Source organism: Aricia agestis, chromosome 18, assembly GCF_905147365.1.
Source record: "Aricia agestis chromosome 18, ilAriAges1.1, whole genome shotgun sequence".
Lineage (NCBI taxonomy): Eukaryota > Metazoa > Arthropoda > Insecta > Lepidoptera > Lycaenidae > Aricia > Aricia agestis.
The window spans coordinates 11,544,715-12,035,689 of NC_056423.1; the positions used below are offsets into that span (position 1 = coordinate 11,544,715).

A 490,975-nucleotide genomic window follows, 5' to 3' on the forward strand; every position below is an offset into this window, starting at 1 on the left:
CTTGTGTAAATGTGAAAAACCAGGACAACGCTTGCTTTTTCTGGGCTCTGGTGAGCGCCTTGTATCCGGTAGACCACCATTCAGATCGATCATCCTCTTATCCACCTTACACGACCGTCTTCAAAACGGATGGTATTCAATTACCGGTGAGTGCGAAGGGAATAAAACGATTCGAAGTTTTAAATAAGATTAAAGTAAATGTGTATGGTGTTAGTGATGAAAAAAAGAAACGCATCAAACGAATTGTACCTTATTATATATCATCGAAAAAGTATGAGCGTCATGTAAATCTTTTATACTTTGAAAGTGCGTTGAGTGGGGGTGAAAAAAAATCAGATAGCAGCTGTTTAGGACACTATTGTTGGATAAAAACCTACCGCGTTTAATACACTCTCAAATTACTAAAAATCATAAACGAATATATGTGTGTGATGGATGTTTACAGAATTTCACTGATGAGAAAAAACTAAAACTTCACGAAAAATTAGGGTGTGATAAGGCTCTCATTGAACTGCCATCCATCACTGATAACACTTTGAGTTTTAAAAATGTTAGCCACCAATTAGAAGTGCCTTTTGTTGTATATGCAGATTTTGAGTCGATTTTAGTACCCATTCACAAAAATGAATATGATTTGAAAACTACCTATAATACTCATGAACACATTCCTTGTAGCTTTAGTTATTATATTCATTGTAACTATAATGAATCACTATCAAAATTAATTGTATATCATGGTCATGATTGTGTGCAAAAGTTTGTTGATAATATTTACAATGACGCTAGTGTTATAGCGGACATATTTAGTTCTAAGATTGATTATGATAGAAACATTGATTTATCTACATACAACAACAACAACTCTTTCTGTCATATTTGTGAACAACCTTTACTTTCAACTGATCATACAGTCATCGATCATTGTCATTTCACTGGGAAAATCAGAGGTGTGGTGCACAATCAATGCAATCTACAATATTCAAAACCTAATTTTATTCCGATATTTTTTCACAACCTCAGTGGTTATGATAGTCATTTGTTTATTAAAGAGCTGGCCACTAGGAAAGGTGATACAATCAGATGTATCGCACAAAACAAGGAAAAATACACAACATTCAGTCAAACAATACGCTCTCAAAATAACAATCAGATAACCATAAGATTTGTAGACTCATTCAAATTCATGTCCTCCAGTTTGGATAAATTAGTGAAAAATCTCCCAAAAGATAAATTTCAAATATTACCTAAGTATTTCCCCAACCCTCATGAGATGAACCTTTTAACACGTAAGGGTGTCTTTCCCTATGAATATATTGATTCATGGGATAAACTCAAAGAAAATTCATTACCTAGCCAGGAATTATTCTACAGTCAATTAACGCAAACACACATCTCTAATGATGATTATCTCCACGCGCAAACAGTGTGGGAACAGTTTAAATTAAACACACTAGGTGAATATTTTAATTTATATCTTAAAACAGATGTCCTACTGCTGGCCGAGGTCTTTGAAAACTTTCGTAAAATATGTCTATCAACATACAAACTTGATCCTTGCAGATATCTCACAGCACCCGGTCTCACATGGGATGCTATGTTAAAACACACAAAAGTAGATCTCGAACTCCTCACCGATTATGAAATAATTCAATTTCTACAAAATGGTATTCGGGGTGGTATTAGTCAAGTTTCTAAAAGACATGCAAAAGCCAATAATCAGTTTATTACTAGTAGTGTTGATGATAATGATGATGGAAAAAATTCATACAACCCATCACAAGACGATACTTTTATTATTTATTTAGATGTTAATAATTTATATGGTCACGCGATGAGTCAGAGTTTACCGTATGGACACTTCCGGTGGTTGAGTGAAAGTGAAATCGAATCATTTGATATTCTTTCTCAACAACCCGACTCCGATATAGGTTATATCTTGGAAGTAGATCTAGAGTATCCACACCACCTTCACGATTTACACAATGACTACCCCTTTTGCGCTGAAACAAAAAAACCACCTAATGGTATAACTAAAAAACTTTTACTCACATTAGAAAACAAATCAAACTACATCATTCACTACATAAACTTAAAACAATGCATCGTCAATGGTTTAATTTGCAAAAAGATCCATAGAATCCTATCTTTCCATCAATCTAAATGGCTCAAATCCTATATAGATTTAAACACAGTCAAAAGAACCGAAGCAACAAACTCTTTTGAAAAAGATTTCTATAAACTCATGAATAACGCTATTTTTGGTAAAACAATAGAGAATGTGGGTAAAAGAACTGATGTTAAACTTTGCACCACTTTTAAAGATGTGAAAACAAAAACTAAACCTAGTTTTGGTGCTATGCGTTACATGTCTCGACCCAATTTTCATAGTTTTAAGATGTTCACCAAAGATTTTGTAGCAGTACAAATGAATAAAACAAAAATACTCTACAACAAACCACTCTATGTTGGTTTCACTGTACTCGAACTCTCCAAATATGTCATGTACGATTTTCACTACTCTTACATGTTACCAAAATATAAAGAAAACGTACAGCTATTGTACACCGATACTGACTCTTTCATCTATCACATTAAAACCAAAAATTTTTATGAAGATATCAGAAAGGATTTACCATACAAATTTGACACCTCTGATTTTCCCCAAAACAATGTATACAATCTACCTTTACTCAACAAAAAAGTTATCGGTCTAATGAAAGACGAGAGTAATGGTTGCATCATCAGAGAGTTTATTGGACTACGCTCCAAAATGTATAGCTATATCCTAGATAATGATAAAGTTGTAAAAAAAAATAAAGGCACCTCCGCTGCTATTGTGAGAAACCTACACTTTAAGAACCTTATAAGGCCCTTAATCGTAGCTATGAAAAATATGATGATATGCGTACATTTTGTAGTGATAAACATAATGTTTACACACAAATCAAAAGAAAAAAAGTTTTATGTGGTAAAGATGATAAAAGATACATCTGTCCAAACGATGGTGTTAGCACTTTAGCTTGGGGGCATTATAAAATAAAATAAAAAAACATTATTTTCACACAACAGTGTCTTTTATTTCCTTAGTATATTTTCCCCCTTTATCCTCATCACCATTATCAACCTGTATCCCCCTCTCACTCACACTTTTATCATCATCATCACTATGGTTGATGTACTTTTTTTGTATGTAAGCACACCGACTAAACCATCGCGCGTGCTACAATCATCATCTTCCCAATCCTTTAAACCACCACCACAACAGAAACAAACGGTCCTATCTCCTCGACCCGTATAGAAGAAACCAGCATCCGCAAGTTGCTCCGCCGTCTGACGCATACGCTTCGGCCAGTCTTCAAAACTTCTCAATCGTTGCCATTTTGAACGGAAAATTGGAAATTCCACTCTCTCAAACACACCATCACGAAGTTCATTAATTATCGACTGTAACAACAATGATTCCCTTCCACACGTATCCATATTCATATTAAAACTAACATCTCTCACAACAATAATATTATAAAACTCTATTAATAGCACACACGTCATACCTTATCATACCAGATAAGAAAAACCACTATAAAATGTTACACTGCTAGCGCGAACTAATTATTATTACGTCATAGAAAACATTAAACTACATTAATAAAAAATACCGTACCTCACAAGGTCACACACAACCAGTCTCCGGTTGCCTAATTAAAATAATTCATCACACACCACCCCTGTGACTAACCAACACAGCGCTCATGAGGTCGCAGCACCAACACCACAGCCCCTCGCCGCTGCACCGACCACCGCCGCAGCACCGCCCCGCCGCACTACACAAACACACATACCTACACCTGCTGAGGCTGATAGTGATCATTAAAAATCAGCCTATTTTATACTACCACCAACATAACATGAAACACCACTCACATTACATATACACACAACAGAGAGATCTTCTTACAATAGTCGGTATGTGGTCCAGAACGTACATATATCCACTACTCCAGTGTAATTAATCAATTTACAAGTATCAACAACAAGTAATCACAGCAAGTAGCAACACAACACTTAAAAGAACTTATTTTAATTTACTGTGTTAAAACAAACTTCCACTCATTACTATTGTAAACATAAACAATTACAAATACTGCTCGAATGGGGCGAAAGCGGCCGGCCACAGTTCGCCAGCCGGGACTTCAACCAATCACAATTCAGCTCTCTCACGCACTTACACCAATCGACTACGCGCTGCGGCGCGTTGCCACGCGCGGTAAAATTTGAATGCCGATCCGAACAATGTTACAATCTCGGTCATGACCGAGAATCTCGGCTATAATTAGCCGAGAACCGAGACAAGTTTCTCGGTTGGATTTGTAGCCGAGAATGCCGAGACCGAGACCGAGACCGAGATCTCGGTCGAGCCTTAACGACAACACACCTTGGGAATAGGGTGGTTCTTACAGGCTACTTGAATATTCTTTATAATTCCTGTTGTTAATAGCTCTAAGTCATAATATTGTTACAGTTCGACAAGGCTTTAAATGAACGTGGCGAGAAAAGGAACTAACGCTGTTTTCATACAAAAACGTCATTGACAGTTCTCCTTTACTAGCAGCGCCCATTGGCATAATCATTTAAGTCATTGGTGCACTATATATTATGTTTTAAATTGTAATTTTCCATCTTTTTAGTAAAAGATGGCCCCGTGCGAGTTTCTTACGCCGGTTCTTCTCGCCGGGTTAGTTTCCGAACCGGTGGTAGGCACCTTAGTATCGACGTTGGGAAATGTTTTTGAAAAAAAAAACTCTGAATAAAAAATATTTTGATTTTCATATACTAAAAGTTCATAATTAAATTTAATTTTACTAAATAGTTTTAACAGTGTAATATTATTGCAATTTATTATAAGCTTTACAATAAATTACAATAATATCACAGGCCCACTTGCGCCAAAACTTTGAGTTAAATAAATAACCCGGGGCTTACTAACTCAGTGTTACCGTTTTTAATTTTTAACTCATACTATGTATTGCACCACAAGAATTTATCCCAGAGTCAACTAACCCGGGCATAAGTCATGTTCATTCGTTCTTTAAACATCCAGCCAAATATGATAGAGCGAATGCTGAATAATTTATGTGTAGTGCTCTCTCTCGCTCCACAGTACTTTAAATAAGGCTGGTTTGTATGCGAATTTAGTGGACTGTATTAGGTTTAAAAAATTTACAAACTATGAATCGTTACCACACCACAAGTTAATATCTGCTGCTGCATGAATACACCAATATAACAAATTAGAGATCTTACCTTGGATGGGAACAGCGGATTTTCAGCGTTACATGTATAGGGGGCCCCCTTTTTTAGCAGTTATAGAAAATTCGCGGCTTTTAACGTAGCGCGGTGCAGAGCGCGGCTCAAGCGGAACAGAAAAAACTTCACTCTTTCAGTCCTGCAGCCACGATTTGCGACGAACTTCACTATTGGCGCAAGTGGCGCCAAACTCGCGTAGCGGATATCGAGGGAAAGAGAGGATTATATATAGGACAGGATCGATAAGACCTCGTCCAATGTCATAACAGTGCACAAACACAACAACAGATGGCGTTATAAATTATATGCGGCAACAATTCATAGAAATATAACAAACGGCGCCTTCATCCTCCCCCCCTTGAAAGGGATAGTCTTATCCACTTTCAAAATATAAATTAGCTAATGTTTAAATGCGTTATAATTGAGCGGTTATTATACGAGAAACAAATTAAATTAACGCGAGTTCACCCGAGTGAAATAGTTAACAAAATAACTTAAATAATACTTATAGACAACGAATAGAGAAAATGTTACATTTACTGGCGGCGATTGCGGCGGGTTAAATTTCCAATTTATACGGTTTTCAACAAACTGTGGAATATTCCTAATTGTATTCCGGCGAGTTAATTAAATCATATAGAGCGTTAAGATGAGATCTAGCACCGATAAAGTTAGTACCACAGTCAGAATAATTAACACTGACTGGTCCTCGGCGGGACAAAAACCGTTTTAAAGCGTTTAAAAACGTTGCCGTTGATAAATCGGATACAAGTTCAATGTGAATAGCGCGCGTTACTAAGCATATAAACAAACAGATATATGCCTTATAGGAGCGTATTCCACGCTTGCGATAAGGGATAATTTGAATAGGTCCCGCAAAGTCCGTGCCACAATGGGAAAATGGTTTAGATTCGCGAACACGACAAGCAGGCAAATCGCCCATTAGCGGAAATTGTGGTCGCGGATTAGATTTAAAACATAGGTTACATTTACTAAGTAAGAATAAGAATAAGAATACTTTTATTTCCAGCATCACACGAAACATCATAATAATTAAACAGTATTCAGTGGTACAGTTATTATGATCTAGTCACAAACAGTATATATAAGATCTATAAATATTATTACAATGCTGTGTGATGCCAAAAAGTCGCCTTCTTATAACGTTGCGAGCACCAAAAATCCAGTATTTCTGTCTCATTATTGAAAGTAAAAGCCCAGGTCCGGTATGTAGATTGCGCTTATGTTCGTAATCGATAATTAGATCAACAACATGATCCTTTCCTGGCAATAATATTGGATGTTTGCTATCGTAATCGAGATTTGTGTTCGCAAGCCTTCCGCCTACACGAAACAGGCCTTCGTCAACATATGCGTTTAACTTAGCGAAAGATTTAGGCAAATTACTATTTGACAAATTAAGTTTAAATTCTTCGGAAAAATGAACACTTTGTACATCGCGTAAAACTGCAAATTCTGCATAATTTAAATGTTGAATTTCAAATTTACGAGGAAGCTTCTTTATAAAGCGAAAAACTAGAATGACTATGCGAAGGAGTTTTGGCCATGAGGAAACGCGTCTAGCCAACTCATATAAAGGCGGGTATACACGTTCAACTACATTAGTATTTAATACGTTAATTTTAATTTCAGGCGGGTCGACACAGCTGCTAGTATCGAATTTTTTAAGCGGCCATTCCGTAACAGGTAAATGAGCAAAATGCGGGCCATTATAGTATAACGGATGTCTGACTAACTGATTTGGAGTCAAGCCTCTGCTCAGACAGTCAGCAGAGTTCTCGGTACCTTTAATATGGTAAAAAATTTGCGGGTTTACATTTTCTTGAAGCTGTGCCACTCTGTTTGCTACATAAGTTTGCCAGCGTGCGGGAGTTGAATTAATCCATGCTAACGTGACCATACTATCAGAAAAAGCGAAAGTATTGTGTACGTTACAACGACTGCGATATGTATCTTGAACAGTACTTATTAATTTAGATAACATTAAAGCGGCATTTAATTCTAATCTAGCGAGCGTGATTTTTGTTTTAGACGGCGCTACTCGTGACTTAGCACACGAGTAGCGCCGTCTAAAACAAAAATCACGCTCGCTAGATTAGAATTAAGTAAGCTAACCATAGATCGGCGAGTTTCTTTACAATAAACATGAAGATAAACTACTCCACCGTATGCACGCTCGCTTGCGTCGGCGCAACCGAAAATGGTGAGAGTTACATGCGGTTGAATACCTACAAATCGCGGAATTATAATTTGCTGTAAACAAGGCAACTCATTTACGAAAGTGTTCCATAAAAAAATTATATTTGCGGGCGGTGGGTCATCCCATTCTATATGACTTTCCCATAGCGATTTAATAATTAATTTTGCTAAAAGCGTGACAGGAGCTACGAATCCCATCAAATCCCAAATCCTAGCCACAAATGAAAGGATGTTACGTTTAGTACACTTACGGTCATCCTCTGTAACGCGAAAACAAAAATTATCTGTAGCTCTACCATGAGTTGCTATCGAAAAAGTATACGATTTTACCGTACCCGATAGCGAGCAAACGTGCGTCGATATAGTTTTCCATAAAAACCGTACCATGAGTCATATAAACTCGCTAGCGACGACACGATTGTTTAAATTGTTTTCGTGTGTTTATAATAGTATAAAAATCGGAATGTAGCTAACTTCATAATTGATTTTGCTTTCTCTTTCTAGCTCGAATAAAAGACAAAGACGGCATATGGCCTTAAAACCCTACCAATTTAAAACAGCGACTTGTTATTAGTATATGTATGAGACAGATATATTCGTAAACTTGTATGCATTATAGAAGGAGAAGAAGAAGAGAGATTGCATATCGTATGTAAATAACGTTGAATGTTGACATTGTTCGATGAATTTTGAAAACAAATTTTGAACTTTTAAAGATAAGTTACAAACTTGTGAACCATAAATTATTGTATTAAGATAAAGAATTGCTATTTCTTGTAAACTATATTTTACAAATACAAGTGCCACTTGCTCAAGTGTACTCGAAAACCAAACAATCTTACCTTTTTTTGTTCTAATGGTTTTGGCAAGGGTCTATCGTCTGGTTCATATTATTTTTTGTGTGATGATAATTTTACCTACTTAAACACTTCCTTGTGAATAGCAGTTAATTTCGTAAAAGACGTGAACGAAAATACATGTATTATAAAAATGCGTACCAGTGCCACACAATTTCAATTAATGGTGGAATACATGGAAAAGTAAGTGTTATTTTCATTAAATTTTCTATAACTTTTAAATACTTAAACTTATTTTTAATGATGTACCTCGTATTTTCTCTTTATACATAGTCTAATATAAAAGTTTAAAAAGGTGTTAATTGGACATAATATTATTATGGCTAGGCTCATTCTGTCCGGAATCATGTTTTGTAATGAATAAAATATAAATAAAGGTAGAATATGCCTAGAGTAGTATATAATATTATTTAACATACTATGTAGTTTATATTAGTATAGACATATTCCACTATTGTTTATGACGTCTGACTTAACTTATTCACCTACAGTATAATATAAGTAATAATTGTTTTTTTTGCAGCACATGAAGATTGGAACCAACCTGGTCCTTCTACTAGACTTTCTTTACCTGCAGATAGTGCCTCGGTTGGAGAACCTTCGGTCATCGAGCATATTGTTCCCCCAGAAGATGTGCATAATTTTTTTTATTTATTTATTCCTTTATTTTCATAAATCATACAAGACGTTTGAGATATACTCTCCATAAACCACGAAGGTTTGTCCGGAGTGTATTACAATAATAATAAGAATTAAGTACATTGTCATTACAATTATTTTATACTCAATAAATAAATTAATATTTTTTATCAAACTTAACAAAACAACATAATAAACTTATTAATTATACTTACTTAAATATTCAACAAAAAATTGGTAGAATTGCAATTACTTACTTATTAACAAGAAAATAAATCTTGATGTCAGTCCTATTCATTTAGGAATTTGTTTAAATATAATGTTTTTAGCTTGTATTTAATATTTTTTTCTGTGATTTTGCTTACAATTATTGGGTCCAGATTGTTAATTAGGCGCGGTACTATATATTCGGTTGTTCTCTCTCCATAAACATTATTTGCCCTTGATATGTTCAGTTGGTTTTTAGTTTTTTGTCTTGTCTGGAAATTGTGTGTAATGTTATGTTTCTGGAGGTCGTCATCAAAGAAGTGTTCTTTTAAGATAGAATATTTGACTTTGGTTGTGATCGGAAGAACTTTACAAAATTTATACAATTCTTTTTCATTTTTGTTATATTTTTCTTTGATATCAGTTGGCACAATATTTTTCAGAATTCGAGTTTGGAGATTTTGAATTTTATTAAGGTAAGTTTTGTAGGTTCTACCGTAGCTGGATAAACCGTAACTAATAATGGAGTCAGCGAGAGCATTGTACAACACCAGTCTGATTTTAAATGGTATTTTGTTTTTAATTATGTAAATATTAGATAGAAACGCTTTAAGCCGGTCGCATATTCGTATTGTTTGAGGCAGCCAAGAGAATTTATTATCTATGATGAGGCCTAGGTAAGTATGTTTATTAACTATTTCTATTTCAGGGCAGTTACAGGTGCTGTTGTTTTTATGGAGGCATTGATGATCATGGCTGACTAGCTTTTTTCCGGCAGGATATTTTTTAGTGTTGTAGGGTGAACAAATTTGTACCAATTTTGTTTTGTCGGAGTTTATAACAAGTCCGTTATCATGACACCATTTGCTAATGTTGTTGAGATCTTCTTGTAATTTGGCTTTTGCGGAGGTAGGGTCTGAGTCCGAAATCATAAGACAGGTGTCGTCTGCAAATTGGAAAGCTAGACAGTATTTTAGAACATTAAGCATGTCATTGACATAGGCAATAAAATGAAGTGGTCCCATAACTGAGCCTTGAGCTGTGCCTTCTTCAGCTGTCACTTCGTCACTGATAACGTCGTTAATGTTTACATGATAAGTTCTTCCTTGCAAGTAGTCCTTACACCAATCTAGTAGTGGGCCTCGTATGCCCGTATTTTTTAATTTTTTGACTAGTTTACTGTGGATAAGGGTGTCGAATGCCCGGGAGAAGTCTATAAAAAGTGCAAAAACGTGTTTTTTAGAATTTAAAGCTAAATTAATATGATCAGTGAATTGGGATAGAAGGGAAGTTGTATTTTTATTAGGTTGGAAGCCGAATTGTTGTTTTGTTATAATGCCATGTTTTTTGTAGTATGAATGAATTTGGTCGCAGAGAAACTTCTCAACAATTTTATTTATGGAAGAAAGAAGGGTTATTGGTCGATAATTTGAGAATTCATCGTGTTTTCCTTTTTTATATACAGGACGTACGGAGCCCTTTTTGAGCTCATTGGGGTATTTACCGGTTTTAAGGCAAGTGTTAATAAGGTTAGCAATTGGGGCTGATATATTATTACCTATTCTTTTTATATCCAACACCTTGATTTTATCATGACCGGGAGCTTTATGTATTTTGAGATTTTTAATGATTTGTTTAACTACATCAGAGGTTGCCTTTTTAATGTATATACTTTTATCAGCTTTATTAAAATATTTATTTTCGTTTAGTAGTGGAGTGTTACAGCGATTTATTATTTTATTTACACAATTTTGGAATTCATTTGCGAACTTATTTGCTATGTTTTTTGAAGACAGGTTGTGATTAGTAAAAGCTTTGTTTATGGTTTGATCGATGGATTGTGTAGTTCTACCACATATTGTATTTACAAGTTGCCATAATTTTCTAGGATTATTGTAGTTACTTTTTATGTAGTTATTATAATATTTATTTTTATGGTATTCTAGTATTTTATGTACTTTATTTCGTATTTTATTATATTGTAATCTTAAGTATAGATTTGTTGAATCATTTTTCCATTGCCTGAATAATTTATCTCTTTCTTTACAAACTTTTATAATATTGTTATTTATCCACGGAAATTTAACTTTAATATTTTTATTTTTATACTTTGTTTCACATGATACGTCCATCGCATTACGAAAATTTGTTTTTATAAAATCATAAATATCATTTGGGCAGGTCATGCTATTGGTGAGAGACCAATCTGTATTATTTAGTTCTTTTAGTAGGATTTCAGTGTCATGACAATATGTCTTTGTTTTCTTAGAGAATAGTTTATCATTGTCTGGACTACAGCATGCTATAAGTGTAACACGATGATCTGCTAGAACTGTATCTATTGTGCCAGTATACACGGTTGGTGTGTGAAAACGAGAAAAAATGTGATCAATACAAGATTTAGTTACTTGATTATTCTTCATTTCGATTCTGGTGAAGTCAGTTATACCCGACTCAAAACCGTTTTCAGACATCATCTGTGTATATAATTCTGAATGAGTAGAGTGTACCTTTAAGACAATATTCATATCACCAATTATTATCATGTCAGTGGAATCATATTTGCTTATAAGGCGTGACAGTTCGGTCACAAATACATTTTTATTATTTGAAGGCGGTCTATACACTGCACACAAAGTAACAGATTTGCTATCATTTGTTTTTATTATACCTGTGACATTTTCGAACGAACTTGTTTTATGTGATAGGTAGGAAAATTTAATAGCATTTTTAATATACACAATTATGCCTCCTCCTTTCCTATTTTGTCGTAACTGCATGTGCATTGTATAGCCCGGTATTTGGAAAAGATTACATACATCGTTCGTTATTCCTGCTTCAGTTACTATAATTACATCAAATATTAGTGTTGTAGCATCTATTAAACAGAGTAGTTTTGTGAAATTTTTTATCATGGACCGTATGTTAACATGCATGCAGAATAAGTTTACATTTTCTTCATTTATTTGCTAATGTAATCATATGTACAATATTGGAATACTATCTATGTATAATTCTCTAAATTATTGTTATCAGTTTATCACATTCCTGTGCAGTCTCAATTTCTTATATTTAGTCTGAAAAGTTGTTTCCAATATATTTTTATTATATGTATTAACTATTGACTTAATATTATAATAATAATATTATTCTATTATTATTCTATGTAAAAATGGTATCACTTAATATTATGTAACTTTATATTTTATCTAAAATAGCATTTCAATTGTGATATTAAGACTTTTTCCTTCTAATATTATTTTTCTTTCTTATTACAGACCGACTGCAGAGGAGCGAGACAGGCCCGACAGGCATTGGCACTGCACCTCGATCAAATCGTGCAACGCAGGGCAACATACCTTTGCCCTTAACGCCTCGTGCTCGGCGCAGACGCCTTTTCCAAAACCAAAATTCGCCTGTTCGCAGAACTCGCACATAGACCCAGTCCGATCTAGCGAGACAGGCGTTTCTTAGATCGGACTCTGAATGGCGCGCCTTCCAACAGGAAGCTGAACGCGAAAGGATGAGGGTTAGGGAGTTGGAGTTAGCTATACAGCAAAAGTGGATAGATTTATTTCAGCAATTTTTAGATGTTTTTAAAAATTTCACAAGTAATTTAGGAAACAGATAATTATGTGATTTATGTGTTTCCTTAATTATTTGTGAATTTATTTCAAGATTAATTTAGTTTTTTAGTGTAATGATAATTTTTAATTTTACATTTTTTTTGTTGTATTCCAAATCCATACTAATATTATAAATGCAAAAGTGTGTCTGTCTGTTACCTCTTCAAGCCCAAACCGCTGAACCGATTTTGCTGAAATTTGGCATGGACGAGATACTGCGAGTCCCAAAAAAGGACAGGCGGGTTTCTCATATGTGCACAGGGCTGTAGCTACAGTCAGATTTGAGGTAGGGCAGCATTGGTTACAGGTAGGGCAGAAGTACAAAAAAAAGAATCATAATTTATTGATTTCTTGGGTTTTGGTATTTTTAAGGTAGGGCATTATGATTTTAAGGTAGGGCATTGCCCCCCAATGCCCCCCTCTAGCTACGGCCGTGTATGTGCAGCTCTTTGTGTACTACTTTAATATTGTGTATCATCAGAAACAAATTGCTGTTATTTAACTGTATAAATTGTGTGTCACATTAAATAAAGATGATTTACAAAAAAAACTTTTAATTAGCAAGTAAACCATGAAATAGAAATCATCATCATTATTTCAGGATCACATTATTCAACACTAGACACCTGCAAGTATAGCCACATTTATTATTATCTTCAAATAATGTTCTTGTCAGAGTTTGTCTCTCAAAATTTCAAAGCTACAATATTTATTTTTATAATATTTATTATTAACTATATTTTATAGTGTAAGAATGTTAATGTGGGTTGGTAAATAAGTAGGTAGACATATTATAACCATATTTAAGTATATTATGAGTATAAAAGCCACATTGAATTAAAATGTAACTAACAGGTGGTCAATTATTATAGGATAACATGATGAAAGAATTTTAGTCTTTTGATTTTATCGTCTTTGGGAAAGTCTTCTTGCCACTTGATCCCGTATTGTGCGCCCCCTGAGTAATACATTACTGGTTGATTCATTTACAAACACCAGCTCATCTGAAGTAAACACGCAATATTTTAAACATTTTTAATTAACTTTAAATACTCATCTGTATCCATAGTTTATTTTACTAAAAATACCTTGTGTTCCTACACCAATATTATCCTCAGGATCCGGAATATTGTATTTCAGTGCAATGTTGTGTAACACACAACATGCTAAAATAATTTGTGCACATTTTTCTGGTTGATAGTGTAAAGTCCTATCCCTATGTAGACAGCGCCATCGGTTTTTCAAACGCCCAAAAGTATTCTCGATGACAACTCTTGTGGATATGTGAGCTACATTGTAGACTTCCTTCATCGAATTTGGAGGCGGGTCTAAATAGGGTGTCATCAACCATGGCCGTTGAGGGTAACCGGAATCGCCTGTGAAAAGGTCTTTATTAGGGTTTGTCCAAAGCTTAATTACCGTTTAATTATCAGTTTTAACAACTAAATGTATTGCTCTCCAAGCAGCCACACAATCTCATTCTGCCTGTGCAATGATTGTATGTAATCATTGATATTGCTATTCTCCCATATAAATGCATCGTGTGTTGCACCTCCAAACTTTGCATTTACAGAGAGGATGTTACAATTGTGGTCACATATCTGAAAAAAATAGGTAAGTAGATTGTAATATGTGATATAAAGTTATACTACTTACATTACTTTGAATTACCACTTAAACTATAAAAATGAAATAAATTAAGTACTTATCGTTCATAGTTAAACTTAAAATACTAACCATTTGCACATTAAGAGAATGATAATGTTTCCTACAGAAATATAAGTGCTCCTCTTCTTTGTTGGGTGTAAATATTTTAAAGTGACTTCCGTCAATACACCCTATTACTCCTGGGAAGCCATATTTATTGTAGAAACTAAAAAAAACATTAATCAGTATGATAATATACTTAGTGTGAAAATATTAATTGAGTTTTATACAATATGTTTATGCAGTATTATATTATATTATGAGTACCTTTGTTTAATGGTATCCCTTTCTTCTCTTCTCGTTGGAAATTTTATGAATTTTTTTAAAATTATTGGATGGTTTAAAGCTTGTGTTACTTGATGAATAAAGACACTCATTGCCTCCTGGGAAAAATGATGAGCTTTGCCAGTAATTCGCTGATAGCTGCCATGTGCATAAAATAATAATGCACATAAAACCTAAAATTGTATTATTTTTATGAAGAAATATGTCTACAAAATAGGTAAGTATATTATTTATTTAATAATTTATTGTGCACAAGAAACAATGACAATATGACAGTGATAATATACACAGAAAGACGACACAAAGGATCTGCTTATTTCTAATAAGAAATTTCTTCCAGCAGCCCTACTATATAAGTTCATAAAATACAATGTACCTAAGTACTAACTTACCTTTGTTTCAAGAGATACTCTTTGTGATGATTTCAAATCTGTGTGAGCTCTTAGGAGTCCACACAAATACTCGAAAGCCTCTTTGCTTAGCCTATATTCTTTAATAAAATTATTACCTATCACTCAAATTTTCAAGTGGATGTCCAAGACACTTTCGTACACTAGCTTGAAATCGTCCTTGTTCACGTCGTTCATCTTCTCGTGAAGCCAAAGCTAACATATTCCACGCTAAATATGTTTTACCGGACATATTTATATAACGTATTAAGCGCAAATTACTAAATAGGGTCATTTCGCCCACTTTGCGTCCACAAAATCCTAATTGCGTCCACCCGTGGACCATTTAGCGTCCACCAGCTTAGAAAAGGAATATAGGGGTGATATTTTAACCCTTAACCAGGCAGCAAGGGTTTTATTGAGTAATATTTGTGAAATTCATATATTTGGTTAAATATAAGAAAAGAAATAAAACCATGATTTTTTTTATTATATTTTTTATTTTTTTAGGTGCTCCTAAACGAGCAATGTTTTCCTGCAATATGTGGCTGCAATACAGTGGTCGGCAACATTGCGAGCAATTCCAGCCATACTACGCAATATTGCAGGAATTTCCCAGACATATAGCCACATATGTTTGATGTTGCAGCGAATGGCCGATATTGTTTTGATAGGTTGCCGGACGATCGCTGGGCTGTCGATTTTACTGCAATGTTGCCCAGCCAGTTTTATTGTTGTTTCAGTCGCTCTCAATAATTGTTATGATATAGTGCATCCTTTTCTACACGACGTGAAGTTGACTATGAGTGGGCTGTGCGAGGTGACGCACCGTGCCGTGACTAATTGCTATATTCTGTGTAGTTATCACGTTGTTTTGTTTTGGTTTTCGGGTTATGTATGTGAATTATAATTAATAAACAAAAATGACTAATACGTGGACTAACGAGACGGTGGTTGATTTTATCAATGAAGTTCATTTACATCCTGAGTTATGGGATACGAAAAGCGGAATTTACAAATATAGAATGGCAAAAAAAGACGGATGGAATGAAATCGCTGAAAAATTCGGCATAACCAACGACGAGGCTTATAAAAAATTTAGAAGCCTAAGAACATACGCACTTAATGAGCAGAAAAAAAATAAAAGCGGTAGCGCTGGTGGTAGAATCGTGAAATGGTTTGCTTATGATGCAATATCGTTTGTTTATAACCAAAACACCGCGAATACAGGATTAGACAGTGAAAATGCAACACCTAATGTAAGTATCTATTTAATTAAGTATTTATGACATTAATTATAATGTAAGAAAATATTTAACTATAATGTAAGTAGGTATGTATCATAATGGATAACGTGAACTACTTAGTTCCTTCAGAATATTTTTATCTTGATCCTCTACTAGTTAAATATTTATCTTGCCATGCTACCCGCCCCTGCTGTGTCATAAAATAGTGCATAAATTCGTCTCTCACAGCTTTTGCCCTTGTGGTTGCATTCCTTCCCAATATTCTTAAATCTGTTAATCTTTGTTCATCATCTCTCCATGTACCTGGTATTACTTTACCAACATCAATATCTTCACAATCAAAGGTCCCAGGTGGTGAATATACAGATCGTGATCTTGTATTTCGTCGCAAAAAATTATGTAGATATGCACAGGCCATAACTATATCTTGTACATATTTTAATTCAACATCAATAGTTGTGTGTAAAATCCGGAAAACTGAAGCCAAGATTCCAAAAGAGTTTTCAACTATACGGCGTGCTCTAGATATTCTATAGTTACATACACGTTTAGGAGACCCTATGTTCAAATCTAACGTATAGGGCTTGCAAATATTCTCCGTTAGTGGAAATGCATCATCTGCCAGGAAAACATATGGTGTTAACATTTCACGGCCCGGGAGGGATTTAGGATGTGGTATGTTAAGAGTTTGACTCAGGAGTGCTTTCCCAAAAGCTGTATGTCTAAAAACTCCCCCATCAGATATACTTCCTTGAACACCTGCATGTACATACAAAAAATTGTAACGTGCATCTGTTACAGCAAACAGCACTATACTAAAAAACTGTTTATAATTATAATATTGACTCCCACTGTTCGGTGGACAGATAATTGCGATGTGTTTGCCATCCATTGCACCCAAACAGTGAGGAAAATTCCAACGATCCTCGAAATCTTTCGCAACTTGCTTCCACTCTTCTGTTCTTGACGGCATCTGAAAACAGTTTAAATTTATATTCACAATTTCATGTATTGATGGCCGGTGTTGTTATTTCAGGTGGAAACTGCAAACACTGACGACAGTGCTGGCCCAGAAGAAGTCGTGAATACAGATACAACTGACTCTGTAGAAATCTTAGATACTAGTCCAAAACCACGTACTAAGAGACCTAAGACTGTAGATCCATTATTAGAAAAGGCTCAAAACATTATACGTGGTGCTGGTGAAACAAAAAGAAATGAATATGCTGGTTTCGGAGAGCATATAGCAAACAAGCTAAGCAAATATGACGATTACACCCGTGCTCAAGCAGAATTAAAAATTATGCAAATTTTGTTCGAATGTGATATGTCTATGCACAGAACTCGACCTTTGTCTCGATTTACACCAAGTCCTAACAGTAGTAGAGGTGGAGCTAGCACATCACAAAGCCAATATTCTGACATTTCCATACTACCACGTCAAAATAATATCCAGTATGTTATTGTTCCTAACTCTCAAGATGTTAATACTTCAATTCAAACTCAGTCAGAGCAAAATACTTTACAGCATGTTTTGGATAATCAGTCTCAAGTTCCTCAGTCGACTACTTATGAAGAACTTGTGTCATATACTCTCCAGTATGATGAATCACAAAAGTAAAAATTATTACTACCTAAGATGTACTAAGTACCTACCTTGGTAACATAACAAGTTTCTTCGGGAAAGTTGTTCAGTTCCATGGTCTGAACTCTGAACTCATGTCGATGATGATTGATGATGATTTATTACTATTATTTTTATAATTAGAGTTAAGTAGGTATAATTAAGTACACCTTATGATTATAATAACATACCTACATAATAAACCAATGTCAACTTACCTTGATGTATTCTTTTAATCCTTCTATCAAAGCTGCACTAACCTCTGGAACTATAACAGAAATCGAAGCATCTGACACTCTGAATAGATACATCAAGCTTTTAAATGAATCTCCAGTTGCCAAATAACGTAGAGTTATCGCTAATCTTGTGGTAACCGGTATTGCGTTCCTCATGTTTGTATCATTTCTTTTTATTTTCGGTCCGATTTTATTTAAAATATACTCGAAGTCACTCTTTGACATTCTAGAAAAGTTGTCAAATAATTTTTTATCAAGCATTAATTCTTGACATAAATTGTCTACTGTTTCACGCCTATTGAAGTAAGGTCGAATCCACATTCTCCGCTTTTTCTTTTTTGATTTTTCTCTTAAAACGATATAGGCTGCTGCGACGATTGTGATTTCGTCAGCCATTGTTGCCGGTTTGTGTGGCTCGTTTAGGAGTCTGCATCATGCGCAATACTATTGCAGACATATCGCAACACATGGCTCGGCCATAGATTGCTCGGCCATGTTTTGTAATGCAATATTTTTGTGATGGCCGGGCCATAGTTGCCAATAGTGCGGCCACTAATTGCTGAAAAAACATGGCTCGTTTAGGAGCACCTTAATACAAAAAAACCATATGGTCCATATTAGTACTTTGCCCAGTGATGGAAAAAATTTTGTGGTCTCTATAAGTAAGTACTTTACCCTGAACTGATCAAAATTACAATTTCGATGATAATTGGAACCATTCCAATTATCATCAGAATTGTTATTTTATAGAGACCACAATATAATATCTATGGACACAATATATCCATACAAGAATATGTGTAATCATTACAAATTATGAGGCACATATGGCAAATGAAATCGTTCAAAACACGGCGTCACGCATAATGGGACTTTGCATGAACTGCACTCAATGTTAGACCGCTTGGGATTAGTTCGAGTGCTACAAAAGCGGCACCGCCGTTTCGTACCTACAGATGGCATGTGAACCCCTACATTAGACAGTCGTACCTCATCTGTGATTCTGAACACACCTCCTTTTTTATTTTTCAATATGGTTGAAGATGCCTTACGGGAACTGAAGTTGTTGATTAGACCTCTGGCAACACGTACAGTGTTGCCAGATAAGGTCAGGCGGGGCAATTTCAACCGGTGATAGAAAAAAAAACTTTGACCACCCGTAAATAATACCTGATGCAATTTTATAGAAAATTTACTGCGTTCATGCTGTAGAGTGGTTATGTGAGTTTTATTTTTCCATGTTTGTATTCAATTATTATAGATTTTTATACTTGAAAATGCCTTTCTTATATAAAAAGGTCAAAATAGTTGAAATTCCCCCTCGGAGGGGCAAAATAAACTATTGATTATAAGCGGAGTTGTAGTGTAGATGAACGGCTAAATTTGAGCTCCTGAGGTTTGTCGTAAGGTCGATAATCTAAATTGAATCCTATCTTCTATGAAACAAGGCTCACATTTGAAAAAAAACGCATAACAAATTTAAGCGGGGTAATTTCAACTGCTCGCTATACTGACTAGTGATGTGACTGATAAAAAAATAGTCGATAGATGTTTTCACACTTCCTTTTTATACCTACGACAGTAAAAAAAAACCGCGCATTTCCCGTGGCACTGCTGGCACTTAATAGCTGTGGTAGTACTACGGTAAATAAAATTTAACCATGGCACTACCAGTAGTTCCACCGGTAGTGCCACGGGAAATGCGCGAAAAAAATTCGAATTTTGTTTTAAAAATAATTTTAATGTGTCGGCATGAGTACAGGACAGAACGATCTCAGGACATCAGGATGGCAGGTTAAAAGGCCTTACGAAATATATTTGGTTGGATGGTTAGTGTACGAGATTACGAATGTTTGAATTCAATACACGACATAACGGCGGAACTGTGGGGAAGCATGAAACATTTTATTTCACATTAGTCTCCACAGCGCACCCACTGGAGTAAATATGAGAAATGAAAGTGGAAAGTGCAGAATTCAGGGTGATGAGCTAAATCGACGCGTATTTTTCCATGGGTTTATTTCGCATATTTTCCCCAGTGGGTGCAAACAGAGTGAAGACGAATGGGTGGGTTGGAATGGAAATCTAGTCCATAGTCAAATAAGAAAACTATGTGCAAAATAAAAAAAAATACATATTTATTACTTAAAGAGCAACACCTTCAACAGACATGTTGAATTTTACTACTTTATTCTTAACATAACATTGGCACAAAACTTCAGTCTTAGTTTTATAGTCTTTGGACGGAGTAATTGTAACTACAATCATACTATCAAACTAAGTAATTAAAATCAAAACTAAAAAATCAACAGTCTTCTGTTTAACTTAATTAAGTATATTCTTTAATATCAATATCGTTCGGAAACATATAATCAACGCCTTTCACATCAGGGTCGGGAAGATAATCAATTATCTCATGTTCTTCTATGATTGAGTGATCATTTTCGATAATACGAAAGACTTTTTTATTCTTGTTTAAGGAATGAAAACCTTGTACTACAATTTTGCCTTCACTCACACTTTCTATCTGGCACACATACTTAAAGGTCTTTTTGCCCTTCGATGACGAGAATTTTGCTAAAATAAATTTTCCTTCTTTTGGTTTTTGTTTTGACCAACATTGTACTGGGATTATTTTAGATGTACTAGCTTCAACTAACTCCACATCAGCAACATTTTCCTCATAATCTAATTCCATCATGCGGTTGTAAAATGTTTCCAAATTATCTACCGATTCAGTCTCACTCAAAGATACGTATGAACAAGGAGAATCACTATCTGATACGTATTTCTGGCACTTGCGGATATTCCTCTTACCAGACTTTTTAATATACTTTGACTTTGGATCCAACCCGCCTGATTCTCTCTCCTGTTTTTTAGGTTTTCTGGGTTTTTTGCTCTTTGAGATGGCCTGTTTTTCAAGCAATTTTTGTTTTTTTTGGTTTTCTTTATCTTTTTTCTTCTTCTCCTTCTCTTTTTTTTTATTTTCTTTATCTTTTAGTATCATCTCCTTCTCTTCTTTTTCTTTTTTCATTCTATCTATTGTGTCTTTATATGTCAAAACTTCGGCGTTGCTGTTAACAATACGCTTTTTCTTTGTTTTTGGAAGATCACTCTTTGATATAGTTTGAAGCAATAATTCCTCAAACGAAACACATGGCTCCTTAAGCTCGTTTGTCTTAGCTGCATTTTTCACTAACTTGCAATCTAAAATTTTCAGAGATGATAGTTTGTTCAAGTCAAATTTTTTGGATATTGGCAGTTTTGACGTGACAGTGATAGGTACGTTTTGCATCTTGATGTTACTCTGATACGCTTTTTTCTGGTGGGAGTTATTATTAGAAAAAAAACTGGAACTTGGTTCGTCACAGATTTTTTCAACTATTTGCCCGTTTGTAAATTGCTTATTTATTTTGGTTAGTGCAATTGTGGTTAAACTTGGAACCGATGGTACGACAGGCATGACATTCTCTTTGAATTCTTGTGTTTCGTTGCAATTGTAACAGGCATGCTTATCTTGCGCTGGTAAAGAGTCCGCTTGGATGGCATTCGACTGAGAATTTTCCAATTCTTGTGTCTCGTTGCAATCAGAGCCATGCTTATCTTGCGCTGGTAAAGAGTCCGCTTGGATGGCTTTCGACTGAGAATTTTCCAATTCTTGTGTCTCGTTGCAATCAGAGCCATGCTTATCTTGCGCTGGTAAAGAATCCGCTTGGATGGCGTTGGACTGAGAATTCTCCAATTCATGTGTTATGTTGCAACCACAGCCATGCACAACTTGCACTGCTGGTATGGGGCTCTCTTGTATGGCATCGGCCTGAGAATTCTTCCATTTTTGCAATACCAAAGGGTCGAAAATCTCCTCCTTGATGGCATTTCGATTTAATGGTTGAATGCCAGTCTTACGAAATCCATTTTGTAAAATTAGAGGATCCAGTTCATCCCATATTTTGGTTAGAATTCGTGCAAATTCAGACTTTGGTAATTTTGTACCAATATGAAGCCTCTGCCATTTGATTACTTCGTCTTCCCAGCGGTCTTTTAGGGGTTTCATGGCGCTGCAGTCTAGAGGCTGCAAAACATGTGAGGAGTGTGGTGGAAGTTTCAAAATTGTAACCCCTTCTGATTGCGCGTATTCGATGACATTTAAATCGACGTGCGTCGAATGACCGTCATATATCAGCAGCACCGGCCTCGCACTTCCCAACGCAGGAACAAACACCGATTTCATATATTTTTCAAAAATGCTGGTTTGCATCCAGCCCTTTTCACTAACTGCATAGGCGGTATCAATCATTTCGTTTTTATACAACCACTCCGTCCAAAGGTGTTTCCCTTGGAAAATTATAAGTGGTGGTACTTTTTTCCCGGAAGCATTTGCCGCCAGTAACACAGTTGTATTATTTCTTCCGGGACCACTAGTTGTCCGGGTACAGCGAAATCCTTGCTTGCCAATAACTTTACCTTTGACAGGGTCATTACATATGCTGGTTTCATCTAAGTTATAAATTTGTTGAGGCTTATCCTCTAACCCCAGGCATGCCAGCACTTCGCTCAATAAATTGAAATAACCATAAATAATATATGGGTCACATGCCATTCGTCTGGCGATTTCGACGGATTGTGGCTTTTTAATCGATAGGCTGTGTCTTTTTTGGAAGGCCTGCAGCCAATCCTTTCCTGGCATATCATTTTTAAACGGAGTGTTAATTCCATTTCTGCGCACAAATTGAGACACGAGAACTGCCACTTCTTTTCTGGTTAATGGGAAACCATGTTTTTCCATAATGTGTAAGCTATTTGCCATTCGTTTTTCTGTTTCTTCTGAAAAAACCGTTGGTCTCCCAATCTTGTCGCTCATATCAGTGTGGTATACTCTACTTATAATAGTGGATCTTGGTATACCGTATTTTTCTGCTGCTTGGTAGCTCGTCATGTTTTTATTGTTCACATCTTTCAGTGCTTGCTGCAGTTCTGCCACAGTATAAGTCTTTTCAGTTTTCTTTTTATAGTGGCGAACCATCTGCAATAAATTATAAATATATTCAATAAAGTTGAACTACTATGTAATATTTCTTTTTGTTTCAGGAACTTCTAAAGAGTTATTTTTTCCCAAATATCTTTAATATTCACAATATAAGAGATTGTTTATATCGATTAATTATCGACATATGCACATCACTACTGTTTAGTAATCTTCATATAAAATGTAGAGGGGCAATTTCAACTGCCAAATAGTTGACATTTGCCGACAAAACAATTTCAGTGGGGTTACTTAAACTATTGCCAAAACACTGTTTAAACACAAAGTAAAACAGAAAAATTCAACCTAGTCATATGAAGTGGGTTATAAACAATATAACTTACCTTTAAAAACCTTGGAAATCCACATTGAAATCACTTTTTTAATATAAATTTTAAGCTGTCACTCTGCACGTGCACGCATGGAATTTTGTCGAAAACAAAATGGCCGTGTCGGTCAAACAGTATTAGGTCTATCAGCGCCATCTACGGTGAAATTAAGAAAAGCACATTGCGCTTCCCGAATATAGATGGCATTTTTATCAGTTACGTTAAAAACGGAAGTTATGTTGATTAGTTGAAATTTCCCGCAGTCGAGATTGCCCCGCCTGACCTTACAAATTTTATTTTCCGGGAAGTATACCTATAAAAATCCGGGAGTCTTAAGGTAAGATTACAAAAAAAATCGGGAGATTTTTAATACATATTTTTATTATGTTTCTGTAAAATTTGGTCTTTAATTTCGAAACTGAAGCAATTAGAATTTTTCAAAATGTTTTTGGTATGCAGGACTCCCGATATTACCGAGGTAGAGAGTTGGTTCCGTAACTTTGTTTTCGTTAAATTTATTTGGGAAAACAGCCTTTCCACAGATGCACTTGAGTGTGGCAAGCACATAAAACTAAAAACTGTCGAAGTTAAATTTGGAAACATTTTGCTGCCATCACCCAAATGCATCTGGGCTATCTTTTTCCAGAAAGCTCCTACTTCTAAATTTTCATCTTCAGTGTTTAATTTCGTATTCCGAAGTAGCCGCCATTCGGTGTCAATCTGTTGGATAACATTTGAAGGAGCTATATTTGGGAACCTTCCCAATATGTCGGCGATGGATAGTATTTTGCCACTACAAACTTTTTTTGGATCCATAAACTCCATTTTTTTTTAAATTTCCATATCGTCTTCAAACGGAAATCGCTGTAATAGTTGTTTAATTGCCTCAATGTAAAACTCCAAACAGCGGAACTTGAATTTTTTTATCTCTTCGGGACTGATTGTTAATGTTGGTGAAGATAATGTCGCCCCTACTTCAGCGCCTAAATACCAATCTTTTATATCCATGTACTTTCTAGGATTTTTATAGTCGATGTTTTTGTGATCATTTCTTGAAATGTATTCATCTTTCACATAACATCCCAAAATTGTGTAGATTACGGTCATGACCCTGTTGTAAATTATGTGTACATTTGTATTTTCTGATTGCATGGTTCTGTTTAGTTCGTTGAATATACCTAAGGCATACGCCATAAATTGCAGATATAGCTTGTTCACTGGATTTTCTATCATTTTCAATATGTTTTCTGCAGCTTTAATACGGTCACTGAAAATAGCGTCTCTAAAGTACAACTTTAAGGCTTCGTATTGTTCTAGCAGCCTCTTTACTACTGCCTCTAAAGAGAGCCACCTTGTTTGGGAAGGTTGCAGCAATTTGTGTGGTTTTAGTTCCAAAAAATCCTGGAATTCTTTCAACAAGCCGGTACGTTTTGGGCTACCATTCAAATAGTTATACACATCCCGTGCTAGATCTTCGGGTTCTCGAGGCAATTTTAAGCAAGCGTTAGACGCTACAAGATGTACAGAATGGCATACACATTTCATAACGAAAAGGTGTGGTATGTCTTGTTTGAACTTCGTGGCAAGAGAATTGTTCTTTCCCATCATTACGTTGGCACCATCTGCGGCCAGCCCTATCATATTTTTTTTATATGGAATCCCCAATTCAGTCATTTTTTTTGTAATTATTTCATGCAATTTTTCGGCGTTACCTTCAAGAATTTCAAATAATTCAAAGAAATAATCTTCCACCTGAAAAAGAATAGGGTTTAATAAGTAAGTATACAAAAGTAACATATTTGAAATGTAAACTTTACATTATAAACATAATATTTACCTTCAGATTACTTCGAGCAATCCTCACAATTACTGCCAAATGCTTTTTTGTACTTTTATCAGTACTTTCATCAGCTGTTAATGAAAATCTATTTGTCTGCATTGCTTCAACCATGATATCAACGTCACTTCTTCCCAACACCTCCGAAATAATTTTTGTTGTTTTAGTACGTCCACAGGTAATCCTTTTTGCGACTTCAGAATCTGGGCATACTGCTCTTATTAAATCTGGGAAATGTTCCATCACATTGATCGGAATATTATGTTCAACTATGAATGCGGCAATTCTAATTTCTGACTGTTTAACTAGTTTTTCTAACGATGTAGATTTTTTTGTTATCATCTGGTCTAGACTCTGTTGACCTCGAATTTTCAGCTTATTGCTTTCATGTTTTTTTGTCTCTTTATGTCTTTTAATATCATTTTTACCCCCTCTCGTTATATTTATATCGCAAGAGCACACTTTACAATAAGCGAAATCTGGACCTGAAAAGTATATTTTTTAATATAGCCTAAATATTCCAACAAAAAAGCGTTAATTTCTCAAGACGACAAAACTGCCGTACTTTAAGAATACTATTTTAAACTGGCAACATTTTATTAGGTCGCCCGCGCCATCAAGAAGCTAGCCGCCGCGCTACTACATGATGAAGTTGACAGTCAGCTGCCAAATTGCGAAAAAAGCCGCGTAGTTGAAAAATGAAACGAACACGGCTAATACGAATGAATAGGTTTTTGTGATCAATAAGTTTTTATCAGCGAGTATCTAAGAAAGGCTTTTATATCGCTTACCTTTATTACTTTTTGATAACCATCCCTCAAACAGATCATCTTTTTCCCAATCCGGCTTATAGCTGACACTGTATTTCTTTTTCTTTGGGGGTGTATTTTGCACCTCTATATCGCTCTCAGAACTAGACATTCTAAATTCTGACAATTACAGCTTAAAAACTTGTTTAAAATACTTAAAAACAATGATATTTAGTCCGAGACAACAAAATCACAAAAGCAAAGTGGTTGCAAATGCAAGCGAACAAAACTTTGCTCACTTCACATGACGCAATCTAATGCTGTTCATTTAAAATACCTTACTTATCCTTACAATTACTAGACTGAACTATGTCTCTTAATTTGATCGTATAATAATGAGAAATACCGGTTTGTCTGGACTCTGGTGTTATCTGAATTCCAAAGTTTTGCTATTTGATATTCAACTTTATTCCATTCTGTCAAGGCATACTTTACGCTACATACTTTACAAACTCATTACTTTTGTTGAGTATTGCAACTTGTGTAGGTTATTTCGTTTCACGCACTTAGACGCAGTGTTTTTTAGTAACTGTTCAAGATGTGGAAAAAATCGGGAGGTTTGACTGAGGATCCGGGATATCGGGAGACATTTACTAAAATTGGGAGAACTCCCGGAAAATCGGGAGACCTGGCAGCACTGAACACGTAAACGAAATTGGCGATGGCTATTATTGCGTATAACATGACCCTGGCAGTAGAGAATGTAGGCATTTATAAGAGCAGCTTCAAACATAAACCAGAACAGGCGGAACCAGTTCTTTTTTGACTTGCGACCTATAGAGTATGAGCTTCTGAAGTGGTCAAAGCGGTCAACTCCACCCATATTTTTTGTATATTGTACTATAGTGAAAGGACAAAACATAGGTTTTTTGGATCCATCTTTCTGTTTGCGTTCTATAACTTGTATCTTTCTGGGATCAAATGCAGTTGTGGCAACATAGACATCTTTAGTATCCATCCATTTGATCACTGATACAGGAGCAGCGTGCTGAAACATAAATTCACCTGGTTTTAGGCACATTGGGTCTCTTATACCTCTCTTTGTAGTTATTTCACTTGGAAGACCTTTTCTGTTTACTCTAACTGTACCCACAGCATATATATTTTTGTAAAAGAGCATTTCCATAAGAGGTAAACTAGTAAAAAAATTATCAAACGCCAAGAGTGTGTATGGTTGGACATTTTTACACAGATTCATTACTACTCTATATCCCAGACCACCAGAATTTTCATCAGATGAAGTGGCTTTACCTGTATAAATATCAAATGAGTACAGGTATCCGGACTCTGAGTCACAGCGTGCCCATATTTTGTACCCCCTTTTGATAGGTTTGTTTGGCATGTATTGTTTCATGCTGCTTCTGCCTTTAAATTTCACCATGCTTTCATCAATGCTTTGTGATGAAGATTGGCTACACATACTTGAAAAATTTTCATTGAGAATTCCAATCAATGGTCTGATTTTAGCTAGTTTATCATAATTTGGATCACTACGTACCAATTCAGTGTTAGGATTGTTCACATGAAAGTTCTCTATTAGTTTCTTGTAACGTTTTAGTGTCATTACTCTGCTAATTACAGGATTGTTATAAAAGTCATCAGTTGACCAGTAAAGCTCAACATCAGTCAATGGATTTAAGCCCATCATTATAATGACTCCAAGCAAAGCACGTATTTCTTCTTTGTTCGTTTCTACCCAGTTTTTTGACTGATTTTTGATAGCATATAGATTGGTATTTTCCACCAAAATATCAATTATGTTTGATGTAAACATATGTTCAAAATAATCTACGGGCAAATGTATGTTATTGTACGCAATAGTAGCTTTAGCTTTTGTTTCAAATACTGGAAATGCTTGATTTTCAATATTATTTGACCAAGATCTTTCTTTTAGATTTAGTTGAGTAAAAGTGGGAATATCGCTTACAGAAGACAGTGTTTGAACTGTAGATAACGGTTGATTTGCCGGTGGTGGATGAAATGGAGACGGAGGGTGAACTGCAGATGGTGGACTAATTGGAGATGGTAGTCGAACCGGAGACGGCAGTCGAATTGCCAGATCCTCGGGCAGTATCAGTTGACTATCTTCAGTTACCGGGTTATAACCTGATATAGATGGTGCCACAGGAGTTTCCAATATATCTAGGAGGTTTTCAGTACTGATGTTCTGTATTTGGTCGAGTCTTTTGTTAAAGTTTTCACAAAAATCATTTAATTCATCATCGTCACTATCTTCCCCTTCTGAGGACACCAGACTTTGAAGGTATGCTTCAATGTCTTGATCTTTCAGGTAAGAGGGCTGAAAAACAAGAAAACTCATCAATATACATAGTACAATTTGGCTAACCTATCGGGCAATGATCATATATGGACCACATAATTCAAGCGACCGTTACTACAATAAAAACAATGTTTTTGGCAAACAAATATGTTCAAATTGTGTAATTACTCCTAAATATACGTTTTTATACATAAAACAATACTTTATTTTTTTTAGACATAATTTCGAATTTCCTGCTCACAATACACTTACGGCCGTTCCCAATATTTGATCTATCTCTGGTTTTGCCTTACTAGAGATAGGAATAAGTCACATTAGACATTAGAGACATATATTTTATGTCAATTATGAGCTATTCCTATCTCTAGTAGGGCAAAACCAGAGATAGATCAAATATTGGGAATGGCCGTTAAACGATCGTTATCTAGCAAAAATTCCAAACGTCAAAGTTGACAATCACTTTTTTTTTTGGGCGCGTTTCAATTTGCTCAACTGACTTTCAAATCATAAAAAATATTGATTGTCTATGACTGTTTGACATTTTGTGGTCCCTACTTACGCCTTACCCCGTTAAAACATTCAAAACTAAAGTGGTCCTCTATAGTACTTTGCCTGTTTAAGGGTTAAGAAAATAAAAAAAGATTGTATTGTAACAATTTCTTTATTTTAGAGTATTAAAAATCAACATTATTATCATAATAAAGAATCTCAAAAAAATAATCAAAATCTTCTCAACATTGAACTTAAAAATATATATTTTAACAATTATTTCTTTATTTCAGAATGTAATTAAGTAAACTGTAATAAAAATCAACATTATTATCATAATAAAGAATCTCAAAAAAATAATCAAAATCTTCTCAACATTGAACTTAAAAATATATAAGGTACCTAAGTAGTAGGACTAATAGGTAAATAATTTAAATTAGAATAAACTAAAGTAGACAGTTCAAGTTTACCTTATAATCTATTATGTCTTTAGCAATAATACTATTATTATTGCTAAAGATCAGTCTTGATTTATAGTAAGTTTTTGGCAATATTAAAGCAAAATAACAGTACAATTTTTTTTTTAAATCAAATAACTAAAAATAATCTTGAATTAATAAACTAATGAGACAGGAATGATTGTTATAGCCTTAAAATTTCAATTAATGACACATGTTACATTCAAAAGATTTATCTTTGGCCTCTACATAACTTAATCCTACAAATTGCGTGCATTTCAGATGATACCATCCAATACATTTGTCACAGCCTATGTTTTTCTCATTGTCGTCTTCTACATCTGAAATTAATATATCATCACATTCAGAACATTTCACCCTCTCCACGGCTGGTAAATTTTCTTTCTCAAATTCCTCATTTATCGTTTCTTGTGTGATTTCTTGATGAGAATGTAGATTCTTTTTTCGTTTAGGAGCAGTTTTACGCCCAGTTTGAGAATGTTTTAAAGTCTTTTTCTGTTCTTGTTTTTCTATTCTTTCTAACTTTCTTTTTCGTATTGCTTCCTGCTTTTCGTTCTTGATCTGTTCTTTGTCTTCATAATACTTTCTCCATGCAGCAGAAGATATGGCTGCTGGAGTTCTTTGATTCTCTTTACGTATTTTGTTAGAAATTTCAGGTAGCATGAGGTGGTGTTTAAATGGATCAGATGTTTTGTTTTGTGTTACTGCTAAAGCCGGTTGTACTGGAGACTCTGTAGGTAAGGATGGTAGCGATACAGTGGATGCTGATGATGAAGTCCGAGGCAGTTCTGGAGTTAGTTCCTTGATGGCAGTTTCTTTCTCAAAACTTAATAAAGTGGGAGTTGATGCAATATCTTCTAATGGTAGAATTAGAACGTCATCTAAGGACACCATAGAGCCGACATCGAAGTAGCTGCCAGAAAGGTGTAATGTCGAAAGGGACAAGTCAGGGAACGAATCATTTTTGTTGGTGTCAAGAGTTGAATTATCTGGGTATACTGTGATTTCGTCATAGTCAATCTTAGAAGATGCTAGAGTACTATTGCTGGTTTTATGATATTTATTGATGTTCGATGTACAAGATTCGGTAAATTGTTTTGGTGCAGAATGTATTTCCACTGATACTGTTTGAACCTGTACAGTAGGATCGGAGTTAGCTTCATCGGTTTTATTTTCGGCGTCTTCGTGAAATGAAGAGATAGTGATTTCTCTAGTTGTATCCAATTCACAATCAATAGGACTAAAAATAGTACAATTATTCTTTTCTATTGAAAGTTCCGTATGTGACCTCTCAGATTCAGTTTCAATAGAAATCTCTGCAAATCCTACTTCTGCAGGGAGAGACTTTTTCAACCTATTGACTTCTTTCATTATAGTTTGAATGTCAATATTCTTTTCTTTTAGTCTCGGTTTCAGTTTTTTGAAAACTTTTTTAAAACTATTAATATCCGAGCGGGTAACATCTTGTGGGTGTTGATCAACAGCCTGAACATTTTCCAAAGTGTTTTTTACACATTTAGTGTAATCTGGACTATTGGCATCGAATGGGTAAAGACCACATCGCTTAAACCCATTTTTAGTGTTATTGGGCATGTTAGGATGTTTCAATGCATCATTTAACAATTTGCAAAAGTTTGTTTTTGTGACGGCAGAATTCAAATTTTCTGGTTTTGATAGGAATGCGCGGACTGTTGATCTCCAATATGATTTTACCGGTGCAAATACGCTAACGTCAGCTGGCTGTAAAATGTGGGTGGTATTGGGCGGAAGGGCATACAAAATAATCTGCATTTGTTCACATATCTTACTTAACGTCAAGGACATGTGCGATTTATGTCCATCTACTAGCAAAAGCACTGGTTTTTTTATGTTATTTTCTACTACCCAGTTGTGAAACTCATTGGTGATATATTCAAAGAATATATCTCCTCTCATCCAACCTGTCTCCGATCTGCCTAAGCACCATTCTTGAGGCATACTATTCACTACAGCTTTTGGTGGTCTAATGTAAGGAAACACGATACAAGGTGGACACAAATCTCCATTCGCATTAAATGTTAATAAAACCGTTATATTTTCTTTTTCATTACTTGGCTTTATTTGATATAAGTTTTTGAACCCTCTTGGCCCTAAAACTTTGCCTGTCTTTGGACAAAGAGCAAAACCACTTTCGTCCCCATTAAAAATTCGTTTCGGGTCACTCAAAATATCTTTTTGGTGTATACTGTCTAAATATTCCTCTAATTCTCTAAACCACAATCTGATTGACTCTTCTGTGACTTGGGCTCTAGCTTTATTAATACCCTCCGCATTTTTAAGTGAAATTTCTTTATTTCTGGCCAAAAATTTTTCAAACCACTTTTGACCTGGGCGATCATCTTTAAAATTATTTTTAAACTTCCCATCTCGAATTATTTTCTGAACAGTATTCAACAATTCTTGCTTTTTCACTGGAAATCCACATTTGGAAATATCAAGAAGCCATTCAACTACTTTTTTTTCACCATCTACTCCTAGCGCTGGTTCTGGTCCAGGTTTCTTTACTCCATCTGGTCTGCGCCCACTGATTTTATCCAATATTGTGGTCTTGGGAATACAGAGATGTGAAAAATAGTTTAGGAAAAGTATTTAAATACAAAATGCAAATGCATAGTTGTTAGGACTATTTCAAATATAAATACAAAATAGTTTTAAATAAAAGTATTTAAATACAAAATGCAAAATACGTATTTTCAAAATAGGTTTTGAAAATAAAATACCTTGTTAAGCATAAGCACTTATATATTTTATTTCCCAGATTTTAAAACTACAATTTGTTCAAAGAGTTCATCTTTCATGTTCCGCCTATGGGGCCTCATTATCATTCCACCAAAAGAAAATAGTCGTTCAACAGGGGCAGAACTCGGTAAGCAGGTATTATATTTAAGGAAGAGTTTTTTTACATTTGGATACCTGTTCAAGGATTCTAAGGTATTGTCTTCATCTTTTAAATATTGTAGTGTTTCCAGATCCAGATCTATTGTAGTATTAACATTATTACTGGCTGTTGAAGAGTTAGATGAGTCTTCAAGAAACATATAATAAGATTCTGCCCTTTCCTTCTCTTTATCAGAGTCAGTATGTTGGACTTGGGAACTCTTTTCGTTTTCTTGTTTTATCTTTCTAACTTCTGAAACAAATACTTCCTTGATGTATTTTCTGTTGGCTTTTGGCACCCATTTCATTTTGAAAAAAGGATAAGATACTGCTGCTATTATGCCATCTTTTGCTTTTGGCGCTTCTAATTTATAAAACATCTCAAAACGCCTATTGAGACTTTCTTTAATAACATCTATCAATACATCACAATATGTAAGGTTATCCATTTTCAAAGTGCTTAGAATTATTTGCATTCTCATCAGTTCTGGTATAAGACATCCATAGTAAGTATCTTTGTCTCCTTCTAAACTTCTGATGCCATCAGCAATAGGCTTTGAACAGCTTACATACTCAATCAGAAATTGAATTTCAATTTCTTTAAAAGTGGTCAATCCCAGTTTCTTTAAAGTTTCATTTAGGGTACCCTTAACTGCCAATAGATCTTGAATGCAATTATAGTATGAGTTCCATCTGGTTGGACATGGAGAAGTAGGGGATTTTTCAGTCGATTCTAGATATATTTCACAGGCTTTAGGAGACCTCGATTCCATACTGCTCGACATTTTGCCATAGCTGCATCATAAATTTTTTTGTATGAATTACTTTGCGATCTAGCCTTATCCATATCTTGTGAAGCTATTAAATGTAATGTGTGTGTGGCACACCTTTCATGTTTAGGCAGTTGCAACTCTTCAAATTCTTCAAATGCCTCCGGAAATTGTGTTAGGGTTAACACATTATCATCATCTCCATCGTCAATATTATCATGCATTACATTAATATTTTGGATGAGAGATCCTTCAGTTATTCCTGTACCTGAATCTTGTCCATATATTCTATTTACGCTTTGACCATATTTGATCCATTGTCCGTAATAGTCTTTACTATTTTTGACAGTTTCAAATCAAATTCAGAATGGATCTCTGCAATCAGCTCAGCTACTTTATCATAACTATGTGTTCCCTTAAATCTTCTGCAAGCCAAAGTTACACTTTTCCGATTAAATTTATCACAATCAATCCAATGAGCAGTTACGCCTAGATAGCTTCTCTTGGATGATGACCATATGAGTCATATAAAAGCAAAGGCAGCAACATCCAGTTTGTTTGAAATGTGAGTAACCTTTTTTTTTGTTTAGGTCGCATATTACAATTATTGTGCACAGCTTACGTTTGTCTATAGTTGTAAAATTATCTTAGAATTATGAAAATTAAAAAATAACTTCAATATAAACCAAGACAATCCTCAAAAATACAAATCAATTTCGGATGATGCTGTTTTTGCTACCAATAATTGGATATTGCTGCTTTTGCACCAATATGGTTAGGATGTTGCTATTTTTGCAGTAACTTATTTTTGAATGCAATAAACGTAAATAATCTTGATACTTTTGAAATAAATAGGAATGTTAAAGTAATGTATATAAATAATAAATATAGTTTAAAAAAACTAAAAAAACACGCTTTTAAAGAATATCGAACTAAAAAGTTTAAAATAAATTTAAATAATTGAGGGAAAAGCGTGGGGTGCTCGATATACGAAAATTATGGCACAAAGCGCCCCACGCTTTTCCCTCAATTATTTAAATTTATTTTCAACTTTTTAGTTCGATATTCTTTAAAAGCGTGTTTTTTTAGTTTTTTTAAACTATATTTATTTTTAACTTTTTAGTTCAATATTCTTAAAAGGAAGGCAGCAGGCGCGCAAAAGAGAGTTACATACAAGCAAGCAAACAAGCTCACATACAGGTGAAGTTAATAAAAGCGTGTTAAAAATGAATCCATAAAGCCCTTGGTCACCACATCACGAGTAAATGGCCTGACCGATGTTGCTGAAATTTGGTATAGAGATATTTTGAGTCCCAAAAAAGAACAAAGGATACATTTTGTCCTGGAAAAATGTACGGTTACTGCAAAATATACTTTTATGATTTGCGCGTAAACCATTAAATCGATTTTGATGAATTTTGGTATGGAGATACTTTGAGCCTCGGGAAAGGACAAGGGATACTTTTTGTCCCGGAAAATGTACGGTTCCCGCACAATAAACTTTTATGATTTTCGCCTAAACTACTTAATCTATTTTCATGAAATGGGCGAAATACATTATATGGCAAAACAATGTTTGCCGGTACAGCTAGTAGAACAAAAAGATATTGTTTAAGTTTCTATTTTTATTAATGCGTAAATATTTAACACTTATAATTAATTTTAAAAAATCACACACGCATGTCGCCTATATCTACTTCCTGTAGTTCACAGAACTCTTCGCTGCCTTCAGTGGTTTCAGCTTCTTGTAAAAGAGTTTTAAAAAATATTAATTCATGGTTTTGCTCCCAGTTGTTGCCCCAATGACTTTTTAACAGTGTTAAAGTGTCTTTTCTCTTTGCGTCAGTTAACCTACATGTTGGATTTATTTTTGAAGGATTTATCATGGAACTTAACTTTCCTTTTTTGCAAACATTTTTGCAAATTCCGTCATCAGTTTTGTAGTGCAGATGTCCACCAATTAAAACATTCTGGCCTCTTATAGAACGTCTTAAAACAAAACGTTTGCATAATTTAAATTGAAAGTGCCATTTACCTACTGGTTTAAAGACTTCTTGTGAAGCTGTCTTCCAATCGAGAACTTCACATTCTGCTCCTAATTTATTAACAGTGCTGAACCCTGATATAACCTCCAAGTACTTTTGAGGGCCGTTTATGACTTCATGTTTTCTGACTTCTTTCTCAATTTGAGCGAAAACTCTGTCTGGCGGTATGTAAGAATGTCCTACAACGGGAAATACGAATTCCACTTCTTTGACATTTTGTGGTGCTTCAGTTAACCACTTCGACAACATAGCTAGCATGATGGTGTTTTTGTTTTGACCGGCACAGCCATCTGAAATGAGTCTGACTTTTGTCACTGTACTAAAGTCCGTATTTTGCAGCCTATGATATAATGCTGAAGCTATTTCATTTGCAGCCTTGGGATATTTTTCCTCAGTCCAGCAGTATGCGAACACATTCTCAGGAAGCAATTTACTTTTTGATGAGCCAACTGTGATAGTGAAATTGTATAGGTAAACATTTCTCAGGTAATATGCTACCTGGTCTGGAACTTTGAGCAAATTTAAATTTTTTTCGCAGTCAAAAGAAAACGTTATAAAGTCTGTGTTTTCTTCTTTCACTTTTTCGAAAAACGCCTTCGCTTTTAATTTGTGTACTCTTTGCGCCGTCATTAAGTCGACGCGTACTTTGTCGTCTTTTTCTCGTTTCATTTCTTCAGAAAATCTTAAGCAAGTAGCACATACATCCGTTCTTGGAGTTCCAAATGAAAGATTATATTTTGTGTTAAAAATACGTCGAAAATATGATTTTTTGACTTTTAAGTCATCGACAGCTTCAGAATTATACATCTTCCATAATTTGTTGATTGATAACTCCGAAGAAAGATAGTACCTTTTTGTGTTTCCTCGACAGTAGTGGGGTTCTTCGCATGGGATCTTATTAATGAAGCTCATGATTGCTTCTCGTTTTGCTGTATATTTCATAGAAACGCGATCGCCTCCTCTGTTTTCAGTTAAAAGATTTCCAGTGTCGTAATATTCTTTCATAATTCTTTGGACTCTGTACTTCGTTATTTGCAAAATTGTCAAAAAATAGCGTTGACAAACTTGTACCTTCTTATTTTCCGATTTACTATAAATGTAAAACTTGGTTTGAAATCTTTGTTTCGCTTTGCTTGAGTTAGTACAACGGCGACGCTTGACGGTAATAGGCGTGCAATGTTTTAGTAGCATAGCATCTTGCTTCTGTTTATCTGGCTGTGCATAAAAACTTTCAAAGAAATCTTTAACGTCACTCATTTTTAGAGACATACATTTGAATGTTTTCTTGTGGGTACACATCAATCTTTTTGGCAGAGTTTTGGCAGAATACCTAGAACAAAATATACAAATAATTAGGCAGACAGTTTTTTATAGCTTCAGTTGCCGTGTCCCACTGCTGGCCTCCCAATTCAGTACACACCTTTCTGTCTTGGGCACATAAGGGTGTTTACACACGCGCCGCAGCGGCAGCGGCACCGCCACCTCGACGGCGCCGCTGCATTACTCATCCTTATATTTCTATGGGCCCTTACACACGGCGATGCCGTGCCGCCGTGCCGCTGCGGCGCCGTGTGTAAGGGCCCATAGAAATATAAGGATGAGTAATGCAGCGGCACCGCCGCGGCGGCGGTGCCGCTGCCGCTGCGGCGCCGTGTGTAAACACCCATGCATAAGAATTTTGCTATCTACATGAACATTTAGAAATTAATGCAAAATCTTAAAACCGTTCCTTTAGTATCGCTGTGCCTAATCAAACGATCAAAAGTTTAAAATTACTATTTTTCCGTTTTTACACGAAAAAGTTTTTATAACTTTTTTTAGCAAAACGGACTCGGGTTACGATACCGAAGAAACGATTTTTTTTAGCGTCAATACGTTTAAATACGTTATACACATACCTAAAAATCTGTGAAATTACTTGTAAACAGATTTTTTTTATCAAGTTGTATCCATACAAGTGAAAAACATGGCCGGATAAAAACTCAAATATCAAACTTTCGTAGTCACACTTTACTTACCTCTGTCTTTTGGCCAAATTTCGCTTCCATTTTCCGGGTTCAGCATTTCTTTTTCTACTGGAATTATTATTCACAGGTGAAGGGTAAGAGTCCATCTTGCTATTATTTCAATAATTATGGATAAAACAATACTTCTTCTATTTTAAATCACTGATCCAAATTACACGCACGAGCAACTGATAAACAAATTCGCCATATTGAATCATGCGTAATGCGGGCATCTGATTGGTCGAGAGGGAAGATGCTGTTTTTGCAGTGAACAACGTGGGATATTGCTGTTTTTGCTACTAACCTTTAACTAAAATGATGATTTTATAGGGTTTGTTGCTGGTTTTGTAAGGAACTATTATATTGATTGTATGCAGATGATATTAGACTGTTAGACTGCATTCAAAGTTGCAATTCTAAAAAAAATGGATGTTGCTGCCTTTGCTTTTATATGACTCATATATCAGCTGTTGTGCATATAAAGTCAACATTTCTCATTTGTTGTTTTGTATTTTCTATATATTCTGTGTATTGTTCTGCAATTTTTTTGTTACATGTTTTCCTGCACATTATTTTCGGTGGAACACTTAATTGCTGTGCACCTTCAATTAGAGCCTTGAAGGATTCATTTTCTACAATTGATATAGGTGACATGGTATCCACTAAAAAATTCACAAGTAACTTGTCGAAATGAACTGACTTTGGTAACATGGCTGGAAGAGTGGATTGTTTCAATATTTTAGATGAACTGCATCCCTCACCAGCATCACCAACATCTTTTCTCTTCCTGTTATTTTGGACTTTGAGTTTTTCATACTCTGCTAATACATCAGCATGTCCTTTTCTCTGCAAAAGTATAATAAATAGGTTAAAAAATAGAATATCTGCGATTAAATTATTTCATAAGATAATCAGTTTTGAAATCGAATTATTTGTTTAACAAATTAAAATTCAATTAAAACTTTAAGTTTTACTTACTTTTAAATGGTTCAAAAAGTTGGATGTAGAATTCAAACTTCCTTTCAGTGTTTTCGAACACTTTTTGCAAGTTCCAGATACATTTACATCACTTCCAGGTTCATTTATAATGTCTTTGAAGAAGTGTTTTAATATGAATGGAATGTTCTTGTCCCTGAAAAAAGTAAGAGGTTTTAAGTATAATATTATCACTTATCACTTACTTATGTACTGTCTATACCTACAAATTACAATATACATATAAAAATGAATCCCTTGGACACGGCATCATAGCAACACGGCACGGCAACTAGGTCCATAGCTGCGTTTAATACTTGATGCTTAGTTACAAAATATTTATAGTAATGTATCACTTACATTTTATTTATTACTATAATATCTAGCAAGCGAAGAAAACTGAGCAAAATCACACAGAAAAGTAATAATCAACACACGAACACGACTTTGCTTGGACCTCATTTGAAGCTAGTTTGTTGACACTTGACGTTAGTTTGACAGTTGACTGACGCGCAATGTTTTTTTTTGTGGCTCGCACGGGCCGCAATGACAACACTTCGAATGACTACGATCAATCAGTGCGTTCAGTAATTTGGAAAAATGAATTAAAAATGTGACAAAACTATTTTGTATTTTGTAAATACAAAATACATTTATAAAAAGTATTTCAAATAAAATACAAAATACATTTAGAAAAAAGGTATTTCAAATATAAAATAAAAATAGGTATTTTGCATTTTGTATTTGCATTTCAAATACATGTATTTCAAATAATTCACATCTCTGTGGGAATAGCATATTCTTTACATATTTGTCTTACCGATTTATTCTTCTCTCGAATTTCATTTAACGCTTTCTTTAAATCGTCTTCTGTGTATGTTCTCCTTTCCTTCTTCTTTCTTTTCTCCGAAGAACTCATCTTAAATAGAAAAAAAAGAATAAAAGAACTCATTTTATTTAAAAATACAATTTTTAAACGTATTTTTAATAAAAAATATACAATAATATAATAATAAACAATACATTTCATAATTATTATTTTCACATGCAAGTCAACATGCAAATATTTAACGAAAATAGTGGACGCAATTTGGTTTATGTATCATCCCCTGTAGGTATAGTTTGCGTCCACAGGTGGACGCAAAGTAGAAATTTTGTGAATTCGATGTAGTAATTCGCGTCCACCTTATTTCAGTCGTTAAATATAAAAAACATAAGCAAATTCATAATAAATATTATTCCTTTTTACATTATAATAGTCTACAAACAACTATGTAACCTAATTTTCACTTAAAACAATAAAAAACTTACCATCGAACGCGCCGCTGCACACTATTTTTTTTGTCGCGCGAGCGCGCGCACATGCTCCCTTGTTGAACAGCCGAGGCTAACTATTTCTTCTAAACGGTTTTGGTTTGGCGCACGGACCTTTTGTCCATGTGTGCGTACCTCGTATACATTGACGTATTAGCGGGAATGACTTTTCGTTTGATTGGTGTGTTAGTTTACTTATTTTCGGGATTTTAAAAAGGAAGATCCGCAAAATGGACGCGAATTGGTCTATGGACGCGAAAGGGCGAACTTACCCTATTATTCTTTTGTATGAAACTCTTCACAACACTAAACACTTTCACCCTACAAAAGGCTAGTGAGTTATTTTACTATTGTAGTAACAGTATTTTACGATACCACCTGTCAAATTGTTTACTCATGGTACCGATTCACATGAGAAACTGCTTAAAACATTAGTCGCTAGCGAGTTTTTATTCGATACGTATTTATTGTAAACTCATGGTAGCGATTTTAGTTCCACAAGTGACCGCTAGAGGCGCTGTAAAATTTTCCATACTAAAAATTTACGTGAGACGGTATCGAGTATCGTTAAATACTATAGCTTTAAACTCATGGTAGAGCTACTGAAGCGGGCGACCACTGTAGGCCTAATATTTTAAGGTTTCCGTCTGAACCTATATCAATTAAATCGGTCACTCTAGCCTCAGAAAGCATAGCACTAAGAAAATTTGATGAATTACTAGCGAATTTGACTAAGTCAAATCCGCTGGCGGCGAACAAATCAATCAGCTGTTTTGACGCGGTTATAGCTTCAGCGGTACCTATTTCTAAAACTCAGGGCAACATCATCTGTATATATTGCGTCCTTTTCTAAGGCTGCAACCGCAATAGGAAATTGTGAACGTTCATCGTTCATAAGTTGACGTATCACGCGCATGGCTAAGTACGGACTACATGTCATACCAAAGGTTACTCTATTAAACTGATACAATTGAATAGGCTCATTCGAGTTAAATCTATACAAAATTCTTTGATATTGTCGAAAGGACTCTTTAACTGTCACTTGTAAAAACATTTGTCGAATATCAGCGCTTACCGCGACCGGAAACAGTCGGAAATTTAAAATAATTCGAAACAAATCCGATTGTAAATTTCTTCCCGTGTGTAAAATATCATTTAACGAAATACCTGAGGATGTTTTCATACTAGCATTTAAAACCATTCGAACTTTTGTTGTTAATTTATCTCCTCTGACTACAGCGTGATGCGGAATTACATAATATTGATTCGAATTAAGCGTTGTTATTTACAATTGTAATATAACCCTTTTCTATATACTCATTTATTATTTTATCGTACTCACGTTTAACTAGCGGATTTACTGACAAACGGCGTTCGAGAGATAAAAAGCGGCGCTCGGCGATATGCCTAGACTCTCCTAGCGACGCGGGGTCAGCCTTAAATGGTAGCGCGACCGAGTACCTACCATTACTATCTCGCGACGTAGTCTGTTCGAAAATATTTTCACATTCTTGTTCAGCGGGAGTTAAATAATTATCACTAGGTAATTCTTCCGTATCAAAGAAACGGGAAATACAATTTTCAAACGTACAATTAAAATTACAAAAGAAAGTTTGAGCGCGATCGTCAGTTGACGCGGTCTGAGCTTTGCCTAAAATCAAAAAACCGAGTGTAGTTTGTATAGCGATAGGTTCATTTGAACCGCGAGAAAACTTACGTTGTAACAATATGCGAGCGAATACTTCACAACCGAGTATCATATCAATCGTACCGGGCTGGATATCGATCGTAATTATCTGCGAGCGGCAAATCCTTTAAATAAGATAGCGAAGAAATGTCAACTTTACATGAGGGCAATTCACTAGTAATTCTATCAACCACGTAAGGCTGTATATCAAACCGAATCTCATCATTTAAGCGAGAAATTAATTTTAAATTTGTTAACCCGCAGGGGTTATTCACAACATCACCTAAACCAGAAACTTGAGCGTTTTGAGCGGAAAATAGCGGTAAATTTAAGCGATCACAACATTCACGCGTAATTATATCTTTCATAGAACCAGAATCTATTAAAACACGAATAGGTATTAATTTTTTCGTATCAAACTGTTGGGCGTAGCATACCGCTGTACCTAAAAGTACAGTTTGACAATTATTGTAAATGTTATGCGAAGGGTCAACGACCTCCGAGTGCGTATTCGTAACACAAAGCGAAATATTTTGATTGTCTCGTGCGGAAGCGAAATTAATTTGTTGCACATCCTCTGACTTAAGCCTAGGTTACACGGTGCGAGCTAGCATGCGAGCTGACCGTGTCAGTTACTGAGGTGCAATAGCTCGCACTGTGTGACCGCATCATACGAGTAACTGTTATGTGCGAGTGGGACAGTTGCTCGCAAGCGAGTTACTTCAACATTTTTTGTTTTTACTCGCAACTGGCCTTCCCCCACCACGCCACACGCACGTCGCTCGGTCGTCAACTCGCATGATTTCGCGAAATGACAGTAGCTCGTACGCTCGGGCCCACGCCGCCGGTGCAGTGTTTTTGTAGGTTTCTTGCGTTGACATCAAAATGGCGGAAAGGTGGACATCCGATCAAAATATAAAGTTCGTGGAGCTATACAAGAATCAAACGAACTTATGGAATTGTTTGGATCCTAATTACAAGAACAGAGATTTGCGTAAAGCGTCGTTAGAACACATCCGCTTGGAATGCAATTTACAAAACATGAATGAAGTTACAAAAAAAATCAAAAATTTACGCTCAACGTATAACCAGGAGTTATTGAAAATTGAAAAGAGCAAAAAAAGTGGATCTGGCACTGATGAGATCTATAAACCATCTATCAAATGGTTCGATTCTATGGATTATATTATGAAAATAATTAATCTTAAAGAAAAGGAAACATCAAGTAATTTGGTAAGTATTTTATTACAAATTATAATTACAAAGGCACAAGGCACATTCCAAACCAGTCAGGGTCCACAAAATTTACTATCCTTTATTTTTCTCTTCCCTTTTATATTCTAATAACTACTAGGTAATTATAATTACCTAATCATATAATTTTGCCATGCAACTGCTCCGTCGTCATTGAAATAATTTTTATATTTATCACGCATTTTCTCTGCTATTAATTTCGATCTATTATTAATTCTCGAGCGACGAATACTCGGTAATTCATTAGTTTCGGACCTCCACTGGCCCTGAATGATTTAAAAGTTTATGATGTCTTCATAATCTGTAGTTCCTGGTGGTGTATAAGTATTTGATGCAGTAGTACGTAACCAGTTGTGTAATGTACAAGCACATAAGACGATCTTTATCGTAGTTTCCTCTGTAACTTGAATTGGCTTTCCCAAAACACGAAAACGAGATGCTAGAATGCCGAACCCATTCTCCACAATCCTTCTTGCTCTGCTCAACCTATAATTAAAAATCTTTTCGGCGGTGGTCAATGTATTTTTGTAGGGCTTTAGTAAATACGGTTTTAAAGGGAAGGCATCATCTCCAACTAGAATACCATTTTCAGGCAACAATAAATTGTTTTCTAGATAAGGATACAAAGAGCAGTTTTGGAATACCCCACCATCTGCGTTACGACCATATGAGCCTATATCTACATATCTGAAAGTATAATCGTGATCCACAACAGCCATGAGCACTATACTATTTGTTCCTTTGTAGTTATAATATTCACTGCCACAATTTGGTGGTGCTTGAATTGTTATATGCTTCCCATCGATAGAGCCACAACAATTAGGGAAATTCCACCTCGAAGCGAATCCTATTTGGATATCTTGCCATTCTTTCACATTCGGTATCTGAAAAATAAAAGAGTAATGTTAATTTCAGGAACCATATCATCCATCAACGTCAGGAAGCAACGTCGCATCAGCGTCAGGAAGCGAGGAGGCCACGAATAACGTGGACCTTGATGCTAGTGACAATAGCAACAAAGCTGCTCATATAAAAGTGGTAAAGCCACCAAAAACTCTAAAGTTAAAGACGAAATTATCATCAGAACGGTCTGACATTCAAGCAGCCGTAAATGAACTCAAAGAACTAAATAGTAGTTTAGTAAACGTGTCTGCCCCGATTACAAGAGAATTAGAAGATGAATGTGATGTTATTGGAAGACATGTAGCACTGCAGCTGAAACAGTTATCTTCGATTGATAGAATTGATGCGACAGATGAAATACAGGCGATACTCTCTAGATACCGTAAGAGAGCCCTCTGTGGTAGAATTGTGTACACACCTTCTAATTACAGTTCCGAATGTACGCCATCACCACAGCCTACAGTAAATTATGAAATGTCTGCACTCTCTATGCAAGTGGAACAATCTTCACAATCTATACTCCATAATGAATGTACGCTATCACCACAGCCTGTAGCCTACCAGCTTGTAGAGGTCGCTACTGAAGCTTATCAACCTGTTGAACCTACAACATCTGCATTCTCTGCGCCACTGCTGGATCAATTTGAATCTATACCCCAATCTAATGATGTACTTGCTGCAGCAATATCAATCTCTAATATTAAAAAATAACGAACTAAGCTATGTAGTACTGTAGTTATTAAGTATTAATATGTAAAGTTCACGTTTAATATGTACAAAAACTTTACAAAACCATTGTGAATTTGATTATGAATAAAAAAAAAAATACTTACTTTGATATAATCTTTTAGACTTTCATTGATAGCAGCACACACTTCTGGTATTATTTTAATGATGGATGCTTTTGAAACTCTGAAAAATACCGACAACAGTCTATACGATATCCCAGAAGAAAGGTATACTAGGGTTATTTCCAACTTCACCCTCGCAGGTATCGCATCCCTCATTAGTGTATCATCACGTTGAATTTTTGGAGCAATCAAATTTAAAAGTATTTCCACTTGTTCAGTTGTCAATCTCATAACCGCTTTATATTCTCGGGGATCTTCATCATATAGCTCTTTAAATATTGAATTCGTTGCCCCTTTTCTTTGCAGCCAAGTCCTGACCCAAACACTTCTCTTCTTCTTTTTTTGTATAGCTCTTTCAATTTCAACACAAAGTATTTTCGTAACTGCTTTTATAGTGGTATGCACTGTGATTAAACGTGTATTTTGCGACAACATTGCACGAGACATGATACAGACGAACTATGCGAGTACACTGGTGCAGTAGCTGTCTTCCTGCGACGCCAGCAGTTCGCATAGTGTGACCGAGCGAGGCGAGTCGAGCTACTGTCATACGAGTACACATGCACAGTAGCTGTCTACTGTCATATCAGCTGCTCGCACTGTGTAACCTATCCTTTAGAAGTGCGTGCGGGCGGGAAATGCGCGGGTGCGTCTGCAATATGCGCGGTTTGTGCGTATGCGTGGGGAGCGTGTTCTTCATAAGAAGCGGGAGCGGGAGGGTATGCGTGAGGGCGAAGCCCTAAAGAGAGAGAGTTGCTGCGTGTACTTACGCGGGGAGCGGAATTCTCATATGCGGGAGAATAAGAGGGAGCGTTGCTGCGTGTATTTATGCGGGGAGCGGAATTCTCATATGCGGGAGAATAAGAGGGAGAGTTGCGTGCTTCTATTCGGAGAGCGTGCGAGTAGGCACCAGCGCTGGCGCGCGGAAGCGAACTATTATAGCGAGCTGCGGCTGCGGGCGAGCGGAAAAACATTGCGATATGTTTATCATTGCGGTTATGATTAGGTTTTGCGGGAGTATTTAAATTATTGTTATGACCTTCAGCGTGAGTCATTGTATTAGCGAAAGCTTGTTTTGTAGAATCCGAAAAATGTATAAGCGAGTGATGATTACGCGAACAAAAACGACAACGTTTAGTAGAATTACAATCTACTATTGAATGACGGTGGCTAAGGCAATTAAAACATAATTTATTAATTTTCGCGTACGTATAACGTTCAAAGGGATTTAATGATGTAAATTTAGGACATTGATACAACTGGTGTTTATCAACATTGCAACAATTACATTTTAATGATTTAGTTTCATTAAATGCGTATGGAGACGGTGAATCATACCTACTTTGAATGTTGACAAATGTTTTAAACGTTTTATTCTGTGTCGCGGCGCGAGTTTTGTAAGAATTAGTATTGTTATTGTTTTGTGAGCTAGAAAACTTTACAATATTATTAACATTGGTGCGACTTAGAACGCGATACTGGTCTCTGATAAATTTAATTAATTCAGATGATGTTGGGAATTCTTTGTTTTCTCTAATATGCATTTCAAAACACTTAACAGTTTCTAAATCTAACGATCTCAATCCTAAGTGAACAAACATGAACTCAGCTAAATTTGTTATATCGATTTGTTTTAAAGCGGACACAAGCGTCGAGTATTTATCTACAAAACCCTCCAAAGCGGCCGGAGTTGCGGTATTTATTACTGGTAATTTAAGAAGTTGGTTAAAATAAGACACTGCAAGTGAACGTTTATCGTTATATTTGTCACAAAGTGCGGACCATAATAATGAATAATTGTCGCCCGTAGGTAAAATTCCTTTACTTAAGTCGAGCGCGTGCCCCGTTAATCTACCAAGCAAATATTGCATTTTCTCTGAGTTGGACAAAGTATTATTATTATGTATTATGTTGTGGAAATTTTCATAAAAAATAGACCAATTTTGAATGTCCCCGTTAAAAGAAGGTAATTCTAATCGCGGCAATCTAATTTTAGAATTATTGTCGTTATCATGATAACAATTCGATTTTATAACGCTTTCTTTTGATTCTATGGTGGAGCGGTTGGCTACTTCAATTTTGACTCGATTATACAAGTCATCAAATGCGAAAATTTGCTGAAAATCAGGCGATGCGTTAGTGTCAAGAATTAAAGTTAACTCATTTTTATTATTAATTGCGGAAATAAATTCGGCGCGGATACTATCTATAGTTACGCAATTGGTTAAAAAATCTTGCTAACTTCTAGTGGGCGCGGTCGATATTGGAATCGAATCAAAAACAGATTGCATACGTTGAAAATACGCAGCGGCTTTAATTTCAGCGAGTTTTAAGTTCCGTTCGCCTGCCATTTTTGCTGAAGCGTCAGCGTGCTCATGGCTTCGTGTCGTCGCCATTTTGTTTTACACAAATTATACGAGAAAAAGCGAGTTTGCGGATAAATTTAATTAAAAAACGCGGTAAATAACGCACAAATTAAGAATATTATGCGGCTCGTATGGACCAATGGTTTGTATGCGAATTTAGTGGACTGTATTAGGTTTAAAAAATTTACAAACTATGAATCGTTACCACATCACAAGTTAATATCTGCTGCTGCATGAATACACCAATATAACAAATTAGAGATCTTCCCTTGGATGGGAACAGCGGATTTTCAGCGTCACATGTATAGGGGGCCCCCTTTTTTAGCAGTTATAGAAAATTCGCGGCTTTTAACGTAGCGCGGTGCGGAGCGCGGAGCGCGGCTCAAGCGGAACAGAAAAAACTTCACTCTTTCAGTCCTGCGGCCACGATTTGCGACGAACTTCACTATTGGCGCAAGTGGCGCCAAACTCGCGTAGCGGATATCGAGGGAAAGAGAGGATTATATATAGGACAGGATCGATAACACCTCGTCCAATGTCATAACAGTGCACAAACACAACAACAGATGGCGTTATAAATTATATGCGGCAACAATTCATAGAAATATAACAAACGGCGCCTTCAAAGGCTATCTCTTTATGTCAGATTTGAAATGACACTTGGCTCTTTGTCGCATTATCCGCGTTCCACTTGATGTTAAAAACGATCAAAATGCCTCTTATTTTAGGCATTTTGATCGTTTTTATCGTCAAGTGGAACGCCGGGATTGTTTTAACAGTTGACTTTTGAAGTTTTGCGGTTTGACAAATGACAATGGCCTAGAAATAGAACGTGTTGTGATTGTGAACTTGTGATATTTTGTGCAAATAGGTAAATTAGACGGAAGATGATAAAAATTGAGAAGAAACGTTTACGTGGCCCAAATTTCACAAATAGTGACAATTTGCTACTGTGCGAAATAGTTGCCAAATATAAACATATCATAGAAAATAAGAAAACAAGAAAACAGACGGAGCAAACCTACAACAAAAAGCTTGGTTGGCAGTAGAAAAAGAATTTAATAGTATCGCCACTGGTCATTTCCGCAAGGTCGAGAGCCTGCAACAAAATTACAAGAATTTGAAAAAGAAGGCGAAAAAGACTGCTTCAGATGCTAAAATGGATTTTATATAATATTGATTGCAGTTATACTATGTGCATCATATATCCTATGCAAATATAATATGCACCGAAGAAGCCTCCGCAGAAGTAGTCGCGACGTAGAAGAAAACTCCCATATACCTCTAGAAGAAAGAAGACAGCACCCTGCTGAAATAGCAGTAGATCACAGCGATATTACGGCAACTTTATCAAAACTTTCGAAATAGTCGCCGAACTGTGGGGGGAGGTGTTACATATGCACCCTCTATGAAAACCGGACTTAGCACAGATTTGCCGAACACCAGTATAAGAACATCATCATCATCAAGTCAGCTGCAGTCAAAACATCTTTTTTTTTTTTTTTTTAAACGTTTATTCCAAATCCAAAATACAAAAGTGGCTTAAAATAATTTCCCGCCAAACTAAAAAGTTTATTGGCAGGTACGCGCTCTTAACATTTTGTTAATTTATCAGTACTAATCTATATCACTAAAACTAAATTATATAATAAACTTCAAACCGTATTTCTATAATCTAATATTTTAGTACTTACACATTTATATTTCTTAAGTTTTCTAATCGCATATTATTACAAAAATAATTAACAGCATCTATTTATCTCGTTATCCTGTTACAACAAAGCAAAGATAAACAAAAATATATTATATTTTCAACCATAATCGATAAACACAAAAAAATCAAATAAAATGTTTTTAGAATCTAACCGTCATATACTCAGAGACATTTAATTATTATTAACCTTCATATGAAGGTTAATAATAGTTAATAATAGGTTTGTCTGTCAAGCTCTTCATTAAACACAGCTCTTCATTAAAGCTCTTCATTAAACATTTAATGAAGACCTTGACGGACAATATATCCAGGGGCATATATAAAATTTTTGAATTAATCACATTTAAGTAATGAATGTAACACCAATATTTATTATAGTTCCTCTAATAACATAGTTTTTAAGTTCTTTTTCAGCATGTTAACACTAACATTAGGATTTTGATTCAACAAAAGAAGTCTGTTAAAAATTTTGGGTATTAGATATTTGTTCGTCCTTTCACCATAGTAATTAGTAATTTGTGGTTGGACTAGCATTCCACAAGTATTTTTTCTAGTATTATGCGTATGTGTAACTGTTTCTTTATAGTTTTTATCGTAATAATGATCAATACTTATTAAATACTCAACTTTTTTATGTACTGGTAATAAATTAAATTTTTTAAATAATAAATCATAATTTTTGCTACATTCAAGTTTTTCTGTTTTGCTTACTAAATATTTAATGAGTCTAACTTGTAAATTTTTAATGTTACTTAAATGTGTGTTGAAAGTACGGCCATAAACAATAAGACCATAGTTTACTAATGACTCAGCTAGAGCGTGATAAACAACTAATAATGTATGTTTACTGACTATTTTGCTTAGATAATAGAATCTTCCTAATAATGACCTAAGTTTATTACAGATTTCGTTTACATGCGTTATCCAACTAAAATTTACATCAACGTAAAGTCCTAAATATTTATATGTGTTAACATATTCTATAGTTCGACAAGAACAATTAATTTTATTGTTATGTAAGCACTCACATGTGTGACCCACGATAGCAATATCATGCAGCTGTATCATTTTGGCCGAACGATTATAGGGTGAGCGTATATGCATGCATTTAGTTTTTGATAGGTTAAGTATAATTCCATTATCATGCGCCCACTTAGTGATATTTTCAAAATCTTGTTGTACATTGTTTTTAGCCTCTGTGATATTTTTAGACGCAAATATTATACACATATCATCGGCGTACATAAATTCTTTGCATTTTTTTACAACATTAGCCACACTATTGACATGCATGATATACCCGTGGGGACCGCCTACCGATCCGGTGGGAACACCGAGCGTCACGGCCGCCTCCTCGCCCGTCTCGCCGCACACCATAGTCTGCATCGTTCTACCGGATAAATACTCCCTAAACCACTCCTTAACTGGACCGCGGATTCCACACTCGTCCAATGCTTGTAAAAGGGTTGTATGGTCTAGAGTGTCGAATGCTTTTTTATAGTCGATGAACAATGCGATCAGCTGTTTACCAGAGTCGAGACATTGGTTAATGTGGTCGGCGAAACGTTCGAGGGCGGCCACGGTGCTGCGGCCTTTCCGGAAGCCATATTGAGTATCAGATAGTATCTCATGTTTTTCCAAAAAATCTGATATTTGATCAATAATTATTTTTTCTGTAATTTTGTCTATTACTGATAGAATAGCTATAGGTCTATAATTTGAATACTCAATATGGCTTCCAGATTTATATATAGGACGTATTATTGCCTTTTTTAATGTTTCAGGGTATACAGATTGGGAGAAACACATATTTATAAATTTCGCTAATACAGGACTAATTTTTTTGTATAAAAATTTTATATCTTTGGCTCGTATTCGATCTACTCCAGGAGATTTTAAGCATGATAAAGAATTTATAGTTTTCTCAATTTGAGTTGAGTTAACGGGCTTATATCTAAAACTAACTAAGCTGGGTTTCACATATTTACTTCTGTCCAGAATTTTTTTATCACACCTATGCTTTATGTTTTGTATTTCTTCTGTAAACGTTTTAGAAAAATTCGTACAAATTTGCTTAATACTTGTTGTTTTACCTAAATGTCTCGTTATTACATCATCTAAACTGCTTTTATTTCTTCCCATCCACATATTAATATTTTCCCAAATTTTTCTGGAGTCCCCGTTACATTTCCTTATCTCACATTGCCTATAATTATTTTTAGCCTGATTTACAAGTTTATTTACCTTATTTCTAAATTTAGTATATTCTAACCGCTTACACATATTCTTTGAATCTGATTTCCAAATTCTAAATAAATTGTCTCTGCGCATAAGCATAGTATAAAGATTTTTATCAATCCAAGGCTGCATTTGTCTTTTACATTTAGTCGTCCCTACTACAGTACTATTTTTATATATTTGGTTAAACATAGAACACATAGATTGATACATGAGTAATGGGCAATTCATTTTTAACAAGCTCGTGCAGTCCAAAGTCTCCAGTTTCTGTAAAACAGTTTTATCACACAAATACTCACGGAATGCAGACTGTCGCGCAAAAGCATTGTTATTGTTAGAACCCGATAAGTCTATAGCTATACCCACGGCGTGATGATCGGAGATATGAGTCTCGATGACGTATGATGACGCGTCGCTCTCACACCGTCCTGCTCGCACCCATACGTGGTCCAGGCACGACTTCACGAGCCGGCCGTTCACGATCGCCTCCCTTGTTATCTCGGTATTAGGTATAACGCATTGTAGACCGTGCCCACACATAGTATTTTTGTAAGTTGTTGTTACTGGATTACTTGTATTGGCACTTAGAATGTCGATATTCGTATCACCAATAATAATGACGTTATCTACGGCAGGAATATTCTGAATTAAGTAATCTAAGTGTTCCACGAAGCGTAGCTTATTTTTTTCAGGCGGTCTGTACACTGCAATTATGTGGGTGGTGCTCTTGTCAACCATTAATTGTCCATGCATAACTTCAACAGAATCTAATTGCTCCCCTTGAGCCTTAAAGTTTAGGAAGTCTTGTACATATATGAGTATACCTCCCCCTCTTCTGTTCTCTCTCGTTATTAAATATTCATTATATCCAGGTAATTTATATAGTGATATCTCATCCATTTTTATATTGATTTCACTTAATACTATTATTTCCATCTTGTGTTTGTTTTGTTGTAGATAAACTTGAAATTCGTTAAAATGTTTTCTTAGTGACGCAATATTTAAATGTAGTATTTTTGTATAGCCCTTTTTTTGACTTAAATCATAGCAGAGAGTAGCCATATCATAATATCTCTTATATGTAAAATCCGGTAAGTCATTGAATGTTATATCCCAAAATTATCAATCACATTTTACTAACAGCACCTGTATGTAGGTGTGTGTAATTTTTATTCAATTTTTTTTAAATCCTCCTCCGACCGAATATTAAATATCTTTTTTTCGTCGGCGTTCTTTTTCACTAGTATGTTGGAATTTTGCACCCAAATATATTGAAATCCTTTAGGTTTAAGTTTATTTCGTGTCTCCCATAATAGCTGTCGTTTATACTTAGGTAGGTTCTCGTTAATATATATTTGTCTGTCGCTGCCATTTTTGTATACAATATTGTTTGTTAATTTTATTTCTTTTTTGACCGAAAGCCACTTGTTTCTTCCATTTTTGTTTCGCAATGTAACAATTACGATTCGAGGTTTTTTGTCGTCTGATTTCTCCTTCCCTACTCTCTTTGCATCTTCTATTTCATTAGGATCCAAATTTAACTTTTTAGCCATATTTATTATAGTAGATTTCGTATCCTCGTTAGTTTGCATCTCCAATCCGTGAATTTCAATATACTTTTCTTTTCCTTTAACCTCCAACTCCTGTACTCTCTCTTCCAAGGCTTTATTACATTTTTCAAGATATATGTTTTTTTGCTCAAGTGCCGTAATTTTTCGTTGTGATTCATCTTTAAATGTCACTAGGGATTGGTACATATCTCCGTAAAACTCCACGGCAGAAGTTAGGTCTTCAATTTTCTTCTCCATATTGTATAGTACCTCCAACTTCTTATTAACTTCTGCTAGGACCCGCTCAACCGATGTTTCACAAGGGCTTAGTGTTATAGGTTCCTGTGATTCCTGCATGTGGCTATTTTTCGTTTTTTGACAGTCATCGCAGCACGATGTCCGCAGAAACTGTTTATTATTTTGCACACACTTTTTATGGAACACAGCTTCACATCCACCTTTGCACTTATAAGTATCATCTTTAGTAAGAGACACAAAGAGTTTGCATTTTTTGCACTGTATCATTTTGTATGCACTCCAACTAAATCGCAGAAAGAATATTCGTAATATCACATTAACTTCGCTAGGTACGGTAGGTATACGCGGCCGTACGCTGAGCGCGTGCGCACGAATCTCTTGGACTATAATAAACTTGAAGCATACATAAAGTGGTGCCGCCTCTCAGACTATACAGATAAGACCACTCAAGCAGTTTCTTAATAAAATTGCGAAAGACGACGGAATACTGGAAATGCTGTCGCCGCATCATCGTGGTGGTCCCAACTCCGTGGGACCTGATTTTGGTAGTTAGTTAGCTCACTTTAGATCTTACATCGATCGGGGTCGGTAGTTGTAATTTAGGATATACTCTTTTTTATACAGAATAGCTCTGTTAGAAAAAGTATTTAAGTTATAAAAATAATTGTAATTCTATTTTAATAAATGTATTAAATTAAATCGGTTTTTTTGGAACTCCCGTTCGAGAACACTATAATTAACGTGTAAATAGTAATAAAAGAAATAAAATGTTCAGCTATTTTTTATTTTACCTTGTTCCGCCACGATGTATGGCGGTCATCCACCACCTACGCTTTTCCCAGCGTCTTTTAGTTACTCTTCTTTCACGAATCACTAAATAGTTATAATATGCTGCAGCGAATGCTACTGTAGCAGCGCATATTCTGTTGACGTCCATGTCGTACGAGCGTCTATTTTCAACTGAGCCAATCGAGAATGTAGAGAGTCGCTCTCGGGTCTCGTGTGCTCTCGCCAACCAAAAGCTTTAGCCCGCTCCACATTCTCGGCAAAACTACTCGAGACTTGCCGAATACGAGAGTGTGGAGAGCATATTCGTCTATATTCGTATTGTCTCGTGCAGTCTCCATCCCGTGTCGGTATTTCGTATCCGAATCAAAGGGCTCTCGTGTAGTTTTGCCGAAACACAAAACACTCCCTCCACAAGTCCACATTCCCGCCGCGTCAGTCTGCTTGCAGGGAGCACGGTTGATTTCGGTGAAGAGCGCACGCGCACGCACGATAGAACGAAAATGCCTACGATTTGGACGCACGATCTCGAATTGAGGTTTTTAGAAACTTACCAGGGTTATCCTTTAATATGGGATCCTAAATGTCGTGATCATAAGGATAGAAACAAAGTACACGACGCGTGGAATGAAATAAGTTGAATCTTGAATATATCGATCAAAAATTAAAAAGCAAGAAAGACTCCCTCATGACTACTTTTAGGATGCATAAACGAAAAATAAAATCATCAGAACAATCAGGAGCCGGGTCTGATGATATTTATACGCCGATATGGTTTGCTTTTAGTTTGATGGATTCTTTTTTGGGGGATATCATCGATAGTAACAGCAACAAAACAAAAAACACAATAACCGTAAGTAGATATTATTTATTTTTATTGTTCTTTACTGCTAGAATCGAAGCTTATCAATATGTCACATTTCCAAAAATATTTTTTTTTCTGTGGCAAACAAACCTTCTTTATAACTATTTCTTAGATTTTTCATATCTATATATATAAAAGAAAGTCGTGTTAGTTACACCACTTATAACTCAAGAACGGCAGAACAGATTTGGCTGAAAATTGGTAGGGAGGTAGCTTAGAGCCAGGAGACGGACATAGGATACTTTTTATCCCGTTCGACAGCGTTCCTGTGTGACTTGACATGAAACGTCAGTCACTATAAAACGTGGTATAACAAAAAAGAATCAGACTTGGAATAACAAAACGAAAATGACAGCTATGTAATTGACGTAAAATGACAGCTATGTAATGACGTATGGATGACAATTTGATATTTGTAAGAAATCAATATTAAAACTATTTCTATTAAATAAATAATTAACAAGTGGATTGAAGTGAAGTGAAGTTTAATTAATAATGCCGCGACCGAGACGATCGAATCTTTCCCGACAAAGCCGTAATGCAAGAAGAATACAAAATACTGCAAATGAAAGGACTGAAGAAGAACAAGAAATTGCACGTGAACAGCGCCGCAATAGTATGGCTCGACTTCGTGCTTCTCAATCACGAGAGCAAAGTGAAGCAGCCCGTGAAACAACTCGGTTGGCAATGCAGAATCGTCGAGCGAACAACAGAAGTCAACAAATAGATAATTTGCGACGCAGAACAAGATATTTAGCTGATTTGAATCGAGCTGCGTTTCGATACGATTGCAGCAATGATTACAGCTTGCATCCTAGCGTTTGCATTGGGCAAATGGACGTTGTTTGCGAGTATTGTGGTGCATTAAAGTTTTCCGGAGAAACGCCTGGATTATGCTGCGTTAATGGTAAAGTGAAATTGCCAGTGTTGACTCCGCCACATGAGCCATTGTATTCATTGCTTTGCGGCGAAACACAAGAATCACGCCACTTTCTTGCAAATACTCGAAAATACAATAGTTTGTAGAAAATACAAATGACGTCATTTGGGGCAGACATTATCGAAGAAGGAGGTTTTAATCCGACATTTAAGGTATTTATTCTTGTACTTACATAGAATGTAGATAAAGAATAACTTACTTTATCTATTGGTATGTATTATACTACTCTCCCACAGAAAAAGTGTTTATAACCCAGTTAATACTGTCTGGTTTTTATTTTGTAGATACAAGGACAGATTCACCATCGAATTGGATCATTACTACCTTTCGAAGATACACAGAATAAATTTTTACAAATATATTTCATGGGCAACATGGAAGAACAACTTGATCGACGCCTAGGGATCAATGCAGGAATGAAGCGAGCAATTCTTCAAGACTTGCAGTGTCTGCTTCATGAACATCATGCGTTGGTCAGGTTGTTTAAGAGTGCTTTAGAGCGCATGCCAAATGATGACTATAAAGTTGTCATCAAAGCAGATAAACGACCATCTGGAACACACGAACGCACATTTAATGCTCCAACAGTAGACGAAGTTGCCATCCTGATTGTTGGTGAACAATTGGAAAAACGCGATATTGTGCTTACACGTCGCGATACTGGGCAACTGCAACAAATATCGGAAACTCATCGATCATATGACGCATTGCAATACCCACTGATGTTTTGGCAAGGAGAAGATGGATATTATTTTAATATTAAAATGATAAATCCATTGAATGGTAAAGTATCAGTATCTTAATAATGGTTAATGTCTGTATTATTTGCCTTTGAAATGGTTAATTATCAAATTTTTAATTTCAGGTGAAGAAACTACAAAGAAAGTTAGCTCAATGAATTATTATGCATATCGTTTGATGATTCGTCAAAATGCTGACAACTATTTGCTGCGGTTTCGTCGATTGTTTCAGCAGTATTGCGTTGACATGTATGTAAAAATAGAAACGGAACGTTTAACATTTATTAGGTTGAACCAAGCCAAACTGCGTTCTGAGGAGTACATCCATTTACGTGATGCAGTTAGTACTGAAGGAAATGCAGCTAATATTGGTCGATTAACTATTCTGCCGGCGACGTACATTGGTAGCCCACGTCATATGCATGAATATGCACAAGATGCAATGACATATGTTCGTCATTACGGCCGGCCAGATCTCTTTATTACTTTAACCTGTAATCCAAAATGGATAGAAATTACTCAATTGCTGCTTCCCGGACAAACATCAAATGATAGACACGACATCACAGCACGTATATTCAGGCAAAAAATTCGGTCCCTGATGAACTTTATTGTTAAACAACGCGTCTTTGGAGATACTCGATGCTGGATGTATTCAATCGAATGGCAAAAGCGAGGCCTGCCGCACGCACACATTCTTATTTGGTTAGTGGAAAGAATTCAGCCTGACCAAATAGATGATATCATATGTGCCGAGATTCCTGATCATGAAGTCGATCCAGACCTACATGATGTTGTTACTACTAATATGATTCATGGACCGTGTGGTACCATCAACCCCCAATCACCTTGCATGGTCGATGGAAAGTGCTCTAAACGATATCCACGGAAATTAACGGCGGAGACTGTCACTGGCAACGATGGGTATCCGCTGTATCGGCGTCGATCACCAGATGACAACGGTCGAACTGTCACAACGAAAGTGAAAAGAATGGATTTCGTTGTCGACAACAGTTGGATTGTTCCATATTCGCCACTTATTTCTAAAACGTTCAAGACACATTGCAACGTTGAATACTGCAATTCAGTTAAGTCCATAAAATATATTTGCAAATATGTCACGAAAGGCAGTGATATGGCGGTTTTTGGATTGCAATCCTCGAATACCAACGATGAAATTTCACGCTATCAAGTTGGTCGTTATGTGAACTGTAATGAAGCGATTTGGCGTATATTCGCATTTCCCATTCACGAACGTCATCCTACTGTTATACATTTGGCGGTGCATCTGGAGAATGGTCAACGAGTATATTTCACGGCTTCGAATGCTACGCAACGTGCTGAAACACCTCCAGCAACTACATTGACCAGTTTTTTTGCAATCTGCCAAAGCGATCAGTTTGCACGAACTTTGCTTTACTCGGAGATGCCACGTTATTATACTTGGAATGCTTCATCCAAGAATTTTCAAAGACGGAAGCAAGGTGATGCGGTTCCTGGGTATCCAGATGTGCGTTCTACTGATGCTCTTGGTCGTATGTATACAGTTCATCCAAAGAATGATGAATGTTTCTATTTGCGGTTGTTGCTGGTAAATGTGCGTGGGCCAACTTCATTTGAGACACTACGAACTGTTAATGGTGTAATATTCCCAACATATCGTGCTGCATGTGAAGAATTGAAATTATTAGAAAACGATACCCATTGGGATACGACAATCGCTGAAGCCATTATCTCTGCATCTCCAGGTCAGATACGCACATTATTCGCTATCATAATTTCGACATGTTTTCCATCAAACCCATGTAACCTGTGGCACAAATACAAGGATAGTATGTCAGAAGATATTTTACATCAAAGTCGTGTCAGTTCCAGAAATCACGATATTGAGATGAATGAGGAGATACATAATCGTGCTTTACTCTTGATCGAAGATATGTGTTACCTCATGTGCGGTAATTTATTAATCAGGTTAGGAATGCCAGCGCCAAATCGTGAAATGAATGACGCATTTAATCGAGAATTGGAACGGGAACGTGAATATGATCACCAGGAATTAGATTTAGTAGTTCAAAGGAATGTACCCCTGTTGAATTACCAACAAAAGGAAGTTTATGATACTTTAATGAAGGCAATCGCTGATGAAAATGGTGGTTTATATTTCCTAGATGCCCCTGGTGGAACTGGCAAGACATTCCTTATGTCATTAGTTTTAGCAACTGTTCGGGCGAGATCCAACATAGCGGTTGCAGTTGCTTCTTCTGGAATAGCAGCCACATTGTTAGAAGGATGCCGTACGGCTCATTCAGCATTCAAATTACCGTTAAATCTTCAAACTATTGAAGAACCAACGTGTAATATTGCAAAACACTCAGCAATGGCCAAAGTTTTAGCGACATCGAAAATCATCATCTGGGACGAATGCACAATGGCGCATAAACGTGCATTAGAAGCACTTAACCGAACATTAAAAGATTTACGCAATGACTCGAGATGTTTTGGAGGAGCAATGATTTTACTGTCTGGCGATTTCCGCCAAATACTGCCAGTAATTCCAAGATCTACGGCTGCCGACGAAATAAACGCTTGCCTCAAATCGTCAAATCTATGGCGCTATGTGAAGAAACTGCAGCTGACAACAAACATGAGAGTTACATTGCTTAATGATACATCTGCTGAAGATTTCTCGGAGCAATTGCTGACTATCGGTAATGGTCAAGTACCTGTCGATGAATCGAGCGGATTAATATCATTTCCAAATAATTTCTGTAATTTTGTCTCATCAAAAGACGAACTTATCAACAATGTATTTCCAAATATTATTTCTAACTACAAAAATAATGAATGGTTGAGTGAGCGAGCAATTTTAGCGGCTAAGAATAAAGATGTAGATGACCTGAACTACATAATTCAAAATAAGATCATTGGAACAATGCATTCATTCAAATCTATTGACTGCGTCACAAATGAAGATGAAGCCACCAACTATCCAATTGAATTTTTAAACTCTTTGGACGTGCCTGGCTTACAATTTACGCCTAAAGGTTGGCTCCGTAGTAATCATGCTTCGAAACATAAACCAACCAAAACTGTGCAACGGTACGCGTTTGGTGGTTAGTAAATTGATGAACAATGTAATTTACGCTACGATAATGATAGGAAAATTCAAAGGTGAGGAAGTTCTCATTCCGAGGATCCCGATGATCCCAACCGATATGCCGTTTGAATTTAAAAGACTTCAATTTCCGATACGTCTTGCATTTGCCATGACAATCAACAAATCACAAGGCCAATCCTTAAAAGTTTGTGGTTTAAATCTAGAACATTCATGTTTTTGCCATGGTCAATTATACGTGGCATGTTCACGGGTCGGAAGACCATCTGCGTTGTTTGTTTTTGCGCCTGATAATAAAACAAAAAATGTCGTGTATCACAAGGTGCTTAAGTGAAGAGCAACCTATGTACTAAAATACAGAAATAATAATGAATGATTAATGTAGTTATTTAATTTTTTTTTTGTATTTTTTCGAATAAAATAAAAAAAAAACTGCTTATTTATTGCCATTAAGGCGGAACAAAGTTCGCCGGGTCAGCTAGTTTAATATAAAATAATGATTTTGGACATATTGATAAACTTCAATTAAATTACAGAAGTTACCTACAAAAATATTTTGTAAACTCTTCCCTAACTTCTATTGCGTCCAATGCTGACCGACGCGCTACTCTTGGTAAATTACGATGAGCGCCGTTTTCTTCGATTTCATTTCTCCATGATCCTGATCCTGATGATTGAACTAGCATGTTGTTATTGTCGTATATGTCTATGGTACCTGGAGGTGTATAAATTTGAGACGAGGTTTTACTTTTTCTTAGGTAGTTGTGCAATAGTATACAGGTCAAAGTAATAAGTGTAACTTTTTCGGGACACAGCACAAATGGCTTTCCAAAAAATTCTAAATTTTGTACAAAGTACTCCGAACGTATTTTCAACAATCACTCGTGATCTTGATAATTTGTCATTAAATATACGCTTCGGATTTCCAATATTATGTATTCCAGGGTACGGTTTCATGACATTTTTGTGAAATGCAAATGCACTGTCTGCTAGTAATACGTAGGGTATACCCTACGTATTACCAGGTTCTGACATAAATATATTTGTCAGAACCTGGTAATGGATGGGGATCAGGTAAATTGAGTGCTTCTGTTGCAATTTTGTTCCATAATTTAGTGTCCCGAAAAATACCTCCATCACTCATTCGACCATTGCTTCCTATGTCAGCAAAAATGAAATTATAATTACAATCTACTAAGGCGAGGAGAACAATACTAAAATCTTTTTTGTAATTGTAATATTCCGATCCTGAATTGGCAGGGCATTCTATAACAACATGCTTTACGTGTAATGATCCAATGCATCGGGGAAATTTATTTTTGTAGCCTTTTTCTATTTCAATCCATTCTTCTTTTGATGATGGTATCTGTAAATAATTAAAATAGATTAGAATCCATACAAACAAACTATTTTAACAGGTACTTTGGTTTATTTCACAGATCCAAGAAACTGATTGTAGTCAAGATGACGTAGGAGGGTCTCAGGAATCAGTGAATGAAGACAGAAATATCACAATTAATGAACCCACACCAGTAAGGTGATTCACTAAGCGTTTCCGCGCGGAATTTTTCCGATGTAGGAATCTATTTCACTTTCAAGCAAATGACAAGTGAATACTTTCCGATTTTGCTGTCATTTTGACAGTAGTGACATTTCTTTTGTATGAGTGAAATAGTTTCCGCCACGGATTCGAGAAGATCTCACCGCGGATGGGAGTTTGACAACCGACGTCGGAAAATTATCCGAGGATTAGAGCCGTTTTTACGGAATCTTCCCGGCACCTCCGAGACTCGTGAAATCTTTTCACTTCGAGAACCGTGTCATGGGCCATGGCGGATATTGTTAGATGGAATTATTTAAGTAATGATAAGAATAAAACAAAGCAATTATTAATACTTAGTCGTGTCTTTTATACCTTTTTACCATTTTGAATAAATGTCGTACTGTAATAATTTTGTATGTGTTAAATCTTTAGGAAGTGTTCATTGAACAATAAATATTTTTTATTTATAAATGCAGTATTTGTATTAACTTAAAGGTTTAGAAATATAATATTTTTTAAATTTTGTATAAATACTTGTGTAATAAGTATGTATATTATGTTAAAACATTATTGTGCTTTTACAATAATTTTAAATAGTTATTTATGTAAATATTATCATTATAATTCCAAGTTCATACTCACCACCTGGGAGCTTCCATAGTATCTAATATAAACTTATATTAAATGAAAAACAAATTTAAAACAAATATAAAATAGTATTAAGTTTGTTTTATACATAAATAAAAAGTATTCTCACACAACAAGATTTACCGATATACTTAATATAATTGTAATATAATTATGTATTACCTATAGGGACCGTGCAGAAATTATAAAGGGTGTCGTAATTCGACAGCAGCGACATGTTGCGAGTACTTGCGAGTAAAAGAAGTAACTTGTGAGACCCCGGCTAGTTTATAACTACATGTTTTTTATGTTTTAGACTATAAAATGATTAAAACTATTAAAGATGGATTTATACCCGTAAACAAAGTTCGAAAGTGTGAATAAAAATGTATAAAGCTTATCTAGTTAACTAAGAAAATATCTAGTTAATGGAATCAGGCGTTACTTTGCGGAAATCCATAGTTTAAAATTTAGTTTGTTATTATTTTTAGCAATATTCCGCGAAAACAACTTCCACCTTTAAGTAAATGAGTGAGTGTACGCATAGGCATGCGTACAGCACCTCCCTCCTCCCACACTGCCTATGCGTACACTCGCATGCAAGAACTTGCAAACACCACCACCACACAAGCAATAATGTTGGCAAATCCGTGCAAGGCCCCTCACCACCATGCAGGTTAAACCTTGAACCTGCATGGTGGTGAGGGGCCTTGCACGGATTTGCCAACATTATTGCTTGTGTGGTGGTGGTGTTTGCAAGTTCTTGCATGGTTAAACCTTGAACCTGCATGGTGGTGAGGGGCCTTGCACGGATTTGCCAACATTATTGCTTGTGTGGTGGTGGTGTTTGCAAGTTCTTGCATGCGAGTGTACGCATAGGCAGTGTGGGAGGAGGGAGGTGCTGTACGCATGCCTATGCGTACACTCACTCATTTACTTAAAGGTGGAAGTTGTTTTCGCGGAATATTGCTAAAAATAATAACAAACTAAATTTTAAGAAAATATCTGAAAAAGTAATTAGTAGCATCCATCAGCATAGAAAGTAAAAACTTGATAAATATTGCAATAAAATAGTGAAGATGCAAAAAATACTTCTAATTACTGAAAATACTTGTGGAAAATAAAACAAGTTCACTAAAATAAATGCTTTTATTTCATCAACTTTCTGCGATTCGGTCGATTCCATCTTCACAACTTTTGTCTGTCACTATTTTTAACTAATTTCAGTCTGGATCTCATCAGTGCAAACACCATGGCATGTGAATACTTTTGGCAGGAAAATAGTATAATTTTACATCGTTCGATTTGCCTTTATTTTTCTTGTATGTATTAGAACATCCGGGAATACAACCGCCCTTTTTTTGTTGCGCCCAAGGCGCAGGCAAGTCACAACTTACAGATTTGACAGATTGTCATTGTCGGCACATAGACAATATTTTTTGTTTTAACTCCACTCAACTCCTAAACGGCAGCCGCGCTATTATCTTTGTAATTTGTACTTTTGTAGTTTGTACTGCGCGGTGCGCCATTCACTCAACTCAAGCCCCAAGCGGCAGCCGGGTTACCGCGCTCTTTGTAACGTATTTCGCTGACTTACAGAGTACTTTTGTATTTAAAAGAAGTTTCATTAGGTAAGATCTTTGATGTATTGGCTACATTCTGAATAGTAAATAGTGTTTTGTATTAATTTTTTTAATGAGTAGCAAATTTTTAATATTCAATGAAATACTCAAAATCATTCGTTGATTAAAACTCAGCTGAAATATATATTTTTTGTATGGTTTTTGTAGTCTTAGTCTTAAAAATTTTGTTCATTAAATTAAGAGGTGCAGGAAAATTTGGAGACAATAATTATTTTCCCATCTTTGATCTTGATACTGACAGCGATGAAATAACCAAGGCTATATAATGTTATACCGTAGCACTTATTGCAAAAAAAAAACTAATGTCAATTATTCTCTTTGGTTTCGGATTCATTTCGGCGACGGAAAGTTTGTGAATCGCTGTGATACTGACAGATGAAATCTTTTCACGTGAGATCTTTCCGACGATCGTGCATCGGGGGGCAGGACCATCTACTTTGCAGACAAATCGCCGACGTAAAAACCCTCCAGAATTAATAGAAGCTGGAAAAACTATGAACAAGGCGCTTAATACTCTTAATGCAGTATTAAACCAAAAAAGTGAGAATAATTTTGCCCATCAAGAAGATGAGTGCGATCTTTATGGCAGAATGTTAGCGAAGAAACTAAGAAAATTTCCAGAACATGAAAGAGTGAATGTCATGTGTGAACTCGATGGGACGATCATTCGTCTACTTTCACGCAACACTTCACTTAGACATGTTACAACACCTTCACCACTTTCTGCTCATAGTTCTTACTCTGAACCTATTTTCTCCACTAAAACGAATCGACTACACTCCAATCCGATTTCGTATTCAGAACCTACTGAGCGTTATTTATTTGAAGACAGACCATTATCTACCCCAGCATTATCATATTATATGTCACCGTCTCCAACACCTGCCACAACAACAACAGTCTCAACATCTACCACAGCAACAACCGTCTCAACAACATCTGTCACAGCAACATCAAAATTCTATAACTGTTTTATCCGATTTACTAATTTTGCCTCCGTCTGCAGGGAACACCGAACGAAATAAAATTATTTAATTTTTAAATACATAGATATACATCGAGTAAGTTCACACGTGGATTGGGTCCACACAAATCTTAAGTCTCATAGTAATGAGTAGCTAGCCGCGAATAATTTATAAATATTGTAGCTAACTTGCACTTCCACTTAATTTTACATGCTACATACATTAGTGTGTTTTCATTGAAATAAATGTAATAATTTCATGTATTTTTGTTTTTATTAACTCACCTTTATCTCATCCTTTAAGACTTTATTCAAAGCCTCATATACTTCCGGTACAATTTGAGAAATCAATTGAGGTGAAATTTTAAAAAGAAAATGTAGGCTTTCGTAACTGTCTCCTGAAGCCAAGAAGCGCAGCGTGAGAGCCAAACGTATTTTAGCAGGAACAGCTTCACGTAACTGGATATCTTTTTTCATAATAAATGGGTTAACTTTAGAGAGTAAATCTTCAAAATCCTCTCTTGACATCCGAGTGAACTTGTGAAACTCACGACTGGGTTCGTAAATTAGTTCTGATACTTGTTTCTCCATTGTTTCACTGAAATAAAACTAAACCATGAGTAACACTTTATTGCAGACACATCATACTAATTTCATTATAAATCGAGAAAAAAAGGTTAATAAATTGGTTCTATAGGTACTACATACATTATGTACACTATTTGGTAATTTTTTGTTTGCTAGCTATTAAGTTTCGTGATCAAATAACTCAGTCAAATAGATAAATACATTTATTATACATATTTAAAATTATTTAACTACATAGTAGTTACTGCAGATATTTTTATAAGTTATTCTTTGGGAGGTCTATAAAACGTTTCAAAACCAAAACATTTGTAGTGACTGATGTAATTAAAACTAAAAGCCTATTTTATTTATTCACACATATTTACACATTCACGCGTACTCAGACATACAATCACTCTCACATAAGTACCAATTAAATAATAACTAAATAATATAAATAAAATATATTTACAACTATTTACAACATATAACTAAGTAATAATTAAAATCTGTAATTAGTTAATACTTAGATTTAAATATCGTGTCGTAAGATCCCGCGACTCTTGCGCAGCGATACCGGTTTGTACAATAGGCATCGATGTACGTTGTGCAGCCCGACCAGTGCCTCCAGATTCACTGTAATTACAGTAGATTTACTGTATTTTGGACTTTTCTACTGTCTACTGTAATGATAAAATACAGTGTAGGATTTTACTGTATATCAATTCCGATAAAATATATTTGCGTTAAACGAAACGCAGACATGGTTTTTGACCCGGCCTTTGACCTCGAAAGTAGTCTTTTGATGGGAAATGGGAATTCCCCGAATCAAATCTGTATACAGCAAAGCAACTAACAAAAACGTGTCATCTCTGGACTCTGTCTGACATAGGAAAATACGAGCAGCATACGTATCATGAAGCTGTAAATAATTTTAAATGTAATTTAAATAAAAAAGTTCTAGAACATTTCAGCTTTCAGCGTTAATTATACTACTTGACACTAGAATCTAGATGGCCAAACCTTTGAAAGATAATACATACGTAAATGCGTATAATTTTGCTTAAGTTTATTGCAATAATCATACTTGAATACTGATAACCGTTATACACTTAGTATTAAACACATTTAATAGCTAAAACCGTAGTTATATAGATTTTATTATTATATTTATACTACTTATAAAACGCCATCTGTCGTCAACTATGATAACTATTTCAAAATTTGATTGACATTTTAAAGTACTACATTTTTAAAGTTCTGAGTACTGTATCCCATAATATTGACATCAGTAGCGGTAGCACGGCGACCAGCGGAAATGCGAAAGTATGGACAAACTGTGGAAATAAACCTAAGGTGCCGTTCCGATCTTTTTTCGTTCCGAAAAATTCAATTAAAATGCCACTTTATGACACACTATAGTATATGTCATAATGTAGGATATTATTTGAATTTTTAGAACTATAGTCTGTCATAAAGTGGCTTTTTAATTGAATTATTCGGAACTAAAAAAGATCGGAACGGCACCTTAAGTTTATCTCCACAGTTTGTGACTATAGTCTGTCATAAAGTGGCATTTTAATTGAATTTTTCGGAACGAAAAAAGATCGGAACGGCACCTTAAATTTATTTCCACAGTTTGTCCATACTTTCGCATTTCCGCTGGTCGCCGTGCTAGCACTACTAGTGTAAGATAGCTGAACTACGTAGTAACATCAACATCGACCTGAGCTAGTAGTTTTGCTTTTTGCCGATAGATGAAATATTGTAAAGTGGGCGGAGCTTGGCACCCCCTCACCCCGCAAATTGTCACGCGTTGTTTCATAAGGAAATTTGATTAGCACACCTCCTCTTTGTATTAGCTTCATGATACGTATTGCGAATGCTGTTGCATTACTTTTTCATCTACATTAGGAACTTTACTTAACTATTTAACTATCGTTACCTAGGAAGACGTAGTAGCAAGGAAATTTAATGCGTATACCGTGAAAAATGAGCTCAAGTAGTGACGAAAGTGATGTTCGTGATGCTGCTGGGCCATGAAGTGCAAAGAAGAAATACCGGCAACAGTTTCGTGATGAGTGGCTCCAATTACAAGATTTTCGTAAGTGGCTCAAACGTGACAAAAACTCTCCTTATAAATGTAACTGCACTTTTTGCGATTCTTCCTTGATTGCCGACCTGGGTGCTATCAAAAAACACAGTGAAGGTTCCAAACACAAATTTCGCCTATCGGGGACATCGAAAACACATACCCTCGATAATATATTTAAGAAACAGGAACGTGGAAGTGAAGACGAGCAACGAAAAACTGCGGAAATAAAATTATCGGCCTTTATGGCAGAACATAAGATATCCCATACAGTGATGGATCATCTCATTGATTTACTTCCTACCATATTCCCAGATTCAAAAATTGCAAGAAACATCAAACTGAAACATACCAAATTACAAGCTGTTATAAACAATGTTGTCGGAGCTTCCGAAAAGGAGTGTTTGATTGAAGATTTAAAGCGCGAAAAGTTTGCTGTGATGGTAGACGAAAGTACCGATGTTGCAACAGTGAAAACGATGTGTGTCGTTGTCAAATATTACGATTCAAATAAAGGACGAATAGTCAGTAGGTTTTGGGACCTGATACAAATGTTCAACGAAAATAATGCTGGACCCGTTGGTGTCACAGACTACTCAGCCACTGCTGAAAATTTATTTGAAGCAATAATAAAATCATTTCAGGAAAGTTCTGTACCATTGGAGAACTTAATTGGATTTGGATCCGATGGCTGCAACACGATGATGGGCTGCCGCAATTCAGTGTCCTCACGTTTCAGACAGCTATGTCCTGGCATCGTCGTCATAAAATGCATTTGCCATTCTTTACATTTGTGCGCTGGCGATGCCTGTAAGGAGCTCCCTCATGATGCAGAAAAATTGACTCGACTGATATACAACTATTTCAAAAACAGTAGCAAACGTCAAGCAGAGTTAAAAGAATTCCAAGCCTTCACAGACACAGATGTTCACAAAATACTACGTCCAGCACAAACTCGTTGGTTGTCTTTGTCTGATCTTGTGAACCGAATCATGGAGCAGTGGGATGCTTTAAGATTGTATTTTGACAATAAATGGCTGGAAGACCAGGATTGCCAAGACATTCACAGTCTTTTAAACGATGGTATCATCAAGGCATATTTTTATTTTTTATGTTGGATGCTGCCAAAATTTACCCGCGTCAATACGTTTTTTCAAAGTGAAAATCCAGTAATCATCGAAGCTCATACCAAAATGACTGAGCTGTACAGAGAACTACTGTCGCTATTTAAAACTCCAAATCATTTAAGAAACACCCCATTAGACGGAATCGACCCTACTGACGGAAGGCATTACATTAATGTGAAAGATATATATTTGGGATTGGGTGTAGCTAATCAAATTGCGAATCCTGAGATACAGGTTCGTACAGAAGCAATAGCAGAGCTAAAACAAAAATGCCTCAATTTTATCGTGAAAGCTTGCGTTGGCATTCGGAAGCGATACAGTTTAAATGACCCAGTTTTGAGCTCTATTGCAAAGTTAAATCCTGATATATGTATATCAGAGGACAGAGAACGCTCTCTTTCTTCGCTGTTTTCAGTGTTGCCAAGACTTAAACCACAAAGTCTATCCGAACAACAGAAGTTAGACGACGAATGGAGAAACATGATCATCATAGCTGAAAAACATTTGAACACAAATCAACCAGCAGACGTGTTTTGGCATCAGCTGGCTCTATTGAAAGATGATAATGGAGACAGCAAATTTCATCTTCTGCCGCGATTTATGCTTCAAATATTATCTTTGCCTCGCTCTAATGCCGAATGTGAGCGTAAGTTCAGTGAGATAAATAATATAAAAACGAAGCAGAGGAACTGCCTAATCACAGATACCATTAAAGGAAATATGTTATCCCAGCAAGCCATTCGTCGACGTTCAGAAAATTGTGTGGATTTCAAGCCCACAAAAGAAATGATTTCTAAGATGACGTCCAAAATATATCAGAAGCATGAAAATATTATTTTTGAATAGGTACATGATTAATAAATGAATAAAAAGTGCTATAAATATTGTAGTAAATCAATCATTGTTTTCTTTTAAATCTGTAAAATTTTACTGTAATTCTACTGTATTTAGTAAGTCTAATTTACTTCATTTTTTTAGGATTCCCTGTATTTTTTCACTGACAACACTGTAATTTCACATTTTGAATCTGGAAGCACTGCTCGGTTTTGAAGCTGCGCGCGCTACTTAAAAATGCCGCGCGAAGGCCTATTACGGCCGTTAAAGTACGGCGTACGGCGGGCACACGGCGCGGGCGTACGCTTTTCGCAGTAAATTAGTAACTAATCCATGGTAATCTACTCGACACAACTGTACACGCTCGAGATAAAAATTATACTAGCAGCGCTAAATGAGGTGGGCGCACGCGACGGGTGCCCGCTCGCGGATTCGGGGCCCGCGGCGGTCTTTCGACGCGTCCGCGCCCGTATCCGCCCGTGTTTTAGCGTTGGCCCTCAGGACCGGGACACAAAAACACGATACGACGTCGTATCGTGTTTTTGTGTCCCGGCCCTTAGATCTCTGTATGTCAAATCTAACATTTCTTTTTAAATTAAAAATTAAAATAAAAAAAATAAAACATTCTAAAATTAAAAAAAAGATAGGTGAAAATAATTGCGAAATTATCTTATCAACTCCCAAGCGGCCCAAGCGGGCCGCGATAAGTGATAAAAATAGATTTCCAAGAAGCGCGTTCAAAGAATTAACCGGTTAATTTGGGTTTTCAAAATCGTTTGTGTGTTAGTAACCGGTAACCTTTACCATTTGGATTACGTAAAAGCCGTTCGCTTGTTTAACCGGTAAATAAAAGAATGATATATTTACCGGTTTTTAACCGAAATAAACCGGTATTTTCAAACCGGTTCCGAGCCCTGGTAAGTACCACCCGCGGGTAGCAAATCAGTAGGGACTCACAAGCGAGCGGTGGCGCACGCGCAAGATTTTTCGTCGCGTATCTACGTTTACTGATCATAGAGGAATTTTATTCATGATACTGGTTTAACCGCTGTGGCAAAATCGTTATAAATCTTATAAAAATGAACAATTAAGAAAGGCCAATGAAATATGTATTTGAATAAGGTATTTAAATATAAAAAGTAGATAAAAACTATACAAACATAGCAAATAAACCAATTTCATACAAAGAAACGCACAAACTACACAGAAATAAACACAAGTTACTATGTTTAAATTATTGTAAAAGTTTCCTGCACTATAATCGAATATATAAAAGTACTATAAAATATAGGTTGGGTCACTAAAATTTTATATTACTATAAAAAGGTTTGCTATTCATACCAATAGTAATTAAAAAAGAATATTTCGTTTTTTAAAAGGCGAAAACCTTAATTTCGTCAGAAGAGGTACGAGTTATGCGATAGACAGAGAGCGGACATATGCAGGTGAATATAATTGTAGGCACCTAGCACTGCGCGGTCGGAATTTGAACTTAATAGTATCGTAACATGAGTCGTTATTTCTTTAAAAGGGAAAACCCTTTTAAAGAAAGTACTACTAATATATATTCTGTGAAAGTGGTAAAATTGTAAGGGCAAAATCTGTGAAGTTAGTTGAATGCAAATGTCATTATAAGTGTACTGAACATTTTACAATGGAAGACCGCCTCCGTGGTCTAGTGGTATAGAGCGCGGCTCTTGACTCGGAGGTCGTGGGTTCAATTCCCGCGTTGGAAACATGTTATTTCCAAGTTTGGTTAGGACAATGCAGTCTGATCACAATCAGGTGAACAAGTAAGATGATCCATGCGTCGGATGGGCATGTAAAAAGTCGGTCCTGCGCCTGATCTCTCGCCAGTCGTGTCGGTCGTCCGTCCCACTGGGTTATGAGAGTAAAGGAATAGAGAGTGCTCTTGTGTACTGCGCACACACTTGGGCACTAGAAAATTACTCCTGCGTAGCTGGCCTGGTTTCAATGAAACCGGCCACCGTCACCGAAACCGGTGTGGGGAGCTATTATAATTATTAATGGAAGACCGCATAGCTATTTTCAATGACTTTAAAATTACAAAATGAACAGGCTAAATGGGCTTTTATAAACAGCCATGTATCTAAAATTCAACCGAAAAGGCGATACAAACTAAAAGAAGGTGAAGAGTCTGGAAAACAATTCTCAAGAGCTTACACTCTGCCATGTAGAAAGAAAAATGATGAAAATACCAAAGTTTGGAAATGCTTTTTCCTAGCCACCCTAGACATTTCTGGTAAAAAAATACTGCTCTCAGCAAGAAAAAAGATACTGGAATCATTGATATAGATTTGAGAGGCAAGAATCCTGCACCAAATAGAATATCTGAAGAGCGAAAGGAGTACATACGACAGCACATTAAATCCATACCAGTGGTAGGATCCCATTACTGTATACTGTAGAAGTACAACACAAAGGAAATACTTACCACGAGGGCTTTCAGAAAATAAGCTCTATAAAGATTATATCGAATTCTGCAAAGAAAAAGAAATAACAGCAGAGTCTTCATCATTTTATAAAAAGATTTTTACTACTGAATTTAATCTTGGCTTTCATAGGCCAAAAAAATATCAGTGTGACTACTGCACAATATTCAAAAACTAAGTAACTAACTCCAGTGGAAATTCAAGAAGAACTTCTAGTACCTTCTGAGACACCTAATAATGACAACAGACCATTATTGCCTAGACATAGAAGACAAAAAGGGTTCGCAGTAAGTTTTACCTTTTGATATATAATACATAGAATAATACATAGAATAAAAGATATATTAATTCATTAGTGTTATGTAATAGTACAACTGGTAAAACATTAAATTTATTGTTTGTTTAAAAAAGAAGAACAAATTGATAACTTTATAGCCATGGTAGTCAATACTTTGCTCTCCTTATTTGTTGCTAAGGATTTTTTTTCAGTATATTATTCTCGGCTACTAGCTCCTTTAGATGAGGCACGGAGAATACTCAAAGAGTTGAGATGCAGTGTGCTACAGCAGATGCTGCTAATGCTGAAGGTCTACAAAATGTATCACTTAATTTAGGACGTTTAGCTAGTATAGCTGAACAATACTTTGAAAGGCTAATTCCCAAAAATGTATGGACCAAAAACCCGTAATCGAATGAAACCATTTATATGTGGCATAGTAGACTACTTATACTGTATCCCAAATACAATGTCCTTTTTGGATTAAACAATCACCGAGTACTTTAAAAACGATCGTAAATAATTGACTTTTCTTAGAGGAATCTATATGATATTCAGAACGACGCGATGCTACAAACGAAAGTGTGGCGATTAGTACGTAGTAAAAACATTTTTAATACAGATGTACAGTGTTGTAATTATGAATTTAATGTTTCAAATATTATATTTATCACTTTTATATCTGACAGTATAGAATGTTAGTTTGGTATAGAAAATAATCTGTATACAATATGTACTGTTTTTTAGGATTATTAAGTACACGATATCGGTTATATGATCGTTTTTTTATAAAATAAGGGGCAAACGAGCAAACGGGTCACCTGATGGAAAGCAACTATACTGTCGCCCATGGACACTCGCAACATTAACGAGCTGCAAGTACGTTGCCGGCCTTTGAAGGTTTGCAGGTCGTATTGAAAATATAGTGACAGTTTATTTCAGAGTTTTACAGTGCGCAGCAGAAAGTTACGCAAAAAACGCACGGTGGAAGACTGCCACTCATCAAAGTGATGAGGATGGTATATTTTTTGCGTGGAGCGATGGCGAAAAGTTGCAGGTGGTATGATTCCGAACAATTTCTTAGCGCACTCCCCGTGATACAACCGATATCGATAGAGGATTTAGAGTGAAGCCACTTGTGATTTAGTTAATTCTTAAAATATATTATGTTTGACATACTTTTTTAGGGTTCCGTACCTAAAGGGTACAAACGGGACACTATTACTGAGACTTTGATGTCTGTCCGTCTGTCTGTCTCCAGGCTCTTACTCAAGAACCGCTATAGCTAGACTTTTGAAATCTTCACAGATTGTGTATATCTGATGCCGCCGTAACAACAGATACTAAAAACGAAATAAAATTAAGATTCAAGGGAGGCTCCCATACAATAAACGTGATTTTTTGCCCTTTTTGGCTCTATAATGGCTATATTATGTAGACACATGATTTTTTTTAAGAAATCCACAATTATGTGTGTACTTTAATATTTAATCGCAAAATTAAAATAAAATAAATAATATAACGGTACGGAACCCTTCGTGCGCGAGTCCGACTCGCACTTGGCCGATTTTTTTTCTATTTAATTGTACATTATTGTCTATCAACGTCGCTTTCACGAGAAAGATCACAAAAACAAAGGAATTAACTAGTTGATTCGAAGTACTTATATCTACTACCATACTGTATATCTCAGATATTTTTTTTCAAATTATCGGTTTCGGTTATGGTTTAGAAAAAAAATGAATTGCATATTTTCAATCCACTATTTATGCTCTACTTTGATGTACAAAAATTATTTTAATCGACTATGGGTTTTTTTTTGGGCATAGTCCTTTGAATACATAATTTCTCTTAGACCTGCATAAAAGGTCTGTGGCGGTACCCACAGAGACACAGACAGAAAATACTAGATCGTCAGAAAACCAAGGTATAGAAAATAATCAAAATATAAGTAACACCCTGGATCTGCAAAATTCTTTAGTACTTAATAGAAAAAAGCTCGTCAAAAATTAGGAAAAAATATTTATTGAGATTTCACACTGAACTGAAAGTAATCTCGTCAAAAATTAGGAAAAAAATATTTATTGAGATTTCACACTTAACTGAAAGTAATGACAAGAACTCAAAAAAATAATATTTAAAAATAGGAATGTTGCAACCCCGATCTCGATTATTCTGGTGAAAGTAGTGATGATTACACACCAAATACACCCAATACAAGTGACTCGGATTGTTCAATAGTAAATAGGCGTACAAAAAAGACTTAGTGTTGTCATTCCCAAATCAGATTTAGACGAGAGCAGTGGTACATCATTTTGGTATAAAGAAGATATAATACAAGGTCGAAAACGTAAACCTAGGAAAAGTATGAAAAAACTAGAGAAGATAGTGAAACCAGAAAATAGAAAAGAAATTTAGGAAAAATTTACCAGATAAATAAAGGAAAACTCGTTAAAGAAAGGAAATTTGTAGGATGAAATGCGCTGAGAGAATTCCTGAAGTATTAATAAAAATTGTTTGATAACTATTGGAGTGTGGGTGACTGTGACAAGCGTGTGCTGTTTTTAAGTAACCTTATAGTCTGTCAAAAAAGTGAAGAAATTAAAAAGTGGCAACATCGTAGTGTTTCATATCAATCAAAGAAAAAAGGGATGACACTACGATGTTGCCACTTTTAATTTTTTAACTTTTTTGACAGGCTATATATTATCGATTAAGAAAAAAGCAACACGAAAAATTGCGGCTACAATCAAAAATCGGAATTATTCCAACGATTTTTACCTGAAGTTGGATTCAGAGTGTCATCGTATTTGTAAGGGTTGTTTTTTAAAAACATTCGATGAAATCGCCAAGTTTATCCAAACTGTGACAGATAAGATGAAATTAAGCGGTGGTGTGATAATAATTGAAAATAAATCATCAAGAGGAAAAAACCTTTGCAATAGATGATGAGAGGCTAGAAAATGTAAAAGCACACATTTTATCATTCCCTGTTTATGAAAGTCACTATGGGCGATAGATAGATAGACAAAAAAAATTACCACTCCATATATTCAGGTTATGTACAAGTCTTACTGTGAGAGGAATGAAAAGCGAGTATCACTTACCATCAATGAAAAGCGAGTATCACTTACCATCTAAGGCATCATGTGTAAAAACGATGCAACATTACTTTGAACACACACAAAGCAGCAAAGACAGCCCATCCCTGCTAATCATGGACAATTACGAAGTATATATTTGCATAGAACCTATCAATTTAGCAAAAGGAAATGGTGTTACCATTCTTACATTGCCTCCTCACTCAACAGGGAAATTACAACCACTTGATGTTGGTGTTTTCAAGCCATTTAAGACAGCTTACAACGCTGCTGTAGTCAGTTGGATGATGCGTAATCCCGGAAAAACGCTTTCTATTTACGAGGTTGCACAGTGCGTTTTGACGCACTATAGAAAAGCGTGGCTCCAATTACAAGATTTTCGTAAGTGGCTCAAACGTGACAAAAACTCTCCTTATAAATGTATCTGCACTTTTTGCGATTCTTCCTTGATTGCCGACCTGGGTGCTATCAAAAAACACAGTGAAGGTTCCAAACACAAATTTCGCCTATCGGGGACATCGAAAACACATACCCTCGATAATATATTTAAGAAACAGGAACGTGGAAGTGAAGACGAGCAACGAAAAACTGCGGAAATAAAATTATCGGCCTTTATGGCAGAACATAAGATATCCCATACAGTGATGGATCATCTCATTGATTTACTTCCTACCATATTCCCAGATTCAAAAATTGCAAGAAACATCAAACTGAAACATACCAAATTACAAGCTGTTATAAACAATGTTGTCGGAGCTTCCGAAAAGGAGTGTTTGATTGAAGATTTAAAGCGCGAAAAGTTTGCTGTGATGGTAGACGAAAGTACCGATGTTGCAACAGTGAAAACGATGTGTGTCGTTGTCAAATATTACGATTCAAATAAAGGACGAATAGTCAGTAGGTTTTGGGACCTGATACAAATGTTCAACGAAAATAATGCTGGACCCGTTGGTGTCACAGACTACTCAGCCACTGCTGAAAATTTATTTGAAGCAATAATAAAATCATTTCAGGAAAGTTCTGTACCATTGGAGAACTTAATTGGATTTGGATCCGATGGCTGCAACACGATGATGGGCTGCCGCAATTCAGTGTCCTCACGTTTCAGACAGCTATGTCCTGGCATCGTCGTCATAAAATGCATTTGCCATTCTTTACATTTGTGCGCTGGCGATGCCTGTAAGGAGCTCCCTCATGATGCAGAAAAATTGACTCGACTGATATACAACTATTTCAAAAACAGTAGCAAACGTCAAACAGAGTTAAAAGAATTCCAAGCCTTCACAGACACAGATGTTCACAAAATACTACGTCCAGCACAAACTCGTTGGTTGTCTTTGTCTGATCTTGTGAACCGAATCATGGAGCAGTGGGATGCTTTAAGATTGTATTTTGACAATAAATGGCTGGAAGACCAGGATTGCCAAGACATTCACAGTCTTTTAAACGATGGTATCATCAAGGCATATTTTTATTTTTTATGTTGGATGCTGCCAAAATTTACCCGCGTCAATACGTTTTTTCAAAGTGAAAATCCAGTAATCATCGAAGCTCATACCAAAATGACTGAGCTGTACAGAGAACTACTGTCGCTATTTAAAACTCCAAATCATTTAAGAAACACCCCATTAGACGGAATCGACCCTACTGACGGAAGGCATTACATTAATGTGAAAGATATATATTTGGGATTGGGTGTAGCTAATCAAATTGCGAATCCTGAGATACAGGTTCGTACAGAAGCAATAGCAGAGCTAAAACAAAAATGCCTCAATTTTATCGTGAAAGCTTGCGTTGGCATTCGGAAGCGATACAGTTTAAATGACCCAGTTTTGAGCTCTATTGCAAAGTTAAATCCTGATATATGTATATCAGAGGACAGAGAACGCTCTCTTTCTTCGCTGTTTTCAGTGTTGCCAAGACTTAAACCACAAAGTCTATCCGAACAACAGAAGTTAGACGACGAATGGAGAAACATGATCATCATAGCTGAAAAACATTTGAACACAAATCAACCAGCAGACGTGTTTTGGCATCAGCTGGCTCTATTGAAAGATGATAATGGAGACAGCAAATTTCATCTTCTGCCGCGATTTATGCTTCAAATATTATCTTTGCCTCGCTCTAATGCCGAATGTGAGCGTAAGTTCAGTGAGATAAATAATATAAAAACGAAGCAGAGGAACTGCCTAATCACAGATACCATTAAAGGAAATATGTTATCCCAGCAAGCCATTCGTCGACGTTCAGAAAATTGTGTGGATTTCAAGCCCACAAAAGAAATGATTTCTAAGATGACGTCCAAAATATATCAGAAGCATGAAAATATTATTTTTGAATAGGTACATGATTAATAAATGAATAAAAAGTGCTATAAATATTGTAGTAAATCAATCATTGTTTTCTTTTAAATCTGTAAAATTTTACTGTAATTCTACTGTATTTAGTAAGTCTAATTTACTTCATTTTTTTAGGATTCCCTGTATTTTTTCACTGACAACACTGTAATTTCACATTTTGAATCTGGAAGCACTGCTCGGTTTTGAAGCTGCGCGCGCTACTTAAAAATGCCGCGCGAAGGCCTATTACGGCCGTTAAAGTACGGCGTACGGCGGGCACACGGCGCGGGCGTACGCTTTTCGCAGTAAATTAGTAACTAATCCATGGTAATCTACTCGACACAACTGTACACGCTCGAGATAAAAATTATACTAGCAGCGCTAAATGAGGTGGGCGCACGCGACGGGTGCCCGCTCGCGGATTCGGGGCCCGCGGCGGTCTTTCGACGCGTCCGCGCCCGTATCCGCCCGTGTTTTAGCGTTGGCCCTCAGGACCGGGACACAAAAACACGATACGACGTCGTATCGTGTTTTTGTGTCCCGGCCCTTAGATCTCTGTATGTCAAATCTAACATTTCTTTTTAAATTAAAAATTAAAATAAAAAAAATAAAACATTCTAAAATTAAAAAAAAGATAGGTGAAAATAATTGCGAAATTATCTTATCAACTCCCAAGCGGCCCAAGCGGGCCGCGATAAGTGATAAAAATAGATTTCCAAGAAGCGCGTTCAAAGAATTAACCGGTTAATTTGGGTTTTCAAAATCGTTTGTGTGTTAGTAACCGGTAACCTTTACCATTTGGATTACGTAAAAGCCGTTCGCTTGTTTAACCGGTAAATAAAAGAATGATATATTTACCGGTTTTTTACCGAAATAAACCGGTATTTTCAAACCGGTTCCGAGCCCTGGTAAGTACCACCCGCGGGTAGCAAATCAGTAGGGACTCACAAGCGAGCGGTGGCGCACGCGCAAGATTTTTCGTCGCGTATCTACGTTTACTGATCATAGAGGAATTTTATTCATGATACTGGTTTAACCGCTGTGGCAAAATCGTTATAAATCTTATAAAAATGAACAATTAAGAAAGGCCAATGAAATATGTATTTGAATAAGGTATTTAAATATAAAAAGTAGATAAAAACTATACAAACATAGCAAATAAACCAATTTCATACAAAGAAACGCACAAACTACACAGAAATAAACACAAGTTACTATGTTTAAATTATTGTAAAAGTTTCCTGCACTATAATCGAATATATAAAAGTACTATAAAATATAGGTTGGGTCACTAAAATTTTATATTACTATAAAAAGGTTTGCTATTCATACCAATAGTAATTAAAAAAGAATATTTCGTTTTTTAAAAGGCGAAAACCTTGATTTCGTCAGAAGAGGTACGAGTTATGCGATAGACAGAGAGCGGACATATGCAGGTGAATATAATTGTAGGCACCTAGCACTGCGCGGTCGGAATTTGAACTTAATAGTATCGTAACATGAGTCGTTATTTCTTTAAAAGGGAAAACCCTTTTAAAGAAAGTACTACTAATATATATTCTGTGAAAGTGGTAAAATTGTAAGGGCAAAATCTGTGAAGTTAGTTGAATGCAAATGTCATTATAAGTGTACTGAACATTTTACAATGGAAGACCGCCTCCGTGGTCTAGTGGTATAGAGCGCGGCTCTTGACTCGGAGGTCGTGGGTTCAATTCCCGCGTTGGAAACATGTTATTTCCAAGTTTGGTTAGGACAATGCAGTCTGATCACAATCAGGTGAACAAGTAAGATGATCCATGCGTCGGATGGGCATGTAAAAAGTCGGTCCTGCGCCTGATCTCTCGCCAGTCGTGTCGGTCGTCCGTCCCACTGGGTTATGAGAGTAAAGGAATAGAGAGTGCTCTTGTGTACTGCGCACACACTTGGGCACTAGAAAATTACTCCTGCGTAGCTGGCCTGGTTTCAATGAAACCGGCCACCGTCACCGAAACCGGTGTGGGGAGCTATTATAATTATTAATGGAAGACCGCATAGCTATTTTCAATGACTTTAAAATTACAAAATGAACAGGCTAAATGGGCTTTTATAAACAGCCATGTATCTAAAATTCAACCGAAAAGGCGATACAAACTAAAAGAAGGTGAAGAGTCTGGAAAACAATTCTCAAGAGCTTACACTCTGCCATGTAGAAAGAAAAATGATGAAAATACCAAAGTTTGGAAATGCTTTTTCCTAGCCACCCTAGACATTTCTGGTAAAAAAATACTGCTCTCAGCAAGAAAAAAGATACTGGAATCATTGATATAGATTTGAGAGGCAAGAATCCTGCACCAAATAGAATATCTGAAGAGCGAAAGGAGTACATACGACAGCACATTAAATCCATACCAGTGGTAGGATCCCATTACTGTATACTGTAGAAGTACAACACAAAGGAAATACTTACCACGAGGGCTTTCAGAAAATAAGCTCTATAAAGATTATATCGAATTCTGCAAAGAAAAAGAAATAACAGCAGAGTCTTCATCATTTTATAAAAAGATTTTTACTACTGAATTTAATCTTGGCTTTCATAGGCCAAAAAAATATCAGTGTGACTACTGCACAATATTCAAAAACTAAGTAACTAACTCCAGTGGAAATTCAAGAAGAACTTCTAGTACCTTCTGAGACACCTAATAATGACAACAGACCATTATTGCCTAGACATAGAAGACAAAAAGGGTTCGCAGTAAGTTTTACCTTTTGATATATAATACATAGAATAATACATAGAATAAAAGATATATTAATTCATTAGTGTTATGTAATAGTACAACTGGTAAAACATTAAATTTATTGTTTGTTTAAAAAAGAAGAACAAATTGATAACTTTATAGCCATGGTAGTCAATACTTTGCTCTCCTTATTTGTTGCTAAGGATTTTTTTTCAGTATATTATTCTCGGCTACTAGCTCCTTTAGATGAGGCACGGAGAATACTCAAAGAGTTGAGATGCAGTGTGCTACAGCAGATGCTGCTAATGCTGAAGGTCTACAAAATGTATCACTTAATTTAGGACGTTTAGCTAGTATAGCTGAACAATACTTTGAAAGGCTAATTCCCAAAAATGTATGGACCAAAAACCCGTAATCGAATGAAACCATTTATATGTGGCATAGTAGACTACTTATACTGTATCCCAAATACAATGTCCTTTTTGGATTAAACAATCACCGAGTACTTTAAAAACGATCGTAAATAATTGACTTTTCTTATAGGAATCTATATGATATTCAGAACGACGCGATGCTACAAACGAAAGTGTGGCGATTAGTACGTAGTAAAAACATTTTTAATACAGATGTACAGTGTTGTAATTATGAATTTAATGTTTCAAATATTATATTTATCACTTTTATATCTGACAGTATAGAATGTTAGTTTGGTATAGAAAATAATCTGTATACAATATGTACTGTTTTTTAGGATTATTAAGTACACGATATCGGTTATATGATCGTTTTTTTATAAAATAAGGGGCAAACGAGCAAACGGGTCACCTGATGGAAAGCAACTATACTGTCGCCCATGGACACTCGCAACATTAACGAGCTGCAAGTACGTTGCCGGCCTTTGAAGGTTTGCAGGTCGTATTGAAAATATAGTGACAGTTTATTTCAGAGTTTTACAGTGCGCAGCAGAAAGTTACGCAAAAAACGCACGGTGGAAGACTGCCACTCATCAAAGTGATGAGGATGGTATATTTTTTGCGTGGAGCGATGGCGAAAAGTTGCAGGTGGTATGATTCCGAACAATTTCTTAGCGCACTCCCCGTGATACAACCGATATCGATAGAGGATTTAGAGTGAAGCCACTTGTGATTTAGTTAATTCTTAAAATATATTATGTTTGACATACTTTTTTAGGGTTCCGTACCTAAAGGGTACAAACGGGACACTATTACTGAGACTTTGATGTCTGTCCGTCTGTCTGTCTCCAGGCTCTTACTCAAGAACCGCTATAGCTAGACTTTTGAAATCTTCACAGATTGTGTATATCTGATGCCGCCGTAACAACAGATACTAAAAACGAAATAAAATTAAGATTCAAGGGAGGCTCCCATACAATAAACGTGATTTTTTGCCCTTTTTGGCTCTATAATGGCTATATTATGTAGACACATGATTTTTTTTAAGAAATCCACAATTATGTGTGTACTTTAATATTTAATCGCAAAATTAAAATAAAATAAATAATATAACGGTACGGAACCCTTCGTGCGCGAGTCCGACTCGCACTTGGCCGATTTTTTTTCTATTTAATTGTACATTATTGTCTATCAACGTCGCTTTCACGAGAAAGATCACAAAAACAAAGGAATTAACTAGTTGATTCGAAGTACTTATATCTACTACCATACTGTATATCTCAGATATTTTTTTTCAAATTATCGGTTTCGGTTATGGTTTAGAAAAAAAATGAATTGCATATTTTCAATCCACTATTTATGCTCTACTTTGATGTACAAAAATTATTTTAATCGACTATGGGTTTTTTTTTGGGCATAGTCCTTTGAATACATAATTTCTCTTAGACCTGCATAAAAGGTCTGTGGCGGTACCCACAGAGACACAGACAGAAAATACTAGATCGTCAGAAAACCAAGGTATAGAAAATAATCAAAATATAAGTAACACCCTGGATCTGCAAAATTCTTTAGTACTTAATAGAAAAAAGCTCGTCAAAAATTAGGAAAAAATATTTATTGAGATTTCACACTGAACTGAAAGTAATCTCGTCAAAAATTAGGAAAAAAATATTTATTGAGATTTCACACTTAACTGAAAGTAATGACAAGAACTCAAAAAAATAATATTTAAAAATAGGAATGTTGCAACCCCGATCTCGATTATTCTGGTGAAAGTAGTGATGATTACACACCAAATACACCCAATACAAGTGACTCGGATTGTTCAATAGTAAATAGGCGTACAAAAAAGACTTAGTGTTGTCATTCCCAAATCAGATTTAGACGAGAGCAGTGGTACATCATTTTGGTATAAAGAAGATATAATACAAGGTCGAAAACGTAAACCTAGGAAAAGTATGAAAAAACTAGAGAAGATAGTGAAACCAGAAAATAGAAAAGAAATTTAGGAAAAATTTACCAGATAAATAAAGGAAAACTCGTTAAAGAAAGGAAATTTGTAGGATGAAATGCGCTGAGAGAATTCCTGAAGTATTAATAAAAATTGTTTGATAACTATTGGAGTGTGGGTGACTGTGACAAGCGTGTGCTGTTTTTAAGTAACCTTATAGTCTGTCAAAAAAGTGAAGAAATTAAAAAGTGGCAACATCGTAGTGTTTCATATCAATCAAAGAAAAAAGGGATGACACTACGATGTTGCCACTTTTAATTTTTTAACTTTTTTGACAGGCTATATATTATCGATTAAGAAAAAAGCAACACGAAAAATTGCGGCTACAATCAAAAATCGGAATTATTCCAACGATTTTTACCTGAAGTTGGATTCAGAGTGTCATCGTATTTGTAAGGGTTGTTTTTTAAAAACATTCGATGAAATCGCCAAGTTTATCCAAACTGTGACAGATAAGATGAAATTAAGCGGTGGTGTGATAATAATTGAAAATAAATCATCAAGAGGAAAAAACCTTTGCAATAGATGATGAGAGGCTAGAAAATGTAAAAGCACACATTTTATCATTCCCTGTTTATGAAAGTCACTATGGGCGATAGATAGATAGACAAAAAAAATTACCACTCCATATATTCAGGTTATGTACAAGTCTTACTGTGAGAGGAATGAAAAGCGAGTATCACTTACCATCAATGAAAAGCGAGTATCACTTACCATCTAAGGCATCATGTGTAAAAACGATGCAACATTACTTTGAACACACACAAAGCAGCAAAGACAGCCCATCCCTGCTAATCATGGACAATTACGAAGTATATATTTGCATAGAACCTATCAATTTAGCAAAAGGAAATGGTGTTACCATTCTTACATTGCCTCCTCACTCAACAGGGAAATTACAACCACTTGATGTTGGTGTTTTCAAGCCATTTAAGACAGCTTACAACGCTGCTGTAGTCAGTTGGATGATGCGTAATCCCGGAAAAACGCTTTCTATTTACGAGGTTGCACAGTGCGTTTTGACGCACTGTGCAACCTCGTAAATAGAAAGCGTTTTTATGGCCCATATATTAAGATCTATGACTCCATCAAATATCTGCAGCCACTGGAATATTTCCCTAAAATAGGGATATATTCAGCGATATAGACTTTGCTCCAAGTGACATGACCATCAGAGACATCCCGTTACCTGAAAATGAAATCCCAACAAGATCCCCTTCTCCGACTACATTGTCAGAGTTGTTTATTGATGAACCTGCAATAGTTGCACCACAATAACCTTCGTCTCATCGCAGATAGAAAACTATTATATCTAGAGAAACGATTACAAAAAGACAATTATTTACAAAAAGAATATGAGAAATTTATACAAGAATACCTTACTTTGAAACATTTGGAGATAGTCCCACACGATGATTTAGATTATCCGAGAGCAACTTACTTACCTCATCATACTGTTGTCAGGGTGGACAAGGAGACCACTAAAGTAAGAGTTGTTATGAATGCATCTTCCAAAGAGTCCAACGGAATATCTCTTCTTAACGATGAATTGATGGTTGGGCCTAAAATACAACAAGCCCAGCTAGCCTGTTTTCTTTATTTTCTCTGTTCAATATAATGAATACACATTACACAAATGAAAAGGATAGGACGTTGTACATAACCAACCTCCACTTAAACTCAGCTGAGGCTTCCAGTGAGATTATATTAAAATAATTGAAAAAAATATTTTCAAACAACTACTAGTGCATTTTAATTCAAATAATTTGCTACATGATAACCAATCGAAATCAAAATCAAAATTGTTTTATTTCTGAATAAATTTAAAATAAATGTTTTCAGAAAGTCCTACATGATGCCTACCACCGGTTCGGGAACTAACCCGGCGAGAAGAACCGGCGTAAAAATCTCGCACGGGGCTCACTTTTTTACCAAAAAAAGTGAGAAAAAAATTAATCTCTTAAAATAAAGTTTACAATTTTGTAACTAAATATTATATACAATATCCACATACATAATTGTAAGTCCTATAATAATGAAGAAGTAGCCTTGCAAGAAGCCATCCTACTCCCAAGGTGTGCCATCGTTTATGAAATCATTGACCTTATAATAGGCTTTGGCACACAAACGTTCTTTAACTACTTTTTAAAATTTATTAATGGAAAGATTTTGAACATTTTCTGGGATTTTGTTGTAAAGGCGTATACATTGACCTTTAAAAGATTTACTGACTTTACTAAGTCTGATCACCGGCATATCTAGCTTGTGCTTATTTCTAGTATTCCTAGAGTGAATGTCACTTTTAACTTTAAATTTACTTATATTTTTTCTAACATATATTACATTATCCAAAATGTATTGAGAAGCAACAGTTTAAATTTATCTCTCAGAGATTCTAAAGGAGACATTTTATAAATAGATTTATACCGGTTAAGCTACGGAAAAAACTCGAATTAAGTATAATAAGATTACGAAAAGGCGTCGTTGATTATTCTAATAAACTACCAGACATGACCATAGAGCAAAAAAATATTCATTTAAAGCAAGATTTACTAAACAGCCCGTGTCATGTATTTGGTGAACTTGATAAAGGTAAACCTTATTTTTGCAAACGAATGAGCAAAGAAAATTTAGTCCTTGCAATGAAAAAATGTGGCCTGTGGTTTGAAATATTCAATAGTTTAAGTGTTGTTGTTTGTTACAACAACACTTAAACTATGCAGAAAGTCTATTAATAGCTTAAACAAACAACATTGCTGAGCAGGTCAATTCTATCATAGCAAAATTTACTGGCGAGAAACGTATAAATTAATTGTTATGAAGCTCGTGAAGTTGGACTTGCTTCTGTGGCAAAAATGACAGGACAGATATTCAATAATAATATTAAATTAAAGCGCGCTGACAAGTTGTTGCTCTTTTAGCTATGACTAGTTCCATAAAAGTTCATGAAGAGAAACTACCTATTGACCCTGTATTATTGTTCCAACGCATGAGTATTACTGCAGCATTTCAAGATGAAATAGAAACATATTTTGAATATGAAATAGCTTCCTACCCTTGATCGTTATTTGATGACATCGGGATGCGTAAAACACAGAAATCTACCATTTACGATTGTTTTGAAAAAGTAAATATTGATATTAAGAACAATAATGCGACATAATCATTGACGGAGGATACTACACCGCGTTGTGTGGGATAGCGAAGAAACATTCAACGTTATCTTAGATAAATATGTTCAATATGTACGTACTACGTAGACATTTTGGTTCCAGAGTTACTGTTGTATTTAATGGCTATGATGATTGCACGAGAAATATCAAAGCTGCACAACAACGTCGTCGAACTTTAGCAACATCTTCATCTTCTGATATTTTATTTGATGAATTTATGACGGTCTCAACAATTTTGAATAAAAATATATATATATATTTTTTTTTTTTATTTATAACCAGTCAACAGAAATTTCTTACAAATACCCACAACAAGTCTCGATTAATTTCAATGTTGAAAGAAAGGTTTACGGCTGAAATATTAGTAATTAGTAAAACAAGCTAATAATTTTTTTTTTTTATGAAATAAGGGGGCAAACGAGCAAACGGGTCACCTGATGGAAAGCAACTTCCGTCGCCCATGGACACTTACAGCATCAGAAGAGCTGCAAGTGCGTTGCCGGCCTTTAAGAGGGAATAGGGTAAAAGGGAAGGATAGGGAAGGGTAGGGAAGGGAAGGGAATAGGGGAGGGTAGGGAAGGGAAGGGAAAAGGGGAGAGTAGAGAAGGGAATAGGATAGGGGATTGGGCCTCCGGTAAACTCACTCACTCGGCGAAACACAGTGCAAGCGCTGTGTTTCGCCGAGTGAGTGAGTTTATGCTGATGTACGAGTATTGATTATTGAGACAGCAATAGAGCAATTCAATTTGACAAATACAACTATTGTTGTTGGTGAAGATGTTGACGTACTTGTAATACTCACTGCTCGAACGCCAACTGAAAAAACTATTTTTTTTTCTTAAAACCAGGAAAAGCTCAACATAAATCAGATTCATCAAAAAAAATATTTAGTTTTGTAAAGTGTCAAAATCATATATCTATGTACGGAGCTCCTAAAAAAACTACCTGTTTAGTTATCTAAACAGGTAGTTTTTTTAGGAGCTCCGAAACATGCATATCAATGCTTATGCATTGATATGCATGTTTCGTTAAAAATACTAAAAATAAAAAACAGGTCCAATTAGCTTGTCGTCCTCCAACCTCAATTGCTGCTTGTTAGTATGTATACTTTTATATTTTACCTCAATTGTCTTAAAAAGTTAAACTCTAAAAAGAAGGATTAGGACCGATTCGGACTTGTCCTCTTGCCTGTCAGAATGTGTTCTTGGAAGATGTGTTTTGTTAAAGTGTAAGTTTTATAAAGTATAAATAAAAAAAGTGATTAAATAAACATTTTTCATTCATAATTAACATGGTAGCAGAACGTGGTTATAAGAAAAACAGTGAAAACAAAACGACATAACAAGATTAAACAAGATTGAAAAAGTACGACGAGGACGATGGCCGCCACGATGTCCAAAGGTAAATCAGTAAATATTCCTTTATTTGATGGGGTCGATTATTCGAATTGGAAAATAAGAATCCTAAAGTTTCTGCAATTCAAAAAATGCCAAGACGTAGTCTTACGGCCTAAAGAATCGACCGATGGTGAAAAATATGACGATCGAGATGTTCAGGCAACAAATTACATTTATAGTGCCATCACCAATAAACAATTGGAATATGTTAGTGGTTTAAACTCGGCCTACGATATAATGCAAAAATTTGACCAAATGTACCTAGAGAAATCGACGGCATTACAAATCATATGCCGCCATAACCTAGAAAATATAAAACTCAATAATTATGCAGATATTTCGATTTTCTTCGACGATTTCGAGAAAGCCGTAAATGAATTAAAACAGGCAGGAGCATCACTAACTGAGGCCGAAAAGTTGAATTATATGTTAAAAGCTCTCCCACAAAACTTCAGCTATATAGGAGATTTAATAGATGTATTACCTGAAACAGAAAGGACAGTGGATTATTTAAAAAGTAAAATAAAACTAAAATGTACATCACAAAATTCTAGTGAAACATCTAATATATTCTACACACAACCAAAGTATAAAAAATAGAAATGCTTCAAATGTGGTAAAATTGGACACTTAGCAAAGGACTGCCGCACCCAGACATATGCATCTAGAGGTCGAGGACATAATTTCCAAAACAACAGATTTCAGCATAGCCAATTCCAAAGGGGCAGAGGTCATTCACACCCTCAGAATCCAAGTAGGGGCAGAGGTCATTCACACCCTCAGAATCCAAGTAAGAGTTGTTATACTACCATTGCTAACAGCACAACAATTGTACCAGAGAATGTGCTAAATAAAAGTATGTCCGGTGAAATAGAATGGCTACTCAACAGGTTAGGTTAGGTTATGGTATGGTATGGTATACATTAGATTGATGAGGGATAGCGCGAGGGGGCGGCCGTTGGGCCGCGCGGCGAGCCCCCACGGCCTAGCCGCCGTGCGCCTGCTCCAAACCGACCAGCAACAACCATATAGTTTCACTTCGCTAGTGTTTGGTAGGCGGCGGCGACTTAAACTATAGGGGTGCTATGGGTAGGAACACTACATCATTATAAGTAGACTTTGAATGTGTAGTGTTCAGCGATGCGTGACCAACGGTCGAAATGTAGGTCACACGTACCAGGATAACAGGAATACACAGGGGATACGATGTTTTCCATTTTTTTTTTTTTTAAGTCCAGGGGTCGTGACATTTAAGAATTATAAACGTTAAATTTCCATATTGGGGGTGTGGATAGTCTGTGGGGAGAAGGTGGCATAGAGTCCAGAGCCGCTAATCTGTGGGCAAAATTGGCGGCAAAAAGTTGTCAAACAAGTTGAAGGGCTCAAGCGAAAAAAATTCCCAAGGCATCATGGAATTAGTAAACACGTCTACTGTACCATTCGACCGTGGGAACTTTTCAATTTGGAGCGAAACTTGTCGAGACAAGCTCGCAAAGTTAATTAGGTCCGATAGGGACGAATAAAGCGTTAGGTCGAATTTGAACCTTAAGTTAGGTTAGGTTAAGGTTGGGTTAAGGTTGGGTTTAAGTTAGGTTAGGTTAGTACTACTACTACTAGGTTAGGTTACGCGAATATCACACGTAATGTGATATTCATTAGGGTTTAAAATTTTTAAAGTTACATTGACATAATTAAAATGAATGGAGGATATTAAAATTCATGGGCATTACTTAAAAGGAAATGACATTTAAAATAAAACACGGAGTGATTAAACATTGAAATTATTGATGCAATTACGAGTAAAGAGCATGACATTTAATCAGATAAGGGAATAACTAGAATTACATTGTTGCAAGGTCAACACCGTACCCTTACCGTGCCGTGCCACCCCAGTAAAGGTGAATGAGTTTTTTCGTGGAGGGGTGGAGGAGAATAAAAAGGACGCGCATGCGTAATCCAGACACAGTTCCAAATGGACAGTGAAATCAAGTACTTCGGTTACCACATCGTAACTAATCGTGATATCAGTGAGTACCTTACGTATAACGACCTACGACAACATGAGCTCTCCGGATCGCCAATATCACCAGGAAGAGTCCGAAGAGGAGCTGATTCAAGCAACTCAACAAGCAGAGGATCTGACGAGGGAATCGCCGGAACCTCAGGAAAACCCATCGAGAGCATCACCGGCAATCGAAGAAACCCCAGCGAAGAAGCGGAAAATAACATTAGACAAGAACCCGCTCATGTCGAAGACATCTGTATACTTGCGAGAAGAAAAATAAGATTCGAAGTACCTAAAAGAACTCCTTGGAAAGTTATCAGTTTCCATAAAAACACAACAAACAACCACTACCATCTCATCTATTTATCAACAAACAAAACTGGGGGGTTAATAGCAAACTTGGGAAAATTATTAAGTCAGACAAATATATGTGTCGGAAAATTACATGTTTACCTCATCTTCTTAAGTACCTTGATACCGACAATAATCGTCAAAAACTTAGAGATGTTCTCAGTGCAGAAGATAAGAGAATTATCCAATGCGCAGCTTGTCAATTGGAACTTAGTGCAAGGCAAATGGAGGATGAAATTAGAAATTCCCAAAGGGGAACTCCAGTACTTTCAGAACAAGGCTCAACACAAAATGAAGCTTACACCGGAGTGGGTACAAGCCCTAATGCGACCGGCAAAGATATATTTGAAATGGGACTAGGAACATCAATGGAGCGTCAACAAGGAGTCATGGATGTTGCAATACAATCGACAAACCCTAGAAACAGAAGACTCGTTAACAAGGGAAGAAGCAACCGATTTGATGAATCAAATGGTGAATTGGTCCTGCAATTATGTGACAACCGAGCTTTTAACGAAGGGGACGCACAAAGAATATTATGCCAGTCGCCTGAAGGGATTGCCCTCCAATTTACTAAAAACTTCGGGGAGAAACTCAGAACAGCGGTATCAATATCCCGAATTTTGGTATTTTCAGAGTCGATTGAAAAAAGACTCGAAAGAGCCAAACATTACTACCTTAGACTAAACCCAGAGGCAAACATAGAAATGGAAATAAACAGTAGCTACGAAAACCTAAGGGCACTGTTAACATTAAACGGAATACACATATATGATTTCGCTACCACGACAAGAGATCACTTCTACAGGAGGACGAACAAAAAGAATAATTTGTTCTTCTATGGCCCACCAAGCAGCGGGAAAACCATGGTAATGGAATCGCTGGTGAGCATACATTATAACTTCGAGAGGCTGACAGGACTGACACCGGGATCATCCTTCAATTTTTCATCACTGATACACACTAATGCATGTTTCATGGATGAGTGTAAACTCACGGAAAATCAATTTGAACAGTGGAAGCTATTAGCAGCAGGCCAACCGATGTGCACAGATGTAAAATATAAGAATAGACACAATGTATCTAATTGTGTATTATACACGGCCAGCAATTACGCCATTGGCACATATCTAATGTTGCCGGATGTAGAAGAAGCAATTAAAACAAGGACACTAGAGTACAGATTTAACTTCACGCCGGCAACAATCTTCAAAATATCCCCATCGACATGGGAATTATTATGGAAAACTGAATGCTTAAGAGAAGATTTAAGCGATTGTTATTCATACATGTTATTCATGAGATTAAAAGTAAATTGTCCAAGAAGTTTAAAATTAAGAAGTTTAAAAAGATTTAGGAAAAGTTAAGAATTACATTGGAATTGACATTGAATATAAATATGAACAAGATGATAACATTTTAACTATGAGTCAGAACAAGTACATTGAATCTTTAGCAAAGCGTTATAACATTGTAAACTCTAAATTGTACAAAACTCCTATGGAGATTAATTTAAAGTTGGAAAAAGCTGAATTAAATGAAAATGTTAAATATAGAAATATCATAGGTGCATTATTATATATCTGGTGCATTATTATATATATCAGTCGCGTTCGCGCATCGCTACCGATCAGTCGTCTCCTTGTCCAACTGTCGTATACTCAGTGTTTCTCAAACTTTTTATATCGACCATGTTTTGTTGTGCAAGTTGTGGATCACAACACTCGGATGGCGCGGTTTGCAGTGTCTGCAAAAATCATTACGACTTTCCTTGTTCGGGTGTGACTGAGGCAGGATATCGAAAGCTGGGTGACAGAAAAAATTGCTGGCGCTGCCCAAGATGTAAATCAAGTTCATCTCCCGCTCCACCTTCAGTCTCACCGCAACCCAAGCAACTAGACAGAATGCAGGAGCAGCTTAACGCTATTTTGTTCCAGTTAGCACCATTAACCACTCTGCCCGACGATCTCAAGGAAATGAGAAAGGAGATTTCCAGTCTTATGGAATCCATAGAAATGGCACACTCGCTCATAAAAGGTATCTCAGAAAAGGTTGAGACCCTGGAAACCAGAGTTAAAGAAGCGGAGAAAGTAAAAAATGAAATTCCAGTCCTTAAAAGTGAGATAGCGAGGCTTAATCTGGAGCTGCAAGACCGAGACCAATGGGCAAGATGTAATAACGTAGAAATAAAGGGAATCCCAATGAAAAACAATGAAAACCTCTATCACATTGCTGAGAACATTGGAAAATTATGTAACTATGAAATAAAAAGGGATGAAATAAATTACATTGCCCGGATACCAACAAGGCTTCCAAATAAGGACAAATCAATAATTATTTCATTCAACAACCGATATAAAAAAGAAGAACTAGTGGCCCTTGGCAAAAACAATAAGCAACTTGTATTAAACAACCTTGGATTTTCCTCCACAAATAAATTTTATATCAACGACCATCTAACCACAGCTAATAAGTCATTGTTAAACAAAGCCAAATCTCTTGCTAAAGAAAAAAACTTCAAATTTACCTGGGTAAAACACTGCAAGATCATGACCAGAAAATCAGAAACTTCACCGATCATTTATGTAATGTGTGTAAGTTTTGTTTGCAGCTAAAATATAAAAGTAAGGAGGCGTGTTAGTATGTATACTTTTATATTTTACCTCAATTGTCTTAAAAAGTTAAACTCTAAAAACAAGGAGAAGGACCGATTCGGACTTGTCCTCTTGCCTGTCAGAATTTGTTCTTGGAAGATGTGTTTTGTTAAAGTGTAAGTTTTATAAAGAAAAAAAAAACGAAAGTGATTAAATAAACATTTTTCATTCATAATTAACACTGCTCATCAAAATCTTTTTCGGGTATATTACCAAGTTCTAGTGTGGCTTGGTTATCAGCTAGACCCTACAGACTGGGGTTGGAAGTTGGTCAACAATATATTATTAGAGCCAGTTCAAACTTTACTTCCACCTGCTCCGGAAAAACACAATTTTGTGCAAATGCAAATGTGGTTGCAAAAAAATCGGACTGTTTTGTTCTTTGGCATGCACAAATTGTCAAGGCCGGTCGTGCTCTAATATTGAATCACAAACAATTGAGGATTCGTTTGATTCCGACGAAGTATCATGCGATACATCGCTATTGATGCAATTTCCTTGCATCCTCAATGAAGATGAAGAAGAAGCAGGTGAAGAAGAACAAGAAAAATAACAAGAATTTGTACTTAACTTACGAATCAGGCGAATGAACTTCACCACTTTTTTTTTAATTTACATCGCTTTTATCTTTTCCAATCTTTGAAAATTTCCGTTATTTTACAATAGTTTTAAATGTAAAATAACGGAAATTTCAATTTCAAACAGGCACACAACTGACCCGTGGAGTAGGCCTACTGGGGAAACCACTTAAAAAAAAGCGCTAAGTACACTACCTCATAGGTGGCGTGGGAACGTGTGCACACTATGACGATAACAACTTTTATGACTTTTTGAATCGTTATATCCCGGTTATATACGGTGGCTCGTAAGAAAAAAAGTATTGTAACGGACCTATATGACATATAGTGCCATCAAGCTTCACACCAGCGAAACTGATCAGGGGAACACAGACAACATAAATCCCCTACTCGATACTAGATGGCGTTAGGTGTATGATTACCATCGCGTATTTTCTAGAAACATTCCTCACTTGTTTACGCGAATCGGATTTTCAGCTCGTTGGGTCTTTATCTAAATGTAACCCGTGGTATTTCTCCGGTCGAGCCGGCCCATTCGTGCCGAAGCATGGTTCTCCCACGTCAAAGTTAAATGTTTTATTTAGTAACACTTAACGTAAACCATATTAAGTAGTTACACTCCGGTAAGTTTTATTAGTGATCCGTTTGTAAACATCTAGAGAATTATTTTAATTAGCATTCGTGTAAATTTACTTGTCTTCGTTTACAGAAACACAAGAAGGCTATGGGGAAAGACGAGGCTTCGTTATTGATTGGTTTGATACAGAGCAATCCAATACTGACAAGCATGGAGACGAACGCCGCGACTAACAAAACCAAGGAGGATACGTGGATTTCTCTGGTATCTTCATTTAATGCGAAGAGTGGTTTTATTCCCAGAACAAAGAAACAGTTAAGATTAAAGTGGGACAATTTAAAAAAGGCGGCTCGTAAAAGAACCCAAAAAATAAGAATGAATAATCTAAAGGTGAGTTAACAATAATAAGTTACCTTTAAAATGTGTTATTGAAAGATTGTAGCTTGATTGAAGCTGTATGCATATATTATTTTTTTTCTAGACATGTGTTGGCAAGAATACATTTGATGATGAAATTGATGTGTTGGAGGGTTCTGTAATCAACAAAACTTAGTTGACTACTGAACCCTAAAACGGAACCCTAACAAGCAGATTTTTTGTATATTCATAGGTTAATCCTACTAATCCTACTAATCCTAGTTCCTACTAATATTATAAAGCCGAAAGTATGTGAGTTTGTGTGTTTGTAACTTCTTCATCCTACTAATATTATAAAGCCGAAAGTTTGTGTGTTTGTTACTTCTTCACGCCTAAACGGCTGGACCGATTGCGACAAAATTTTACAAGAAGGTAGCTGACATACTGGATTAACACATAGGCTACATTTTTTACCGACTTTCAAATGGTGGTTATGTTATGTTCGTTTTTTTTTTTTTCATGTTCAACGATTACTCCGCTGTTTGTGAACCGGGACTTTGCCCCGGCACATCTGCTTGGGGGATGCGATTAACATGCTTTCGTCCCGTCTTCTACTTGGGGGACTGCGGCCCCCCGACCCCAGTTCCTTTTCGTGACACAAACGGCAAAGTATTCATTTATCATAAAAAATAACATCTGAATATAAAATATATATTTTTATCTCCTTCGTTTTGTAAAATTATACGTGGGAGAGCCATGCTTCGGCACGAATGGGCTGGCTCGACCGGAGAAATACCACGTTCTCACAGAAAACCGGCGTGAAACAGCGCTTGCGCTGTGTTTCGCCGAGTGAGTGAGTTTACCGGAGGCCCAATCCCCTACCCTTTTCCCTTCCCTACCCTCGCCCTATTCTCTTCCCTTCCCATCCCTACCCTCCCCTATTACCCTATTCCCTCTTAAAAGGCCGGCAACGCACCTGCAGCTCTTCTGATGCTGCGAGTGTCCATGGGCGACGGAAGTTGCTTTCCATCAGGTGACCCGTTTGCTCGTTTGCCCCCTTATTTCATAAAAAAAAACAGTTAAAAACAATAGTATAAGACAGGATAATAAACTTCCATCTCTCAGTCATCCAAATTGATGTTTCCGATTATCAAACTCAATTCGTTTTGTCGTGTAGTAATATAATTTAACAGTAACATTGTCGTACAAATAGAACCTTCTATATTTTAGGAACATCAAGTCAAAGTATGAAATCCTTTCTATTTCTGTTAGAGCTACTACTTCCAAGATTTTTCGCAAATAAAAATGTTGTTCATCTTATCAAAATGAAGCTACTCACAAAAAAATAGCTTGATAGTTATCAAAAAAAATTGTTCTAGGGCTCCCGTAGGGCATCAGTTACTTCAACACTCTGTATCTGTATACCGAAAGCATTTTCCACTATTCTTCTAGCGCGAAGTAAACGATAATTAAAAATTTTTTGCTGTACTTAATGTTAATCGTAGTCTTGGAAAAGGTTTTAATAAATATTCTTTCAAGGGAAATGCTTTATCGCCAACTAGGACATGATCCTGTGGTAGAACACCGTTTTCTAATTCTTGGTACAAACTACAGTTACGAAATACGCCTCTATCAAAAACCCTTCCAAATTCCAATACACCCAACATCTATACTTTCTATATTTTCTATGAGAACAATGCTGGGTACTAAAAAAAGCCGTCTTCATACCCATACGGATGCCCAGATCGACAATTTATGTGGGTATGAAGACGGATTTTTTTTTAGTTCCCAGCATTGTTCTCATATAAAAAGTTGTTCATTTTGACGGGTTCATTTGATGGTTTCAAGGATAACGGTTAACATCTTGTATAACTAAAGCAATATTTATGATCTACAACAGCCATTAAGACAATGCTGTTCGTCTCTTTGTAATTATTATATTATAAACTTCCTGACACAGGGGATGCCTTAATAATGACACGTTTGTCGTCGATTGCTCCACAGCACCCCGGAAAGTTCTACTGTTCTCGAAATTCATTTTCAATTATTTTCCAGTCTGTAGAAATCTGAAAAAAAAAATTATGAATATTTTGTTACTAATAACTTTTTTTTGTTTCAGGTATCCAATAGGTCACACATTGATGATATATTGAGCAAAATAATAATGTAGTGGATACTTTTCGTGAACCTACACCTCCTCCTCCACCTCCAACAAAGAAGTAAAAAATCATTCAGCTCTTCAGCATGGTTTGACAATTAAAAGAGATAGCTGACACTACTAACTCAACAGCAGAAGAAAATTAGTTTGTGGTCTTCGGCAAACACGTCGGACTACAGCTGAAATCCTTCCCTTTACTATTCGCATTAGAAGCACAAGAGCACATTCAACTTTACTTAAATGGAATTCGACGTCAGCGCCTTGCATCTGAACAAAACATAGAAGCCAGTCGTCGTATGCTACAGAATCACCATGTAGCGATTCTTTAATGTATTATAATGACACCAGTAACTGTAATTTGAAAGAACAAGCAACTGAATGTATTTCCTCGTCCATTTTACAAACGCATCATTCTGAACATGTTACCGATTATCAGCTTTCCCCATATATGTTTCCGTTTGGCCATATAAAATAAAATAATAAAACTGAGAGTAACGTTACCATTATGTATTATCAAATGACTTAATTTTACTTGCAATGCAAAACGCCAATGTTGATAATCAAAAGTGATGGGAGCAAACTAAACATTAATAATAAAAGTGAACTAAACATATTTTATAAGAAATGTTGAAAATGATTCTATTATTAAGACACTGGTATCAAAGCTTCGCTGGAAAGCTCATGTCAAAATTCCCCACTCCACCACTTCCACACCCACCGCCCACGGCCTGCCAGCACTCAGATTATCAGAAAAGGTTGTTCAGGGAAGTAGCTAACGGAGTTTTAACACAGCTGAAGCTACATGACTGATTTGGTCGTCAGCTCTTAGTCGAGTAGTAGTAGAAGATCTATGAGTAAACAAACAAAGTTTATCTCTTTATAATATTAGTATAGATTAAAAACTACTGAATCGATTTTAATCATTTTTTCAGTGAGTGACATAGGCTATATATTTTTTACCCGTGCGAAGCCGGGGCGGGTCGCTAGTATATATAAAAAGATACGCCGAAGCTCACGAAAAGAGACTTAGTTAGAAGACTGAAAAGGACAAAACCTTTTGAGTTAGTGTATTAAGTGTTAAAATCAGTGTAAAAGACCTTAAAGTGACTGTGACGAATGTATTCTCCATTATAGAGACTTTAAGAAAGCGTTGATGGACACAATCTTAGTTAACTGTACCTAGCAGATTAAGTTAACGTAAAATTACTTATTAGTCTTAGTTAGGCTAGATTGTAATAATTATGAAATACCTATACATGTATTTTATGTACTTATTTAAAAAAAAGTAAATTTTTCATAATATATTAGGTAGTTATAGTCTGTTATAGTTATTTAATCTTACCTTGATAAATTCCTTTCAACTATTGATTGCTTCACAAACTTCAATAATGAATTCGAAATAATAAATTCAAGACTTTCGAGTTCAGCTTCCAACTCTATACGTAACAGACTGATTTGAGAATAATTCAATTCCCGTGAATTTCCAAATACCACTATATCGAAGCCATCTGATGATACACGCGAAAAATTCACCCCCTCTAAATTCAAGACCTCCAAGTTCATCTTCCAACTTTACACGCGATACGCACAGTCAATAATAAGATAAGCTTATTCATTTTTTGTAGATTCAGACTGCCAAACTTGGCTTACTAGCCAAAAGGGTCTGAATCAACAACAAACAACAAGTATTTCGGTCATTTACGTTTTGCCAAGTATGGCAAAACGTAAATGACCGAAATACTTGTTAATGCATACATCATGCCAATATTGAACTAATGATTTCTAAATTGCATGAAGTCAAAGCATTGAAATTTTATACCGTGACTTCAGCTGTAGCTGTAGCTGTACCTGCGTTGTGCATTCCACAAAATGTCAGGGAATGTTCAACCTGCAAGGAACGCTCATTGGAATACTACTTACCAATGCCTAATCAGTTGGTGACTTATCGACACTGGATTTATTAAGTCAGTTCATTTGAAAAGGATTGGAAAAAAGACAGTTCGTACACCCGTGAAAAAAGATTACAAGGTTAATATATATATTTTTTTTAATGAAATAAGGGGGCAAACGAGCAAACGGGTCACTTGATGGTAAGCAACTTCCGTCGCCCATGGACACTCGCAGCATCAGAAGAGCTGCAGGTGCGTTGCCGGCCTTCTAAGGGGTAATAGGGGAGGGTAGGGAAGGGAATAGGGGTGGGTACGGAAGGGAATAGGGGAGGGTACGGAAGGAAATAGGGGAGGGTAGGGAAAGGAAAAGGGTAGGGGATTGGGCCTCCGGTAAACTCACTTACTCGGCGAAACACAGCGGAAGCGCTACTTCACGCCGGTTTTCTGTGAGGACGTGGTATCTCTCCGGTCGAGCCGGCCCATTCGTGCCGAAGCATGGCTCTCCCACGTCAAAAATATTTCTGGAATTACCAACGACTCCACGAAATTTCATTATATCATTATTGCCCAGCTCGACAACCAATATGCCCTAGATGTTAAGGACATAATAATTAGACATAATAATAGAACCCAAAAAAACCGAAATCACAAAAATAGCAACTTGGTGAATGACGCATGGGTCAGAATACAAAATATTGTTAATTTAAAAAAAGAAAAGAAATACTTTGTTGACGCAAAACATGTTTGAAGAAAATAAAGGATTCCACTAAAACAAGAGCAAGATCTGAAGAAAACAAAAGTAGGGAGTTATTGGGCATTCTGTCCCACCTCCGTTCGCTCGCGCGCTCGCTCACTTTGGTGGAGGTGGGACAGAATGCCCAATAACTCCTGTTCGTTTATGCATCAACTGATGGTAAATGAAATGACATGCTCACGACATGCACCTCTGTCCGCTCGCGCCCTCGCTCACTTTGGTGTGTCAGTGTGCCACTTTCGTTTATGCATCAACTGATGGTAAATGAAATGACATGCTCACGACATGCACCTCTGTCCGCTCGCGCCCTCGCTCACTTTGGTGTGTCAGTGTGCCACTTTCGTTTATGCATCAACTGATGGTAAATGAATTGACATGCTCATGACATACACCTCTGTTCGCTCGCGCCCTCGCTCACTTTGGTGTGTCAGTGTACCATTTACCGTGGGTAAGATCACGTACCGATCATACTCCTAACTCGTGATCGGTTACGGCCCATGGTAAGATCACCTACTTTTTTACCAAAAAACATACCTCGGCTTAAATATACTAACACACTATGGTGTTTAGTATGTTTAAGCATACATTTCAGGGGATAGGAATTTAGGATCTTATCAATAAATAAACACCAGTTTTTTATGCATTTATACAAATAAACAAAATAATGTCTTCGTTTGTGTCATGTCGAATTCTTCGTCATTGATCATCCGATCTGAAAAAAGAAAACCGAATGTTATGTACATCCACACTTACATATAATCACCATTTAGAGTCACGAGTACTTTAAAACTACGACGACGATTAAGGATGTTTGAGTAATGTTTCATCTAAAAATTATGGATTAATTATGTTTCTTTGACTTATTGGCATTCAAATAATCTCGAAAATTTTAACGTTATATTATGCAATAACAGTTTTACAGGAAATATATTATGAATTTTTATATTTAAATTTGTTATTATTAAAATAACTATCGGTTATTAATTATTACTCTGATTAAATAATTACCTCTAATATGGTATCTACTACATAAACCTCATTCAATAAACTAGATACATTTAGATTCAAATTTACTTACAATTAAATAATGCCTGGTCTAATCCTTTTTCTGCGTTCCGCTGTGATTTTTGATGAACTTCTCTAATTTTCAAGCATCTGAAAAAATGAAAAAAATAAATATAATTTTTTTCCATCAAACAACACACGTAAAAGTATAATAGTGTTTTATGAATAAGGTAAGATATTCATATTATATTACATTACTCAATTAAATTTATAAATCATCCCTGCCATACCATGGTACGCCTGGTCTAATTGCATTAACTTTTCTTTGTAAAAAAGTTAATGCAATAAAATCATGAAGCTAATATAGGAAAATACTATTCAATAAGAGTACCACATTAGATTTAAATATTTGATGGGTAACGAATAAATATATTGGTAATTATTTAATTTTAAAATGTATCAATGTAATTACATTGATACATTATTAATATTATTTATTAATAATGAATCGTTTTCAAAAACTAAAATATTATCAATTTAAATCAAAACTTAAATAATTGTGTAATAAATTAAATCTATAATGAATACAATAACTACTACACTTACTTTTAACTATTCCTTTATCTTCCCATACACTTTTGATGTACTGAGCTGAAACCACGATGATACCTCTGCGCACTGCGTTGCAAATGAATGAGCCATCAGCCAAGACGGGAAATCATAGGAACTGCAGAACGACTGAGTCGCTAGGGTTGTCAAACCTACTATATAATATTATAGTATCCTACTATTTTAAGGGATCAAATACTATATTTCTAAAAAAATAGTAGGCGAAACTACTATATTTTGCGTAAAGCAGAACGCAGTCGAGCTAAAATGAATCTTATTCCAAAAACGTTGTATTGTATTGTGTGCGTGCCACGTGATTATTTTATTTTTTCTTTTTTTGTCATCTACTTACTATATTTTTTAAGTTGATAACTATATATGATAAATAAGTATTATATATGATAGAAAAAAGTTGGTAACTCTATTAGTCGCACGCAAATACATGCACATACGATGTTCCTGTGTTGAAACGTGAAGTTATCCATCCCAACATAGTGTTGCGATAATTCAAATTAATAGTTATACAAATAATCAGTAAGACATGAATAAATTCGATAAGATTTATCCAATAAAAATTAAACCATGCGTCAAATTCATAACTAAGTAAAATAAGGAATTATAAACATCGATAGACCGTGCTTGTAAATAATTTTTGAAACAAATAATTGTCACATTGATGTTGTTACGCATATTATATATGCGTAAATGAATTTAAAGGATGATAATTTTCATAATTTGATTGGAGGTAAAATAATCGTGTTTATTACCCATAATATTTATTTATAATTTATTGGATTTATAGGGTAAAAACTGATCGCCTCTTAAATTATCTCTTTAATCGAGTTCTCGCTTCTAGTTCACATCCCTGATCTGGAAAAAAGTGCAAGCTGTCAAACAAGAATATAACATTACACATACATACTGTAAAACCAACACTCGTTTTACGGTAGGGGAGCCGAAGAGAGGATTTCTGCAGTTGCTCGAGCGCGTCAGCTTATTTAATTAAGCTAATTATATTAAGCTTGTGTATGCTTCCCACATGTCTCTAGTTAACGTGGTATAGAAATCAGCTTATCTGAGTGGGGCGTTAAAAAATATATTTTTAAGTATCAAATTGTCAGATTAAAATAGAGAACGTTGTGTAGACCCCAAATAAGCTTTTATTTAAAGCACTTAAAGTAAAGGGAAATATATAAAGATTTGAAATTTTCAAAAATTAAAGTCCATATTTTAAAAACAAAGCCTTCTTGATTTATTTTTTTAATCCTGCTTGACGATTACATGTTTGTTTCCTTAAATTGAATGATAAATTCCCTTTTAAGACAATTTTTATATATAATTACTTTTTTTAACTTCTAAATAGCTCAAACTCAAACTCAAAATTTTTTATTCAGAATAAATTTTTTCAAATATTCTCTGAACGTCGGGGCTACACAGATGCCTACCACCGGTTCGGGAACTAACCCGGCGAGAAGAACCGGCGTAAGAAACTCGCACGGGGCCATCTTTTTCTAAAAAGATGGAAAATTACAAAAAATATATTATAAAATAACAGTGTCATTATGACTAAATAAAATACAACGAGTGTACAATTATTATACATATTATAATGAAACAGCTCTGCAGGGGGCGACCTTATTCCCATGGTGTACTATCATTCATGAAATCAATAACTTTATAGTACGCTTTGGTACACAAACGTTCTTTAACAACTTTTTTAAATCTATTAATTGAGAGATTTTGAACGATTTCTGGGATCTTATTATAAAGGCGTATACATTGACCTTTAAAAGAATTTTTGACTTTAGTAAGTCTAGTCACCGGAATTTCAAGCTTATGTTTATTACGAGTATTTCTCCCATGGGTATCACATTTTTTCGTGAATTGATATATATTCTTTTTAACATATAATACATTTGATAGGACATATTGAGAAGCAACAGTTAAGATTCCAGTTTCCTTAAATTTTTCTCTAAGTGAAGTATTATGGGCCAACTTGTAGATTGCCCGCACAGCTCGCTTCTGCAGCACAAAAATTGTATTTATATCTGCAGCATTGCCCCACAGCAAAATGCCGTAGGACATAATACTATGAAAGTAACTAAAATACACTAGACGTGCTGTTGTTTCATCTGAAAATTGTCTAATCTTACTTACTGCATATGCTGCTGAACTGAGTCTGTCGGCCAACCCAGCAATATGAGGGCCCCACTGAAGCTTGGAGTCTAGTGTAATACCTAAAAATACAGCTGTATCCACTAGCTCCATAACATCACCATTTAAAAGCACATTGGTTTCCGTTTGCCTTACATTGGGCAATTTGAATTTAATACATTTTGTTTTTTTACTATTAAGTAAAAGGTTATTAACACTAAACCAATGTACAATCTTTGAGAGAGCATTATTTACTTCGTCATAACACGCATTAAGCCGTTTGATATTGAATGTAAGAGATGTATCATCAGCAAATAATACTATCCCATGTTTATCTTTAATTAAGAATGGCAGGTCATTTATATAAATAAGAAACAAGAAGGGTCCTAATATAGACCCCTGTGGGACCCCCATTTCAATTTTTGCACCAGCAGATTTTTTACCATTTATCTCAACCCTCTGAGTTCTATTTGACAAGTAAGATTTTAGGAGGGCGAGTGCTGTGCCTTTTATGCCATAGTGACAGAGTTTCCTGACCAATGTTTTGTGTTGCACGCAATCAAAGGCCTTTGAGAGATCGCAAAAAACTCCTAGAGCATCCTGCGACGTCTCCCAGGCATTAAAAATACTACTGATCAATTCAACGCCTGCGTCTGTAGTAGACCGTCCCTTTGTAAATCCAAATTGTTTATTATGTAAAATATTATTTATATTAAAGTGCGTTAGTAATTGATTCAGTATTATCTTTTCATAAATTTTACTCAATGTCGGTAAAATAGATATAGGTCGGAAATTAGACGGGTCCAACTTACTACCAGATTTAAAAAGAGGTAAAACTTTACTGTGTTTCATTAGATCAGGAAATACGCCACTTTTTATACAATCATTAAATATAGTCGCTAAGTAGGGCGCGATAACATCGATTATAGATTTAATAACTTTCATTGATAGGCCCCACAAATCAGTAGTGTTCTTAATATTTATTAAATTGAAAGTTTTTAAAATGTCTTCAGGACCTACTTCTTTAAATCTGAAGTCGATATCACATTCATTTACATTTTCTTTAAGTAACAATATAGCATCATCAGGAGAGTTCTTTAGGTTACTTGTAATTGAAACTGGAATGTCAGCGAAAAATTTCTCAAAAGCAGTCGCAACATCATTGTCGGAAGTTATATTTTTGTTATCTATATTTAATTTAAAATCTGAGTTGTGACTGGCGACTCTTCCAGTTTCACTTGCTATTATTTGCCACGTTGTCTTTACTTTATTTTTTTAATTCTTAATTTTATTTCTAATGTGAATAGATTTGGCAGCCCCGCAGACTTGCTTAAATATTTTTGAATATAATCTTACATGGTTTATAAAGTGTTCACTTTGATTTATAGTTCTTTCATTATAAATGTCATACAGTTTTAATCTGCTTTTCATAATACCTGGTATAGCCCATTCACTAAATTTACTCTTATTGTTTTTTCCAACTGTCTTAGAGGTGAAGGTAGTATCAAAATGGTTTTTAATTAATTTGAAAAGATTACCAAATGTCATATCTGGACTACTATGATATTCTAAATTTCCAATCTTAGATATAATTTCACCCCTAAACTTCTCAATACGTTTATCATTAATTGGAATACACGTACTTTTGTTTTTACATACTTTTTTGAAATTCTTGTTCATGGGGAAAATAGCTCGTTGTCCACAGTGATCAGAGCTTAGTATGTTTAAGACTTCTTTCTTTAAGGAGTCTATATTGGTAAAAATATTATCAATGCATGTAGCAGTGTTGCCACTGATCCTTGTGGGTTCATAAAACAAGTTTGTCAAATTATATGATCTTAACAAAGAAGTGAATCTAACAGTGGTTGAATTATTGTCTAAAATATTTATATTAAAATCACCACAAAGTAAAATGTGTTTGTTAGATGCACTTATTTTTGTTAATAAAATCTCCATGTCCTTTTCAAATATATCATATAGTCCTAGTGGAGGCCTGTATACACATATAATAATAAAGTTTCCCACCTCTACGCAGGCTATTTCAGTTGTTCGTTCTGTAGAGAGGCTCACTAAGTCCTTACGTTCTTTATATTTTAAATTCTTGTTAATTAGTATGAGTGAACCACCTCTTATGGCTTTTTCTCTGCAGAAAGAACTTGCCAGCTGGTGCATACTATAATTTAACATTATTTCATTTTTCTTGAACCAATGTTCAGTAATACATAAAATATCTACATTATTGTTATTTAAAAATAAATCAATTTCTAGTTCCTTATTTGACATTCCTTGTATATTTTGATGCACCAGCGTAAGTGAACTAAGTTTACTATTTTGAATTAGATCTACAGTGCTAGAGACATCCTCTGTTGTCTTATAGTCTAATTTAAATTATTTTTATTTGGAACATATTCCAAGCTGTCATTAGATGTCATATCATTATGACCAAACTGCTCAACAGAAGCAGTTATCGTCCTACTAGCCAAGTTCTTGGCTGAATTTAAAAATAAAAAATTGAATAGCGTACTTGCTATAAGTCGTGTAAAGTAAAATGATAGAAAATATCTATCTAATGTCAACTTACATAATTTATAATTAAGAATATTATTAATGTCAATAATGTTTATCTTATTCTCAGTTTCATTCAATAATATACAATTATTATTAACAGCCTTATACAATTGGCTATTAAGCTTATATCTTAATTTGTTTTCCCATGGCAACCGTTTTATGTAGGGAAATGTAAATAAGATAACTTTACTTACATTTTTAAGTAAACTTAGTGATTCTATATACTTTTCCAATTGATCTTTATTGACATTTCCCCGTCTCCCTGACAATATTATTAATGTAGTATTCGGGCAGTGAGTAATGCTTAAAACTTTATTTGATATTTGTTCAAATGTAGCACCCGGCATACAGGTATTGCGTACTGACTGTCCTTCGTACAACTTACTCAGTTGCATTCCGACACCACGACCCAGCTCATCGCTGTAAATATTGATTGAGCCTGGTCTTGAGGCCAATGATGCATCTAAGTTTTCTATATTAGAGGGTTTGGAATGAGTCTCCACATCCATAGTAAGATTAATGATATCCGATGAACAGTTTACTTTACATTGGCATGATGAGTTTAGTAATAGAGACTTAAGTCTTTCTTCATTATAATGGGACTCCTCAAGCAAAGTGTTCAACGCTGATATATGACTAGATATTTCCAGTTGTGCCAGTTCATATCTTTTAGTAACAGATTGGAGGGAGGCATGTAAATATGTAATTTCTGATTGGAGACTGCATACCTCTGCCTCATATGAACATATCGTACTTTCCAATTCCTTGGTACTAGCTAAATATTTGTTCCTAATTAAGATTTTGTCTTTAGCAACCTTCGTTAGTTTAATAATATTTTTCTTATTATTTATTAATAATTTTCTGGTTTTTTTAATGAATTTATTAATTTTTATATATTTTTTTAGTTTATTTTTGCTTTGAAATGTGTAGGAAGGTATGCTGTCATCACCCGTTAAATCTATTGTTGGTAATAAAGTATTCTTATTGTTTGTGACATCTTTCTCTATAATACTAGGATCCCTCAAAAACATTTCTTGGAACAAGTTTTGTGTTTGTGAGGATTTGTGTTCATGAATTTCGGTTTCAAGCGACTTAATCTGTGTATGGGCTTCATCGAGTTTCCTCTTCCACATGGTAGTGTTGCTCAGGGCCTCCTCATACTCATCCCTACACTGGTCGAAGCTGTCCACCATATCTTGTAATTGAATATTCTTTTGACACAATTCCTCATAATTTATGTTTAACTTATTCAATTCAATTTTTAAGTCGCTATTTCTTTTAATAATATTTAACATTTCTTTTTCATGATCCTCGCGTTCAGAAAGCAATATTTCATTTTGATTTTTACACTCCTTAAGTTCCTGAAGTGTCAGACGGAGTTGCTCCTCAGTCTGACGAGCCAGGGTTCCTCTAGTCATCATAATAGCTAACAGTAAACTATAAGATAGTCAGTTAATTAATTGACTTATCTGTCTATCAATGAACCAACTATCTATTAGCTTGCACAACTGACACTTTCCAATATCTTCAGAGAGACCCAACCACTCGATATCTTTAGATGGTGAGATATATGCTCGGTGTAGAGGGGTCACGCAAGCTAGAGTGGGGTGTGTAAGATGTTAAAGAAGATACAAGTCTATACCAGGCCTACAAGCTAACCTATCAAGAATTATAGCATAAAGCAAGTGACAACGAAATGTGTTTATTTTTCTAAATAACTACAATGGCAGTGGAATAGATCTAACCAAATCCTCCTTATATGATCCTGTCACTCGATATCTTTAGATGTTGAGATATTTGCTCGGTGTAGAGGGGTCACGCAAGCTAGAGTGAGGTTTTGAGGGTTGTTAAAAAGGAACGACAAGGTTCATCAGTTCCACGGACCGGCCTAAGTAACCTATAACGAAACAGCTGATATATTGCTTTCCTCTAGCGGTGAATTGTGATATAATGGTGATTATTATGGCCTATCATCAATTTATATCAGCTCGTAATAGTAAATAATAAAATTATAATCCAATTTAAAAGATTTCTGTTGAGTTTTGAGCGTTTTTAATACAAAATTTAAATTACCTTGACAGCTGATCGCCGTTGACGTACAACTCGGGCGAGTTAACTTGACACCTGGCTTAAATTTTACCCCTCCCTCGCTTCCCCGCGCAGCACCCCGCTCTCGTCGTACGCGTCCAGTAGCGTTAGCATATTATATCTGTTACCGTTACACGTGTGTTATTGAGTTTGCGTTTCGGAGTTATTTGTTAGTAGTTAATGGTTATTGTTTTTGGATTTTTGTTGAGTTTTGTTGTGTTATTTGTTAGTTGTTACGTTTGAACGTTAAATTTGTTAAGTTTTTGTTATTCGTATTAACGTTTGAACATTGCCGTGCGTCTGTGGTATGAATTAGCTACTCACGGAATATATTAATATGAAGCTAGATACAAATTATCGGACGCATCCATAAACCTCGTATTCCTGCTGGGGAACCCTTGGGCGAGTCCAACTCGTACTTGGTTAATACTGTGGTTAGTGTAGCCCTATAAAAATAACTAGTTCCGGTAACGTAATTTTTTTTTTAAATAACTTAAAATAAAAAAACTTTTTTTGCACTCAGTACTTAAGAGAAACGTCAATTGAACCAGGTGTCATGTTAATTCGCCCGAGTTGTAGGTCACTTTCAATTTTACACAAAACTTGTTCACAGCACTGAGATTTATTATTTATCTTATTACTACTACCTATTATAATTAATTTATTAACTATTTTTAACAGTTTATTAAAGATTTATAATTATTTTACAATTTTTAATCGGGAGATATTACAATGACAAGTTAGTAGTAGGGTTGCCAGCGGGAAAAAAAAAAAAAAAACTGCTGCATTTTGTCATTGCCCCACTGTCATAAGATATGCTCTTAATATTTTTTTCTCCTCATTACTTAATCTACGAAATCTACTAGGTCCCCATGACACTCGAGTAACTACAAAATTAGCTTGCTCGCCTCCCTACTATGGACAGCGGCAGAGATACAATTACAAAGCATTTCAATGAAACGCCGCAGCGAGCGCGCCACGTAGATTCTTCTTTATTCAATTTTATTCCATATTCAGCTACCAATGTAGCTGAATATGGAATAAAATTGAATAAATATAATAAGGTCGAAAGTTGTACTTAAGGCATCATTAGTTTAAATAACGTTTATGAAGCGTTTATATTTCATAATTACCATATTATCACAATTCACATACACACATTAAATATTCGGATTTACTTGCTTTTTTTTTTTTTTTTTTAATTAGCCTATGCTGTCCCACTGCTGGGCAAAGGCCTCCCCCAGGGTCTTCCATTTTGTGTCTTGTCATATTGGGAGGGGGCTTGGACCGTAATCTGCCACGCTGGTCCGTTTGCGTGTTGGCAGATAGAATATTGTTACAAATGTAACAGGAAAATTATCTCACAGTGAATTAGTTAAGACTTTACAAACTGATAAACATAAAACAGCAAAAGAGTAGTCATTGAAAATACATTTTCCAGACTGAATTTACTTGCTTGTTTAAACAAAATAATTTATTTAATTTAATCTCTTCTTGGGAATTAGGTATTGGTTCAAGATTAAATTCGCTATAAAAGTATGCAACATTTAACGTGCTTAAAAAATGCACAGATGTATAAAGATACTTACCTAGATTTTGAAAATTTGGATGCATGATCAGTCAAATCAAATCAAACCATTTATTTCAGAAAATTTACATTCCATATAACGTTAGTAAACAACTAAGAATTGCTTATAATATATAATTAATATTAGTATATTTCCTAAAAATGTAGAATAAACTATATTATGTAGAATAAATAACAATAAATAAAAAACTTTACTAAACATTAATTAAACGAAAAACGGATTAATTATTATTAAGTAATTATTATTTAAATTCAAGCAAAATTATATAACATTAAAACGGACAAACATACGCACATACGTATCAACTCGCGCTTGACAACTTTTACACATTTTTGATGACAAAGACCTTTTTCCAATATAAAAGTCGATGCACGTTGGAACAAGTCACAATTTTTCAAGTGGCTTCGCACCAGTCTTCAATTTCAACGAGAAATAAAAGAATATAAAATGTCAGTGAGTATAGAATTAATATTATTATTCTTTTTTGTGATTAATTCATCAAGATGGGAAAATAATTTATATTTCTTCTTTAATAGGTCCGATTCAGAGTTTGAGGCCCCATCTGTGGTGTCGGTAGCACCGAAAAAGAAGTCAAAGGCGTCAAGCAGCAAACGCAAGGCCGGCCCCGAAAAGCAACGCGACTCATCGCCTCCGCTGGAGTTGACCCGCACCTCATCAGACAAAAGTGCTCAACGAAAGCGAAAATACTCCTCGCCGGACGAAGTTATCACTACACGGTAAGTTCGATTATTATCTACTTTACGTTTGCTGAAATTCTATTTCTGATTCTGCTGGTTTTTAATTACTTACAAAGTGTCTGTAATAGTCAACTGTCAACACAGTCCCAACCACCATAATTCAGTTTGCATACAATGATTTCCTACTTTTTATTATTTATCAAAACTTAGTTCAGTATCCCGTATAAGTCTGATAAAACTAGGCACCTAATTGTTTACAGTCAAAAGTGAATGTGCAATACACTTATTCCTATTTTGTTTGTTTTTTTACTTATATTTTTTCTCGATTATTGTATTTTAATGATATGTTAATTTTGTATTTTTACAGAACAAGGAGACCGGACTTATTCAATATCTTGCGGGCTGAGGAAGCTAGTTGCAGTGAACCCAAGTCTCGTGGCGGGGAAATAATATCAAGCTTTTCCAGCCGAGTTTCTACGGGAACGTCTCGTCGGACTGCGAAGACCGGTGGCGAATATTTTGTGGACCTCAAGATCTACAAAAAATCGGACTACGTGTCTCACGCTGCTAATGTGCGATACAAGACGGCGCTGGTAAGTGTGAAGCTCCAGTGCGACGAGTCATCATCGTCTTGGGAGGCACTGCAAGGTGTTATGAGTGTGGCACCACTATTGTCAGGGAACATCACTATTGTCAGGGAACATCACTATTGCGCGACGCGTGCACTGCGAAGATGGCGTCATCAATGTCTTTTGTAAATTAGTGTTAAACATGATTATACATTACATTAAACTACGCTGTGTGCTAACGAGGAAAACTGAAATATATATCACCATGACATCACCAGACAAATTTGTTCTAGGGGATGAATTCGCTTTCGACGATGTGATTATAGAGGTGACAACGCGCGACCCAAAAACAGGCGAACAGATGTGTGTAGATCCACAAGCCTACGCCGATAATTTAGGGAGACGTTTAGAACAGCGCATGAAAAACACGTCATCTTTTAACCATACGATCGAAGAGATCAAGAACCAGCAAGGAGCAGTTGATGTTTGTATTCAAGTTGCAGATAACGATAACAATGTATCAGTTGATCAGATTGTGCAAGGATTGGAAGCTAAAGGTAGAATTAATGTGAAAACAGAATTCGGAACCTTCACAGTACCAATACCAACGACTAGATCACTAGATGGTTACGTTAAAGCATTGTCGGGTAAAACCGCAAAAGCTTTCCAGCGACTATTGAACGCACACGCCCTTATGTCTGGAAACAAAATAGACCTTGACGCGCTAGCAAAGCGATTACGCGCAGCGGCAGAGTTTAGAAAATTTACCTTTGAATGGGGAATAAATCATACTACGTCAAGTCCTTATTTACCTCGATCAAATGGGTTGGTAGAATCTGCAGTAAAGATATGTAAACGTTTTCTCACCAAATCAGAGGAGTCTGGAACTGATCCATATCTTGCTTTGCTTCAATTCAGGAATACACCTAGAGGAAATCTGCCATCTCCAGCACAACTGTTAATGTCACGTTCACTTAGAACACAATTGCCAACAGTCACAAGCAATTTAAAACCAAGAACGGTAAAATTTCACAAATATGTAAAGGCAAAGGAAGAAAATAAACATAAAATGAAAGATTACTATGATAAAAAGACTAAATCATTAACAGAACTACAAGAAGGAGATAAAGTATATTTTAAGAAAATGCCAGACACTCCATGGGTTCCAGGTGCAGTAAAGGCCAAATGCGAGCAGCCGCGATCCTATACTATTGAGGGTTCAGATGGATTTATAGGACGAAGGAACAGACAGCATATACTGAAGCCTCAAACTCAACCTGAAACTGAATTTCAAGAGATATCACAAGAAAGTCCAAATATCAAGACACCTCCAAAATCACCTACTACAACAATATCTACTGAGGAGCATACCACTCCAGTTAAAAAGCGCACCAGATGTGGAAGGGTCATAAGGCCACCAAGACGGTTAGACTTATAGGTTTTATATATTATTTATTGGTTGGTTTGGATAAGTTAATTAGACTAAGTATATAAAATAACTTAAGTACATTGTATAGTTTTATATTCTTCCCTCTCTTTAATAGGGGGGATGTTATGAGTGTGGCACTATTGTCAGGGAACATCACTATTGTCAGGGAACATCACTATTGCGCGACGCGTGCACTGCGAAGATGGCGTCATCAATGTCTTTTGTAAATTAGTGTTAAACATGATTATACATTACATTAAACTACGTTGAGTGTTATTATTTATATTTTTTAAACACCTAACAATACACAAGGCTTCTTAAGGTGAATAGTAAAGCAAAATGCGTTTTAGACGTCTTTTTGGCGATGTTTTACAGCTAAATTACAGATCGGGAAATACAGAAGTTTTGTGTAATTAGAAAGTGTATCTTGAAATATATTGTCGTGAACGATATTTTTGGTGATCTTTATTCAGTTATCAGAAAATATATTTTTAAATCGCGTAAGATGTATATTTTAGGATGGGTTTTTTTTTGGTTTAGCTAATCCGTTTATAATGAATCTTTGCATACATGTTTCTTTATTTTTTATCTTGTTGATCGCGAACCATTTGCGATAAACAGTATTGTAAAATAGAAGTTTTATCATCAAACTCTTTAGTGCCTACTGTAAATCAAACTCCACTAGTAAATGTAGTAAAGCATTTGCTCATAAAATTTAACAGGCGTAAATTAGTTACAGAATGCGTCGTTGTCAACTCGAGATATGTACAACGGAGCGCGGCGTTGCCGTTCCGCGCACACGGCACAAGCAGTGCGTGCTCTTCTTTTGATTAGTCTCACTTTGACAATTTACCGGCTTTAAGTTTTAACAGTTTGCACTTTTCGATTTTGAAAAAAGTGAAAAATAATATTATGATCATGTGATCATCAGATGCATTTACAACAGTCTATTATTTATCGGACATTGTAATGTAAATTGTTATGTAAATGTATAGCATACAGAATAGTTTATCACAGAGACTTCAAACAATTATTTTTTACTGTTACACTATTATACCTACATAACTATAGGATGTTTAAAAAATGTTTGCCATACATGGAGATAATATGCCATAGCTTCAGGGAAGGTTCAGTATTGTTAAAGGAAGCCGTAAAATTTTTAAAAAATACTTTTAATGAACTTTTTAGGGTTCTGTAGTCAACAAGGAACCCTCATAATTTCGGTCTGTCCGTCTGTCTGTCTGTCTGTCCGCAGTCTTGCTCAAAGACTATAGGACTTACAAAGCTGTAATTTGGCATTAAGACCGAGCTCCCTTTTTTTGCTGTGTTTTCTAATAAGTATTACGATCCCGGAAGACGATGAAACACAAATGAAATTGAGATTTATTTAATGATTGTATATTTATCTGATACTTGCCTAACGGAAAACACGATTCACTTATTTTGACTCTATAGTTTCGTTTTTCGAAATTATGAATTTTTCTGGGTTTTTCAACAAATATCTGTTACACTTATTGAGTTACTATCATTCAATAACTTGCACTACTACAATCACACACTATATAAAAGATTAACTAAAGGAAATATTAGAATTGTATTTAATTTTTAAGTAATCAATAATCATCAAAAACATTTTTGGGACTAGCGAAATTTACTTTCGTGCTATAATGCGCCGGACCGTTGTTACGCGATATTGTTCACTATTAGCTACAGCGCAAAATACATTTCATCATCATTTAATATACCTTCATGTGTATACGCATCAGACAATGCATTGATTTTCAAATTGTTTTTATTCACAAAATTTTTATTTTTGTAATCCTGTAGGATCCAAGGTAGGATAGTTGAAATTGATGCAACCGAAGGACAAAATTTAGAAGAGTCATTACATCAGATTAATGATAACACGGATTCAAATGTCTAGTAAGAAATATTATTATTATCTTTTAACGTAAATATTAATTATTGATTATATTAAAAACAAAAAGCCAGACTGGAGGGAGTAGTAGTATTTTTTTTTGTCAGCACAATCAGCTGCCAGAATTAGTGGATCCTAGATATCCGAGAAAAATACCTATTAGGGACCCACAGTATATAACAGAGACTGTTACAAGAAAAAATGAAAAAAAGTCAGAAAAAAGAAAATTAGTCCCCCACCATTCAAGCCAACAAGCCCCATTGCCCAAAAGGAAAAAAAAATAACTTAATAATTCTCAAATTTACTCGAATACAAAAATTCCTGTCCTGTCCAATATCCGGAAGTCCAATATTTTGGAGCAACCCCAGATGGCACTGTAGATGACGACACTATAGTAGAAATAAAGTGCCCAAAATGTTGTTACAATGTTGGTGTAGAAAAAGCCATAAATGATAAACAATTAACGTTTTATAAAAAAAACCAAAGGCGGGTTACAAATAAATAAAAACCACGCATGGTTCTACCAAATACAGGGCCAGCTTCATGTAACCAGAAGCAAAAAATGCATTTTTGGTATATGGTCTTCCAAAAACATTCCAGTTAAAACGGAAATAATCTATCGTGATGAGGAATTCTGGAAAACAAAAATGGAGAAAAAGCTGAAAGACTTCTATATGGATTGCACTTCTATATGGTTTTTATTTTTTTGTAACAAATAAAAACCACGCATGGTTCTACCAAATAAAGGGCCAGCTTCATGTAACTAGAAGCAAAAAATGCATTTTTGGTATATGGTCTTCCAAAAACATTCCAGTTAAAACGGAAATAATCTATCGTGATGAGGAATTCTTGGAAACAAAAATGGAGAAAAAGCTGAAAGACTTCTATATGGATTGCACTTCTATATGGTTTTTATTTTTTTGTAATAAATAAAAACCACGCATGGTTCTACCAAATAAAGGGCCAGCTTCATGTTACCAGAAGCAAAAAATGCATTTTCGGTATATAGTCTGGCAAAAACTTTCCAGTTAAAACGGAAATAATCCATCGTGATGAGGAATTCTGGGAAACAAAAATGTAGAAAAAGCTGAAAGACTTCTATATCAGTGGCAAAAAATGAAACATTCATCTCCGCGTCTTCTCCCCTGAAACCTCCCCCACTCCAAATATCATGAAAATCGTTTGAGCTGTATTCGAGATACATATTATAATACGGGACATACATAAAATGCATGTTGTGAAGGTTGTCGAACTGCGTGAGGCACATAACGATATCCAGTAATGGTCAGTCGCTTTTCTCGGTGTCTTGTTTATTATGTCAATTGTCACTACTACACTCGTAACTGCTCAAGACCTTATAATATTATTTATACTTCCACACCTAAGTATTACATGTATTATGTTTATACTTATAACTTATTATTTTCTAATATTGCCACGTCAATAACCACGTTTTACGCAGTATAACCTCATTGTTTTACGCAGATGTCAAACCGCCATGATTATTTAGGTATTTATTTTATTATTCTTTTTCTTTCGTCCTGTCAAATCTGATTTTTTTATTTTTTATATCATCTTAAATGTAAAAGCCAACAGCACATAAAAAGTAAGTCGATATTAATATCTTAAGATTATTTAGTTGTATTTTATTTAATGTATATATAGTCTGTCAAGTAAGTGAGGAGGTTGAGGGGTGGCGGCATCGTGGTGTCATCCCTTTCTAATCAATCTAAGAAAAAAGGGATGACACTACGATGTTGCCACTTTTTAACTTTTAATTTTTAATTTCTTCACTTTCTTGACTTTAGTTCCATGTCAATTTCTGTACGTTTTACTGTTTAGTTTATTAGTATTGTGAAGCCACTCATTGGCCCCCGCAGAATATCAGTGCAGCGGGCTCGCTTGCTGCGTTTGCTGAGCTGGGGCCAATTTTTGGCATCACACAACATTGTAATAATATTTATAGATCTTATATATACTGTTTGTGACTAGATCATAATAACTGTACCACTAAATACTGTTTAATTATTATGATGTTTCGTGTGATGCTGGAAATAAAAGTATTCTTATTCTTATTCTTAAAAAAATACGGGTTAAAAGGGGATAAAATAAAAAAGTATTCTATGTACATATTTATTTTATTTAATTAATTCGAAAAAAAAAACAAGTAGTCTCTGTTTATTATTACTCTGCCCACCTCTGCAAAATAAATTGCTAAATGCTACATCTAGCGGAAATATTATGTAACTTACCGTAGCTTGGAAACTAAAGCAAACTAAAGCTAAACAGATGGCGCTCCGCGTCAAACGTCCAAGGTCATTTGCTTAGATATTCGTCTTAAGACAAGCTTTTACCGAGTTTGAGGAGTCGGAGCCCGTCCATTACAGTGACAAAAAATAAATTTTACTAAGTAGGTTTACAGTTAATCAATTTATAGTAGATATTAATTTTCTTTTTATTATACTAGAATAGATTTATAACCTTTTTATTTTTTTTACATTAGTATCGGTTACTGTATTATTGTTTTGATAGCATTGCCTTTTTTAATATAATAAAATGCCTTTCTGTACGACGTGTAACGTATCTGTACATAGTAAATCATGGGTAGGTCATTTGCGAAGTAATTCACATAGAAAAAGTAGTCAGACAATAGAATACAGTGATGGTGTAGAAATCGTCAGCTCTGCATTTCGTAATCGTATTGTAACTTATAAGATATTACCTCTTGATCAACTTCAGTTAGCTTCAGTAGATATATTTTTTGTCGAAATTCGTAACAAGTTAAAATCTCTTTTAGATGAAAACCTTATTAAACATTCATGTGTTAAGGTTAATTTTGAACTATTTGGGACGTTTTTGAAGTTCAACAATAATTCACAAGAAATAAAATCTTTTGGAACCAAGAATAAAATATTACATGGTAATTATGATTTTGAAAAAATATATTTGGAAACAGTTAGTTATTTAAAAACTAGTATAGAGGATGGTGTAGAAATCGTCAGCTCTGCATTTCGTAATCGTATTGTAACTTATAAGATATTACCTCTTGATCAACTTCAGTTAGCTTCAGTAGATATATTTTTTTTCGAAATTCGTAACAAGTTAAAATCTCTTTTAGATGAAACCCTTATTAAACATTCATGTGTTAAGGTTAATTTCGAACTATTTGGGACGTTTTTGAAGTTCAACAATAATTCACAAGAAATAAAATCTTTTGGAACCAAGAATAAAATATTACATGGTAATTATGATTTTGAAAAAATATATTTGGAAACAGTTAGTTATTTAAAAACTAGTATAGAGGAATTTGAGGATCGTGACAGTGGGTGGACATTTTTAAATAATTTATACATTGAGATTAATATCAATAAATATCAACCACTTAGCGGTTCGAGTTTTATCAGTTTACCCAAATCAATTCAGGCTAAAAAGGCGTGTTTAAATATTATGAATAAAGATCAGCATTGCTTTCTATGGAGTGTGACAGCAGCCTTATATCCAGCTAAAAATCACCCTGAAAGAATTTCATCATATCCTAATTTTCGTGATTTATTTAATATAAATGGAATGTTTTTTCCTGTAACTTTCCATGACATTAAAATTTTTGAAAAAAATAATCCTAATATTAAGTTCATAATTTATGGTTTAAAAAAAAGTAAAACTATTGTTGGGCCGTTGTATAAATCAGACATTAATAAAACATGCAACGAGAAAATTATACATTTGTTGTATCTAGAAAATAATAACACTTCTCATTATAGTTTGATCAAAGAACCTTCTAGACTGTTTAGAAGCCAAGTTACATCTCATCACAGCAAATTGTACTTCTGTGATTTGTGCTTGATATTTTTCAGTACTTCTAAAGAAGTTGAAAACCATTTATGTGGAGGCGTTGTAACTCCGGCGGAGGCGGCGTCCTCCCAAATAAGGGCTCAGTAATTAAATTTAAAAACTATGCTCGAAAACAAAACATGCCTTTTTGTATTTACGTAGATTTTGAGTCGATGCTACTAACCAATACTGAAGCTAACTGTTCTTCTAGCAAAAATACGACTACATTGCACCAACATTTACCTATAGCTTTTGGTTATTATATTGTTTGTCGTGATGACCCTAGTTACAATCGGTACGTATCATATCGAGGACCTGGTTGTGATAAGGAGTTTGTAGATTCGATTCTTAAAGACGTACAAAAAATATTTGATATACTTAGTACACCAGTCCCTATGATATTTTCTACGGCGGATAAGTCTGATTTTGATAATGCCACACGTTGTCATATTTGTGAAAATTTTATTTTTTCGGACAAAGTCCGTGACCATTGCCACGTTACTGGTCGTTACCGCGGAGCTGCGCATCCGTTTTGTAATTTACAGTATAAACGCCCTTCATTCGTCCCAATTTTTTTTCATAACTTAGCTGGTTATGATTGTCATCTTTTTATAAAAGCGTTAGGTGAGGTTCCTGGTAATATTAAAATAATACCTAAAACAAAAGAAAACTACATCTCATTTACCAAATTTGTACCAGTTACGAATAATCAGTTTTTTCAACTTCGATTCGTTGATTCATTTAAGTTTTTGGGAACAAGCTTAAGTAAATTGTCAGAGACATTAAAACCGGAAATGTTTAAAAACTTACAAAATCATTTCCCCGATGCAGATGAATTTCAGTTACTCACTCGTAAAGGCATTTATCCATACGAATATATGAACTCGTGGAAGCGGTATGACGAAAAAAGTCTACCCCCAAAAGAATGCTTTTATAGTTCCCTAACTGATTATGATATTTCTGATGAGGATTACCAGCACGCGTGCTTAATTTGGTCAACAATTCAAATCAAAGATTTAGGTAGTTATACGGATTTATATCTAAAAACTGATGTGCTTTTACTGGCAGATATCTTTGAAAATATTAGACAGACTTGCAAGCAACACTATCAATTAGACCCAGCTTTTTACTTAACAGCACGAAGTTTATCTTTTGATGCGATGTTATTAAAAACAGGAATACAATTGGAACTTATCGATGACTTGTCGATGGTGCGCATGTTACAGAGTGGTATCAGGAGAGGAGTATGTCTGTGCTCTCATAGACATGCAAAAGCAAATAATCCTTACTTAGAAAATTACAAACCATCAGAATCTCCTTCCTACGTCACTTATATTGATTGTAATAATTTATATGGATATAGTATGTGTCAATATTTACCATTATCAGATTTCAGATTTCTCAATGAACAAGAAATCAACAAATTAAATGTAACCGAAATACCGATTGATGCAGAGTGTGGTTATATTCTAGAAGTGGATTTACAATATCCTAAACATTTACATAACTTACATAATGATTTACCATTTTGTTCTGAAAAATGCATTCCACCCGGGGGGAAAACTTTCAAACTAGTTCCAAATTGAAATGATAAATTTAAGTATGTTATACATTACATTCACTTGCAAACATGTTTAAAACATGGTTTAATATTAAAGAAAATTCATCGAGTGATTAGTTTTCGACAAAGCCCGTATTTGAAACAATACATTGATTTGAATACTGCTCTGAGACAAAAAAGTTCTTCAACATTTGAACAAGACTTTTTCAAACTCTTGAATAACAGTGTGTTTGGAAAAACTTTAGAAAATAATGAGAAGAGGGTCAATGTGCATTTAGTTAATCAGTGGGTTGATAATAATAATGTGACTAAGAAAAGGCAATGTGCACAAAAGCTTATCGTTCGTACAAATTTCCATAGCGTGACAATTTTTAGTGAAAATCTAGTTGCGGTACAATTAAACTCTGATCAAATAATTTTGGATAAACCAATATACATTGGTTTTACCGTACTAGAATTGTCAAAAAGTCATATGTATAACTTTCATTATATGATAGTTTTGTATATCATATACGGACCCATGATTTTTATGATGACATAAAAAAAACATTTTTTACCTTACTTTGATACTAGTAATTTTTGTAATACTAATCAATATGATTTACCCATTCAAAATAAAAAAGTTCCTGGTTTGTTCAAGGATGAAATGGCGGGTAAAATCATAAGTGAATTTGTAGGCCTTCGTTCAAAGTTATATTGTATTAAAACCATAAATAGCACAATCAAAAAAGCGAAAGGAATTAAGAAAAATATTGTCAGCAATTTCAATGTTACTGATTACCAAAAAACTCTGTACGAAGGCAACATTATTCATAAAACAAATGTTTTATTTAAGTCAATAAAACACGAGTTGTACACATGTGCTGTGAAGAAAGTTGCTCTGTCTGGTGATGATGACAAGATAGTCATATCTAAAGATAAAATTTCAACTAAAGCATGGGGACACACTAGTATATTTAACTTTTAACTAGATTTAATAAGCTGTACCTAATTAAGAAATTCTTTGTATTATTTACTTTCTTAGCATAACCTGTGTATTTAGTATGTATATTATGTAGATTTAGAAATAAAATATCATTTATTAAATACATTTGTTTTATTTATTATTTCTCAACTACATAGATTTTGCAAGCAAACCTGCAGGCTGATGCTAAATTCAAGTAACGTAAAGTTTTATCAAGTTGAAACATGCTTTACTTGAGTAATCTGAATCCACACGTGCCGCGCGCGCGCATGCCAATAGCCCTAGCATGGCCGCCAGTAGAAATACGAAAGTATAGACAAACTGTGGACTTAAGGTGTCATTCCGATCTTTTTTCGTTCCGAAAAATTCAATTAAAATGCCACTTTATGACAGACTATAGTCCTAAAAATTCAAATAATATCCTACTTTATGACATAGGCTATATATAATCTGTCATAAAGTGGCATTATAATTGAATTTTTGTCGGTCGCAATTAGTCGCGTTAAAGATCGGAATGGCACCTCAAGTCCACAGTTTGTCTATACTTTCGCGTTTCTACTGGTGGCCATGCTAGGGCTACAGGTAGTACAACCTACGCTACGTATATATGAGCGCGCGGTACTGTTTGTAACATGAGTCCTCATTCATAATAATGCCACCTACATGATGCAATCACTATAATAATGTGAAGACTTTGTTTTAGTATTCATTCTTGCGTCGATAAGCACTGTAATTAGTTACTCACGTCTACATAATTTACAAAACAAACCTTAACTTATATTATAGTTACTCACGTGTACATAATTTACGTATTTTTTGGTAATAGAGTCTTGGACCTGACTACACAACGGTAAGTTGATTTATTATTGATTTAAGTCAATAAAATACATTTAAAAAATAATCGTTAATTCCAAAGATTGCTGATTTGGTGTTAAATATTTTCTTTTTTTACAGATAATGGAACGCGTAGAAGATTTGACTGCTACATCCGAAGACAATGTCTACCGACATGAATATGGGGATACTTTCCAGTATGCTCAAGATCCTTTGGAAGGATTTACTGAAGAGTTTTTAAAAATGAAAGCTCAGCAAAAGCCGAACGCTAAGATTCGGGAACGTCGTCCAGCAAAATTAAGAAAAAAATGTGTTTCTAAAAGTGCACTAAGTAAACTACATAATATCCCAGTTCATTCGTTTGTGGTAAACAGCGTTCCCAAAAAAGGTTTCCGTCTGATAAAGATCTCAGTGTTTGATTTAGATGGATCCCAGCAACATTGTGACAGTATAGACGATGATAATTTTTTGTTATCCGCACAATATGTTGTGAATGAAAACGGTGATGAAATAATGGACCAAACCGAGAAGTTAGTCAGTAATATATCAAAAAAAAAATGTAATTACAGTTATACGAGTTGGTTTTAGTTTACTTTGGTATTAAGTATTTGTTTTAGCTGTAGGGTCGCAATAGACTTTAGAATGAATAAGTCGATAAAATTGCAAGATATATAATTTGTATGAAAATAATATAAGTTAGGGTTTGTTTTGTAAATTAATGTGTACGTAATTATTGCTTAAATAAATTGTATGTGTGATGTGAATATATTTGTTTTATTTCTATTTCATTCAACTTTAATTATTTAAATAAAAAGCAATAAATATAAGTTATTTTTTATTGAAAGTGTACATTATTTTCTAAACACCATTTTTTTAAACATAATACATTTTTTAATGCACAATACTTCTTATGAATAAAACAGTTATACGATTCTTCCTTACAATACAGATCGTACAGAATGTTAAATCTTGGAATGTCTTTGTAACTTATATCTACAATATTATTATGATCACACAGTTCTTTCACCAATTTCACTTTCTCTTCACCTTTTACGATAATGTTGCGGTCTTACATGTTCCGGGACAGTAAGTCGAGAGGCGGGCCGCAAATTCCTATATATTACGACACAACGTCTGTCGACGGCTGATTTTGAGCTTCGAAATATGGCAGCCCGTCGAGCAACGGGCGTCAACCATAGAATATATAGTAGGCTGACGTATTTGTGTCGTATTGCAAGAACTTAGAACTATCTAGTGTCACATCGTGAAGTTTTATGAGCACACAAGTAAACTACACTTACACATGCAAACTTGTCTCGTGTTGTGACATAACGGCCTGGGCCGGGTGCACGTATACGCATCCCCCCACTTCAGTCGGAACTGTGTCACAGCGCGGGAGCCTCGCGTCGCTCGAGTCAACGCCACGGAACACGATCGCAAAACGTAGGTATTATTTCATAATTACTTGTATTTTATAGTTATTTTGTTATAAAATGTGTTCACGAATAAGTACAAACGTATAAAATGTAAATATTGTTGTTAAATCTTGTCGAAATCCTTGTATTTCTATAGTGTTAAAGATTATACCTATTATCTGTAGGTAGGTATGTTATTTCTGCAATCTTTGTATTACTGTGGTGTTAGTGGTTATACTTACTATGCTTACCTCTTCGTAGATGTCTTCTAGACGAAGAAAACGGTCACCGGTGCCCGAAGAAGAGTCTGAAAATCATGATCCTTTTTCCGACGGGGATGGAGAATACGCATCCGACAAAAATTATGAACCCCCAGAAGACGAGTCTGACTCCAGTGATAGTATTTTTGACACCCGGCTTCAATTTTCTCAAACTGGAAATCGGATGCGAAGGAGTTTGTCCCAAGGCGACTCGGATGAAGAGGATTCTCAGGCAGCTAATGGTGATGATGCTGAATCTTTGCATTCGCAAGGGGATCATAGTCAAGGTACTCATCCCAACCCTAGTGCTCAAGTAAGTGAATGTAGTGACGATATGGATGTTTCAATAGACGGCGACAATAATATTCATAATTCTCAAAATACGAACGATGTTGAAGGCGGCAATGCTCAGATTGCTCAGTCTACCCAAAATTCTGGTGATGAAGATGGCGAGGAGACTGAAGCAGCAGATAATAATGAAGCAGGTAATCTACAACAAGACACCGCTAGTAATCATTTGAGGGTAAGTGATCAGTCAGAAAATTTGTTTCAGAACAATGAGACACCAGCATCAGTCCGAGAACCTAGACGACCAGATACCCCTGTAAATGAAGATGAATGGGAAGACGTGGTTGATCATATCCCCGAGTTCTCTTTTGATTCTACTTTTGTGGGTCCCACGTTCGAAATAGATGAGAATTCCACACCGATGCAAATATTTAGCCAGATAGTTAATGAGAATATTATTGAATATTTGGCCGAATGCACAAACACTTACGGTGCTAACTTGTGTAACAAAAACCGGCCTCATACTAGAAACAGTCGTAACAAAAGCTTTAAACCGACTACGATACAAGAAATGAAAGAGTTTTTGGCACTTTCATTTTTACACGGTCACATACAGATCCCTGTTTCACGAAAATTGTTCACGCATGACGATCCTTTATACTACCATCCCATATTCAGCCATGTCATGTCAGGTCGCCGTTATAACCAAATATTACGATGTTTCTGTGCTGCTGAATCGGGAGCTGAAGGAAAAGATAAAGTTGATCACTTTGCGAATACACAAATATTTCGGCAATCCTTAAACCCAGGAATTGATTAGTCTTTGGATGAATCGTTGTTACTATTTCGAGGACGTCTCCAATTTAGACAATACATCAAGTCTAAGAAAGCCCGGTATGGCATAAAGTTTTACGTACTCACGACTGATGACGGTTATGTGTTAAACCTTAAAATGTATCATGGAAGCGAGGATGTGACTGATGCCGATGGAGAACCTGGAAAGAAAGTCGATAAGCTAGTGTTACGGCTCATGCGTCCTTATCTCTTGAAAGGACACCACCTGTATATGGATAACTTCTATAATTCCGTGACATTATCACAGAAACTTCTTGATCTTAAGACGCACACGAATGGCACATTGTGCACAAACAGAAAAGACAACCCCAAAGAATTGATCGCAAAAAAACTAAAAAAGGGTGAGCATTTTTGGTTGAGGAAGAAGAAAGTTTATGTGAGTAAATGGAAGGACAAGAGGCCAGTTCTTGTCCTCACCATGCGGGAACATCCAGAGATGGTTGAAGTTCGAAACCGGCATGGAAAAAGATCTATGAAGCCCATAGAGGTCGCCTCATACAACGCACATATGTGTGGAATTGATCGTTGTGATCAGATGATAAGCTATTATTCTTCGCCACGCAAAACCATAAGATGGTACAAAAAGGTTTTGTTCCATTTGTTGGACATTGCTCTCTGGAACTCCTTTTATTTGTTCAGGAAGTATGTGAAGCAAAATAGCAAATATGAATTCGTCACATACAGAGAAGAAATTATAAGAGAGATGTTGAAGCTAGAGAAAGACACTAAGGGAAAAGACTTGATGACAAGAAAAAAGAATGACTCCCGACGTTATGGTCCTGGACAAGTTGGCCAAGCAGCTGCATTTCCCATAAATTCAGGGCATTGGCCAGTCCGAATTAAGGCACCCCCAACAGGGAAAAAGAAATTTGCATTCTTGACTTGCAAAGTATGCGCAAAAAAGAAGCTACGAAAGGAAACTAGTTACAGGTGCTCTGGATGTCCTGATTCTCCAGCACTGTGTCCAACTTGTTTTAGAGAATGGCATGAAAATTATGAAAATTTTAACAACTAATGTTATGATTGTATTTGAGGCTGATTCCTAAAATATTTTGTGATTTATTATTAAAACAGAGCTATGTATCTGATCTTTTTGAGAATATAGTAGTATTTTTAAGAATCTAACTTTTAACTTAAGTATAACAAAAATTGATACCTCAAAATGTTCCTAAACTGATTATTGTGATCTCATATCATATGTGATTTGATTATTTAGTTGTAGGTTATTTTATAAGCTATTTTGTTTGTGAAAGAAGAGAGATTAAGTTGATGTTTATAATTATTCACTTATTTTGTTATAATGATTATAACATTTTCTTAGTGAGAGAGTTGGTTTTATAGATACTAATAAGTAACTAATTTTGATAAGTTCTTTTAGAAATCTTGTTCAAAATGTTAATTGTTACTTATCAGAGCTAATTGTTTTCATACTATTTTTATAGTAATACTAATAAGTAATTAAAAACTATTATTTTCTTTTCAATATTTTATTAAAAACGTTAATTGTTACTTATCGGAGCTAGATTGGACATAATATTTGATATTTCGTAAATAAAAATAATTAAAAAGTTTAATTTTGTTTTATTTATGAAGAATTATGAAATACTTACTCAAAGAAAATCTTAGAAAAACTGTGTGACACGGCACTACGCTTAGAGGCGGTCACGCCGACAGACGTAGCGTCATATAACACATTTCATAGGATGTTTGGTATGACACCACGTTCGAAGGCGGTCACGTCGACAGACGTAGTGTCATATAACACCCCACAGAAAACACGTGATATGACATCACGTTCGAAGGCGGTCACGTCGAGGAACGAACTGTCGTATCACACATTTTAAAAACTATCAAAGTGTATCACTACGTCGACAGGCGGGGGCGAAATTGTATGGGAAATTCATGTGTCAATTTGCATAGAAATTTGCGGCCCGCCTCTCGACGTACTGTCCCGGAACGTGTTAAGTAAGGTTTAATAATTCTTCTGAATTCTCTGTAATCGATATAGCCTTCGCTCCATCGAAACCCTCTATTTCTTTCTAACCACCGAACATTCTTTTTTTCATCATCGGTTAGCGCTGAGAATGGGTATGGTGGTTTAACATAAAATGTATGTGTATGCTGTCGAGTGGCTATACATAATTCTTTTACTAAAAAGTCGTTATTATTATTTTTAAATCCTTGTAAGTCAACGATTATTGTATTACTATTCATGATATTTTCTTAACGATATTACTCAAAGGCTTATACTCAAATATGCAGTCGTTTAAAATCAGACAATATGCAGCTGTCTGATCAGGTATTTCTTGGTCTGTTTCGATTTCTACTCTCACGTCGATTGAGCCTTTTAACGTTTCATGCTGTCGCGAACAGTCGATAACGAATAAGGGAGCAACGTCTCTGAATTCTTTCAAACTCATCAACGGCTCTGACCGACGTCCGTGATACGACTGTTGAAATCTGGCATACTGTTCGTATAATAAAGTGAATTTGTCTTCTGTAAAACTGACGTTTAATCCCTCATATGGATAGTATGACGAATTTAAAAACACTCTCACATCACGTACGTGACAGTGATCAAACTCCGCCATCGACAATTCACTGTTGTTTTTGCGGTTGGTTTGTAAAGCTAATACAACAAATCGCGGTTTTTCTATTTGAGATGAAGTTTTACCCAGTTACGATATGCTAATGGAATAGCTCGATCTTTTTCTGATTGTTTTAGTAAATTTATTCTTTCGCGATCAGATACTTTAATATGAGGTACTCTCCAGATAATTTTACTTATAACAATATCTTCCAAAACTTCTCCTGTTTTCAACTTGATTGCATTAAGGTTAGTGTTACATCTAAGCAACACTAACTCATGTTTGCAGTTAATGATAATTTTTTCATAATCTTCCGCAAATCCTAAAATCTTGTTTAGAGGAATGGATACAGGAAATTCTCCACCACTTGTATTATTTATACATTCTGGCGACCACCCCCAAACTCGAGCATATTTTGATTCGTTTTCATTTAAGGACAGATAAGACTTTATGGTCGTAGTTACACCTGCGTTTTTTATTTTATCTATTTCTACTCCATTTAATTCATATCTTATGTCTTGAAATAGAAATAACGCTGGATTATTAACGAAATGTACATTTGAAACCTTTTCTTTAGTTGTCCTGTTGTAGACAATTACTTTGCCTTCGATATACAAACTGCTGAGCGAAGGCAGCACATATAGGTCTTGTTGATTGATGGGGATTCGTATTTCATCATTCTTGTTGAAACTTGTTACATACGGTCTGTACGAATGATACTCAAAACTTTCGATGCTGTTGTCGTATGAGGTTTGTTGAGATATGTTTAAAATATTCATTTTATTAAACCAATTAGCTTGAGGTATTCTTTATTGCTTTTAGTAAGCTTCTTTTTTAACTGCTGTCGTGTGTCTTTGTGAGAAGATCTTTTAGGATTGACTTGGACATTTGATATGGCAGGGGTTTTATGAAAATTTATCATTTTTTTCTAAAATGTAAATACAATTGTACCTCTTCACCTCGTAAATTTATTTCTTTGTTATCAGCGTCTAACAGTCGTATATTGATGGAACTAATAGAAGTTTGATTGACTGGAAAATAAATTAAATTTTTTGGTATTTCTATTATTCGATAACCAGGAGGTACATTAGGTACAAATTCGTAAATAATATGGCTTGCTTTTCCGTTCACAAATGAACCACTAACTACATCACATTCAATCCTCACGATAGTTGTTGATAGAATGCTGACAGGATACTGTGAATCAGTGCTTATATTAGCTTTTATTGTTTCCATTCCAAAGCCTAGTATGTTGCCAATTGAATCATCTTTATTAAAATGAACGTCTTTAGAACAAAATATATTTGTTTTCAATGTGTTATTATTGCATCTTAGTTTAAGCAGTGTATTTTTTATGTTAGTTTTCAAATAATCACAAATATCTTGAAGCTCGTAGGACCCTTCAGGAATTTCGATCATTTCATTATCTCCGTAATAAAACTTGTTGTTTCGTCCATCAATATTAGGTATAGAGTTGAAAGTTGAAAAGTGCAAAAGACCACATTCATAGTCTCCAAGAAGTTCCAACGTCGGAGAATAGTTTGTCGTCAAAGAGGCTCCGCTCCCGGTTATAGATACAGTGAAAGACATTTTGATACTGACACGTTTATTTATTTTTAATATTATTTAAATGTTTCCTCCAATATTTAAAAAAAAATTTAATACATAGATGACCACAGTTTGTTGTTCCAAATGCTTGATGTCTGTTATAATTATAGTTTATGGGCAAATTATACATATATTTCATCAGTTCTCATGGTGGTTTTAAATTACCAAAGCTATCATAGTATTCAAAGTAGCTGTTTTGTTTTACATAGGCTACCCAATGTGTGCCAGGATTCACGTTACTATCTAAATTTACAATTCCACATTCTATTTTTCTAGGTTTTAAAGGCAACTTATCTCTCATGTAAACGCCGCGAAAGTATGGAATATCACTAGCATACTCCAATATGTCTAAATTCGCGAGCGCACGCCTGGGCAGCCGCCTAATTAGTTTTTTGATGGGTTCAAATATAACCCTGCTCCTTTTTTATGAGGTTTAATATATAATCCTTTTCCAAGAGCGACCGCTTCCATCATTCTCTTGTGTCTTTCAGATTCTTGGAGACTCTTTTGTGCCGCTTTAGAATCGTTTACGGCTTTGGCTATACATTATTACGACTGTAACCCAAAGTTCCTAGATAGAAGGTTTTGCAAACATTCAGTTTAGTTCCTATTTTAGTTGACAGAAAATAAGAAATGGTTACATCTCGTGGCAGCTTTCGGTTTTCACCAGCAATGGTTTTTCTCTTAATCTGTTCTTTAGATGTATTATTTATAATGAAATATTGCTGCTCTTTCCAAGACATATCATATATGTAATAACCATTATCAATAGATCTGTCAGGACAGCCTACAGCGTAACAGGCAACACTGCCCCGGTGGATAGACGAAGAACCAATCCTAACCCAAAAAAGGTCGACGATTCTATAATTGTGGAACATATAAACTCATTTAATCCATCAATATCTCACTACAGACGAGTCACGCTCCAAATAGAAAATAGGTTTCATCTGATCTAACTATGACTAAAATGTATAATGATTTTTGCGAAAAGTAAAACATGAATGAGCTTCCCAACAATCAACAGATATCTTATGATTACTACAGAAAAGTTGTGAAAAAATTAAATATATCTTTTACGAAATTGGGCAACGAAGAATGTGAGACGTGTGAAAAATATTTTATTCACAATCCAGAGCACTATGAAAAAAGACACAGAAACTGCCAAGAATGCCGGGACTACGAACGGCACCGGGAAAAATTTATATCAGCCAGGGATGCCTACAAAACGGATGTTCAAAAACAAAATATAGCGAACGCTAATTCTGATGAAGCTTATTATGCGGTTGATTTGGAAAAATAATTATGCTGCCTCGCCTTGAACAATTTAAAGTTGTTATGTTTTGTCCGATATTAATCGTTTTTAACGAAAGTTTCGTACCAATTGGAGACAAAAAAAACAACACCTCGTCTCAAACCTACTCCGCGATATGGCATGAAGCTGTCTCAGGTCGTAAAGTGAAAGACATAACCAGCTGCTTCAGAGCTTTTTTTCAGGAAAATACAGATTTGAAACATTTTGTTCTCTGGTTGGACAACTGTGCAGGGCAAAATAAAAATTGGACTTTATTATATTCGTATTTGCTCTTTCTGGTCAATTCAGTCGAAGTTAATTATGAAACGATTACTTTATAATATTTACAAACCGGCCACACGCACATGGCTGCAGACGAATTCCATCACCAGGTGGAATTGTCTATGAAAAAAATGAAACAGTTGTATGATTTTGAGGACATTCACCGAGCAGTATTAAGCACTAGAAAAAACATAACAGTAAAAGTAATGAATGTGGGTGATTTTTGTGATTTTCAAGATTGTTCTTCAGTATACAAACTGCAAAATTCTTCACCGAGAGCATATTTGAGTGATACGAGTATGTGTACAGTAACATTTACCAGAGGCACCCACGTTCTGCGCTATAAGACTGACTTTTTTAAAGAGAAAGAGTACACTCTTGACTTTTTGAAAGTAAAAAATATAAAATGTGGAGTACCACCACCAAACCCCAAGACGGAATATAGAGGCATTACTCACGAGCGCAAGTCAGCAATCATACAACGTCTGACACCCTTAATGCCTGACAACCGAAAATTATTTTGGTATGATCTACGAACTAATAATAACAGTGTTGATCTCACTCAAAATGATGAAGACTGATATTTTTATTCTCATTTTTTTCCCAATAGGTCGAATACCCCAGGGTATTAGAAATAAGCATATCTTACGGTCTATTTTTTATAAAAAATTTATTAGAATTAAGGATTAAGGAAAGTTCCTACTTAAAAACTACTTTATATCATACCTTCACAGTGGTGACCCCAACAAACAACGTGGTAGTGGAGTGCCGCGTGTCGTGTACGCGCGTGGAAATCGGGAGTGACTATAAACATTTCCGTCGACTTTTGTGTGAATAGCAAATATGGCTCAGCAAGGTGCTGTGCTGGCCGTCTCCGACACCAAGGATTTGGATAACCTGGCAGCTGTGGCATACAAGGTCTTCGAGACGACGAGAGCAGTTCACGTAAGTGAAGTCAAGCGACTTCACCAGCAACCGTCGTCCAGTTCGAGGGATACCGACCTGCTGATGGCCGAGATAGCCAAGATTAGCATGAAGCTGGCAGACATGGCAGGATCTATAAAAATGTTTGGTATAAAAAAATATACATTTGCAGTGTCAGTATGGACATAATAATGTGAAGTGTTATTGTTCCAATTATCGCCTGATGAGATAAATTGAAACAAAGCCAGAATATTTGAAAATTCCGTTATTTTGTGTAAAATTTCGAATAGCCCCACTAATGCGATATTTGGAACGGCACCTTTGAATTAGGGTAGGTTCGTGATTTTTAATGAATATACGTTTAATATGTACCAGTATGGGAAGTTACCAGTGAGATATGTTACTAGTAATCATTAAAGTACAATTACATGTACTTAGTTCGTTTTAATAATAATTTTTCACAAAATGTTGTGCCAAATAGCCCCACTTTACGGTAAGCATTTTCAAAACATAGCTCGCAGCATGCGTCTTTAGTACGATTTTCAAAACATAGCTCGCAGCATGCGTCTTTAGTACGTACGTGAGATTTGTAGCACCCAACCTTTTTTCTGGCTGTAATTAGGAAGTTTAAATATATTTCAAAGGCTAGAAAAAACCTTTATTTTGTCGATGCATTTAACATTTTAGCTCTTACTTAAATAAATTCTCAACAAATGTAGAAAAAAATCGGTCTATTTTACAAATTTTTGGAGATATTCAAACGTTTTAAAGTACTTAAAACTTATCATTTCTCTAAAAATTTTAGAGGATACACCAGGGGCTAGAGAAATGAAAAAAAAGTACGTGTAATATCTATAGCTGTCTCCCTTACCTCAAGCCTATACCGCAGAACGCGATAGACACAACTGCAGAAAATCCAGAAAATCAACGATTCGTTGTCCCCTGATTCCTTCTCCAAAACTTAACCGATCTAAGTACTTTTTTAATTAAAGATTAAAAAAAGGCTTGAGCTGTGTTCCTATGTTTTGCTTTTTTTTGTATATTCTAGCCAAATCTATTTTCTGGACGTTTGAACACAGCGGAAAATCTGGCCATTTTTTTGGGTTTTTGAACGTTCATATCTTATTTAATAATTAAATTATGAAAAAGAAGAAAACATAGGGACATTGTATTAGTGGCCGTAGATATTCAGGAAAAAAAATATAACTCTACTAGCATTATCCAGGGAGGAAACAGGGGACAACGTTTGTATGGAAAAAACTGCGGTGTGGACTCCTCTTAATACGCACAATAAGTACGTTTTACACACTTTTTGTTACAACCTTTAAATCCTTCCAAACCCTTTTATCTTGGTTACGACGAGCGTTAATCTCTAAAAACTTTTCAAAAATGTTATAGTTGTATTTAGCTAAGCACAGCAAATTTTCTTTTTTAGAAAATGATACATTTTATTAATATTTAGGTATTCTACTACCTGTACACGTAAAATTTTCCGTTGGTTTTATTCATTTATCGATATAAAAGTGATATACAAAGTTTGCATGTTCATTCAGTTCAGTCAGTAAGGGAAAGATTTAGTGTTTTTACGCCTAAGTATTTTGTATTCCAATGAGATACTTCATATAATAAGTGTAAAATATTGTTCTCTTTTTAGTTTCACACTATCATTTTGATAATAATTACGTAAAAGTAGTCAAAATCGTAATTTTCCATGACGTTGCACTGCGGTACATGCACACATACTCAAGAAGTCCGCCATCTTCTTTGTATAAATGCAAAAACTTTTGAACGGACCGTTACGCAAACATACAGCATGGTACAGAAATTCAAACAATATGTAATATTTTATTTTATTTTTCGTTAACTCCCAAGCGGTCGGATTCGACCGCGTAAACAATTGAATTCCAAGTTAAGAGGCTGCGTGCCACAAAATATAACACTAAAATATTTTTTAGTACTTATTTAAATATTTTGTAGTAAATTATTATTTATACATTTTTTAGTGTTACGTGTTCAAATATTTAGTAGTATTTATTTTAATTAATTTTTGTTAAGAGGCCGCGTGCCACAAAATATAACACTAAAATATTTTTTAGTACTTATTTAAATATTTTGTAGTAAATTACTATTTATACATTTTGTAGTGTTTTACTTTATTTTTAGTGTTCAAATATTTAGTAGTATTTATTTTAATTAATTTTTTATTAATTATTAAGAGGCCGGGTGCCATCGAAATTCTCATACATACGTAATATATTTTTTAGTATCTGAATATTTTGTAATTACTATTACTATTATTTTTTACTATTTATATATATATATATATATATATATATATATATATATATATATATATATATATATATATATATATATATATATATATATATATATATATATATATATATATATATTTAGAAGTAAATTTACCTTAAATGATTATTTTAATTAATTTTTTATTAATTATTAAGAGGCCGGGTGCCATCGAAATTCTCATACATACGTAATACCAAAATCATTTTCTCATACGAAAATAATTAACATGTTGGAGTTATTTTTCAGCTTAAAATAGTAATTACCTAGGTCCCTACGTAAAAATTTACTACAAAATATAACACTTAAATATATTTCAGTATTTTTTACTCTTAAAAATATTTTTTAGTATCTGAATATATTGTAATTATTGTTCATAACATAAAAAAATATTACAAAAATTCCTGTAACTATTTTCTTACGCCGGTTCTTCTCGCCGGGATAGTTCCCAAACCGGTAGTAGGCACCAGTGGTATCAACGTTCTGAAAGCATTTGTTACAAATCTATTCGGAAATCAAACAATTTTTATTTCCGAATAGATTTGTTTGTGTTTCAGGAAAATGGACACTCCGATCGCTCTAGTCATCGGGAAGGAGGTGACCCGTACGCCGGAGGGAACTCTGGTGGTCACTGATGATGTGGTCTTGCAAAGAAGTGCATCAGGGCGCATAATGGTATGTTATAAATAACACATTTTGAACATTTATCCCTCAGCATAGGCTACATTTTTAAAAGATAAGAAGTAATCATGGTGATCACGGCCTTTTATAGGTTAACATTCAAGTATGTAAATGTATTTTACAGAGTTATCGCCCTGAGCACCTCAGCGTCTCGGACGACTTGATGTTGTTTGACGCAATGCAGGAGGAGCCGTCCGAGGAACCTGTGAGCATGTTTCTTTTATTACTAAATTGACTAATCTTATTGTCTTTATTTCGCATGATCGGGGATGTGGGTTAATCCATACTAATATTATAAAATATCTCATTCCTACTAAATATTGATTATTTAGTAGGAATGAAAATCAGCAATCATTTGAGTTGTGGGTTTAAGTTCTTATAAATGATTGTTAAGCAATTAACCGTTTTATGGGTGCTATGGGATAATGTGGTTGCATGTTTTGCTAGGATGTCGACGACGCACTTGCCGAGGCTTTCGCTGATTCGGGCAGTGAGGCGGAGGAGGATGAGGATATACCCGAGGAGTTCCAGGACGCAGAATCCGTCCAATCAAATGCTATATTTGATTGGACGGATGATTATTCCTTATTTCGGGGCGCTCAAGAGGAGTTCCATGAGAGTGCTGGTCCCAAAATTGAGGGAACACGCCCTATAGAGCTGTTCACTCAATTATTTGACGAGCCTCTCATGGAACTCATCGAGGCGGAAACAAATAAGTTCGCCGAAAATAAGATTTCGGCTTATTTTGAGACTGCGGCAGATTTACCGCCGAAAAGCCGGCTACATCAGTGGTCCGAGACCACGGTAGCCGAGCTCTACAGATTAATCGCGGTGATGATATTGATGGGCATGTGTGTACGGGGTCGAGTAGATGAATACTGGAGCACCGGAACCCTGGGCATGCCCGGATTCCGGACCATAATGAGCAAGGACCGCTTTCTGCTCCTAATGCGGTTCCTACATTTTGTAGACAACGACAGCATAAGCTGCCGTGGTCCCGAGCGCAAGCTAGCAAAAATTAAGCCGGTTTTGGACCGTTTAAACGCCGCGTTTAAAGCCGCTTACACGCCTCGCCGAGAAGTCAGCATTGACGAATCGTTGCTGCTTTGGAAGGGTCACCTTAGTTGGATCCAATGCATTCGCACCAAAGCAGCACGATTCGGCATTAAAAGCTACGAACTGTGCGAGGCGGTAACCGGATACGTATTAAATATAATTATTTATACCGGGAAGGGTACGTTAGGTACCACTGTTGACCATGGTTTCAGGTCATCAACAGCCAAAATAGTTCTTGAACTTTTCAAGGACTATCTTGGTAAGGGCTATAAGCTCTTTATGGATAACTTTTATAATTCAATCACCTTATGTAGATTTTTGAAATCCCAGAGGACCGACGTGGTCGGAACTTTGAACCGCCGGCGTGTCGACTGTCCTCCGGAGATCAAAACTTTGCAGGAAAAACGGGTGCAAAGAGGCGCTGTGGAAAGCCGACACTGTGGTGACGTTTCCGTTGTCGCGTGGAAAGACGTAAGGCTTGTTACCACAGTGTCGACATGCCACAACGCTAATATGGCTCCAGGCCGACGAGCAGGTCAGGACGTCGACAAACCGGAGGTTGTTCACGAGTACAACCGGTACATGGGCGGTGTTGACCTCAAGGATCAGAAACTTTCCATGTATTTATTAGAAAGAAAACGTGGGATAAAGTGGTATGTCAAAGTCTTTCGCCGGCTTCTTAATATATCTGTTTTAAATTCATATATTATATATTGCTCCAACATTGGCCAAAACAAAAAAATGACGCACAGGCAGTTTCGCTATAAGCTGGCAGAAGAGCTTTGTGCTCAGTATGGTGTAAACTCGGTGAGCCGAGCAGGGCCTCTCCATGCGGAGCCCTGTATCCGACTCGACAAATCGGTTGAACACTGTCCTGAGCACAAAGAAGTTTCCAGAAGTTCTAATAAAGACGTTCGGTATCAACGAGGTCTATGCGCCCGTTGCGTGTTCAAAAAGGTTAGGAAAAATTGTAATACAATGTGTGACCAATGCAAAGTTTTTCTCTGTATTGGTCAATGTTGGAAAGAATACCATAATTTAGACACCCTTTAATATGTAGGTATTTGATATTTATAGGTATAGGTATTTTATAATATTATAAGGGGTGTCAAACGAGCAAACGGGAAAGCAACTACCGTCGCCCATGCACACTCAACATCAGAAAAGCCGCGCGAAGTTAGAAGTTACGCGAAAAATGCACGGTGGATCAAATTGCTGTGTGTTCTGTGTAAATATTCCACGTTTTTTATATATATATATATATTTTTTTATATATTACAGTTTTATTATTTATATTATTTATTACAGTGTTTCTGATTCTTGCGATCAACACCACCAATTGTAATTTTCAATCCTTTTTGAATAAAAATATATTTTATTTATTGCATCCGGGAGCATTAATTGTAATTTTCCATCTTTTTAGTAAAAGTGCGAGTTTCGTACCCGAACCGGACCTCGGGATCAGTAATTGTAATTTTCTATGTTTTTAGTAAAAGTGCGAGTTTCGTACCCGAACCGGTGGTCGTATTAGTTTCTTCGTTATTTTTCGATTTTCTCGATTCGTTCGATTTTAATATATTTTATTTATTGCCTCGGGACCAGTAATTGTAATTTTTCATATTTTTAGTAAAAGTTCGAGTTTCTTACGCACATGCCCATTAGTATAGCTAAATTAATAATAGGCGAACTTGTTGTGTTTCACATTTAATAAGCAGCAGGGCTAAAATGGTCGCTTTGTAGAATCATGATATGAATCATAATATGATTCATTTTTCTAAAATCGAAAAATGCAACTCTACTTGCAATTAATTTCTGTATTTTGTACTGATTTGACATATTTTGTTAGTTTGACAGTTTTGACAATTCATTTGCTGAATTTATTGAGAATAACTGCTAATTTTAGCCCCGCAGAGCTTGTTTTATTTGTAAATAAGCTTGTTTATACAGCATGACTGGTGAGACATGACCGATACCTACTACTCGGTAGTCGATTCTCATTATATAATAATTATGTAATAAAACTACTATATCCTAATATCACGTCCTCGAGTATCGAACATGTCTCACTCTCAGTCATGCTGTATTTTGTGAACTTTTTCTGTGTGTAGTCCGTCAAGAAAGTCATGACAGGCGGTAAAATTTTCTAAACGTAATCACGCTTATAAGGTGTATTTTTTGCTTTGTATTTTCACAGAGAACGCTTATTACATTTTAAATATTGTCACCTTGCACATTTTTATCTCGAATTAATAAAGTTCTCATATTTTTTATTTCATTTAAAATTTTTCCCGCCTGTCGACTTTCTTGACAGACTATAATATATTTGATTTGATTTTGTTTCTATTTGTAAATAAGCCTGTTTATACAGCATGACTGGCGAGACATGACCGATACCTACTTAAGGAGAGTACTCGGTAGTCGATTCTCATTATATAATAATTATGTAATATTTTTTTCAACTACTATAATAGCCTAATATCACGTCCTCGAGTATCGAACATGTCTCACTCCCAGTCATGCTGTATTTTGGGAACTTTTCCTTTTTTTTTTTTATGTTGCAGATATGGCGAGTCGTGGTGCCGCCTGGTTGACCTGGCGAGACGATCATCTGGCGACAAGATCGACAAGAGAGATCGTTAAATTTGGTAATATTTTATGTTTATATTTAATTATATTTTATTAATATAAACATGGATTCACAAATAATTTGATAGAATATTTTTATTTGTTGTCACAATTATTTATAAGATTTAACAATACAATGAATATATTACTATATGACATATCACTTTTCAGATCTCAAGATTAGAAAGAGTTTGTGCTGCTTGCTGGAGGTCAGCTGAAAGAGAAGTGCGACGTCATGATGAACAAGACTCAAGTGAATCTAATTTAAATGTTTGTGTGATCATGTTCACATTTTGAAAAATGCAGCCCTTTGTGTTTCTGCCCATTTGTTTCTGTTCTTTAGAACTATGTATGCTTTTTCAAATATATCCCACATTATGCTGATATACTGCAAAATGTGAATTACTGAATTAGGTACTTGTATGTAATTAATTATTATTGTTCTTAGAATTATGAAGTCCTTTGTGTTGTCATTTTATATGCACTGCAAAATGTAATCACTGAATTACATAATACTGTTTATGTAAATGCGTTCTTTTTAAAACATTATATTATTTTACTTGTACATACTTTAATTAATATTATTAATATTTTTATTATTATTAATACTAGTGATAATACTAATTGTTTTTCATCTGACTTGTGTGTGGTAACATTTCTAGGTGCGTCTAACTGGGCGGCTCGGCAGGAGCGTTGTACGGAAGACTAGTGATTTGTTGTTTTATGTGTAACTAACAACAAATCACTAATCTCCCTACAAAGCACTGCATTATCGTCGGCGGCGCGTTGTGAATGAGAAATAAGCACAGATACGGTTAGTAAGTAGTCACTAACCGAATCTTTGCTTAATTCTCATTTTTGATTTACAATTATGTAACTATTACCTTTTTTATAATTATTGTATTAGATGTTTATTGACATTGTAATTTTTCTTACATAGCTGTAAGCCATTGTAATTTTCCATCTTTTTAGTAAAAGATGGCCCCGCTGCGAGTTTCTTACGCCGGTTCTTCTCGCCGGGTTAGTTCCCGAACCGGTGGTAGGCAACGTAGGCAACAAAAGTCTTATAAGTTTATGAATAAAAAGATATTTTATAAATTTGTGTTGTTTTTTTTAATGATGAATACATCATACAACATACTCCAACTCTCGAATCATAACTTTTGATAAAATAATAATTACCTAGGTTCCTGCGTAAAAATAGTATAAAAAACTAAAAAATATTTTTTAGTGTTATATTTTATAGTAATTTTTTTACGCAGGAACCTAGGTAACTACTATTTGAAGCTGAAAAATAACTCAAACATGTTAAATATTTTCATATGAAAAAATGATTTTCGTATTACGTATGTATGAGAATTTCGATGACACTCGGCCTCTTAATAATTAATAAAAATTAATTAAAATAATTATTGAAGGTAAATTCACTACTAAATAATAATCAATATTTCGACCTCTAATGTTCGCAATCATTTTTTACTCCTCCTAAAAATATACGATAAGTTTTCCATATACCGATAATTTACAGTAATATTATAATATTGTACATAAAAGAAATCCTACTAAATATTAGACTGAGGTAAAGTAAAGTATACAGTAATATTATAATATTGTACATAAAAAAAATATTCCTACTAAATATTGTAGATGAAATATGAACATTCTGTATACCGCACAGATCTGTGCTTCCCGCATACGAGCGCTTAAAAATTCTGTTTTTGGTTAATTTTCAATGTAAAAAATCGGATAAGAGTCATTAAATAACAGGAACAAGAAAAAATTTTTTTTTCTTTACTGGTTTTATATAAGTATGGTGAAATATTAATTTTTAATTAAGTAACTAAAAAATAAAAAGCACAAAAAAATTTTTGCTAAACTTTGCAAGTTATAGTGTAAAAAATAAAATGAGACCTCTAACACAACAATCCATTCACTATTACAATTTTTGGAGGTTAAAACCTCTGGCGACTCCACTACTATGTATACTACAAGATGTAAGTGTAAGCACTGTTATACTTGAAGCCATCAAATGAGCCCTCATAGTAAAAGTTGTTCATTTTGACGGGCTCATTTGATGGTTTCACGGAAAACGGTGTTTACACAACATACTGTATAATATAATCAATAATAATATCAATATTAGTGGTTAGGTCAATATTATATTAGTGTACAATAATGACCCACTGATCGTACATTACCATTATAATAATTATAATGATTCATATTATGAACTCTTTGTGATCAACTACAGTTGAACAAATATATCTATCTCACATTTTCTTCAGGATTACAAATACCTAATTTGTATTTTTGTTTTAGTGACCTATTGGGCTCTGCTCCAATAGAACATCATGACGAAGACGGCAGTTCTTCAGCGGAAAGTGAGGACACTTCGGAGGACTCCGGGCCTGAGGACGCAGAGGAATGGAGCGACCAGAACACGTTCCGCGACATCCCTTTTATCAGCAGAGCGGTTATCAACGCCGGACCAGCTGAGTCCCCGATAGATTTTTTTAATTTATTATTTAACACCAGTTTTATTACGATTTTAGTCAATAGTGTAAATACCCTTGCTTTGAGGGTTTTACTGGAGGCAACGCACAACAGTAGTAGGATTAATAGATGGAAGAACACAAACTTTGAGGAAATGGCAATTTTTTTGGCTTTATTATTCCATATGGGTACGATAAAGTTAAACAGAATTAATGATTACTGGAGCACTCATCCACTTTTTTCATTGTGTTTTAAAAACTATATGAGCCGAGACAGATTTTTGCTGATTTTGCGTTGCCTTTCATTTCAAAATCATCATCCAATTGCCGACCATAATCCACTCCCAATTACCAAGCCGAATCATTATACCAAACCGATCATTGATTATTTTAATAACACAATGCGTGATATTGTTGTTCCATCTAGGAATTTGACTATTGACGAGAGCGTTGTTTTATGGCTGTGTGGATGTGGTTTTTATAAATATTGTGTTAAAATATATGTTTTGACTGAGTCCACTGGTATGTGTCTGAAAATGCATATGTATTGTGGTTCAAATGATCATCTTCTTAGTGGAAGAGGTCACGTTGATAAAGGAGTTCATATGATGCTTACAGACTATTACCATTTGGGCTATTCTTTATACGTCGACAATTATTACACAAGCGTTGCTCTTGCACAAAATCTTTTAAATAAGAATACCTATATGACGGGTACTCTTCGAGCTAAACGATCTGGCAATCCTTCGCATGTTAATGAGCCTCTGGCGAGAGGGTCTTGCGGGTCAAAATTTAATTCTACCGGAGTATGTGTGACGAAATATGTAGATAGGAGGCCTGTGTTATTGATATCTACGGAACATCAGAAAACCCAACGTTATTGTTGCCTACAACAAAAACATGAAAGGCGTTGATAACAAAGACCAAATGTTATCTTATTATAGCTGTTATAATAAATCAATGCGGTGGTACAAAAAAATTGTGATCCACGTCATGCAAGTCATGATGTTAAATTTATTTAGACTATATCAAGCTTCTGAGATGCAAGCTGGCGTAAGGGATAGTAGAATTACATCCCTATATGACTTTAGGTTGTCAATAATAACTAAAATTTTAAATGTTGCTCCGTCACGACGACCATCACCGGGAGGCGGACCCATTAGGTTGCGAGATGGTGGTCGCATACAATATGTCATTACGCCTTTGCCCAAAAATAGCTCAAATAAAACTATGAGACGACGTTGTACAAATTGCATTGACAAAGTAAAATATTCGTAGAAATACATGTTACTTTTGTCCACTTTGTCCAAATAAACCAGGTCTTTGTATCGATTGTTTTGCCGAATTTCATAATTATTAATATCATTATTTATAATAATGATTTTTGTGGTAGTTAGTAAGTTTAAGTATTTAAGGTTTTTTGAATATTTTATTTAACACAAGGCAATTGAGCTAAGTATATATTTACCTTCATGTTTTAAAACCTGTACTAGAAGAAAGAAAATTGATTCCAGACTATCAATTTGGCTTTAGAGAAAAACACTCTACGACTGACCAAGTTCACAGAATAACTGCAGTAATAGAAAAAGCACTAGAGGAAAATAAAGTCTGCACAACAGTGTTTTTGGGCGTTGCGCAGGCTTTTGATAAGGTTTGGCATGAGGGACTAATTAAAAAAATTCGAAAACTCCTCCCAAAACAGTTTGCTGATATCCTAGAGTTTTACCTAGTGCGAAGAATGTTTATGGTGAGACAAGATGAAGCATACTCAGAGCCGAAACATATAAAAGCTGGAGTACCTCAAGGAAGTGTCCTAGGCCCGGTCCTGTACCTACTTTACACTTCAGATATTCCAAAAATAGAAAACAGCACCATTGCGACCTTTGCAGATGACACAGCAATAATGGCTACAGGTGACACTCAAGCAGAATCAGTGAAAAAAGTTCAGAAAGCTATTAACACCATATATGACTGGATGAAAAAGTGGCGAATAAAACTAAATGAAACAAAATCTGTTCATGTTGATTTTACGAATAAAAGACCAAACTATAATCCGGTATTCATTAACAATACTGCAATACCGCACGAAAACACCGCTAAATATCTCGGCATGACCCTGGACGCAAAGCTTCGCTGGAAATCTCATGTCAAAAAGAAGCGCGAAGAGTTGGAGCTTCTCTATAGGAAAATGTACTGGCTGATTGGGAAAGAGTCATCCCTATCCATCAGTAACAAAATACTCTTGTATAAGCAAGTCCTTATGCCCGTATGGACTTATGGTATTCAGCTATGGGGCTGTACTAAAAAGACTAATACCATGATGATACAAAGATTCCAAAACAAAGTACTCAGAGGAATTGTGAATGCACCCTGGTACATTAGAAATGAAGACCTACATCGGGACCTTAATGTGGATAAGGTCTCTACAGTTATAAAAAGATACGCCGAAGCCCACGAAAAGAGACTTCACCATCACGTGAATGTCGAGGCCATCCAGCTCCTCGACACCACGGACTTAGTTAGAAGACTGAAAAGGACAAAACCTTTTGAGTTAGTGTATTAAGTGCTTAAATCAGTGTGAAAATCGTAAAGTGACTGTGACGAACACAAACAATAATGTGTATTCTCCTTTATGGAGACTTTAAGAAAGTGTTGATGGACACAATCTTAGTTAACTCTACCTAGCAGATTAAGTTAATGTAAAATTACTTATTAGTCGTAGTTAGGCTAGATTGTAATATTATAAAATACTTATACAGGTATTTTATGTAAAAAAAAAAATGTTTTTAAGCATAAATTTTACTATGTAGATTTTAGAGATAGGTAAGTGTAGCCATAGAGCCTTCTGGAAATATATTATACTGTAATTTACAATGTTCCTAGTTTATTTTGCATGATTTAAATTTTATTATTGTTAATTATTAAGGTATTAAGACATCAACGGTTCACATGTTAGCCAATCATTTGTAAATTTATGTTGATTCCAATTTTTTAAGTACGCTGTACCTAATAGTAAATTTCAGTGCTTTATTATTGCAGTTACGCGTACAGTCTAATATATTATTGTTTTTAGTTTTATTACGACGGTCCTAAGCCCGTATAACGGTATAAAATACGAAGGGAAAATTGGAATCATAAATATAGGTACACTGGCTTTTCAATTTGTTATATAGGTATTATAATTTTATTATTGTTAATTATTAAGGTATTAAGACATCAACGGTTTACATGTTAGCCAATCATTTGTAAATATGTTGATTCCAACTTTTTAAGTACGCCGTAACAGTAAATTTCAGTGCTTTTAATACATTTAATATTATTGGGATTGGGCTTAAAATAAAAAATGTAAGCCCCAAAGGCAGGGCAGGTTTAATACAGGTCGAAAAGTTCTGTAACTACTTCTCGTTCCTTAATTTCTCTCGCCAATTTGCGAACGTTGTCTTCGCGAGTTTGTAAAGAAGCGGCTAGACGGACCCAGGGCTTCATAACGTTATCGAATAACAGAAAAAATTTCGTTACGTACCGTCAACCGTGTATCAGGCCTTTAACACAACAACCGTTCGTTCGTTCGTCCAAAATCGTTTGGACTTTGGGTTTGTCCGGTATTTTTTCGTGACTCACCTGGCAACCCTAGTTATGACCGACACAAGGCATAAATTACGTAGTTGAATATTTTTCTTATAGATGTCGCTGTACCGCGCTAGAAACAAACTAGTGGTATTTCGACGATGAAAGTATATATTTTGTACGTTTATTTTAAATCTGTATAATGAAGTGCACAATGAAGTACTTGTAAATATTTTAATTGATTATTTATTTATTTACAGTACGGGATCGCACTACTGACGAGACGACGAATGTGATGTTCGATGCGTAGTCTGCATCGGACATTGCATTCAATTTTTTACAAGGCAATGGAAAGTCTATTGCCTTATTAATCTTATTATCTACTCTACATGCATTACAATTAACATGTTTAAAAAATTGTAATGGACATAATATATTATGATACAAGTTACAAGTACCCACTTTCTATTGTGTGACAAAAGAACCAAAACACAATAACTTAAATGAAATAATTTTATTTGTGACTTTAAGTGAACATTTTATTTTATTTTATCATACCCTACCTGGCAGGTCGGCACGCACTCGCGTACTAGCTGCCGCCGACCCGCCACGTAGGACCGTAGCACAAGTAGGCAATGAAATTTGCGTTCCTACCTGGCGCTATCGTTAGCACAGCCGTTGCGGCACTCTCGTCCCAATAGGCGCGATTTCAGCAGTTATCGTGTTAATAGACCCTACATTAAATGGACGTGATGCGATACAGGGCTATTACTGCTCCTGCATACATGGCCGCCGCACAGTTGGATGTTGTGCACACATTGCCAGCATGATATATTATCTAGCGTGGGCGAGACACGAAAATGTCAACCTAGAACCAGCTGCATTTCTAGATACTGTCATTATTATAGATTACGATGAATAATAAAGATTTGTGCATAAAAACGAAACATTTTGTTCTTTAATCCCTACATTGTTATTGAGATTATTGTTGATTTTGTACAAAAATTATAAAACGAAGAGCTTTCCGTATTGATATTTATCTTACTTTGATATTAAAGTGATAAATTGAGTCAGTTTTTGAATTTAAAATGCTTCAAATTCCCATACCCCACAATAATGCGCTTAAAACCAGTACATGTAGACGTCTATGGCTTTAAAATAAGATATGACTCATCAGTGTTTGCCGTAGGTATTTTCTCCATAGTAAAGGTCCCAATGTCTTTTATGTGAAAAATTAAAAAAAAAAAAACATGTTTTTGGTTTTTTATTTATATCTTTTACAAAAATATTTTTTTTTTCACGAAATTTGGCGATAACTTACATTTTTAAGTCCTAAATACGCTGTCATTTATTTGATTAGGAATGATCTAGATTTTTCACAAAAAGCCATTAATTAAAAAATACACAACTATGTTTAAATCCACGAAATTTATAACATATTGCCTGCGTCAGCGTAGTTCACAAGTTTGGCTATCAAATGAGACCTTTTTTATCTTCATAGGATATTTACATGAGAAGTACTGATTAGATTAGTGTGAAAAGCCCGAGAAAAACTAAAATGGCTGCCATTTTACAACCGTGAGAGAGAGAAAAAATTTGAGAGCCAATTTGTCGATAAAATATGTCATAGATCATGACATTAAAGGATCGGACACTGGTGTCGGGACACATTGTATATTTCAGTTCTATCCCCTGTTCTTCTAGTGCCTGCCAGATTACCTGATGCTTTATGGAATCGAATGTTTTGTTATAATCTATTAATGTCATGTAGTTTTCCTGCCCATATTCCGTATATTTTCCTATAATTTGTTTTATCCCCAAAATATGGTCTACTGTAGAGAAGTTTTGTCTAAACCCCGCCTGTTCGAGTGGCTGGATCTCTTGTAAAGGTTCAGTTATTCTGGCCAATATTATTTTAGAGAAAATTTTGTACAGGTTGGGCATCATCTAATAGTTTTATAGTTGTTAAGTTGATCTTTGTCTCCTTTTTTGTGTAATACCCTACACACCCTAAAGTATTATCACTTATTTTTGTTACACACTATATATATATATATATATATATATATATATATATATATATATATATATATATATGTCGCATGGAAAAGAAGATATCAGGGATATCCCGAAATCCCTAGGGATATCACGAAATCGCGGTAGATACCGAATATTCTTGTTTCTTACGTCTTCTTACTAAACAAATCTAGTGATATGTCATTTCACTAAACTAAATCTAGTGAAATGTCAGAAAAGCGGATACGTACTATTATTTTTATTATTTCTCTATGACATAAACTCCTAAAAGTAGGTAAGCACAAATCTAGCAAAAAAAGTGGGCTGTGAGTGAGATTTAGTGCACCGTGCACGATCTCATACCTGATACCAGAAAATAACGTTATATTTACCGTTATTATTATAACGATATTTGTTCGTTTATACATAACGAAAAAATATCGTTATCTGGCTACCATTATGAAAATAACGTTACATAACGATTTTTTTCTGTTATTTGATAACGTTATGAAGCCCTGTTATTATTATTGAAGCGCTATTACCTATTATGAAACCATAGTAAAATCTATGGTTCCTTTGCCGTCATGTTGGCATTCCTGTCTGTCAATAACGTAAACCCGTTTGACACTGTCAAATTGACAGTGACATTTTGATTTTCCGAGCGGCGAGCATGCCAGATAATACGATGCCTGGATCTGGAAATTGTTTCCAAAATCTGGCGGTGGTGGCACGCGCAGGCGTCATGGCAGCCACGGCGGATCTGCGTTCACGTTGCCGCCTGCGCCGATTTCTGCCCCGCCCCCTGCGCAGCCGCCGAAGACGCAACGCAAGGTAAATGGGCGTCGTTAAACGACCTAATAATAAGTTAACAATATATGCCAGGTCATATTAATTCTCTCCTTGTTACACTTCAGAGTGGGTTTATTTAAACTATACCCATAACTTTATCTTTAAAGATGGTTAACCATAACAAAAAGTCAAATCAACTGTCAAATCCCTAGTAAAAGTCCATTATGGACGCCATATTTGACGAAAACCTTAACTTTAACAATACGATTATTCTTTATTTTCTTTTCAGCTGCATCGAAACGAGGAGGCGGTCGAGGGTGCAAGCTCGCAAGTTTCTGGCGGGCCTGCATATCCTTTGTCCGCCGACGCCGACGCAAGAAATTATTGAGATGCATCCACCGCCATCACAACCTATAATGATTGCTAAGAGGCGGGACCGTGGCTGGTAAAAACCAATGTCACGGTCCCGCCAAATAAATAATAATGAACTAGTAAATAGTGTTTTTGTTTTCGCCAGGCCTCACATGCGTCTATCGTCACGAAGCTTTGTGCTGCTTGCAGCTATGCGTAAATTTTGCTTATAACAAAATAGTGTCGCGTCGTTAGTGTTGAGTTTGCCCCCCAAACCCCTCTTCTATAGGTTGCTAAAGAAATGAAAGATTGTATGTAATAATACTTCTTAACGTGAAGCTGCGGGCAAAAGCTAGTCTAAAATAGTCGCCACTATCGATTTCTATTCGGTACTATCTATTTTAATCGATTCAATAGATACAATCTAATATATCGATACCAATATCAGGAACAATTTGATAGATTAATCGATAATAATCATATAATTTGTTTCTAATTTAGAAACTATTGATCAGATATCTCCTTTATAGAGACTTTAAGAAAGTGTTGATGGACACAATCTTAGTTAACTCTACCTAGCAGATTAAGTTAATGTAAAATTACTTATTAGTCTTAGTTAGGCTAGATTGTAATATTATAAAATACTTATACAGGTATTTTATGTAAAAAAAAATGTTTTTAAGCATAAATTTTACTATGTAGATTTTAGAGATAGGTAAGTGTAGCCATAGAGCCTTCTGGAAATATATTATACTGTAATTTACAATGTTCCTAGTTTATTTTGCATGATTTAAATTTTATTATTGTTAATTATTAAGGTATTAAGACATCAACGGTTCACATGTTAGCCAATCATTTGTAAATTTATGTTGATTCCAATTTTTTAAGTACGCTGTACCTAATAGTAAATTTCAGTGCTTTATTATTGCAGTTACGCGTACAGTCTAATATATTATTGTTTTTAGTTTTATTACGACGGTCCTAAGCCCGTATAACGGTATAAAATACGAAGGGAAAATTGGAATCATAAATATAGGTACACTGGCTTTTCAATTTGTTATATAGGTATTATAATTTTATTATTGTTAATTATTAAGGTATTAAGACATCAACGGTTTACATGTTAGCCAATCATTTGTAAATATGTTGATTCCAATTTTTTAAGTACGCCGTAACAGTAAATTTCAGTGCTTTTAATACATTTAATATTATTGGGATTGGGCTTAAAATAAAAAATGTAAGCCCCAAAGGCAGGGCAGGTTTAATACAGGTCGAAAAGTTCTGTAACTACTTCTTGTTCCTTAATTTCTCTCGCCAATTTGCGAACGTTGTCTTCGCGAGTTTGTAAAGAAGCGGCTAGACGGACCCAGGGCTTCATAACGTTATCGAATAACAGAAAAAAATTCGTTACGTACCGTCAACCGTGTATCAGGCCTTTAACACAACAACCGTTCGTTCGTTCGTCCAAAATCGTTTGGACTTTGGGTTTGTCCGGTATTTTTTCGTGACTCACCTGGCAACCCTAGTTATGACCGACACAAGGCATAAATTACGTAGTTGAATATTTTTCTTATAGATGTCGCTGTACCGCGCTAGAAACAAACTAGTGGTATTTCGACGATGAAAGTATATATTTTGTACGTTTATTTTAAATCTGTATAATGAAGTGCACAATGAAGTACTTGTAAATATTTTAATTGATTATTTATTTATTTACAGTACGGGATCGCACTACTGACGAGACGACGGATATGATGTTCGATGCGTAGTCTGCATCGGAAATTGCATTCAATTTTTTACAAGGCAATAGAAAGTCTATTGCCTTATTAATCTTATTATCTACTCTACATGCATTACAATTAACATGTTTAAAAAATTGTAATGGACATAATATATTATGATACAAGTTACAAGTACCCACTTTCTATTGTGTGACAAAAGAACCAAAACACAATAACTTAAATGAAATAATTTTATTTGTGACTTTAAGTGAACATTTTATTTTATTTTATCATACCCTACCTGGCAGGTCGGCACGCACTCGCGTACTAGCTGCCGCCGACCCGCCACGTAGGACCGTAGCACAAGTAGGGAATGAAATTTGCGTTCCTACCTGGCGCTATCGTTAGCACAGCCGTTGCGGCACTCTCGTCCCAATAGGCGCGATTTCAGCAGTTATCGTGTTAAACTATACCCATAACTTTATCTTTAACCATAACAAAAAGTCAAATCAACTGTCAAATCCCTAGTAAAAGTCCATTATGGACGCCATATTTGACGAAAACCTTAACTTTAACAATACGATTATTCTTTATTTTCTTTTCAGCTGCATCGAAACGAGGAGGCGGTCGAGGGTGCAAGCTCGCAAGTTTCTGGCGGGCCTGCATATCCTTTGTCCGCCGACGCCGACGCAAGAAATTATTGAGATGCATCCACCGCCATCACAACCTATAATGATTGCTAAGAGGCGGGACCGTGGCTGGTAAAAACCATTGTCACGGTCCCGCCAAATAAATAATAATGAACTAGTTAATAGTGTTTTTGTTTTCGCCAGGCCTCACATGCGTCTATCGTCACGAAGCTTTGTGCTGCTTGCAGCTATGCGTAAATTTTGCTTATAACAAAATAGTGTCGCGTCGTTAGTGTTGAGTTTGCCCCCCAAACCCCTCTCCTATAGGTTGCTAAAGAAATGAAAGATTGTATGTAATAATACTTCTTAACGTGAAGCTGCGGGCAAAAGCTAGTCTAAAATAGTCGCCACTATCGATTTTTATTCGGTACTATCTATTTTAATCGATTCAATAGATACAATCTAATATATCGATACCAATATCAGGAACAATTTGATAGATTAATCGATAATAATCATATAATTTGTTTCTAATTTAGAAACTATTGATCAGATATCTATGCCCTTGAAGCAGTAACGTTATGAAAAAATAACGTTGTTTGAAGCCCTGAATAATAATTGTGATACGCGTGATACTAGAATCATCTTTTGAGCTTACAAAAATACTGAGTGAAAAACACAAAAACCTTGTTAAAAACTTACGTATTTAATGTTAAATTCACGGTTTGAGGCATTCTTTGGCCGTTCTTAGTAAGATCTTGCATAAAACGTTGACTATACACTTTTATTAACACTTTTATCACATGAAATAATATGCAGAACGACTCCTTTGTTATGACCGACACAAGGCATAAATTACGTAGTTGAATATTTTTCTCATAGATGTCTCTGTACCGCCCTAGAAACAAACTAGTGGTATTTCGACGATGAAAGTATATATACGTTTATTTTAAATCTGTATAATGAAATTCAAATAAGGAAATAGCTGTAAATAGGTTTTAATAATTGATTAAGTAGTTGCAGTACTGGGATCATTCTACTGACTACGCATGTGATGCTCGATGAGTAGTCTGCATCGGACATTGCATTCAATTTTTTACAAGGCAATGGAAAGTCTATTGCCTTATTAATCTTATCATCTACTCTACATGCATTACAATTAACATGTTTAAAAAATTGTAATGGACATAATATATTATGATACAAGTTACAAGTACCCACTTTCTATTGTGTGACAAAAGAACCAAAACACAATAACTTAAATGAAACAATTTTATTTGTGACTTTAAGTGAAAATTTTATTTTATTTTATCATACCCTACCTGGCTGGTCGGCACGCACTCGCGTACTAGCTGCCGCCGACCCGCCACGTAGGACCGTAGCACAAGTAGGGAATGAAATTTGCGTTCCTACCTGGCGCTATCGTTAGCACAGCCGTTGCGACACTCTCGTCCCAATAGGCGCGATTTCAGCAGTTATCGTGTTAACATGGTACCACCTCTTATAGAAATACATATGAGCAAGCGATAGCGCGATCTAGGCGACTCTTGGCGCCATCTGTTATGAGTTTTTAGAACTAACTTAATTTGAACAAATTTACGCATAAACACTCCCTTACAACCCCTTTTTCCAGTAACTATGTCCTTTCTCAAGCTTTAGACTATCTGTGTACAAAAGTGTTTCATTACAATCGGTTCAGTAGTTTTGGCGCTGTTGTTTCTGATATATATGTTGGTAGGTGAGTTATTAATTAATAACGTGTATAACAATCGAAAGAATCGAAAAACTTATCTTAACATGATCCCACCTCTTATAGAAATACGAATGAGCAAGCGATAGCGCGATCTAGGCGACTCTTGGCGCCATCTGTTATGAGTTTTTGGAACTAGCTTCATTTAAACAAATTTACGCATTTTCACCCACTTATTCCAGTTAAAAAGTAGCCTATGTCCTTTCTCAGGCTTTAGACTATCTGTGTACAAAATTTCATTACAATCGGTTCAGTGTAGTTTTGGCATGAAAGCGAGATAGACAGACAGACAGACAGAGATACTTTCGCATTTATAATATTAGTATAGAATAAACACTATAAATCACCAAAAAAGTTGATAGGTATCCTATTATTGTTATAAGCGTTGAGGTAGTCACACGAATTTAGTTTATGTAACTTTTATTTTATTTTTACAGTAAAAACTGCTAAAGGGAAATGGAAAAAATTGCGTGACAATCATCGTGACGCAATTAAAAGACAAAGTTCTACCAGAAGTGACCAGGCGGCAAAACAAACCTACCAATGGAAGTATCAAAAAGTAATGGAGTTGCTAGTTGCTACCACATACGCAAAATAGAAAACGAATCTCCAGCCTGCCTAGCATACGCCAACGAGATATCTCACTCTACATGTTTTCTCGATGTTTGATGGTTTGTCTCTTCATCTCTATCTCTTCTTTACCAGCAGCGCCCATTAACATATTCATTTAAAGCCTTGGTGCACTGTATATGTTTTAAATTGTAATTTTCCATCTTTTTAGTAAAAGATGGCCCCGTGCGAGTTTCTTACGCCGGTTCTTCTCGCCGGGTTAGTTCCCGAACCAGTGGTGGGCACCTTAGTGTCGACGTTCGGAAATGTTTTTGCAAATAAATTACTCTGAATAAAAAATATTTTGATTTTGATATTTATGATTTAGATTACTGACCCTAGCATGACAAACATTTTTTCTTGCGTAGATCGATAGATAGATAATGTCGAGATTTTGACATTATGAGACGAGTAGTTTTTAATTATCTCGAGAGTGAGATATCTCGTTGGCGTATGCTAGGCAGGCAGGAATGATTCAGAATCGATAAGAAAAAATCATGACAATGATAATAATAGTAATAACTCCCACACCGGTTTCGGTGACGGTGGCCGGTTTCATTGAAACCAGGCCAGTTACGCAGGAGTGATTTTATAGTGCTCAAGTGTGTGCGCAGTACACAAGAGCACTCTCTATTCCTTTACTCTCATAACCCAGTGGGACGGACGACCGACACGACTGGTGAGAGATCAGGCGCAGGACCGACTTTTTACATGCCCATCCGACGCATGGATCATCTTACTTGTCAGACAATCACGTGATTAGCCTGCATTGTCCTAACCAAACTTGGAAATAACATGTTTCCAACGCGGGAATCGAACCCACGACCTCCAAGTCAAGAGCCACGCTCTTAACCACTGGACCACGGAGGCGCTCAATGACAATGATACACAAATGTCAGCCATGTCAGTTACTACACACGATCAAATGTCAAACGATTCAGAGCTATGTAATTCACATTCTTTCGAATGCTACACAATCTACCTTTTGTCTTTCTTCAAAATCTAAGGAAATAAAACTACTTACGCAATTTCAAAATAATAACCAGCAGCGAACGAAGGAACGGGCCGAGTTAAACAGATTCTTACAGCATCTAATGATTTAGATGATTTGGATATTTTTTTTCTCTCCATAAGGACCTTGAAAAAACTTCCAAACCATTTACAGCTTAAATTGAAATGCACTGCAATGACTGATTTATTGGAAGCCGAAGAAATAAACGAACATCACTTCACAAGCATATTATGAAAACATACGATCATCATCATCACTAAACATTACAGAACATTCTCTACCACCTCCTCCACCTGGAACTAACAATAATGAACAACTTTGATAGACCAATATAACATAATATCTTATATCATTGTCCTTTTTTTTATTTTTACTGTTTTAAATTAAACTACTTCCTTCCTAAACTTTTCTAAATTCAACAGATTCAAGATGATGCAGGAGATTTAAGTGGAATGAGTCAGCCAACTATTTGAAATATAAGCCAACAAAATGCCCTTGCAATTGTCACACATAAACCTGATTGGATAAAAATGCCCCAAAGTGATGCAGAACAAAATGCAGTGATTGCTAATTTTTATGCAATATCTGGCTTCAGACAAGTCATTGGGACAATATATTGTACACACATTTAAATCTTAAAAGTTGCAAGAGACATCGGATATTAGTACCTACGAACCAATTATTTAGCCTCATTCCTAAAGGCGAATGGGCAAGTGTCTATGGAACTTAGTATCGCTAAAAATATTTTTGTGCAATTAGCTATTTTAGCTTAAATAATAGCTTGATTATAGCTCTTTCTAATACATCAACTATGATTCTTATAACTCTCCGGAGTTTACGGCAATTTCAATTTAAAAATACGAGTTAAGTAACGTTGCGCCTCGTATTTGAGCCTATAAAGCTTAAAATATATGATAAAAACTAATTAAAACTTTTTTTACTATCTATGTTTTAATATGTGAAAAAGGAAATACCTAAGGAAATAGGAAATAACTTCTCCCAATGACCGTCGACTAATATGCCGCAGTCGAAGTGAACAACTAACACACCGTAAGTTTTCCATGTTTCTGCTCACTGTTGAGTCTCTTCAATGAAGATCAGAGGAGTCACTTTCTCTTAACTAATGGAGTCTCTTTTTCTAAATTAATAGAGTCTCTATCTCACTATCACTTTGTTTATTTCTACTGATTGTATCAAACCACACAAGAAATATTCACACGGTCGCGGTAGGTACAATCCGAAAATTCAAACTAACGTGCGTAACTAAGGAACCGCGATGACGTTTGAGACATATCGCCGTGTCGGTGTTGCCAGATGTTAAAATGTAATATTGTTCAATCGATATTATCGAGTGGTGAATATTAATTAAATGAATTAAAAACATTTGGCGTACTCGAGCAGAATTTAATGCCAATGCTGCAGCTAGGCTTTACCGCCAAAGATACCCAAACGCTGCTCGTCATCCCGATTATCGAGTTTTTTTGAATTTGCACCGTTCACTTTCAGAGGGACGATTCCCAAGCCAAGTACACAGTGAAGGAAGAAGTCGCTTGCCTTACGATGACATCGTACTACGAACAGTCGCAGAAGATCCAAGTACTTCAGTACGACAAATCGAAGAAAGCACAGGAGTGCCCAAAAGTGTTGCCAATCGAATCATGAAAAGTCATGAGCTCCACCCATACCACGTCACGCGAGTACAAACTTTACTACCCCGGGACTATCTCCCAAGAGTTACGTTTTGTGAAACCATGTTACAAATACACCGGGAAGATCCACAATTCATAGATAAAATTTTATGGTCCGATGAGTCCACTTTTAAAAAAGATGGGTACATGAACTATATAAATGATGGGTACTACACAACTTACATGAGTGGCATGTAGATAATCCACATTTGATGAGAGAGGATAAATCCCAGTATCGATTCAAAATAAACATGTGGACCGGGATTCTAAACGGGAGAATCATCGGACCTTTTGAGCTGCCAGAAACCTTGAATGGCGTCATTTATTTGGACTTTTTAAGAAATCATTTACCAAATTTATTAGAAGACGTACCTCTGCACATTTACAGAGACATGTGGATCCAGAAAGACGGCTGTCCGGCGCACTATGCCCGTCCAGTGCGAGATTATTTAGATACTGAATATCCAGAAAGGTGGATAGGGCGGTCTGGTACCATTTCGTGGCCAGCCCGTTCACCTGATTTAAATCCGCTAGATTTTTTTTACTGGGGAGCTGTGAAAGAAAAAGTGTATACAAAGCCAATTGAAAATCTAGTTGAACTGCGACAACAATTAAAGCGAGCTGAATTAGTTAATAACGGCAGATTTGCCCGTCTGATAATGCGGTCTTTTTTAAAAAGATGTCGAGCTTGCATTCATGCTGGTGGGAGGCAGTTTGAACATTTGTTATAATGTAATAAAATATTTTAGACTCCAAAAATTTGTTTCAATTAAAAGCTTCCTTAATCCTAAAACACCTTTCCTAAAGTTAAAAGTAATGAGACACTATGGCCCCCGTGGCCCGTGATATTCTTTTACTTCTTAGATTTTATCTCCCTTACACTCGTTGAATGTTTCTCTCCGTCTCATACAAATCATAATATCACTTAGAAGAAAGTCTTGGGTGCACTTGAATAATTTTAAGTAAGTAAGAAAAAATTGTCGAAAACTGAGTTCCTTTAAAAAAATCAATATTGTCCAAAATTTAAGAAATGATCTAGCAAGTGTCATACCATTTTGGAATCCTTATTAACTGCGCCAACTTTTAAAATTACTTGCCAAACAAGCGTGGTACATTTTTTTTCAGTACAGTCGGTTAAAGTCGAGCAAACTATTTAATTCGAATAATTGTTTTGGGCAAAAAGCCTCATTTCCTTTCAAGTCGTTTGATTTAAATCTTAGGTACCAGTTTACTAAAGCATTATTCAGGATTACATACAAAAAAAAAAAAACAAAAAAAAAAGTAGAAATTTGTAGTGCCGGGAACTAAAAAACCGCCACGAGATGTCGATTTTTCGATTTTTTTTAAAAGCTTTGTATTTTATGGGACACATTACTTGGACTTTTTTTTTAATTTTTTTGAGAACTGTTGTAACCTAGCCTATCACTGGTTTAAGGCTTATCGTCGATTTACGGGACATCCTGTATATTAAAAGAAATATCAACAACCGAAGTTTCAAAATTATTAATTTATTATTGCCAACATTTAGGAATACCACTACGGGTTCATTCCGCTTTAGGCGCGGATTTTGTTTCAAAAGCCATGAAAAAAATATGCAACATTTTACAGATAGAAAAAACTGAGGCTCTTACGCAATTTCCTCAGTCAAAACGGAGGGGTTGAACGAGTGCATGCTACAATAAAACACACAATGAGATGTCGCGTGAGCAACTTAGAAGTGTCATGGGAACTACTATTTAGTAAAAGAGTTAAAGAAAAGTCCTGATTCCGGAAAATTAAAATCAGTAATTTCAATGTGTACTTTTTTTTTTTAATATTTCGTCCCCCTGAACATTATCAGGGCTATTTTATCTATTTGTCCTTATATACATACATACATACATTTTATTGGGATACTGATATCAGCCCCACCAACATCTACTATACTTACCGTTCTTATTGAACTTCGGCGGTCTCTTCTTCTCCCTCGTTTCTTTATGCTAAAATAACATTCAACATGAGTAGGTATGTCAATAGATTTTAAAAGTTTGGACATTAACCACGAAATTTACTATTTGCCTTTAATTTATAATGATATTTCGAACCATGATAAAATAACTTTGTATGATCTACTCATTAGTAAAGATATTCAAGAAAAACGGACAGGATATGATAGCTATGTAAAATTGTTTACCGACACATATGTCGCAAATTATGGAAATTTTTTGATACCAACTGTCTGTGAAGGAGAAATGGTTTACAATATAAATGAGGAGGAGTACGTTCCTGACGGAATGATTTTTGACGAAGATGTCGACATTTTGTCATGTTTGATGACCAAACATAATATGACTAAGGGCTGTGCTGAAGATAACTTTACCGTCGAACCGATAAGTTATGAAATGATATTCGACGAAGTGCCGTTAAGACGAAAAGATGGGCGGAAGAAGGAAGGCTATGTTGCCGAACCTGATCCACATGCGTATGAACCAGAGGTTACGAAGATGCGTGTGGATAGACACAGAATTGTAAATGATCAACCCCAACAAGAACAGATCCTACCAATGTGTACTTACAAGATTTAACTTTTGTCTCAATTATAGAAATACCTTTAGTAAATGAGGACTATTTTATGGGTTACGAGGTACTGTCCTTTCCTAAAAAAGATAACCAATCCGACGTTTATCACACCTTATTAGTTCAGAGCAAATATGTAGGCTTAACAAGAGACAGAAGGTTCTATATAACCCTTGATGACCTATCGACGTGCAAACACTACGACGAGAGTAAATATGTCTGCAAATCACTAATCATTAAAGATGAAGGCGCTGACCCCATCTGCGAAACTAGTATTCTACATAAAGATAAATCAAAATACTCCAAACTATGCAATATAATATCAAAAAAAGGAAATTTTAAAATTATTCTTCGACTGGAGAAAAATAAATGGCTAATATTATTCACGAATCTCATAAGCATTGTCAAAGGATGCAATTCCAAATTTACCACAACGAATTTTGAAGGCGCTGGAATACTCACTTTAAATGAATACTGCACTGCTACCCTGCAAAGCACCAAACTCCACGGTGAAGGTGTCATCATCCACAAGAAAATAGACATATTAGAGGAATTGTATAAACACCCTATTGTGAATAGTTTACCTGAAGTACAAATTAAGCCAGTAAACTATAATTATGCTAAATAAGATAATCTCAAAGCAGAAGCCCAACAGATGTCGGATATAAAACAAGAACTAGATCGCGAATCTTACAGAGCTGCGACCGAACAAAATTCAATATTACTATATATCATTGTTATCTGCATAATTGGCTATCTAATTTACCACTGTTGCTGTCCAAAATATGAAAAGAATTCGTAGCAGCATTCTGTCGTTCCTTGAGATGTCCTAGAAGACAAAGTCATCGTGTCGAAGACATCGAGATGCATGCAGACTCAAATTTTATTAAATATGAATAATTGTAATTCCGCATGATTTAGAATTATAAGGAAAAATATTACAAGTCGTAATGTCTATTTAAACTATGTTATATTAGATTTTAAGTTTCATTTTATACTTACCTTTATTTTTAATACAAAATATAATCAATTATTTCAAATATAAAAATAAAATTTAATTAATTAACGTAAATATATAAAACAAACTTGCTGAGATTAAAATAATAATAATTGATTATATTACTTTTAATTTTAATTTCTTTTCATTATATTTTTATAGTCTTTGTTAATAATAATTTTTTTATTGAATTCGGGGCCACGATTAATAAGAAAATTTGAAATAATTTTACTTACCATTTAAATTTTTGTTGGAAAATACTTATGTCATTTTTTTAGTATAATTTCCAATCTAAGGCTAATATCTAAACTTCCCTCTATCTTTTTTATTGCACCATAAGATAAATTCTGTCATTATTACCTTATCTTTCTAGAAATAGAACAAAGGGCTTTCATTGATAAAGACATCAAAGAGGACCCTTTCAATATACAGTTAATAATACATGAGCGTGCGGGCCATAACTTCTAAATGAAGCATCGGATAGAGGTGATGAAGACATTTTTGTACTCAGGAGAAAAAAGTATATAATGCAATGTCTTATAAGCTTTAGCCGTAAATTTTTAATTATACGAACCTAAGAACGACCGGATGATTTGAACGGGCAGCTACTGTGTAGCACACGTATCACCTAATCAGTTTTCATAGCAATGATCCAATTGTAGCTAGCCTGCTTGCTCATGTTTACGTACAGGCAGTTAAAACTTATTTCTCCTCACGTAGTACATATGCTGGGTTGAGAACTCTAGCAGTGAAAATTCCACGACCCCACCCAAGCTACAGATGCAGTTTTGTAGAAATGCACGTTGATCTGCACGTGTATTCAGATCGTAACGAAACAAAGGTGTGAACGCAGCTCATACGAACATACTTGTTGCCGGTTTGCGTGCATACGCGTCTTTCGCGCCGTTTCAATCAAAACCAAAGTATCATCGTGATGGGTTCCCGGAAACGCAAAATATCGCCGGCTACACCGCGGCCACCGAAGCTGATGCCAAAAGGAATCGCTTTACCTGAGAATGTTATGTTCTGCCTCTGCATGAGTGAGTTCCTGGGTTTTGCAGATTTTCGGAGCTTGGTCCGGTCTGTTTGGCGCAACAACGACGAAAGTAGCATTATTCGAACGAAATTGTGGGAACTATCTACTCATATTGCTGAAATGCCTTTCATCAACGGAAAAAAATTGAGTATTGAATTTAACTACAACCCGTGGAGAAAAATTCAAGACTGTATCCTCATCAATGTTGAATCTCTGACACCGATATTCGGTAGGATCATGCCCGCAGCGATGGGCAAGTTCGCCAGCGTATCGGAGATAGAAAACTTTGTCAGACTGCACGTTCATCTAAATGTGTGTTCGGACTATCGCCACCGTTCCTGCTCATGTTACCTGAAGAATTATAACCCTGAGGAGGCTAGAGCGTTCGCTAAGCCCTCAGTTGCTGAATGCAAGTTTGGGCACTTTCATCACTATTGCTCTCAACACGTTAATCATTGGTTAAAGTTTATTTTAACCCCTATGCTGATGGCCAAAGAAGAAAAAAATTCTCCTCATGAAGGCGACATCCAAAGTTACTTGTCTTTTTTAACTAATGCAATTATTTTTTGAGCGACCTACGATAAGCGGCGGGTCAGGGCACAAGCAGTGTCATAATTTTAAATGTAGGTCGATAGGTCGCCATTGTTATTTTTTACGTGTGTAAACCAACTCGGGACATGCCGTCTACTGGTTTATCGCGATATAAATAAGCAGCGCGTCTTGCCTTGCTCGTTTGAACATTTATGAAATAAAAGAGTTCAACAAATATGTTTATTTTCATTCCCTTCCTGTGTTCCTTAATTACTATAGCATGATAGAAAATATGTAGAACAAGTTGAAGAGGTATCGGAAAATGAATGTCAAAGGCGTATGGGTCTTCCAATGTTACTCTGAGCTTAACAAAATTTCTATTGTATAACAAAATTGCAAAAGAATTCAAAGTTCAAGTCACGATACTAGGAGAAAAGTTGCTACTAACCACCAATAACAGTGTGATGTGTTCTTATCGTCACGGTTTGTTCAGTGCGAGAAAACTTGCAGATTGATAGAAGATATAAGCATATAATGCCTGCTAGTGTATTTTGTCAGCGTAGTGTGTATATAGTTTTATGAAAATAGGTACATGTTCACGATAACAAATGTTCGCTTTGCCCCAGGCAGACAAAGTCACCTCTAACAAGATATCTAGCGGAGAGGTTATGCAACTCGAGCGTTCGATGCAGCATAAACAGTCACTGCGAACATTATCAGTATGTTACTAAGCGGTCAAACTTGGAACATGCGAATGAGTTTCTGTTTACATGAATTGATGCAAAAGGACGCATAAAAGTCAGGTTATATAATAGCGATTGCGATGGTTTATCGAAGTATCACTCGTTACATTCGACAGAGAGGTTATCACATGCGACTTTCGGCCTTATCACCAAATATTGCCTATGCTTCCCAAACTGAGTGCTATAGGTACCCGTGACTATGGGATGTTATTCTTGACGGGAAATAATGGTAAAATAAAAAATACTCCGAAGCAGTGTGAGACTTGTTTTATTCCTATACTCAAAAACAGCGTCTTTTCCAATACACTTGAACCTTTAGACATGGAATGATTTATATCAATTAAATGTTGAGGACTTGTGGCTCGATCGGTGCATCTTTCGATAATGTCGCAAACGTAAATAAATTGATCGATTAAAAGGTTACATTACTTTAAATAGGCAATTTATTGATAGCCTTGATTGACACATTTTCTATATGAACGCTAAAGCTGTAAAACGTATTCGATCGTCGCGCTGTTCACTCGCTTTTTCCGCGAGTGTGTATTACCTCATAATTACAATGAATACAATGAAAAATAACGTAGCGACTAGGCGCCGTCGCGTTTCTAAAAAAACGGATGCACCAGCATCATCGCTTTCAACGTCAAAGCAAATTGCCTTTCCGCTGGAGATGGTTCTCTACATGGCCAAGTTTATGTGCTTTCAAGACTACCGAAGATTTATTTTTTCACTTTATCCCCCGAACGAGATGAGCGATATCATTCGGGACAAATTGTGGGAGCTATCTACTTACCAGACCGAAACCATTTTCTTCAACGGGAGGCCAATAGTGATTGAGTACAACTTCGACGCGTCAAGAATAAAAGATCGCGTGCTGATAAACGTCAAATCCTTGTCGCCTATTTTTGGTGGAATTGTGTCTCCAATCATGAATAAATTCACAGGGGTTTCTGAGCTAACGAGTTTCGTCAAAATGCACACATTTGAATCAGTGCTCGGAAGGTCGATTTGCCTCCTGCCCGTGTCACTTGGTTGACAAGAACGGTCGAGGTTTTGAAGCCTTCGAAAAGCCTTTAACGGATGCTTGCCCGTATGGACACTATCATCATTACTGTTCGCATCACGTTGCAAGCTGGCTGAATGTTCTCGACTCTAATGCTGCTGCAACAACAGCCCCATCAATTCAGCATGGACCTCGCCCGGAGCTTCATACTTTCTGTGGATGACACAGTCTACTTTCGTGGGGTCAAGATGCAGCGTCACGGTTCTCTACTCTACACGATGCTCACACTTTGATGGTATAATTTTTGTGGCAACCGCATAGTTTCAGTAGCGTTTATTTTTTATTCTTAGTTCCGCTTCTTAAAAGCTTATGGCAATAATTTTTTTTTAAATAAATAGTTTAATGTTATTTTTCACCACTTTGCACATTTGTATAAATAATAGTGTGAATAATAAGTTCTTTCTTTTCCTTCCTGTTTCATCATACGAACCCAATTATGTTGCGCGATAACAGCTTATCATGAACATTTGTCGCGCGCCATAATTTGTAGCACGTACACACAGTACTCGTACAAGGGCCACCACTCGAGTTTACTCAGGAGAAAAAAGTATATAATGCAATGTCTTATAAGCTTTAGCCGTAAATTTTTAATTATACGAACCTAAGAACGACCGGATGATTTGAACGGGCAGCTACTGTGTAGCACACGTATCACCTAATCAGTTTTCATAGCAATGATCCAATTGTAGCTAGCCTGCTTGCTCTTGTTTACGTACAGGCAGTTAAAACTTATTTCTCCTCACGTAGTACATATGCTGGGTTGAGAACTCTAGCAGTGAAAATTCCACGACCCCACCCAAGCTACAGATGCAGTTTTGTAGAAATGCACGTTGATCTGCACGTGTATTCAGATCGTAACGAAACAAAGGTGTGAACGCAGCTCATACGAACATACTTGTTGCCGGTTTGCGTGCATACGCGTCTATCGTATTCGATCGTCGCGCTGTTCACTCGCTTTTTCCGCGAGTGTGTATTTCCTCATAATTACAATGAATACAATGAAAAATAACGTAGCGACTAGGCGCCGTCGCGTTTCTAAAAAAACGCATGCACCAGCATCATCGCTTTCAACGTCAAAGCAAATTGCCTTTCCGCTGGAGATGGTTCTCTACATGGCCAAGTTTATGTGCTTTCAAGACTACCGAAGATTTATTTTTTCTCTTTATCCCCCGAACGAGATGAGCGATATCATTCGGGACAAATTGTGGGAGCTATCTACTTACCAGACCGAAACCATTTTCTTCAACGGGAGGCCAATAGTGATTGAGTACAACTTCGACGCGTCAAGAATAAAAGATCGCGTGCTGATAAACGTCAAATCCTTGTCGCCTATTTTTGGTGGAATTGTGTCTCCAATCATGAATAAATTCACAGGGGTTTCTGAGCTAACGAGTTTCGTCAAAATGCACACATTTGAATCAGTGCTCGGAAGGTCGATTTGCCTCCTGCCCGTGTCACTTGGTTGACAAGAACGGTCGAGGTTTTGAAGCCTTCGAAAAGCCTTTAACGGATGCTTGCCCGTATGGACACTATCATCATTACTGTTCGCATCACGTTGCAAGCTGGCTGAATGTTCTCGACTCTAATGCTGCTGCAACAACAGCCCCATCAATTCAGCATGGACCTCGCCCGGAGCTTCATACTTTCTGTGGATGACACAGTCTACTTTCGTGGGGTCAAGATGCAGCGTCACGGTTCTCTACTCTACACGATGCTCACACTTTGATGGTATAATTTTTGTGGCAACCGCATAGTTTCAGTAGCGTTTATTTTTTATTCTTAGTTCCGCTTCTTAAAAGCTTATGGCAATAATTTTTTTTTAAATAAATAGTTTAATGTTATTTTTCACCACTTTGCACATTTGTATAAATAATAGTGTGAATAATAAGTTCTTTCTTTTCCTTCCTGTTTCATCATACGAACCCAATTATGTTGCGCGATAACAGCTTATCATGAACATTTGTCGCGCGCCATAATTTGTAGCACGTACACACAGTACTCGTACAAGCACCACCACTCGAGTTGCGTCAGTACTGTACAACGGACTACACACGTACCGTTTCAGCGTGTACTATGGCGTCGAGACAAAAACTTTTTCTACGAACTTTTAGTCTTTCCTCCAAGCCACCTTTGTCGTTCGCTACTTAGAGCACTACAGACCTTTATCATGAACGTTGTTACCACAACCGCTGAAAAGATTTGACTGCTGCCGTAGATCGTGCGAGACAAATGTACGTTCTCCGCTATTCAAGGTTTCAGACTGTTCGTAGAACGTGCTGGCAAGCAGAGGGTTATCATAATCATCGTGGCTTCAGAAAGGCACGGTTGAGTTGAAAATGTTCACTAGGTTATCCACCATAGCACATGACCCTGTGGAACTAGTAGGACACGTAGCACTGGCCTCATTGATTAGTCAGGCCACGGTTTGACATTAACAGCACACAATGACGAATCCTCATGGCTATCTTTGAGCTCGCTTCATCCGTCAAGCTTCGCAGTCGGTGCACCTGGGACTATTGGTTCTTCTTTATAGCTTATGAGATTGAAGCATCATCCTCAGGCAATCTGCTATAGATGCAATGAGTATTGACAGGCAAAACGCTTGGCAAGGCATGCTGCCGAACATGTTCGTCAGACGGTACAGAGACGGTGGTTATGGAGTACGATATGTTTGGAGCCACTTCCAAATAATGAAAATGTCATCCTAGCCTTTTTTCGAGATGCTTCTCTTTGAAGTTATAGACCGCACGCTCTTGAGCCATTGAGTGTAGATTATTTGTTATCTATTTTTTTAGACGCACACATATGATTATTCTATCATAATTACACAACCCTTACATATGCATTGTATTAGACAGTAAATAGATCCCAAGCACCCAAAAACGACGCAGTCGTCTAAACTCCGAATAAATTCGGTCATCCTAATAAATTATAGATAAATGAAACATATTTCAATTTATTTTCATTAATATAATATGTATTTTCAGAGGATTTCGTAAGAAAAGTCGAATAAAATTGTCTTTTTTTTTCCGGTGATAGAAACGCTCTCTGTCATTAGTTGCAATCGTGATGACGTCACACGCCAGCAAACAAAACTTCTTGACTGAGTTTAGTACGCCGTTTACGTAATAAAAAGTGTTTGATTCGATTTTTAAGTGATTATTCACAATTTCCATATAACTTCTAGTACATATTAAATAAGTAACTCACAAATGCTATAATAATATCTACGATGGAGTCCAGATAACAGCAACCTATGAACCTACCTAAGATCGACCCATTCATGGTAGAACTATTTTTTAAAAATAATGCAGTTTATTATGCTTCTGAAGTAAGAAATGTAAAAACAGGTTGGCTTTAGTTGAGTGACGCACGAACTTGTTGGAAATAATTATATTGGTAGATAGTTATTAGATATCAAATTATAATTCCAAAATATTAATGCGCGGTAACGTGTAGTTTTTTAGATATTAATTTTTAAAGTTTTTGATTTTATATACAAAAAGTGTATTTATCCTTTCTATTGTTTAAAATTTTGGAAAAAAAAGATGCGCATTAAAACGTTCCATCTCACTATTCTGTGACTTTTTAGTGCATTGATGCGTCAAAATATATGTAAGTTTGAATTAAATTAAAATAAGTCGTCATAAAATGGAAAGTTATGAGATAATTTACAATGAAAAAAAAAAATAGCGTCATTCCTTTTGCGCTTGCGTACCTGGAATGTGCTTCACTATTTTTTCTATTACTGTGCCCTTTTTGACGACCCCCGCGCTCTACTTGGACCTGTACCTGCTTCCCCTGACAACCCGGCTTACGTTTTTTTGGACCTTGGACCTTCTCCGAACGACGACCCCTGCTTTATTTGAAATGGATCAACCGCCTGCTGACGGTGTCTTGGCAAGCCCCTCGGGCTCCGCGGACCCCATTAACCGTGCAGACGACGAACAGGACGGAGCGGACAACTGTACGGGGAATACGTTCCTAGAAGGTTACGTCGAGGAAATTTTGAGAAGAATGAATCATTCCCGCTTAGTGAGGGAATGTGGCACGAGGGAGTAGTGCATCATTTTTGTAGAAATTAATGAAATGATCCCAGTGCAAAAACAATGCAGATGTAGTGTGTGTTATAATTCTCGGTAATTGCATATCGTAAATTCAGCGATATTTGTAACGCGGCGAGTTAACTCCTGCAAGAGTCAGTCGTCTACCCATCGCCTACCTAACTTGTTGTGCGAATAAAGTGATTCAGCGCATCCAGTATTTAATTTGAAGACCCCAGCCTTTGTACAATAAATTGGTGACCCCGACGAAAAACTACTGAAGAAAGTTTGTAGTGAAGAGAATCAGTGTAAATAGTGACATTGGCTGTGGGGTAAACTTTCGAAGATCAAATTCCACGCGGCGACAGGAATTTAGTGTGACGCAATAGAAGAACGCACGTGGCGAGTACAGCGGCAGGCGACTCATCAGCTCATCGACTTATCGACTCATCGGCTCAGTCAAAAAAGAAAAATGAATAAAGCACCAGCATCAGAGACGGAGTTTAAGGAAGAGGCGTCAGTCGCGGCGTTGGCATCGATAAGCGTGTCCATCAAGCTACAAGAATTTTGGTCAGACTTGCCAAGGCTATGGTTCGCACAATTTGAGTCTGTAATGGCCCCACAGAAGCAGGGTGTTTTTTTTTGTTATTATCCGTGAATATCTTCGTTTTCTCTATACTGGACTCCCGATTTCCCTTACCGATTTGATACTGTGGCGTGTTATACTGGACAAAGTGTTGTTATATGATTGGATATCGTTTGAAATGGCTGAAAATAACCGTTGTGTGACATGTAACCGTTCGGTTCTACGAAGGAGGCGCCATGTTTTGTCTCTCGAGTTTTTGGAATCACATCGAGATTTCGTCGAGTACATGTTTACCACTTTGCAAGATCAACAAGAAGTAAGTTGTATTTTTGTAGATCCCTAGTTACATCTTAATATCTATACATATAAATACGGTACCATACAGTAAAAAAAAACTAGTAGGTAGCTTAGATGGCACTCTCAACGACCAGTTTCATTCCATAGTAAGGAATACTGCTTCTTCAGTTTCGATTCCCACACAATAGTGTGCATTAACCCCTCGATCTTGACACTTTTGACAAGCAAACAAACGGCAGACTGTGCACCTGTCAAGATGGCGGCACGAGGCAGATTTTTAAATGACTCAATTCTCAAACAATGGTCGCCCATAGAGTCCACCGAGTAAAGTATTATTTTTCGTTCAGAATGTGGCCCATGTATCAAAGATCGTAACTAATCAAACATCGTCATGCAAAAATAATCTCTAACTCAGCGGAATACGTTACATAATCGCGTGGAACCCGGGTTCCGTTTAACGTTTGACGGAATGTCGCAGTTTAAATAACCCGAAACCCGGGAAGGCTGAACCGTACTTCCGCGTGACGCCGCGGCGCGTTGTGTTATTTGTGAGGAGAGGCGCGGCGCACTGCGACGCGGAAGTACGGTTTAGCCTTTATAGCTCCTGATTAATAGTTGATAATGAGAATCATGAAGTCATTCTGATTATAAGGAGTAGGTTACGAAGACTTAGGAGGTACTTACATGCGAGATGATAGTATCAATCATTTTCGTTTTTAGTTTATTTTAGATTGCATTTAACGGATCCAGATCAATATGTCATCCATGCTCGCAGCGTATTGATTACGCCTTGACGAATCCACCTGCACCACCGGCGCTACCAGTAGATAATTCGTTTACTGTATCAGGCTTGACGCGCGCGGCAAACTCATCAAGACGGTGTATGATAAACAATTGTCATAACTTAGACCTTCGTTCGGTATCACATACCATCAAGGCGTATCTATTGAGCTACTATCATTTGTATATACCACCTCTCGCCCGTATCTGTCAACACCATTTGAGAAACGTGACTTCGGAGGATTTTTCGGATAATGTTACCGTACGCCAAGAGAGTTTCAGGGGCGAGAACATACTTGATATGATAGAAATATATACGAAAGCCCTCGAAAATAAAGGGCAGCTCGATTTTGAAAAACTGGACGAGATAAGTCCAGATACCCTTCACTTTTGGACTGGCTTTAGTCATCAGCAGTTCAACCTCATATTCAATGAAACACCTTCTTTACGCGAATATTCGGATGGAAAACGGTGTTGGGAATGTATCTATGTAAACTGAGAACCGGTGAACCTGACCGAAGACTTTCATCAGTTTTTGGTTTGTCTAAGTCAACTATCCAACGTAAAATAAAAGAAGCGAGAGAATGTTTGAAGAATGACTTTCTTCCACAAGTACCTCGGACTCGACCATATAACTCGCGCCGAAGTTATAGCGAGAAACAGGATTTTGCCTAATCATATTTATGGAACACCAGACAGAACGGGAGCAATAATTATTTTAGATGGCACCTATTTATTTATTCAAAAAAGCTCAAACTTCCTATTTCAGCGCATGAGCTACAGTCTACACAAATACGCTAATCTCGTCAAGCCATTTATGATTGTATGTGGAGATGGCTACATTTTAGATGTGACTGGACCCTACAACGCTCGAACGTCAGATGCTGACATATTACGACAGATTTTGGATAACCACAATGACTACATGGAAGATGCACCAATACGATGGTTTCTTGAACCTGATGACGTGATGATCTTAGACAGAGGATTTAGAGATGCATTGGGATATACCGAAGAATGTGGATTTACGGTCTGTACGCCACAGTCGCTTGGCAGGCACGAAAGACAACTGTCCACTGAAGCTGCAAACAAATCTAGATTGGTAACTTTGGTCAGATGGGTAGTAGAAACCGTCAATGGGAGAATGAAGCAGAGCTTTAAGATATTCCGACACAAATATTTTAATATTGCTTTGCCCAATGCAATGATAGATTTTAAAATAGCAGCAGCGTTGATCAACGCAACCATAGAGAGCTACGGTGATAATCCGCTGACTGAAATCTTTATAGAAAAGATAGATCAAAATGTAAATAGGCCAAGCATACTGGCTGATTACGTTGATGAACAACGTCTAAACGCACAAAGAAACGTTGCGTTTCAGAGGATGGAGGCAACCTCAATAGAAGATTTTCCTAGAATGACCCACGATGAGTTGCTTATTTTTTCTATTGGAACATACCATGTAAAGCTGGCAAGGTCTTACTGCTTCCAACATGTACGAGAAACCGGCGTGTATACTATGGAATCTATAGACATCCCGATACAGTAAACATCAATGACGAAGAGGGAAACATGTTAATAAGGTGTCGAATTCAATCGAGACACGTTCAAGCAAGAATTTATTATTGCTATATACTCTACAATCGCAATGCAATCTCAGAATATTGTTGTAGTTGCATTCATGGCCGCCGTACATTAGGTAGTTGTGTCCACATTATTTCGATAGTATATTACTTGTCCTGGGCCAGATATCAAGGTGACTCAGATGAACCTGCAGGATTTTTAGACTCGGTGTGCATTGATTTAAAAGAATACTAAAAATAAAATATTTAAAAGATATACATGCATTTTCTTTTTTCCCAAGACAGCCGTAGCATGACAACGAAACAACAATAACCCACAATTACACACATGTTTATTTTTTATTTATAATGTATATATAGCTCCTATATCCCACGGATTTCATAGTTGTCTTCTTAGGTACCTTCAAATGTCTATTATAACACAACAAAAACGAACAATTATTACACACAATCACGATATTATATATACATGTAGTACTCGGTCGAGTTAACTCCGTACCTGGCAGCCATAATATATATATTATGTCCGCCAGGTACGGAGTTAACTCGACCGTGTTGTATATATATATTATTTTATTTATAATGTATATAGCTCCTATAATGCCACGGATTTCATGGTAGTCCCTGTGGTACCTTCAAATGTCTATTATAACAACAAAAACCAACAATTACGACATTATTGTTATTTTTTATTGTTATGTATATAGCTCCTATATCCCATGGATTTCAGGGTTGTCCTTTTGGTAACTTCAATTGTCTATTATAGTCAACCCATTGGTATATGTATCATTGCTGTCGATTCTGGGTTTTGAATGTATGAAATCTGGGCCAAGCCCTTTTGGAGTAAAAGCTCTTACTCAACACAGCAATGGCAAAATACATAAATTATTGGTGCAATCCAAAAACACAACGAACAGTATCAGTAACTTTCTTACTAGCTGTGGTGGGGTCGATATATATATATAAAGGGATGTCGCTCGACATTCCCTACGCTGTGTAGCTATCAGCTACGAGCCAGAGTGGGAGTGTTAAGTAATATAACAGTGTTTAATTTACTCTCCCTACAAGATTGTGCAAGTTGGTACACTAATGATTATGGACCATCCACTCCTTTGACGCAATCTCCAGTTACGTCACAAGGAGACCTGCATATTTCGCAATCAATTTTAAATTATGAACCTATGGGATCGAAGGAATCGCAACTGTTACCTCAGCAAAATGCTCAAAAAAACTACAGCGTTCAAATTAATATTCCTGTAGCTTAACTATCACTGGGAAGCGAGGGAAGCACTCGCCGTCGTCCGGGCCTTAGAGAAGTTCCGAGGATATGTTGGACATCCAGTTCGAGTTGCCAGCGATCACCAACCATTGAAGTGGCTGCTGACGCTGAACGCTGAAGTCGCCAACTGGTTAGGTTGGTTAGGTAGGCGATTAAGCTCCAGGCTTTTGATTTAAATGTAGAGTATACACCAGGTAAGTGTAATGTCGTAGCCGACACTTTAAGACGACCTGCATGTGACGAGGAGGATAATTTGGAATATTATGAAAATAATACAAAACATGTAGCACCTGCTCTTGCTGCATAAAAATCCTGACTATAAGGGTGTAAGTCCCATAGGCTCTAAACACACTAGGCTGAATTACGCCGGCGTAAATTCCGCCGCGTTTAAATTGCATACAAAATACGGGCTGAATACACACTGTTACGTCGCGTTTTGTATGCGTTTGACATTTGCGGCGGAAATTACTAAGATGACTGAAAACCACGTCTTACCAGAGAAAGTTGCAAAAAATAAAATGAAAGTAAAATTTGCATTTCCTTACCAAAATCCAAACAAACATAATATAAAATCGTTAAACCAAAACATGCTGCCCCTCTATGTGAAAACAAAGCTTTTGACAAAATTAAAACAGAATAATCAACAATACCCATACACACTATTATAAGAATTCAATTTCTTTGGAAACAATGGGAAAGAAATCCAAACAAGCAGACAAAGTTCACTTTCAAGTGTTAAAATATTACCAGTTTGAATTTAATGCCACAAGCCCTGGTTGTGTCATCGCAAGGGAATATATTGATGGTTTATCTATGCACACGTTCCGGTTCAAAAATTATAACAACTCCACCAGACCAACATTGCCAACCCAAAAAGCTTTCCCTGGAGGAAACCGAACAATTAATATAAAAAAAAAATTATATAACACAACTGAAAAATTACATACCAGAAGATAAAGAAATTCAAGAATTTTATAACAAGATTTTGCAGTGGCCTTCTACACAAAACGAAGACCACATTGAAGAATTATAATTTTAAGTTAAATTTCATTAATAAAGCTGATTAAGCTTCTCAAAAAGTTGTTTCATACTTTTAAGACGACACAATATGTCCTTACATATAAGTATGGTTTTAAAACAACACAAGTCACATGTGTTTTTGAAACATTGTCCATTTTTTTTATTAAGTACATCATTTACACCTACCTATTAATTAAATCAGAAAAACTAATTTGCAGTCTGTTAACTCATACAAAAAACAACATTCATTGCTAATATTTTACTGTTGTACAAATTATTATTCTAATAAAAATTTGTTTTTTTTCCCTTCCTGAAAAGTTGTTATGAAAGGGCATGTGTTTCTTTAAAATCACACGATTTAATTGATCAAAGACTTGAACGAGTGAAAGCACTCGCACTTGAATACTTACAATACAAATAAATCCTCAGAAAAGTAAAAGAATGCTTTTTGTCTTTCCTGATAATTTACATAATGTGCAGCAGGTTTACACTCTTAAGCCATTGATGATATACATTGTCACAACCACAAATTCAATGCCATTTCCAGCTTTCACCCAAGAGATGAAGGACTAAGCAGGACCCAAACCATTAAAAAATCTTAAGTATAATAATTATTATAGTCTCGCCTTTAAAATCCGATAAGATGGGACGTGACATTGGTGCATCCATGAAAGGAAAAAATGTACCTACTAGTAGGTGTTATGCCAAATTTAGCGAACGTTCGAATCTTATCACTAGGGAACCACATTTTACTGGGAAGGAAAAATATGGGAAAAAGCAAGAAGTGATCCGGATGCAGGACCAGATCAGGTGCGCGAGTTCTGTGAAGGTGATACTCTTATGGAGAAGAAGTTACTTATGCATACCCCAGCGAACAGAAGAGCACGTTATAAAAGAGATCTTAGTCACTGTGAAACATGGCATTCGTTTTCATTTCATATTAAAGTTAATATTATCTAAATATATGTTTTGCGTTCATTTCAATTTCTACAACATTGGTCATTGAAGTCTGGGGAACTGAATCCTCATTGTTTAAAGGTTATGTGAGATATTCTGCTTTCATACAATTGGTAATAATTATTTTCTTAATATCCCCTCCTAACTTAGCTGTGGTCCAATGACCACAGCTAAGTTAGGAGGATTAAAGATGAATAGAGCTATATTAAAGCAACATATCGAATAAGAAAACTATCTGATGGCTATAAGGAAGATGCATGGCGCAAATGACTTAATACATATGATTTCGAATTAGCGACAATTCAAGGCAGACAAATCTCAGTTCAAACCATAATTGATAGGGTAAAAACAGCACAGATAAATATGAACTTTTTAATAGCCACTCCTATTGTAGAACTTATGACTCAAAGCTTTCTTTGATGATGTTAGAACAGGTTACAGGAGTGACCCGATTCAAAGTAAGATCTACAATAGCAAAAAAGGCAACTAAACGAGATATTAGAGGTGAACTCAAAAAGACTTCTGATAGGGATAATACTCATAGCATTTCGCAATACGGTCTGGTTAATCATCATATCCCACTTTTGCAAGGTATAACTCTCGCGCCAGAAAGAAGAACAGGTATAGTTCGAAGTTTAGGTCCTTTAAGCCAGGCCATCTTGCTTACTATGGAAGATAAATATTACTCTAAACATTCAAATGATTTGATGAGCAGTATCCAAATGTTGCCTTTGGCTCAGGAAATAATCAACTGCTTGAGAGAAGCTCGTAGCTCAGGGCAGGTCCAAGGAATTCTAAAGGAACTAGGGGACATACTTTTAATATCAACTGCCAGATCAACTCAGAAAATTTATTTTCCTCTCTTATTAATATACAAGATGTGGCAAGAAAAGTTGTTATGAAAGGGCATGTGTTGCTTTAAAATCACACGATTTAATTGATCAAAGACTTGAACGAGTGAAAGCACTTACACTTGAATACTTACAATACAAATAAATCCTCAGAAAAATAAAAGAATGCTTTTTGTCTTTCCTGATAATTTACATAATGTGCAGCAGGTTTACACTCTTAAGCCACTGATGATATACAGTGCCACAACCACAAATTCAATGCCATTTCCAGCTTTCACCCAAGAGATGAAGGACTAAGCAGGACCCAAACCATTAAAAAATCTTAAGTATAATAATTATTATAGTCTCGCCTTTAAAACCCTATAAGATAGGACGTGACATTGGTGCATCCATGAAAGGAAAAAATGTACTAGTAGGTGTTATGCCAAATTTAGCGAACGTTCGAATCTTATCACTAGGGAACTACATTTTACTGGGAAGGAAAAATATGGGAAAAAGCAAGAAGTGATTCGGATGCAGGACCAGATCAGGTGCGCGAGTTCTGTGAAGGTGATACTCTTATGGAGAAGAAGTTACTTATGCATACCCTAGTGAACAGAAGAGCACGTTATAAAAGAGATCTTAGTCACTGTGAAACATGGCATTCGTTTTCATTTCATATTAAAATTAATATTATCTAAATATATGTTTTGCGTTCATTTCAATTTCTACAACATTGGTCAATGAAGTCTGGGGAACTGAATCCTCATTGTTTAACACGTTAGCTGCCAGAACAAAATCGCAATGACGTCCAATTTCAAAATTTTGTATATCGAATCAGAATGTCTTAAAATACAAAAAATATAAATTTAGAGTTATTTTACGTGTTTATTTACATGAAAAATCGTTATATAAATATATGTCAAGCATATGTGACTGACGTGGCCCAAATGGAATGAAGTATAGGCACAGCGCCATGTCAAGCACTTTGTCAGGCACCCTGCTTCAAAACAATAAGTTGCGTAGTAACAATAAATGCGTTTGCGCGGGAACTTGCGTGGCAACTTGCGCTCGGGCCCGCCAAAACGCAATTGTGCGAAACTGCTTGACCCGCTTGACCAATCGCGTGAGCCCTGCACCCCGTTCCCCTTCCCCGTTGTTGATTCGTTGTAACAAATTAGTCGTTGTTATTCGTGCTTTGGAAAGTGATGCGTTTTGCTTCAAACAATGTCAAATATAGATAATCTAGATGATTTCGAACTATCGTTTATTGACCTACAGCATATTGACGAACTAGAAAAGGAGTTGACTCAAAGTAATTGCCCCCTGTTAGATTTTCAATGTGAGAGTGAATGTGATGATGACGAAGTGATTTTGCGTGGGCGTAGAATCAGAAACAGACGGTTGTACGTAATTGACAGTGATGATGAAGACGAAAGCTCAGAACTGCAGGTTACCTCTACAATTGATAAAGTGACTGATTTGTGGTGTGAGCCGGCTGGTAAGCAAAGAAAAATTATACCTTTTACTGAGTGCGCTGGTTTGAAACCATACAGTTTGAGAAGTTTGATGGCTCGTTCAAAACCGGAAGAATTCTATAATTTGTTAGTCCCGGATAGTGTTTTCGAAAATATAGCTATTGAAACAAACCGCTATGCTGCACAAACAAAAGAGAAGCTAATTTCAAAAAATCTAATCAAAAAAGGATCGAGGTTACTGGCTTGGACGGACACAAACAAAGATGAAATCAAAAAATTTTTTGGCCTGGTTTTATGGATGGGAATTGTCAAACTGCCAAAGTTAGCTGATTATTGGTCAACTGATCCCATGATAGCTCAATCTCTCCCACGGACGGTTATGCCACGTAACAGATTCGAAATTTTGTTACGCATGGTGCACTTTTCTAACAATGAAAACCAAAAACCTGGTGACCGTTTGTTCAAAATCCGTGAATTGGTTGATACTTTGAACCACAACTTTGAAACACATTACCAGCCTCAAGAAAATCTCTGCATTGATGAGTCTCTGATGCCGTTCCGAGGGCGAATTATTTTTCGTCAGTACATAAAATTAAAAAGGCACAAATACGGAGTCAAACTTTTTAAATTGTGCTCAAACCCTGGGTATACGCTCAGAATTCAAATATACGCTGGAAAACAAAATGAAACTGAATACACAACCCCTACTAATATTGTCATGTCACTCATGGAAGGATATTTACAAAAAGGCCATACGTTGTACACGGATAACTGGTATACCAGCGTGGATTTAGGACGAAAGCTCCTAGAACAAGATACTCATCTTGTTGGAACCCTGCGAAAAAACCGAAGGCATTTACCAAAGGATGTTGTAAATGGCAACATCAATAAAGGAGAGTTTCGTGCTAAGGAGAATGAAGATGGTATGACTTGCATGAAATGGAAAGATAAGCGCGATGTTTATTTACTGTCGACAAAACATTCTATCGGATTTACGAGAACATTCAAGAGAGACAAAGAAATAATAAAACCAAAAATTGTAATAGACTACAATAACGCAAAAGCTGCTGTAGACCTATCTGATCAAATGATAGCTTACTCTTCACCACTGCGAAAGACTGTCAAATGGGATAGAAAACTGGCTGTGGAGTTGCTGTTGAATACAGCTTTACTAAATTCTTACATAATTTACAAAGAAACTACAAAGTCTAAGATGGGTATAGTTGAGTTCAGAAAAAAATTGTGTAAGCACCTAATAGAAACAGGAAAAGAAAACCAAGAACCGGAAGCTATTACAAGAAATAGAAGGATGAAGCATGAGCTCAAAAAGAAAGACGGGCCAGTAAAAAAATCCCGAAAATACTGCTCAAGATGCTACAAGCTGAACGTACAAGCCATAGACCGAATTTATGCTAGAAAAAAGACTAAGCAAGTTGTGACGTACTGCTCACAATGCCCCAATGAACCACATTTATGCCTGGAATGTTTTAATTTTGAACATAAGTAATGATAACACAATAACACGTTTGGCTGTATTTCTTATAATAAACAAATTTAAAATTTTTGTATGATGTATTTCATTTTTAGAACGAAGTTCTTTATCGTGCGTTGCGAAAAAACACTTTATTCCGACACTTTTTCTAACGTGAGACATTAGGCGTTCATCTGTTGTCACAGAGATGGCGATGTAATCAATTCTTTCACTATAATCGAAAGAAACTTCGTTCTATCCGGGTAACCCTTGACACCTCTCAACTTTTTTCCCAGAAAATGTTGAGTAACTTGAGTTCTACTAAGAAAAGTAATAGGCCATGTTGCATATATCTAGTGCGGGGCCATGTCAGTCAATTCCAATAGAAAAAAGCAAGCTAAACGTGCCGGACAGCTCCCTACAAGCGTTTGAATTCTATGTCTCGGTGTCAGTCACCCGTGACTGACACGGCCTGAACAAGTACCATAGCTGTCAGGCATCAGTGCCTGACATGGCGGCTAACGTGTTAAAGGTTATGTGAGATATTCTGCTTTCATACAATTGGTAATAATTATTTTCTTAATATCCCCTCCTAACTTAGCTGTGGTCCAATGACCACAGCTAAGTTAGGAGGATTAAAGATGAATAGAGCTATATTAAAGCAACATATCGAATAAGAAAACTATCTGATGGCTATAAGGAAGATGCATGGCGCAAATGACTTAATACATATGATTTCGAATTAGCCACAATTCAAGGCAGACAAATCTCAGTTCAAGCCATAATTGAAAGGGTAAAAACAGCACAGATAAATATAAACTTTTTAATAGCCACTCCTATTGTAGAACTTATGACCCTATTCAAAGCTTTCTTTGATGATGTTAGAACAGGTTACAGGATTGACCCGATTCAAAGTAAGATCTACAATAGCAAAAAAGGCAACTAAACGAGATATTAGAGGTGAACTCAAAAAGACTTCTGCTAGGGATAATACTCATAGCATTTCGCAATACGGTCTGGTTAATCATCATATCCCACTTTTGCAAGGTATAACTCTCGCGCCAGAAAGAAGAACAGGTATAGTTCGAAGTTTAGGTCCTTTAAGCCAGGCCATCTTGCTTACTATGGAAGATAAATTTTACTCTAAACATTCAAATGATTTGATGAGCAGTATCCAAATGTTGCCTTTGGCTCAGGAAATAATCAACTGCTTGAGAGAAGCTCGTAGCTCAGGGCAGGTCCAAGGAATTCTAAAGGAACTAGGGGACATACTTTTAATATCAACTGCCAGATCAACTCAGAAAATTTATTTTCCTCTCTTATTAATATACAAGATGTGGCAAGAAAAACCAGCAGACTTCCGTTGGAGTTTTTCTGGGGCCCCGATGATGAAATTTTACAACTTCTTAATCAATAAAGGTTTGCACTTCAAAATAAAATCTGGCTCAGATGTATTAAGAACATCAGAAGTTGTTTTTCATGCTATGTTTGGAACAATATTTAGAGGATCTTAACCTTCTGTCCCAGATTACTACACACCATAGATGGAATTTAAGAAAGGACTTGAACACCTATTTTCATCAAAGGGCTACTCAAAAACAAATAATAGTTACCCCTATAAAATTTAAGTACATTTCCAAAATGGCTCAATCTCTTCTTACAAAATGTTTGGGAAATGTTGATCCGATGGCTACAAGCAGACCGTCTTTTTCGGGGTCCAGGAAGCGCAATTTCACCCAAGAATTCTTATCCTATCTAGAGACAGTGAGGTCGTCTCAAAACTTTTCAAGTGATCCAATGCAGTTACAATTTGCATTGAAGAAGGTCAAGGATTCTCTCTTTGAGGACAAAGATAATATCAAGGTGTTAATGGCTAGTACTACAGCGTGGGAAGAGGAAAGAGGGGAGGCGTGGGTTCCTTGCGATTTTGTTCCGAATGAGGGATCCATCAAGTTTTACGGTTCAGGTTAATTTTTTGTATGGGATGTATTTTATTGTATTGTTTTCTTGAATTCATATGATGTTTTTTTAATAAGATTTATATGTAATAATAAAACTGTCTTGTTTTTGTTGAATCCTGGTTCAACGAAATGGTTTAATGTTTATGTGAGATATTCTGCTTTCATACAATTGGTAGTAATTATTTTCTTATATTGGACCACAGCTAAGTTAGGAGGATTAAAGATGAATAGAGCTATATTAAATCAACATATTGAATTAGAAGACTATCTGATGGCTATAAGGAAGATGCATGGCGCAAATGACTTAATACATATGATTTTCAACTGGAGAGAATAACGTCATGCGTATCTTTCTCCATGGCCCAATGATCAGTGCCCACTTATCACCTATGCATGGGTAACCATTTAACCCATGCGTAGGTTTGAATAATCCGATTCAACCGATTTGTTGAATAATCATACATTCATAACGATTACAGAAATTAATTTGCACTTTCTGACTTGTAAGTAGGAAGATTATTGAGAAGACACAATAAAGGATTTAGAAATTCTCTAAGTAATTATTTGCTGTTTTCTCGCATGGTAACAAGCACAGAAGATGAAGTGATGAAGGAAAGATAAAATTAGACAACATATCATATTTTATATAATATAAATAAAAATGAGATTACCTTGGTCAGGACTAGAAAGTATTCTAGTCCTGACCGTAACCACCTCCTTTATTGTACAACCCGATCGAGTTAACTGCGTACCTGGCAGCCATGGCTGCATGCAAGATATTAGAATAATTAGATAATAGATCATAAAAGATCCACTATCCTGGTACTGAATTATGCGTTTATGTATTACGGACTTCCGGATTAACTGAATTCAAACACTTTAGAAATAAAATTATTAAAATCATCGTACAGCGTACAGTGATGATTAACCACAACACAAATTAAAATTTAACAACAAAACCCACAAAATAAAATAAGCTAGTGAAAATTGGATACGAGCATAGATATAAAGAGAATGCATAGATAATCTCTTTTTAGTGCTTCTACTTCTTCTTCTTTTTTTTCATAATATGGCGCTCGGCTTTTTAACCATGGCCAAGTAAAATATGGCGGGAAAAAAATCGTGAAAAGTGTACAAAATTTAAAGTCGTTTTTCCAGATGATCGTCAAGTCGAAAGTCTAAAAAAGTAGTCAGTAAAGTCAACGAGTCAAGTCAGTTGTTTTACTAAAGTGGTAGACCCTTTACTAAAACTTTCGATGGAGTTTTGGAGGGAACCAATGATATTCTACTTATACAGATATGTTACGTCCATACTATTTTCCAGCTTAAATCTCTTCCGAACAATTTTCAAATTCAAAATTGCAAACATTGACAAATTTGACAGATAAGTGAAACAAAAGATACGAAAAACCATTTACATAAAAGAGACAGTTCTATTTTTAAATGTCGAATACTATCGCTGTCTCTTTCTTCGCCTGAGCTAAGACGAAAATTCTATTTTTTCCAGATTGTTCAAAAAAATAATAATAATTGAAAATGTAAATAATCGAGGTATTTACTGCAATCAAGACATGTGGCAAGAGATTCCATGTGTTTTTTTTACTTTCGAGTCATAATTGGTACATTTTGGAAACACGCACGATGTCATTTTCAATTTATTTAGGTAAGACAAGACGCGGCATGTTCGTGACTGCGCTCGATGCAGACTAAATAACAGACGGCCCAATTGGGCCGTATTTGAATCTTCACAACGCGCGCGGTAGTAATATTATATCTGCTTTGAGTTTTTTATCATTGCTTATATCGGTTTAAATAAGCGTCAAAAGCGTGTAATATTATGTCCTACTTACTAGGACATAACGATAACAAAGGAGTCGGTCTGCATATTTCATGTAATAAAAGTGTTAATGAAGGTTTTTAGTGAACATTTAATGCTAGATATTGTTGAGTATTGTGGTTCCGCTAAATAATAAAGCGTAAGAATGGCCAAATAATGCCTCAAACTCAAACTTTTTTATTCAGAATAAATTTCTGCAAATGTTCTCTGAACGTCTACATGATGCCTACCACCGGTTCGGGAACTAACCCGGCGAGAAGAACCGGCGTAAGAAACTCGCACGGGGCCAAAAAAGTGAGAAAAAATTAATCTTTTAAAATAAGGTTTACAATGTTGTAACTTAAACTTACAATTATGTATGTATGTTGACATTGTATATACAGTGTGTAACAAAAATAAGTGATAATACTTTAGGGAGTATACGTGTTCCTTGTAGAGAGTTCACTGTGAAAGTAGCAGCGCTGAAAGACGAAAAAAAAAATTTCATTTTTGTATGGGCAAGGGCCCGAGCGTCACGAGTTTCCCCATACAAAAGTGAAAAAAAATTTTGGTCTTTCAGCGCTGCTACTTTCACAGTGAACTCTCTACAAGGAACACGTACACACCCTAAAGTATTATCACTTATTTTTGTTACACCCTGTATAAATATACAATGTCAACATACATACATATTTGAAAGTCATAGTATAGAAATAGCCTTGCAAGCAGCCATCCTACTGCCATAGTTTATGAAATCATTCAACTTATAATAGGCTTTGGCACACAAACACTCTTTGACTACTTTTTTAAATTTATTAATGGAAAGACTTTGAACGTTTTCTGGGATTTTATTGTAAAGGCGTATACATTGATGACCTTTAAGGGTCCCCGCAGACTTACAATTGTCAGCCAACTTTAAATTGTAAGTCTGCGGTGACACTAAAAGATTTACTAACTTTACTAAGATTACCGGTATTTCTAGTTTATATACTTATTTCTAGTGTTTCTTCCGTGACTGTCACTTTTGGTTGTAAATTTACTAAGATTCTTTCTAACATAATATAATACATTATCCAAAATGTATTGAGAAGCAACAGTTAGAATACTAATTTCTTTAAGAAGTTATTGTTTCTTTTTTTAATTTTATTTTTCCTTGTCTCCTACTATATATTTTAAACATAATATTGTTAATTAATAATACTCATTTCATTCACAATATTTCATTTCATTTCATCCCATTGTCGCAAAGCATGTTGTATTTCACCTTTCATTGGAACACATTTCATCCATAAAAAACTGTGCTGTATTTTGTTAAATGTGGTTATGTTGGTGAATAAATAAATAAACTTTTCTCTCAGAGATTCAAAAGCTGACATTTTATAAATTGAACGTATAGCTCACTTCTGCAGCACAAAAATCGTACATTCTACTATGAAAATAACTGAAATATACTAGTCTTGCTGTGTCTTCGTCAGAAATTTCCCGTATTTTTCTGACTGCGTATGCTGCAGAACTGAGCCTATCGGCAAGATTAGCAATATGAGGACCCCACTGTAATTTACTGTCTAGTATAATACCTAAGAATACAGTGGTGTCCACCAAATCCATCTTCTCATCATTTAATAGTATATTGGTTTTAACTTGCCTAACGCCCAACGTTAGTTAAAGTATTTAAAGTAAATTTTAAACATTTAGTTTTCTTCGAATTTAGAAGTAAGTTATTAACGTTAAACCAATGTACTATTTTTGAGAGAGCACTATTTACCTCGTCGTGATTTGACTGTTGTCGCTTCACTTTAAAAATAAGTGAAGTGTCGTCAGCAAAACGTACTATCTCATTATCCTTAACAAGATAAGGTAAGTCATTTAAAGTCTGTTAAAAAAGTCATGAAATTAAAAAGTGGCAACATCGTAATGTCATCCCTTTCAAATCAATCTAAGAAAAAAGGGATGACACTACGATGTTGCCACTTTTTAATTTCATGACTTTTTTGACAGACTATGTAGATGAGAAAAAGAAATGGACCTAAAATGGATCCATGTGGGACGCCTAATTCTATTTTGGTCCCATTGGACCTTTTACTACGTCAAATACGTCGATTTAACATTTAAAATACGTAAGTTTTGAACAACGTTTTTTTGGGCTTTTTAATCGGTATTTTTGTAAGCTAAAAAGATAATTTATAAGTTTAATAATCCCTTATTCATGCTATGGCATTAGTGCTAAAAATGTCACATCAATTAATAATTTGACTACAAAAATTGCATAGCTTTAAACGTGTGTTTACCGTTTCTCATTACTTGGACTATAGTATATCGATATCATGAACTAAATGACTTTCTTTTCTGAATTATAATGTGCTTCAAAATGATCGACAAATAGAAATATTCAAGAAAATAAACGCACACTACTTGTATGAAAATAAGCACAAAATGGCCACGAGATGACGGGCTAAGATTACATCTATACTATAATACTTTATCTATGCTGTACACCTTTGACAGTTTTGATCATAAACTTATAATGTCATGTTACGACAGAGTAGTCGTGTTCGTTTCGTTTTTCAATGTAAGTACATTGTGCATGCGCAAAGTTCAAAATTAGTGTCAGTGTGAGTGTCATGTTCTAAAATCTGACAGAAATTGTTAAGCCGGCGCCAGACATGGGCTTCAAAGTTTGAGCAAACTTTGCACAAATAGGAAAATGCCAGCAATAACTTTGCACAAATAGGCAAATGTCAGTGCCACACTTGGCGAATTTGCGTATTTGATCACATGTCTGGCGCCCGCATTAGAACATGACACTCCATTATGAAGTTGACAGTCAGTTGCCAAACTGCGAAAAAATGAAACGAATACGGCTTAAATATTATGTCAATGGTTTTGATGGTCCACCTCGGACCATCAACATAAAGGGTTTTCCAAGGGATTTTTTTGAATTTAGTTTGTGCACGCAAACTCTGACATTTTACTCATTAGACATAACATTTTTATCATGGTGAAGTCATGGTGAAGTACACGAACGAACAACGTCTGCAAATCTTATGTCGGCTGTACACTCTCGCCGAGAGCTCTCGGGCGAGAGTCTCGTGTGCGGTGTAAGAGCCCCTTGCCCATGAAGCTATTATAGAGCTTGCCTGAGTGCGATCATATGTACTATCAGAGAAGTTGATTCCTATGCAAATTGGGGACCTAAGTAGTTTGGTTGCGTTACGTCAAACCCAGCTGACAGATCACAATTAACATTGAATTGACATATTCGACCAAATAACGTTGGTCTGTCAATTGCATAGGGGCGATTCCATTATCGCGGGTGCAACAGTTTGACACACTTATAGCCTCCTACAGGCAAAATGAAGCATATTTATTTATAAAATATCCCTTGAAGGGATATATTTTAACTAGTTGAACAATGATTTATAAATGAAAACCTCATCAAATGTATGAAGGGCCACAAAACAGGTTTGGAGTGCTGTCGCGGGTGCAACCAATTTGACCCTTCATAAAGAACTGTGATGAGTTCATATGTGAATACTGTTTAGTGCGAAACTTTTACAAAATAACCTGCCTATATTTCAAAATAGCATAAAACAAAGAATCTATGTAACTAGATAAAAGTAATTATAGTAATAAGTACTAGAAATAATTAACATTTCTACGATCGCGGGCGCAACATCAAAATTCTCAAATATGTTAAATGTGAATCGTAATTCTCTAACAAATTAAAAAAAAATCGGCATGGAATATATAATTATACTGGTAAGTTTGTAATAAAACTGCACCAAATTGCAGTTTTATTTTTTTATTTTCAGTTGTTTATTGGCCTGACAAAATTAATCGTCTAAATCACTCAAAACGATTGAATAGTGTAATTTATACAAAAGATTTCTACGTATTGCTGTATAACTATACTACAAGTTACAACTAAATATTGATTTGAAATATAAGCTATTTTAATTTTAAAATATGGGAATAAACATGGCATCCCTTAGATGATATTCTCTAAAAACGCTCTAAATTATTCGAATTCCATTTTCTACCGATAAAAGTTGTTTTTTTAGTAATTACACATCCTCTTACGTATATTCCAATTAAAAAATGTAACTAATGCTCATTTTAAAAATTCCTGTTGAGGGCCGTCTGTAGCGGAATGGCCCATATAGGAATCAACTTCCTCGATGGTACATTCTCGCTTAGTTCAATCGCAGTTATGAACTCAGAGAAGATGGACCATTATTTTTCTCTATGAGATGGACGAAAACACTTCTCTTGCAGCTGCCGTAGCTCTCTGTGCTATAAATAATTAGTAATTACAGTTCGATAATGACTGATAATGACGTTTATTATTGTTATTTTTCTGTTCACTGTCTAGCAGCGCGACTTACGACTAGTAATGAAAAACGCGAGAGTGTACAGACCATAGATAAAGTATTATAGTAGACAGTACAGTAATGCGCTCGCTTTCCTCGCGAGATCCTTTGTCTCGGGCGCAAAATACCGACACCGGACCGAGAGGGTCCGAGACAGGCGAGACGAGGCGAGCGCACCCATTTACACTTTCGCACTCGGGCCGCCTCGCTGTGTCTCGGCGAGAGTGTACAGCCGACATTAAAAATTTATTACAGAAATTCGGAGTCGGTGGCCGCTACTTCAACTCCGATTTTCGATTGACGCCTTGGTGACATCGGCGGCGGTCGTTGCGTCGTCCATTCCGGAAACCAGCAATTCCACTCTCTTCATAGGACGAGCTATCTTTACCACGTCTAGGTCCGACGCTGCCTGGAAAAACTTTATGATAAGTAAAAAGAACTAGCCAAGTGCGAGTTGGACTCGCCCATGAACAGCAATAAGGTTTATTTTTATGAAATTAAGAGATTTTTGATTTATTTTCATATTTCAGTTGATTTAATGAAAGTTAAATTACGGTTTACCATTTATGACGTATAAAAACTGCTGGCTAGATCTCGTGCGAACCAATTTTCGTTGGTAGTTTTTGTAGTAATGTACATCATATATTTTTTTAAGACTTATCATGCCGCTGCTTTAGAAGTTAGAGGGGGGGGGGGGGCACACATTGTACCACTTTGGAAGAGTCTCTAACGCAAACTATTCAGGTTATAAAAAAATTATATCAGAAAACATAATATGATTTTTAAAGACCTATCCATGGATGCCCCACACGTATAGGTTAGATGAAAAAATTTTTTCCAGTTGTATCTGTGGAGATCACTAAAATTTTCAATAATTTTTGCATTGTTGTATCAAAATCTTGAAGCGGGTGTATGGTCAAGATCATTTGCTCGGGGGATGACCTTAAGAGGAGTGTACTTTTTTTTCGATCAATTTTTTCAATATTTTAATGAAGAAATAATTCATTATCGTCAGCCCAGTCAGTTCTGAAAAGCTTGGGTTCATCGATTTTATGAAAGGTTGATGTAACTTGGCCAGTGATTTGATCGGCCCAATATTTTTCATTCTGATTAAAAAAAAACTTAATAGAGTTTTGTATGATACGTTCCTAGTCCTACTTCCTATTACTTTCTTGATTTATTGTTACTTTTTTGCGGGAAAATGTACGGTTCCCGACGACATTCCTTATTTACACGGCCGGAGCTATTAGTTACTATTACATTATACATTACCTACACTAGTAGGTAATATATAATGTACTAACATTATAGGGCCCGATAATAACCTTTATTAAGAGGTAAATTAGCATTTTAATGGCGTCATTATAAAAATTTTAGCATTCTTAAGCCCGATGTGCCGCTACGTACCTACATTTAAAACACCATGCACTTTTTACATCAACAAGAACTCAATAAATGGGCGACGTCGTTATACACACAGTTTTTGCGTCTGGCAACACTCATTACGCCGTTTCCTCCCGCGCTTTCTTCAAGAAAATTAAAGAGACGCATTTAATACGTACGCCGCGTTTTTACCTTTGGCGTTATAGCATTGTTTTTGCGTGAGAAGCGTCCAGTTCTCGGACCCAGGGTAAAAACATTGGAGCCGCTGTCTGGAGAATCTGAATAAAAACAGAACACAATAACTCCCAGCGTCGGTTATGAGTTATTCGGTTTTTACTTTTCAGTGATTTGCATCGACCGACGGCGGCCATGTTTCTTGAAATCGCCGCGAAAAAGTTCGGTATTCTCGGAGTTCGAACGAAAAATATACTGTCGTTCGTCGAAAATGTACATATTTTATCTACCGTACCTACTTAATTGTTTGTACGAAATATGTGACATACTAAAACTAGAAATCTCGTCTGTGGAATACTGGTTTTGCTAACATCAATTATATTTATGTAATGATTACAAAATGAGCGAAATAAACCCTTTTATGATGGTACCAGTGTCCATGGGCGACGGTAGTTACTTTCCATCAGGTCACACGTTTGCTTGTTTGCCCTCTTATTTTATAAAAAAAAAGCAGATAGAAAGGAATATCAGTCGCTAAAGTAGCACCTAGTAGTAAAAATAATACAAAGATCAATGAAATATCTTGATATTGTAATTTTGAATTAAAATTTGTTAAATTCAAATTTAAAATTTAGTTCGTTATTATTTTTAGCAATATTCCGCGAAATAAACTTCCACCTTTAACTTTTAAGTAAATGAGTGAGTGTACGCATGCGTACAGCACCTCCCTCCTCCCACACTGCCTATGCGTACACTCACATGCAAGAACCTGCAAACACCACCACCACACAAGCAATAATTATGGCAAATCCGTGCAAGGCCCCTCACCACCATGCAGGTTGAAAACCTCGACGCGCGTATCGCCCCAACACCGGAGTATCCTCAGGATGTGGACTCTACGAACAACGTCCGTGAAGTCAAATTTTAACAATATAAATAATTACAATCTGTGTATGTTAACCACGGAGCTAATACAAATATGTTACCTGTAATTTTTTTGTAATTATTATGTAAATAATCTGTGCTTTAGCCTCTAAAACATGGAGGTTTTACTACTATCTATACTATCTTTAAAACGATTTAGAAGTAAGTAGAAGATAGTAAAGTGTGAAGATACTTCGAGAGAAAGGATAAAGCAATCTTTTTCCCGAAATATTAGCGGTTCCCGCGCGAAAAACTTTTCGACGAGATGGAGTTGAGGGCGTCATCTAAGTACAAAATGCCATGCTTCGGCACAAATGGGCCGGCTCGACCGGAGAAATACCACTCTCTCACAGAAAACCGGCGTGAAACAGCGATTGCGCTGTATTTCGCCGAGTGAGTGAGTTTACCGGAGGCCCTATTCCCTTCCCTACCCTCCCATATTCCCTTCCCTTCCCATCCCTACCCTCCCCTATTAGGGTTATTCACTCCTAAAAGGCCGGCAACGCACCTGCAGCTGCTCTTCTGATGCTGCGAGTGTCCATGGGCGACGGAAGTTGCTTTCCATCAGGTGACCCGTTTGCTCGTTCGCCCCTTATTTCATAAAAAAAAAACACAAAATAAAGCAAAAAAACTCAAACAGCTTACATGTGAAAGCTAGTAAAATTAATTGCGGCGCTGAAAGTCTCTAAATAACGCAAAGTATTTGAGGTGAAAGGGCTTGACTGGTGTCAGGGGCACGCCCTAAACGACATTTAGAAGAAAATACGATGTCCAGCGCGGCAGCGTGAGAAAACCGCGCGAGAGCGCTGAGCGAGGTGGGCCATGAAACTAGCGAGATTACTCTGCCACTTCATTGCAGTGTTGCCAGATGGTCTCGGCGACGTACCCCTGAACTAATTTTATTTCCCCCCCAGAAATCCCCTAGAATACCCTCACCAAGCGGATGGTGGCATGCCTCGATTTTTTTAAGAGGCGGTTATGTTGAGAAATGATGGGGATATTACAAAAAGTGTTTTAATAGAACATTGATTGACATCTCGACCTCGATTAGTTGTTGTGGCGCTCGAAAGTAATTTAAAGATGGTAAAAAAAACATTATTAAAAAACATTAGGTACGTGATATATGTATTTGACGTGTTTTGAATTTCCCCTAAAAATCCCCAAAATATTTTTTCCCCCTATTTTGCCCCTATCTTGGTCGAAAACTCCCTAAATCTAGGGGGAAATCCCCTGATCTGGCAACACTGCTTCATTGGTTTGAATACCTCGATCGTGGGAATTGCAGACACAATAGATTTTCAATCGTTATGCGGCAGCCGGGTGCCGCTTGGGGATTGATGGGTTAAGGTTGGGTTGCACCAACTAACTTTAATTAAGTATAACTGTAACTTTAACTACAATGCAAAATATCAAATCTTTGGTTAAAGTAAAAAATGGACGCCATCAAGACGCCATATTTAACCATAACCATAGAGCTCGACAAGGCTTTAAATGCACGTGGCGAAAAAAGGAACTAACGGTGTCATCATACAAAAACGCCGTTTTTGACAGTTCTCTAAGTAGCTAAATTTAGCCTTAACTATAACCATAACGTCTTTAACCTTAACTTTAACCACGCCTCTGGTGGAACCCAACCTAAGAGTTAAGACATTCTCATAAGAATTTTACATAAATTCACTTGTACATGAGAAGGGCAATAAAGTAAAGAAATACAAACAATGTAGTAAACACTTTAGAGTTTTTTTAGTTTGATTGCATTTTATTAAATTGTAACGTGCACATTTTTATTCTTATTAGACTCTGTTTTTTCTAGTCACCACAAGATGGCGTTGGGCATATTATTATATTGACTTTATTCGATTGGACAATTTGATATGAAGATGTGATTCTTTTAAATTTAGTAATGTGGCCTAGTAAAAATATTCATAAGATTTAAATTTTAAAGCAAACGCGCTAATTTTATGCATTAAGTAACTACATAGGGTGGGTCTGTTGCATGTTGTTTATTTTTTTGTAAAAGCTGGGGGTTAACACTAAGTATTTTGTGGTTAGTGGGGTCGAGAGTATAAAAAATGAATTATCCGTAAAAATCGTCAGGAAAATTATTTGTTACAACAACACTAAGAGCCATAGTAATCACAAAAAAATTTCGACACAAGTTTGGCTTTGAGCTTTTTTTTTATGAAATTAGGGGGCAAACGAGCAAACGGGTCACCTGATGGAAAGCAACTTCCGTCGCCCATGGACACTCGCAGCATCAGAAGAGCTGCAGGTGCGTTGCCGGCCTTTTAATAGGGAATAGAGTAATAGGGGAGGATAGGGATGGGAAGGGAAGGGAATAGGGGAGGATAGGGAAGGGAATTGGGCCTCCGGTAAACTCACTCACTCGGCGAAACACAGCGCAAGCGCTGTTTCACGCCGGTTTTCTGTGAGAACGTGGTATTTCTCCGGTCGAGCCGGCCCATTCGTGCCGAAGCATGGCTCTCCCAAAGGTTGGGAGAGCCATGCCAAAGGAGCTGTTTAGGTTATCGTTAAATATGGGGTCAATTATTGACTTTAACCAAAGATTTGACATTTTACGTTGTAGTTATAGTTAAAGTTATTGTTAAAAGTTACAGTTAAGTACCTATAGTTATAGTAAGTTGGTGCAACCCACCCTAAATGTACTCTTACTTAAATACGGGGTAGGTATATACATATACGTGGGAGAGCCATGCTTCGGCACGAATGGGCCGGCTCGATCGGATAAATACCACGTTCTCACAGAAAACCGGCGTGAAACAGCGCTTGCGCTGTGTTTCGCCGAGTGAGTGAGTTTACCGGAGGCCCAATCCCCTAACCCCTACCCTATTCCCTTCCCTACCCTCAACTATTCCCTTCCCTTCCCTTCCCTTCCCTATCCTCCCCTATCACCCTATTTCCTCTTAAAAGGCCGGCAACGCACTTGCTGATGCTGCGAGTGTCCATGGGCGACGGAAGTTGCTTTCCATCAGGTGACCCGTTTGCTCGTTTGCCCCCTTATTTCATAAAAAAAAAATACGGGGTACATATAACAAAATTTGTGTACTCAATACTTCTTTATTAGAGTTTACTAGTAGAGTTCAAAAGTATCAGCATTCAAAGAGTTGCTCTTGACTTCTACAGGTTGTTAGGATAACATTTTAAACTTTCGCGTTGTATTATAATTAAAACTTATTAATCGGGGCTTAACGCGTTTTATTCTAGTAGCAATACTACTACGAGTACATACTTTTTCTCAACAAAATGATATTCTACTACTAATGATACTCGTAGTACTTAGCATTACTACTATAAGAATAAGGGCCTGTTTCACCACTTCCTGATAAGAGCCAAATAGGCTATCCACCACTTAACTTGACAGATAAAGTATAGAGAATCTGTCAAAAAAGTTGTGAATAGCCTATTCGGCACTCTATCAAAAAGTGGCGAAACAGGCCGTAAGTCGCGTTAAATCCCGATTAATAAGTTTTAATTCCACAGGTTGTATAAAAAAAGGGTGTGCATGTGTCCCTTTAAATATAAAGTTCACTGTAAAAGTAGCAACGCTGGAAGACCAATTTTATTCATTTTTGTATGAGGAAACTCGTGATGCTGGGACGTGCTTGCCCATACAAAAGAGAAAACAAAAATTTGGTCTTTCAGCGCTGCTACTTTAACAGTAAACTCTATGTAAGGAACACATACACACCCTTTTTTTATGAAATAAGGGGGCAAACGAGAACGAGGCGAAACACAGCGCAAGCGCTGTTACACGCGGGTTTTCTGTGAGAACGTGGTATTTCTCCGGTCGAGCCGGCCCATTCGTGCCGAAGCATGGCTCTCCCACGTTTTAACACAGTTTTGTTACACCTTTTACATTTTAACACAAGCGCTTACTGCCGAACGCTGGTTTCGTGGCCAGAGTTTTTCTGTCAATAATATAGTGCGGACAGTTAAGGCAGAATCGGTTTTTCCTCTTAGTGAAAGGTTGTGCATGGCTAGCTGGAAGTATGTATGATGATAGACTAACTGTCGCACCGTGGGAACCCACAACGGGTTTTTCTTACGGGGAAAAACTACAAGTTACAACTGGACCCGTGTGAAAATCCAAAAGAAAAGCTCTGCACCTGACGCTCGCGGAAAAGTTTGGTTGTTTGTTGACATCTATACTTCTATACTAATATTATTAATGCGAAAGTGTATCTGTCTGTTTGTCTGTCTCTTAGATAAATGATCATTCATCTAAGGTCTGTCTGTCTGTTACCTCTTCACATTCGAACCGCTGAACTGATTTTGATTTTGACATGGAGATACTTTGAGTCCCGAGAAAGGACATAGGATAGTTTTTATCCCGGAAAAAGGTACGGTTCCCGGGCGATAAACGAATTTTGGCGCAACGGATTTGCGGGTGTCATCTAGGGTTTTCTATCTTTGTTATCTTAAATCTTTATTCTTTGTTATCTGCTGTTATATTTAGGGTTACCACTCGTACTTTATTATAAAGTATTGTACGTAATTTCAGCCAATAATTGTACCTAATTTGTACTTTACGAAAATAATAAAGTACGCAAAAATACTTCTCTATATCGTATCACCTATCTCTCGAGATTTTAAAGAAACTAACAAAGTACAGAATTCATTTTTATTTATTACAGATAATTTTATAAATTGTACTTTATTTTTATACTGTCTAGTACTGTTTTTTTTCTTATGTAGTTATTCTGTAAAAGTAGATATACTTAAACTTCATTTGACTTGCTACCGCGTTTTAGGTAAGTATAGGTAATACTTATGAGTAGACATCGGATTATATGCACGATCAAAGTGCCGAAATATGCATGCAAATATGCACCAAAATATGGCCGAAATATGCAAAAAATATGCACAATGAAAAGTCACTTTATATTAAAATATTTCATTTTTTTTAAAGTTTTCCGGTGGTCCCGTTAATAAAAGCGTCAATTTTTATAATTTCATCAAATCCAGGATTTTTCATTTCTTACACAGCACCAATCATAATTTTCTACAAACGTTTTCCATTAAATCTTTACTACTTTATTCAAATTTTTTACTCATATTGCCAACTAGGTACCAAGAAAAATTTTGTTTCTAGAAAGATATTGTACCTATTCGGCGTATTGCTTTCTTTAAATGGGGATGGAGCCACATATTTGAAGTGTTTTGATCTATCGTACTTCTGTTTTGTGGCCTTGGTGTGTGTCATGATAGCTAGTTTGAAGACCACGAGGGCATAAAACTACCGAAATATGCACTATCAACGAAAAATTGCCAAAATATGCACTATCGCCTAAAAAGTGGCATTATATGAATTTGCATATGCAAGTATGCAAATGCACATAATCCGATGTCTAATTATAAGAAAGTGTGTCTATCTATCTATACTGTCTGTCTGTCTGTCAGTTACCTCTTCACGCCCAAACCGCTGAACCGATTTTGCTAAAATTTGGTATGCAAAGATATTTTGAGTCACGGAAAACGACATACCTAATATTTAATTATTATTGTAGGATACTTATTTTATCTTCGAAAAATTAACGGTTCTCGCGCATTTAAACAATTTGTTGCAGGCGTCATCTAGTTATATTAAATTCTTTATTACATAAGAGTTCACTCCGAAAAGTTGATTTATGGGGGTAGGGGTTCGCGGAAGACTAGGGACCAGGGACATTTTTCCGCTCACTGAGCGTTTTCGGTGAGTTTCGGAGATGCTTTGAGCCTCGGGAAAAGCCATAGGATACTTTTATCCCGGAAAGCAAGTCACAAGTCACAACTAAGCTTGCTCTTGCTCACAAGTCACAACTCACAAGTTGCAGTTCATAATAGCCCATCTTCATCGAGACAAAGTTTTCCAAAGTCACTTCATTCACATAGTGACACGAATTTCGGTGCCCCTATATCCTTTTTTATGTGTACAGAAGCGTGGGGTCCGAATTCGGGGTAGATGGGGCGGGGCGTGCAAGCTGCAGCGTGGGGACCGAATGCGTTCAGTCGCGGCGCGCGCTTTGACAGCCAGCGTCGCGTTCTAAATTCGAATTTCGCGCCAAATACGCGTATACTTTTTAAATTTTTTTTACGTGTGTTTTCATTGTAATGAAATTGTGGTTGGATTAATGTGTGCGAGTGAGAAGAATATGGAAACGAGCGAGGAAACGGGACGGAGCGTTCCCCACACCCCCGCTCAGCCCAACGGCTCCAATAAGATAATCGGACGCAACGTGAATGGGACCAGTAAGTCACAATTATTTTAACGAGCTTTTGCCACATCATAAATTAAAAAGCAAAAAAATTAAGCCGTAAATATCAAAGATAATTAGCGCCAAAAATGTAGCGCGCCCGATACGTCTTGAGAGTTGATACAAAGTGCCGACGACCGGTCAAAATATTTCAATAATTGCAAAAAGTTTTTTAATTGTTTATGTGCTGGTCGAAGGGCCAATTAAAAAAATTCTATAGCTTAATGATTTCACTTTTTTATTACATTATTTCCTTACTTGAAATAACGAGTTACCAGATAATACTTTCTGGGGTTTTTACTAGGCCTAAAAAAATGATTATGAAATTGAATAAAAACATTTTTGTTTATTCATTAAAAATAACTCAAAAAATATCCATCATGTATTGATAGATAAAGTTATGATAAATATTACAATGTAAACTTATTATGTACCTTTATTAGTATTTTCATACTGAATAACAATACAATAATATAGTTAGGTATGTTACCTTTTGTAGTACAATTTACAGCCATATTCGAAATTAAGTTTTTTGATTGTCAAAATCATATGTATAGAATATCATTGGTCAAAATGCAGAAAATGCCCCTTGAATAAAAAGTTTCCAGAAGAATGCCCATAAAATGTATTATTGTTTTTAAAAACAAAAACTGATTAGCATATATTTTTGTACCAGTACCTAATGATGTAATATTAGAACCCTAAATCATTAGCATACACATCAATGATCGATGTACCTAAATCTATATTTGGAAACAATAACAGTATTTTTATTCAAAGCGGAATGAAGTATTCAAAGAATTTTACACCTTTCCTTAATTAATATAAAACAAGAAAAAATACATCAATAATTCATTCAGAATGAGTTATAAAAAACTTATGGCAAAAAATGATCTTGAGGTAATAATACTTACTCCGTGCAAGTTGCAATTTTTAAGTATCAATAATAATTATATACCTACTTATAAGTAAGCTTAGTAGTTTTAAAATAATAATTATGAACGACGATAATTGAATGAAATTATAGACGAAAAAACATATCTTTAAATAAGTCAAATAGTTTCTATTATTACCTATTAATAAAAAAATGTTATCGTCATCATAATAAAAAGGTGAATTAATTAATAATACCTTTTTTGTGCAACGGGAAATGCATTGACGCATCCCGGGGGAATTGGGAACTCCCCCACGAGTATGTGGGGCTCGCTGCGGCCGTAAGGATGGTAAGTGACCGCAGCCCTACCCACTAAAACCCGTCAGTACTCTTCCTCTTCCCGTTGCCGAGTCGCGAGAACGCGTGAGCTCTACTCCGTGGCCCGTCCTCTTTGAAGCACTGTCGCTATGCTCCAGTCACCGAACAGAGGCCCTCCCGGGGCTTGCATAGGCGACTCTCTGCATCCCCAGCAGACGGCATCCCCATACCGCCACCCTGAGCTCCCCATTTACGGCGGCAAGTTATCATTCCGGATAACACGTTGTCGCCTTGGTCGTCTTCGTCGAAGAGGGTCCAGTGCCCTCTCTATCGCGCTCTGCCTCTTCTTTGGTGGAGATCACCTCATCGGCGAACTTCTCCACGTCACTCCAGTTTTGCTCACTGCTCAGCATGGCACTTACCAACGCTGGAAGTGATAAGTCCGATCCGATGGCGGCCGTTAATGCCGCACGTTGTCGTGTCCAAGAGGGACAGGCCGTTAAGGTGTGCACGGCCGTGTCCCTTTCCCCTCCGCAGTCGTCTCCTCCCTTCCGATGATCTCGCACAGGTACCGACCGAAGCAGCCGGGCCCGGTCAGCACCTGTGTGAGGCGGAACGAGAGGGCGCCGTTCTTTCGGTCCACCCACTCTCTGAATACTGGGCGAATAGCCCCTATGAGGTCCATGCTTACACGCGGCTCCAAAAGACGCTCCTCCCACAACTTCAGAGCCCTGTCTCTGGCTTCGTCCCTCCACCGACGTACGGCGTCCGGAAGGGGGTTGCTGCCCCCCGCGCGGACTTCTGCGCTACGCCAGTACACATCGGCGAGGGCTCATGCGTCCAGGTCCCATGGGACGCTTCCGGCGAGCAGGCACGCAGCATTCTGGGAGATGGTGCGATACCTGCGCACTGCTCGCGTTGCCATCTTTCTTTGTAGCCGACCAAGGATGAGCCTGTTTTTGGCTGACAAATTTTCGGCCCAGATCGGCGCACCGTACATGTCCATGGAGCGTACAACGCCCATGTACAGGCGCCGACAGCTCAGGCTCGGGGCCCCTAGGTTAGGGAGCAGTGATGCTAGAGCTCCTGCTGCCTTCGTTACCTTCTCGGATAGCCGGCGGAAGTGCTCCTTAAAGGACCACCGGCTATCGAGTACCAGACGATACTGAGATGGATGTTCCACCGACTATCACCGCCAAACCGGGCGGCGGCGCATTTCTGGGCCTATGGAAGATGATGGACTCAGATTTGTTAAGCGCCACCGTCAAGCCTAGCGCCTGTATTCTGCGCACAACTTGTGGAACAGCTGCTGTCGCAAGTATTACGGCATCGCAGTGTGTTTTGGCGCGGCAGACCGCCGCGTTGTTGTCCGCGTACGCGATCAACTCCACGCCGGGTAAGTTAGCACCGCGAAGCACGTAGTCATAACCCATGTCCCACAGTTTCGGGGCGAGAGCCGAACCCTGCGGGATGTCACAGTCCACCTCCTGCTCTTCCAATCCCTCTTCGGTAGGGTACTGCACCGAGCGCTCCGACAGATAGTCGCCCACGAGTCTGCGAAGGTATCCCGGCACTCGGTGGTACCGAACTCCGAAGGGCCTCTTTTATGGTTTCCCAGGGCAGGGTGTTGAATGCGTTCGAGATGTCCAACGAGACAACCAACACCACCCGGCCCCGAGAGATCTCCTCCCTCGTAATAGACCGGAGCCGTGCCACCGCATCCATCGTCGATCGACGAAACCGGAACCCGAACTGAGCATCGCTCAAGTTAAGTAAATTTTAAAAATAAGCAGTAAAAATAATTATGGTTAAAAAAAAGGTTCGAAGTCTATTTTATTTTTTACGAGCTTTTGCCCGCGGCTTCGCTCGCGTTAAGAAGTATTATTATATACAAACTTTCATCCCCTACTTTAACCCCTTGGACTTTGGAGGTGGAATGGAGGTCCAGTGGTTTGGGCTGTGCGTTGAGAGATCACCAAGTCAGTCAGTCCCCTTTGAGTTTTATATATATAGATTATATAGTGTGCGATATAAAATTATTTCAGAAAATAAAATTAACTGCAATTTTATTATTTACGAGCTATTGTCCGCGGCTTCGCTCGCGTTAAGAAGTATTATCATATACAAACTTTCATCCCCTATTTTAACCCCTTGGGGGTAGAATTGATCAAAATCCTTTCTTAGCGGATGCCTACATCATAACATCTACCTGCATGCCAAATTTCAGCCCGATCCGTCCAGTGGTTTGGGCTGTGCGTTGATAGATCACCATGTCAGTCTGTCACCTTTGAGTTTTATATATTTAGATATACATATTTGGCATCTTACAAAACTTTCCTGAACTTCAATGAATATTTCAAGACTAAAAAATAAGGCATTTATATCAGAATATTTACAGAAACGTTATCAAAAATAAAACTTTTTGCGGTGCTGGCCCTAGCATGAAAACAGTAACATGCAAGCCAAGTTTAAGTTATATTTTTAAATCATGTTAGGTATAGTCTGTCGAAAAGTGAAGAAATTAAAAAGTGGCAACATCGTTGTGTCGTCCCTTTTATCGATTGATTTGATAGGGATGACACTACGATGTTGCCACTTTTTAATTTCTTAACTTTTTTAATCTATTTGACGAGAAACTAAAACATTTTTACATTCCATCAATATATTTTTATACCTACAATTATTTTGTATTTTAGACAAGAACTAGATGACCCAGTGAACTTTGTATTAATTGCCACCAAACATAAACCTTCCCTGGACTTCCCCTGGACTTCCACGGATATTAAAAGACTATAATTAGCCAAATCAGTTTAGCTGTAAATAACAAAATTTAAATTTTCATATTTTATTTTCTTAGATGTAATGTGAAACAACTCATACATGATCGCAAGAGATATGACCAACCTAAAACCTAGGTAATTGTGTCTTTTGTTTCGACCCCCTTTTTTCACCTTATTTTGCGCTTAGTCAAACTACTACTAAGCTTTTCAAGATGGCCAGTGTCCACTAGCATATTTTTAATTATTAGTTTTTGCTAATTACCATAGTAGTCCACCGGCGTCAAACAGCGCTTGCGCTGTGTTTCCCCGAGTGAGTGAGTTTACCGGAGGCCCAATCCCCTAACATTGCGAGGCCGAATCCCTAACATGATGTTGCGAGTGTCCATGGGCGACGGAAGCCTCTACCCATAAAAAAAACCTTAATAGTTGACAAAAAAGTCTAAAACGAATTTATTAAAATATAAAAACAAAAAAAGGTATATTAAATTTAAATTCGTAATAAGTAAGTATAATTCAATTTTAGCTGTCTCCATTCATTAAGTGAAAATAAATACTTGAACCATTTTACACCGAGGTATAACACCTTTGGCATTAATTGAAAATTAAAGTATATTAGGTGCAGTAAATTTTAATAATTTATTTTATTTAATTGTTTTTTTTTTAGTTTGGCCACGGGTGAGGTCGTAAATTTTCGTTATTTCGGAGAATTTATGGACGCTTTTTTGAGCTGTTCCACCTGGTTACGGAAAATAAATGTGTTGAATAACAATTTCTAAAGTGTTTTCACTTTTTGTAAAACACCTTTTTAACGTTGTTGCGATTAATCATGATAACGGTTTCAAATGTTTGTTACGAGTTGAAATATGCTAGAATACTTCAAGTTAGATAATGTCTGGTAGGAATAAATATAATTTATTAATTTGTCGATGATCCCCTTTATTAATAAAAATATGCTTATATTCACGCTCCGCTATCTTTGTCTGAGTTGTAACAGTTTCTATATTATGCTAAGCATAGACTATGTGGGCTAAACCCTATTATTAAGCCCGTGAAATTCTTCATTTCAATTCAACCAATTTTTGAAGTACCTATGTCCTATATGGAACATTTAGGTTTAGGTTTTGTCCACGTGAATATTAATAATTTAACATCATCTCTAAAACTTACAAACCATCCTCTTGAATCACTCAGTCTAATAAAAAAGAGCAACAAAATCTGTTGGATAGTTTAAAAGTTTTAAACAATACATAGGGACAGTAAGCGGCAGTAAGCGTTATCGTGCGAGAGTCGTACATTTCCCTGATAAAAAGTATCCTTTGTCCTTTCCCTCAAATATCTTCATACCTTTCAACAAAATCGGTTCAGCGGTTTGGGCGCGAAGAGGTAACAGAAATACACTTTCGCAATATTAGAAAAATGCAGTGAAGTTGAAAATATATTTTGACGATTCTCTATAAGTTTTGAAATACCATTCCCACAAAAAGCATGCGCTACAAAGAAAATTCACATCGCGCGGCAGCGGTTGGTGTAATTTGCGTTTTTCTGCGGCCGCGGCGCGCTGGGTCGCTTTGTCTCGGGGCCGTTTTTGTACCTAGTTTCTTAATGCCCCTACTGCGCTCGAATAGTCTTGATACTCGCGTATAGGTAGCTTTAAAAGTGTAAAATAATGTAGGGTCCTGTCGATATACTATGCACTTTAGTCTTTAAAGACATTTACGCAGCGTATAATATTTTTAAGGTGTGCTGTTGTTGTCTGTTATGTGACGGTCTAAAACACGGGTTTGTGTGACAACAAAGAAATTGTATTTACCTGCCATGTAAATAATTTTATTAGCAAGGGTCTAAAATCTACATAAATTGACTATAATTCAAATCGTACATTTATCGGCAAAATTATAAATATGCCGATAGATGTACGATTTCAATTTCAGTCATTGTCAATCAGTCAGTCACCTTTGAGTTTTATATATATAGATTTGTTGTTAATAACAAATATAAAGGGGTGTAAGTATTTTTAAACTTGATTAGGTTGTTCTAGTAATTTTTTTATAAATATTAAATACGTTTGTAAATTATCATCATAGTTAATTATAATCGTTATCATAATTTTCGGTCATTAATTTTTAACTTTGGGTATGTATTTTTTATTTTGCTAATTTCATACAAAATCTGATATTTATTTTTATTACTTTTATATTTATTACACATTCCACAGTGTAAATTAAACAAAATTTATTACACTTCTTCGCTCATTATCTTTGCAATATACATTTTTGAAAATATGGTTAATAACAACCTTTTTTCCTCATTTAAGCTAATATATATTCTGTGATATAAGCCAAGCCACTGAAGGTATCTAAAATTAAATATCCCTTAATTACTTAATACTTGATCTTGGCCATTCTAGGATATAACTTATTAAAACAAAAAAATAATAAGAAAGAGCTGTTTAGCTGTGCCAGTCGTATATATAAGTATATATTTATTCTATAAGTATAGCAAATTTGATTTTTTTGTAATATTATGTTTATACGGTTGTAATTTTTTATTATGGTCTATATCATTAAAAATAAATTAAATATTAAAAGTGAACCCAAATTTTATTTAGTCTGTCAAAAAAATGAAGAAATTAAATAGTAGCAACATTGAGTGTCATCCCTTTTTTCTTAGATTGATTTGAAAGGGATGACACTACGATGTTACCTTTTTAATTTCTTCACGTTTTTGACAGACTATAGCTATCTATAATATAATACATCACATAATATTATGTACTTAGTATTAAATTAATGAATCTGCATTTTTTACTAAACATCACTAAAGTTAGTAATTTAAATATTGAATTCATATTTTTTGTCGTTTAATAATCAAGTATCAAGAGCGCTCGGTCGGCGCGCAGTTTTTGCGCGGCTCCGGCGTATGCGGCGGAAAAACCGTGGAAAGGTCGGAAAAACTGCGCTCACATGCGGCACGCGCAAAAACACGTACACTGCGCCGCGAACGCGCAATGCGCTGAGAGTCGTGCACATTTTGACAAGGCGCAGCGGATCGGGCCGCATTTGAACTATCAGAGCAGTTGATTCATAGGCAGATGGCGGACGTACGTAAATTGGTCGCCTTTTGTCAAACCCACCTAACAAATCACGAATTACATTAAATTGACAGTTATAATTCGGCCAAATGAGTAATTGACGATGGTCAACTGCCTGTGTATCAATTTCTTCGATGGGCCTGTCAAGAAAGTGAAGCAATTAAAAAGTGGCAACATCGTAGTGTCATCCCTTTCAAATCAAGCTAAGAAAAAAGGGATGACACTGCGATGTTGCCACTTTTTAATTTCTTCACTTTCTTGACAGACTATACATTCAAAATTCAAACCCGCGAATCTGGCCTGCATGCACCAATACAAAAAACGCCATATTTCATTTATCATTATATTGCTCAATATTAACAAGTGGTACGGAACTCTTTACGCGTGTCCGACTCGTGCTTGGCCGATTTTTAATTTTACGTCATACATTTCTGTATTGTGTTGACGTTAAAAGTTACTTGTAATATCAAACCAACTGTACTTATTTCTTGTGTTCTTCACAATGCAATCTACAATGTATGCCAAACAATTTAAAAGATTACTTTTTCATCACTCTTAATAACTGTTTTCTGATTTTAAAAAGGTGTGTTCAGAGTTTTCTCCCTTTTGTCTGTGGTGTTAATAAATATTGTATTAAGTACTTATTTAAAATATGATTAACGATATTTTAAAAAAAATCAACGTTACCGACCACAGCCAAGTAGCAATTATTTTCATTTTGTAATATTTTTACGTGAGAGAGCCATGCTTCGGCACGAATGGGCCGGCTTGACCGGAGAAATACCACGTTCTCACAGAAAACCGGCGTGAAACAGCGCTAGCGCTGTGTTTCGCCGAGTGAGTGAGTTTACCGGAGGCCCAATCCCCTACCCTATTCCCTTCCTTACCCTCCCCTATTCCCTTCCCATCCCTACCCTCTCCTATTACCCTATTCCCTCTTAAAAGGCCGGCAACGCACCCGCAGCTCTTCTGATGCTGCGAGTGTCCATGGGCGACGGAAGTTGCTTTCCATCAGGTGACCCGTTTGATCGTTTGCCCCCTTATTTCATAAAAAAAAAAAAATATTATTAGTTTGTAATTTAGTATAGCGCCTAAAACTATCGTGTATATTATTGGTACTTTCATCACAATTATGACAATTTTAATGGAGGTTATTGTTGCCCAAACAGATTGTGTGGCTGGAAATATTTTAAGGTTGGGTTCCACCAGAGGCGTGGTTAAAGTTAAAGTTATGTTCAAAGTTATGGTTATAGTTAAGGCTAATTAAACTTTAACTTTGACCACAGAATTTGACAGAAGACGTTGCTGCCCACAAGGCTTTATAAGAACGTGGGCGGGGGCGCTGCTGGTAAAGGAGAACTGTCAAAAATGGCGTTTTTGTATGATGACAGCGTTAGTTCCTTTTTTCGCCAAGTGCATTTTAAGCCTTGTCGAACTCTATGGTTATGGTTAAATATGGCGTTTTGATGGCGTCCATTTTTAACTATAACCAAAGATTTAACTTTTTGCATTGTAGTTAAAGTTATAGTTAAAGTAAGTTGGTGCAACCCACCCTTAAAATGTAAGTCGACGAATTTAAAAATGCATAGGCCAGTAAAAACCTCACTATGTTAATATATGTATATTAAATGCGGGACAAAAACAAAGCTGTATAATATACTATAACTATGTCCGGGGAAAAACAGCCCCGATGGAACAAAAGGTGGATTAAAAAAGCGGCCAAGCGTGAGCTGGATGTAGCGGTGGGTTCTCGATTTAAACGACAGCCGATCAGCCGATGTGAACTTAGTTTTAAATCTATATATATAAAAATGGATTTTCAATTGTGTTAGTAACGCTAAAACTCGAAAACGGCTGAACGGATTGGGCTAATTTTAGTCTTAAAATATTCGTAGAAATCCAGGGAAGGTTTTAAAGTGACACGAAGTTCACCGGGACAGCTAGTGTTGCAAATAAATTAAACATTGGGGGTTTCGTGCAGTCTTTTTTTCATTTTCAATCTAAGCCCTTTTTGGGGAAATCTAGGGGTTTCTAGTTTACGGTCAGTGTCTCGTTTTAACTCCCGACAAAAAAATAGGTGTGTTATATCTGAAGTAGTTAGGAAGATCGTTGTCACGTAACAAAATACTCAATTTTAGGTACTGGGGCTCTTCAAATGTTGAACGGATCAGATTCATATAAACAGATATTATAGAAAAATCTAAATAATGTCCGTCAAGAAAGTGAAGGAATTAAAAAGTGGCAACATCGTAGTGTCATCCCTTTTTTAACCGACTTCCAAAAAACGAGGAGGTTATATTTTTTATTTTTTTATTTTTGTATGTTCGACCACTACTCCGCCGTTTGTGAACCGATTTTCATTCTTTGATTGATTTGAAAGGGATGACACTACGATGGCCACTTTTTAATTTCGTCAATTTCTTGACAGACTATAGATAAAAAACACTTTTATACTTTTGTAACAAACAGTGGAAGAGCTTCCACTGTTACAAAGCCGGTCTTTTAAATAAGTAGCACCAAAATTTTCCCCCTCAGTAATAAAATTTTTACACAGCAAAATATTCCTAAGACAGCATATATACGTAAGGTTTCACAAGCTTGGCCGCAACTCCGTTGCGCCAAAACTCGTTTATCGCGCGGGAACCGTACATTTTTCCGGGACAAAAAGTATCCTATGTCCTTTCCCGGGACCCAAGGTGTCTCCATGCCATGTTTTAGCAAAACCTATTCAGTGGTTTGGGCTTGAAGAGGTAACAGACAGACAGACATACACACTTTCGTATTTATAATATTATAAGTAGGGAAGTATGGATGACAATTATTGACAGTCAAAGAAAGCAGCTATCTAAGCGTTACATGCTGCATAATATCTTTAATAGTAAGTTTTCTTTCAAAAATATTCCTAATAAAAATAATAGTAATCGTGGCCCGAATGCCGAGGATCTCTACTGGTGCCATACTTATGCGTAGTTTTTTCGCAGACCGACTGGAGCCCGCGTTATGGCGCCTTCAGCGTTCCATATTTAAATGTAGGAGGTTATTAAAAAGTATATCGTTGTTTATGGTTGACATCATTTAAATTAAGTTATTATAGATTATAGTGCTTTTGGTGCACCTTGCAGGCGCGGTCCGAGGGGGGGGAGGTCACAGGGGACATGACCCCCTCCCCCCAAAATCTAAAGTCAAATTGGAAAATCTCAAAATCTTGCCAAATAATAATTTAAGGTTTCTAGTTATCCTATATCAGCGATATTTTTTTTTTGTGTGACCCTCTCCGAACCTTCATGCTGCGACCGCGCCTGGCACCTTGTAGTTTTGAATTGCCGTAATTTCTTGTAAAATGTCTTTATTATTATAGTCTTGATGACATAAGCTTGCGCCTTGCTTATAATAATATAAAAACTAATAAGTAGTAAGTAAAAACTATTGTTTAAATTAACTTTTATAACAAAATTTTGTAGAGCCTGTTTAAAACGATCAAAATTGAAAATACATGTTTAAAAAGAGTAGGTACTTAACATTTATGCCAATACTATAAAGCTTTGTTATGCAAATTTTCATCAAACTTTTGCGCTTAGTGTGTTCTAGTTCAGCTTTGTTAACTTTGTTATAAAAAATAATAATATCATAATATTTTTTTTTGTAATAAGTACTACACATAATTATATTATTACAAGCTTTTGCCCGCGGCTTCGCTCGCGTTAAGAAGTATTATTATATGCAAACTTTCATCCCCTATTTTAACCCCTCGGAGGTAGATCTAGAATTGATCAAAATTCTTTCTTAGCGGATGCCTACGTTATAACATCTACCTGCATGCCAAATTTCAGCCCGATCCGTCCAGTGGTTTGGGCTGTGCGTTGATAGATCACTATGTCAATCAGTCAGTCACCTTTGAGTTTTATATATATAGATAAGCTACAACTCTACACATATTTTCTCCTTACTTTAACCCGTTTACTTATTTATCTTTGTAATCCACTGTCCAACATCTTTTCTAGTTCTACCAAAATGAGATTTTGATTGTCAAGATAATATTTTACGGGTAATACACAAATATATTGCACGTTCAAACTTCAAACATAAAAAAAGATGCGTTCGAAATTCAAACAGAGGAACCGCGAAAAAACATTCAAAGGCGTTCTAAAAAATTAAAGAAGCTACGGCTTTGTCCGCTTACAACAATGATTGTTAATATGCAAATCGTGTTTGGTGAGACTCCTTTATTTTTATTAATGTCCGTCTGTACTCCACGCATCTGTCATTTTAGATATTAAACAACATTCGAGAGGCTTTTTATGAGCTAAGAATCGAGGGTTTTTTATCGCAGCCCTGTGCAATTGTTTTTTAGGGCCGGTAATGTGCGTTGAATTTTCATGAGGGCCAATATTTATATGGCGCAATTACGTCTGTTTTTCGCCTCCATATTCTCGGCTTATGACAAAAACCTTCGCCGACGAATGCCTTCATCGAATCTGTGTTTTTTAATCGTTAAACAGATAATGGTGGAAGTCAAATGATGGAGCGGCAAGAAGTGGTGGAATTCCAGCGATGGCCGCGAAGTCTTTTAAGCGAATTTTTTGTGGGGACGGGTTCGCCGGTGGGTTTTTGCAAATCCGAATGTCCGTAATGGCATTTTATCGTGCATAAGAGCGGGATTCATTAATTATTTATAATAGGCGGCTAGCGCCAAAACACATTTGCAATTTCGCGACGAATTTTATGTTTTTAGGCTGTTGAAACTTAAGCATTGGACATGGAATTTTTTAAAGTTTTAGCAATATTTGAAAGTGTTATGTCAGGTTACAGAATATACGAATATTATTATCATAATATTATTAATGCTTCTTATTCTTTTTCCTTTAGGAGGTAGCATAGAAAAGTTATCTTACTACGAAAGCATAGGCAAAGTGCAGTCACTTTTGACTGAGGAGGGAAAATCGGTCATTTGTCTCTAAAATCTATCAATATCAGCATTTCTATTCTTTCGCTTTTTTTCTATACTCATGCTAAGCCTGCTGTGGTTCTAGGGCATGTATCAGGCTGTTTTTATGAAGCATCATTAATGGTTCTGATTTATTTATTGGTTTGCGTTTCTTTTCGGTCAATGTTTTGACTTTTGACGTAAGCTTGGATTATTCCTCGACTGCAAAAAGAGGGTTATGATGGGGTATAAAAAGTTTACACAAGGTGACAAATTTCCTCAGCTTAAAGTTATTTTTTAACAATATTATGTAATTGAATAATTCAAAGTATAAAAAAAATCGGCAAAAGTGCCGACTATATTTGACCCCATAATAACATTCATTAACATCGAAATTCCATAATTATAATAATAAAAACTTAATAAACGACCGCATATAATGAGTTGACAATAAAAACCAGTACGTTTGTCCCACTTCAAGTTTATATGGGCATATTTTTTGCCCACCGCAGGGGCAAGAGTATGTGGGACAGTGGGCAGTGGGGATTGTATATTTCGCCGATCCGGCAGGCGTTGTTTTGCCATATTAAATGCTATTATACTTACCTACTTATAAAATATGTATTTAATATTCATGCACTAGATGACACCCGCAGATATTGCGCGGAAACCGTACATTTTTCGGGTATTAAAAGTATCATAATATTATAATGTCCTTTCTCGTAACTCTAAGGTTGGGTTGCACCAGAGGCGTGGTTAAAGTTAAAGTTATGGTTATAGTTAAGGCTAATTTAACTTTAACCTTAACTTTGAAAACATAATTTGACAGAAGACGTAGCTGGCCCGACAAGGCTTTATAAGAACGTGGGCGGGGGCGCTGCTGGTAAAAGAGAACTGTCAAAAATGGCGTTAGTTTCGCCACGTGTATTTAAAAACTTGTCGAGCTCTATGGTAAAGGTTAAGTATGGCATCTTGATGGCGTCCATTTTTAACTTTAACCAAAGATTTGACATTTTGCATTGTAGTTAAAGATACAGTTATAGTTAAAGTAAGTTGGTGCAACCCACCCTAAGCATCTTGATACCAAATTTCGGTTAAATCGGTTCAGCGGTTTGAGCGTGAAGAGGTAACAGACAGACAGACAGATAGACACACTATTTCATTTACCTCTATAATATTATAAAGTAAGGATTGGAAGTTCGAACTTATAAGCTTTAATACAGGGTGTAACAAAAATAATTGATAATACTTTAGGGTGTGTACGTGTTCCTTGTAGAGAGTTCACTGTGAAAGTAGCAGCGCTGAAAGACCAAACATTTTTTTCACTTTTGTATGGGCAAGGGCCCGAGCATCACGAGTTTTCCCATACAAAAGTGAAAAAAAAAAATTGGTCTTTCAGCGCTGCTACTTTCACAGTGAACTCTGTACAAGGAACACGTACACACCCTAAAGTATTATCACTTATTTTTTTACACCCTGTATATTGTTGGCCTACATTTTTTCCTATGGGGTTGACAATCTTTACACCTGCCTATAAATTATGACCCGATGTGACCTACATACCTAACGAATACTATAAATAGTATGCAATTAAAGAGTTATATGATGTAACTTTTTATATATATTATCATTATTTAAGTTTAAATTAAATTTTGTTACACGGAGTAAAAATATTTTTCTGTCGTACTTGAAGCAGGAAGGACTGGGCCCATAACCTGTTAAGTTTAGTGAAATTAAAAGTAATTTTAAATTGTAAACTACGTTTTATTGAGAAACGCACGACACTTCACTACATAATATTACATCTTTCACATTTTTATGATACGTTATATGTATTACCTACTAGCGACCGGATACGTGCTTCGCTACGTATAAAGTGAAATAATAAAATAAAAAATTGGAACTGGCTTGTACGACACTGAAAAAAGTTTTATTCTGACAGCAAAATCCCTATTAAAAAAACGATCCTCCATTTATTGAATTTATTTGTTATACTTAGGGCTTGTTTGATAAGTGACAAATAGGCTATCCACCAATTAACTTGACAGATCAAGTATGGAGAATATGTAAAAAAAGTTGTGAATAGCCTATTCGGAATCTTATCAGAAAGTGGTGAAACAGGCCCTTACAATAAATAATGTGACGAATGAAGAAACGCTCAACCGATTTTGTGCAAACTTCACATCAAGTATCAACCATATCGACTAAATAGTCCGAAGAAAGCTTAAACAGTTCGGGAAGGTGAGCCCGTTCTTGAGTTATAAGTGTTATAACTTATAAAGTTACAACGAAGTGGCATTGATTTTTACATACATGTACCCCCTTACTAATAATTAATAAACGTTGTATAAGCTTTGAATTTTTTTTTATGAAATAAGGGGGCAAACGAGCAAACGGGTCACCTGATGGAAAGTAACTTCCGTCGCCTATGGACACTCGCAGCATCAGAAGAGCTGCAGGTGCGTTGCCGGCCTTTTAAGAGGGAATAGGGTAATAGGGGAGGTTAGGGATGGGAAGGGAAGGGAATAGGGGAGGGTAGGAAAGGGATTAGGGTAGGGGATTGGGCCTCCGGTAAACTCGCTCACTCGGCGAAACACAGCGCAAGCGCTGTTTCACGCCGGTTTTCTGTGAGAACGTGGTATTTCTCCGGTCGAGCCGGCCCATTCGTGCCGAAGCATGGCTCTCCCACGAATAGTTATACAGTGTTTTGTTCCTGTCACACAAGTGACATTTTTAATTGGATCGAAGAAGACAAAAAACTTTATAACTATTCAAAGCTTATGCAGCGTTTATTAGTCAGGGGGATAGAGATTAGTATACCTATAGTAGAGACTAGAGACACGGAACTAATTTTCATAATTATATGACGTCACAATTCCTGTCTGAAAGATTTTTCACGTTCATTACTAATTTAAATATTATTATTATACAAATTCCCTCATATCTTGGTTATAAACAATTAACCCTACCGCGTCTACTTTGATTTGGACTGACAAGTTCGATATAATCTACCAGCTGTCTGGCAGATGGACAGCGGTACCGCATTCTAATATGCACCCTATTATAACACAGTAGAAGTTAAAATGGAACGACACCGGAATGAAAAAAACAATACTTTTGTTACCTACATTAAGATGCATTCGAAAGTATGTTTTGAACTTTTAAGATAGGGTTTAGATTTGTCTGCTTCCAATTCAAAGGTCAAGGACCTCGGTTTTTTTTGACAGGTGTCAAATCGGTTTTAGCGATTTTTTCGCGGCGAAATACGCCTTTCTTTTTAAAATTGTATTGTTTGAACAAACTATTTTTTAAATCCACAAATGAAATGCATACTTTATTATATTGTAATCTACTTAAATAAACTTAAAAAAAGAACGATTGAATATATTCCATTTGTCAGATCTAGCAATAGGCACCTTCTGCCATTTTATTGCACCATTTAAACAACTTTCTTTTCGATATCCCTTTTTGAGGAAAAAAATGTATCGCTTACGATTTCTTATAATTAATTAACGTTCATAACACATGTTTATATTGTTTATTTGTCACGCTTTCACCGCAATGAGCATTAGACATTAACCCTTTGCCACCTGTTGGATTTAAAAAAAGTAACGTCAGTTGTTTTCCCGCCTTTTTTGACAGTGACGGCCAGAGATTTGTTTTATTTCTTTTTAATTGTCGTTTTCGTTTGCGGCCTGTGGCTGTGGGTGATCATTTTTTATCCGGTTAACCCTTGAGTAGTGAATCGGAAATAGCATGTGTCTTTTCAATTTATACGTTATAATTTTATTACGCTATGAATTTTGTTTGATTTAGTTTTTATGTTCCGCCCGAAGATGACCATTAGGTAGGCGACATTAGACAGATGTATTTTGAATTATTACAAACTTTAGTTTTTTTGAACACAATATTTTAAACGAATTATCGAACAAAACTTATTTTAATTACATATTTGATATTTGATTTTTTGCTAGCAAACATATTTCTGTTGGGCGTTGAGTACCTACCTACGAGTTGTGACTTGCTAGTGAAATGCGGTAAAGAATGAACAAATTTCTATCAAAAAGAAAAAAATCCTCACATAAAATATATGGACTGTGGCCAGTAAAAGGTCTGATTAGAATGGCGTCTACAGAATATTATGCCATTTTTTCCTTCTCCTGAAAAATTTCTATTTTGGACATCCGTGGTGTTAGAAGTTTAACGACGAAATCTAGAATAAAACTCAATCTTCTCCATTCTCCGGGCTAAACCGACCTGCAAACCTTTAAGAAGAAAGCCCAGATCTACGTTTTAAAAAGGGGAGAGCAGAATCCCAATTTGCCGCCTACAAGCAAAAATGTGCTTTCAATTGGTACTTAAATAAAATGCTATGATTTTTATAAAATTGTTTATTAATTTATAATAAAATTTAAGGTTTATTTTTTTTTGATTTCATTTCAGCGAAATCGTCAATAACACTTTCATAATTTATGTTGTTGGCTATTTCGCTCTCAGGGCAATATAGCCAAACCCGACAAGCACTCTTGGCACATTGTGGAGTGGATAATTTTTGATAAGCTTCATTTTACTGAAGCTTCTTTAACATGAAGCAAAAGTTACAGGAAGGGTTGCATAAATTTTAAGAGCTGTGCTCAAGTTAGGAATTAATGTATCCTGTAAATCGTTTTTATATATAACTTCTAACAAAGAAACAGGTTGTAATTCATTTTAAATATTTGAATGTAAGTATTTGCCTTGTTCTTGAAAAACTCTAACTTCAGAAATTAATTCCGTTTAATTTAAGTCCATGTCATATTTAAGAGCCAAATTGAGTGCATATTTATTTAAATCGTTTACGTTCATTTTCATTATTTCTTCTCCAGTTAAAAATGCAAAAGCTAAATTCAGTTCCCTAACGCTTTCAAGTCTGAGATTGATTTTCATTAAAGTTCGGTCCAATATAATGTTTGTAGGTTGTCTAATTCTTTGACTTGGAGAGAGTGTCCGCAACTCGTAGTCCGCTAATTCACCAGGCATCCTTTTTCTTTTGGGTACTCTGCGTTTTTTAATGTGTGTATCTACTGACATTGACTCGGCAATCGTAGTAGCTTCCTTAAACCATTCGTCGAATCCTGTATTTCGAAATCTTTTTAATGTATCTTGTAATCCTCCGCGGTGGGCCACCGGTGGCGCACGCGGCGGTGAAGAAAGCGGCAAAAGATTGGTAGTTGCCCCCCCCAATCTTTTCCGCCCGGGGCAAGTGCACCCTCTCACACCCCCTAGATCCGGGCCTGAGAAAGCCTCTTTCCTCTTAAAAGGCCTGCAGCTCTTCTAATATCGAGTGTCCATGGGCGACGGATGTTGCTTTTCATTAGATGACCCGTACACTCGTTTGCCCCCAAATTTATATTAAAAAAAACCTCGTTGATGATGCTCTTTGTAATTTATTTTTATTAAATTGAAGATAATAAGCCCTCAGCTGCTATCAGTTCTCACGGTCACTCAGTCCCTCTGCCTATTGCAGGTGAAAAATCTCCCCAAGCCTTTTTTGTACGTCTTTAAATGGGTTTTTTATACGTTTTATTGTGGTGGGCCTCTCGTTTTTGGCGTTTTTTCGCCTCAGTAGGTGGGTCAATAAAATCTGAATGAAAAGATTCCAGATTTATTACAATTTTCAACAACGGTTATAGTAAAACTACATGTTCACCGAAATTAGTTTTTCGCTCGGGATTCGCTAATTTTTTTAGGATATTAACGAATAACGATTACAAATTATGTGATTCCATTATTATTATTTTTAATCTTATCTACTTTTTATTTAAAAAAAATGCAACCGCAAAACGTTTTTCAGATTTATATCAAATTGATACCTATTTCGGCGTTACTAAATTATGTATAATATATTATTCCGCAACATATAAAGAATTCGCATTAAAACTTTTTTTATTAGATTCAACCACTGAGGTAATAAGTACTACGTACTTGTACTATTATCTATTCTGTGCTTATATGTCAGTGGATTCAACAAACTTCTGAGTTAGTTACTTCCATAGACTTAATATATACTGTCGTAGTTACTTCCATAGACTTAGCATTATAGGTTTATTGTTACTTCTTAGTAAGATTAGATACTTCTTTAACAAGTGTTATTTTAACCAGATTGTCTATTGTATAATTCAACCCCTCGATGGCCGCACTGGTCCATCTTCCGGGAAATTGAAAAAATACACATGGGGTCATTTATTCCCACACATTGCACCTTACAGATAAAACTAATAATTTCAACCCTTCCTCATTTTTTAAGACCATTCATCCTCTTCCGTGAGAACGTCAAATATGACCATAGACAAAAAGAGGCAAAAAACTCCGAAAGAGGGCGCAACTGGACATTTGTCTTTATAAAAAGAGTTATTGCTTTTGAATGAATAATAAATAGCCGATAAAGGGTTAGATTGGGATCGTAAAGGTGGCTGTGTTCTTCTTTAATTATTTTATAGAATGTTTTCTTTTCATAATATTACGAGCATGTCCTCAAAGGAGGACTTAGTTTTTGTTCGAATTCTATCGAGTTGATTGTGTCAGAATATCGATTTATATTATTGAGGGATCAATCAATAGAACTTGACTACGCGATTCCGAAAGGAAAATTGTTAAGTTTACCTACTAATATAATAAATTATTGTAACAAATGACTTTGAATGAATTATTTTTTTTTTACATTCATTCAAAGTCATTTGGTAAACAAAAGTTACTAAGATAATATAATATTGTGGTTATTACTTATTATGCTACCGAATAAAATATTTCACCTTATTATTATAACTGCGCAATAAAGGAAATACAATAAGTATTTTTATCGCGTGTGGTTGGACTTAAAAAAATCTATATAAGTACTTTTTTTATTTTTTCGGCAAAATAATTTCATTTTTAGTACCTTATTGGCCCAATTTGACGAAATTAATAAAAAAGTATATTTTGACCTCGTTACGTTTAAGCTGGTTTCAATACCTTTTTTTAACCCCTCACAACAAGTTCCCGTCAACCCGCAAACGGTGTCAGTGTGTCGACACAATGTAAACAGGGTCGGAGGGACCCCTAACCCTTTCTGACAGATGGCCTCGCTATCGCGCTAGTGCTGCGCCTACGTCGATAATTTTTATGTTGTAATTAGCTACCTAATTATTTGTAATTTGATAAAAATAATTAGTTATTTTTATCTTAATTATAAACTAGATAATTTTATGACTAATCTTTGAAATAGAATTAGAATAAGAATGATGTTAAGATAATGTAAGTTTTAAGAGCTCAGGCTTGTTAAATTAATAAATCACCTACTTACACAACTGTACTTGTTGTGGATTCTATAAAAGAGTTTTGCTGAGTTTTTTAAATTAAGTATTGTTTTTTTTCTAAATTATGACATTTTAGACATTTACTTCTGCTGTTAGAATTTTTCCTGTGTATTTTCCGTACGAATGCAATAAAGTATTTAGTTACAAAACCATGGATGTTTTATTTAGAAAATAAGAAAAGTTAACATCAATAAAGTGACGAATCGATATCCTCTGAACGCAGCACTAACATTAACTGACCAAGCGGTAGAAACAATTTCCTCTATCGAATGTGTTGAAGGTGCTAACTGGGGTACCAATTAGAGGCTGTAGGACATGTGTTACAACGTAAGTGGCGCCCCAGGGTACAACAGACCTTTTTTTACTTTTTTATGGAAAAAGAGCGGCAAACTACCGAGAACTACTCAGACATTTTTCTATCAAATACAGCAAGCACTGTATTTGATAGAAAAATTATTAAGCATCTGTAGACTTGAAATGAAACAACAGGCTTCTCTCTATTTCTCTTTCTACCTCTCCTACGCCACGTCCGGCAGCCTAATCTCCGACTGCCTCATGACTAGAGTTGTCAATCGGGTCACATATCCTGAGTTCAAACTTCAAACCATCCCAAAAACCACGCTTTATCATGCCATGTCTATAATATACATAGAAATTCTCGCGTTCTCGTGTTTGCTGTAAATCAGCGGTCGAACCGATATACTCGTATTATGTCCTATAGGTCGATTCTGTCAACTTATCTGTTTTAAAACACAAAATAAAATATGTGGCAAGACAATGTTTGCCGGGCCAGCTTCTTTGTAAATATGGTTCCTTGAGCCTTAACGAAAATGTTACGTAAAATAACGTATTATTTGTTACTTAAAATAAATTCATACATATTATTACTTATTTATTATAATTTATTACTTTCGAAAATATCATTATCAATAGGCAATATGTAGTGGTATTAGGTAAATTAATAGATAGTAGTTGACTAGTTGTATTACAAGAAATGTATAAAGATGACGACTATCACCTGTTTAATTTAAAACGTAATTAAACATTAGATAATTTCTTTATTATATTTGATTAACCCCTCAAAATATGGGTAATTACAAAACAGATGCTTTGATTAATTATAAAAGGTGAGCACCTGCTTCGGATCTCACTCTCGATTTTAAATCCCGCGTTTTTTATCACGTATGTAAATGGTCTAGTCATCGTAAAAAATCGACGGAAGTTGACCGGCTGAGGACAACACTAGTTTTTTTTTTTAAGTTTAGAACAAAAACCAAAGACAATTTATAATTTCCTTTTATGAACAAAGAAATGGTAAGTTAAATTTTTTTTTCTCTAAAACTGATTTAAACAATAAAAAAAGATTAGTATAGTACTAGAGTTACAACTTTAGAGAATCCTGCAGAAAGCTTAGATTGGCATTATGATGAGTAACTGAACTTAAATGACTATTTAATATTTAATAATCAGTATTCACCCCATAACAACAAGTCTATAATTAGCTATCTTGTTACCACATCGTGGATTTTCGTGCGAAAATACCGCCTCGTTCTCATATCAATGCAATTCCATAGTAATTATAGACGCAACAAAACGTCACCTTAAAAAGTTTGAATAATCTTATCTGAAGACAATATTGTCTGTGGCGGATAAACAAAAACACGCTATTGTCGCGCCGAATTTGAATTTGAAAAAGGAACGGTGTTCCCTCGTTAAAAAAAGCGCTAATGACAGTGAATTCGGGATGTGACTGCGCATCCGATTAGGTATTTTTTAGCACTTGCAATGTGATTGATATGCTTAATAGCGTCTTCAAGGATGAATAAATTATATTCTTTTTACTGCTTTTTTTTCTTTTTAATCCTTTTAAAGTTTCATGTGAAATTCGTGCTGTGGAATTTCATACCGGGTTAGTAGGTTAATTTAGAAAGGGGTAAAAGTTATTTTAGCGTATGATTAATGAAAAGTTAGGTATGCGAAAATGAAAAAAGCTTTATTAACACAGAGGAAGAAAAATAAACAGGAATTTAATGAATTTAATGATTCGCAATTATACGAAATTTATTTCACCATGAAAAAAAATATGTATTTTAAATAGGTACCTAAGTAAATACATGGAATACTAAACTGAGTGAGAAAATAATAAGAGAAAAAAAAACAAATGAACAAAATCTTTGGCCTTTCAGACACGGATAGTAAGTAAGTAAGTACTAATAATATTTGTAATCAATTTATTAAAATATTTTATGTTGTTAAGCTACGAATAATAAAAAAATAAAAACTATTGATAAGTGTCTCGATGTCTTCTGGTAAAAAGATCGCTGTGAAGGTAGCAGCGCTAAAGGAAATATTTACCACTTATTGCATAAAAATGTAATTATAATGTAATAAAAATTGCGTCGAATCGGATACACGTGCTACCACTGTGTTCAATATGAAGCCGTTGTGTAAAGTAGTTATTAACATTATTAATATAGATAATGTACAAAACATATTATGATAAAGTAATGTTAGTATAAATGAAAAAGAGATAATTAAAAATGTTAAAAAATATTGTGTTGTAACAAAAATAAACAATATTATTGTAATCAAGCAAAACCTGTAGATATTGTCCTGTATTATGTACGGGTGAAACGAGAAAAAAAGGAAATATTTAGAACTTTTTAAATGTTTTAATAATAAAAAAATGCCCCAACTAATTTACCCACACATACATACACATATACAAAAAAAGTTAGCAAAACAACGTGATGGCATACCTACCCTGCATACCAAAGTCGAATAATTCTGATTCAAAATAATTAAGTAAGTATTATCATTTACCAGAAACATTAGCAGATTTTAGTATTTCAACGATTTTAGGCTTGCGATTACCTAATACCTATGTATTATAATTTACTTGTTACTGGCATTATAATTACTTGCATATTATTATTTTGAGCTTAAAAGTACCGTAATAATTATGTGTCAATTTAATTTTGGAGTATTTTTTTATTATTTTTTAAAGTAAACGCATTTTATAATATATATTGCTTTTATATCTCCTATACTCGTAAGTAATAAAAACCTTTGATAAAAGCTAGCAAACGGATTCATAATTGTAATAAAAAATATTACCTAATAAAAATATGAAATAGTAGCCTGAAAAATAAGAAACCCTAAAAAATTCTTAATAATTATCATTTCATGATAATAAATTAACTGATTATTATTGTATTATTTTTAGTTGTAGTTGAAAAATTTGATGTAGGTATGATTAATACTTACATCAAATTTTTCATTAGTCGAATTTGCATACAACTGCGCCGCTTGCATACGGAAAACGTTCTCAAGATTAAAAAACACTATAAAAAGTCAAGCGTGAGAGTAATACACAATTGGTGATTAAATCATACAAGGCTACGTCACAGATTTTTGTAAAATAAAAAAAAAACAAAAGGATAAGACATGTGGCCAACTACCCCTCCGTGTCGGTGCAAAATTTGCATACAAGCATGGTTGTGGCGATTTTTTATTCGGAGATTATGCAAATTAATTTTTTGGACATCGCGTGAAGTTTTTTTACGTGTCTGAGAAAGTGTTGTGAGATAGAGTTGCGTAGAAAAAATGTTGAACAATCAACTTTTTTTCTGCCTTAATCTTAAGTATTAAAAAAATTGCTTTTGTCTATCTTTTGTTTATCGCATGGGATTTTGATAGCGTACGGACGTACTTACGTAGTATTTCAAGTCTCCGTTTTATATATGACTGCTGTGTGTTTTATATTTTTGATAATTAAAATTAATGAAATACTTGCGAATGATTTTTCGTTTCACTACCGTAGAAGATTTTATTGTATTTGAGCACTTTCTCATAGGTACAACAACGGCATATAAAATAGATAATTACTAGAAACACGATATTATATTTTTGTAAATTTTCCTCATTCGGTTTTCCATTTTTTTATATTATACATATTGTATTTTTTACTATAGGTATGTTGTTTTTAATATATTGTATATGAAATTAAAAATTATTAGCGTCTATTAAATTATAGTACACAATGACGATTGCCCTAAAGTAACTTAATATGTAATATTTTATATAAAATTCCTTATGTACCTACAAATCTATTATGATTTTTTTTCTAGGCGACCCTTTTTTACCTGCGTAGTAAATACATAATGCCACCCCACGATTTTTTTCAACGTCACCAACCCAATAGTGTGCATCCAAACTGTTTGGGGTGGCAACTTTTTTTACGACCGACAACCCAGGTCGATATTTTTCCCGCGCTCGTATTGGATGTAAACCCGTTTCGATTATAAAGGGAGCCCTTTATATAGGTCTTTATTCATAAATTTTTTCGTTCGCTAACGGTTAAGCCGATTCTTTTGGTAATTGCGAGGGGTTGCTATTAAAAGGGGTTAGTTTTTTGCCGCGCGTCTCCTCAGTCCTCACGCGATTTTAGGCGGTAAATTGCTTACATCACGCACAGCCTTTATTAAAATATCGATTTAGTGTTCGATTTTTAAATTATAACTTGTCTGAGTTTCGCAATAACGCGAACGCTGGCAGTTTTTTTACGTTTTAATGCCCAGGCTTTGAACAGTTTAAAGTTGTTTAAAGGTTGAGAACTGGGAAATAGTAGACTTAAGTACCTAAACCCAATTAGACCATAGGTTTACAACGATGCCAATTGCCAAGATATTATAACCTTAAAATATTATTTTAAATGAGTTTTTTTTTCATTTAAGAAAACCCTAAAATTTATTACAATTTATTATTTTTGTTTAAGTTTTTAGGGTTCCGTACCCAAAGGGTAAAAACGGGATCCTATTACTAAGACTTCGTTGTCTGTCCGACTGTCTGTCTGTCTGTCTCCAGGCTGTAACTCAAGAACGGTAATAGCTAGAGAGTTGAAATTTTCACAGATTGTGTATAATATATGTTGCCACTTGCCTCTATAACAACAAATACTAAAAACAAAATAAAATTAATATTTAAGGGGTATATAAAATTAATTTAAAATTAATATTTACATACAACAAACGTGATTTTTTTGCCATTAATTTTCTCTATATTAATAATAGCAATAGGTTGGTACTTGAATTTTTCACACAATCCTTAGTTTTATGTGTACTTTAATATTTGATAATAATATTAATTTAATATTTATTAAAAAATTAAGAGGGGCTCCCATACAAAAAACACAAAATTTGGCCTAATTTTGGTCTATAACGGTACGGAACCCTTCGTGCGCGAGTCCGACTCGCACTTGGCCGATTATTTTTTTAATTTACAATTTCTTTTTTTTTAGTCGTGGTGACGTCAGCCCCCGCGAACGAAGCAGAGCTCCAGCTATACAGAGTCATGCAGAGGGCGAGCCTCTTGGCCTACTACGATACGTTACTAGAAATGGGTAAGTGTCAACTGTCAACACACACGCTGTAGGTATGTCAACCACAAAAATCAGTATTGAAAAGTACCTATCAGTAGCCCTAGCACGGACATTATATAGAAATGCGAAAGTATAGACAAACTGTGGACATAAACTAAAGGTGCCGTTCCGATCTTTACTGCGGGCTGCGGCCAATCGCGACCGACAAAAATTCAATTAAAATGCCACTTTATGACAGACTATAGTATATGTCATAGAGTAGGATGTACTGGTCAGATTAGTATGAAAGCCCGAGAAAAACTATAATGGCTGCCATTTTACAACCGTGAGAGAGAGAAAAAATTTGAGAGCCAATTTGTCGATAAAATGTGCCATACCTATATCATGACATTAGCGGATCGGACACCGGTGTCGAGACACATCTAAATATATAAAACTCCAAGGTGACTGACTGACTGATTGACATAGTGATCTATCAACGCACAGCCCAAACTACTGGACGGATCGGGCTGAAATTTGGCATGCAGGTAGATGTTATAACGTAGGCGCTAAGAAAGGATTTTGATAAATTCCAACCCCAAATGGTTCAAATAGGGGATGAAAGTTTGTATATAATAATTCTTCTTAACGCGAGCGAAGCCGCGGGCAAAAGCTCGTTGTATAATGAGAGTGATGATGCATTCTACGAAAAAATTCATCATAGATTCGAAGGAACGACATGAAAAAATAATTCTCATCGTCAGAAACTCAAGACACTAAAAAACTAATTTTGCATAAATGTAAAAAGACTAATGTGTAGTTTTTTTTAATTTCTTAATTCGCCAGACGAATGCAAGGGTTCGGCTTTCGGCCGTTCTTTTGTTTTTTTTTTGCGCGGCCCCTTTGCAAAATGGTCACGTAAGATATTAGCATATTTGACTAAATTAAAACTGTGAGCGATCCTTTTTTTTAAGTATCTCACGTTTTTTGGCAAGACGCAAATCAACTTGCCTTTCTAGTAGAGTTTTTTTAGTGTAAGACTGTAAGTGCAAGGGTTAAAGGACACTTTAAATTAAAAAAAAAACCTCGAAAATTTCGTTTCATAAAAATATACAGTCAACTGGTTTTGTGATTTTTTAAATTTTTTTCTTTAATATTAAATGATTATTTTATTACTTTTATAAAAATTTTGGATAGGTAGATATCGCAAAGATGAATGTTGGACGATTGGACCCAAAAACGAAGAATACAAACAGTTAACCATCTGGTACCGTGTGTTAACATTAAACTTAGTTGCTATTAAGTCAGAACTTAAATCAGAAGCTGTAAAAAAGTTCGTTAACAAAAAATATTATAGACTAGATCATGTCCTCATCTCCGTTGCGCCATAATTTGTTTATCGGCTCCGCGTAAAAACAATAGGTACCTATCCCGCTGTAAATAATTTTTTAGCGATAAAATGTATCCTATGTCCTTTTCCGTTGTTTACTCAATAACTATGCCAGAAATCGGCCCAGTAGTTTCGAAGCTTATTCCATGCAAAAAAACTTTTCCTCTTTATGATTAGTTAGCCAGCCCTAGCATGGCCACCAGTAGAAATACGAAAGTATAGAATAACTGAGGACATAAACTTAAGGTGCCGTTCCGATCTTTACCGCGGCTAATCGCGACGAAAATTCAATTAAAATGCCACTTTATGACAGACATATAGTCTATGTCATAAAGTGGCATTTTAATAATTGAATTTTTCGGAACGAAAAAAGATCGGAACGGCACCTTAAGTTTATCTCCACAGTTTGTCTATACTTTCGCATTTCTACTGGTGGCCATGCTAGGGCTACTGGGGTGTAACAAAACTAAGTGATAACACTTTAGGGTAGGTGTATGTGTTCCTTGTAGAGAGTTTACTGTGAAAATAGCAGCGCTGAAAGACCAATTTTTTTCACTTTTGTATAGCAAAACTTGTGACGCCGGGGCGCTTGCCCATACAAAAGTAAAAGTTTTGACCTTTCAGCGCTGCTACTTTCACAGTGAACTCTCTATAAGAAACACATACACACCCTAAAGTATTATCACTTAGTTTTGTTACACCCTGTATATAGGAAATAGTTCCAAACTGCGTTTCTACTCAACAATCGAAATTACTAAAAGGCACGTCTCGAGACTTCCAAGATTAAATTACATTTTACTTAAGTTTAAATTAACCTCAAATTTCAGGTGGCGACGACGTCCAGCAGCTTTGCGACGCCGGCGAAGAGGAGTTTCTGGAGATCATGGCCCTCGTCGGCATGGCCTCCAAGCCCCTCCACGTCAGAAGACTCCAGAAAGCCCTCCAGGAGTGGGTGAACAACCCAGCCCTCTTCCAAATCCCCATTGTCCCCAACCTCTGCCCCACCGAAAACCCCTTCATGCAGTGCAACCAAAGACTTCTAAATATCCCCCCCTCGATGCCCAGTTTGCCAAGATCCGTCGCGTCTCCGGATAATAACCGCCCAATGTATAGTCCTTCCCCCGGCGCGCCGGATAATAGTTGTGGGTCGAACGCGTCCAGGGAAGTCAGGCAGTCGGTCAGCCCCGTCCAGACCTTCACCAAGATTGTCCTACCCCCGTCTCCGGCCGCGCCCGTCACCACAACAGCCCGAGCCTTCTCCCCCCAAAGCGCGTGTCCCCCCGCGTCGTCAGGGTCTAGTCCAAGCTCGGTCACTTCCCCCCAACTCACCCCCATCCTCCTGGACGTCCACGTTCAAAAGCTGGCCTCAGCGGCGGAGAAACTTAGCAAACATCTGCCCCAGTTGGAGCCGAAGCCCCAGAATACCAAGAAAAAGATGTGCAAGGACCTGGAACTGGTGATGATGATGCCGGAGTCCGATCCGCGGAGGATGGAGGAGATCAGGAAATATGCGGCCATCTACGGCAGGTTTGACTGCAAGCGGAAACCGGAGAAACCGCTGACGTTGCATGAGGTGAGCCATTCTTCTGAAACCACGACAGAATATATATATATATATATATATATATATATATATATATATATATATATATATATATATATATATATATATATATATATATATATATATTATATATATAATATATTTAAAAGGAAATATTACTGTCGCGCTGCTAGCTGTTGCACACCTCTTATCGGAATAAAAAATCTTTATTTGCACATTAAAATATAGCTCAATACAAATATTATAAAAATAAACTTGCGCAAATTGGCGGTCTTACCGCTGCTTGCGGTTTCTTCCAGACAACCAACATTGACAGAACGTCGAAGAAAACTTTTTGTTTTCAGTTTGTGTAGGTAGGTGCTCAAGTCTAGCGTGATTTACGTGAAAACATATTTTCATACAAATCATGAATCACAAAATTACGCTCGTGTGAATCAAACAGGACTTTTGTATTACTTAAACTGAAAGATAAGAAAACTGAGCAGGATTTCTGCCAGCTGAAATTCTTCATAACTCACAAATTAAGCGTAATTTGTGAGTTATGCAGAATTTCAGCTGGCAGAAATTAGCCTTAGGGCGAAGCCAAACAAGCGTGTTTGGCTTCGCCCTAAGGCTCTTCAATAAGCAATAACTTTATGTTGCAGGTGATGGTGAACGAGGCGGCGGCTCAGATCTGCCGCTGCGTGCCGGCGCTGCTCACACGGCGCGACGAGCTGTTCCCGCTCGCCAGGCAACTCGTCCGCCGCGCCGGCCTGCACTACTCCAAACACGGGTCAGTACAATTCCCACACCGGTTAAAGAGTGAGCACACTGAGACGGGCCGTGCCGGGGCTCAGTCAGCCCGTCTCAGTGTGCTCACTCCTTTACGGTGACAATGGCCGGCTTCATTGAAACCAGGCCAGCTACGCAGGAGTAATTTTATAGTGCCAAGTGTGTGCGCAGTACACAAGAGCACTCCCTATTCCTTTTACTCTCATAACCCATATATGGGGATAGGTGTTAAATAAATAATAAAGATAAGTTTTTTATGAAAGTACTAGATATTTTTTCTATATTTAAGTACTAGCACAGAATATATATAGGGGGGGGGGGCAGCCGCCCATACTTAAAGGGTAAAAACTAACTCTGTCCGTCTGTCTGTCTATCTCTCTTCTGAAACTTTTACAGTTTGTGCATTTCTGTTGCCGATTTAACAACAAATTATACTATATTTTATAGTTATAATTATTATTTAAGGGGATTTACAAGTGTTATTTAATTTTTTGTCAGGTTACCACCAACGCCATCTACCGACGAGAGGGGCGACGACGACGAGACCCCCAGCAAGCGACCGCGGCAGGTCACTCCCATAGACCTCACCGACTAACACTTACCACTAACGACCACTAACCACTAACTATTGGTGGAGTTAACCACAACCACTAGGGTAGACTTACCATACGTAGATCACTGAGAGGCCACAGTCCACTGACTGTTGTTAGTGGAGTTAACTGTTAACCAATACTCATTAGTACCATTTGAGTAGACTACCATAAACCAACAAATGTTGGACTAGAGTGTTACAGTAGACTACTATAGTCCGCTAAACTTTGGTGGAGTTAGCCACTACGCCTTTAAGACTATTACAGTCCACTCATTATATTTGGTAGAGCTAACCACTACAATGAGGTGTTAACCTACAAAACGTACCTGAAAAGTCGAAAGGACAGTAGTTTAAGATAATTAATTAAGTATATATTTAATAAAATAAGTTGATATAAAACTTTATATTAACCCATAATATTTCTTATGACTTGACTTGTGACTTAAAAATGACTAAGCTTGAGACATGACATTAATGTGTGGAAAATCTCATTAATCTTGTGTGTAAAACCTTAAAAATAGCTCTCAAATTATAAATCTTTTTGTGAGTAAGACTTTTCCAATAAGATTTAAAATTCTTATTGAAGGATTCTAGTAAGTTTTTTTCATTAAGAAAATACAATTAATGTTGTTTCAAACTATACCCCTATTTTCATATCCATTATTCATAGTCAAAACATACCCTCGATACAATATAATATACAAATAATAAACAATAAAATTAATAAGTAATTAAAAAGTAGCAAAGGTCTTCAATGAGCATGTTAGTATCAGCTTTTCTAATATTTCTTTGCCTTTTATTAGCGCTTTTCATGGTTCATGCGGTAAGTACGGATACCTTTATTAACCTTTTGTTGCAATTTTTTTCTTTTGCATCTGAAAATGTATTTTTACGAAGTTTTATATAATATATTATACATCTGTAACCAGCGCCATCTGTTGAGTTCTTTTGGTAGTATTTGGTATGTAAAAATTACCCTCAGGGCTTAATAGATGGCGCTGAAATTGTTGTAAATACAAAATGTATGTATTCGATTGTTTTTTAAATTAATAATATTAAAGCGAAACCTGCGATACTAGTCTAATGCGTCGTTTATACTCAGCTCTATGGGGTAGATATGGGCAGCGTCCCTTGCGCTGCCATTCGTCATGCCGCTGCCCGACGCGGCGAGTAAGGGTTGATTCAGACCGCAACGCGACGCCATAGTAAAAGGAGGGGAAGTAAGTTATCTTCATACAAAGGCACCGCGCGCGGCTTGTATGCGCCATAGTATCAAACAACAAAATCTCGGTCAGTTTTACTAGGCTGGTACCGAGATTTTGTTGTGTGCCGTACGTGGCGACGCATTGATACTACGGCGCACACATACAAGCCGCGCGCGGTGCCTTTGTATGAAGATAACTTACTTCCCCTCTTTTTACCATGGCGACGCGTAGATGCATTTCTAATTTTATATGGATTTGACAGATTCGCAAGACGCGACGTCTCTTGACAAATGCCGCGCCGCGCCTCGCCTCGCCTCGTCGCGTTGCGGTCTGAATTGACGCTATGGAGTGTTCAAACGCTCACTCGCGTCGTTTCTGCCGCAGAAGTATTCGGCAATATTGCCGGCAGCATGATGAGCAGCGGCAGTGGCTGAATATAAACAATGCATAATATTATATTATTAACCCATCTCATATAGAGGGTGCAATTAAACCTTCCTGCCAAATTTTGATATATTGATCCTTGTTAAAAATAAAAATACACGTTTTTTATCTTTTATAATCACTCAGTACTAATATGTTGAGAAATAGCTTCCGAAAGTAATCCTAAAAAATACTACAATTAATGGACACGACGCGACGCGTCGCCCGCGCGTGAAGTGACCCCGCGCACGCGCCTCCCCCGCGTTACCCCCGATCATTCCCCCGCGCTGCGTGTGACCCTTCTGCAACGATTTTAAATGGGATAAAATATGTCAATAAAAAAATGTAACACCAAATTTTTTTTGGTCAAATGGTCTCTCCTAAAATAATACCTAAGCCCTGAAAAAAAAATTGGCAGGAAGGTTTAATTGCACCCTGTATAATTTAAAAAAGTAAAAACGTTAACTTATGGAGCTGGAACAAAAACTGGTCATATATTAACTGTCAATTATTAATAAATAATAATGAAGTAATCCGAGGTCGTTAATAAAGAAGTACAGTATTGAAAATGTTTTTACAGGACGACGACGGTAGCGTACGGACCAGTCCGGAGAACGCAAGAAGTTCTAGTCATAGGTAATATTAATTTTAATCATACTCTTACTACTTACTACTCTGATGCCCGTCTTCACCAAAGACCTTAAATTTAGGCGTCCCTTACTTAGGCTGGTATAAATAGTCAGTACTTAAAATGCGACCCGGTCTCAAGACGTGGTTCGGCTCTGTGATTGGTCCAAATTTTGACAGCCAACCAATCACAGAACCTGAACCGTGTCTTGAGACCGAGATGCATCTTGAGTACTGACTATTTATACCGGCCTTAGTAAAGATATGGTTTAGGTGCTGTTGGTGAAAACGGGCATGATTATCTCTTATACTATAGTAACTTCTCTGATAGTACTTTAAAGTCAACGGCCTAGCTAGCCTATGGATCAAATTCTTCGTTGGTACATGAAATTGTTGTATAATTCCAGTTGGTGGGGCATGAAGACTGAGAGCGATGACGCGGACTCGCGCTGCTCGTACTCCAGCACCAGCACGCCGCCGCCGGTAACTAATGGCATTATGTTATTACTAAGCGAACCTAGGCCCGTATAAATAGTCTGCTCTATGGAGTGTAGATGGAGGAGAACTGTGTTCGCTGAAATACGTCAAATTAGGGTGGCGCTACAGTAGCAACAGGGTAAATTTTAAATCATTTAGCAGCTTTTATTTCAGCTATTTTAGGTTATATTTTTCAAAATATATTGGTATTGTTAATACCTGCCAAATAACTCTGCCAAAAGACATGCTCTCAGGTACACTTTTTTGACAAGTATTGTACTTGTCAAAAAAGTGTACCTTAGTGTACATTTCATTACATTTGCAATATTTAGGTGACCTTGAGCGGTACTAGGCTGACGTTACATGACAGATCAAAAGGAACCAAATTTAAAACGGTAATAGTATGGGAGTTACGATTCCTTAGTTTTTATTATTCGTAGGTATTAAGCCAGTAATTCTGTGACTCGTCTATTCGGCTAACTTCAATTTATATGTAGTCACCAACGGCTACATTCATTCCATACCCTCTGCTGCAGCTAGCGCCACTCTTGGAGGATTTTTCAACTGTTATTTACTCTCTCTCTCCATAGCTTTATTTGAACGTGGGTGACATTGACGGGAGCGCTGCTGGTAAAGGAGAACTGTCAAACACTTGTCAAAAATGACGTTTTTGTATGATAGAAGCGTTTAGTTCCTTTTCTCGCCACGTTCAAATAAAGCCTTGTTGTACTATTTCTACTTTTTAACTGAATAGTATGTAGTGTTGTTCATTGGTCCTTGAAATATAATTGTTATATACTACAGGACTCGGAGGAGTCTCGGCCGCAGGTGGTGGCGGCGCGCGGCGACAGCATCATCGCCGTGGCCAACCCCGCCCTGCACCCCCCGCACCCCCCGCCTCACCCCGCCCGCAACCACTCCAACTAGCGACACCTGTCAACCTAAACTGTCTGAGACAAGTAGCGACATCTGTTAACGTATCTAATGAACTGTCAACGATGTGGCGACACCTGGTGACACGTATAGTAAACTGTTGATATCAAGTAGCGAGATCTGTTGACACGTATAGTAAGGGCCGAAACGCACCGGAATGGCAACGCAGAGGCGAGCATCATTAGTGTCATAATATAATTTTAAATCTTTATTAATCTTTATCAATTACCTTCAAACTCATTTTTTTTTATTCATATTCGAAAGTCTACATGATGCCTACCACCGGTTACCGGCTACCGGTTACCACCTTCATTATTGTAATACGCAGTATCGCTTGAGTACGAACTTTCCAAGTTTCTCAAGCGTTACTATGTATTAGGGGGGTATTACATTATCATTTATATTGGATCATCTCTATGATCATATATAGGAACCAATATATATGATCATTTGATCATATCTGCGTATTACATTATCATATTTCATTGATCCTATTTTCATCATTGACTCGATGATCTCGGATCCAATATATATGATAATCTAATATCCCCCTTACACTAATGAAGATAAAGTTTAAAATCATATGACACTGAAAGTGCTCGCCGCGCCGCTGCCATTCCGGTGTGAATCGGCCTTAGGTCCTTAGGCCCCGCGCACAAAACTGCGAATTCGCATCGCATCGGAATGTCATTTTTATTATGACTTTTGTCGCAGATTACTGCGATGCGATGCGAATTTGTAGCATTGTGTGCAGTTATGTGTGGAAGCCCTAAACTGTTAAACCAACTAGCGACACCTGAGGGGTTAGTGCGAGTTTTATTCGATCATACGCATCGAGCGCGTAAAACGATTTATATGGGATCAAAGCAGCGCCATCTACTGGCTAACGTGGATACTGCTTTGATCCCATATAAATTCGCGTTTACGCGCTCGATGCGTATGATCGAATAAAACTCGCACTAACCCCTCTGTTGACGTACCTAGTAAACTGTCGACACCAAGTAGCGATATCTGCTTATGCGTTCTTATAAACTGGTGCTAAATTCAGCGTGCTGTTTCACAATTTCTGTTCGATTTGGAGTCGAAAACATTCCAAATTCCACGCGATATGTTGTGGGCCGTTTGTTCACCTCGCTCTACGTCACTACAAACTAGAGGTATAAAGCAGAGGCGGCATGGGTCGCTAGATTAATGTCGGTAGAAAATTAACGGCCGTTCCCAATATTCAAATCTATCTCTGGTTTGACATATCGCAGCTAACATTTAATTGACATAAAATATACGTCTCTAATGTCTAATGTGAGCTATTCCTATCTTTAGTAGGGCAAAACCAGATATAGATCAAATATTGGGAACGGCCATTAACCTGCATCCTAATTCCTAGGTCATAAAGTAGCATTTGATTTAAATTGTTGTCGGTGACGGCATAACGCGGCTAGCGTACTTGTGTGTCGGAAGACGTTGGATGATGCACCCCAATCGAACCACAGTCGTGTTCGTCTATTTTGTATGACGAAAGTCATTTATTTCGTATGTCAAAATTAGCATCTATTGTACAAAACATATTTTGTAGGTACTAATAGCTAGTCAATAGATGCTGGCTGTGTTATTGATGACCACTGACCACATTAACCATTTTCTCTAAGGGGCCTATCAGACAGTGAGCGGTCTCGCGTTCAAGCGTTCTACGTACAGGCGGCCAGCCACAAAGAATTCTGACGCGGTCAGAACGCCCTCTGTGTAATACAACACAAAGAACGCAAACTGACCGCTTCAACGCTTGACCACCTGCCTGCTCCGTTTGATAGGTAGTAGGTACCTCGTACCTGAATGGTGCTACTTTTCGCACTGAAGCGTTGAAACTTGACGCGACACTTTTTGTAAAACGTCAGTTCTATGGAAAGTGAAGTGTCGAGTCATGTCGTGTGACGTGTCCCATAGTGGCACCATGTGACACGACATGACGCGACACGCGTTTTAACCTAAGCAAAACATTTAAGTACGAAATCTTGTCATTAATTTTTTATCTCTTTTATTTACATTTCGGAATAAAACTGTAAATAAATTATGTATATGTATAATACCGTGTTTGCCTATATTCATTATTAATATTTAAAGAATATTGAAATCATTTTACTTCAGGAATTGAATCGATATATGCTTCCGCGCGAACGAGCCGTTTGACCACGAAATGACTTTATTTTAGCGGCGCCGCTTTTCAAATAATTTGTTACATAATATCAAATATGTAACTGGCCGTTCACGCAGACGTATATTTATTGAAGTTTAATTAGCTTTTCTCTAAAGTCCTTACTTTTTGTGTGATCTGGTAATTATTGTAAAATAATTCTGAATCTGAATATTAAAATAAATTGTTAAAGCGCCATCTATTACTCAAAAGACAAACTATACATTTTTTACGCCAACTTCACTTTTTTTTTGTAGGTTTTTTTTTTTCTAAATTAAAAATAATATCCCTACGGGTTAAAATAAAAAAAAATTGTGTAATGAACAAATCAATAGTTTTGTAATCGGGCACTCCAATATTCGAACTTGTATTATAATAAAGCTATCACGTTTATCGACGTTGTAAATATATCATTATAATTTATATTGACATTGTAAATAATGATCCAGTTGTATTATATTAAGAATATGATTAGTTTAGTTGTATAAAGTTATTGAAACTATACAATGTGTTTTATTTTTTCGATAAAAATGAACCTAAGATATTACAATTTTAGCGCATTCGATACCAAATTAGTTTTGTTTTTCAGTCTAATTAAAACTGATTTGTTGATTTATTCCAAAATCTTGTTTATTTATGTCACTTATAGAGCCAAAAAGTTTTAGGTGGTAAAAATAATAAAAATTCTGAAATTTTTATCAAATATTGTTTTTATTTAACCCTTTTTTATTTATACATTTGAAGTAACAGTGCGGAATAAAAAAATACTGTATTAATTTCAAGACTGTAAAAGAAAAGAAAGAAGGAAAACTTCAGTGGTGGGACAGAGTTGCGAATGTTATAGTATCTAACTTAATCTATTAATAAATTACTTAACTAAGAACAATAATAATGTATTTACATTTTCAAATAGAAAGAACTAAAAATATTAAGTAATCAAATTTTCAATGCCTCTTTTAAATTAGCAACAACTTATAAAGTTGACAATAAAAAAAGATAAATAAATAATTCATTTTAAACTATCGTATTTGATTAATAAAAACAAAGATAAATCTATTACTGACTTAAAAACTGTAAATGCGATTGACCAAAATTAGAAATTATATTTATGTAGATAAATTAATAAGTACGTATGTTTGGTCAATATTAATTAAGTATAAAAATAAATGCAGATTCATCTTAATTATTATAATAATAATTACTTAATTAAAAAAAACAGAACCCAGAATATAAGTATAAAATAAATATTATTATTACACATTGCCTAATTGCCATTAAATGAAATAAAAGACTATTCAAAACTCTGAAGTAACTAAAATAAATAAATAAATATCTACGCTTACAAATAATAAATATATATTAATGCCTACTAACCTATGCATTAAGTACAGTATTATCTAATACTTTAAAATCAATGTATTTTGAGCAAACACGTGTTCTTTCTGCTCTCTTTACGATAAAAAAATTTGACTGCTTTTACAAGTTAGCTTATTTATTAGGTAAATTAAGGCACTTTGTTTCAATTTATTTTATATTGCACCTCTAATAATATGTTTGACAGAAAAACAATTTCAATTAGCTCTCATGTCATGAATCTTTTGATAAAAACATTTATTGTTCATTCATAATTATTTTTAAGTTTTTGTTATGGACGGATAAACTCTCTGGCCACGGAATATTATAATTATTAGAGTTTTTTCTGATAATTCAGCCAAGTCAAGTCTTTCTCCGTTTGACTTCCGAAGCGTCAAACCTAAAAGAAAACATCATTAGAACCGGTACAAAATTTTAACGTGGAAAGCTACAATAGAAGTCAAACATGGGGTACACCATACCAGCCTCAGGAGGAACAAATATAACAACAACTGTAAAAACATACAATTATATCACTAATTGGAGGGAGTGCCACACAATTGGAGGAGAATTGGTTGACGGAGTACTGAAATACACAGATGACCTCATCTTGTCTACTGTGTTGACCTATATCGCTCCCTTTTCAACAGAGTGTATGACAGGGGCAAGAGAAGCACCGTATCCACCCGGCGGCGAATTGAAGAACAAGGATGACACCGAACAGGGGATTCTTGCTGTTATTTTAACATCCTATATGATGTTAGCAAAACCACCGACAGCCAACAACACTCCTGCGTACATTAAAAGATGGAAAGCAGCACTAGCTTCCGTAAACATTTACGATAGGATCACCATGCCCACTTGGAACGGAATAGTAGAACTCTCCACACTATTTTGCAACGTAGTATCCGGACGTCCTGATCTTCGAGCAGAAATAGTAAGGAGAATGATAACAGTCACAAAGATAGGAGCGGAAAATGCCATTCTCCAGCAGATTAAACTGGTATGGGAGTACTCTGCCCTCAAGGGCGTGCTCTTTATGGATGCATTCATAAAGTCACATTGTAGAGTGTTAGAGATCCCTGCGGTATTGGATCAGGCTCTGGACTTAAAAGAGAAATGGGAACACGCCAAGAAAACAGACAAGAATCTGGCGTACAGCAGAGTACTAGACCTAAATTCACACCCAGAGTTAAATCACGCTAAGTACCCCGACTTGTACTATGCTGCTGTTTCATACGCAAGATTGCATAAGCTGATAGGCGACAACTTCACAATATCAAAGAGCCACAGCTCCACGTATGTCCATCTGATAGACAAGTACCTACATAAGTCAGCGCAGGCCGAGCTAGGAGAGATGTCAGACTCCGTAAAAGAAAAGCTTACCCAACTGGGATACCCTGTCGCACGTCGTCGTCGCCGTGAGGAGGAGGATGGGGACGAGGATGCTGGACCCTCAAGAAGGGCTAGAAATTAACACTACCATGTAACCACACCCCTCTACTAGATCTAAGCTTGTATCTTTTTTGTATTTCTTTAAGAAAAACAGTGACCACTGGCATCATGATCAGCGACGATCACTTTGACGAGGATGAGTTGTTTGGAGCTGCACAAGAGAAATTACAACAAAAAACCAAAGGAGAAATTATAACCCAAGGGGTTACTGAAGCAGGCGACGGAAGGAGCGGACCCAGAGGAAGACCCCCATCAAGAGCCGGACCCAGCGGAGCGAGCAAAAGATCGACCAGAGCCACATCCAGAGTAGGCTCCATACAGGAATCCAACACAATCAGTGAGGAGCATGCCGGGAAAAGGAGAAGATCGGAGTCAGAGGAACGACGAGCGCCCACCGACACCGGAGCAGAACCTAGCAATGATTCGATCTCCACAATCCTTACAATATTGACAGATATTCAGAAAAAACAGAACGAAATATTGCAGGTGGTGACAGATCTGCAGAAAAAAGCGATACAAGATAGGCAACGCCTAGCAAACATGGAGCTAAGAGTCGAGAACCTGCAAAAAGCCAGAATGCTGAATATGACACAACCTGTAACTATAGAAGCTCAACCTCAGGCGTCAAGCGGGACCACTCCTCACACAGACGGCATAGTCGGTGGTGTCTCTCTCTTCTGACCCTTTTCTTTAAGAAAAACGTTGACCATAACCAACATGAAGCTGGAAATCTGGACACACTGGACTCTGGAGATGAAGATTGGGGACAACATAACAAGCCATGCTCTTCATATCCTAGTAGGCACGGCACCTGTTCTGTTTGATGACCCTCTTGATCTTTTCAAGATCTCAGCCTACCGGATACTCTACTCTATAGCGTACGAATAACAGCTGTGCTTAGTGACAGTTATGATAACTTTAGTATGTAGTGTACTTGTATGAAGATTTTGACAATCTTCATACATTACCCGTCGTAATTTTCATTAAAGATTAATTAATCATGCATGAGTGTAGCAACAGCAGTAGCAGTTTATATATTATTCCGTTAGTAAGTATTTCCACATAGTTAAGTTTCTTGTCGCAAAGGTCTACTTTAAAATACAGGTGCAATTAAACCTTTGTGCCATTTTTTTCCAGGGCTTAGGTATCATTAGGAGAGTACATTTAACAAAAAAAAATTGGTCGTTATATTTTTTTATTGCCATATTTTATCCCATTTAAAATCGTTGCAGAATGGTCACTCGCAACGCGGGGGAATGAGAGGGGTGCGCGGGATGAGGCGCGCGCGGGGGGGCACCACATGCGCGGCCGACGCGTCGTGTCCATTAATTGTAGTGTTTTTAGGATAACTTTTACGGAACGGAACGGAAGCTATTTCTCAACATTTTAGTACCGTACTGAGTGATTATAAAAGAAAAAATACGTGTATTTTTATTTTTAACAAGGATCATTTTTTATCAATATATCAAAATTTGGCAGGAAGGTTTGCACCCTGTGTAATCGTAGATTTGTCAAATATTGTGTAACGACTATTCGTTTATACGACTGCTTTATTTTATCAGCCGTCCGTCGTCATAATTTTGAACTGACGATCAACTCAATACGATCGACCATCACGCTTGGTATAGCTATAATAATATATAGAGTCCCCCTAAAATCTGTTAAACGTTTAAATTCTTCTGCACCTACGAAAAACTAAGGAAACGTAACTCCCATACTTCAACCGTTTTGAATTTGGTTCCTTTTCGCACAATACAATATGACAATAGCAACGAAACACTAACATTCAAATTTACGAAATAAAGCCATTGACAATAATTGTCACTTCTATAATTTATACACAAAATTGTGTACCGAATACGTCTCCTTTTGTAGACCTGTAGTGTTTTCTAGAAATTTTTGACACAGTTACTTTTCCTTAGTTTTTATTATTCGTAGATCGCTACCGATCCAAGCCTGCCGTAGGCTCGGCACAGAAAATTACTTATTCCTTATATCAAAAAGTTGTCACCGCTGATAAGGTTTCGAATACAATATAGGGGTTAGTCTGCTGTCTGATATGCTCTTAACTCTCATCAAATTCAACCTTTTGTGTATGCGTTATCTATCAGCTGTTTCACAATTAATTGGCCGATGATATCATATACAGGCTGTAACAGGACAAAGTGATAATACTTTAGGATGTGTACGTGTACCTCGTATAGAATTCGCTGTAAAATTGGCAGCACCCAACAAGTAACTTTTTTTATTTGACTCACCAACAAGGAAATACATTAGAAAATATCTTGATATAGAAAGCATACAATTGTAGAATAAAGATTAATGTATCCTAAATTACACATATAACTGTTCTACATGCACAAATCTTACACACATTATCTTAAAAACTAATAACTATGATGAATCTAAAATGGCAACAAATAACATAAGTTATTATTGCATAGTTTAATTTGACTTCGGGGCATTTCTCATAGAAAAATATAATCAAAAGTAAAATAAAAGGTTAAAAGTAACTCTTTTTACGCTGCTGTATGCACATACACAGTACACACCCCACAATATGTTACTATTGTTCTGTTACACCCATAAAGTTAATATAACTAGCGGAATAGAGAAACAAAGGCCTGAGCAAGCGAGATGTCACTATCAGTAACACTGCGTGGTAGAAAGAGACGTGTGATACATGACAGAAAATTGCAGAAGAAATTCTTTTCAACTGTTTCACGTCCAGTCGGCACTTATCGGTACGTTGACAATTCTCTTAGAAAGATGCTTGTGTAAATGTATACGTAAACTTACACACAGACGTAAACCAATTTCGGTTACGTTTGACAGCTCGAGATTGTTGCTCTATTCCGCTAGGTATATTAACTTTATGGTTACACCCTGTCTTATATGTTACACGTTAGCCGGTGGCCTCTCTATCATCAGAGGTTATTGACGGATATGATCTGGTTGATCCAGCCGATGAAGGCGGAGACCTTGACGTAGACGCCGGGCACGTCCTTGCGGCCGCAGCCGAAGCCCCACGACACGAGACCCGCCAGCTCGTAGAACCCGTCGTCCTGACACACTAGCGGCCCGCCGCCGTCACCCTGTAATTTAAATAAATTTATTTTATTTATTATAATTTGGAACGCAGTTCCATATCGCGCGTTGCGTAAGCCGGCTAGACGGAAAAAGTTGTAACCTTGACACTTTTTGACCGACACATATTTTAGTACCTTCGAAGTAGGGGCAGAGGGCGTTGATGTGGCGATGACGTCAACTGGCGGGAAATTTAAAATTTCTCCATGGCGGGAAATTTGTTTTTTTTTTCAGCTGGCTGGAGTGGCGGTCCTGTTAATTTTTTTCATAACTTCGTTCCATCCGGGTGTCTCTTGACACCTCTCAAGTTTTTTTATGTATACCTGGCATGCGTCGTTCCCCTCCTCCCCGCCGGCGCAGAAGGACGACGCGGGCAGTATGAATATCTTCTCCGTGACGGCGTTCACCTTGCGGATGCACTCCGCGTCGCTCACTATCGGCAGCTCCGCCTCGCGCACGCGCAGGGGGATCGGACCCGCTAGAAATAACATTCACATTACACGGGGTCGTCCTTTAAATTTTAATTACGTGAGGTGTTCTAGGGTGGGGAGAGTCTGTGATGTGTGTCTGGGTGTAATTTTTTCCTGCAAAAAAACTATGTGAAATTATTTTTACATGAAATTCTTGAAAAAAAATATCTTAAATTAAAGTCACAGAACTACTACTACAGGAACATTCTAAAGATGGGTGTCGCAGAGGAATGTGGGAAGTGTGTATACCAATTTTCCCTTCCCAAAAAAAGCGGGCGACAGCACAAAGTTGCAATAACCGAAACTCAAGAACTAAAAAAGGGAGGGCATAACGGGAATAAATAAAAAGTTATAATTAACTACTAAGCTAGAGCTAAGTTTTTCGAATTTGTTGTTAAATTGTTTCCAGTAATAATAATTGTGACAAAAGTCCTTGAAGGCACGAAGGTTCCAAGCGTTTACGAGCACCATAAAATGGGATTCTAGATATACAAAATAGGTTGTTAAGCATTGTAGTTATTTCGCTTTGCCCGAGATCACACTATTGACTACTTATATATTGACTACTTGTACTCACTCTCGCCCATGTATCCGTATCCGGTGACGGTGCAGCGGTGTCCGGCGGCGTGGCTCACCCCGCGCGCCGGCAGGCACACCAGGCATACTCCTAAAATTGTTGTTACAATTTTATATTAATACTAGCTGTCCCGGTAAACGTTTCTTTGCCATATAAAGTATTTCGCCCGTATTATTTTATTGAAGTGACTAAATAATTATGTCACCATGGCAACGTCCATCGCTATCCCGTCGCACAAACAATGGTCGCCGTCAGTCTCGAGTTGTAATAATTTACTATTATTTATTCAACAAATGCACTTATCAATATAATAAGTACCCAGTAGCCGATTCTCAGACCCACTGAATATGCATATAAAATTTGGTTAAAATCAGTAAAGCCGTTTCGGAGGAGTACGCGGCCTAACATTGTGACACGAGAATTTTATATATAAGAAAAAGCGTGTTAATATGTACCTAGTGATTCTTCACACCACGTCAGTTTAACTCCGTGCGTGAAGAACTCGTGTTAAATGCAGGCATCAGAAATATGAAAATGCTTTTGTATATTGTGGCGACGCGTAACTTAATGACATCGTGGCGTAGGGCCAAGTAAAACCTACATCCTGGGTCATAAATTAGCATTTTATGTATTTTTGTCGTCCCTCTAGGATCGAACGCCACTTTTTTATGTTATTTAAGCTCAGTACCAACTACCAGCCTACCTTCTTTAAGCTCGGCTTTCCCGTGCAGCTTCAACAGTGCGATGTCGTTATCCAGGGTCTGGCTGTTGTGGTTGTGGTGTATGTACGTGGTGGCGACGCGTAACGTCTGCGCGCCGGGCGAGCCCCACTTGCGCGTGAGGTCGTGGTCGCCAACGCGCACGTATATCGCGTCGCCGGAACGGACGATGCTGACGATTCATACAAATTAAATATATAAGTATATACTTAATAAACTAGAATACTAGAAAGATGGCGTGATGAGCTGGAGGCATACCAGCCAGGCTGGCCAGCGGTGGCGCAGGAGCGAGACAGATGGAAGTCTTTGGAGGAGGCCTTTGCCCAGCTGTGGGACAGTTTAGGCTTATAATAATACTAGAATATGACGCACACAACTGCGTTGCGTCAAAATTCGCTTATCGCTCGGGAACCGTACATTTTTCAGGGTTAAAATGTCCTTTCCCGGGACTCAAAGTATCTTCATGTCTTTCAGCAAAATCGATTCAGCGGTTTGTGCGTGAAGAGGTAACAGACAGACAGACAGACACACTTTCGTATTTATAATATTAGTATGGATTATAAATGCGAAATTGTGTCTGCGCCCAAACCCCTGAAACGATGCTGAAATTAGGTGTAGACTTGTATACTGTATCTAAGAGATACTTTGACTATGAGGTAGAAAAATTTCTGTCCTGCGTCATCTCTCTCGCCAGCTGGCCGGTTGTTCGACCCATGATCGTATCACAAAGAAAAAAAGACGGGTTGCACTCCGGGAGTGCCGGCAGAAGTGAAAACTTGATTATTAACCCATTTTTTATGAAAATCGATTTTTTTAATTAATCGAAACCCTTACAATCGATTAAAAATATCGACAATCGAAAAAAACAATCGATTGTTCTATTAATCAATTTCGATATTACAACACTACTCTCCAACCGTCTTACGGTTTTTCGATCAGCACGAGAATCTGACGCGAGTCTGTCCCACAAAAGTGCTCAACGCCGCTAAAGAAGTTTTCACTTCAAAAAACACTTTTGAGTGTAGTATACACGGAGCCTTGTGCACTGTGCAGGCGGTTGCTTACAAAAATAATAACAAATAATATTGTGGACTGCAAATGCAAAAAGCTTAGTTTCGGTAAAAAACTAACTACCAAAACCGGTGTAAGACGCATTAGTAATATGTGCACTAACTTGGTAACACAATGCGCGGCGGTGAGCACCCACTGCGTGCCGACGAGCGCGGCGCCGCACAGGTACTGGTTGAGGGAGTTGATGAGGGCGACGTGCCAGCACCACTCGCCGCGCGCGCCGTCCGACCCGCCCATCACGCGACCGCTGCGACCCGACGAACCTGAAGAAGTTAGGTTTGGTTTAGTTTTTTTTTTAATGAAATAAGGGGGCAAACGAGCAAACGGGTCACCTGATGGAAAGCAACTTCCGTCGCCCATGGACACTCGCAGCATCAGAAGAGCTGCAAGTGCGTTGCCGGCCTTTTAAGAGGGAATAGGGTAATAGGGGAGGGTAGAGAAGAGAAGTAGTACCGACGTGTTAAGGATTAGGTACCAACATGTAAAGGGTTTGGTTAGGTACCAACGTGTATCGACGTGTTAAAGGTTAGGTATGGACTTGTTAAAGGTCAGGTTCCGACTTATTAGGAGGTTAGCTGTTAGGTACCAACCTGTTAAAGGTTTGGTATCGACCTGTTTAGGTAACTAACTGTCAAGGGTTAGGTACCTACCTATTTGAGATAAGTACACATGGGCGTACCGAGGGAGGGGGGCAGGGGGGCCGCTGCCCCCCCCTGGATCATGTTGACGTCTCTACTAAGTATATTATCTAGTACTTTCATCTATAAAAATTAAAAATAATAAAACAAATTTTTGCCATTTGTTTGCAATACAATATTTTTACAACTAAAAATTATTATTTTTTTATTTTTTATAAACATTGAGCTTATAAGAAATCTAATTTGCCCCCCCCCCCCCCCCGGCCCAGAAACTGGGTAATTTGCCCCCCCCATTACACACACATATTTGCACATAAGTATTTTTTTTATATTATAATACAACTAACAACATGTTGATGAAATGCTATCTTTTATTTACAGAGACGTGTTTATATGTTGTGGTCTTAATTTATAGGTACCAAAAGTGCAGTAGGACGATAAACTTACCTTTAACTCCACACACGTACTTGTTGTATTTCTCCGGCGAACGCGTTGTCACGTAGTTTGGCTCGTATTGCGCTGAAACGTGACATACCGTATTATTCATAAAATACATAATATGATACTGCTAGAATCCGAGTGCGTCTACGTCTAGTAGCCGTTTAGAACTAGGCAAACCAGAGGGGTTAGTGCGAGTTTTATTCGATCATACGCATCGAGCACGTTAACGCGAATTTATATGGGATCAAAGCAGTATCCACGTTAACCAGTAGATGGCGCTGCTTTGCGTTTACGTGCTCGATGCGTATGATCGAATAAAACTCGCACTAACCCCTCTGTTAGAATAAAATACGTTTATATTTTCAACACACAACATATTATACAGAATAGAAAATAAAAAAGTAAAAGGGACTTAAGAGCGTTTACACCTTTCACGCTCAATTTGGCTTAAAACTGTACTATTCAAACTTGAAAAAATCCTCAGCCACTTATCTTTATAAAAATGTTGGTGACTTATTTTTATAGGAAATTTCACTGTTAATATAGTTAGCAGAGAAAAAAATACGTTTTATAGAGTATTTGTACATTAAATCTCGATACCATAACAGAGGTTTTCTTAAATTCCGTTTTAGTATCAGTTTCGAAGCTTTTAATTTACGAAACTAGCGACTGATCTAATTAAAAAATAATAATAACATATTGACAAGATCCTTAAGCAAATAGTTAGCAGAAAAAAATATTTTGCTTAGGTATATAACTTTATGTAATTTGAATTCAAAGAATGAGAAATATCAAAGAAATATGAAGGAATTAAAACTATTTTTTTACCTATTTATTTAACTTAATTTAATATACTAATAGCTTTATATCATAAAAGAACATTTTAATTTAAAAAATTGTTTTTAAATATCAACAAACCTATTGTTGTTTTTTTTTCTACAAATATTTTAAAACTACTATAAATCGCTGCGCGCAAAGCAATTCAAATAGTCTGCCGCAGGTTTGAATGGAAACTTGAAATTAGGTGTAAACGCTCTTAAGCTATGTGGCGGCACAATTCGCCTAACATTCCTGCATCGCGCTATCGAAGTTTCGGAGAACGGCAAGATATATACAACGTCTGAAATGACGTCAGTGGGCTTCGGCCTGACCGAATATGCTATCTCGCTCGGTCGGAAGATCTTCCTTTACGGCCGCCACGAACAACGTTAAATAGAATTATAATTATAGGTATATACAATTAGAATTATAGGTATAGGCGCGAGACCAATCATTTATCTAAGAGGTATAATTATGTTATGTGATGTCAAAAGTTGGCCCCAGCTCAGATATACGCAGCAAGCAAGCCCGCTGCACTGGTCAGAGTACCAGGGGTCAAATAGTGACTTTACAACACAAGTTACATTTGGATAAATATATTAGCCGATTGTCTTCGGGTTGGTTCCTTGCTACCATTATTCCTTGCTACGGGTTTTTTTTTACAAGAAAACAAAAAAAAACAAAATGTAATAAATTATATTCCATCTACAAAACAAATGTAAATAATATTGTGTAAATAAATGTATATAATTGTAAATAATTAAAAGTGAAATGTTGCTAAATTCTAACTCATTAATATAAAATTATAAAAATTAACTGTGAAATAGGAGTATAAAATTATTGTTACGAAAACATTTGAAAAATGTCAGATGCATGAAACGGAACTTATGTCAATAGAAATTGACTCTGTTGAATCGAAATCAAATCGATAAAAAAGGGCGGCCATCTTATATCGCCAGAACCACTGAAAGTCAGTACGAAATCGATAATTTCGATAGCGATTCCTTTACGAAGTGATTCGATATTTTTAAACTATCGATTAATTTTTGTTAGTAAACTTCCCTACTATTGTCAATTATAATGTGTCACGCATATCATCATAAAACGCACAAACTATAGGCGAACGTAAGCCAAAAGATAAAAACAATCATAAAACTACGTACGCATCGGCGTGGTGTGCGGCAGCGTGTGCGCCACTGCGTGCGGGTCCGGCGTATACGTGTACGGCGTGTACGTGTACGGCGTATACGGCGTGTACGGCGTGTTGTACGGCGGGTGCGGCGTCGTCAGCGGGTAGGTGTCGTTGCGGCTCACGCCCATCGCCTCCAACACTTTGGACTTCGGCGCGCAGCACTGTGTGCCCGCCTTCTTGCATTTGAACACGTCCGTCATTTCGGCGTTACCTGAAATTTGTAAAAAACTTTTTAAAGGGTGTAGCAAAATAAAGGGATAATACTTTAGTAGTTAGAAAGAGTTTAGAGTTTTATGTTTCTATGAGAAATGCCCCGACCATTAGTCCGTCAAGAAAGAGTCAAGGAAATTCGAAAAGGCGCTGTACTATATTAGAAAATATAGTTCAGCGTCTTTTAACGGTTTTACACTTTAAATATTATCACCCTGACACATTGTTAATTTCAGTTTGATTTAGGCCCCTTTTCCTGTCATCGCCCGCGCGCGGATCTGGTCCGAAAGCAAGTTGCATGCATGACAGGAAAAGGACAGGACATTATGGTCACATTAGTTCTCCTCAATACATCATACTATATAACAGACACACCACGTCAAAGTCAATACTCATGTGCATCGTGATCGTGTATCGTGACTGTCCATTCAGTACTCACGGAAGCAGGTGAAGGACAGCAGGGACACGATGCAGGAGCCGGGGCAGTCGGGGCGCGGGTCGGCGGGCGCCGGCGTCGTCGTCGTGGTGGTGGTCGTAGTCGTCGTCGTGCGCGGCGGGATCCTGAGACAGATGCATCGTGATTGAATTTTTTTATTAATTATTTATTTACAACAAATGTCGTTTACAAAATATATTTAATATACAGTGGCAAACATTATTCTCTTGATTGTTTCATACAATGATAATACAATTTACATCCATCTTAATTTACGTTTATTAACAAAAACAATTATTATCAATTGTAGCAGCTATTGTTATCTGTTACTGCTCAAAATAAGCTGTCGTTTTGAACCTTCCTCTCTGCGTTACGTTATCCAGAGCATAACGCAGACAGGATTATTATTATTAAGGTTGAATTTATGTTCAGTTTTGGTAATTCACTTCGATGCGCTTCGACTCTGCGCTAGTATAAACTGACCACTTCCTGATAAGTGCCGAATAGGCTACCCACATCTTACCTGATAGATACTCGACACTCAGATAAGTTGTGGATAGCCTATCTGGCACTTATCAGGAAGTGGTGAAACAAGCCGTAAGTAAGGGGAAATACTTTAATATCGGCTAATTATACCTGGTGTTGTCGCAGCACACGAAGTTGCTGAGTTTGCAGTGAGTGTTGGCGATGAGGACGGCGGGCCGCTCGCAGAACCCGGCCACGATGCTCGGCAGGCAGTAGCCCGGGCACTGCGGGAGAGGCGCCTGGAATAACACGCATTATAATAGTTAATTTATCTCTCCCACGTAATTATACTTGGGAGAGCCATGCTTCGGCACGAATGGGCCGGCTCGACCGGAGAAATACCACGTTCTCACAGAAAACCGGCGTGAAACAGCGCTTGCGCTGTGTTTCGCTGAGTGAGTGAGTTTACCGGAGGCCCAATTCCCTTCCCTATCCTCCCCTATTCCTTTCCCTTCCCATCCCTACCCTCCCCTATTACCCTATTCCCTCTTAAAAGGCCGGTAACGCACCTGCAGCTCTTCTGATGCTGCGAGTGTCCATGGGCGACGGAAGTTGCTTTCCATCAGGTGACCCCTTTGCTTGTTTGCCCCCTTCTTTCATAAAAAAAATTAACATACATCCAAAAACAAGCTTTATGGCCACAATTTAGTGTCTAAACACACTAGGTATGCCGAATTTCCGCGGCGGAAGTTCGGCTTGATTCCGCCTGCAATGTTTTTTAAATTACCGATGACACAACATGCCGAAATTCCGTCGCGTTATATTGTATGCGTTTGACATTGCTGACGTAATTATGCCGAACTTTCACCGCGGAACTTCGGCATGGTGTGTAGACACTTATATGCGTTCGCCACGCGCGGTTTAGCAGCTACAGATGTTTTTGAGATCGGTAAGATAATCAACGTCTAAAATGACATCAGGGGCTTCGGCCTGACCGATACTGTCTAAACGCCGGTGGGGCCGACAGTGGCCGGTCGCCGCGACACTGTGACCGGTCGCCGCGACACTGTGGCCGGTGGCTGCGACACTCACCGGGGTGGTCGGGCGCGTGGTGGTCGGCCGACGCGTGGTCTCCTCTATGAGGCAGCAGGTGCCCTCGTCGGGGCAGGTCGCGTCCTCGTCCACGCGGTCGCACAGCAGCGCGAACATGCCGCTGATGCAGTCGCCGCGACACTTGTGGCCCTTGTGCTTCGGCGCGTGGGTCGTCGTCATCTGGAATTGAAACAAAATATTTATGTATGTTATTTATGTCAATAACAACAGCTATAAATTAAGATAAAAACCTTTACGCTCAGAACACTCTCGATTTTTAGCTTTCAAACAAGAAAAAGTAGATTAAAACTAGATCCACCCGTTAAGATGCTACAAAGCCACGGATAGACACACACATACGTGCGTGCTGCTGCGGATACGCCGCAAATACATCACGGACCTCGCACATTCGTCCGCACGGCGCGTACGGTGAACGGTGCGGACAAGATGTGTGCGATTAGCTTTCAGAACCGAAATCATTTATTTCAGGAAATTGGTACATAATATTATAGAAGGTGTTGTGAAGTGGATCACAATGCCAGCTTTTGGGGCGTAGTATTAATAAAGGGAACAAATTTTTTGAGCAGTTATTTAAAATATTTGAGATGTTATTATGATCAGTTTAAAAAAAAATGAGCAGTTATTTATATTTTATGGCGGTTGATTAATTATTGCGACTGTAAAACATGGACAGTAAAATAATTGAGCAGTCCAATAACTGGATGAGCGGCAAAAATGATGGAATGAGCGGTTCGATAACGACTTAACAGAAGGCCTACTTAACCACGGATACCGAAGCGGGGGGAAGGGGGGCGCAGCCCATCCAAAAGGGGGGTTCGGGGGGCGCAGCTCCCCGCCAAAACATAAACAAACACAATCCAGAAAGTCTAAAAGTAGGTTCTAACCTATTAGAACTTAGACCACAACACAGAGGGAGCCGAGCGAGCGCAGCGAGCGTGCTCGGCAGCAGCCGGCGACCGTCTTACTTTCGCTTTATAACGGTACGGAACCCTCCATGGGTGAGCTCGACTCGCACTAGGCCGATTTTATTCTATATTCCCACCTCATTGTTTAAAGAACTGCTTAGAATGAGATTTCTTACTGACAAATTCCGATTTGTTACTGCCCACACGTAACCGCTTATTCATTAATTTTTACCGCTCAATTAATTATTGTACTGTTCAATAATGTTTTCAATGATCCATTTTATTATTTTTTACTACTCATTTTTGTTTACTTTACTGCTTAGTTTTAACTGCTAAACTAGTTATTAAACGTGCAAATTTATAATTTTTAACTTACCAAAACTGCTATTTACAACTGTCCCTTTAAATCAGTGTCATATAAACATTGTATAATTTAAATCTAGTCTACACTCTCACCGCAGTAGTAGGCCGCTTCGTGACATGCTTCTTCTCATTAGGCACCACAAGGCCCGGCGGTCGTCGGTCGCCGTAGCTGTCCTTGGACACGCAGCACTGGCGGCCCGACACACACAACTCGCCCGTCGTCAGGTACGCCTCGCAGTACAACGTCAGGTGGGACTCTACGCATACGCCCGGACAGCCCAGGTTACCTGTAAATCAAATCAAATCAAATCAAAATTGTTTTATTTCTGAATAAATTTAAAATAAATGTTTTCAGAATGTCCTACATGATGCCTACCACCGGTTCGGGAACTAACCCGGCGAGAAGAACCGGCGTAATAAAACTCGCACGGGGCCCACTTTTTTACCAAAAAAAGTGAGAAAAAAATTAATCTTTTAAAATAAAGTTTACAATTTTGTAACTAAATATTATATACAATATCCACATACATAATTGTAAGTCCTATAATAATGAAGAAGTAGCCTTGCAAGAAGCCATCCTACTCCCAAGGTGTGCCATCGTTTATGAAATCATTGACCTTGTAATAGGCTTTGGCACACAAACGTTCTTTAACTACTTTTTTAAATTTATTAATAGAAAGATTTTGAACGTTTTCTGGGATTTTATTGTAAAGGCGTATACATTGACCTTTAAAAGATTTACTGACTTTACTAAGTCTGATCACCGGCATATCTAGCTTGTGCTTATTTCTAGTATTCCTAGAGTGAATGTCACTTTTAACTTTAAATTTACTTATATTTTTTCTAACATATATTACATTATCCAAAATGTATTGAGAAGCAACAGTTAGAATACCAATTTATTTAAATTTATCTCTCAGAGATGGCTCGCTTCTGCAGCACAAATATTGTATTAATGTCGGCAGCTTTCCCCATAAAAGGATTTCATACGACATCCTACTATGAAAATAACTAAAATATACTAATCGTGCCGTATCTTCGTCAGAAATTTCCCTAATTTTTCTGACTGCATATGCTGCAGAACTGAGCCTACCTGCAAGATTAACAATGTGAGGACCCCACTGTAATTTACTATCAAGTGTAATACCTAAGAATACAGTGTTGTCTACTAAATTCATCTTCTCATCATTTAATACTACATTGGTTTGGACTTGCCTAACATTGGACAAAGTAAACTTTATACATTTAGTTTTACTAGAATTTAAAAGAAAGTTATTAACATTAAACCAATGTACTATTTTTGAGAGAGCACTGTTTACCTCGTCGTAGTTCGACTGTTGTCGCTTCACTTTAAAAATAAGTGAAGTGTCATCAGCAAAATGTTATAGATAGGGTTAAGAAATGGCCGAATGCGACTTGGACTCGCGCACGAAGCAATTCTTGCTATTTATTGATATAGAATAAAAATACTTATTATAAAACGGAGTGTTTTTTGACCTTCCTTTAATTACTATTTTATTTTTATATTAAGTCATAAATAAAGTAAAAATACAACTTAGTATTTTCAGATCACGGAAATGCCTACATGTTGCCATTATTGATAGCGAACACGGAGCAAAGGACAATTTGTTGTGGAGATATTTTGAGTTACGGAAACGGACATAGGATAGGTACGTTTTAACCCGGTAAAATGTACGGTTCCCGCACGATAAACTAATTTTGGCACAACGGAGTTGCGGTTATCATCTAGTTATAGCGTTTTCGGCATCTAGAACTTCTCCGGGGCAGGGCAGGTCATAAAGTTAATAATATACCTAGCGGAATAGAGAAACAAAGGCCTGAGCAAGAGAGATTGATCAGTAACACTGCGTGGTAAAAAGAGACGTGCGATACATGACAGCAGCACTCTTTTTTGTCGTCCAGTCGGCACGTGCCGCACGTTGACAATTTAATCTCATAGAAATCATGTTCAATCATGCTTGTGTAAGTGTATACGTACACATATTTTTACACACAGGTGAAACCAATTTCGGTTTCATTTGACAGCTCGAGATTGTAACTCTATTCCGCTAGATATAATAACTTTATGGAGCAGGCAGGGCGGGCCGAACGGACACGAAAATAGCCGAAGTTTAAATTAAGAACATAAACTCCGTATTGTACGAGTACTAAGTCCACGTGCTTCGTGGATCACCGGTTTTATTCGGCTATTTCCGTATCTGCCTGCCCTGCCCCGGGGCAGTTCCAGATGCCGGAATCGCTATTAGTCTATACTACAGTGTCAGTATATAGGTATAAGCTTTTTATATTCTTTCTTGTCTCATTTAGAATATCATGCTTTAATTTTAGGTCCTCCATGATACAATTACTACCCTATATCACAAGTGATGTCCTATATCGTGTACCTAATAATTACCACTGTCTTTGTATTTGTCGGGTGGCCTCGTGGTGTAGTCGTCGTCGTCGTCGTCGTCCGCTTCTGTCGTCGTGTAGCGCGTCGTGAACGGCCGACGAGTCGTCGTCGTCGTGTCGTTGCCTGTAAATATATAAATAAAAGTCTTTAGCGTTCTATATAATGATATTCGGTAACAATAATTTCCCCATAGCACAGGCTGCGCCTAGATTTTTTTAAATCGATTTTCGCCCACCACGAATTCCACCACTGTATCTCCTGAGTCCTGTGTCGCCAGAATGTACAGCCTTATCACGAAAACCCTTTAATAATATGATCTCAGGGAGCCCGAGGGACAAGCTTAAGCTGTCTTGAGTCCCGCTAAGAAATTAATCAGAAGAAAATAGGAGTAGGAAGTATTCCAATTTCCCTACTCATAAAAAGCATTTATTACGTTTAGTACACTTTTTAACCCGTCAATCGTGGGAAAACGAGACACAATAGATATTCTATTGTGTCTCGTTCACCGGTGAGCGTATGGGGCTTGATAAAATAAATTGACTTTAAAAAAATGAAAAGTCAAAATTGTGACCATAAACAAATTCAGGTTCATCAAAGTTACATATTAATAAGGGTACTGGTACCAAAGGGAACACAATCACTACGTTGTCTGGTACCAGCTGTAGGTACCTACAGTAGTCGTGAGGGCTCACCCAGTGCCGGTTTTAGCACTACCAGCGGCCTGGGCGAGAATTCTTCGGCACTCAGCTTATTTAACCTGTACATGTACACTTTTTAAATTGACTTTTAAAAAGTTGAAACGTCAAAATTGTGACGATAGACAAATCCAGGTTCATCAAAGTTACATAATAATATTAATAAGGGGACAGGTATCAAAGAGAACACAATCACTACGTTGTCTGGTACCCGCTGTAGGTACCTACAGTAGTCATACGTGGGAGAGCCATGCTTCGGCACTAATGGGCCGGCTCGACCGGAGAAATGCCACGTTCTCACAGAAAACCGGCGTGAAACAGTGCTTGCGTTGTGTTTCGCCGAGTGAGTGAGTTTACCGGAGGCCCAATCCCCTACCCTATTCCCTTCCCTACCCTCCCCTGTTCCCTTCCCTTCCCATCCCTACCCTCCCCTATTACCCTATTCCCTCTTAAAAGGCCGGCAACGCACCTGCAGCTCTTCTGATGCTGCGAGTGTCCATGGGCGACGGAAGTTGCTTTCCATCAGGTGACCCCTTTGCTCGTTTGCCCCCTAATTTCATTAAAAAAAAAAGTTCTGAGGGCTCACCCAGGGCCGGTTTTAGCACTACCAGCGGCTGGGCGGGAATTCTTCGGCGCTCAGGGTGCTAATAGATCTGATAAATTTGGCACCCCTTTTGTTTCCCTTCAGGGCCCCTTTTTATCCGGCGCCTCGGTCGCCCAACGTGGCCCCCCTAACGAAGCTACTGGGCTCACCTATGGGCTCGTCGACGCAGCATTTCATGGAAGGGTTGGGGCACTCGACCTCCTCCAGCACGTTGGAGCAGATGAGCGAGGCGAGCGCGTGCATGCACACCCCGGGGCAGTTCTTCGCGTCCACCTGCGTGTCCAACGTGTCCAGCAGACCTGCAAATTAAAAAAAAAAATAACAGGGTGAGCGAAGCGAGTTCTTTAGTATATCACACATATACACTTTGTGGTGCACTTCACGGAAAAACTATCAAGCTTATTGACTTCTGCTTCAACATAGTAATTTTATATATGTAAGTAGATCATCAGTCAGTCAAGGTGTGAGGTGTGACGACGCGAGTCGCGAGCCCTCACAAAGCTCGGCTTTATATGTAGTGCATAATATCTAATGAAAGAATGTTAATTTGATTGTCTGTTCGTTTGCCTTTTTATTCATTCTGGTCTTAGACTCTGTATGTCCCTTGTGTGTTCCATAAAGATCCGTTAATATGTTTTTTGTTTTAATTTTAATTTTAAACTAGATGTCGTGTGCACTTCGTATAACTTAACTCTTAACTATTGATGTATCTACTTACTTATTTTCTCACCGTACACACCTTTCCAGTAGTTTTTTTTTTCAAGAATAATACTTATTAGCCAAATCGGTCGCCACTCGCCAGGATCGACAGCGGTAGCGACGACGATAACGGCAATACCAATACCCTTAGATGAATGATTGGCGAGACCAATCATTTATCTAAGGGCAATACCCTTTGTTATTTTGTTATCATCTCAGGGGGCCTATTATGAGCTCTTAAATCCGTATCCGCTCGTAAAGTGAATGGATTTAAGAGCTCATAATAGGCCCCCAGGTAGTCAGAGGAACATGCTAAAGCTGTGCACTCGCAAATAAATCAGAATAAAATAGGAGTAGGAAGTTACAAAAGGTTTCGTGAAATCAATCGAGGACTCTTGGCGCTAGTGACTCATTACTTTCGTCGACTCGCACATGAACTATCGTATGTATTAGCAAAATTACGGTCAGCAGAAGAGAGAACAACGATCACTGGACACAGCAATCTTAACGCACATTTTTATTACTTACTAGCTGTCCCGGGGAACTTCGTGTCACTTTAAAACCTTCTCTGAACTTCTACGAATATTTTAAGACTGAAATCAGCTCAATCCGTTCAGCCGTTTTCGAGTTTTAGCGCGACTAACACATTTGAAAATCCATTTTTATATATAAGATTACTATTAAAGATGACCCGGCGGACTTGTATCACAATCACACTCCTGAATCCAGATATGAACTTTTTCTGAACTTCCAAAAATATTACAAGTCCATGCCCTATGTCATGATGTGGAATTTTATTATAATATATATTTTCCCCACTTCTTTTTGTAATAATTCCAAATTTCCATTTATTGTCGTCATTATAGCTTCTTACTTGAACTCTGTCCCCTTCTTTAAAATATTTTCTGTCCGACAATTCTTCTCTCTTATCGTTGATTTCAGTACATAAATTTCTCTTTACCAAATCTATTCGTGTCCGGTATAATCTTTTAAACATCATTTCAGCAGGACTGATTCCGGTTGTAGTATTCGGCGTTTTCCTGTAGGCCATTAGAAATTTCGATAATTTATCCTGTAGGCTTCCTTTTTCATTTATCATAGCTTTCAGCTTCCGTTTAAAAGTTTGCACATATCTCTCTGCTTGTCCATTTGTAGATGGATGAAAAGGTGCAGTAAATTTTGATTGTATTCCATTTTCTTTTAGAAACATTTGCATCTCTTCAGAGCGGAATTGCCTGCCATTGTCAGAGACTATAGTTACTGGTAGTCCAAATGTAGTAAAAAGGCTTTTTAATATTCTGATTGTTGCTGCTGAGGTAATAGATGTAGTGGGGATTTAGATTTTAATATATATATTTTCCCCGTTCTCCATTGTGCATTGTTATAATACAATAGTGTAAAATACTGTGTTATTAATAAAATAAGTTCAGCCGATTACGAAGTTTATTTCCAAGTACATATACAACAAACTGGCGACGAGGATCGTAAAAAGTGCCGTGGATGGAAGTGGATAAAATATCACGTACGGTACCCATGCGCTCCATACAACCCTTTACTCCCATGATCCAGGATCTCCCAGTCCTGTGATGATAGCCCGCTTCACAAATTTTCCCATCTTCATTTTCAGCAAACATACATATCCAAATGGAAAATCAATTGGCACAAGTTTTGGCACAAATGGCCGAAACCATGCGCGGCTTACAATTACAACAGGCGAATTTACAACAATCACTGCTAAGTCAGGGTAAGCAAAGCACCAATATGAGTGGCATTAACTTGCAGCCCTATGATGAAATAAATGAAACTTTTGAAAGCTATATTCAGCGTCTTCAAAATTACATTACATTGAAAAATGTTTCTGATCCTAACATCAAATTACAGCTATTCCTAAATTGCATTGGGCCAAAATATTATCAGGTTTTAAAGAATTTAACTGCTCCAGATACCCCGGAAAACAAAACATATGAAGTTTTAATCGATACTTTAAAGAATTATATAGCTCCGGAACCTGGAGAAGTTGCCCAACAACACAAGTTTTGTCTCAGAACACAACAAGAACATGAATCTCTTTCTAATTATGTATCAGCATTAAAAGCTCTTGGTGGAAAATGTAACTTTGTATGTGGAAGCTGCAAGAAATCTACATTTGAAACACACCTGCGTGTTCAATTTATTAGAGGGTTACGCAGTTCAGAGATTAAAGAAAGACTTTTGCAAGAAGCATCTACAACTTCTTTTGATAATATTGTTAAGACAGCAATGGCTATAGAAACCTCTAAATTTGAATCCAAGGAAATGGAAAGCGAAAATTACACAAACATTAATAAAATTTCATTAAAGAAGAATATTTACAGAAAAAATCAGAACAAAAATATATACAAGGAAAATACAGACCATAAGAATGAAGATAAAATAAAATGTTACAGATGCGGGAAAAATAATCATACAGCTTACAAATGCCGACTGAAAAATAAAATATTTTGCAGGAATTGTAACTTAAAAGGGCACGTAGAATCAGTATGTTTCAAAGAACAAAAACAATTACAAATGTATGACACATCCGATTCCAATATTAGCGATGAGGAAGAGATTTTTGAAATAAATAAATTACATACAGGAAATACAAATACAGAAAATGATAAATTCAATATTACACTTCAATTAAATGGGAGAATGCATACATGGGAACTTGATACAGGAGCAGCGGTGACTACATGCTCGGCAAAATATTACAAAGAAAATTTTCCTAACCTGAAATTACAAAATACAAAGATTAAACTAAAAACATACACAGATGAAATCCTTCATCCGATAGGAACCTGCTTAATACAAATAAAATACAAGAATAAGGAAGTAAAAGAAAGATTATTTGTCATAAATAGAGATGTAGATCCAGTTGTTGGGAGAGAATGGATAAGAAAATTAGGGATCCATTTTGAAATACATAAACTAAATAAAGTAGAAAAAGATATAACAGAAAAGGAGTTCAAAGCGAAGTTAGAGAGTTTACTTGAAGAATACAAGGACTTGTTTGTGGAACAAATTGGAGAGATAAAAGACTATGAAGCTTCATTCAAACTAAAGGAAAGTGTTAAACCTGTATTCTTGAAACCAAGACCTGTACCGTTTGCCCTACGAGACATGGTGGAAAAAGAATTAGACCGATTGGAAGAAGTCGGAATGCTGGAGAAGGTCACATACTCTCAGTGGGGTACACCAATAGTACCAGTAGTTAAGCCATCTGGACAAGTACGATTATGTGCAGACTACAGGTCTACACTGAATAAAAATTTAGAAAATGATAACTACCCAATTCCACGAGTCGAGGAGATATTTTCCAAGCTGAGTGGTGGTAAATATTTTTGCACCTTAGATATAAATCAGGCGTACTTGCACATGAAGACAGATGCAGCTACATCTGAAATGCAAGCCATAAGTACATGTCAAGGGACCTACAAAGTTAAGCGGCTAATGTTTGGTGTAAAGATTGCTCCCAATATCTGGCAAAGATACATGGATCAAACTCTTCAAGGGCTTCCAGAAGTGCGGACTACACCTGAACAGGAAGAAATGCCAATTTTTCCAGAAGTCCATCACTTACCTGGGACACATGATTGATGTAAAAGGTTTACACCCTACAGAAGAAAAGGTTATGGAGCAGTATTATCACATATAATGCCAGACAAGTCAGAACGACCAATAGCTTTTGCGTCCAGATCCTTAACAAAAGCTGAAAAAGGATACAGCCAATTGGACAAAGAAGCAGCAGCTTTGATATGGGGACTTAAAAAGTTCTTTCAGTATTGTTATGGACGAAAAATTACACTGATCGTTGACAATCAACCGTTGTCAAGAATATTACATCCTGAAAAAGCTACACCAGCTACAACAGCTATAAGACTAGTACACTATGCTAACTTTTTAGCCGGATTTAACTATGATATTAAACTAAGGAAAACTACGGAACATGCAAATGCTGATTATTTTTCAAGATTAGAACACAGGAAAGAACACAAGGAAAAATTAACAGATGATGACTTATTCTACCTAAAACAAATCTCAATTTTACCTGTGACATTTCAAAATATTCAGAAAGCTACAGCAAAAGATTCAGAATTACAAGAATTATATAGAGAAATTCAATCAGGCAAAGGAAATAAGAAAGATTTACATGAATTCTCTTTACAAAATAATTGTATTTTCTATGGGATAAGAATAGTTATTCCCAAATCTTTACAAGAACAAATTTTACAAGAATTACATTCAGCACACACTGGAATTGTAAAAATGAAAGCCCTAGCAAGAAGCTATGTTTGGTGGAAGAATATTGATCTTGATATTGAGCAAACGGTAAAAAGATGCAAAACATGTTGTTTGTTGCAAAGAAACCCAAGTAAAGTACAGACTCATAGCTGGGAATATCCAAAAGAACCTTGGAATAGAATGCATATTGACTATGCGGGACCATTTATGAATAATTACTTTCTAGTTGTTGTGGACGCCTACACAAAATGGTTAGAAGTAATCCCCACTACATCTATTACCTCAGCAGCAACAATCAGAATATTAAAAAGCCTTTTTACTACATTTGGACTACCAGTAACTATAGTCTCTGACAATGGCAGGCAATTCCGCTCTGAAGAGATGCAAATGTTTCTAAAAGAAAATGGAATACAATCAAAATTTACTGCACCTTTTCATCCATCTACAAATGGACAAGCAGAGAGATATGTGCAAACTTTTAAACGGAAGCTGAAAGCTATGATAAATGAAAAAGGAAGCCTACAGGATAAATTATCGAAATTTCTAATGGCCTACAGGAAAACGCCGAATACTACAACCGGAATCAGTCCTGCTGAAATGATGTTTAAGAGATTATACCGGACACGAATAGATTTAGTAAAGAGAAATTTATGTACTGAAATCAACGATAAGAGAGAAGAATTGTCGGACAGAAAATATTTTAAAGAAGGGGACAGAGTTCAAGTAAGAAGCTATAATGACGACAATAAATGGAAATTTGGAATTATTACAAAAAGAACAGGGAAGTTACACTATGAAGTAAATATTGATGGAAAGAGATGCCACAGACACGTAGACCAAATGTTGAAGACAACCTGTAAAGAAAACTACAAAATTAATATTCCAAAATTCATAGAGAACAAACATAAAGAGCAAACAACTCCAATCACACCAAAGAGAGATGCTAGAGCTGAAAATGTAATTATACCAATTATACCTGAAGACCTCGGAAAAGAAAAATCTACAACTTGTGATGAAGAACCAATACAATTAGAAGTAGTACGACCAGAACTGCCTATGGAAAATATAGAGCAGCCTCCTACTACCCGGCCCAAGGAAAATATAGAGTGTGTTACTCCTACTGTGTTACGTCGCAGTACTCGCATAAGAAAGGCACCTACCAGATTGGACCTTTAAACATTCTATATAACGTGGGAGAGTGTTAGGGTAATACTTATAATTAATGCACTACGCTTTACTCTATGTCAAGGATCTGACAAGTGTCAAAACAAGGATTGACAAATGACGTTTGACAGCCAGCGTTTTCTATTATATATATTTTCCCCGTTCTCCATTGTGCATTGTTATAATACAATAGTGTAAAATACTGTGTTATTAATAAAATAAATTCAGCCGATTACGAAGTTTATTTCCAAGTACATATACAACAATTTTATTTGAATTTTTATTGGTTACGGTCGCTTGCGAGGATCGGACCGTCACCTTCGGACCAGGTGCCTTACTCCCGAAATTGATATCGATTTCGATTTTCGATTTCAACGGTTTTTTGACATTTTTTAGACATATTTTAGATGTCTAAAGTGTCAAAAAACCTTTGAAATCGAAAATCGAAATCGATATCAGTTTCGGGAGTAAGGCACAAGGCACCTGATATCGATTTCGATGGTTTTTTGACACTTTAAACATCTAAAATAGCGCTATTTTAGATGTCTAAAGTGTCAAAAAACCGTTGAAATCGAAAATCGAAATCGATATCACTTTCGGGAGTAACTTAATGTTCGGTTTCGGGAGTTTCGGGAGTAATTACATACACCTACCGAGTACTGGCGAGACAGTGCTATTATCCAATTTGATTGGCCGAGAGCAACTCGCCACAAGGATATTTTTTATAAGCATAGGCCACTTTAATTTTGCCACCCCTATGTACGAATTCTGCCGCCACCTAGGACGATGCCGCCCATAGGCCATGGCCTAACTGCCTACATTCGCAGTGTGTCGCCGAGTGAGTGAGTTTACCGGAGGCCCAATCTCCTACCCTATTCCCTTCCCTACCCTCCCTTATTCCGTTCCCTTTCCATCCCTACCTTCCCCTATTACCCTATTCCCTCTTAAAAGGCCGGCAACGCACCTGCAGCTCTTTTGATGCTGCGAGTGTCTATGGGCGACGGAAGTTGCTTTCCATTTAGCAATCCAGTTAGCAATTCCTCTCAATCAATTCAGCAAATGAATTGTCAAAACTGTCAAAATGACAAATGTCAAATCAGTACAAATATACAGAAATGAATTGCAAGCAGAGTTGCATTTAGCGATTTTATAAAAATGAATCATATTATGATTTATATCATGATTCTTCAAAGCGACCATTGTAGCCCCGCAGAGCTGCTCGCCACTCTATACTGGGAAGGTATAACGTGGCGTTTAGTTCCGCTGCTGTCGCTACTCGGCAGTCGGCACACGCGTGACGCGGCTCGCATACGCGAGTGGCGCGGGCGGGCTCGCCGGCGCCGCGTACGTTCTCAGCTTTCCCCAGGGACTAGCTAATTAGCTGCTAGCTTGATATGACCTGCTGGCAGTTGCGGTAGGTTCTATCGTACCCGCAACTCAGCCTTAAGCGGGCAGCACCATGAGGTTTTAGTGGGAAGACGCCAGACAGTAGACCCCATGGAGAATCCCACACACCCCCGTCCCCGGCCAATGACCTCAATGCGCCGAGGGATGTCAATCATTTCCCCATGTAAAAAATTGCTAGAAACGTTGTCAAACGTCGAGCAAAACTTGTTGTAGCCCTAGCACGGCCTCCAGTAGAAATGCGAAAGTATGGACAAACTGTGGACATAAACTTAAGATAGCGTTCCGATCTTTTTTCGTTCACAAAAATTCAATTCAAATGCCACTTTATGACAGACTATAGTCCTAAAAATTCAAATAATATCCTACTCTATGACATATACTCTGTCATAAAGTGGCATTTTAATTGAATTTTAGTCGGTCGCGAATCGCGATTGGCCGCGGTAAAGATCGGAACGGCACCTTTAATTTATGTCCACAGTTTGTCTATACTTTCACATTTCTACTGGTGGCCATGCTAGAGCTACAGATAACGCCCGCAACTTCGTTTAGCCAAAATTCGTTCATCGCGCGGAAACCGTACATTTTTACTGGATAAAAGTTCCCTATGTTCTTTCCCGGGACTCTTAAGTTTCTCTAACCTTTCATCAAAATCGCTTCAGCAGTTAGGGCGTAAAGAGGTTACAGACAAACCGACAGACACACGATCGTAAGTATTTATAATATTAGATGATGATGATGATTTATAATATTTTCAATTTCAATTATTATAGGATTGGTGTACCAGTCCCAAACCAGGTACCAGAGGTTGACCACACGCATGATCTACTGAAAGAAATAAGAAATACCGGACATATTTTTTAAATCTTATTATTTTGTTAAGTTGCCTAGACTGTTGCCGACCTGTCAAACGTCATTTTTGCGAGAGTGAACAAAAAATATCCCCACCCTGCTCTGTTTCTCAGACCAGTGTCTCGTTCACTTGCCTTCCGGCGGCCATCACAGTTAGAAACGCACATGGACGTGGTAAGTTATATCTTAATTAATCACTCATTATTATAGTATTATTTTTACGAAAATGTATTATTAATAAAATTCAGTAACTATTTAACTAATACGAATTATTTATTTTGAATTAAAATGCCATTATTTAGTATTTTTTTAAATGGATAACTACTGGAACTCTACTTGTTTTGGGTTCCTATTGTTGACCAGCTGGTTTGCGACTGGTGGTCTATGGTTATTATTTTTTTTTCATATTTTTTTCGTAACGATGCTTTGGTTTAACGATTTAAAGATTTGTACTCGCCTATCATTGAAATCATTTGTAGTGTGCCAGTAATTGACCACTGGTTTGCTATTGGTACAATGTAGTGGCTCCTAAGGATGACCAGATTTTAGTTTAACTTTAGTTTTTATTGTTTTAGATGAAAGATGCCGCCTAAAAAACACTTTTTCAAATATAGTGAGGAAGGTTTACATAAGTGTCTCGAAGACATTAGTAAAGGCGATAAAATAAGGCCAACATGTCGAAAATATCAAATCCCTCACTCGACAGTTATAAACAAACTGAAAATGAGACATCCTGTGCAGCGTAAAATGGGACCACCAACAATTTTGACTCCACAAGAAGAATTACTATTGACCAGATGGATCAATGCTAACGCTAAAAAAGGAATTCCTTTCACAAAGGATCGTTTATTGGAAACTGTTAGCCAAATAATAAAAGAAGACGGTCGAAAAAATCCTTTTAAAAATGGGACACCTGGAAGAAAATGGTTCCAAAGTTTTCTGAAAAGGCATCCCGATATAAGTCAGCGACATGCTGAATCTATAAACACAGCGCGGAGCAGGGTTACAGAAGAAAGCCTAAGAAAATGGCACTCTGAATTGCTATCTGGTCAGGTCATCTTTTCTTGTGATTTTGAAGATTATTTAATAAAACTTTATTAGCCCAATTTTTTTAATTAGGCTAATATAGTTTTATCAGAGAGAGAGCGTTGAGACTGATTAATTTAAGTTCCTACTCAATTATGATATACTTGTTAATTAATGATAATAATTTAATGCAAAGTTATGTTTATCTTTGAAATAAAGTTCTAATTTTAATATAGTATCTTTATCGGTTAGGAAGTAACCATGACTGAACTATTGAAAATACTTTAAGATAAACTTTTAACTAAATAAATATATGAAAGTCAATTATTAATAAAAAATGTGATTTGTTTTTGTTTCTGATTCCTTTTCTTTATTTTTTTAAAGTGGTCAACTATCAGGGCAAAAGTGGTAATTTATTGGAGCGTACTGGTCAAATTTAGGCTAATTCATATTTGTGGGATTGTTTATAAATTATACAAAAAAATAAATTATTTCGCTCCAAATCATTTGTAAATATTACAACGTTAGTAAATTATAAACAATTTTATATATTATTTTTCAGGTTTTAACTACTAAATGCAAGGTCAGAGCATTTCAAAGACAAAATTGTTCTTAACTGGTTTGGGACTGGTACACCAATCCTATCCTTGGTGCGTAAAACCTAGATACAAAGATGGCAAAAAAGGATATGGGTGAATAGCCCACAGACGGCCCTAAATTACATTAAAAAAAATTAGATGATGCCCGAAATAAACATGATTTGATTAGTATAGATTTTCCGCCACATTATCATGGCGACGCGTCACCCGCCACGATCGCCACGCATCAATAACGGACACGTATGTATGATAGACTCGAGCCGGCCGGTTATTTAACTGTGCTTCTAACCCAAAAACACGTTCGTCCGACATACCGTCCCGTTACGTCCTCCGATAAAAACGAAAGGAAAAAATATAGGCCACGCATACCGATTACACGGAGAATAATATTGCTGACGATGTTATTGTTCTCTGCAGTCTGCTGCAACTTATACTGGACTAGATGACGCCCGCAACTCCGTTGCGCCAAAACTCGTTTATCGCGTGGGAACCGTACATTTTTCTGAATTAAAAATTAGCCTACGTCCTTTCCCGGGACTCAAAGTATTTCCATACCAATTTTCAGCAAAATCGGTACAGCGCGCAGCGGACGTGAAGAGGTAACAGACGGACAGACAGACACACTTTCGCATTTATAATGTTACTAGATGACGCCCGCCACTCTGTTGCGCCAAAACTCGTTTATCGCGCGGGAACCGTACATTTTTTCGGAACAAAAAGTATCTTATGTCCTTTCCCGGGACTCAAAGTATCTCCATGCCAAATTTCAGCTAAATCGGTTCAGCGGTTTGGGCGTGAAGAGGTAATAGACAGACAGACATACAAACAGACAGACAAACAGACAGACAGACACACTTTCGCATTTATAATATCAGTACTTAATACTTATGGATTTATAGGCGTCCGCCCATGGGCGCCGGCAGAAATAATTTTAAAGGGGTGCAGATTTTAGTTTTATTTCTTTTCTTTTAACTTTTTACGAACAACAGTGACTGTCTATTTACGTCAACATAAAACATTTAGTGCCGAAACATTACGAACTATCTTTGTACGGCATGGTAGGTTACAGACGGCTTTTTATTTCAATAATTCTTGTTGATACCGAGATTTCCGAGGGGTGCAAGTGCACCACCTGGCAGTTGGCACCCCCTGCCGGCGCCCATGTGACCGCCCAAACGCACAATTTGGCGGCTACATCGCGTGATCACACGATTAAGGCTTGATTTATATGCAACATAATACGAGTATGGTACTTGTTTGAATGTCATTGACTTTGCAATAAAATACAGTAAATCAAGCGTTATTTAAGCTTAACTTGACGATATTAGACCCTACAGCAGAGTAATGTGCCCGATTTTAAGGCTATTCACTTTGATTAGTGATAAGTGCAGGTGATTAGTGCAAGAGAAAAGTGTGGACAGCGACTGATTAGTGCAAGTCCTTTTATCTATTTCCTTTCAATATACAAGGTGTCACAAAACTAAGTGATAATCAATGATGAAAAACTCAAAGCAGATATGTTACTACCGCGCGCGTTGTGAAGATTCAAATACGGCCCAATCGGGCCGTCTGTTGTTTAGTCTGCATCGAGCGCAGTCACGAACGTGCTGCGTCTTGTCTTGTCGTGCTTGTATCGAAAATGTACCAATTATGACTCGAAAGTAAACAAAACACATGGAATCTCTTACCACATGTCTTGATTGCAATACGAGGGCTGCTATTTATGTATCCGGAACTGGCCACTTACAAGAACAATATTTAAAAAGTAATTACAACATTTGAAAATAGAACTCTTTGGTTGAAGAATACATTTTGTTTCATGCTGCGAGTGTCCATGGGCGACAGAAGTTACTTTCCATCAGGTGAACCGTTTGCCCAATATTTAATTTAAAAAAAGATAATGTACAGCATGCGCAGGCGCAGGACTATTGTCGTATCGGTCCACCTGCGAAGAGTGTATCTATACTGTATACCGTTGGTGACCCCGTCGGCCGCCGGTGAAATCGACCTCCGAAAACGAAACTACACTCACCCCGACCAATAATACATGACACTATTGTTTTAACTATAGCTTTGTGACTGATATCCATACTAATTTTATTAAACATACGACGCGATGCGAATTGCGATGCTAATCCTTACTAATATTATAAATCCGAAAGTGTGTCTGTCTGTCTGTTACCTCTCCACGCTTGAATTTAGTATGGAGATAGTTTGAGTTCCGGGAAAAGACATAGGATACTTTTTATACCGGAACAATGTACGGTTCTTGCGCAATAAACGGATTTTAGCGCAACAGAGTTGCGGACGTTTATACGGGCTCACTGTGAAAGTGGCAGCGCTGAAAGACCATTTTTTTCACTTTTGTATGGGCAAGCGCCCCAGCGTCACGAGTTTGGAAATTTGGTCTTTCAGCGCTGCTACTTTTACACCGGACTCTGTATAAGGGACACATACACACCTTAAAGTATTATCACTTAGTTTTGTTACACCCTGTATACAGTATACGTCTGCGTGAACGAGCAGATAACGCGTTAAAAATGTTAGTCACTTCATAATATATAATAATAATATAAATGGACGCTTCACACCACGTCAGTCTGACCCCGTGGTAAGTACCTGAAGGACTTGTGTTACGGGTACCAGACAACGGAAATATATTTAATACTTTTTATACTATACATACATTTAAGATTTTTATTATATGATACACATAATATTTAATACACATCCATGACCCACCTACTTTAAAAACTTTTTGTTCCGTCGGCGGGATTCGAACCCGCGACCCCCGGCTTGAGGCCACCAACTGAGCCACAGGGAAGGGAATAGGGTAGGGGTTAGGGGATTGGGCCTCCGGTAAACTCACTCACTCGGCGAAACACAGCGCAAGCGCTGTTTCACGCCGGTTTTCTGTGAGAACGTGGTATTTCTCCGGTCGAGCCGGCCCATTCGTGCCGAAGCATGGCTCTCCCACGTATCTATATCACGAATGGTTCATACGAAAGACTTCAACGAGGCCGCTGCCCGTCCAAACTCTCATTAAAATGTGGAGTGCCACAAGGCACAATAACAGCTCCAATCTTTTATACATTATCTTATAAGGATGTAATTTGTACGAAGAAATAAGTCTATTTTTGTTTAATATAATTATTGCTAACTTTTAATTGTGCTTATAAACTTTATGGAAGTCTTCATTGCATAGAACACTAGACAAATCAGTTTTCCTCATACTGTTTCAACGCTCTACTTGTTAAGTACCTTAATCATAGAATTCGGTCACAATGCCAAATTTTTCATTGCATTAAGAAAGTAAAACGTATTTAAAATCTTAATTTAGTTTTGTCAATCAGAGCACATCTTCTACACTAGGTTAATGGTCAGTAATTATAATACCTCATTTTACCAGCATTATGATAATTGAAGACATGAGTGCACTACCATACTAATATTAAAAGTGTCTGTCTGTCCTACCTGCCTACCTGTCTATCTGTTTGCCTGTCTGTCTGTCAGGTAGCTTGGACGAGGTAACAACCTCTTCACGCCGACTAAACCGATTTTTCTGAAATTTGATATCGAGATACCAATAAGTCCCGGGAAAGGGTATTGGATAATTTCCATCTCGGAAAATGAACGGTTCCCAGCGACAAATGAATTTGGGCGCAACGGGGTTGCAAGTCTAACCCATAATATTATAAATGTGACAGTGTGTCTGTCTGTTACCTCTTCACGCCCAAACCGCTGAACCGATTTTGCTGAAATATATACTGTATAAATCATCCACAACGGATGCAAATACCTTGTTTATAAGTGAGTGAGAAAGTACCTCCCGTGTGGAACACTTGTTTACTGCAATACTAGAAAGTTAGCCGGCCAATACGAAAGGATCTATATGCGTACATTACAATTCGTCTTGATCTTTAAACCTTGTTATTTATGAACTTATGACTTATGAGATTCGAACTACTATTACCATTCATATCCATACTAATATTATAAATGCGAAAGGGTATCTGTCTTGTTTGTCGGTCTGTTATCTCTTCACGCTTAAATTGCTGACCCGATATCGCTGAGATTTGATATGGAGATACCTTAGTCCCAGGAAAACATATTGGATGCTCGATAAACGAATTTTGGTTCGTTGCAGGGCGTCATCAAGTCTATTTACCAACACATCAGTAAAAAAAACACCACGTCAGTCTTACCTCGTGGTAAGTTCTGAAAGCAATTCTATTAAATATGGAGTCCAGCGCGCTAGAAACTTCCGTGCCTTCAATCGTTGTCAAAATTATTATTGGCAACAGTCAAACACAATATAAACAATCCATCCAACAATCCAATATTGACTCAGCTTTAGCTTAGGAGTCACAATTATTATTAACCTTATTTCTGTGGTGCTCACTGCTCCCCCTTAGATTCTTTGACTTTCGGTCATTGCAATTTAGTCTCCCGCAGTGTATGATGAGGGAAATTGGAATTCTTCCTACTCCTCCTTTTTTCTTCTGATTAATTTCATTGCGGGTCCCAAGACAGCTTTCGTGTCCCTCGGGCTCCCTGAGATCAAAGGGTATTCGTGGTTGGATACCGCTGTCGATCCTGGCGATACAGGAGATACAGTGGATGGAATGTGTGGAGCGCCAACATTTTAAAAAAAGTCTTCTAGACTCTAGGCACATGTAATACTGTATGCGCTAAGTCCGACGATTCATCGTCACCAAAGCTATTCATAATTAAGAACCGTTATCAAATGTCTGGGTCTACTCAAACACGAAATTACCTAACTTGAATCACACGAGCTCGCGGGGAGGAGGGGGCCGGGGAGGACAAGGTGAAAGTCAGACGTGAGTGACGTCACCTCTTTCCAATAACCACCATCAATGACATGATGCAATACGCACGGGGCCTCAATATTTTTGGCTTTAAGTGTTTAAGCTATTACCTAGTAAAACAGACAAAGCAAATGATTACCATAATGTACGTCGAATCCTATTCAAGCAAAACCACAATTAAGCATTTTATGGTGGTTTTCATATTTATCCCCTTATTTTTAGTGGCTTTGGTTTTAATTACTTTAAATAATTATAAATACATATTAAACACTACTAGGTACATCTAAATCTGAGTTACAAGAATCCGATTGTAGGTAAATAAGAGATATAATAAGATAATAAGAGAGAAAAGGGATTAAACTATAGTTGTAATTAAAATTAATCAAAGAAAAAATCAAGAATCTTCTGACTTATCAGCAAAACAGTATCGTCTGAAAATCTCTTATTTTATATTTCTCGTTAAGAGAATAAGGAATTTAAATTCTTGGATAAAAGAAACGACGAGCAACAGAATTAAACTGAAAGTGAAATACCACAGGTGCACGTACGTACAGGCACGCAAATTATTATATTCACTATTATATCTTTAACGGGATCTAAGCAATAAATCATTTCATGTTTACATGAATTGATTTATTGCTTAGATCCTGTTATACACCTGAGTGGGAACTGGGAATCCGTTTTGACAATAAGCTGCTACTCATGCCATTTTTTATTTTTGGGTGTTTGGTTATTTAAATGTTTTTTTTTTTTTGTTTATTTTATTAGTTTTTTTTGTTTATTTTAGTGTGTATTGCCTTAATGTACGAATAAAGCATTATTTATCTATTATTTTTTTGTCTATTTTTTATATTTTTTATTATTATATTTTTATCTATTATTTGTTTATATTCATACTACTATCATTCGCAGCTTTCAGATCAAAATGTACTGTAATAGAGTATAGATCACCACGTGGCGATATGATGCTGATTGTTGCTTTCTCGAGGGTGAACGGCCGGGGAGTCGTACTGCTTGGCCGTGACCAAACGTCACATACGTTCATCTGATCAGCGCATCGTCATGGACCATTAAAGTTCCTATCAGGCAAAGGCTGTTTGTAAGTATATATTTTAAGGCTGCTTCTATACAATATTATGTCCCACTGAGCCTTTAACGTTATGATGTATGGCATATTTTATCGATAAATTGGCTCTCAAATTTGTTCTCTTTTAAAAATAGACTAAGATTTACATTGTAACCAAGTATCAAAACAATATGTTTGTTTTCTTGAAAAGAACAATTTTACACCTTTTTGCTAAAAGGTGGCCCAGTGCGAGTTTCTTAGTTCTTACGGTGGTTCTTCTCGCCGAGTTAATTACCGAACCGGTGGCAGGCATCATTGTAGCCTCGACGTTCCAAAAGTGTGTTTGAAGGCACATTTGACTTGGTTAAGCCATTCCCTAGAAAATTATGATTATAGTTAATAGTTATCGACCTGTGGGAATATGCGTGGAGGCCGCAAGAAGAGATCGAAGATCTTCTGTCAACTGAGGTGATATGCTCGGTCAAGACAAAGCCCATTAGATTTTCGATAGCATTTAAAATCTTGGCACTCGAATTGCCAGTGCCAGGGAGTTGCAGTGAATCGGAACTGTTGCAGTTAAGTCCCAGTGAGTTGGAGCTATGTATGATGCTAGCAGGGGCTTTGGCTTCTGACCAAGCATACCTGCTCTCTCGGTCGGAAGATCTTCCTTTGCGGCCGCTACTCGTGTTCCCGCAGATCGGAACAAAATTAATACTTTTCTAGAGAATGGCATAACTAAGTCACCGCCTCAGACGCCTTTATGAAAAAATTTTGAAAACACAAATATTATTATAGTGATTATGGAGGTATGAATGAACCTTCTGAGAGTGTAATCAAAGGAATGAACCTTCTTCTAAGTCCCAATGCTCAGCAACTAGCAGCGGAGTTGATTACACTCCTAAAGCAATACTGTTTTACAGAGTGTTTTTACGCCTAACGTGTGTAAAGTCTACTATTATTTACATCCCCGCAGGCTTTTCACACGGGGTCAAGTGTAGCAGATCGTGGGAAATAAGTAAGAACAACAATAATTATTAAAGTACTTAATAATTATTAGTAATTCAGCAATGTACTATTTACTATCTTATATCTTTAAACGTCTTATATCTTTAAACGAGCAATTCTTGTATATATAAATATATATATATATATATATATATATATATATATATATATATATATATATATATATATATATATATATATATATATATACATATATTTGGAATCTCGGAATCGGCTCCAACGATTTTCATGAAATTTAGTATATAGGGGGTTTCGGGGGCGATAAATCGATCTAGCTAGGAATCATTTTTAGAAAATGTCATTTTCATCGAATACCGAGCGAAGCTCGGTCAAATAGCTAGTAATTATTATATAAGTACTATAGTAGTATAGTAGTCCATTTATAGTAAGGAAATACACACAATTTTAGTAAACATCTCTGCCTGTTTCTCAGGCAAGCATGTTTCGAGAAGATGGTCGGTCTTGTATATTGAAAATTTTAAACAAAAAATCATGAAAATTGAGGTTTATTAATCTGACTCAGAAGATATTTTGTTTCCAACACATAGTTTTGCGCAGAGAAGGTACGTATTTAATTCCCACTTGCCAGGAAAATTGACGTTTTTTTAAGATAAATTTATTATTACAGCATATGTTCACCATGTATAATGAGCCTTTAGGTAAAGAATAATTCACAACATTTGCTAGACCATGGATGAAATTGATTCATAGGCAGTTCACGGACCTCATTTGATCAAGACATGCCAATTCAATATTAGTCTATGTAACTGTCGGCTGGATTTCACATAACGTGATCAAATTACGTGGGTTCGCCATTTGCCTATGAATCAACTTCGTCGATAGAAGGTACCATCGACGAAATTGATTCATATGCAGTTGATCGACCTACGTCATTGGTCGGATAATATCAAGCTGAGAGCTGAGCTTGATTAGCTGAGATCTGTCCATAAAGTTAATATACCTAGCGGAATAGAGAAACAAAGGCCTGAGCAAGAGAGATGTCACTATCAGTAACACTGCGTGGTAAAAAGAGACGTGTGACACATGACAGCAGCACTCTTTTTTTGACGTCCAGTCGGCACGTGCCGCACGTTGACAATTTAATCTCATAGAATTCATGTTCAATCATGCTTGTGTAAGTGTAGACATACACATATTTTTCACACAGATGAAAACCAATTTTGGTTACGTTTGACATCTCGAGATTGTTGCTCTATTCCGCTAGGTATATTTACTTTATGGATCTGTCGGATTGCGTTTGACATAACACGACCAAAATAAGTAGAACCGCCATCTGCCTACGAATCAACTTCTCGGATAGTACAATTATTTCGGGCATGCCTGTGATTTATGTAAATATCGAATTAGCATTCATGTTTCGTAAACGTTAGTAAAAAAGAAAAGTAACGGTTCGACAGAAACACGAGTTAATATTTTAACTTTTACGCGTTAAAACGGGTTTATTTCATACACCGTGTAGTAGAATTTTAATAATTATTAGAAAGTGTATGTTTTCGTTCATCATCATCAGCTCGAGTCAATTAAAATCAGCTTCTAACAGCACTATATTTGGGCTTATTTTTCGAAATTGTACGATGGTTAATTGTTTTATAATAAAACTTTAAAAAATAATACTAAACGTTTCGGCGAACTTCGTAGGTATCACTTCCTCCTATTATAAACCTTTCCCAGGCTTCCACAAATATTTCAAGACTAAAATTCGTTACAAGTCACAACATTCTCTCGAATTAAGAAAGACTAACAAAGTTTCATTTTATTTTAACGAGTAGATGTATTCATGGGTCACACAGAAACATTAATGAACGTTAAAATTAACTTAAAACAAGGATCGCGGTGTTAAATTCCATTAAAATCGTTAAAATCTAACAAGACATGGGGGATAACAGATCTGAAGTGAGTCTCTAAGCAGTAATTTACGGCAAAATCACAGTAGATTAATTTATCTGCCTAATAAAATATATGATTGTTTAATAATTAGTAAATAATCAATAAAAATGATAAAATATGTAATAGCTCTTTTGTTAATTAAATAGTCCTTATTTTGTATAATATTATAGACTTTAAAGTTATACAATGTTTTGCCCAGAGTAGACAGAACTAAGTCTATATGTATCAGACGACGACATAACATTTGAAGTTATTAAACTATACTTATCATCTATAGGTAGGTGGGTCTATTTATTGTTAAAGGCGTTATGTATTGGACAAGAATATTATCTATGAACTTTTTTTAAAGAAAGTGTTTTTGTTTTGAAACCATATTTTATACATACGAGGACTGAACTCGATTGTTGGCAGTCATTCTATTGGCATCTTAGATTTTTGTTAAACCAATATGAAATGCATATGTGTGTACGTTTATCTGTTTGTTCATCACGTCCAAACTGCTGAACGAATTTTCCTGCACGGTATGGAGATACTTCGAGGCCCGGGAAAGGACATAGGATACTTTTTAGCTTGAAAAAAATTAATTACCGCGCGGTAATTTGGCGCAACGGGGTTGAGTGCATCATCTGGTTTTCTTAAAAACTTTTTTAGCTAAATTGTAGTAACCATTTAGTAATCTGTAGCTAAATTGGATTCCATTTATGATCAGACCCATAGCATAAGTGTGCTGTGTGCCTCAACGAAATCGGCAAAAACATTATGCATAGAAATCCGTTACGCGCTTAGCGGTCCGGTGTTGAATCTGACCGCCTGATCGGGCCGGATTGATATTTATTATGAGGCCACTTTAATTTTGCCGCCCGTATGTACCATCGAGGAAATTGATTCCTAGGCAGTTGACGGACCTACGTCATTTGGTGGGCTTATGTTAATTCAATGTGAGCCGTGAGCGGTGAGCGGTCGATGGGTTTGACTCAACGCGACCAAATTACTTAGGTCTGCCATCTGCCTAGGAATCAACTTCTAGTAAAAACTCTGCCGCCATCCTCGGACGCTGCCGCCCGTAGGCTATACATGAGAGAGCTCTGACCCCGAAACTCACCTGATAGGAAGGAGCTGGCGAAGGACTCGTCCTGGGCCCGGACGAGGGGCAGGAGCAACACAAGTAGGACACTGGTCATCGTGGCCATCTTAACATGGCGCGTCTGGTCGCGCGCGAGCGGAGAAACGGACTGGCGAAAGAAGAAAGGCATTCTACGTCATAGATTAAGCACGGCGAGCGACGGCGAAGTGATTGTGCCTACACGCTCGTTTCACCGGTGAGGCGGATTATACCCTGGTTTAACCGAAATAAGCAAAATTTATTAACAAGTAGATAAGAATAGAAATAAGGATTCTTCTCCTTACTTACATTATAAATGTGACTGTATGTCTGTTATATTTTCTTGTTTAAAAGCGGTTAAACCGATTACATAAAAGTTTTGTATGCAGATAGTATGAGAGATTCAAAGATTCGAAGACTTTATTTGCAAACTAAGTAATAGTAAGTAAAGACGGGAAAGGACATATAATAGTTTTGTGTTGTGAAAAAAATATAGGTAAGTACATTTTGTTTGTTGTCAAGAAATTTCGGCGTAACAGAGCTGCGGGCGTTATCTAGAGTGTTAAAAATATGTCTAAAATAATACGGCTTACTTCTTTATACTAAACCAATAAATAAATAAAAACTGCCGCTACTTATGCGATTCGCATTTGAGGACATTTTTTAATACCTACCACGAATTACTGAGAAACAACCGCATCGAAATCGTCCAGCAATGCCTGGCGAGACTGTCTCCTCTGCGTGCCACTCTTTGCCGCTGATACCGGACCAACGCGTTTCGCCTGAACACCACCATCAATATTCAATCGCGTATGTGAGCACCGAGAGGCGCTTCATACAGACGAGTTATTATACATTGTATAGTTTGTACGAAGATGAACCTTGTGTCATCGGCATAAAGCCCTGTTAGAGATAGAATAACTCTGAACCGGGCATCCGCACTATCCTTATGCCTTGATTACACATACCGTATCATTGAAGAAAATGATTCATAGGCAGATGACGGACCTACATACCTTATATGTGGGAGAGCCATGCTTCGGCACGAATGGGCCGGCTCGACCCGAGAAATACCACGTTCTCACAGAAAACCGGCGTGAAACAGCGGTTACGCTGTGTTTCGCCGAGTGAGTGAGTTTACCGGAGGCCCAATCCCCTACCCTATTCCCTTCCCTACCCTCCCCTATTCCCTTCCCTTCCCATCCCCTATTCCCTCTTAAAAGGCCAGCAACGCATTTGCAGCTCTTCTGATGCTGCGAGTGTCCATGGGCGACGGAAGTTGCTTTCCATCAGGTGACCCGTTTGCTCGTATGCCCCCTTATTTCATTAAAAAAAAAACATCTTTTGGTCGGGTTGTGTCAACACAATGTTATGTAAGCCATACATGCTACGGTCTACCAGAGAGGTCACCTATGCAGGTATGCCTGCGCAGATGTCACTCGAAAGAATTTTCGATTTTGCTCCGGTCGCCTGCGCAGGCTCAAAAAACTGCACAGGTCTATTCCCATACACGTTCCGGTCTACCTGCGCAGGCAATGCCTGCAATACCTGGACTCTCCGATAGACAGTAGCATGTATGGCTTACATTAGGTGTTCTGTCGGTTGGGTTTGATATAAACAGACCAAATTACGTTGATTCGCCATCAGCCTTTGAATCAACTTCTCTGATAGTAGGTACCTAACTACATTGGCGTCACAGTGTTATAGTTATAATTATACATAAGTATAGTTAATAATAGCATCAAGTGCTCGGCTCAGGGCACTGTCTCGCCACTGTACACGGCAAATGTAATCAGGCCTTAAGGCCCTGTATTCCCAGAAACGGACGATTTTCAAAATTTAAAAGTGAATTTTCAAAATCGTCCGTTTCTAGGAAGAATACAGGCCCTTAAGGTACGCGCACATTTCGAGTGCAGCTTACGAGGTACGAGGCTTTTTACGCATCAACTAAGGTAATTTTTTTAAGAGCTTAGACTATCCCACTGCTAGGTAAAAGGCTTTCTCCAAAAGTCTTCCATCTGTCTCGTTCTAATGCCACGCAGCCCAGCCTGCTTGTAGGCATCCAGTTCATCTCGACATCTTTCTTGACAAAAACAACGGCGCCGCCGCCATGTTGAGCCGTCATCTATTGCTCAGTGCGTGTTGTGGTTCGGAAAAAAATTAAAAAGAAAACAGAAATCGGTAAGTTATAGGGAAGTGTTTTTTTTTAAATTGAAATAAGGGGGCAAACGAGCAAACGGGTCACCTGATGGAAAACAACTTCCGTCGCCCATGGACACTCGCAGCATCAGAAGAGCTGCAAGTGCGTTGCCGGCCTTTTAAGAGGGAACAGGGTAATAGGGGAGGGTAAGGATGGGAAGGGAAAGGAATAGGGGAGGGTAGGAAAGGGAATAGGCTAGGGGATTGGGCCTCCGGTAAACTCACTCACTCGGCGAAACACAGCGCAAGCGTTGTTTCACGCCGGTTTTCTGTGAGAACGTGGTATTTCTCCGGTCGAGCCGGCCCATTCGTGCCGAAGCATGGCTCTCCCACGTAAAATGTCACATTATTATAAAGACAATTATAGAAAATAAGTGTTTTCGTTTGTTTTTAATGATTATTAGACAGTTTATTACAATGCTGTTTTATAACCTAACTTTATTGAGTACGGTACCAGGCATTTGAGTGTTTTTTCGAACCATCACCCTGGAAGAGGTTTAACCCAGTTTCAAGTGGCCGCTCTATTCAATAATGCTTTTAAAAAAGCAGCGACAATAGCCAACGCTGAGTCTGGCTTCAAAGCAACAGAAATATTATATCCGTTCGCAGATGACATGTTTGATGATACAGATTTCGCTCCTGCTTTAGCCACTAACCAGGTTGTAGAAATAACTGAAATGCCAGAAAGTCCTGTTCTGCAAAATAATAATATGATTGATAATAATGATAATATTCAAGCCTTGTCAAACTGTATCACGGACCAACGAGGTGATCAACCAACATCTCTTGACAACATAGTTTTGCCAGTAAGTCCTTCAATACTACAAACATCTGTTGTAGATTGTATAGAAGCTTGTATTGATTCAGATACTTACAACAATTATAGATGATGAAAGTATGAACCAAAATGTGACTGCTCGGTTTAATGTGTTTCTTTGTATGAAGATAACTTACTTCCCCTCATTTTACTATGGTGCGGCCATTTTGAGGGACCCGGGAAGAGTTGGCGAGTCACCGTCTGCCAACTTTATGATACATGTGCCAACGTTGTATCGGCAGTCGCCATAGTCCTTCCATAGTCCCAGTTATCCAGTCGACTAGTACCTCACCCCCATAGCACGGTATCATTTTAATTTTCCATTCCCTGTAATAGTCCTACACTGGCCGCTGGCTCTCCTTGGGCGCACTCTCATAGGGCGGACAGGGAGAGTCGGCGGCTAGTGTCACATTACATTTAGATTAAAACTGTTTTACGAGGCCTCTAAGTGTTGGCTTCGGCCCCACGCATGCCTTTCAAAGGTCCGGGATTCAATTGCCCGTGAGCAAGGAGTGCTTAACACAAACATAATAATAATAATATGTATGTAAAAAAAACTCCACCGAAGGGTGATGATTTTTTGTAGGTCATGGATTGACGTTAGTCTATGACTTTGAGGTGTGCTGTGCGGTGTACCTGCTTGACTCAAGTGAAAGAACAAAAGTGGAATGTGTGGAACCAAATCATAATAATTTTTCTAAAATCGCAAAATGCAACTTTGCTTGCAATTCATTTCTGTATTTTTGTACTGATTTGACATTTGTCAGTTTGACAGTTTTGACAATTCATTTGCTGAATTGATTGAGAGGAATTGCTAAATGTGACCATTTTAGCGCTGTAATACCCAAGATGATATTGTTCATAATATACTGACGGAATGTGTCCACAGACTTGAGGTCGCGTCTCAGTAGTGATTGTTATTATAATGTAAGCAGTGTTAATAAAACAAAAATAAAAAGAGCGTCCGTGGCCTAATGGGTAACCTTTGGTCCGCACTCGTAGAGGGTTCGATCCCGGGTGGAGGCGTGTACCAATGAGACATTTTCTGAACTCAAGTACATAATAGGGACGCTCGTACGGTGAAGGAAAACATCGTGAGAAAACCCGCACATAGTTGGCCGCAGACGTATTGACTAGTTGTTTCCTCTGGACTAGGCCGAATATGTTGCCAGAATGTCGTATGTGCTTGGGCAACCATAAGGACATTTAAATCTTGTCCCAGGCACTACAGTACTTGAGGAGTGGTTACTTCGCTCTGAAAATACTGTTACGTGCTAGGGTTCGAAGGACGCGTCGAAGGACTTTAGTCCAGATGCCGCAGACTACATTAGCCTCATCGAAGAGGAGTACCGAGCCATATCGGACTGTGATAGAGCTTATGCGAAGAGCTTCTTACCGTGGGCCCATGCCTACTACCACGTAGTGGCTTTCTGGTACAAACTAGCTCTTTTCGCTAGGAAGCACGGAACAATTATACGCGATCAAAAGAACTTGATCCACTTTGTTGAAGGATATGGCAACGCAATGATAGGAGACGGAGCCGCAGCTTATCTGAGTGGGCTAGGCGATTACGTCGATGCGACGGAGGTGAAGCACAACTTTGCACGCGCCGCAACCCAACGAACCACGGTCTTTATGACACCTTGTCCGCACCGGCGATTGCCCTTCGCAGGGTATTAGAAGAGGTCGCCACACGGTTCGAAAAAATGACACTTGGGACATACCCGCCATTAGGCCACACGTCCCTGTCAATAACGAACCCCAACCGGAGGCTCGACCAAAAAGGGGAGTAATGTTATGGATACGGACACGTAGTGTCAACATATATCCCACTTCTGACACCAGTTGGACTTTTCTAGAAGGTTCGAGCATGTACTTGCGCACCTCACGCCATCTAGTATTGAGTTTGACGTTAGATGGCACTACGTGTCCGTATCCATAACAATCTATATATTAATACGTGAGAGAAAAACTTTGTAACCCTTTTTACAAAAAAATGGGGAAACGTAGGTGCATGAAATTTCGCACAGTTATAGTTTATATGAAGGAGTGCATCGAGCTAATATTATTTTAAAATTATGCTTTAATCATATATATTTTTAACAAATAAAACGTTACACACACTACGACACTACTACTAGGAAAAATGACAGATTTTTGAGTGACAAGCCTATACATACTCTTTTATTTATGGTTGAAGTCTGTTGACAACAAGTTGACAAATTGAAAATGGATTATTGTTTTTTTTTAATTTAATTTTAGATACTATTAGACAATGCTTAAACGGCCAGTCTGAGGTCAGCTGAGTCCCAAAGACAAGAATCGAAAAAAACTATGATGAAGTCAATATTTTTTACAAAATATCTAAGGTAGTAGTCCTAATGTCGTTGCAAGTAAGGTCGAATTTCGACCATTGGGCGATCTCTAGTACTGTATAAATCATCCATAACGTATGCAAAGACCTAGTTTTAGTGTTAAGTTCTTCTAAGGCTGCTAAAATATTACTTATATAAGATTCTAGATATATCTAATATTAATATGATTATGAGGTTGATTTAATTGCTGATTTTCAATTTATAATTAACTAGCTGTTGCCCGCGACTTCGTCCGCGTGGACTTCAGTTTATAGCGCGCGGTGTCAACAAAATTGGTGTCAAAAGCTTTTTAAAACCCTGATACCCCTTAAATCAAAATACCCAAAACAGCCGTGTAGTGTGCACATAATATATTTTTTTTTTTAATTAAACTTTTTTATACCAAATTTTAAAGCTTATTTATCTATACTAATATTATAATTCTGCAGAGTTTGTTAGTTTGTTTGTATGTTTGTTTGAACGCGCTAATCTCAGGAACTACTGGTCCCATTTGAAAAAATATTTCAGTGTTAGATAGCCCATTTATCGAGGAAGGCTATAGGCTATATTTTATCACGCTAAGATTAATAGAAACGAAGAAATAGAGGAAAATGTGGAGAAAACGGGGGGAAATTATTTAAAAGGGCTTATTTGAACGCGCTAATCTCAGGAACTACTGGTCCTATTTAAAAAATTCTTTCAGTGTTAGATAGCCTATTTATCGAGGAAGGCTATAGGTTATATTTTATTATTCTACGACTAATAGGAGCGAAGAAATAGAGGAAAATGTGGAAAAAACGGAAAATTATATGAAATTGCTTATTATCTTAAGATTCTTAAGAACTACTGGAGCAATTTTTATGTTATTTGGCAAACATGAAGAATAGACCAAGTTAAGGGACATAGGCTATTTTTGCGGAAAAATGTACGGTCGCGTGAAATTCCTAAATTACGCAAGCCAAGCCGCGCGGAACATCTATACCTATATAATAAAATCGTAGGAAAGTCAATGCTGTACATTAAATATTTTTGTACAATAAATAATAAGTACTTGGACGTGATCTAACTAACGCGGACGAAGTCGCGGGCAACAGCTAGTTTATCTATACACAACTTTAGCTTTACCCATAAACTAAGTATTTACTGTTGGTATGCTGTTGTTTCTGATATCTATGTTGGTAGCCTGGTAGGTGAGTTATTTGATAACATGTAGGTATAACAATCGAAAGAATCGGTAAACTAAGCACAACATGTTACCACCTCTTATAGAAATACATAATATGAGCAAGCGATAGCGCGATCTAGGCGACTGTTGGTGCAATCTGTTATGAGTTTTGGAACTAACTTAATTTGAACAAATTTACGCATTTTCACCCCCTTGCAACCCCTTTTTCGAGTAAAAAAAGTAGTATCTGTCCTTTCTCAGGATTTAGACTATCTGTGTACAAAATTTAATTACAATCGGTTCAGTAGTTTTGGCGCTGTTGTTACTGATAATTAACTAAGTTGGTAGGTGAGTTATTAATTATTATCGTGTATAACAATCGAAAGAATCGAAAAACGTAGCTCAACATGGTACCACCTCTTATAGAAATATATTATATGAGCAATCGATAGCGCGATCTAGGCGACTCTTGGCGCCATCTTAATTTGAACAAATTTACGCATTTTCACCCCTTTCAACCCCTTTTTCCAGTTAAAAAGTAGCCTATGTCCTTCCTCAGGCTTTAGACTATCTGTGTACAAAATTTCATTACAATCGGTTCAGTAGTTTTGGCGTGAAAGCGAGACAGACAGACAGACAGAGATACTTTCGCATTTATAATATTAGTATAGATTAGTATAGATTTGTATTGTATACCTATAAGAACGGCATTATCGTTCTACGATAAAGTCCTTTCTTTACAAAATTAAAAAAATAATATCTGGTCTTGTGAAGAGTTATCAAAAGCTGGTAAGTATCTCTTTCGTGTCCTGTGGCCCAATTTTCAAAAAATCCACTGTTTTGTTCCTCATATTCCTCCGTTGTATTTGCTCCAAATATTATTTTAAATTTTCCTATAGCGAAGGGTTCCCCGGTAGCTAACAATCAATTTAATGCTATAATAAGTGATAAATGTAGAGATTGGACTTTGGTGAAGACTGTAGAAGTGTAGACGTATGTATGCTTCAAAATTATAAGAAACTTCTTGTGTTGGTAGAACCTACCGTTTGGATTCCAAAATTTAATGTTGTTCTTAATAATAAATTACCTTCGTTTTCACCTGTTTTTTATGCAGAATTTTTAGCAACTTTGAAGCGCTTTCCCTTGTAGAATCACACAAAATAAACAAGTTAATTATTATGTCTGACTGTTAAAGTTTCCGTGGCTGTACTGTACAAATAATTCTTATTTATTCGTCCGGGTATAAGTAATATTTTTTTCTTATTTTAATGAAAAAGAAGAATAATGGCGGGACAATTAGAGCAGAGGCTGGTATTTTGATCTGAGTTTATTAGTCCGGTAATTTTTCTTACTTAATTGTTCTTAATTAGTAGTAAGTAACTGGAACATCTTGAAGTTTCAGACTATAAGACTGTAGTACATGGCTACGGGGCCAAGGCTGGTTAGATTAGATTAGAAGGGAAAACCTGAAAATCTCGAAAAAGGTTCTGCACGTATCGTATTAATGCGAAAGCTTAGACACTACTAGTTCCAAGGATGACAGAAAATGTAATGATACATATTATTTCATACTCAACATCGGCAGAAATGTGGAAAAAGTTACTAAGTGTTTATGAGCAGAGAACCGAGTCATACATTACATAACACAGCAGCGTTTCTCTCAATATAAATATAAAGCAGGCACTGAAATATCTACATTCGTATCCAAGATTCAGGAACTTCAAAATTAACTCAAACATAGAGACGAAGAGGTCTCAGATAAGTTTGTAATTACACAAATATTAATGTCATTGCCTGATAAGTACAAACATTTCATCTCAACCTGGGAATCTGCTCCGGATGAGTGGCAAACAATGGACAATTTAGTTGCAAGACTACCCGTGGAAGAAGAGCGAGTAAAAGAGAAAAATGACTCGCAGGCACTCGCAAACTCTGCATTTGTAGTGAAGAATAAAAGGAATGTAAAGTGCAATAAGTGCAACAGATTTGGACATCATTTTGGTGAGTGTAAAAATAATAATAACAATAATAAAAAGGTGAAGGACACAATAAATGCTTATACTGCGGTAAGACTAGACATTTTAAAGTGCAATGCTGGTTCAGGATGAATAAGGATGATAAGAAGTAATGCATTTGTGGTAAATTGCCAACTCGGGTCCCTCGACGTACTTCGCTACCCCTTCACACACGGACAACGTAAGTAAAAATATACAAGCTTTAGAAATATTTATCCTTCAACCAGCGATGAAACGCGGATGACCAAACGGAACAAAACAAACAATCGGTTTACCTTCCAGAAAGAAACCAATCAAGCGATTCAAAGACAAATCGTTTAATCATAAATTAATAATTTTATTAAATTGGTTTAAAGACGATAAAACAGCAGAAAAATTCTCAAAATCAAATTACCTTATCAAATAATAAGAAGTGGAAACAATGCCAAGAAATATATCGTACCAGCAGATTTAGACAAAAAGTCAAAATTACTTATATGAAGAAATTAAAAACACTCCGGATGCTTGGAAACATATTGTATGAAATTGACTTTAATCCCGGGGAGTATTGTGTTTATTTATCTAATCCCGGGGAGTATTGTGTTTATTTATCATTTAAAAGAGTCACCATCTGCTCAAAACTCTTACAAATAAACTGAACACTTCTCACACCAGTGAGACACGTCCATGAACCACACATATTTTGACTAAGTTAACATCTCACTTGGCTTGACTTATTGTGGAAGCGAAGCTGAAGATAAAAACACCAGCCCAGACACACATAATACAAAAGAAAAAACTGTACACACATTACACTAGTACAAAGGCAACCTCAAATTATTATTGAATATTGTTACGTGCTAGGGTTCGAGGATTTGGAGAGAAAGACCTGGTGACTCTCTTGAAGACTTTATTAACACTGCACTAAACACTAGGTCACAACACTTAGCACTAAGTCCAAACACTAATCACTAGGTCGAATCACTAAGCACTATCACTGTCCTAGGTCGTAGCCAAGTCGCAGGTTTCACTGGTTCACTCACTATTGATCACTCCGAAATCGCCTCGATGATAGCTCGAAAGGAACTGACTTCCGGACCTGCCTGCGGCTCTTTTTATATGGCGAGACGAATTCCAGAAATTTCCCGATTCACGTAAACAAGTAAACAACCGTGGGAAATTTCTCGGAGGCTCGGGCATGTACCACAATAAAACTGCCGTCCTTGCGATAAGTGCAGTAAGTTGAATTTAATTTAGACCTTATGGACTCAGTCATAAGGTCTAAATTCAAACACGCTAACAAATAAAGGGTAAACACGTAAACAAACATTAGACCCTTCTAGAAGGTTCGAGTATGTACTTGCGCACCACGTGTCCGTATACCATGTACCGTAACACTACTCCCCTCTTAGAGATGCTCGTCCCGAGCATCATTGTTACTGCCATGGTAACGCGCCACGCTGTTCCTACGACTACTCCTGGTCTGTGGTCCCTTTACAGCAGCGCAAGTAATACATCTGTGGCACCAATCCTGCACATCATCTCTCCAATGCAACCAGAAGAATCGTTCTCGCACTTTCCTTAGCATCCTCTTGACACCTAGATGACTCCCTGATACGCCCTCATGTATCTCGCGGAGAACATCTGGTACTCTTGCCCTTGGGACAATTATCTGAAAATAGAACTCTCTGCCGTTAGCCTTCTGCCATTTCCGATAGAGTATTCCATCCTGAAGTATCAGACTGTCCCATTGCTCCCAGTACGCCTTTGTGACAGCGCCAGTGGGTGCAACCTCACTCCAGATTGGTTTTACGTCACCCCGCTTCTTCCATGTGATGATGTGCCGAAGGTCGTCATCTCTTTCTTGAGCCCTTCTCATAGCTTCATTCTCCATGTGCCCCAAATGACTTGTTCTCTTTGTTCCGCTCCGTGCCTGGGAGGTAACAGTTACCGGGGCTTTCTCCGCGTCATCCAGTACTCGCCCCTTAGTTCTGGATTCTATTCGTTCCCCGTGATTCCGGGTAGGGGACGAAACCGCTTGCTTCTTCAACTCCTCCATTTGTTCCTCGATCCTTTTTATCCTTGCCATCTGGGTCTTCTTCTGCGGACAGTTTAGCTGAAGATGGCCCCTCTCACCACACTTATAGCACATGGCTTCAAATCTTTTCCTCGTAGAAGCCTTAACTTCCTTGACTTCTTCAGAGACCTTGTGGATCTTATGGGTCTGCCGTATGTCATGGCGCACAGCCTCGACTTCCAAAGCATGCGCTAATGCTTCCTTTAGCGAGGTATGGTGACCAAGTCTTACTGCAGCCCTGACCTCCAAGTCTTTGATTCCGTCGACAAATCCTTGAACAATATTTGTGTCGACCATCTTGGTGTCGGCTCCTGGATATGCCTTCCTGACGAGTTTTTCAATTTCCAACGCCCATTGTTGAAGTCCTTCTCCTGAACGTTGGACTCTGTCACGCAGTTGGGCACGGAACACGTGCTCCAGGTGTCGCTCCCCGTATCTGGATTCCAGTGCCTCCATCAGGTCTTGGAAACCATTTCCCGTATGTGACAGTGCCTCCAGAACCGACACAGCTTGCCCTCTGAGTGCAACAGTGAGAGCGGTCAAGCATTGCTCCTCCGTCCATCCGTTTGCGGTAGCAACAGTCTGAAATTGCCGACGATAAGCGTTCCAAGAAGTAGTGCCGTCGTACGGTGGCACCTTTACTCTTGGTCCTTGCGCCACACCAGTGACGCCACTAGACACCGCAACTCCCGTAGTTTCTAGGCGCACTACTCTCTTCTGTAGTTCTGTGAATCCGGTTTTCAAATTTTCCACAACCGTCTCTAACCCAGTAACTCGTTCTTTCATTACGTCGACGTCTTTACGAAGCTTATTCACCGTGTCACTAACATCCTTTATAGCCAGAAGCGCTTTCTCTTGGAGGTCCTTTTGTTGCTCTTGAGACTCCTGCAAAGCGCCGAGCTTGCGGTCTTGTGACTCCTGCAAAGCGCCGAGCTTGCGGTCTTGTGACTCCTGCAAAGCGCCGAGCTTGCGGTCTTGTGCCTCTCGAATCGCTCTGATTTCAGGCCTTTGGAGCTCCATTAATTCAATTAAACTTTCTAAATGAAGGGCCACTTGGGGGGCTGTAGGAGCTACGGGTGGGGCCTGGTGGGCGGGGCCAGTGGACGTGGCCTGGTGGGCGGAGCCAGTGGGCGTGGCCATGTCCAAAGTGGGCGGAGCCAGAGGGGCGTGGCCAGTGGGCGTGTCCCGGTGGGCGGAGCCAGTGGGCGTGGCTTCATCCAAAGTGGGCGGATCCTGGTGGGCGTGGCCAGTGGGCGGAGCCAGTGGGTGGGGGCTGTCCCTCAGTGGGCGGAGCTTGGTCCCCAGTGGGTGTGGCCTCCGCAACTCCTCTCTCGGGGTCAATGGCAGCAGCTCGCTGCGCCCTTGTCCTGACACTCCCCTTGAAGTCCTCTCTCGGAGTCAATGGCATCTCCAAATCCCACTTCTGACACCAGTTGTTACGTGCTAGGGTTCGAGGATTTGGAGAGAAAGACCTGGTGACTCTCTTGAAGACTTTATTAACACTGCACTAAACACTAGGTCACAACACTTAGCACTAAGTCCAAACACTAATCACTAGGTCGAATCACTAAGCACTATCACTGTCCTAGGTCGTAGCCAAGTCGCAGGTTTCACTGGTTCACTCACTATTGATCACTCCGAAATCGCCTCGATGATAGCTCGAAAGGAACTGACTTCCGGACCTGCCTGCGGCTCTTTTTATATGGCGAGACGAATTCCAGAAATTTCCCGATTCACGTAAACAAGTAAACAACCGTGGGAAATTTCTCGGAGGCTCGGGCATGTACCACAATAAAACTGCCGTCCTTGCGATAAGTGCAGTAAGTTGAATTTAATTTAGACCTTATGGACTCAGTCATAAGGTCTAAATTCAAACACGCTAACAAATAAAGGGTAAACACGTAAACAAACATTAGACCCTTCTAGAAGGTTCGAGTATGTACTTGCGCACCACGTGTCCGTATACCATGTACCGTAACAATATTAACTACTACTTAGGTTTTGTCTTTTTTTCAATTTTATATATTGTGCAGTTATATGCAGGTTTTAGAGAAATTGTTCAATCTATTTATACTGTTTTCTGTTTCTCTGTCCCCTTATCACCTCTTCACTTATCAATTCAATTTCATTAAATATCTTTCAATCCATTTCCTGCGATCTTGATTCTTGTTTTCTTTTCCAAATATTACTATTAACCGTGCAAATCTAATTTAAGGCTGACTTTATTGCAACAGCAGATAGGTGACATTAGTTCATACTAAATCTTTACTTTATCATTTTCAGCTCTGTGCAAAAGTAAGCAAAATGATGACACGTTCAGCCTTGGCTCGCCGTACCGAGGAACAACTTCAAGTGACTCTCAAAGAACTAAAAGCCTGTAAAGACCAATGTCAAACACTACTACAGGAAAGAGATGATAATGAAAAAGAAATGTTACTTGTACTGCAAAAAAAGACAGAACTTAAGTCAGAATTAAATAATATAAGCCGGGACTACGAGGACAGTTGTAAACACAATTTAGAACTGCAAGGTATTGTTGATAGTTTTGACCAGTGCAGGGAGGAATATGAAGGCACACTCAAGAACTCAGCTGCACTACAAATCAAGCTCAAAAATGCTGAGGAGTATATTAGGAAACTTGAAGACCAGCTAGACTATCATAATTACAGTCAAACACAACACCTGTTCAAGAAACTTATTCCAAACGTGAAATTATCAGTGCCTTGCAATGACATTACTCTATGGTAGTAACTTAACTTGTGATGATACAGTACCATCCCTTAAAATGAACAGTAAGAAAAAATTAAAGAAATATATTAAAATTAAAAAATGTATCAAAAAGTATAGCCAACTCTCAATGAAAAACAAAAACATTATGAACAGATTAGCAAACAGTATCAAACAAAACCAAATATTGCATAATAACTTGTTAGATTGTAACTTTGTCCTAGAACAGACAAAATGTGATTATGAGGCCGATGTATCCAGCCTTCAGTTAGAAATTTCCTATTTACATTAGGGTTGCTGAGGATTCCTCTTCCGCTTCCTCATAATGAGGAAGTTCCGCAATATTTTGGGTTCCTCAACCGCTACCGCATCCTCATAAATAAAAATTAAAAAATCCTCTTCCGCTATCGCTTCCTCAAAATTTAAGAGGAATTTATGAGGAATTTCACTGCGCATGCGCGTCGCGAATCCAATCATGGCAACGCACACGCCAGAGCCAGAGAATTGTATCATTCACTCATCTTTTTTTTTTGTGTGCGTTGTTGTGTATGTTTAGCCTGGGAAAATTAAGGAATTCAGACCGGATAATTCGTGTAGTTTTGAAAGAAAGTTGTTCCTAAAGGTGTCCAGATGAATATACTAAAAGTCTCCGAGGGTGGGACAAGAGCCGGCGCGCAGTGGAATCAGGGGACTACGTTACGCCGATTTACTGTATCTGTCTCTAGGTACAGTTAATCGAGGTAACGTATTCCCGTGATTCTTCCTTCAAAGTTCCTATCCTATCTAAATTTATTATTTTTAAATATCTTCAGGAAGAATGAGTCTATACCACTACGTTTTTATTTTATCGTAAACATCTTTCAAATTTATTTTATGGTCGGTCGATTGGCGGGGTACGGGGCATTATTTTTTATTTATTAGTAAATTTAGAAAAAATCTAACGTAGCTTTAACAGATCATAGTACTTATTGTATAAAAATCATTTGTCTAAACGCATTGTCCAGGGAGTAAATTGGGGAATACGTTTGTATGGAAAAACAGTGCGAGCGTACCCTTTTAATACTCTGTATTTCCTAAAGTAATGATCGTTTGATCGTACAGTTTGGACGTAATTTATAGTAATGTAGATAATTAAGGTAGAAGTCACTAAAGAGATATTTTAAATAATTTTCGCGTCACAAGCGAAAACCTTGAAAAAGAGACCTTTCCCCCCCTTCCCCACCGCCGGCTCTTGTCCCACCCTCGGGGACTTTTAGTATATTCATCTGGACACCTTTAGGAACAACTGTACCAACTTTCAAAACTAGACGAATTATTCGGTCTGATCGTCGATTTTGAAACTAATTTTCTTAGACTAGTTACTGAACTCCTCCTTAATTGTGGGACGGATTTTGATGATTCTTTAGTGTGTGTGTTTTGAGAATGATTTAGATTCATAGTTTGGTCCACTGGAAAATGCCCTTTTAATTAATTTTTGTGTAATGTACCTATGTACCTAGTTATGTACAGACAGGACAAAGACTTTTGGGTTGGGTCCGCTAGTATTTATAATTTCCTATCATCCTCTTCCTCATCCGCTTCCTCTTCCGCTTCCTCATCCGCATCCTCTTCCTCAAAAAATATCCTCTTCCTCATCCGCATCCTCTAAATTTGCACGTGAAAATTCCTCTTCCTCCTCCTCTTCCTCATAATCACTTCCTCAACAACCCTAATTTACATGATACTTTAGACAGTTTGACAAAAAAGTATGAATCTTCACAAAAGGAAATTCAGGCACATATATTGGCAATGGATGATTTGCTTGAAGTAACTCGATACAATGAGGAGCGTGTTCATTCTTTATTGAGACTTAACATTTCCTCACTTCAGGTGGATCATTCAGTTTCTAATATATCATATATATGTTCCACTGAGAAGGCACATACTGAAAGCCAATCAAATATTAGGTTATTTAGTGATGAGTTAGGACAGAACTTAGGTACTTATTTAAGTAGAATATGCAAAGGACAGGCAGTTTCTAATATTTGTATGCCCGGAGCCACTTATAAGGATATAGTACGAAGGGCACTAACTGAAAAATATTGCCCTAACACAACACTTATTATTCTAGTTGGGAGAAGAGGGAAATTAAACAAATACCAAATGACAGTATTTTTAGAATCCTTGTTTAAAATTGAAAATATAAAAAAATTGGTATTGTTTACTTTTCCTTATATAAAAATGTGCCCACGAACTAATATGGAAGAAAATGTATGTAGATATAAGTTAAACAGCCTACTATTTAATGCTGTTAATAACAATTGTATAGTTATTAATGACCCACAACCACAAAAATGTCAGGTTGTGGATATAAATAACTTAAGTTTTAAATTAAGTAACATGTACTTGGATAAGTATTTATTATCCAATTTCTGTAAGCGACATGTAGCTGGTATGCTATTTAATATTTTTACTTTTTCACAAGCCAAGAATTTGGCTTCTACGACTACTGCTTTTATTGAGAAAAACTTAAACTCCTCACCTGCAGCTGCCGAAAAACTACTCAAAGATAATGTAAAGGAATGTAATGTCAATTTTAAGTTTAGAGAGATTGACCCCAAAGACATTATTGATACTTTTAAATTATTAAACATTAAGAATACCACCGATCTTTGGGGATTGTCTACAAAAATTATTAAATCAGTAATTGACATCATAGCTCCTCATCTAGCAATAATTTTTAATAACTGTATAGAGAATGGTGTTTTTCCTGACTTAATGAAGCACAGCAAGGTAATACCTTTATTTAAAGCGGGAATTAAGTCTGATCCGACAAATTACAGACCTATATCGATTTTACCGACTCTTAGCAAAATATTTGAAAAAATAATTTTAAAACAGCTATAAACACTTTAATTCAAATAATTTATTACACGAAAATCAATACGGTTTTACTAAGGGTCGTTCCACAACGGATGCTGGTATAGGTCTTCTATGTAGTATATTTGAAGCTTGGGAGGGATCGCAGGATGCCTTAGGTGTCTTCTGTGACCTCTCTAAGGCCTTCGACTGTGTCGAGCATGCTACATTGATTAGGAAATTACACCACTATGGCATAAGGGACTCAGCACTCAACCTTTTGACATCTTACCTCAAAAATAGGACTCAAAGGGTTGAAATCAATAATAAGAGATCAAATGGAACCAAAATAAAATTAGGTGTCCCACAGGGGTCTATTTTAGGCCCGTTTCTTTTTCTCGTCTACATAAATGACCTACCTTATCTAGTTAAGGATAATGATAATGAAATAGTACTTTTTGCATATGACACTTCACTTATTTTTAAAGTGAAGAGACAACAGTCTAATTACGACGAGGTAAACTGTACTCTTTCAAAAATAGTACATTGGTTTAATGTTAATAATTTACTTTTGAATTCTACGAAAACTAAATGTTTAAAGTTTACTTTGCCCAATGTACGGCAAGTTCAAACCAATGTACTATTGAATGATGAGAAAATGAATTTGGTGGACACTACTGTATTTTTAGGTATTACACTAGATAGTAAATTACAGTGGGGTCCTCATATTGCTAAACTCGCAGATAGACTCAGTTCTGCAGCATATGCAGTCAGAAAGATTAGGGAAATTTCTGACGAAGACACTGCACGATTAGTATACTTTAGCTATTTTCACAGTAGAATGTCATATGGTATCCTTTTATGGGGAAACGCTGCCGATATTAATACTATATTTGTGCTGCAGAAGCGAGCTATACGTTCGATTTACAAAATGTCTACATTTGAATCTTTGAGAGAAAAGTTTAAAGAAATTGGTATTCTGACAGTAGCTTCTCAATACATTTTAGATAATGTAATACATGTTAGAAAAAATATATGTAAATTTAAAGCCAAAGGTGACATTCATTGTAGAAACACCAGAAATAAGTACAAGCTAGATTTGCCAGTGATCAAGTGATCAGACTTAGTAAAGTCAGTAAATCTTTTAAAGGTCAATGTATACGCCTTTTCAATAAAATCCCAGAAAACGTTAAAAATCTTTCCATTAATAAATTTAAGAAAGTAGTCAAAGAGCGTTTGTGTGCCAAAGCCTATTATAAGGTCAATGATTTCATAAATGATGGCACATCTTGGGAGTAGGATGGCTGCTTACAAGGCTACTTCTACATTATTGTACATGACTTACTATGTATGTATGTTGACATTGTATAATTTTAAGTTACAGCATTGTAAATTTTATTTTAAAAGATTAATTTTTTTACCTCACTTTTTTTTGGTAAAAAAAGTGGGCCCCGTGCGAGTTTCTTACGCCGGTTCTTCTCGCCGGGATAGTTCCCGAACCGGTGGTAGGCACCGTAGCTAATATTAACATTCTGAAAGTATTTTCTTAAAATCTACTCAGAAATAAAACATTTTTTATTTTTATTTATTTTATTATTTATTTACTTGAGTTACTTATTAATCAATTTGAAAAAAAACAGCATTTGCTTAGACAGATTTTTGTTTATTGCCGGACTAAAATTAAAAAATTCGTTCGGTACCTGGATAAATAATTTAAAAATTATTCGTACAGTACCCGGGTAAATAGAATCGCCCAAAATAAAACAATAAAAATTATCCAAAATATTGACTTTTATTGTGAACAAACATGTTAAACTTAACATAGGTATTTTATTTACAATTTAAGAAACAGAAAGAAAGAAAATTACTTACTTCTAGGTAGAAGAAATCTTAAAAATAAAAAATAAACTAAATTAGTCACATAATGGCCTGTTTAGCTTTAGTAAAAAATACATATAATATAATATCTATGGACGCTTCACACCACGTCAGTCTGGCCCCGTGCTAAGTACCTAAAGGACTTGTGTTACAGGTACCAGACAACGGAAATATATTTAATACTTTTATACTATACATATATTTATTATTTTTATTATATGATACACATATTTAATACACATCCAGACCCGGGAACATTGAAAACTTTTTGTTCCGTCGGCGGGATTCGAACCCGCGACCCCCGGCTTGAGCTACCGACGCGCTCACCACTGAGCCACAGAGGTCGTCCAGCATATGTTTATCATTTATGAGAAATGCTCCAGCAATAACATATAAAAGTAACTAATGAATTTCTATATTTTTACCTCCGTTTACGCTTGAATATGGCTGCTTAAACGTAATACCTAAGTACGAATCGACGAACAAGTAATGCTAAGTATTCACATTCGGTTTTGCTCGATCGAGCAATAACATCGAGCAAAACTCGCGGCTCGGGCTTTCGTCCAGACGTTCAGCATTGCTCGATAGTTTTACTCTAAATCGATATATTTAATTCCAAGATAGTTTTACTCCAAATTGAGTAATAATTAGGTACTGTGTGGACCGCAAAACTCACAGCTCAAAGGCTCGCATCGAGGCGGCTCGATGGAATTAAATATCGATCGATTTAGAATAAAACTATCGAGCAATGCTGAATGTGTGGACGAAATCCCGAGCCGCGGGCTTTGCTCGATGGAGCAAAACCGTACGTGAGTACTTAGCATAACACAGTCTACTGAGGCCCGAGTGTATTTGTTTGACATTCGATCGTGAACGCGTTTGGCGTTTACTAAGATTTTGTGTATGGGATTTGTACAGCGCCACCTAGCGATGCTCACGGGAGTGAGCCCAGCTCCCATACAAAATCTTAGTAAACGCCAAACGCGTTCACGATCGAATGTCAAACAAAAAACTCACACTCGGCACACTGATGCTTGTTTTTTTTTATAAAAACTGTTGATCATAAAGGCACAGACGTAATAAAAAGTTTGGATACAGTAATACGAACAACAAAATGTCGGTTTGTAAATTTATGAATCAAATAAACTGTCGAAAGGCGAAACGACGAAAAATAATGTAGCGTAGGTTCCTTATACTAAGACCACCCCATAAAGCTGATCGCACACTTGTCAGCACCGTACGCGGCAGCACCGCACAGTACATGAAATGTGGCGCGTACGGTTCGGGCGAATGTGACAGGTTTCACATCATTTCAATCGAATTCTAAAATGCGGCGCGTTCGTGCTTAGGGTTCCCAGACGTCCGGATAAGCCGGACACAGTCAGGCTTTTTGCCTGCGCGTCCGGCCAAAATCAAAGGGAAGTCCGGCCTTTGTAGAGCCTCAAAATACAAATTTTAGACGGTTTTACACCTAATGAGCCGTAAATTGTATAGCTATTAAATGTTAAACTATTTTAATAAAACAGAAAATTTGTACGGTGTACACGAGCTGCCGAACGTATTCCTATATAGTTTAGATTCTAAGCACTCGATAGCAACTCTTTTTTGTCAACATTCGCACAAAAAAGCTGACTGCTTTGTCCGGCTTCGCTTTTCGATTTAGCGACCTGGCAACTCTATTCGTGCTGATAAATGACTGTGTGATCAGTGATCACCTTTATACGCCGCTTGCGTATCATGAAGTGATCTCAGTATTCATACTTTGTGTTGGTCTTTTATATTTAAAATACGTATAGCCTGTCAAGAAAGTGAAGAAATTAAAAAGTGACAACATCGTAGTGTCATCCCTTTTTTCTTAGATTGGTTTGAAAGGGACGACACGACGACGATGTTGCCACTTTTTAATTTTACTTTCTTGACAGACTGTAAAAGAGTTGTTAATTTTATGTCATAATTAATTATAATGGCCCAGTTTACAAAATAAAAGTTTGAGCTGCGCTAAAGCTAATCACGGCAAATGCAACTTAAAACATAACAACTATGAGGTAACAGAATTTAGTTTTAAATGGCAAAAAAGTAGTTATTGTCTACGAATTTAAATCTATTTAAGTCAATCAAGTTTCTTTTTTCCAGAGAATCGTCCGCTGTTTACAAACACAAATTAATGCTAAGTACTCACATACGTCGACCTCCAACTAGGTGGGACGACGATCTCCGCTTAGTTGCAGGCCCATGTTGGATGCGAGTAGCAGGAGATCGGTCATCTTGGCGTTCATTGAGAGAGGCCTATGTCCAGCAGTGGACGACTATAGGCTGATATGATGATGATGACTCACATACGATTTTGCTCGATAGTTTTACTCGAAATCGAGCAAAAACCACCGTGTGGACCGCGAAACTCACAGCTCGAAGGCTCGCATCGAGCCAGTTTGAAGGCTCGAATCGACTTGACAATTTTTTTGACACTAGTTTTTATTATTCGTAGCTAATTTCCTTCGAACGGGAGTAAAACTATCGAGCAATGCTGAATGTGTGGACGAAAGCCCGAGCCGTGGTTTTGACTCTACATGATTGCTTGATCGAGAAAAACCGTATGTGAGTACTTACACATTAAAGAATTATTGTCAAAAAAAAATGTAAGATGCATGCAACATAACCTACGACACTTTAAAAAAAATAACAACTTTATTTCGTTACAATATTAAAGGTAAATTTTTCAATACACAAGCCTTATTAAACTTAAAACTATATTATTTTATTTGACGAGTGGAGGTCATTTTTGTCAAAAATTAAATCGTAGTTATTAGACAAAAATGCATATTAAGATGGCAAAAGAAATTATTAAGATCTGACCATTTTTATAGCGTCAGTATTTTAACAAAATATCTAAAAAAACAAAATAATCAATGTCGAATGATAAACTTATGATTTTAATCATAAACTAAAAGATAGTAATAACGTGTTGGACGGGAATTAATCACCTTCCCGCATAAAGTTGCACACTTCTTATCTCTTCATAATAGTAAAAGAAAGGTGGAACATTTTCGATATAACTACAAAAATACGTATTTACAATAACAAAGTTCTGCTGATTTAACTATTAGGATGTTTACAGTATCGTTTGGTGTTGAAAAAAATAATAATCTGACATCTTTTTCATCATTAACTAATATTGACTGACATCTCGTTTTTCGAAATAATTTTAGGCATCAACATAATACTGTTGTTAATATTACCTGACTGTACCTTTAATACCTACACAAGTACCAGTCAGCAGGCCTACTACGAAACCGTTTTGAGACTCAAACAATCGGACGAGAATGCCGCGTCCTGCCAACGTTATTTCACGTTTGTTACAGTAGGACGCAACATTCTCGTACGATTGTTTTAGTCTCAAAATTGTTTCGTGGTACGGGCCCAGATATAACGGAGTCGTATCATTGTACAATTCTCACAACAAATTGTGCTGCTGAAATCTTCCAGTGCAACAATCAAATGCACCATCATATTAATATGATTATCATATGATGAAAGTTTGTAAAATAGAAGCCATCACTCGTATAGTATTTGCTGAAGTAGATTCTACGTGATAATTTATTTATTACAAAGTCAGTCAGTTTAGTATGTGACCGATGATTGAGGAAATGTCATGTCAGATGTACAACGTGAGAATACTATTCCATTTCCATGGCGTTATTCATGTACGCCTCTAGCTCCTTGTCGAGAGCGGATTTGGTGCTGGCCATGTACTGGTCGAGCTGAAGGTCAAGCTCCTCTTTAGTGGGTACAGGTTTCGTCTGTTGCTTAGTCACTGCTCCTGAAAATGAGGTGGAGACGACATTTTAATAAAGTTTTACGTGATTCTTTAAGTAACAAAATTAAAACACCCATTACTAGTAGAACGATCCACACAGTATAACGTTATTTGTAATTATATTGTTTTAACGTATCCTAGAAGTGGGTCACTTCCTGAACACCCTGTATATTCTGTCACTTCAAGTGACAAAATATAAAGGCTGTCCAGGAATTATTGGATAACCTTGAAACGTATTTTAGTATAACTAACAACCATTCAGAAATAATATGAAAAAAATCAGTTCCAAAGATATGATTTTATTAATAATGTCGACAGTTTTTGTTACCATTTACATTATTTTACACTACGACCACAAATAAATGATTTTTTTAATACTATATAGTAAGGGCCTTGTTGTTGGAAATGTAACTAGTGAACGCAATCTCTTTAGTATTTAATTATAAAAAAGTAAAATGTCAGCTGTCATTATCATTTTGTAGAATGTCAAAAAATGACAGCTCTCTCTCTTGGCTCAACCTTTGCGATGGTATGTACGACTGTGCTCTTGAAAAATATAATATCTAAATTAATCTCATCAAGTGTTTATTTTCCCAACCATTTTCCTCAACATGGTAGCAGAGCGTGGTTGAGGGAATAAGAAAACACACATATTTTTTCAAGAATTGAAAGTTGTTCCGAAAACACGCCGGCCGGCGAATACATGCAACATGGCGTCACTTCTAGCACAAAGCGTGGAGAAATTAAAAGGAGCAGAGAATTACTCCACATGGAAGTTCTCCATTCGCATGCTGCTGATTCACGAAGAACTTTGGGATTCCGTCGAATCTGATGATTGCATCGACAAGAAAAAAGGTGAGAAGGCGTTAGCACGAATTGCATTGTCTGTGACACCGGCAGTAATTCCGTACATACGCTCTGCCAAGAGCGCGCACGAGGCGTGGAATATCCTCATGAAAGCCTACGAAGGGCGAGGCCTAAGTAGAAGATTAGGTTTGCTACGGAACCTCTTCAGTACAAAATTGTGTGAAAATCCCTCGATGGAGTCATATCTTCACAAAATTAAGGAGATTTCTCACCAACTACAAGAAATCGAATCGCCATTAGATGACGAATTCATTGCAGTTATAATGTTAAGTGGACTCACAGAAGATTATGACCCACTCATTATGGCGTTGGAAAATTCTAGCTCCAAGCTAACAACTGAAACAATTTCTTCAAAGCTGCTACAAGAGGTACAAAGGCGTGAGGACAAACATGAGGGTGGTACAGCCCTGGCCACTTCGCAGAAGCAGGTACGCTGCTTCAAGTGTCAAGGCAAAGGACACTATTCTAGAAACTGTCCGGAGAGGATGTCTGTTCCTGCGAGCAACAACATCAACGGTGGCAGCCGGGCGCCTAGGTCGTCGCAGAAGAAGAATACGGCGAGGAACAAGGCGCTTGTTACTGCTCTCTCCGTGAATGTGAATAGTGATCAGTGGTACATAGACTCCGGAGCCACTAATCACATGTGTAATAGTGCGGCTGTGATGATAGGGTGTGATTCCAGAAAAATTGTAGATGTGAGTGTTGCAAATGGTGCAAAACTGTCTACTGCGGGGCTAGGTCACGTGAAAGTGAAACTTAAAGACTGTATAAGGACAATAAGTAATACTTATTATGTACCTAACTTAAGTACTAATTTGCACACTGGCGATTAGCGAGCGATTTGAAAGCGACGCGACTGCGCAGAGCACACGCCGCGATTGCGTGGCGTGGACGCAGCTTACCTTCGGCGTTCTGGACACTCAGCAGCAAAATTCATTTTAAATTTCTCACAAAGACGGAGTAATAAAACTAAAAGTAAGTACGCATGAATGATGGCCGTTTCTGAAGAGCGTGTTACTGAAGTGCTGGATCTTGGGGACGCTGATTTGAAAGAGTTGGCTTTATAGCTAGGCGATGAGCTTGGAATCTTGGGTGCCTTTAAGCTCGACGTGACCAATGAGGAGTGGTCCAGCATTGAATCTATCAGAAATGCTGTGGCTTTCAGGGCTTCGACCCGGTCCGGATACTGAAAGAGTTCATGGAAAAGGCGGCTAAGTCTGCTAAGTCTGCAACAAACGTTTAAAATCTACGAAAAGTGTGATGGTAGGACGGATCTTATTTTCTTCCTAACACTGTTCTTGACTAGAGGCAACAATGTTGCCAAAATACTTCTGAAAAGTGACCCCAATGTGGTTCCCAAAGATTGGGAGAAAAACACTAAAGATTTTGGACCTGATGTATCACTGTGGTTAAAACCCCATCCCAACGATCAAAGTAAAGCTAAATGTTCTTGGTGTAATTTAGGTATGACAGCAAATACTGCTACAATTAAACAAAATTGTACATCCAAGCGGCACCAAAACGTTATGAAGAGTCGAGACGTTAAATTGTTGAAAAGGGGTCATCTGGATCTGGAGTAACACAATTGAAAAAACAAATTAATGAAGCGGAGCTGAAGATGAGTGGCTTTTTTGCTACGCATAACTTATCATTTAGAATTATGGATCATCTTGTTCCAACGTTAAAATCTTGTTTTCCTGATTGACCAGTATGTCAAGGAGTGCAAATGAAACGAACTAAAAGCACTTAAATAGTAAAAAACGTGATAGGCGCTGCACATGAAGAAGAAATATGTGAAAAATTGAAGAAGGTAAAATTCTCTATTTTGACAGATGAATCTACTGATTTATCCTGCAAGACATCGTGCATCATGGTCTGATTTTACGACTCGGCAGCGGGCCGTATTGTAAGTAGGTTGTATGACTTGCACGATGTATTCCCAAAAGGAGATTGGGCTGCTGCAGAGGAAGGTGCCACTGGTGCGCGGCTTTACGAGCTGATGATGAAATCTTTAAACGCAAATGATATATCTTTAGAGAACTTATTGGGCTTTGGTTGTGATTCTGCAAGAAACAACGTTGATGACTAGAACTCCATTATTAGTCGTCTGCGACAAGAATGTGTTGAATGGGTTTAGACTAGGACGAGTCGGCGCATGAGTACCGAAATCTATTCCACCTCAATTTTTTTATGCGATCCTCTTCAAATTGCCCTCCTGATGATATAAATGCATGTTGCCAGGCCGCAACCCGGTGCCATATTGTTTAAACAAACATCGTTTAATTTTCTATGCTGATTTTAATTTAAAATGTAAAAAATTAAAAAAAAGATACTTGCAATAAGTGTGACCAATTATTCAATCAAATCTCTAATGCCAAAACTGAACAGGAACAAGAAGATGCTAAAACTGAGAAGCTTAAACATTTAGAAAGAGCAGAAATGTTAAGAAATCAGATGAATCAGGATTTTATAGACGCAAGAAACATGCCGGATGTTGAGTGTTTAACCTTTGACTTGGAAAAGACATTGCCACTACCGCGGATACCAACAAATGTTGCCTTTTATAAAAGGCAACTGTGGCTTTACAATAGTGGTATCCACTCTGCATCTGATGACGTAGGACACTGCTATGTTTGGGTCGAAGGTGAAGCGGGTAGAGGAGCGCAGGAGGTAGGATCATGCTTAGTGAAATATATTAAAACAAAAATACAGCCGTCTGTTAAGAATCTTATACTCTGGAGCGATTGCTGCGGAGGGCAAACTAGGAACATTAAAATAGTTCTCTTACAAAAAACTGTCTTAAGTTGTCACCCAACATTAGAAAGCATTACATTTCGCTTTCTTGAATCAGGGCGTACCTTTTTGCCTAGCGATACGGACTTTTCTAAAATTGAAACTGCTTTAAAACATCACCAGCGTATATACACAGCCGAAGAGTATATAGATATTTTTAAAAATGCTAAAAAAATGAAACCGTTGCAGGTACAAAGAATGGAGAAAGCAGATTTTTATGGAACTGAAAAGATTGAAAAAAATATAATAAACAGAAAAAAATTTAGTGACAAAAGTAAAGTAAGCTGGCTAAATGCCAAAGAAATAAAAATAGAAAAAAATAAATTATACTCAATATTTATGAGAACTTCGTTTGAGGAAGAGTTTAAGGAGTTGCTTATTGACAAAAAGAACAGAGAAATAAAGAAAGATGATTTAATTCTGTTGTGGCCTAACGGAAAACCGATCGCACCAGCTAAATTGGCTGATTTAGAATCAATGTACATGTTTATACCCGAGGACTGTGTCCAGTTTTATAAAAATTTAAAAAGTTCGGATGAGGTTATCGATGATTTTGATGGGTTTGGCGGGGAGCCTGACTTCGAGATAATTGATGAATAAATCATCAGCTTTTTTAACTAAGTTTTTTATATTTGTTGAAACCTTATTGTGTGCTCAAGTTATATTCTAAAATATGTCTGTTTCATTTATTTGCTAAAGCAACTTTCATTGCAAAAGTTGATGATTTAGATTTTTCATTTTAACCGATTTCTTGGTAGTCTTAAGTTTTTCACAATAAATCCTTTTTATTTCATAACAAGTCGTATTTATTTAAAATTAAAAAATGTGGAACGTTTTTACAAAATATACTGAGTGCTACTTCATACAAAAGATATTTTTTCAAAAACGTTCCAAAACGATTTTTCCAAAATACCTATATTTAAAAAAGCAATTTCGAAATAATACTATTATGATAGAACAGTATTATTGAAATACTTGAATAAAACCTACAGTATTGAATTATCCTAGTTCAAACAAAAAAATGCCGAGACAAAACACAAAAATGTATTTATCTTAGTTTCAACTAGTTGTGGATTGGAACATTTTTGTATTACTACGTCCAAATAGTTTGCCCGAAAATGTTACTCATGTCGCATCGTTTTCTGATACAGCTGGCGGTCAAAATCGTAACAAATTTGTTACACTAGCGGCTTTATATGCTGTTAATAACATAGCTCATTTAGAGATAGTTAATTTAAAATTTATGGAATCGGGACATTCATATTTAGAAGTGGATTCAATACACGCCACAACTGAAAGAGCGCGAAAACATAAAGACATATTTACTTTACGTGAATATGCATTGATAATTGGGTCTGCTAGAATTAAGCCGCCACCTTATGATGTTGTTGTTATGAAATATGGAGAATTCTATGACTTAAAAGGACTTTGTAAAAAATTGAATCCCAATACAACAAAGAATACTAACAATGAGGTAGTACAGTGGCTGAAAATTAAATGGCTGCGGGTACAAAAACAATCTCCTACTTCGATTTTTTATAAATATGACTTAACTGATCCAGATTCTAAAGAAATTGATATTTGCAAATATAGACAAAAGAAGACCAAAGATCAATGCAAAAATAAATTAAAAACGCCTCTTAAAGAAGCATATACGTCGCAGATTGCAATATCTCAAACCAAAAAAAAGATCTGTTGACACTTTTAAAAGACGGAGTTATTCCGTCAGATTACGCGTCATACTATCAAGATATTCCGTGCACAGCAGAGCAAATAAATAATATTGTAAGTGATATTGAAGAATCTTCGGATGATGACGAGGAGTTCAATATTGCAGAAACTTAAATTTTTGATAATTTGTTTTTTATTAATTAAATGATTACTAATGCCTATAATATTTTTTGATGACTAAGATTTCTTTTGTTTAGTCACATTTCTTTTTTTCTTGACCAAGGATTAGGGCTTATTTAAATTCAAATGTTTATTGATTTTTTTTTAATTGAAAGTTTCTTATAAGTACATAATTCCTCTTTATTCAAAGAGTAATTGTTTGTGACCGTCTAATTAAAGACTGAATGTTAATTGATTTTTTTTTTGAAAGTTTCTTATGATTACATAATTCCTCTTTATTCAAAAAGTTATTGTTTGTGACCGTCTAATTAAAGACTGATAAATATCATGTGTGATTATCATTTTAGTCTAATGAGTCTTATAGATATGGCCACTATGGCTTAGTCCTTTTGTTTTATTTTTTAAATTAACGAATTTATTGTCCTTGAGGAATATTTGATATTTTTTATAATAATTGTTTGTAATCTTTAACTAGCCTTTTTCCTTTGAAGTGTTTTTAAAAAACAATTTCACTATTATAACAACGTTTGCTTGTACAAGTGAAATTTTATAATAGTCCTTCAGGAAGAAAAGACTAATTTACAAGTTTTTTATTATCATTGATGAATGCCCTATAGTTAGGGCTTACTTTATATTCAGTAATATAAACTGTTTTTTTAACCTAAAATTAAACAACCAGTAATTTGTTATCATAATAACAAATTACTGGTTGTTGTTTCACCTCTTGTTTGTTGAAACACCGGCTCCCGGTATAAACACATGTTCGCCGCAACTGTTGACATACCGGGAGCCGGTATGGGTCAGTGAGTTCTGTTATTCGCTCTAAAGAACGTCATTGTATATCACCCTATCCTTTCTAACACGTTACAAATGCATAAAGATGAAACAGGCCGACTAGTGACGCCAAAACTCACGCAGCTTTAGTGAAAAAAATTTAAACATGAGTCATTCAAAACTCCGCCATTGCTTAAGTGACTACTTATTTGTTGTGTTGGTGATAACTTGTTTTTAACATAAAGTGATTCGCTGAATATTAACAGAAAAGATGGAAGGGTAAGTAATTATTGATTATATATACTAATAATTATATAATAGTTCTGTTAATTTTCACTAAAAATCGGTCTGTAATTATAAGCATGTTCAATGTCGAACGCGTGATGACGATTTTATTGTCGTCATATCTCAACCAGAATTGGATAAAAAGACAAGTTAATGTTAGATCTAAAACGTAAAACTAATTAGTTTTGATATATTTTATAGGTAGCATTATATTTCTTTCAAAAACATGAAAATTTGTAATGAAATATGGGAGTACGTAGTATCATACCGGGAGCCTGTTACGTCAACAGCATACGTATGGCAGCCATGTTTTTGTGTTTATGGGATGCTACCTAAGTATGGATATGCCTCAGGAATATTTTTGTATGCATTAAAATTTTAATTTATTTTTTATTTTCGCACTTTTTTCGTTATCGGTTTTTCTTTTGGTTTTTGTATTGAGCTAATTTTGTTTTAATTTAAGAAAATAACATGTTTGCACTGTTTTTTATTTTTTGCATTATTTGTTTCTATTTTCGCTGTTTGCACTAGCTTTTTTTTCTGCTTTTTTTATATGAGAAGACAACGACGATCTCGGGGACGACGTGGAAGTGTGGTCTACGCGCGGGGGTCGAGGTGGTGCACAGGGCAGGGGCCGTGTCCGCACGCGCGACGGTCGTGGTTCTGGTACTGCATGTCTTGGTGCTGGTACTGCTGGTCTTGGTGCTCATAGGCCTTCAGTTTCTGACACGTAATTGCGTCTTATTTTTACTAACAAAATGCTTATAAATATTTTTATTATTAATAATGCATAAAATATTTTAAAAAATTAATTTATATTTTAGTGTAACTAGTGGAGCGTTGCAGAGCTTTGACGAGATCCATGCTATGGAAAGGCCACACCATGAAAGCAGGAGGAAGCTGCCGCCAGTGAGGACAGTACCTGAAGGGTAAATTAATGTTAAATTATTATTCTATAGCAATTGTTTAATTATGCTGGTATATGGTAATAAAATTAACAATTTTTTGTAGATCCCAATCATTATGGTCGTCCTTACAAGAAATGGACGCCTCCCCCTCCACGAGTAAAGAGCTGCTCGGCTCCACCATCTCCGGCTCTGTAATTATACTGTTATTTTTTAAATTTTCAATGCAATTAGTTATCAACCGCAACAATTAACATCGAATACTTATATTTGCATATATGTTGAATGTTGTGGGAGCGGGCAGTCAACTCCCCGAATTACCGCTGTAAAGAGACCCGCGTAAGTTTTCATTTATTTCATTTGTTACTAAAGTTTTATTTTATGGGAAAAAAAATATTTACAATAACACTGCTCTTTTTGTTGTTACAGAAATAATGACTCTACTGGAAAAGGCGAGGAGGTTCCGGCTTCGAGGCGGTGCTTGTAAGTTCAAAAATGAGCAAAATTATATTTTTAGTTGTTGCGATACTGGTACTGATTTTCTTATTTTCTAAGGATTCCACCAGTCAGGGCTTCATCTTCATCATCGGCCGTCAGGGCTCGTCCTTTGAGGGATGAGGACATTGCCCAAATCCTGAATAATGATGGTAAGTAAATATTTAAAAATTATGGGCATCATCTGTTTACATAGGTAAAAGAGACTACAGTATATTATTATTATTTACACAGGCAGTGAAGAGGATGCTGACAGCGATGATGAAGATGAAGATTTAATTCAGCCAGTGCAGATGCCTAGGAGGACTGAAAGACTTTTTATGTCTGAGGAAGAGACTGAGGTGCCACCGATAAACGCAGCCATAGATTTTGAGTGGCCACCTCAACTTTCCTCCGGCCTGCAGCCCCAACCTAGCGCCCAGCCCGAGCCCGAACCCAGCGTCGACCTCGAAACCACCGCCGAACCATACAATAAATTTGATTTTAGGTGGAGAGAGTTTCCAGAATCTCAAATTCCTCCTGAATTGAGAAAGGAACCTTTCTCCGAGATTAATTGTGGTCCCACAGTTCCATTGACGAGCCCATATGAGGCATTTACATGTCATTTATCATTTATTGTGAAGTCACGCGTAGACTCATACTGGAATACAGCCCAGGATTTACTATCTTCTCCTGGGTTTTCGGCAACGATGAGCTTTGACCGTTACTTCCTGCTTTCTAAATGTCTCCACTGGTTTATATTATAATATCAGTGATTGGGACGTGATTTTCTATGTTTGTAAAGAAATGACGTAAAGAGCTTATAGAACTAAATATAACAAGTGTACAAAACGATTTATCGTCGTATTATGCATCATTTTAGTAAAATAATCAAGATAAAATTTGACACATGTGTAACGGGATTCCGAACGGAAAAAATCTAATGTGTGTGGTAGTTGTACGGAATTTTTCATGATACGGTTTCCGAATCAGGAAAACCGATGTATGTGGCCGCCCTTATATCATTGAAACCATTTTGCCAGTCAAATTCCGATACTCTGTGAAGTGGTCTTTTGGAAGATACAGTGTGGATTAGTATTGAAGAAATGTTTAAAGCCTTGTCGAACGCTAAGCAAATCATTACAAAAAGAACGATTACTTTTGGCAATTTTTATATAGCTTGGGTACATTGTATTTTGGCGAATGAAAATCTTAGTTTACCTTTTGCATCACAAATAGCTATAAATATGCGAATTAGATAAAACATCATTTTTGACAATGAATGAATTTAGTTGAGCATGAAATGTAGTATACATTTCATGCTCAGCTCAACTAAATTCATAGCGCCCAGCCCGAGCCCGAACCCAGCGTCGACCTCGAAGCCACCGCCGAACCATACAATAAATTTGATTTTAGCTGGAGAGTTTCCAGATGTAACATAGTAAATTTCTTGTAAAGATTAAACTGTTCTATTAGCGCCATCTATTGACATAATTTTGAATTAAAGTTTCCTTATTGATCGATTTTTAGGAAATTACTATATGTTTTTTAATATTAAAACAATTTAAATTATATATTTAAATATTTTAAATAACAATACATTCATATTTTAAAAAATCTTTTAATCAAATTTAATTTTTGAAATTCGCGCTCTTTACTAATTCCTAGTTTTGACTTTGACTTTTAAAAAAAAATTTTGGGTATAAAAGACGAGTCTGAAATATCATCGGCCTTTTTCTAGATTTCAAAAACTAGAATGTAGTTTCTGAACATCTACTTATTTCCCAATATTGGTGAGTTTAATTTGTGTGTCTATTTAGTTTTCTAATAGCTTCTTAATTGTGTTGAAAATTACAAGGTTTCTTTGATATATTTATGTCCTTCTGTTATTCTAAGATCCTTAGCTGACTATGTGTCCGGCAAACCTTTATTTTATAATTTAAGCCCTTTTGGCAAGATGTATTTCATTATAATCTCTTATTTCTTTTGTAATTTAACAAACTCTAGCATATAACATGTTCCAAATTATTAATTTGCCCTGTTTTACGTAAATTTGGGTATTCTTAATGTACCCACATTTTGAAATTTTTAATTGTTCTTTTTACTTTCTTTTATTGTAATGGACATGCAACCCGTGGCTTCTTTTAAAAATATTTGGACTACGTGGTTGTCTGTCCATTCCACGTGTCTGAAACTCCGGAATGGTTTTTTCAGGGAACCCACACTCGGGTTAAACCCAAACTCGGGTTGAAGATGTACCCCTTAGCTTAATAACCCGCTCAACCCCATGTGATCATGGAGCTATAGAAGATAACCCAGCCTTGGGTTGCGGATGGCCACCGCCCAGGGCTGCCCTACCACCTGAACACCCTGCGAACACCGGCTGATGTACACACTTGGGACATCCGAGCACCAGCAACCACCTCCGGACGACGCGAAGGGGCTGGAGCTCTTCACACTGGCTAGCTATCCTCCAGTCTCCAAGCTAAGTGCCTGAGTACACAGACGCCTGTAACTAACGTAGCACAAACCCACTAGAACTACCCCCCTGGTGATTAATTACTTAAATTTACCTTGATGAGTCTCTGCTCTCTTTTAAATTACTTTTATAATTAATAGTAGTTACCTAACATATTTTATAACAATAAATTTGTTACTGATTTTTTAACATTTCATTTATCTCTCTCTATTAGGAGCAAACCCTCCTCTAGTATGTCACACTCCTATTGATTTAATTTAAATATATAATTTTTTACTATTTTTTTTTATATGTGACACAGAATCTCAAATTCCTCCTGAATTGAGAAAGGAACCTTTCTCCGAGATTAATTGTGGTCCCACAGTTCCATTGACGAGCCCATATGAGGCATTTACATGTCATTTATCATTTATTGTGAAGTCACGCGTAGACTCATACTGGAATACAGCCCAGGATTTACTATCTTCTCCTGGGTTTTCGGCAACGATGAGCTTTGACCGTTACTTCCTGCTTTCTAAATGTCTCCACTGGTTTATATTATAACATCAGTGATTGGGACGTGATTTGCTATGTTTGCAAAAAAATGACGTAAAAAGCTTATAGAACTTAATGAAACAAGTGTACAAAACGATTTATCGTCGTATTAAGCATCATTTTAGTAAAATAATCAAGATAAAATTTGACACATGTGTAAAGGGATTCCGAACGAAAAAAATCTAATGTGTGTGGTAATTGTACGGAATTTTCCATGATACGGTTTCCGAATCAGGAAAACTGATGTATGTGGCCGCCCTTATATCATTGAAACCATTTTGCCAGTCATATTCCGATACTCTGTGAAGTGGTCTCTTGGAAGATACAGTGTGGATTAATATTGAAGAAATGTTTAAAGCCTTGTCGAACGCTAAGCAAATCATTACAAAAAGAACATATTACTTTTGGCGATTTTTATATTGCTTGGGCACGTTGTATTTTGGCGAATGAAAATCTTAGTTTACCTTTTGCATCACAAATAGCTATAAATATGCGAATTAGATAAAACATCCTTTTAGACAATGAATGAATTTAGTTGAGCATGAAATGTATACTAAATATATTTTTCTGATTTAAACCAATATCACCAACTCGCCTAAAACGTTTTGGTCATACGTTAAGTCAAAAATTCAAACCAATTCCTACCCATCTTCGTTCAAATTTAATAACTCTGTTTCAAATAGCGGTGAGGATAACTGTAATATTATGTTCTGCGACTACTTCAACTCTAACTTTCTCTCTGGTAGCACTGACGACATTGATTCCCCTCTCCGAAGATTATTTACAATATTTGCCTCTACCGATTACTATTATAGTGGACATACCCTCTGTCAATGTTAGAGAGTCTGAGGTAAATAGATTGCAAAAAAATATTAATATGAATAAATCAGCTGGTCCAGATAACATACCACCATTATTTATTCGTAAATGTGCAGATAGCATCAGATGGCAACCTCGATCATTATTTTTCAAGATATTCGACAAAGAAGAACTACAGAACAAACTTTAGCAGATACATCGCTATCTATACTTCTCAAACAATTTTTAATTGAGCCAATCGTACCTAGTACCTACTTCAACAAACTTTTTCGAGTATTGGGATAAAAAGAATATTACTGATCCACAATTATATTTATTATCCAAAATTATTCTTTCTACACCGCCTACACAAGTTACTGTAGAAAGATTATTCTCGTCACTCAAATTTGTTCTTAATAATTTAAGACTTTCCTTATCAGATGCAATTATTGAAGACATTTTGGTAGTCCGAAACAATACTCTATAGTCATTTAGAGTATTGCAATCGTATCAACAGTAATGCTTACAATCATAAGTAGGGCTTCACGCGAGAGCGAGATTTTTCTCGTCTCGTTTCGTTCTCGTCCCACTTTTACGAGACGAGACCTTTTGAAAAATATTATGGGCAAGACCACATACAGGGCAACCCGAGAGTTTCGTTTTGGGTCTCGTATTTTTTTTAATGAAGTATATTCGACATTCACAAATATAAAACTGATTCTTAAATTCAATAATTAACGGACAGCTTTTATTGTCTCTAAATCCTAATGTTTTGACCCCTTTATTTGTACATCTGGAGATTTTTTTGTTCTTTTCTTGTACTTCTTGTAGTCCAGATAAGAACAATTATTGTAAACATCTGTGGAACTATACAATATACCCTTTTTAAGGACAGGGTCAAATCGTAAGATAATCACTCGATTGATATGGAAGCGAAAGCCGAAGTATCAAAATCTAACGAGCAACAGCCGTCCCAAAGTTGTCCCCGAACTGTGTAATCGTTTATTTTTTCAAATAACTCTTTTTCAAACAAATTGCCAAAATTACTCTACGTAGGTCTCAACGACTGTTAAACAAAAGAATGTGCCAATCTGAGGAACCTGGAGTTAGAAGAAACTCACCAGAGACTTTTTGCACCCCTATTTCCAACACCTTTCCAGAGGTTTTTGTAGAAGAGCCACAACAGGAACCAGACAATTATATAACAATGGCAACGTACACTTTGAAACAACGGTCGTTGAATCAACATTCAAAGGATCTGAGTTCTACAATATGAGGAAGAATGATATCTTCTTAACAAACATTGAAATTGTAGAGGGAATCCTTTGTCAAGGGAAGAAAATACGGAATCAGCACAAGGGTATGCAGCCAGGGCAATAGGCCAGTTGACAATAGGGTCTGCTCTGTCAAACACTTGCCCTTTAATGATAAAGAACAGGGTGCTTAAATAAAAGATTATGAGTACACCCTGAATCGTTTGACCTGGATTTGGCCTGGATTTTCATCTAAGTGTGCTATGGCTATCTCATTGGGTCTGAGTCTTGAAAGAGATAGGGTTGTTTATTATAGTGCGGCGCCAGGAGCTGAACACTTCACTGGAAATTTTGGATTTCAGCCATTATTGTGTGCCATCAAGCAACTAGAGGCAGGTAAAGTCACGAAGGAAAATATAGTACGTATGCTATATAGCTCAGGGGGGTGACAGCTTTAGTTCCCCCTAAATAGTTTAGGCGCGAGTGTCGGTACGGAAGTATTTTTTATCTGTGGGCATAATCCGTCAATGTCATTTTCTCCTTGTGAGTATTATTCGATCGGTGGTCGTTTTTTCAAATGTCAATATCATTGAAGGCACCGCCATTGTTTGTTTGTTTGGTTACCTATTTCGAGTTGAGTGCCGGTTAATCTTGTGTTCTCTTCCTTTCGGGTTGAGTTGAGATATCTACTTGTGAAGCTATCCTCCTCTGTCGTCCGTGCAATATTCAACGTGTAATCACGTGTGTCGCGTACCATGGCGTTACAACTAAAGTGTGGTGTTGGTGGTTGTGATTCAACGAATCACAATGAAAAACTATTTTGCATGCCCGTGCAAGACAGTCTTCGCAATTTGTGGATGTCGTTTTTATATGTAATTGATTGTACTGTTGGTTCTTGGTGGAAATTCATGTTGAATACTAATAAAACACTATTTTTCGTGCACTTTTTCCACTATATTCAGAAATAATTATAAATTTTAACAAATTACACGACCGGTTTCGAAATAATGAAAGACACCTGAAGATGATTTATTTCGAAACCGGTCGTGTAATTTGTTAAAAGGAGAAAGCCCATTTCAGGCCCATAGTGGACAGCTATCTTAAGATGATTTACTTTGTCCAGAAATGTACCATAAAGAGACATGATTTTTGATAACATTTAAATAAGCGCCACTATAATCAGTAATATTTCAATAAAAAAGGGAATTTTATTAGTATCTAAGCATCTAAGCACATAAATAAAACATAGTTGAGGTGAAATGTTGCCCGAAGATAAAATATTTTTACTATGATCAATCGATCCGGTTATCGATTTATAAACGAATAAAATGAACTCAGGTTAAATACAAATAATGGGCCGCTGTTGGTAATTCTATGTGGAATTAACCAAAAGCAAATATTTATCTTAAAACCAATATGTCCGTTTGTTACTTTATACAATAAAGATAAAAAAGTCATATCGATTGTTTTTTTACGTAACCGATTTATCGATTTCATTTTTTTGTGACAAGCGGCAACACTGATGACTGAAATGTGAATGACATTTTTCAAACGAATGAAACTTTTGAATGTTCGCTTGTTGCTTACTGCTCAATGTGGATGCGTTTTGTTTTGTTTTCGATTTCTTTCACCGCGACCTGGCTTTCTTTCCTGAACTTGTTCCGGCTTTTCACGTACGACTTTGGCATTATTTTACTGGTTTCGTTCTCTCCTTCTACGATAACTTGGCTCTGGATTAAAGGATTACGCTATTTGATTTTGCACACCAAAATGTCTGAAGAACATTGTGTAAATTGTGGTAATAATGTTACCGAGAACCGTATTTTAGAGCCCGAAGAAATAAGCGTAATACAGCAGTGGGTTGCACCGCAGCAGGTAAGAATATAATAAAATGATTCTATTATTTCTTACATCATGGTTTAATTGTTGAATATTTATTATTAAAATTGTTTTTAGGTGTCAGGAGATAATGTTGTTTGCCACAATTGCTGGGTAGCAATAACTGAAAGTCTTGCACTACAACAAGGGCTAGATGACTCTGTGCGTCTGAATCGCTGTATAAATTGTGATCGATCGATAAGAAGAATCAGAAATCACGAATTACAAACTAATTCGGATAGAGAAAGCCTCATTAGAAATGTAATAATAGAATGGATTTCTCCACGAGAGGTAATATTTAATTTGGTTTAATATATAAAATACTATAAAAGTATAACATTATATATTGTTTGTTTACTGGTTTTACAATAATTAATTGTTATTATTTTCTGCTTTTAAGATTTTGTCATCAAGCCGCATCTATCATCCATGCTGGCAGAGAGCAGACAGGGCCTCGGCAGCATCAACATCTGCTACTACAAGTAATTCAGAAATAATTCTACCAAATTACACGCGAGCTTCCAATACACAAAGATGCTGTATTTTCCCTGACTGCCTAGAAACGGAAAGAATACACATTCCTCTGTCAATTCGGGTGAGGCTGTTGTGCGATTTATCGTTTTATGTTCCACAAAACTGTCGCATCTGTAACTTTCATTTGAGAAGCCGTTTATGGGATAATTTAATTGTTGAAGATGGAAACCATAGTTTTACTGCAGCATTTATTGAAGATTTGGTATCATTGTTAAAAAATCAGATTGGTCATAATATTGATTTTCAAAATATTGAAGACAGTGATGATCACTTAGTTTATTATTGGCTCGGAATGTCCAAACATCAATTTAGACAAATATTGGATGAGGTTCCTCGACTAAATAATGCACACAGAGGTGCCACTGCACTTGCTGCATACTTAACAAAACTGAGGACTGGTGATTCAGACCAAAGACTCTCTACGCTGTTTAAGATTCCTAGAAGTACTTTAGAGAGATTAATGTCAATTGCTAGAGAATTTCTGACTCAAGATTTTGTACCACAAAATCTGGGTATAGAGCATATGACCCGACAAAACATTGCTGAAAGGAATTTAATAATTCCTAATGGATTATTTGGAAGCACAAACCAAATTAAACCTATAGTAATCATGGATGGAACCTATGTATTTATTCAAAAAAGTTCAAATTATAAATACCAAAAACAGACATACTCAATGCATAAGCTAAGTAATCTAGTGAAACCATTTCTTATAACATGCACGGATGGATATATTTTAGATGTCTTAGGGCCCTATCCAGCAACTATGTCAGATGCTGATATACTTAAAAATGAATTTATTTCTGAAAATACACCATTGAGGAGATATTTTCAACCCGGTGATGTATTCATATTAGATCGAGGATTTAGAGATTCTTTACCACTACTGAGAGAATGTGGGTATTCAATTCAAGTTCCATCCTCAAGAGAAGAAGGTGAATCACAACTATCTACCCTTGAAGCTAATCATTCTAGAAAAGTGACTATTTGTCGCTGGGTTGTTGAGGTCATCAATGGTGTATTTAAACAGGCATTTAAATTGTTCCGGCAAGAGTTTTTTAATCGAGCATCATCTCACATGATGCAAGACTTTGCAATTGGTGCAGCATTAATAAATAGGTTCCATCCTAGAATATTAGACAGACCTGATGCAAGTCAAATATTATCAGTAATAAATGAAAAAATGTTAATTCATAACACCTTAGCGGATCATGTAAATGAACTTAATTTAAATCGCTGGAGGGCTCGATTTGTGAATATTAATGTTGGCTCTGATAATTTGACTAACTTTCCACGCTTAACAATGGATGATTTAATATTAATAGCTTGTGGTACTTACCAAATAAAACAAGCGAGATCTTACTATGGGGAACATATCAGAGCCAATGGTATGTATACTATTGAGATATATAGAGAACAAAACAGAAGACTACCAAGCCTATTAATTAATGAAAACTGCTGGCTATTACGTGCAAAAATACAAAGCAGACATGTAAATCGAAAGGTATATTTTATATATATTAAAATAAATAACAATTTTGTTGGCAGAGATGCAATTGAATTATATTATTGCAATTGCATAGTAGGGAAACGTACGGTAGGCTGCTGCTCACATGTTATGACTGTTCTTTGGTATATAGGTTGGGCTAGATTTCAGTCAAATATATGCCCTCCAGCACTATTTTTAGATGATTTGTTGATAGAATATGACATTGAAGAAAATATAGATACTTAATATCATACAAATGTGTTTTATTTTATTTTGTCTTATTATATTTAGCTTTCTTTCAGCTAGCAAATTATGCAGGTATATTATAAGATAATAAATACATAGTACAAATGCCAATCTATAATGGTAAAAGATAATGTTTGAAAAAAATTCTTCCAACTGAAACGGGCATCAAAACTTTTTTGTCAAACTTAATAATATATATTTGAATTACATCTATTGTTATATTCAATAATTTATTATTATAAATTATTGAGAAACTCGGAAAAGGACTTGAATTATATCTTTCTTTCATGCGCATTTTCATAATATATAAAATAGCCAAAAAGTTAAAAAAATGTGTATTTCTACAAAAATGGCGCCATTTTAACTTTTTTTCTCAGATATATAATACTATTAAGTTTTTAGAACACTCAATATTTAGACGATTTTTTGATGTCCACATTGGGCCTGAGACACTATGGAGAGTGGGCTTTCTCCTTTATAATTATTTCTGAATATAGTGGAAAAAGTGCACGAAAAATAGTGTTTTATTAGTAAGTATGTCGTTTTTAGTCCCGACTAATCCGGCTTTGTTTTGACTTCTGAAGAGCCAGTTGTTGAACTGCCGTGTTAGTGCCAAACATTTTGACCGTACACAATTTGATGAAGCTGGTTCTAGGATCCGGTATTCGTATCCTTGCCTGTTTACCGCATCGGAGATAACTCATAGTGTGCCACATAATAAAGAAGTTAAGTTTCCCTCTCACTTTAATTAAAATAGACAGTATTCAGTACATGTGTGTGTATCTATTGAAAAGCCATATCAAATTAAGTTGCCTAATGTGTGGCTTATGTATCCATACTTCCATATGTAGGATGTAATAAATCCATACTTTCATACTGTAAATTACTATATCTTGTATATGTTATAGGCAAACTCCGAAGCTCCGGCGCTCCTAGGTTGGACTGGTCAATCCTCAGGTCAGACTGAATGACTTAGTCAAAGCCCAAACAAATGTAAATTTTCGGCCTTTGACTAAACAATTTTCGTCAAACCTGGGAGGGACTAATTTGGTCAGGCAAACGTCAAAACACAATTTTATTAAATCGGGGTTTGACGAGTCAAACTCCGATATAGGTATGAAGTGTCTTATCTTCGTATATTTGGAAGCATTTTATCATTTAAGCAGCTTTCAAGTCTTAACCGCTTAACTCTGCCAGTTCTGACACCTGATTGGTCAGCTTACGTGATTTTCACTTTTATATTTGAGATGCTTTGAGAGAATGCCGTGTGGCCCGCCTTTTGTACGATGTGCAATAAAGTATAAAATAAATAAATAAATGCTTTGAAATATACGGAGGTTAGTTTGTAAGATTAGGTAAGTATAAAAAAATAACATTTTTAAAATTTTGATGTTTATTGTTTTAATAATTTCTTAAGTAATTAAAATGGAAAATTAATCATTTTTCTGGCATGGTGAGGCATTAACTTTAATGTTAATTGTTTTAATAATTTCTTAGGTAGTTAAAGTGGCAAATTAATCATTTTTCTGACATGGTGAGGCATTAATGCTAATGTTAATTGTTTTAATAAACTTCTTTATCCACGTTTTTAGTAACAACAACACCGTTTGATTCACTCATCTTCAATTTTACACAATTACACGCCCGCGTGCGTGCGTACACAATTGAGAGTGCGCTCAATGAACGAACATGAAATGACAAAACAATCGGTCCGAACACCGCGAGAGACATTATGAACCTTTAAACATGTTCAGATCAACGTTTGACCGAGTTTTGCAGTCGCTTCTAGGATTGACTAGGCCAAAACCGAAACAGAATAATATACTTTCGACGTTTGACTGAAAAGTTAGGAGCTCCTGGGTTTGACTAAAAATACTTCAGGCGAAGGGCGAAATTGAAATGTATTTCGGGGATCACCTAACGGCTTTGGCCAAACCTAGGATAAACCAGTCCTTCCGCGAAGAGACTGTGTATCGGACTTTGACTATAACATATATAAAATTCTCTTGTCACAATGTTGTTACCTTAGTAATAAGGTTAGTTGGGGTAAGGGGGCCGAAGGGGAAAGGGAAACAGTAGTTTGTAAATCAAAAACTATATACCGTAGCCCTATTATTTCTTGGTCGATAAAGCAGTAATTTTGTAGTTTCAAAGCAAAAACATAGATGGCGCTATATCTACTTAGTACGAAAGAGTGACAGAAACAAAAAAATCAGTTGACCACTACAATATCACGAGCTCGCCGCGAATTTTTTGAGTGCTGGTTTATTGTGTTAAAAGTGCTGCAATAAGCCTGTCATTTTCAGTGAGTATTGTTAAATACCCTTAATTTGCATACAAATGTCTATGAACTATGCTATAAATATCAAAATTTAGTATGATTAGAAACACAACCTACAAATTCAAATTCGGGAAAGGGCAACTACCATGGCCAGGGAAAGGGGAACATATGTTTCCCTTTCCCGATGTCAGAGGTCTTGAACATTTTAATAGTTGCTAATTTTAAGAATACGCACTAGAATTCAGGGTGCCTGTACAAGTGGCGATCACATTTACACCCGGTTTCTGAAAGGCTGATCAACGCTAAAATTAACTAATCGCCTGTTAAATCTCTTGTCAAGTACCAATTGGGCTGCTTGAGGCATGGTTAGTTAGTTTAATTTGATCAGCGTGTCAGTTGACACAGCTGTTTTTAACTCGAGAATGATATTATATCAACCGCTATTTTGGGTTTCCGAAACGCTTGTCAAGCCGTGATCATAGATTAAAGGTTTGTCAAAAGCTGAAAATGTTTTAATTAGTAACTTGTAATGCCAAAGTAAAGTTCCTAGTAGATAGTACTAGTAGATATAGAGATACTAGTAGATAGATTTCAAGTGATTTTACTTTAAGTAGGTAATTTAAATAACATGTTTTTCAATATAACGGAATCTTACTGCAACAAAAATTACTATTGAGACTGATTCATATGAGCTGTATGTTTAGTATGAATAAATATTTAAAAATTTGCATTTCGTTTTTAGTTGACTACCCCTGTTTCGACTCGTATGTTTCCCTTACCCCGAATTCCGATTTTAATCAAAATTTCCTATTTTAGTTCGTATTTCAATAAGTATTGAGTTCAAATTTGATAAACGAAATATTAAAAAATGATATCGTGTAGGTGTATAATCTATACTACTATTTATACATAAGATATTCAGACTGTTCCCCTTACCCCAAAAACAGGGAAAGGGGAACAAAAAAAGTAGCCTAACGATTTAGCATTTTCTGGTTAAAAGCATAGCTTAAAAAGTCGTTCAATCATGGAAAGCTGACATACATAGGTATGTTTTGCGTTAATCAAAATTATTAAAAGACATACGTATTAGTAGCTAGAACTCAAAATAACATTTGAAAAATAAAGTATGTTTCCCTTACCCCAATTAACCTTAAGTTATATTGTATGTTCTACTATATAAATTATTTCTATTTTGTTGGGTCAGCTATGCGAAGGTGTGTCTGTATGTTACCTCTTCATGGTCAAACCACTGAACCGATTTTGCTGATATATGGTATGGAGATACTTGAGTTCCGGGAAAGGACATAGGAATCATTCGTTATTATTTACAAAATATTTACATGTAGAAAGACATTTTACTTGAAGTTGTTTTTTTATTTTATTTCAGATAAACACCTTGATGCACCATGAAAAATACTGCAAAGGCAAATGAATTTTTGGACGACATTTTTGACAGCGTGAACGAGTCATCAGGAGGGACAAAAGGCAAGTTGAGGTGTGCCGTATATCGCAACTCAGTTCACCGAAAATCCTGGCTCACCTCAATACAAGTCTTACGAAATATCCAATTCATAGACGCGAAAAGCAAACATGCTATACGATCGGGGGCGCCCAGAAATGTGCGAGTGGCATCTTTAGACAGCTGGATTGTGACATTGGAGAGTTTCTTGGGTTTATCCGAACTATTGTTTAAAGAATATGGGGTAGATTATTTATACCCCATACACAAAAATTAGTATCCCCTTTAAAAAATTTTTTGGGCATATAAGGGCTATAAATTATAGAAATGTGAACCCTGACATGAATACATTTGGATATGCATTCAAATCCTTAACTATGTCAAATATATTAAGTCCACACTCAAAATTTGCAAATTGTGAAGAAGATAATGAATCTTATATCTTTAAACGAGCAATTCTTGTATGTATATATAGGTATATATAATTGGAATCTCGGAATCGGCTCCAACGATTTTCATGAAATTTAGTACATAGGGGGTTTCGGGGGCGATAAATCGATCTAGCTAGGAATCATGGAGTCCAATGTCATTTTTAAAACTCTCCATACGCTTGGTATTACTAAAATGTTTGTGTTCCGGGCCATTAATAAGTACAATGAGACCTCCTCTGCTTGTGGCAGAAAAAGATCTGGCCGTCCACGCAGTGTTCGTACGAAAAAGGTGGTTAAAGCAGTAAGGGAAAGAATTTGAAAAAAATCGGTTCGAAAGTAAAAGATTTTTATCTCACGAGATAACGACCTAAAACCATGTCATGTATTTTAAATGATGACTAAGGACTTTCAGCCTACAAGAGACGTACTGGTTATTTCCTAACTGATAATTTAAAAAAGAAAGGGTGGTAAAATTTAAACAACTACTGAAGCAGTACGCAAAGGGAGGTCACAAAAAATATTTGTTTACAAATGAGATTTTTTTACAATTAAGCAATATTTTAACAAACAAAATGGTTTTATTTATGCTTGAAGTTCTAAAGTTCAACATCAAGTTCAATAATCAAGAATGGTCCATCCAACAAGACTCGGCGCCGGGTCATAAAGCTCGGTCGGTTTGGTCTTGGTTTGAAACGAACGTTTCGGACCTCATCAGAGCTGAAGACTGGTCGTCGTTTAGTCCCGATCTTAATCCACCGGATTATGATTTATGGTCGGTTTTAGAAAGTATGGCTTGCTGGAAATGCCTCGATAATTTGGAGTCACTAAAACAATCCATACGACTGGCAGTGAAGAATTTTCCCATGGAAAGAGTCCGTGTTTCTAATGATAACTGGCCACAATGTTTAAAGGATGTTTTTGTAGCCAATGAAGGCCAATTTAAATAAGCTTTTAATATTTTAAATTGTTTTATATTTATGTATTAAATTAATACACTGTAAAAGTAATAAAATTTATTTACAATAGAAAAAAAAATGTTTTTCTTTGTGTCAGTATTTATGGCAAGACTAGGTATATTACAATGCTGAGTAATATAATTAATGTAACTAGATCATAATAACTATGCATAACACCAAACCCACCTCGTCGCGAACGCGCTGCAGCACCGCCCGCGCACCAGCCAGCACAACGTCAACTGATAGTAGACAATGTGTTGCTTCCCGTCGCTGAAGTTGCAGATGAGGATCTAGCTGGCCAGAGAGTCGCAGAGGATGATAGCGACGACGACAATGTAGCGGAGGAAGTACGTCCTACCATTAATTCACTTGGGTGGCGAAGACCGGCGGCACAGCTAAACCCAAGTTAAATGCATAATCTAGCGGCAATGATTGAAGAAAGAGATATTGATGTCACGCGCACAGGATTCGCCTACGAACTCTTTGAGTTCGTGTTGGGCAAGATTAACACAGTGACAAGGTACAAGCGCTGTAGTATACCAAACAATAGAACTGGTCGAATACTCAACTATTTGGTTTGGTTTGACAACAATTTGTGGATCAGAGAAATTCTCTGAAGAGTTGTTCACCAGTTTTACGAAAACTTTTAAACAGTGAATATCTACAATTTTTGGATTTCAGCACAGTAAAATGTCGACAAGTGTGACTATAAGTGATAACTACCCAAATAAGAGGCGAAGATCAAATGAAAGTGAAGATGAAATAAGTGAAACTGAAACTCTTGATCAACCGCCTAAACAAAATTCAAAATTTGAAATTTTTTTCACACCTGATTTTAGACAATTAAAGATGAGAAAAAAGCCCAAAAATAGATGAAACTTTGAAAAAGCACAAATTCAGATCAATACTTTTTCGATGATACTAAAATTTATAAAAATGCATTTTATCATATAACTATACTATTCATAAAATATTTCTTATTTTCTTAATTATATAGAAATAGATCGAGAACGAGAATGAGACGAGGCCGAGACTTGAACGAGACTCAATTTTTTGAGGATTAACGGGACCGAGACGAGATTTTTGTTACTCTCGCTTACTCTCGTCTCGTGTGAAGCCCTAATCATAAGTGCTGATGAGAGAATACTAATACAGAAAGAAAGCACCCTATCAAATATGAGGACTATTGAATTAATAAACTCTAGATCAGTAAAGGATCTTAATCCATTAATCTCAAATATCCAATAACATTTTTTTATGAAATAAAGGGGCAAACGGGTCATCTGATGGAAAGCAACTTCCGTCGCCCATTGACACTCGCAGCAGCAGGAGAGCTGCAAGTGCGTTGCCGGCCTTTTAAGAGGGAATAGGGTAATAGGGATTTAGGAAGGATTCCATAAATATAGATGAAACTTACCTCCTGATTTTTTTTCTATAGGGGATAACTATCCTCATTAATACATCGAAATGTGTTTTCGGCGCTAGTGAGGTTACATTTCTAGTTTTGTAAATTTCTGTAGCCGGTACCATAACCTCACACATCCCCGCCAGAAAGCCCCCCAGCAGCCCGGCACGAGCACTAGAACTCCTATGACCTATATACATTTTTCTATATCACAGCCTCATCATGCAGTTTCATGATAGAGATGAAATAATCATAAGTGAGAAATTCAAATGGACAATTCACCCCGCGAAGGCAATCTCTTATCTACTTGAGACAGGGGAGGACATATGCCTATCGAAGTCATTTAGGACAACACGCGAGCTGAATCCGCGCGCGCAGAAAATGCGAACATTTGAACAGCAATCTTTACAGGTTAAAAGAAGTCTCCTTCAATATACTAAGTTACCGATGTCAACTTTCGTACCATTTATGGTATGCAGCTCAGTTACAATAACAGCATCACATTAGGTGTCCCGATTGTCTACAGTCGAATCAATATCTACACTCACGCCCAAGGAAAGTCCGAAAGTAACCAGTTAATAAACGTTTCCTGGATAAAAATATACTTCTTTCATGTTAAGAAAAAAATTAAGTATACTAAATGAGTACAAAATACAAAATTACTGCCCCATAATATGATAGCAAAAAATTGAAAGGAAGTTTTTTCATATTTTAAAGAAATATTTTAAAATACCCAACGCATAAAACACGACCAGCCAGTGACTCGTTAGGTCCACATATTGTAATTGCGCGTTCTGCTAAAATTTAAGCTGTTCATCAAATTCAGCTTGAGTAAGAATTCGTTAAAAAGTACAGGCAAATCCATTACCTCGTCCTCTTACAGCGCCTCTACCTCGACCTCCTATTTGTGCTCCTCTGGCCCTGGGCCCAGTACCTCCTGCACCCCGTAGGGCGCCTCTGCGTTGCCACATTCGAGGGACGAACTGCTGACGTCCACCCCGGAGCCTTCAGTGATAGGACTTAAGTTAAGAGCCCACGTGGGGAAACATAATCTCCCTTCACATCCATCATATCCATGCGCATGGTAAATAAATTAACTATTCAATTATGGACCAATAAATTACTTGCTAAAGAATAAGGTGCACCAAATAAAAACGATTAGAATAATTTTTCATTCAATTAAATACATAAAAAAATTAAAACAAAACTCCGAGTAGAGTTTACGCAGGTAAGTATGCGTGATATTAATTAATGTGTAATGTTTTTAACTACTTTTTGCTAAGTTAGAAACAAAATGTATTTAGAAATGGATCACAGAGAAAACCATTTACATCATTTCATTTTCTTACCTCATTCGTCCTCTCATTAGTCCCATGCGGCCACCGCGACGACGGAAACCTCGACCACGCCAAAACCCTTGCGAGAGACTACTGAAAGATGCTGAACGGCTGCAACAAAAAAAAACATTTCAGTTTTCATTATGAAGGCAGGAGGTTTTTTTTAAAACTAGTAGTGACATAAAACGAAATTTCAAAAAATATCGACATTCGACACATGTATTGCTTGCCAAAAAAGAATGGACGCCGAATACAATTTTTAAATCACATAAAACCGTATTATTTCACATAAAAAATGCGTCAGGGCGTTAATATTAAGTCCTTATGTATAATATGTAATTGGCGTTTTGTGGTACAGGCCACTTTGATCTCAAATATCTCCTCTTTGGTTAATAATTCCAAATTCAAATTTATATATATTTATTTATTCGGTACAATTGAGTTCCCAAAACACTCATTCATTTGTTTTTTTCTTAATTTTTTTTTCTTTGGAGTCGTTCATATCGCACAATGAAAAAATTTAAATATCGCTTTATTTACGAATATGAGTTCTACTGGGGCACGAGTGCTGCAGAAACAGCACGAAAAATTAACAATGTGTATGGCGCTGGTGTCGCAAAAGAAAACACAGTACGGTTGGTTGGTTGGTTCCAACGCTTTCGTTCTGGAAATTTCGACCTTCAAGCTCCATGGACGACCCGAGACCAAAATGAATAATGAAGAATTAAAGGCTATTGGGGAAGCGGATTCATCGCAAACCACTTCAGATTTAGCAGCAGGCTTCGGTGTTTATATCTTTTTTTATCTTAGCAAAAGTAGACAAAAAATTGTGTTTTTTGTATGGGAGCCCCCCCCTAATTTTATTATTAATTAGTAAAGTACAAATATAATAATTAAGGATTTTGTGAAAATTTCAAGTGCCTAACTGTTACTATTATTGATTACGAGCAAAAAAGGCCAAAAAAATCACGTTTCTTGTATGGGAGAGATAATATACTTTATTTTATTTTTAGTATTTGTTATAGCGACAACAGATATACACAATCTGTGAAAATTTCAGAAGTCTTAGTAATTATAGGGTTTATTAAGACTTCGTTGTCTGTCCGTCTCTCTGATTGTCTATATGTCTCCAGGCTGTATCTCAAGAACCGCTATAGCTAGACTTCTGAAATTTTCACAGATTGTATTTCGCCCTCGGTACGCCCATGGCGTCAGGCGTAATATGTATACTGTATAGGAACCACGGAAGATCAGGTACCGCGGTGCAGTGTTCTGCGCCGTGGTAATACACCTGAGTGGGTATCCTTTTCGGCATTATACAATGCACTGCCTAATAATGCCATATATATATATATATATATTTTTTTGTTGTTTGTTTTATTTTTTCTTTTGGTTTATTGTTTGCTTTTTTTTGCTTTAGTGTGTGCAGTGTATTGTATTTATGTTTGAATAAAATTTTATTATTATTATTGTATCTGTTGCCGCTATTAACCTATCAATATACAAAAAATCAGCTGGTTAGGGTTCAGTTTTAGGGTTCCGCAGACAACCAAGTTTTGTTAATTACAGAACCCTAAAACGGAACCCTAACCAGCAGATTTTTGTATTGACGGAAATTCTTTGATTTTACTTGTTTCCATTTAACTCCCAATAACGTCATAAAATACACGGTCCCTTCAGTGACGTTATATAGAGTTTAACACTGTATATTAAATACATATACTTAAGTATACAGGGTGACCGGTAATAGGTCTGTTTCCTTTTAACATGTAAAAATACATCACTTTTGCAGCCTAAAAAGCTATATCATACCCTGTCCAAAAGCTAACGGTTACCGAGATATTCAAGATTTTGTATTTTTTTCAAAAACACCCGATTTCAAAGGAAAACTTTAAATAAAAAAAAATCTACCTATTAATTTCTTAATCTTTAACATAATTTTAGTTCTTATGTAGATTAACTACAAATACAAAAGTTATTTATTTATCCATCATAAATAGAAAACAAAAATTAGCAGTGTTTCAAAAGTCTTAACAAAAAAAAATGAAAATGATTTTCCCTCATTTCACCCCTTATTGTTTAAAAAATCAATAAGACATAAGTCGTACAAATTACTTACTTAATTAAATTTCTTATTTATTAAGCTATCCAAAAAGGTATAATTTGTGTGCAAAAAATTCACAAACATCTGGTAAGGTAAGATAATAACTCTCAGCACAATTTTTTTGCCTTACAATTTGTTCAGGGTTAGGTTGCCAGGTAGTCAAATTCTTTTGTTATCGGAGGAAGAAGCGATCTATTATTGGTCGGTTTAAAAAAATCCGGTTTCTTCGTAAATGTTCGCGTCGGTTCGTAACAGTTCGGGTCTGTCTAAAGAGCAATATGTAGAGTTTTTGTTTAGTTAACGCTTTACATATTATAAAAAAGTACTCTGTGTTAACGCTTCTCGTCCTGAGCGCGCTGACGTGTTATTTGCGATTCCTTCTGATCAAGTTTGTTTATCAAAAATGGCATCTTTTAGCAACGAAGAGTACGCTGACATACTGTACTGCTACGGTTTTTGTGATGGCAACGCAGCCGCTGCACGGGAAGAGTACCGGCGTCGTTTTCCCCGTCGAATTAATGTACCAAGTGCTGGAGTTTTTTCCGCGGCGTACCAACGCGTGCGGGAAAGTGGCTCTGTTCATCAAAGGCGACGTGATGCAGGAAGACCTCCTCGTTATGTTGCAGAAGACGAAGAGAGAATATTGGAACGTTTTGCAAGAGCTCCGACCACCTCTACAAGAATTGTAGCGAAGCAACTGGGTTTAACGCAGTGGAAAGTGTGGTTATACCCTTTTCACTACACACCAGTACAAGCATTAGAAAAAGGAGACCCTGCAAGGAGGGTCGATTTCTGCCGCTTTATGCTGCACTCCGATGAAAACGATTATAACTTCTTAAGAAAGATTTTATGAACCGACGAGTCGAAGTTTGAGCGTGACGGCATAACAAACTACCACAACATACACTTTTGGGCTCCCCAGGGTGGAAACCCCCACTTGGCAAAAGAAGGTGCTCATCAAAGGAGGTTTTCCCTGAATGTTTGGATGGGAATTTTGCATAATCATTGCATTGGGCCGTTTTTTCTACCGGACAATTTAAACGGGGAGTCGTATGAAAATTTCCTGAGAAATAATCTTCACGAGCTCATGCAAGATATACCAGTTGAAACCCGAAGAGGTATGATATACCAACATGATGGATGCCCGGCACACTACAGAGTGACAGTTAGGCAATGGCTGGATCAAAATTTCCCGCAGCGTTGGATTGGCCGCGGCGGTCCAATACCTTGGCCCGCAAGGTCTCCAGATTTGACTCCTTGCGATTATTATTTATGGGGCCACATGAAGTCTTTAGTATACGCAACACCTATTAGCGATGTACATGAACTGAGGAGAAGAATAATTGATGCAGCAAACGAAATCCGAGAAACTTTAACAAGTAGAGTAACGCGATCTAATTTTCGCTTAAGATTACGCAAGTGCATCAGAAATCGAGGACGACAATTCGAACAGGATTTACCGTAATAATTATCAACTTATTATGTAAATAAAATATTATTTTTTATTCAAAGACTTTTATTTAACTTAACCTGACGTAGCAAATGTTTATTTAGACTTTTCCAATTTGCTAATTAGAATTTTACTACCTGCTAGTTCAGGTAGTTAGCAGGTCCTTCATTTGGACAAATCGGCGTAGGGTCCTTAATATTCCCTTAGTAAGATGTATTTAGATTTTTGCATTACAAATTATACCTTTTTGGATAGCTTAATAAATAAGGAATTTAATTAAGTAATTTGTACGACTAATGTCTTATTGATTTTTTAAACAATAAGGGGTGAAATGAGGGAAAATCATTTTCATTTTTTTTTGTTAAGACTTTTGAAACACTCTGCTAATTTTTGTTTCCAGTTTAGATGGATAAATAACTTTTGTATTTGTAGTTTATCTACCTAAGAACTAAAATTATGTTAAAGATTAAGAAATTAATAGGTGGATTTTTTTTATTTAAAGTTTTCCTTTGAAATCGGGTGTTTTTGAAAAAAATACAAAATCTTGAATATCTCGGTAACCGTTAGCTTTTGGACAGGGTATGATATAGCTTTTTAGGCTGCAAAAGTGATGTATTTTTACATGTTAAAAGGAAACAGACCTATTACCGGTCACCCTGTATGTATTTAAATTAGTATCTAACAAATGATAGTACTTTGTACGAGAATCCGTTAGAACTGCATCAGAAGGCCTTGCACTCGCCAAATGTTGTTATTTGGGCTGCAATATATCAATTCAAAGAATTATCGGTCCTTATTTTTTTTGAGGATGACCGAGGTCGAACTCAGACCGTTAATTTTGACCAATATTGCCATATTATAATCCGGACTTTTTGGCTACAAAAATGCAAAACCAGAAGGGCCTCTTAATCCCCAAGCGGCCGGATCCGGCCGCACCATTTGTACTGCAGCGATTCCGTCTACATATACCCAAGCGGCCGGATTTGGCCGCGCTCTTTCATTCGATCGAGTTACGTATTTCGTCGACTTAGAGACTACTCTTGTGTGAAGAAGTTTGGTTAGTTACGATCTATGATAAATTTGCCACATTCTGAATGTAAAATATTATACAATCTGTGGTCGACGAATATTTTTTTAGTCATTTGAAAATCGTGAATTTTTTCGTGTGTGTTTTGCCATGTTGTGTAATTTGTTTGATATTATTGATGGATTTAACGAATGTAAGTAGTTAAATAGTTTAATTTACTAATTATAATTTATAAATACTTTTAGATATTCATTTGAAATAAATACTTACATCGGAAAAAATTCTAATCTACTGTGGAATCTGAATATCTGAATTGTCAGAGACAATTCAGATAAAATAAGTTTATCATCGAATCTCTTGAGTGATCAATGATCACCGTAAACTGGTTAAGCGGAATTTGAAAACAAATAAAACTGATGAAAGTGTTTCAGACAAGATATCGCTTTATTTGAGGACTTAAGTCAGTAGATTAAACGAAAACCCATTACAAGTGTGGGGTGACTATAAAATACAGTTTCCAACGTTATACGATATGGCATTTAAACACACACACTTGCAAGTCATCAAAAGGAGGTGATCATGTGAAGAGGTTGGATTTCTGCAGATTTATGCTAAATGCTGGTTACCAGAATGTTCATTATTGGGCATCAAAAGAACACGGAAATCCAAAAAAGAACAGAGCAAAGGGATCCTAGCTGAGATGATTCAATTTGAATGTGTGGATGGGAATAGTTTCTAAACATTTGATTGGCTCACATTTTCTTCCCGATTTAAATGGAGAAAATTACGAAAACCCTTCAACGTAAAAATTACCGCAATTGCTGCAGAATTTTCCAGATGAAATCACCCAAAATATGTGGTTCCAACACGACGGTTGTCCTGTACATTAGGAGATCAGTCCGACAACTGCTGGACATGACGTACCACAAATAAGTGGATTGGGAAAGGTGGAGGTTCACCATGGTCAGCCAGAAGTTCCGTTCCCACTGAACCCCCATGGATAATTATGTATGGGGGCACAAGAGTTTAGTATCCCACCACTGTATCTCCTGTGTCGCCAGGATCCACAGCGTTATTCAACCACGAAAACCCTTCATATGATCTCCGGGAGCCCGAGGGACATGCTAAAGCTGGCTTGGGACCCGCAAAGAAATGAATCAGAAGAAAATAGGAGTAGGAAGAATTCCAGATTCCCTCCCCATATAAAGCGGGAGACAGCTCACAGCACAAAGTTGCAGTGACGGAAAGTCAAAGAACTGAAGGGGAAGCACCACCGGAATAAACGTTAATAATAATAGTGACTACTACGCTAGAGCTAAATTAATTTCTTGTGTTAGACCTTCGAATAATAAAATTTATTATTCGTAGTGTTAGACTGTCGCCAATAATAATGGGCATTGTCGGTGTACTTTATATATTTTTTTTCGTTAAAATTGGGTATTTTAAAAATATAAATTTATTTGAAATCCATTGGCTAGTTTATATTCTTAAAATACCCTATTTTAACGAAAAAATATATAAAAAGTACATGTGATTTTTTTTGGACAATGCCCATTAGGCTTTGCACAGAGTTTTTTTTTTAAAGGTAAAAACAATCTTAGGGTCGCTTGCACGTAAAGTCTTCAGTTAAATAAATAACTCCGAGTTAAAAAGTAAAAACACTTTTCTAAGCCGAAGTTTGTCTTGCATGAAAAAAAAAATAACCCAAGATTTACTAGAAGGCGCGGTCCGAAGGGGGGGGGGGGGGGGGGTCACAGGGGACATGACCCTCCCAAAATCTAAGGTACAATTGAAAATAAAATAAAACCCAGAACCGGGCGCAGATTAAAAACAAAATAGTGTAGTGACTACTGAGTGCCCCCCCCCCCCCCCCCCCAAATTTCAGGCTGCGACCGCGCCTGTTTACTAGCCGTGTTCGTTTCATTTTTCAACTACGCAAGTGGGCATGCGCGGCTTTTTTCGCAGTTTGGCAGCTGACTGTCAACTTCATAATTGACATTTATTTTCGTGTGAGATTTTATTGCAATTACTTGGCTTTTTTCAATGGATTCCGACTCTTCTTCCCATTCCGACGACCCTGGCACTTCTATGGACACCAATGCTGCTCTTCAAATTGACCCCAGCGCACTTATGGGAACCGAATTTAGCACGAAATGTTACATCCCTAGTTAGTTAGTACATTCCGTTTACTTAGCATTTCTATATTCTTCGATATTTTTCCGTTTGCGTTGCAATTTTCGTTTAGCATTCATTCTCGTTCAATTCCTCAGTCAGTTTGATTCTGGAAGCCGGGCAAGTAACGTGTGGGAAGTCGTAGCTTAAAGTGTAACTAATTATAAACTTGGGTAAATAAATTAGTTGGGGTGAACTTTTGGTTTTTTTTTAAAACTGACAGAGAGGGTGCTGCAAAACAGAACGATAACCCTGGCATGAATATGGACTCCGAACTTCTCGTGCCTGAAGGTTGTTGGCGGGAGATGAACTAACAACGCTGCGTTGTTAGTTGGATGGATCAGGAATCAGGATGTGTGAATTGTGGAACCGATTTGTTACAAAGGAAGGTTGCTGCGCTCATATTATGACTATTATATGGTTTTTAGGCTGGGCAAGGCATCAAGATCATATTGATCCCCCTGCCCAGTTTCTTGATCAAGTATTACTTATACTTATGAAGCAGTGTAATAAAATATTCATTAAAAATATGTGGATTATTTGATTGTTTACCTTTTCCAATAACACATAGAAATCTAACTAAATATAAAATCTGATACAAAACTAGGCTTACATTCTGCTTTTTACTGATCTGAAGTATTGAATTCATATCACATTATTAGCTTAATGAACTGTTCACGAATGGTCAAAGTGTCTATAGAAAGTGGGCAATCCCCTTTCTGCTTTCGACTTTTCCAAGCAGACCCCCATTTTGGGCATTCGTTTACTAGGCTATATATGCACTGTGCAGTGTAGGGTAACTCCCGAGCACAACGTTAAATCAAAGCTTTTTCAAGTGATGTGTAAAATCGAAGTATCGTTAGAAAAAATATAGTGTGCAATGGCTGTGTGGCATCTGCAGGGGGTTGTTAACGTTCAATTTGCTTTGTAATTTGGCTTATTAAATGGTCTGATGAACTATCAGTGACTACCAAAAATGTTTCTGGAATAAGCTTAACTTGTTAGAGCTGTCGGTGATAAGAAGTGTGTAATGGCGAAAGACATCGGAAATTTCAAAAAGTTTTATAATGACTGCAAAAGGCGCAAAATAAAAACTGGCATGATATTTTCTAGATTTTACTGCAAACCCTCGATCACCTTTAAACAACTATAGCATTTTCAACATAATGCTGCAATTTCTAAATGAAGTAAATGATCACAGTTATAATAGTTTTAAAAGTTTTTCAAATAATCTTGTTACACCTTAAATTGTCAAGCAAATTGCGTAAGAGACAAGCTACAAGCCGTTTCTAATCTTTGGCACTGTATACGAAGGTAGAGTCACTGGTTCAAGAATATATTATGAGGTTGTTAATTGCAACACTTGAGGATGGAACTTTGGTTCAAAGCATTTCAGGTGGCTACAAAATTCCAGAAACAAGGGCAATAAACAGAGGAAAACTGTTAGAGAAACAAGTTCTTGAAGTAATACAAAGAGAGTTTGGATCTATTAAAAATATTTTAATTTTTGTGTTGAGTATTAGTGTATATTTTTACTTAACTTTTAACTTGCTTTTTAAATTTTGTTGTACAAGGGTTAGTTTCATATAGTAAAGTCTGCAAACACATAATATCTCACTCACCCTTAGGGCTCTTTTTAAATATTATAATTTAATTTTGTCATTTAACTTTAAAAATGCTTACTTAAAATATCTCATAGCTGGTCCAACCTATCTAAACTCATTCATTATGTCTAGCAAAATCAAATTTATTTCTCTTCAAAGTCTCAGTTGAATCGATGATTTCTAAAACAACATAACTAACATTTTTGCCGAAATCGAGTTTATAGCGATTTTGGATTTAGTCTATGGCCATTAATAAATTGTGCATTAAAACAACACAATTGCTTTGCGTTTTCTATGTAAATTGAACTACTGAAAATACCGCTTAGTGTTAGAACAACATAACTGACTGACATTTCTCTTCGGTGATTGTTAGAACAACACAAGTGCATACAATGGGGATTGTCCATTTTTTTTTAATTTTGCTCATTACAAAAACATTTCGAGGAATAAGGTCAGTGATCGTTTTTCTGTATTTAAACGAAAAAAATACCCATTAGTTACTTATATTTTTGAACAAATACGTTTAACCTTTGTTTGACCTTCAATGGCGTAAATTAGCAATAAATTCGACCAACATTACGTTTCGAACTTTTGATACTTACCGATAAATATAAAAAAAAATTAAGATATCAAAAAGTTAATTTCCTATGTCCTGATACCTTTTTTATACCTGAAATTTTGGAGTGGCCAACCACAACAGTAGAAACTGTAGATGAAGTGGGAGATGATGCATAACTATAAAATCATAACATTATGTTATGATTTTAAGATTAATAAAGTTGAATAAATATGAGTATTTGAGTTATTATTTTATGTTACAGTAGTTTCTTGGGTATCAAAACAACACAAGTAACAGATTTAATGTCAAAAGCACATAAGTGAAAAACTTTATTATCCATTTATTTATACTAAAATAAAATAAAAAGACGTATAAAAAAACATTATTAGGAGCTATATATACAGAAATATAAAATATAATATACATAATTATATATTACTTGCATTATCAAAAATTATCCAGGTTTTTGTGTCTCCTGAAAATTTTACTTTTAGTTACTTATGTTGTTTTAGAAATCATTGATTCAGTTAGCGTATGAGGATTTAATTCGAAATGAAACGCCAGCTGCTACTGTTACAGAATTTCGAAAACAAATTGCAAAACTGGTCGACGAATATCCTTCGGAGGACATTTTGAGACAACAATTCCCGTCCGGAACGACCCATTAGGGGTTGCGGAAACTCTCGCAAATGTCAAACAATATTCTAAATAAATTAAATAATTCTCAGCCCGGAGCAACGCATAAGGCTGCGTTTCCACTGAAGCGGAGCGGAGCTTAGCGGTGCCGAATTGACCAATCACCGTGCTCGAAATCTTCGCTGTCATTCCGCTGGAATAGCACGATTGATCAGTTCGGGCACCGCTAAGCTCCGCTCCGCTTCAGTGGAAACGCGTTGCTCCGGGCTGAGAAATATTTAATTTATTTAGAATTCAGAATAAATAGAATTTCCATAACAAATAATGATCCATTTCTTTAGAGATATAATAGTTGTCTAGAAATTTTCCAAAATTATTTTGTACTGTTGCATCAACTTAAGGGTGTTACTTAAGGGTTCTAGAAGTGGCACTGTTTTGATAGTTTTTGCTCCTTCTCCCTCAGTACCTCCACTGAACATCACAGTTCAAGAGTGAGAAGAATAATTTGTTTTCGGATCTGAAGTTGTTTGATGACAACTTTTGTGTCCGTGCATTTATTTCTAGGGTAAACGAGTATTGTACACAGCATAACATTAGTGATGTAAAAATTCTTTCACATGCTTTGACCTCTTTACTGATTATGCCTTGCACTGGTACCGGAATATCTACCAGAAGGTAAACAGTTGGTCAGAGCTACTTAATTTATTGTATGCTGACTTTAGATTAGCCTAGCTATGAATACAGACTAATGAATGAGATTCATAGTCGTACACAGGGCGAAACAATTTACATAGCCATTATGGAGGGCCTTTTCTCTCGTCTGACGTCTCATTAAGCCAGTAGAAGAGAGTGAGAAATTACAGAATTACTCCATACTGTAAAATCGTGCTATACAAACATATTTGCTTCGTCTCCTGATGTTTCAACAATAGAACAGCTCAACTGCACACAAGCTGTTTCAACAGTAGAGCCAAGGAACTTGTGTATACAAATGAGGAAATAAGCACGAATGAAGATTAATCCAGAGGATTCACTCGGCCTTTGAAACAATTGAGCAGGAGATGATGCTAAAAATAACCACAACAGAGGTAAGAAGAAGGGCTCGTGAATGTATAAAGAATCGCGGCGGACATTTTAAACACGAAAAATAAATAAAACTGAATAAAATCATTTTTTTTATTTCTTTAATTCGGTCCCTCAATTTACTTTGTAGGTCATAATTTCAAAAATTGGTAAGCTATCTTTGTAGTTGATACCTTAAAAGAAAGAATGATAACTAAGACATGCTTATGTGTTCACCGCTACTCACAAACACTACCGGGGAAGAAATGATTACTCAAATAAACATATATTTTGAAGAAAACAATCTCAGTTGGAACGATTGCATGGAAATTTGTACAGATTGGGCTAGGGGGTGACAGGTAAACCAGCAACAGCAGTGTCACGCATTTAAAAAAAGGCGTTAAATAGTAGTTCCAGCCATTTTGCATAGACAAGCATTTGCTATGAAGAAAGTGCCGTCAATTCTAAAATTAGTTATGGATGAAGCGGTAAAAATAATTAATTTTATCAAATCACTACCATTACAATCCCGATTGTTCTTATTATAGTGTGAAGATTATGACAGCAAACATAAAACACTGCTGCTCCATACATGGCTGTCTCGGTGTAAGACTTTAACAAGGCTATTTGAACTTAGAGCGGAGTTACAAATGTTTCTTAAGCTGATACTTCTTTTAATTTGCAAGACCGTTTGTATGATAAAACTTGGTTGTTCCGATTGTCTTTTACAGCGGCGGTCCTTGCAACGATAAATTCAATTCGTTTAGTTTTATCTTTCATAAACAAAACGAATTGAATTTATCGTTGCAAGGTAAATAGACAACAGTATTCCAGGCCTATAACAAAATAACTGCCTTCAAAAGAAAATTAGATTTTGGATTGTTTGCATTGTTAAGAGAGAAATATAAAGCTATACGTCACTCAGTAAGTTTATTAGCGATAAAGACCGCAAATACAAATGTGCCTCCCATTATAATTTGGACCGTTTCATTTCTATCGACGAGTCTCTAAACTTATTCAAGGGCCGTTTCGCCTGGGTCCAAACAATAAGGACAAAGGCTGCGCGTTTTGGAATTAAATCTTACGAGATCTGCGAGTCACGTTCGGGCTATATGTATGATTTTGAAAACACGGGGAAGGATTCTGATCGCAACAACACCGCGAATGCGGATGTTGCACCTAGTGTCGATTTGGCTGGCAAGAGCACTAAAATAGTGCTCAATTTATTGAAAGACCTAAAGAATCAGGGGCACTCTGTTTTTATCAATTATGAAAACTGCGTTGGCACGGTATCTCAAGAGCTTGAGATTTCATTGTTTAGAAACATTGCGTCCAAACCGAAGGAACGTGCCCTCCGACGTAGCTAAGATTCCCAAAAATGTGGCTAAGGATACGATCATAGCGCGCCATTGTGGTGACTAATGGATGGATAATGGAGGCGTTGAATAGTGGAGTCACTATTCAACGCCTCCATTACTTATCGTAAAAAGTAAGTGTAAGTAGAAGTTATTGTTTTATAGTAATCCTAATTTTGTTTAAGGATCTATTTTTCTGTTATGTGCTGGCAACCTTATTTAATTTTATTTTTCAGGACATATACAGACAAAAATCCGTTGTGTGTGAATTTTCAACCTTCATGCCGCCGTGGTAAAAACACCTTTAAGTGTAGTTCGATTTCAATGGATGATGTAATCAAGAACAGGAAGGAAGCGTCTCTATGATAAAACTACGAAAGTCGACCAAGACATATTTTATGTGAGACTTTTGGGACCCACGGAACCTAAAAGACGAGGAAATTCTGAGCCCAGGTCTACTACCAGGAACCGTACTAATAGTGGTACCTACTTTGTAGTGAAATTTAAAGACAAGAAGATGCAAAGGGTTTGTAGATCCTTTTTCATAAAAGTGTTCAGTGTTTCTAGAAAGAGACTACAAAATTTAAATCAGGTTTTGATGCATGGTGAAATTCCTAAAGAAAAACGCGGTGGTAACAGGAAGTCAAAGAAAACAAAGGCTAGAAAGGACAGTCTCCGAATTTTTTTGAATAATTTACCAGCTAGTAAAAACCACTACAACCGCCATAAAAGCAAACGCATTTATTTGTCTTCAGAGTTGAATGCCATAAAACTAATCAAATATTATAATGATTCAGTCACAGCTACAGATGGGCAAAGCACCGGGTTTAAACCCGGTGCTTTGGTAAAAACCCAATAAACACCCATAAACTCCCATAATCACCCAAAAAAATAGGTTTTTACGTATTTTTTTGAAAATATGTAAGTAATACCAATAAATTATTTTTATAAATTGTATTGATGAATTCTACAATATTAAATAAAACGTTAACTAATAATATTTCAGGAAATTTTAAAAATCTATATATAATAAAATGAAAGTAATTAATTTTCAGTGTTTTCATGTTGCAGTTGATCAACATGTTGGCCTTTTGCTTCCCGTAGATACTTTAAAATTTCTTCATAACACCTCGTTCGCACACATGGCCGTATATATTTAAATTCTTGAGCCACTAACAGTCCGAAATACTCATTTCTTTTATCCTCTTCTCCATAAATTAAGCATTTAGAACAGTTTGTTTCTTCTTTCAGTAAATTTTCTTTTACTTTATCCTCGTTTTTTTTCTTTGTTGCGACGACGCTGGGTAAATCATCTGGACACTGGGTCTCACTATCGCCAAATATATTTGGAGATCGGCTTCGGCTACGGCTTGGCAGACATTTTTTTCTTTCTACAATTTTAAATTAAATTTATTAGAATAAATGCTTCGAACTCACGCGATCTAAGTACCTTTTGTGTTTATTATACCTTAACTACCTAGGTATAAAAAGAGTACTTACGTAGATTTTCTTTTAATAACTGTTTTATACGAAGATCTTGATCTCTCAAATTAGCATCCATTTTACTTCCAGTGATTATCAACTAAATTAATAATCCACAAAGTATTAAATAACGTTTTTATGAAATATTTAGCACAAAAACAATACCCTTTAAATATCGATCGTCAGTAACTGTGGCTGACTTACCTATATTCTAGCAAGCAGGACTGCCAGATGTGAAGGGGAAATCCCCAATAAATTGTTGCATGTGACTGATGATGTGAGCATGTTCGTTTCATAATAAAAATGTTGCCAGGTAACCAAAAAGTCGTATGTTTTTGTGCGAATTACGATCATAATCTTTACGATCGTACATTAAAAAATAGACAAATAATAGTATGAGTACGATTTAAATCGTATATCTGTCAACCCTGCTAGCAAGACAGCGACAAAATCACGTTGCATAACAATGTAGCCCAAGCTTATATCTTATGAAATATACGGAAGAGATACGGACTTAGAAAAAACAGAAATGTTGTTCTTTGTGGAAGTCATTGATGAAATTCTATGTATTTTAGCCCGCAAACTTTCTTCAAACAAAAACAGCGCCATCTAGTATCGAGTTCTGTAATTATCTCTTTGTTTATGGATTTGAAGTAAGACCGCCACGCATGCAATACATTATGACTGGGGATTCCCCTATTCGTCGACGCTGAATATGAGGCGACGACAATCACTGTCAAACGTGTTCACTATTACTCTGACTCTGATAACGTGACTTCCTGGTAACGTGTTAGGTAGGAAAAGCAGTAAAAAAGTGCATATTAAGGGAGCAGATTTGAAATAATATTTATACTTAACAAGAAATAATTAAAGGTAAGTGGATTTTTGAATGATACAATTATATCATGATCACTTAACAATTTTAACTTAAAATTAGATGTATTATTACAAGCTTTTATTTAGCTTGCGTTATGTAAATAAAAGTATGTAGGTATGTTCGTATGTTGATGCAATTATCCTCAATCCTCAACCGACTGGGATAAAATTTTCCATACACGTTTATTTTGGATGATAGTGCATAGTTAGCTGAGAGTCGTCTTTGGATAATAATGGTGGATAGCCTAAGATGTGTACTAGATATTTATTTTTAACATAATATGCGTAAGTACCTAATCGAATTAAAGAAGTTGCTGAGAAAAATACAGAACAATACGATAATAAACTAGCGTCTGCGTTTAATCCTCCGAGGAGATGTAACTTTACAAAGGTTTTTTGTATTTATTTTAATTTTTTTTTAAAAATTTATTGTAAATAACAAGAAATAATCATTGTAAAAAAATAGGCACTCTATTGTTGAATTTTCGTCAGACCAACTAATCATCGTTCATTTTTTTAGGTTCAATGGGGAGACCTAAAGATTTACGCATATGGGAGCACTACCGTACTTTACCAAACAAGTCTGTTTCTTGCAAGCTTTGTAATAAGGTCTACAAATTCAGTAATGCTGCCAAAATGCTTCAACATCTTATCACTTGTCCAAAATCTCCAGAAACATTAAAAGACTCTATGAAACTTATAAAAGATAGCTCGTCCAAAACCAAAATGTCTGGACTGTCAGAGATAGAGACAAATGATTCTTTTATAAGCCCCTCGTCGTCTGCTAACACTACAATAAATGCTGAGTTTCAAGACACCGATGATCATATAAAAACAGAATTAGCGAGAGCTATATTTGTAACAGGGACGCCACTATCGATGGTGCAACATCCTTTATGGATACAATTTTTCGAAAAATTGCAACCAAAATTTAAAATACCTTCACGTAAAGCTTTAGCGACAAAATACTTAGATAAAATATATAGAGAAATGCGTTTTGAGTTAAATGAGGAACTAAATGCTTGTAGTTACTTACACCTTCAGTGCGATGGCTGGTCTAATTTAAGAAATGAAGGAATAATAAACTTTCTTATATCAAAACCTCAACCTGCATACGTTAAAAGTTTGAATACAGAAAGTAATCCTCACACTAGTGAATACCTTAGCCAAGAAGTTGAAAAAGTAATGAAAGTATATGGAGCAAATAAGTTTCTTGTACTTATTGGCGATAACGCTAGAAATATACAAAAGGCATTCGAATTAACAAAACTCAAATATCCACATGTTGTTCCTCTCGGTTGCTGTGCACATATCCTTAACTTGTTGTGCCAAGATATTGTAAAGATACAAGAAGTAACTGTGTTTATTATGCAAGCCATAAATATAATAAAAACTGTTAAAAGGAGTCAACGATTAAGTTCCTTGTTGATAAAATCAAGGCAGGGTGAAGATTCTACACAAACACTAAAATTGCCTTGTGCTACAAGATGGGGAAGTCATGTTACTTCGTTAAAAAGTTTGAAAGCAAATAAGATAGCTTTGCAAATATTAACAGTTAAAGAAGATGTGGTAATTTCAAGAGATATTAAAGATTTAATTCTAAGTGATGATTTCTGGACGAAGACAGGGGAATGTATAAGTATTTTGGAACCAGTCACTGAAAGCATATTTTACTTAGAGAGCGACCAGAATCGTTTGCATCGCACATACATTACATTTAGAGATGTACAAGCTAAGATACGTTTTGCATTAAATGAGATTTCGACATTGAGCGAAGAAAGCAAACAGCAGATTCTAACATCAGTATCTTCAAGATGCAATATGGCAATGAGGCCAATACATTTTGCAGCATATATTCTAGACCCCAGGACTCTAGGAGTCGAACTTACTCAAGAGGAAGAACTTAAGGGTATGGAGTTTATCTACAATTTAAGCCAACACTTAAGTTTGTCAAATGTAATGGCAGATTTGGCGTGTTATAAAGCTAAAGAAAACTTTTGGGCCAGAGGATTTGTATGGAGCTCATTAGATAGCATTGAGCCCCTAATATGGTGGAAAGGTATTTGTGGTTCCACTGAGTTAAGCAAAGTAGCGATTCGTATTCTATCAGCTCCCTGTACTTCGGCAGCCACTGAGCGTTCCTTTAGTATCCAAGGCTACATACATAATAACAAAAGAAATCGACTTACAACTGAAAGAACTGAAAAAATTTCATTCATTTGTTATAACTGGAATCTTAAACATAAAGCTGAATGCGAGGACATTCAGTTTAATGAAGAAAATACCTTAGAAGCTTTCATTGAGCAAGTAAATGAACATAACAGTTTAGACGAAATAGAGCCTATCGAACCTATACAATTCATCGCTTGTAATAACTCTGAATCTGACAGTGATTGACTGTAGTTTTACATTTTACTTTCATCTCTTTCTTACTAAACTCAAAATCAAATTAAAAGTTTTTTATTCTGTAGGCTGCATAATAATATTGTCTATGTCCAGTATAGTGGACGTCTTGCGGCTGAGATGACGATGATGAAGTACAAAATCATAAACACCCAAAAATTTGGGTCTTTATGGGGTTTAAACCCAATAAACCCAAAACACCCGGTTTTTACCCACCAGACTTTAAACCCACCCAGGTGGATTGCCCATCTCTAGTCACAGCTGATCTCAGAGTTTCACGAACAATGTTTTAAGAAATATTTCAGAAAGAATTCAATATTTAAAGTTTCATAACTCCTGCATCTGATGTGTGTGGTACATGCATCCTCTGGAAAAATAAAATAAAAAATTGAGAGGGATTCTTAAAAAAAAAACAACAATTAATGGTTGGTAAAAGGATTCACACTTTAACAGCAAATGCCTTTTATGCTATGATTCGTGAGGACGTGCCTGACAGCATAAGTTTGTGCTTTGACATGGAAAAAGTGCAACCGTTACCGAAAACCCATGATAAACGTTTTATGTTTTTAGATAAGTCCAGAAGCACCAGCGAGGATAGATCATTTAGCTGCTGGAGAATCAGTGCGGAATACCCTTGTTGAGATACTTTGGTCAGAGTGATAATAATCTATATTGGATATTATTAAAAAATATATACGACAGCACTTGAACAAAAATCAACTTTAAATATGCAAAATCTCGATGAAGTTTCTTCTGGAGATCTGCGTTTTTGGACTGGGTTCAACATCAATTTAACTAACTTCTCCACCAAACTCCATCATATTATAGCGATAATAGAAATTACAGAATCGAGATTTAGCAATCTATTTATGCGAAATTCGATCTGGAGAACCAAGCACAAAAAAAGGGTTACCACTTGAGTTTTTTGTTAATATTGTGTTGTGACACTTCAAATTCTTGTGTGGATGACTGGATGGTGTTTGTGTACCTTTCTTGCTTTCTATTTTTAGCCATCATTATCCATCAATTACATGGTATTTACTTACAAATTTTGAGTAAGCACTAATACTTATTTATTGTTCTGATTGAAATGGGTTGTTGGTGGGGGGGGGGGGGGGGGGGGAAGATAGCTTGTCAAGTACTCATCTGCAAGTTGCAGCCACCGAAACTGTAGATGAATTGACTGTCAACGATGTTCCCTATGAATATACTCCAATTCCTGAAGGTTGGTATTTTTTAAAATTGATCTTTCATTAACTTTTGAAACTTACTATAATAATATTATTATAACACATTAGGTACTCTTTAGTTTGAAATAACTACTAGTTATAAAATAGTAAAATATTAAAAAAATATCTTATACAAAACCTAGTCAAGTAGGTATCCAACAAAGCACATTCGTCAAAAATAAGATCCTGAGAACTAAACATAACAGAATAGTATTAACATTGTATCAAAATTTTTACAGATGTATAGAAGAATACTCCAGGAACAAGCAATCAACCTACAGTCGCTCCGCCGCCTCTTCCTCCACAACCACCAGCACCTAAACAACCAGCAGCTCCAGGGGAAACCCAGTGGCAACTACCAAAAAAGAAGAAAAAGTCCGAAGATCCAGTTAATAAAATATTTAAGGAGTGTGAGGAGACTGCAAGGGAGTATGAAAGGGAGCGCGACCGAATTGTGCATGATAATTCATGCACAATTGAACGAAAGAGGATTCGACAGCGTGATGTAGAGCTTCATTTACAAGCTCAGTGGTTGGAATTTATGAAAGAGGCTTTGAAAGTATTAAGAACGTATTTGGAGAGAAGAAGTGAGTAGTGCTTGTTTGACTATCGCAGCATTAAACAAATGCACAAACCTCATTGGTGTGTGTGAGTCGATTAAGACGGAGCACCCCACGACGTAGTGCATTGTACTATTATCTTGCGGCGCGATTGATTGTTGAAAGTAGAAATGTACCATCGAGGAAGTTGATTCCTATGCAATTGACAGACCCAACGTTATTTGGTCGAATATGTCAATTTGTGATCTGTCAGCTGGGTTTGACGTAACGCAACCAAACTAATTAGGTCCCCGATTTGCATAGGTGAGTGATGAATTTTAGAACATAATATTTTGAAATAAAAAAAAACTACGTATTTAATTTACTTTATATAACAATTACAGAGAAATCTCAAGGAGAGCTCGTCTCAGAAAAATATGGCAAATGATATTCAAAACCTAAGTGACACGGAATTTAAAAATAGCTTTCGTCTCAGTAAGGAAGCATTTTTTTAGTTATGTCGCGTATCAAAAGAAGAATCCAGTCTAAGATCAAGTAAAAAAATCAACCTGGAACATAAAGTAAGTTGAATAAGTATGCTTCTTATGTACCATTCTAAGAAAAATATTTTTATACTTATAGTACGGGAGCCCTAGAACTAACTTTTTTGTGACACACACAACAAGCAAATTTTTTGTGAGTAGCTACATTTCGGTTTTACGGTTTTCTTTTTTTATAATTCATACTAGCCTCAGCCGTTCTTCGTCTCTTCGTGGTTGCGGGTTCAGTTTGTTTGTGTTGTGCCGCCCTTGCTGTACTGACCGTATTAGTAAGTTATTTTTGTTTTATTTTACTATTTTACTTCCCCGTATCGGTCCGGGGTAGAATTGGCCGTATCCTGCAGGTATCCAGGTCGTGTAGGAGGCAGGAACTGATACCTCTCACTACACACTATATTACATTTATTTATAGTATTTTTTATATTGATATTCTTTTAGATACCTTTACTGCTAAAAAGGTATTGTAACGTAGTGAATTTCTTAATTACTAAATTATATAAAGACTGTACTACTGGCAGCGCCATCTATTGACACAATTTTGAATTAAAGTTTTCTTATTGATTGATTTTTGGGAAATCATTATCTGTTTTTAACATTAAAACAATTTAAATTATATATTTAAATATTTTAAATAACAATATATTCATTCCTACCATTGTTTTTGTATTGTTTTCTCATCAATATTGTACCCGTTATATTTCGTTGACCTAAAAAACGTTGTTATTTTATCGCATTCTTTTCGAATGGACTTTACTCCAATGGTAAAGTTTATCGGGTGATTGAAAAATCAGCACTTACTATACAATAATAATAAATTACAAGACCACAGCAACTAATTTTTCCCCATTGATTGGGCACCAGTCACGTATCTGGCAACCCGGGTATCTATGCACACAACAATATTTGTGCATTGTTTTACACACACTACAATATTGAGGCACCGGCACTTGCCGCATTCAGAAATGTGGTTTTTCTATATAGCGCGGTATCTAGTCGAGCGCGCGCGCGAGACCAATCATTTATCTAATGGCGGCTCTCGACATAGGCGAACTCGTTGGCCAACGCGTCTGCAGACGCGTTGGCCCAATGTGTAGAACGGGCGTTCGCGCGTTGGCCGTAGGTATTTAGACGTTGGCCAACGCGCGAACGCCCAGACGAGCCGCTGCAGACGCGTTGGCCAACGCGTTCGCCTATGTCGAGAGCCGGCATAAGCCCCTAACTTTTGTGGCACTGTTGCCCTATTGACTTTTAAAATATATATTATATTTATACACAACACTACACATTTACTCACCCCTACACACCCTCACTTACATACAAACATATTTTCTTGCGCACGCATCAGCGTTACCTTCAGTAACGTTTATGTGTTTTGGCTGTAACTTTTTGGACTTAATTTCACATAGACTGCATACTTAATATAAGCTAATAATACTGCATTTTTTTAATATAAGTAAATATGTTTTTAAACATTTACTTAGTTGCTTTTTCCAACACAGTTATTATGTATTCGAAAAAATATTTCAGATTTCCTAATGACCCTGAAATCTGTAAATTATGGATAACTGCAACAAATAGAAAAAATTGGGACCCACCACTTAGTTCAAGATTATGCAGTAAACATATTAATAAATAAGATCTATTAAATGTTGTAAAGATAACATTTCTTAAACCGAACACTGTGCCTATCAGGGTAATACTATATTTACAGCGCCGATAACGCGCCGCGCCGCGCCTTACGACGTGTTGACAATTTATGCGCACGGTATATTAATATAAAAGAGAACAGATCACCGAAAACTGTGAAACTGCGAAGCCCGATGTATATAAATTTATATGCATATTCTACAACTCGAGACTGTCGGTCAATAAATAATAGATGATGCCCTAGAGCATCTAGGTACAGAAATTAAATAAATATTTTTTATTAAAGCTCGTAGATTCTAAAAGCGAAGCATCAGGTAACCCATCATGTGATACCTGTGTTGCGCCGTGTCAGTGTAATCTATCATTTAGAAAAACAAGAATATAAGGGAAAAATAGGTGGCTCTGGGAAGGTTGTTCAAGTAGATGAGAGCAAATTCGGTAAAAGAAAATATAATAAAGGATGGTGAATTGAAGGGCACTGGGTCCATTGTTTGGTTGAAGAAGGCAGAGAAGATTTGAGATATGAGGTGTGCCCTGGGAATGTTCGGTCCACCGAAATGTTGGTGCCCCTGATTCAAAAACATGTATTACACAACCACAACCATCCATACTGATCACTGGCGGGCATATGATTGTCTATCAGAATATGGCTTTATTCATAAAAAAGTTAATAACAGCGACCCTGAGAATCCATTTGTTGGTGAAGATGGAACACACGCCCAAAGGATAGAATCCCAGTGGCAATTGTAAAACAATTTTTAAAAAAAGATAATTACAATCAGGAAAAATTTTCAGATTCCTTAGTTGAATATTTATGGCGGCGTCATGTGGAAAGAAGCAAATTAGACCTATTTATGGCTTTAATCCATGCTGTAAAAATAATTGGGTTTTGCTGCAAAAATAATTGTATAATAATTGTTAAGTGTAAATAAATATTTCAATGTATTATCCCGACGAAAATATGACTAGAGATGTTATGAGTTTGAAAAGTTAGACTTTTTCGAAAAAAATGTAGTACATAATTACAGTTCATGCGGATCAATTCTTCATTTACGTGGACGGAGCGAAGCGATTTTAGTCTATGATTTTAGTCTTATTGGCAGCCAGTATTGGCTGTGCAATTGTGTATAAACTATACTATCCTCCTTGAAGATTTCCTTTGAAGATATTTTCTGACGTTATTGCTTGTCTGAATAACAGCTGCTGTCAGTTTCATATCTATTTTGAGTTTAGTACCTATTTTAATTTGTAGCAAATTAACAATTTCAAAATTTTTAGTAAGAGTCTTTACTAAAAATTTTGAAATTGCTAACCACTCAAGAGTCATATTATGTCCTTACTAAGGACATAATATGACTCTGAGTGGTAAGCTGCTTCTGTATATACTTCAGATAGCTAATAAGTTCGGATTTCCTGCAAGTACGTTGTCTAAAATTTAAAGTAGTTTGTGTAATGTTTAAATTTCTGTTGAGTAAACGTTTATTTATTTATTTTTATTTATTTAAAGATAATTTTTCAAAAATGAAATTATTTTTTTACCTTTTTATAAAGAATTTTAGACCAACCTAACCTCGACATAACAAACTTCAGCTCAGCGAATGAGCAGCGATTATGCCTTGTAGCAAAACTAGTTTATTAGTTATAAATGCGCTTCAAATGGAATTTGTAGAACCTCCATTGTCTCTACGCCGACAGTATTTGTCTGACAGGTTCATATTTAAAGCCTACCAGTGGTCTTGTCACTTATTAATAAGCTGCCTTCTCTCTTACAACTCTCATCTAGTAGTTATTGGACGCATAAAAACTTTACCTTGTCTTGTGAAGAGTTACCAAAAGCTAGTATCTCTTTCATGTCCTGTGGCCCAATTTACGATTAATCCGCTGTTTGACCCTTCATTGCCCTCCCTTGTATTTTCTCCAGATATTATCTTGAATTTCCCTATAGTAAAGGGTTCCTCTGTTGTTAATAATCAATTTGCCATAATAAGCGATACATTTAAGGATTGGACTTTAATTTACACGGATGCTTCAAAATTAGCAGAAACTTCTTGTGTTGGTAGTGCCGTTTGGATCCTAATAAAATGGAAACAACATTGCAAAGACGTTTAACAAGAATAATTCGTCATAAAATGGTGCAAATTGTGGAGATGGAGGACTTGGAATTTGTTCATCGTTTTAGGTTGGATAAAGTTTTTTGAAAGGTACACGGGAAATTAGTTTAGAAATCAAGGTATGTGTTGTACCTTCTTCTAACCTCAGATAAAATATAAAATTACTTAGTGTAATTTCTTAATGAAATCATGTTTCAGGTTTTGTGTACTCTTAACTTTTTTGCTACGGGTTCATATCAACGCATTACTAACGCAGCATTAACGCAGCATTTGATATAAAGAACAACTAGTAGGTGTATACGTCAAGTTGTTGAAGCATTGAGCCATCCAGCCATTATGAAACATAAGAATTAATGACGTAATTTTAGTGAGATACTTCATATAAAAGTATGGAAGTACTATGTAGGATTTGTTAAGAAAATTGCCGCTAAAGATAAGAATATACTTAATAGTCACATTTATGAAGACTATAAACTTAAATTTTATTATGAAAATGAAACCTGACCTCGATTCTTTCCTTGACCTTCGGCCTCGAGAAAAGACTCCCAAATTAAAATTTATTATGCCACAGAAACCTGACCTCGATATTGTCATGGATATTTCAATACTTAAAAAATTCAGATTATCTTTAAATTGTAAAGAATATTATTTACTTGATGATTTTTACGAAGTTTATTTTTGAGTGCTTTTTTTTAATTATTACTGGTAAAATTACAGTGGACGGGATAGTTCAATGCAGTTATTAAGCTAGCTAAGTTCCTATTTAGATTTTAAGGCAAAAACAATGACTGAATATTGATATGTTAAGAATTACCATAACATGGAGATACACAGAGTTTTCAGTTTTTTGTGGACATTTGATTTTTTTCTAATTAAATAGTAAGTTTATGATTTAAGTACTGCGGTAAATATGCTAAGGTTCTCTGTAGTTAATGAAAGGCAAAAATATTACTGCTTATAATATTTTAAAAATGATAGCTAACTTTGTACTATAGATTTAAAAACACAGTTCTATTGTGCGACGGTTCAAAATTTTGGTCGAAACCTATACATGGAATGAGAATGGGAAGAGAGGAAGCAACGAAATTACTGATTAGTTCTATATTGTTAATGTTTTTACAGTCACTACCTGCTACAGTCACAAGTGTTTCCTTCTCTTGTGATACGGTCTGTGGTGGCCAAAACCGTAACCAGCAAGTGACCGCCATGTGTATGCAGTAAAAATAATTGAGCATTTGAACGAAATCGAGCTAAAGTTCTTGGAATCTGGTCACTCACAAATGGAGTGACTCTATGTGGCTCTATGCACTCTGCAATTGAGTCAGAAAAAAATAAGAATGCATTTACCACGACAGACTGGATTAACATTTTCCGATCTGAAAGATCTCAACGAGGAAAAAATAAAGCCAATAGTGCATCATTTAAAATACACAGATTTTTAAATTGTGGAAACAAAATCTCATGGTTAAAGATCAAATCCATAAAAGTCGGATAAGCGTCACCGGAGATACTGTTTTGTCGGTATGATCATTCTTCGGAATACAAGAAAGCCGGTAGAGATCACAGAAGAGGAGCAGCAACTTTAGTCTTGAACCCTGCATATTCTGACCTACTGCCAGTTTTAAATGCAGAGAAAGCAGATCTGGTCAAACGTGTAAATGCTGGCCACACAAGTACCGGAAGAACTATATCCATGGTACAAAACTTACCTGCTATTGAACTTAGTGGTACGGATAACGGAGCGCTTACCTGAACGAGATGTAAATGAAAGTGGGGATGAAAATTAACACATTCCCTGTCCAATACAAAAATATTAAATCGACCGGGAAGTTCAGTTTTTTTATTTGTTTATTTAAACTCATATTGTCGCTATGCGACATCTATTAGGCGTATTTGTAACCTAACCTAACCTAACCGATTGCGTTCGTTCGATTGAAAAAATGAGGTTGGCAGCGCCATCTTTTGGCCAATGGTGCAACTAATACAATTTTCCGTTGGGATATCTGATATTTTTACCAGATATTTTCCTTTTTGTTAAACTATTTCTTAATTAAATAAAAATAATTGTTTTTCGGGTCGGGTTCAGTTTGTGTGTGTGTTGTGCTGTCCTACTGACTGATTGTTTTAGTAAGTTCTTTTTTTGTTTCTTTTTTCTACTTAACTTCCCTGTATCGGTCCGGGGTTAGAATTGACCGCATCCTGCAGGTATCCAGGTTGTATAAGAGGCAGAAACCGATACCTCTCACTGCACATTATATTATATTTATTTATAGTATTCCTTTTATATTTATTATTCTTTTATATACCTTTGCTGCTAAAAAAGGTATACTTTTCCTAAAAATTTACCTGAACTTCTTACAGGTAATTTTCCTTTTTGTATTAGGGAATATACCCCTAACTTTTGTGGCACTGTTGTTTTAATAATTACTGTTGAATATTTAAATACTATATTTTATACACTACACATTTACACACCCTCACTCACATACACATACATTCTCTTACGCACGCAGCAGTGTTACCTTCTGTAACACTTATGTGTTTTGGCTTTTAACTTTTTGGTCTAAATTTCAACTTAGCTATTCTAAGTTAAGAAAACTAAAACAAACCTCTAAATTCAAAATTCCCTTTGCCTTTTTTGTAGTTATTATATTTTGCCAATTAACTTTTAACTTTTAAAAACTTAACTTTTAATTTTATTTTGTGGCTATTACTTTTATTTAAATATAATATTACTTAAACTTGTTGTGTCCTGTTCTTTTGTTATTTGTTGTGTAAAGTATTAGGTTGTATAATAATTTATACTTAATTTGTTTTTTTAAATTTTGTTTTACAAAGTTAGTTTGTTTTTGACATCTACAAACACAATATATCTCACTCACCATTAGGGTTCTCTTTTTAATGCTTAAATTTAACTTTGATAAATTAACTTAAAACTTTTTTTTTCTCTTAAATTAACTTTTTACAATGTCTGCCAAAATTAAATTCATTTCACTCCAAAAGTCTGAGTTGGAGTATGAAGTACTTATTCGTAATGAAACACCAGTTGCTACTGTTGCTGAACTTAGGAAACAAATTTCAAAACTAGTCGAGGAATACCCATCGGAGGACATTTTAGAGTCTACTATTCCCGTCCAGGACGACCTGTTGGGGGTTGAGGGAGCAATTGATAAAGCCAAACAACAGCTCGACTCACACCCAGCTCCTAACGCGTTGCTCCGCGCGGAGAATTACTTAACTCACTTAGAGTATAGGATTAACAGAATTTCTATTTCTAATAATGACCCTTTTCTTGATGGGTATGATAGTTGTATAGAAACTTTTCAAAATCATTTAAGTTTACTTAACTTAAAGAATCTCGTAGTGGTACTGTTTTGCCAGCTTCTGCCCCTTCTCCCACTGTTCCTCTACTGAACATCACAGTCCAGTGTGAGAATAAAAAAATATTTTCAGACTTTAAACTTAAATTTGATGGCAAGTCTTGTGTCCGTGCTTTTATCTCTCGAGTTAATGAGTACTGTACACAACATAATGTTGATGATTCTAAAATCCTATCTCACGCTTTTGATTTCTTTTCTGGTGATGCCTTACACTGGTACCGGAGCATCTACCAAAAAGTTAATAGTTGGTCGGAGCTTTTAAATCCTTTGTATGCTGTCTTCGATAAGCCTAGCTATGAATATAGGCTAATGAATGAGATTCGTAGTCATACACAGGGCGAAACGGAGAACATCACTATTTATGTAGCCATTATGGAGGGCCTCTTCTCTCGTCTCACTAAGCCGATCGAAGAGAGTGAGAAGTTGGAGATACTTCTCCATAATGTTAAGGCGAGGATAAACCCCAATCTGTTACTCCGCGACTTACGGTTTACCTAGTTCCAATATAATAACGAAGTTTTAAAAAATATGAGGTATAAAGCACAATATTTAAAATACCTTAAACCATAAACATTTTAATAAAACTTAATACTTTGGCTGTAACTAATTTACAAACTCACCTCCGATAAAAATCTATTTCATCGAAATATAAGGATATTTATACATTTTATTTGAATAAATTGTCAGTAAATCTATAATAAAAATTCTTTAACCGAACAATTTTGTTTCTTAATGTTTATTTCCAAAGATATTTAAAAAAAAACATGAAAATTATAGAAGATCCGCTCGAGTGACTACAGTTTTATGCTAAGCTAAAATGAATCTTATTGCGATGCGTATCCGCTTGGTCTTTGGTTGTGTGCAAAGTTATCGTTTTGGATTGAGATTAATCCCCGCCTTAGGCCTTGCTACGCTAACATACTAGCTTCGTCTCCTGGGGTTTCTTCTGTCGAAAAGCTGAAGTCAGTCTGCAAAAATTATGAAGATGTGCAGTCTCGGTTAACGTTGTACCACGAACCTCCGAAGGTCACAACGGAGACTTTGGCACCGGACCTAGCCTATAAATCTAATAGTACTGGTGAAAATAAATCTAGTAAAATATAGAAAAATAAACCTAATAATTCTTTTAATAATTTTAAATTTAATAAACAGTTTCGGCAAAATTCTAATAATAATTCTAATAATTTTAATAATAATCAAAATAAATCAATTTCTAGTATACAGTCTATTCCTAAATTTTGTCTTAGATGTAAAAATAACTCTCATACTTAGAATGTCCGAAAGGTAGGTCAGAGATATTTTGTTATGGCTGTGGGAGCCCAGGCATTTAATTTCCTGCTTGTCCTCGTTGCCGTAAGCCAACTCCTACCGGTCCAAAAAACTAGTTGGTTCGGATCGTGTTCAGCCATCAAGCCACTCTACCGATCTTGAAGATTAGAAACAATGGCTTAATACTGTTGGCATGCTTTTCAAATACTATTCAGTGAACACGGTCCGGGATAATAACTCTGATTCTCGACCTTATGTCGATATACATATAGACTCTTTTCGCATGTGCGGTCTTTTAGATTCCGGTTCTTGTATTTCTTTGTTGGGGAATAATTCTCATTTAAATATTATTAATAGAGGTTATCAGCTGATCACTGATAATAATAATATTTCTATTTTTGCAGCTGATGGTCAGAACTAAAAATCTATCGGTTATATAAACTTACCTGTTACTTTTGAAGATCAATTTCACATATTAAAGTTTTATGTAGTACCAGAGGTTACTAGTAACTTAATTTTAGGTATTGACTTTGGGCGTTCTTTTAAGCTTTGCCCTAAATACCTCATTTATATTTCTAGTGCGGCTTCCGAACAAGACGTCACATCTAATCAGGTGACTAAACCAGTTATCAATGGGTACGAACACCTTAACCCCTCGGAGTCACTGTCGCCGTTGGCGACATCCTATAATATATAGGATGTCGCCTGAAAAACAACGGATTTTGGCTGAACAGGTTGACGAAATGTTGGCGATGGACGTAATCGAACCGCGTCAATCTGCGTGGAGTTTTCCTGTACTAGTAGTCGCTAAAAAGACTGGCGAATTTAGATTCTGTCTAGATAGTAGAAAATTGAACTCGGTAACTAAATAGACGCCTATAGTTTACCTTATGTTTCGGAAGTTTTAGATAGCTTACATGACGCTCATTATCTATCTACAATAGATCTTTCTAACTGCTTTTGGCAGACAGCTATTGAGGAGTCTGAACGTGATAAGACCGCTTTCTACGTTCCTGGTCGCGGGATGTTCCGATTTAGGCTTATGGCTTTCGGGTTGACCAATGCACCCGCCACGCAACAACGTTTGGTGGACTCCTTATTCGGTAGTTTTGGTCCTAAAACCTTCTGTTACTTAGATGACATTGTAATTATTAGTGAAACTTTTCACGAGCATGTAGCTACGCTCCTGAGAGTTCTTCAAACTCTCAGAGAGGCTAATCTCACTGTAAAGTTTGAAAAATGTAAATTTTTTAGGCCTCAGTTAAAATATTTAGGATACGTTATCGACGGCAACGGTTTTCGTACTGACCCTGACAAGGTCGCCGCGATAGTAAATTTTCCTACTCCTACTTGTAGAAAGAGTGTTAAACGTTTCCTTGGCACTGCCACTTGGTACAGACGGTTTGTGCCTAATTTTAGTACTTTGGCAGGGCCCATAAATAAACTTACGTCTACGCGTAAGGATGCCCCTCCTTTTGAGTGGACTTTAGAGGCTGACGTGGCGTTCACCAAACTGAAGTAGAGCCTGGTCTCCGCGCCGGTACTGCGTGCGTTAGGTTGTCGGAATTCAACTTTGAGATTAAACATCGTAAAGGCAGCGACAATATTATACCGGACGCTCTTTGTCGCGCGGTAACGGTTAGCGCTATTTTTACCTCTTGGTCTAAGTATACCGGCACTAATACTTGGTATCTTAATATTTTTAACGGCTGTAATAGCTCGCCGACTTCTTTCCCTAATTTTGCTATTAAAAACGATAAATTGTTTAGACTATCTAAGAATAAACATAACTTAACCTCTGAGTTTTCTTGGAAAGAAGTAGTTCCAAAGGAGTTTTGTGTTGATGTTATTCGTGCTAACCATGATGAGCCCACTGCTGGTCACATGGGTATTTTTAAAACTTATAGGCGGCTCGCTCTTAATTACTTTTGACCGAATATGTACCGCGACGTAGTTGCATATGTTTCGCAGTGATCTATATGTTTGCAGTACAAGTCCCAAAACCATAAAGTCCTAGGTGAGATGGGCCGACCTAAAGACTGTGCTCGACCATTTCAAGTCATTTCTGTGGACATAATGGGCCCTTTACCTGTTACTAGGACGCGTAACAATTTTATTTTGCGGCTGTTATTATTTTAGTTTATTTTTTTTTTCAAAGGGCTATTTTTTCCCTTTGTTTTTTTTTTAGTTTCTTCTTTTTCATTTTCCCACTTTTTCTAGCTTAGCTATTTTTCCTTTATCATGAAAAATCCTTAGCTAGCGAGGGGGGATATGTCGCATAGCGACATCTATTAGGCGTCTTTGTAACGCGCCTAATCGATTGCGTTCGTTCGATTGAAAAAATGAAGTTGGCAGCGCCATCTTCCCGCTCTTCCGACTGTCTAGGTTTCTTTTTTTTTTAGTTTAAAATAAATTTGTTAAATTGTTAATTCATTCTTTTTATTTCTCTCTTCTCTTTCCTCTTTTTACTGTCCCTGCGCCGGACCAAGTGACAATATGGTAGCCCTAGTAAAACAATTGATTTAAAAATGTTAATTTTTTAAATCAATTTTTTTACTAGGCTTTACTTCCCTGAAACACAATATGGTTCATGAGCGAAGCGAGGTAGGTCAATAAGTCCGTGACTTTTTAAATTTCTGACCTCTTTACTGAAAAAGCAACACTACTCCTGTCAACAGGCATATGTCAGTTGACTCCTATCAAAATTTGAACTTGCTGCATCAGTTAGTTTGTGTTTGACAGCTATAATCTTTATCAGACTACCCAGTAATTTGAGGAAAAAATGGAAAAAAGTGAATTTCGTGTGCTTATTAAGCATTATTTTTTGCGAAAAAAAAACCATTACTAAGCTTGATAAATACTATGGGGTCTCTGCACCATCGATTTCTATGGTAAAAAAGTGGTTTACTGAATTTCGTTGTGGCCGTACAAGCACTGAAGATGCCGAACGTCCAGCTATGAGCTCTTATAGCAGTATTACTTTAGTATTACTTTTGGATTTCGTATAAACAAACATGATCTCTATATATAAACATAAGTATGGTTTTTGTTTGTGCCAAATCTGAAAGTAATATTAAAGTAATACTGCTTTAATCTTAAAGTAAAACTGCTCAGTGGTTTCAATTTTGAATGATCACTTGGGTATGAGAAAGCTTTCCGCAAGATGGGTGCCGCGTTTGCTCACAGTCGACCACAAATGCAATCGTGTAACAATTTCACAGGAAGGTTTGGCGTTGTTTAATCGCAATATGGAGGAGTTTTTGCGCCGTTTTGTAACCGTGGACGAAACATAGATCCATCACAACACACCAGAGACCTATATAACAGTCAAAACAGTGGGTTTCTAAGGGTGAATCGGCGCCAAAGAAGGCCAAGGTGGGTTTGTCAGCCAATAAAGTTATGGCGACAGTCGGATTTTTGGGATGCACGTGGGATAATCCACATTGACTACCTTCAAAAGGGAAGAACAATCAAAAATCCATGAATTGGGATATGAATTGCTCCCTCATCCGCCCTATTCTCCAGATTTGGCTCCGAGTGACTACTTCTTGTTCCCAAACCTGAAGAAATGGCTCGGTGGAAAAAGATTTGACTCCAATAATGAAGTCATCTCGCAAACAAAGGCCTATTTTGAGGACCTCGACAATTCATATTTTTTGAAGGGATAAAATAAATTGGAGTAGCGTTGGACAAAGTGTATAGAATTATTCCATACATTATTTACATAATTCTGTAAACCTGTCACTGTAATTTTATGTAACTGTCATATTTGAATTCGGTTCATATGTTCATAAAATTCTTTCAAGATTTTTATTGAGGTTATTTAGTGCTTTTTGTTGAAAATGCCACGCCAACATCAACTGAGTACACTGGAAGAAAGTGACTTTGCAATGAGTGATAATGATACGGACTCAAACAGCAGCAACAGCGATGTAGAACAAGAGCCAGATGCTGATACATATATCGGATCAAGAACCGAATGTTTTTGCTGATGACGACGTCGATGATCCTGATTATGATCCAGGTGAGATTCCCAGTTCCAATATTGTAACTGACGCTTTCTATGGTGACTATGGGACATTTTACAGTGCAAATAAAGTTAATAATATTTAAATTAGACCTGCAAGTAACCTAATAGTTAAAGAAAGAAAAGAAACAAAGAAAAAAAAAGGGAAAATAGTGTTATTGTGTAAGATTTTAAAATAATTATTTCTAAGTTATAACCTTGAAGAACAAAAAAGTGACTTTCAGTGCATTTCGCGCGTGAAAAGTAATAACAATAAGAGAAGCTCGCGTGTTTATCAATATTGTACTTTAATATATAACGCAGTGAAAGTTTTCGTTGACAGTTGTGTTAAATGTAATGTTTAATTGATAGCGACCATTGTTTATGCGGCGGGATAGCGATCGACGTTGCCATGGTGACATTATTATTAAGTCACTTCAATAAAATAATACGGGCGAAATACTTTATATATAGCAAAACAAAGTTTGCCGGGACAGCTAGTAAATTATAATAATTTTAAATGTCGGCCTAGATCAACGGCTCCCGCACCGATCGCTCCCGCAACGATTTGCAGCCGGATCAAGTACTTCTCCCACACTCGGAGGGTATGTGGGAGAAGCTCTCCAAAGTTCCGAAGTGGACATGCCGCCATCGCCGGCAATGTAAGTCACTTCCAAACACCCCCCCCCAATATTAAAAAATGTACAACGTTAATTTTAAATACAAGTTTTCAGTTCTGCCAGCATTCAGAGTGCAACCCGTTCCTTTTTTGGTCTGTATGACCAATAGTAAAGTGAGATTTATCTTCTTTAGATATAGGTACTACAAAACTTCATATTTCAGGTTCCTGGAATGTGGAAACACGACGCCATCCAGCTCGTCGCGTCGAACTTCCCCGCCTTCGCCTGCAATGTAAGTATCTATCTTCTTGCCCTAACATAAAATCTTGCTTGTCGCCACAAGTTCCTACTACATAACTTTTTATTTTAGGTTTCTTCAATGTGGAGAAACGATGCCAAGGACACCATCAAGGTCACAAGTGCGTCGTCACTCTCGTCAGGTCTTAAATGATCGAGAAAAGTTCCTATGGAGCCAAGTTCCTTTCGTTTGTCGGTTTAGAGTTCTATGGTACCACTAATCCGAATAAAAATATAACTTATGTTAAACGCAATATGTTGTTTTTATGATACTTTGTTTTCATTTCGGTTTCATATTTCGTCACATTTTCGGACACACAACCAGCGAGAGGTAGACGTGAGGAGATTGCCGGCGGCGGCGGCGGGGCGACGGTAGGAGGCGTGGAGGGGGCAGTGAATGCGCGCAGGCAAGCGTCGCGTCGGTCGCGCGAGAGACATGAGACATCAGTCGTTTGTTTGTTATGTGTGTGTGACTACGCTTCCCCGTCTACCCATTGTATTCGGCGACTATATACAACCCTGGCATTGTTTTTGGACTCCGATTACAGTTTTTTTACGTTGACCCCGGCTTTCTTTTGGACTTCTGCTGTGCACTGAATGTTTAAAAAGTGAACTGTTGCGAAAATGGAACCTGGCAACAACTGTGTAATGTGTCGTAGAGGGTTCTCCCGTGGTAGATATCAGCGTCATCTTTTGGCTGATAATCTACCAATACTATGGCCAGAACTAGCAGCTTATATTCAAGAAAATGCAGTCTTAGAGGTAAGAGCATGAATTAATTATATTAAAAAGTATCTCATTTTTAAACATTAAAATAGTGCCTCGTTTCTAAACGTTTTGTTGTTTTTATTACATGCAAATGAATGGTTGTACCCGTCCAAGTATTTATACCTGAGCTCGACCTGACCTTTTTCGGCTCGACCGGAGAAATACCACGTTCTCACAGAAAACCGGCGTGAAACAGCGCTAGCGCTGTATTTCGCCGAGTGAGTGAGTTTACCGGAGGCCCAATCCCCTACCCTATTCCCTTCCCTACCCTCCCCTATTCCCTTCCCATTCCTACCCTCCCCTATTACCCTATTCCCTCTTAAAAGGTCGGTAACGCACCTGCAGCTCTTCTGATGCTGCGAGTGTCCATGGGCGACGGAAGTTGCTTTCCATCAGGTGACCCGTTTGCTCGTTTGCCCCCTTATTTCATAAAAAAAAAAAAGCCTATGATGTCATTTGCAATAGTGCGGTGTGCGTGCGGGACGGGGATCACATTCCAGCGTAAACCACTCATTGTTTTTTTTTACACCCGTTATTTTGCCGTTTTGTCTATTAGTTGTTAGAAGTTGGTAACATTTTTTTTTCAGGTTGTTTTCGACAATACGCGAAACGTATGCCACCGATGTTGGCAAAGGGCTGAAAATGCCATTAGACCGCCTCCTATTCAAGAAGTACCTGTAGCACCAGTACAACAGGATGCACAAATGATTCAGGTTCCCGAGTATTCAATAGCACCAAACACACCGAGGCATTGTATATTCAATAACTGTCAAAACTGAACCCGTCATAGGATCCCGAATGTTATTAAGATACACACGATTTGTGAGTATAGGCTTTACATCCCTGACGGTGCAAGAGTATGTCAAGAACACCTCGAAAATAATAACTGGGCTGAACTTCCACAGAATTGTCACTCATGATTCTAATGCAGCGCAGTTTGGTGACATTTGTGACCTGTTGAGAAATGCCGTACAACGTGGTTCCAGATTGGATTTTAGTACCAGAGGTGCGCTATCCGACGAAGAGATGCATTTTTGGACTGGACGTAATAATGAACAGTTCGACACAATTTTAGAACAAATTCTCTGGTCCAAAGATGCAGCAATCCCAGAACTGCATTGGGTATATTTTTAATAAAACTACGCACCGGCGACCCCAACGAAAGGCTTGCAACGCTCTTAATATGACAAGGCAAAACTTACTACTTAGAACGCCTTATGAATAAAGCGCGTGATTGCCTTACCGAAGATTATGTGGTCCTTCATCTAGGAGTTGATCACATAACAAGAAATAATATTAAAGAAAGGAACCTCATAATACCAAAAACAATATATGGAGACGACCAAAACTCCAAGGCAATATTAATATGCGACGGAACATATACTTATATACATAAAAGTGCAAACTTCTTATTTCAGCGACAATCATACAGTTTGCACAAGTTTGAAAATCTGCTAAAGCCCTTTTTGATAGTCTGCACAGATGGATACATCATTGATGTAAAAGGGCCGTACGCAGCCACGAATACAGATGCCAATATAATGAGCAGCATTATGAACTACAATGAAAATCCAATACACGTTCTGTTGGAACCCAACGATGTTTTTATACTAGATCGTGGCTGTAGAGACAGTCTTGGCGATATTGAAGCTTGTGGGTATGAATACCACGTTCCCCCTTCAAAGAACAGAGGGGAATCTCAACTAACTACCGCACAAGCAAACGAATCTAGAAAGGTGACCATGTGCCGGTGGGTGGTGGAAGTGGTTAACGGTAGATTCAAGCGAGATTTTAAACTGTTTCGCCAAAAATATTTTAACAATGCGTTGCCGCATTTCTTCAACGATTTTAAAATCGCTGCCGCCATTATGAACCACTTCCATGCACCCATCGATAACAACCAATACGCTGATATGTTTGTAGAAGAAATAAGGAGGAAGATTGATACACCCAATATTCTACATAATTACGTCGAAAGGAAAAGATTGAACAACAGAAGAGCAGACTTTGTGCGACTAGAAGCAAATGATGTACAGTTTCCACAATAAACCGAAGAACAAGTTATTTTGTTGGCATTAGGTACCTACCAAATGAAGATTGCAAGATCGTACTGCAGTGAACACCTTCAAAATGGAGTGTACACTATCGAAATATACAGGCAAAATGCTTGGGAAGACTTGCATGATTTTGGTTTAAACAAAAATCCATTGTAATCGACACAACGATAGAAGAAGCGGTTTTAAGTAGCGTTTTTGCCACTCCTACTATTAGTACGAGGCGTTTAGCTTTACTTCACGGCATATCACAAACCTCAGCGTGGAGAATCTTGAAGAAAGAAGGTCTACATCCATATCATTATCAAAGTGGCCAGGATTTGCACGGGGATATGGATTTCCAATCAAGGTGGGTTATGTCGATCTAGCTACAACGACAAATTGGTCGCAATCCACAATTTTTAAAAAAGATTTTATGGATGGATGAGTCGAAGTTCACCAGGAATGGCATCACGAACGCTAGGAATTTGCACGAGGGGCACATCCACATCTGAAGAGGGTATCTTCAGTCCCGGTGCAATTTTCAATAAATGTTTGGGCAGGTCTACTCGATGACACGTTGATAGGACCAGTAATTTTATCAGCGACACTAAATTCGGAACGGTTCCTAACTTCATTAAGGGATGAGCTTCCCCGTCTGTTAGAGGATATGCCGCTGGCATCGAGACAGCCGTACTTGCAAATGGACGGCTGCCCTGCTCACTATGGACGCAATGTCCGTGAATTTTTAAATAATAATTATGCCAATCGCTGGATTGGGCGCGAAGGCCCAGTGGGCTGGCCAGCCCGCTCTCCTGATCTGACGCCGCTCGACTACTTTCTTTGGGGCCACATGAAGCCAATTTTCATAAGAAAGTTGAAATGCTTGAAATAAAATTTGGTCTTTGCATACTAAAAAAAACTGTCAAATCATACGCATTGTTTGTAAACAAAATCCTAAATCTAGTTGAAAACAAACTTATAAGAAAATATGAAAAAACTCCAATCGATTAAAATAAAAAATGTAAGCCCCAAAGGCAGGGCAGGTTTAATACAGGTCGAAAAGTTCTGTAACTACTTCTCGTTCCTTAATTTCTCTCGCCAATTTGCGAACGTTGTCTTCGCGAGGTTGTAAAGAAGAGGCTAGACGGTTGCCAACAAGTTACCAACCGAACCCAGGGCTTCATAACGTTATCGAATAACAGAAAAAATTTCGTTACGTACCGTGAACCGTGTATCAGGCCTTTAACACAACAACCCCCCCGTTTGGACTTTGGGTTTGTACGGTATTTTTTCGTGACTCACCTGGCAACCCTAGTTATGACCGACACAAGGCATAAATTACGTAGTTGAATATTTTTCTTATAGATGTCGCTGTACCGCGCTAGAAACAAACTAGTGGTATTTCGACGATGAAAGTATATATTTTGTACGTTTATTTGAAATCTGTATAATGAACTGTACAATGAACTGTAAATAGTTTTAATTGATTAATTGATTATTTACAGTAGGTACGGGATCGCTTCTACTGACGACGGATGTGATGTTCGATGAGTAGTCTGCATCGGACATTGCATTCAATTTTTTACAAGGCAATAGAAAGTCTATTGCCTTATTAATCTTATTATCTACTCTACATGCATTATAATTAACATGTTTAAAAAATTGTAATGGACATAATATATTATGATACAAGTTACAAGTACACACTTTCTATTGTGTGACAAAAGAACCAAAACACAATAACTTAAATGAAATAATTTTATTTGTGACTTTAAGTGAACATTTTATTTTATTTTATCATACCCTACCTGGCAGGTCGGCACGCACTCGCGTACTAGCTGCCGCCGACCCGCCACGTAGGACCGTAGCACAAGTAGGGAATGAAATTTGCGTTCCTACCTGGCGCTATCGTTAGCACAGCCGTTGCGGCACTCTCGTCCCAATAGGCGCGATTTCAGCAGTTATCGTGTTAAGTATGCTAAGAACTCAAGTGCTTACACTTGTATGCTTTATATTTGGCATCGGTCGGTCGAGGTTAGGACGACCGGCGAGCCACGAAAACCACTTAAAATATTTTGTGAAACTTGGGACCGTATAAAATAAAATAATGTGTTATTTTAAACATTCAGTAACTTTAGTTGCAACAGAATAGTTGACGTGACTTGTTCTACAACCCATAGTGAACATTAATCTAAATTAAACAAGTGTCATTTTACCATAATGTAACCTGTTGTCTCATATAACTGCACTTCAGTTCAGAGTTCTGACCTTGCCACCGGACATGCCCGTACAGCCAATGCAAGAACTCGCATGCGAAGTGGCTGGATGGAAATCGCCACAGTTTTAAATAGTGTTGGTGATGGATGTACTAATTATTTAAAGAATGGAAGCAGTGGGCTAAGGTTAGTAATCTATAGATCACATTATTATAGAAATAGACAATACAATGCACAAAAGTGACATAATATTGCAGTGGTTAATTTAGAAGTACGTATGTATCTTTAATATTATATTTCTCTTTAATATTATTATGGTTTTTTTTTGTACAGTATTGGAAAGATAAAAAAGCTTCTACAAAAAGGAAAGCTAATAATGCAGAGACTGTTAGGCGGAGAACTGGTGGTGGGGTTGATGCAGAGGTGGTGGAGCTAATAGAACTGAAGCAAAAGATTTTAACTATTTCTGGTGATCTTAGTTATGCTACTGGCGATACAAATTTAGCAATTAATCCATTTCCCGTATGTATCTTAGTTCTAAAGCATGAGCCATTAATTTAGACCTATGTCATCCATAGACCACACTATAATTAGTGATTATTTTAAAGTGTTATTTATTTTTTATTGTCTATTTGTAGGAACATGAAAGTCAACCAGTTCAACCGCCTCTATGCTCTGAGACTAATGACTCAGACAGCATATTGCGACAGCTTTATGTGACACCAATTTTTGTTATAAGTAATTATATCATAATATAACATTCATTTAAATGTAAGTATAATATAACTATGTGTGATTTGCAATTGTTTTTCAGGATATTCCTGAGCAATCTGTGACCATTCTCGATGCTCAAAATATACAATGGAAAGGATGATGCAAATTAGGTATCTTACTGAGTACCTATGTGTATATGTATGTACTTACATACATACAGTATTTAAATTACCTAAATTAACTACTTTATAAGACAAACACAAAGAGTTCAATCATAGCAAAAGAACTTGAACTATTCCGAAGAAGAGGACAACATTAAGTATTCTCTAAAAGTGATATTGTTTTTTATTATGGTATACAAATAATTACGATGCTAATTTTATATTTAATTTTCAGTATTGGAATGATTACAAGTCAAAATTAAAAAAATGTCAGAAGCGCTGAGGGTTTCCCTCAGTAGACTTACTACCATCCAATATTTCACAACGTAAACATGTCGTAAACCTTTCTCGTCAATATTACGTTGCTGGCACTTTGTTGATAATGAAGCTCCGAGGGATCCAAATGAAAGTCGGTACAAAATAAAACCACTCGCGGACCTTGTCATCAACAACTGGAAGAGCTTACTAACACCTAACGCATGTATCGTCATTGATAGTTAAAGATGCTGTTTAGAGGGAGGATATCTTTTCGGCAATACAACCCATCAAAAGCTCACAAATGCGGCTTGAAAATCTTCTCATGGACCTCCTCTATCAGAAATACAACGTAATATATATTCTCTCCCTCGATCAACTACTCTCGAATGAACGACAGAACACCATCTTCTTCATCTTCTCTTCGACCAATGTCACCAGAAACTCAAAAGCTTTTAGATACCTTAATTGAAAATGAAGACATCATTGACCACTACTTCATATCATGCCGATGTATGTGTGTATTATAATTTATGACAGGAATTATTTTTGGACATTCACGATAGCAGTAATGCGAATGAAAATAATTGACATGACATGACAAAATGCACAACATAATGATGTCAGAGTAGTATCAATAGGATCAGTACTGCTAGTAACTGAAGATGAAGAGACAAACATAAATACTGTAAATTCTGATATAGGAACCGGTAGACCAAAAAAGGGCGGAAAGCGAATAAATCCACAGGACAAGACGTCTGAGAGAAAATACAATATAATATTTAAAAATCTTTGACAGAAATTCCAATCCAATAATTTTCTCATGACAGAATTTACTAGACGACTAGAATCTACAAATTGTCCGGTGTATATTGTATTACCTATATAAATTTTTACTTAAAAAACTATGTTAGTACTACTAACATAGTTTTTTAAGTCAAATTGTTACTAACACTATGGATCTATGGTCTGAAAATAAATGATTTTTATTTTATTTTATTTATTTATTTATATAAATTTTTGCAAGTTTTTTTATCATAATTCATATTTAAATAATTTGTTGTCGCTCGTATTTAAAGTTTTTATTTAGTCTATGATTAGCGGAAAAGTTATGATAGGATGTTTTAAACCTTGTTTGTGACTTTATTTTACTATCGATTTTGAAAATGTGACGTGTTCTTTGAGTTGTTTTATCAAGAAAAATTATAAATTGATATTGGCTGGCAGACCTCGGTAAGGGCCGCGCTACACCGGAATGGCAGCGGCGAGGAGAGCATTTTCAGTGTCATTTGATTTTGAACTTTATCTTCATTATTGTAAATTTAGTTTGTTATTATTTTTAGCAATATTTCGCGAAAACAACTTCCACCTTTAAGTAAATGAGTGAGTGTACGCATAGGCATGCGTACAGCACCTCCGTCCTCCCACACTGCCTATGCGTACACTCGCATGCAAGAACTTGCAAACACCACCACCACACAAGCAATAATGTTGGCAAATCCGTGCAAGGCTCATCACCACCATCCAGGTTGAAAACCTCGACGCGCGTTTCGCCCCAACTCTGGACTGGACTCTACGAACAACATCCGTTAAGTGCCGCCAACGGCCAAAACACCGCCTTTTATACACTATCGAGCCCCGCTACTATCCCCACTACCCCCACTACTCTCACTAGTACCCCCGAACATATTAATAAGCGGTGACGTAGTCAAGCAAGTTTGGTCATTCAACAATGCAAATCTGTTATTTTTCTTTTCTTTTATGATCTCTAATTGTTCCAACACGGTCAGCCGAAAGCCTTTATCGCATTTATGTAAAACTTTATAGGAATGGCCATCGGGCACAGTATGATTACTATCTAAAAGATGTTTAGCAAAATGTGACTTATCAGGATGACCATTTCTATAAGCCGCGATATGTTCTTTATACCGAGTCTCGAAGCTGCGTCCAGTTTCAAGCGATACTATGTATTACAATAATGAAGATAAAGTTTAAAATCATATGACACTGAAAGTGCTCGCCTCGCCCGCGCCGCTGCCATTCCGGTGTAGCGTGTAAAGGAAACATTTATAGAGAAAAGAGTTAGTCTGGTTTATTGGTCTAACGAATGTAAGTATAAAAGATGAAGACTGTGTACTATTGATACGGGGATCTGTAAATAAATGTATTATTGATGCTAATGTGTGTTTTGTCTTATATCAGAAGTGTCCGAATCCACGCAATGCCACGTTCTCAGCCACGTACGGACAAGAAGCGAGGAAAAAAGACGAGCCGTGCTCCCTCGACAATCAGCAGCTCCTCCAGCAGCAGCAGCACAGCGCCAGTTCGAGCATCAGCGCGCCCTCGCGCCGGGTTCGCAACAGAATCATTGATGGCTTCTTCTTGTTAAATACCAAGACAGACATGCCTCGAACGTTTGGAGATGTATCGAAAAAACTCTTGGCAGTTTTAGTAAAAATCAAGGAAATGAAATTGCCATAGTCTTTGATCGGTACTTTAGACCTTCCATTAAAGACTATGAGCATACTCTCCGCAACAGTGTGAATGACGATAAGGACTACCACATCAGCGGTCCTCAGCAAATCCGATTAGTAGACTTTGCGAAGGACTTGAAAAATATCAAGTTCAAAGAAGCTCTAGTCAAGTTTTTCATTGATAAATGGAATAGTCAAGAGACGGTCGTTATTATTCGCAACAAAACAATCTATGGCGAGTCGTCGTGCAAGTTGCAAGGCAAGTTGCAACTTGCATGTAAACGCAGCACAAGAATCACGCCACATAACGTCACACTCACCTGATTTCGGGGGATGCCAATACGCATTGCGTTAGCTCCGCCCACTTCATTATGGCCACTTGCGTATCGATTGCGTATTTGTCTACGCGTAGGGCCGCCATGTCTTAAGTACCCCGTACACGTTAATTCTGCATGACCATTCATTTACGTGAATTACATGCTGCATGATGAACGCTCATTTTCATCATGCAGCATGCATGATGAACGCTCATTTTCATCATACAGCATGATAATTCAGGAGGATAATTCAAGAGGATAATAATAATATTATTTACTAAACTAAAAAAATACGTGGGAGAGCCATGCTTCGGCACGAATGGGCCGGCTCGACCGGAGAAATACCACGTTCTCACAGAAAACCGGCGTGAAACAGCGCTTGCGCTGTGTTTCGCCGAGTGAGTGAGTTTACCGGAGGCCCAATCCCCTACCCTATTCCCTTCCCTTCCCATCCCTACCCTCCCCTATTCGCTCTATAAAGGCCCGCAACGCACCTGCAGCTCTTCTGATGCTGCGAGTGTCCATGGGCGACGGAAGTTTCTTTCCATCAGGTGACCCGTTTGCTCGTTTGCCCCTTATTTCATAAAAAAAATACTAAACTTTAATTATTCTCAATAGTTTATAATTTATATTAATAGTTTATAATTTATATTATAAACTATTAAAAATAATAATTAAAATTTAGTGCTGGTATCTATACACGGGTGGCGGGGCTTTTGTCATAATAAACACACTCGCGTTATAATAACAAGTTACTTAATTAAAACTAGCGACCCGCCCTGGCGTCGCACGGGTATAAAATATATAGCCACTGAAAAAATGATTAAAATCGATAGCCTATGATCCTTCACGTGGTCTACTTCTTATCTGAGCCAAATAACATAAAAATTGCTCCAGTAGTACGCGAGATAAGCCCTTTCAAATAATTTACCCCGTTTTTTCCACATTCTCCTATTAGTCTTAGCGTGATATATACTCTCTAGCCTTCCTCAATAAATGGGCTATCTAACACTGAAAGAATTTTTCAAATCGAACCAGTAGTTCCTGAGAGCGCGTTCAAGTTAGCCCTTTCAAATAATTTTCCACATTTTCCTGTATTTCTTCGCTCCTATTAGTCTTAGTCCTAATTTCACCAACGTCTGTTAGTGTTAATGGCTTGTTAAAATGTCATGTCTTCTCTTTCGTTCGTATGAAAAACGAGAGAGATAAAGTGGTACTAATTCGAGCATTAACTTTAACAGACGTTGGGGAAATTGAGCCTTAGCGTGATAAAATATAGCCTATAGCCTTCCTCGATAAATGGGCTATCTAACACTGAAAGAATCATCAAAATCCGTTGCGTAGTTTTAAAGATTATAGGGACATTTGGAACAAAGTGACATGAGGGAATAAAAGCGACTTTGTTTTATAATAAGTAGGTACTAGCTGTCCCGGCGAATGTTGCCTGTTTACCCAGTTTTCCTGCTTTTCTCTTGAAGTTTTTCTGACTTTTTTTTTGTTCTATAAACCTCACGGAGCCCAAGACCTTTCCAACGAATGCAAAATCGTGGAAATCGGTTCGTGCGTTCTGGAGTTATAGCGTCAGGAAGGCAAACCTGACTTATTTTTATATTATATTAGATAGATACAGATATACGGGGTGTCAAAAGACCGCTTCCGATAACTTCGTGGGGTTATTATAGGGCATGAGATATATCCATTGGTGCAAGAAATTTTCATGTAATCGCCAGTTTTTAAAATAGTCAAAATTTTCAACACGCAATGTATAATGCGTGCAGTTAATGCGCGATAATATCGCCCGCCGCCAATGAATGAAACCCCGGGCCGAGCCGGCCCCCCCCCGCGCCGAATACCGCGCGCGCGGCTCTGCGCTAGTCATGAGTTAAGACAAAACAGCTGATCGTGGTGTGCCCTATACCCTAGCCCGTAGGTAGTGAATAAACCACCAATATTGTAATGATTATTAAATTACAATAGTTTTCACGATTTAACAAAATGTTACAATTTATTAATTACCGTTTCTCAGGTTTTTACTCAAAAATACTCAGTTTTTACTTCCGGCCAAAAAGGAAAAGAAATCATAATTCACATCCGATCATCATCCGATTTACACATCTGTAAAAATACATACACAGTTACCTACTGCACCTATCAATACCTATCAATGGAAAACATACGTGATAACATGTTCACTGACCTGTGATCAGCTGTCTGCTTTTATGAAATGCAGTTCGAACTGTGTTCCATGATCCATCTAACTCGATGTAGATTGCAGAGTTATTCAACACTTAACAAAAGTAATTACAGGAGACATTCCAATTCTTTAAACACTTTTTATTGCACTGTTTAAACCGCACTATCGTCTATCGACGACGATGTTCACCTGTTCCTTAAAGCATCGCACATTCATCGGACGTATCTTGTCACGGCCCGTTATTAATTACAAACATAAAAAAAATAGTTAACAATACACAAAACAAGCAATAATATGACAACATCTAAACGTAAAATTACAAAACTTAAACAAAAACGTCACAGTACCTACACCAGCACGGCGCGTGTTAGACAGCCGACTGAACAAAATTGAAGAAAAAACTTTGTAAAATAATAGGGATGTATCCCTGTGCAATGTGAATATTTTGAGTAATCGATAATTTTTTTATCGATAAATCGTATTAATTGTTTTACATACGAGTACGTATTGATTACTGTCAAACTAAAAATAAACAAATACCTACTCAATATTAAGAAAAGCGATAATAATTAAAAGTTATTTAATTAATTAGGTATTAAAGTATTTTAGACGCGCATAACGCGTACCACGGTATAACAATCACTTTATCACGATAATGTAGGTATCGAATTTAAAAAATGAGATGAGATCTACTAAATAATAGTTATAATTTTTATTATTTAATGGTAATTTAAATATCGACTAAATAGTATTGAATTTATAGGGTACAACACTTAGATTGTCCTTGAAATGGATTAGCGACACGTGCGTCGGCACCTGCAGAGCGGCGCGCTTTGTCGGCGCCGCGATCAAAGCAAGCCGCCTTTTGTCGGTGTCTTTTGACTACTTCCGAAAGTCGATACACGACGAACATTATTTCAAAAATTAAAATAGATTTTTTAATTTAGTAGCCATTTGAGCATTGAGGTAATAGATTGTTAGAGTTGTTAGGAGATAAGTTTGATTTTTTAACAATTACTTCAAGTATCAAAACGTGGTAGTATTGTGTAAAGTGTTAATAATTGATTATTATTTCAGTTGTAATAAAATACTTTGTGGTGTGAATTGTGATACATTTCGTTAACGAGAAGTTTTTTTGACGTTCTTGGTGGTGACTGGTCTTATTGCTTGGTGTTAAGGACTATTTTCAAAATGCATAAAGAAGTAAGAACACTTGAACTCAACATTTTTCACGTAAGTTAATTGCCAGTTTTATGTATGAGGTTTTTTCGTGTATCATCTGTTATTTCGATTGATAAGTGACGATTGCGGATAAACAGTTCATCCGCATAGGTTTCGTTACTTACGATGAACTTTTTAACGAGTCTAATAATCTTAGAAGTTTGCCATACTGTCGTAAGTTGTTACACATGCACAGACAGATACTTACATTTTTCTACATGAGCTACCATTAAACTCTTAACACTGCAAGTAGCTTAGATGAGAGGTCAGAGGTCAGAGTTCTAAGTTCCACGTCATGGTGACCTTCATGGGTTTGAAATTGAAAAGACATACATTAGGGTTTCTGTGTGTTCTGTCGTAAGTCGTAACTCGTAGTGTATCGTCATTCGTCGCATACGACCTTTCGACTTAGCGTGCGTAGGGCGGAGCTAACAGCTGATTAACGCGGTCAACGTTCTCGGGTTTGTACCTACTCGGAACACGAGAACGTTGACCGCGCGCTTGCAAATGCTTATTGGGGTAAAAATAATAAAATTTTAAAATATTTTTCTATGTGGTTTATTATCATGTTTAAAGGGTTTTAATTATAAAAAATAAAGAATAAAAAATTTAAAAAATTAAAAAAAAATTAAAAAAAAAATACATATTCGTAATCAGAAAATGTAGTATAATCATACCCCAAAGTTATCGGAAGTGGTCTTATTACACCCTGTATTTTATTATTTATAAAATAAATACTCATATATGAATGAAATACTGATATTTTTAAGACATTATGTAAGTAGAATTCGATGAAGTTTATTTATTTGGTTTCAGATGGCTGTCAGAAGTTTGAATGACGAAGAAATAAACTCTATTCTAAACCACGAATCTAGCGATGAAGAAATAGAAGATGGGAGTAGTTATAGGCAATTGTCAACTCTAGGTTATGATGACGAGCCGGATGGTTTGATCGAAGATTTTCGTGTAACAGTTGAAGATTATAATGTTTTGTTTACCAGTAATTCAGAAGAGGCTTCAAATGCAGTGTTGGACGTGGAAAATCATAGCAGTGACGATGAAATGACTTTGCAAGAACTTTCACAGAATTTGAGAAGGCAAGGCAATGTAAGGGTACTGGAGGTCCCGAGAGTACTTTATGGAAAAGGAAAGAACAACAGACATAAATGGAGCGGCGAACAATCAACTAGACGTCGTATCGCTCAACGTAACATCATTATGCACGTGATGGGTAACAAAGGTGCAGCAAAGGACATTACGAAGCCAATGCAAGGTTGGTCTCTTTATTTTTCTAATGAAGTGTTGAGCAAAATCGTGGAATATACCAACGCCGAGATCGAAGTACAGCGTAAGAACTATAAGGGATTTCAAGAAGAAGATAGTGAAGAAACTACTACGCCGAGCATGCCTTCTTTTGTGAAACCCGTGTCTCTGACTGAACTTAAAGCTTTATTCGGCCTGTTTTATTTAGCTGGAGTATTTAAAATGAACGATATGAGCACTAAAGAAATTTTCGACAAATATACTGGAGTGACGCTTTTCAGAGCAACAATGAGCCGTTGTCGATTCGAGTTTTTGACTAATTGTCTTCGCTTTGACGATAAGGAAACACGTGAAGAACGACGTGCAAGCGACCGTTTAGCTCCGATTCGGTATATTTTTGAGCAAATTATTGCAGTTTGTAAGGAATTGTACTCGCCATCCGACTGTTGCACTATCGATGAACAACTATTGTCTTTTCGGGGACGATGTCTCTTCAAAATGTATATACCATCAAAACCAGATAAGTATGGAATTAAAATTTTGATGATATGTGATGCCAAAACCGCTTATATGTTAAAAGCTATTGTATATGTAGGTCAGACAAATCCACCGCCAAACTTATCAGTTCCAGAGCATTATGCTGTAGAACTTTCAAAGCCAATAGAAGGATCTCGTCGTAATATCACCATGGACAACTGGTTTACCAGTATCCCTTTAGCCAAGAAACTACTCGATAAAGACTTGACTATGGTCGGCACAACACGCAAAAACAAACGCGATATTCCAGAATTATTTTTAGAATTAAAAGACCGGGTACCTAATTCTGCTATGTTTGCATTTGACGGACCGCTGACACTTTTATCTTACTGCCCCTTGAAAAAAAGTCAGAAAAAAGTCATAATCATGTTGTCTACTCTTCATGATTCTCCAGATAAAGACAATGATATACAACTGCCAGACATAATTAATTTTTATAATAAAACTAAAGGAGGTGTAGACGTTTTTGATGCAATGGCCAAAAAATATTCCGTCCAAAGAAAAACCAGGCGTTGGCCAATGTGTTTATTTTATGGGCTATTGAATGCAGTTGGAATTAATTCCTGGGTTCTTTACAAAATATGTTCGAAATCAAAAATGTTCACCGAAAGTTTATTTTTGGCTTATTAGCCAAAAATAAACTTTCGGTGAACATTTTTGAAACAATTAGGCTTGGAACTTATTCATGAACATTTGGAGGACCGTTACCGAATGCCAACTTTGAGGAGGGATATAAAAGATTCCATCGCAGCAATCATCAAAAAACCCCTAGATCCTACAACCCCTGTTTCCTCTCGTGCCACACAAGGACGGTGTGGCTTTTGTCCAAGGTCCAAGGACAGAAAAACCAGGACTATGTGCCAAAGATGCAAAATACCTATTTGCTTAGAGCATCAAGTAAAAGTTTGCACAAAATGCTCAAACTAAGTTTATCGTAGATTAATAAGGCTGATTTGTGATCTCAAAATACTATTTTTTTATAATAAAAATAATTTTCATTAATTGTTTTTTCATTTTAAGAATTACAGTCATTTTAGTATGGGGTACCCCAGTACCCCAGTGTAGGAATAACATGTGCGCCAGATAGTGTAGGACTCTAGGGTTAAGAATTACAGTGCTCTCTCCCGACAACAGTTGAACAACAAGCTCGCCTTGACTCACCAGTTCCAATAATCCAGCAAGTAAACGTTCATGAACCAGTAGAAACTATAAATACACCACCTAGTCATAGCAGCATCGGTATTTATCAAGAAATTTCACCAAGACCGTCCACAAGTGCACAAGTTACTACTGATTGTATCGTTTTTACTCCGGAGGCAGTAAGGCCATTACCAAAAGCACCCCCAAGGAAATGTAATAAAGGGCGAAAAACTAGAAAATCAACTATTTATACTGATACACCGGAGAAAGAAGAGATAAGAAAAGAGGATGAAGAAAAATCAAAACGGACCAAAGCGAAGCAAGTTAAGAAAAGATTAGACGGAAAAAAAGGCAAAGGAAAAACTTCAAAAGGAAAAAAAAAATACTCAGCAGGATTTGTCATCGGAAGAATTTGATGAGGAAGAATACTTCTGTATTGTTTGCTTAGCACCCTATTCAGAGAGCAGATCCGGCGAAAAGTGGATTCAATGTACTTCGTGCAAACAGTGGGCTCACGAAGAATGCACAGAAGGTGGTCTTAGCTACGTTTGCCACAATTGCGACTCTGAATACTCTGATTAGTCTGTAAGCTAAATGTTTTCTTTAAGTTATTTCTCAATGTTTATTTTATTTAAGAAGTGTTTTCTTTAGTTTATTTTGAATTTTTATTTGATAGATGAAAAGTTTTTGTTTAGTTTATTCAAACTGTTAATTTTATTCTTAATTTTTATTTGATTTTAGAAATTCTTTAAATTTTTACTATTTGTCAAAGGCTGATGAAACCTTGAAGACTGATTAATGTCGTTATGTAGTGCCATAATTAGTTTTGATGATAAATAAGACATTTTTCCTTAGTATTTGTATGTGTTTCAATTGACCCCAATCGCTGTTTCAACCGCCCCTGGCATGGGGACGGTTGCAACAAATTTTCTTTTTTTTTTAATTTCATATGTTTCTAAAAATAATAACCCGGGAAGTACAGCCGTATCGTAAGCAAAACTTCATATTTGAATTTCATGTATCATTATCGTCATTCGGTTCATAAACAACAAAATTATAAACGATAAAAGCTAAATTGTTTCAACCGTACCCAGTCTACCCTATTCTACTACCTGGTACACGTAAAATTTTCCGTTGCTTTTATTAATTTATCGACATAAAAGTGATATACAAAGTTTCCATGTTCATTCAGTTCAGTCAGATTTAGTGTTTTTACGCCTAAGTATTTTGTATTTCAATGAGATACTTCATATAATAAGAGTAAAAGATTATTCTCTTTTTAGTTTCACACTATAATTTTGATAATAATTACGTAAAAATAGTGAAAATCGTAATTTTCCATGACGTTGCACTGCGGTACACGCACACATACACAAGAAGTCCGCCATGTTCTTTGTATAAATGCAAGAATTTTCGAACGGACCGTTAGGCAAATATTTTATTTTATTTTTCGTAAACTCCCAAGCGGTCGGATTCGACCGCGTAAACAATTGAATTCCAAGTTAAGAGGCCGCGTGCCACAAAATATAACACTAAAATATTTTTTAGTACTTATTTAAATATTTTGTAGTAAATTACTATTTATACATTTTTTTGTGTTTTACTATATTTTTAGTGTTCAAATATTTAGTAGTAAATTTACCTTAAATAATTATTTTAATAATTTTTTTTATTAATTATTAAGAGGCCGGGTGCCATCGAAATTCTCATACATACTTAATTAATACCAAAATCATTTTCTCATACGAAAATAATTAACATGTTGAAGTTATTTTTCAGCTTAAAATAGTAATTACTTACCTAGGAGCCTGCGTAAACATTTACTACTCAATATAACACTTAAATATTTATCAGTACTTTTTACTCTTAAAAAATATTTTTAGTACCTGAATATTTTGTAATTACTATTACTATTATTATTTTTTACTATTTATTTATATATATTTTTAGTGTTTAAATATTTAGTAGTAAATTTACCTTAAATAATTATTTTAATTAATTTTTATTAATTATTAAGAGGCCGGGTGCCATCGAAATTCTCATACATACGTAATACCAAAATCATTTTCTCATACGAAAATAATTAACATGTTGGAGTTATTTTTCAGCTTAAAATAGTAATTACCTAGGAGCCTGCGTAAACATTTACTACTAAATATAACACTTAAATATTTTTCAGTATTTTTTACTATTTAAAATATTTTTTAGTACTTATCTGAATATTTTGTAATTACTATTACTATTATTATTTTTTACTATTTATTTATATATTTTTTAGTATTTTCTTACGCCGGTTCTTCTCGCCGGGATAGTTCCCGAACCGGTAGTAGGCACCAGTAGTATCAACGTTCTAAAAGCATTTGTTACAAATCTATTCGGAAATAAAACAATTTTTACTTCCGAATAGATTTGTTTTAGGAAAATGGACGCTACTCCGATCGCTCTAGTCGTCGGGAAGGAGGTGACCCGTACGCCGAAGGGAACTCTGGTGGTCACTAACGATGTGGTCCTGCAAAGAAGTGCATCAGGGCGCATAATGGTATATGTTATAAATAACACATTTTGAACATTTATCCCTCAGCATAGGCTACATTTTTAAAACATAAGAAGTAATCATGGTGATCACGGCCTTTTATAGGTTAACATTCAAGTATGTAAATGTATTTTACAGAGTTATCGCCCTGAACACATCAGCGTCTCGGACGACTTGATGGTGTTTGACGCAATGCAGGAGGAGCCGTCCGAGGAACCTGTGAGCATGTTTCTTTTATTACTAAATTGACTAATCTTATTGTCTTTATTTCGCATGATCGGGGATGTGGGTTAATCCATACTAATATTATAAAATATCTCATTCCTACTAAATATTGATTATTTAGTAGGAATGAAAATCAGCAATCATTTGAGTTGTGGGTTTAAGTTCTTATAAATGATTGTTAAGCAATTAACCGTTTTATGGGTGCTATGGGATAATGTGGTTGCATGTTTTGCTAGGATGTCGACGACGCACTTGTCGAGGCTTTTGCTGATTCGGGCAGTGAGGCGGAGGAGGATGAGGATATACCCGAGGAGTTCGAAGACGCAGAATCCGTCCAATCAAATGCTATATTTGATTGGACGGATGATTATTCCTTATTTCGGGGCGCTCAAGAGGAGTTCCATGAGAGTGCTGGTCCCAAAATTGAGGGAACACGCCCTATAGAGCTGTTCACAAAATTATTTGACGAGCCTCTCATGGAGCTCATCAAGGCGGAAACAAATAAGTTCGCCGAAAGTAGGATTTCGGCTTATTTTGAGACAGCGGCAGATTTACCGCCGAAAAGCCGGCTACATCAGTGGTCCGAGACCATGGTAGCCGAGCTCTATAGACTAATCGCGGTGATGATAGTGATGTACATGTGTGTACGGGGTCGAGTAGATGAATACTGGAGCACCGGAACCCTGGGCATGCCCGGATTCCGGACCATAATGAGCAAGTACCGCTTTCTGCTCCTGATGCAGTTCCTACATTTTGTAGACAACGACAGCATATGCTGCCGTGGTCCCGAGCGCAAGCTATCAAAAATTAAGCCGGTTTTGGATCATTTAAACGCCGCGTTTACGCGCCTCGCTCTCGGCGTAGTCAGCATAGACGAATCGTTGCTGCTTTGGAAGGGTCACCTTAGTTGGATCCAATGCATTCGCACCAAAGCAGCACGATTCGGCATTAAAAGCTACGAACTGTGCGAGGCGGTAACCGGATACGTATTAAATATAATTATTTATACCGGGAAGGGTACGTTAGGTACCACTGTTGACCATGGTTTCAGGTCATCAACAGCCAAAATAGTTCATGAACTTTTCAAGGACTATCTTGGCAAGGGCTATAAGCTCTTTATGGATAATTTTTACAATTCAATAACTTTATCTAGATTTTTGAAATCCCAGAGGACCGACGTGGTCGGAACTTTTAACCGCCGGCGTGTGGACTGTCCTCCGGAAATCAAAGCTTTGCAGGAAAAACGGGTGCAAAGAGGCGCTGTGGAAAGCCGACACTGTGGTGACGTTTCCGTTGTCGCCTGGAAAGACGTAAGGCTTGTTACCACAGTGTCGACATGCCACAACGCTAATATGGCTCCAGGCCGGCGAGCAGGTCAGGACGTCGACAAACCGGAGGTTGTTCACGAGTACAACCGGTACATGGGCGGTGTTGACCTCAAGGACCAGAAACTTTTCATGTATTTATTAGACAGAAAACGTGGGATAAAATGGTATGTTAAAGTCTTTCGCCGGCTTCTTAATATATCTGTTCTAAATTCTTATATTATATATTGCTCCAACATTGGCCAAAACAAAAAAATGACGCACAGGCAGTTTCGGTATAAGCTGGCAGAAGAGCTTTGTTCTCAGTTTGGGGAAAACTCGGTGAGACGAGCAGGGCCTCGCCATGCAGAGCCCTGTAACCGACTCGACAGATCGGTTAACCACTTTCCTGAGCACAAAGAAGCTTCTAGAACTTCTAGTAAACAAGTTCGGTATCAACGAGGTCGTTGCGCCCGTTGCTTGTCCAAAAACGTTAGGAAAAATTGTAATACAATGTGTGGCCACTGCAAAGTTTTTCTCTGTATTGGTCAATGTTGGACAGAATTCCATACATTAGACACCCTTTAATCTATTTTATTTATTATGTAGGTATTTCATATTTTCATATATATAATATATAGGTATTACATATTATTATATATTATGTATATTTTTTTTATAAAATAAAGGGTGTCAAACGAGCAAACGGGAAAGCAACTACCGTCGCCCATGCACACTCGCAACATCAGAAAAGCCACGCGAAGTTAGTAGTTACGCGAAAAACGCACGGTGGATCAAGGTGATGCTGTGTAAATATTCCACGTTTTTTATTTATATATTCAATTATTTATTACAGTGTTTCTGATTCTTGCGATCAACACCACCAATTGTAATTTTCCATCTTTTTAGTATAACCAATTGTAATTTTCAATCTTTTTGAATAAAAATATATTTTATTTATTGCATCGGGAGCAGTAATTGTAATTTTCCATCTTTTTAGTAAAAGTGCGAGTTTCGTACCCGAACCGGACCTCGGGATCAGTAATTGTAATTTTCAATGTTTTTAGTAAAAGTGCGAGTTTCGTACCCGAACCGGACCTCGGGATCAGTAATTGTAATTTTCTATGTTTTTAGTAAAAGTGCGAGTTTCGTTCCCGAACCGGACTTCGGGATCAGTAATTGTAATTTTCAATGTTTTTAGTAAAAGTGCGAGTTTCGTACCCGAACCGGACCTCGGGATCAGTAATTGTAATTTTCTATGTTTTTAGTAAAAGTGCGAGTTTCGTACCCGAACCGGTGGTCGTATTAGTTTCTTCGTTCTTTCTCGATTTTCTCGATTCGTTCGATTTTAATATAGTCTGTCGTATATTAAATATATTGAATAATAATAATAATAATCATTTATTTCGAGTCTGGGATACTTGAAATAAATGATTATTATTATTATTACTTATTTAATATATTTTATTTATTGCCTCGGGACCAGTAATAATTGTAATTTTTCATATTTTTAGTAAAAGTGCGAGTTTCATACCCGAACCGGTGGTCGTATTAGTTTCTTCGTTCTTTCTCGATTTTCTCGATTCGTTCGATTTTAATATATTTTATTTATTGCCTCGGGACCAGTAATAATTGTAATTTTTCATATTTTTAGTAAAAGTGCGAGTTTCGTACCCGAACCGGACCTCGGGATCAGTAATTGTAATTTTCTATGTTTTTAGTAAAAGTGCGAGTTTCGTACCCGAACCGGTGGTCGATTAGTTTCTTCGTTATTTTTCGATTTTCTCGATTCGTTCGATTTTAATATATTTTATTTATTGCCTCGGGACCAGTAATTGTAATTTTTCATATTTTTAGTAAAAGTTCGAGTTTCTTACGCACATGCCCATTAGTATAGCTAAATTAATAATAGGCGAACTTGTTGTGTTTCACATTTAATAAGCAGCAGGGCTAAAATGGTCGCTTTGTAGAATCATGATATGAATCATAATATGATTCATTTTTCTAAAATCGAAAATTGCAACTCTACTTGCAATTAATTTCTGTATTTTTGTACTGATTTGACATATTTTGTTAGTTTGACAGTTTTGACAATTCATTTTCTGAATTGATTGAGAGGAATTGCTAATTTTAGCCCCGCAGAGCTTGTTTTTATTTGTAAATAAGCTTGTTTATACAGTTGACTTGTGAGACATGACCGATACCTACTTAAGGAGAGTACTCGGTAGTCGATTCTCATTATCATAATTATGTAATAAAATTGGCTACTTAATTGTAGACCATATTTTCCTTTAAATAAATTAATCATGGACACATAGTAAATTTAACTTTAAGCTAAATTTACTCAGTGATCAATTGATATTATTTTTTATATTCTTATTTTTACTATAATAGCCTAATATCACGTCCTCGAGTATCGAACATGTCTCCCTCTCAGTCATGCTGTATTTTGTGAACTTTTCCTTTTTTTTTTTATGTTGCAGATATGGCGAGTCGTGGTGCCGCCTGGTTGACCTGGCGAGACGATCATCTGTGCGACAAGATCGACAAGAGAGATCGTTAAATTTGGTAATATTTTATGTTTATATTTATATATATCTTATTAATATAAACATGGATTCACAAATAATTTGATAAAATATTTTTATTTGTTGTCACAATTATTTATAAGATTTAACAATACAATTAATATATTACTATATGATATATCACTTTTCAGATCTCAAGATTAGAAAGAGTTTGTGCTGCTTGCTGGAGGTCAGCTGAAAGAGAAGTGCGACGTCATGATGAACAAGACTCAAGTGAATCTAATTTAAATGTTTGTGTGATCATGTTCACATTTTGAAAAATGCAGCCCTTTGTGTTTCTGCCCATTTGTTTCTTTTCTTTAGAACTATGTATGCTTTTTCAAATATATCCCACATTATGCTGCTATACTGCAAAATGTGAATTACTGAATTAGGTACTTGTATGTATTAATTCACACACTATTAAAGGCTTCATTAACATGTTATATTATGTAATTAATTATTATTGTTCTTAGAATTATGAAGTCCTTTGTGTTGTCATTTTATATGCACTGCAAAATGTAATCACTGAATTACGTAAGTAAGTGGGTGTTACAAACGCACGTAATAGGCTTCCTCATAGTGGCAGTCACGCGCGAGCCACCGCGCAAGCCGGTCGCATGTTAAACGCCATTTTATTTTTCGGACACTCAAGGTAAGAATTTTCGTAATTTTTAAAGTGAGATTTATAGATTTCTGGGCTCCTTGCATTAAATTCAAACTGAGAAGTAGATTTCTAAAAGATTAAAGTTTTTATTTTTTACTGAATATCCGTGTGATTTAATGTATTTTAGGAGATATAGTATATTTTGTAGGTAAACACCTTCCGGTGCAATTGCAACACATTTTTAGGGGGCGATTGTAACGTAACAATTGACCCTGTGTTACAATTGACACCGAATAATAATAATATTTTACTATTACTAAAATTAGTGAATGTTTTATAATGTTTTAAGAAAAAAATATTCTAAGATAATGCAGTGGAGTATTATGAATATTTTGAATTTTCTTTTTATTTTAGATGCCAAGAAACAGACAAAGAAAAACCTATCGCGGTACGAAAGTTTTTTTTTTTTATTTATTTATTTTAAGTCGCTTTTCAACAGCCAAGGTCATTAGCGACTACAATAATAATTACATTTATATATTATCGTACATATTTAAATACTTAACAAAATTTTTATATGAACAAGCCTATGAGGAGGTCTCTAAAGGCCGCTCCATTCGTGCTGCCGCAAGGATGTTTGACCTGTGCCACGTCTCCTTAACAAGGTATAAACAAAAAAAAGAAAATGCCTCAGAGGGCCAAATAGTAACGATGGGTTATAATCCGGCCAGTAAAATTTTCACAAAAGATCAAGAAGACTTGATATGTGATTATTTGATTAGAACAGCGGACATTTATTTCGGCCTCTCCCCTAAAGAAGTACGGCGATTAGCTTTTGATCTAGCAAAACATTTCCATCTTTCTAGACCAAAATCATGGGACTATAAGGAGCTTGCTAGCGAAGATTGGTTTTCTGGATTTATGAAACGTCACCCGGAATTGTCTATTCGATGTGCTCAAGCTACCAGTCTTTCACGAGCTACGAGTTTTAATCGAAATAATGTCGAACCATTTTTTAACCACCTGGCCACGGTGTTAGATCGTTATAAATTTGAACCCCAAGACATTTATAACATGGATGAGACTGGGGTTACAACAGTCCATAAGCCGGATCGTATAGTGACTAGAAAGGGTATGCGACAGGTCGGTGCGCTGACGTCGGGTGAGCGTGGTACCTTAGTGACCATTACTGTTGCAGTAAACGCTATAGGAAACGCTATCCCAGTAATGTTTGTGTTTCCAAGGGTCAACTATAAACCTCATTTTGTACGCGATGGACCCATAGGATGTATCGGGGCAGGAAACAAATCAGGTTGGATGGAAGAAAGAGAATTCCTACTGTTCTTGAAACATTTCGTGATCTATTCTAATGCATCATTGAACCACAAAGTGTTACTAGCGTTAGACAATCATCCTTCCCACATTACTATCGCAGCTTTAGATTACTGCAAGAGCAATGGCATTGTTATGCTATCATTTCCCCCACACTGTACGCACAAGTTGCAACCGGTTGGCAGGTCAGTCAATGGACCATTGAAAAAAGCTATTAACAGTGCATGTACTGCTTGGATGCGTAGTCACCCCGGCAGACCTATGACCATACATGATATACCGTATATAGTCAACATTGCTTACCCAATTGCTTTAACACCAAAAAATATTCAAGGAGGGTTTAGAGTAACAGGAATCTACCCGTACAATAGAGACATATTTGATGAAATGGACTATAATCCCTCCTTTGTCACAGATCGACCAGACCCAGTATTAACAAAACCAGTAGAACCCACAAACGAATTTTGCACAGTCGCTCCACCGGCCCTTTCACCGTCTCCTAGTGACCCACTTGGTTGTAATTGGCCTGCCGAAATATCTGAACCAACGCATGGGGAGCGTGTTAACCATTTGACCGCCAACCTAGTTGACTCATCTTACATTGAACCTCAAGCTTCTACCTCGCATGCTGAAATCCTTTCATTGGATATACTTACCAACCAGACCACTGGCAATGCTTTTGCATCAATCACTCAAACTACAAAATCAAGAAAAACTGAAACCAGTACTAACACTCTGGGGTATTTGGCATCTTCAAATGATCCTCTTGCTTTTGATAAGCCCGTTGAATCTCTTTTTTCTGAAACTCCTATGATCTTAATGAACACATGTCATAACTCACCTAATGAGACTCTAGTCACTAATCATTTGCTAGAAAGTGAAGTCACTCAGTCAAAGAAAGCAAAACAGATGGTACTTTCAGGAGCAGTAGACTATCAAGCTAGACCGAGCACTCCGGTTATGGGTACATCTTATTCCATGGAATGTTTGCCTTCTTCTTCACGTGCTGTACATTTTTCTCCTGATGTCGTTCGACCGTTGCCAGAGGCACCACCGAGAAAGAACAGTACCCGTGGAAGAAAGAAAGGAAAAAGTGCAATTTACACAGACACTCCAGAAAAAGAAGCCATCCGAAAAGCACACGAAGAAAAACTACGGAAAAAGAATGCTGAAGGTGTAAAAAAATCATTAAATAAAACTAAAAACACAAAAGGCAAAAAGATAAATAAACAAAATCTTAAAGAAAAAGGAACAGACAGTGAAAGCGACGAAGAAAAATATTTTTGTATAGTTTGTATGGAGGCTTATTCCAATAGCAAGAGCAACGAAATTTGGATACAATGCTCTGAATGTCACGAATGGGCTCACGAAGATTGTACTCCACAGATAGGTTTTAGTTATACGTGCCATAACTGTGAGTCTAATGATTCAGACTAAACTAATATAGTAAGACTAACATAGACTGATTACTCATCTACTTCTGTTTGTTGTTTGACCGTCAAAGAGTTATATAATGGTGTACATTACATTAATACCATCCTATAACTTTTTGAATTATTAATATGAAGGATTTGATAAGGATAAAATTAGGTATAGATATCGATAGCTGTGATTTTAATTATTTTTCCTACAAATGAAACTATATGAAGACTGAGAATGACTGATTATTTAATTTTGTTATTATTAGTAGACATTTGTTGATTATTGTGTGAAATGACAAGTTATAATATTTTTTCAATATCATATTTTTGTTCAAATACTATACTGGAATCGGGATTACTTGTCGCTAGCGGTCATTGACTCCCTGTCAAAAACTTGTCGTTTTCCATATAAAACTGCGATTGACAATATCTGACACTTCATTGTCAATCGCGGTTTGTATGGAAAAGGACACGTTTTTGACAGAAAGTCCATGACCGCTAGCGACTAGTAATCCCGATTTCAGTATAGTTATTATGATTAGGTACAAAATTATTGGAGATAATGTTTTAAAGTAATTGAATAACATAATGTTTAATTTTAAGATTTTTTTCTCTCTGGCGCTCGTTTTACTGTTTACGATGTTGGTGGCAATAGTAACACGGGGGCAGTTTTAACAAACGATATTTCATACAAAATGAAAAATTAACTTTGAATCCCAAAACTTACATCTAAGTTTATAATAATTAGCATAGTTGTAATAGTTTTGAATCAGTATGGAACTGTTTAATTTTGAGCCCGAAATAAGGCTTAGTTAAAAATTTAGCATAGCTTGCTATTTTATGTTGTTGTTTGATGTAATTTTAAATATTGTTGTTAATTCTTATCTAGGCTAATTAAGGCTGAAATAAGAAACCGATTGATAAATAAATATTTTCCATTTTCATAATATTAATCGATTTTTTCTTGTCTCAAACATTTGCTACTTTTGCCCCCGGGTAGGCGGCAATTGTAACACTCTCCCTCTCCTCGTTTATCCTGTAATAACTCCACGAAAATAACAGGTATCAAAACCTGCGCATGATCCTTGTATAGCCAGATATATTTCCAATGGCTGTGCAAAAGAATTTTTTTGATATGATGTTCCAATTTTCTGTAATCAGGTCGTAAAGAAAATTTGTTACTTTTGCCTCCGGTCTCCCCTAGGCAACGTAGGTAACAAAATTCTTATAAGTTTATGAATAAAAAGATATTTTATAAATTTGTTTTGTTTTTTTTTTAATGATAAATACATCATACAACATACCTACTCCAACTCTCGAATCATAACTTTTGATAAAATAATAATTACCTAGGTCACTGCGTAAAAATAGTATAAAAAACTAAAAAAAAATTTTTAGTGTTATATTTTGTAGTAATTTTTTTACGCAGGAACCTAGGTAACTACTATTTGAAGCTGAAAAATAACTCAAATACGTTAAATATTTTCATATGAAAAAATGATTTTCGTATTACGTATGTATGAGAATTTCGATGACACGCGGCCTCTTAATAATTAATAAAAATTAATTAAAATAATTATTGAAGGTAAATTCACTACTAAATAATAATCAATATTTCGACCTCTAATGTTCGTAATCATTTTTTACTCCTAAAAATATACGATAAGTTTTCCATATACCGATAATTTACAGTAATATTATAATATTGTACATAAAAGAAATCCTACTAAATATTAGACTGAGGTAAAGTAAAGTATACAGTAATATTATAATATTGTACATAAAAAAAATATTCCTACTAAATATTGTAGATGAAATATGAACATTCTGTATGCCGCGCAGATCTGCGCTTCGGCATACGAGCGCCCGGTCGTATGCGGCGCGCCGTGCGAATCCGTACCCGTCATCTGCTGAGATTTCGGGCGACCAACGGTTCGCGCGGCGTATCTTAGAAATTTATAAAAATATCCCAATCCTTTTAGACAATAGCCTATATTATATAGTTTTCCTAAAACCAGATACCTAATTGATGTTATTACTGTTTTTATTCTGCTAATATGTGTTTTATTTTTATTCCACAGGTTTTTTAAGACAGACATCCATGGAAAAACATACCTGTTCCTAAAGAAGACATATTTTCAATAAAATTCGTAAAGCAATTTCTCTTTTATTTATTGCCCTAAGCAATCCATGCCTGTGTAATCGGTCTCTCCTCTCGTACGCTGAAACACAGATCTGTGCAAGCACCTCCAACGGCGGGAGCACAGATCTGTGCGGGCGGTACATGGGTCATTGTTTTCGCTGAAATAAATCTTATCATAAAGTATTACTGTGTTTTATTGCTTGCATCGTATTCCCAGTAAAATAATCTACCACAGACTATTTTCACCTCTATTCAATCTGTCAAATTTAGGCGCCATTTGCGGACTAAAGTCTTTCCAAATTCCGATGTCGACGAGTCAACATCGTTTTTTGTGAAAAGTGTTGAATTACTGGATTTTCCCTACTAAAGGTTAGAAAATGATACATTTTATTAATATTTAGGTATTCTACTACCTGTACACGTAAAATTTTTCGTTGGTTTTATTCATTTATCGATATAAAAGTGATATACAAAGTTTGCATGTTCATTCAGTTCAGTCAGTAAGGGAAAGATTTAGTGTTTTTACGCCTAAGTATTTTGTATTCCTATGAGATACTTCATATAATAAGTGTAAAATATTGTTCTCTTTTTAGTTTCACACTATCATTTTGATAATAATTACGTAAAAGTAGTCAAAATCGTAATTTTCCATGACGTTGCACTGCGGTACATGCACACATACACAAGAAGTCCGCCATCTTTTTTGTATAAATGCAAAAACTTTTGAACGGACCGTTACGCAAACATACAGCATGGTACAGAAATTCAAACAATATGTAATATTTTATTTTATTTTTCGTAAACTCCCAAGCGGTCGGATTCGACCGCGTAAACAATTGAATTCCAAGTTAAGAGGCTGCGTGCCACAAAATATAACACTAAAATATTTTTTAGTACTTATTTAAATATTTTGTAGTAAATTACTATTTATACATTTTTTAGTGTTACGTGTTCAAATATTTAGTAGTATTTATTTTAATTAATTTTTGTTAAGAAGCCGCGTGCCACAAAATATAACACTAAAATATTTTTTAGTACTTATTTAAATATTTTGTAGTAAATTACTATTAATACATTTTTTAGTGTTTTACTTTATTTTTAGTGTTCAAATATTTAGTAGTATTTATTTTAATTAATTTTTTATTAATTATAAAGAGGCCGGGTGCCATCGAAATTCTCATACATACGTAATATATTTTTTAGTATCTGAGTATTTTGTAATTACTATTACTATTATTTTTTACTATTTATATATATATATATATATATATATATATATATATATATATATATATATATATATATATATATATATATATAGAAGTAAATTTACCTTCAATAATTATTTTAATTAATTTTTTATTAATTATTAAGAGGCCGGGTGCCATCGAAATTCTCATACATACGTAATACCAAAATCATTTTCTCATACGAAAATAATAACATGTTGGAGTTATTTTTCAGCTTAAAATAGTAATTACCTAGGTCCCTACGTAAAAATTTACTACAAAATATAACACTTAAATATTTTTCAGTATTTTTTACTCTTAAAAATATTTTTTAGTATCTGAATATATTGTAATTATTGTTCATAACATAAAAAAATATTACAAAAATTCCTGTAACTATTTTCTTACGCCGGTTCTTCTCGCCGGGATAGTTCCCAAACCGGTAGTAGGCACCAGTGGTATCAACGTTCTGAAAGGATTTGTTACAAATCTATTCGGAAATCAAACAATTTTTATTTCCGAATAGATTTGTTTGTGTTTCAGGAAAATGGACACCCCGATCGCTCTAGTTATCGGGAAGGAGGTGACCCGTACGCCGGAGGGAACTCTGGTGGTCATTGATGATGTGGTCTTGCAAAGAAGTGCATCAGGGCGCATAATGGTATGTTATAAATAACACATTTGGAACATTTATCCCTCAGCATAGGCTACATTTTTAAAACATAAGAAGTAATCATGGTGATCACGGCCTTTTATAGGTTAACATTCAAGTATGTAAATGTATTTTACAGAGTTATCGCCCTGAGCACCTCAGCGTCTCGGACGACTTGATGGTGTTTGACGCAATGCAGGAGGAGCCGTCCGAGGAACCTGTGAGCATGTTTCTTTTATTACTAAATTGACTAATCTTATTGTCTTTATTTCGCATGATCGGGGATGTGGGTTAATCCATACTAATATTATAAAATATCTCATTCCTACTAAATATTGATTATTTAGTAGGAATGAAAATCAGCAATCATTTGAGTTGTGGGTTTAAGTTCTTATAAATGATTGTTAAGCAATTAACCGTTTTATGGGTGCTATGGGATAATGTGGTTGCATGTTTTGCTAGGATGTCGACGACGCACTTGTCGAGGCTTTTGCTGATTCGGGCAGTGAGGCGGAGGAGGATGAGGATATACCCGAGGAGTTCGAAGACGCAGAATCCGTCCAATCAAATGCTATATTTGATTGGACGGATGATTATTCCTTATTTCGGGGCGCTCAAGAGGAGTTCCATGAGAGTGCTGGTCCCAAAATTGAGGGAACACGCCCTATAGAGCTGTTCACTCAATTATTTGACGAGCCTCTCATGGAACTCATCGAGGCGGAAACAAATAAGTTCGCCGAAAATAAGATTTCGGCTTATTTTGAGACTGCGGCAGATTTACCGCCGAAAAGCCGGCTACATCAGTGGTCCGAGACCACGGTAGCCGAGCTCTACAGATTAATCGCGGTGATGATATTGATGGGCATGTGTGTACGGGGTCGAGTAGATGAATACTGGAGCACCGGAACCCTGGGCATGCCCGGATTCCGGACCATAATGAGCAAGGACCGCTTTCTGCTCCTAATGCGGTTCCTACATTTTGTAGACAACGACAGCATAAGCTGCCGTGGTCCCGAGCGCAAGCTAGCAAAAATTAAGCCGGTTTTGGACCGTTTAAACGCCGCGTTTAAAGCCGCTTACACGCCTCGCCGAGAAGTCAGCATTGACGAATCGTTGCTGCTTTGGAAGGGTCACCTTAGTTTGATCCAATGCATTCGCACCAAAGCAGCACGATTCGGCATTAAAAGCTACGAACTGTGCGAGGCGGTAACCGGATACGTATTAAATATAATTATTTATACCGGGAAGGGTACGTTAGGTACCACTGTTGACCATGGTTTCAGGTCATCAACAGCCAAAATAGTTCTTGAACTTTTCAAGGACTATCTTGGTAAGGGCTATAAGCTCTTTATGGATAACTTTTATAATTCAGTCACTTTATGTAGATTTTTGAAATCCCAGAGGACCGACGTGGTCGGAACTTTGAACCGCCGGCGTGTCGACTGTCCTCCGGAGATCAAAACTTTGCAGGAAAAACGGGTGCAAAAAAGGCGCTGTGGAAAGCCGACACTGTGGTGACGTTTCCGTTGTCGCGTGGAAAGACGTAAAGCTTGTTACCACAGTGTCGACATGCCACAACGCTAATATGGCTCCAGGCCGACGAGCAGGTCAGGACGTCGACAAACCGGAGGTTGTTCACGAGTACAACCGGTACATGGGCGGTGTTGACCTCAAGGATCAGAAACTTTCCATGTATTTATTAGAAAGAAAACGTGGGATAAAGTGGTATGTCAAAGTCTTTCGCCGGCTTCTTAATATATAAGCAAGCCTAAGCAATCCATGCCTGTGTAATCGGTCTTTAAACTAAACTTTTACCACCTAAAACATTAGTTTTTTTCTAGAAACATTTTTGGTGTGTATTTGGTGACGTGAGAGTGAGACGTGATGCCCTAAGGACGGATGTTTTTTGTCCTTCTTCTGGTGCCCCCTCAGACGTGATGCCCTAGGCAATTGCTTAATTTGATTAAGGGTTAATCCGTCACTGCATGCCCATTCGACGCATGGATCATTACTTGTCAGTTGTCAGACGATTAGGTGATCAGCCTGCATTGTCCTAACCAAACTTGGAAATAACATATTGTTTCCAACGCGGGAATCAAACCCACGACCACGCTAAACCACTGGACCACGGAGACCACGATACGTTCTTGTAAATACTTACCGACGTTTTTTGTATAAATTAAATTGATTTTTATTAATTTTGCGCACATTAACAGTTTGTATGCCCCGTTTAAAGAAACGCATAATGTTTTTAAGTGTTCGGAAGCACCACCCTGGAACTGAGTTGTCCCATGACATGCCGATCGCGCGATCCGCTGCATTGATGCACATATTGCATGACGAAAAATTAAACAACTTGTCAATCAATGTACAGCACGTAGTTTGCATGTCATTCGCGTCATTCACTACAATAAACGATCATGCGTGCATTACAGCACGTTACGCATGTCGTGCTGAAAAATTAAAGAAGTTGTAATTCAATGTACAGCACGTTATACAGCACGTAGTTTGCATGTAATTCGCATCATTCACTACAATACACGATAATTCGTGCATTACAGCACGTAATGCATGTAATGCAGAATTACCGTTTAGCGAGCGCTTTAGCACCCCCGCTCCAGCACAGGAACGGCCAAGTGGCAGTCGTAATTATTGTTAATTATTTTTTACTATAAATAGCCGAATTTGGAAATGTAATTCGACATTCGCTATTTTAGGGTTCACTAATTAACTTTGTGTCTGTACGTGATTTATTGTTAATAGCGAATAAATCGAGTGTTTGTTTTTGACATCTTTTATTTATTTTCTTTAAAATTTAAATCAGAAATTTTGAGTTTGGCAGTTTTCCTCAAAGTAAATTAAATTAAAGTAAATAGTAAATTCATAGTAAATTAATATAATCGTAAGTAGCTAGGTAGCTCCTAGCTGCTTCAAATCTATTTGAACCACGACTTGTGCTACATCTTCAAAGTCGTCGATGAAACAGTGCAGAGAACAATCGATGATAAGCTCTCATGCTCAAGTCACGAAGAAGCCGACACGAAGATAGTTTTCCTTGCCTGTCAATTGCTACAAGGTTCTACAACAATAATTCGAACATCAGACACAGATATTCTGGTCATTATGTTGGCCAATGTGGAGCATTTGAACGAATCGGTTAGAGTGTGGATGGATCTCGGAGTCGGTAATGCACGTCGCTATATAGATGTTTCGGCACTGTCAGTTCAGTTAGGCTCAATGCTTTCACGCGCACTGCCTGCTTTCCACGCTTTAACAGGATGCGATTTTAATCCAGCATTGTATAAACGAGGCAAAAAGAGACCTGTTGATATTTTGAGAAAATCTGAGATCTTTCAAAAAGCGCTCGCTGTGTAAAAACGGACCCTATTTAAGCAAACGTCAATAAACTTTCATGTTTCAAACTCAAGAAATGACGGACTTTCATTTAAACTTTCAACCCCTATTTCACCCCCTTGGGGGTAGAATTTTCAGAAACGCTTAAACACGTATCCAATCATTTTTAATCAGTAACCCAAACATAAAATTTCATGTTTCTAACTCAAGAAATAACGGAGTTTCATTCAAACTTTCAACCCTAATTTCACCCCCTTGGGGGTAGAATTTCCAAAAACGCTTAAATACGTATCCATTCATTTTTAATCAGTAACCCAAAAATAAAGTTTAATGTTTCTAACTCAAGAAATGACGGACTTTCATTAAAACTTTCAACCTTTATTTCACCCCCTTCGGGGTAAAATTTTCAAGATTCCTTCCTTAGTGGGTGTCTACTTAAAAAAACAACCCTACTCACCAAATTTCGTGGCTGTAACTTTTACAGTTTTTGCTCAGCGATGATGAATCAGTCAGTCAGTCAGTCAGTCAGGACATGTCATTTTATAAGTATAGATAGTACTCCTTTTATATTTATTATTATTTTATATACCTTTACCTAAATATTTACCTGAACTTCTTACAGGTTATTTTTTCTTTTTTTTTTTGTATTAGGGAATATACCCCTAACTTTTGTGGCACTGTTGCCTTATTACTTTTGATTATTTAAATACTGTATATATTTTATTTTATACACTACACTACACATTTACACACCCCTACACACCCTCACTCACATACACATACATTCTCTTGCGCACACAGCAGTGTTACCTTCTGTAACACTTATGTGTTTTGGCTATTAACTTTTTGTACTAAAGAACAATGGCCAAAATGGACTACAAAAAAAAAGGTTCTTGTTACCAACGTCGAACTATTACTAAAATGTAGTTTAGCTAAAATGTTATAATTAAATAAAAACAGTTTATTTTTAGAAGCTGGGAAAACAAAGATAATCGTCCCTAAAAATATGAATATTTATTTGGCGTTCTTGAACGAGTCTTTCGTTAGCTAATTACACAATCTGAGCCTGCACAGATTGCATCCATTACACTACCAAACTATAGGCGAGCACCTAATACTGCTGCACAATGTTTATTTTTATATTGTAATAACAGGGAACTACATCGGATTTCTGACGAATTACGCATTAAAATTATTATGGACTATAATTTTTATATACCAGTACATGCTAGAGTTTGTTCTGACCATTTAATAAGTAATAACTGGGACACTTTATACAATTCAGAAAATAGTAGTGCTGTGTTCACAGTGGATCAAGTGGAACATATGTTTTCTTTTATTAATTTAAACAGGAATACCTTAATTGATTTTAATGATCCCCTAAATAGAGATGATCATCTCTTTCAATACTGGCTGGGATTGACAAAAGAAAAATTCAATAACTTATTGCTTGAAGTTTCTCAAATTCGAGCTATGCATAAGGGAGCAATTGTCTTAGTAGCATTTTTAATAAAATTAAGGAATGGAGACTCTGATGAGAGGATAGCCAGTTTGATGGGTAGGTATACCCCGAAGAAGTCTAGAACGTTGGATGAATAATGTAAGAGAAAAACTGGTTCAATATTTTGTACCTAATAACTTAGGTATGGAACAAATAAGCAGACAGAATATCCTCCATAATTTATTAATATGATGAGGATTGTATGGTAATTCTGGTGGAGTCACAGACCATCCAATTGTAATTTGTGATGGAACTTATATTTATGCCCATAAGAGTGCTAATTATAGGTTTCAGAAAGAGTCATATTCTTTACACAAGTACAGAAATTTTTAAAACCATTTATGTTGGTGCTTATGTGACGGTTACATTTTAGATTGTTTTGGTCCATTTAAAGCTACTACCTCAGATGCTGAAATAATGACTTCCTTGTTTAGTGATGAAAACATGCCTTTCAGACAATATTTCCAAGAAAACGATATTTTTATTCTTGACCGAGGTTTTCGTGACTGTATTAGTTTATTAGAAAATCTGAACTATAAACCATATATGCCAGAATCAGTTTCAGAGGGGGAAAGACAATTAACGACTGCGCAAGCAAACCGCACAAGATGTGTAACCCTTTGCCGATGGGTGGTAGAAGTTGCAAACGGCCACTTTAAACGTGATTTTAAATTATTTCGGCAAGAATTTTTTCATAAATCACTACCACATATGATGCAAGATTTTCAAATTGCAGCAGCTTTGTTAAATCGTTTTGGTGTGCGGCTTAAAAATCGCGATAATGCTCCCCAAATATTAAATAGAATTAACCGAAGGATGCACTTGCATAATAATCTAGCAGATGTAGAAAATAATCATTTAAATAGACGGTCGGTCCACCAACCCGCACTGGAAAAAGCAAAAGTCATTCCAGAGGGAATTTTCGGTAAATGTGTGGGCCGGAGTAATTGGCAGAAATCTAATCGGTCCGCATGTTTCACCGGACCATAATGGTATAACTCTAAATAGTTAGTTCCATTCAAATGGTCCGACCATTTAAATGGAACTAACTATTTAGAGTTTCTGGAAAATGATCTTCCGACACTAATAGAGGAATCTGGAGCACCAATATTCGAAACTGACCGAGAAATAATCTTCCAGCAAAACGGCTGCCCAGCACATTGGACGGTAACTGTACGGGAACACTTAAATAACACTTTCCCTAACAGTTGGATTGGCAGAGATGGGCCTGCTGCTTAGCCCGCTCGATCATCCGACCTCACTCCGCTTGACTTTTTTGTGTAGGGTAGAGCCAAGGAACTCGTGTATACAGATAAGGAAATAATTCAAAAAATAATCCAGAGGATTAACTCGGCCTTTGCAACAATGAAGCTGGAGATGATGTTAAAAATAACCACAACAGAGGTGAGAAGAAGAGCTCGTGCCTGTATAAGGAATCGCGGCGGACATTTTGAGCACGAAAAATAAATGAAAATTAAAAAAATATATATTTAAGTTAGTCCCTCAATTTACTTTGAAAGTCATAATTTCAAAAATTGGAAAGCGATCTTTGCAGTTGATACCTCAATCGAAAGAGTAATAACTAGGTATGTTTTTTTTAGTTCCCTGTTTTTTTTTTTTTTATATCTTTTTTTTGTACCTTGTATCTGTGTAACATGTGTATTTAAGTGTAGTGTGATGTGAATGTTTGTTGAATAAATTTTTATTATTATTATTATTATTTTTCAAAATGTTTGAACAAAAAAACCAGTTACTGTTTTTTTTATTTTACGGCCCAAATACTGTATAGATTTCCGAAATTCGCAAAAAAAATATTTACTTCAAAGTTCAAACCCCTGTTACAAATTTATCTCATAATACAGATGTGTAAATCTAGTCTTATTTGGTTGCTTACACATTGATTAATTAAAAAACAATAAAAAATAATTGAATTATCTTCAAAATTGGCCATTATTTGCAATTAATTGCGAAATTTTGGGTTTTTTTCAACAAAATTTTAAAAAATTCGTTATAAATAAAATCGTACGTTACGAACGCTAAGAATGGTCAAGTACAGTTCTAAATGGTCTATACTAACAAGGTTTTAAAGATTTGCACCAATCTTCCAAACATCCTGTATAAATGTGAATTTATTTACTTTGCGCTAATAGACCAAATTTCACTTCATTTAGTACGAGCACCTCCACGCATGTCCTGCCATCCAGCAGGAGAGCTTGGCGGCTGGAGGAAAACGATGCCGTTACTTGTATTGTTCAGTCACCCTGTCAGTAGCATGTTATTTCTTTACAGGAAGTGAAGACGATAGTGACGGCAATAGTGACGAGGAAGCCGTTCTATTTACAACGTTTGTCCCCAGGTCGGAACGCATGTTTTTGGATCTGGGTGATGACACAGATCTGCCAGATTCTTGGACTGCTGTTCCGCCACCTTCCCTCGATCCCCAGGCCTCTGGCGAAGTCTCATCGATTGTGGCCGTCGATGAGGCCCCCCCTGAGAGCTTGAGGCCTACGGGACTTTTTTGACAGTCCATATAAGGCTTTTGTCGCCATTTGGACTCCTGAATTCGTCGAAAAAATAGCAGCTGAGACTAATCGCTATGCTCAGCATCTAACGGATCGTAAAATGCGTGAAGGCAGTCTCGAACCAACCAGCCTGAAAAGATGTCACCGCGGACAATGTTTATGTGTACTTTGCCTTACTGATAGCGACTGGCATTACAATAAAATCAGATATTAAAGAATACTGGTCAAAGAATGAAATCACATGGGGTCCCATTTTCTCGAAATAGATTAGTTATAACCAGTTTTTATTAATCAATAGGTGCCTTAATTTTATCGACAACATCAGTATAGACATCCAGACACTAACTCGCCCGCAAGCTAAGTTGCAAAAAATTTCTCCAGTGGTACAGCACCTCAACAGCCGATTTCAACAGCTGTACAATTTAAACAAAAATATTGCCTTAGACGAGTCACTCACGCAGTGGAAAGGCTGCCATGGCTTGCCATCAAGCAGTTTATCAAAAATAAAGTGGCAGGAGTAGGCATCAAAACTTACGAGGTGTGTGACTCGTCCACCGGATACCTCTGGCGGTTCAAAGTGCATGCTGGTAGGGAGGAAGGTGCAGCAACGGAGGCACCTCAAGTTTCGGGATATATATCTAATCTTGTTCTCGAACTCCTCGAGGGGCTCGAGAACAAGGGCCACTGTGTCTGGATGGACAAGGCCTATATTCTGCCGTTACTTCGGAATTCGGATGCAACGATTATGGCAAACATAGCCCTTTCACTGGATTTTGGGGCAAGGCGATGCTCTAATTTTCGATCGAGGTTTTAGAGACAGTATACAAGCTCTCGAGGAATGTGGTTATGAAGCCCATATATCTCCTACTAAGGCAAGGGGTTATTCTCAGCTAACGACAGATGAAGCGAATAAGTCACGACGAGGTCACGACTAATAACTTTTTGTCGTTGGGTGATCGAAGCTATAAATGGGCGAATCAAACATTACGCATATGTTCACAGATTTTAAGATAGCTGCGAGTCTTGTTAATGCATTTCATCCAGTGTTTATCGACAATAGCCGCGCTGCTGAGTTTGTGACCATAATTAATGAAAAAATAAACACGCCTAATGTATTATATGATTATGTAGAGTTAAAAAATCTGAATAGGCTGCGAGTAATGTTTTTAAGGATCGACGGAAACGATCTCTTAGTAGATTTTCCGTTTGGTTGAGGAAGATATTATTATGTATGCATTAGGCAGAAATCATTTGAAATTATCAAAATCATACGTAGCGGAACACTTACGAGACGGGGTTTACGTCATGGAAGTTTGTAGGGAAGACAGATTACCTGACCTTCAAGACTGTATATGGTTGCTTCTTGGACGAGTTCAGTCCAGACATGTAAGAGCACGAACTTATTATTCGTAATGCTTTAGTTCATCATTATTGTATCATATATGGTATTTAGGCGTTGGTCGCCACGATGTATTTATTCCCCCGGCACTATACTTGGAAGACATCATTTTTGACGATGAATAATTCATCGTCAAAAAAATATTTAATGATAAAACCAAAGTTAACTGGTTGAAAATAAAAGAGATTAAAATCGAAAAAAAATATGCAGATTCATTGTTTATGAGAACATCCTTTGATGAAGATTATAAAGAATTAATAATTAAAAAGAAAAACTTTAAAGTTAAAGAAGAAGATTTGAATGAACTATGGCCGTCAGGAAAACCAATTACAAAGGAAAAGCTGAACGATTTGCAGTCATTGTTCCATTTAACCCTGTATCACTAACCATACGCCAAAATTACGACGCGAGCCTTGCGCATTTAGTGTTTAGGATAGTTCCCGCGCCCCGCCACCCCGCCCGCTTCTAATACCTTCCTGAATTGCATCGCCAGTTACCCGCAATTACTCATTGCGAACGGACGCTAATTAGTTTAGGATATATGGCGACATCGTCGTAAAATTTACGAAAGGTCAGTATCTACGTTAGTATTTTTCCAAGTTGGGCATTTATTTTCGGTTATTATTTTCAATAATTACAACTAACAGTAATTGTTTTTATGTTCTGCTAAGACCTAAACAGACTATATTTGAATTTAGTTTGTTATTATTTTTAGCAATATTCCGCGAAAACAACTTCCACCTTTAAGTAAAGGAGTGAGTGTACGCATAGGCATGCGTACAGCACCTCCCTCCTCCCACACTGCCTATGCGTACACTCGCATGCAAGAACTTGCAAACACTGGTGGTGTTTGCAAGTTCCACCCAACACCGGAGCGAAACGCGCGTCGAGGTTTTCAACCTGCATGGTGGTGAGGGGCCTTGCATGGATTTGCCAACATTGCTTGTGTGGTGGTGGTGTTTGCAAGTTCTTGCATGCGAGTGTACGCATAGGCAGTGTGGGAGGAGGGAGGTGCTGTACGCATGCCTATGCGTACACTCACTCATTTACTTAAAGGTGGAAGTTGTTTTCGCGGAATATTGCTAAAAATAATAACAAACTAAATTTAAACTATGGATTTCCGCAAAGTAACGCCTGATTCCATTAACTAGACTATATTTGATAAATTACTGTAAGATTTCGTTGTTATTCGCGAAGCTTGGATATGTTTTTATAATTTGTTGATATATTTAGTTTATGTTTGTTATACTTTCAGATGGATTTGAAGACACAATATAAAAAGATAGAAGAATGGCTAGCTGAATCTGATGCAGAGTCACTCCCCGATAACCAATCACAGTCTTCAGCGTCCGAGGATAGTGACCACTTACATACGGAAGTCCACGTGGAAACTGATAGGAGCGACGAGGATATTGGAGGATATTGAAGACTAGTAATAGATTCTGATGATGACACTTCTCCGATACCCTACACGGAGCAGATAGAATCCGAACATGAAGAACAACCGCAGCAGCAATCCATCTTTGAACCAACACAGAGCATCATGTACGGTAAGAACCAACACCAATGGTCTACAACACCTAGAGACCCACGTACTCGTTCGGCTGCGCGTAATGTTTTACACATTATTCTCGGTCCTACAGGCATGGCAAGGGAACTGTCACAGCCTATAGATCTATTTTATATTTTTGTTAATAATGAAATGATTGACAATATAGTACAATTTACAAACGCCACAATTGACATAAGAAGAAATAAGTATAAAAGATCTAAGTATTAGTATACTTCACATACGACAGCCAACGAAATTAAATCATTACTGGGTCTACTTATCCAGTCTGCCAGCCTCAAAAGTAATCATTTGCCAACACGAACTTTGTTCGATACATTGAGAAGCGCAAAAACTTATAAAGCCTGCATGAGTGCTGACTGCTGAAAGGTTCGACTTTTTGCTTAGATGTATGAGATTTGATGACAGAAACACAAGGCAAGAAAGAAAGAAATCTGATATACTGGCGCCAATTAGAGACTTCTGGGATCAATTTATTGAAAATTGCAGGAAATGGTACAAGCCAGGGTCTAAGTATATGTGCAATGCTATACCTTATTTGGGGAAAAACACGAACACAGGTAACGAGCCTTTAGCAAATTATTTTGTGAAAGAGCTGTCTAAGCCGTACAATGGGTCGAATCGAAATATAACCATGCATAATTGGTTCACGTCGGTTCCCTTGGCCACTGAACTGTTGAAACCGCCATATAAGCTTACAATTGTAGGTACTCTGCGAAGCAATAAGCGAGAGATTCCCAAAGAAATGGTGAATTCCAAAAATAGACAAGTAGGTACTTCAATGTTTGGATCCGATAAAGATTTGACTTTAGTGTCTTATAAACCAAAGTCAAATAAGGTTGTTTACCTATTGTCTACTATGCATGTTCAGCCTGCCATCAACACAGTTTCAAAAAAGCCTGAAATTATTAAATTTTATAATTCTACGAAGGGCACAGTTGATACTGTAGACCAGATGTGTTCCATAATGAGTACCTGCCGTAAAACTAATCAATGGCCGCTGTGCTTATTCTACGATATCCTAAACTTAACTAAATTCAAATTCAAATTCAAATTTTTATTTGCAACCAAGTACATATATAAATCAACATACATTGTCGAAATATACAACTACTATTGTGAATTCATATGTTATCCACGTCTCTAATATTATCCGAAGTGGAAATAAACCCATGAAAAGAAGGGCTTTTGCACTAGAAATGGCAGACGAACTGATGAAGCCTTGGTTGCAAGAGAGATATCAGACTGTAACTTTGCAACGAAATTTGAAGCAGATCATCGCAGAGATCTTAAAAGTTGAATACTCTCAGGAAGAATCTGATCAACCCATTGTTAAAAGTCGCAAAACTTGCAGCTACTGTCCTGCAAAAAAACGTCGTATGACGACTAACTTCTGCAAGAGCTGCAATAAAGCGATTTGCAGATAGCATATTGTTCCTATGTGTAATCATTGCTCGAAATAATTTTTTTGTTTCATTTATGTTTTATTTTATTAAAAGAGAAATAAGACTTATAATTAAGGTCATTTAGTTTCATAAATAAAGATGATTATTACTTTTTTTCGTGTTTTAATTCGTCGTAAAATTTAAGAATGACTGAATGGTTAAGAACTGAAAAATCATAATCAACTACAAAGAGACTTGGGAAATCAAGCTCCATGGGATATTCCAGAACTACCGATTGTGAGGGCTCGTCTATCACTACCTCCAAACAAAATAAAAGCAAAAAAAAATGATAAAATGGATGCCTAAAAATGATCAGGATTACTTTAACACCCTGCTGCGAGAAGTTAAAGCCAGCAGCCAAAATGAAGAAGGTGAGTAGCATAATATAAGGTCACTATTGTTCATTACCATTAATTTTTATGGAAATATAAGGATAAGACTAATTAATTAATACAATGAAGTTTTCCTATTAAAAAGGTAGAAGTAGTTCTATGTACATTGAAATCAAACAACATTTTTTACAATTTTTGTCTGTATGTCTGTCTGACTGTTTGTTCCGGCTAATCTCTGAAATGGCTGGAGCGATTTTGATGGGACTTTTTTTAGGCACATAGCTGATGTAGTAAGGAATAACTTAGGATATGTGTGGCGGTCACAAAGGAAGATCTTCCCACCAAGCGAGGCGTTGTGCTCGGTCAGGCCGGAGCCCACATGATACATTTAGGCTGTCGTATGTACTGACACACTTGAAAAACTTCAATAACGCGATGCAGGAATGTTAGGCGAATTATTATGGGTACCGCCCCACATATGTGGTAAAATTATAAACTTTCGCATTGCATTATAATTAAAACTTTTTTAATCGGGACTTAACCTGCAGTCCCCTCGTGACCAAGGCCGTTGCTACACAGCCGGAACGTCGAGAAAAAGTATGTATTCGTAGTAGCATTACTACTTGAATAAGTCGCTTTAAGTCCCCACATATGTGGTGTTAGAACTTCAACAATGTTTTATCTCAGTTTGAAGTCATTGTGGACTGGATTGTTTTTGCATAACTATGTCCAAATCACCTGTATGGAATCTTCTGTCGAAATAAGACTGTGGATCTAGACTTACCTTAGGTTATTGTTTGACTGCCTCCAGCCTTGTTTTACGCTTCTTTGGCTTAAGTTTCCCAAGCTGTTTGAGCGGCGAAGACCAGGCAGACTACCAGTGCTACCGTAACGTCTCAGCCCAGGCGTGCCCATCCTTTGCTGCATTGCCCTCTGTAACAAAAAAGACATGTTTCAAGGCTAATGCACAGAATAACAAAACCAGTATTAGTATTTTAGTAATATATCTATGCAAAAATAATTTTATTTCACAACTACCATCATAGTTTCTTATGAAAGAGATGCTTAGACCTTTTCTGCATGTTTGTTATCATGTTAATAGTACTTACTTAAAGGTTAGTTACCATGATAAATGATTGGCAAGCACTCAAGACTAAGTAGCTGGTGACCGGGTAATACAAACTGGTATTTAATGTCTATAGCACAGACTAATACACATAGACGACAATTTTGTTGTCGAACATGGTACTCACCCGCTTGTTTTGTTGTCCTATCCGGTACGCTAGTTGGTCGACTACATTTCTGTTATTCACATTGTGAAATCCCCCGCGTCGGGGTCTTGTAACTCGAGCAATCGGTGCCGTAGCCGCCAAAATAGTGAAACGATCATTGAGACTAATGCTCGTGGCCTGAAGACCGTGCACTCTCTCAATTAGCATACTCGAAATATAAAAAAGATATTTGATAGAATAACAAAGATAAAGTCCAATTACAGTAATATCCTACAAAAAAATTATTCACTTTTGAGAACTAATGCTTATTTTACTAACAAACTGCAAAAGTGCAAAATGCAAATGAAAGCCGCTTTCGGAAACGGATAAGCGTTAATTTTTTTTAAACTTTTCCTTCTTTTTTTTTATTCTTATTATGGCACTTCGGCTATTTAACCATAACCAGTGTTGAGTATATTATTATGGCGGGAAAACAATATTTTAAATTACAATTTTCAGCATCGTTTTTTATATATTATCAGGTCTAAAGTCTAGTCAAAGTCTAAGTAAAAGTCAATACAGTCAAGAAGTAAAGTCGGTCGATTCAGTAAAGCTTTACTGAAACTTTCGATGAAGTTTTGGAGGGAACACAAAATAGCACGTTTCTGGATGTTGCATCACTTTCCTACACTTGTGCACGATAACGAATATCCTACCAATATTACACATTAAAAACCCAGATAACACAATTTTAGGAAAATAATACAAAAACACAACATCACCATAAATTGCGACAAAAAATGCATTTTTGTATGATGGCAGCGTTAGCTCTATTCCATTTTTAAAATAGGTGAGGCTTCTTAAGGGCCCCCGAGACGATCAAACGGTTTGATTCAAACCTTACGTGTTTGATGAAACCGTTTGATGTCGGTTTGAACAGTTTGTCAAACGACACTGCGCAGTATCATTCAATACGCGCTGTCGAGTACACGTCTTGTGATGCAGAAGATGCTCTAGATTCTAGAACGAGGATCGCGATTTTCTCATCTTATGTTTATAACGTTAAAGTCCTCCGTCAGAAGAGAAAAAAAAAGAAAAAGACTGGTCCAAAGAATGGTATGGACTATGGACTAGCATAAAATCGTTTTACCCAGGAACATCTACAGAAAGTGCTAGAAACTACAGCTTCTTTCTTTTTTTCTCCTTCATAATCCAGCACTAAACTAAGCCGGGTTTGTTTAAACCTTCAAACGCGTCGGGACACGATCAAACGGCGCGCCAAACACAACGAAAATATGAAATTTCATCAAACATGCTGTATGCTGTTCAAACACGTAAGTAAATGTTTGAAAAACCGTTCAAACATGCTTTGTAAACGATCAAAATGGTTTGAGTCAAACCAAAATTTACGTGTTTGAGTCAAACCGTTTGACCGTCTCGGGGGCCCTTTACAGACGAACGGGCACGCCGTACGTGTCGGCGGCAGTCGACGGCAGCCGTATACAGTTTATGATGCTTGTAGGGGGCCTACCACGAGTGACACGATCTTTCCTAAAACTATCATGTTTCCAGAACACTTTGTTGTAACTTGTAAGATTACAATAACATTACCGCGGGGCTAAAATGGTCGCTTAGTTGAATCATACAATGAATCATTTACGATTCATTTTTAAACTTCTCTTAACGTGCAATTCATTTAATGATTCGTACTAAGCAATTCATTTGTTTGACATTTTTCTATGAAAAGTCGTAAAAATCAGAATCATCAAATGTTACTGTAAGCGTCATCTTTGATCTTAGAACTATTCTTATGTCGTAATACATTATAGAAATTGTTTATCTAAAGAAATTTAAAATTACAAAGTCGGTTTCAAAACTTTGAAGTTTGTATACAAACATGGCCGTGTTCGTCGGCGTATTTTTGGACAAACCTTTTATTGCGCATGTCCAAAAGATGTCATGGCAACGCCATAACAAGTTGCTGGTCAAGTCGTAAACAACGTTGTTTATATATACATGATTAAAATAATAAAAGCTAAACATAAATACATAAGCCAAAATTGTCTAACAGCCGCACAAATAATTTATTTAACACTATGATAGTGTTTGATTATTTTATTTTGGAAAACTGGATATGGATCACTTGAAAAAATTTAAAAATTTAATTGTTTTTTTTTTATGAAATAAGAGGGCAAACGAGCAAACGGGTCACCTGATGGAAAGCAACTTCCGTCACCCATGGACACTCGTAGCATCAAAAGAGATGCAGGAGCGTTGCCGGCTTTTTAAGAGGGAATAGGGTAACAGGGGAGGGTAGGGATGGGAAGGGAAGGGAATAGGGGAAGGTAGGGAAGGGAATGTTTTAAAAATAGTCTACTAGATGGTGCATTTATTTATTGTATTTTTTATTTGTTAGGCTAATTTGATACTCTCAACGCTATCTATCGTTCAGATGAGAACTAAAAACTGCAGACACGCTGTTTTTTATGGGATTCAAGAGTCTTATGTATAATTGGTCTGTGGTGTGATGGTAGTGATGATGATGATGATGAATGTAATTTACATAGTAGTATAATAATATGCTTTCTTCGTAAAACAACGCCGGAACCCCCAAACTTTTATCTATAAGGCATCCGGAGTTCTCTTAGTATCTTCGGAACATACCTTGGTGCAAAATCTTACTTTTTGGTAGCATATGCTTAGGATACTTTTCTTTAAATCAAAATCACCATATTATGTTTCCATATAATTAATAATTTCAAGTATCGGTTAAATTTTCATATTGTTATATGGGCATAGATGCCCTTGCGGCAGTAACGTTACGAAAATATAATGATACTAGCTGTTGCCCGCGACTTCGTCCGCGTGGACTTCAGTTTATAGCGCGCGATGTCAACAAAATAGGTGTCAAAAGCTTTTATAAAAAAACCCTGGTACCCCTTAAATCAATACAGCTGTGCAGTGTGCACACAATAAGTATTTCATTTTTTTATATTAAACTTTATATTTTATGCCAAATTTTAAAGCTTATTTAGCCCTCCAATTACACAACTTTACCCATAAACTATTTATCATTGATAGATTTAAGGTTACGTCACTGCACAGATAAAGTACTGAGTTATTTAATACCGTAGAATAAATATAACAATCGAAAAAAATCGAAACTTAAATGTAAGATGATACCACGTCTTATAGAAAGACTTTTGAGCAAGCGTCAGCGCGATGTAGAAGACGCACGGCGCCATCTATTATGAATTGTTGGAACTAACTTAATTTGAACAAATTTACGCATTTTCACCCCCTTACAACCCTTTTTTCCAGTAAAAAAGTAGCCTATGTCCTTTCTCAGGCTTTAGACTATCTGTATACAAAATTTCATTACAATCGGTTCGGAAGTTTTGGCGTTTGGCGTGAAAGCGAGACAGACAGACAGACAGACAGACAGAGATACTTTTGGCGTTTGGCGTGAAAGCGAGACTGACAGACAGACAGACAGACAGAGATACTTTCTCATTTATAATATTAGTATAGATTATGTGCACACTGCACAGCTGTTTTTGGGTATTTTGATTAATTAAGGGCCGCGCTACACCGGAATGGCGCTGCCATGCGACGCGAGCACTTTCAGCGCTGCCATTCCGGTGTAGCGCGGCCCTAAGAGGAGTACCAGGGTTTTATAAAGTTTTTAAATTTGAAACAAATTTTGTTGACACCGCGCGCTATAAACTAAAGTCCACGCAGACGATGTCGCGGGCAACAGCTAGTTATGAATAAAAACAATAATTTATAATAAAGTAAGTATGATTAGTTCTGTTACAATAATGCAGTAAAAAATAAAACACCATCTGTTTTCATATATTAGAATTAAAATGTTGATTGCATTGATATATTTTCTGGATGGAATATAAGCCAACACGGTACACTCGAACTCCTTTATTTTAGAGCGCCTTCTGTTGTCAACTTGTCACATATATTAGAAATGCAGTAGGAGTTCTATAAGATAAGATAGATTGATTATTATTATACCAAGTGATTATATTATTAAACATAATATTCTGACGTATTAAAAACTATAAACAAAAACATACTAACTAATAAGTATGATTAGTTCTATGTTACAATAAAGTAAAAAATAAAACGCCATCTGTTGAATCGTATTAGAACTAAAATGTTCATTGCATCGATATATTTCTGGATTTTTTATAATATTATACATAAAATATGTTTAAGATTTTTGAAATTTTATTTTAATACACATCCAAGACCCAGGAACATTGAAAACTTTTTGTTCCGCCTGCGGGACTCGAACCCAGGACCCCCGGGATGAGCGCTGGCCACGCGCAATGCGAATTCATTTTCATCGATATTTTCATGGAAATAAGATATTTTCCCACATCAAAATGAAGCCTATGTCCTTTCTCAGACTCTAGAATAACTGTATACAAAATTTCATTGCAATCGGTTCAGTAGTTTTGGCGTGAAAGCAAGACAGACAGACAGACAGACAGACAGACAGAGATACTTTCGCATTTATAATATTAGTATGGATTTGAAGATTATGGTGAAATTATTAAACAACATTTTGTTTTTAGTTATAAAATAATTTAAATGAACAAATATACAATAAATGTACAGTTTAATACATAAAATATAACAATTATATCAAATATTTCGTGGATCAATCATAAAATCATAAATAAATGTAGAAAAAAAACCGGTCATGTTCGTTTTTATGTTTTTCAGAATGGCAATACAGTTTCAATTATGAATCTGCTAATGAATTGAATTGCCGTTGACGTAGGACGTTATTTTACAAAATTAGATGAATCACCGACGGTATTGCTCGTAATATCGTCGCTGAATTGATTGAGAGGAATTGCTAAAAGTTACCATTTTAGCCCTGCCGTACTCACTTTTTAAATATAATTTTACTAAAAACAGTACAAATGCAAAACATTGTTAAATCCGCTGTGAAATATCAACTTTTTTAAGATCACTAGCTTGATATTATATTAATGCTTATCTATCAAACGGTGTTGCTTAGTAGAGGTGGTGGTAGGCCCCCATTTGTGACGTACCACCTAAAGGTAAGCGTCCACAGGTCGGTATCGTACGCAACGGACGTCTCGCATCAAACGGATAATTTTTACACAGTACGTCGGCTGAATCGGCAGCGTACGGCTTGACGACTAGCCTAGTTATGCTCAAAAGGGAGGTGTGGACTGTGGATGGAAAAGTCGAAAGCAGAAATTTTGACTTAGGAACTTTGTTTGGACTAATTTGAAGATAAACATACTGGCTAGACGGTAATGCGTACGCTGCCGATACAGTGGATATACTGTAAAAAAATTATCCGTTTGATGCGAGACGTCCGTAATTGCGTACGATTACGCAACGGACGTAAGAGTCCACAGGTCGGTATCGTATAAACTTCTCATCTGGTAGGTACCGTATATAAGTTTTGAAATTATTGATAATGGACTAAGGAGTATATTTTAAAATGTATGGAGTCTGGTCTAAAGAGCTGAGCTACGAGCTGAGCCAAGCTCTATCATGACTTCCAGTGGATTCCTGTTACCTGTTCACCGATAGATTTACTCTCACGGAAGAGTATAGAATGAGTAATGTCAATGACTCTATCCTCTTCCGTGAAAGTAAATTGTGCGATTGTATTTAAAATTTCCTGTGATGTAGCTCCAGGCTTGATGAACGAAATTATTTTATATTTTTGGCATTTGCTGTTTATCCTTGATTTTAGGTTGGTTGGTTGTTGGTAAGTGCTAGGTTTTTACATTGTTCGCCTCCTATGATGTAACAATATTTAACGGTATTTTCATTAACATTGCAAAATGAAAAATCCATTTCGGACGTATTTTCCGAAACGAACACGGCTAATATCTTGTTCATGTGTTGCTCACAGGCATAAACCTATAATACTATATTAAGTCTATGCTCACAGGAATGTTATTCTGCATAATCTGCGATGTCACACAACGATTTCATGAAGATCTTTACCAAATTCATAACCAAATCTGGCGCCTTACTCCCGAAACTGATATCGATTTTGATTTTCGATTTCAACGGTTTCTTGACACTTTAGACATATAAAATATGTCTAAAAAATGTCAAAAAACCGTTGAAATCGAAAATCGAAATCGATATCAGTTTCGGGAGTAAGGCCCCTGTATAATGTTTCGTTGTGATTAAAAAAAATAATGTCAATGTCAAAAGCATGTGTTACAAATTTCAAAATATTTTTCCACTGTCCAGCGATAAGTACAGTAATTTTAAGTAATTATCAGAGAAAATGCTCGTGGGATGGAAAAATAAAACAACAACGGTAAAGTTCAAGATGCGGTAGTGATGCAGTAATAATTAGTATGTAATAGTCGAGCAACCTTTGCCGTACTCTGCGAAAGACTATCACGCGTTGGTACGGTCCGTTGTTTATAAGCCAGCGCGCTTTCAGGTAGGTTTCAGTTCGATCCAACTAATGATGGAGGAGGTTGCTAACGACGCACCAGTCGAAAAAACTTGTTTCTTAGATATGGACGCGTGCTACGAAACGTTCGACAAGGATGGGTATGTCAACACCATCAGGATATTTTAAATTAAAATTACTCTATTTAGTAACTATTATGCTATGATATTGCAGGGAATTTCAAGTAAACTTAAGTCTTATTCAAAATTTTTCATCACTTTATGCAGTACATGACTTAATTAGAATGAAAACAATGGAACATTGCTGCTCATAGAAGAGTATTTTATATAATTATTATTGTTCAAGCCTCATAAAATCAATCAGATTTGTACTGGTTTGGTACATTTTTGCTGTTTAATCCTTCCATCGGAGATTCTTGGAAATGCTATTGTATGGAGTCTTGAAAGATTAAAAGTGTTGGCTCTCCTTTTTACTAATGAATCTTTGTCTTTTCCGTGTTCTCTGTAATATGTACTATGCATTCCACTTTACAAGGTATTCATAATGGAGGCACTTCACATGGCTATTTGTATTTACGATTTGATATATTCACCAAAAAATCACCATGTGTAGACGGTATATTTGACAAAATATATTGGCCTTATTTGCCTATTTGACAAATATGACCAATACCAAATATATGTATTCGTACCTTTGTCGGTTTTTGACGCACATCAAAGGAGTCAAATAGGCAAGTAATGAAAATCAAGTAAAAGTTTCGTATTTGACGTCCATGTGTGGAAGGCCGTATTGGCCTTTATTTGCTTGTTTGTGTATACATCAATAATTTTGCCAAATACAACAAATAGCTAATAGCAAATACAAATAGCCATGTGAAGTGCCTCCATTATAAACATTACCCACAATTTCATTACAACAAATGAAAATTCACAAACAAATGGAAATTCATTTTTGTGCAGGAACTCTGATATAGATAACTCTGTAACTTAATTTTGAAATTTCTTCTATATTAACAGTTTAGGAATGCGGGCAACTTACCAGCATTCAACTCAAATTCAAATGTTTTTATTTAGAACAAAATATTTTCTGATTTTTTACCACTGTTGCCTATCACCGGCTTGGGAACAGGCTTAAAAAACTCACGTGGGGCAATCACTTTAATTAATACTAAGCGCCAGTTAGTGTATATTATAATATACAGTGAATGGATTTTCAGGGATGGTAAGCTAAACCTGGATGATTTCCGTTTGATCTGCAAAGCTCTGTTTCGCAATGACAAGGGCCACATCTACCAACTGTCGGAGGAGAAGGCACGGCACATGTTTCAAGTATTTGATCAAAATAGTGACGGATTTATCGACAAGGATGAATTTACGTTTTGCTGGAATCATTGGATAAAAGTGGTAAGTATATTTATATTTTATTTGATAACGATAAACACGGGAGCCAAACATTTTTTCTGAATAGTATGACCTGTCCAGCCGGGCTAGCACGGCCACCAGTAGAAATGCGAAAGTATATACAAACTGTGGAGATAAACTTAAAGTGAAGTTCCGATCTTTTTTCGTTCCGAAAAATTCTATTAAAATGCCACTTTATGACAGACTAATAGTCCTAAAAATTCAAATAATATCCTACTTTATGACATATATTACAGTCTGTCATAAAGTGACATTTTAATTGAATTTTTGTTGGTCGCGATTAGCCGCGGTATAGATCGGAACAGACCTTAAGTTTATGTCCACAGTTTGTAAATTCTTTCGCATTTCTACTGGTGGCTGTGCTAGCCCGGCAGGGACTCTTAGTATCCTATACCAAATTTCAACAAAATCTGTTCAGCAGTTTATAATATTAGTATGGATTATCTGGGTTTTTGTTTTTTTTTTCTACTGGAGTTTATCTCGAATACATCTTGCAGATTGTGCGACCCGTGAGTGCATTTCTGGTGGTGGACGTACAGAATGACTTCATTTCCGGTACCCTCAACATCAGCAAGTGCAATGCTCAGCAAGACGGCACTGAGGTATGTTTTATACCACAGATAACAAAGGTGTCCCGCACATAAAGTGTAATGTAAAAAATTGTTTGAGCAATGATGCAATGACAATATTTCTAAACCAATTTGCCATTCTACACTCCAAAAACTTATTATGTTATAATGTATGTCTGTTCCTTCCAAATGGGAAAAAAAAATAACATGTTTTTGGAGTGATTGGCAATTTGGTTTACAATATTGTCAATGCTCAGACCATTTTTCACATTACACTGTAAGTGTAGGCGCACACGAGGCCGACAGCTCGGCGACTAGTAGCGACGATGGGCTACGGCCGACAATTTTCATATATTTTGTTCGAAGCTCCGCACACTTGGCGTCGCGACGACAAGCTAGGGAGCCGCGCGCGCTCGTCCAGTCGCTGCGTCTGGAAGCGCTGTGCACTCGCACACACGACGACAGTCGCGCATGTCTTTGTCTTTGAATTGCCCATAGCATTATGCTATGGGTAATTCAAAGACAAAGACATGGTGAATACTGACAATGAACTTTAATTTCTTAGCTCTAGTCATTGCTGAGAAAAACCGATATCGCTACAGCCAAATTATCAAGGCGTCGCCTTAACTTAATAACTTTATACAGATGTAACAGTTTGTAGTGATGTTTGGTACTACTTATTATAGTGATCTACATTCGGAGGTAGAGACGTATTAAAACACCAATGGTCGGAATAGGAATGTATATTTATTTGCCTGGCTGGCGCGGTGCGGAGGGGCGGGGAGTGATGATGATGAAGGAGGCGTCTTCTGTCGAGGGTCACCAATGTGGGAATATGTGTGGCCGCCACAAAGAAAGATGTTCCGACCGAGCGAGGTGTTATGCCCGGTCAGGCCGAAGCCCACGTGATACATTTCAGCTGTCGTATATATACCGCTCAGAAAACTTCGATAGCGCGATGCAGGCGAATTGTGGGTACCGCCACAAGTTATAAAATGTTTTGTTCTTATCTGTCAATTCACTTTCCCAACGCTTCAGTTGAGGGCAAACAACTAAAACATCTGTATACCTATACACCTCCCAGGAGGCGGCCGTACATGGGTCGAAGAAATAACGTAACCAACACTCATTGAAATCTGGCACTTCTATTGTTACGCCACTGCGTTTGCATCTTCCTTCTTCGCATTTTGCATCGTCGGTGTGCTAGCATCCTAATTCCTAACGGCTCTAGCACACGGCGACTTCTTGTAGCGATGCAATCGCGATACTATGGCGCGTTTGCATCGATACAATTGCGAAGCGGTCGCTATCTGTGTGCCCTAGCCCCTAGCCTAGCACATGGGACGCTCATCCAGTCGCGATGCATCATGCAAACACGATGCAAACGCCATACAAATGGTCTTCGGTTACGTCAAAGTATTAAGAGGTGGTTAATGGAATCAGGCGTTACTTTGCGGAAATCCATAGTTTAAATTTAGTTTGTTATTATTTTTAGCAATATTCCGCGAAAACAACTTCCACCTTTAAGTAAATGAGTGAGTGTACGCATACTTAAAGGTGGAAGTTGTTTTCGCGGAATATTGCTAAAAATAATAACAAACTAAATTTAAACTATGGATTTCCGCAAAGTAACGCCTGATTCCATTAACTATTTAAAATCGGTGAGCATGACCGATCAGGCACGACTCTACATTAAGTTAACAAAATTACATCGTGTAGCCGCTCAAAATGTTTGGTTCAATCAACAATGCAAACGTTTAAATGTTGTTCCTAATTATATTAATGTAAGAACCAACACGCACAGCCGAGCCTCCAATATTGCTATCAAAAAAGCCGAGACCATCTGGCTTAACGAAGAGTCACGTCACTGGTTTACCGTTAGAGATAATTTAAAATTACATCTCAAAGTTCTTTATACCGAGCTCTCTTTTAAGTTACATAATATCGAATTCGATCGCTTAGATGAAAAAGCACGCCATTTCGCAGCAATCGAAGTGCACGCTAAATATTTAAGTCAAAGGAAAAAGCTTCAGACTTTAGTAAATAAAAACAGGATGGTCCAATCACGTACAGAATCCAGGTCTGAACCTTTTTCCTTCCACCCTCGCGTCAAAAACTTAACCAGCGTACAATTTGCCAAGGATGAGATGACACTTTTGGAAAAGGGTCTCAAATATAATATCACTCCTAATATTAATCAGAATGCTTTGGAAATGCTTGCGGTGGATTCGGAAATAACTGCCGTAGTTAATAAGAAAGATAACATGGTTAAGGGCTTACTAGCCAACGAAATCAAAGGTACTCCTTCCGGTTCTTCTTTTAACCCCGAAAGAGTGGCTTTGAGGTCATTAAAACAAACAATAGATAATAATAACTTAGTAATATCGAAAGCGGATAAGGGTAACACAGTAGTAGTGATGGAGCGCGACGATTATTTGGACAGAGTAAATGACGTGATTCAGGGTGAACAATTTCTAAGGGTTCCTTCTGACCCAACAAACAAGTTTTTAGCTAAGCTTAAATTAGCCATTAATAACAATCAATATTTCTTTCAAACTGAATCATCAAAGAAAAAACTCATCCCAATGAATCCTCGCGCACCATCACTGTACGGCTTGCCAAAGATTCACAAAACTGATATTCCCATGCGTCCAGTTGTCTCATACATAGGTGCACCAGCATACGAGCTGGCAAAGTCACTAAATTGCATAATAAAAGAAAAGCTCTCATTTCGGCCACCTTATGCCATAAAAAATAGTCTACAATTAGTCAACAAAATTAAAGATGTGACTTTGCCACCTCGTTGCAAATTAGTTTCACTTGATGTCGATAGTTTATTCACTAATGTTCCATGTAAGGAAACATTGGGTATTTTAAGGAATGCACTAGAAAAACGTTTACCTCCTGGTGAAAGTAATGAATTGCTTACTCTTACTAAAACATGCATGGAACAAAATTACTTTCGATTTAACGGCGAATTCTTTGTTCAAGAAGACGGTCTAGCTATGGGTTCACCTTTAAGTCCTTTGATGGCCGAAATATTTATGGACGATTTTGAACAAAGAAATATCGTCGTTAATAAAAGTATTTTATATTACTTTAGATATGTAGATGATTGTTTTCTTTGTTGGACGGGTACACAGAGACAACTGGACGTATTTGTAAAAGAACTAAATAAAAAACATATTAAAATTAAATTCAAATTAGAATGTGAAGATAATAACACTCTACATTTTCTCGATTTATCTATTACTAGAGTTAATAATAAACACAGTTTTGGAATCTTTCGCAAGCCGACATATACTAATACTACTATTCATGCATCGTCATGTCATCCTTGGCAACACAAACTCGCGGCCTTTCATAGTTACGTTCATAGATTATTATCAATCCCTCTTAGTAAAGATAATTATCAAAATGAGCTTAATATTATTTTCCAAATTGCGATATCCAACGGATATAGTCCAAAAATCATTAATAATATTTTGAAAAATAAAAACAAGAAAGAACTGGTTAAGTTTTTGTACGCAGGTCCTATTGATAAAGAGATAGTTAGATATAAGTCCAGTTTGACCTACATGGGAGAGGTATCTGCACGCTTATCCAAAATAATGAAAAGCACCGATATGCATGTCGCATTCAGGACAAATAATACTTTAAAACATCATTTGTGTCATAATAAAGACCAGATTGATATAAAATATCAATCCGGTGTCTATAAGATCGATTGCCCTGAATGCGATAGTGTATACGTGGGTCAAACTGGACGCAGCTTCGAGACTCGGTATAAAGAACATATCGCGGCTTATAGAAATGGTCATCCTGATAAGTCACATTTTGCTAAACATCTTTTAGATAGTAATCATACTGTGCCCGATGGCCATTCCTATAAAGTTTTACATAAATGTGATAAAGGCTTTCGGCTGAGCGTGTTGGAACAATTAGAGATCATAAAAGAAAAGAAAAATAACAGATTTGCATTGTTGAATGACCAAACTTGCTTGACTACGTCACCGCTTATTAATATGTTCGGGGGTACTAGTGAGAGTAGTGGGGGTAGTGGGGATAGTAGCGGGGCTCGATAGTGTATAAAAGGCGGTGTTTTGGCCGTTGGCGGCACTTAACGGACGTTGTTCGTAGAGTCCACATCCTGAGGATGCTCCGGTGTTGGGGCGAAACGCGCATCGAGGTTTTCAACCTGCATGGTGGTGAGGGGCCTTGCACGGATTTGCCAACATTATTGCTTGTGTGGTGGTGGTGTTTGCAAGTTCTTGCATGCGAGTGTACGCATAGGCAGTGTGGGAGGAGGGAGGTGCTGTACGCATGTCTATGCGTACACTCACTCATTTACTTAAAGGTGGAAGTTGTTTTCGCGGAATATTGCTAAAAATAATAACAAACTAAATTTTTTTATTAAGAGGTGTCCACACCGTCCTTTTTTCCATACAAACGTTGTTTCCTCCCTGGATAATGCTAGAAGAGTTATAATTTTTTTCCTTAATATCTACGGCCACTAATAGAATGTCCCTATGTTTTCTTTTTTTTATAATTTAATTATTAAATAAGATGTGAACGTTCAAAAATCCAAAAAAATGGCCAGATTTTCCGCTGTGTTCAAACATCCAGAAAACAGACTTGGCTAGATTATACAAAAAAAAAAAACATAGGAACACAGCTCAAGCCTTTCTTTAATCTTTAATGAAAAAAGTACTTAAATCGGTTAAGTTTTGGAGAAGTAATCAGGGGACAACGAATCGTTGATTTTCTGCAGTTGTCTCCATCGCGTTCTGCGGTATAGGCTTGAGGTAAGGGAGACAGCTATAGATATTACACGTACTTTCTTTTCATTTCTCTAGCCCCTGGTGTATCCTTTTAACCCTCTCTCCGTTTTACTCCGCGTTGTCAGTTGTCACCCGACACGGTCGCGCGTTTGCATCCAGCATCGTGCACTCTCCGGTCGCGCGTTTGCAACGCTACAGTAACGCTACAGTCGCTACAGGAGCACGTTTGTACCCTACAATCGCGCGTTCGCATCTCTACAATCGCGCGTTCGCATCTCTACAATCGCGCGTTCGCATCTCTACAATCGCGCGTTCGCATCGCTACAGTTGCAAATGCGACTAACGATGCAATCGCGTTCCACGAACGCGCGGTTGCATCGCTACAAATCGCCGTGTGCTAGGGCCCTAAATATCCCGTATGCACGCTATTACCTACGTCAGTCGACAAGGGCAGTGCCGTTTGATCGATACGGATATCTCTTATCAAACCCCTCTTATCTATGACCCTTGTCCTTACCGAAAACTTGTAACTTGGTAAGCGGTTACCGCGTCTACCGGAAGTACCACGGTGTCATATAAAGGCTCATATGGTATTAAATATTAATAAATAGTGACTAGTCTACCCCCTTGGTAATAAAAATATTTTGCAATGACGCCCGCAGCTCCGTTGGGTCAAAATTCGTTCATCGCGCGGTAACCGTACATTTTTTCAGGATAAAAAGTATCCTGTGTCCTTTCCCGGGACTCAAAGTATCTCCATGCCCAGCAAAATCGGGTAAAGACGTAACAGATAGACAGACACACTTTCGCATTTATATGGCATTCTAATATTCTAATACATCATACAGTTGTCGCTTGTCAGTCGATTCCAAAGTCTGTGACGGGCATGAGTGGAGGACTAGCAATTATATTAGTACGGGAAGTTGCTTAAGTATCGGATAATACTTCCTAGAAAATGCATCGTAATGTAGTCAGCGGTGGGCAAACTTCGGCCCGCAGCCCGGGTCGCTTGGGGCCCGTTATTTGCGGCCCGTGAAATGTGGGTTGTTCGACCTGTGTGTCGTATTCTAGACGCATTGTTTAATACTAATTAAGTATATTGTGTATCAAGGTTGAATATTAAAGTGCGGCCCGCAGCCGCAGGTTGCCTTCTATGCCGAAAGGTTGACCATCACTGTACCGTGTACGTAATCGGTGACAACTGACGTAATCCTGAGAATACAACGATAGTAAAAAAGTCCCTCGCTAACTGCTCTCAAACTACTTTGTATGAAAAAGCCCCTAAAAGCGACCGTTTAAAGGCCGGCAACGTCGCGCTTTCAAATCCTGTTTCATTGTATCAAGCGATCCCGTTAAGAATTAAGATTGAGATATCGAGATCCGATCCCCCCCCGCTGCCCCCTTACGTCGGGGCCGGGTAATATAATACATTATAAATACCTTCTTAATTCTTGTAACCATAACTCATAAGAATTATAATAAGAATATTATTATATCCTACGTCATACGAATCATATTCATATCAAATTATGTTTTTAACTGAAATGCGAGGATGAAAATACCATTGTTTTACATAATATTTTATGTTGTTACCTTGTATTTGTTGTGCAATAGATACCATAACTTTTATTATTATCATTAATGACAACACGGACTTAGTTAGAAGACTGAAAAGGACAAAACCTAGTTAGTGTATCAGTGTAAAAAATGACTGTGACTGTGACGAACACAAATAATAATGTGTATTCTCCTTTATAGAGACTTTAAGAAAGTGTTGATGGACACAATCTTAGTTAACTCTACCTAGCAGATTAAGTTAATGTAAAATTACTTATTAGTCTAAGTTAGGCTAGATTGTAATAATTATAAAATACTTATAGGAGGTATTTTGTGTACAAAAAAAAATGACTTGTAACTAATGAAATGATGATCACCACTCATAGTTATTTTATTTTATTTTTTATTTTATTTGGAAAACAAACAGTTACATAACAAAGGTAGTGTAAGTATCTAAAAATTTTACAAGGAAACCATTAACATGTTTTCACATATAAGATTCTAGTTAATATTTTAAAGAAAGCTTGTTAAACAAAAGAAAAATAATAGATTATAATCATAAAGAGACAATTAGTGAAATATAGAAAAATAAAAGACAAAAGATACATCAATGAATAATTAAAAATATAATAAATAATAAATTATATAAATACATTACTGGAAAATTTTATCTGTTTTATTTCCTATAAGTACTAGACTTCTAGATGAGAATCGCTTGCGAACCAGTGATCTGTAATTTTCTTTTTAATTTTATCAGGTTTGTCGTTGAATAGGTCTAAGTCAAGTTTATCACACAATTTATTTAGATTATTTGCGGATCTAATGAAGAAAGAGTTGGACTTATAATTAGTGGTAGTAACCGGTGGTAGTAACCGGTACATAAAGAAGTTTGGGTTTCCTAAAAGTTCTACTAGGTATATTTATGAGGATTTTGGATAGTAGTGTAGGGGAATCGATATGGCCTTGGGCAATTTTTGCTAAATATACGACATCTGCAATAAATCTTCTTTGCTGTAAAGGTAGAATGTGGTGTCTGACACATCTTTTATTGTAATGGTCATCTGAGGTTTTCGTTTTAAACTGCAAGAATCTAAGAAACCTTTTCTGAATAGATTCTAGTCTCTTTGAGTGCGAATCATACATCGGATTCCATACAATCGAACCGTATTCTAGGATGCTGCGCACTAGTGAGCAATACAAGATTTTTATTATTTTTATGTTTTTAAATTCGGAACTAGACCTGAGAACAAAACCTAACATTTTATTGGCTCTTTTTGTAATGTCATCGATGTGAGCATCGTATAAGATTTTATGATCATGTAGAATACCTAGATCGCGAATAGTTTTTTGAGATGACAGAAGTTGATCTTTTATATTGTATCCTAAGTAATACTAAGGGCTTAGTTTTATGAGTAAATGTAACACTAAAGCATTTACTGACATTAAGGTCAAGTTTGTTAATTTAATATTATATTATAGTATTATTATTATAGTAGAAACGCCGACCGCACTCAGAGATGTTTAATAATTACTTACTTAACTTTAATGAATAGTTTAGTTGTACTTAAGATTAATTCGACCCTAGACCCTCCCAGTCCGAGTCAAGAGCCACGCTCTAAACTAATGGACCATGGAGGCGTTGTATAAAGTTTATGGCAAAACAACCCCAAACTTCTGAACCGATTTTGCTGAAATTTGGTCCCGGGAAAGGACATACGACACTTTATCCCGAAAAATGTACGGTTCCCGCGCTATAAACGGAGTTGCGGGCGTCATCTATTACCAAATAACTAATAACTTAATAAGTCATTTAGCCAACTATTTAATCCTAACTGGGTCTCACAAATTCTCGTTATATCCGCAATCCACCTGCAATACACCAATTTGCAACAATGAGAACTGCAAGTCACGTGACTAATCGATCCAAATCAGCAACCGTATTCGAAAATAGCCGCCATTCTATCGGTGCGGTTAATCAAAACATGTCAAAAGGCGGCAAATCGTATTCACACCTCGGGCAATTAGGTAGCCGTGCTTGGTACGCCCCGGCACGGCGGATTGGATGGAAACTTTGGAGTTTGGAGGGTTTCCAATTTTGGGTCTATGCAGTTTGATTAATTAAGTTGCATAAGTTTTAAGGGGTTTTTGGTTAGCGTATAACTAATGGTTCTAACGTAGACCTACTTTCACTTCCTACTATCTCCTGGGCCTCTATCATGAGCTCTTAAATCCATTCACTTTACGTCGTTATACAGTCAGTATAAGGACGTAAAGAGAATGGATTTAAGAGCTCATGATAGAGGCCCTGAATAATTAACTGCCAAGTTTACTGTCGCACTCAGAGAGGAATGTTAACTGTTATTATATGTAGATTTTGACATAAGCCACATTCTTTTACTGTCAAAGTTTTCTATTAATTGCAATTAACTAATCACTCCTCGCATAGTGCGTCAGTTAATTCTTTTCGTATCCCTCCAGGCGGCATGACCATATTATAAAGGGTGCAATTAAACCTTCCGGCCAAATTTTGATATAAGTACATATTGATCCTCAATGCTAAAATTAAAAATACACGTATTTTTTCTTTTATAATCACTCAGTACTAAAATATTGAGAAATAGCTACCGAAAGTTTTCCTTACAAACACCACAAATAATGGACACTATGCGTCACCGGCGCCTCCCTCCCGCGTCACCACCGCTCTACCGACCGCCGCGAAGTGACCGCTCTGCATTCTAATACTATGCTATTGTAAAAATAATAACACAATTTTTTGGTTAAATGGAATCTCCTAATGATACATAAACCTTAAAAATATTTAGCCGGTAAGTCTAATTGCACCCTGTATGTAAGAAACGCGAAAGAATAAAAATACTGCCAGATCGTAGGTACAAACTGACAGATTTCCCTTGTCGATCTGTCACTTAGTCTATTCTACCGTAGAAAATCCTTTTCTTGGTGGCCATGCTGAGATCATAAGAATGAGAAATTGTCAAAGAGTTTTTATAGTTGGTTTCCACTAACCAAGCTGGTACGACTGAGTATTGGTAAAGTGCGATGGGCATATACGATTTAAAAAACATAATATGCTTATCAAGGCTTTTTAGTGGTTATTTTACTTCACCTTACTTACATCTTTGTTTACCACACTAGGTGGTCTACTATATACTGTAGTATAATGATAATACTTTAGGTTTAGGGTGTGTATGTGTTCCTTATACACACAAAGTTCACTGTGAAAGTAGCAGTTTTTTGTGATTTGTATGACCATCATGAATTTGGCCATACACATGACAAAAATTTTGCTTTTTTAGCGCTGCTACTTTCACATTGAATTCTATATAAAGCACACAATTCACAAACCTAATGTATTATCACTTAGTTTTGTTACACCCTGTATACAGTTAGGAATTTGTCCACTGGTCAGGTCAAGTCAGTTCAGTCAATTTGTACCTATAGTAGTTGTATAAAAGTAAAGCTGATTATTATTAATGTCTCCGGGTGCTTCCGTAAGCCATAGAATAATAATATAAAGAGTGATAGCAATTGCAATTTACCATCAGTCGTATACGGACGGATGTTCTGGATCTGTCTACCAAAGGCCAAAGGACTCCCTCCAAGACCGGCCGGTCTACCTCAAAAGGGACCGGACTTCCACAAATATAAGGGAACGCTTCGGCAAATTGAAGCGGTCACTATGACACCGGGATGAGCTTAGCCCGGGGAGGTTAAAAGAAGAAGGGGGAGTTTTGCCGGGAATGCGAAAGAGTGCCTGTGAGTGAGTGAGTGTATTATTTTTTCTAAAATTGTGTTAACTGGGTTTTTAAGGTGTAATATCGGCAGAATATCAACGAATTGTTATCGTACACAAGTGTAGACAAATGCTGCAACTTCCAGATATGTGTTTTTTATTTGTTTCCTCCAAAACTCCGTCAAAAGTTTTACTAAAGCGTCTACCACTTTACTGAATTGACCGACTTGACCGACTCGACTCCTTGACTGCTCTGACTTTTATTTAGACTTGAAGATATTTGTAAAACGATGCTGAAAATTGGAAGAAGAATATTGTTTTCCCGCCATTTACTTGACATTGAACATGGTTAAATTATAGCCGAGCGTCATAATAATAAAAAAACTTGAGATGTGTCAACTGTCAAGGACACCCGGATGGAACGAAATTAAAAAAAAAGAGAGAGACAGAGAGAGAAACGCGCGCTACCGCACACGGCTTACAACTATAGCAAAAAAGCACAGACATATATCAAGAACTATAGCAAAAAAGCACAGACATATATCAAGATAGATACCGCATGTCCCGCGAAGTACTATCAGAGAAGTTGATTCCTATGCAAATCGGGGACCTAAGTAGTTTGGTCGCGTTACGTCAAACCCAGCTGACAGATCACAATTAACATTGAATTAACATATTCGACCAAATAACGTCGGTCTGTCAATTGCATAGGAATAAACTTCCTCGATGGTACATACACATGCGGTGATCTTGATCTATGTCTGTACTCTGTGGTAAAAAGTGTCATGTCGTTAAAACTTCGTATGATTTTTTCCGTCTAGCCCCCTTTCGCAACGCGTGATAAGGCACTTCGTTCCAAAAAAAAAAGAAGAAGTGAAATGAATGTTTAATCTATTTCAATCCGCAGGTGGTGGAACCAATCAACCGTCTGCTCGACACTGTGCCGTTTTCGTGCGTGTTCTACTCCCTGGACTGGCACCCCCCGGACCACGTGTCCTTCATAGACAACGTGCACATGCGGGAGCTGCATCCCTCCAGCCCGGTGAGTGACAGGGGAATGGCGCCAGGGGACTGACGACGTCAACTATTTGCGTCGAAATGCCTGTCTGGTTCGGGGACAAAATTATTTTAAATATTAAAAAAAGGTCATTTTCACGTCACGATTTATTTTTTAAATTAATAGCTTAATCCTTATAAACTCTTTTCTAAAATATCTGATAGTTTATACAACATGTGGCATAGTGATAGCTTCCATAATTAACTTGATGTAAGCATATCAAGTTAATTTTGTGATAATAAATTATAGTGACATTGTGTGCGTCTCGCATATATACGCTTCAATGACTTAGCACAATAGATTGTGTGCCCTGCCTTATGCATGATCACTGTGTCGAAGGTCGACAAATAATGAAAGAATGAAAAACGATTTGGTTTATATTTATCAACAGACTACACAACAAAACTAGTTGGTAAATAATTGTTGTCAATACAGAAAAAAAAAAAATTTGTTTGAACGCGCTCATCACACTAAATACCACAATATAAAACACATAATATACATATTATTAGTTATGCAATACTGTTTTATTTTAATTTATAATATAATTCATGTAATTATGACATCGATTATGATTCATGTTGGAACTTGTACATATATTATGCACAAGTTTTGTACACTAATGCATAATTGATGTTAGAGGTTTACGCCGGAAAAGGTAACAAACTGACTCGAGCATTTTAATATTATATGAAAAAATTAAGAACCTTTTTGTGACTTTTAATTCATTTGTCAGGTGTCGGCGGACAAGGCGCAGGCACACGATACCGTGGTGTTTGCCGGCCCGCCGCCCATGAAGCAGCGGTTGTGGCCGCGACACTGCGTGCAAGACACCTGGGGCGCTGAGCTACATAAGGACCTCAAGGTCAGGGGCTAGGGGACTGTTTAATGAGGGGGAGCTGTTTGTGGACGTCTTTAAGTGGACAAATACTGTTTTTGTCGGCGGGGGATTTCTTTTGTAGGCAGGGGACTAGATTGGATAGGCAACGGACTGTTTATGTATCCGGTGTACTGATTTAGATGAAATGACGTTCTGAGTATATTATTAGTTTTCAAAGCTATAAATAATTAATAACTTTGTAATTGTTGTTGTATTTATTAGTTTACAACACTATTATTTTCAGGTGGTGGAACACGGCGTGAAGGTGTACAAGGGGACGAACCCCGAGGTGGACTCGTACTCGGTGTTCTGGGACAACAAGCGGCTGAGCGACACGAGCCTGTCGCACCAGCTGCGCGCGCGCCACGTCTCCGACATATACATCTGCGGCATCGCGTACGACGTCTGCGTCGGTGAGTGAGACAGGGGACTGACTACACCACGTCCATAAAAGTCTACGAATAATAAAAACTAAAGAAGAGTAACAGTGTCAAAAAATTTGTTCCGCGAGCTACAAAAAGAGTGTGTTTTTAGAGAGGTGACAATTATTAATGTCAACGGCTTTTTGAGTATTAGTGTTTAGTTGCTATGGTCATATTTTAGTGTGCGACAGGGAACCAAATTCAAAACGGTTGAAGTATGGGAGTTACGTTTCCTTAGTTTTTATTATTGTAGATACAATTAGTATTAAAAATGTGAAAGTGTGTCTGTCTGTCTGACAAACGTCTGTTACCTCTTCAAGCCCAAACCGCTGAACAGATTCTGCTGAGACACAGGTTATTTTTTTATCCCTGAAAAATGTACGGTTCCTGCGCGATAATCGATTTCTTAGGAAACGGAGCTGTTGGTGATTATATTTTATGGTCCAGGTGCGACGATATCGGACGCGCTGGCTATCGGCTACCGCGCGGTGCTGATCGACGACGCGAGTCGCGGTGTGAGCGTACCCGACATACAGGCGACCAAGGACGCGGTGCTCGCCGACCACGGCGTCATTGTGGAGTCGCACGAGGTATGAACAGACCTTATATAAATTAGATTAAAGAATCCCATATACAAAAATAAAGGTGAGGCCAAACGAGCGTAATTTTGTGAGTTATGAGCAGAATTTCGGTCGCGTAAATATCTTTTCATACAAATCATGAGTCACAAAATTACGTTCGTGTGAATCAAACAGGAATTTTCTATAAAACTGAATGCAGCAGCTGCCAACCGAGATTCTGCGACTCACAACTCACAAATTACGCTCGTTGGGCTCCACCCTAAAGGTAGCTTTCTGAACATCGCAGCACGCGACCAAAAAACACGGAGCCTTGAGGCTAGAGGGTCTGCGAGCGATAATAAATATTTTTTTCGGAAATGTTATCACGTAAGTTTTCAGGGTCCGTCAAAAATGACACTTGTTAAAAGGTTCTCAAACTTTTCCGCCACCAAAACAGTTCGAGAACAGCTTCTCTACACCACTGCAAATCATGCAGCGGCATGGGTCGCTAGACCAACGTCTGTAGAAAATGAAACCTACAGCCTGTCATAAAGTAGAGTTTTATATGTACGCATTAATAGTTACGTCTTAAAACTGTGGCGGTACCCACGATTCGCCTAACATTCCTGCATCGCGCTATCGAACTTTTCTGAGCGCGTCGGTATATATACGACAGCTGAGATGTATCACGTGGGCTTCGGCCAGACCGGACATAACACTCCATCACAACACACATCTTCCTTTGCGGCCACCACGCATTATTCCCATAAAACTGTTAATACTTTCCTATAATAATTTACTTTTTGTTTTAATCAAAAACAAATATTTTTTATTCACAGTTAATTTTGTACAAAATCTTTTCTGAACGTTGGAACTATGGTGCCTACCACCGGTCATATTTCATATTTGCCACAGTAAACAAAAAGTCATCGGCGGCGCTACGCGACACGTTGTGTCAGTGCTATGGAACGTAAGAGCCAGTCACACGGCGTGTTGCGGTGACGCAGCGCTGCCATTGCGTTGTTTTACTTACAAATAACCAAGGTGTTCATACGGTGCTCTGCGTCGTCGCAACGCACACATGACGGACAGCAGCCCCCGAGACGAAGCGGGAGGGGTGTTGAACCCGTAACCACAGAATATATATTAGCAGTACCAACGGAATTCCCACTAGCGAAACCCGTTTAAAGAAATAACGACTCATGCTACGATACTATAAAGTTCAAATTCTGACCGCGCAGTGCTAGGTGGCTACAATGATATATTTACCTACATGTCCACTCTCTTTCTATCGCATAACTCGTACCTTTTCTGACGAAATCAAAGTTTTCGCCTTTTAGAAAACAAAATATTTTTTTTAATTACTATTGGTACGAATAGCAAACCTTTTTATGGTAATATAAAATTTTAGTAATCCAACCTATATTTTATAGTAGTTTTATATATATTCGATTATAGTGCAGGAAGCTTTTACAATTTAAACATAGTAACTTGTGTTTATTTCTGTGTAGTTTGTGTGTTTCTTCGTATGAAATTGGTTTATTTGCTATGTTTGTATCGTTTTTATTTACACTATTCAAATACATATTTCATTGGCCTTTTTTAATTGTTAATTTTTATAAGATTTATAACGATTTTGTCACAGCGGTTAAATCAGTATCATGAATTAAATTCCTCTATATCTAGTACGCGACGAAAAATCTTGCGCGTGCGTCACCGCTCGCTTGTGAGTCCCTAGTGATTTGCCACCCGCGGGTGGTACTTACACTTAAATACCTACACGCACGAGTAAGACAGGCCTGCCGTAACACAAGTCCTTCAGGTACTTACTACGGGGCCAGACTGAGGTGGTGTGAAGCGTCCATAGATATTATATTATAATGATTGTATAAATATTCCAGGTATTGGCCATGGTGGAAGGTCGCGACCGGCGGCCGGAGCTCGGCTACAAACTGGCCATGGAGCTTAAGAAGGCCATGAAAGACAACCAGTAGATCTGATCGACCATTCCCAATATAACTTTGATGAAATTAATTTCATTGCCTATGGTCACAATTTTGACCGTCAAAATATTGACATAACATTTTTTATTTGTGTTTAAAAAATTCAATCGTCAAAATAGTGACCAGCAGGCGTAGCATGGTCACCATAGAAACGGTTTCTCAAAACGGAAGAATAGACAAAGTGACAGTTAGACAAGACAAAATGACAGTTAGACAATGGAAATCCTCCATTTTGTCGATAAAATCTGTCAGCATGTCGATTATTTCCCATGTCTACTGTTGTTATGCTAGCCCTGCAGCAGTAATGATAAGTTCATATTCATCCAAGTTATATAATTTGGGAGGGGACCTATTCTAACGCCTCGAATGTCGCTTCATTAACAAGCTGTCACACAAGCAGCAGCATGTAATAGGCCTGGAGATGGTGACACAAAATTCTTGGTCATTTGTACCAGTATCGCAGTTCTACAGGGGTATAATTACGTAAAGGCAAAAAGGAAAATGATGGTCATAGCGCTCGCACTGGCAGCCTAAACGCGTGGGCGTTCATCGAACGTGTCGGATAAATAACGAGTGTCGAACGATTTGTTCCACAAAAATGCTTGTATTTTCAGATAGTAATACCATACTTGTCGGGTGCGGCTTACAGCCCGCCATACCGACGCGAATACGTTAGTTTTAATAAAAAAAATTGAACCATTTGTACCAGGCAAATTTTTGCATAGCTAATCATCGTCGAGTAGCCATTCACGAAAATCACCTTGCCATACTTTTCCGACAGGTCCCAATGGCCGCCATACTACTGCAAATGTGTAATTTTTTTTTTCGCCAAACGATTTGTACCACCCTCTTCGTATGGCGGTTCTACAGGAGTATAACCCCTGTAGAACCGTCATACTGGCACAAGTGACCAAGAATTTTGTGTCAGTATCTCCAGGCCTAGAAGTGTGATAGAATGCGCTCGAAAACATTCGATTCATCAGAATAGGTACCCTTTTACCATATTTGCTAGTGTCCGACTGAAGCCACCTTCGGTTAAAACTTAAAATTATCATTTTCGGCCAAAGCCTGGGCCACGATTTCAAGCCAAAACCAAACAGATTTTTTCAGTTTAATGTTTACGTTTCTCTAATAACTAATTAACAGCGAATAGGATGAAATTTTAAATTTTCGAATCCCAGGAATCATCAGATTAATATGAAACAAGAAAACTAGGAAATATGTCGTTTTTATAGTTTATAGTTAGCCAATCTGAAATATAATATCTTAGAGATCGTAAAATGTTAATTAACTTTATACGTCTTCGGTCGGACACTAGTCACTACATATTATAATATATTTAATTCGTACTTAAGTTCTCTAATGCGATCTTACTAGTCTATTTTATTTATTTTAGCTGTACATTCCAACACGGTTAGTTGTTAAAACCATCTCAGTATACCATAGTTCCTATTAAGTGTTTCTAGTTTTAAAAAGCATTCAAAATATCTCTAGTTAGAAAAATATACAGTTTTGCAGCACTCAGAGACGTATATTAAATACTTAACTGTAATTAAATGAAGATTTTGACATAAGCCCATACATTATCTGTCAAAATCTTCATTAAATTGAAGGTTAATCATAATTAAATGTCTCTGCGTGCGACGGTTACTACGAATAATAAATAGTTTTTATTATTCGTAGGGCGGTTAAGATACATTTCACCGATTATGCTGCGTTTCCACCAGAGCTGTGCTGACCGAGGCGAAGTAAATGAAGGGATTCTGTTGGTTCTTTACAAACACATCCCTCGCTACGCATCCTCGCGCATGTGGAAAAGCAGCCTTAGGTTCTTATGCCCTTAGCACACTAGCGCCGCGAACCGCGACGAACCGGTTCGCAGAGATTCTTACATTTATATGAATAATTAGTTTAAAAAAGCCCTTTTTTATTTATTTTTTAGTAAACTTTTAACAAATTATTGCATTGTGATTGGCTCTTAAACGTATGCAAAGTTTAGAATTAATTACACTTACGATAGGTAAAATCGTGCTCAAAGATTACGTTACATACATACAGCCCAAGCTAATAAAAGCGTATTAAAAACAAATTCTTATTCACTATTATATATATATTATGAGCGCTCTGTTAAGCATTCGTGTACTAACCCACAAAAAAACGTATTGAGTTATGAATGCAATTATGTTCTTTAGACGTTTTAAAACAGGACGGCATCAACAATTTAACAAAAAATGTTTGGAGTTTTCCTAATAAAATTAAATTGCTTTTCGCGATTCGTCGCGTCAGTGTACTAACGGCTTCACGCTAGCTATAGACCGTTTTATGGTTAAAAATCACAAATTGTCACTAGATACACACTATCTCGAATGGCATCAAACATGACAAAATTATTTATTAACGCCTTTAGCACATTAACTGCTGCACTCTGAGACATTTAATGATTATTTAACTTAAACTTAATGAAGACTTTGACAGATAATGTATGGAGTTTATGTCCAAATCTTCATTTAATTAAGTACAGTTAAATAATTAATATTCGTCTGTGTGCGGCAGTAAGGCACATTTGTGATTTGCGCGATTCGGAGTTTGAGTAAAATATTTGTTATAATTTCATGCATTATGAATATTGAATACAAACTGTAAAAGTACAAAAGTGTAGCTTAGGTAGAGCCGGTGTTATACTACACTTTATCAGGGCCCGGTAGAAGGCATTGTCCCTGAATACAGTGTGGTGTAATACCGGTTATAACTTGTTGTAATTAAATAAATTATGGCTGGATACTAACGCGCACACAAGTCATTTTATTTCGCGAATCACATATTCTGTGATTTTGACTTTACCCAGCTGTTATACCGAAAGGGTTATTTTTTGATTAACTTGCCTGCGCGGCGTAGTCGAGTGTTTTTTTCAATTTCAGAAGCGTTTAGTACTATCACATATTTTAAGGCTAGTAGGTAAATAGGACTTCATGTGAACACACCCTAATGCCTTAATATTAATTCGGCACCAGTGTAGATACAGGTTTTTAATTATAAGGAATATTAAATTATAAGCAACGTGTTGGTGGCGTTGCCATGGCATGACATGATTTGGACATGCGCAATAAAAGGTTTAATTGTGGCGCATGCGCCAAAAATTATGGCGACGAACACGGCCTTTAAATGAACGAGGGTGGGGGCGCAGCTGGTAAAGAACTTTAAAAAAATGACGTTTTTGCATGATGGCCGCGTTAGTTCCTTTTTTGCCACATTCAGAACCGCCGAACCACAAAATATGTCGTCAAATTTATTTTTATTACATAATAATAATAAAAAATAATTAGTATCACGGGCGTAAGTATATAAAGCGGGCTCAACACTCGCGGCGCGAAATCCCGCGAAGGCCGCGAACCGCGAGTGTGGAGGGTTTCGCGGCTTCGCGTTCGCGCTTCGCGGCTTTCCCCGTCCGGTGTCGGTTTTTTGGCCCGCGACAAAGAGTTTGCGAAGCGCGAACGCGAACATCATCCACACTCGCTTTTATTCGCAGTCGCACACAAAGTCAGAGCAGCAGCAACAGTGTCTTCAACGTCCATTTTACTCAAACGCGCGAACGTAAATGCGAAAATTGCGAGTATACCTAGCTGAGGGCCGTATTTGTACGCGTCGTGTTCACAGCGCGTTGCATCCGTGAATCGCGGCCGCTATTCGCGCCGCGAGTGTGGAGCCCGCATAAGGAAATCATGTCTCACTTTATCAAGCAAGCTATATATCTATATAATATATTATATAAATGTACATACCTACAACGTCGAGTTTAAATAACGCATGTAATAGTGCGACAATCTTTTCGAATATACGGTCGACTACCTACATAGTCGACTATACAAGGTGTAACGACTAACGACACAAAGTGATAATAGCTAAGGGTGAAGTAAAAAAGTTACTCTTTCAGCGTTGCTACTTTCACAGCGAAGTCTATATTGTAGTATGTATTATCACTTAGTTTCGTTACATTCTGTAGATTGGGTTTGTTATAGTGTTTAATAGTAAGTCATACGTTTTATCATTGTTACATGTTAAACATGATGTGATACATTTTCATTAAAAGTAATATTACTGAACTTAATCTTGTTTTAATTCACTTGGTGTGCTCTACGAAAAACTAAGAGGAAGTGCGATACTTCCATACCTAAGTATGTATTAATAATAAAGATATAAAAAGGTCACGCCGAATTTTAAATTCTAAGCAAATTAAAACATTTTTTTACGTGTAAGTACCTAAAACCTGTAATATGCAAGGGAAACCTTTTCTGCAGAAATTTAACTATGAAAATAAAAAAAGTAAAGTTTAATTTATTTTATTAAGTTCACAGCAAGAAAACTGATCAACAGAGAATAGCTCCAGGATCATAAAATTACAGCGGCGCGAAAATGGTCACATTTAGCAGTTCCTCTCAATCAATTCAGCAAATGAATTGTCAAAAGTGTCAAACTGACAAATGTCAAATCAGTTAAAAAATACAGAAATGAATTGCAAGCAGAGTTGCATGTTGCGATTTAAGAAAAATGAATTATATTATTATTCATGTCATGATTCGTCAAAGCGACCATTTTAGCCCCGCAGTAAATATATATTATATGGTAGAATTCTAATACATACTAAAAACGTTGGACGGTCAGTGGTTGCCATAATATCAAAATATGGTTTGTTGAAAAATTCACTAGCTAAGTCTACCTCATAATAATAATTAATTTCATTTTTTTTACATTTTGTTATTCTAAATGAGCAAAATATTAGAGATTCATAATGGGTAAAAACCCGCTATTGATTTAGCTAAACCTTATAAGAGTCGCACGAATTTCATAATTAAAATTATTTTAAAGTTACACAAAATGTATGGACACAAGTATAAAAATAAAAATAATTAAATCTTTAAAAACAATTAAATCAAACAACTAGAGAGATCTTTTAAGTACTAATAATAATTGACGTTATTACAAATATCACTAACTTTCTAATATTCTTTTGTTAAAAATTTAAACCATTATCAGAAATTGGTGCTGCAGGAAAAACTCTAGTGCGCATGCCTCATATATTATGGTAAAAATAGGTATTTCTTTCATATGGGATTTTGTTTTATTGCTTAGGCCACACACAACTTAACAATCACTCGGCGATAATGAATGCTTAATTGTTTGATTTTTAGGATCAATTTATATACGTCCCGCGCAAATAAGCAATTATAAATACTTACATTATTGAAATAAATTTTTACATACTATTCAAAGTCTGAAGTCAAAGTCAATTTTTTTTATTCAGAATAAGTTTTTTTCAAACACTTTCTGAATGTTGATGCTTTTGATCTCTGATAACTGATCTGATAACAATCAAAGAGCTCTGTGCAGCCTTAGGCATTAAATTAAACATGGATTTTATCAAGCCACTGTTAAACTAGATACAACTTGTCTACCGAGTTTCTCTGCTAGAAAGTCCAGGATAGTAAACACTAGTTCCCTTCTACTGGCCGTGCAGGCCATCAGAATGTCGAATGCTCGAACATAGTCTACTGGATCAATCCTTCTCAAATAATTGAACACTATGTAAATCAACTCCTCCAATTTATCTCGGATAAGAGACCATATTTCACGAAGTGATGCCAATGCTGAAAATTTTATTTATTTTATTATTATTTTTGTATTTATTGTATTTAAAAAAATAATTGTGTGTGCATACAGCCATTTTGAATTTTTCTGTGAATATACCCAAACATTCCTACCTAAAAATAACTTTAAAATCCTTACCAAATCCAGCAACACCACCCACCCCTGCACCAATAGCAGCCCCTAACCGGCCACCTGCATAGCCACCGACTAAGCCACCAGCCAATGCAAAGGTTCCGGTTAAAATAGCAGTAGTTACATCCCACTGCACTCTTATTTGATATTCATCACCTGAAATTTTAAACATGTTGCTTTATACTAAGTATTAGTTACATTATTATACTATAGTAAGTATTATTTTTTGAAAAATGTTTGTTGGTCAATTTTGACATTTATTATCATGATGCACTGCCTTCTTAACATGAATTATTGTAAACAGCGGATTTCTCTGAGGCTTCCTGTCGATCGCGGTATAGATGTCGCAGTCGACTGGTATAAATAGCCGTTCAATTAAACAGCTAGCCCTTTGACTTAACAACGACATTCAATCACACGTCTAGCTTTTATATTGAATATTTTAGTCGGCCACCAGTCGGCGGCGACATAGATGTAAGGTCCCGATTTAGATTGTTAAAGTGTAACTTTTGAAGAATACCTATGAATGTAATCACTTACCAAGTTCCAAAATGATTTGTTCGATCCAATATCGATCAAAAACCTCGTTATTTACGTTTGGTCTGGCTCTGGATAGTGCCATTTTGTTGTGACTTGTGAAATAAAAAACGGAAAACGTGTTACGTGCGTCAATTAGCAACTATTTTCGTAACAACTTAATAGGGCAAGATGCCAAGTGGTCAAGAAAGTCATAATAATATTTAAAATTAATAACATCGAAACAAACAAAAACATCAAACATAAAATCACCCCCAAAAATATTATATATCTTCTTCGTCTTCTCAAACTTTTAAAATACAATGCACAGCTATCTTGCCAAAAGCTATGAAATAAAATTTTGACGCCTAAACCTCATAATCTGTTCAAATGTTGGGAGTTGGGACTTGGGACCATGGAAGTCTCTATTCAAAGCCCAAAGGTATATATTATACCGTATACCTATTATTTAAATACTGGAATCCATAGGTAGGTATAGCGAAGGTTTTTAAAAATGTAGGGTTACTACCTACTAATATAAGGGCAAATGAAGTTGCGAACACATAATATTTTAAGTACTTACCAATAATTTATGATTGTTTTCTTTAGACAGAAAATTGAAAGGTCTAAGTGCCCCCTCTTGCTTATACCTTAATTAATCATCTTTATTGGGTTTAAAACAAACAAGCATTGAAATGTTAATTAAAATTTTATTACTTATTAAATATAAAGTTTAAAATTAGACAATCCTCATCATAGTCATTATTAATTTATTTTGAAACAATTTTCATGCTGTTGCTAGGCTTGAAAGTACTTTTTTGCCTAGAATTTCCGAGGTAACTTGCATTATAACTAGGGCTAGCTGGGAACTGTCCGCGCTATTCGACATAAGGAACTTTGCAGCCATTTTGTAGTCATCAATACCTAGGCCAGCTAAGTAATCGTAGACGATGTCGAAAACTGCGCCGAGTTTCTCCCTTATATCTTTCCATATGTCTCTCATCGATACAACTGAAAAAAAAGAAAGAAAAAAAGATTAAAATCCCTTTAGAAGTTTAAAAATAGGGTTTAAACATTTCAAAGTGAAAATTGGTTATTTTGTATTATTGCCAGGTATAGCTGCAAAATATTGCTAAGTATAGTTAAACCAAATAGGTGCTTTAGATTTCTACATACATAGAAGTCGTATCATGGGTTAATCTAGTTTCGTACTACCGCCACACAGTGTGATAAAAACCTCAATTTTGTTTCATCTCGTTTTTCTTTCAAAATACTATAGTTAATAGCTATACAAACATTAGAGTAGAACACCGAGATCGATATTATTTGTAGTTTTTTTGTTAAAGAGTGTCAAAGTTGGCCTTTTTCCGGGTCATAAATTTGCATAAAAATTGAATTAAAAAAAAACTAATCAAGTAACATTAATTTTGTTTATACCAATTGAATAAGCACCTAATAATATACTTTTTCTCCAAATTTGGTTAACCTACTGTGATCAAGTAAGGAGGTATTAATTTGTTTATTAATTTTAGTTTTTAATTTTTAATTTCCCCATTAGATCGAATTAGAAAAAGTTTTAAGCATGACACGTTAGTGTGAGTAATCCTTTATCAATGTTATTAAAAATCACATTCTAATAACGTCTGTGTCAGAAGTTATATCAAATTCAATTTATATCCGGATTTTTAGTGACCTAGGGTTGTCACTAAAAGTCTCTTGTTTGATTTATCCGGTTGATAATTTATTTTCCCCGACTACTTCAGAAGGTGATTAGATACTGTTTGAGCGTATAAATTAATTGATGTACGTTATATTTTTTTCACTTTTTAGATTATTTTTTATTAGACCTGCCTAAACGTGATCTTGATAATTTGCATATAGGCTACTTTCGTACACTATGTTTAGAATAATTAGGATTGTTAGCGTTAATATTATCACGTCACAATTGGGTATTTGAACAAAAACATTTTTGTGATAAATGGAAATCCATTTTTCTTTTATTTTTTTTTTCGCAATAATTCAAAAGTTATTTCTAAATTAAAATACCGAAGACAGGCCGACAGCTCCCGCACTAACCCGAACGCGTGTGACGTCATAACGTTAATTTTCACCACAGAACACTAAAAACAGTAGAACTAACATACCACGAATTAACAAACGAATGCTTTGATTGGACGCGTAGGTACTGAACCCAAATAAGCCTTAAAAAAATAAGCCCTAAATACTGAAAACAAAAACACACCTTCAATACTTAAAATAGAGAGAGAGAAAAAACGGGCACTTACGACATTTCTTATTTCGAGTCAAACTTAACTTATAACGATATTTATTCGAAGAAGTACATTTACATTCGATTTGAAATTAATATCTATACTTTTTGTAACAAAAGTATCAATAACCGTAATATTATTGTCTATTTAAAGATAAATTGTTATAATATTATATTTTCTGTCAAAATATCATGAATTAATTAATAATAAGTTCAACTCACATAAATTATTGAAATATGTACTTCTCATAAAAAATTAAAATGTACAATGTTGAATAACAAAACAAGACCATAATTGTTACCATAAATCATCATTTTATTTACGACTATCATTGAAATAATAGTAATTTATATTCATCAATATAAATGACTTTTATTATTTTACCAAAACAGATAATATCTCACACGCGCATGAAAAAAGGTTTACATCCGGATATAAAAAGTGGCAACCCTGAACAAAAAATTTAATTACTCTGTAACTTTTGATTTAGACGTCATTAGAATATGATTTTTATTAATATTGATAAAGGATTACTCACTCTATCGTGTCATGCTTAAAACTTTTTCTAATTCGATCTAATGGGGAAATTAAAAATGAAAAACTAAAATTAATAAACAAATTAATATCTCCCTACTTGATCACAGTAGGTTAACCAATTTTGGAGAAAAAGTATATTATTAAGTGCTTATTCAATCGGTATAAACAAAATTAATGTTACTTGATTAGTTTTTTTTTAATTCAATTTTTATGCAAATTTATGACCCGGATAAAGGCCAACTTTGACACTCTTTAACAAAAAAACTACAAATAATATCGATCTCGGAGTTCTACTCTAATGTTTGTATAGCTATTAACTATAGTATTTTGAAAGAAAAACGAGATGAAACAAATTTGAGGTTTTTATCACACTGTGCGCCATAGAATACAATTTTATGCATTTTATAAGTTCCACCTTACTAAATCTAAACGTCCAAATTGATTCAGTAACTAAATTTAGTCCTGTGAAATAGAGTTAGATAGATACATAGAAAATGCTTTATTTGTACAAAAATTAGAAACTAAGTTACAATTAAAAATAATATATGATCCTGTAAAAACAGGCGGTCTTACCGCTGAAAGCGGTTTCTTACAGACAACCTTAAGTTTAGAAAGTTAGGATCTTAATTCCTAATTATTAGCGTATTAAATCGGATCAAGTGTGGCTTTTGATTGGTGGAATCAGGAGCTTCTAATTATTATTATTAGTCTAATTTTTAGGATCCTAATAATTAGGACGATTAATATATAGTAAGGTGGAATAGTCAGAAAAGAAAAGAAAGAAAAGAAGAAAAGTTATCCATACAGTTATCCTTTATATTATGGTCATGGCATTCTTATGCAGCCTAAATTGATTAAATTAATATGGTAGAAGTAGATATTATTACTTTCTAGGACTGATGACTCCTAGGTCCTAAATCCCTAGCAATAATTGCTCAAAGACTACAAAAGAGAGTAAATAGCTCTAAATTTTATGATAACTTTTTGAATACATACCAACTAATCCAATGCCGCATATGCCTCCGACAGCCCCGCCAACCGCCGCACCAATTTTGCCGCCAAAATGTTTGCCAATCAAGGATCCTGCCAAAGTCAGCCCAGAGGTCACGAGTATGGCACTCTTTATTTTATTATCCTGTAGAACGACTCGAAAGTCAAATTGGTCTATGAGCTTCAATATGATCCCTTCCAGCGAATTGATATCGAAAGGCAGCACCGACGGCACGGATCCTCTTCTACAACACACCTCGAATCCTTCGCACAAGTCTGAATCGCATCCTTCTTCAATATCAGAGTCCTCGTAATCTGAATCCATGTTAAATTTCTTCGTTTTGAATGTCCTCTCTAAGCTAAAAATCTTTCACTTTGTTGTAACTTTGGCAGTATCCAGGCTTACGTGTTCGCAGCGTTCGTTAAAATAATGTTTTCTATGTACCCTCAATTATTTCAAGTATTAAAAAATAAATTGTAAATGTAGTCAACAGTAAAAAAGATTTAAAATGGCCTTCATGAAATATAATTTTGTTTAATATCACGTATGCTAAAGATTCATGAACTACAAAGACTATTCTAAAGCAGGCCTGCCTGCTTGCTTGCTCGAAAATCTTCGATTTTCCAAAGATTCATGAATAAGCTTACGCTTCCTGTCGCCTCACTGGCTGAGGCAAATTAGTTTGGTACATTTTAATAAAAGAAGAAGAAACAATACAGTGAAATGTCAACATAACTTGACATAACCTCAAATAGCTCAAAATTCAAAAAAATCTTATCTCCCTTATAAACAAAACAAAGGTTAAACTTTAAATCAGATTTCTATCGATATGTTTTATAAGATTTAACTTATAACTTAAGTTATTATTTTATCAATATAGAAGAAATAAGAATACGCCCTCACAAGCTTGAGCCATGGCATACAGAAGTGTGCAAAGAAAGTTAGGGAATAAATTAGCTGAAGAAATGCAACTTCTTGCCGAGGAGAAATGGATTTTAGACGCTCTTAATAAGATAAAAAAGCAGCGCAACTGCCTCCAAGTAAGTAAAGTTATAATATAATTTACTGAACTATTAGACATAAAAATTGTCACATAATTAAGTATATAAAATTAATACAAATACAAAAAGTTTATTTACTTATTTTATTTTCCTCCTTTTCCTTTTCTCTAAACAGATAGAAAGATTGCAACTTGAAAGTTTAAAGGCGGAAATAAACAGTGCTCCGGGTGAAGCAAGGACCCAATCAAATAATATCAATGAAACGAGTCCAACGTCTGCAAATGTGCAAAGCTCCACTTTAGACTTAATGCAAAGCAAGAGACCCAAATTGGACTCGGGACAATCTACCGAAGACATAGAACAAAATCATAACTATGAAATGGATTGTAATATGGAAGAACTAGATTTAATAGTATCTACTCCAGTTTTCAGTAAGTATTTGGTATATAACTGCTTAATATTAAAAATATTCCTATGCCTGTAACTTATCATTTCAGTACCATTGTGTCTGTTTCCTAGATTAATTGGATTGTTTAGTAAACACATAATACTGATGGCTTTCAAATGAATTATTTAAGAAGTGGTTAAAAATATGTTTAAGCAAAAGCAAAACAATTCAAATCTAAAGATTTTGAACCAATACTCCACCAGAATAGCAATATGTTCTTACCAGATTTCTAACAAGGCATTTTTTTATAGAAAGACCAACCGATATGGATTTATTTACTGAAGAGGAGGATAGCGATGATGATGATGACAATGTCGCTATAGACATCAATATGTTAATGAATGGTATTGAAGATGGAAATCGTGGGGCGTAGTTCAAATCTCATTACTCCTTTGATCGGAGATTCTCTGAATTCCCATTGTATTCTATTGTTGTCGCGATCACCGGTGCTCGTATAGGGCTTGAAGGATTAATTAATATTGGATAGCCCATTCTGTTTGGAAAACATGATCCGGGCAGACTAAGTCTGACCCCAGATAAACAGGACAAGAAATGCAGACTTCTAAAAGTTGTCATAATTTTATATAAAGATGTTAAATAAAAGATGTTATAATAACAAAGAATTTTAATAAAGTATTATATACAATCTTACGCATTAATTTATTAATATAAATATATGCTATTTACAATACAGTTACTAATATACACCAACAAAAATATATTTCCAAACCAAATAATGGCACTTCAGACGATTACTGTTGAGTAGTCAAGTTTTAGAAAAGATATTTTGTGATTTTTTGTTGAGAATTTTTTTTTCTATACTTACTGTAAATTTTTAAATACTTTTTATGTTTATCTTTAAATAAATTCATACGACAATAATGCTAAGTGTCCACATTTTACACTCATCAGAGCCTAATTCCAAGAGTAGGATGATTTCACTAATGCTCGGGCTACACTAACGAGAAATGCTGTTAATTATTGAGATAATTCTAAAACATGTTATAGCATTATCGCCTATTAAATTAAATGTATATAAAGGCGATAATCCTATAACATGTTTTAGTATTATCGCAATAATTAACGGCGTTTCTCGTTAGTGTGGCCCGAGCAAAGAATTTTGTATATTTCACAAAAAATAAATATGCATAAAACAGAACTTTAGATATTAATCAATATTAAAATAGTAACAAAAAAACAAGAATCTTATGAATCTGTTTAAAACAAGCGGTGAAAATTTTCTCCCAGTTTAGAAAGACGCAAAATATCGTATAGGAGGTAGCAACGTTTTCGAGAAAGTATTGCGCACTAATGAACTCAACGACGACTACCAGCAGCCAGACTCTAAGCAGAAGAGCAAGAATGACGACATAATATCACAAAATCAGCCCTCCTGACTCCTGAAATACATGTTTTTTAAACGTTGCTACTCTCGTACGTCTCGTACTAAAACGTCAACTTTCTTCCCGCTACGCTTACCGATGTTGCCTTTTTCGCCCCCGTCGACTGTCGAGGAGAAAAATAGTATACGCACCATGGGCAGTAAATAAGAAAGCCTCAGATCACATATTGTGATCTGAGGTATTTCTTATTTTCCTGCCTTATGTGCTTAATGATAAAATATATACTTTTTAGTTAATGGAATCGGACGTTACTAGGCAGTGTGGGAGGAGGGAGGTGCTGTACGCATGCCTATGCGTACACTCATTTACTCATTTACTTAAAGGTGGAAGTTGTTTTCGCGGAATATTGCTAAAAATAATAACAAACTAAATTTTAATTTACTTTTTATGCAGTGCATGCTAGTGCATGTATAATAATGTGACATAACATTGGATTTTTCTGTCTTATTGATTACTTAAAATATCCTTGTTGTTTGGTAACAGATTATTAAACGCGCGAAAAACAATATTATGCATGCTCCCTATTGAATATAATAAACAAAACACAAAAAGCTATTTTAATAAATAGCGGTAGTTACTTATCCCCTTACAAATTAATATTTACAAAGCGGATAATTTTTTATAAACCGCGCACAAATTTAAGATCGTTTCGCATAAAGGTGATCGCACATTTATCAGCACGCACTCGCCGAACGCACTTCATTTAGAATTCGTTGTATGAAATGATGTGAAACCTCGCACATTCGTCCGCACCGTACCGTACGCGCCGTATTTCGTGTAGGTACTATGCGGTGCGTTCGTCGCGTACGGCGCTGACAAATGTGCGATTAGCCGATTACCTTGAAGGTAAGTTGAAAATCGACCGCGAATGACAAAAATTCAAATGAAATGTCACTCTATGGCCTAGGCCATAGGTTTCATTTTCTACCGACCGAAATCGATTAGTCAAGCGACCCATGCCGCCGCTGGCCGCTGCACAGGTGCCTTACTCCCGAAACGAAAAGCACACATCATTTTAAAACTTTATGTTTTAAAATGATGTGTGCTTATACTTAGATATTCTAATTAAGTCGGTTTAAGCTTTAGTTTAGTATTTAAGCTGTATTTAAGTAGGTAACTTTAATTGACCTTCTAGTTAACTAAACATTGTATATTTAAATAGTTAATTTTAAGGTTGTAGTTATCTTAATAAAAAAAAATAAAAAAATAAAAATAGAAACTGATATCGATTTCGATTTTCGATTTCAATGGTGTTTTGTCATTTTTTAGATGGCTAAAGTGTCAAAAAACCGTTGAAATCGCAAAACGAAATCGATATCAGTTTCGAGAGTAAGGCACCTGCTTTGTAGTGGCGTAAAGCAAAATGAAACCTATAGCCATAAAGGGGCATTTATGTGAGTTTTTGTCGGTCGGTCGCTTGCCGCGAGGATCGGAAAGTCACATTTAGTATAAAGAAATTATTTCACAGATATTAACCTGGGCGTACTCAGGTTCTGGGCCGGGGCCCGGGGGGGGGGGGGGGGGGGGGGGGGGGGGGGGGAAATCAGATTTTTTATAAGCTAGGTGTTTATAAAGATTAAAAAATTAATAATTTTTGGTTGTGGGTTGTGAGTCGCAGAATTTCTGCCGGGCAGAATTCTGCTGCATGCAGTTTCATACAAAAATCTTGTTTGTATGAAAAAAATTCTGTCCGGCAGAAATTCTGCGGCTCACGACTCACAAATTACGCTCGTTTGGCTTCGCTCTTAGAAAGTTTAACTCTTGACGCGGAAACGGCTGAACCGATTTAGATGAAGGGTACGGAGATACTTTGAGTCCCGGGAAAGGATATAGGATTTTTTTGGGGAAAAATGTACGGTACCTGCGCTATAAACTAATTTCGGCGCAATAAAGTTGCAATAATATACCAATAAAATAATTTCTCTGGTCTGGTCTACGAATAATAAAAACTAGGGCAACGGAACTCCCATATTTCAATCGTTTAGAATTTGGTTCTCAAGGTTCTTTTCGCACACTAAAATAATAATATGGCAATAGCTACCAAAAACTACATTCAAATTGTCAAAATAAGGCCGTTGACGATGATTGTCACTTCTATAATTACACAAAATTCTTGTATGTATTCGGGTCACATTTTGTAGAATCGGAACAAATGACAGAGTTACTCTTCCTTAGTTTTTATTATTCGTAGGGTCTGGTTTAATGTTACATAATATACGCTTTCTGTCACCTCCAGTTTCGTCGAAAGATCATAATGTTAGACCATAAAGTTAATATACCTAGCGGAATAGAGCAACAATCTCGAGCTGTCAAACGAAACCGAAATTGGTTTCATCTGTGTGTAAAAATATGTGTACGTATACACTTACACAAGCATGATTGAACATGAATTCTATGAGATTAAATTGTCAACGTGCGGCACGTGCCGACTGGACTTCAAAAAAAGAGTGCTGCTGTCATGTATCACACGTCTCTTTTTACCACGCAGTGTTACTGATAGTGACATCTCTCTTGCTCAGGCCTTTGTTTCTCTATTCCGCTAGGTATATTAACTTTATGTGTTAGACGCGGCCCGTACAAGACTATTACGTACCTACTAGACATTGACTGTCAAAGCCTTTTCATCACACGAGGAATGAGTATGACGGTCATGTATTTTAAGAAACCTCCTGATCTTTGAAAGTCAGTTTACAAAATAAATAACATCAAATAAGCTGAATGGTAAAGTAACTCTTAAATAAAATAAGTACGAATCTAAAATATAAACTAAATATTAAATCACTGGTCCTTGAATAACAATAATATTATAGCAGTTATTTCGAGTAGTCCTTTGGATTGGCCGCTAAATGCTAATAATAAGTTATAAATTCGAATTTTGATACAAATAACCTCTTTTGTAAATCAGTTAAAAGATTAAAGAACAGAAAAGCCAAATTATTCTTACCCAAAAAATTATAATAAGTACTTTTAATACTCAATAGTCCTGACTCCTGAATAAAACATGTCCGTCAAGTATTAAAGTCACATTTTGGTGGAGAAATATTCAACGTAGCCTAGTCCAACCGCCGCACTCACACATTTAATGATGATTAAACTTCAATTTAATGAAGAGTTTGACAGATAATGTATGGAGATAATTTGACGACCTCTGTGGCTCAGTGGTGAGCGCGTCGGTATCTCAAGCCGGGGGTCGGAACAAAAAGTTTTCAATGTTCCCGAGTCTGGATGTGTATTAAATATGTGTATGATATAATAAAAATCATAAATATATGTATAGTATAAAAGCATTAAATATACTTCCGTTGTCTGGTACCTGTAACACAAGTCCTTTAGGTACTTAGCACGGGGCTAGACTGACGTGGTGTGAAGCGCCCATAGATATTATTATAAAATGTCAAAATCTTCATTTAATTACAGTTGCATTAATTAATATTCGTCTCTGAGTGCAGCCGGAGTCTCTTTATAATCATTTCAAATCTTGGTTAATAGTCAAGTCGTCCATTGCACTAGTCAAAGTTACACAGTATTCTGACTCCTTTCCAGTTACCATGTAAGCCCATGATAGAGTCTATAGCAGCTATTCTCAAAGTGTACTTCAAAAGCCTGGTAGGGGCTCCGCGAGCAAATCATACATTGTTTTTAGAATCTTTCAATTTAAAAATTCATCAGATACCAGCATGGAGATAACTCTTCAATACACAAAACATTCTTTTTGGAGGTTCCGTCAAAAAAGTCAAACACACCATGCCGAAGTACCGCGGCGGAAGGTCGGCATGATTCTGCCTGCAATATATTTTAAAATACCGATGACACACCATGCCGAAATTCTGTCGCGTTATATTGTATGCGTTTGACATTGCAGACGTAACCTTGCCGAACTTCCGCCGCGGAAATTCGGCATGGTGTGTTTAGACACTTAAAAGGATTCCGCCACCAAAAAATTTTGAGAACCGCCGCGCTGGTCTATTGCATGTAGTCTGTCAAGAAAGAGTGGGCGCTGAAATAAATTTTCTAAACATAATCACGATTCAGGATCAAATGGTAGTTTTTACGCCTTGTGTTTTCACAGAGAACGTTTGTACACTTTAAATATTAACGTTCTGATACATTTTTTATTTGCAATAGTAAGGTTTTTGTACTTTTTATGTAATTTGAAAATTATATTCGGCGTCGACTCTTTTTTGACAAGCTGTACATCAGTCATGGGCATAGACACAATACTGCATGACGGTGAGACATTTGCAATACTTAAGGAGTGTACTCGGTACTCGATTCTCATTATAATTATGTAATAAAATTAGGTACTTAATTTTTTATTTAATTTCCCTATAAATAAATGAATCATGGATCCTGAGTGAATTACGCGGCTAGGCAAGTAGGCATACTATGCAGCCGGCGCGGCGGAGTACGCCATCAAAGAAACACCGCGCCGCTACCCTTCCCGCGCGCGGTGTCCACGCGTTAGGTAAATAATTATTTAACTTTAAGCTACATTTACTCAGTAATCAATTGATATATTTTTTGTATCTAATATAATAGCCAAATATCACGTCGTCGAGTATTGAAAATGTCTCACCAGTCATGTTGTATATGCCCCTCTTTTGTCATGGGACATTGGCCAACGTGAGAAGGCCGCATATAACTTACATTCTGTGAGTTCAGTTGGAGTTAACAATATAAATGTTAAAATCGTGTGAAACTTTTTTACACACATACAATGAAATCATTCTCCACAGTTCTACTGTACAAAAATATATCCGTATACTGCCGCTGTGTGTGTATCACGACTCGGTGTAAAAGAGTATGTACGCGGCGCTGGATTTCACTTCGCTCGGCGGAATCTCTGTCACGACATGGTCGTCAAACTTGTGCCATCTGGAAATATAAAAAAAACTAGTGTTGATATGATTATTTTTTCTATCTAAACAGAAAAGTAAAAAAGGAACATATTATATTATACTAGACGTTCCGCGCGGCTTCGCCCGTGTTAATTAAATATTTCACATAAAAATCAGTCCACAAAAAAAAACCTATGATCCTTCACGTGGTCTACTTCTTATCTCATCCAAATAACCTCTATGTGTTTTTAGTAAAAATTTCAGGGGTAAACAATAAACTATTTTATTTAATGATGGTTGGACTTATCAATAAATTAAAAATGCAGTATGGCGGCAAATCTTATTATGTATGAACTAAGACCTTTAATTTATTGATAAGTCCAGTCATCATTAAATAAAATAGTTTATTGTTTACCTCTGAAATTTTTTATAAAAATTAAAAACACATAGAGGATTTGGCAGGCCCAAGTCCCAACGACAATATGACGTGTGCAACATGTTGGAATTTGGTCCGATTGTTGACTGTATGTACTGGTAGCGCCCTCTCGCTGACCTTTGTGTAATATTCCCTACTAGCTCAGGCGCATCGCAGACGACAGACGGACAGACTATCCGTGACGCACTTTTGTCGTCTGTGAAAATAGAACGTATGCAATTATATGCAGTAACGCACACGACGCGCAGCGCAGACGTGTGCGTTACTGCATATAATTGCATACGTGCTATTTCCACGGACTAAAAAGTGCGTCACGGATAGTCTGTCGTCTGCGCTGCGCCTTAACGTGATCTTCAAATAATAATTCAAAATAGATATTTTGGGTAGTTACTAATAACGCAATGAAATTTGACTAAGCTTATCTCAAATATGCCAAAATATACTCACTTTCCGAATTCACTGCTTTTGCAGTATGCGGTATAATGGCCCCCTTCCATCGAACCGTAATGGTTTGACACAGCGTATAAATTGTAAAAAGACGGGTTATCAGACGACTGCAGCGAAAACTGCCTCATGTCTAGGTCTTCTAGTGGAAAATCGATGAAAGTCTGCTTTTTTCTGTAAGTATTACACATATACTCCTTGGGATCTACGTAGAATCTCTTAAAATGGATGACTAGGACCGGCGGAAGACGGGATATGTCGAGCTTCTTGACCGCATCACGCTTCTCTTTGCAGTTGGGGCAATTCCAGCCCGGTATTGTCTCACCGTTCAAGTACAGTTTGAGACAATCCTGGAATAGTGACAGATAATGTTAGATATAGACTAGTACAATCATAGACTAAGGGTCTGTTTCACCACTTCCTGCCTAACTTGACTGACGAAGTATGGAGAATTTGTCAAAAAAGTTGTGAATAGCCTATTCGGCACTTTATCATAAAGTGGTGAAACGGATATATACGTATAACGGATATGCATAAGGAAATATAGTATTTACTGGTCTGTGGTAAAATATAGTACATAGTGCAGTAATAAAATACAGACATGACAGATGAAGTATGGAGAATTTGTCAAAAAAGCTGTGAATAGCCTATTCGGCACTTTATCATAAAGAGGTGAAACAGGCCCTAAGGAAATGTAGTAAAATATGTAATATGTACTGGTCTGTAGTAAAATATAGTATATAGTGCAGTAATAAAATACTAGTACAAAAGATTCTTGTAGGCTGTTAATAATAATAATCAAAAAATCTACACAGTGCTTACAGAGCACCGATTGAATATCTTTAAGCTTGACCTATGTTACTCAGCGGGGCGGGGCGTATTTTTCATGTAAGTTTTATAACCAAGTTCACGTGTACGCCAGTATGCGTAAATGCATGACGTATACACCGTACGTCATGCGTGTACGTCGTGCGTATACGTACAGCTAGCGTGTGTATACATACCGTGAGCATGCATATACGTTGTGGCGTGCGTATACGTACCACGAGCGTGCATATTATACGTATCGCGCGTGGCGTGTATGTCGTGCATGTACCATCGAGGAAGTTGATTCCTATGCAATTGACAGATCAACGTTATTTGGTCGAATATGTCAATTCAATGTTAATTGTGATCTGTCAGCTGGGTTTGACGTAACGCAACCAAACTACTTAGGTCCCCGATTTGCGTAGGAATCAACTTCTCTGATAGTACGTACTGCGAGCGAGCATACACGTACCGCGAGCGTGCTAAACTACGAAGTAGGAATCGTAGGTGATGGAGGCGGCGGCGCAGACCATGCAGCGGACGGTGGACCGCATCTGCCCGTAGCCCACGAGCGTGCGTGCATATACATACCGCGAGCGTGCAGCGCGGCGCGCGCGGCGGCAGCTCCAGCGACAGGTTGGAGAAGGAGTCGTAGGTGACGGAGGCGGCGGCGCAGACCGTGCAGCGGACAGTGGACCGCATCTGCCCGTAGAAGAGCCGCAGCACAAGGCTCTCGCGCGCTCGCGTGTACTCCACCCACGCACGCTCCGCGGGGCTTAGCGACTCCTGAAAATATAATCATATTAAGACGTATACCAAACGATCCAGCTAACTTCGTATCACTTCTCTCCTAATATAAATCTTTCCTGCAGTGCGATTGACGATTCCCGTGACCCGTTTGACACGGTTTCGGAAACTTTACCGTGCAGTCATTGATCAATGCTTAGCGCGGCGAGCGTTTATTGGATGTCGCGCCATGAACTTTCCGAATCCGAGGCGAATTACGCATTGTGCCCTGTGAATCAGCCCGCGGGGCTAAAATGGTCACATTTAGCAATTCCTCTCAATCAATTCAGCAAATGAATTGTCAAAACTGTTAAACTGACAGATGTCAAATCAGTAAAAAACTACAGAAATGAATTGCAAGCAGAGTTACATTTTGCGATTTTAGAAAAATGAACCATATTATGATTCATATTGTGATTCTTCAAAGCAACCATTTTAGCCCCGCCGGTCTCAAGACGCGGTTCGGCTCTGTGATTGGTCCAAATTTTGACAGCAAACCAATCACAGAGCCTGAACCGTGTCTTGAGACCGAGATGCATCTTGAGTACTAACTATTTATACCAGCCTAAAACACTAAAATTAGCGAAAGCGAAAACCACTCTCGTGTTTTAGCGTGACTAACAAAATTATGAATTCATTTCTATTTATATAGATTTTTATCGACGACCTCAGCTCTGGTGGCTCAATCGGTGAACGTGTCGATAGCTGGAGATCGCGGGTTCGGATCTAGCAGGCAGAACGTCTTATGTCGTTATGAACCGAATTTGACGATTCTTTTTTTGTTGGAAATACTGTTTTGTCTTTTTCAATTATTAGTAACGCTGGGTCAGATGATGGAAGCATACCAGCCAGGCTGACCAGCGGTGGCGCAGGAACGAGCACAATGGACGGCCTGCCGCTTTTGCCTAGCAGTGGGACAGCTTTATAGGCTAGTAAGGCTGGCTACCTTGTTGGGTGGTTTGATGGTGAACTGCAGGTCCAGGTGGAGCCAGTCCATGAGGATGGTGAGGAACTCGTGCGAGTCCTGCTGCTCACTGCCCCGGAACGCGCGCTGGTGTCTGCCCACCTCGTTCTGTGAATTTAAACGTTATTGTAAGTGATTTATGGTTGGGAATTGGCAACTTTGTTCTGGGAAAATAGACTATTTATTTTGTCAACAGAGGCGCAGCTCTCGCCCGGAGGTACTTGGCCGCCCTTAAGGTTGCATTCGAATCAAGACGACCGCGACGCGAGACCACGACCCACTGCTTTATATGAATTAATAGGAAGTGCTGACGGATGCAAGCGACCGAGTCGCGCGACATGTGGGCGTGACCTGCCGGCGACTTGCGTCGTGGTCGTCTTGATTCGATGCAACCTTTAAAGGTGTCCTTGGGTCTATGTGTGTGCGTCTCGTTTGTGTCAGTCCAAATGTCTACTGTCTACCGTATCAATAGCCGTGCAACCGTAAAGTTGTGTTTGTGTGTATGTGTCAATGTCAGCGTGTCCGCAGTCTCCACACCGGTGTCACTCACCCGGAGGTCCTTGGCGGCGATGAACCTGTACTGTCCGGACCACAGCGCGCGCACCACCGCCGCCAGCTCCTCGGCTATAGCGCCGCGTGTGCTGTGCGATCTGACGACAATGTTATTACAACCGTTGATAAACCATGAGAACATAGTTATGTCACTTAGGGCCTTCCTAATGTGCCGGATAGGCTATCCACAACTTTTTTGACAGATTCTCCATACTCTATCTGTCATGTTAAGTGGTGGATAGCCTATCCGGCACTTATCAGGAAGTACACTTCAAAAACCCATAATTATATGCTGCTCAAATACAATAGTTCATTTCAATCACACGAGACCCAATAATTATATGATATTTTTAGCATTCTATAAGCCCCCTCTATATTTTCGTATTGGTTGTCTTCCAATCGTGAATAGACTCACCCTAGGTTTCGTTATGTGTATTCGTATCCCCCTCTCAAATTTCAAGCCACGTCCACTCACCTGTTAATACACTCGAGGTACTTCCCGTTACAGAAGTAGGAGACGAGTATATTCGTGTTGTTCAGGCACTGTATTATCGAGTTCATATAGCACGTGTTGCCCAGGTTCTTCAGACCCGTCAGCCCACGGCCCTGGAAAATGAGAAAGATATAGATAGATGGATAATATAAATCTTTATTACTCACAAATTGGTACTCTAGTTTACAGTGAAATATAAATATAAAGTGGGCAAGGGCGGCTTTATCGCTATAAGCGATCTCTTCTAGGCAACCGTGCGACTATGAAGTTGAGACTAAGGGCCTGCTTCACTACTTCATAGGCTATCCACTAATTAACTTGACGAATTAAGTATGGAGAATCTGTCAAAGAAAAAGTTGTGAATAGCATATTCGGCATTTTATCAGAAAGTGGTGAAACAGGAACACAAAAATCAAGAACCAGTGACAGCCAGACTTTGGTCATTATACAGGGTGTAACAAAAATAAGTGATAATACTTAAGGGTGTGTACGCGTTCCTTGTAGAGAGTTCACTGTGAAAGTAGTAGCGCTGAAAGACCAACATTTTTTTTCACTTTTGTATGGGGAAACTCGTGACGCTCGGGCCCATGCCCATACAAAAGTGAAAATAAAATTTTCGTCTTTCAGCGCTGCTACTTTCACAGTGAACTCTCTACAAGAAACACGTACACACCCTAAAGTGTTAGCACTTATTTTTGTTATACAATGTATAGGTGTTATATAATCCGGCAACTATGGAGTTTCGGTGGCGGTTATTTTAGGAGGTATCCAGTCATAGTAAAAGGAGGGGAAGTAAGTTATCTTCATACAAAGGCACCGCGCGCGGCTTGTATGTGTGCGCCATAGTATCAATGCGTCGCCACGTACGGCACACAACAAAATCTCGGCGGTACCAGCCTAGTAAAACTGGCCGAGATTTTGTTGTGTGCCGTACGTGGCGACGCATTGATACTATGGCGCACACATACAAGCCGCGCGCGGCGCCTTTGTATGAAGATAACTTACTTCCCCTCCTTTTACTATGATCCAGTTCTACCTGACCTTCGATAAAGAGTATAAGTTTTTAGCTTATATTCTTCGAGGTAATCAGGTAACTGTAAAAATCTCGTCTTCGACTGGCGGACATTTTTAACAGTCGCTACACACTGCCAGAAAACCTAAAACTGTCTTATAATATTAGACATACCTACAGTTACCCCGAAGCCAAAGCATATGATGCCATAGCTTTGGCATGGGTTTTGGGTAGATTTGAATACAACTGACATATTGCAAACAAAATGATTTGACGACGCGTCACGCGTACCGCGCCATAAATCTGTGCTTGGGACTTGAGAGCATGGAGCAGTTCCCAAACTGTTTTTATTGCAACGCGCTGATACTCATTTTCATGAACTGCGCCACGGGCGTAGCCAGAGGGAGGGCTAGATCAGTCTTGGACCTGAGAAACCGCACATTTTGAGTGATGTGTCTTTAAAATCCGGGCAAACCTTGTCTCCCAGGCTCTTACATAATACAGCTACGTACGAATTACGATGCATGTTTAAAACGACCGAGGCATACCGCGTACGATGTAATCCTGTTATAGTGATGTAATTAGTGTAAGGGACACATCAGTTTATGTGATTAGTAACGAGCGTAAAACGCACTTAATGGTAAGTGTAAATGTAACGGCCCCACTCTGGGTGATGATTAAACTTCGGTATAATGAAGAGGTTGACTGATAATGTATGAAGCTTATGTCAAATTCTCAATTTAATTACAGTTTTCGGCACGAATGGGCCGGCTCGACCGGAGAAATACCACGTTCTCACAGAAAAATGGCGTGAAACAGCGCTTGCGTGAAACATCCCTGCCCTCCCCTATAATTATCCTATTCCCTCTTAAAAGGCCGGCAACGCACCTGCAGCTCTTCTGATGCTGCGAGTGTCCATGGGCGACGGAAGTTGCTTTCCATCAGGTGACCCGTTTGCTCGTTTGCCCCCTTATTTCATAAAAAAAAATATCGAGAGAGTAAGAGAGCCGATGACATTGGTCCACCTGTACAGCAAGGATCGACAGCGGAGACCAACCATGAAACCACGATAATATAAACAAAAAAAAACTTCTGCAGACAGTATTTCATTATCATGGGATCTGTGCAGTATCCTGTTTCAAACAACAAAAGAATCATCAAAATCGGTTCACAAACGGCGAAGTTATTCGCGAACAAATGGAAGGTTCCATGCGCCTTTTTTGGTTTTTTGCTTACTTTTCAGGAGTGGTCAAGATATTCAAGACTTTTTGTATGTTTATCTCCTAACTTGTCTAAATAAAGTTCCTAAGTCAAAGTTTCTGCTTTAGACTTTTCCATTCACAATTATTATTATTCGTTGACTAGGCTCTTTTAAAAGAGAGCTGACATCTGGAGCCGTACCACGAAACAGTTTTGAGACTCAAACAATCGTACGAGAATGCCGCGTCCTGCTCTAACAAACGTGAAATGACGTTGTTAGAGCAGGACGCGGCATTCTCGTTCGATTGTTTGAGTCCCAAAACGGTTTCGTAGTAGGCCTCCTGTCTCGGTCACCGTCATCGGAACCGGGGTATGCGGTCTATAATTACTGAATATGTGAGTGGAAGAACACGATATGTAACAGTAAAAAAATGCCGTTTTTTTTTGCATAAATGGAGGCTTTAGGGACGGAAAAATGATTTGAAATAAAAAAAAACTGTTCATTTTATGTGTAGTCAGATACATTAGCCAGGTGATGAAGTAGATAAGTTACAAGGTTTGTTCGAATTATAAGGGAAAACAAACGTGTTACAAAATGTACTAATTACGTCTTCAATTATTATACTCTAGACCTAGAAACCTAATTCTGGCGTAGTCAGTTAAACTGTCTATGTTTTACAATGAAAATGTCAAGGATACTATAATCCCTTTATAGTCGGTCTTGACCCCCGTGCGTGTACTGTAAATATTAATGTGCTGAATAAATGAAGTTCCCTGGTGTACACTTTGTTTTTAGCCAACAATAAAAAAGGAGGAGGTCCTATTGACACCGAAATGAAGAGCGACGCTACATTTTTATTATAGCCACAAATGGAACTTTATTTACTATACAATTTTGGGGACATAACGAGAATTTTAGCTGCGTTCAGTTAAAACAAAAGATTACGCTGTGATTAAAAACGGCCAAAAATGATCACATAATTGTTGTACGATCCCTTTTGTCTGTGCCATAAAGTTTTTTTTTTTTTTTTTTTTTATCTATTTTTATGGGGGTTTTTGCCAATAGACATGTCAACCCCATCGTATCCGCCGTGCCATAAAGTTAATATACCTAGCGGAATAGAGCAACAATCTCGAGCTGTCAAACGAAACTGTGTGACAAAAAAAAATATGTGTACGTATACACTTACCCAAGCATGATTGAACATGAAATCTATGAGATTAAATTGTCAACGTGCGGCACGTGCCGACTGGACGTCAAAAAAAGAGTGCTACTGTCATGTATCACACGTCTCTTTCTACCACGCAGTGTTACTGATAGTGACATCTCTCTTGCTCAGGCCTTTGTTTCCCCATTCCGCTAGGTATATTAACTTTATGGTCTGTGCTGACTGCTGACACAGACACATTACACACCCTTCAGTATCATCATTCATTTATTTCATACTAGATGACGCCCGCAACTCCGTTTATCGCGCAGGAACCGTACATTTTCCCGGGATAAAAAGCATCATATGTCCTTTCCCAGGACTCAAAGTATCTCCATACCGACAGTAAAATCGGTATAGCGGTTTGGGCGTAAAGAGGTAACAGACAGACAGACACACTTTCGCATTTATAATAATAATTATTAATATATATTATGTAGGGATTCTGTATACCATGCGGTCAATTGGTATAATGTTTTCGTGGTATGTACTCACACGTTTGAACCAGCACAGCGGGTGGGTGGGTTTCAGTCGCACCTTCACCTTCAGCACCATCACCGCCAGCGGTATACATTTCTGCTCGTGGCGCACAATGGTTGCCTCTTACGTCTCGAGTGTCCGGACTTTGAGCTATCTCGATATTCCGGAATTTATACTATCTCGAGATTTCGGACTTTACCCTATCTTGTGATTCCTTTGTGATATCTCGACTTTCCGAACTTGATACTATCTCGATATTGCGGACTTTATCTCGATATTCTGAACTTTACACTATTTTGAGTTTTCGGACTTGGAGCTATCTCGATATTCCGAACTTTAGCCTCTTACCGCTCTCGAGATTCCAGAATTTGCAGCTATCTCGAGTTTCCGGACTTTACACTATCTCGAGATTCAGAACTTGTAAATTAAGAACTCTGAACTTTATCGGAGCGATTTGGTAAGGCTTTGAAGATTTATGCAGCTTGACTCGCTATATTGATATTACGGCAATTTTATTTATAATAAAATAATAATATTAACCCAAGGGAGTGGGAATTTTATGGAGCGATATCGCAATCTTCAAATTTTCAAAATAGATGTTTCGAACTTCTACCAAGATTGTACGAGACTCCGGATTTGATAATATTATGCTATCTCGAGATTCCGGAATTTTAGTCCGAGGACTTTTTATACAGCAATATAAAATTATAACAGGCACCGAAGCGCCCTCTTGACAAATCTGTAAGCTCGAGTTTAGAGGAAATGTTTACTTGAATTTCGTAGCTTTCTTTCTATTCTTTTATTCACGTGGTCTTATACTTGGAAAGGGGGAAACACAACACCAATAGCACTAGGAGGTACAATATGAAGAACGTAGCCAAAAACGAAGGAACTGCTACATACAGCATGCCTTCAAACACCATTCAAAGATGAACTTTAGTCAGAGAAATTTTCAGTTCAGTTTTCTTTAAAAGACGAAATTAAAAAATTGTTGCTCGCACTTTTTTAAAATTGCAGGTTAATTTAGGTTTTATGGTCTTAATTATGTGTTAATTTGTTTTAAAGTTTTTTTAAGCGTATATTTCGCTCGTCGTACTGCGGTCGAGGTGAAAGACAGACACAGACTGGTGGTTGTTTATATTTTACGCACACGGGAGAATTACTAGGGTTGTCGCTTCGCTATAATTTGTTCTAGCTAGTTCTAAATTGAAGACATGAGGGGTTGAAGTGGGAACTAACAATTAGAAAACCGTCGCTTTTATTGCATAAATGGAGTAGAACAATTTTTTTTATTACTATCAAGATTTAAGCTAATTTTTCGTGAGTAACTTCATTATGATAAGACGAACAACAATTTCCCCAGCGAACATTCTCAGAAGTGGTAGCTAACACAGAAAAATATTTATTTTTAAAGCGCACCTGACCCTAACTTTACTACTTACATACTTAAACCTAGATCTCAAAATCTGTAAGGTCTAGAAAACTGATTTGTTGACACAAGTAACTTCAGTTCATGAAGATTAAAAGACAAAACACGATTACTGAAAAAATGCTCGATAGTTTCTTTTTTACAAAAAACCTTGTTTTAGACACATTTTTGCTTGGATCTTCGAAGTTTGCTGACTTTTCTTTAATATTTTTTAATATCTGAAAAAGGCATTGATAAAACCTCAATTTGCTCAAAACACTTTTTTCATAATCAATATAGTTCCTCTTTTATTCAAGTAAAACTAACTTGGCGATGATTCCGCGCCGTCTTTTTTCACCTGGCATATGAAAGACGGGCGTGAGTGTGAAGAGAGGAGGACGATGTTTGATTTTTGGAGTCAGGAACGGTCTTAAGGCCCTGTATTCCCAGAAACGGACGATTTTTAAGATTTAAAAGTGACAGTAGACATAAAAATATAGTAATTTCAATTCTGAAAAAAATATATGTGTTAGTTAAGGATCTAACACAGTGGAATTTATATTCCATTACACAATATCATGAGAAAAAAATCTCAAAGTTACCTCTTCTTTTAACGAAATTTCCATACTATGTCCAAATTATTTGGAATTTTCAGATAATTTTTACACTGAATTAAAGACAAAGAATATATCTAGGGCGATTCGTTTTTTTGACTCAATTTAATTGATGTATAAAAAAACGACGATCAAAAAACTATAAAATAGCAGGCGCAAAGGTTCGGCTGGTACGCTTTCAGTCACACACTTTGCGCCTAATAATTAAATAAATTTAAAAGTTAATAAAATATTTTTAAAAGTTAACTTAAAAGTTAATCCGTTAATCAAAATGTTAACTTCGTTAATTAACGATTAACGGATTAACGAGTTAATGCCCAGCTACGATTAAGTTAATATATCTCTTCACGTCTAAACTATTAAACCAATTTTGATAAAAGTTGGTAGAATACTTTCAGCCTTGAAATGGATAAGTATACCTAATACGATTTTATTTCCGCGGGTAATCACAAACGAATATCGCAGCGAAGTTGTGGGCTGTTTCCACCTATTTCCACACCCTAAATCCAAAATTAAACGTTTTCGCGTAATAGACAGACAAACTTTCTCATTTATAAATAATAATATTATTATCAATACTAAAATGAATTACAATAACGACATTGACCTTCGTGATTTTCGTCCAACGTGTCTACAGTAATCTTGTTATGGACTTATGGTCCGAAACCGCGCGTGGGGACAAACGTGGCCACACCTCGTGCTGCTAAACATCGCGGCTTTATAGAAAAACGGCGCGATAAAAGTATTGTACTCGTAACTCGTACCGCCGCGTGCCGCCGCGCATATCAGAGACATATTTTAAGTACTACTACTACATTTAAGAGGATCGACTACCGGGTCCATCTCCATACAAAAAGCCATAACGTTTTGCTACCCCTAAAACTTATCCGATTTCAACGATTTTTCACTATGTTATTGCCTCTAGTGAAAACTATGCTTCTACGTTTTCTTTTTATCAAAATTTTTGTTAGTTTGAAAGTTACGAGCTTCTGAAATCTAGGTTTTTAGGGTCAAATCTTTCTCATTTTAAATGGTTTGTATTTGAAAAACAACGTAAAATTTCAAACAAAGCAAAACGTACAAGCGTAGATTAGATTTTGCTGAAAAGATTCATACCAAAAAATATTAGTTTTAGTACAGTGTAGGGGATGCAAAACGTTATGCCCCGAAACGCGATTTTTGTCTAAAAATACCCAGAATCACAGCCGAGCTGCAACTCTCTCTATCGCACGTTTGCGCGGGGGCCGAGCGCTGTGGCGACAGAGAATGGTTTTCCAAATACCTATTTTCTACGCTCGCGGCACTACACAATAGTCTTAAGTACGCGACGGAATTTCGGGATTATGTGTCATATTATGCGCCCGCGCGAATGAACGGTTTGGCCGCTACTTTGCGAGATCACATCAACTTTCAATAGCGGTGCATTCGCATTCGAGAATGTGAAAAAACAACATTCGTTACATCAAAACACACAGGCAGGCATGTCGATATAATGCTAAGTACTCACAAACGGTTTTGCTCGATAGTTTTACTCAAAATCGAGCAATAGCTTTAAGCCTTCGAGCTGTCAGTTTTGTGAGGACCGCAAAACTGACAGCTCGAAGGCTTGCTTCGAGCCGGCTCGATGGAATTAAATATGTCAAATATGTCATTTCTTTCGATTCGGAGTAAAACTATCGAGCAAAACCATATGTGAGTACTTAGCATAACAGCTTTTTTTCGTCGGTGGTTGAAACTGTCTCCCACGTAATATTTAAGACCACGTGTGTGTGGGCAATGGGGATGTGCCGTCGACACGCGACGACATTCGACACTAAGTACGCACACGTCTCACGAAATTACTAAAAGGCCTTCTAGACGGTCTGGACCGACCACCGATCATCGTGACCTGGGTTGAGTTGGGTGAAAAATAGACCGTGTGGAAATCGGTTGACCAGACAGATTTTTGGTTGATGTCTACGGCGAAGACCTGACAATTTGAGCCAACCGCCGAACGTGTAGAACGAATATTAAAATCGGTAAACAGACTTGGTGAATGCAGCCTAATAATTAATAGAAAAGGATTTGCGGGAACAATCAACGTTTTACTACAGTCCCAATGATCTCCAAGAGATCATTGGGACTGTAGTAAAACGTAGTAGCAAATATAGTAAGGCTGTAGTGTTTCATATTAAAGCAGTACTTAACGTGGCTTCTTGCTTCCTACTCCTATCTTTTTCCTAATTATTTGATCCCAAGACAGTTTTAACAGGTCCCTTGAGCTCCCTGACGTCATGTACTATCAAAATCAAAGTGTTTAGATACCGCTGTCGATTCTGGCTTACGAGATACAGCGTTGACTAGTGGGGATGTGTGACGTCACTCACCACGGCGCCCCAGACGGGCTGGAAGTCCCGCTGGCGCAGCTCGCTGGACGGCGCCACCTTGCTGGGCTTGGTGCTGCGGTCGAACTGCGGCGTCGCCTCCTCCTCGTCCGATGACACCTGATCACAAGCTACATGTACAGTTCCCACAATCGTCATCCATTGTGAGCGTATGTGGCCACTCAATAATTAATAATTACACACTAGGTTCATATTATGATTCGCTACAACCAGCAGTGCATAATTTTGCATCTTAGTTCCTGAGGTCAGCAAGACATGTACAACGTCTGTTGCGCGTCTGGTGTCAGTGGGCTCCGGCCTGACCGAGCAAAGTACCACGCTCGGTCGGAATATATTTCTTTGTGGCCGTCACTCGTATTCCACAGGGCCATAATATATGCGTGGTTTCGATTTCTACGATCAGGAATCGCATGAGAACACAACTCTCGACACTACCAGAGCTAATATAATATTATCTGTATTGAATTACCTTCGCGATATTGGGCGAGGACTGCGACCGGTTGAGTCCCGCCGAGCCGGCCGCGTCGGAGGAGCCCATATCATCATCATCGACCTGCAAACATCAAGCTGTTACTGTGCTGTATTCAGTACGCAATTTTTTCTACAGACTATAAAGAAATATTTGTGTTGCTATTTCAACACTCTTCCTCAACACTTATTATTTATTGAAAGACATGGGCAGATATCATCTCATTGGGAGTTGGAAAATTGGCAGGGAGAGATCACTCTGTCATGACATGCTTTGTATATTATTATCTAACTTAGAGCCATCACATAATTTAGAAGAAGAAATGCTAAACTCATTAAAGAGATCTGCAACACAAAATGTAAAAAGTGGTATTGGCTATGTGCACAATTACAGCGCCAACTAGCAATAACGATGAAACAAACCTCACAGACGACCCGGGTGCTAAAAAATATCAGAACATTTATGGGATCAATGGACGTCAGGAGGTCCAGAAAACACACGATATAATAGGTCCAAAAGCGGGTGGTTTGACATTGTGTGCTACGAAGACTGATTTTTCACTGTAATTATGCCTTACTGAGTAAGATTTGGGAGGATATCGCTATGCTGGATCAAGAATGTTTACCGGAAGAAAATGATGAGAATACTAATATTGACTGTACTGAAAATATGGAAGAAGTCCAGAAGACCGGAGACGAGACGGTCAATGGCCTAGAGGCGGGGAATATCGCTATGCTGGATCAAGAATTTTTACCGGAAGAAAATGATGAGAATACTAATATTGACTGCACTGGAAATATGAAAGAAGTCAGAAAAAGACCGGAGACACTGATGATGAAAACAGAGAAGTGATTGAAAATGATATAGACACATGGAATGTAGGCGACACTGTAATTGTGCGTTACTATGTAAGAAAAAACTGGAAATATTATATTGGCGGTATTAAAGCCATAGATCAACTAGGACACACGTACACGGTTATATTTTACAACTACAACAACTTTAAAAAAAAAAATGGTCTAAAATTTGTTGAAAAGGGATGTCAAGACACAGACCAAGTCCCATTTTCAAATATTGTGAAAAAAATAGCTTTGCTGTCATTGAAATATAAAAATTCGAGCACAATATATTTATTACGTGACGACCATGACGCAAATTTATTCTAATTTTTATATTTTATTGACAGCAAAGCTATTTTTTTAGCCTAGGAACCTTTTACCTAGGTACCTACTTCTACTAATAGTTGTAAGGAAAACTCGTAATTGTTAAGGAATGTCTTTAAAATAAAAGAAGCTCTTAAAGAAGAATAAAACTTGTAGTTTTATTCTTCTTTAAGAGATCTGCCCTCTCCATATATGTAGCTAGGTAGGTATTTCCTCCACGCCAAGCCACAATTTCACCGTTTTCGGCGCTTGCTTGTCACGTATATTATGACTTTGGCGGCCAAAAGGTTAATAAAGAAGTGCCATGATTGCCTCTTGGCATTAAAATGGTGTCAAAACTGAGATCTGATGTTTAAAATTAAAGTTAACATTTTATTCAAGTTGATTTTTTTACTTTATTGACGCCCCTAAGCAATAACCCAGTAATAGCACATTACTGGATTTTTTTTATTGCAAATTTAGATTCCGTGGACCATTATCTGTGTATGTAATTTTTTGCAGATTTTTCCTACGGTTATTTATAAAACTATGACGAAGGAAAGTTTTATTGCACGGAACCTCAGTTTGATTTTTATACGACAAAAATTAAATACCAAACTGTTACTTTTTCAATTTTACGACTCATAATCGGTATTGTAGTAATACTGTAAAATAATTGACATCGAGTTTTGGTTAATGCCATTACAAGATTATTGCTGTGAAATATTAGGCGAGTGTTTTCGGTAAAGGCTATTAACAGTATTCATAAGAATTGAAATACACGATAAAACGTGTGTACTGGCGTAAACTTGTTCTTCGCAGACATGTTTTGACCTGTATTGCGCATTCAGTACTATAAATGACATAGGTATTCCCCGCGATATCTTTTACATTGCTTGCGAATAGACAGAGATAGATTATAAAGCACTTGGGCTAGTTTGTTATGAGAATTAGTAATGACATTCACTGTTTGCATTCGATAGTGCGCGCATAAAATATTATTTAAGTTTGCGACTTTTATGAGAAATCAGTGCCGATGGAATCAAAAAGATTGAAAAATAGTCGAGTAAGAAGGATGTTGATAATGGTTGATGAACGAGTATCGAGTAAGTGCCTTCTTTTTATTTTTATTTAAAATTATTATTAAGTAATTATACCTATCTGTTTGTTAATGGTTTTATATTATGATTATAATTCTAATAGATACTTACCTTATCTATTATTAGGTTTGTAGCTTTAGTTTTATAACAGATAGGTAGGTACCTACTTTAGTAGCTGTGGTAGTTGCATTCGATCCACATACATACCGAGTTTGATTAATTCAATTAAGTATTCCTACTAATTATACTATAATAATAGGTATACCTAATTATTGTCGTGTGTTCCTGTATTAGTATAATTTTAATAATATTATTATAGGTAGTAGGTATAGTAGGTACCTAAATATTAGGTGCTTATAATATATTTTGTTTTCCTTCTGTACCTATGTACTTACCTACTTATTATAAGAATATTAAAGATTTTTTATGAAATACGGGGGCACACGAGCAAACAAGTCACCTGATTGAAAGCGATTCGTCGCCCATGGGTATCCGCAATATTAGAGGAGTTGCCAGTGCGTTGGCTGTTTAGAATACGGAGAGAATATTATGCTATCATTTGCGTCATAGGGAGAGGTGATTGGGAGTAGACGGTATGTAGAGGGACAAGTAACTGAGGTGGCGAAATTGAGGATTGGGCCTCCGGTATGCTCTCTGTTCAGCGTTTTCACGTCCGTTCAACTGGTGTGTTCATCCACCCATCCTAACATCAACGGGCACATTTATGCCGAAGCACGATTCTTATATAATATCTAGAATGGGATCGGTAATATAAATTATTATTTCTAGTAAGTACCTACATTAATATAATAATTAATTCTAATTGTTATTTGAGCCCCAGCTGGTGAACCTGCAAATTCGAAAAGTACCATTTTAGATAACCAAGCTGAAGCTGTAGCAATGCCTAGTGAGAAAAATAAACTACAAGGTGAGGTTTTTAAAATCTTCAAAACAAGATTTTTAGTTTAAGTACTTTCATGACAGGTATTAAAGTTAATAATATTATATATTTTTGCACCTGTATGTCGCATTAAAAAAAAACAAACAATTAGTGTTAAATATAGTTGACATAAATTAATAATAGTCTTATTTTCAGGCAATGATAATTTATCAAATAAAATAAACTATAAAAATATAGAAGAAAGTATGCCTGTGAAACCATCTACTAGTTCAACAAGTTGTTATAATTTACGAGGTAAGGACGGATAAAGAAGTAGGTGTGATTATTTATATTAATTACTTTTAGGTATAAAAATATTTATTTTGTGTAAACAAAAATAATAATATTATTAACATTGTACCTGTGTAGGTGCGATGTAAATAATATTATAATTTTTGCAAAGACAAAGAAGATGATAAGTAATAAAAATTATTTTCATTTCAGAATTACCAATAACAACAGTTTATGTAGAAAATGACCTTGAATCAGATGACGCTCTTTTTTCATCAGATCATTCAGAGTACATTCCAACTCCAGAAAGAGTTGGACGGAATTATACTCCAAGTTCTATTTCAGATCTAAGTGTGAACTCCCAATGTTTTGATAAAATAGATATAATAAACACTCCGGGTACTATTTCTAATCTATCATTAATTTTGGATTATAGCGATTTTGTTGCTTCTTCTACGGTTGTTTATAAAGTTTGTAATCAGCAAAGCTTAGATTCTGATACAACTTTATTCCGTTTACGTTTATTAACAAATAACTCATTTAATATGGACTTGGATGAGACCATTCAACCTCAAACTTCTAAAGAAATCGGCAATTGTTACAATATTTTGAATGATACATTGATTGAAAATATACAAACCGAATTGATTCATATTAGAACAGACCAAGAACAACAAAATACTTTATTGTTACAGCCGAGTCATTCTCAAATCGATAATAATGCAATCGATTGTTCAAGGAATATTAATGACACAGAGGCACACATAGATGAAAATGAACCTTCCACTTCTAAAGACGACAAGGTGCTAACTAGAAAGCGTCAACGTAATGAAAGTGACTGGCAAAGAAATAAAAATAAATTGCTCAAAAACTCCGGAAATGCCTATGAGGGCTATAATTTAAACCAATGGCTGTATATAACGAGACATGTTAAAATAGAAGATATTAGAAGAATGACCCTACAACGCAAAATTAATCGTACTCAAACCATTAAATATTATTTTCCTTTGGACGGTGAAGACGTGGCTGTTTGTAAAAAGTTTTTCGTAAATACATTAAATATTGGGGAGGCTATGATCTACACTGCTATAGAAAAGGCTAAATCAGATGATTTTTTTTGTGATAAAAGAGGAAAACATGCAAATAGACTTCGTAAAATGAGCAGTGATACGGAATTAAGTATCATAACACAATATATCAAACTGTTCCCAACAGTAGAGTCACATTTTACAAGAAAATCTTCTAGTCGCCAATACCTTTCAGAAAATCTAAACATATCAAAATTATACCGCTTTTACACTGATTGGTCTGAACATCAAAATTACTCAAATGTGACAATAGCAAGTAAACGGCAATATTAACTATTCCTTTTTTAAACCCAAAAAAGATCAATGTGGCACTTGCATGTTATATGAGCAAGCTGATGCCTCAGAGAAAGAACAATTAAAAGAGAATTACAAGAATCACTTACATAGAAAAGAAAGGATCAGGCAAATTAAAAACGAGGAAAAAGATACGTTTGACAAAAATAGTAGTACAGTAGCAGTATTTGATCTTCAAAAGGTCTTGAACATTCCGCAATCTAATGTAGGGATTTTTTATTATAAACGGAAATACCCTGTTTACAATTTTACCATATATGACGCATTACGTAAAAAAGGTTATTGCTATGTGTGGCATTACCATGTGGCCAAAAGAGGCTGTATAGAAATTGGTAGTTGTTTGTTAAAGTTCTTAAAATCTGAACGTGTGTGAACGGTATAAATACAATATCATTTTACTCTGATGGGTGCTATGGGCAAAACAAAAATAGATACATTTTTGCATTATACGTTTATGCTGCAAAAACCCTACAACTATCCATAACCCACCGATTTTTTGAAGAAGGACACAGGCAAAATGAAGGTGACTCAATGCACGCTTGCATAGAACGCAATATGAAGAATAAAGTTATCTATACACCAGAACAAATTTATAACGTAATTTTAAATTCTAAAGTGACCGGAGAAAAGTACAGCTTAACAGAAATAGAGGGATCTGATATTTTAGACATTAAGAACGACGGAGACGAAAATCTAAGCCGGACTCAGCGTCCGAAGATAATATCACTCTAGAGCCAGCTTATCATCATCCTATCCCAATAAGCAAGGCTTCACACAGATTTACTATTCCTGTGCAATACCGGAGCAATTCCAAGATATTATCATAGTTTTTACGAATCACTGACGTATTCTCAGGACAACATTATTGATACTAGCACAGTCAAAGAAGAAACCTCAGACTTAAACCACCAAATAAATAATGATTACTGCATATTAGTGTTTAAAAAAATACCGCAATAATATAGTAAGTTGACATTGCTGAATGCATTTTTATAATTCTATACCGTAATATATAATTATTGATATAATGATGTACAATATTTTACGTACTTAATATATATTTTTATTTATTATAAAGATATTCGTATATATAATGTAATCCCAATACTACAAGGTCGTTCTATTAAAAAATAGCTTTCATCTGAGGTATTTAACATGTCATAATAATAATTTACTGAAAAGATATAGCTAAAAAACACATAGGATGCTCTCCTGTAAAAAATGAGTTTTGCAATTACTGGGTTATTGCTTGGGGGCGTCGTTATTTTTTTTACTTTACAAAAACGAACTTTTTGTTCTGTGATAATTTTTAAACGAGTACTTGACAGTTTTGCAAATAGTTTCCACTTGATGTTATTTAGTTTTCTAGTTTAATAGTATTTTAAAATAAACCATTTATTTGCATCACTCATATAGTACACCTTGACGGTTTATTTGGAACACCCATTCTTATATATTTTTTTTAGGAAATGGCAACACACGTGACAAAAGTCATTCGATGTTGTCATTGCTAGAGTATTGCCTCACTAAGAAAAAAATAATCCCATTTCATACGATTACGGTTACGGATTACGGTTCAGGTGTAAATACACTTTTTCTAAAAAAAAATGTCCCGAATAACCCCTCTTTACGGTAAGTGCAAAAAGTGTGTTTAATTTTGATTGTGTCAGGGTTTGTTTACTTCATTTACAGTTGTAGTTTTACATTTAAACAAAAAGAAAATGCTACTTTAATGGTTTTATTTGTAGTGTATTGATAAATAAAGATGGCCGCCTACCAAGGGAGGGCAGTGAAGATATGGTCGCCAGACGTGAGATCTGTCGCCCACTTCTCCACCAGCCGCCGCCGAGAGTAGAGTGTTCAGTGGTACAGATTGAGTGTTTCATTTACACCTCCTACAAGAGTGTACAAATTGTACATCATTATATAATAGTAAATATATTTAAATGTTCCTGTATCGCTAGTAATAAATTAAATATCGTTTTCAGATCGAAATGAGTATTGTTTTGAAGACCGGGTTTGTGAGTGTTACCCACAATATCAAATTCCAACCACAAACTGTATTTAAAGGAAAGTTGTTTGTATTGGCTGGACAAGTCCGAGATGTAGAAGAATTAAGAACAAAACAAGGGCAGAGTTCAATAATTCACGCTCTCATCATAAGGCAAACTTCTATCTATTACGTTGCCACCTTACAAAACGGTTTTAAATGTAAGTAATTATTTCCGTTTGAACTTAATACTTAGTTTGATCGAGTTTTGATAGAAGTAATATTCAAATATCAATTTGATTGCAGGTGAATAAAAACTAGGCCTTTACATCCGTTGTGGATGATTTATACAGTATTTTTCAGAGCGAAGTAACCACTCCTCAAATATTGTAGTGCCTGGGACAAGATTTTTAAATGTCCGTATGGTTGCCCAAGCGCATACGGCATTCTCGCATCATAGTCGGCCTAGTCCAGAGGAAAGAACTAGTCAATACGTCTGGGACCAACTATGTGCGGGTTTCCTCACGATGTTTTCCTTCACCGTACGAGCGTCCGTATTATGTACTTGAGATCAGAAAATGTCTCATAGGTACACGCCTCCACCCGGGTTCGAACCTGCACTCTCTAGGAGTGCGAACCGAAGGTCTACCCATTAGGCCACGGACGCTCAATGCAGGTGAATACAGCACGAGTAATCACAAGTGTGAAATGTAATTGTGTTTATAATCAAAGTGGTAAATGCATGCGTATCGCTGCTTTGATCCACTTTATAAATCATGAAGAGAGCCTGTCAAAAACATGTCACGAACAACAGTGGGGTAAGCCAAGTGCACGCCAATTTGCCAAAGAAAAATATTCCAAAGGGAGATTTTTTGATGAAAATTTTCCAACAAAACAAAAAATATCCTATGAGCCAATGACAATAGATATGTCAGACTTAGCAGAACACTCAGCTTTAAGATCTGTGGTGGAAGCCTCATCTCAAACGGAGGATACATTTATAAAAAAGGATGTAGTAGAGACAATAATAAAACATACAGAATCAAATTTGGTGAGAGAAGACTGCGAGGCAAAAAAGGAATTTGAAGTATATCAGGCTGATTACAAACTGGAAGAACAATTACAACAGTTTTATGAGAAAAACATTCAGATAAATGAAGAAACCTTAATTAATGTATGTTGTAAAACAATTGAGCAATCGAAGTGTGAAGACTGGTATGCTAACCGGCGTTTAAGAATATCAGCGAGCACAAACGTTCACAATATTAAAGTGCAAAAAACTAAAACCACTGAAAGTCTAGTTTCAAGCTTTTTACACCCACGAAAAATTGAATGTGAGGCAACAAAATATTGTTTAAGAAATTAACAGCACGCTTTGCATGAATATTGAAAATGAAAAATTACATTCCTGTAAGGTTAAAAACGTTGGTTTAATCATAAGAATTCACAAATAAAGTCTGAATCACGAGAAAAACATTTATCTTTGATAATAGGAAGATTAAGGAAAAGATTATATTATATAAACATGACAGCTTTAGAATGCCAAAAAAAGGAACTCACAGAACTGGAAGAGAAAGTTAAACTCGTAGAAGAACACAGAAAAAAGTTAGAAAAATCTTTTAAAGACATGCACAAGAACCATTGTAAGACACATGAAAGGAAAAATGTAGTCAAATAAATTTTACAAAACTACACACAGATATAAGTAATTTAAATTGTGAAACTCGTAAAATATTGGGGCTCAAAAGAGGGATTCGGTTTGCTATTAAACCACGTAAGGTCAAAACAAAAGTGAGAGAAGAAAAAGAGTCTTTTTATCTTTGTGACGATATCTCTAGGTGTACTGCAGGAAAAAAAGAAATGAGAATGCAGAACAAAAGGCAAAAATAAAATGCAATTAAGAAACATGGTTGACACTTTATATAATCTTTACCAAATTTACAAAAGAAAAGGTGGTAAACATAGCTTTTTAACGTTTTACAGAAGTAAACCTTTTTACGTTTTATCTCCAACTATAAGCTCTAGAGATACTTGTATGTGTATCAAACACAGCAATATTGTTTTCATGTGTTTCTCTAAAATGGAATAAAATTCTTTTTTACAAAAATGTTGATGAAATGGTAAACGACTTTTCTTGCAATACAACATGTTTTGATTGTATGTATAATAAACGCATAAACTGTAAAACTCCATATATTAAATATAAACTAGAAAAAACTAGTGAAGAAATTCAATGGTGGAAATGGGTACGAACAGATCATAGATATGAAAAAGCAGGTCGGGCAATTATGACAAAAAAAAAACTATAAAAGAAAGAAAAAACGGGACTTTTCAACTGGAAGGAACAACAAAGACAGCACAGAAATTGCGTTATTAATTTAAAGGACGACGAAGTTATATAGTTATGTGATTTTTCAGAAAATTTCGATTGTGTAGGTATGCGAACGAAATACAATCAGAGGCACTTCGGTGCCTCAAAAAACTCTATTACTATACACACTGGGATAATCATTTTTAAAGACAAATGCCAAACTTTTGCTTCTGTTTCCGACTGTAATTCTCATGAACTAGATGCCATTTGGGCACATTTATTGCCAATTATAAAATACGCCAAAGAAAATTACCCAATTAATACTATCAATTTTTTCTCCGACGGGCCACCAGCCAATATCGACAAAAAAAGAACTTTTATTTGTTAAACTTATTCACAGAGAAACTTAAATTAAAATTCTCCACATGGTCATTTTCCGAAAGCGGGCATGGCAAAAGTGTTGCCGATGGTGTTGGTGGGTCAGTCAAAAGACAGCTTGATAGTAGAGTACGCTACGGAACAGACGTTACTAATGCGACAGATATCTACAATGTTTTAAATAAGTCTATAAAATCTGTAAAGTGTTTTTACATCAACGAGGCCGATTTTAAAAATATTCGTAAGCTTATACCACTAAATATCAAACCGGAAACTTGCACCAAATAATAGCGTCAGAAAGAAATATGATAAATTACAGGCTACTTAGTTGCTTTGTGGTGATAGAGGAGGTATGTGCGATTGTCATTATCCTAAAACACATCAGTTAATTCCATTTGATTGTGACAATAATAAAATATTAATGACGGCAAATATCAGCAAAAATCGAATTCCCATAAAAAAGCTCGCGTTTTGCTGCCTGGAGATTCAGGACCACCTGCTAAGAAAAATAGAGTCGAATCAGGCGAGAAAGGAAATCACAGCAAAATAAAATTTTATAGCTACTGTGAGGTACCGATGATAAGAAAAGTGCACATTATCTAGGCCAACCTTTCTATTTGAATTTCTACATCTCAATACGGCACTTTTAATCATTTAGGCATTTTTAAAATTCCGAATGACGTTCGATTCCGATAGCAGACTAAAGAACAGACTTTCGAAAGACGAGCATTGCTCGTCGTTTGGGAGCATGATATGGCACGCGAAGTACATACACATACGGTACCTATCATGATCTATGTTTGTGCCTTTACGGATAAAATTAGACCTTATATTCCAGAGCAGTTTATAAGGAGACTCGACCTTTCTTTAAGACAATAGACCAGATGTTTGACTTTAAACATTGTTTTACCCGTACACATGAGATGTTCTATCAATCCTTTATGTACTTGATAGACGGGTCCTATCTCCCTATAGTCACCCCTGAGGGAGGATTAAGAACGAATCTAGGATGCTGGACACACCATCTCGGAGGAATAGAGGGACTTAGACAAAAAGGTTGGACTCTCAGGACAATAGCACCTAATACCTATCAGACTGTTGGCAGAGGATAAGCCCTTCAGGTTCTCCATTATGGGTCAAGGAGACAATCAGATGTTGGCGATTATTTTTAAGGAGAACCTGCCTGACACATTAATGATTGAAATTGTAAAAATATTTATTCAAGATTTAAATAAGCTTCTCTCATTCATCGGGCCTCCTTTAAAGTTGGAAGAGACATGGGTATCCAGGCAATTGTACCTCTATGGCAAGTACAAAGGAGTTTCCCTCACCATGTCCTGGAAGCGATCATACCACATGTTCCGTTGCTGTAATGAGGATTATCCTACCATTGAATCAAGTCTATCATCATTAGCGGCAAAACTTTTTGCCTCCGTGGCTTCAGACAATCATACCCAGATCGTCTTTCTGACTTACCTGATTGCATTGGTGGGACTATTTCAGACTAACATTCGACGGCCCTATCTCCAAACCCAACCTTTGACCATGCTGGTGAACAAAGGACCTCACCTACCTACCTCAGAGGTCGAAGTGAATCCCGAAAGGCGGTATCAGTTGGATATAAGTTTAATGAGACCTCGTCGCTTCTGCAAGAGGAGCTATTAATGTCTTTGTGCCTGTGTCCTCGGTCTCTCGGAGGGTATCCTATAGTATTGTACCCTTCCTTACTCATTAAAGGCTTCCCAGATCAGGTATCTTATCACATAGCTACCCTGAATATACTCAGGACTGAAGCTCCTCCTAATATAGCCGTTTTGCTTCATAGATGTTTAACACCATATCTCACTGACAATTTAAATTACGGCTTACTTGCAATGAATCCAGAGGCATTAAATCTGGAAGTCTCCCCGTCACCTTCAGAGGCCAGACGATCATTAATGATGAATTCCTAAGAGAAGATGGAAGGGTCACCCAACCTTACGTTAGGCAATTCATGGCTCTTGTTAGTGATGTTTGCAACAAATCACTGCTGGAATATCTTTTCTCTCCAGAAGTAATCCATCCTAAAATCATCAATCTTTTTGTTCAAGTCATCCCCCAGTATCGGGCTCAAAAAGTGATTGGTAGGTTGCAGAAGAACCCCATTCTTGCCAAGCTATATCAAAGAGAGGGACGGAGAGACCTGTATACAATTCTAGAACATGCAGAGCTCTTGCTCCGTATTGAGACAAATCTGCACTCAAAAAAGGATGAGCTTGAAAAATGTGAGTGGTTCGGTTGACCATGCCTTTCTCTTACGGGATATTGGATGGAAAAAGACAATAGTGGGGCTTGACAGTGTTCCCCCTTATGAAATGTTCAAGTTTGAGCTCACTGCAGATCAATTTGATTTTGATGATCATTGGGAGCCGGACTCATAAGATATACTTACTCTGTTTTTTTAGAATTGATCTTAAATTAAACATTTTAGAAAATTCAACTTCAGTAACAATTATTATTATTATGTTACGCCTGAAACGCACCATGCTGGCAAACATTGATAAGAGGTTTCCAGTTAATAAAGCGATTGTTGCAGCAGCACTTTTGGACTGTAGGTTCATGAGCTTAAAAGAAATTGACACATTTTTGAAGAAATGAATATGAATCGAACTTCTTTCCTTTCTTCATACGCTAAAGAAGTTATTGGCGTTGACAATATACCAACAACAGCAGTAAATTCTGATGGCAATGATACTAATTCATTATTGCATAATTTGTCAAAAAACACAGCATTAGCGCATGCCAGGGTTATACAAGATGATCCCACTGAGCAAGAATGCTGGCGTTTCATTGCTGCAACCGATCCCAAGGGACCCCAAGAATGGAGATCTTATGGATAAGGCGTATTTCCTGTACTAGCTGCACTGTCAAAAGCGTTACTTTGTGTTCCGGCGACGAGCACACCCAGTGAAAGGGTGTTCTCGGTAGCCGGATTTACAGTCACCGCAAAAAGGTCTCGCCTAAACCCTGAAAGAGTTAATAAAATAATATTCATCCATAATAACTATAAAACGTGCAAAATTGGTCTCAAATAATTTTTGATTACGTAAATTTTAAAATTTGTATTATTAATAATAATAATTGTCATAAGTTTCCTTATGCTTAATAAACATGAAACTCGTAATTTTTGGAAAATTTGTTTTTGTTAAATTTGTTTTTAGGTAAGTTTTGACATATGCCTGAGATGAACAAATTGTTTTTTAGGTTTAGACGAGCAGAGCGAGTTTTTATAAAATAACCGTAAAAAAGCCACACCGGCGCCCACGTCTAATATTTAGTAGTACTGAAGAAGATACCTGGATCTTACCTTTGAAGGCCGTGAGGAAACTTATCACCGGATACGAAGACCCACAGAACTAGTAACATCTATGGACCCTATTAAATAGACCTATTCTTGATCGTTTGGAACGAAGTCGTTGTCCAAACAATAGTTTCAGAATTTATAAATTTGGCAAACAGTTGCCCAACTCTCTGAATATAACTAGAGGGGTAATCACCCGGGATAAAACCCATGTTATGGGTTTACCCATTTCATTCCACCCATTTATGAAGAATTATTTACTTAACTTATTTTATATTTTCAAGTTTATGTTTATTTAAATAGACACAAATAGGCGCACCGAGTTATTCTTATTGCGCTCTCGCTTGACAGTGGCAAAATAATTAATACCACGCGAAAAGAAACGACACTTAAGTATATGTGCACTTAAAATCGCTTGCGGCTATGTGTGCGCGTTTCTTTGGGATAATAGTAATTTGATGTGAGCGCTGTAACATGGCGGTAGTGGATATGTGGACCTACTGCACTGAGCAAAGTCGCTGTAAGGATTCCTACAGCTCCGTGCACTTCTACTTCTGTAGAGCGGTCCTTTAGTACCCACAGTAATACACTATACATTCTATTAAACTTGGTGCTATGCCGCGATTATCACCTGAGTGGGGTTTTTTTCAGCTACGCTCGCATTACACTGCACTGCATTAAACAATTTTAAGTACCTACGACAATTTTTTTTGTTCTTTATTTTTTATTCTACGTTTTTTTACCCATTGTTTTCTTTTTTATATTTTTATATATAAGTATATTTTTTGTCTTTTATTTTCTGTTTTTGCTGTCATCTGTTGTAATGTGGTGTAATGTGTATGTGTTTGTTGAATAAATGTCTATTATTATTATTATAAAAAATATATAAAGCCATGACTGCGGATTTAACAGACACTGCTAATGATTTCAGACAAAATGACAGTGAACAGCAGCAAGCACAGATTAATAATTATTGATAGGTTATTGCGCGTGATGAAGTCGAAGTTTTGTGGAACACCTTAATAGCGTATTGCAGCATTGTTTCGCCGCCGAGAACGACATTCGCAAGTACGACAAGTCCCAACATGCATCGAACATGGATAATATAATATATACGACACACAAATATAATATACAATGTGTCCCCACATTTCTACATTCTACAGTATACGAAAAACAGTACCTATAACTATTGAATTTTCAAGTAACTAAAAGGAACTAAAGAGTATAATATAGAGTCATACGCAAAAGATGGCGCATGCCAGGGTATTCAAGATGCTCTCGTAGGCCATAGAAAAGGAATGCTGGCGATACACAGCTGCAGTCGACCCAACGGAACCCAAGGATGGAGATCTTTTAGCGTTTTGGAATATTTACATAATAGTTATGTAAATGTGAATATTTGTCAAATAATATGATAAGTGAATAAACTATTGTGATTAATTGTGTTTTCTTTGTTTGAATGTAGATGTTTAATAATATTTAAACTCTACATTGACAGTTTCACACACACACACACACACCTTGTAGTGGAGATTGAGAAGAGATTATATTATAACCTCGTCACAATCTCCACCATATTTTTAATATTTAGTTTAAGTATATTTTAGTATTATTGATAAAATATTTATTTTATTATATTTTGTATATATAATATAGTATTGTATATATTGTATTGTATATATTGTATTATACATATATGTATTTATTATGTAGGATAGTAAGTATTTAAAATAGGTAATTTTTACAGTTAAGTTTTTTTATGTTTTATTTTTATTATAGTAATTATTATACTTTAAGCACAACACTCTTTCTTTCAAAGGTTGTCTGGAAGAAATTGCTATTTAGTAATAAGGCCGCCTTTGTGTACTCTCATCATTTTATGTGTTTTTATTTTATGTGTGTGGTATTGTAAATGTGATTGTGCACAATAAAGTATATTTTCATTTTCATTTCATTTTTTCACCATAAGATTCAGGAGTGTAAGACAGCCAGAGAAGTCTGGAATAACTTACGAGTACATAAAGCCTTTGATGATAACGGGTTGACGAGAATAATTAGTAATTCACTTTAATCCAGTAAGGGAATTGAAGATTATGTAAGCAGAATAATGAATGCAATAAAATGATAATGGGATTGGAAAATTCTGAACCTAAAATTGGATCAAATTTCATGAAAACAAAATTATCACAAGAAATTGCGATAGAAGATTCCAACAGTTCGTTTTATTTGCAAAAAAAGACAAGATACATAACAGCACATCTAAGCCACCAATGAAGACTAAAGGTCCCCGATCTTTCAGCTGCAATGGATATGGACATTTGGCGAAGTTCTGCAATAAATCAAAGAGCTGATTTCTCAGTGTTTGATAGCAAATCAAATAAGAAAAGGAACATCGACTCAGGCGCCTCCATGCATATGTGTAGCAACAAAAATGTTTGTGCAATGTTCGAAAGCCAACAGTAAAGTCACTTACAGTGGCAAACCGAGTGTCGAAGACATCAGTATAATTAATTTCACAACTTAATAAGATTCAACTAAAAATTTTTCTTTATGTTCCTTTTTTCCAAAAATTTTTTCACTGTAAGTTTCAGTTCGTTTTCGACCTTTTCGTGTACTTAATGGTTATATGTTTGTAAAAACAGTGAATAAACTTCAGTAAATAGTGGATTATTGTGTTTTCTTTTGTTCACCGAGAGTAAATACTAGTTTCTCTTCCCAATCTCCACTATAAATTTTGACAGCAAACTTGATGTCAGTTAGAACTATCACATAAAGTGGGGCTTGTTGAGCTGCTAATAAGGTAAATGATGAAAAGAGTATTAATTTATGGTATCTTCGGATGGCACATGTAAATTTTTCAGCACTTAAGAAATTACCAGAGTGTACGAAGGGAGTGAAAATATCACAAGTGCCGCACGAGGATAAATAAATATGTCTATTCTAACTCAAGAATATAATTGTAATTAGTTTCAAGCCAGCTCCAACGATTTTCATGAAATTTAGTATATAGGGGTTTCGGGGGCGATAAATCGATCTAGCTAGGAATCATTTTTTAGAAAATGTCATTTTATTCGCGTTTTATCGAATACCGAGCAAAGCTCGAAATTGAAGCACAAAAACTCTCTTATATAAAAAATATATTAGTGAAAATAATAGTTCTATAGCTGTAAAGTCGACCCTCGTAGCATACTCGTAGCATACTAAATGTAAGCTACGAGTATGCTACGAGGGTCGACTTTACAGCGGTCAAGCTTTAATAGTGACTTAAGAATATAGACAACGGTTGTATGTATATTAACTACTTTGATAATTCTGTTCCTATGTCTTCGGATATTTTTTCTCTAAGGGAGGGAGGAGTAAAATGTGGCAACCCTGCCCAGATCAGCTTTGTCAGCTCTTCCTAAGTGGAACAGCTGACAAACACACCATCAGCAATTGAGTTGTATAAAAACGTAGACTTTAGTTAGATATAGGATTTATTCGATTATAAAATTAGTAGTAAGAACTCTGTTGGTTCAAAATAAATTATTTTTTTAAGTCAAAACCTCTACCGAGTATTTAATTAGTGCGAGTTTTTTTTGTGTGCAATCTAAATACAGTTAGGCAAAAATAAATGTCCAGCTGCCGTACTTTCTGTAAAAAGTGGGCTTATTCAATGTGGTTATAGCGGCGGTAACCACTGTGAGACATCTAACATTTTTTGCGAAGTTTTGATCAAAAATAATAAACTGATTTTTTTACAGGAAATGCCTAAAAAGAAGTTATCTGATACTGATAGCTGTGCTGGTGGTGATGGCTCAGACACAGAAGAACTACTCGGAATTGAAGAAGGGCTAAATGATTCGCAAGAAATTACAATAGGTGAGAGTTTTTTGCCATCTGATAAGGAGTTGGATTCTGAAGATGAGATTCCCCTAGCTCAGCTGGTACATAATAGACAGCCCGCTGCCGTAGCTGTTACGCCGTCAGTCCCTGCCATAAGACCTCCAAAATGGAAACGAGCTGACACAATTTTAGCTCCTGGCGACTATACACAATCAGTCCATTTGCCTGAAGAAATATCTCGTTTAGCAGCACGCCAGCAATTGAGCCCTCTTAGAATTTTTCAATTGCTTTGGACAGGCGACGTCATACAGCACATAACATTTCACACGAATTTGTATGCTGAACAAAAAGGAAATAACTATAAACCAGCTATTACGGATGAAATGTCGGTGTTCATTGCTTTAAACTTAGTGATGGGTATAAAAAAAGTCCAAATTACAGAGACTACTGGTCATCTTCACCTGATTTACGTGATAAGTACATATCGTCTTTTATGTCACTCAATCGATTCTCTTAGATCCTCGGTAACTTACACCTGAATGACAATACAGCCTACGCGAAACGATCCTCATTTCGACAAATTATACAAGATCCGACCATTCATAGAGATGATTAGAGAAGCTTTAAAAGTAAATTACAGTCACAAAGAAAAAAAATGCTATTGACGAATCCATGATAAAGTTCAAAGGCAGGATTACTTTTAAGAAGTACATGCCCAAGAAACCTACAGAGAGGGTACAAAGTGTGCTTCTACTGGCTATTGTTTAGATTTTGAAATTTATTATGGAAAGATAGGGGATAAAACGTCAACTAACTTAGGAGGAAATGTTGTCAAGAGATTCTGTGAGGGATTAGAGGACAGGAACCACAGGGTATATTTCGACAATTATTTCAATAGCCATGAGTTATTGCTGTTTGATTATGACTAAAAAACGTTTGACATTGGTATATTGTCAGATTTTTTCTTATTATTTCTGAGTCCAGGCTTAACTTGTTTTTATTTGATTGCATTTTTATATTTAATATTTTCCAGTTCTAAATAAATATCCACAGTAAATTTTAGCCAGCATTTTAATTATTCCATTGGCCCATTTTAGACTTTTACACTGGCTATATTTCAAAATCCATTTCTAATTTTAATTAAGTATAAATTAAAATTAGAAATGGATTTTGTTCGATTCAATTGTAAATTAAAATTAAGTATGTTTGAATAAAATCCTTTTTTAAAAAGAGGTTTATAATTGACCGTCTAACAGATCGCAAGTCAAAGAAGTGGTGGCATCGTATATTATTTCATTTTCTAGATTGCAGCTGTTATCTATAAAGATCTCCAAAAAGACCGCAACTCTTGTTTAGATGAATTGTGCCTGAAAGATTTTCAGCGACATGTTTACCAAGATATGTTGGCTACTGCATAATATGTCAGTAAAAAGAGAGGACTGTCGCGCAGCTCCAGCAAACCTGTCACAGTCGACTGGTTAAAATAGCCATTCAATCAAACGGGTTAATATAACGGAGATAATGTGACAAAATTTGATGGTGCGTGTGGTGGTATATTCCACAGAAAATGTTCCGAAAAAATAAAAAATGTTGAACGAAACGGGAATGTGTGGAGAATATCAAATCACGCCGCGCCGCCATTAAATTCATCAATAGTAGTTGATGTCACAAAACTTCTGCGGAGAAAATACTCTCAGAAGTTAACGAAAAATTGGCCATCGTCTTTAAAATGAAGAAGACTCTCGAAAGACTGGCGGAGGATATTAGTTTCTATGCAAGAAAATATCAGGAGTAGGTATGCACAACGACAAATTTTTACCGTAGTATCATAATAAAACATATTTTCAGAGCGAGCTTTGGTAATTGAAGAGAGTGATGAAGATTTGACACAATGTGAAAGCCCACCACTATCTAAAAAAATCAAATTTTATTATGCAAAAGGAAAGAAAATGTGAAGACAACAAAGAAAATATACAGTTTTCGGCAGTCTCGTACAGTGCTCAAAATATGTTGAATAAAGATTTACAGTGGATGGAACAAGTTAATTTCTCAAACGATGTGCAAACTCAAGCGAATATCGTAATTGTTCATGCCGGTATACAAACAGATAAACAATCGAATTATGAGTCTGCGAACGACATGTTTGGAAAATTTGTGGCTCATGAATTATCGAATATTCCGATTTTTAGAAGACGGTTTGTGATGTGTGAAATCCTCAAACTTTTTGAAAGAAATTGTGATCAATTTATGTAAGGTTACCCGGGGTTATTGGGACTACGGGGTTATTGTAGCTTATTTATTTATCTTCCTTGTCATTCTGTTTCGTGCAAAGTGACATCTATGAGCGTATAAAGGATCTAAAACTTACCAAAATAAATCATAGAGGGCGCTCGTATCGCACCTGGTGTTTTACCGACGGCGTCATGTGTTTTGGTCGGCCATTTTGAACTGTGTTGCGGTAGAAAGCTCTGGTGTTTTATATTCATAATATCTGTTTTTACGGGCTTTTTTCGTCAAAACTTTGCAGTAAGTACAGTTTAAACATACAATTCATCGTTTTTGCTTATAATTTAGTTCCTGTGACGTTGTTTTCCAGAGTTATTCACACAGTTACATTAGCCTCGCAAAAAAAATTAAATGGGGTAAATGTAACTAGAGTAAAAAGACACAATAGCCCCGGAAATATTAGTATGAGATTACGATGACTAGTGATGTCAACGCCAATTTTGTGTCGATAAAATAAATAATAGAAAACTTTGAAAAAAATATATAGAACTAATTATTATGTCTTTAAATGTATGTAGGTATGTTTGTATTTAAATTGCTAAGAAACTGAGAAAGACTTACTTAATTGTTATTTTTTATTAGATCTATCGTCTTTGAACTTTTGGAATATTGCAATTTAATATTTTTCTTTTTAAGATGTGGACTAATAATCACCTGAAAATCATGACAATTCGTAAATGCTCCTGAACTATTTATCCGATCGCCATGAGTGCGCCTTCGATGAATTGTCGTTTTTGTAAGCTGGCGAAATAAAATACGGGCAAAGTAGGTATCGTACTATGCACGATGCAAAGGTGAAACAAGACATTGATGTGGGAATTGTGGGATATTTTTTTAAGGCACCGTATTACGCCGTTATTAGGCGGTTTAAAAACTGACGCCAGCGTATACACTAGATATAGGATAACCTTTGCAGAAATACGCAAAGCAGGCAAGCATGTTTTTTTATTGAGGCGATTGATGAATATGATCTTTTTTTCTATTTTTAGATGGTTCGTAAATACAAGAGAAAGCGAGATAAAGAATACTCTAAAGATGATTTGCAGAAGGCTGTAGAGGCGGTAAAAACTAAAAAAATTAACAGTTATAAAGCATCAGAAGTGTTTGGTGTTCCGAGGTCTACCATAGTAGCGCATATAACTGGTACTCGAGGTCAAAAGCAGCCAACACCTGGCAAACCTACGGTGCTATCCAGGCAACAAGAGGAACGGCTTTCTTATTTGCTACATGTCATGGAAAAAGCCGGCCATCCTTTAACAAGGAAAGAACTCAAAACTTTAATTGGTGAATATATACGCAGAAATGGAATAGTCACCCCTTTTAAAAATGATATTCCTGGGGATGACTGGTGCCAAGGTTTCATGAAAAGAAACAATTTGTCAACGAAGAAGCCCCAAAGCGTCGAGGTGGCCAGGAAAAACGCTTGTAACCCATTTACAATATATCATTATTATGACTTATTGGAATCAGTTGTGCGGGATTTAAATCTGACGGACAAACCAGAAAGGATATTTAACGTCGATGAAACGAGTTTTTGTAATGACCCCTCATCAAGCAAAATAATTGGTCAAAAAGGTTACCCCTCAACAAGGACAACAAGCGGCCCTGGGCGAGATAACACAACAGTGCTTCTGGGAGCCAACGCACGTGGTGATAAAATACCCCCGCTGATCGTCTTTAAGGGTAAAAGTCTTTGGAACGAATGGTTTTATAAAAATGAACATGTGCAAACGGCATATTCCGTCAGTACAAATGGATGGATGGAGACGACAATTTTTGAAAAATATATTAGAGACGTATTTATACCAGCCATAGGAAGTGAACGGCCAGTGCTTCTTGTATATGATGGCCACAAAACACATGTTGACCTGGGAGTTGTGGAATTGGCCGTTGATAACAATATCACAATTTTGAAGTTACCGCCTCATTCCTCACATGTGCTACAGCCGTTAGATGTAAGCACGATGAAGTCAATGAAAGTGCACTGGGAGGACACCCTCGTGAAGTGGCAGCGGCTCCACTCTGGTACAAAAATGCCAAAAAGTGAATTTTCAAGATTACTTACTGAAGTTTGGGACAATCTTAATCCAGCAATCATACAAAATGGTTTCAGAAAGTCAGGAATTTACCCTGTAGACAGATATGTGATTCCTAAAGATAAGTTTGATATGGTGGCGTTGTCAAAATGGGAAAAAATTCTTAAAGATGGATTAAAACTAGATGAAAACAATAATGAAGATCTAAATAGTGAGAAAAGACAATGTACAGGAATGGATCGAAAGCAAGTAACGCAGACCCCAGCCATTTTGAACGACAATCCCAATTCATATGCTGAAGACGTGCCTTCACTCTTGACCCTGGTTTTGAATCATATCAATGATCAACAGAACATGAATAATTTAAAACAAATTCAATTTAGAAAGGCCGAAAAATGTAAAAGGACAGGTAAATGTGATAATGTGACCACATCAAAAAATAAAATAGTGAAACCCCCTGACACTACTACGCTTGATACTCCACATAATAATTCTGCAAATAAAGATATGAATGCAGGCACCTCTTCAATTTCCATTCTAAATAATAAAATTTTAAACAAAGGGGATCCCGAATTCGTAAACATATCATTTGAAGAGTTGTTGCTAAAAACCATCTCTCGAAACAATCCATCGACAAATCCACGAAAAAAGGTACCGGGAGGTGCAGAAATACTCACTTATAAAGATTTTATTAATTCTATGAAGGAAGAAAAAGAAAAGAAAGAATTAGAAGCAAAAGGAAAAAAATTAGAAAGGGAAAGAAAGAAAGAAGAAAAAAAATTAGAAAAGGAAAGAAAGAAAGAAATGAAAGAGATACTAAAAAGGATAAAAATTGAAAATAAAGGTGAAACTAATAAGAAAAGTAATAAGAACAGGAAAGCGAATAATAGGAAAAGTAAAAATATTCGGATTCAGAAAAACAAGAAAATTATAATATATGAAAGTAACTCTGACACTGAAGACGATTCTTTATACAGTTTGAAAGATTCGTCAGATGAAGAAGATTCTACTGATTTTTTTCAGACCTTACTAAAGGAAAAAAATGAAGAGGAAGATAATATGTTTATAAATGGAAAAAATCTGAACTTATCACAGGGATCATCTAAATTGGTTGAAACCATTACAACCACTGAAAAGAATAGAGTATATCAGATAGAGGACATGTCGAAAAGCAATAATGAAAGAAATACTATAAAGAAATATAAAAGAAAATATACCCAAAAACAGAAAGACTTGAACGGAAAGCCAAGTATAGTATCTAGCAAGAGGACAAAAACTGCCGAAAAAGTGGAGGATAGCAACAATCTTTACAAGGATAACAATTTCCCCAGTACTTCAAAAGAAGAATCGAAACCGGTTTTATGCCAAAGTCCCAAAGAAGGTCAATTTGTCTTGGTCAAGTTTTCTACAGCCAAAGGTAAAAAGGATTACAAATACGTTTGTGTCATAGAAGGAATCAACGACGAAAGAATTGTTGTCAAAGGCTTAAAGTCCTTTAAAAAGAATAAAAAGATATTTCGCGTTGTAGAAAATGACATATCAATTATTGATCTGACCCAAATTGTTGCGTATCTTCCCACACCAATGTGTGACGATAGTGAAAAAGTGTTTGTTTTTCCTTTCGATGTTGCAATTGCTGAATTGTAAACAAGTAAGTGAGGACTATTTAGTGTTATGATGCGGATACGAAAAAAATTATAACTTTTTTGTTTTAAGTAAGCATTGAAAGAAGTAAGATTTTTTTATTTTCACAATTGATTTAACATTATTGTATTTTTAATTAAGAAAACCTGTTTTTGTTTTTCCTTTCGATGTTGTAATTGCTGAATTGTTAACAAGTACGTGAGGACTATTTTTGTTTTATGTAAGCATTGAAAGAACTTAGAGTTTTTATTTTCACAATTGATTTATTATTAAGACAACCTGAGAATTGTTTAAATGTTAGGTAGGTAGGTAGGTAAAATACACCTAAGATTATTGTCAATTTTAAAGTCTGAAATACTATTAAATACCCCACGCCATAATTAGAGAGAATGATATGTTACCAAAAGGAATGTGATATAGATATAATTAAAGATTTTTAATCTAAGTGAACTTACGAGGTTATTTTTTATACAAAAAGGACGCTCTCTTACAAACTGGCTAAAAAAGATAGCATTTTCTTCATAATTTAACCAATTTCTTAGAGACCGTCCTCATCCACAACATTATCGATTTATCGACATATAATATTAGGCTAATCCCAACACTATCATAATGGTAAAAAGCTACAATAGCCCCGTTTTTTTAAAAAAACTATTTTGAAAGGAAAGTATGCCCTCTTACGTTGTTTTAGAGTTCAAATCATTTTGTAGTTTCCCTTGGTACTTCAAATTCTGTCGGGTATATATTTATATCTGTACCCTGTGAATCCAATACACTGTATCTTAAGATACAGTGTATTGAATTAACAACGTTTATTGGACTTCTTTCAGCCTGTTTTAACTTACTAATATCACAGTTTTTCTAGTCAGTATGAAAAGTACTGAGATATTATTATATGAATTACACTGTATTTACTCAAAACTTAAGGTCTAAAACGGCAAAACAAGGTATTCAAAGATGCAGTGTATTGCTGAAATAATTTCGACGCGTCCCAAGATACAGTGTTTTGTCATAACGGTTAGCAAGAGCCTCGCGTGACTCGAACGCGCCAATCAGAGCAGTGGCGGGAGTCAAGCTTAATCATTATTGGTTTATCGAGTGGGTTTTGACTGTGGTGCGTAATATTTGTTTATTTACAAATTGAAAGCCGTGTAATGCGCTTGCAGTTTTTTGTTCTTGAAGTTATAAGTGAGGTTATGTGATTATTAGTTCTCAATATGAGTAGTAATCGTAACAAGTTGTTGATTAAGTTATCTCAAAACAGTGTACAACATTATAATAACTCTAATTGCGCTACAATGGTGTCTAATATAAACCGTGATCTGGAAACAAACACGAACCGGCCTACTTGCATACCTTATGACCATATCAAACCTAAGTAAGTAACCCTGAGTACTTTCCGAGTTTTTTTGAAGATACAGAACATAGAAACTACACAGAATTAAAAACTGTCGATGTCGTTGGGTCATCATCGATTACGCATAGCTTTAAAATTACAGAACATATTCCGATTGACCTAAACGACGATATTGAATTACCAGTAAATAATGATTTTGTCACAGTAACAACGAAGGCTGTTATAGAGCAACAACCACATTGTAACGAAGTTACATTCATCCCCACTACTGAAACTAAAAAAAGGAAACCAAATGTAATGGATAACATTAATTATGACGAGATCACACCAATAACCGAATATAACTCTTCACTATCAATGAAACGTAAAATGACAAGTAATGAAGAGCCAGTTGATATAGAAAATCAGGAACAGGTAGAAATTTTACAACCTAGAAAATTAAAAAGACTGCGAAATCCGAAAGATATTCTAGAAAATCAGAAACAGAAGCATCCCATGAGACCATCTTGCAGTAACTGTAAGAAGTCATGTAGTGAACACATAAATGATTTGAAGAGAGAAGAAATATATAAACAGTTTTGGAACATGGATCGGCAAAGGCGTCGTGATTTTATATCTAGACAGGTGGAAAAAACAACAACTGCGATCAAAACTGCTGGTTCAAATTCTAGAAGGCATAAAAAAAAATAAAAATAAAAAATAAAAATTGTTTTATTTCTGAATAAATTTGAATCAAATATTTTCAGAATGTTGAACTACATGTTGCCTACCACCGGTTCGGGAACTAACCCGGCGAGAAGAACCGGCGTAAGAAACTCGCACGGGGCCACTTTTTAGTAAAAAAGTGGAAAATTTGTCTTTTAAAAAAATAAAATTTACAATGTAAATAACTTAATCTATACAATATGAATACACAATTGTAAGTCACATATAATAAATGTAGAAGCAGCCTTGCAAGCAGCCATCCTACTCCCAAGATGTGCTATCGTTTAGGAAATCTTTGACCGTATAGTAGGCTTTGGCACACAAACGTTCTTTAATTACTTTTTTAAATTTATTAATTGATAGATTTTGAACGTTTTCCGGGATTTTATTGTAAAGGCGTATACATTGACCTTTAAAAGATTTACTTATTTTGCTAAGTCTGATCACTGGTATTTCCAGCTTGTGCCTATTTCTAGTGTTTCTACCGTGACTATCACTTTTAGTTTTAAATTTAGTTAAATTCTTTCTAACATACAATACATTATCCAAAATGTATTGAGAAGCAACAGTTAGAATACCAATTTCTTTAAACTTTTCTCTCAGAGATTCAAAAGCTGACATTTTATAAATTGAGCGTATAGCTCGCTTCTGCAGCACAAAAATTGTATTGATGTCGGCAGCGTTTCCCCATAAAAGGATACCATAAGACATTCTACTGTGAAAATAACTAAAATAAACTAGTCTTGCCGTGTCTTCATCAGAAATTTCCCTAATTTTTCTGACTGCATATGCTGCAGAACTGAGCTTACCTGCAAGATTAGCAATATGAGGACCCCACTGTAATTTACTATCTAATGTAATGCCTAAGAATACAGTGGAGTCCACCAAATTCATTTTCTCATCATTTAATAGTAAATTGGTTTGAACTTGCCTAACATTGGGCAAAGTAAATTTTAAACATTTGGTTTTCTTAGAGTTTAAAAGTAAGTTATTAACATTAAACCAATGTACTATTTTTGAGAGAGCACTATTTACCTCGTCGTAATTTGACTGCCGTCGCTTCACTTTAAAAATAAGTGAAGTGTCATCAGCAAAAAGTACTATCTCATTATCCTTAACTAGATAAGGTAAGTCATTAATGTAGATGAGAAAAAGAAATGGTCCTAAAATGGATCCCTGTGGTACACCTAATTCTATTTTGGTCCCATTGGATCTTTTACTATTAACTTCAACCCTTTGAGTCCTATTTTTGAGGTAAGAAGTCAAAAGGCTGAGTGCTGAGTCCCTTATGCCATAGTGGTGCAATTTTTTGACTAAAGTAGCATGCTCGACACAGTCAAATGCCTTAGAGAGGTCACAAAAAATACCTAAGGCATCCTGTGACTCCTCCCAAGCTTCAAATATGCTACAAAGAAGACCTATACCAGCATCCGTTGTGGAACGACCCTTAGTAAAACCGTATTGGTTATTGTGTAATAAATTATTTAAATTAAAATGTAACAGTAATTGCTGTAAAATTATTTTTTCAAATATTTTACTAAGAGTCGGTAAAATCGAAATAGGCCGGTAATTAGTCGGATCTGATTTAATTCCCGCTTTAAATAAAGGTACGACCTTACTGTGCTTCATTAAGTCAGGAAAAACACCACTCTTAATGCAGTCATTGAAAATTATTGCCAGATGAGGAGCTATGATGTCAATTATCGATTTAATAATTTTTGTAGACATGCCCCAGAGATCAGTAGTATTTTTAATATTCAACAATTTAAAGGTATCAATAATATCTCTAGGGCTAATTTCCCTAAACTTGAAATTGACATCACATTCCTTTACATTGTCTCTGAGTAGCTTTTCAGCAGCTTCTGGTGAGGAATTTAGATTTTTTGTAGTTGAGACCGGAATGTCAGCAAAAAACTTTTCAAAAACCGTCGCAACTTCGAGATTATTTGTAATCTTTTTATTTTCAAAGTATAATTCAAAATCAGTGTTACGACAGGTGACGTTTCCAGTCTCACCAGATATAACCTTCCATGTAGTTTTGATTTTATTTTTAGAATTTTTAATTTTATTTTTGATATATAGAGCCTTAGCAGCTTTACAAACTTTTCTGAAGGTTTTAGAATAATTTTTAACATATGCTTTAAATGATTCACTACTGTTGCTACACCTCTCATCATATAATTCATATAATCTTTGCCTACTTATTTTAATTCCTTTAGTTGCCCATTCAATAAATCTGGTTTTTTTATTATCGTTTCTAACTGTTTTAGAAGTAAATACTGTATTAAATTGTGTTCTTATTACCTTAAACAAATTATTAAAAGCTTCATCTGAGCTATTTGATCTACCCAATGACTGAATATTTGAATTTAATTTACTTCTAAATTGCTCAATACGTTTTGTAGTCACAGGAACAAACACAAGATTATCCTTTACGTTATTATCGCAATTGACATTAAATGATGCTAACTGTCCACAGTGATCAGAGCTTAACTTATTAATTATTTCTTTTTTATCGGGAATGAGATTTGTAAATATGTTATCAATACAAGTAGCTGTGGTCTCACAGACTCTTGTAGGTTCATGAAACAAATTGCAAAGGTTATATGATTTAAATAAAGATGTGAATCTAACAGTTGTGGAATTTAAATCCAATAAATTAATATTAAAGTCTCCACATATAATAACCCTTTTGTTAGATGCACATATTTTTGACAGTATTTGTTCCATAGTTTGTTCAAAGGTATCAAATAACCCTGAAGGAGGCCTGTATACACCTACAATAATAAGATGACTTAGCTCTATGCAAGCTACTTCAATTGTTCGTTCAATAGAGAGACTCACAATATCTTTACGTTCCTTAAATTTTAAATTATTTCTAATTAATATTAAAGAGCCGCCTCTAATGGCATTTTCTCTACTGAACGAACTAGCTATCTGGTGGTTATTGAAATTGAAAGTGAGTTCATATTGTCTGAACCAGTGTTCAGATATACAAATAATATCAATGTTAAATTCCTTTAAAAATAACTCAATTTCAAGTTCTTTACCTACCATACCTTGTAAATTTTGATGCACCAGATTAATCAAATTACATTTATTCTTACTTAATATATTTGAGTCTAACAAATTATTGGTAGGATTTTCAATACTAAATTTATTTCCGCAAGAGATGTCCTCCATTGTCTTATTATCTAATTTAAATAAATATTTGGAACATATTCCAATTCGTTAATATTATGACTAGTATAACTCTGCTCAATAGAAGCAGTAGTCTCTGAAGCCAAACACTTGGCTTGTTTAAAATCTAAAAAGTTAAATAGCAACCTGGCTATTTGTCTTTTATAAAAATTAGATAAGAAGTACTTATCTCTTGTCATGGTGGATAACTTAAAATCTAAATTATTAATGTCTACAACCTGACATTGCTTATGTGAGTCATTTAAAATGATACAATTATTATTTACAGCAGTATACATTAGGCTGTTCAGTTGATACCTAGAATAGTTTTCTTTATTATATCTCTTTGGCAACATTTGTATATAGGGAAAAGTAAACAAGATAACATTATTAATATTTTCAATAATAAATAATTTATCTAGAAATTCGGTCATTTGTTTTTTGTTTAATTTTCCCTTCCTCCCAACTAAAACTATTAATGTTGTATTCGGACAATAAGTCATAGCCAAAGCCCTGCACATTATTTCACTATAAGTAGCTCCAGGCATACAGAAATTGGAAAATGATTGTCCAATACACATCCTATTTAAATAAATACCTAAGTCCTTACCTAATTCATCACTGAACAAAGCAATTTGTGGGCATTCAGTATGTACCTTCTGCCTGGAACATATATCAGTTATACTATTCAAAACAGAATGATTTACTTTGTCTGAGGAACCGTTGACTCTCAATAAAGAGTAAACCCGTTCCTCATTATAACGAGTCACTTCAAGTAAATCATTCATCGCTGATATATGCCTCTGCGTTTCTTGTTGTGACAAAGCATATTTTCTGTTTAAATTATCCAAAGAGTCAAGAAGTATCGAAATTTCTTGCTGTAGGTTACATACATCAGCCTCATAGTTACATTTTATTTGCTCTATGTCAAAATTACACTTTAGTAAGTTATTATTCAAGAGTTTGTTTTCATTTATAACTTTTGATAAATTATTTAAACATTTTTTATTTTTCTTTGAAAGTTTACAATAATTTTTAATACACTTTTTGATTTTAATATATTTCTTTAATTTCCTCTTACTATTCAATGTACATATTGGTAAGGTATCATCACTAGTTAAATCAATTGTAGAAATGTTTTGACAAGATTTAGTGTTAGAAGCAGAGTTGCTTTTATCACAAATAAGCTCATTATATAAGATTTGGGTTTGGGTGGAATTTTGAGCATGAATTTGTTCTTCTAGTTTTAAGATGTAGTCTTCGGCATTACTCAGCTTGATTTTGAGGTTAGCCGAGGTCTTGAGAAAGTCTTCATATTCCTCTCTGCATTGGTCAAAGCCGTCAACAATATTCTGTAACTCAATGTTTTTCTTAAGAATGTCCTCGTAGTCAAGACTTAACTTATTGAGTTCTAATTTTAGATCCTGATTTTTTTGTATTACTGATTCTATTTCTTTTTCGTTATCATCTCTTTCCCTTAACAGCATTTGGCATTGTTCTTTATATTGCTTTAATTCTATGAGGGTTACTCGAAGTTGCTCCTCGGTGCGACGGGCCACGGCCGAGCGAGTCATCATTTTACTATCCATCCCCGAGCACTGAAATGAGTTATAATATAATATGTTAGGGCTTAACCGGCTTTATTGTAAATAGTGTAAATCACCTTTTACTTTCAATGCAAAAGCCAGCCTCAATATTTCAGTTTAACTCATGTACAGTCAATTTTAGAGGGAAAAGGTTAGCAAAAGATTTGAAAGGCAAGATTTAAGATTAATAATAAAGAATAAGCAAAGAACAAAGTATGGAAGACAGTATAGACAGATTAAATAGTAGTTATTAAACCTGAATATAACTGTACAAATCAAGGTTTGAAACTTTATTTTTAAATATAATTGAGGATGTCCTTTTGCTTGTATAATGTATGTATAGTAATATTAGTTTTGGTTTTGTCTGGGCTTGTTGTTTTTATCTACAACTTCGCTTCCACTAGTCAAGCCAAGAGAGAAATAAACTATGCCAAGTGTGATTTTGGACGTAGCTCACGGGTGTGAGCGGTGTAAAGTGGATTTGTAGTTGTTGAAATTGTAAAAGGTGACTAATTGCTATGAAAATTAAAAGCAATACTCCCCGGGATTAGGCAGTCCTCGAGAATAATCCAGCTCCAATTTGAACTCGTCCAGACGTTGACAGTTGCACTTGGCTTGAACTTTAGTTTCCAAAATTACACAGTTTTAAACAAATACTGCTAAGGGTTGAAGAGTTGCAATAGTTTCTAACACTTTGATTTTTATTTTTAGTGATTTACAGTACAAAATATATCTTAAAACTTATTTAATATTATTAAAATAGTCGGGAGGTGACAAATGTACGTGTAGTTACAAATGTTGCCATAACACATTAATCTGGATGCTTGATGAAAGAAAAGTATGTAAGCGCTTTTTCTTAAGTACGTTAGGCTATTCAAATGACGAAGTTGTTCAAGCAGTCTTAAAAGCTAATTATATGACAAGAAATGTACATCCAAAAGTAGGGGCAGCACCAGATCCTCGAGCGCATCATCCACCTTCGACTGCATTTTCCAGTGATTACCAACAGGAGATAAAAAAATTCATCCTAAAATATAAACCCATTCATTCACATTATAACATTCAACATGCCCCTAATCGCCGTTATCTTCCAATAGGAATTACTTTTTCCTCGATTTATAATGATTTTAAAACTTACTGTCAGGAAAATTCTATGAAAACGTGCAGTTGGACCCATTTCCATAAGGTGATTAAAGAAATGAACATTTCTACTGCAGAGCCAGTACATGACATATGCACCAAATGTAAAAATCATAAAACGGCGCATAAGTCAATGCCACTTCCTTGTAATTGTGTGGAATGGATTGATTTGGGTCAGCATTTAAAAAACAAAAGGAATTCGCGAAGAGATTACAAACTGGTGGAGGAAAAGTGTGAAAACAGTGGAAGTAAGGACTCAGTTTATACAGTTGATATGCAGAAAGCTATTCAAATGCCCCTATTGACAACAAAAGAGTTTTATTTCTCTCGCAAACTCGTACTTTTTAACGAATCTTTCGTTCCGCCAGGAAAAAATAAGACTGCCGTATGTATTCTTTGGCATGAGGGTGAAAGTGGCAGAAGAGCATATAATGTGGCTACGACTTATATATTTTTTCTGAAAAATTATTGTCGTGATCAAAAACATGTTTACTTTTTCCTTGATAACTGTAACGCTCAAAACAAGAATAAGGTTCTAATATCAGCCTTGGTACGGTTAATAAACGATAAAACAACAGATATTGAAACAGTGACATTAGAATATTTTGAAAGTGGTCACACATTTATGGCAGCTGACACTGTGCATGCGGCTATTACCAAAAAATTTAAAATGACTGGAGAAATTTATGATTTCTACGACTTTGTACACAACATAAAGACTTCGCGAAAAAATATGGAAGTAGCTATACTAACTCACAAAGACATGATAATGTTTTCAAATGACTCGAAGCTATCATATCCAAAAGGGTATAATATTCATAACCTGAAAGTCATAGAATTTAGAAGGGGGCATCTTTCTATTTTTGCTAAGAATGATTATGATGGAGATTTTAAAGAAATACATTTTCTGAAAAGAAAAGAAGCGCAAAAAATATCTAATGAAATTTCAATTGGCAAGGCCGATCTATTTAAATCATTAGCAAGAGAAAGTGAAGCCAGGGGTGTTAGTGACATTAAGAAAAAAGAATTACTAGAGCTTTGTAAATCTATGCCTCCGACAAGGTCAATATTCTATAAAAATCTCGTTGTTTCGTCTGAGCCTGACCTCGACGATTACAACGATGAACCAAATACTTAATGTCGTGTTCACAGAGTCATCATTTATTACGATTATATAGTATATATTACGTTTAAGCCTTAAATTTTGTTTTCAAAGTTCCTATTAAGCTAAGTTGAGTTTTTTGTTTTCAAAGTTCCTATTAATCTAAGTTGAGTTTTTTGTTTTCTGAAACTTACTTTGTTTTGTTTTGAGATTTTTTAGTATTTTCTAATTCTTTTGAAAACCCGTAAGACTGATTATTACTGATAAGAGTTATATGACATTGTTTAGATAATTTAAATAATTACTGTAAAAGTATAATTTCATTTATAACAAGTTTGTTATTTTTGTTAAGTTGAATTACTTAATTTGTTTTATAGTTATAATATGAAAATATTATACGATTAAAAATAAATACTTGTTTGTTTTTAGTTTTATACCCATCACTTACAATACTTTTTATAATTACCTGTCTGCTATAATGAATCTCTTACCAAGTCAATACCATGTAACTATGAGATACAGTGTTTTGCTTTATAATTTTTTACGTTCGCATTCTTATGCTTATTACGACAAAACAAGTTTTCTATGATAAATCAATATATTTGATGTAAATGCATATATAAAACATACTTGGCTCGATAGCTGATTTAAATACCTTTAAATTGATATCAAACACTTAATATTTACTAACCAACGATTTAGGTAATCATTCAAAAACTTAAAAAAAAAACATTGGCTTCTTTTTCTCAAAATCAGGTTTTGGCAGTTACAGTGTATTGGATCCACAGGGTACATCTCCTCCATATAAATATGGGAAGATGATAGTTACAATAGCCCCGTTTACGGGGCTAATGTAACTTTTACCGGATTTTAGGATAAAAGTGAACTTTTGGATGAATGTTTTCGTTATTTGCTACTATATTTAGTTAAAAATAAATAACGGATACTTATCAAATTAGGCCACCTAAATAATTTTCTTGTAAATTATTCACTGACTAGTGGAAGACAATTCAAAGTTGCCAGTTGTATTTTTTTAGTTACAATAGCCCCGGGTCACCTTACTAACAGTATGCAAATCTCAAATGTCAAATGACTCTCTCTCTGACTGATGATGACTCACTAATGACTGTCAATCGGCAAGTGATCAATAAAAAGCTACGAGTGATCTTCTAAACTTTTGTTTTTTTAACCGACTTCCAAAAAACGAGGAGGAAGCAGTGAGTGAACCGACATACAGACGCATTTTCAGCACATCTTTCAATTTGTCTTTCCATAAGCCCAAAAAAAGATCAATGTCCTTCATGCAATAAATACTTATCAGCAGATGCAAACCAGAAAAAAGAGATGGAGCTTGAATATTTAATGCACATTATAAGGAAAAATGAATGTAACGAAGCTAAAGATTCAGATAAACAAAGATCTCTGACAGACCCTTCATTTCAAACAGCTACCTTTGATTTACAGAGTGTCTTACAGTTGCCATTCTCTTCCGTCTCACAGTTCTACTATAATAGAGAGCTATGCGTCTACAATCTGACTTTTTACGAAGGTGATGGTAAAAATGCCTATTGCTATGTATGGAACGAATTAAATGGTAATCGAGGCAGTGATGAGATAGTAATACTACTATCAACAGTATACAAGTATACACTTAGATACCTCCAGAGTCCAGACATTAAAAGAAGAGATTACACACCTATCATTGTTTTCAGACACTTGTAGTGGCCAAAACACAAACCAGCAAGTTGCTGCAGCCCTCTTGTATGCAGTGCAAAATATCCATTTGACTGTTATTGAGCAAAAATTTTTGGAATCCGGTCATTCACACATGGAGTGTGACTCGATGCACTCCAGCATCGAAAATGCGCGAAATGGGCCTATATTATGATGAACGATTGGCTTAATGTATTCAAAGCTGCGCGTTCAAATCGTGGGAAAATTTAAGATAAAAGGGAAAATTTAAAATAAAGATAAGAAACCACCCTAGTGATGGAGCTTAAATATAAAGACGTGTGGGACTTACAGGCGTTGGCCGCAAGGCCCGCAAGTACACTAAAAATTAAAAATTCGGACGAAAACGGCGAAAAAGTAAATTGGCTTAAAATAAAGTGCCTAAAATTTGAAAAAGCCCATCCAAATGCAATTTTCTATCGGTATGACCACTCTTCAGAATATAAAAAATTGATATAATACAGCAGCGTAGCCGTCGAAACCGCATTACACAGAATGTTGAACTAAAACAGGCCGTTCTGCCTATCTCTATGCAGAAAAAAATTACCTTGTAAAACTGTGCCGAAGTGGGCTTATCCCTGACGAGTTACATGACTGGTATAAGGGGGATATTAGATTATCATATTTATTGGATCCGAGATCATTGAGTCAATTATATTGTATAATGTAATATAGACATATGATTCATAATCATTTCTTCCTTGATCATAGATTTTTGACATTTGCTGAGAGATTGGATCCAATACGGTCATAGAAATAGGTGTTGCCAGTTATTTAATATAAAAAAGAGTTTTTAATTTCTTGTTCGTTAATATGTTTCAAATAATGTAATGTAATTATTTTTCTAATCATAATATACTTGGATAATCTTGCTGAATTAACAAAAAACAAGCCATATTAAAAATTATGATGTCTTTTGACAAATCGAATTCTCTGAGATCTAGTAACCCTGACGTCAACACCTGTCAGCGTTAGCGCTCTCCATTGGCTATTGAAACCACATATGACGTAAAATAGGATCAATAAAATATGATAATGTAATATGCAGATATGATCAAATGATCATATATATTGTATCCTATATATGATCATAGAAAGAATAAGAACTTACCGGTCAATGGCAGTTTAAGAGAAAATGATATTTTCGAACTAGAAGATGAAAATGATGACTTTTAAAAATAATTACAGTTGCCCTAATTACCTAATAATTCGTTTTATGTCTAATTCATGGTTTGACCAACATCTAAACTTTCGCTCTATGAGAGATTTATGTTTTTTTATTTGTATGCAAAGCAAAAATTTAATAAAAGGACTTTTAATTTTCTTACAGATTTTTTATTTAAGAATGACAGTTCATTATCTGACTAATATAAGCAGAAATTCAAAAGAGGTAAAACTCATTAAAACATCATTTTTTTAAATATACAAATCTACCAACTATAATTCTAAAAAATCAAAGCAGTTACAACAGCAACCTAAAAATCTAAAAACAAAATCAAACTTAATAGGATTGCATTTAAGAACTATGAGCAAAATGCAATATATTGCAAAAAATAATTAATATCTCTTATTACTCCATATTAGTTTTTTGCATTTAATGAATTTTACCTCTAAACCGACGATATGACCTTCAAGAATATTTTATCGAAATTGCTATTTGCTTTCACCTCAACAACTATTCTGGAAACTTCTGATATAGAACGTTTAAAGACTGCAGTGGAACATACGAGTAGAACTACACAAGTTCTCAAACCTATACACTACGCTGCACATATGCTGAACCCTAAAGCTGGAGGCCATGAACTCACTGAGAGTCAAGATTCAGAAGCAATGGAATTTATTCACAACCTGGCGAACTTTTTAAGTTTGGATTTTCTAGTACAGGGGTCACCAAATGGCTGACCGCTGTAGGCATCCGGACCGCCGACCCATTGCGTGCGGACCGAGCATGTTCGAAGATGATCTTCGTTCATCTTAGGACTTCAACATCTCCAGGATTTAAAATCAATATACTAAGCTTGCACCAATATTTCACTCCAAACTTCAGAGAGATTAATTTTTATCTCATCTCATTGATATCTAAACCTTTGTAATTTTCGTAATTACCGTTTAATTTATTTTTTTTTAATAAAATGTGTGGACCGCGAAGGTCATTTCAATTTCATGTCTTAAAACGGACCCCAAGCGAAACTAATTGGTGATCCCTGGTCTAGTCGGTCTAGCTCAATATAGAGAGAGAGATGGTATATGGGGAAAAGAATTTACGTGGAAAGCTGCAGAGACTGTGGATGCTGTATTGTGGTGGAAAGGAATTTGTGGAGCCTCGCCATTAAGTGAAGTTGCACTCCGTATCCTGACAGCACCATGCATATCAGCTGCTACCGAACGGTCGTTTAGCATACATGGTTCCATACACAGTGCAAAACGAAATCGCCTTACAACAGAAAGAGCAGCTCAAATCACATCTTTGGCGTACAATTGGAATTTAAAACAAAATAATGATCGATCCAAAAATATCCAATGTTAATAGTTGGGGAGGGGAAGAGGGGATTTCGGGAGCAGCTCGAGCGTGTCAGATTAAGCTTGTGTTGGCTTCCAACATGTGTCTAGTTATCAGGGTATAGAAATCAGATTTTTCACGTGGTGGGTTATTTTTTTTTTAATATTGAAATGTATTGGATCTGTCAGATTAGGATAGGGATTGTTTAGTATACCCCAAAGAAGCTTCCATATAAAGCACTGACGATTCAAAGGTTAAGTAAGCCTGTAGAGACATTTTAAAATATAAAAAATAAAGTTTCATATTTTCCTAACTAAGCTTCGCAGGTATTTTATTTTGCACTATACTAAGTGATTTAGTCCTTGTCTAAAATATATTTATAACTGACATAAATAAGCAATTTCCTAAATATATTTTCTTTTTCAAAACTTTGAAATGGCTGCAGTTTCTGAACCCACCGCTAAAATAAAAAAACGCTCTTATTATTTTTTTATCAGCTTTACCTAATGTACAAAACCTACTAGGTCTCCATGACGCTCGAGTGACTACAAAAATAGCACCCTCCCCTCCTCTACTATAATGATCAATCTATAAATACCGAAATAAATGATTCTTTAAGCGATAATTATGAAAGTGATGAATTTAACTTGATTCAAGTCAATATGCCTGATGATTGCCAACCATCAACATCGAGATCAACTAACCAAGAACTAGAATTTGTAGATGCATATATTATGAACCTGAGTGATGATGATGATAACTGAAGATATCTGTATTGTATTAATTGATTTTTTACTTGATATTCACCAAAATAATAACAATACTACGATGACTGTAAATATCGACTTATATTTACAAGACCTAAAACTATATTTCTATAATTACTTTAGATTCAAATGATTCCAATTATCAACTGTGATTTAAGAAGACTGTGATTATTTATGACTGTTATTATTTGATTAAATGTTACATGTAGAAAAACTTACACTATATTTTATTTTAAGGTTATATCTCGCTTATTTTTTTACAAAACGAAGTTATTATTTTTTCTGCGGACATTTATTTGGGCGTAAACTCATTTATGTCCAATATGCCAAGTTTATGCCCATTTTGCCCATATTTGTTTTTGCCCTCGACCCATCTCTAGTTAGGACAATGCAGGCTGATCACCTGATTGTCTGACAAGTAAGATGATCCATGCGTCGGATGGGCATGTAAAAAGTCGGTCCTGCGCCTGATATCTCGCCCGTGTCGGTCGTCCGTTCCACTGGGTTACGAGAGTGAAGGAATAGAGAGTGCTCATGTGTACTGCGCACACACTCGGGCACTATAAAATCACTCCTGCGTAAAAGGCCTGGTTTCAATGAAACCGGCCACCGTCACCGAAACCGGTGTGGGATTTATTATTATCAGTACATAATATGTGACATACCCTCTGCTGCACCGGTTTCTGCCGCCTCGCATCGGCCAACTTCCGTTTCCGCTCCGCCTCCAGCGCCTCCCGCTCCTGATGGAGCCGCGCCCGCTGCACCGCCACCGCGTCGAGTCGCGCCTGAGCCACCGCCATCGCCCGCTCCGACGACGCCTCCGCGGCGGCCGCTGAGTAGATAAATACAGGGTAAGTTCAGAGTAAAATATACAAACTTAGTGTCTAAGCACACCATGCCGAAGTTCCGCGACGGAAGTTCGGCATGATTACGTCAGCAATGTCAAATGTATAAGGCGACGTAATTTCTGCATGGTGTGATGATGACACTCATTGACTTCGTGTTACTTAACAACGCAATCTGCTGGAATAGCTTTAGCTGTTGTTGTGTCATTAAAGCAATTAGTTGCTCACAAAATAGTATTATTATTCGCCAATAGATGTCAGGAAGAGTCATATTTTTCAGTTTATCGATTATAAAATAGATTCCTAGCTAGATCGATTTATCGCCCCTGAAACCTATATACTAAATTTCATGAAAATCGTTGGAGCCGATTCCGAGATTCCAAATTATATATATACATATATACAAGAATTGCTCGTTTAAAGATATAAGATAAGATTGCAGGCGGAATCATGCCGAGCTTTCGCCGCGGAACTTCGGCATGTTGTGTTTAGACACTTAAGTATACATTATAATATTTTAAAACAATCATTATAAAAATACAACTACTTAATAAATAAATGAATAAATAAACACTATAAGAACACAGTCATGAACCTGAGTGGATTCCATTTCGACGGTTTGAGCATTACCTACCAATTTACCTCTAAATGCGCCTTGTTTATTTAGCATTATTGTCTTTTTTTCTTTTTTGTTTTTTATTTTCTTTTTTTTTTGTGAATTTGTTGTTCTTTTGTGCTTTTTGTCTTACCCAGTTACCTTCATAGTATTTGTCTGTATTCTGTATTATTGTTCTAAAAAAAATCTTGATTGTTTGTATTGTCTCGTATTTTTCCTTTTATTTTAAATGTAGGTAGTTTGTGTAATGTTTAAATTTCCGTTGAATAAACGTTTATTTATTTTATTTATTTATATAAGTAAAAAATTACATCTAAATCGGAGGTCGGAGGCTGCGGGCAAGGCAATCCAGGCAGTTCAGAGTTGTATAATACAGGGCAAGTCTTAATACAGGGTTACTACTTACTTCGGACTCAGGGTGAGGACATAGGGTAAGTGAGAACATAGAGTAAGTAAGGATATAGTAGAGTAAGTGAGAACATGAGCAAGTGAGAACATGAGCAAGTGAGAACATGAGCAAGTGAGAACATAGAGTAAGTGAGGAATAAGGGTATAAAATAAATAAGTAAAATATCTTTTTATTCAAAATAGGTATCATGAATACGCTTTTTGAAGGTCAGAAGAACGTATAATCTACGGTGCCGGATTTATTCCTAACACGGCGAGAAGAACCGGCGTAAGAAATTTGCACGGGCCTTTTCTCTTTTACTAAAAAGATGGAAAATTACAATTAAGGTAAGTGAGAACATAGGGTAAGTTCGTGCACAGGGTAAGTTAGAAGTCTATTAACCGTCACGCATGTCTTCTTAGGACGCATGGACACTGGTTCAGCATGTGTATTGTGTACTCACCGCCGGGGTCGGGGTCCCGCGTCAGCGCGTCCGCGAGCCGCGCCGCCTCCTCGCGCTCCCGCCGCTGGTACTCCTCCAACTGCTCGCGGAGGGCCTGGTTCTCCTGCTCCTGTGAACCCAGGTTAGGGTGCGTTCAGTATTACCATACATGGACTTCCAGACACAAAACTGCTTGCACATTCAGACCTACACGGTCCCTACACATATGCGTAAGTTTTTTGTAAAATTGGAGCGTACAATAATTATACCTCTATATACTTGGGCAAACTGTGCAGTGTGCAGGGCTCTTATTATGCGTGACTTTATACATGACCCAGTATGCTAGCTAGTGCTTATGACGTCTGAATCCGACGCCATATTAACAAATGTGTCGTATTTGTAGAATATGATACATATTTGCATGAACGACGTAAACGCCCATAACATGTACGTCGTGCGTGCACCGCGAGCGTTCATATACGTCCGCAACGTGCACGTGGTGCGTGCGTGTACGTACCGCCAGCGTGTAGAGAGTGAACTCACCATGTCGTACTGCTTGTTCTCGAGCTGCATGAGCTGCGAGATGATCTCCTGCTCGCGCAGCTCGTACTCCGACCTCAGGTCCACCTGCTGCGTCTGCTCCTGCTGTTGCCGGACCTTCTCCCAGTCCTGGACATTGTCATGACATTTTAAGTTATTAAGGGCCTGTTTCACCACTTCCTGATAAGTGACGAATAGGCTTTCCGCCAATTAACTTGACATATCAAGTATGGAGAATCTGTCAATAAAGTTGTGAATAGCTTATTCGGCACTTTATCAGAAAGTGGTGAGACAGGTCCTTAATATTTAAACCGTAGACAACTAAGTTAATTTTTTTGCTTATCGAGTGACTTTACAAAACAGAATAAAAACCCTAATTTTTTCATGTTCGATGAGATTTTATGCTACCATAGTCCGTAGGCCACATTTTCTCTTACAAAAAAAAAAAAAGAGTGTGTCCATCTGTTACCCCATTACGCTTAAACGGCTTAACCGGTTTAGATTAAAATTGGTACTGGGATACTTTAAAAGACATATTTTTATATTTTTTAAATTTTATGCCCCGATTCGCCGTATGGAATATGTGAAATTCATTTAGGTACTCTGTAAACCAGAGACAGAGCGGCAGATATCTGTACCTCCCACTCTCACTTAAGAGTCTGTCTCTTACCTGTTCGGCCCGTATTCTCTGCATCTCCAAGGTGAGGGAGGTGTCGGCTACTCGCTGTCTCTCTTGCAGCAAGCCGGCTAGAGACTTCGCCCGCTCGGTGTAATGCTGCACCGCCGCCATCTGTTTATACATAATCTAATATATAAAAATAAGTCGGGTTGTCCTTCCTGACGCTATAACTCCAGAACGCACGAACCGATTTCCACGGTTTTGCATTCGTTGGAAAGGTCTCGGGCTCCGTGAGGTTTATAGAAAAAAAATCAGAAAAACTTCAAGAGAAAAGCAGGAAAACAGGGAAAATCATTTTATAGCAAAACTATGTTTGCCGGGACAGCTAGTATATTTTTATATTAGTTTTAAGGTGAGACCGCACTAAGCGTAACTACCCTGCAGGGAAGCGATGCGACACTTTAACCGTGACGCGTCGCGCCTTCATTAAATATTTTAGTCAACGAGGTGAACGAGGACTCGTTGATTACAGAACCCTAAAGGGGGTGACAGACGTGCGAGTAAGAGACTTATGGCTCGATGATCTTAATCGCCTGTATGTCAGCAAAGAGCCGCGAGCCGCGAACCTGGGGGCATGGTAGTCCAGTGTAAGCGGTTCTCGTGTGTCAGCGACGCGAGCCGAGTAAGTTCGCGAACTTAAAACCCGCGTACTTTAAGTTCGTACGTCTGTCAGGCACTTTAAACGGAAATTTAACCAGCAGATTTTTTGTATTATATAGTAGTAGATTAAGTAATATAATTTAACAGTAATATTGTCCTACAAATAGAATAATAATAGAACAATAATATTTAATCCTTTCTATCTCTGTTAGCTACCACTTCTGAGAATGTTCGCAGAGGAAATTGTTGTTTGTCTTATCATAATGAAGCTACTCACGAAAAACTAGCTTGATAGTAATCAAGTCAAAAAAATGTTCTAGGGAACTCGTACTATACTGTGTGTTAGTGTAAACACCGTTATCCTTGAAACCATCAAATGAGCCCGTCAAAATGAACAACTTTTTCTATGAGAACAATGCTGGGAACTCAAAAAAAAATGCCGTCTTCATGGCCATACGGATGCTCGGATCGGCAATATGTATGGGTATGAAGACGGCATTTTTTTTGAGTTCACAGCATTGTTCTCATAGAAAAAGTTGTTCATTTTGACGGGCACGCTTGATGGTTACAAGGATAACAGTGATTAAACTAACATCTTGTACATTTGGCAGTAAACAATAAACAAACAATCTTGTATATGTTTGACACGTATGAAAAAAAAAGTATTGTAATGGCGGTTACTTATAACAAAAACATACCTTGCTGCTTCTATCTACCGTGGGCTCGCCAGGCTTGGCAGGTTTCACAGTTGTCAGCACCGGGGGACTTAGATCAGCCCAGTTTGGGTAATCAATGTCATCTGAAATTGTTTAATTAACATTACTAGAGATCGCCCAATGGTCGAAATTCGACCTTAGTTTCAACGACATTAGGACCGAGTATGAGGGGGGAGACTCACCGAATTTGAAGGGGGGAGACTCACAAAGCACGAGGGAGGGGGGAGTCACCGAATCTGAGCCGGAGAGACTCACCGAATTTGAGTGGGAGAGACTCATAAAGCATGAGGGGGGACTCATTGAGCGCAAGGGGAGACAGTCAGCATGTGGGGGGAGGTGGGAGGGGCTTACCGAGCATGTGGGCGTCCAGGTCGTGGTGCTGCGGCGGTCGCGCGCGGGGATTCGTGGTGAGCGCCGGATATTTCAGCAGCCAATCCTCGTACCCGCGCAGCAGCCCGACCGGCTCGTGCGCGTACTGCACACGGACGTCCCACTGGAACAAAAATGTCACATCCATAATCATAATAATCATAATCATTAATCATGGTATGGGTTGTTACAGTTGTTGTTACAGTGCGGCATATTTTGCTATGACAATAGCGTGCAAAATTGAAACATATTTTTTTGTAATGCATACTATTTGTTGCATTTTGTAATGCATACTATTTCATTAAAAAAAAACTAGGCCTTTACATTCGTTGTGGATGATTTATACAGTATTTTCAGAGCAAAGTAACCACTCCTCAAATACTGTAAGTGCCTGGGACAAGATTTTTAAATGTCCGTATGGTTGCCCAAGCGCATACGGCATTCTCGCATCATAGTCGGCCTAGTCCAGAGGAAAGAACTAGTCAATACGTCTGGGACCAACTATGTGCGGGTTTCCTCACGATGTTTTCCTTCACCGTACGAGCGTCCGTATTATGTACTCGAGATCAGAAAATGTCTCATAGGTACACGCCTCCACCCGGGTTCGAACCTGCACCCTCTAAGAGTGCGTACCAAAGGTCTACCCATTAGGCCACGGACGTTCTTGTGTGTGTGTGTGTGTTTCATAACGCATACTGTTATAGTTACTTTAACATTATAAATGGCCGAAAAGGAAGATATTCCGACCGAGCGAGGCTCGGCTCGGAAAGTCGGTACCGCCACAGTACAAAAATGTCGCTGTTCATCTGTCACTCTGTCTGTAACCTCTCCTCAAAACAACTGAACCAATTTCGGTGAAAGGTATGGATATACTTTGAGTCCCCGGAAAGGACATAGGATATCTCATAAAAGTGTATGGATTCCGCGACAGGAATTTCAAGAACATTTAGGGCTTGTTTCACCACTTCCTGGTAAGTGCCGAATAGGCTATCCACCAATTAATTAGACAGATAGAGTATGGAGAATCTGTCAAAAAAGTTGTGGATAGCCCAGGGCACTTTATCAGGAAGTGGTGAAACAGGCCCTTAGTATTTTATAACAATGAAATAACCCAGTTGATAAATGAAAATAATTTTCATAATAGCTTGCAGTATAGCAATCTCTACACAAATTATTATAGGTGCATCCAATGACAATCTCTTTGTAAACTGTAATCAAACAAGCGTAATTTCTGAGTTGTGTGTTTGTGTGAGTGAATTTCGGCCGCGTAAATATATTTTCATACAAATCATGACTGACAAAATTACGCTCGTGTGAATCAAACAGGACTTTTGTATGAAACTGCTGAATTTCTGCCAGCCGAAATTCTGCGACTCACAACCCACAAATTACGATCGTTTGGTTTCACCCTAATGCTTTACCCTGAGCAGTATAGTCTTCAGTAGGTGCAGCTTTTTCCCCGGAATGAGCGCTGTGCTATGCCAGTCCAGCATCACAATTAGATCCATGCTAGCACGTTGAGCCCACACCACCTGTGACTCCGGGGGCAGGTTTTGTTCCAGCACATTTGCAGATTGACTGGAACATAGAAAAGGCATTTATTTAACGACAAGATGACGCTTGCGACTCCCTTGGGTCAAAATTCGTTTTAAATCGCGAAGGGAACCATACATTTTTCGGGATGAAAAGTGTCTCTGTACCAAATTTCAGCAAATATGGTTTGGTGGTTTTAGCGACGAAGATGTGACAGAAAAATGCGAAAGTGTGTCTGTCTGACACACTTTCGCATTTTTCTTTGGTCTATTTGAGTAAGTATGTCTGTTATTTTGGTTTTTTCTCTTATAGTAGTGTTTCTGATTGTGTCTTGTCTCTTTATACCTAGCATACAGAGCTAGGGAGAGCCCTAGCTCTCTGGCATTGTTCCAGCTTTTCTGTGTTGTTTGGTAAGAGACCAGGTTTCACAACCATAATTATGTATGTGGGTTAGGAGGGGTGTAAATTGTATAAATGTTATTTGAATGGTAATAAGGAAAATTCTACTCACTGTAGCATACTTTAAAGTAAATTATGATGGGTTATAGGACAAGACGTCGGCCGGCCATAAGATGGGAAGACAAAATCAAGCTAACTGCAGCTGGACCCTACTGGACAAAAGTAGCACAGGAAAAAAAATACTGGAAAGAGCAGGAGGCCCTAGCCAAGAGGCACACCAAATAAAGAGGTTATATATAACTAGCGACCCGCCCCTGCGTCGCAAATTATTAAAATCGATAGCCTATGATCCTTCATCCTACTTCTTATCAAATAACATAAAAATTGCCATTTCAAATAATTTCCCCCTTTTTTTCCCTATTAGTCTTAGTGTGATAAAATAATATAGCCTATAGCCTTCCTCGATAAATTGACTATCTAACACTGAAAGAATCACCAAAATTCGTTGCGTAGTTTTAAAGATTAAAGGGAACAAAGGGACATGAGGGAAAAAAGCGAACTTGTTTTATAATATGATATAATTATGTACAACTATTTATTTTATTGAATGACTAAATAAGTATGTCACCATGGCAATGTCCATCGCTATCCCGTCACATAACCTGCTATGTCAGTTGTCAGTCGCTAGTTGTAATAATTTACTATTATTTATTCAACAAATGCACTTATCAATATAAATAGTTAATGTTGTCCGATTCTCAGCCCTAGTCGATATGCTTGCTAAGATTCACGAAAATCGGTCGAGATGTTTCAGAGGAGCTCAACCACGCACCCCGTGACACGAACATTTTATATATTAGACAAGAAAACTCTTATACTTACTACTGTAAAAAAGGCAAAAAATATATATATAATGAAGGGTCCTACCCAGGAGAAATCCTCTCCTCAGGCACACTGATACAGGTAGAATGGTTGATGTGTGAGTCCTGGTAATCCTTCAAGGGCCTCGCGTCAAGTATCATAACCTTAAGCTTTCCACTCTTCAGTATGGAGTACAGTTGCTCACTGGTTATCATGACCTCGTCGGGTCCTGAAAACCATCAAATATGATTGTAGTCTTTTATAGAGCAGTCTACAAAAAGTTACACTGATATTGGCAACTGAGGCCACCCAAATATAAAAATTACATAGTTGTGAAGAGTTAGGTGTGGTATTGAAGTTGTGCAAATGCAACACTTTTAGTCCGCGCAACTTTTTTGAGAATCTTTTTAGAGGAGAAAATATGTGGATATTAAATAATAATACATATTGTTATTACGTCAATAAATGAGTATTTATAAACATTTAATATCTTGATTGTGGATTCTTTGAATTCTATTGTTATCATGGTCGCATGCGACCGCTTGGGGATGGCGGGAATACTTGTGCTTTAAGCTGAATCAATATTAAAATATGTCGGCTTTTTTATTTTCTTTCTTTTAAAAAAAAGTTTAACTGATTTTCCTTAAACCTTTTTCAGTTCTGAAATATGTAATTATGCATTACATTCTTCTAGTCCTATCTTAATATTAGTGATAGTGGTAGGTTTTCAGGCAAAACGGGATTTTGATCAGCTCCATTGCTCCAAATTCATCTCAACATAAATTCCTGGGTGAAATTAATTACTGTAAAATTAGGACCGCCAAGATTCAGGCTTCGCCTAGTTTGGGGGTCCACAGGACAATCATTTAAATTGTAAAAAGTACTTAATTATATTATATCTTAACAAAGTGCTAAGGCTATTAAGTTGAGACTTGATGTGTTTTAATTAAGTTTATTTTTAAATTAATTTTGCATGAATTTCTAATTGTAACCCTGTTTTAATATACTGTATTATAATTGTGGTGGGTAATAATTTTTTATTATTATTATTATTAAAGACAATTATTTAATTAATACTTTGTTGCTTGTTTACCATGCAATATGTTTACTCTATTTCATGGTAAACAAGCAATTACACTCGAACTAACATAGTGTATTTATGATTCAACTTAATAAGATTAAACAGATTATTATGTAAGAAATTAGTCTCCATACCTGGCAGTTCACTAACGGGGGTGATTTCCATTGCCTTTTTTCTTTCCTCTTCAATCTTTTGTTTAACAATCTCGTTTTCTTGTATGTCATTCAGACGTCTAGCTTTCTGTTCCATCTCATATCTGTAACATGCAATTAAACTTCCTTATAGGCCACACACAACTTTTAGGTGGCTCTTGTCTTTTGTTTAAATTTTAGGCAATAAAATGTTTGGTTTTATTGACTAAATTTTACTATGTAACTTATATATTTACATGATGTCTTCTATCAATTTTATTTAGTATAGAGTAAGCTAGTCTACATCTTGATATTAATTTTAATATTTAAAACATTAGTTTTAAATATATACTTAAGATGTCAAACACTGTGTAATCATAATTACACAGTGATAATTATACATTTTAATATGTATAGTATAAAAGTATCAAATATATTTCCGTTGTCTGGTACCCGTAACACAAGTCCATCAAGTACTTACCACAGGGCCAGACTGACGTAGTGTTAAGCGTCCATAGATATTATTATTATATTAATTACCTGCCAATCAAGCTACTTTTCAACTTCTCAGCTGCATCCATAGCTTTATTTGGATTTTTGGCTCCAATCATGCTGGTGAAGTATGGTTTATCCTTCTGGTACTCCTTGTCCTTAGTTATATACGTGACGACACGTAAATACTTCATGTACTGGACGTAGGAGAGCTCCTCATCACCTTTGTCATGCGCCTCGTCTGCCGACTCCAAAAGTTTCTGGGCAGTTTTGCATAACCTAAAAAATAAATCATATTAGACCTCCAAATTGATGTGTTTTTCATACAAACTTTACAACTAAAATACGTACGCGGTGGCTCTTTTCGATTTCAGGTCTTGTACAGTGTATAATTTGTCCAAGTCTTCGATGCATTTTCCTAAATACAACCGCTTAAGCGTCATTTTGGATTTTTCACATTCAATTTCTGAGTTGAATTATATTTTCCTCAGGGCACTAGAACTTAGAAATTACATTAGATTGTTAAATTCAGATAGCTGTGATTTCTTCAAAAGAAAAATTACGAATTGTAAATAATTGGAAACGTCAGAGTTGTCATTTTTTTTTTATTATGGCACTTCGGCTATATAACCATGGCCAGTGACAAGTATTATAAGAGGCGGGAAAATAGTATTGTTATTTGTTGCATACAATTTTCAGCATCGTTTCTTTATATCGTCAGGTCAAAAGTCTAGTCAAAGTCGAAGTAAAAAGTCTAGTCAAAGTCGAAGTAAAAAGTCTAGTCAAAGTCGAAGTAAAAAGTCAATACTTTTTACTTCGACTTTGACTAGGCTTTGGTGCGACGAGGATTGCTTCGTTCTGGTGGAGAGGAGGAAGAAGGGGAAGCCCACCGTCCGCAACCACCGAGGCACCGCACCTTATGTGCCCGAGCTGCGCCTGCGGAGCGAGGTGCCCGCGACGCCGCTCTACGTGTCGCGCCTACACTGGTCCATGACGGTCGAAGACGTCGTAAACTACATCCGCGAGAAGACCACCTACACCTTGAGGGTGGAGCGTCTGCACTCTCGCCACAAAGTGAATTTCAGTTCCTTTGTAGTGAGAGTGCCGACTCAAGTTTTGTCCATCTTCGAGGTGGAAGAGTTCTGGCCCGCCGGTGTAGTTTACCGAAGGTTCCGGGGAAGGCTCCCGAAAGAAGCGCGCATCACGTCGCCGAAAGAGATTTTACGTGATAAAGTGTAGTGTGATTGTGTGTGTGAATGTGTAAATAATATATATTACTATAAAATTGTTCGGCGTGTATCTGTTGTCTGATTGCCATAACACAAGTTTTTACTTAGCATGGGATTAGACGATCATCCCTTTCAAATCTATCTAAGAAAAAAGGGACGACAATACGATGTTGCCACTTTTTAATTTCTTTACTTCCTTGACAGACTGTATAAATACATATAGTTTTATGTTAATATTATGCTAACGAAAACTAGGTTTAATATATTTTGATTTGTCACACTTGACAGTACACTAATATTTTTTGGAAACACAACCCATAATATGTAGTCAGTATTATCCAAATAAAGCTATGGATGCAGCTGAGAAGTTGAAAAGTAGCTTGATTGGCAGGTAATTAATATAATAATAATATCTATGGACGCTTAACACTACGTCAGTCTGGCCCTGTGGTAAGTACTTGATGGACTTGTGTTACGGGTACCAGACAACGGAAATATATTTGATACTTTTATACTATACATATTAAAATGTATAATTATCACTGTGTAATTATGATATCATGTATAGTATTATGATATCATGTTATTATTATAATAATGTTAGTACAATGTTATTAGTTATTACAGTCGTTTCTTTTCTTACTAATGCCACATACGTGGCATTAGTAAGTTACCATTGTGTAAACTTATAAGTCATAATTTAAGACATAACACAAAAAAAGATTATATATTGTTGTTAAAGTATAATAAGTATTATATTTATTAGTTTCTTAGTATTTATGAGCGCGTAACTACTATGCAGTTTGGCTAATATAATAAGGAAATATATTTTGGTTTATAATAAATATGATTATTAGTATATTTTAGTATTATTATTATGTAATAAAAATGGAGTGGATTGAAAGGCGAATTTTAGAATTCCTAGAATTTTACAAAAAGGAAGAGCTTATTTGGAACCCAAAATATCGCTATAATAAATTTCATATTTTTCATTCAACATTGCTATCATAATATGAACACGTCCTCCATGTTCGTGTGCGAATGTCAAAATGAATCACCCACAGATTACTAGGTATATTGGAATCACCCCACGAATGTGTGAACGGTAGTTCGCGACAAAGTTCGCGACAGCATTCGTATACGAATGTTTCGTCGAATCAACGTCGAACGACGAGGCGAATGGCGAACGCGAATATGTAAATGCAGTATTAGATTGTTTTAAAAATAAAATAAAAAATATAAATGAAAATGTTTCTAGGCTCTATGTGGCTTTTGTTTTTTTTTTCTGGCAATAATTTTTACTTCCGCCATCAAAGGCCGCCTGCCCAGTGTTGCCAACTATGGGGATTTCCCACTAAATTTAGTGGGGTTTTTAGGGGGTAAAATATTTTGGGGATATTTTTGGGGATAAAAATTTTGAGGAATGGAATATTTTTTTGATAACAACCTTAAAGTGGCTCGGAACTTTGCCGCGAGCGACCGCGACGGACGAAAATTCAAACGAAATACCACTTTATGACATAGGCTATAGGTTTCATTTAACTCAACTATTAGCTTTTACGCCACCGCCGCGCCGGCGGCAGCATGGGTCGCCACGTAAATGTCAGTAGAAAATGATACCTATATTCTTTAACATAAAGTAGCATTTTATTTGATTTTTTACCGGTCGCGGTCACTCGCGGCATAGATCCGAAAGCCACCTTTATGATGGAACTGCCACACAAAGCACATGTCGCTATCAGTGTTGCCAGTGCTGTATGTTCCAAAGTTACATAATGTCATGCAAAAAGTAACATTTCGTATTATTTAATATTTTCAATGACAGGGGGGGGGGGGGGGTTGGATTTCCAGGCTGTATCGCAAGAACCGCTAAAGCTAGACTTATGAAATTTTCACAGATTATGTATTTCTGCTCCCATACAACAAACTTGATTTTTTGGCATTTTGTGAAACTCATTGATTTTGTGCTGGATATCAATAATGGTAACAGGTAGGCACTTGAAATTTCCACAAAATCCTTTATTCAATATGTGTATACTTTATTAATAAATAAAAAAGATATTCAAGTGAAAATATAATAAAATAAGCTCTTATAAACAAAAAAAACACAATTTTTGGCCTATTTTTGCTCTACGGAACGGAAACGGTACGGAACCCTTAATGAGCGAGTCGGACTCACACTTGGCCGATTATATTTTATTTTTACGAAGGCATTTTATTTTGTTTAACTCCAAGTCTACCAACATGTTACATGACGGTCATTGAACAAAACTTTAAACTAAGGTGCGATAAGGCTTTAATTATATGAACGTGGGCGGTGCGCTGCTGATAAAGGAGAACTGTCAAAAATGGCGTTTTTGTATGATGGCAGTGGTAGTTCCTTTTTTCGCCACGTTCATTTAAAGCCTTGTCAGCTGTAACGACAAAACTCAATAAAACATAGTGCGTTTCGTTTTCGCATTTTTGGTTTCAAACATCTTTTTTTTTTTCAATTACCAAAAGTAACGTAAAAGTAACATCTGTAGTCATGTCACATGAATGTAACATGCAAGGGTCAAAAGTAACGTAAAATGTTACCTACAAAAGTAACATTCTGGCAACGCTGGTCGCTATAGTCTTTTGAGTCGTACCAGCTGACAGTAGGCTGACAGATTATTATATTTGTTGTCATTGTATGTAATGAAAAAAAGAATTGAGGCTGTAGATTCTTATGCTAAAGACGCTATAAGTACAGGAGTGTCAAGTCAATTTACAGTCTATTGCCAGGATTTAGTTCCGCTGGCCAAAACCCACATGTACAATAGCTGGCACAATATATGGGTCAGAACTAGTGAAAGTAAAGGAAAACACTATTTTAATATTCAAAATTTTATTCCAGTAAAGCCATGGTTTTTTAAATTCAAAAAGGCAAGCAAAACAGT

At 36.5% G+C, this 490,975-nt stretch overlaps 17 protein-coding genes, 9 long non-coding RNA genes and 2 pseudogenes across 34 annotated transcripts; 16 read left to right on the plus strand and 12 right to left on the minus strand.

Moving 5' to 3' along the window:
• Positions 1–13,882: 13,882 nt before the first annotated feature.
• On the minus strand, positions 13,883–15,487 carry LOC121736239 (putative nuclease HARBI1). Its single transcript, XM_042127325.1, has 6 exons — positions 15,481–15,487; positions 15,238–15,359; positions 14,828–15,018; positions 14,591–14,726; positions 14,313–14,454; positions 13,883–14,229 (listed from the first exon to the last, which is right to left on the minus strand). The coding sequence occupies exons 1-6, from the start codon at positions 15,485–15,487 to the stop codon at positions 13,907–13,909; spliced, it is 921 nt and encodes a 306-aa protein (XP_041983259.1). The 3' UTR covers positions 13,883–13,906.
• A 772-nt stretch (positions 15,488–16,259) lies between these two features.
• LOC121736074 lies at positions 16,260–18,664 on the plus strand. Its single transcript, XM_042127125.1, has 2 exons — positions 16,260–16,493; positions 17,518–18,664. The coding sequence occupies exons 1-2, from the start codon at positions 16,260–16,262 to the stop codon at positions 18,100–18,102; spliced, it is 819 nt and encodes a 272-aa protein (XP_041983059.1). The 3' UTR covers positions 18,103–18,664.
• Positions 18,665–23,986: 5,322 nt separating this feature from the next.
• LOC121735744 lies at positions 23,987–26,930 on the minus strand. Of its 2 annotated transcripts, none has more exons than XM_042126661.1 (3): positions 26,322–26,930; positions 25,531–25,757; positions 23,987–25,445 (listed from the first exon to the last, which is right to left on the minus strand). In XM_042126661.1, exons 1-3 carry the CDS (start codon positions 26,449–26,451, stop codon positions 24,525–24,527), a joined length of 1,278 nt encoding a protein of 425 aa, XP_041982595.1. In that variant the 5' UTR covers positions 26,452–26,930; the 3' UTR covers positions 23,987–24,524. The 2 variants fall into 2 exon arrangements, with proteins under 2 accessions (XP_041982595.1, XP_041982594.1); XM_042126660.1 differs by having other exon boundaries at positions 25,531–26,015.
• Positions 26,931–34,916: 7,986 nt separating this feature from the next.
• Positions 34,917–37,617, minus strand: LOC121735743. Its single transcript, XM_042126659.1, has 2 exons — positions 37,338–37,617; positions 34,917–36,649 (listed from the first exon to the last, which is right to left on the minus strand). Exons 1-2 carry the CDS (start codon positions 37,430–37,432, stop codon positions 34,945–34,947), a joined length of 1,800 nt encoding a protein of 599 aa, XP_041982593.1. The 5' UTR covers positions 37,433–37,617; the 3' UTR covers positions 34,917–34,944.
• Positions 37,618–42,114: 4,497 nt separating this feature from the next.
• On the plus strand, positions 42,115–95,931 carry LOC121736240 (annotated as a pseudogene).
• On the plus strand, positions 53,465–83,303 carry LOC121735746. Its single transcript, XR_006036900.1, has 3 exons — positions 53,465–53,655; positions 64,403–64,409; positions 83,291–83,303. It is a non-coding gene; the product is annotated as an uncharacterized LOC121735746 (long non-coding RNA).
• LOC121735745 lies at positions 59,370–64,241 on the minus strand. The gene is made up of 3 exons (XM_042126662.1): positions 63,944–64,241; positions 59,922–60,247; positions 59,370–59,890 (listed from the first exon to the last, which is right to left on the minus strand). Exons 1-3 carry the CDS (start codon positions 64,184–64,186, stop codon positions 59,626–59,628), a joined length of 834 nt encoding a protein of 277 aa, XP_041982596.1. The 5' UTR covers positions 64,187–64,241; the 3' UTR covers positions 59,370–59,625.
• Positions 95,932–98,165: 2,234 nt separating the features above from the next.
• On the minus strand, positions 98,166–99,336 carry LOC121735970. The gene is made up of 3 exons (XR_006036950.1): positions 99,094–99,336; positions 98,561–98,637; positions 98,166–98,194 (listed from the first exon to the last, which is right to left on the minus strand). It is a non-coding gene; the product is annotated as an uncharacterized LOC121735970 (long non-coding RNA).
• Positions 99,337–107,767: 8,431 nt separating this feature from the next.
• LOC121735817 lies at positions 107,768–114,582 on the plus strand. Of its 2 annotated transcripts, XM_042126779.1 has the most exons (5): positions 107,768–107,944; positions 108,032–108,232; positions 108,561–108,841; positions 110,504–110,513; positions 114,452–114,582. In XM_042126779.1, coding segments are annotated over exons 1-5 (552 nt in total). In that variant the 5' UTR covers positions 107,768–107,942; the 3' UTR covers positions 114,510–114,582. The 2 variants fall into 2 exon arrangements, 1 of the variants encoding a protein (XP_041982713.1); XR_006036915.1 differs by lacking the exons at positions 110,504–110,513; positions 114,452–114,582 and having other exon boundaries at positions 107,775–107,948; positions 108,561–108,644.
• A 4,344-nt stretch (positions 114,583–118,926) lies between these two features.
• Positions 118,927–120,063, plus strand: LOC121735818. Its single transcript, XR_006036916.1, has 2 exons — positions 118,927–119,315; positions 119,420–120,063. It is a non-coding gene; the product is annotated as an uncharacterized LOC121735818 (long non-coding RNA).
• A 45,441-nt stretch (positions 120,064–165,504) lies between these two features.
• On the plus strand, positions 165,505–166,559 carry LOC121736242 (annotated as a pseudogene).
• Positions 166,560–190,022: 23,463 nt separating this feature from the next.
• On the plus strand, positions 190,023–223,071 carry LOC121735822 (NGFI-A-binding protein homolog). The gene is made up of 8 exons (XM_042126785.1): positions 190,023–190,236; positions 214,862–214,963; positions 217,139–217,884; positions 218,520–218,647; positions 219,145–219,214; positions 221,447–221,502; positions 221,901–221,976; positions 222,775–223,071. The coding sequence occupies exons 1-8, from the start codon at positions 190,119–190,121 to the stop codon at positions 222,895–222,897; spliced, it is 1,419 nt and encodes a 472-aa protein (XP_041982719.1). The 5' UTR covers positions 190,023–190,118; the 3' UTR covers positions 222,898–223,071.
• A 7,720-nt stretch (positions 223,072–230,791) lies between these two features.
• LOC121735825 (protein masquerade) lies at positions 230,792–264,269 on the minus strand. Its single transcript, XM_042126787.1, has 14 exons — positions 264,056–264,269; positions 244,267–244,416; positions 242,822–242,941; positions 240,499–240,692; positions 239,117–239,296; positions 238,196–238,323; positions 237,563–237,684; positions 236,885–237,124; positions 234,909–234,980; positions 233,927–234,086; positions 232,737–232,924; positions 232,034–232,123; positions 231,310–231,464; positions 230,792–230,994 (listed from the first exon to the last, which is right to left on the minus strand). Exons 1-14 carry the CDS (start codon positions 264,204–264,206, stop codon positions 230,827–230,829), a joined length of 2,118 nt encoding a protein of 705 aa, XP_041982721.1. The 5' UTR covers positions 264,207–264,269; the 3' UTR covers positions 230,792–230,826.
• LOC121735830 lies at positions 263,411–265,573 on the plus strand. The gene is made up of 3 exons (XR_006036921.1): positions 263,411–263,422; positions 265,184–265,190; positions 265,502–265,573. It is a non-coding gene; the product is annotated as an uncharacterized LOC121735830 (long non-coding RNA).
• An 11,852-nt stretch (positions 265,574–277,425) lies between these two features.
• LOC121736243 lies at positions 277,426–281,969 on the plus strand. Its single transcript, XM_042127326.1, has 3 exons — positions 277,426–277,675; positions 279,106–279,951; positions 281,959–281,969. The coding sequence occupies exons 1-3, from the start codon at positions 277,447–277,449 to the stop codon at positions 281,967–281,969; spliced, it is 1,086 nt and encodes a 361-aa protein (XP_041983260.1). The 5' UTR covers positions 277,426–277,446.
• Positions 281,970–284,169: 2,200 nt separating this feature from the next.
• On the minus strand, positions 284,170–284,474 carry LOC121735831. The gene is made up of 2 exons (XR_006036922.1): positions 284,437–284,474; positions 284,170–284,278 (listed from the first exon to the last, which is right to left on the minus strand). It is a non-coding gene; the product is annotated as an uncharacterized LOC121735831 (long non-coding RNA).
• Positions 284,475–285,496: 1,022 nt separating this feature from the next.
• LOC121735823 (chromatin target of PRMT1 protein-like) lies at positions 285,497–386,345 on the minus strand. Its single transcript, XM_042126786.1, has 5 exons — positions 386,021–386,345; positions 385,552–385,700; positions 310,960–311,058; positions 310,479–310,615; positions 285,497–285,921 (listed from the first exon to the last, which is right to left on the minus strand). Exons 1-5 carry the CDS (start codon positions 386,204–386,206, stop codon positions 285,779–285,781), a joined length of 714 nt encoding a protein of 237 aa, XP_041982720.1. The 5' UTR covers positions 386,207–386,345; the 3' UTR covers positions 285,497–285,778.
• Positions 325,199–327,944, plus strand: LOC121735821. 2 transcript variants are annotated; one of them, XM_042126783.1, is made up of 2 exons: positions 325,199–325,271; positions 325,795–327,682. In XM_042126783.1, exon 2 carries the CDS (start codon positions 325,800–325,802, stop codon positions 327,669–327,671), a length of 1,872 nt encoding a protein of 623 aa, XP_041982717.1. In that variant the 5' UTR covers positions 325,199–325,271; positions 325,795–325,799; the 3' UTR covers positions 327,672–327,682. The 2 variants fall into 2 exon arrangements, with proteins under 2 accessions (XP_041982717.1, XP_041982718.1); XM_042126784.1 differs by lacking the exon at positions 325,199–325,271 and adding an exon at positions 327,774–327,944 and having other exon boundaries at positions 325,728–327,183.
• On the minus strand, positions 333,875–349,491 carry LOC121735827. The gene is made up of 3 exons (XR_006036918.1): positions 349,481–349,491; positions 346,612–346,616; positions 333,875–334,010 (listed from the first exon to the last, which is right to left on the minus strand). It is a non-coding gene; the product is annotated as an uncharacterized LOC121735827 (long non-coding RNA).
• Positions 343,006–343,491, plus strand: LOC121735829. The gene is made up of 3 exons (XR_006036920.1): positions 343,006–343,080; positions 343,262–343,330; positions 343,409–343,491. It is a non-coding gene; the product is annotated as an uncharacterized LOC121735829 (long non-coding RNA).
• On the plus strand, positions 348,794–349,224 carry LOC121735828. The gene is made up of 3 exons (XR_006036919.1): positions 348,794–348,877; positions 348,994–349,071; positions 349,170–349,224. It is a non-coding gene; the product is annotated as an uncharacterized LOC121735828 (long non-coding RNA).
• On the plus strand, positions 365,011–365,566 carry LOC121735826. Its single transcript, XR_006036917.1, has 2 exons — positions 365,011–365,261; positions 365,413–365,566. It is a non-coding gene; the product is annotated as an uncharacterized LOC121735826 (long non-coding RNA).
• Positions 365,804–369,558, plus strand: LOC121735820. Its single transcript, XM_042126782.1, has 3 exons — positions 365,804–365,915; positions 366,282–366,328; positions 366,437–369,558. Exons 2-3 carry the CDS (start codon positions 366,282–366,284, stop codon positions 368,634–368,636), a joined length of 2,247 nt encoding a protein of 748 aa, XP_041982716.1. The 5' UTR covers positions 365,804–365,915; the 3' UTR covers positions 368,637–369,558.
• A 5,890-nt stretch (positions 386,346–392,235) lies between the features above and the next one.
• LOC121735895 (nicotinamidase) lies at positions 392,236–409,511 on the plus strand. Of its 4 annotated transcripts, XM_042126891.1 has the most exons (9): positions 392,236–392,356; positions 392,448–392,560; positions 393,637–393,823; positions 394,339–394,443; positions 405,407–405,541; positions 406,293–406,421; positions 406,681–406,849; positions 407,306–407,448; positions 409,320–409,511. In XM_042126891.1, exons 2-9 carry the CDS (start codon positions 392,472–392,474, stop codon positions 409,410–409,412), a joined length of 1,050 nt encoding a protein of 349 aa, XP_041982825.1. In that variant the 5' UTR covers positions 392,236–392,356; positions 392,448–392,471; the 3' UTR covers positions 409,413–409,511. The 4 variants fall into 4 exon arrangements, with proteins under 4 accessions (XP_041982825.1, XP_041982824.1, XP_041982827.1 ...); XM_042126890.1 differs by having other exon boundaries at positions 392,236–392,560; XM_042126893.1 differs by lacking the exon at positions 392,448–392,560 and having other exon boundaries at positions 392,236–392,447.
• A 4,863-nt stretch (positions 409,512–414,374) lies between these two features.
• On the minus strand, positions 414,375–415,952 carry LOC121735898. Its single transcript, XM_042126898.1, has 3 exons — positions 415,737–415,952; positions 415,203–415,352; positions 414,375–415,063 (listed from the first exon to the last, which is right to left on the minus strand). The coding sequence occupies exons 1-3, from the start codon at positions 415,816–415,818 to the stop codon at positions 414,837–414,839; spliced, it is 459 nt and encodes a 152-aa protein (XP_041982832.1). The 5' UTR covers positions 415,819–415,952; the 3' UTR covers positions 414,375–414,836.
• A 513-nt stretch (positions 415,953–416,465) lies between these two features.
• LOC121735896 lies at positions 416,466–419,946 on the minus strand. The gene is made up of 2 exons (XM_042126895.1): positions 419,516–419,946; positions 416,466–416,723 (listed from the first exon to the last, which is right to left on the minus strand). Exons 1-2 carry the CDS (start codon positions 419,832–419,834, stop codon positions 416,500–416,502), a joined length of 543 nt encoding a protein of 180 aa, XP_041982829.1. The 5' UTR covers positions 419,835–419,946; the 3' UTR covers positions 416,466–416,499.
• A 303-nt stretch (positions 419,947–420,249) lies between these two features.
• On the plus strand, positions 420,250–421,610 carry LOC121735897. 2 transcript variants are annotated; one of them, XM_042126897.1, is made up of 4 exons: positions 420,250–420,550; positions 420,687–420,942; positions 421,211–421,342; positions 421,430–421,610. In XM_042126897.1, the coding sequence occupies exons 1-3, from the start codon at positions 420,425–420,427 to the stop codon at positions 421,330–421,332; spliced, it is 504 nt and encodes a 167-aa protein (XP_041982831.1). In that variant the 5' UTR covers positions 420,250–420,424; the 3' UTR covers positions 421,333–421,342; positions 421,430–421,610. The 2 variants fall into 2 exon arrangements, with proteins under 2 accessions (XP_041982831.1, XP_041982830.1); XM_042126896.1 differs by having other exon boundaries at positions 421,211–421,610.
• Positions 421,611–426,906: 5,296 nt separating this feature from the next.
• LOC121735891 (ubiquitin carboxyl-terminal hydrolase 8) lies at positions 426,907–487,378 on the minus strand. Of its 2 annotated transcripts, XM_042126877.1 has the most exons (19): positions 487,177–487,378; positions 486,874–487,104; positions 486,337–486,458; positions 485,188–485,350; positions 483,750–483,906; positions 482,311–482,452; positions 481,942–482,042; positions 480,635–480,754; positions 479,968–480,093; positions 479,446–479,554; positions 477,799–477,965; positions 440,458–440,541; positions 439,971–440,087; positions 431,665–431,795; positions 431,188–431,287; positions 430,620–430,745; positions 429,479–429,673; positions 428,084–428,430; positions 426,907–427,237 (listed from the first exon to the last, which is right to left on the minus strand). In XM_042126877.1, the coding sequence occupies exons 1-19, from the start codon at positions 487,266–487,268 to the stop codon at positions 427,144–427,146; spliced, it is 2,724 nt and encodes a 907-aa protein (XP_041982811.1). In that variant the 5' UTR covers positions 487,269–487,378; the 3' UTR covers positions 426,907–427,143. The 2 variants fall into 2 exon arrangements, with proteins under 2 accessions (XP_041982811.1, XP_041982812.1); XM_042126878.1 differs by lacking the exons at positions 439,971–440,087; positions 440,458–440,541; positions 477,799–477,965; ... (8 more) ...; positions 486,874–487,104; positions 487,177–487,378 and adding an exon at positions 435,598–436,123.
• Between the last annotated feature and the right edge of the window lie 3,597 nt (positions 487,379–490,975).

What these genes read in the sequence shown, in the direction of transcription:
- LOC121736239 (XM_042127325.1), bottom strand. An exon ending in ATTCTCTTAATGTGCAAATG is followed by an intron (nt 14,455 to 14,590) that starts GTTAGTATTTTA and finishes TATTTTTTTCAG; the next exon opens with ATATGTGACCACAATTGTAA. An exon ending in TGAGATTGTGTGGCTGCTTG is followed by an intron (nt 14,230 to 14,312) that starts GAGAGCAATACA and finishes ACCTTTTCACAG; the next exon opens with GCGATTCCGGTTACCCTCAA.
- LOC121736074 (XM_042127125.1), top strand. Translation starts at nt 16,260, where the DNA reads ATGGCAAAAAAAGACGGATGGAATGAAATCGCTGAAAAATTCGGCATA. An exon ending in GTGAAAATGCAACACCTAAT is followed by an intron (nt 16,494 to 17,517) that starts GTAAGTATCTAT and finishes TTGTTATTTCAG; the next exon opens with GTGGAAACTGCAAACACTGA.
- LOC121735744 (XM_042126660.1), bottom strand. Translation starts at nt 26,451, where the DNA reads ATGTCTAGTTCTGAGAGCGATATAGAGGTGCAAAATACACCCCCAAAG. An exon ending in GTTATCAAAAAGTAATAAAG is followed by an intron (nt 26,016 to 26,321) that starts GTAAGCGATATA and finishes TATACTTTTCAG; the next exon opens with GTCCAGATTTCGCTTATTGT. An exon ending in TTGCTCGAAGTAATCTGAAG is followed by an intron (nt 25,446 to 25,530) that starts GTAAATATTATG and finishes ATTCTTTTTCAG; the next exon opens with GTGGAAGATTATTTCTTTGA.
- LOC121735743 (XM_042126659.1), bottom strand. Translation starts at nt 37,432, where the DNA reads ATGGACTCTTACCCTTCACCTGTGAATAATAATTCCAGTAGAAAAAGA. An exon ending in AATTTGGCCAAAAGACAGAG is followed by an intron (nt 36,650 to 37,337) that starts GTAAGTAAAGTG and finishes ATTTTGTTCTAG; the next exon opens with GTATTCTGCCAAAACTCTGC.
- LOC121735745 (XM_042126662.1), bottom strand. Translation starts at nt 64,186, where the DNA reads ATGTCAAGAGAGGATTTTGAAGATTTACTCTCTAAAGTTAACCCATTT. An exon ending in TCTTAAAGGATGAGATAAAG is followed by an intron (nt 60,248 to 63,943) that starts GTGAGTTAATAA and finishes AATTATTTACAG; the next exon opens with ATACCATCATCAAAAGAAGA. An exon ending in TTACCAGGTTCTGACAAATA is followed by an intron (nt 59,891 to 59,921) that starts TATTTATGTCAG and finishes TAATACGTAGGG; the next exon opens with TATACCCTACGTATTACTAG.
- LOC121735817 (XM_042126779.1), top strand. An exon ending in GACGAAGTTATCACTACACG is followed by an intron (nt 108,233 to 108,560) that starts GTAAGTTCGATT and finishes GTATTTTTACAG; the next exon opens with AACAAGGAGACCGGACTTAT.
- LOC121735822 (XM_042126785.1), top strand. Translation starts at nt 190,119, where the DNA reads ATGTGTGCGAGTGAGAAGAATATGGAAACGAGCGAGGAAACGGGACGG. An exon ending in CGATACGTTACTAGAAATGG is followed by an intron (nt 214,964 to 217,138) that starts GTAAGTGTCAAC and finishes CTCAAATTTCAG; the next exon opens with GTGGCGACGACGTCCAGCAG. An exon ending in GCACCAGCACGCCGCCGCCG is followed by an intron (nt 221,977 to 222,774) that starts GTAACTAATGGC and finishes TATATACTACAG; the next exon opens with GACTCGGAGGAGTCTCGGCC.
- LOC121735825 (XM_042126787.1), bottom strand. Translation starts at nt 264,206, where the DNA reads ATGCCTTTCTTCTTTCGCCAGTCCGTTTCTCCGCTCGCGCGCGACCAG. An exon ending in CGACAAATACAAAGACAGTG is followed by an intron (nt 240,693 to 242,821) that starts GTAATTATTAGG and finishes TTTGATTTACAG; the next exon opens with GTAACCTGGGCTGTCCGGGC. An exon ending in GTGTGCTGCGACAACACCAG is followed by an intron (nt 237,685 to 238,195) that starts GTATAATTAGCC and finishes CATCTGTCTCAG; the next exon opens with GATCCCGCCGCGCACGACGA.
- LOC121736243 (XM_042127326.1), top strand. Translation starts at nt 277,447, where the DNA reads ATGAACAGTAAGAAAAAATTAAAGAAATATATTAAAATTAAAAAATGT. An exon ending in GTTAGAAATTTCCTATTTAC is followed by an intron (nt 277,676 to 279,105) that starts ATTAGGGTTGCT and finishes ACCCTAATTTAC; the next exon opens with ATGATACTTTAGACAGTTTG.
- LOC121735821 (XM_042126783.1), top strand. Translation starts at nt 325,800, where the DNA reads ATGGGGAGACCTAAAGATTTACGCATATGGGAGCACTACCGTACTTTA.
- LOC121735820 (XM_042126782.1), top strand. Translation starts at nt 366,282, where the DNA reads ATGCCAAGAAACAGACAAAGAAAAACCTATCGCGGTACGAAAGTTTT. An exon ending in TATCGCGGTACGAAAGTTTT is followed by an intron (nt 366,329 to 366,436) that starts TTTTTTTTATTT and finishes ATACTTAACAAA; the next exon opens with ATTTTTATATGAACAAGCCT.
- LOC121735823 (XM_042126786.1), bottom strand. Translation starts at nt 386,206, where the DNA reads ATGCTAATTGAGAGAGTGCACGGTCTTCAGGCCACGAGCATTAGTCTC. An exon ending in CAGTCAAACAATAACCTAAG is followed by an intron (nt 311,059 to 385,551) that starts GTAAGTCTAGAT and finishes TTTTTGTTGCAG; the next exon opens with CCGTTCAGCATCTTTCAGTA. An exon ending in CTAATGAGAGGACGAATGAG is followed by an intron (nt 310,616 to 310,959) that starts GTAAGAAAATGA and finishes CTATCACTGAAG; the next exon opens with GCTCCGGGGTGGACGTCAGC.
- LOC121735895 (XM_042126890.1), top strand. Translation starts at nt 392,472, where the DNA reads ATGATGGAGGAGGTTGCTAACGACGCACCAGTCGAAAAAACTTGTTTC. An exon ending in AGCTACATAAGGACCTCAAG is followed by an intron (nt 406,422 to 406,680) that starts GTCAGGGGCTAG and finishes TATTATTTTCAG; the next exon opens with GTGGTGGAACACGGCGTGAA. An exon ending in TCATTGTGGAGTCGCACGAG is followed by an intron (nt 407,449 to 409,319) that starts GTATGAACAGAC and finishes TAAATATTCCAG; the next exon opens with GTATTGGCCATGGTGGAAGG.
- LOC121735898 (XM_042126898.1), bottom strand. Translation starts at nt 415,818, where the DNA reads ATGGCACTATCCAGAGCCAGACCAAACGTAAATAACGAGGTTTTTGAT. An exon ending in ACAAATCATTTTGGAACTTG is followed by an intron (nt 415,353 to 415,736) that starts GTAAGTGATTAC and finishes TTAAAATTTCAG; the next exon opens with GTGATGAATATCAAATAAGA. An exon ending in GGGTGGTGTTGCTGGATTTG is followed by an intron (nt 415,064 to 415,202) that starts GTAAGGATTTTA and finishes TAAAATTTTCAG; the next exon opens with CATTGGCATCACTTCGTGAA.
- LOC121735896 (XM_042126895.1), bottom strand. Translation starts at nt 419,834, where the DNA reads ATGGATTCAGATTACGAGGACTCTGATATTGAAGAAGGATGCGATTCA. An exon ending in ATGCGGCATTGGATTAGTTG is followed by an intron (nt 416,724 to 419,515) that starts GTATGTATTCAA and finishes CTTTTTTTTCAG; the next exon opens with TTGTATCGATGAGAGACATA.
- LOC121735897 (XM_042126896.1), top strand. Translation starts at nt 420,425, where the DNA reads ATGGCATACAGAAGTGTGCAAAGAAAGTTAGGGAATAAATTAGCTGAA. An exon ending in AGCAGCGCAACTGCCTCCAA is followed by an intron (nt 420,551 to 420,686) that starts GTAAGTAAAGTT and finishes TTCTCTAAACAG; the next exon opens with ATAGAAAGATTGCAACTTGA. An exon ending in AGTATCTACTCCAGTTTTCA is followed by an intron (nt 420,943 to 421,210) that starts GTAAGTATTTGG and finishes ATTTTTTTATAG; the next exon opens with AAAGACCAACCGATATGGAT.
- LOC121735891 (XM_042126877.1), bottom strand. Translation starts at nt 487,268, where the DNA reads ATGACGCTTAAGCGGTTGTATTTAGGAAAATGCATCGAAGACTTGGAC. An exon ending in GAGGAGAGGATTTCTCCTGG is followed by an intron (nt 483,907 to 485,187) that starts GTAGGACCCTTC and finishes TCTATGTTCCAG; the next exon opens with TCAATCTGCAAATGTGCTGG. An exon ending in CCTGGACGCCCACATGCTCG is followed by an intron (nt 482,043 to 482,310) that starts GTAAGCCCCTCC and finishes AAACAATTTCAG; the next exon opens with ATGACATTGATTACCCAAAC.